Below are 576,716 nucleotides of genomic sequence, written 5' to 3'. Positions count from 1 at the left end.
CTGGTATTAAGTGACTCAGCATCATTTATTGTGTACATTCTATCAATAACTTCTGAGCAGGAGTGTCAGGGATTTCTAAGATGAGACGCAGACAGCCAACATGGAAACAAATTCCTGAAGTTGATTGCCAGCATTATGCCTGTCACAACTAGACTAAGAACCAGACAAGAAACTGAACAAAGTTAGGTTATTCTTTGCTGTATCTTTGTGGTGAAACATAAGGTAAGCTAGGTCAGGAATCACAGAGGCCAAAAAGATTCATAAGGCCCAAGAAACAAGGCACAGGATTGCATGACAAATAAGGCCTGGTGCAGGACTCCAGAAACTCAAGAGACAGGCAGCACAGTAGAACAACCATGGATAATCAATCACTGCCAATCACAGTCCAAAATATGGAAGAAGTACCCTGACCAATAAGGGCTGGTTACTGTTGGGCCAATCTGCAGTCTGCTTTGCATCGTTTTGTAGTCCATTATTCTTGTTCCCTGCTTTTCTCCTGGCTTCTTAGAACATAAAATTTTCCTATACTGATTCAGACTATGGGTCCGTCAACCCCTATATCCTGTTTCCAACAGTGGCCAATCCAGGTCACAAGTACCTGACAAAATCCAAAACGGTAAATAGATCCCATGCTACTCTTGTGCAGTGATAAGTCTACTTGGTTAATAGCCATTTATGGACTTCTCCTCCAGGAATTTGTCCAAACCTTTTATAAACCCAGGTACACTAACTGCCTTAACCACATCCTCCGGTAATGAATTCCAGAGCTTAATTGTGAATTGAGTGTGTAGCAGGCAAACACAAAGGGGCAAATCTTTAAACTTACGTGAGGGCGCAGATTTGCTCTCACAACCCGGCACGAACAAATCTATGCCCGATTTTATAACATGCGCTTTTATAACAGGCTCTCTACATATAATACAACAGTTACACATTAGAATATAACACAACCTATGCATAACCTTCCTCCTTGCTCTCAGAAGAACATCCCCTAATCTCAAGGAAAACTACCATACTACCTGCAATTAGAACACTGAGCAGCAACCAACCATTTATTTATTTTTGTCAATTCTCCTCTTTCCTGGGGGTGGGAGAAGAGAAGGCTATTGACTATTCCTTCGCTTCTTTGCTATCTTTTCCTTAATACCTTTCTGTTCTCCTGTCTACTTCCCCATGTCTTTATTCCCCCTCTGCTCCTTATTTTACTTGTTTTTCTTTTCCTCTCTCTGCTCCCTATTTTGCTCAGTTAATTTTTTATCATTATGCTAGAGCAGCCATAACACCAGGTACTGCTAGAGCAGCAGCAGTAGCAGGAAAGAAATACCCTGTGTCAAGCTGCTATGCATATATTATTCCATAAAGGCTCTCTCTGCAGGCAAGCGCAGAACCAATAAGCCATTTAAGAAACAGCATCATACAAGATAGAAAAGTGTTTTCTTTATGCCCTTGCAATTGCTCTCACAATTCCACAAGTGACACACTGATCCTGCTCCCACATAGACCTGGGAATATTCCAAGAGACCACAGGCAGTGGAATGCCTTTTTATTTATTTGGGCAGGGAGCCAAGCCAACCAAGCTCCACCCACTTTCCGACACCCCAAGTCTCCCTCTCTTCAACCTCTCTCATTGTGTTCTCCTAGGCACTCCCTCTCTCTTTACACTCCACTCCTCCCAAATCCCACTTCCCCAACTGATCAGCAGCAGGAGGAAAGCGGTCCTAACTGGCCCAACTGCTGCTTTGAACTGCACAGCTGTACAGAGTCCCATGCAGTTCAAAGAGTTGGGCCCAGAGCAGCAGAAGTGGAGGATGCAACTGATGCATCACAGCTCTCCTCTTCCTGCAGCCAAATAGCTGCTGTTTGGCCAACCCAGGCCCAGATCCCCTGTAGTGATTCTGCAGAGCCAGATTTTGGTGGGGCCATGGCCCACCCCATTCTAAATGAGAAAAATTGTTAGAAAAAAAACTGAAAGGAGCAGCTACAAAAGTAAAAATTGTTTGCAACAGATCAATCATCTTCTCTCCAGCCTTTGCCTCATTCTTAACAATAACAAAACTGAGATCCTAATCATCAATCAAGACATCAACATCAAACTTCTAAACCCAGCTGACCTACTCAACTCATCCACTCCCATATTAAATCACTCACCACATGTTCGAGATCTAGGTATCATGCTAGACAATCAGCTCAATTTTAAAAAATTCATAAGCACAACCACCAAAGACTGTTTTTATAAGTTACAAGTCTTAAAAAAATTGAAGCCTCTTCTTTATTTCAACGATTTTCGGATGGTCCTACAAGCCATTATTCTATCAAAAGTCGACTATTGCAATTCGCTTCTCTTTGGCCTTCCATATTCATCCATCAAACCCCTCCAAATGCTACAGAACTCTGCAGCCAGAATCCTTACCAATACGAATAAAAGAGATCACATCACCCCCATTCTCAAGCTCCTCCACTGGCTGCCTATAAAGCAAAGGATCCTATATAAAGTACTCACCGTAATTCATAAATCCATTCACAATATCTCTCCTCTTCAATTATGTAACCAACTACGCCCTCACTCCTCCTCTAGACCCATCAGAGGAGCATATAAAGGCACACTCTATGTACCTTCAACAAAATCCTCGCATTATAAACGTGCCATATCTACAGCAGGCCCCATTCAATGGAATGCGCTCCCACCAGACATTCGGCTTGAGCTCTGCCACTCTTCATTCAAAAAAAAACTTAAAACCTGGCTCTTTAGCCAAGCTTTTCCAGGACCATGATCATCATTTTTTCCCCTCCAACCAGCAAGAGCATATCTTCTTCACAAACCCCCATTTTCCATACCACTACCTACTTCGGTATCTAATCTCTTGCTGCAGGACACTTGAGACTTTCTCACTTATACGTTATAATTTTTATGCTCAATAAGACCTGTCAACTTAATTGTTTAAGTCTTTTTCTTTTCTTTCCTTTATCTTTTGGTCATCAATGTTACAACGTTATTGTTAAATTTTGAACTTATGTACTCTTTTCCAAGTTTCATAACCTTGTTCTATGTAATGCCTTTTGGCAATTTTCATGTTCTGTTTCAATGTAAACCGATGTGATCTTTATTTCATATAGGAACACCGGTATATAAAAATCTAAAAATAAATAAATAAATAAAAAATGTCCAAGAGGCGTGGTCATTGTTAAAAAATACCATTCTAGAAGCACAGTCCAGATGTATTCCACACATTAAGAAAGATGGAAAGAAGGCAAAACGATTACCGGCATGGTTAAAAGGGGAGGTGAAAGAAGTTATTTAAGCCAAAAGATCTTCATTAAAAAATTGGAAGAAGGAACCAACAGAAGAAAATAGGATAAAGCATAAACATTGGCAAGTTAAATGTAAGACATTGATAAGACAGGCTAGGAGAGAATTTGAAAAGAAGTTGGCTGTAGAGGCAAAAACTCACAGTAAAAACTTTTAAAAATATATCCGAAGCAGAAAGCCTGTGAGGGAGTCAGTTGGACCGTTAGATGATCGAGGGGTTAAAGGGGCACTTAGAGAAGATAAGGCCATCGCGGAAAGATTAAATGATTTCTTTGCTTCGGTGTTTACTGAAGAGGATGTTGGGGAGGTACCTGTAATGGAGAAGGTTTTCATGGGTAATGATTCAGATGGACTGAATCAAATCACGTTAAACCTAGAAGATGTGGTAGGCCTGATTGACAAACTGAAGAGTAGTAAATCACCTGGACCGGATGGTATACACCCCAGAGTTCTGAAGGAACTAAAAAATGAAATTTCAGACCTATTAGTAAAAATTTGTAACTTATCATTAAAATCATCCATTGTACCTGAAGACTGGAGGATAGCAAATGTAACCCCAATATTTAAAAAGGGCTCCAGGGGCGATCCGGGAAACTACAGACCGGTTAGCCTGACTTCAGTGCCAGGAAAAATAGTGGAAAGTGTTCTAAACATCAAAATCACAGAACATATAGAAAGACATGGTTTAATGGAACAAAGTCAGCATGGCTTTACCCAAGGCAAGTCTTGCCTCACAAATCTGCTTCATTTTTTTGAAGGAGTTAATAAACATGTGGATAAAGATGAACCGGTAGATGTAGTATACTTGGATTTTCAGAAGGCGTTTGACAAAGTTCCTCAGGAGAGGCTTCTAGGAAAAGTAAAAAGTCATGGGATAGGTGGCGATGTCCTTTCGTGGATTGCAAACTGGCTAAAAGACAGGAAACAGAGAGTAGGATTAAATGGACAATTTTCTCAGTGGAAGGGAGTGGACAGTGGAGTGCCTCAGGGATCTGTATTGGGACCCTTACTTTTCAATATATTTATAAATGATCTGGAAAGAAATACGAGTGAGATAATCAAATTTGCAGATGACACAAAATTGTTCAGAGTAGTTAAATCACAAGCAGATTGTGATAAATTGCAGGAAGACCTTGTGAGACTGGAAAATTGGGCATCCAAATGGCAGATGAAATTTAATGTGGATAAGTGCAAGGTGATGCATATAGGGAAAAATAACCCATGCTATAATTACACAATGTTGGGTTCCATATTAGGTGCTACAACCCAAGAAAGAGATCTAGGTGTCATAGTGGATAACACATTGAAATCGTCGGTTCAGTGTGCTGCGGCAGTCAAAAAAGCAAACAGAATGCTGGGAATTATTAGAAAGGGAATGGTGAATAAAACGGAAAATGTCATAATGCCTCTGTATCGCTCTATGGTGAGACCGCACCTTGAATACTGTGTACAATTCTGGTCGCCGCATCTCAAAAAAGATATAATTGCGATGGAGAAGGTACAGAGAAGGGCTACCAAAATGATAAGGGGAATGGAACAGCCCCCCTATGATGAAAGACTAAAGAGGTTAGAACTTTTCAGCTTGGAGAAGAGACGGCTGAGGGGGGATATGATAGAGATGTTTAAAATTATGAGAGGTCTAGAACGGGTAGATGTGAATTGGTTATTTACTCTTTCGGATAATAGAAAGACTAGGGGGCACTCCATGAAGTTAGCATGGAGCACATTTAAAACTAATTGGAGAAAGTTCTTTTTTACTCAACGCACAATTAAACTCTGGAATTTGTTGCCAGAGGATGTGGTTAGTGCAGTTAGTATAGCTGTGTTTAAAAAAGGATTGGATAAGTTCTTGGAGAAGTCCATTACCTGCTATTATTTATTTATTTATTTATTTTTAATTTTTATATACCGACCTTCTTGCATAAAATGCAAATCAGGCCGGTTTACATTGCAAACTGAACAAGCAGGAAATATAATTCCTTAGTCGGATACATAGAACATCTAGAATTAAAAATGTAAAAGCAAACTTTTTAGACAGCTTAATAGAGGTTAATTAAATAACAAACATAACTAAACTTATTTTACACAAAGCACGAAGGGGAGCACAAAGGGGAAAGCCCCTTTGTCGCGCCCGGCGCACGACGCCCGATGGAACGGCGTCTTTTACCGGCTCTGCCGTTAGCATGATGATGTCATTTTGTGGGTGGGTCTCATTCTCTCTGAGGACTCCCTCCGTTGTCAGTTTCAGTTTCATGGCGATTCTTTTTCATTTTTTTTTATGTTTGTTTCAGCCCGGGATTGTCTCTCAGGGCACCCGATGCTAGTGGGCTGCCCCTCACCCTCGCTGCCCGATGGAACGGCGTCTTTTACTGGCTCTGCCGTTAGCATGATGATGTCATTTTGTGGGCGGGTCTCATTCTCTCTGAGGACTCCCTCCGTTGTCAGTTTCATGGCGATTCTTTTTCATTTTTTTTTATGTTTGTTTCAGCCCGGGATTGTCTCTCAGGGCACCTCTTTAGTCTTTCATCATAGGGGGGCTGTTCCATTCCCCTTATCATTTTGGTAGCCCTTCTCTGTACCTTCTCCATCGCAATTATATCTTTTTTGAGATGCGGTGACCAGAATTAAGTTCACTTAGAGAATAGCCACTGCCATTAGCAATGGTAACATGGAATAGACTTAGTTTTTGGGTACTTGCCAGGTTCTGGATTGGCCACTGTTGGAAACAGGATACTGGGCTTGATGGACCCTTGGTCTGACCCAGTATGGCATTTTCCTATGTTCTTAACACCTATGCAAGAAACTCAGAACCCAGAGACTCTAGGGGACAGCTGTGCACTGTGAAATGGAAAGTTGGCAGCTTTACAGGGAACCAAAAACGATTGGGCTATTTTAGGTGAAATTGCAAAAATCTGCAGGTTAAACATTATTCTAATCTGGGAATAATACATGGGCTACGGTTGCTATCTCACGCCAGGTCATCTGAACAGCCTGAATCAGTCTTGGTTTTGCATGCATGGCTTTATACTTCTAATTTTTCTTAGGCTTATCAAAGGGAAAATCCAAATTAGAAATCTATGCTTACAATTGGGGAAAATCAGGACCGGATGAACCAGTTGGGTAGACCTGGCATTATGCAGTGACTTTAACATGATCACTTTATCTGCCATCATATTCTGTGTTACTTTCTGAACTTGCTTCCTTTGCCCTATTCCATACCGGATACCGCCGTAAGAAACGGAAGGCTTGTGGCCTGATAAGGGTTAACAGCATAAGGCAGGCCAGATTAGCAGGAGTGGCGTTCTTTTACATTAAGTCTGATTGAGATGCTATCGGAGGCACAAAGGAGACTGAGAGAATGGTTTTTTTCATACTCCAGAAGTATAAGATTTATTTTATTTTTTTTTTGGGGGGGGGGGGGGGGGGTGCTTTTTTTGGAAGTTTGCCGACTTGGATACTCAATTTCAGGAAATTAAAAATTCTGGCGCCACCAGTAAAACACTAAATCCCATACGGACAAAAATGCTGAACGGCGTAGTGGGCTTTGCTATTTATACAAATCCTCGTACAGTTTAAACAGTTGCGCTAAATATTGTTTATTGATAGAACAACCGGGGATGGAGGGGATTTCACGTTAGCCCGTCCAACGCCCCCCTCCTCGCCCAGGAAAGACTTTTAAAGAAAGAAGGCGGGAGAACATTACGGAGGCGGAAATAAGTTACAGTTGCCAAGAGCAACCGATCACATCCGGGGTTAAAGCGCCATGTTGACGGCGCAAAGTAGCGGCTGGGGGGGGCGGTGCTTGTTACCCGGTTTTTGTTGTGTTGCGATTTCTGCTGCGCGCGTGCGTCTAACGGGAGCGAGAGAGCGCTCTCAAGATTTGCTCCTGGACCGAGCGCAAACGGCCAGGGAGCTGCGGATGGGGACCTAGGGAAGGCGGGGACGGAAGAGAGCGCCCTCGCCTGAGCTCCGCGGGGATGTTGCGGGAGAGCGGCTCGGCCACTTGGGAGGAGATGAGTGACTCGATCTCCTTGGCGCCCCCGGTGCCGGTGGAGCAAGCCGTGCTGGAAACGTTCTTCTCGCATCTGGGGATCTTCTCCTACGATAAAGCGAAAGATAACGTGGAAAAGGAGAAGGAGATGAACAAGAGCGCCGGGGCCAGCTGGTGCTTAATGCTGGCCGCTCTGGCACATCTGGCAGCGGCGGAGAAAGCGTATCACAGCATGACCTTCTTGGGCCAGAAGCTAGGTAGGACTCTCTCCCTCGGCTGACAAATGTAAAGCCCCGCATTAGTAAATAAAACTGTCCCCCAAACCAACCAGGGCCGGTGCAAGGTTATGAGGCGCCCTAGGCGAAACTTACAGCCTGCTGCCCCCCCCTCGCATTTGAAAACCCCAGCATGCATTGGCGAGATAGCCACATAACTTTTCTACCGCTTCTGATGAGGAGCAAGTCTGTAGCTCTCAAGTTTACAGTTACAGGACAGGGTGAGGGGTCTGGGCCAACTGGGTGACATGCAGGATGAAGAGCCAGAGGGGGTCTGAAAGACCTGGTGGATGAACTGGTGGGCTAACTGGAAAAGTGGCTTACATAAGCATGTTTTAAAATGTGCTTACATCCCGCACATAAAAGCTAACAAAGTCCTAGGGAAGACTTGCACTAGCTTTGCTCGAGTAACCTCTTAAAATCACGAACATACTTGCATGTGGTGAGTATATTTTAAAATATAGATATGCACAATTTAAAATTCTAGCATATATTCACTCGTGTACTGATGAGCCCGTGGATGGGTGCATGTGCACTCATTTTAAAATGACCATCACATTGTGTTGTCACCTCAGGTACAGCAACACATTTTTCTTCCAATGACAGACACTTTGTAAAGTAACTTAAAACCATAAAAAAGGCACTCCTAACCTATATAGTAAACTTACCATTTATCATAAGAACATAAACTCCGAGGTCTTAAAACAACAACAAAACCCTACCTACCAAAAAGAGGCAGCACTGCAAATATTACACCAAGTCCTAGAATACCAATGCGCTTCCTATTGGGGAAGCAGATCAAACTGACACAGGGGTGACTAACTCCAGTCCTTGAGAGCCACAAACGGGCCAGGATTTCAGGATATCCATAATGAATATACATGAGATAGATTTGCATATAATGGAGTTGACCACCCATATGCTAGCAGAATCATTTACCTCTGTCATACATGCAGACCCTGAGCAGACTCCTCACCTAATAGAGGGGGCCGATACAATACAGTGCGCTCAGCTGAGCACACTGTTAACCCACAGTTGGACGCAGGTTGTAGAGGCACGTTAATAACCCTCTTATGCATCGGCCCAAGAGTAAGAGCTCACAGCTTAGAAATGTGCAGACAAAAACTGAAATGGAAATCCCAAGAAATCGGACTTTATAAGCAGGGCAATGCTGGAAAAAGAGAAACAGAAATTTCTTCCTGTACTTTGCAAAATACAAAAACGGAAGAGATGCCTATTTTGCAAAGGTTAAATTTATAAACCCAAACAATATAACATGAAAAAATTATGAATTCAAAAAAAGACCTGTTATATGGATGTCAATAATCTTGAGTGTACCTTCATACGATGCTGTAAAAAAATACGGCTATCGTGACTGTGAAGCCTATGTGTAGGCTTTAAAAATCATTAGGTACCCCAGTGTTGGAATGCAAACTTTTGTAGTGCTCACTGTCCACTGTGCAATTGTTGCTAAAATGATCACGTGGATACTGTTGCAATATTCACTTATCTCAAAATTGTAGTCGGTCTTGCCTCAGCCGACATCCTGATGTTTCGGAGGCTGGCTCCTTCTTCAAGGGCTGGATAAGCAGCCCAAAAAATGTACCAGAAAATACTGCTGTTCTGTACTTCCTCCGACTTAAAATCGTGGCGTATTAAGTCGGAGGAAGAAAAAGGATGAGAATGTTTAAAAAAAAAAAAAAAAAGTGTGCCAGTGGACAGGTTAGGAAAAGGGATGCTCAATTAATGAGTGTTCCTTTTCCTAACCCCCTGACAGCCACCTCTCCTGGGCGCCTGCTGCCAAGGAGGCGCTAGGGATACAAATTTGTCCCTAGTGCCTCCCTTTTAGCACGACACCTCATTTAAATATTTGATTGCGCACTCAGGAGAGATGGCTGGGCGCTGGTTAGAAAAGCGGACGCTCAACACTGAGTGCTCGTTTTCCGCACAGATTTATTGGATTGGCCTGATAATGTTTAGCAGTGGAGGGAGTCTTTTTGCTGAGGTGACAGCAGAATTTGGATGTATTTTTTTTTTTCCTCTCTGGTTGTAATGTGAACTGTCGTGGTTCTCTCTGCACCTGTTTTTATGATTATTGCTATTATATTTTAGTTATTATGTTCTCTTCCTTCCTGGAAAGAGAATTCATGAAAGAATACATTGATATTTGTTTTATGACATGATTGATTGGATCTGATGTTTATGCGTTCTTTTCTTTTTATATGATATCCTTGTGTATTTGCAAACTGCAATAAATATAAAAATTGTTACAGATTAATAAGAAATGTTTACTAGGTCCTTGAAATAGAGTTAATATATCTTAAAGTTTCACTCTCAACGTTTGTTGTAGGCTACTTAGAAAACCCATTGTAGGATGTATGCTAAGACATTATTTATCAATAAGAGTCCAACTAATAGGGCTCAGACCTGCATGTCTACAGTCCGCCTATGTTAACTTTGGGCCCATCCAAAAATCAGTTCGGGCTATGCCACTGCCAGTGAGTCCTTCTCCCCCCACATCTTCCCTCTCATAGGCCTTTTCCTTCAGAAAGCAGGCTAAAAATGAGAACAAAAAAAACTAATTCTGAAAAAATAGGTTAGTTGTTTTTCATTTTGTCTAAGTAAAAAAGCTAGCAAAAAAAGCTGACTAGGAAAAATAAATTTTTGCCCTGGCTTTAAAAAATGTTGTCTGGTTCCTGAGTTGTCTAAATATTTTCTACACCTGATTAATGAATATCCATTACTAGTGGAAGGTTCTATCCAAGTTGAAAGGCAATAATGGAAAGTACGCATCTGTGTTCACTGCCCTGTCCTTCCTCCATACTCAGAAATTCACCCTCTCTGGTTTATATTCGATGGGATGTACTTCTCACGGCGCATGTTACCTGCAGAGAGCTTGGACTGTGTTTTTAAGTACGTATGCATGTGCTGATATTTGCACCCACGGGAAATGCATTGAAGGCAAAACTCCTTTTAATTGGATTTCCCCTTAACTTATGATTTCTAAAGGGCATTTTTGGTTAGGGCACTGACGGAACTTTTTTTCTACCAGTAAGCACCAGTAGCTAGTACTGGTACCTTTTTCCCGACAGAGGCAGATGTAGCACCTGCAGGGTCCTGTGGACACTGAAAAATGAGGCAACAATGGGAGTGAGTGCATGGGCACAAATAAGACCTGCTGCATAGCCAGAAGGATGTGGCACAGAAAGAGGGCACAGCAGTAGCCTCATGGGCCTGAAGAATGCACAGCTTTCAGGAAGTGGCCACGTGGCTGCCCAGGCCTGAAGGAGGCATGGGCTGGAGAAGGATGTAAAGTAGCCTTTGAGGTAGGATGGGTATAAGGGGGGTGGTGCTGAGGTAGGATTGGGGAGAACAGATTGGGATCAGAGAAGGGAATGGGGAGAATGTTGGACCTGAATTGAGAGGGGATCTTGCTGAAATTGGGGGAAAGAGGGAAGAGTGCTGGGGTGGGGTGAGCAGAGGTCAAGGAGGGGAATACCGGGGTTGAACTGGGGGAGCACAGGGAGAAAAGGTGCCATGGTAATATTTCCATACATGACACCAAAATGAATCCCAAAAGTCAATGTTGTCTCTTCGGATTTATGGAATTTAGACATGGTTTCTGAAGTTATGCCCTTGCAGTTGGTTAATTATCGCCGACTATTCATGTACCCTGTTTGTACATGAGGACATACAACATTGGTAGAAACTTCTGTTCAGTCCCACTTACCATTGTGACCTGAATTGTTCAAAGCAATTGTTGAGAGTTAAAAAGCAGGACAATTTAAAGACGCACTTCATGTTTCCAGCAAAAATGGGTTAATCCTCACAACTAAGTAGTGCACAGCATAATAGAAGTTTATACATATGTAATGCTCTGCTGCTTCTCTCTGTGTATATTTCACCCTATTGCTATTGATTTTGCTTGCTCTCAGACTGCCAAATTTAAATCACCTGTTTTGTGATCAATCAGGGTGGACTACAATCAAAAGTGGAAGTGGTTTTGAATGTGCTTTATGGTTCAAGTATTTCATGAGCCTGTAAAAGATATTCTTAGCTGATCAATAGGACAAAATACAGGAAGGCTGGAGCACAGAGGGCCAGGAAGCTTTGAATGGTTGGTAAACCAGCTTCTTTAAAAATAATTGTTTTAAACTTAGTTTTTATAGTCTGTAGTATTCTTTTTAAAGGACCAGCAAATGAGATAATGTAGGACATGAGCTTTGGAGACCTCACAGGCCTGTGAAGAATGTCTGAAGAAGAGACCTGTGAGGTCTCTCAAGCTCATGTACTACAACTTTTTTTGTTGTTGATCTTTTGAAAGTATCATAGTCTACAGAGATTCCAGATTTCTTCAGGACCAATATTGCTGAAAGAACATTATTAAATTTAGTTAGCAATATTTGTAGGCATAGGCGTTTCTAACTTGAAATCAAGGTAGAAAAGTAAATTTCAGCACAGAATGAGAACAGGAGACCTTCGCCTATAATTAAGTGCATGAAAGATGCAAGAAGCAGCTGGTGATTATATGGTGTGTGTTTTGTTTTGTTTTTTTATATGATTTTTGTATTCCACTTTTCAGCACTTCAAAGCAGATTACATTCAGGTACTGTAGTTATTTCTCTGTCCACAGAGGGCTCACAATCTAAGGTGTTCTAAAAGATGTATATTATTTTGTTCTGTAATCATCCTGTCATTCTTCTCTAAGTAATATTTTAATAGAATATCCATATTTTTTACATGGACAGGCGGGCAGTCGTTTTTCAGCAGGAAAGATTCCATCCGAAACATTTACACATCCCTGTACAACGAGCTGAAGAAGGTGGTAACGACAGGCCGGAATGCCATTGGAGGCACAGCTCCTCACTTGGAAGAACTCCTCTCCCATTTATCAGAACAACTCTGCTATTTTGTGCAGGCTCGGATGGAAATTGCAGACTTCTATGAGAAAATGTACACCCTCAGTAGCCAAAAGTTTATTAATTCTGAAGAGCTTGTGAACATTTTAGAATCCATACTGAAGAAGTACAGCTCCAGGTTAGTGACCTTGGTGTGATCATTAGCTGTTTCTTTTGATTATACATAAACAACCAATAGCACGAGCTAAAAGAAGTCATAATATAATGTCTGAAACAAACTTCCTTAATTAATGTTTCTAATATGCTTGTACCTTACCTGCAGTACTCTTATTCTAGCTTCAAGAGAAGATATTATTGCTTGTGTATTTTAGAACCTATATCTAAGAATCAGAAAGGGTGGCAGATACTCAGAACAATCTCGAGGCAGTAGCGACAAAAATGGTATCTGAATTCAAGAAAACCTGGAACAAGCCGAGGGATCTCCGAGGGAGGGTCAGGGATTGTAGAGCTAAGCAATTGTGTGGATGGGCCGTAGGGTCTCTCTCTGCCATCATGTTTCTATGTTTCTAAAATGCACAAGAGGGTACTTCTTTCAAGAGAAAGGAGGCTCTATAACAAGAGGTCATGTGATGAGGTAAAAGGCAGACCAGACTTAGGAGTAATCTAAGGAAATATTTATTCACAAAAAGGGTTGTAGATGCATGGAAAGCCTCCCTATGGAGGTAGTAGGGACAAGGACAGTATTGCAGTTCAAGAGAGCATGGAACAAGCATAAAGGATTTCTGAGGGAGATGAAGAGACTATAAAGCTAAGGAAGAGATGTGAATGGGCAGCCTGGATGGGCTGTATGGTCTTTTATCTGTGGTCATATTCTATGATTTTGTGTGTCTCGGTATCCCCTCTCCTTTTGTTTATTTGAAAAAGACACTGGTTGGATCTTTCAGTGCTTCCCTAGCTCTTCTTTTGACCATACGTTTCTAGTCCATGTCCACGCTGTCTGCTCTGCAGAGGTCAATATGCCACACAACATTTTTGTTAATGTAGGTGTGCCTTGGACTTCAAAAGGTTGAGAAATATTTCCCTAATGGAGACATGATGGGGGGAAAAAAGGGTAGGGGAGAAGAATCTGATGGGGACAGAGAAAGGTGGAAGAAGTGGTGACTGTAGAGAAATCAAAAAAATAAAAACACCACCGGATACAGATTATACGAAATATGTTTGTTCCATGCTGCTTTAATTTGCATTCATTGCAATACAAAATTATTTTCTTATGTTGCAGGGATATAACAGACCTGCTTATCAAATATTCCCTATTTGATAAGCAGGTCTGTTTTTGATCTGGGACAGGTGTACCGTATTTCCACGACAATAACCCGCCCACGTATATAACCCGCCCACACACATAACCCGCAGGTTTTCAAGATTTATGAAAAAAAGTTTTAATATACCCCGCCTCCTCATATAACCCGCAATTCAAAAAAAAAATAAATTTTTAAATACCTGTCGGAGGGCCGCGTGGGTCCAGGCGGGCGGCGGGAGCCGGGTGGTCGCGTGTTAAATCTAGGCCGCGGGCGGGTGGGCGCTTGTTCCAGGCGGGGGCGGGTGGACGCGCGTTAGTTCGAGACGGCCGGCGGGTGGTCGCGTGTTAAATCTAGGCCGGGTCGCACAGGCGCGCATTCATTCACTGCCGGTGGGGGCAGCCCCCACCGGCAGTGAATGAATGCGCGCCGAAAGCAGCTTGTTCCAGGCGGCGGTGGCGGGTGGACGCGCGTTAGTTCGAGGCGGGTGGTCGCGTGTTAAATCTAGGCCGGGTCGCTCAAGGCAATCTAGGCCGGGTCGCTCAAGGCAGTCACATGCCGTGACGTCACGGCATGTGACTGCCTTGAGCATCGAATCGCAGGGGTCGCATTCATTCACTGCCGGTGGGGGCTGGGGCAGCCCCCACCGGCAGTGAATGAATTCATTCATCCAGGCGGAGGAGCCGGCTGCTTTCAGCTGCCGCTGCCGGCTGCTTTCGGCGCTCAAGGCAGTAGCGGCGAAAGCAGCCGGCTCCTCCGCCGGGATGAATGAATGCGACCCCTGCGATTCGATGCTCAAGGCAGTCACATGCCGTGACGTCACGGCATGTGACTGCCTTGAGCGACCCGGCCTAGATTGCCTTGAGCGACCCGGCCTAGATTTAACACGCGACCACCCGCCTCGAACTAACGCGCGTCCACCCGCCACCGCCGCCTGGAACAAGCTGCTTTCGGCGCGCATTCATTCACTGCCGGTGGGGGCTGCCCCCACCGGCAGTGAATGAATGCGCGCCTGTGCGACCCGGCCTAGATTTAACACGCGACCACCCGCCGGCCGTCTCGAACTAACGCGCGTCCACCCGCCCCCGCCGCCGCCTGGAACAAGCGCCCACCCGCCTGCGGCCTAGATTTAACACGCGACCAATCAGGAAGCGGCCGGGCGCAGGGATAGGACGGACTCCTCTCAGCTGCAGCCTATTCAGAGTCGGGAAACTTTATTGGTTGTAAAATTTTTTCTGGATAACCCGCCCACGTTTATACCCCGCGGGGGGCATGCGGGGTAGGTAAAAACGCACATTACCCGCGGGTTATATGCGTGGAAATACGGTAATTGTTGGAGGGTGGGAAGTTATGCAGAGGGATGAGGTGCTAATGGGATTTGCTGGAGTGTGATGGGGTGGAGGAGAGCGGAGGTGGTGAGCAAGAAGACTGGATGTTGGGCATATGGTTGTCTGGGTGGCTAGTCTGGTGGAGCAGATAAGTATGGTTTTTTTTGTAATGTCATATAATTTTGGTGTATTATGGCTCTGAATACAACCTGTTATGGTTTTATGTATTTTAATGCTTTGTTTATATGATGTGTACCACTTAGATACACATTTGTAAAATAAACAATCTCTAAAATTTAAATACATGAAATGAAATATGGAAAGTTTTGCAGCAACATATTGGAATTTCCACAATAGCTGTGTGTGTGTGTGTACATTTTTTTTTTTTTTTTTAAACATGCATATGTGAGAAATCAGTAGGGAGTAGAGCCCTGAGCTGTTTGGTCCCTGAAGTATTGTTTGGTCATTGAAATGGTATAAAGTTTATTACACTATTGTATTGTTAAAGCACCTGCATATATTTATAAGAATGTTGAATTGCTGTTTGTTTAATATATTGTTTAAAAGAAATTATAGTAATTACTTTTGCATAATTTTAATTTTTTTGTGCTTATTTTCTTAGGATGTAATCTTTGATTTTTCCTCCTTGGACAAGCAGGATGAATAGTCACATGTATGGTGATGACACCTATATGTGTGACTGTTAATCCTGGTGTCCATGGAGAACACCAGTTACAGGTAAGCAACTCTTGTTATCTGAAAGGGACAGTTTGCACAGGCTCTCAATACAGTAGTAATGCAACAGCTCAGTAGAAAGCCATCCCTAGACTAATGGTGTTTGGGCATTTGCAGTATTCAGGCAATACCTCTTGAATCACGGAGGACACCTGTATGTTATGATTTAAGAAAAACTCAAGGCATGTGGATTTGATGAGTGAACTTACATACAAGACAAACTGTGGTTGAAATATCTTTGAAAGCCTTTCTGTTCATTGCAAGTCATCTTGGGTTTTCAAATCAGGAAATGTTAGGCTATCTTATAACATGCTATTGCTATTTTAAGAGAATATACATGTTTGGTTATGGGTAGAGGATAGATTTCTTGTCTGCATTTTATTGCATTGTCTTGTGGTTTGTTTTTTTTTAATTTTGTATTTTAAAAAAAATATGTAAACACTAATTTCCTAGCGTGTAGCAGATGGACTCAAGACCAATGGGTATAGTGTACTCCTGATAGCAGTTGGAGACGGGTCAGCCCCTAGTACATATACCCCTGCAGGAAGTGCAGCTCTTCAGTATTTTCCGTCTCCATAGCAGTTAGGGACTATCTGCATGCTCTCATAGCGTTAGAACAAAATTCAACGGAGAAAACCCAAATTCGGAAGAAAACTTACCTGAAGACGAGCCCTGCTCTCCTGCGGTGATACCCTTGGGTCCCTCCCCCAGTTGAGAATTCCCGAGGTGATTTCCGTGGTCCCTCGGAGGTGAGCCTTGGTCCGATGGCCGAATCGCAGCGAGGACCTAGCTCCCGATCTCGGGCGCGGCTGAGAGGCAGCAGGTGCACCCTGGAGTGCGGCGGTGAAGATATTTGCTCTCTCCCCCCGCAGCCGGAGACCGCCCGGTACGAAACCGGGAAGCGCCGAAGACAAGGAAAGGTAGAAATCTTCAGCATAGACTCCAGTCTCCAAGTTTCGAGGAGTCGCACAGGTCGCCAGCCGGACCTGTGCTGCCGGGTTGATCCGCCCTAGCAGGGCCAGGCCCCGGTTAGTTTCAAGGGTCCTCCCATGTGGAGACCCTCCGAGGTGGTCACCATATTACCCGCGTGGTCGCTGTCGCCATATTGGCCCTATTCGCCGCTCTGTCCACCGTCTCAATCCGGGCGCACAAAATACATGTGCGCATAAAGTTACACGCACGAGGACCACACGCATAAGATATACGCGCATTGCGCGCCTATCGGGCTGAACGCATATCTGCGACTTAGACGCACATCTACTTGCACAACCCGCACGCACATCTTAAATGCGCCAGAGCGCATAAGGGTTTACGCACCTATAGCCATGGCACCACCGGGAACGGAGCTCAAGGCCTCTGCCCAGCATGCCATATCAGAGCCGCACAAAGCAAAGAGGCCAACGCCCAGTGCGAGGGGGTCCTGGGAGATCCAGGCCAGGGCGAGTCCCACCCAGGAGCGAGCACTAGCTCCTCAGTGAGTACCCAGGACCTAGCAAATTCCAGCGGGACACCCCCTCAAATGGGGATCTCCAGGGACTCAACGCCCCTTAGCTTGGACCCAGCGTCTATCTCATGGGTGGAATTCTTCAAAGGGCTATACACCTTCGTCCACATGTAGACGGAGCCTCCGGCTAAACAGCCACAGTCTCCACCAGAAGACCTTTATCCCTCAGGCCACGCTAGGCCTAGACAAATGTTTCCACTGCCCAGAAGCCCCACCTATGAGGACACGGACAACTCTGAAGAGGAAGCAGAGCCCCTAGAAGAAAGGGAACTCCCCCCGGGGACAGAGCCTCACTGAACCATGAGACGCTTCTTCACCAAGTGTGTCAGGGGAGCCCAAGACGAATCCCCTGCTAGAGGGACTCCGTCAGACCTCTCGCCATTTCCCTCTCTTACGAGCCGTCCAGCAGCTAATTGACCTGGAATGGAGTGCTCCAGAGTCCACATTCAAAGGGAGATGAGCTATGGCAGCCATGTACCCCCTGGACCCGGCGGCCAAAGACCTTCTGACATGCCCAAAAGTGGATGCCATGGTCTGCGCTGTCTTGAAGCGCACTACTATCCCAGTGGAGGGAGGAGCAGCGCTCAGAGATGCTCAGGACAGACATCTGGAATCCATCCTTAAACAGTCCTTTGTTGCCGCTATGTCTCTACAAATAGCGGCCTGTTGCACCGTAGTGACACGTGCCTGCCTATCTCAGACCAGGAGCAACACCCCTGGAGAGGCCATGGAACCAGCAGTATCATTCCTTGCGGACGCCACCTCCGATCTGGTGTGCACAGCGGCCAGAGGAGTGTCATCAGCTGTGGCTGCCAGGAGACAATTCTGGCTCCAAAGCTGGTCAGCCGACGCATCTTCCAAAACGCGTTTCACAAGGATGCCCTTCAAAGGATCCCTTCTGTTCGGCAGCGAACTAGAGAAACTGGCCAACAAATGGGGCGAGTCCCCATTGCTGCGCCTACCAGAGGACAGGAGTAAAAGAAACCAGCGACCCTTTCCCCGGGCCTCCAGGGGCAGAGGTTCACAACGCCTCAACCCATACAAAAGCAATTATTAAGCGCCCCACCCTACGGGCAGGAACCAGTCCTTTCGGTACAAGCACAACAAGAGGGGGAACCAGCTCGGGTCCAGGCCCCAGCCGCACCCCACAGTGAGATACTAGCAGGTACCCCCTGCCACTACCTCCACACAGAGACCTGGTGCAACAAGGCCCGATCCTCCACGAGGATCCAACTCAATTCTCTCTTACGGCCTGGCCATTGAGAGGGCTTGCCTGAGAGAGCGGATACTCGAGGGCTGTAATCGACACACTACTCCGAGCACGCAAGTTCTCCACATCTTTAACGTACATATAAGGATTTGGCGAGTATTCGAAGCCTGGTGCGAAGACCACGCTCAATTAAAGTTCCCGTGATCCTGGAATTCCTGCAGAACGGGCTACAGAAGGGTCTGTCCCTCAACTCCATCAAGGTACAGGTAGCCGCGTTGTCATGCTACGGCTCCAAGAGCGAGGGCGACAGCATAGCGTCTCACCCGGACGTTTCACGCTTCCTGAAAGGAGTCAAACACATCCGCCCACCACTAAAGTGGCCGGTACCTCTTTGGAATCTCAACCTGGTCTTGGATTTCCTAGCAGGAGCCTCCTTCAGGCCCCTCCGAGGTCTGTCCCTCCGCCTGTTAACTTTAAAGACAGCATTCCTGCTGGCGGTTTGTTCAGCATGCTGCATTTCAGAATTACAAGCACTGTCCTACCAAGAGCCGTTCCTCAGACTCACCCCGGGAACCATCCAACTATGCACAGTCCCTTTGTTTCTTCCCAAAGTGGTGTCACACTTCCATCTTAACCAAACCATCTCGCTACCATTGCCAGATGAGTTGAAGAATTCAGAAGAGGCTCGTCGTCTACGCCACCTCATCCTCGGCAGATTCCTATCCAGATACCTGGAAACGTCAGAACCCGTACGAAAAACGGACCACCTATTCATCCTTCACAGCAGGAAGAGACAAGGGGAAGTGGCCTCGCGGGCAACCATAGCCCGCTGGATCAAGGAAGTCCATCAAGGCGGCCTACGTAAATGCAGGCAAGCCTCCACCTTTACAGGTCAAGGCCCATTCTACTAGAGCCCAGGCAGTGTCCTGGGCAGAAACCAGAATGCTGTCACCCGCCGAGATTTGCAGGGCGGCGACATGGTCCTCCATCCACACCTTCTCCAGATTCTACCACCTGGATGTCCAGGCTCGGGAGGACACGGCGTTTGCCAGGGCAGTACTAAGCGGGTGACGGGCAGCCTCCCTCCCGGTTCAGGAGGGAGGCTGCCCGCTTTTATACATCCCATTGGTCCTGAGTCCATCTGCTACATGCTAGGAAATGGAGAAATTACTTACCTGATAATTTCGTTTTCCTTAGTGTAGATAGATGGACTCAGTATCCCACCCTTGGCTGCCGTTACACATGGAATTTCGAATGATTCAAGGGTAAGCCATATTTTCATTCACCTAGGACACCCACCCTACCGGGTGTCAACACTTTCCGGTTGAGTATACTGGTGGTCTCCAGCTATAACCAATTCAACCAGATCAAGTTATAAAATTATTCAAGTTAATCAAATTAGTCAGTCACACATATATCCACAATGCTTTTCGAGGAGAATACTGAAGAGCTGCACTTCCTGCAGGGGTATATGTACTAGGGACTGACGTCAGATTGAAATCTGATCCGTCTCCAACTGCTATCAGGAGTACTCTATACCCATTGGTCCTGAGTCCATCTGTCTACACTAAGGAAAACGAAATTATCAGGTAAGTAATTTCTCCATTAAAGATAATTGTAATTTATTACGTGCATTGTATGATTCATTCATATTTTAAATAACATTGTATTTATTTATTAGTTTTTATATACCATTGTTAAGTTAATAACCATCACGACGGTTTACAATAAGGCACCTAAAAATAGCATTAAATATCTAAAAACATTACTAAATGTTAAAAAGTGCCAATCAATTAAAATTCAGTAACAAAAACAGTCTCAAATCTCAAAATTTTAAATGCATGTGAAACATCTAAAAACTAAACCCATTTCTCAAATTTATACTGCATCTAAAAATTAAAACTATTTTAAAGTGTAAATACGTACGTAAAATGGCTTTTGAAAATTCCTACTTTTAAATGCATAACTCCTTTGAAAATTCACTCCAGAGCTTTTAAAATCTGACAGAATGCACATAAAATGTTTTCTCTTAATACTTTTTTTTCTAATAAGCAAAAATCTGTATTGTAATTCAAAAGTCCTTCTGAAGCATGCACTGTTGTCCTTCAGTTACATCTCCCATAAGATTGAAGTTCCTCTGCTTTCAACCTCGTGCCTGGAAGCATAGGACAGTAGTACACACTGCTTTAGCTTTATTACTGTAAAAGCAATGTTTTATTTTATGAATCTGCATGACACATTTTCTTGTAACATTACAGAATTGCTGAGATTTGTTGTTAGTAACAAAACTTTCACTGTTGTGTTTACTATTCCTAATTTATAGAACTGACATTTATTTTTTATTTCCTAGATTTCATCATCCAATCCTCTCTCCTCTGGAAAGCAGTTTTCAGCTAGAGGTAGATGTTCTTGAACATCTTCTAAAGTCCCAGGCTCAAATCTCAGAATGGAAGTTTCTCCCTTCCTTGGTCAACTTGCATAGTGCCCACACGAAACTGCAGACCTGGGGTCAAATATTTGAGAAACAAAGTTTGACTAAGAAGCATCTCTTTGGCGGACAGTCACAGAAAGCAGTGCAACCGCCACATCTTTTTCTCTGGCTGATGAAACTCAAAAACATTCTCCTTGCCAAGTTTAGTTTTTATTTCCATGAGACACTAAGCCGGCAAACTACAGAAATGAAAACTTTTACTGCTAAAACAAATCCTGATTATTTTGGAAAAATCTCAAGTTTCATCAGGAAATATGATGCCATCAATGTTTCTTTAATATTTGACAACCGGGGGTCAGAGAGCTTTCAAGGACATGGTTATCATCATCCTGATTCTTATAGGGAGGCACCAAAGGGAGTGGATCAGTACCCAGCTGTGGTGTCTCTGCCTGGCGATAGACCTGTAATGCACTGGCCCAATGTAATCATGATTATGACTGATAGAACTTCAGACCTAAATAGTTTAGACAAAGTTGTTCACTTCTACGATGACAAAGTACAGAGCACATACTTTATAACACGGCCTGAACCTCATTTTACTATTGTGGTAATATTTGAGTCTAAGAAATCTGAGAGAGATTCTTATTTCATCTCCTTTCTAAATGAACTCTCACATTCCCTTAAAAACTCCAAAGCTTTTGCCAGCCTAAAGCCTGGCTCTAAAGGATAAGTGTTTTTTTAAATTATTGAGTAGTTCAAACCAAAGCAATGTATATTTCTACAAGCAAAAATAATCATAGATGCTGTAAATTTGTTTGGGATTAACCAATATACTCCTCTGTATCTTTTGCTAAAGTTTAATAAAATGTGATGATCTTGTTCATTTTTTAGCTTTTAATAAAGATTATTTGTCCACCCTGTTTGTGGGTGATAGGGTTGGACAAATTTTAGGAAAACTTGGGCACCAATACAAATTTTTTAGGAAGCAGGGGTAAAACATTAATTATAGTTTTTTCATTGTTTGTTTTGATTATGGTATATTTTTATAGCATTTACAAGCAAGAGAGAAATATGACAGAAAAGTAGCAAGTAAGAAACTAAGAAAAAAGATTATAAAACAATCTTGCTGATCAGTTTGAAATAGTCCACAAGTCAGAAGCAAAATGAAAACCTCAATCTCAAAACCAGCAATCATCTTTACTGTAACCCCTGAAACTTAAGACAAAAGTTTGATGTTAGGTCGAGGTGAGACTATTCTGACAACTCCTCCACCCTTTTTCCCTTTACTGAGCTGTAATGGCATATGCAGACTCCTAGGGCCTAGATGATTTGTATAGTGTTAAACCCAGTGTAATTTTGCTGTCTCTTCAGTGATCCGATGAATGAAGCATAGCTCTTGAAAGCCCATCATGGTTCTGTTATTAATCCAATAGAAAGGTATCACCTACACCTTGTTTGATGATCCTTATTTCTGCATATTCAAGTGGACTAACATGGCAACTACAGTATTTTGCTCAGGAAAATCATAAATATTGAGAATCAGAAAATGAAAATCATCCATTCTGAATGTTAACCAAACATGCTGTAAACAATTTCAGGAACAATTCATAGAATGATACACTCAGAAATGAATTCATATTTGCAAAATGTTGTGGCAAATGACTATGCATTCACTTTATCATATCGCACTTCATACGGAATTGCTCTGAGGCCGCAGAATATATTTGGTGAAAGTGAATACACATTTTTCTATAGTCCTTTTGATGTACAAATGTAACATCCATATGGTAACATTTGTGATTTTCACTTTTTCCACGTTCCTTCCTTTTCAGAGTTTTATTATGGTTCAATATATATTGCATTTTTCCTAGTCTGACCCTTTTAAATGCTTAGTTAAATCACTGAGAATCAAATATTCACCTTTTTTTGCTTCAATCTGAGCATTTTTTTCACTAGTGATGAATATATTCAAAGATATGTGATAAAATCATTCATGAATAATAAAAAAAGGTAAATAAATATTTCACTTAAATGTGATTGTGGGAAAAATAAAAATGTTTTGCATGAGGCAAGGGATTGTATCATGAGCAAGCACATACGCTTCAGATAACTCAAAACTAATGAGTATTTAAGGCATTATGTAAAATTACAACTCAGCTTGGCTTCTATTAAATCTTGCAAACACAGTGGGACAGAAACAGAATGGTTCCACCTAGGAGGAGTTATAGCCTAATCTTTCTGTTCAGGATAAAACAAAATAACATACTGTATAAACAAAAGAATGCAAAAAGTAATCGGGCTGTAAAATGTCTACCTCATAAGAGTCATAATGGTAATCTATGCTCTGCATGGCACCTTGGTTCACAGGCAGTTCAATAGAGTGGGAGTCTACAATCCAACAAATTAACTCTTCATTGAAGTTGATTGATTGGTAATTAGGAAACCAGGGATGTTCTGCATCACAATCCCTGAAGAAGGATCAGGTTCAATCAGTTTAGAAAACTTTGGCTCCTATCAGTAGCAGCATCAGGAAAAGGACCTTCTTGGTTAGGATCTTTATTTTATCTGACTTATATTCTACCTTTCGGGCAGGTACTGTAGGTATTTTCTATCCCCAGAGGATTTAGGTTGAACCTGAGCAATGGAGGATAAAGTGACACCCAAGGTCACTAGGCACAGCAGTGGGATTCAAACGCTGGCATCCCAGGTTAGTCCACTGCTCTAACTACTAGGCTGCTCCTCCATGCTAGCATTTCAAGAATAGATTCTTGGCTAGGAAACCTGCTAAGATGGCAAGGTCAAAGTTTATTAATATGGACCCATTTAAAGAGATCTTCATCTTCAGTGTCTTTTTGATTTGTATCAAATATGCAGCAGGTGAAGCTTTTTTCCATAATTAGAAATGGATCTTTCCAACTAGGAAAAATGTACTCTTCTTTGCCTTATCCTTGCCAAGATTATAATAAAACACTCTGGGGCGTGCACATGTTATAAAATCTGGGGTCGGCGCGCGCAAGAGGATGCACGATTGTGCACCTTGCGCGCACAGAGCTCGTTCTGAGCCGCGCTGCCTTCCCCCACCCTTTTCCCCCTACCTTTTTCTTTTTTTTTCTTTATTGTTTCCAAACTTCAGCCCTGGGGCTGAAGTAAGTTGCATGCGCGGGCCCAGCGCGCGTAACCTTTTTAAAATCCGGCCATTTATCACCAATTTCATACTCTACAGGTAGTCCTAAGATCATGGTATGTTTTTCCACCTCTAGTAGACTATTCCGGATTGATTTTTTTTTAAGCAAAGGTACTCTGTAGATGTTGCTTTAGGTGTAAAACATGTGCAGTTGTTCCACTTGCTGGTCTTGTGTTATATAAAAAAAAGATGCATAGTTAGTTAAAGCTTCCTGTCTTCATTTCAAATTGTGACATGCCTGTAAAGCGGTGGGAAGTGACTCTGATAGCTATCTACATCTGTAGCACTTGAGTGACATGTAAGTTAGACCCCGGTCATAAACAGTAGCAAAGACATTTTTTTTACTGGTATAAGAATTATTTTGCTGTGCTTTCTCATCCTCATCGGTCAACTGTATATACATTAGCTTCTCAAAGCTGATTGTTTATTATTCCCTCAAAGCCAGGGAAGGGTTGGTTCTGAGGAAACTCAACTGTTATCTATTTTTGCTATATCTGTCATACCTATAGCTTGGAAGCCATTTGAGTTAATCGCTACTGGGGACTTCCAGCCATAAAAGAACATCAAGCTAAATCTTTTAAGCTTTTGACTCTTTTTGGTTGTGACACTGACTTTTTGGCATGAGATTATTTAACATTTAGAAAAGAAGAAAATCCAAAAAAACAATTCTGTTTATTTCATCACACAATAGACAATTGGATATGACCAAAATGATAAGGGGAATGGAACAGCTCCCCTATGAGGAAAGACTAAAGACGTTAGGACTTTTCAGCTTGGAGAAGAGACGGCTGAGGGGGGGATATGATAGATGTGTTTAAAATCATGAGAGGTCTAGAACGTGTAGATGTGAATCGGTTATTTACTTTTTCAGATAATAGGCTAGGGTCACTCCATGAATAGCATGTGGTACATTTAAAACTAATCGGGGAAAGTTCTTTTTTACTCAACGCACAATTAAACTCTGGAATTTGTTGGATGTGGTTAGTGCAGTTAGTATAGCTGTGTTTAAAAAAGGATTGGATAAGTTCTTGGAGGAGAAGTCCATTACCTGCTATTAATTAAGTTGACTTAGAAAATAGCCACTGCTGTTACTAGCAACGGTAACATGGAATAGACTTAGTTTTTGGGTATTTGCCAGGTTCTTATGGCCTGGATTGGCCACTGTTGAAACAGGATGCTGGGCTTGATGGACCCTTGGTCTGACTCAGTCAGGCATGTTCTTATGTTCACATGTTATAAAGGGCTTTAGAGTCAAAGAAAAATCACAAACAACAGATTTTAGAGATAAAGAAAAATTACAAAGACAGTATAAAGGTTTCCTTTTTGGAGTCTTTTTCAATTATTGATGGTGCCTTGATTCACCTGATCGCAGGCAGTTATTGCTGAAATCAGGCATCTGAAGTTTTGTCCTCCAGTCAAGTAAACAGTTTACTGAGGAATTTTTCTCTTATGCCTATAGCTTTGACAACTTTGTGGGAATCATCTGCTTCAGCACGTGGAATCTGTTTTATCAAGCTCCCTTGACAATTTCAGGTAATCATTTTCTACTTCGACCTAGGAAAATTTTTCATCATAAGGCCAGATAAACTATAGTGACAAGGCCTTTAAGAGAAATTCTGACTTATTCAGGCAGCTCCTCATTTGAGGAATTTCAGAATTGATAGGACACAAATCGATTTGTGGAATTTGAGTAAAAAATATCTTTTTTTCTGGGTTCTTAAAAGTCTCTACATTTGTTAGATGGCTATATGTAGAAGCACAGTGGATTTATAAGAAAAAAAACTTTATATTTTATAGAGCTTAACAAGCATGTTATTGTTCTGAGTTGCTGTTATCTCAAATAGTGAATGTACTGTTAGAATTTGTTTTGAACATCTTGTAGTCAAAATAGGGAGCAGGCTACGTGCTGACTTGAAGGATGGATTGTGCAGAGTTGCATTAAGGTTTTTGAAACTGACACCTAACATGATAAAATTGATGATACCTAATCTGTATGAAAAATGGGCGTCATTTTAGTATTCAGACTTGTTAAATGATTAGTAGCAGACCCTAAACTAGATCTGTGATTAGACAAATTCGGCCTGATTTTAAATGGCTAGCGCTTATAAACAATGGGGGTTATGCACATGGCCAGGCCTTGCGCACGCTGCACATTTTAGAAGAGGACCAACCGTGCTCCTAACCCCAGTTACATGCACAAGAGCCAGGCCTCTTCCAAGGGGTGGTCCCAGGAGCGGAGGGGGTGGGCCGGGATAGCACCATTCATCACTGTCAGGTTGGGCCCTGAAGTAAGTATTGAAACAAAAAAAAAAAAGAATAGGTAGAATTTAGGGGTTGGGGAGGAGAGGGGAAGGGAGGTTAGGGTAGGGAAGGCTGAAGGCTGCAATGCATTGCCACGCAAATTTGCAGAATTTTACAACCCCCCCCCCCCCCCCCCCCCCGTGCACGTGGATTACAAAATCTGGCACACATAAACGAGCGGCCTGCCAATTTTATAAAATTGGCACGTCCATGTGTGCTCACGAACTAAAATCTACCCCATTGTGTATCAATAAGAATAATGATGTGATGTAAGAATGCTTGTCATTAGGGAATAAAGCATTGATTGGTTACATGCCCTGTTAATGAAAGATATTAGAGATGAGCCCCGGAGGGCTAAGGGGTAGAAAAGAGTGAATGAATAGAGCAACTATGCCATAGCCATGTAGAATTTTATCTCTAATAAATAGAACTAAAGGTGAAGTGTTGCATATTCTTTCTTTTCTAAGTAAAAGGGGAGATTTTAATATCACTGAAGATTTTAAAGAACCAGGTCCTTCCACAGCTGTGATTAGGCTGGGAGATTATTTTTGTTTGGAACATAAATCATTTCTATTACAACAAATGGTGCCTGAAACCCGCTCTAGACTCTGCTTTTTGGAGCTTTTTAACTGGTCTCATCTCCATGTAAGTATTTTTTTTTCTTTTTCAATACCTTTTACCTAATTGCTGGTTCTTTCGTTATTTTTTTGCTCTCCCTTTGCCTACTGCTTATACTGTCTTATCTGTGTTCTCTGTTTTGATAGTTTAAATGCCCGGCTAATAAACTGTCAAAAAGGAGTGATAGTTTGGTGATTTAGAAGCAAATGCCAGACCAGTTTGTGTTGCTTTGGTGTGGGGTAGGAGTATGAAGTCTCTCGTTCTTCGTTATTGGTTGCTATGATGCTAGGGGGCACCAGAATAAGCCAGCTTTTTGTTTTATGTTCCTCTTGAGGGATCGAGGAGATTTTATTTCTAGATATAGAGTTCTGAAATGTTAATGAAAGGGATATGAAGTTCCAGAATTGGGGTTCACGAGAGTATGAACCCTTTGCAACCAATCGTACATTGATTTTATTCCTAGAAGGTGCTAGGAATATTAATGAGAGTATGATGTCTTTCCGATAATTGATTGTATGTGTGATTTACAATCACTGATGATACAGGAGCTTTTGGAAAAAGGCAATTTGTGCTGAAAAAATTTCGAGTGGTGATTTTAAAGATGGTCCGTAGATGGCAGTAGAGGAGAATTTTTACTAAATGAATGAATGAACGACTGATATGAAACAGACATGTGTGATGATTTAACTTTTAAAACATGGGAAGTATATATTCACAGAGCTTTCCACAATGCACAGAGGAAAAATTGTCTAAGCACCAGCAATTAGATAAAACGTATATAAATTGGCATGATTTGCCTAAGAAAAATTAGAAACCAAGAAAACTGAAATTAACAAAAAAAGATTTAGAAGGTATGAGAGAGAAAATGAATGTTCTATGTATAAAATTATTTAAGTTACAAGAATATCCCAGCTTTGGAAATGTGACAGAAGATAATTCTGAATATTTATTTATTATTTGACAGTTTTATATACCGAAATTCTTGTAAAAAGGTTACAAATCAGTTCGGTTTACATTGAACAGTAACAGTGCTTCAGAAGAGAACAATTACAAAGAACTAGGGATTACAATAAAATAAAACAAGCAGATAACATTGAGACAGAAACAGTGTCTCGGAGAGAGTAAATATAATACACACGTGATAGCAGAGGCTAAGATCTTGAACTACGAAACAGAAAACTAGGGATTGACGACCACAATGGATTGCACAAAACTTAATATCATGGAACTGAGGGGCATATCAGGGTGTCAATCTATAATATAATAAGAGGCTAGAGGGGTTATGATTAGGTATGATAACCGTAGTGAAGGCAACAGAAACTTAGTAGTGGAGCTAAATCTGGACATGAATTTTTAGACTAAAGCGATATAAATGATAGGAAGAGTCAAAAGTACTACTCATGATCGGGCAGGTTTTAATTCAGAAGATTATCTGAATAGGAAAAGGCCTGATTGAACAACCAGATTTTGAGTCTTTTCTTAAAAGTGACCGGGCAGTGTTCAAGCCGTAGGTCTGGAGGAAGAGAGTTCCAGTGTTTTGGACCAGACGCTGAGAGGGCTCTCATTCCTAAAGTTGTTTTTAGAAAGGGAACCTGGAGGGTGTCTTTATATGCTGCTCTTACCGGCCTAGATGGTAAGGGCAGTCTAAGAGGGATCTTGAGTTCCAAAGGTGTGATGTTGAATATCGCTTTGTGGGTGATGGTTAGAGCTTTGAACAGGATTCTGTAATTGATAGGGAGCCAGTGGAGGATCATCAGGATGGGGGTGATGTGGTCCCATTTTTTGGATCTGGTTAGAATTCTGGCTGCGGCATTTTGCACCATCTGTAATGGCTTGATAGTATTTGCAGGGAGGCCGATCAGAAGAGAGTTGCAGTAGTCTATTTTTGAGAAGATGATTGCCTGAAGTACTGTATGGAAGTCGTGGAAGTGGAGGAGAGGTCTAAGTCATTTTAAAACTTGGAGTTTGAAAAAGCAGTCCTTGGTAGTGTTGTTGATGAAGCTTTTGAAGTTAAGTTGTTTATCCATGAGGACTCCCAAATTTCTGACTTGGGAGGAGAAAGTGGGAAGGGTTGCAGGTTGGGGGTTAGGCAGTGTGAAATTGCCGTCGTGCGAGATAAGTAGATATTCCGTCTTTTTTTGTGTTCAGGATCAAGTTGAGGCTTGATAGAAGGTTGTTTATGGACTTGAGGCAGGTGTCCCAGAACTCGAGGGTTTTGTTTAATGATTCAGTGATTGGTAAGAGAATTTGTACGTCGTCTGCGTACAGATAGAAGATTAGATTAAGATTGGAGAGGAGATGGCAGAGAGGGAGAAGGTAAATATTGAAGAGGGTTGGGGATAGTGAAGAGCCTTGGGGAACTCCCAACGTAGAGCAGACAGGTAGGGACTCTTCATTGTTGATTTTGACCTTGTAGGTCCTGTTTTGAAGGAATGACCTGAACCAGCTTAGGGCGGTGCCTTTGACGCCGATGTCTGACAGACGATCTAAAAGATAGGCGTGGTTCACCGTGTCAAAAGCTGCAGAGAGAGAATAGCAAGAGAGGTGGTGTTTAAGAATATCCGTTGCTCTCCTCATAGAGCAGATATCATGGAACAGGTACTAGGGGAGGGGCCCTCATTGTTACCTTACTCTTTTGATGAAGGAATAGAAAGATAGCATGATGAACAGTTTCTTGAATTTGAGATACAGGCTTATAGACAGCAAGTAAAAAGTAGTTTGTCAGATCAGTCTTGCCCCTAGATTCATCAAAATGCTATAATGCCCGCGATAAGAAAAAGGGCATGTCTATGATAATTTTTTAATTACCACACCTTGTGCTGTTGGTGCTTCGCGATACACTACCTATGCGGGAAAATTTTCTCACCCCACAGTGTTCTCTCACCCTAGCTTGATGAACTCTATACCAGGATACTATTCAAACTAGGCGAGAGAACACTATAGAAATCTCATCTTTGTGAGACTTTCCTCACTCTAAATGATGTCAAATCTTCACTGAGGTGTATTGTGCTGTTCATACATATCACTCTGCATGTAAAACTGGCCCCAAAACCCTAAACCACCACCAAAACCTCACCTCGAGTTTTAGCTGGCCCTCCTATAGTGATATAAATAGTTGAATAGTATGAAGGCCTCCCCTCTCCCTCCCTCTGGCCAAAATGCAATTTGCAATCTTTATCGTGAATTGCGTTACGGCCATTTCGCACAGCTTAACGCCAGGAAAAAAGGTGTACTTTTTTTTACAGCATGCATTACGCTATCGCACAGTGCGAAAATGCTCTTCATTTTCATTAATCCCGCCCAAACCCCTCCTCAATCCTGCCCCTTTGAAAAATTGGCATTTGCATCACACGCTACCAATACTATTTTTATTTATTTATTTCAGATTTTTATATACCGGCATTCGAGACAGCAGTCACATCGTGCTGGTTCACATAAAACAGGGGTGCATAGTAAACATAACTATAACAATAGTGTTGAAAAGGCAGTTACATATAACAGGGTGATAAGAACTTGGCTGAGAAGGAAGAGAAAGGAAAGGTTATTGAAATTCACACAGGTAAACGATAGAAGATAAGGATGACCATGGTGTATTTGGAGATTAGTTAACCGAGTTGGAGATTAGTTAACCATGTTGGAGATTAGTTAACCATGGTATAGTTGGAGATTAGGGGTGGCTTGGCGGTGTTCTATCAGTTGGCGTCCGGGAAAGCTTGTGTGAATATCCAGGTCTTTAGTCTTTTTTTGAAAGTTGAGATGCATGGTTCTGTTCTTAGATTTGAGGGGATGGAGTTCCATAACGGTGGAATGGCTGTAGAGAAAGCCCGGTCTCTTAGTGTGCAGTGTCTGGTGGATTTGGACGGTGGTACCTGTAGAGATCCCCTGTATGCATCTCTTGTCGGTCTTGACGAATTGTGTAGTTGGAGAGGGATCTGTAGTTCAATGGGAGCCAGTTGGTTGATGTTTTTGTAAGTGGTAAGAATGGCCTTGTATATTATTCTAAAGTGTATAGGTAGCCAATGGAGGCTCTTTAGAATGGGGGTTATGTGGTCCCTTCTCCTGGTATTTGTCAGAATTCGTGCAGCTGCGTTTTGCACCATCTGAAGCGGTTTGGTGTATGAAGCGGGAAGGCCAAGTAGGATGGTGTTACAGTAGTCTAATTTTGAAAAAATGATTGCTTGTAGAATGGATCTGAAATCTTGGGCATGGAAAAGTGGTCTAATTCTTTTCAGCACTTGTAGTTGGTAGAAACAGTCTTTGGTGGTTTTGTTAATAGTGGCTTTGAAGTTCAGGCGATTATCAATTAAGACTCCTAGGTCTCTCACTTGTGTGATTGTTGGCGTGGCTTGTTGTGCAGAGGTGATGGTGCTGTTTTCTGAAGCGATGAGCAGGAGTTCAGTTTTGCCGGAATTTAATACCAGGTTTAGGCTGGTGAGGAGGAGTTTAATTTTTTGAAGGCATTTATCCCAGTAAGCCAGAGTTTTTGCGAAGGAATCCTTAATGGGTATCAGGACCTGGATATCGTCCGCGTAAAGGAAGTGTTTGAGGTTGAGGTCGGTGAGAAGTTGGCATAACGGTATAAGGTAAATGTTAAATAAAGTAGGAGACAGGGAGGACCCCTGTGGGACTCCTACTGATGACGGGTGTTGAGAGGATTCTTTGTTCTGTATCTTGACCTTGTATCCTCTATTGCTGAGAAATGATATGAACCAAGATAGAGCTGTGCCTGAGATACCTATGGAGGCTAACTGGTTAATGAGGAATGAATGATTAACGGTGTCAAAGGCTGAAGAAAGGTCCAGTAGGATCAGTAAGAAGGCTTGACCTTTATCGAGGCCCAGGATGAGGTGATCTGTTAAGGAAATGAGGAGGGACTCCGTGCTTAGTGTTTTGCGGAAACCGTATTGTGATGGGAAAAGGAGGTTGTTTTCTTCAATGTAGTTTGAGAGTCGGGTGTTCACCAATTTCTCCATAATCTTGGCTATGAAGGGGAGATTGGCGATCGGACGGTAGTTGTTTGGGTCATTAGGATCTAGATTAGGTTTCTTGAGTAGTGGTTTGAGAGAGGCCAATTTAAGGTCATCTGGGTAAGATCCTTGCGTTAATGAGCAATTTATGATGTCTGACAGGGATTTGGAGATGGAGTCAGGAATAGATAGAAGCAATTTTGAGGGGATGTGGTCCGAAGGGTGAGAAGATGGTTTCATTTTCCGTAGTATACCTTGGATCTCAATGGAAGAAGTGAGTTCCAGTTCTTCTAAGCGGGAATTTTTGAAGGCGGTCTGATGTGGTGTTGAAGTAGAAGTAGAAGCGGTGTTAGGGGGCAGTTGAGTTAGAAGTTTGCTGATTTTGTTGTTGAAAAATAGCGCTAGTTCTTCCGCTTTAGATTTGGCTTGGTTTAGAGCGATTTCTGAAGGGTTTATTTGAGTGAGGTTAGAGACGTAGCTAAAGAGGGCTTTAGCGTCGAAGATTAGGTGGTGGATCTTGGATGCGTAGTAGTTCCTCTTGGATCTTGATGTATTGGATTTGTATTGGTGAAGAGTTAATTTATAGGTAGATAGAGTGAGGGTGCATGGGTTTTTGCGCCATTTAGCCTCATTTTGTCTTAGCAGTAGTTTAAGCTTTCTTAGTTCTAGGGTAAACCATGGTTGCCTTTTGGAGGAGTTGGGGTGAGGTTTTTTTGTTGTTAGAGGGCATAGCTTGTTTGCTATCGATTCCGTGATGGTGTTCCAAGATCGAAGCGCTGAGTTCGGATTGGTGAAATCTACTTGGGTGAGATGTGATGATAAGTGATTGCTAAGATCTTCTGTGGTGCATGTTTTCCTGTAAGTAAAGCAATGTGAGGGTATGTGAGATGGACTGGTATCTTTTATTGAGAAAGAGGAAGTTATGAGGGAGTGATCTGACCATGGTACCTTCGTGCAGGTGGGGTGCTGGACCAGTTTGATTGCAGTATTGACGAAGATAAGGTCTAACGTGTGTCCGGCTTTGTGTGTGGGTTCGTTAACTAGTTGAGTGAAACCTAAAGCGGAGTATGCTGTGAGTAAGGCTTCGCAGTTAGGTGATAATATGGAGTTGTCGACGTGCAGGTTGAAATCCCCTAAGATTATAGCAGGGGCGTCTAGATTGATAAGGGAAGTAGTTAATTCGACCAGAGGAGAGGCGTCTGTTTCCAGTAAGCCTGGAGGAGCGTAGAGAAGTAAAATTTGGAGTTTGTCTGACGAGAAGAAGCCAAATTCGAGTTTCGAGTCGGTGTAGGAGGAGTGTTGAGTGAATCTGAGGTCCTTTTTTGTAGCTAGGAGGATTCCTCCTCCTTTTTTTTTTCCCTGACGTGGGATGGGGAAGAAGTTGTATGTCTCTGTGGGTAATTGGTTAATTATTGCAGTGTCTGAAGGTTTGAGCCATGTCTCAGTAATTGCGCATATATCCGGTTTCACATCGATGAGATAGTCGTTTAGTATTACTGATTTCTTAGTTAGGGATTGTGCATTGAATAGTGTTAACGTAAATAGTGAAAGGCCTAGCAGTTGGGTAATGGGAGTGATCACGATTGGAGAGAGGGATTTAAGGTTGTGGTGATTGGCGTGTCGAGTTGAATGTCCTTTGGAAGGTGGACAGTGTGGGAGGATTGGGATTGGAAAGGATGGAGGCATTCTTCTCAGATTGTTGGAGTGTAAGCTGGAGTGGCTGGACTGGATGCTGGATGCTGGAGTGGCTGGACTGGATGCTGGAGTGGCTGGACTGGATGCTGGAGTGGCTGGACTGGATGCTGTACTGGATGCTGGATGCTGGAGTGGCTGGACTGGATGCTGTACTGGATGCTGGATGCTGGAGTGGCTGGACTGGATGCTGGAAGCTGGAGTGGCTGGACTGGATGCTGGAAGCTGGAGTGGCTGGACTGGATGCTGGATGCTGGAGTGGCTGGACTGGATGCTGGATGCTGGAGTGGCTGGACTGGATGCTGGATGCTGGAGTGGCTGGACTGGATGCTGGATGCTGCGGTGGCTATAACAGGTTTTGGCTGTAATGCAGGCAGTAAACTCCGTAGGGCTTCAGCACGTTTACTATCTGTTACTATAGTGTTGTTATGGCTGAAGTTACTTACGTGGGTATGGGTCGGGCCTTCTCGGGGCTAGTCGAAGGGGCGAGACAAAGGGGCCTGCCCCTTTGTCGCGCTCCTTCGACGCGCGACGCACGGCGCGCGGCGCCAAAGGTGTGAGTAAATTTAAAACCCCACAGGCTGGCTCCCGATTGGAGGCGCGGTTTGGGTGGGCGGGGCTCGGCGATTTCGGCTACCAATACTATCGCATGCGTTATGGCATTGCAGGCGTTAACACCGTAACGCAGTTTGATGAATGACTTTGTTGGACAGAAGAATTATCTCCATTAATTGATGCTAAGACCCCTGGATTGTTAGAGTTTTCAGGACATCATAATGATGATTCTATTAAGGGATTGGGAAAGTTTTAGCTGAATTACAAGGCCTCAATCGTATATTAAAAATAAGTATCAGTGGGCTATTTAAAAGAGAATGGTCCAGAAGCCCAGTCTACCCCTCTGCTTAAACACTGCATTGATTATTCAGATTGCTATCATCAAAAATCTTATGATTTGAGGTCTAAAATCCAGTGAAGAAAAAGGAACAGTCATATGCTGGAAACTAACCTTTGCGGACAGTACCCAATTTTAATCCAGACACTATGGACAGTGAGTCTGTGTGCCATGGCCATGAAATGAGTTAGTGGAAATTAAAAATTCCTTGCCTAATTTTAGGAAAAGGGAGGAAATTTTGGACAAAGAAGTGGATCGAAGAAGAGCAGCAAATAGAGAAATGGGAAGGCCTCTAACGAGGAATAAAAAAAAAAAAAAAGGAAATAATTTATTTTCACTGTCACAAACCAGGAAGCTTGTACAAAGATTGTCCTGATGATCCAATGCATGTCCCACTTCCATCTCCACCTCATCAGTATCTTTCCACTACTGCTCCTGAGTATACTCCCAATGGAGGTGCCATGCCTTATAACATATAGGAATGTGTGAAGACTGTCAGAGCCCTTATGCATATATCATAAATTGTACTAATACAATTGGGTCCCTTGCATGCTTTTCTACGTTCAGTATCTCTTTATAGGAATTTGTTAAGACATGATTTATTATGCATGGCACTATATTTTGCAGACCTAATGGTTTTTTCTCTTTTCTACCAGAGTTTGTGATTTGCAAGCTGCTCTAAATAGCAGAGATTTTCTGCTTATGAAACTTTTGTTTTTCCTGAAACTGCTGTCATAAGCTGTATTCAAATTGCAAAAATGGATTTTGATTTCTCAGATATTTCTGAGTTCTTATGGGCTGTGGGTAATAATGATGTTGGCCATTTACAAATTGATCCAGTAATTAAATATTTGTTACAACAAGATGCTATAATTAAATTGCCACCTGAAGCAGTTATTCCATGTAATTTTTCCTTTTACCTACCACTCAAAGAAGTGGTTGGTACAAAATTTAAGATATGTAAATGCCATAATACTTCCTAACAGTTCAATCATATATAATCCTTACACCTTGTTATGACACACCCATGGATCTACTTATTTTACAGATATATATTTATGCTTTGCTTACTTTGCTATTATTAAATTATTGAATTTCTTGTCTTAGTAGAGGTAATCTTCGTTAGCTATTAAGGCTTAGATTGTTTTAATAATTCTATGCAGCTATTGTGAAAACTAATCCTCTGCACTGCTTAGTGAAAAAAGAAAGCTTTGAATTTTAATATCCAGAACTGCAGCTGCGATGATATATGTATATTCATTTTATAGTTCTTATTTTTCCAAGCCTAAGAGAGAAATTATAGGCTGGATTTTCAAAGGCCTGAGTGCATAAAAACCAGGGTTTACGCGTGTGGCCAGGCATTTCACGCACAGTGCGCATTTTATAATGGGCCAATCCACACATGTAAACCCTGGTACGCCCATAAGGGCCGGGCCTCTCCAAAGGAGCTGGCTGGGGGGGGGGGCAGGGTCTGGGTGGGACAGGCCGGAACAGAGGCCCAAAAGAGCAGTAAGTAATAAAAAATATTTGGGGAAAGTTAGGATAGGAGTAGGGGTTAGGGAGGAAGTTTAGCGGGGTAGGGAACTGTGGGAGGCCCTATTGCATCGCCGCACGTAGTTAGCAAAAATTTGCTCCCCTTCCCACGCGTGCTGCCCGCACATGCGTATGGCCATCTGATTTTATAACACGCGCACACATGTTATAAAATCGACGCGCACATGGATGGCCGTGTGCTTCTTTGAAAATCGACCCCTATGTTGTCTTATAAATGAATTAACCAGTTTTTATTTTAAATACTAACCTATAAGATTATTTAAAAAAAAAATCAGGAAAGATTTTGTTTAACTGTCTGTTTTAGTTTGAATACTAATTATCTACAATGGTATTTCCTGCACTATAGAAATGTAACAAGACACGTCAATAGAAATATTTTTTGTATCCTTTACCTTAACAAAATGTTTGACTTGCACTGAGTATGCTGCTGAATTGAAACTGCTAAATGCATTTGATTGGGGGTTACTATACCCATCTGTACATATTTTTTTTTAATATATTCTTTTCACATAATAAGCTCAAATAGACAAAATCTCTAGACTTTTAAACTCTAAAATATTGTCTTGTTTCAATGTTTAAAGTTGCTCTCCTATTTCTGTATCCCTGAGTAATTTCCTTTTCTCATTGTGTTGAGAAAACTGTGTGCAAAATGTGTTAGCAGAGGAGGATTGTATTTCCTCATAACCTGTTGGTCCAAGGCTAAAAAGCAAAATATTCTGATATCCTTTTTTTTATTTAAATGTTGCTCCCTGCTCTAGATTTATTACTCATAATTATACTTATCTTTATACTGTAGGAATTTGTATTTCCGTTCTAATTACCATATTTTTCACTCCATAAGATGCACTTTTTTTCCCCCAAAAGTGGGCGGAAAATGTCTGTGCATCTTATGGACGGAATATAAAAAAAAAAAAAAAAATTAACTACAAACCCCCACTCACCTGAACCCCCAAAACTTGCCAAAAGTCCCTGGTGCTCCAGCGGGGGTCCCGGGAGCTATCTGTCACATAGGGCAAAGGGCCACCGGCGCCATTTTGATTACTGGCAGCCAACAGTCCAAGAGCAGGAGATCACTCCCGGGACCCCTGCTGGACCACCAGGGACCTTTGGCAGGTCTGGGGGGGGGGGGGGGTCAGGAGGGTGGGGGGTTGTAGTTAATTAAATTTGAAGGGTTGGGGTGGGTTTTTTTTTTCCATGAAAGAGAATGATAAAAGTTTTCTGATCCGGGGAGTGGACCAAAATGGCCCTCCCCAGACCCAAAAATGAAACGGGGACAAAACAAATTTTATGCACACTCCTAATTTGCTCCATAAGACGCACAGATGCCCGGGAACAGAGCCGGTTTAGTACACCATTTTTATTTATTTTTTTTTTAATTTTCCCCCTCTGAACCCTAGGTGTGTCTTATGGAGCGAAAAATACGGTAATTAAGAAAGGTGTGAAAATCTATTTTCATTTCATGTCTATATCCAGTAACTTAGGTTCTTTCCCCTGGCTTGTAAAGCTAATATGTATCAAATAAGAAGAAAGTTTCGCTTTGTTTTTCCCTCTTATTTTGAATTAAAGTTAAAATGGCGCTTGGAATCTTTAAACTCTGGAATGTTTGGTATGTCATTTATACAACAGTGTACTGTTAGAATTCAATGTGTTTCTCTTTAAGTTTAAATTTAGAGGAAGAACTTCCTTGTCTTATTCTATCTATTCTGTCTTATATGGGAGAGTAAACAAATTTTTAAAAGATAATATAAGCCAATTGAAAATAATGGGGTAGATTTTATAACGTGCGCGCACACATGGATGCACCAATTTTATAACATGTGTGCTAGTGTGCGCTTGTTATAAAATTAGGTAGCTGCGTGCACATGTGCACCGGATTTTATAATCCGCGCGTGCCGGGGGGGTGTACTTTCGCAAACTCCGTGTGGTGACACAATTGGGCCTTCCCCAGTTCCCTCCCAGTCTGCTGCAATTAAGGAGCGGACTGGGAGGGAACTTCCCTAATCTTCCTTCCCCTCTCCTCCCCACTCCCTAACCTACCTTGGCTCAATTTTTTGTTTTATTACTTGCTGCTCCTTGGGAGGAGAAGTAATTTACGCACACTGGCTGGCTGCTGGCATGTGCTTCCCTGGGACAGTGGCTAATGATCGCTGTCTCGGCCAGCCTCCATCCTGGCCCGCCCAGAATACGCCCCCCTGTCCTGCCCCTTTGAAGAAGTCCGGCACTTGTGCATGTACTGGGGTTTACGCATGTGGCTGGGCCCCTTTGAAAATTCGCTCGGCGCGCAAAACCTAGCCGTACACGTAAACCCCAGGATTTACGTGCGCAGGTCATCTAAAATCCGGCTGACTTTACGCTGAATGCAGCATCATAATTTATAAATTATAATACAAATTAAAAGAGAAGAAAGGAAAAAACAATACTAACAGAATGATCTTGTGTGACAAGATATGGGGGTTAAGCTGTATAACTTTCTAATAAATGAATAACGGCTCTTCCAAAAGCTATTTCCTGATGTGCTGACATAATGATGACCATAAGTCAGATATGTTAACTCTATCTGCCTCCTATGTAAAAAACTTGTGATTCAGACAAATTACTGAAGGAAAGATCTGCTCCATGTTGTTCCTGAATAAAAAGGAAATCTTTAATAAAACAATATTGTTGAAAACACTGCATTGTAGAATGCCATCGGAAATATTTAGACTTTCCAGTAACCTTGCATAGGAAAAGATTATATGTGAATCAGAGTGTATTTTTTTTTTTTCCTTTTCTTCAGAACAAGAAAAAAGAGATGGAGTCTCATAATGTCTGTGCAGGATTATCATACTCCTGTTTGGCAAACATGTTTTATTTTTAATCCTTTCCTTGTTCTGAAGATTTGTTTACGTTTATATCCTCACTTTTAATGATAGTGGAAATATTCATGCATTTAGAAAAATGTTTTCTAATTTTCAGTTGTTTAGAAATATGCTTTAGTTTCTCTGAGTCTGAACAGAAAATAGCCCCACCCTTAGGAATTTACTCCTTGTTGCAGAGAAAAGAAAAAAGGAACCTTGACACAGTGCATGCTTATTAATCATGTAAGACTTGTTTTCAGGAACAGGCATGAAGAAGTTTTTACTTCTGGATTTATGAATTTTTTTTCATAAAAAGTGTCTCTTGTGATCTGTTTTTCTCAAAATCTGCTAAAAATGTTAACGTTAATGAAGTAATGAATTATTGAATAATAAAAAAAAAAAAAGACATTGCTGAAATCTTGTAGTTGTTGAAAATGCACTGATTCCTATAGAAAACAGCTCAGCTCAAATGACCAAATGGGTAGGATTAACTTGGGCATGTATTTTGGCGAAAGATCTTGTGGTCACTATTTATACAAAATCACAATAGGGCAGATTTTAAAAGCCCTACGCGCGCCAAGCCTATTTTGCATAGGCCTGGCAACGCGCGCAAGCCCCTGGACGCACATATGTCCCGGGGCTTTATGAAAGGGGCGGGAAGGGGGGCTGTGCCGGGGGATCACGCACCAGCACTTGACTGGCGCGCGCAACCTACGCCTACCCAGAGGCAGGCACAACTTATGGAACAAAGGTTAGGGGGGGGTTAGGTAGGGCTGGGGGGGTGGGTTAGGTAGGGGAAGGTGGGGGAAGGTGGGGGAAGGTGGGGGGGGGGCGGAAGGAAAGTTCCCTCTGAGGCCGCTTCGATTTTGGAGCGGCCTCGGAGGGAACAGGAAAAGCGTGCCAACCCCGGATTTTATAACATGTGCGCGGCTGCACGCACATGTTATAAAATCAGGCGTAGATTTGTGCGCGCCAAGTTGCGTGCACAAATCTAGGTATTAAAATCCGGCCCAATATGTTTTTGGGGTTATTTTGGATTTTGGGACTATTTTGGAAAAAGTAGGGGATTTTTAACTTCAGGAAGTCTTATTAGAAATAGCACATATGTTAAATCTCAATTAATGGCTTTATTTCTTCCAAGTTAGCTATACTGAAGTTTGCTAGACATTATTGCCATCCTAAAGATTTACTTATGAATTAAGAAAGATGGAATTTATACTTCTGTAATAACCAAGTAGACTGTAACCAATAAAGATACACCTATTTGAAATTATTTATCCTTTGCTAACAATACGTTTTGTTGACTAATTTCGTATTACAAAGCACTAATATAAACTATTCTTGAAACATTTTAACAGATTCATTACTGTTATGGTTCTGATGCTCTTCTAATCTGAAGTCACCTCCAAACTAAAGTTCAGAACATTACTGCTCCTGGATACAAATGCTTGTCTGGGAGAAGACAGATGAAATTCCCTACCATTGGACTCTAATAGAAACTGTTTAATATACTTCTTGAAGAACATTGTGGTAATTGTTTTTTCTGTTCATATCCTGAAGGAGAATTGAATAAGCACTCCTTTTAAGCATAATTTTATTTGTGTGAATAGAAGGTCACTGTAAGATGTCTGAAGGTGAGAGTAGGTGCCAGATACATTACACCCTAAATGTTCTAAGTGTTTGTAGTTAGAGTTAATCTTACAGAAATATTTTCTGGACTGTCTTATATTTAAAGATTTAGAATTACAATTGATTTATAGTTTCATATATTCCTGTTACAATTTTTTACTTAAGCTAACATATTTAAGATTTTCTTGATACCCAGAACACAATTCCCAAATTATCTTTTGGTCTGATTTCAAAATGGAAACTTCCCAGATGGCCTTGTTAACTAATATTAATTTTTGTTTAGATTTTTATTAGAGATGTGTTTTGGGGTTTTTTTTCGGTTCATTCGCTAACATTTTAAAGTTTGTGCGCACTAAGGGGCCGATTTTAAAAGCCCTACGCGCGTAGGGGGGTTATGCGCGCCGGGCCTATTTTCAAAAGGCCTGGCAACGCACGTAAAGCCCCAGGACACATGTAAGTCCTGGGGCTTTTCTGAATGGGTGGGCAGGAGGCGGGATGGGGGCGTGGCAGGGCAGTCCGGGGGTGTGGTGGGAGGTGTGGCCAAGGACTCAGGCACAGTGGCTGTGCCGGGGGATCTTGCGCCGGCAGTTGGCCGGCGCATGCAAGTTACACTTGCCTCCGGCAGGCTTAACTTGGAGATAAAAGTAAGGTGTTTGGTTTTTTTTTTTTTCGGGCTGGGGGGTGGGACAGGTAGGGGAAGGGGGGGGGAAGGAAAGTTCCCTCTGAGGCCGCTCCGATTTTGGAGCAGCCTCGGAGGGAAGGGGGAAAGACAGCTGGTCTCCCCGAGGGCTCGGCGCGCGCAAGGTGCACTAGTGTGCACCCCTTTACGCTCGCCGACCCCTGATTTTATAACATGTGCGCGGCTGCGCGCGCATGTTATAAAATCGGGTGTACATTTGTGCGTGCCGGGTAGCACACACAAATGTACACTGCATGCGTATCTTTTAAAATCTGCCCCTAACATTTTAAAGTTAGTGCGCGGTAACACGAAATACAAATTTTTTCAAAATTTTGGAAAATTCCTTTCAGTTTTGAGCGCTCCCGAACCATGACAAATTAGACAATTTTGTTGAGATGAATGCACATCTCTATCTGTTATATTTTTTCTGATTTTGTGCTTTGTCTGTCACTGTGCAATCAATCTGCTATAAGTCTGCTTCAGAGTTGACTTCTGCAAGAACACTGCAATCTGCATTGTTCTTTACTTTGCAAGAGTGGTTCATTCCATTTCTCACTCTGGAAAATGGTGGGGGGTGGGTGATGAAAGAAATTTTGGATCATTGATGGACACAAAAGTTAGGAAAAATAGTTTAAGCAATAATACACATTTGACTATCCCTTGGGGCCCATTTGTGCGATTGCAAATGGATTTCATAATCATGCCACAGGTAATGAATTTAAAGTATATTTTAATAGTAGTCTGTTTTATTTTCCTAGATAATGAGAAGCATTTCCAACTGTTAAGGCAGACTCACAGAATGTAGAATTCTAGAGGTGACTGAAAATGACAGAGGCCCCCATTTCATTGAACAGATAATGCAAGATTTGGGGATTGCCCTGAGTATAATGTTACAGTTTCATACATGATACAGACCACAGGCCAGCAGATTGGTGGAGAGATACAATCATATTTTAAAGACTAAAGTGGAAAAATTACTCATGAAACATCTTGGAAGTGGCCTAATGCTTGGCTTTTGGCTTTAATGAACATAAAAAATATGCCTAACAGTAAACATGGACTCATTCCTTATGAGATATTGTGTGGTAGGCCTATACTTGTGCCAATATGCCAAAGTTGACAAAGTAAGGAACCACACAAACACCTAGGTGCCAAATACTTTAGATTTAAGTGTGAACCCTCATAGATGAGTAGGGCATAAGCTCAAAAAGCACTTATAAACTATTCACTTATATTGATGCAACTTTTTGTTATTGCAAAGAGTAACAGAAATGCCCGCTCAGTATATTTAATCACGGGGTTGAAACACTTATGATTATAGATGCCACTTATTTTTAAACATTTTATAGCTGTGACCCCATAATATATATTAAAGAGACACTTATCCTTTGAGAGGAACGCAAGAGCCTTGGATGTCAGCAGTCAGAAAAAAACTCTCATTTAGACACTTAAATGAACAGCCCCTGACAAACTCCTCGAAACACGCGCCGTGTCGGGCTTTGCAGAGCTGATACATCCAAGGCTCTTGCGTTCCTCTTTAAGGATAATTGTCTCTTTAATATATATTATGGAGTCACAGCTATAAAATGTTTAAAAATAAGTGGCATCTATAATCATAAGTGTTTCAACCCCGTGATTAAATATACTGAGCGGGCATTTCTGTTACACTTTGCAATAACAAAAAGTTGCATCAATATAAGTGAACAGTTTATAAGTGCTTTTTGAGCTTATGCCCTGCTCATCTATGAGGGTTCACACTTAAATCTAAAGTATTTGGCACCCAGGTGTTTGTGTGGTTCCTTACTTTGTCGTATATATTTTTACCACATATTAGATCAGTTCTCCTTTTCAATATGCCAAAGTTGCCAAATAGATATGAACTTTGCATGAGATGAATTAATTCTATAATTTGTGTTACAATTCCATCTACAGAACAAAAAGCTTGTTCAACAGATTTCACTGGTATGCTAAGGATCACCAAACACAGACTTTCCAGATATCCAACCAGGTGACTTTGTATGCTTCAAAGCTTTTAAAAGAAAATATTGTTTATGGCTAAGGTGGAAGGAACCTTATCAAGTGCTGTTGGTGAGTCACTCTGCATTAAAAATTATTAGGCCTTGACAATTGGGTGCACATTAGCCATTGTAAGAATGTTTATGAACTTTCCACAGAGATTTATTTTGATCAGCCCAAGACCCGACGGCAGTTTACCGAGACTGTTGATAAAGCCAGTGAACAGCCTAATACACAGCTACATGAGTGCAGAGCCCTCCAACTGAGGTTGAGCTTTTGGGGACAGTGCTTGTCCTAGACATCCTTGTGTAAAGCAAGTAAGACTTGTGTACTGTTTGCAATTCAGCAGAAGTATAGAGAACATCATCAATGACAGTGAGGCAGGCCCGGCCCGGTGGACATTTAAACAAGCTGGTGTGTCTTCTAGTCCTCACTTGTACCCTGACACAGCCAGGTATTGCTTCATCGGAGTTTTAAGAAAGTGAACAGTTTTCTACATCTGAATTTGTTTTCAACTTAAGTAAAGTCTATCCATGGCTGTTTTAAACAATGGAATTGAAAATGAAGATGTTTTCTCTGATTGTGCTGGTTCTCCAATGCAGGATAGTAGCTGTCCCACTAATGATTCCATAGGATAATGGCTATTTGTGTCTCACTAAGGCCTATCAAGAAGTTTATATCAACTTCTGCTTCTCTTTTCATGGCAACTTCTATGTTTCAGGCGGTGCCAATAAAAATCACAGATAGTTGGAAATGAGATACAAGAACCAAATGCAGTAATTCCACCTGCATCTATGACATTAATTAATTTTAATGCAGGCCAACTTAAGTGAAGGGTGTTTTCGAAACCTTCCTGTAGGACAAGGACCTGATTATTGTTCATGAAAAAGACTATCCTATGTGTGAAGAAAGAAAAAGGTTTTTTCTACTCCTTGCAAAAAAGAAAATTGTTTTTTTTGGGGGGGGGGCTGGGGGGGGGGGGGATTGGAAAAGACTGTTGAATGGATATTGATTATTGTAGTGAGATTAGTTGGAGTCCTGTTATTTTGCCTGTTAGCAATTTTTATCATAAGTACAAACACTGTGACCTCTGTGTCTCACATATTGACAATGACAACTTATGACACTAATACTGATTGTCTTGAAATAAATGAAGATGCAGACATGAGAGAGATCAGTACACGGGGATAAAAGAAATGAAGAGGATCAGTGTTCTAATTGTGGCATACCTATATTTGGGTTAATTTAACTTAAAGCTCATTGTGGGATTTAGTGATCCTAAATGTAGAATCCTAAAAAAAGGGAGGAAATGTGGAATTTGATTAAAAAACATCTTTTTCCTATGTTCTTAAAGATCTCTATATTTGTTGGATGGCTATATGTAGGAGCACAGTGGATTTATAAGAAAAAGAAACATTTTATATTTTGTAGAGCTTAGCAAGCATGTTATTATTCTGAGTTGTTATCTCAAGTAGTGAATGTACTGTTAGAATTTGTTTTGAACATCTTGTAGTCAAAATATGGAGCGGGCTACATGCTGACTTAAAGGATGGGTTGTGTTGAGTTGCATTAAGATTTTTGCAACTGACACCTAACATGATAAAATTGATGATACCTAATATGTATGAAAAATGGGCATTGTTTTAGTATTCGGACTTGGTTAAATGATTAGTAGCAGACCCTAAACTAGGTCTGTGATTAGACAAATTATGTATCAAGAATAATGATGTGATGTAAGATTGCTTGTTATTAGGGAATAAAGCATTGATTGGTTTCATGCCCTGTTAATAAAAGATATTAGAGATGAGGGGGGCTAAGGGGCTGAGAAGAGAGGATGAATAGAGCAACTATGCCATAGCTGTGTAGAATTTTTTTTGTGTAAACAGTTTTATTGGTGTTGTACATAAACATACATGTGAAATAAAAATTTAACAACTTTATAAACAATGTTATGATTTTTTCCCCCCAATCTGACCATCCCCTTCCCTCCCCCCCATGTTCTGATATCGAATCAGGTGCTTCTCTTAAATTTTGAACACTTGTATCCTCATTTATTTACTGAGTGCTCGGGTACTTTTGTGGAGCGCCACTGGAGATAATGATCCCAAGTGTGAATGGTACCTTTTCATAGTATGACTTTTTGTCACTGTCATCAGATTCATAGTGCACACATGGTCAAGTTGTAGTAATACTGACTTTAAGGAAGGGCATTGCTTCAATTTCCAAGTTTTAGCAATCTCTGAGTGGCCAGACATACCTGTGTAATAAAGGGATGCTGAGAAGAAGGTGTGTCTGGGTCATCATTATGCAGTAGTGCTGAGTCCAGCCTTAAATGGATTGTATCCTGTAGTGTAGAAGATATCGTAGCTTCTACCTGCTTCCATAAGGGTATGATACAGTCCCCAGACCACCACATATGCTTATACGTACCCATTGATTTGCACCCCCTCCAACAGTTTCCATCATTGCTGGGTAGAAATTTTGCTAATCTCTCCAGAGTTATATACCATTTTTGATTAGAGAAGATGAGATCGATATCCTGCTTATAGATTCGAATATTGCAGACCATTCATCTATGGAGTATTCTTTTGGTAAGTCTTTGTTCCATGGCTTGATGTGATTTGGAAGGAAGGTAAGTCTCACATTTAGCAGTCTGTAAACCTTGGAAATGAGACCCTTGAATTGAAATGGGGAAGAACAAAATCCCTCAAACAAAGATTTATCCCAACATAAATTCTCTTTCATATGATTATCCTTGCAAAAGTGACGTATCTGTTGATAAGCAAAATATTCAGAAATGGGCAAATCATGCGTCAGGCACAGAGAGTCAAAATAAATAAAGGCACCCCCCCCTCCCAGATGTGTTCAAGTCGTGTTATGCCCTTGGTTTTCCACACTGGAAAAGAGAGTATCGGTAGTGGGGGGGGGGGAATGATATTATGAAACAGTTGAGTTAGATAATAGTTCTCTTTCCCAGCAGCCTCATTTTCCACCTTTCCCAGATATTTAAAGTATGTCTTGTAGTTGGCAGCATGTGGGGAGCATGATCTCCAGGTTTTCCTGGTTTGCCATGGCAGGGCATCCAGAGGCTTCGCAGCCAGTTGGGATTGTTCAATAACCGCCCAGTGTTTGGGATCAGCAGTCAAATGCCATACTATGAAGGGTCTCATCTGTGCCGCCACATAGTACCACATCAGATTAGGCAAACCTAATCCCCCATCCAGTTTACTTTGGTAAAGGACATATCTGCTAATCCTAGGTGGTGGTCTCCTCTTTCATATAAAGCTGAACACCCTTTTCTGCCATTGTTTCAAAATATTGCTTGATATAGGTATGGGTAAGGTTTGAAATAGGTACAATAATCGAGGTAGGAAGTTCATTTTTATCGTCGTTATCCTACCTAGCCATGAGATGGGTAGTCCACACCAACTGTCCCAAGTCCATTAGTGCCCGCTTTATAAGGGGAGAGTAATTAAGTTGAAACAAATCCTTCGGGTGGGTAGGTAGGTAAATGCCTAAATAATTAAGCTTTTGGCAGGCCCATCGAAATGGGTGTTTTTGCTTGAGTGTGCGAACTGTCTCCGGGTCGCAGGTGAGATTGAGTATTTCAGACTTCTCCCAATTTACCTTAAACCCGGAGACACCACTAAACTCTTGAATATCGTGTTCTTTTTTTTTTTTTTTTTTTTGTCAAAATCATTTTTATTAAAGAGCAACACGGGTACAATCAAGAACCAAACTCTGGGAAAATGAGCATAATTCGAATCAAAGAGTTATAGCAAAGCACATTACAAGAGCAATTCCCCAACATAACAAGGTCAACTGGAACAACATCCCGTGTACTCTCTTTTTGAGGTCCTCCGGACCAAAAGAAGCAAAAAAAACCCCAAAAAAACCCCACCAATCATATCCCACCGCCCAGTCACAACACAGACAACCACAAACACTCCACACATTACATACAACCCCCTCCCCCCCTACCCTGGGAGACTACCCCCTCCATGACTAGTATTGCCCAACTGAATATCGTGTTCTATGGCCTGCAAGGAGGTATGAGGTTTAGTTAAGGAAATAGGCTGCAAATAAGGTTAGTTTAAATACATGGTGTGAGAAAGTAAAGTCTATCACTGCGTTGTTATTACGTATGGTGATAGCCAGAGGTTCTATGAAGATGGCAAACAGAAAAGGGGATGGGGGCAGCCCTGTCTGGTACCTCAACCCACTGAGAAATAATCTGAATATCCTCCATTTATTTTAAGGCATGCCTTAGGTTCAGTGTATAAACTTGCTATCCATATACAGAAGGGCCCAAATCCCATCATTCTCGGGACCCTAAAGAGAAAGGGCCATTGGACCATATCAAAAGCCTTTTTGGTGTCAATGGAGAGGAAAACAGCCTTTGTATGATTCCCATGAGCCCACCACATTATATCTACCAATTTGCGAATATTATCCTCCGCTAACCGTCAAGGCATAAAGCCAGCTTGGTCATGATGAATCAGAGAGGTAATGTATTTATTCATTCATCTTACTAGTATTTTTGTTAGAATTTTAAGGTCTAAATTTAAGAGGGATATAGGTCTGTACAACCCATAAATGGCAGGGTCTCTGCCTGGTTTAAGCAATATCGTTATCCCCGCTAGATTGGAATTAGGGGCTAATACTCCTCCATTCCTCAGGTAATTGAAGACTTTTTGGAGGTATGCTACAACATAAAGAGCAAATTGCTTATAGAACTTTGCTATAAGGCAATCAGGGCCTGGGGATTTCCTTACTTTCAATGCTTTTATGGAATTCAAGATTTTCACTGTAGTTATTTCCTTATACAGTGCTAGCTGGGCCTCAACAGATAGGGAGGGTATCTGGATCGACCCTAGGTACCTATCTACCCTTTCTTGCGTGGTATTATTTTCCAAAGTATATAGTTCAGAATTGAAACTTAGAAATCTTTTACATATTTCTGTATTATTGGGTAATAGGGCACCCTTTTCATCTTTTATCTTGGTAATTGTATTTTGGTAGGCTATCCTCTTTAGTTTTCGTGCTAAATTCAGTCCAGCTTTGTTGCCCCCCCTCAAAATACTCCTGTTTAGCCATATCCATTAACTGATCCATCCTTGAGGATTCCAATCACAAAAGTTCTTCCCTAGTATTGGACAACTGCAGTAGTATTTTTGGAGCTCCCATAACCTAGTGTTCGTGGGAGAGCCTCTCTATCTTTTTCCTCAATTCTTGAGCTGCTCGGGTATCTTGTTTTTTTTAATGAAAGAAGCTCTAGAGATAAATAGCCCCTCAAGTATGCCTTAAGGGAATCCCATACCATCAGTGGAGACACCTTCCCATTATCATTTATTGTTAGATAGTCATGAATGCAAGTAGTAATATTTTTAACATAGTCCTCATCTGCCAATAAGGAGTCATTAAGATGCCAAAATCATATCCCTTTGTCATATTAAGCAAACATGATATCAAGCGACACAGCTGCATGATCCGTCCATGCCACTGGTGTTATATCTGGGTTGGTAATATTATGAAACAACACCTTGTCTACCAAGAAGTAATCTATCCGGGAGTACGAGGTGTGTGGAGGGGGGTAAAAAGTATAAGATCTGGACGAAGGGTAATATGCTCTCCAAGCATCTATCAATTGCCAGATATCAGTCAACTCCTGCAATTTTTTCCTATGTATTGGGGCTGCAGACACACTCCCCTTAGAGGCATCCATCTCAGGTTTTCTTGCCAAATTGAAATCCCCTCCAATGATTATTTTTCCTTTCCCATGTAATAATAAGACCTGGTTTAGCCCCTCAAGAAACTTTCCTTGCTCCTGGTTTGGGGCATACAAATTCACCAAAGTGTACTCCAGCCCATCCACTAAAATCTGTAATAGGATATTTTATTTATTTAACAGCTTTTCTATACCGATATTAGTAGGCACATCATATCGGTTTACATCAAACAATAGATGGAAAATACATTGAACAGGGAGAGGGGAGGGGGACCACATAAAGTAACATGGTGCAACAACGGTGCTGCAGCTAGAGGATATAATGTCCTAGCGGATCACGAATACATAATTGACATGCAAATACCAAATGCTCCGAAAACAATATACCAACTCCCGTATATTTAGAAGATTTTGTGCATGGAGTCAAGAATTGGTGAGGGTATTGGTTAGATTTTAAGAGTGACTCATGTCTGCCTTTCAAGTGGGATTCTTGAATGAATATGATATCCACTCATATAGCTCTTGCATCTTTAAAGAAAATATGTTTCTTAAATGGGGAGTTAAGTCCCTTAACATTAAGGGAAATTATATGAAAAGTGTCCATATTTAAAACAAACTAGGGTGAATCCCCGTATGGATTCAGATACCAGGACCCTCCTCCCTTGTATCTCTTTCCTTGGACATGGAGGTCAAATAATTGCAAGTAATGTTAAGTATCCCCTTAGGAGCAAGACAAAAGTCACTCAGCACATAATTATTGCATGTTACAAAGACTCCAGGATTCTCTTTTACCATCAAATCCTCCTCCACAACGCCCCTTAGGAACAGTATACAGTTCTCGCACCTTATTAACCAAAATAATTGTGTGCAGTCTCATTTCCCTGTTAGTTTCCCCACCCCCTCCCCCCCATTGTTCTAGTCGTGATCTGCTCAAACCTCCTTGCAGATCAGATCTCCAGGAGGAAGTTAAAGTCACCATCATGGTACACTCCCTCTTAGCCCTATCTGTGTCAACACATCGGGACATTGAAAACAAAGCTTCTAAATGGCAAAGTCCCATGGTCAGCCGATTGCCCATTATGCTGAGTATGTAATTTCGAATGTTCACGGTTTGAAAAAGGAAAACCGTTGTAAATAAATCTTATGAGATGTCAAGTTCGCTGATTTATGCTGATATATAAGTGATCCATAGTACAGAATAACCTGGGTGATGTTTCAAGAGCCGTCCATAAGTTTCCTCTGCGGGTCAGAATTTCTTTTCAGCCTGCTATTTCTCACGCTCGCCCTCTGCCACCGAGGGTGTTGATCTTTAGGTAGGAATTTTTTAGTGCTAGATGGCTGGATAGTGCTCAATAGCATGGCTTCTGTAACGGATTGGATATTAAAGGACACCCCTTCCCATGTATACATCAGCCCAAAAGGGTGCATCCATCTGTATTTTATATTTTCTTTTCTGAGGAACGAGATGACTTCTTTTAACTCCTGCCTATTTTGAAGTGTGGCCTGAGACAGGTCTGCATACACTGAAATTTCTTGATTCTTCCACGCCCAGCGCATTTGTTTCCTGGCCACTCCTGCTATCCTTTCCTTAAAGGAATAGTCATGAAAACATACGAGGATATCTCATGGTTGACTGGATCCTGTCACTTGCAGAGCCCTATGAGCTCTGTTCAGCTTAATATCCAGGGTATGTCCATCTTCATGATCAGTGCTAGATTCCAGTAAGAATAAGCAAAATCGTTTAATAGTATCAGCACAATTCGTGTTTTCCCGTGTTTCCTGGAACCCTCGAAATCGCAGGTTCCCTCTTCTGGCCCTGTTCTCTAAGTCTGCTATTTTAGCCCGCATATGTAAGATATCTTCCAGACGTTCCATACACACCTCGTGCAGCTGTTTAGTTGTTTCAGCCTGTGCATCCACTCTAACATCGATGTTGTCCACTCTGTGATTAAACCCAGAAAGTTCTTCTTGAAATTTTCCCAGCATTTCTTGAATTTCCTTTTTGTAGTTTTTTAAGTCCTGTCTCAATCCACAAAAGCAATCGCGGAATTCTGTGCTTCTTCCGAATGTATGTTAAATGTGTCATCCGAATCTGTGCCTCCATCTGCCTGGGAAGCGCCCACGGCCTGCTCGTCCGCTTGAGTCCCATGGTCTCCAGCTTTGTGGTATGAAAAACAGTTAAAGTCGATGGACTTTCGTTTCGCCGCTATCTTGAATCAATTCCGTTTCACTTCCCACGTTTTTCAGCAATATTTAATATGGTTCTAGGTCCCGAAAATAATGATCTTGTGAGGGCAAGATGAGGAGCTCGTGGCTCAGGCAGCCATTAGGTCCGATGATATCACTTCCTCCTCCAGCTGTGTAGAATTTTATCTCTAATAAATAGAACTAAAGATGAAGTGTTGCATATCATTTCTTTCTCTTCTAAGTAAAAGGGAACAAAGAGTTGCTCGATGGAGATTTTAAAGAACCAGGTCCTCCCACAGTTGCGATTAGGCTGGGAGGTTATTTTTGTTTGGATTGTTAATCATTTTTATTACAACACTATGACTGGTAAATTCAATTCTAGGTCAGGGAATGATTCTCTAGTGAAAAATCCAAGAGATTAATCCATGGTTATAGTAACTTCCTCTGGTTGTGTGTTTCTGACTAACAAGTACAAGATTGTGCCAGTTAGCTCCACACAGGATGTGGCACACACAGCCAACCTAACTCATCAAAGCAAGAGTTGGGGGGCAAAGAAGACCAAGAGGGTTCAGTAGTTGTTGCTCTTTTGCTGTTTGAACCCTAAAAGGGTAATTTTAGGAGTTATACTTGCAAATGTAACATACCATCATACCAATTTTAAAAAGCCATTTATGCGAATAAAAAAGGCAAATTTTAAAAGCCCTACATGCGCCAAAGCTGGGAGATAACGCAAGTATCTCAGGCCGGTGCATGCTGTGTGGATTTTCAGAAGCGCCCAAGTATGCACATATCTCCCAATACTTCACAAATGGGAAAGGCAAATAAAGGGGTGAGTGTGGGCAGGGTCTGGGTGGGGCATGGGCGAGACATGGGCAGTCCGGGTATATAACATGAAATGTGTGTGCCGGGGTCCCCTACCATGTAACTTTACTTCTGCTATAGATGGCATGTAAGTAATGAAACAAAAAATGAGGCTAGTTAGCAGGGTTTTAAGGCTTGGGGCTAAAAGGGTAAAAGTGAGGCATATTAACTAGGGCTATACGAAGTCCTATCCTTTATGTGGGTGAAGTGGGATTGGACTGAGGAAACTAGTAATTGCATCAGCATGCATATCTAATAAAATCCCCTCACTCAGTAGAGCCTGCATTTGTGCACACAGGCATGCATCTATATAAAATTGTACACACATGTATACATGTACAGGCAATTTCATATCATGCGCATATGTTATAAAATGGCCACATCCATTGGCGCGAGGCAGCATAAGTGCATACATATGTACCCATGCAGCTGTTTCAAAGTTACCATCCCTGTAGACTTACACATGAATATCCTATGGACAGTTCAATGGCATATACTGTAGCAATTTTCAAAATCCCATTTACATGGGTAAAGCGCATTTACATGTGTAAAACCAATTTTAAAAGTGTAAATGCTTTTTAAATTCAGGCCCTAAGACAGTAATCTTGCATTCTTCCAGGCACACAAACATTGTATTTATTAACTCGCAAACTTGAGAAGCAGTTTGTCCGGATTATAGAGACTGGTAAACAGCAGGGAGGCCCATGGTGTTACGTTCCATATGATTCCAAGTTTCTTAGAATGGAGAAATTGTGTGGGAAACTTTATCACTCAATTTTAATGTAATGTTGGAAGTTCCAACTAATACCTTGGCATCTTGTCCTAGTATCTTTATCTGAGTATTGGCCTATTTAATGGATTTCAGTGGTATTTTGCCTTTGAGTTGTTGAAAGAAAGAATAATTAGTGAATGATCACTGTTTAATAATAGCCTGGAATCTCCTTTTTTGTTCTAACTTTCGGGCCGATTCAGTAAAGTCCGCGGGAGAGTGGGCGAACGCCCACTCTCCCAGCGCGCGCACAGGCCACTTGCCTGTGCGCGCGATTCAGTATTTAAATGAGGCCCGGCGGTAGGAACAGGCAAAAGGAGGCACTAAGGACACTAGCGCGTCCCTAGCGCCTCCTTTTGGCCCAGAGCGGCGGCTGTCAGCAGGTTTGACAGCTGACGCTCAATTTTGCCGGCGTCTGTTCTCAAACCCGCTGACAGCCACGGAGCATCCGGTTTTCGACCTGACAGCCGCGGGCTGACTTCAAAATTTTTTTTCTTTTTTTTTTTTTTTACTTTTTTTACCCTTCGGGACCTCCGACTTAATATCACCATAATATTAAGTCAGAGGGTGCACAGAAAAGCAGTTTTTACTGCTTTTCTGTGCACTTTCCCGGTGCCCGAAGAAATTAGCGCCTACCTTTGGGTAGGTGCTAATTTCTGAAAGCAAAATGTGCGGCTTGGCTGCACATTTTGTTTTCTGAATCACGCGGGAATACCTAATAGGGCCATCAACATGCATTTGCATGTTGCGGGCGCTATTAGGTTCGGCGGGTTGGACGTGCGTTTTCGGCTCCTTACTGAATAAGGGGTAAGGGAAAACGCGCGTCCAATGGTGGGTTAACAGTGCGCTCCATCGGAGCGCACTGTATTGTATTGGCCCATTTGTGTGCACCAGAATGTTTTCTTCATCCCAGTGTATATCAGTGAGTTTTCTATGGTGTTTCAGGTGTGAATCTTTAGGACAAGGTTTCTTTATCTGGTGAACCTCTGATGTCCCTTAGCTCTAGTCACACTGGACTGTGGCTCCTTCAAAAGTATCTTCAGGCTATCAGCACTTACAGAAAGTCAGTGATTAGATATTTATTAATCAAGATAATATTCTCATTTTCCTTTGCTTTCTCTCTAGCTCCTTCACAGTGATGCTCCAGATAAGGATCCACTGACCCTTGAAAATTCTATTAGAAGTATCCCTAACTTAAACTGAAGAAAGACTTTTAACCTTTCCCCATTGACAAACCTCAGCTTAAGGAATCCAATGTTTGATCTGAGTCCAAATGATTTCCTGGACATAGTCCAAGGTAGGAGACAACTTTTTTAGAAGTTCATTTCCAAGTAAGAATTCTTCCTCTAAATTTTGGATAATAATTACTGGATGTTTCAGTATCATTTTCCCTATCTAAATGGTGATCAATACCTTCCTAGATGTTTTAATGGACTGCTTCCTTAACCTGTTAAGGATTGGTCACAGAAAGTTATCTTGTTAGCACTTTTCCCTCTACAGAAGTGCTCAGTCTCTGAAAGAAGCTGTAGATAATGTGACTTCTGAAGTTAAAGTCCACAAAGGACTTGCTGGTGAACACACCTTGAAATTTAATGGGAGTATTTTACCTTTGTTCCAGAAGGTTAAGTTTACCTTAAAATTATTTGTGCTTCTTGATAGTCTAACACTGGGACAGTGATCTCACTCTGAGGTGTTCCATTTAGGACTGCTGACATAGTTCAGGTTTACCACACATGAGAGAATCCTAAACAATGGAAGTTGATACCTATGGACAAGATAGAAAATTGATTAGTCATTACTCAACAGGAAGTGAATAGGATCAGGATCTTCCCCTCCTTCGAAATGCACTAGCCTGCTCAAGGTCTTAGCCACTGTGTCTGGGCCTTTCTGTGGTCCTTAGTGAAGGAAGATCAGGCAGCAGTCTTTGCATTTAAATTGTGGATGGCAGCTTGGATTTCTCCTGGCTTATGCTTAAACTGGATTCTTTTCCAGTTTTGATTTATCTGTTCAAACTATTGGCATCTGGATAATTGGATGCCTCTGCTGGTTCATTATCTTTTTTTTTTATTTTATTTATACCATTTTAAAACATTTTCACAAGAATTACATCTTGATTGACAACAGTAAGTTTACAATTCAAAGATCCAATAATTAAGAAATCGGAATTCAATATTAAATTCTCTTCTTACATTATAGTCCACAATAAAGGATACAATACTCATAACATTTCTTATAATAGTTATATACTTAAAATAACTGAATGTTATCACAATTCCAAACGCACTATTATTAAATTTAATTGGGATATTCACTATTTTAAGGTCTCAGTAGAGTTCATTCCTTAATTCAATTTACTATTACTTTATCCTTTAAGAATTCAATCAATTGAAGAGAGGAAAAAAAACCCAAAAGAATTACTCTTGTAACTGATAAGACACTTACAAGGGTGTGTCTTAGAAAGAAGGTAGCTCCTATTTGGAGCACCTTAGCTTTCAGCAATAAAAACTGTCTCCTTCTTTTCGGAGTTAATTTAGAACAATCTGGGTATACTCTTACACTCATAGTTAGAAATTTTTCCTTGCTATGTTTGAAAAATAATCTAAAAACCCAATCTCTGTCAGATTCAAAAGCAAATGTGGTTAACAAAGTGGCCCCCTGAACTAATTCACTGTCTGAGGTCTCTAATATCTTAGAGATGTTTAAATTAGACACCAATACATCTGCCTCAGCTATTTGTACCTCTTCCTGTCCTTCTACCTTTTCCTATTTTTTAAAAGCTGGAATATAATAAACCTTAACCAAAGGTGGAATTGATGTTTCTGGAATTTTAAAAATTTCCAGCATATATCTTTTAAACATTTCCTTAGGGGATACAAGAGGTAGCTTTGGAAAATTTATGAATCGCAAATTTCTCTTCCTATTAGCATTTTCTAAATTTTCTCTCTTTACTTGCAACAATTGATTTTCTTTTACTGCTAAATCTTGAACTGTTTTCCAATTTTCTAAATGTTTTTTAATACTATCAAATTCATTTTGTTCTTTTTCAATATTCCTCTCCAGATTAACCACTTTATCTTGTATAAAATTCACCTTCTCAACTATTGGGTTTACTTGAGCAACCATTGCATTTTGCAAACTAACAATTGCATCCATTATAACGTCTAAGTTTCCTACATTAGGTTTTACTAAAAGTGGTACAGATAATTTAGACAGGTGGGTAAGATCTTCATCCTTTGCTAACCTGGGTTGAACCCTTCCTTGCACCATTTCAAGTGAAACAGTTTGTCCCTCAAGGGGATTCATCCGGTTTATATACCCATTCCCCTTCCGGAGGAAGTGGTCCCGCTATGGTCGAACCATTCCCTGGGCCTTCCGCAGTATGGGGCGGATTTTAAAAGGAGCGCGAATAGCCTACTTTTGTTTGTGCTCCAGGCGCAAACAAAAGTACGCTGGATTTTAGTAGATACGCGCGGAGCCGCACGTATCTGCTAAAAACCTGGATCGGCGCGCGCAAGGCTATGGATTTTGTATAGCCGGCGCGCGCCGAGCCGTGCAGCCTACCCCCGTTCCCTCCAAGGCTGCTCCGAAATCGGAGCGGCCTCGGAGGGAACTTTCCTTTGCCCTCCCCTCACCTTCCCCTCCCTTCCCCTACCTAACCCACCTGCCCGGCCCTGTCTAAACCCCCCCCCTTACCTTTGTCGGGGGATTTACGCCTCCCGGAGGGAGGCGTAAATCCCCGCACGTCAGCGGGCCTCCTGCACGCCGGGCTGCGACCTGGGGGCGGGTACGGAGGGCGCGGCCACGCCCCCGGACCGCCCCAGGCCGTAGCCACGCCCCGTACCCGCCCCCAAAACGCTGCCGACACGCCCCCGAAACGCCGCGACGACCGGGCACGCCCCCGACACGCCCCCCTCGGAGAACCCCGGGACTTACGCGCGTCCCGGGGCTCTGCGCGCGCCAGTAGGCCTATGTAAAATAGGCTTCCCAGCGCGCAGGGCCCTGCTCGCCTAAATCCGCCCGGTTTTGGGCGGATTTACGCGAGCAGGGCTCTTAAAATCCGCCCCTATGGTTGGCCCCCACTTCCACCTGGATCCTGGATTAATTGGTGGTTCCCTAAAGATCGGGGATAAAGATAGATAAAGGTCTGGTGGAGAGCCCACGATATTATCTCTAAGGGCATCTTCCACCTGCACCACATCCGATCTCAAAGTGCGCTGAACATGAGTGTCCATGGGACCTTTTATTAGGGATACGGGGGTAGAAGCGGGTTCCTCCCTCTCCTTTGCCCTTCTTTTATGAACAGAATGAGGCATTGAAATCAAAATTTACTAAAACAGACCCCACTTATCACTCAAAATTGTGAAAAAAGATAAGAGTTTTGAATTCTTGGGAGGAGTGAAAGAATAAACCTTATGCTTACAAAAACAGCGTAAAAGTCCAACCAAAGACTGTCCAAAGCTGAACAAAGCTGAACTAAGCTGCGCGCAGCTTAGGCAGCGCGCCGGCAGCGACCTTGTGCCGCAATTAGGCCGATTTTATAAGCCTCAGCGCCTCCCCCCTATGATGTCACAAAGGGGGCAGAGTCAGAATCGTCATCGTGGCTAGCAGCCTCACCTCCAGCTGCTTCGGGGCCAGGCTCACCTCTCCCAGGTAACAGTCTCTGCCAGAAAGAAATCCTCTTTCAAAACTCCTCAGAAATTTCAAACGCTGGGCTGGTTTTTAGAGCCTCAGCGCCTCCCCCCTATGATGTCACAAAGGGGGAAGAGTCAGAATTGTCATCGGGGCTAGCAGCCTCACCTCCAGCTGCTTCGGTGCTGGGCTCACCTCTCCCAGGTAACAGTCTCTGCCAGAAAGAAATCCTCTTTCAAAACTCCTCTGCTGGTTCATTATCTTAATAGAAGTGAGAGCTATGCATAGCATCGCCAGTGAGACATTACTTTTAAGTCTGCTTTTAGCAAAAATGTCATCATGTGCGCTCTAGTCTTTAGCACAACTAATTCCATATGCGGCCTGTTTGGCATTTATGAAATTGGCATATTGCCCATAGTAGATTTTCAGGGTATGTTCTTGAGAAGCCAGACTATGCTTAGAACAAATTTCTGACAACTTCCTTGCTGGAAAGAGAATCAGGGTTTCTTTGTTCCTAACCTTCCTGCTGTAGCGACTGGTGGTACACCTTATCAAGCTCTGGGTGACTTCCCCCTCCCTTCCTCTCCTTTGGCTGAATACCCAGCCTCGGGCATAGCCAGTATCTTGGCTATGCCTGAGTATCTCAATTTTGGATGTGACTGTAAAGCCTATACTGGACTCCAGATTGTAGGGTCCAAATGTCAGCCAGTATTTCAGGGGAACTGGCTGCTTTGACAAGTTCTCCTCACTTTCTGATTAAGAGGCCTGCTTAAAAGCATCAAATTCTGCTTTCATTCTCTCTAGATCTGCAAGCAATAACACATTGCCTTTTTTAAACTCAGCAGACTGAGTATGCTCTTTTTCTAGCTCATGCTCCAAGATCTCATTACGCAAAGCTTCATGTTGCTACAGATTCTGGCAGTTAATTTTTCATATCTGTTATCTCCTGCTGCAAGTCAGCTACACATGCTTGTTCAGAGGTCTGCACTATGGCACACTCCCATAAGCTAATTATTTCTTGATCCTTTTTTCGCACATTTTGCTGGGCAGGTGTCAGATGTACTCTTAAGGCATGACTCTCCACTTCATGACTTTCAGGAATAGCCAAAGCGAATTCTGTTTAATCTGTTCAGTTTGGACCTTATTTAACTCTTCAAGTTCCAAGCATTCTTCACTTAACTTTAAACAGTGGTTTTGTAGTTCTGAAATGACTGTGTCCTGCTCATTTGTCATTTATACATGTTGCTGATACTGAGCTGTCAATTCAGCCATCCCTAAAGCATGAAAAACATAGTAGATCCTTTTAAAGTGCTCACTGACATAATTTTCATCTTTCTTGAAATGCAGTACTAAAGCTTTTAATAATTTAATAATTTTCACAATTATTCTGGAAGAAAAGTCAGAATTCTTTGTTCCTGAGTCCTATCTGAAAGAACTGAAAAATGAAACTGCAGACCTACTATTAGTAATTTGTAAACTATCATTAAAATCATCTATGGTACTGAAAAGCTGAAGGGTCGCCAATGTAACACCAATTTTTAAAAAGGGGCAATCCAGGAAACCACAGGCCTGTGAGTCTGTGCCATGTAAAATTGCTAAACATATAGATAAGCATAGTTTAATGGGGCAAAGCCAACATGGATTTAACCAAAGGAAGTCTTGACTCACCAAATCTGCTACATTTTTTTGAGAGCATAAATAAAAGCATGTGGATAAAGGTGAGACAGTTGATATAATGTACTTGGATTTCCAGAAATAATTTGACAAAGTCCCTCATGATCAACTTCTTAGGAAATTAAAAAATCATGGGATAGGGGGCAGTGTCCTATTGTGGATTGGAACCTGGTTAAAAGATAGAAAACAGAGAGTAGGTCTAAATGGTAAATATTCCCAATGGAGAAAGGTGAATAGTGGAGTGCCCCAGGGGATCTTTTCTGGGACTACTGCTTTTTAATATATTTATAAATGACCTGGAATTGGTAACAAAAAGTAAGTTGATCAAATTTGCCGATGAGACAAAATTATTCAAAGTTGTTAAATCTCCATCGCAGGCCCCAGGCACTGGAACTCCCTTCCGACCCCCCTTAGACTCGAATCATGCTACGCAAAATTTAGAAAGAAACTAAAGACCTGGCTCTTCCGAATAGCCTACCTCGAATAGACCTCTCTTTCCCGCTCCACCCTGCCCCCCCTGTCCTCTTGACTAACACAATTGATCCACAGCCCTGTATATAATGTATTTATAATGTATTTATAGTTATACTCCATACTGTACATAGTTCATCACAGTTTACTGTCCGCTTCCTTGCCTTTATCTCCTCTGCAGCCTATGCTATGCCCCCTCCCAATACCCCTGTTCATTGTATTTCCTTTCCTCCTTTTTAGTTCCAATGTAAACCGGCATGATGTTTGCATACTAATGCCGGTATATAAAAACCTTAAATAAATAAATAAATAAATCACAAGACGATTGTGAGAAACTTCAAGAGGACCTTGAAAAATCGGAGACTGGGTATGCAAATAGCAAATTAAATTTACCTTATATACTTGTGTTTAAGTTGAAGAATTTAACCCCAAAAATTGATCCTTAAAATCACAGTCATCTTATCCATGGGTCAATCACATTAATGCTGGTACCGTAATTCAAGATGCATGACTGAATCATTTGCATGCTCCTGCTCCCAATCCCTTAATTCACCCGCTGCTATGAGGCACATCCCTCCCACACATGGTGTTCCATTGAGGCATTCATACAGCTTCTCTTCTGTACCCCTCCCTATTCTTTAATTCACCTGCTCGCTGCTGTCAGAACAATGACGGGACTTGAAATTGCGCAGGCATATCCTCCCTCCTTCCAAGCCAGGGTCTGATTGGAGCACTTAGGACCACGTGGTTCAAAGAGGGCCATGGGACCCCATGGGAGAGAAGGGAGGATGTGCCTAAGTGACTGCAAGTTCATCGTCGTCTTCATAGCAGCAGCGAGCGTTTGAGTTGAGGGATCTGGAGGAGTTGTGGGGGAGAAGCTGGGAAGGAGGGAGGACGTTCCTGAGCAACTGCAAGTGCCATCATTGTCCAGATAGCAGTGGGTAAGTTAAGAGATTGGGAGGGAGGAAAGGATTCATACAGCAAGGACAGCCATGGGGGAGGGAGGTGTTACGTTGGCTGGTCACTGAACCCGTGGCTGGCCTTCCTCACCTTCTGCCACATTCCCGGGGACAGGCTCCAGTTCCTTTCTGGCTTGGGGGGAGCACCTCCAGCGCTGTCCCCCTTACGGCGGCCTTGTCAGCGGTCGGCACCTTCGCGGTGCAGCAGAAACGCAGCCGCTTCCTTGGCTGGCTCGGCTCCCTAGGCGCACGTGTGCGCCTTACTGGAATATTTAAAGGGCCCACGGCACACTAAGGCTGCCAGACCTACTCTCAGTGATGTCATGTGGCCCGGTATGTAAGGCCGGGCCTAATCTTCACTAGTTACCTTCGCAACAGGTCTCCTTGTTACTTGTTGCCTTGTCTTCCAGATTTCCTGCCTTGTCTTCACTACCTCTCCGAGCCATGGCCTCTGCATTGCCTGACTACTTCTCTGACCTTCTCCGAGCCATGACCTCTGCATTGCCTGACTATGCCTCTGATCCTCTCCGAGCTACGACCTCTGCATTGCCTGACTACGTCTCCGATCTTCTCCGAGCCACGACCTCTGCATTGCCTGACTAAACCTCTGATCCTCTCCAAGCCATGACCTCTGCATTGCCTGACTACGCCTCTTCAGTCTACGTCCTGGACTTGGCCTACTCAGGCTTTGGCCTGTTCTTGCTCGGGTGCCCTCTGTTCGTCCATGCTCCTAATAGCGCCCGGGTCCCCGCCTCGTCCAGTGCAGATTCTGTCATTCCATTGTTGCTGCCTCAGGGCTGACCTCCCTGCTCTCTTCTTCAACGATGACATACGGAGGCCCACCTAAGTCCAGCTGGCCCCGGCACCCAAAGGCTCAACCCGAGGGAACGAGGGCTGATATTGGTGAAGCGCCAGCTGGCCTCTGTACTTCAGCCCACTCCGCCTGTCGACGGTGGGAACCCTTAGGTCCCTACCTACGGGTTGCATCAACCCCACCTCGGTCCAAGGGTCCACCTCCGGCGCAACAGGAGGGAAGGATTCAGATAGGAGGGATAGCCATTAGAATAATGACTTCTTATCCTCAGGAAAATGAGCTCTGAGAAGAAAAAGAGAGCATCTTACACCACATCACTGAAACCGAAGGTTATAGAACGTGTAAAGGAGGACAATAATTGTGTATCTGTAAGAGAATTTGACATTAGTAAAAAAAACTCGTCAGAGATTGGAGAAAAAATTAAGAAAAGCTCCTAGAAATGCCACAGTGAAAGAAAGTCTTATGTTTCAAAATTGCACCTTTTGAAGGAATGGAACAGGATTTGAATGACTGGGCAATGGAATGAAGACAGAATGGCTACATTGTGACTCACTCGAGCATTAGGGTTTGTGCCCTTCAAATAGAAAAGTAAAAAAAATATTCAGCAACTGAAGGTCCGAAAGAATTCACAGCATCGTCTGGTTGGTGTTCGTGGTTCATGAATTAATATGGATTGTGCCTTTGTCAGCACACAAAGCTTTCTCAGAAACTGCCTAAAGAGCTTGTTGAAAAGATCTGTTCATTTCACAAATTCATTATTCAGCAGAGAATAAAGAATCATTTCGATATGAATAATATTGGTAATATGGATGAAATGCCTATGTCATTTGATATGCCTGGCAATCACACTGTAGCTGGCATTGGTGAGAAGACCATACTTGTAAAAACAACTGGTCATGAAAAGACACATTTCACGGTGGTCCTGTCTTGCCTAGCAGATGGCACAAAACTGCATCTGGTGGTAATATTCAAGAGGGAAATGATGCTGAAAAATCTAAAAAATCCAGCAGGTGTAGGTGTTTGGGTTCATCCTAAAGGCTGGATGGATGAGGAGGGAATGACATGGTGGCTCTGAGATGTTTGGGGTAGGCAACCAAGCACGGAGCTAAGAAAACGACCGTCAATATTGGTGTGGGATATGTTCCATGCACATATAACAGAGGATATGAAGGATGATGCAAAGAAAATGGCAAACACGTTAACAGTGATTCCAGGAGGTCTGGCATCAATGCTCCAGCCGTTAGATGTCTGTCCCCAATAAACCTTTCAAGAACCAATTGCGGCATATGTGACAACAATGGATGTATTCTGGTCAAGCAAAGTTAATGAAAGGAGAGAACCTGTTAAACCAGAAATTGATTTAGTAGTAAAATGGGTGAAGGATGCCTGGGAGTCAATTCCACCAGACATGGTTAAGCAGTTATTGCTGAAATGTGGCATTAGCAACGTTATGGATGGATCAGATGACACCAACTATGAAGACAAAGAAGAATCACCTTTGGATAATGATTCAACAGATAAAGACAACGAAGACAACAGTTACACTGATGGCATCACCAAAGAATAGTTCCACGATTTATTTGGACATTCCAATGATGAAGAATCAGACTTGGAAGGATTTGAATGAGGCACCTTATCCTTCATTTAATAACTACCAGTAAATAAAAGAGCTTTTCTTAAGTTGTTAAATGATAATGTTTCTTATGAGACACTTTACTCTGCTTTTTAAAATTAAATAAAAGTGATTTTCTTAAGTTATCAGTTTGTTTCTTAGTATGATTTCACCATTTCATAGGTTTTACTCTTAACTTATCCATAGGTGACAGATAATTCTTGATTTTGGGGCCCAAAAAATACCCTTAACTTATACATGAGATTGACTTATACATGTGTATTTGGATTTTCAGAAGGCGTTTGACAAAGTCCTTCATGAGAGACTTCTAAAAAGTCATGGGATAGGAGATAATGTCCTTTCATGGATTACAAACTGGTTAAAAGACAGGAACAGAGTAGGATTAAATGGTCAATTTTCTCAGTGGAAAATTATAAACAGTGTAGTGCCTCAGGGATCTGTACTTGGACCAGTGCTTTTCAATATATTTATAAATGATCTAGAAAGAAATATGACAAATGGGGTAATTAAATTTGCAGATGATACAAAATTATTCAGGATTGTTAAATCACAAGTGGATTGTGATAAATTGCAGGAGGACCTTGCGAAACTGGAAGATTGAGCATCCAAGTGCAAGGTGATGCATATAGGGAAAAATAATCCATGCTGTAGTTACACAATGTTAGGTTCCATATTAGGAGTTACCATCCAGGAAAAAGATCTAGGAATCATAGCGAATAATACATTGAAATCATCAGCTCAGTGTGCTGTGGCAGTCAAAACAGCAAATAGAATATTAGGAATTATTAGGAAGGAAATGGTGAATAAAACAGAAAATATCCTAATGCCTCTTTATCGCTTCATGGTGAGACCACGCCTTGAGTTCTGTGTACAATTCTGGTCGCTGCATCTCAAAAAAGATATAGTTGCAGTGGAGAAGGTCCAGAGAAGAGTGACCAAAATAATAAAGGAAATGGAACAGCTCCCCTATGAGGAAAGGCTAAAGAGGTTAGGGCTGTTCAGCTTGGAGAAGAGACGGCTGAGGGGGATATGATAGAGGTCTTTAAAATCATGAGAGATCTAGAACAGGTAAATATGAATCGGTTATTTACTCTTTCAGATAATAGAAGGTCTAGGGGGCATTCCATGAAGTTAGCAAGTAGCACATTTAAAACTAATCAAAGAAAATTCTTTTTCACTCAACGTACAATTAAACTCTGGAATTTACTGCCAGAAGATGTGGTTAGTGCAGTTAGGGGTAGATTTTTAAACATGCGCGCACATGGACGTGTGCAAGGGGGGTGGTGGAATAAAGCAATTTTCGCGCAGTGACACATTGCGGCCTTCCCCAGTTCCCTCCCAGTCCACTCCAATTAAGGAGTGGATTGGGAGAGAACTTTCCTACCCTCTACCCTAACCTCCCTTCCCTTCCCCTCTCCTCCCCAACCCCTAATTCCTACCTTTCTCCTTCTTTTTCTTTTATTTCACAACTTACTTCAGGGCCTGACCTGCTGGTGCTCGATCCCCCAGGACACCAGCAAATGGTCGCTGTACCGGCACTTCAAGCCCCGCCCCTCCCCAGACCACGGACCGCCCCTTTTCTTCAACCCGGCTCTTCTGTGTATAACAAGGGTTACGCGCACAGCCAGGCTCCTTCTAAAATGCGTGCAAGGTTCAGCCATACACGTAACCCCCGTATTTTATGTGCACGGGCGTTTAAAATTCGCCTGTTAGTGTAGCTGGTTTTAAAAAAGGTTTGGATAAGTTCTTGGAGGTGAAGTCCATTGACTGCTATTAATCAAGTTACCTTAGGGAATAGCCACTGCTATTACTGGCATCAGTAGTATGGGTTCTACTTAGTGTTTGGGTACTTGCCAAGTACTTGTAGCCTGGATTGGCCACTGTGGGAAACAGGATGCTGGGCTTGATGGACCCTTGGTCTGACCCAGCATGGCAATTTCTTATGTTCTTATGTCAGACAAAAGAATCTTGATCCAGACTATCAGGTGGCCATATCCTGTGTAAACAAACAAGGAGGCATGAGTTTGAATGCCCTCTGTAAAGAAGCCTTCCAAATCTGGTCATGGGTCGGTCATCACAACACACATCTTCAGGCAATCTTTCTACAGTGCATCCAGAATATACTGGTAGATCATCTCAGCAGAGTTCTATGACTGAATGAATGTTCCTTTGATGAAGAGATCATAATTTACATTCTCCATTATTGGGGAACTCCAGTAATCAACCAGTTCACCTCAGAGAACACCTGGAAGGTCGAGAAGTTCTGCTCCATGCATCCGAGCAACTACAGATTAACTCCTAATGCTTTTGTGATAAATTGGAGCATTGGTGTACTCTATGCATGCCCACCAATTCCTCTCATTGCCAGGAGTGTCCAGAAGGTTTTTCAGGAGAAGCTGAAGATGATATTCATAGCCCCAACCTGGCCATTGCAAGTGTGGAATTCATACTGGCTCCATTTGTCAGTTCAGACTCATTCTCTTGGGGATGTTTCTGACTCTCCTTACCCAGGAGAGCAGCAGATTCTGCCATCTGAATATGCTATTGCTAGTCCTGATGGTGTAAATGTTAAATGTGTATTACTCTCCTCTTTACTCCTTCCTAGGGAGGTAGAAGACGTGTTGATTTCAGCCAGGAAGCTTTCAATGAGAACATCCTATAGCTTCAAATGGAAGAGGTTTTGTAAATGGAACTGAACTACCCTAGGGACTGACTTCAGTATCTATTTTCCTCCCATCTTTCAGCCTTAGCATCTCTTTGGTAAACCTCCAATATGACTGTATAATGCTTGTTATTGCTTCTAGATAACAGAGCTATTCTCAACTGATCAGTAGATGGAACTGTTGCTTTGATTACACAAAAATACTTGTCTTTCTTTTAAACTATGTATGAAAAGCCAAGGCTTATATTTAGTACTGGCCAAATTAGTCCTACAATTTTAGGTAACTATATTTCCCTAATGTACTTACTATGCAGGTTATTCCATTAGAAAAAAATTACAAATTAAGGAAAACACGATATTCTTTACCTTATATTTTATCACAGTTTGACTATGCCCTCTTATATATATATGTGTAGCCTGGGTTACTTTAAATTGCCCTGTTTTCCAGCATCTTACGGGTTTTTGCATTTTTTAAGTCCTACATCTGCTATATTCCCACCTGTTTGTGGGCAGTGGCTCAGAGATATAAATTTCCCCAGAGCATGTGATTAGTGTCATTGCCTCTCCCTAAGAGAACTGATCCAGAAGGGTTTTTCTACCTTCCTGGTAGATTGTAGGGATGTGCAGAGGGACTGCATATGTTGCATTTGGTATTCGTATTCGATGGGGGGCAGATACATTGCATTCGACAAGGGGGGCCCCCGATACGTTCATGAGTTCACTCTTATTCGTTTCCCGGCTAAAATTTAATTAACTACAACCCCACCCCCCACCCTCCTGACCCCCCCAAGACTTACCAAAACTCCCTGGTGGTCCAGCGGGGGGTCCAGGAACCATCTCCTGCATTCACGCCGTCGGCTGCCGCTATTCAAAATGGCACCAATAGCCTTTGACCTTACTATGTCACAGGGGCTACCGGTGCCATTGGTCGGCCCCTGTCACATAGTAGGAGCAATGGACAGTCGGCGCCATCTTGTGCATCTTGACAAGTCTTGTGGGGGTCAGGAGGGTCCCCCAAGACTTGCCAAAAGTCCCTGGTGGTCCAGCGGGGGTCCGGGAGTGACCTCCTGCACTTGGGCCGTCGGCTGCCAGTAATCAAAATGGCGCAGATAGCCTTTGCCCTTACTATGTCACAGGGGCTACCGGTGCCATTGGTCGGCCCCTGTCACATGGTAGGAGCACAAGATGGTGCCGGCTGTCCATTGCTCCTACCATGTGACAGGGGCCGACCAATGGCACTGGTAGCCCCTGTGACATAGTAAGGTCAAAGGCTATCGGCACCATTTTGAATACCGGCAGCCGACGGCGTGATTGCAGGAGATGGCTCCCGGACCCCCCACTGGACCACCAGGGAATTTTGGTATGTCTTGGGGGGGGGGGTCAGGAGGGTGGGGGGTTTGTTTAAATTCGCTCCTTTAGACAGCCGAATAATTCGGTGAAGATTCGTTGTGTTTGTGGGGAATCGCGATATGTTTCGCTTCCCCACGAATACAACGAATATGGCCCTATACATTGCGGATTACCCATATGTTGCAAACAAATGCACACCCCTAGTAGATTGTATCCAAGGAGAGTGGCGTGTTTTGGAGATTGGCATTTTGGAACATTGTTGAATTTTTGAATATTTTGGGCCAGTTTCTGAGAGAAGAGCAAACCCCCAGTATCTTAAAGAACTGAGTCCTAGAGGTTTTCCTACCTTTGCACCAAGAAATCAGTAGAATATAAGACTTGGGGATTTAATTCTGTTGTCGTTTTGAGTGATTTTTAATCTGGAAGAGCAATTCAGAAATATTTTTTAAATAAATAGAGTTTTGGAGATAGACTGCTTGTTTGAAATAGTTTTTGAACAAGGGATTTTTGGCATCTTGGCCCTTGTCTTATCCTGGATGCTGCAGAGAATTACCTTTTCCTCCAGGGGAAAGGCATTTTTGAGTTGGACACTGGATCAGTCGGGATGAGAACAACTCTGGGATTATTGTCTTTTTTATTACAGTTTTTCTGATGCTATTTTTAATTTTTGCCATAATAGCGTGGATCTTACTTTTCAAACTTTTAAGTAAATTTGCATTTGAGAACCACCTTCTGATTCTGTGGTTTATTGTTACCTGCATCCCAAATTGAAGATTTTTGCACCGGTGCATACCACAGGCCAGCGATAAGAAAGAGTGGGGTGAGTATAAATTCTGAGAACTTATCCAAGACTGCATCAGGGGCCCAAGAGGTAGAACTTCCACTCCACCATATGAATCCTCCTGTGAGGCATGTATGAGAAAAAGAGGCCCTGGATACAGAAGATCTGCCTGGGGAATTTTGTGACCTCCTAAATTCGATGCACCCCATGAATGGGGAGATTACATATGATTATCATGAACATCAGGCTGAGAAAACATGGCCATAATAATAGAAAAGTAAAAACACATATTTTGCCAGTAAGATGCTTAGTTATTTCAGTGTAAGCTTTTCTTGCTCTTCTTTTTTTTTCTTTCAAAATGAGCCATCATGCCAAGTGTGCAGTGTTTTCAGCTGTTCTCTAGATTGAACTGCTGCATTAAGCATGGAATAGTTTTGTTTATTATTTCACACATGGCTAGTAGATGGAAGTGTTAATAATAAACATTAGAGACTGTTCTGTGTAGTTTATCCAAACAGAACAGTGGTCTCAATTTGATGCAGATTTTTCAAGATAAATAACTTGAAATAATGAAACCAGTATTCATCCATAAATTCCAGGGAAATTAATTATATAAACTATTTAACTCAATACTTGCATTTCAAAGATATCGTGTAGTTTCTTTTAACAGTGGTAGCTCTGGGACTATGTATTCCATAGCTGTTTGACTCTTGTTACAAGCACGAAAGAAAGTGTTTGATGCGATGCAGAGTGACATCGCTGCAGCATCTACCCCTGACGTAGATTGCCTCGAAACATAGTGTTAAGTTGGATTGTCTCTCGAAAATTCTTGTTGCCCTGGATGATTGAAAAAGGAAGTAGAATACTTTTATTTGCATAAGAAATACTAAAAAAGGGAATAACACTGGCCTATGATTATATGTGACCCAGTGTGAAAATGACATGGCTCCACATTGATGGGTGGTATGAGATCTATAATATCTACACATCATTGTGCTCATGATGCCTTTGTATTAAGTTATTCATTAGCCTTGAATGCTTTGAACTGTGTTCCATAAATAAATGCCACATACCACTCAAATTACCACTCTGTCTTAGCTTTCCAATGTTTTTTGATAGATGCATGAAACAGCTTTCCAATGCAGATAGTATAAACTACAATAGTAGCAGAGTTCAAGAAAACATGAGACAAGGGCAGATGATTCTTATTTATGGGGAAATGAGTAGAATGGGATGAATATGTAGAGAAAGATAATAATTTACAAGATGGATATTCTGGTATGGAAAGTAATCAAATATCAATAAATAAAATAAAAAGACCCTGGAGAAGGACCATTGCTGGTTGACAAGACTGAAGATGGGGATGGGGTAGACAAAACTCCATTTACAGAACAGAATTTAAGGGAAGAGCTAGGCAAACTGAACGTGGACAATGAAATGGGACTGGATGAGATACATCCCAGGATACTGAGGGAACGTACTGGCAGGTCCGATGATGGATCCATTCAATAGATCTCTGGAAATGGGAGTGGTGCTGCAGGATTGGAGAAAAGCAGTGGTGGTTCCTCTTCACAAGAGTGGAACATAGAATATAAGAAATGCCATGCTGGGTCAGACCAAGGGTCCATCAAGCCTAGTATCCTGTTTCCAACAGTGGCCAATTCAAGTCAGAAATACCTGGCAAGTACCTAAACATTAAATAAATTACAAACTACTATTGCTTATTAATTAATAGCAGTTTATGGATTTTTCCTCTAGGAACGTATCCAAACCTTTTTTAAACCCAGTTACATTAACTGCTGTAACCACATCCTCTGGCAATAAATTCCAGAGCTTAACTATGTGCTGAGTGAAAAAGAATTTTCTTTGATTTGTTTTAAGTGAGCTACTTTCTAACTTCAAGGAATGCCTCCTGGTCCTTCTATTATCTGAGAGAGTAAATAACTGATTTATATGATATATATATATATATCATATATATATATATATATATATATACTTACCGTCCAATCGGGGAGACGAGAGGGATTTTAAATTTCACCTCTCTCCGGCGCCGCTGACAATAACAACCTGAGGCCGCCGCTGCTGCTGACGCTACCGCTACCGCTTCTGCTGCCGCTGCAAGAGGAAGGCCTGCGCGATCGGCGCCCAGACCCGTCGGGGTAAGGCCTTTTTGTTCCCTTCCCCCCGGCGAGCCTGATCTGCGATCGCACAGACAGCATCACAGCACAACAGCTAAGTCCCTCCCTCCAGACTTACCATCCAATCGGGGAGATGAGAGGGATTTTAAATTTGACATCTCTCCGGCGTCGCGCCCCTTCGTGCAGCCCCTGAGATCATACTCTTTTTCATTATCTGCTTAATTCTCCTTTCATACCTTGATTAGAATTCAGCATATCATCTTTAAATCTATAAATTACATTGGCAACAAGATTCAAGTCAGCTGATTCGTGTAAGGGAGACGAGAATAGATCCCAAGCTTTATTCATCAACAGGAAAACAAATTGAAATTGTAATCCAAAATCTCCACAAACCCTGGAACCTCAACAGATAGTGTTCCCTGATCCTAAAGCCAGCTTCGGGTCAATAATAAGCCAGTTTACTGGCCCTTGAATCTTCATCTTCTTTGGAGCACTCGAGTAAGCCTCTAATATTCTCTCTATACCACACAAACAGATCAACATGCTTCTTGGTTTCCCTATCCCTATACATCACCATGTTTGCCATGGCGAATACTCCATACCAATCATCAAGAATCAACGTAAACATCAAACTAAGCCTCTCCCACAACACTACAACCGTCATCAAAGGCTAATTCCAATAATGATTTCACCAATCACACAATTCCTCGGCCTTTCTCTGTTATCTCTTATTCTATTCAATGCTCAATCACTTTCAAAAAAAACTCATATCTTAAACGACTACCTTACTGAAGTAAACCCAGATATCTGTGCAATCACAGAAACGTGGTTTAAACCTTCAGATTTAGCTCTGTTAAATCAACTACCAACTCAGCTTTATGATTTTTTCTCCATACCTAGAACCAAAAGAAAGGGAGGAGGTCTGCTTCTCGCAGCCAAGAAAGGTCTAAGAATATCTTTACAACATTCATATACCACATCAAAATTAGAGCTCTCTTTCTTTAAATCTGATCATTTACAAATTGGCCTAATCTACGCTCCACCAGGATCTTTAGATTCTGACCCTTCACCAGTCATTGAACTCTCTGCCAAATACTTCAACCCAGACAAACCTGCCATCTTACTGGGTGATTTCAACTTACATGTCGATGCTTCACCACAATCCCCAAATTGTGTTACCCTACTCTCGGCTCTCAACTACATGGGCTTCACACAAATTATAAAAGCCGCTACCCACAAAGCAGGTCACACTTTAGACCTTATTTTCATTAATCAGTGCATCTCAAACACAAATACAATCACATGTTCACCTGTCCCTTGGTCGGACCATCAAATCATCAACACGACTTCAAGCTTTCACAACATCCTCCACTTTCGTTCCCAAAAAACACTATTCAATTCAGGAAACCTTGTTCTACAGACCTTCTCATCAATCAGTTCACTAATGAATTATCACATCTCGATCTCTCCAACGCATCTACAGCCACCACCTCATGGTGCAACATCACCAAAAAGATCGCAGACATTACCTGCCCTTCCATCACAAAAGTAGTACAACCTTCGCCAGACAACAGGAAACCCTGGTTCACCCCAGAACTGAAGCTGCTTAAACAAGAGCTAAGAAATAAAGAACACACTTGGAGGAGAAACCCATCCCCCACAACATTAGCTATTTATAAAACCTCCCTCAATGCTTATAGGATCACCATACTGAGAACAAAGAGAGATTTTTTCTCAAAAAAAATACATCATTTCATATTTGATTCAAAAGCACTTTTCTCCTACGTTTCAGCTCTCACTAAACCATCACCTCCTACCATTCCTGATGATCAAGCACTCAACAAAGCATCAGAACTAGCAGAATACTTTAAGGATAAAATTGACAAACTGACTATCTCTTTCTCATCATCTTTTTCATATCCCCCTTTCCCTCACATTACCTCACCTCAACTAAATACAACGCTGGAAACTTTCGAGACCACTTCAGCACTTGAGATAGAAAACATACTTAAAAAATGAAACCGTCATCTCATCCCTTAGACACAATTCCTACTAACCTTCTCATCGCAATAAGAAACTCCATATCAAAACCAATTGCAGACATCATTAACTGCTCTCTCTCCCAGGGTCTAGTTCCTGACCAACTTAAATTAGCCATTCTCAAACCTCTACTTAAAAAACCTAACCTTCCAACCACAGATCCAGCTAACTTCCGCCCAATAGCTAATCTGCCATTGATCGCCAAAATTATGGAAAAGATAGTCAATAAACAACTATCTGAATATTTGGAAGAAAACAACATTCTTGTATCTTCCCAGTATGGCTTTCGGAAATCGTTAAGCACTGAATCTCTCCTTATCTCTCTTACCGATTCTATTCTATCTAATATGGACAAAAAACAACCACATCTTTTGATACTACTAGATCTCTCTGCAGCCTTTGACACTGTCAACCATTCATCTCTATTAAAATGTCTGGCAGATATAGGCATTAAAGGAACAGTCTTCAGCTGGTTCAAATCCTTCCTAGCAAATAGACAATTCAAAGTAAAGATTAACAACAAAGAATCACAACCGATCCCTTCCAACCGGGGGGTCCCTCAGGGTTCCTCCCTTTACCCTACCCTCTTCAACATTTACCTCTTACCTCTATGTCATCTACTTACTAAACTAAACCTAACTCACTATCTCTACGCGGATGACATCCAGATACTCATCCCAATCTCAGAATCCTTACAAAAAACCTTGGCTCACTGGAACAATTGTTTGCAACAGATCAATCATCTTCTCTCCAGCCTTTGCCTCATTCTTAACAACAACAAAACTGAGATCCTAATCATCAATCAAGACATCAACATCAAACTTCTAAACCCAACTGACCTACTCAACTCATCCACTCCCATATTAAATCACTCACCACATGTTCGAGATCTAGGTATCATGCTAGACAATCAGCTCAATTTTAAAAAATTCATAAGCACAACCACCAAAGACTGTTTTTATAAGTTACAAGTCTTAAAAAAATTGAAGCCTCTTCTTTATTTCAACGATTTTCGGATGGTCCTACAAGCCATTATTCTATCAAAAGTCGACTATTGCAATTCGCTTCTCTTTGGCCTTCCATATTCATCCATCAAACCCCTCCAAATGCTACAGAACTCTGCAGCCAGAATCCTTACCAATACGAATAAAAGAGATCACATCACCCCCATTCTCAAGCTCCTCCACTGGCTGCCTATAAAGCAAAGGATCCTATATAAAGTACTCACCGTAATTCATAAATCCATTCACAATATCTCTCCTCTTCAATTATGTAACCAACTACGCCCTCACTCCTCCTCTAGACCCATCAGAGGAGCATATAAAGGCACACTCTATGTACCTTCAACAAAATCCTCGCATCATAAACGTGCCATATCTACAGCAGGCCCCATTCAATGGAATGCGCTCCCACCAGACATTCGGCTTGAGTTCTGCCACTCTTCATTCAAAAAAAAACTTAAAACCTGGCTCTTTAGCCAAGCTTTTCCAGGACCATGATCATCATTTTTTCCCCTCCAACCAGCAAGAACATATCTTCTTCACAACCCCCCATTTTCCATACCACTACCTACTTCGGTATCTAATCTCTTGCTGCAGGACACTTGAGACTTTCTCACTTATACGTTATAATTTTTATGCTCAATAAGACCTGTCAACTTAATTGTTTAAGTCTTTTTTTTTTTTTTTCTCCTTTATCTTTTGGTCATCAATGTTACAACGTTATTGTTAAATTTTGAACTTATGTACACTGTTCCAAGTTTCATAACCTTGTTCTATGTAATGCCTTTTGGCAATTTTCATGTTCTGTTTCAATGTAAACCGATGTGATCTTTATTTCATATAGGAACACCGGTATATAAAAATCTAAAAATAAATAAATAAAAATAAATATTAACTTGTTCAAATCCTTTCATGATTTTGTAGACATCTATCATATCCCCCCCTCAGTTGTCTCTTCTCCAAACTGAATAGTCCTCTTTAGCCTTTCCTCACAGGGCAGGCGTTCCATGCCCCTTATCATTTTGGTCGCCCTTCTCTGCACTTTCTCCAGTGCAACTATATCTTTTTTGAGATGCGGTGACCAGAATTGTACACGGTATTCAAGATGCGGTCTCACCATGGAGCGATACAGAGGCATTATGACAACCATCCTTTTATTTGCCATTCCCTTCCTAATAATATCTAACATTCTGTTTGCTTTTTTGATCGCCACAGCACACTGAGCAGATGATTTCAATGTATTATCCACTATGACACCTAGATCTCTTTCCTCAGTGGTAACTCCTAAGATAGAACCTAACATTGTATAACTACAGCAAGGGTTATTTTTTCCTATATGCTTCACTTTGCACTTGTCCATGTTAAATTTCATCTGCCAGTTGAGAGCCCAATCTTCCAGGCTCGCAATGGTCTTCTTGCAATTCATCACAAGCCACTTGATATTTAACTACTCTGCATAATTTTGTGTCATCCGCAAATTTGATCACTTCATTCATTGTACCCCTTTCCAGATTATTTATAAATATATTAAAAAGCACTGGTCCAAGTACAGAAACCTGAGGCACTCCACTGTTTACCTTTTTACACTGTGAAAACTGACCATTTAATCTGTTTCCTGTCTCTTAACCAGTTTCTAATCCACAAAAGGACATCACCTCCTATCCTATGACTTTTTAGTTTTCTGAGAAGCCTCTTATGCGGGACTTTGTTGGACGCCTTCTGAAAATCCAAATACACTCATCTACCGGCTTACCTTGGTCCACATGTTTATTCACCCTTTCAAAAACATTATAAGATATTTGTGAGGCAAGACTTCCCTTGGGTAAATCCATGGTGGCTGTATCCCATCAAACCATGTCTATCTAAATGTTTTGTGATTTTATTCTTTGTAACAGTTTCCACAAATTTTCCTAGCTCTGAAATCAGGTTCATTGGTCTACAGTTTTCAGGATCACCCCTGGAACCCTTTTCAAATGTTGGGGTTACATTGGCCATCTTCCATTCTTCAGGTACAATGGATGAATTTAATGTTAGGTTACAAACTAAGGGGCGGATTTTAAAAAGCCGTCGCGCACCGGGCCTATTTTAAAAAGGCCTGGTGACGCGACTAAAGCCCCAGGGCGCGTCTAAATCCCAGGCCTTTGGGAAAGGGGCGGGGAGGGGCGGGGTGGTGCAGGGGGCGGGGTGGAGCCAGAGGCCTCTGGCACAGTGGCTATTTGCTGCTGTGTTGGAGGATTGCGTGCCGGCCAGGTAAAACAATTTTTGGGGGGGGCCTAGATCAGGGAAAGGGGATGGGTTGGTTAGGGGAAGGGAGGTTAGAGTAAGGGTTTGGGAAGTTCCCTCCCAGGCTGCGGGTGAAGGCCGCGGGTGTCGGTATGTGCAGGGTGCACAATTGCACACGCATGTTATAAAATTGGGTGTCCATGTGTGCGCACATGTTTATAAAACCTGCCCCTAATTGAAATAGGTCTGAAATTTCATTTTTGAGTTCCTTCAGAACTCTGGGGGTATACCATCCGGTCCAGGTGATTTATTACTCTTCAGTTTGTCGATCAGGCCTACCACATCTTCCAGATTCACGGTGATTTGGTTCAGTTCATCTAAATCATCACCCATGAAAACCTTCTTTGGAATGGGTCTCTCTCCAACATCCTCTTCAGCAAACACCAAAGCAAAGCAATTGTTTAATCTTCCATGATGGCCTTATCTTCCCTAAGTGCCCCTTTAACCCCTCGAACATCTAATAGTCCAACCAACTTGCTCACAGGCTTTCTGCTTCGGATATATTTTAAAAAGTTTTTATTGTGAGTTTTTGCCTCCACGGCCATCTTCTTTTCAAATTCTCTCTTAGCCTGTCTTATCAATGTCTTACATTTAACTTGCCAATGCTTATGCTTTATCCTATTTTCTTCTGATGGATCCTTCTTCCAATTTTTGAATGAAGATCTTTTGGCTAAAATAGCTTCTTTCACCTCACCCTTTAACCACGATGGGATTAATTTTCCCTTCCTTTCACCTTTCTTAATGTGTGGAATACATCTGGACTGTGTTTCTTGGATGGTATTTTTTAACCATCCTAGAAGCACACCTGTTGCACACTTTTTACCTTTGCAGCTGCACCTTTCAGTTTTTTGAAAACTATTTTTCTCATTTTATCAAAGTTTCCCTTTTGAAAGTTTAGCAAAGAGGAGGTTGGAAACTACAGCCTTGGTGGTGGGAAAATTAATGGATACTCTGCATCAACAGTTGAAGGCTTATTGGTTAAGTGTAGTAACTGCCACACCAGCATGTTACGCCCATGCATTCATTTCTTCATTTCCATCCTGTAGTCTTTTAGGATCCACAGTGTTTAACCCATGCACCTTTGAATTCTTTCACTGTTTTCATCTTCACTGCCTCCACCGGATGTAGGATTGGGTTGGGGGCTGTGGAAGGATAGAGAGAATGGAGGGAGTGAGATTGTTGGTGACTCGGGAGTTGGCAGAGGGAGGGGGGGGGGGGAGGGGAGTTGGAAGTGGAAAGGGGGCTGAGGGAGCGGGACTGAATTCCCAACTATAAATGTCACCGCACGCCATTGAAGTGTGATAAACCAGAAAAGCTTAGAATTAAGAAGGTGGAAGAAAAAGAAGTGTAAGCTTGCTGAAGGGATATTGGAAGAGATAATATCCTGTCATATAGGATTCAACTATAGGGCTAGACCTACAGAGTTAGAGACAGGAAAATATAAGGGTAAGGTGTCTGGGAAGAAGGATCTCCCCAATCGATTGGCAGAAATCTTATGGGGAAAAGTAAGGCTGGAGTTTCAACTGAAGGAGACTCTGAGCCAGCTGGAATCTGAAAGGAAACAGCGGGAGCAGTTAACCCAGTTTCTGAGACATTTCACTAACCAGCATAAGGTGGTCTCTGAAATGGTGACAGAAGAGTGGAAAAAAACTGAAGGAAAGATGCAGGAGTTTCAAGTTAAACTTCAGGAGAGCGATCAAGCCCAAATAGTGCTAAAAGAGAGGGTCAGGCAGGTTACTAAAGAGCTTGAAGTGATGAGGGCCAGGGGAGCTGAAGAAACTGTACAGAAGAACAGTGCTCTTAAAAAGGTACAAGATCTGCAAGCCCAGTGGTGACAGAATTACAAGAAAGGCTGCAGGCAGAGAAGACTTGTTGTAAAAGAGATGAGGAGCAGGGCAAAAAAGTGAGCCAGCTGATGGAGCCAGTGAAGCTATAAATAGAGGAGAGTGAGCAAGCTAAGAGAGAGTATGCAGAAGAAGTTGCTCAATTAAAGGAAGAGATATGGCAGATAAAAAAGTAAGCCAAGGTAGTGGAAGCTGAGAATCCACTCCCGGAAGCCCAGGTTGCTCAGAGAAATAAATGGCTACGCTGATGGCTGAAATACATACGATTGTAGCCGAGATGACCCAAGTGGAACGTGAACTGCCTTGCATTCTGTGGTGGATTTCTCTGGTTTGAATTCACAACGGACTGAGATAGTTTTGGGGTATGTTTTGAATAAGCCTGCAGTTATAACTTTGGATCTTATTTGGGAGGCAATAGCAATAGGGATGTGAATCGGGCTTCGGACGATTGAAAATATCATCGATATTTTCAAAATCGTCAGAAATCAGGGGCTCCCCCAAAACGATAGGAAAACCCCACGATATTGATCGTGGGGGTTCCCTTATCGTTTTGGGGGAGGGCGGGAAAAACGGCACACAAAAATAACCCCTAAACCCACCCCGACCCTTTAAAACTAACCCCTTAGCTTCCCCCACCCTTCCAACGCCCCCAAAAACTTTTTACAGGTACCTGGTGGTCCAGTGGGGGTCCCGGGAGCTATCTCCCGCTCCAGGTCATCCTCCCGCTCCCGGGCTGTCGGCTGCCACTAATCAAAATAACGCCGATGGCCCTTTGCCCTTACCATGTGACAGGGTATCCGTGCCATTGGCCGGACCCTGTCACATGGTAGGAGCACTGGATAGCCAGCGCCATCTTGTGCTCCTACCATGTGACAGGGACTGACCAATGGCACCAGTAGCCCCTGTGACATAGTAAGGGCAAAGGCTATCGGCACCATTTTGATTACTGGCAGCCGATGGCCCGAGTACAGGAGATCGCTCCCGGATCCCTGCTGGACCACCAGGGGTTTTTGGCAAGTCTTGGGGGACCCTCCTGACCCCCACAAGACTTGCCAAAAGTCCAGCAGGAGTCCGGGAGCGACCTTCTGCACTCGGACCGTCAGCTGCCAGTATTCAAAATGGCGCCGATAGCCTTTGACCTTACTATGTCACAGGGGCTACCGGTGCCATTGGTCAGCCCCTGTCACATGGTAGGAGCACAAGATGGCGCCAGCCATCCAGTGCTCAAGTTTGGTGGGAAAAAGTATATTCTACTGAAACCCCTGTGGTGCTTGAGCCTGGATAACAGTTCCGGAAGCGATATCTGTTGAGAACGGGGTGTTTAGTGTGCCCATGGGCCTCAGCCCGACCCCGGACGGATCCAGAACCGGACCGAGGGTTGATGGCGCGTTCCACCATGGCAGAACACGGTCTTACCCTCCGCCAGGCCTGCAAGCTCCCAAGACCAACAACAGGAAGATGTTGGAATGTGAATGGTCCTCCGACCATTCCGAGCCCTTTCAGACCTACCGCTTGGATCGGCATGGAGTAGCAGGCCTGGCCTGAGGATGAGGGCAGATGGGCCTTGACACGTAGACATGACAGCAGACTCGAAGCAACGGCATCGTGGACAAAGACTTAACAGGACCGATGCAACAGCATCGCGGACGAAGACTTACCACAGCTGATGCGAAGACATCATGGACCAGTGGTCGATGCGACGGCATCCCAAACCAGGGTTGATACGACAACATCAGGAACAAGACATGATACCAAGAGTGATGCAATGGCATCCATGACGAGACGAGGAACAGACGAAGTCCAGACGAGAAGCTGGGCGGAAGGACTTTGGCACTGTCTCTCAGGGCACCCTACTCAGGCCACCCGCGGGACTGAGTTGCGGACCACCCTGTCCCACTGCACGCCCTACACAGCCCGAGGAGGCTGGTCATGGACCACGCTGGGAGCGGGACAAGTACAGAGAAGTATAAAAAATTTGAAATACAATAATTGACCATGGGTAGAATTGATGCTTGAACTAACATCCTGAAGTCAGGCTTCTCTAAAAGATGGCCACAGAGAACTCATAGCTTATAGAAACCAGATTTGAGCACACTTCTTACAGGTGGATGAAAAGGCAAAAAAGAGTCGAACATTTTTTTGTTCCTGAGTTCAAACGTTTCTTGTTACTATACTTTACTATGTTCAATTTGCTCTTTGTTCGATTGTTTTATGTAAAGCTCCCCCCCCCCCTTTTTTTTTGGGCATTTTTCACTGTTTTATATAAACCGGAGTGATTTGTATTTCATACAAGAACCTCGGTATATAAACATTATAAATAAATAAAATGATGCCAAGGTTGAGGATGGAGGTGTTAAGTGAGAAAGCAGTTTTCTACATAGTAACTGAAGAATGTTGGATCTTAGCGGAAGAACGCTGGATCAAAATGCACTGCATTTTAGCAAGATTCAGTGACAGTTTATTAAAGAATAACCATTTCTTGATGGTAAGCACGCACAGATTAACAAGTTCCAATGTCTTTTGATCAAACATGAATGAAAAACTAAATCTCATCAGCGTACAATTTGTATCCCTTGCACAGCCCAGCCAGAACCTTACACAAGGGGGCCAGATAAAGACTGAACAGCATGGCTGACAGAGCTGAGCCTTGTGGTAACCGGGTCACAATTTTTTATGTTAATCTTAGGAAACCCCGAGACATTGTGTACTGGGAAATCCTGGTCTACTTATACTGTAGGAAGTTTATAATTTGTTTATTTAGGTCCCCTTCATTTTTTGATCAAGTACATTTACTTCAAAAAAAATTTTTTTCTTGAACTTTCTTTGGTAACTAGAGTTTCTTATGGGTAAAATGCATTTAGCATTTTAAATTTGTGTTTACATTTTAAAATGTTTATATATGTAAAAAATTAGGGAAGAGGAATAGCCTAGTGGTTAGAGCAGTGGGCTATGAAGCAGGAGACCAGGGGTCAAGTCACTCCTTGTGACCTTGGGCAAGTCACTTTACCCTACATTGCCTCAGGTACAAAATTTAGATTGTAAGCCCTCTGGGGATAGGGAAATACCTACAGTACCTGAATGTAAACCGATGTGATATCTCAGAACAAATGTTGGTAAATAAAAAAATATAAACAACTGTGCAATTTAGTTTTCAGACCTTTTGAAAACATGCTCCTCTGTGCAAAATGCTACTAGTGTGTTTGGCAATGCTCCTATCTTTGGCTCCCCAGTACAACTATCATTGTATTATTTGTGCTGGCTTCTGAATACAGATAGCTATGTAGATTTTCATATCTGTGATCTCACTGGGCCAGGTTTACGAAAGGGTTTTCCCTAGTTTGGACCAGATGTACTAACCATTTTCCTATTAACACAGAGAGGGCAACTTTGAATAGCTTGCATTGTTTGCAATATACGTAAGTTTTAGTCTGCATAAATTGCAACCAATTTTCAAAGAGAAGCTACCCACACATTGTTTACATTTGAAAATTAGTAGTTGCACAATACATGCATTAAAAATAGCTGCATAATTTTTACCTGCTACTATATTTGTATGGTGGCCCAGTGGGGGAAAAATAGTACATGTTTATTTGCAAATTGAATGTATGCATACTGGTTTACTCCCTCAATATAAATACACCTATGGGAATGCCTCTTTTTAATCTGGCTAAAAATTATAGGTCTGATTTTCAAAAGGATTTATACTCCCAAAAATGGGTTTACACAAGTAAATGCACTTTAATTGTGTAAATGGGCATTTGAAAATTGCTACACTAGTATGTTACATTTACATATGTAAATTCTTTAAAAATTTACCTGAGTATGTCCTTTTAGATGGGTAGAAGAAGATGATTTTCAGACTGACTAATTTACCCATGTAAATGGCTTTGAAAATTGCCCTGTCAATGGGAGAAAACCTTTAGTACATAGACCCTTTTGTGTGTATGAGAAAAATGCATAATATATCTGGTCCATTGTGCTGCATTTTATCCTAATACTACTGAGATCTGAGTGACTCCTGTTGTGGTTATTTTATTATGCATCTTAATGTTTTAAAACTGTTTTTGTTGTGTTATAAAAAGGAGAAAAATACAGGGAAGACCATATGTTCAAAGGCTAATTACATGCATGTGTATATGAAAAAGAATGAGTCATCATGTTTTAATTATAGTATAAAGCCAACTGATGTCTAGTCAGCAAACAGTTTTATTTAATAGTTTATTTGTTAGTCACTGAAAACACCCATTTGTCTTATGGAAAAGGAGAAGAAGGTAACCACCTCCAGTGATTAATGAACTAAAATATGGAAATTCATAGATGGAAGTAGGAAGAAAATATAGAAAATAAGAATAGATTATGCACTATGAAGACAGACAGTAGAGCATACTTACTGAAGCTTAGCATGCATGCTAAGGCCATTTAGCATGTACTTTCAAACTGGTGCACAAGCACACATTTGCACACATACATCAGCCTGCACCCAGGGCCGCAGCTGTTTTATAACATACACACACACATGCACGCATGCTATAAAATAGTCTGGCCATGTGCACGTGTGCCACATTTTAACTGGCTGCATGAATGTGCGTGCAAATCCTGCTTCTACCACATAAATCATGAGATTTTAAAAGTGGCATGCGCCAATGCCATTGCCAGTTAAACCAGTTTGTCCCCAATTTACCTAGTTAAGGGGTAGGTCCTCCAACACCCCCCCCCCCCCCCCATGTAGCCCCAACCCTTAAAACCCCACAGATCTACCTGTTTTTCTTTATTTTATAACTTACACCACCTCTATTGCAGAAGTAAACGTCAGTGGTAGAGGAACTAGGCGTGTGCCCAGGGGCGTATTTATGCACACGCCTCTAGGTCGCGCTTCAAAAAGGCCATTCCCTGCCCCTTTTGAAAATTTTGGAGATATGCGCACTGCAGGAGATACATGCATATCTGGGCAGCTTTTAAAATCTTCTTGGCATGTGCAAATCTGATTTAGTCGCACATTTCCTAATTAATGCACACACCGGTATAATAAGGGAGAGAGTGAATTAGTCCCTGCCTGCTCTCTACCAGCACAGACAGTCCTCAGCAGAGCTAGGATAAGGATTAGAAAGCCCAAGTTAAGAAGAGAAGACTGGGAAAACTTCAGTTCCCAGGATGCTTAATGATGGGAAGTATCTCTTGACCCAAGCAGGGAACGGAGCAACCAGCGGGCAGTCTGAAACAGGTCTGTGAATAACTTTGCAGGTTGCAATTAGCATGGCAGCTATGACAAGAAAGGGCAGCTAGAGACCAAGGGGTATTAACGGCTCAGCCCATGAAACTGGAGGAGATTACAGAGCTAGGAGATGAGATCCTAGAACATTCGTGCTGGCTTCTCCTTTTTTTGGGTGGGCCAAGAATCTTCCTCATGCCAGCAGCTTTTGCTCTAGTCTGTGCCAGGAGAGATGGTTCTTTGCAGTCAACTTACCTTTGGTGTATTGTGGTGGAGGAGGAAGTGCTAACTGACAGAGTGCTGCTCCTGCTTACACTACTTTCTGAGGTAGCCTCTGTTTCCTCTAGTGCAGTGGTTCTCAACCCTGTCCTGGGGACCCCCCCAGCCAGTCGGGTTTTCATGATATCCACAATGAATATGCATGAGAGAAAATTTGCATGTTATGGAGGCAGTATCAGTTTCTGTGGTACTCCACTAATGATCTTTCTCCATTTGCTCTGTACTTCCCCCATCCCTTCTTCCTTTTTTCCACCTCACAGTTCCCTTTTTTCAACATACCAAACTAATGGCATGAGCAAACAATCCCACTCTTGAGATCCCAATCCAAGAAAAGACTTTCAGGCTTGGCATCTGGATAATAATAATGAGGATTTTTGCATTCTTGTTTCCAAAGCCTGCATCCTGCAGCTCTGAAGTGATGATGGCATGGTTGTGAGCTCCAGGAACCAACATCCTTACCTGACTTTCCCTGGCAGCCCCGCAGAACCCAGTGACTTCCTCCCCCTGAGCTGCACCACTCTCCATATTGGCCAAAAACTCCTTATGGATGTGCTGCAACTTCTCGCTCTGTTGTCAGCCCAGGCTATCCCTACACAAGTAGCTCTTAATACCAGCAATTCATAATGTAGTCAATCCCTAGCAGCTTTACACCACTATGCCCTGTTCCTGCTCCTCTGGCATGCTGCCAGTTGCACTTATTTATTTAAACATTTTTCTATACCGTCATTAAGTTATTTACCATCATAACGGTTTACAAAGAGGCACATATAATAATAAGTAGCTAGTATTTTACAAAAAAGGTGCAAGTAATGTCCGGTAACATAAAATTATTTAAAGACTAGTTGATTAATGACATATATTACCTATGGATACATGTCTCATGGGTGGAGCACATGTGATTCATTCTAAACTTTTCAATTGTTTTACGATTATCAGTGTGATAAGAATAATTTCCAGGTAGGCACCTGGAGATTGTGGGGTAGATTTTTAAAGTTATGCGCGGGTGTAGATTTGTTCACGCAACCCGGCACGAACAAATCTACGCCCGATTTTATAACGTGCGCACGCTGCCATGCACGTTATAAAATCCAGGGTTGGCGCGCGCAGGGGGGTGCACAATTGTGCAACCTGCGCGCGCCAAACCGAGCAGCATCCTGCCTCCGTTCACTCTGAAATCGAAGCAGCCTCAGAGGTAACTTTTTTCTGGCCCCCCCACCTTCCCCTCCCTTCCCTTACCCCCAGCACTAACTAAATCCCCCCTCCTACCTTTACGCCTGCCCGAGGCAGGCTGCCGGCGCGCCATTCCCCGGCCCAGGGGCTGGTTCGGAGGCCTCGGCCACGCCCCTGGAATGGCACCATGCCCACAGCCCCACCCCCACCTCCAGAACGCCCCGAATGCCGGACCATCCCCGACATGCCCCCCCAAACAAAGCCCTGGGACTAACGCGCATCCCTGGGCTTTTCGCGCGCCGGCAGCCTATGCAACATAGGCACGCAAGTCCCCTGCACACGTAAATAAGGCTGGATTTATGCGCACAGGGCTTTTAAAATCTGCCCCTATATGTTGGGTGCATGCAGCCAGTTGTACCTTACTTATTTTCACTGTTCTCTTTGTAAAAGGCTTGTTTGAAAAGCCAGGTTTTCAGATTTGTTTTAAACAGTTTGAAATTTCTCTGTAGTCTTAGTTCTAAAGGCATAGGGGCAGATTTAAAAAAAATACACGAGCGCGTACTTTTGTTCGCGCACCCGGCACGAACAAGAGTATACCAGATTTTAATAGATACGCGCGTAGCCGCTCGTATCTTTTAAAATCCAGGGTCGGCGCGCACAAGAGGGTGAACATTTGTGCACCTTGCACGCGCACTGCCCGTTCCCTCCAAGGCCGCTCCGAAATCGAAGTGGCCTCGGAGAGAACTTTCCTTCCGCCTCCCCCCACCTTCCCCTACCTAACCCCCCCTACCTTTATTATAAAAGTTATGCCTCCCTTACGTGCGTACCCCTTTGAAAATCTGCCCCATAGTGTTCCATAAAATGGGACCTGCCAGTGATAGTGCTCGCTCCCTTACCTGGGTTAGTCTTGCCGTTTTTACTGACGGAATAGTTAAGAGAACTTTGTTTGCCGATCTTAAATTTCTATGTGGTACATGTACTCGTGGTGCTGTGTTCAGCCATTCTGCTTTTTCGTCGTGGATCAGTTTGTGTATGGTGCACAGTGCTTTGAATTTAACTCTTTGCTCGATTAGTAGCCAATGTAGTTTCGCTAGTGAATCTGTAATGTGATCCCTTTTTGTTTTGCCTGTGAGAACTCTAGCCGCAGAGTTTTGTAATATTTGCAGTGGTCTTATCGATGTATAAGATAATCCTAGCAACAGTGCGTTGTAGTAATCGGTGCTCGCAAATATTAGTGCTTGAAGTACTGTGTGAAAGTTTGATAATGTCAGCATTGGTTTTAGTTTCCTAAGTACCATTAATTCGGCATACCCTTCTTTGACTTTTAGTGATATGTGCTGTTTGAGATTTAGTTCTGTGTCTATTATCACGCCGAGGTATTTGAGTTGGTGGTAGCAGTAAAATGCGCTTTTGCTGCTGCTACTATAAAACAGAGTACCATCCTTTTACCATTGCTATCAAAGGCCAGATTAAATTCGGCCAAGGGCTACATCCAGCTCTCAGGCCATAGTTTGTGAACTCCTGATATATATAGATATAGTGTATGTATGTGTGTATGTGTATATATATATATATATATATATATAGTGTATGTATGTGTGTGTGTATATATATATATATATATACATACACACACACACACACACACACACACACACACACACACATACATACATACATACATACATTATATATATATAATATGGGTGCTTAGTCACTATACCTGAGAACTTCTGAGTTGTAGTAAGTCACAGCTCCCTGAGTTGTGTACCCTTACTCTACCCTCAGCTGAGTCCCAAGTCCAGCAATTATAGCTACAGACTGTTTAGTGTGTTGCAGCCCCTCTCCAGTTTCTCTCCACATTTTGCCTACAGTGTCTGCTCTAAACTCACCCTCCTCTCCTGTTCCCTGAAAGCTTACCGAGGAAGGGGAGTAGCTGGAGGTGTAAACAGAGACTTGGAACTTTCAAGTGTTTCCCCAGAGGCCTGAAAATTGATACAAATTCCCCAAGTCTCCATGTGAAATCGGCAGAGTTCCCAGGTATGCTAATCACCTTTAAGCCCTTATATCAGCACTTGCTGCAACACATTGACAGGTTTAGGTTTTTGCCAGTTCTAGGCATTGCTGTCTCCTCCTTTTCCTGGACAATAGGAATCAGAAAGTCTAAGGCACAGCTCCATAGCTTCCTGCAGCAGCTCTGAGGTAAATTCTGTGGCAAGAATTAGAAAATGTAGTAGTACACTGGCAAACATTACTATCTTTTATATTCACCCCTTTAGCACCACATCTCCTCCCCAAAGCATTTCCCCCTCCCATTTAATTTCACAATACTCATCTTATGTTTTCCAGTCTGACTCCCTCCTCCTATTATCCCCTCGTACTCATCCTCTCTGAGTCACGCTTAACCCATGTCATTCCCTTGCACGCTGTCCCCTTCTCAGGTCTCTCCCATATACCCTACCCATCACCTCTTCTGGCTCTCAACCCCATCTCTATGTGTGTCTCTCTCTGTCACCTTTCCAAACCTTAAGAAATTGCCATGCTGGGTCAGACCAAGGGTCCATCAAGCCCAGTATCCTGTTTCCAACAGAGGCCAAACCAGGCCATAAGAACCTGGCAAGTGCCCAAACACCAAAAAGATCCCATACTACTGATGCCAGTAATAGCAGTAGCTTTCCGTAAGTCAACTTGATTAATAGTAGTTAATGGACTTCTCCTCCAAGAACTTATCTAAATATTTTTTTTACTCAGCTACACTAACTGCACTAACCCAGGGTCGTTGCAAGGGTCTGTAGCACCCCAGGCACACCAATATAATGTTGGCCCCACTCCTCCTAAACCTACTCTGAGTTGAATGTGCCCTCTGACAGTGATCAATATATAGAAGTGGAGGAGCTGCCTAGTGGTTAGAGCAGTGAGCTACAACTCAGGGAAACCAGTGTTCAAATCCTGCTGACGCTCCTTGTGACCTTGGACAAATCACTTTACTCTCTGTTGCCTCAGGTACAAAAATTAGATTCTAAGCCCTCTGGGGATAAGGAAATATCTCTAGTTCCTAAATGTAAATCTGCTTTGATGTACACTTTAAAGTACCAAAAAGCAGAATATAAATAAATAAATTATGGTCACTTTCTTACAGTGTATTCTCTCTCCCTCTCCTGTGATCCTTCTTTCACATTTTGAAAATAGCGCTCTCATATAGCCCGGTGACCTGCCACTCTAGGCAACTGACAGGTTCTGCCTAATGGTTGCACCAGCCCTGCACTAACCACATCCTCTGGCAACAAATCCCAGCACTTAATTGTGCATTGAGTAAAAAATAATTTTTTTCCAATTAGTTTTAAATGTGCTACTTGCTAGCTTCATGGAGAGCCTCCTAGTCCTTCTATTATCCGAAACAGCAAATAACTGATTCACATTTACCCATTCTAGACCTCTCATGATTTTAAAGACCTCTATCACATCCCCGCCTCAGCCGTCTCACCAAGCTGAACAGCCCTAACCTCTTTAGCCTTTCCTCATAGAGGAGCTGTTCCATCCCATTTATCATTTTGGTCGCCCTTCTCCAGTTCAACTATATCTTTTTTTTGAGATGCAGCAACCAGAACTGTACATAATACTCAATGTGCGGTCTCACCATGGAGTGATACAGAGGCATTATGACATTTTCCGTTTTATTCACCATTCCCTTCCTAATAATTCTTAACATTCTGTTTGCTTTTTTGACTGCTGCAGCACACTGAGCCGATTTCAATGTATTATCCAATATGATGCCCAGTTTTCTTTCCTGGTTGGAGGCTCCTCATATGGAACCTAACATTGTTTTCTACAGCATGGGGTATTTTTCCCTATATGTATCACATGCACTTGTCCACATTAAATTTCATTTGCTATTTGGATGCCCAAATTTCCACTCTCACAAGGTCCTCCTGCAATTTATCACAATTAACTTGTGATTTAACTACTCTGAATAATTTTATATCATCTACAAATTTGATTACCTTACTCGTCGTATTCCTTTCCAGATCATTTATAAATATATTGAAAAGCACTGGTCCAAGTACAGAGCCCTGAGGCACTCCACTGTCTACCCTTTTCCACTGAGAAAATTGACCATTTAATCCTATTCTCTGTTTCGTCTTTTAACAAGTTTGTAATCCACGAAGGTACATCGCCTCCTGCCCCATGACTTTTTAGTTTTCTTAGAAGCCTCTCATGGGAGACTATCAAATGCCTTCTGAAAATCCAAATACACTTCATCTACTGGTTCACCTTTATCCACATATTTATTAATCCCTTCAAAAAAATGAAGCAGATTTGTGAGGCAAGACTTCCCTTGGGTAAATCCATGCTGTGTTCCATTAAACCATGTCTTTCTATATGCTCTGTGATTTTGATCTTTAGAATAGTTTTCGCTATTCTTCCCAGCATTGAAGTCAGGCTCACTGGTGTACAGTTTCCTGGATCGCCCATGAAACCCTTTTTAAATATTGGGTTTACATTAGCCACCCTCCAGTCCTCAGATGCAATGGATGATTTTAATGATAGGTTATAAATTTTAACTAATAGATCTGAAATATCATTTTTGAGTTCCTTCAAAACTCTGGGGTGCATACCATCTGGTCCAGGTGATTTGCTACTCTTTAGTTTGTCAATATGGCCTACTACATCTTCCAGGTTCACAGTGATTTGGTTCAGTTCATCTGACTCATCACCCTTGAAAACCATCTCTGGAACTGGTATCTCCCCAACATCCTCATTAGTAAACACAGAAGCAAAGACTTCAAGGAAATGGGGGAGGAAATGTCATTCACCTTCTCCTTGTGCTCCCCCATCATTCAACTGCTGCCTCACCTCCCCCCTACCATTCACCCTTCTCATACTGTCCAGGCATTCATTCCCTTCTCATCTCATTTCCCTTTTAGCCTTCATCTCCTCCTCCTCCTCCTCTCTGCCCCTTCTGCTCCCCGCTGAGTCCTGAGTCCCAGGAACTGCAACAAGATGCTAGGTGTACTCCAACCCTTCCTGTCCCCAGATAAAATGCAGTACATGAAGAGACTATATCATGGAAGGGAATAGCTCTTTTCTGCTTTGTCTGCTCCAGTGTCACTCCTTTGCTCCTGCTCCCTGCACAGGAGAGGGGTTGGATCAGTTGCTTAGGGATGTGCAGAGCAAAAGTTTAAGTTCTTATGTCCATATGTCCAAAGGGGGTCCCATTTGCAGTCAATATGGACATAAACAGAATTCAATGAGTTGAGTATATGTCCATATGTGCAAATAAAAATTTAAACCCCTCACCCTCCTTAATCCCCCCCCCCCCCCCCAAGACTTACCACAACTCCCTGGTGGTCCAGCGGGGTCAGGACGCCATTTCTGACCAACTTTGCAAGGAGCACGTGACGTCACGTCGGAGTGACGCGGCGTCATGTGATTCCCCGCGGGGGTCGCTTCCGGGATCCTCGTTCGGCCCAAAAGGAACTTTTGGCCAGCTTGGGGGGGCCTCCTGACACCCCCAAGCTGGCCAAAAGTTCCTTTTGGGCCGAACGAGGATCCCGGAAGCGACCCGCGGGGAATCACGTGACGTCGGCGCCACGTCGGAGTGACGCGGCGTCACGTGATTCCCCGCGAGTTCCCTCCGGCACCCTCATTCGGCCCAAAAGGAACTTTTGGCTAGCTTGGGGGGGCCTCCTGACCCCCCCAAGCTGGCCAAAAGTTCCTTTTGGGCCGAACGAGCGTTCCGGTGCGAACCCGCGGGGAATCACGTGACGCTGCGTCACTCCGACGTGGCGCTGACGTCACGTGCTCCTCGCAAAGGATTTCAGAAATGGCGTCCTCACTCCTCGCTGGATCACCAGGGAGTTGTGGTAAGTCTTTGGGGGGGGGATTAAGGAAGGTGAGGGGTTTAAATTTTTATTTTGGATCAACAATCGCGATTTCCAACTTATTCAACATAGCTATGTTGAATAAGTTGGAAATCCGATCGTTTATGTCTCATCACTTTTTTAAGTTAAAAAAAAAAAAAAGTAGCGTTTTACATTTATGTTCAAAACGAATGCACACCCCTACAGTTGCTCTTCTTTGCTCTGTTATGTCCCCTCTCCTCCTATTCTCTACATATTACCTGGAAGGGGAAGCGCTGAGCAGGAAGGCAAAGGTTGTTCTCTGCTGAGTGAGATTTGCAGCTGGAAAACAGCAAATCTTTATCTGGCTTGCTATCCCCAGATGTTGTTGCCTTAGCAAAGGCATAGTGTGCCTACTGGTGAATCCAGGCCTGCTGCAACATTCATACATCATAGGGCAGCCAATCTTTCTGTTCTCATGTCATTTATTCAGAAAGACTAATGCCATATGCAGTACAACCTTCCTGCTAGTAAATGGTGCCTAGGAAAAGACAGACATCAACAAGAAGACTGGGGAATACCATCCCCAGGATAAAAATGATTGGAAGGACAGTTCCTCTCTTTAACCTTATTTGTAGTTAGGAAACAAGAGGGGATTTGGGTGGGGTGGTGAGAGAACAAAGATAATTGCAGGAGGGAGGGAGAGAAATAAACTGCTGAGGAAGAGAAACAATGTAGTTGTGGAGGGGAGGGAAGAAGGCAGTAGAGGGGAACTCTTCCCAGACTCTGCCTTAAAATGCACAGATGCCAGCTGGCTGCATGCATAGCATCTAAACCTGGCTCAGTGGCAGTACAGGAAAGCACTGAGTTTGATTGCTGGTCTCAGTTTATATTCCCCAGGCTGGCCTGAGGATGTTGTGGAGGCAGCCTGAGTCTCAGGTATTACACAACCATGACACCTACTTGTTCGACTCATGGTGGACGAATATCTGGCTCTGAAAGGAGCTGTGATCTTTGGCCCACTGGCCAAAACCTATCACGGCAATAGCTGGATTATGGGGGAGCGGCATTTATAAATACAGGGAGAAAAACACTGGAGGTTGAGAATGAAAGCTCATTGTTCTGTTGCCCAATAGAGACTGTTGATAATTGAATTGTAAGCCCATGCAATAGGAGGAAACTGCCAGGATATAAAAAAAACAAAACAAATTATTGCTCTGGCTCCTAACTTAAATTATTTCATGTCTGTATATAATACACAAATACATCTAATGGGGATCTAGCCTACCAATGTAAAATGAATATATGTATCATCCTTTGTCCTCTAGCATTATATTAATATCAGGGCCTATTTATGCAGAATAGGTCACAAGGCTTAATGTGGTATGATCTGTTTGAAAAAATGTTTTGCTCTGCATTTCTCAGGCCATTTTCACTTTATATCAAAAGCATACTGTCTACATAGAAGAACATGGGGACCTCCAGAAGAAGAGACACCAGCAGAAATGTCTTTCATATTTGGCAACATAATATTGCAGTTCCCTACTGTTGTTTCTACTGTAAACCTCATCCAGAGTAATAAACTGAATTTATAAGCATCCAATATCTAAACTTTATGTTGCATATTCTGATATTTGGACAGTATATATACCTTTACGAGGGGGTGATGGTGGGAAGAGACAAATTTATTATAATCTAATTAGAGATGGGTAAATAGAGGTACAGGAAAATAAAGGACTTCTTCGGTATCTTAAGAGAAGCAGCGACAGTCACAGTCCAGGCTTCTGACTGGTAGTTCAACTCAAAGTGCTAGACCACAATCCTCCCATTCACACCACCCACACCCACCTTCACCCCACCCATCTCCTGTCTTAGTTCTGAAGGTAAAATGGAAATCTCATGCCTAGGGAGGGCTTCTGAAAGACATTACATCAAGATCCCGATTTCAGGGCCATTTCAGTTGATGCCACTTGCAACATTTACTTTACGGGCAAAAATAACCTCTGTAGTGAAGCATTTCAATCTTATAACCTTTGGCACACCACCTTTCATCGTGTATTGCTTGGAAGAAAAATCATTGTTTTGATATATACATGGAAGAGGTTGTTTAAATGAACTTCAAATAAGACAAGACAGAACTATCTCCTTTATTATAAAGATACACTATTAGGAACAAACCTGAATGTATGCTGAAGCCTGTAATGGTACATGCTAAAATGTATACAGAAAAGTGCATTGTCACAACAAAATAACAGTACAATTTTTCCAGGACTGTATCATTTTAACTTTTTTTGTTCTTTGAAAAGAGGAAGAATGTAATGGAAATGCAACAGCACAAGAGTAAGATTGAAGTTCCTCTAAAAGTTTAAAGGCACTTTCACATGTACATACTACAGATGTACATTGACACAATTAAGTAACAGTCAACAAGCAGGAAGCTACCAGTACTGCAATTTATCAAACTGACAGTAAAGGACAATACTGATTTAATTAGGTGTGCAGGAGTTATCCTACTGTATGTCTGTAGTTGTATTAGTCTTTCCTGTTACAGATCCTCGCAATGTTTTTAAAATATCTATAACCATCAAACTACACATTTAACTTGTGTGAATGCACTAAATGGACATTCACTAAATGCACTGCTTCTAATATTTTCTTTTACTAAACAATTCCTAATATAAGCATTATGCAGTCAAGTATAATTATTTAAATATACAAAACTCTCTATGTAATTCAAAGATGTCGGTACCCACTTTAATTATACCACAGGTTATCTTTATGAAAATGAAAGCAGAAATTCCAGTTTGTTCCAGTGATCTTCCTAAAAGTTGAGACTATTTAAGTATACAGTGATAGTTCGTACATTTTCAAGTCTGCCTGCACCTAAGGTTACTGGGCTCAGATTGAATGTGTCAAAGCGTCCAGGACTGTGCAGGGAAGAGGTAAGTGGCTATCAGACTGGGCCATATTTTAGATAGGAAGCTTGAAAACATTTGCAGACTTTAGTTTTCCAAATGCACCACAAGCTGTAACAGATCCAAGTATTAAAGATTCAGCAATCACAAAGACAAACACACACTGATGATTTTCTGCACTCAGCAACAGCAGCTTCCTATTGAACAGTTCAGTTTCCAAATGCAAATTCAGAAACGGGCCATGCACTTTATGCTCTGGCTTTACAGTTGCTTAACGCTGGAAGAAATCATTCCCAGCTGCCAACAAATATACAGAATTTCAATTAATTCAACAAACAGCCAACCTCCTGCTACTAAGAAACTAACGTCTTACACCATCCTTATTAAATTCTGCTTTTCTGTAGGAAGTGATACACATTGAATGCCAACTAAAACTTCTGTGTGCCCCCAACTAAAACTTTTGCTTTCCTTGCCCCGGCATTTTGGGAGTGGCAACAAACCCCATCTGTCATTTGGGCAAAAGCATACTATTACTGTACTGGAGATCAGACAAACCACATGGAAAATGCTCAGAGAAATAACATTATGGCTTTAGTGTTAACATGTGCAAAACAGCTGTACAGTTAGTTTACATGTGAACCACATCATATGCCAGCTGACCACTAAGCAAGTTCATAACATCTGAAAAAGTGGACTGGCGTACCTTTCTTAGGGGAAAAAAAAGTTCTGGGAGAATCCTGACAATGTACAGAGCAAAAATGAAATATATATATATTCACATGAGAAACCTTTGCAACTAGGAAGGAATTTCCTGTTCTGGTGAGCTATATTTCCTTTGGAGATATGTCTATATATAGACAAGTAACTGATACTCAGGTTGTATCCCTAAGTTAATCACGTACAGCAAAACTACACAGTGATATGATCCAAGCCACTTATGCACGCCATAATTATTTTCTAGTGATTGATATCATCATTGTGGATCCAGACTGTGTAAGAATCTAATACTGTTTGATTTTGCTTCTCTCTATATACAGTATAACGTTAAAAGTACATGTTGGTATATAGCGAGGATACATGAGGCAACTGAACATAGCTTATTGTGTGTTAGTAATGACCTCATTATATTAAGGGTGTGGACATGATGTACTCATCAGTAATAAGTAAAAGTAAATAAGGTGGGTTTTTTTTGTTTTTGTTTTACAATTTTCATTGTTTTCCTAGCCACAAACTATTTTTTACTAGCTCTCATTTGAGGATTTTTCACCAATAAACTGAAATTGGATAAATACGACTCTCCTCAAGCACCTTTTCTAGTTTATGACAATAGCTAGCTTGTTATTCATCTCCGTTCAATAATATCAGTACAGTAACCATATCTCACATATTTCCAGCCTATTTGGGACACCCAGTGATGATACAGTCATTTGTTACAACATTATCTTGATTCTAATCACATAATACAAAGATACATTACACCGGACAATGCAGTCCAAGGAATATTAAGTTAAAGTACTATTCAGCTAGATCTGTCAGCTTCTTATTAGGCTGCTCTGAAATCCACAGACTTCCATTTGCACAGATTTCAGTCTCATTAGGAGCTGAAAACTAATACACAATGCCATTTGGTTAATTAGCTTTGTAGAGCATCCTTTTTTTTTTATTTTTTAGATAAGCTAGATGTATGAAATGTTCTACAACGTGAGGACCATTTGTGATCTTAGTTATATTTAAAACAGATAATGCAGCATCAGATCTTCATGGGCCCAGTACATGAAAAGCTTACTTTCCGTCTGTATCTACTGGGAAAAATGTTTAAGAAGAAAGTTCTGTGGCCTCTTTTCCAATGGTGTGCAAATCAAGCACGTATTCATCCAAGCCACATTTTCCAAAGTGCACAATGAAGTGGCTGCTTCTCCCCAAAAATGTTTTCTTTACTTGTAAAACTGAGCATATTTTTCCACATTTCTGCTGTATAGTTTAATTGCAGTAGGCATACTTGATAAAAGTGCACATTGTTAGTGTTCATTTTCTAAATGTATTGTCTACACTTTCTTGGCAAGATACATTTATTTCCTCTGGGCGCTATTTCTGAAAACTGTTTGAAACTAAGCTAGACTATAAAGCTACGCACAAGCCCTTTTTCTTTTTTTCTTTTTTTTTTTAAAGATAGTTTGTCCTTGTCATCTTATTCTCCCTTGATGCACACTTTGGTCCTGGTGAGAACGTATTAACCTTCTTGTGCACGAAAATCAGAGAGAAGTTTACCAAATAAACCTCTTGTCATAAGAATGCATCAGAATCAAAGCACAAATAGAATGACCTCCAGAGAGATGATGCAATTCAGATGGCTTCACAAGAAATCAGCTGGGATTGGCTGAGTCAATATTGTACACGTGTGTGTGTGTGTGTGTATGTGTGCGTGATCTCTGCAACTAGAAAGAGGATGCAGATTCAACACCATTTGCCCCATATTGTTTATTATGCCTGACTCCAGGACATATGTTAGAGGCAGTTAAATCTCCCAATAGTATAAATTGTGCTCACGTGACGTGCATTTTATTGTGGAAAGAAGTGCCAGAACAAGGGATCATGATAAAAGTTTGGAGGGGTAACCTCTGGAGTAATAAAAGGAATTATATTTTCTTAGAAAAGAGTGGCAGATTCATGAAGAACTTGCCAACAGAAGTGCTAGGACAGTCACTAAAACTTTAATTCAAGGCCCAGACCAGGTACAGAAGACATTTAGCAGTGGAGAAATAAAGACAAAATCAAGGTAATAAAGTCTATAGTATTGCAGCAGGTGGGAATAATTGGGATTACTGTAGATAGGCCTGCTGTTAGTTTATGTCTCTCTAGGTTAGTGTTTCTCAAAACTGCAGTATTAACCCACTGTAGTTGGGTTCTCAAATTATCCACAATGAATATGAATGAGATAAATTTGAATACATTGGAGATTCAGTATCTGAAAATTTGCCTCATGAATATATATTGCAAATATCCTGAAAATGGGACAGCTTTAAGAACCATCATTTTAGTATATGTGCTGCCGAAGCGAGCACTGGGAACCATCATTTTAAAGTATGGGGGAAGACAGAATTTAGTAAACCTATTTTTTCTTTGAAGAGGACATCCCTTTAGGAAAGAAGTAATCTTGTTCATGACTTACAAATTATTCTGAACTCTCTATCCTGAAATTTAATTTAATTTTTCCTTATAAAGCACAACTACTGACTTTCAGGTAGCATAAGGGTGATCTATAGAACATCATAGATTCTGGATGTGTACAAAGTCTTTCATTTGCCTATTTAAGAAAGGTTATTACTTTCTTTTCAGATGATAACTTATCCTTTGTCTCTAAACATTTCTGATTACTCACTCCTTCAGTTATTAAACTACTTATTATTGTTAAAAACTAAATCAGGTAGCAAGACCACATTAAATCTTCCTAAACCATAGCAGAGGCATGTTGATGACATTGCTTATATAAATGCCTGAATACTAAAACATAATATATAGTCTCAGTTATGCCACAATTCCCTGCATTATATGAATATGAAACCTTTTAGAGTCATGCACTTTCTATTTTAGGAATAAGTTTGACAAAATCTGATTGTAAAAAAGCTGTGTAGGAAATAGTATTCCCTGTATAATTGCATTAATAATTGTATTTGGTTTCAAAATTCTCAGGGCCTCTTCTTGCATTGTTCTATTCAAAATTAGAGAAACCCATTGTGGATATATGTGGCTTAATTTAGCAAAATCAAAAGATCTTAAGACTCTATGCTCAACAGCCTACCTTAATCACATGCATCATCTATCACTGTGCTCTTGTGCAGATTGTGGCTGTACACTGGACTGGAAGGAAGTAAAAAGAGATGGATGGAAATTTTTTGGCTATTAAATTGACTACTTGTTGAAGTGAATAGAAAACCATGACATTCTTTCACCTACGAATTAGAAATCATTTTGTTTTCTACATATCTTGTCTGTATCTACCCACTTGACCTTACTCATGGTTCATGGTATTTCCCTGGAGACAAAGAAATCAACTCTATAATAATTTTTAGGTTAGCAAATGGGTGATGGTTTTGGAGAAGCTCCAAACTATTTGCTAAAATATTAAGAAATTAGATTGAAATGTGTATTACTCATATGGTTAAATTTACACATTTCTTAAAATTGATAGCAATCTCAGGAGTTTCTCCAACATTGTCTCTTCTGTCTTAGCCAATCCATCATTCATATTGAGAAACTCATTCTGATATATACTGCATGTGTGTTATTTCTAAATTTACTCCAATGTGCATTAATTTATATATTATCTTATTTAGTTAAATGTTTATGGATATTTAAGATACAGAAGAAAATTATTGCACAAAAACACACTTAATGTATGAATCTTGTTCATAGATCTACAAATTGTCATACCATTTAAGCATAGTTATCTTCCTCACTAGTTACTGATAGTTACTGCACCAGCTGTAGCATTTGTTTTTGTCCTCTGCATTCCGGTTATGGCATGATCTCAGAACATTAATTTGACAATATGTTTTGCTTGTAAATGGTAGTTAAAACTTGTTGAGTCATGAGAGAGAAAAAAATCAATTCAACAGTAAGTGCCAAGGAAGAGCCATAATCAGAGGAAAGAAGATGATAAAACAGACAACACAAAGAAGAGGAAAAGTGACAAAGAAAAATGTACATAATAATGGACAATTTTCCTTAGACTAAACCATGGCAAAGAAAAATGATGAAGCCTTCAGTGAGCTAAAGAAGACAGTTGCTGGAACCAGGACTCTGGAGAGGAGCTAGAGGAGACCTATGTCCATCAGAGTGAATATGCCAGAAGATGGAGAAATGAGAATACCATCTATAAACAATGACTTATTAGCTCAAGCTCCTCTGACAGGTTCTGTATATCTGAGATCTGTGTATAAAGGTAGTGGGCATAGTGTAATGGAATAGAGCCAAGGGTAATATCTATTGAGAGGCAGCAGACCATGATTTCACCACAGCTGCAGAATGCCCTGGGTTCATCATCTGATAATGTACACCAACTCCTTGATAGCAATCCATAAGGCCAACAAGAAGCCCACAAATGCCATAGAAATCCGGTATCCATAGGGATATCTGACAGTAAACAGACAGCAATGGGCTTACAACAATGAGAATAATAACCATTTATTTTGCTTTTTTTTTTTTTTTTTAATAACATGTATTTTGTTTATTGAAAATGTCAAAATCCAGGATCTTACATGCCTCCCTTAAGAAGCAGGCCTGAAAAATCATGCTATCTTGAGAGAATGGTTATGAAAATGTTATAGCTACAAGCCCCATCATTGCCAATATCAGAAAATATAAACAGTAGTTTAGGCGACACTGACATGTTTTCTTTGAACCAAAAACATGGATGGGTCTGTTATTTGAACCTATGAACCCTTTTATAAAAAGATGCTAACATAAGTTTTCTCTAAAATATCTGTTCCTAACAGATAAACAGCAGCCACTGTCATTGCAATGGATAAGATGTAACCTGTCAGAATTGTGTACTTAGTCATGCTAACACATTTTTATGATGTTATAATGCCAAAAGCTTCAATTATATTTGAACTCCATGATCTCCATCTACAAAATTGATTCAAAAGTTGTCTGTGCACAAATATAAATGGGAAATTGCAAAAGTACACTTCAGAATCAGTAAAAACTGATAACTTTTGCCAGTTTCAAAAGTGCTTATTAAAATAGTTAATTCCTCCCCCCTTGACATAATTCAAACCCATGAAAAACCTGTTGGCTTCTTTTTCATTGTGCATGACAAAGAAAAGTCTCACAATATCAGGTATAGCTGTGTAGCTATTTTGGCAAATGTTGGAGTCATGCAGACTGTGATACCCTTCATCTCTAATGCAAGAGTTATCCACTGATGCAATACATGAACTTTCAAAACCACATGGTTCCTACACAGCCTTGAAAGCACATGTACATATCATTGGGGTCGGACAATTCTTCTGCTGGTCTAAATAAGAGGTATCACAACCTCCAAAGAAGCTTCAGGTTCAGTACAACTTCTAGAACTCTGTATTACTTACTTTGGCAATAAGTCATAAATTAGTAGGCATATGCCAACACACGTCAAATGTATATTAGCAAATATGAAAAATAATTTTAAATTGAAACTTTTTTTTTTTTTTGTTATTTTTGTTTGCAAGTTGTCTTTTTTTCCATCTCTTCAAAATTGGATCAGGGTGTATGCTTGGTTTATTGTTTAAATCTCTTTTCTGCTTTTCAGCTAAGGTGGAATGTGTTAGACACTTTTTTGTGTTTGCTATTTTTTATTTTTTTGTAAAAATACCTAGGTTTAAAGTGTGACTTTTGCAAATAAGTGAGAAATGCTTCTCTCCTGTACTTGGGAATGCACTGTTTCTGATGCCCAGAGAGTGAATAACACATGGTCATTTTTCTGCATCTGGCATTCTAAAATTGTGCACTTTGGAAAAGAAGCTTGTGCAATTGACTACAGTAAGTGTGCAATCCAGTCAACTGCGCAAGCTTCTCTTTTGAAAATATAACCCTGCATGTTGTTCTGTTGTTGAACATAATGTAAAAAGCAGCCCAGTCCAAAAAAAAAAAAATGCCCTTATTAAACATAGCTCGTTTCAGATATTACACAATAAAACAATGAAAGCCAAACAACTCCAGTTACAAACAGGAATGACTGATGTTATGAGAACCCCCACCCCCCTCTTTCTGCCCTTCTATAATACTCCAGGTATGTTGCATAGTTTTCACATTGTACAAGATTTGTCTGTTGGACCTTGTGAAGGAGGGGGAGATCCAGTGCTGGGGTTGGTTTTAGGAAGAATGATGGGTTTTGGCCTTAAAGCAGGGGGTTTCAGTTGTACTCCCATTCTAGGTGCCACCATGGGCTTGAACGTACTCATGGTGTCACTGGACGTGCTGGTGCTGCGTCGGATCTGTGGCTCAGCACTCCTCAGCATCACATTGTGAAGGGAGCTCAGCGATTCCGTTGAGGCTGCGGGAGCAGGGGAGTTCTTAATCTGTTCCAAGGTATCCAGCACCACATCAGGGGCATGTTTAGCAGAGCTCTGCCGTTCCAGCTCCCGGAGCTCATTCAGGGCCGTGTTCATAGTCTCTTCAATATCCTGTTTATGAGAATGGAAACAGTGGAAAATCTACAAGTCAGGTCACAGTGCACTGCATGGCAATGCTGTTTCAGAAAAGAGAAAGCCTTTCTGTTTAACATTCCAAGCAGCTGAACCAAACTGAACACAACTTTTTATATACAAATTCTACTGACTCTAACTAGTAAAGCTATCATAAAAAATGGGTTTCACTGACAAAGCACAAAGTGAAACTAACACTAAACCGTATTTTATTTAAACATATTGCGCAGGATGTTTATCCTGTTATACGCCTGTGCAGGTTAAAAATTCAACCAAGCCATGAAAATTTCAAACATACCTTGTACATTATCATTATTTGCAGAACACAAATATTTTTGGCTAGTTGCCGGCATGCATTTTTTCAACAGATTAGCAATATTGGATCATTAATATAGTCACATTTATTAGCACTGGTATTTTATGAAATTATTGTAACCATGCATGTGCTGTAAAAAAAAAAAATGAATCCATAAGTTTCATTTTCAGTGGCTACAAAGCATTTAATCTAATATAGCACAGAAATTAATTTAAAATGTCACGTGATTTGCTAGATTCCAGCTGTGTACCTGGGATCCTACTGAATGCATGAAATTATGCAAATTTGTTTTTAATATTTGGCAGGGAGACCCTTCTTTAATAAGGATGAATATATCTGGAAAAAACTCTCTATAGCAGTGAGCTGAAGTGTACAGAAAGATACATCATTTTGTTGAAACAAGATCATGGTGATTCCTTTTAAACTCCCTTTTGCCCTTTCTACCTCTCCCTTCTTCAATAAATACAGAAGACTGACCAGAATCTTGTTCTGGTCCCGATATTCTGCCCTCCATTCTTAATCGTCTCTTGGTTCCCACCTTCTGCTTTACTCCATACCTCATACATTCCCTGCTGCTCCTATGTGACAGATAAAGTCTGCACCCCTCCCAAACCCTTTGTTTCCATTGCTCCTACCATGTGACAGAGGCCGGCCAATGGCACCGATAGCCTGTCACATGGAAAGGGCAAAGGGCCATCGGCGCCATTTTGATTACTGGCAGCCGATGGCTCGAGAGTGGGAGATCGCTCCCGGGATCCCACTGGACCACCAGGCAATTTCTGCATGTTTTGGGGGGTGCAATGAAGTAAAATTGAAGGGTTGGGTGGATTTGGGGGGTTGTTTTTGTTTTTACAACCCCCTGTCTGCCCCCCTGGGTTTTGGCCCCCCCCCCCAGGGACGTTCGGTAAGTCTTTGGGGGGGGGGGGGTGTCGGGCAAGTCTTGGAGTGGAACTGTGCGTCCACTTAAAAGCTAGGGCTTATTTTTGGAGTAGGGCTTATATTTCAAGCCCTACTCCAAAAATCTTGAAAATCAAGCTAGGGCTTATTTTCAGGGTAGGGTTTATTATCGGGGAAACACAGTATCTGCCTTGAAGATATGAATTACTTGTTTTTGCTAAGTACTAATCAAAGACATTTTCATGGAACTTCCCATCCTCAAGAGCCACCAACCAGTCAAGTTTTCAGGATACTGTTAATGGATACGGATAAAACAGATCTGCATGCACACTGCCTTAGTTGTATGCAAATATGTCTCATGCATATTCATTAGGGATATTCTGAAAACCTGACTGGTTGGTGGCCTTTGAAGACCAGAAATCCCCACCCCTGTCCTAGATACTGCAGAGAATAGCTTGTATTCTCATTCTATTCATCCTCAGCAACAGTCAACTTTCCACATTTTGAACTATCCTGTTATCAGTTTTCTGACAAAAAAATGAAGTACAAGGCAGAGTTTACATTTTTATGTCAGGGTGACCCCCAAAGTACAAGTGACTATTAAATCAAACTTCATTAGCAAAGGTGACATGAAGTCATCGAGGGCACATTCAGCTTGTACCAGTTAGAATTTTACTGATGGATATTTTAAGGCATAGCCTCTGATTTTTGGAGTCTGCCACCTAATAACTAAGAAATGAGTTATAGACAATGAATATACAGGCAAAGCTCCAGAATGAATAGCTAACCAGTATCTCACCCACCCCAGCCTCACTCCCTCTCGTTCTGTTCTCTGCAAGGGACGGGAGACGAAACTACAGTAAGTAAGGGTTTGCTCATTCTAGCCTGACCCCCCCACCCCTCCCTCTCAGGTTCCATGCAGACTGTCTGGAGGGGAACAGCTGCAGCATGAAGCCGAAGGCTTTCAGAAAACTGGCATATTTGATTAAACAGTATCCCCTAGTCCCCATGAATGCTGAATAATAGAGAACAAAGAACATCAACTTAATTCTCCCCATTAACCATGAGATAGAGAAAACCATTTGCTATAAAAATCCAACTAAAGATAGGTGGTTTCACTGTGAGATATGGTGGTGGCTCCTCTATAAATTGGCCTGATGTTTTGTAGTTTAAGATTTTCTTTTTTTCCTCTTGGCTTTCCTTGGGATTCATCATTCTGCTCTTAGCTCCTGTTACCAATGTCAGAATAACGACAGCTACTTTACAGAAATATTTATCTTTTTCTCCTTACTAAGAATGGGCCAGTTATAAAGCATTCACGACATGCCGTTGACAGGCTTTCCATTAAGATAATGAAATTCTCCCATTACCCCACAAACCTGAGCAATAGTCTCTGGGTCCAGTGGCTTATGGTCATTGAAATTTGTGTACTGTCCCGAGGATGTAGACCTTCTAATTGGAGGACTGTCTATCTTCTTCAGAGAATCGTGCCTACTGATATTAGTGAGGCTGCCATGTCCAGGCCTGCGCCTCCTTTCTGGGCTGTCAGTGTTGATGTTGCGGTTTTGCAGGAGACTTCGTGGACTGCAGTGACTTGCCATGTTGGGAGAACCCATCTCTATGGAAGTGCTATTGAATGAATTTGGAGGATGCACCGGGCAGTGGCTGTCACTGGTTCTCCCTGGGCGTCTGGCAGGATGTGGAGGTTCTGTTCTCCTCCTTTGTCTAAGACGACAGCAAAAAAGAACTTTAACATTACTAACAAGATATAAGGAGGGCATTTGGTCTCAATTATTCAGTCTGAAAAATTGCAGCCATGATCTGATTGTTTCCAAAAAAAGGTAGGCAAATGTGCTTACCGCATCAAGCTTACCTTGGTAAATATAAGTCCGGATGTCGATCAGTTGGAGAGTTCATATCCTTGGAGGAGGATTTGTCTTCTGTTATTGGCCCACTGCTAGCTTCGCTATCTGCTTTTTGGCTTAAAGTATCCGAGAATGTATCATCCCTGAAGCGGAGATGCAGAGTCAAACAAGTGTTTTTCTTACAGTATTTCTAGGTTTATACAATTTACCGAACCACCTTCAAAATATAACATTCAGAGTTCTCAGCATTAAGTAACAGAAAAAATGGCTGCAAATAAAATACAAACAATCAAGAACCTCATTGCTAAGATGTTAGCATGCTTTTATTTATTTTGTCATTTCAAGCGTAGTATGCAGACCCCATGGAAATTCCCTTTGAAAACTGAAGCCGGCGTGCATACTGCAGTTACAGAGTACCCACAAACTTTGCCCTGTATATGCACCAGAACGTTCATGCACTCAGTCACTTTCCTTTATTCTTTGCTTCGCAGGGACATAAGTTTGTGCGCTGTGAAATAACGCGTGGACTTCTACCTGCACCGAAGGAAGCACTTTTCAAAAGGAATTTTTTTTAATGCTAACAGACATGCGTTTACCAAGTTAAAACATTTTGAAAGTTGCCCCCTTATGGTCTGTATTCATTGTAGGGCACTGAACTTCATGGCACGATCCAGACTTTTAGCCCTGCCACCAAAAGCTTGTCATTCTCATCACCTGCAAGTACAGCGTGTGCTTAACAATTGCTCACTGAGCAGTTGCTATAAATAGGAATGAGAAACAGAAGAATAAGATGACTGCTATTTGCTAAATTATTCTTTAGCATTCACAATTAATTTTATCCTGCCTTGTTCTAGTTGCTAGCTGTTATTGCAGTGTTGATGTTGTAAATACTGCAACACATGAGAACACATGAGAGTGATGCCCCACATCTGCTGCAGCCTAAAAATTAGAGGCTTGATTTACTAAGCCTCCCCCCCATTCTGAGTCTATGGGAAAGGTGCTTAGCAAATCTCCATTCTGCCCTCAAACATTGGCTTCCTAGAGTGTTTTCAGTATAAAATGTATTAATTGTTTCCGGTATCAACATAGCCGGTTCCAAGACCACTGCCAATAGCACTGCACAAAACACACTTGCCAAATGTTGGAACATCTTAATTCCTGATGCTGAAGGTCTTGCCAAAGGATTCATTTTGTTAAACATTTCCACCACAGAATTTTCCACTCTTTTCCAATAATTTAAGTGCATGCTTTAGAACTGAAAATAAATCATTGATGGGCTTTTAGCAATGAAATGTGAACTAGCCAGCATCATAATACAGTACTTACATATCTTGCACCACTATGTACTGGTGAGGTACCAGTCCATCAATGCCATTATGCCTTCCTTCCCACCAGTCTTCAGATGCTCGATGATATAAAAGCAGAGATGCACCCTTTTTGAAGGACAATTCTCGTGCTGATCTTCCAATATAGTCAAACTTGGCTATAGCTTCTATGGGCTCATACTCTACAATTAAGTAGTAAAATATACTTTAGAATCTTAAAAACGTTCCTTAAACATCTTTTTGATGACATCCTCTCCTTGTGTGGAATTAGTACACTGGCTAGATAGCTGCACAATTTGATATCCTTCTGCAGATCTAAGTAGATCATCAATGCAGGATATGGAGCCTATCTCTTTGGAGTTAAATGGTTGAGATCAGCTCAGATATAAGGTCTATAGTCTCCTTGGAGAAAAGAACAGAAAGAGAGAGGAATGGGATATACATTGAATTGCTTGTAGGCATCACACAGGGCTCTGCCACAGACCCTGTCAAAAAGTGGCTTTTAAATATCTAGATGAGACTTAGAGCTCCTAAAGCTGAACAGAATGATTGGTGTTGAAAGGGCTGGCATAAACTTTCAAAACTCAGATTCAGAATCAACCAAAATATTATTTATGTTCTTTTATACAGCTGCCTTCATAGGCAACATCTTTCATTGCCTGAAACTTTGGTCACCTATCACAGAAGCCCCACCCAATGCTCATGGTTCATCCAGAAACAAACTAGAATGCACAAGAAGACTTGATAATAAATCTCAATGCCCAAACAATTTTAAGCTATTCATATGTAAAGATTTGAAAGCTTCAAGACATCAGTGATACGTTTTCTACTGAGTTCATGGGGGACCAATGCTGCACTAGTATTTAACTAAGAGCCCAGTTTGGTAACAGTCACTATATTCCTGGTGGTGAGATGTTAAACTGAGGGTCCTGTCTATACTACAGACATTGAAAACACTAGGCAGCATTTTCTAAGCACAGGAATGCTAATTCTAGTGTTATGGATAATTTACATACAGGATCGAGCGGTAGGTGAGCTGCACTGTGCGTGCGGCAACCGCGGGTGCGCCGGGCACTAACGCAGCTCTTCCTACTGCTCGGTACTGTATTGACCTGTTAGCTGGAATATTCCACGGTGTGGATTTGCTGGTGAATACACCTAAAAGCTACCTAGATACATTTATCCAGCTAACTTCAGGCCTGCTCTTTGGTAGTCCTAATGTTATCTGGCTGTCAGGTCAATACAGTACCGAGCGGTAGGAAGAGCTGCGTTAGTGCCCAGCGCACCCGCTGTTGCTGCACGCACAGTGCAGCTCACCTACCGCTCGATCCTGTATGTAAATAGCTTGCAAATGCAAGCTGCGTCTAAGAAGCGTCCGTGAAGCGTTAGGCCTGCGCAACCCATTTTACTGTATAGAGCGCCTATACAGTAACCTGGGTGCGCGGGCCTAACGCTTCACGGCCACGCTGGTATCTGTCATTTCAAATGACATTTGAAATGACAGGTACCAGGAAGTGGACAGTTCTCCGACACTCGGGATTGTCAGCCCTCTCCCCTCCTCCCGAAGCAAGCAACCAAAGCGTAAAAAACGAAAAAAAAAAAAAAAAAGTAGCAAGAGAGCGAGGGGAGAGAGGACGGGCAATCCTACGCTCGGGATTGCCAGTCCCCCCTCCCCTCCTCCCGAAGCAGGTCGTGAAAAGCAGCCTTGCTCCGGGAGGAGGGGAGGGGGGATTGGCAGTGTAAAGCGATGAAGCGACTTACTTTTTGCAGCCCTCCTCCGGACATCGGCGAGGACGACCGTGGCTCCCCTCTCCTGCCTTCAGCTGCCCGCGAAGATGGACGACTGCACGGGCGAAAGCGGCCCCTGTTCGTGCAATTGGGCCGTTCAAGGCATGACGTCACGACGTTTGGCGTCACGGCATGTGATGTCACGTCTTGAGCGGCCCAATTGCACAAACAGGGGCCGCTTTCGCCCGTGCAGGCGTCCATCTTCGCGGGCAGCTGGAGGTAGGAGAGGGGAGCCGTGGTCGTCCTCGCCGATGTCCGGAGGGGGGCTGCAAAAAGTAAGTCGCTTCGTCGCTTTACACTGCCAGTCCCCCCTCCCCTCCTCCCGGAGCAAGGCTGCTTTTCGCGACCTGCTTCGGGAGGAGGGGAGGGGGGGACTGGCAATCCCGAGCGTAGGATTGCCCGTCCTCTCTCCCCTCGCTCTCTTGCTACTTTTTTTTTCGTTTTTTTTTTTTGCTTTGGGAGGAGGGGAGAGGACTGGGGCTGCCCCGGAGACCAGCACCCATGGACGCGGCCAGGGCAGGAGAGTGGGGGCTGGGGGAAAGTTTGCTGCCTACCCTTACCCCTGCCTCTAATGCAGGGGTAAGGGTAGGCGGTAAGTTAGCAGGTTAAACCCGCAGCAAAACGGCAGGGTAAAATAGCGATAGTCGGGGCACGCGTTACTGGATGGTAGGGAATAGCTAATTCGATCGTTTACATGCAATATACATGCCGCGTGCGGAAGGGGTTGCCCGGGGATTTTAGGACGCGGTAGGAGTAGGTTAAAGGGGATTGGGGATCGCAGGAAGGGCTAACGCGGCCGGAAAGTGAGTAGAACGCGAGTTAGGAGCGGGGTAAACGCGGCCGCACTTTACTGGATAGACCTGTATGTTAGCCGGATAATGCTGAAAATCAGTGGTATATATTACTGCTTAATACTTTCAGAGTCACTGAACAAAAATGTTTATTCCTGAGAAACTTGTTTTATTGTTTATACAAAATAAAAATGTTTTCATAGGAAATATTTTTTTCCAAAGATACTACATTACACTTGATCTTAGCCAAAAGGCCGAGAGAAAAAGTTTAATATATATAGGCATCTTCATTTTCAGTTTTTACTTTATTCACCCTGAGAATTTCAATGCTATAAACAAAAAAAGTCAGTAGAAAAATTACTTTGTTATAACAAGCAGAAGAAAAATCAGTGGAAATCATTTTTCCACTGATTTTTTGTATTATCATTGAAATTCCCTACAAAAATAAAAACTGAAAACAAAGGTCCCTAAATATATGTAAACAAAATAAATATTTTTCCCCCAAAGTTATTTTGTACTCTTTTGTTGCATATTTGGATCAAGGTTCATAAAGAACTCCAGAATTGGAATGTCTGCCAAACAGTATTAATGGTTTTCTTTACATATCAGGTGGTAAAGATTAAACTCCATGCTCAACTAATTAAACAATCAATAGTTACAATAAAAGACTGACTTAATCCTGGTTTATCATTTTGATACACTAGTAAATCTTAGGTAATCTCTTTTTTTTGGTTATGTTTTCTCCAGCGAGAGTCATTATAGGTCTTTTCATGTCAATCGATAAAGCTATTTTTCTACATGCTCAGCCCTGCAACTATGAGGGAAATCAATATCAAGGGTGCACATGATATGGCAAATGGCTTTCATATACAGAAGTTCTGGCATATGGCTCTCATATGCAGACATTCTATACAATTGAGTCTTTTCAGATTCCACTCAAGAACGATTTTGCTTGTTAGCAAGATATAAAAATCCACATTTTAATTCAGTTTCATACAAAGAAAACAATTTAAAATTACAAATTAAGAATGAGGTCTTGTAGGTTCAATGGTTGTAATTCTATTTTCATGTCAAATGAAGATTTCCCTGAAAGATTATAGATAATCTAGGTTTCCACTTTTGGATATGTCATTTATTCTATGCTAAACACAGAAATTGCAGAGCAAACCACTCTTTAGAATTGCCACTGAATATCCTTTAACTATATGTGATGCAATGCAGTATGGTCATAAAATTCCTGGAAGCTGTAAAAATACACATAATATACTGAATTTCATATCGGTTCTTTCAAATAAAATAAATCACTGCAAAACCACAAAAATCAAGTTTGCTTATCTGTAGAGAGCAGGATAAATCAGTCATAATGCGTAGGTGACATCATCCAATGGCAATGACATGAATAAAACTCTAGTCTTACTGAACATGCAAGCCAGTTTCCGAGCAGGGTCACTGAATCATGAGCCCCTCAGTCACTTCCAGAGCTTAAACTTTAGTAAGGTAGTTGACTCTCTAGGGAGGCAGGTATTAAATATGACTGATTCATCTTGCTGTCTACGGAGAACCCTGTTTGCAGGTAAACAAACTTGCTTTCTCTGTTGACAAGCAGGCATGTGAGGAGTCCCAAGCTGAAGGCTGAATTGTGAAGCAATAACGAAAACAACCCAATTCCACTAGGTGGAGAATGGACTACTGGGTGTACAGGTTGTGCAGAACTGCTTGACCAAAGTTACTGTCTCTATGGTACATGTTGTCCAGACAGTAGTGAGACGTAAAGGTATGAACACATAACAGCTTTGTATATGTCCTCAATGGAAGTGTTCTGCCATGAACCACTGTAGTCACCATGGCTCTCACTTGATAAGCCTTGACTTGTAAGGCAGGCAGTTCATAAGTGTACTAATCTATTCACTAGCTAATTAGAGTTCATTTGGCAACTGCCCTTCCCAATCTATTGGGATCAGAGGACATGAACAGTAGAAATGCTTGACGGTGAGATTGAGTCAACTTTAGGTAATATTCAAGGGTGCTCTTGCAGTCCAAGGAGTGAAGAGCCCATTCTCCTTTTTGCACATGTGGTCTTGGAAAGAACGTTGGCAGCACAATAGCTTCGTTAATGTGGAAAGCAGACACCACTTTCAGAAGGAATTTACGGCAAGTCAACCTTGTTATAAAAAACTGCAGGTATGGTGAATATGAATTCAGAGCCTGTAAAACACTTACTCTTTGTGCCAAAGTGATGGCAACAAGAAACAACACATTTCAGGTGCGATATCTGAAGTGTACCGACTTGAGAGTTGAGCCAGGATTACACTGAGGTCCTAAGGTACTGGAGGTTTACTGACCGGAGGCTTAGAATGCCAAAGATATTTCATGAACTTAGATACTAAAGGTTGGAAAGAGAGATCGGAGTTCCTTTCACCTGATGTGCCACAATGGTGCTGAGATGAACCTTAAATGAAGAAATATGAGGCCTGACAACAGGATAAAAAATAGATATTAAAGCAAATCCTTCAGGCCACAGGAGAAGGAATCCATTTGCCTGGTCCCATACCCCATGCGGCATATCAGCAGGTGGAAGGAGCTCCAATCACTCTCTCCACCCTTTAGTATCTAAGTTCAAGAAATGTCTTTGGCATTGTAAGCCTCCGATCAGTAAACCTCCAGTACCTTAGGACCTCAACTCATGAAGCCTCCTATCAAAAGCATTATGTGGGACCAGATTTTCAAAGTGACAGCAAGATTTTTTTTTTAATTTATATTTTATTGCATTTTACATTTTAACAGCATTAACATGCTACAGAAAACAGGACAAATGGTTTCTCAATTATTTAAACCAAAGTAATTAAACAAAAAAAAAGAAGTTATTTATCCATTTATCCTTAACTACATAGGAAATCAGGAGATCCAAAATTCAACAGAGTGCTTTTAAGGAAACACATATCAAATTCAAAGAATAGAGGGGAGTTAGATATTCATACCTTATATATATGCTGCTTAAGTCTGACTAATACCCTCAGGAGGTTGAAGGGAATCCAAAAAGGTAATTAAATGAGATGGTTCAAAGAAAACATGATGTGTATTATTAACATTTATAACATACTTACACGGAAAACGGGCTATAATTTGTGTACCCAGCTGTCTTGCTTGAGGACATTGGGCCAAAAATTTCTTCCATCTTAATTGTGTGCCATATCTGGGCAAACCCAAATTTTCTGGCCTAAATATAAAATATCACTGCTATGAAGGGATAATCTACGAACTGTATCTCGATCTGAGGCAAACACAAAATTTATTAGCAATGTTTCACAACTCTACTTGGTTATCCCCCGAAGACTCTAATATTTCGGTCAGATTCATTGTTGAAACTTGAGGTTTAGGTAAAATGTTTCCATTTTTCTCAGAGTTCACATAATAGATCCTTGAAATAGGTGGCTGTGCTTCTGATGGTAGATGTAATACTTCTTGTATGTAATCTTTAAATTGATTTCTAGGAGAGATCAGTTTAACTTTTGGGAAATTTAAAACTCTCAAATTCAAGTATCTTACAGAGTTTTCCAAATTTTCCACTCTTGCTCACCTTGATATTAGACCTAGATAGCTCACCTTGAATTAGACCATTCTTTATTAATTGCATTTGGGCTACTTTTGAATCAAGATTTTCAATCTTCGAAGATTGTAATGTAATAACATGTTCCAAAGAATGAACTTGACTCTGAGTCTCTTTCAAAACGCCAGTAAGTGCAGTTATAGAGCGCTCCAAAGAAGTTAATGCACACCAAACTGTATCATGAGTTATCACTGGAGGTTTCACCGGCAATATCTGGAGCATAGAACCTTCTCCAAAGGGAAAATTTTTAATCACAGTCTGTGCGGATTCCACTGCACAACTCCCGATAGGAATAGAAGTCAGAACAGATTGGTTCAATTTCCCTTCCTCCAGACTCACTGCTTTCAAAGAGTCTTTCATCAGATTAACTGGTATAAACTCTCTTATTTCACCCTGCTCAACGTTCGCTGTCGTTTCCACCTCGTGGGCTGTTGATCCCAAGAACGCCATCTGTTCTGGCAGCATGTCCGGTCCAGCTGCGTCAGAGTGTGCTGGGGGGGGGGGGGGGGGGGGAGAGGGGGTAGCAGGCGCTCCAGGGCTTAAGGATATCTCGTCCCGTAATGGCGGTTTGGACTCATTACCGGCGTTCCCAGCGGACCTCTCATCTGGAGAAATAGTATCCAATGCAGTGCAAAAGCCCTCGATGCGCGTCTGAATCAGGGTAAGTTGGGGAGAAGCCGAGGCTGCCTCTCTCACTCTCCCTTTCCTCTTGGTATGCGGCATTTTGTCAAGGAAATTCAGTAACACCGATGGCAAACTAGAGCTCTCAACATCGCGTCCTCCTCTCAAGACGCCATCTTGGATCGACAACAAGATATTTCATGAACACTCTTGAGCTGCCAAGAGGCCAAATCAAAGCACCTTATACTAGTAATGCATGTCCTTCAGCATGAACCTGAGGAACTTTTGATGGGTGGTGTCAATGGGAGCATGTGCATAAGTGTCTTTCAGATACAGAGCGTGCATCCAATCCCTCAGCTGAATGAAAGACAGAATCATCTGGAGGGAGTTCATTTAATTTCTCTCAGACTAATAGGATCCATTACAATCCAGGATAAGCTTCAATACCCCTGACTTCTAGGGGATTATAAAAAAATGGGAATAGAACCCCTGGCCTCATTTCTGAGTTGGGACAAGCTTGATCGCCTTTTGTTGAAGAAGAGGGGCTACTTCCAGCTGCAGTTGATCAGATTGAAGACTGATCTCCACGGGGTTGGAGTAGGGCAAGAGAAGCTCAAACGGTAGTCCTACTACACATTTTTCAGTAGCCACTTATCCTTGGTAATGCAGGGCCACTCTGGAAGGAAGTCTGGACCCTTCCTCCTTATTCGATAAGGCAGGCCTCAAGGACATCATACACTAGTCCCAGCTTAGGCCTCAACGGTTATTGGATCATTGGCAAATGCCTCTTTCTCCACTGTACTCCAGCTTGAAGCTGCTATGGCCAAGTAGGAGCAGCTCAATGACACTGAAAAGGATGGAAGGAGCGTCTCTGGAAAAATGGGCATTTGTAAGTGAAATATTAGCATTGGTAGGATCTAGATGGTCTTCTATCACTGCAGACAGTGACTATAGTGTGGACTGATACTCCTTAATCAGAGGTAGCACCTCCTGCACACTGTCCCTGCATAAGTGTTCCTTCGTACAGGGCACACTGCCAAGGTAGATGTGTGCATCTTTACAGAGGCAATTTGCTCTATAACCACACAAGACTCCTGGCCCCCGTAAAAACAGCCAAGAGTCTGGCACAGTGTTGAATGCCTCATATGACAAGAAGATGAGATGCTTCTCATACTCCTCTGTATTTTCCAAAGTTCACTAAAATGCCGCATGCACAAGGTCTGATGATTGTGCCAGAAGTATCAGCATTTGCACACACACATGCATATACTACACTGTGAACAACTGAGGATCTGCAATCTGAATGCTAAGAATGGATCCCTGAAAGACCTTCTTTCCAAATGCATCTAATGCCTTTTGTTACTTTCCAGTAGGTGTGTTAGAATGAATCTAAGTGCAGTTCACCATCTTCAACGCTGACTCCACCACAAAGAAGTGGTACTGTAGCTGGACCATAATAAAACCTGGGAAAGTCTGGACTCTGTACTTCAAATTAATTTTTTGGGCTACTGGAAGACATATCAGAGCCTGTTTCATTCTCATTTGCAGATTTTTGAGGAGGTTATTCATTGGGATGAACATGGAGTCCGCTGGAGGGTAGAGAAAATGCAACAAGCCAAAACATCCATTCTTGACTTCTGCTATTTCCTCACATCGATGGACAATGCCTTTGCTAACCTGTTCAGAAAACAGTTAAGACTCTGACGATAAGGGAAACCTAGGAGGAGACCTCTACTGATCCAAGGGAGAGAGAACAAGTAGGAGCTCAGAAGGAGTTGATCCCACTTCTTCCCCTTCTTCTCCATGAAGGAATTCCCTTGCAGGAGGGAAATTTACCACCTTAGGACAGAGACTCATGCCTACAGCTGGATGTCCCTGAGAAGAGGTCATAATTTCCCATAGACTCTGCAGGGTCCCACTATGCGGGAGAACATCCTTCATCCTGGACAAGAGAGGCTTCAACTTCCATCTCTGGTCTTCTAGGCTTAAGAAGGCAAAACAATTCTTCACCAACTCAAACAACTGTGCATTAACTGGCCTAGCAACCCTTTGCACTGGAGTTGGAGGAGAAGGAGATTGACTGCATCTAAAATACACTGGTATGTGCTTCACTGATGAGACAGGTGTCAGGTCTGGGTAAAATAAATGGTTTGGCCAGAAAGAACAAGGATACCAGTGCCGAGGAAACTATTTCTTGTCCCAGCGTTGAAGAGGGGTCTGCCCCAATAAGGCCCCATTCTGACAGTGCTGGCTTCTTCAGCGCCGAGGGAGATAGCTCCTGAAGGGATCCTTCTTACCATTTAGGAACTCTTTTTAGTGCATCATTTAGTGGCATTGACTTTAATGCCTCAATCAATCCTTGACCTGTGGCTGATTTGGGAGCTAGTGTTGAGTGTTCCTTCACTTGCAGGAGAAAAAGGAAGTCAAATCCCACCTTGACTGATATTTCTTTTGGTACCGAGAGTCTGAAGATACCTCATTTTGGAAGGAGGAGAGGCTCTGCTTCCTGCCCTCATGCTGAAGCTTCAGGGTCTAACGTGACAGTGCCTTCAGCAGGTTCTCCATCTTCCGGGCATGGTACTGCTGTGCTCTCTGGGAAATTCAACCACAACTGTGATATTTCAGAGCATCATGATCCAGACCCAGACAGCGATAGCAGACAGAATGGGTGTCTGTAATGGACATGCAATTCCAACATTGTAGGCCTTAATCCTGCTAACCACAAAGGTTTCTCCATTTTCTTATTTTTTGAATTACTTAAAAAACATTTTTTTGTAGAACTAAAATGTTCTATTGAGGGACTGCCTAAGCAGAGATAAAGAAAAAAAATCACAAATTCAAATTCAAGGCAAAAACAAGGCCAAAAATGTGGTAGCTTAGATAAAGACTGAGGAGCTCATAAGGCAGCAATCATGCATGCTCAGTAAAACTTACTGATTTCTGAGAGCTGGATCCATGTTGACACCATTGGATAACATCACCCATGCATTATGGTTGGTTCATGTTCTTTTATTTCTCTGTCAACATGTGCTGCTTGCGCTCAAGCATCAAAGGACTATGTTATTTATTGATTTTAAAATGTATTAAGATTTTTTCATCTTTCCATGCTGTAGTTTGCTGTTTTAAATGGAGCTGTTTAGGTTTTGTAAGCTTGTATGGGACACAAGGATATAAATGTTGGATTTGATTCACCAAAATTATTTTTGGCCTCTGAAGAGTAAATAGGAATTTGCTGAAATAATAATTGTCATAAAATGGAATACAAAGCAGATAGCTGATACAAATATGTATATGGCAAAGGCTTAAAAAGAAAAGAAAAAAAAGAAAAAGATATTCAAGGCATGAAGACGCAGCCACTATAGATGCTCCCTCTACTGCAGTGTTTCTCAACCCTCTCCTGGAGACATACCTAATCTGTAGGGTTTTCAGGATATCCATTATGAATATGCATGAGATAGAGTTGCATACATTGGAGACCCAGGATATGCAAATCTATCTCATGCATATTTATTGTGGCAATCCTGAGAGCCTGACTGGCTAGGTGTGCCTCCAGGAGACAGCTGGGAAACAGTGCTCTACACTTCAACCACCAATCTGTCCACAAGGTCCAATTTACAAAAAAATATTCGCCACTAGGAGTGCTCATACCCATATGAATTTACTACAGCCATCATGAAAAACCCACTTTTCAATGGATACTAACTTAAAACTTTTGAAACCCTTCCATATTTGAAAAATATGAAAGCAAGATATTGCAAACCCTCATCTTTAACTTTATCCAAAAATATTAAAAAGATAAATTTCACATGCTTCCCCTAATTTTACAATTCTAAAACTTTCACATTTTAAATAGGGATTCTCAACCTGGTCCTTGGACACACCTAGCCAGTCAGGTTTACAGGATATCGACAATGAATATGCATGAGATAGATATGAATGAAGTGCCTCCATTGTATGCAAATCTGTCTAATGCATATTCATTGTGTATATCCTAAAAAACCTGACTGGCTGGGTGTGTCTCGAGGATTAGGTTGAGAACCCTGATTCAAAAAATGCTTTTTAAATGGGCAGTACTACTTTTCCATGCCAATTTAGGAATATATGCCTACGTGAAGCACTTTTTTCCCTCAATAGTTCTGTTCTTTTTCCTAACCTTCATCTCTCTTATTTTTCTTAAACCTAGACTATTGAATTTTAAAATGTTGCTTCCCATCTATACAGATATACAGGATAATCCCTTGGCATGGAGGAATAATATAACAATTATAGCAGTGGACTGAGAACTAGGGTTCAAATCTCACTTCTCCCCAGAGAACCCAAGACGGCATCTGGGTAGTAGCAGCAGCAATCCAAAGTTTAACAGGAGTTATAGTTCACTGCTCTTTATCCATAACATTTTCAGGAATTGGCTTCCTTTATGGTATAGAAGAAAGGGAAAGTGAGGTATTTTCTCTCAGAATCTTTGCCAAGCAGCCAAACGTCAACAGATCGTTTTGTCTGTAAAGTCTATAACCCTTTTATTAGATGGAGTGATAAGTGTTTCCTCAAGCTGCAAAATAAAGTCTCAGTACAAGAGACCCTCTAGAACTATGTGAGAAAGTAGAGGTATTGGATCAAGATGCAAATGAAATTTTAATTAAAGACAATAAAGCTTTACATTCCAAATCAGAAGTTTTGGAAAAAAGATTCAGATATCTCAATTTGAGATTTCTTAATTTTCCCAAGACCACCAACATGTCTCCTGGAGATATGTTTAGGAAATATCTGATTGCTATCTTGAAGGTTCCAGCAGAAGCAATTCCTCCTAATTTTATGGTCTTCTACCTGCCGATGAGGAAACAAAAGAGCTCTAGTGCAGATGATGTGGAAAGAGAGCGCAATTGACTTTGGATAGCTTGGACCTCAATGGGGTTTTGGAGGAAGAAGATGCAAGATGTTATGATATCTCAAAACTTCCATGAAAAAATTGTTCACTATGTAAACCGTTATGATGGCTTTACCGAATAACGGTATATAAAACTCATCAAACAAACAAATAAATAAATAAATAAATACATAAATAAGAGTAATTTTATTAGTCATTTTAAGGTGAATATTCAAACGTTGTGCAAATAAAGATAACATGGAGAAGGTGGGACAATGGTTATTCCCCTCCTTCTCCCTTGAAAACATACACACAGACACCAAAATGGGATACAAAATGGCCACAGTTTATTATGCATATACAAATAAACTAAGCCTAAACCATAACACATCCTCCCCCATCAACAAATGTTTTTCATCATAAGAACATGCCATACTGGGTCAGACCAAGGGCCCATCAAGCCCAGCATCCTGTTTCCAACAGTGGCCAATCCAGGCCATAAGAACCTGGCAAGTACCCAAAAACTAAGTTTATTCCATGCTATTTTTGCTAGTAATAGCAGTGGCTTTTTCTAAGTCACCTTAATTAATAGCAGGTAATGGCCTTCTCCTCCAAGAACTTATCTAAACCTTTTTTAAACCCAGCTACACTAACTGCACTAACCACATCCCCTGGCATCAAATTCCAGAGTTTAATTGTGCGTTGAGTGAAATATAACTTTCTCCGATTAGTTCTAAATGTGCCACATGCTAACTTCATGGAGTGCCCCCTAGTCTTTCTATTATCCGAAAGAGTAAATAACTGATTAGCCCATTCTAGACCTCTCATGATTTTAAACACCTATATCATATCCCACCTCAGCTGTCTCTTCTCCAAGCTAAAAAGTCCTAACATCAACTACTAGTATGTCACCACATCCCAATGATATACTGATGCACATCCCCCACCTTACCTCATGGCCACTGCCGTTACCAGTCCCCTTGCCACATCCCAGCAAGAAAACCCTACAGCTCGCACAGCAACCCCCAGTATGCGTGTCTGACGTGTGTAGCAGCTCCCCCAACTAGTCCTGCCCTACCATGACCCCCACATGACAAAGTCCCAAAGTTAACAATGAGCAAACCTTAGGCTTGGGTTACCCCACCTTGCAACATAAACAATAAGTAATCAAAACAATAAGTAATAAAATCCAAAGCATTCAATTACATATCAATATCAAACAAGAGAGGTAGGGTGGGAGAAAAAACACCCCTGCCGTGCCGACCGTTGAGAGACCTCACAAGGAGCTCCCTCAATGATCCCAGGTAAATCAAAAAAGGCGCCAAGCACATGCACACCCCCCCACCTCCCCTTCACTCCCAGCAGTACTTGCCCTGAAGCTACCAATCCTGAATCCCTGCTTTTTTAAAAAATCTACCCCTTCTTGCACCACCCCTCCCCCCCCTGACTCCCTGATAAAAAACATAAGAAATTAATCAGGGAATTACCGCCTGCTACAATGTTAATTGTGGCATAGTGGATCCTGCCCCCCCTGCCTTATACTTAGCAGTAACGCATGTAAAACAGCATATACACGAGTATGTGCTATTTTAGAAACCTCAACATACACACATAAATCAGAGTCCGTGAATACATTTGCGATTGTAAAAGAGGTGCAGGCCAGGGGTGTTCTGGGTTGGGGCCAATATTTATGCGAGAAAGTTGCTATTTTATAAGCATGTAAATTTGGCAGCTCGCTTGTGTAGATTTACACCTGCTCAATATCTGGAATAATTGATTGTAAACATCTTAAAAATGAAATACTGACTGGGAGGGGGAGGGGGGGGTCTGGTAGAATTGGAGAAATTCAGGCTGAAGAGCCAGGAGGGTCTTAATGACCTGCAGATGAACTGGGCAAACTGGTAGACTAATTGGTAAAAACCACAGCCAACAAAATACCGTATTCAGACTGTCACAATACAAACATTGTAAAAATTGGTAAAACTGGTAATTTCATTGCCACGCGCATGTTAGAAAATCTCCAGACTTATGTATGTAAAAGCAGACTTACTTATCCGGCTATCTGATTTAGCTGGATAAATAGCATGTTTTAGATTTATCCAAGTATTTGACATAGGGCCTCATTTACTAAGAATTTTTCCCATAGACACAGAATGGGAGAAAAGCCTTAGTAAATCAGGCCCTTAGCCGGAATTACTAAGGCTAAGACTTATCCAGCTAATTACTGGCTTTGCCGCTACTTAGCCAAATTAATTGGTACTTAACCAGATAACTTGGATTTTATCCAGATAAGTACAAAATATATATTTGCGTGTTTTTTACACATGCGCATACGTTCCCTGTGTATATTTATGTGTATTTTATAACCCGCGTACATTGTACGTGCACGGGTCAGTAGAACCCCCTCTGCCCACTCCCTAAGTTAGGAAACCCCACCCTCTTGTAACAAAACAATTGCCTCTCAAAGCTTACTTTACTCCCTATTGGTATACTGGGGTAGAAGCGCCTTCAACTGGCTCCTACCCTGTTGGCTCCATTTTCAAAATGGCATCTGCTGATTTCAGATGGATCACGTAGAGGTGGGGGCAATTTTTTTTTTTTTACAAGGAGATGGGGGCTTCCTTACTTGGGGGTGGGGAGAGGCCTCTTACTTCTATTTTAACTTTCAGTTGCTCGAGGGTGTGGGAGGAGTGTTGGGAGAGAGGGGTTTCACTAAACTGCCACCAATTTTTTTTCTCAGGGCTGGGGTACTTTACCGGGGCCAGAAGTCCTGGGATGTTGGGTAACCATAGCATATTGCACAAAACTACCGACTGCAGCAACATGTGGAAAACTACCGAAGGTTTAGCTAAACTGTGTAACTTTCTGTGTGGTAAATGTACTACACTGACTCTTTGGATTGTAAACCTTCAGGAGCAGGTAAAATATCTACTGATACCCGAAACGTAGCTCACCTTAAGCTCAGATTTAGAAAGGCAAGTAATTAAATCTAAAAACCAAATCCATATGAATCCATGGTACTGCTCATATTCTAGTTATACAATGATACATAAAACATCCTGTAAAACAAATAATAATCACAGGACTAACTATAAGTATTACATACAATCATCTTAATGACATTTGGTACTGCATGCTTCTCAGTCTCTGCCTTCATTCATTTGAACTCTACTTTTAACTACCAACTCATATCTTACACAGCAGTGTTAGTTGAAATGGACTATGTGTGGTACAGCTGTACAATTATAATGCACTGTATTGCATAGTTACATAGTAGATGACAGCAGAAAAAGACCAATTAGCTCATCTAGTCTGCCCGGGTATTCCTACCACACTGCAAGGATATATCCCAAATGTCAGCCAAAGAAGCCTGACCATTTACAAGATATCACCATTCAAGCCAGTTTTTGTTTTTTTCCTCATTGGTTCTATCTCATCCTGGGTAGATGACCATACATGATCCCATAATTAATCCAACACCCATCCCCTCTACCTCCATTTGTCCTATTGCAATCCACACAGCTTCCAAAACTACTGAGGTTGTTGCCTGTACATCCAGTTTCCTAGGACTCTGTGGTCTTATTTATTTATTTATTTATTTTATATACCGACATTCTGAAACAATCATATCGGTTCACAACAATATAATAACATTTTATAAAAGATACATAAATAACAAAGATAAAATACATACCATAACAAAAATAAAATAAATCGATGCCATAAAAATAATGTAAATATTAGCATAAAAACATATAAAAAAGAAAGAATAAAACAGAAAAGAGAAAAAAAAAGCTTCTTGTTAACCTCAGGTACCATCAATGCTCCTAATTATTAAAATTTCATATTGACTCTCCAAATGCCTGCTTGAACAACCAGGTTTTCAAGTTCTTCTTGAAGGTCTGAAAGTTAGATTCAAGCCTTAGCTCAATTGGTAATGAATTCCACAATTTAGGTCCAGCCAATGATAGCACTCTCTCTCTCTCTTACTCTATTCAAGTGGGCTAAACTGGGGGATGGAATAGTCTTGCTGGACAGTACATGTCCAGCAGTAACCTGCTGGTATGACCTAGTTGATTTCTCGGGGAGTTGAAGCCTGCTGGTACCAGCCTGGCTAAAACATGGTCTGCAGTATTGCTAGGTTTAACTTCCTTTCTCTGTCCTTTGTTTTGTCCTTATCACCACTTCCTTTGCCTCTACTGCAAACTATCAACCCAGTTTCTATCACTGTTATAGAATATGGTAGCAGATAAGGTTCATTAGGCTCATCTAATCTTTCAACTTCACCTCTGGTGCAATGCCACAGACCCCTGACAGTCTCTGTTCTTCTGTCTGACTTCTTTGCCATGAGGGATCTTCTGTGTTCATTCCACACCTTCTTAATTTCTGTTTTATTTTTCATTACCATCTCATTGGGAATCCATTCCATGTGACCACCATATTTTAAGTGAAAAAATAATTTCTAATATTGTTCCTGAACCTATCTGCTTGGAGCCTCATACTGCAACCTCTTGTTCTACATCAACCTTTCACATTCGAGAGCCACGAAACTAGAATTCAAAGAGGCAGTTACCATGACTTTCACAGACAGGGAAGAGATGACCCCCACTCCACCATATTCACACAAAAGAAAAGGCCAATTCTCTCTCAGACACACACACTTACTCTCCAGACACAAAGACACACACATACATTCTCTTTCTCAGATACAAAGACACACATACACTCACTCTCTCAGACACAAAGATATACCCACATACATATGCTCTCTCAGACACAAACACACACACAAACACACACACTTTCTCTCTCTCTCTCTCACGCACACACATTCTTCTGTTGTGCTGCTGCTCATGTGCTCATTCAGTGAGTACCCCCTGCCCCAGTACTTCTGATTTATGTAAAGATTTTGCTTGCTGCCAGCCATTCCGTAGCCTGTAGCAGTCCCCTCCCTTTCCATTCCAACCCCTTCTTGACACCTATACTTTCCAGGAGACTCAATGTTTCCATAGCTAGTGCATAATGCTCATGTGATACTGGTTGGCTACCTCTGTGCTAGCAGAATACCTCACACATGTAGAACACAGACAGACCCTCATCAAATACAGAACAAAAATGTGACCATGAAGTAGAAATAGAAATGTACAGATACAAATTAAACTTGAAACTGCAAAAAACCTGAGTGTATTATAAAGTGCAACAGGAAATATAAAACATTCATAGTAATAAAATCATACTAATAAAAATAATACATATTTCAAAGCAACCAAGAATAGAATATCCAATAATTAAAAACTTCCTAAACACCAATTAAATTTCAAAACATTAAATAATAACCAAAAGTTAATACTAATGAGGATTAAAAAAACCTCAGGCTCTCCATGCCTGGGATCTTTTCATTTCCAGTCACCCTGAAATTGTTGTAGATTGTGCAGAGGGAGACTGCACAATCTTTATTTTCTCTCACATACGCACTCACACGCAAGCACTATCTCTCTCACACACAAACACAGGCACTCTCTCAAGGCCTTGTCTTTAGCCACCATGGGATGGATTCTATGCTGGCCCCCTTCTTCAGCTGCCACAGGATGGGGTCCTTGGAGGCTCTCCATTCCTCTTCTATGGTGGCTTGTCAGGAATCTTCTTTGGCTGAGGAGTAATTTAAGGAAGTATAGGGAGCATCATTCAGGCAGAGGTGGTGAAGACAAAGACGGTGTATTAATTCAAGAAAGCATGGGACAAGTACAGGAGATCTCTGAGCGAGTGGTAGGGGCTGTAGAGTTGAGCAATTGTGTGGATGGGCAGATTAGACAGACCATATGATCTTTTTCTGGTATCATGTTTCTATAGACTTTAACCTCTTGAAAAAGCAAGATCCTATGCAAATCAGCATTAGGGCAAGTTTGCTATAGGACATTGCGATTTCTTGCCATGGACACTTGGATTACCAATGAAGGCAGTATTTTCTCCTTTTGGCAGACCTGGTTCTTCTCAATCTACTGGTCTGCAAGTAATCAGCACATGTAATTTGATGGTTTAGCAGTACTTTCAATGCTGTCCATTTCTGGCATCACAGGCTGTACGGGCATTTGTTTGCAAAAACAAACTACAACCAACTGAATAAAATCAACTGAAGCAATGTATTAAAAAAACTCCATTGGTTATGTGTTAAATGTTTTAGAGTTATTGACAATAATAAAGGGACCACGGACTTTTATTTATTTATGTCTCATAGTTTATATCACCCATCTAGCCTACAAAACTTCTAGATTCATTTATTTTCTTTAGGATTTATTTTTTTGTAGGATTTACAGTGATTGCAAATCTTTACTTTTTCTGTTTATGTATGGCTCCTATTTCATAGAAGCAGTGATACATCAAATTATGTACTATCTTTGGGGCTACTGGCACACTTATCAGCTGTTTATTTTTTAAGATAAATTAAACTAGGATCAAATTGACTATTAAGATTGTAATTTGATTGTCTATTGTTTTTTAGTCATTGCACATTTGTATATTTGATTTCTGTTTTATAATATTTTATTTTTAAATTATGTTTGTTGTATGTTCATTATTTATGATTGTTTTTTTAATTGTAATTTAAATGTTATTGACTTTTAATATCAAATACACAGATGATGCAGAGGTTAAACATGTAAGCACATATAACATCAGTAAACATAATAACATAACAGAAGACACTATTAACAATCATCCATGATAATACCTCCATATCCAACACTTATCTCAGAAAATTCCTCTTTCCCTCTGTCACCCCTCAAGCCCCCCAACCCTTCTCCCTTAATTTCCAATCTACCAGAAATAATATCATCAAACAAAATTCAGCAATATTAATTCCTGGTATATCAATCCAAACTTTTTACTTTCCTTGTCGTCCCCCTCCCTTTTCCCTTCCCTTCATTATCATACCACACCTCCACCATGTGGAAGTATAATATCACAACTGAAATGTCCCCACCCAATCACATCATACACTCTGCTAATATAAAAGAAATACAGAAATATATCCTCCTTTCATTACCAGTTATATATATACAAGCCGTTAAGCCCGTCACAACGGGCTACATTACATTTTTGTTTTCGGTCCATTTTCGAAAACAGCACCCTCCTACACTTTTTCTCCCTCATTCCCCCTTCCCCTCAGTCACTCACCCCCTTCCCACCCCTCAGTCTTACTCACTCTCTGTCTCCCACTGCCTCCTTCCCCTCACTCTCACTCTCACCTCCCTCCCCTTCCCTCAGTCACTCCCCACCCTGTCTCAATCCCATCCCCTCTCCCTCAGCCCTCCTCCACTCCTTTTCTCTGCTCCATAACTTCTTACCCTTCCACTTACTCACATCCCTGTCTCTCACCTCCCCCTCATTCTCCCTCTCTCCTCACTCTTCCCCCCCTCTCAGTCCCTCCCTCCCTCAGTCCCTCCCCCTCCCTCCCTCCCTCCCTCTCACTCAGTCCCTCCCCCTCACTCAGTCCCTCCCTCCCCCTCACTCAGTCCCTCCCCCTCCCTCCCACTCAGTCCCTCCCTCCCCCTCACTCAGTCCCTCCCCCTCCCTCCCACCCTCTCTCTCACTCAGTCCCTCCCCCTCCCTCCCTCCCTCACTCAGTCCCTCCCTCCCCCTCACTCAGTCCCTCCCTCCCTCCCACTCAGTCCCTCCCTCAGTCCCTCCCTCCCTCCCACTCAGTCCCTCCCACTCCCTCCCTCCTCTCACTCCCTCCCTCTCACTCAGTCCGTCCCTCCGTCCCTCCCTCTCTCTCTCTCCTCCCTCCCTCCCTCGCTACTGGCCCCCGCTGCTCCTCATCGTCGTTCGCTGCCGTCGCTGCCGCCGCCGCTCGACGCCGCCACCGCTGCCACCCGACGCCGCTGCTGCCACCCGCCGCCGCCGCCGCAGCCACCCGACGCCGCCATCGCCGCTGCCACCCGACGCCGCCATGTTTTTTTTTTTTTACACTGGCTAAGATCGAAGTCCTTGCCCGTACATGCGCAGTAGAGCTGAGCTCTACTGCGCATTTGCGGGCCGTCGGTCATGGCCCATTTATAAGGTAGATATTTCCACATGCAAAAACCCTTAAACTTAGAGACTGGAATTTGTCTCTTAAGGCTCTGCATTCCTCCCAAAAATAAAACGGCATTATATTTAAATTGCATAATAAACACATAAAATATATAAGATAAGCAATAAGTCCCTCTTAAAAATCTCAGGTCAATGCATCTTTGGAGAAGGATGCCCCTGAATGCCTCAATCTCTTTCCTCCTTTTGGAACACATTGCCACTTCGCAGGGCCTTCCTGTGAATGCGATGGTGAAAGACTCTTGGCTTTGACTAGGCTTCTGTAAAGTTAAATCCAAATCAGTCAGCATCATCCTAGCTTCCTCTGGTGTACAGACTTGCGACAATTTCCCATCAGTGGAGTAGAGGAGTAGCCATAGTGGTTAGAGCAGTGGGCTCGGAACTGGGGAGACCATAGTTCAAGTTTCACTGTCGCTCCTTGTGAGCTTGGGCAAGCCACTTTACCCTTCATTGCCTCAAGTATAAGCACACCCCTAGAGTCATCAAAATGTGAAAATAATGCATGCATAATGCCCGCCCTAAGAAAAAGGGGTGTGTTTATGGAAATTTTAGAATTACCACACACATGATAATATACTGCTTCACATCGGTAGTATTGCGTGGTGCAGTAAACTTTTCGCGGCCAGTGATAATTCCTATTTTGCATCTTGCGCTGAGAGAAAGCGAGAGAGCACATCTATGGCCTTCATAGTAGACAAGTAGCTCAAGGTGAGGTGTTGGTGGTGGTTTAGGGGCCAGTTTATCTTGCAGTGAGTCCTATGAACAGCATAGTACACCTCAGTGAAGACTAGACTTCATTTGGAGTGAGGAAAGTCTCACAAAGATGAAATTTTGTTATATGTTATTTCAAACTAGGTTGATGGGACCCTGAGTCCATCAAGCTAGGGTGAGAGAACATAGTAGAAATTTCATCTTTGTGAGACTTTCCTCACTCCAAATGAAGTCTAGTCTTCACTGAGGTGTACTATGCTGTTCGTAGGACTCACTCTGCAAGATAAACTGGCCCCTAAACCACCACCAAAACCTCACTTTGAGTTATTAAATGACCCACCTATAGGCATATAAATAGTTGTACACTGTGAGGGCCTCCCCAAAGGCTCTCTCTCTATACTCTACTCCCCCTCCCCTCTCCTCCCAAGCCCAGAAATGGCCGAAATGCAATTCTAAAAATTTATCGCGACTTGTGTTACGGCTGTTTCGGGCATATTGCACAGCTTAACGCCAGGAAAAAAGGTGTAGTTATTTCTGGCATTGAAACTATGCGATAGCATGCATTATGCCATTGTACGGTGCGATAGTGCCCTTCATTTTAATAATTCCTGCCCAAATTCCTCCCTAATCCCACCCCTTCCTGAAATTTGCATTCACACCATGTGATAGCATTATCGCATGTGTTATGGCGTTAACACATGCGTTAACACATGCGTTAATGTGTTATCGCATGCGTTAATGCTATAACGCATTTTGATGAATGACCCCATTTTATTGTAAGGCCTCTGGGGGCTTTGAAATACCGAAAAGTGGATATAAAAAATCTAAGAAATAATAACAATGGTAAACAAAAGGCCAAAGGGGAATAACCAACGATAATCAAAATAGCTACTATATCCTTAAATTTCCTTCACTTCCTTATCATTATAAGAAACAGATCCTGGAACCCATCCATCTGGCAAGCTTAAGAATCTTTTCTTTTAAGGAGAACTTGTGGAAACAGACAATTATGTCACGTGGAAAATTGTCCCGGAGCTGCTCAAGCAACTGGTGTGCTCTGTCAAGCTCAACTGGGGGAAGATCTTCCATCTCTTCATCTTGACTTAATATTAATGTACATATACTATTTATAATCTGGCTGAAAACTCCAAATTCTGGCCCCTCCGGCATTCCACTAAATCGCATATCTACACGCTTGGACCTGTTCTCCAGATCTTCAATTCTTTCACTTAGCTTCCTTTTCTCTTTTTCCAAGCCAGTGATCTCTGACATTTGGATAGGGTTTCCTCGAGACCATCCAGTCACACCTTGTCTTCCTACATCCATTTTGGTTTCCTCTGAGCCTCCTTCATCGCTGCTAGGCCTCGTCAACTTGATCATCACATTAGTAAAAGAAAACTGCCGCAAGTCCACTTGCTTCTTTCTCATGGACTTCACGAAGTAAGAGGAATTATAATTCTTTCAAATTATATTTCGTCCAGCCATTTTTGCCTTCTAAAAATAAGGATGTTATTTGATTGCAGTGGGAGCTGAATGCTCAGGCAGTCATAAGCTGGGATGATGCAACTTCCCCTTTTTGATTGTTTTTATGGAACCCACTTAGAACTGATGATAGTGTGGGTAGACATTTTTTTAAAATAAATAAATAGTGACTATCTTTTTTTAAAGTCTGCCTTCTAACATGCCTCAGTTTCTGGCTCTATTTATATTTAATCCTTTTCTTTAAAGAGCTAAATTTATTAAGGTTATAGTTTATTTTCAGCAAGGACATTTTGATTACAGTTAGGAGGTTTCAGTTTAACAGTAGTCAAATTAAGGTAATTTGACATACTGGAAAATCTATAAATATGTTTGATATTGCTTGAGCTTCACAGAGCCTAGAAACATCAGGGAATCCCAATGACAGTGTAATATTCTGAGGAGGAGGTTGTTGGTATCTAAAATGACCCTACCTGCTCCTGCTAAAAAAATCTATAAACTATGCAAAAATCAATCCTTAATAGAATAAGACTGAACTACACTCGGATACATTGCAAGAGTGCCCACAATTCACCATATAGATTTACATTCCCTCTACATGATGAAATATTTAGAAATGAGTGAGTTCTTATTTCTAAATCCAAACCACCCATACTCAAATCCATGGGGAGTTTGACTTGACAGACATAATTAGCTTTTAACGCTAGGTCAGACCTAATCCAAAGCCTCTAATTCCTACCTCCAATTGCCCTTAACTGAATCAAATATTTCCAGAAGTAGTCAGAATCATAAATGTTTACTGGGTTAAATTTGACTATATATTGAGTAAATATCAGAAGCAGATGAGAGTAGGTTCAAAGTCCAAGGAAAACTGATTTCACTTAACAAAAAGATGTGGGCTAAGTTGTGTGAGAATGCAAAATGCCAGGCCTTCAATTCTCTGGTCTCAAAGGCGGCAAATATGAAATGTAACAAAATATCTTCTGCGTGATACATATTGTATGTGTACATTACCAAAGCACTGGAGGGTGAGAAATTATGAAGGACATACCATCCTCGCTGGTGTGGGGTTCAGTACCAGCATCCTGTTCCACTTCCTCTAATGTTCCATGCTCACTGTAGGGGCTATCACTGTTAAACACAAACAACCATTGTTTTCATACCATGAGGGCCACAGAACCTCACTTAAGAAATTATAAAACTCATATATGAAACATATTGCTATGCTCACTGTGGTTTAAAAATATATAATGACTGAGTATCTTATTAAAATGGTACACCACTAGGAGGTGGAGGTGACATGCCAAATCAAACAAAACAGGTAGAGGTATGTAAACATCAATTAAAAGGCTGTCCACAATCCAATAAGTGCATAAAATAAAATCAGTTTAATGCAGCCAAGAGATCATCTTGGCAAATAATACAGAGTCTCTGGTTCCCCGCCACAGACCGTGTTTTGCTGCATCAGGAAGGACATTGACCTTTAACCACAATAAATATATGACAGACAAGCCGAAAAGTAAAAGGACAGATCGGGTGAACAACAACAACCAATGACAATTGAGAGCAGCTGACCAATAGAAAAACCAGAAACCCAGGAAAACTACAGTATATACAGTATTAGCTAAAGAAACATAAAAGCCAGTTACCTATACAACACAGCAACAAAAATATAAATATATGTAGGATCGAAAGAATACACACCATTCTATTTCTTGATTAAGGCCTGTCAGGAAGAGGGTAATGTAATAGAAAAAATTCCTTAATCAATTGTCATTGGTTGCTGTTGGTCATGTGAATTCTTTGGCGTGGTTTTTGAATGCTGATAAAATGTTTCAAGAGCTTTGTATTGAATGTCTAAACACTAAAAGGTTTGTATCAAGCTTATGCTGTTGTTCATTGTTTTCTGAAACTTTACAGGTATGTACACAGCGTTACGTGCTATTGTTCACCCGATCTGTCCTCTTATTTTTCGGCTTGTCTGTCATATATTTATTTTGGTTAAAGGTCAATGTCCCTCCTGATGCAGCAAAACACGGTCCGTGGCGGGGGTCCAGAGACTCTGTATTATTAATTTGTCTCTTGCCTGTAATAAACTGATTTTACTATACTATATGTACTTTTTGGAATGTGGACAGCTACTTAATTCTGACTTTATTGTTTGTCTTATTAAAATGGTGCCTTCGTGTAAGTCTGAAGCAGAACCAAGGCATTTTCCTCAAGTATTTCATAAGTCTGACAGGTTTACAAGCAACATGGGGCATTCTTTTTTTCCCTGGCAGTTTTCTTCCTGCTCCTTTAGGCTTCTAGTTCAATTGGAACTAGAGCTGGAATCCGGCACCTTAAGCTTTCATTTGCAACTTCCCAGGGATTTTTTCTCCGTTTATATCCCCTACCATTGCAACAAGAGTTCTTCTGGAACCTTGTAACCTGGGCCCTAAAGCTACATTTCCAACATGAAATCTTTTCTCTAAATTTACTCTACTTTGATCATTTTCCCTCCACACAAATCATTGTACTGTGGAATAAACTGACATTTATGCAAACCACAGTTGTCTGATATCATGTGAAGGCGGAAAGATAAAAGTAAAAAACTCACCAGTAATCGTCTCCAGCCATACATTTTTCATACACAGGGCCCTCTAGTTCTTTAGCATCTGGGAAAATGATCTCATGATGGATGATAATAGTTTTGATGATTTCATTCACATGAGCTTGACAGGACACTTGGTCTTGTATATCTGGAACAGGCATCAATGTTGGACCAAAACAAATTGCCAAGTTGCATGGATCCATCATGTTCTCATCACTGTATTGTGAAAGACTGTTTCAAAGTAAATGAAGAGGAAACAGTAAACAGGGAAACCCTGGTATCTATCATTATGCTGACAGTTGGGATAGAAAATTAAACAAAACTTATTGTACAGTGAAAACATTCTATCATCTATCCTAACAAAAATTATTTGAAGTTTTCTAATACATTTTACAATGCAGGAATTAATTGAATTCAATTGATTTTAACTATGAAACTGGGTAAAACCTGGCTGATAGCGCTAACCTTCAAAAAGGAGACAGAGCAGCTTTTAAACTAAAACATGGGGGTAAGCAGTTGCGCAGTAGCACATGGTTTGGAGGGAAGTACTAAAATAACAGAGGAGTTACAGCATCCCGATAGAGAATTCCAATAAAAGCAAAAGTAGCCCATGTGCCAATATGTAAAGAACTACCTGAATTAAGATTCCAAATTACCATGTCAATTAATAAAAATTGTTAATACAAACAAAAAACATACTTTGAAATGTCTGTATGCTAATGCCAGAAGTCTAAAAAGTAAGATGGGAGTTAGAATGTATAGTACTGAATGAAGAGGTAGCCATAATTGGCATTTCAGAGACCTGATGGAAGGAGGATAACCAATGGGAGAGTGCTATACCAAGGTACAAATTATATTGCAATGATAAGGTGGATCAACTCATGGTGAGAGGCACTTTAGGTTAAGGATGGCATAGAGACCAACAGGATAAAAATCCTGCAGGAGACTAAATGCACAGTAGACTCTTTATGGTTGGAAATTCCATGTGTGATGGGGAAGAGTATAGTGGTGGGGAAATACCATCCACCTGGTCAAAATGAACAGAAAGGATGATAAAGTGCTAACAGTGATTAAAAAAGCTAATAAATTTGGCAGGACAGTAATAATGGGAGATTTCAATTACCCAATACTGACTGGATAAATGTAACATCAGGACATGCTAGGGAGATAAAGTTTCTAGATGAAATGATAGCAATATGAAGCAGTTGATCCAGGAACCAATGAGAGGGGAAGCAATTTTAGATCTAATTTTTAGTGGATTGCAGGATTTGATGTGAGAAGTAACTCTGGTGGGGTCGCTCAGCAACCTAATCATAATGCAATCACATTTGAATTAATGACTAGAGGGAGGACATTAAGTAAATCTACAGCTCAAGCATTAAACTTTCAAAAGGGAGACGTTGATAAAATGAGAAAAATATAAAAAGGTGAAAAGTGCAGCTACAAAGGTTAAGAGGTGTAGTCATGGTGGATAATACTATAATACATTGAAATAGTCAGCTCAGTGTACTGCAGCAGTCAAAATAGCAAACATAATGTTAGGAATTATTAGGAAGGGAATGGTTAATAAAACAGAAAATGTCATAATGTCTCCGTATCGTTCCATGGTGAGATCGCACCTTGAATACTGTGTACAATTCTGGTTGCCGCATCTCAAAAAAGACATAGTGGCGATGGAGAAGGTACAGAGAAGGGCGACCAAAATGATAAAGGGGACAGCTTCCCTATGAGGAAAGACTAAAGAAGTTAGGACTGTTCAGCTTGGAGAAGAGACGGCTGAGGGGGGATATGATAGAGGTGTTTAAAAACATGAGAGGTCTAGAACGGGTAAATGTGAATCGGTTATTTACTCTTTTGGATAATAGAAGGACTATGGGGCACTCTATAAAGTTAGCATGTAGCACATTTAAAACTAATCAGAGTAAGTTCTTTTTCACTCAATGCACAATTAAACTCTGGAATTTGATGCCAGGGGATGTGGTTAGTGCAGTTAGTGTAGCTGGGTTTAAAAAAGGTTTAGATAAGTTCTTGGAGGAGAAGTCCATTACCTGCTATTAATCAAGTTTACTTAGAAAATAGCCACTGCTATTACTAGCATCAGTAGCATGGGATAGACTTAGTTTTTGGGAACTTGCCAGATATTTATAGCCTGGATTGGCCTTTGTTGGAAACAGGATGCTGGGCTTGATCGACCCTTGGTCTGACCCAGTATGCCATGTTCTTATGTTCTTATGTACTGTTAAAAATACCATCCTGGAAAACCAGTCCAGATATTCCACCCATTAAAAAAAGTGAAAGGAAGACCGAACAACTGCCAGCATGGTCAAAAGGTGAGGGGAAAGAGGCTATTTTAGCCAAAAGAACTTCTTTCAAAAACTGGAAAAAGGATTCATCTGAAGAAAACCGGAAAAAACATAAGCATTGGCAAGTTAGATTAAAATACTGAAAAGTTGAGCCAAAAGAGAATTTGAAAAGAAGCTGGCCATAGAAGAAATACCTCGTAGTAAAAATTAAAAAAAATATATCTGAAGTAGGAATGAGGGAGTCAGTTGGACTGTTAGATGATCGAAGGGTTACAGGGGCACTTAGGAAAGACAAGGTCATTGCAGAGAGGCAATATGAATTATTTGCTTCAGTGTTTACTGAAGAGAATGTAGGAGAGATATCTGTCCTGGTGTTAGGACCGCCGGCGGCGGCGGCCCGTGAACGGGGCCAGGTGTCATGGCCGCCGGCAGCGGGGAGCTGTGTCTGGGATGACGGCTGCGGCGGCCCTGATAATGGCCACTCACCAGGGTCGGGTTCCGGAGGCTCCGCGGAGGCAGAGGGGCCTCTCGGGATTTGCTTTCGCGGCTCCTGCCGCTGCCTGGCCCGGCTGATTGGGCTCTGCTCGGCCAGGCTGACTCCTCCCCCTTCTGGCTCTGCTAGAGCCGCGTGCGTGTGGCTGCTATAGATTTAAAGGGGCCACGACAGGAAGTTGTCGTGACTCCTTCCTGAAGACTCCTCCCTGGATTTTCGCATTTAAGGCTTGGTCTGCTCCTCAGACCTTGCCTTGGTATCAAGGTTCCTGGCTGGGTTTGTCCAGTGCTCCGTGCTCCTGTTTTGGTTCTTCGTCCCGCTCTGCTCCTCCTCCCTGTTGGACTGACTCTTGGCTCCTGACCTTCGGACTGGCTTTCATGTTCCCTGTGGCTTGATCTTGGACCGGCTTTCGTCTCTTCTCCTGGCTTGCTCCTGGACTGGCTTTGGACCCTTCTCCTGACTCGTCTCTGGATTGGCTTTTGACCCCTCTCGTGCATTCGGACCCTCAGACCGGCTCTTGACTTCCTCTCGACTCCTTCTTTAAGACTACCATGACCTGCTGGAGGCACTAGCCGTCTGGAAACCACGACCTGCAGGAGGCGCCTGCATCCAGACCGTTCTTCAGTCTTCAAGTGAGTCTCCTAAGTCCCAGTGGCTGGATCCCTAAGGGCCCCTCCTGGGGGTATCACGAGCTTCCAGGGTGAAGTCTTCTTGCAACACCCACAACCTTTGGCCTTGCCCTTTGACGGTAGAGACCTAAAGGAAGTTAAGTCCCTTTTGGGTAGCGCTGACTCTACCTCGAAACAGGGGTCCACCTTCCGGTTCATAACACCCGGAAACTATTTTCAATGGGGATGATTCAGAGGAACTGAATCAAATCACTATGAAGCTGGAAGATGTAATAAGTCAGACTGACAAACTAAAGAGTAGCAAATTGCCTGGACCGCAGAACTCTGAAAGAACTCATAAATGAAACAGAAAAAAGCAAACAATGTTAGGAATTATTAGGAAAGAAATGGAGAATAAAACGGAGAATGTCATAATGCCTCTATATTGCTCCACAGTGAGGCCGCACCTGGAATACTATGTGCAATTCTGGTTGCTGCATCTTAAAAAAGACATAGTTGCATTGGAAAAGGTACAAAGATACAGAGGATGGAACGGTTCCCCTTTGAGGAAGGCCAAAGAGGTTAGGGCTGTTCAGTTGGTGAAAAGATGGCTGAGTAGGGATATGACAGAAGTCTATAAAATCATGAGTGGTATAGCGTGGGTAAATGTAAATCAGTTATTTAATCTTTCAAAAAATACAAAGACTAGGGGACACTCCATAAAGTTAGTAAGTAGCACATTCAATACATAATAAAACTCTGGTATTCATTGCCAGAGGATGTGGTTAAGGGAGTCAGTATAGCTGGGATTAAAAAAGGTTTAGACAAGTTCCTGGAGGATAAGCCCATAAAGTGTTATTAACCAAGCAGACTTAGCGAATAGCCAGTATTTTTCACCGACCGATAGTGGCATGAGATGAATTTACTGTTTGGGATCTTTTCAGGTACTTGTGACCTGGATTGGCCATGGTTAAAAAGATGTCTCTTTGGTTTTAATTCAATATATTTGTACTTTCAAAGATATTCTTCAAAATAAATAAAGTATAAAAATTGTTTAAGAGAGCTATGATTATAAACACTGTATGGGTACTAGATCACTCGAAGTGGTTTAAAAACAAACCACAAATAAGTGAATTCAAGATTTACCCACATATTATGAGGTCTCCATAACTGCAATTATATGAGTTCCTTATATATATCTCTGCAATTTATTAGGAGAGTTGATGGCACAATTGGTGTCCTTTGCCCCTCTCACAGTGGCTTGAGCTGTTCATGCCACTCTTGGTGTCTTGGAGTGCTGTTGTTTCTGCTGCTGATGCCTGCCAGCAAGTTTCATAAAGTCTGGATGGAAAACACCCAAATTAAAGTAAAAAACAAAACAAAACGGGATACACTGCTTTCCCCATTGTCTTTAATAGAAATGATTGAAATCTATATAAATAAAAATGTAAATGTTCGTTTGTTCAAAATCTTAAATCTCCGAAAGTTCTTCACCGATTGCTTTGAAATTTTGACACAATGTTGCATTCCAATACGTGCATGTTTTTATATACCTATATTATATAGATGTCACACCTGTGACAGGTAAAAACATGCTTTTTGGGCTGGTTGGACGTGAAAGCAACACATGCTATCTATAATATTAATGGGCTCTGACCGATGGACCGCAAATGTGCAGTAGAGAACGGCTCTACCGCACATGTGCGGACCATAGAGCTCTGCGCTACGTGCTGGGTGTCACAGAGGGGAGGAGAAAAGGGCAGACGAGTCGCCGCTCCAAGAAACGGCTCAGCCCGTTCCTCCGCCGCTGGGGAAGGGGGGAGGGAGTAGGGACTGCTGGACAGTTACACACAGGAGGAGGAAAGGGTAAAAGAGTCACCAAGCCAGTCCATCCACCACTGGGGAAGGGGGGAGGGAGTTGGGACGGCCGGAGCAGAGCTAATGCGCATTGTGAAATTAAACCAGACTGAGCCACGGCAACGCGTGGCCGGGTACAGCTAGTAAATAATAAGAATGAGCTTCTGATCCAAACTGAAATAAATATTTTTCCATGCACACATCTCTGAAGCTTTATTTGCATTGGATTGAAGCAGGTCATACTATCGAAAACAAAGAATTACAGTCTCTGGCATCAAGCTTCTCATTCATGTCTTGGCAACTCTACTTCTCAAATTCCTGTACAACAAACATTTTCTAAACAATGTACTTGATAATGTATCTAACCAGCATTTTCTTACTGGTTTTCTTCTATGATAAGCTTTGCTTTAAACTGTGCAAGTAGAGAAGCAGTCAATTAAACAGCTGTTAGGGTCAGCAGCCTCTCAAAATTTGTTCTGAGTCTCCTTAGACTGGGCACAGCAGCTATGAAGAAATAAATAGATTTTCATTCTGCAGGGTCTCTAAGTTATGGCCCCCTTCCAATAATTGTCTCAGAGATCTCTTCTTTCAGGTCATGCTCTTAACAAGGTCATTTGGGTGATTAACTGGCATTATAACACAATCGAGGGGGACTAGTGCTTATTTCTGCAAAATCTAAGCTTTGGCCTTAACGGACGAGTGTGTCACCAAGTATTCTGGAATGGTGGCCTATCGTTCATTAATGTACGTAGAAACAGGACAATATTTATTTTGCTCAAATTTAACACCACAGGATTAGAAGAAATGACCTTGTTTAGTTTTTCTGGAAATATAAACTGCTTAAGCACCATCTAAAGCTACATGACCACAATATTTTTTTCAATTCCATAAAATCTTGATAAAAATAAATGAAAATTCTTCTATTAGGGAATCTCATTTTAAGCAGTGTGTTGAATGCTATGTGGAGCTATTTCCTCTCTTCTTAACTGTGATGAAGTGCAATCACTTGGATATTCATGAAATACACTAGAAAAGAGTTTATAATTTGCTTTACAAATGATAGTACATTTGGCAGTACAAAAGGAAGAGCTTCACATTATGGAGCCATTCTACTATACTCCGTTAAAAGTGATGCAAGCATTAACAACACTGTTAACATGTGTAAACTACCTTGTTATTTCAATGTAAAATGTATTATAATGTAGGTAATGGAATGCAAAGGTATTTTAAATGGCTCATTATCTACTACTGTAGTGAAAAATAAGGTGTATATTTAAATATGAGATAAAAAACTATAAGAACATATATACAGATTCCAACCAATCCATATCCATAATATTATGTTTATTTAAAATATGTCACATGCCACCTTAAGAAGGTACAACTAAGTTTTTACATTATACATCCACGCTAACACATGTACTTTAATGTGTGTACTTTACCATCTGCATTAACCCAAGTCTCATTTTCATCTTACTGACACCTGGTGTTAATATGCACATTAATGGGCTAATTTTAAAAGCCCTGTACGCGTGAAATCCGAGAGATATGTGCGTGGCTGGGTCGTGCGTGTGCCGCGCGAATCTCCAAAGGCTCACAGCCACGCACATATCTCCTGGTACGCAAAGAAACTTTGTAAGAAGAAAAAGGGGTGTACCAGGGCGGGCCGGGACAGCACCATTAAGGTTCATAAGCGCATGCCGGGATCTAAGGGACACATAACCTGCTGCTGCTACGGACCGCAGGTAAGTTTTAAAACAGAAAAACCTAAGGTAGACAGCGGGGTTTTAGGGGTTGGGGCAGGAAGGGTAAAAGGGGGGCAGGTTAGGTATGGGGTTTAGGAAGTTCCCTCCCAGACCGCTTTTTTACTGGATGGCACTGGGAAAAAGGCCTATTCTATCGCCGAGCGCATCTACTAAATTCCCCATTTATACGTGTGAGATGGCACTCGTGCTCACATGCCGATAAGAACATAAGAACATAAGAAATTGCCATGCTGGGTCAGACCAAGGGTCCATCAAGCCCAGCATCCTGTTTCCAACAGAGGCCAAAACCAGGCCACAAGAACCTGTAAAATTATGCATGCATGTGTGCAAGCTAAGCGGATTTTATAAAATCAGCGCATCCATGTGTACGCGCCGGGAACTGCATGCACATGGAAGCCTGTGCATGGATCTAAAAAATCTACCTTTAAATACTGAGTCAACATGCATTAATGGCCAGTGTTAATACAGTTCAGTACATAGGCCGCAGTTTTTATTTTTCACCACTAGCTCAATATATGAGAATTTTTGATAATGATTCTTGGGCGTTTTTTCTCATTAAGTACATTTGATGCCAGATTTTCTATGTTTTGTGTAGTTTGGCAATTATGTCTGGGATTATTATAGCTCATTTGATGGGGAGGTTATTCTTCATTTTTATGATACTTCCTCGCTTGGTTTCCCTGGATTTTTGGATGGTAATCTACATATCTTGGGTTGGGGAGGGGATGGAGGGTGGGGGGAGATGGTTTTTTTGTTATCATTTACAGATTCTTTCTGTGGTTTCTTTCGTCATTTACATTTAGAAAGATATGTAGGAATGTGTGGTCTGGGAAAATATTTCTTGCTTAACATTCAGTGGCATTTTGTAGCAGGGACAAGGAAAATTGCTATTGAACATGTCAGACCTTGGGGAGTACTCCTTCAGAGTCTTTGTCTGCTGGCTCTTTATATACTTATATCTTATGGCTGTTTAAGTTTATTTCTTTAAATGTAAAGGATCTTAATACCTTTGGGAAATGACAGCTGCTATATAAAGAGGTAGACTACAAGCCACCATAGTGTTTTTTGCAGGAAACACACCTAAAACAACAAGATGAGTCCTTGATGCCCTTGGATAAATTCCCACACCAGTACTGGGCAGCGAGCTTGCAATCAGCAAAGTATGCTGGGGTAGGCATTTTGCTTTGGAAAGATTTCCTTTTTGAGTACCAACCTTACTGTGTTATCTAATTCTCATTCTTCTCATTGGTGGGGATACTTATACCTTTCTCAGCATATATGCCCCAAATTTTCATAAGGGTTTTTTTTTTTTTAATTCTCTTGGGTGTTTATTACAGGAGAAAGTGGAAGAGAATTTAGTTATAGGGGGGTGACTTTAATGAGACGCTAAACCCTGTTTTGGATAATTCAATGGGCCGAAGTCTTGACCCTAAATCTTCTAGGGATGCCCTAAAATGGTTGATGACTCAGAGGAATGTATTAGATATTTGGAGGTCCAGACATCCTAAGTCGAGGAGCTACACTTTTTTTTTTAATGCCCTCATAAAACCTATTCTCACATTGACCTAATAGTAATTGACAAGAGGATTGCTAACTGTGTATTGTGGACTGATATTGAGTCTATAATATGGTCTTATCATGCACATGTGTGATTTACCATGTCTTTTACCAGTTATAATATGGGTCAAAGGTACTAGAGGTTGAAAGACTCGCTCCTAGATGATTCAATTTTCACTGATTAACTAGGTGCTGATATTCAAGAACATTTAACCTACATTGATGAAGGTTCAGTCTCCCCTGTGCTGGTGTGGGACTGTTGAAAAGCTGTGGTGAAGGGTAAATTTATTTCCAGATTGGCTCATATAAAAAAGGTAAAAGAGAGCGAGCATAAGGCCCTCTTGATCCAGATAGGCCGCTTAGAATCCTCACACAAATGCACATTGTCTCCCCTCGGTCTACAGTCAATTAACTGAGATCAGCAATAGGTTGCCTAGCCTTGAGGCTGCCTCAGTAGCATATCATATGGAACTGACAATTATTTTTTGAGGGCAGCAATAAGGCCGGGAAATTGTTGGCCAATAAATTTAAAAAACGCATGGCTCAAAAAACTGTGGTCAAAATCAAAGATCATTTGGGGAACATTCTGACAGATAATAAAGCCATCCAAGAGCACTTTTTGCAATTTTACTCGACTCTATATAGCCCTGATGATGAAATTTCTTCTGAGGCTATTGACAACTCTCTTAATAATGTTTCTCTTCCCTCTCATTCTGATTCTCAGAGGTCCCAGTTAGACAAGGAGATCTCAGAACTGGAAGTGTCTGTTGCTATACTAGCTCTAAAACTGGTGAAATCGCCAGACCTTGATGGCTTCACTTCACGATTCTATCAGACCTTTGCTAAATATTTAATATGAATCCTGACCAAGTTATTCAATTTTATACGGTCTGGAGGTGCTTTGATCCCTTCCTCTAATTTGGCGGGTATTACGATCTTGGTCAAGCCGGGTCGTGACCCAAACCTCCTTAGTTCTTATCACCCAATCTCCTTGCTCAATATAAATTTGAAGATCTTAGCTAAAATTTTAGCTATGAGATTGAATGGCTTTATTGCTCTTGTTATCCACCCAGATCAAGCAGGTTTTATTCCGGGGCGAATGGCAGCCGATAATGTGCGTAAGATAACTGATACAATGTGGTGGGTCACGCAGCAGAATGTTCCCTCTATATTTCTAACTGCTGATGCCAAGAAAGTGTTTGATTTAGTTCGTTGATCATTCTTATTAAAGATCTTGGTTAAATGAAATTTGGTGCTTCTTTTCCAGTGGCTTAGAAGATTGTATGATCAACCCAAAGCCTGTATCAAGGTAAATGGGAACTATTCTTCCTTCTTCTCGGTTGGTAGAGGGACAAGGCAGGGTTGCACCTTGCCTTCTATCTTTTTTGCTCTATTTTTGGAGCCACTTGCTTCATGGATTCAAGCTAATCCTGCTATTACTGGTATCACTTATGGGGAATTCTCCTCGAAACTCTCTCTATTCGCTGATGTTCTTTTCACCCTGACAAATCCGATTGAATCTCTCCCAGCTATGGTACATGAAATGGAATGCTTTGTTTTCTGGATTTAAGATTAACTGGGAAAAATCGGAAATATTAAACATCACTGTCTCTAAGGCAGTGGAGAGGTTGCTTAGGGAGAAATTCCCAATTAAGTGGGCCAGCCATAAAATTATTATTATTTTTTTTTTTATATTCCGCTTTTTGCACTTTTTTTAAGCACTTCAAAGCAGATTACATTCAGGTACTGTAGGTATTTCCCTATTTCCAGAGGGCTTACAATCTATATTTGTACCTGAGGGGTTTACACTGGCCATAAGGCTGATTTATTTCAACTGAATTACCCTCCTATCTGGGCTCGTATACGTAAAGATTTGGAAGGATGGAATCATTATCATATATCATGGCTCAGCAGAATAGCAATCATTAAAATGAATATTTTGCTGATGCTCACTTATCTATTTCAGACCTTTTCTGTGGCTGTTCTGATTGCTTTGTTGAAAGCTTGGCAGGGGAGGTTAATGAGCTTTATTTGGCAGGGCAAACATCCAAGGGTGACTAAGAGTTTTGTTACAACCCAAATCGAGGGGTGGCCTAGGTGTTCCCAAATTAGAGCGGTACTACATGGCTGCTCATCTTAGGGCCACAGTAGATTGGCACTGCATCACTTTTTGAAACCTTGGGTTGTTTTTGAGCAGGCAGCTTTGGGTTCTCTTCCCATTTGATCATAGATCTGGCAACCTAAAAACTCTTAGCTAATGCATTACCTCCTTTTTTCCTCTCTTTAAAGGTGTGGTCTAAGTGGCGTAAATCCCTAGTTGGGACGAGGGACTATCATTCTAGCACCTCTCTTTTCCACAATCGTTTGTTTTTCCTGGGCTTGGTGAACCCAGCTATTCAAGAGTGGCTTTCCCAGGAGATTCTACGTTGGGAACATCTGCCTTTCTAGTCTTTCTGGTTTTTCTAGTTTTCCCTCCTTACAATCTAAATATAAGCTTTCAGTTAATGCTATTTTTCCTTATTTGCAACTACCTGAGAATTATTAGATTTACAACAAAGGGTCTCATATTTTGAGACAATCTGCAAAAATGCTGACAGGATTAAAGGAGTACTTTCTGAAATTTACACAATTTTGAATTGTGCTCCAGCAATCAAACCCTCCCACCTCAAGGCATGGGAGTCAGATTTAAATGTGGAATTATCCCCAGCAGAGTGGTAGGAGATCTTTCAATTCACAGGTAAAGGCCTAATTTCAGCTGCTCTCATGGAGAATGGATATAAGGTCTTATACCATTGGTATATGACACCCAGGCTCCACAAAATGTTCCCATCTTTTTAATTTTGCACTATGTCATCGCTTCTTAATAGATATTGAATTTATTGTTACATTATTTTATTTATATATGCAAAGCTTGTTCTTAACATTTATTGTTATATCTCCTCTTTATATCCCTCCTCTTTCCTCCCCTCCTCTCTCGTTCTAATGTTAACATGTTATAACAGTTCGATATAATTATGTTAGATGTAAAACGCCTTCCCAGGCGTCTGTTTGCGTTACACTGTGAACCGATGTGATATCACTTGATGAATGTCGGTATATAAAAAGTTTAAATAAATAAATAAATAAATAGTACGTGTCGGAGGGGCTGTTCTGAACCAGGTTACTTTTTTCACCTGTGGTGGGTATGTCCTCATATTAAGATTCATTGGGACGAGGTAATTCGCTGGCTCCAGGAGATTCTTCAATACACCATTACTGTACTTCCCCAGCATTTTTTTCAATGCTCCTCTTTCTCAAGGTAATTTACATGAAAAATTGTTCACACATATATTTTTATTGCAGCCAGATACAAGATAGCATGGCAATGGTGTGCTCCTCAGGTGCCGCACCTTGTGGATGTTCAACATAAACTGGAAAAAGTATATAATTTTACTAAAATTACAACTTTTAAAAATAAACCTATGCGCCAATTTGAAAAGGTCTGGTCCCCCTACATGGTTTGGAAGCAATCTACATTAAGCATTCCCCAGCTAATTTTCTTTTATGTTAACCTTCTTAAAAGGTTTTTTGGTGTTTTCGATTGCTATCTTTTTTTTTTTTGGGGGGGGGGGGTTTGTTCATTGTTTTCTCAGTTTTTACTGTACCACATGTTCATTGTATTCGCCCTCGGCGACAGTTAAGTTCTTTGTAAACCGGTGCAATATGTATACTATACAGGAACATCGGTATATAAAAGTTAAAAATAAATAAATAAATACATCTCTTTCCCTTTCTAATGGCGATTTTTGTACTGCTATGGGTGGCTGGGAGGGGTGGTGCTTGGGCATGTTTTGTGCCAGACTGATGTTATTTGTAGTTTGTATCTTCAATCTGTTTGAGGTTCTATATATATCTGCAGAAGGGAACTTTACCATCTTTACTTCGCTATCTTGTTTTCCTTTTCCTTGATGTATTTTTAGCTCTTGTTGTTTTTGTTTTATATTTATTGTATCCTGAAATATGATTTTATGTGTGGATGAACCTCCATACAAAATTTCAAATTAAAAAACAAAAAGAACCTCTGAAGCCCCCCTTTGGGGCTACTTCTCACCCCATCCTCATATTCTTCCTGCAAAAATACAAAGCTTTCCCGCCTTCACGGCCATTGAACTCAGAATGATACCAGCTAGCAGTGCTTCTTTACATTTCATACACACTGGGGAAGAAAGGAGAGACCTCCAGAATGGTAGGGGTGGTGGGGCTTCCTCATTCTAGTATGGAGGGGAGGGGGGATGTCCTCAAGGACATTTCTGTTGCAGGGGGGAGGGGAAAAAGGATGGGGATTGTCCCAAAGGGGGCTTCTGCAGTTGTTCTGCATGATGTTATGGGAGGGTTGTGGAAGGTGGGCATGGTAATCCCCTCAATAACCAACCTCTGCACTTTGGGTTGGTTTGCACAGCAGACAGCATGGACATCATACTGTTCTCTTAGGGGTAGATTTTAAAACCCCTGCGCGCGTAAATCCGGGAGGATTTACGCGTGCAGGGCACTCGCGGCGCATGCAAAGCCCTGGGATGCGCGTAAGTCCCGGGGCTTCGTAAAAGGGGCGGGAGGGGGCGTGCCCGGGGGCAGGGGGTGGTCCGGGGTGGGTCCAGGGGTGTAGTGACGGTTCGGGGGTGGGCGGTCCCGAGTCCCCCGGCACTGCGGCCTGTGCCAGGGGATGCCGGGGCGGCGCGCGCAAGTTACGCCTGCTTCAAGCAGGCGTAACTTGCCCAACAAAGGTAGGGGGGATTTAGGTAGGGCTGGGGGGTTGGGTAGATAGGGGAAGGGAGGGGAAGGTGGGGGGACGCGGAAGGAAAGTTCCCTCCGAGGCTGCTCCGATTTCGGAGCGGCCTCGGAGGGAACGGAGGCAGGCTGCACGGCATGGCGCACGCAGGCTGCTGATTTTGCGCAGCCTTGCGCGCGCCAACCCCGGATTTTATAAGATACGCGCGGCTACGCGCGTATCTTATAAAATCTGGTATACTTTTGCTCACGCCGGTGGCGCGGACAAAAGTACGCATGCGCGTATGTTTTGAAGATCTACCTCTTAATATCCATGTTAGGACCAAAGCCACGCTATTGAGGAAATATTTCAGCAGGCCTTCAGTAAAATATAGTACATAACTTGTTAAATCCAATAGTAATGTGCATTTAAAATTGTATTTTGTGCTACACGCTAAAACATTTTTAGTGTGGGTTTCACTGCACAGGCCACTAAATACTGAAATTTGCTTCATTTCATAATTAAAACTGTACAGTGTTTATTTGCTACAATTTGTTTTAACTTAAATAAGATTATTGCAAGCCAGTCTGCTCTATTCAGCAGAGACCTTTACAGGCTTCATCTGATCTTAAAAAGGTAAGAGAAAAAAAGTAAACTTCACAAGCATAACACAGCGCTTTTGTTCTTTGTCTTTTGAAACACCTGTTTCAGCTAAAAGACAAATTTTGCCTGCTTTAAATTAGGATTCAGAATTGTGAGACCAAAGCAGAATCCAGTGGAATGTACATCAAAAGGAAACTATTATGTGTACTCACTGGTTGAGGAAAGCAAAGAGGTATCTCATCACTATGAGAACCGACCTGGGCACCGTCAGAAGAATTTTGCGGATGTGCAGAGCTCTCTCATAGAGATTATCTATTCCTGCAAACACAAAACAATATTCTGAGTATAATTTTACATGCAGTGTGCCTTGCACAGCCCAAAGGCAATATTTAAGCTTCTCTAACTATATTTTTGGCCGATTTGCTTTCATACAATGGTAAAATCAAATTTAACTTTAACTGTACTTAAGCTGCACCAGCAGTTCTAAAATGTGAACTGTACTACCTCATACATACCTCATACCTAAGATGTTAGTTCTACAAGAATTATACTGTTTGACAGTTCACCTTAAATAATAAAAGCAAAGAAAAAGAAAAGAACAAAAGATGGCTTCAACTAGCACACAATGAAGTTGAGAAGATGAGCGGTATACACGCTGGTAACAAACTATATGTCCACAGTATAACGCTAAAGGCCTAGTATCCTTGCAGTAATAGTCAAAATCAAAACTTAATCAACGAAGAGGTTGCCAAGCATTTCCATCTTTTATGCAAGAGATTTCGGTCCACCGACACAGGCCGTGTTTTGCCACTTGGGTTGCGTCTGGAGGGACAGAAGCCCAAAGCTGCCCACAGATAGAAGGGAAGGGAGCAGACAAACAAGGATCCAAAATGAAACAACAAAAATGGCCACACAGAGCAGAATGAATAAAACAAAATGTTTAAAATGAAGTATGTGAAACAAATACTGAACAGGAGTGTAAAACAATAATATAACAAAACAATGTAACAAGAAAAAAGTTACAGGAAAAAAAAAGAGGAGGAGGGGGAAACAGGAAAAGAAGAAAAAGGAGGGAGGGGATGTGGGAGGGGCAGGGGAGTGGGTGAGAGAAGGGGGAGGAGGGGAAGGGAAAGCAGAAGGGTGGCCAATGTAACCCCATTGTTTAAAAAGGGCTCCAGGGGTGATACAGGAAACTATAGATGAGTGAGCCCAACTTCAGTGCCGGGAAAATTAGTGGAAACTATTCTAAATAACAAAATCACAGAACATATAGCAAGACATGGTTTAATGGAACACAGTCAACATGGATTTACCCAAGGGAAGTCTTGCTTCACAAATCTGCTTCATTTTTTGAAGGGGTTAATAAACATGTGGATAAAGGTGAACCGGTAGATGTAGTATACTTGGATTTTCAGAAGGCGTTTGACAAAGTCCCTCATGAGAGGCTTCTAAGAAAACTAAAAACTCATGGGAAAGGAGGTGATGTCTTTTTGTGGATTACAAACTGTAATCCACAAAAAGACAGGAAACAGAGAGTAGGATTAAATGGACAATTTTCTCAGTGGAAAAGGGTAAACAGTGGAGTGCCTCAGGGATCTGTTCTTGGACCGGTGCTTTTCAATATATTTATAAATGATCTAGAAAGGAATAGAACGAGTGAGGTAATCAAATTTGCAGATGATATAAAATTACAGCGTAATTAAATCACAAGCGGATTGTGATAAATTGCAGGAGGAACTTGCGAGACTGGAAGATTGGGCATCCAAATGGCAGTGAAATTTAATGTGGACAAGTGCAAGGTGATGCATATAGGGAAAAATAACCCATCCTGTAGTTGCACGATGTTAGGTTCCATATTATTAGCTATTTATTTATTTATTTATTTATTTATTTAAGTTTTTTATATACCAACATTCAAGACGGTAGTCCCATCATGCTGGTTCACAAAAAACAGGGGTGCAAATTATAATAAACTTAACAACGTGAACAATAGTGCAGAAAAAGCAGTTACATGTAACAAGGAAATGTAGAACTTGGAGTAAGAAGGAAAATGGAGATCAGATAATTACATATAATAACATAGTAAGGGTGGCTATAAATGATATTGCTGGCGATGTGTGTTGATAGTTGGGAGTTAAATAATGTTGGAGTTAGGAAAGGCCTGCGTAAACAGCCAGGTCTTAAGTCTTTTCTTGAAGGTTGAGATGCTGGGTTCCATTCTAAGATCTGGGGGGATGGAGTTCCATAAGGTAGGACCGGCTGTGGCTATCACCCAGGAAAAAGATCTAGGCGTCATAGTAGATAATACATTGAAATCATCGGTTCAGTGTGCTGCGGCAGACAAAAAAACAAATAGAATGTTGGGAATTATTACGAAGGGAATGGTGAATAAAATGGAAAATGACATAATGCCTCTGTATCGCTCCATGGTGAAACCGCACCTTGAATACTGTGTACAGTTCTGGTCGTCACATCTCAAAAAAAGATATAGTTGCAGTGACCAAAATGATAAATGGAATGGAACAGCTCCCCTATGAGGAAAGGCTAAAGAGGTTAGGACTTTTCAGCTTGGAGAAGAGACGGCTGAGGGAGGATATGCTAGAGGTCTTTAAAATCATGAGAGGTCTAGAACGGGTAAATGTGAATCAGTTATTTACTCTTTCAGATAATAGAAGGACTAGGGGGCACTCCATGAAGTTAGCAAGTAGCACATTTAAAATTAACTGGAGAAAAGTCTTTTTCACTCAACATACAATTAAGCTCTGAAATTTGCCTCAAGAGGATGTGGTTAGTGCAGTTAATGTAGTTGGGTTTAAAAATGGTTTGGATAAGTTCTTGGAGGAGAAGTCCATTAACTACTATTAATCAAGTTGACTTAGGGGTAGATTTTAAAAGGTGCACGTGGGCGTACATGTGCACACGCTACCCGGCGAGCACAGATATACGCTCGATTTTATAACATGCATGCGCAGGTGCATGTATGTTAAAAATCGGAGGTTGGCGCGTGCAAGGGGGCACACAATTGTGCACCTTGCACGCGCCGAGCCTGCTCCAAGCCGCGCTGCCTTCCCCTGTTCCTTCCCAGGCCGCTCTGAAATTGGAGCGGTCTCGGAGGGAACTTCCCTTACCTCCCCACCTTCCCTTACCTCCCCCGCCTTTTCCCCCCTACCTTTTTCGACTTTTTTTTACTTTAAAAATTACTTCAGCCCTGGGCTGAAGTAATTTGTGCGCGTTAGCCAAGTGCCGGCGCGCGATCCCCCACACAGCCGAAAATGGCCGCTATGCTGGGAACCTCTGATCCCGCCCCCGGACCACCCCACCCCGCCCACCCCCCCACCCCTTTAGTAAAGCCCCGGGACTTACACGCGTCCCGGGGCTTTATGCATGTCGCCGGGGCTTTTGAAAATAGGCCCGGCACGCGTAACCCTTTGAAAATTCGCCCTTAGGGAATAGCCACTGCTATTACTGGCATCGGTAGCATGGGATCTACTTAGTGTTTGGGTAATTTCAAGGTTCTTGTGGCCTGGATTGGCCTCTGTTGGAAACAGGATGCTGGGCTTGATGGACCCTTGGTCTGACCCAGTATGGCAATTTCTTATGTTCTTTTGGGGAAGGAAACACAGCAGAGAAGCATGGCAGAGAATAGTGTATGCAATGTGAAAGCGTACCTAATATTCAATTGTGATGGCTCCAAACACTATGTTTCATGTGGGCAAAACCACCTGGGCATTGAAAACCCGTATTTTTGAGCACATGAGCTGCATCCGCAATTGTCGCGAAGAAGTCCCCTTAGATTTGCACTGGCGCGATCTTTATCACCACATTGAAGATCTTCGGGGTTTTTTGCATTGAGGTCCCCACCTACGGACTCATGGGGGCAACGTTTGTGAGCTGTTGATCAAAAGGGAACAATGGTGGATTTTCACTTTAAACATGGTACAGCCCTTTGGTCTAAACTGTGATATTCAATTTTGATACTGGTCTTTCTCTAACAGGTTCTTTAATAGATGCTTCCCCCACTTTTTGTTTTTTGCTGTGTTTTTGTATTTATTTCTGTTTGTGCAGCTTCCCTGGACCACTGTATAATGACTGTCTGTAGTGTTTCCTTTCGATTCTCTGTTTTTGTGTGCTTCTGAGGTTAGCCCCGCCCCTGTTTACATTTATTAAAGTTATAGACCGCCTAACACAAAAAAGGTCTAGGCGGTTAACAATAAAACATGCATAAACTAGGTTTAAGCTTTATTTAGCACTCTGCTGTTACTATGGGCGCTTCGTGCAGTTAGTATAGCTGTGTTTAAAAAAGGATTGGATGAGTTCTTGGAGGAGAAGTCCATTACCTGCTATTAAGTTCACTTAGGGGCGGATTTTAAAAGGCGCGCGAATAGCCTACTTTTGTTTGCGCTCCAGGCGCAAACAAAAGTACGCTGGATTTTAGTAGATACGCGCGGAGCCGCGCGTATCTGCTAAAAACCTGGATCGGCACGCGCAAGGCTATCGATTTTGTATAGCCGGCGCGCGCCGAGCCGCGCAGCCTACCCCCGTTCCCTCCAAGGCCGCTCCGAAATCGGAGCGGCCTTGGAGGGAATCCTCTAACGCCCTCCCCTCACCTTCCCCTCCCTTCCTCTACCTAACCCACCCCCCCGGCCCTGTCTACACCCCCCCCTTACCTTTCTCCGGGGATTTACGCCTCCCGGAGGGAGAAGTAAATCCCTGCGCGCGAGTGGGCCTCCTGTGCGCCGGGCCGCGACCTGGGGGCGGGAACGGAGGGCGTGGCCACGCCCCCGGACCGCCCCGGGCTGTAGCCACGCCCCCATACCCGCCCCCGAAACGCCGCGACGACCGGGCCCGCCCCCGACACGCCCCCCTCGGAGAACCCCAGGACTTACGCGAGTCCCGGGGCTCTGCGCGCGCCGGGAGGCCTATGTAAAATAGGCTTCCCGGCGCGCAGGGCCCTGCTCGCGTAAATCCGCCCAAAACCGGGCGGATTTACGCGAGCAGGGCTCTGAAAATCCGCCCCTTAGAGAATAGCCACTGCCATTAGTAATGGTTACATGGAATAGACTTAGCTTTTGGGTACTTGCCAGGTTCTTATGGCCTGGATTGGCCACTGTTGGAAACAGGATGCTGGGCTTGATGGACCCTTGGTCTGACCCAGTATGGCATTTTCTTATGTTCTTATGTTCTTATGTGATCAAAATCTCCCTGATGGTAAGTCATGCCTGGTTTGCTTTCCTCTGGTTTCTCTTTCAGGTGGCAGTACCTGATTTATTTCTGTTCTTTTGTTTAGCTTTTTTTCTGCAGGGTGCTACAGATAAAAAACTTTTTGATGCTGCGGGGCTGTGCTTTTTCATTGATTCCTATAAAATTCCTTGTCCCGTCATCTGTTAAAAAATGTATATCACCTGTTTTATGGTATGTACCCCTCTTTTTTAGATTTATTTTTTCCCCTTTGCTATATCCTGATTGATTTTGTTTTATTTTTTGGATTAGTGATCAGAGTACAAGGGGTACAGTGCAAAGGGTTCTGGGCATTTTTGCCTTGCCTGCATTTCCTTTCATGCGGTATGTACACTTAAAAAGCACACAAATACTGCACTGTTTTCTTTCTTACATATTTCCCCCTTGTCTTTATTCACCTTTGTTCTTGCCCCTTTTATATATCTCTCTTTTTGATAGTGTTTGGAGCTGCCATGATTGAATACTTCTTTTGACACTGTGAAACTAGGTACACTTTCACATTGCATACACTATTCTATGCCATGCTCCTCTGCTGTTTCTCCTTCCCCTCCTCCCACTTCTCCCATTCACCCCCGACCCCACCCCATCCCCTCCCAATTTTTTCTTCTCCTTTTCTTCCTTTTCCCCCCTTCCCCCACCTCCTCCTTCTCCTCTTTTCTTTCCTGTAACTTTTTTTTGTTACATTGTTTTTGTTATATTGTTGTTTTACACTCCTGTTCAGTATTTGTTTCATTTACTTTGTTTATACATTTTGTTATACATTATGCTCTGTGTGGCCATTTTTGTTGTTTCATTTTGGATCCTTGTTTGTCTACTTCCTTCCCTTCTATCTGTTGGCAGCTTTGGGCTTCTGTCCCTCCCGACGCAGCCCAAGTGACGAAATACGGTCCATGTCCGGGGACTGAAATCTACTGCAGTTTTGAATAAAAGTTGAAATGCTTGGCAACATCTTCCTTGACTGAGTCTTGATTTTGACTATTTCTACAAGGATCCCAGAGACTTTAGAACTATACTGTGGACATATGGTTTCAACTAGCAAATAACATTGGGATGCTTCAGGAAAAATTATTTTGTTTCAAAACTAGGCAGCAACTGCTGTCTACATGTAAAAGACCACTCCTACTCACTTGCATGGCCACTGCCTTGACCTAGTTCTTTCTTCCAACTGCTCTCAGACATCTCCACCTCAGTTCTTCCTATCTCAGACCACCATCTGATAACTTTCACACAAACCACCCTCCCCTACAGACTGGTCCAGTCCCCACTTACATCTTCAGAAATCCCCAAGCTGTTGATCCTTGTATTTTCTCCAATACTGTTTCATCTCTCCCGTCCTCTACCACATTATTGGAGTCAGTTGACAAAACAGTTTCTTCTTTTAAAACTATACTCTCTTCAGCATTAAACACTCTTGTCCCTTCCCTTACTCATCCTGTCAGACACACCAAATCACAACCTTGGCTCACCCCTAGAATTGGCTACCTGTATTCCTGTGCTCACTCTGCCAAATGTTTCTGGCTAAAATCCTGTGCCCATGGAGATTTCATACATTTCAGATTCATCTGACCACCTTCCAAATCTGCTATTGCACTTGCTAAACAACACTACTACATCCATCTGACAAACTCTCTTGCATTCAGCCCTTACCATCTCTTTCTACACTCAATTCTCTCCTAAAACCTTTTTGTCTTTCTCCCCCGCCTTCACTCTCTGCCCAGACTATGACTACTTCTATATCAAGATACACAAACTTAGTATAGAGTTCTCAACTAGGTTCCCTTTACCTCCCTGTCTCCTACTTCATTCCTCTATCCTTCTCCTAGCCTTTGCCATGCTCTCCTCCTTTCCTGAAGTCACAGTGGAGCAAACTGCCCATCTTCTCTACTCCTCCAAACTCACTACTTTTTCTTTGACCATATTCCCACCAAGTTCTTCATCCCCACTGCAGTCTTCTGCAGTGGAGGTAAGGGCCACCAAGATGATAAAAGAGATGGAACAATTCCACTATGAAGAAAGGCTAAAGAGGTTAGGACTCTTCAGCTTAGAGAAGAAGCGGCTGAGGAGAGATATGATAGAGGTCTATAAAATAATGATTGGAATAGAACGAGTAAACGTTAATCGCTTGTTTACTATTTTGAAAAGTACAAAGACCAGGAGACACTCAATGATGTTACAAGGTAATACATTTAAAACTAATAAGAGAAAATATTTCTTTACTCAACGCATAATAAGCTCTGGAATTTGTTGCCAGAGGATGTGGTGAAAGCTATTAGTGTAGCCTAGTTTAAAAAAAGGTTTGGATAAGTTCCTGGAAGAGAAGTCCATTAACCATTATTAAGGTAGAGTTGCGGAATTCCACTGATTATTCTTGGGATCCTGCCAGGTACTTGTGACCTGGCTTGGCCACTGTTAGAAACAGAATACTGGGCTTAATGGACCCTTGGTCTGTCCCAGTATGGAAATCCTTAATTTCTTCTCTTCCATCTGTCACATCCTCAATCTATCACTCTCCACCTGTTACTGCTTCTGTTGCCTTCAAATATGCTGTGATTATACCTCTCCTGAAAATCTCTCGCTGGATCCTATCTGTCCTGATAACTATCATCCTATCTCCCTCTTCTCTTTTGCCTCCAAACTATTTGAATGTGCTGTTTCACTGCTGCTGTCTTGACTTTCTTGCATCTCAAGCCATACTTGATTCACTCCAGTCTGGCTTTCGCCATGTATATTCAACTGAAACAGTCCACCCCAAAGTATCAAATGACCTGTTTATGGCTAAAGCCAAAGGCTTTTACTCAGTCCTTATCCTCTTTGATTTATCTGTGGCTTTTGACACTGTGGATCATCATTTACTCCTTGATACTATGTTCTCACTTGGATTTCGGGACTCTTTCCTGTTTTGTTTCTCTTCTTACCTCTCTTATTGCATTTTTAGTGTTTTCTCTGGCGGAGCCTCCTCTACTGCTATCCTACTAACAATTGGTGTGCCTTAGGTTCTGTCCTGGGCTCTCTTCTCTCTCCCTGTATATTAATCCCCTTGATACTCTGATTTCCTCTCATGGTTTTCAATACAATTTTTATGCAGGTGATTCACAGATATACCTCTGTACACCAGAAATTTCATCAGAAATTCATTCCCAGATCTCAGCCTGCTTTCTGGCATTGCTGCCTGGATATCCCACTGCCACCTTAAACTTAACATGGTAAGAGTGAGCTCCTTATCTTTCCCCATAAGCCCACCTCCTCTTTTCCTCCTTTCTCTATTTCTAAGGATAACACGGTCATCCTCCTGGTTCCTTCAGCCCGTAACCTAGGAGTTATCTTTGATTCCTGTTTCTCCTTCTCTACACATATCCACAACTTTGCTAAAACATGCCTTTTCTTTCTCTATACCATTGCCAAAATCCATCCCTTTCTTTCTGAACATACTACCAAATCTACTCTCTCATCTCCTCCCATTTAGACTATTGCAACCTGCTTCTCACAGGTTTCCCAACAAGCCATCTCTCTCTACTACAATCTATCCTAAATTCAGCTGTGCAACTTATTTTTTACCAAAGTCAATACACCCATAACACACCTCTTCTGAAGTCACTGCTTTGGCTCCTTATCTGTTCCCACATACAGTCAAGCTCCTCTTACTCACCTACAAGTGCCTTCACTCTGAAGATCGTCACTGTCTCTGCTCTTTTCTCTCTCTCTACATCCCTCCTCATGCACACGTCTCATTAGACAAGTCACTCGATCTATGCCTTTCTCCTCTACTACCAATTCCCAACTCTATGCTTTCCACCTGGCTGTACCATGTGCTTGGAATAAACTTCCTGAACTAGTATGTCATGCTCTCGCTCTCTCACCTTAAGTCCCATCTAAAATCCCACTTTTTGAGGCTGCTTTTCAATCGCGAACCTGTTGGTTCGCCTTCAGCCTCATCAATTACTTTTAACAATTGTCTGTTGACCTGTATGTTTGTCTTGATTAGATTGTAAGCTCTATCAAGCAGGGAATGCTCATGTATGTTGTTTGTACAGTGTTGCGTAGGTTGAGTAGCTCTATAGAAATGTTAAAGATGAGCAAGGGGATTAAAGTGCTACAACTACAGTACACTAGTGAAAGGTATCTGGTCCTACACACAAACAGACCTCTGCTGCTGTAAATCTATTTACAGCTAAATCTATATTAACACGCTCTGGAATTAATCCATCAGTACGAAATATGTGGTCAATTATTTCACGGAGATCATTTCCCCAGGTCCATAGTTATGTTTGTAACTCAGAAAAACAACTCTTGAAAACAGTTGGCAAGCCAAGAAAGCAAACAAGACTATTTTTGAGCACCTGTCCCAAGTGTGACAACAATTTTCCTGTAACCATGCACTCCTTTTCAGAACAGCCAAGAAAACACATGATGAATTATGTACTAGAGAAATCATTTTTCATATTGAAAAAAAATCAAGGGAGCTACCATCCAGAATGGATATCTTCACTACTAAAGGCAGGGAAAATAATATAAACGTTAAGAACTTCTCTAACTTTACCAAAGAACAAGATTTAACATACATGATTTAACAACAATTGAATATAACATTTTAGATACTGTAGCATTCTCAGCAGATATGGGTGTCATGAGATGCTGTTCACAAAATAGGAAATAAATGATCAGTTATTTCACTACAGCTAAAATATCTACTCAGGATTTAAGATTCAATAGAAATCAGAAAATCCCTTTAGACAAAAGATAGCTATTCTGACTCTTATACATTAAAATCCATTGCAAGATATATGTTACAACTTTTCTTTAGCTAATGAGAGCTACTTCCAAATATATATAGGTCAATATGGCTAAGAACTAATACCCTATAAGATTTTACATATTTTGCATATTTAAAAATGAAAGGCAAGTCTTTAAAGATGACCTCTCACTACATTTACTCCTTACATCCCTCTGACAACCTAAACAGCATCTTAAAAAAGTGCAAACCTTTTAATCATCCCTGGAAAACTGATGATTTAAAAGAAAGATTGTGTAGTTTTTATTAGCAACATAACAAGTTTGTTTATTTCCCAACATTTGATGACCTGCTTTTCCCTTGAGAAAATATCACGGTGAGGTTCAACTATAATCAAGTACAAACCTTGTTGAAAACATTGCTGTTTAAACAGGCATAATATTAAACATTGGGATTTCGAACGAAATACTTCCTTATTGATACTTCTGATACCTATGGATTTATTTTTATGTATTGGTGACTGTATGTAATTCATTTTTTATGCTTGTTTTATTTGTACATTGCCTAGTGTATTGTTTTAGGTGATTCATAAAACCGAATAAAGATAAAAATAAAGATAAATCAAGCAATACAAAAACACAGATACATATGACAATGTGAACAACAACTTATTAAGACAAGATAAATGAAAAACATAGTTCTTTATCATTAGAAGGGATGTGCTGGGAAAAAAGTTTCATTTTTTAATTTCATTACTGGGGTGTTTTTTCCACAAATTTTGTTTTGTTTAGTGTTTATTTTGTTTTCTTTACCAAAACAAAATAAAAAAAATCACCCCAAAAACAAATTAAAAAAAGAAACAGGGCCTCCTGTCCCCATCACCCATCTGGAAAAATGCCAGGGCCAGCATTCTCTCCAGTCTGGGTGGCATCCGCTGATGAAACCTAGGCCGAAGCCTTGACCTTGAGTAGGCCTAGGTTGCAGTAGGTCTCTGTAACCTTGGCCTAGGGCCTATGCATAGGCCAGGCCTGGAGGCCTAGTCCTGATTCCTTGGCCTAGGCCCAACGTTGGGGTCTAGACCCCAGCTTAGGCACTGGCCCAACACCAGGGCCCAGCATGGAGGCTGAGTCCCGATGCCAAGGCCTTGGCCTAGGCTCAGGCCTCATATGTTGATGTCCTCTTTCTTTTTCAAAATGATGGCATCTACTGGGGATGTGCTGGAATAAATTTACTCTGGCACCTTCTTCCTCAGTGTCAGATGCCATGAACTGCTGTACATCAAAATGACATCCTCCACTGAGGAGGAAGGAGCTGGAGTTAATTTACTCTGGTGTGTCCCCAGAGGATGCTGTCATTTTGAGAAGAAAGAAGAGGATGTCAACGTATGAAGCCTGTGCTCCGGCCTTGGCTCCGGTGTCAGGACCTGGCTTCTGGGCTGGGCCCCGGAATCAGACCTAGGTCTGGGCCTAGGTCAAGGCTTTGGCGTTGAGACCCAGCCTCAGAACCGGGGCCCAACATCGAGCCTGGGTCTAAGCTGAAGTCCAGGTGTCAGTAATTGGCCTCTAGGCCGGGCCTGGCATCAAGGATAGGCTTGGGCCTAGACCAAAGTCCAGGAATCGGGATCTAAATTTCAGCTTCCAGCTCCCGGCCCTGGTGTTGGGCCTGGATTAAGGCCCAGGCATCAGATCCTCAATGGACAAGATAAGTGGGGCCGGTTAGTTTTCTGACCCTGCAACATTTTTCAGGCCTGGACCTTTGCCCAGGTCTTGGTTGAGACCCCGGCTTTGTATCCAGGCCTAGGTTGAGACCCCGGTGTCACACTCTGGTGTAGGGTTGGGCCCCTGTTGGGAGACCATATCCTATGCCTAGGCAAGGCCCTGGCCTTGGATCTAGGGCAAGGAACAGACATTACACTCAGGTGTAGGCCATGGCTCCTGCTTTGCGTCTTGGCCTATTCCTTAGGCAAGGCCCCGGCCTTGGACATAGGCTCAATGAGTAACTTTTTGTTTGTTTGTTTACAAAATGAAATGTGAAAACCAATTGAATTTCGTTGGATTTTCAATCGTTTCATTTTGAAAACGAAATGAAACAAAATAGGAAATTAGTTGTCATTTCCTATTTTGTTTCAAACGAATGCACATCTCTAATCATTAGCTGTGGCCAAGCACCTAAGCCCTAATACAGTAGTGGTGAATTAAAAGCATCAGTGGTACACTAGCAAGGGGATAACCAGCACGGAGTAGTAGTAGTTTCACCCTCAAAACAGCAATGGTACACTTGAATGGGGGCAACTTGCACAGAACAATAGTTATAACCCCAAAACAGCAATGGCATGACTTCATCAGGCTTCAAAGAAAAATTGGTGAGATCAACAGTGTGATAACCATGAATGACTTGGCCATGCTTGGGACAGGAAGACTGAGAGATTAGGCAGAAGACCCAAAGGGGGAGTCAGGTTTGGGCACAAATGTCGCCTCTACCACATAAATGAGGGGAATTATAGTAGATACGCACACTAACACAATCACCAGTTTTCCTACTTTATTCCCAGTTCACCCAGGTAAAGGACAGGACTTTCTAACCTCCCTAATTAAACAGCCTCCCTTTTACCCTGTTAGCCCAAACCCTTAAAACCCCACTGACTAGCCTAGTTTTTGTTTCATGACTTACACGCCATCCAGAGCAGAAGTAAAGTTATGCGGTAGGGGACCCCGGCATGCGCTTTTGTGCATAAATACTTATGCACTGGTTTCATTCAAAAATCCAGAAATGCCCATGGCCCACCCAGACCATACCCATGCTCTGCCCCTTTTTTTAAAAAAAGTTTTGTGCACATGCCGGAGATACGCCCGTATTCGTGTGCCTTTTAAAATCCACATGGTACGCGCTGGCCCAACTTCTGCATGTATCTCCCGGCTTTGACATGCATAGGGCTTTTAAAATTCGCATTTAAGTGCATACATCCTTTTGAAAATTACCCCCAATTTGTTTTGCTTCTTAATTCAAATGGAACTGAATTCCAAGTCATGGCTCAAAGCAACGAACAATCATACCACATTTGGTGGATAACCAGGCAATGGATGAAGAAGGGGCCAATAACAAAGACTGCTGTGAACTCATATCTGATCAAGCAGTCAGCCACATATTTTGGACAACCCTCATGCAAACATTTGAAAATCAAGGAGAGAATTTTAAACTTTACCCTAAACTCTTGGAAGCCAGTGCAGGTCATGAAAAGTTGGTGTAATATGATCATTCCTCTTTGATCCAGTCAACAGCCTCGTGGCTATGTTCTGAAGCCACTGGGGTCACCTCAGACCTGGCCCAGATAGCCCATGGTACAATGAACCACAGTAGTTCATTCTATTAGTACCAAGCAAGTGGACCACAGTAGCAAGGTCCCTATACTCAGAATAATAATAAAAAAGTTTTGCAACGCTGGTTTACTATATGAAAATCTGTCTTGTATACAGTGCCGCTATACCTACACTATGGAAAAGGGGTACTGGCACTGAGTGTGTGAGGGTTAGGGATGTACAGTGCAGGACCTTTGAGGCCGAGTAAAGAGAGACATTTCTGACAAACCTCAACTGCGGCAAAAACAGATGCTTGAGTACAAAAAACTGTATTCTTCATGGCTTGAAAAAAAAAAAAAGACATCCTTCAGAAGGTGTGGCCACCACAGACACTTCATTGAGCTTATTAGTCTATGGTAGCCACTCCTCCTGAAGGATAAGAAATGTTTTTCAAGTCATGAAGAATCCAATTTTTTGTACTCAAGCATTTGTTTTTGCAGCAGTTGAGGTTCATAAAAAAATGAGTATTTCTCTTCATTCAGCCTCAAAGGTCCTGCACTGTACATCCCTAATCCTCACACACTCAGTGCCAGCTCCGTTTTTCCATAGTGTAGGTATAGCAGCACTGTATGTGAGACAGTTTTTTCATATAGTAAGCCAGCTGTTGCAAAGTTTCTGTTTTTTGTTTTTTTTGTGAGTGTAGGGAGTAGCAAGTACTCTGGTCCACTCACTTGTTACCAATAGAATGAACTATTGTGATTCATTGTACCGTGGGCTACCTTTGCTGGGTCTGAGGCGACTACAGTTCTTCAGAATATGGCCATGAGGCTGTGTCCTGTCCATCTTCTCTTGGTGCAATGGGTGCTTGAACATTTCTTGTGCAAACTCCTTCTCTGTATCTAAAGAGAGGTAGTTTCTATTGAGTTTAGCACCCCCAATCGTTTTGAAAAGTTAGCTCCTATGACTGCCCACAGGACTGACTCATACTTATGATACAGAAATGGTAATTTTCAAAAGAGTATACACATGTAAAAGTAGCATTTAATCACAGAAATTTTCAAAAGCCCATTTACGTGCGTACAACCTTTTTAAAATTCATTGACAATTCAAAGGAGTTATACACAAAAAAAAGTATCATTTTTCAAAAGCCCATTTATGCATATAAAATTCAGTTTTGAAAATTGCCTCCAAAATGCATGTTCTGTTTATTCACTTCTCAGAACACTCAAACTTGAATTCATATACCCCTGCCCTCAGGCAGAACAGATGTTAGCCTATGACACCAGTCTTAATTTTTTCCATTTTTGATAACTATATTCTCTTGCTTTACTCACATTTTCTTACTTTTTAGAAAACAAACCGTCAAACATTTTTAACTTTCCTCTTCTTAAATGTTTGCATTTCAAAGCAGCTTTGAAAGAGACACTTCTGCTTTTTTCATGGCTTTTTTTGGACTTCTTGCCTTTAAAATAATGCATCTCCTGCTCCTTGATATTATTATGTGTTTTAACATTGACATCATCTCTTAGTCTTTCCTTCCTCTTTTCTGCCTTCCAACGGATGTCCCTATTATTGGGTCAAACTCTCCCATTGATACTTCAAACTATCGGACTTCCACGGAACACTTTTTACCACACGGAAGTAGGAGTGTTGGGTTTGCTGCAGCACAATTTGAGAGAACAGGATTCTGTTATATAGGCTAAAAACACTTTTGCACAAGCCAAATATAAACATTGTTCTGCTTTCTACAAGAACATAAAATCCTCCTGTCTTTGTTACAAATCTGCTATTGATGCAAACAGATTATCTGAGGGCTCTACATATCTTCACTAATGTGCCTATTTATAATCTATCATTATTTAGTACAGGAAAGACAGATGCTACAAAGGGGCTTCTATGAGATAATTTTTCTAGTGTGTTTGGGGCTACTGATTGCACTTTCATGGCTTAATTGCCCATCAGATCCCAAGAAGTCATCTGTCAAATCCTTAAGTATTACCACAGTAACACACAATTGGTCTATGACATGAAACGCCAGTGAAAGACGTGAATGAATATGTATTTGCAGTAGCTTTTGTGTTTTTTATTTTTGTTAAAAGTTTTAAATCTGACATTTGCAAGTATACACTTGTTTAAGAAAAGTGTACAGAATTCAAAATTGCAGGTTCTGTATTTTTCTGCTAAAACATTTGAAACAGTTAGTCAACTGACTGTGCTAAAAATAATTCAAAAGATGAATTCTTCTCCATGCTCCTTCAATGCATGCCCAACCACATTATAAAAAATTGTTAGAGAAGATATTTCAGTTTTATAAACATGCATAACTATCTCTCTCTCTCAAGTGGAACTTTAACTTCTAGTCTAATAAATACTGATCCTACAATAGTAACCAATTACCAATCGATTTCATTACAAAACTTATAGAATCCACTATTCTGAAACCACTCACAGAATATCTTGATACTCACCTCCTAAAAGATCAATTTCAATTTGGTTTCTACAAAAACTTTAGTACAGAAACTTTATTAATTTCCTCAACTGACACCATCATTCTCGGTTTTGACAAGGGTACTAACTACATTTTTGTACTCCTGCATATCACTGCAGCTTTCGATACTTTAGTGCAGTGGTTCACAACCCTGTCCTGGGGACCCCTCAGCCAGTCGGGTTTTCAGGATATCCACAATGAATATGCATGAGAGAAAATTTGCATGTTAAGGAGGCAGTGCATGCCTTCTTAACATGCAAATTTTGACATCATTGCATGTAGACTGTTTCTCCAAGCCCAGAAGGATGGGATCTCGGAGGAACGCCAAACCTAGAGAATTATCTTTTTTCCGACAAGACACGCTTTATGCAGAAACATGCGCGAACCAGGATCTCGAATCCGAATAGGGGATACACACCCAAAAAGCAGCCATAAAGGTGTCACGGGGAAGGCGACACCCAATAAGTCCGCCAAATAGTCTGCCACTTGCCACCAAAAGTGCAATATAGGAGGGCAGGACCAAAATGCATGGGACAGTGTGCCCATCAGGTGTCCACAATGAGGACAACCCGCCGACAGGGCTATAGTTAAATGAAAGGCTACTTGAGGCAACACATAGGCCCGGCTGAGAAATTTAAATTGCAATTCTCTGTAAAATATTGACTGAGATCTTGGTTATGCGCCGAAAACAAACCTTTAAAATATTTTGAGTGACAACAAAGTCTCCGTTTTTATTCCAACGGGATTCTAAGGTAGAGTACATGTCTCCTTCAGAGAGTCTCCTTATAAACTGATAAGTCGACAGGGATGGGGCTTTAGTCCTCTCAAAGCGAAATAGCTAATCTAGAGTTTGGAACACCGAGGGAGCTTTATAGGTGTCCAAGAGAGTTCGAATATAATGTCCAATTTGGAGGTATGGGAAAGTGTGTGTAACCCCCAGTCCATACACCGCCTGGAACTCTTTAAATGTTATTATTGTCCCCTCCCGAGTGAGCATGTGACCCAAGCGGGTGATACCTCGGGATGCCCAAACCTTGAAACTAGAGGATTGTGTGCCCGGGGTAAACTCTGCGTTTCCCGATACTAGGAGAAAGTAGGCACATAAAGTGGGTATCAGCAGAAGTCGAGTCACCTTCTTCCAGGTCTGGCGAAGGGGCCGCACAAGGGCAGTACACTTGAGAAAAGATGGGAAATGCAGTGAGTCAGACTGCAGTACATAGACGGGGGCCATCGGGGCCATTAGGGCTTCATCAGAGTATAACGGTGTGTAAACCGAAGCACCCGTTAGCCAATCCTGAGCAATGCGTAAGTTATAGGCCAAATTATAGGCAGCAAGGTCCGGGACCCCCAGGCCTCTCCGACCCCACTGTGCCTTCAACCAGGTGAGAGGTATACGGGATTTCCCCCCCCTTCCAAATAAAACGCCTAAGCACACTATCAAGCCTGTTAAGATCCCCCTTCTTTAGAAGAACTGGTAGATTTTGAAGCACATAAAGCCATTTGGGTAAGATGGTCATTTTGAATAAGTTTATCCGGCCAATCAAAGAGATGGGGTAGGTTACTCCAATTGGTCAGGGTAGCTATGGTGGTTTGTAATAAGCGGGGAATATTCACCTGATATATGAGATCTGGGTTTGACGTGATATATACCCCCAGGTAACATAGAGGTCCTATTGCCCACGTTAATGGAAAATTATCTGACCAGTTCGACTGCAGGGTAGGTGGGTGAGCTAGTACAGCGGATTTAGATTCATTTAACCTAAAACCGGATATTCCACCAAAGGTCTTCATTAACTGCAGTAAGTTAGGCAGGGAGATTAGAGGGTTCGTAATGAAAACAAGTAAGTCATCCGCAAATGCCACTCCCTTAAATATCCGCGACCCAAATCGTACTCCCCGAATTCCGGGGCAATGATGTATGGCCAACAGGAGGGGTTCTAAATGCAAAATAAACAATAGGGGCGATAACGGGCAGCCCTGCCGAGTGCCCCTAGTCACTTTGAAGGATTCAGATTTTGCTCCGTTCGCAAGGATGGTTGCCCAGGGTTCAGTGTAAAGTAATTTCACCGCCTGAAGAAAAAACCCATCAAACCCCATATGTTCCAGTATATGGAATAAATTAGATATATATTTAAATACAATTCACTTCTGGCTCTCACCCAACAAATTACAACTAAATATAGACAAAACAGAAGTTTTTATTCTACCAATGCGAAAAATCTAGACCCTAACTTCCCAACATCCTTCGACTTTAAAAGTAAAAAAATTATAATTAAGCAGCAAGTACATAATTTAGGTATCTCTCACAATTCACTGTTCATGAAACCGCACACAGGCAATATTCTTAAAAACTCAGGGATGGATTTTAAAAGGGTTACGCGCGTAACCCTTTAAAACCCCTCCTACGCGTGCCGAGCCTATTTTGCATAGGCCCGGCGACGCACGAAAGCACCGGGATGTGCGTATGTCCCGAGGCTTGAAAAAGGGGGCGGGGGCGGGGCCTCCAGGCACAGTGGCCATTTGCTGCTGTGCCCGAGATCGCGGGCCGGCCGTTGGCTGACATGCGCAACCTATGCCTGCCTGGAGGCAGGCGCAACTTCTAAGTTTAAGGTAAGGGGGGGGGGGGTTAGGTAGGGGAAGGGAGGGGAAGGTGAGGAGGAACGGAGGAAGGCTGCGCGGCTCGGCACACGCAAGGTGCAGAAGTGTGCACCCCTTGCGTGTGCCGACCCCAGATTTTATAACATGTGCACGGCTGCGGGCGCATGTTATAAAATCGGGCGTAGATTTGTGCGTGCCGGGTTGCGCACACAAATCTACGCTCACGCATACCTACTAAAATCTGGCCCTCATTTTTCAAACTATTTATGGCTAAAAAACTGAAACTCCTCTTAAATCCACAAGACTTTCAAACAGTGCTTCAGGCATTAATTCTGACTGGCAAAGACTATTTTAATGGAATATTAATGGGACTCCCTAACAACGCATTAAGATCATTTCAAATAGTCCAAAACGCCACTGCCTGGCTGCTTACAGGAACAAAATTACAAACATACTTAACACCAAGCTTGCAGGTCTACACTGGCTCCCAATTCAATTCAGATTTCAATATAAAATAATTACACTGGTCCACAAACTTCTGCAGAACAATTCCATCCCATGGCTCAGGTCTACATTGCGAATTTAAAAACCTAACTGAGCCTTGAGATCTGAGAACAAAAACCTTTTAGAAGCGCCATCCATTAAAGTAGCACGACTTGGTATTACCAGGGACAGGGCTTTCTCAGAGGCGGCACCAGCATTATGAAACTTACTTCCTGAGCAATTACGTTTAATATCTTGCATCAGAACATTTAAAAAAGCTTTAAAGATCCATCTATTTAAATTCGTTTTTGAAGACATTTAAAAGCAGAAAGTACTTTTTTTTTTCCTGACAGGCAAGCATTATTTTTAGCATTATTTTTGTTTGGTTGCCTATTTTTATGTTTTGTATGCCTTGCTTTAACAGGTACATATACTTGTTCTATTTTTAATATGCATGTTCCCCTGTAATCCGCTACGAACTTCTGGAAGTATGCGGACAAGAAATCAATTTTAAATACATAAATAAATTATATTTGCCTGTGTGAGGCGGAGGAAAGTTGTGACCAACTCTTTCCATGCCACACCAGCCATTCTGTATAAAGAGGTCAATGTAATATCAAAGGAAAGGGGTGGAGAACAAAATCTTACTCCTCTGAACTGCGTACAGAGAATGCACTGCATGCTCAGAGAATAAAGCCATAAATTACTTTTTAACTCATTGAAAAGAAATATCAGCATAGGTCATTTTCTTTAGTGTGTTTGCTTGATTTAAACAAGAGAGGGCAAGGTAGTTTTCTTTAGTGTGTGTGCCTGAGTTAAAAGCCACCCCTAAACACATTCTTTGATTTATAGATTATTTCAATTACGAGGGCAAGAGCCATTTCCACACCAAGAATGAATCAGGAGTTTAGAAAAAAACACAAGGGAGTGACACAGCCAATCAATAGATTAACTATTGTACCCATGCAGGTCATTTGCCAAATTAACATAAATTATACCAAATAAATTTAAAGGACTTTACATAGCAACATAAGAATTGTCATACTGGGTCAGATTGAGGGTCCATCAAGCCCAGTATCCTGTTTCCATCCTTGGCCAAGCCGGTTCACAAATATCTAGCAATATCCCAAACAGGAAATAAATCCCATGCTGCTATCACACAGTTATAAGTAGTGGCTATTCCTTAAGAGGATAACTTTCAAAACTGTTTGCATTTGCCCATTTATGTGATTATATGGGCTCAGGTAAATTTACTACTGGATTTTATAGCCTGCATGGATATGATTGTGCAGCTTCTAAAATATGAGTATATATGCATGCACAAATGATTGTGTATGAAAAACTACAAGCTACACAAGTTGAGACTTATCCAGAAAAGCAGCAGCACCTATCCGTATAAATTCTGATTTATCTGATTTGATTTATGCTTATATGCTGCGGTTTTAAAAATACCATATATTTGTGGATATGCTATATTATGCGTGCAATCACTAATTTTTACAAGTGTAGCTTAAGAAAATTCTTTTTTAAGTCTACTTGATTAATAACAATTTATGGACTCCTCCTTCAGGAACTTGTCCAAACCTTTTTCAAATCCAGATACGCTAACTGCTTTAACCTCAATCTCTGGCAATGAATTCCAGAGCTCAATTGTGCATTGTGAAAAATAATTTTCTCCGATTTGTTTAGAATGTGCTAACTTCATAGAGTGTCCTTTAGTCTTTGCATTTTTTGAAAGAATAAATAAGAGATTTACGTTTATCTGTTCCATTCCACTCATGACTTTACAGACCTCTATCATATCTCCTTTCAGCCATCTTTTCTCCAAGTTGAGCAGCCCTAACCTCTTTAGCGTTTTGTCATAGGGGAATCATTATATACTTTTTATCATTTTGGTCGCCCTTCTCTGTATCATTTGCAAAGCAATTTTATCTGTTTTGAGATATGGCGACACACAGTACTGCAGGTGTGACCTCACCATGGAACAATCCAGAAGCATTAAGACATTCTTCATTTTATTTTCCATTCCTTTCCTAATAATTCCTAACATTCTGTTTGCTTTATTGACTGCTGCCATACACTGAACTGAGGATTTCAAAGTATCATCCACTATGATGCCCATGGGTAGTAGCTCATAATAAGGAAGCTAGCAACCTTGTAACTACAGTGTAGGTCACTTTTCCCCATGTGCATCACTTGCATTTGTCCACATTAAAGTTCACCTATTTTAATACCCAGTCTTCCTGCAATTTTTCACAATCTGCTTGTGATTTAACAATTTACAATAATTTTGTGTCAGCTGCAAACTGGATCACCTCACTTGTTCCTCTTTTCAGATCATTTATAAATATATTAAAAAAGTACTGGTCCCAGTACAGATACCTGCGGCACTCCATTGCTAACCCTTCTTTACTGAGAAACTGACCACTTCGTCCTTCTCTCAGAATCTATTCTAACGAACAAAATCACAGAACATATAAAATACATGGTTTAATGGGACACAGCCAGTATGGATTTACAAAGGGGAAATCTTGCCTCACCAATTTGCTACAGTTTATTTGAAGGGGTTAAGAAACATGTGGATAATGGTGAACTGGTGGATGTAGTGTATTTAGATTTTCGGAAGGCGTTTAACAAAGTACCCCATGATAGATTCCTGAAAACATTTAAAAGTCACAGGACAGGAGGCAATGTCCTATTGTGGATTAAAAGCTGATTAAAAAATAGGAAATAGAGAGCAGGACTTAATGGTCAGTTTTTTTAATGGAGAAAGGTAAACAGTGGAGTACCCCAGGGATCTGTACAGGGAGCGGTGCTTTTTAATATATTTATAAATGATCTGGAAAAGGAAATGACAAGTGAGTTGATTAAATTTGTAGATTACATAAAATTATTCTGAATTGTAAAGTCACAAGCAGATTGTGAGAATTTGCAGGAGGACCTTGTAAAACTGGTAGACTGGGCATTCAACTGGCAGATTAAATTTAATGTGAACAAGTGAAAAGTGATGCTATAGGGAAAAGTAATCCAAACTACAGGTGCAGATGTTGGGTTCCATATTGGAAGCTGACATCCAGAAAATGGATCTAGGTGTCACTGTGGACAATACTTTGAAATCCTCCACTCAGTGGGCTGTGGCAGTCAAAAAAACAATCACTGTTAGGAATTATTAGGAAAGGAATGGAGAACAAAACTGAGAATGTTACAATACCTCTGTATCGCTCCATGATGAGACCATACCTGGAGTACTGTTACAATTCTGGTTGCTGCATCTCGAAAGAGATATAGCTGAACTGGAAAAGGTACAGAGAAGGGCGACCAAAATAATAAAGTGGTTGGCTTTTGAGCTGGAGGTGGACCCTTGGCCTGGTATAGGATTGGTACGGCCCTCTGGTCGGACCCAGAGACTGCCTGCCACCAGGAGGTGGAGCACACAAGGAGACAGAGGCTAGCTGGATCTTCGCCAATAACAGTCTGGGGTTTCCGCAGGTTGAGCCCTTGGGTACCCAGACCACCTGGACTTAGGTGGGCCTCAGATAGTCTCCTGGAGAGGTAGCGGAGGGGTGTGCCCACCACGAGCAAAGGGGTATGGCTGATGCAGAGAGGATGGACCAGACCCGAACTGGAAGCTCCGGAGACCTATGACAGGTAACAGTTCAGGAAAGTTGTCTGGGTAAGGCAGGCAGCTCCTGCGGGTCTAGTCAGGTGAAGGCCGCAGGTGGATTCCAAGCAGGTTGGTCTGGTACCCACAGTAGGACAGAAGAGAGTGTCCGAGTGAAGTGCAAGGGTCAGAGCCAGGGTATCAGTCCAGAAGTGGTCAGCCAAAGCAGGGGTCAAATACCAAGGTCAGTCCGAGTGTAGTCAAGGCAAGTGAGGGTCGGTTCCAGGCAGCAGACGAAGAGAATGGTCAGGCAGGCAGTGGTCAGTTCCAGACAGCAGATGAAGAGAATGGTCAGGCTGGCAGTGGTCAGTTCCAGGCAGCAGACGAAGAGAATGGTCAGGCAGGCAGTGGTCAGTTCCAGGCAGCAGATGAAGAGAATGGTCAGGCAGACAGTGGTCAGTTCCAGGCAGCAGACGAAGAGAATGGTCAGGCTGGCAGTGGTCAGTTCCAGGCAGCAGATGAAGAGAATGGTCAGGCAGACAGTGGTCAGTTCCAGGCAGCAGACAAAGAGAATGGTCAGGCAGGCAGTGGTCAGTTCCAGGCAGCAGACAAAGAGAATTGTCAGACAGGCCGAGGTCAGTACCAGAGATCAGTCTGAGAGGTACTACCTGAGAGAGGATACGGGAACATACAGAGACTCAGGAACAAGGATAGGCAAGCTTACCACAGTGTCGACCTGATTCCCAAGGCGAGGTCCTGGGGACAGGGCCTCGCTATATATAGGGCTTTCAAGTGATGTCATCAATCTGCGCCCCCATTGGTGTTCCCGTGCTTGGCCCTTTAAATCGGAGGAAACAACAAAAAAGGTGGATGCCACAAAGAAGTCTTTTCCAATTCTTTATTAGCGGAGACGTATGATATATATTTTTTTCTTAAAAAGCCCGACTCTGGCCGAGTGGAGACCGTCAGTATCGGCAAGCAGTCAAATGGTTTACATAAGTTCTACATACGCATCAGCAATTTTACCATTCGGGTTTTCAAGAGTATTACGAGTGGAGACTGTTAGCGGCGTCAGGCAGCTAAATTAACAATTTGCATTGCGGATGAGTTTTTTTGAAATATCATGTCACTTCTGACTTGTTTTTACAATTAAGCCCCCGAGGCAGCCACTTAGTGTGGCAAAACTCGGCCAGAGTCGGGCTTTTTAAGAAAAATATATATATCATACGTCTCTGCTAATAAAGAATTGGAAAAGACTTCTTTGTGGCATCTACCTTTTTTGTTGTTTCCTCACGGCTTTATTGGATCGCCTACCTTGCTGTTTCTTGGGTCCATCCCTTTAAATCGGAGCACATTGGCCGGGCGCGCACCTAGGGGCGGGGCCGAGGCAGCCGAAGACGCGGAGCCCCGACGGGAGCTCCACTGCGAGGCCTGTGGCGTGGAGGAAGCTGGAGTGCGACTGGCAGCAGTGGCGAGACCGGAGCTAGTTGAGGGCAGCGCGAGGTGAGCAGGCCCGGTTGCAGCACCCACGTGGCTGGGATGCTCAACATTGAAACGGCTTTCTAATGAGGAAAGTCTAAACAGGTTAGGGCTCTTCAGCTTGAAGAAGAGATGGCTAAGGGGATTTGATAGAGGTCTATAAAATGATGATTGGAGTAGAAAGGATAAACGTGAATCAGTTGTTTACTCTTTCAAAAAATACAAGGACTTGGGGACATTCCATAAAGTTAGTATGTAGCAGATTTAAAACAAATCGGAGTAAATATTTTTTCATTCAACACAAAATTAAACTTTGGAAGTCATTGCTGGAGGATGTAGTAAAGGCATATAGCTTAGCTGAATTTAAGAAAGGTTTGGACAAGTTCATAGAAGAAAAGACCATAAACTGTTATTAACCAGGTAGACTTGGGGAAAGTCACGATTTATCCCTGGGAATTAGCAGAACTTGTTTACAGCAACAATTTCTTACCTGCCCAGTTGCCAGACATCTGTTCTGGGTGGCTTACAATTTCACATACACAAATCAGAAACATAAAAAAATAACAAATAAAAAATAAATTATTTAAAAAAAAAACCCTACACTTCCAAAGGCCTCTCAGAACAGATGAGCCTTCACTATCTACTATTTGGGATTCTGCCAGATACTTGTGACCTGGGATGGCCTCTGCTGGAAACAGGATACTGTGCTTGATGGACCTTCAGTCTGGCCAAATACGGCAATTCTTATGTTCTTACCCATCACTTTGCTTTTTAATCTGACTATTGAAATGTTATAGAAAAAAAAGCATTTGTACTACAAAATCTATCAGATTTATAATTTCTTTGTAAATGACTTCTATTGCCCATTGACTCCTATGGCGTTACATAGGATAGACAGTATTTAAAAAATTAAAAAAGGGTATAGGCCGGATTTTAAAAGGCCTGCGAGCGTAAAACCTGGGGTTTACACGTGTGGCTGGGCCTTGCATGTGCTGCGCAAATTTTCAAAGGGGCCCAGCAATGTGTGTAAACCCGGTACGCGCACAAGTGCTGGACCTCTTCAAAGAGGCAGGCCAGGGGGCAGGGTCTGGGTGGGGGAGGGCGGCAGGCCGGGGCAGTGTTATTGTACGTTGTCCTGATGACTTATGTGCCGACAGCTGGCCAGCACTCGCATCTTACTCAGCTCCTGCCATGAAGTAAGTTGCAAAAAAAAAAAAGATCGGTAGGGTTTAGGGGTGGGGAGTAGAGGGGAAGAGGGAGGGAGTTTAGGTATTTAGGTAGGGAGGCAAGGAAGTTCCCTCCTAGTCTGCCCCTTAATTGGGAGGGAACTGGGGAAGGCCTGATTGCGTCGCCATGCAGAATTTACAAAAGTTCACCTCCCCTTGAGCGCGCCGCCCGCACATGCGCGAGCAGATTGTAAAATCTGGCGCACACGTGCGTGCGGCCACCTGATTTTATAACATGCACGCTCATGTTATAAAATCAGCGTGTCTTTTAAAATCTACCCCTATGGTTTGATGTTAGGAGTATATGCAAGTGTTCCTGGATTCATGTATTTCCTCTGTACCAACATCAGAATAGGCTCTGTGTGCTCCCCCACTCCCATTGCAACTATGCATGATTAGGGGATTTGAATAATAAAGATCCTGTATTGTGAAGTAGAGTTAATAACATATTGGGCTGTTCAGATTGGCAGTAATCTACAAGGATGCACAAAGGTTTTATGCAGCTTTTTTTTTTAGGTCAAGTTTCTTTTAACCTAGGATGCGTTTTTTTCGATTCACTGAATTTGACAAACATTTTTCTGCTGGAAGGTTTTCCTTGCCCAAATTTGAGTGAACGGGGCACAAACTGCTAGAATAATCACCGAAGGGTATCCTAGAGATGTAGCTGGACTGTGATCTACTAATTTTAGGTAGCATTTTACGGCCTTTAGTTCTGGAACATTTTTTCAAACATATACAGAAGCAACAGTTTGACTTTGCTGGCAGGAGATGGAATCTCTTGACGGTTTTACTCCAGTAAATACAAGTAACACAACAATATGTTACAAACAAGACAAGGTTAAAGACTAATGAAGATGAGACCATAATACATGAAGAAAACAAAGTAAAAGATGCCTAAGTGATAACTCAAAGTACTGGAGCATGTAATGTAATAGTAGATGAGCCTCAGTGTTTATTACTGGAGATGTTTACAGCTAGGTACAATGCTTTATCACTTGAGGGCTACTGCTATTGTGCAGTAATTTCATCAGAAAAAGATTCTACCTTCTAATCTAACGTGTTTGTTGTAACTTAACACTGGTTTTACGGCTAGGCAAAAGAAATTAAAATGTTGAGGCTGAGCGCATGCTACACACTCCAGAATAGACTATCTGATGGTCAGTGCGCATTCTTTTTCCAGAGTTTTAGAGGCAGGAATCGGAGACATCGTCCTCTTGGATCATGCCCCGATATGGGAAGAGCTGGCGCTGCTCCCCAACACACTCTCAGCCCGCCATTGGCGGTTTTCCTTATTTTTTGGCCGAGGTCAGTGCATTTCAGGCTTTTTTAATGGACAGGTTTTGCAACACTCAATGCCCAGCACAGCGGGGATCCCATTTTATTTTGGAACACAGCCAAGGCCGTGGTACGGGGGGATATCATTTCTTACTTGGCACATAGAGAAAGATCTTGGATAGCCGGCTGCTGACACTCATTGCGAAACTTCAGAAAGCTAAGTCGGCATTATTGGGGTCTCACACCTAAGCTAATAGGGAAGTGTATCTGGCTATCCAAATGACGCTTAATTCTCTTTTACACCAGAGGGCCAAACGCAGTCTCTTATTTTATCAGCATAAACTCTATAGACATGGTAATAAAACAGGAAAGCTGTTAGCCAATTTAATTAAATCGGCTAGGGGAACTCGCCATATTTCTGCCCTAAAAACCCAGGAGGACAGATAGTTAATGATACCTCGGATATACTGAAAGCTTTTCAGGCCTACTTTTCTACCCTTTATCAGTCCGAAGGTTGGAGACCCACCCAGTGGGAGGCCTTCTGTGCTCATTTACATCTTCCCTCTCTCACAAAGTGAATGGTTGAATAAACCCATTTCCGACGAGGAGGTATGGCTGGCCATACGGAATTCCCCAAAGTTCAAAGCCCCCGGCCCCAATGGCTATAGCTCGGAGTTTTATCAATGCCTTCTCGAACCCCTCACTCCACTCCTTTCTTTAGTGTTTAATGCCTTGATTTCTGCACGGGCTTTTCCGGTGCATGGGAATGTGGCTCATCTTATCCCTAAACCAGGGAAGGATCCCCTACTGCCTGCTTCGTATCGCCCCATCTCTTTGTTGAACGTAGATCATAAATTCTCCCCCAATTGATCCAACCTGGCCAGGTGGGCTTTGTTAAGAAATGTTATGCTTTGACTAACATTCGGCGTCTGGCGGTGGCCATGGACCTATACACTCAGAATTATGCTCCCTTTCTCATCGCTAGTTTGGATGCAGAAAAAGCCTTCGACCGAGTAGAATGGGGTTTTATGTTCCATCTCCTGGGATTAATGGGATTTGGGGGTTTTTTTATCAAGCAATCCGGTTGCTGTACAACTCCCCGGTTGCCTCATTGTTAGTGAATGGGCAGTGTTCTTCCCCCTTCCCGGTGTTAAGGGGTACCTGTCAGGGATGCCCTCTCTCCCCCCTTCTTTTTCTGTTGACATTGGAGCTCCTGCTCCTTGCCATCCAAACTTCCTCTGCGATTCGGGGACTTTTATTTCACTTCCAGGAAAAGAAGGAGGTTTTCAAATATGCCGCATTTGCGGATGACATTCTGGTTTTTCTCACTAATCCCCGTCACTATTTTGCCAAGAAAAATCAGAGCATCAGGAGGCTAGTACGTAATTTCTCTGCTTCCCTTTTTTCTCACATCCAGAATGCTACCGTGTCTGGGATTCTGCACCTGTTTAAAACATTAGAATCTTAGGGCTCAAATCTGTAAAATTCCTCAGACACATAAATGGACCAATATCTGGCCCAAGGCATTTTTTTCTCATGCAACAAAAAAGAGCATTTGCCTCTGGAGATTTATTCCTGGAAGTTAATTCTTGGACATTTTGGCACAATAGAGTCTTTAGTGTTCAGCTTTAGGAAACAACAACTGATAGTGTCAGTCAGTTAGTGAGAGTTTTAAAGGAGATCTAAAAGCCTCCCAAGCACAAAGATTTAATTTCTTGACGGTAAATTGCTCAGTGATTTGAGGATCAACAATATCACAAGAGATAGGTTTTCTGATTGGCTTATAAATAAGCTGCAAGGGAAGTCGGAGTAAAATGAAAGTACTAGTTAAAATATTTTGCACTAGTTTGGTGTCAGATCTTCAATCCTCTTTCCCTAGGTACAAAGGTGAAATTACAATATATTTCTTTATAGAATGATTATTTTGAATAGAGAATTGCAAGAAAAGTCTTAAGCAGTGGTATTCTGAGAAGGTTTATTTTAAAGAGGTATTGTTAAACATTTCTGACATTAAATGGGTAATTTTCAGAGGCATTTTCATAGGTACGCCAGTTCTTAACCTGCAGAAATGGCTTGCTATAAGATTGCCCATCTGAATTATGGGTAAACATCAGCACATACACCACATACGCAGATAGGTTTATCAGGACTGGATTAGCCAATAGGCTAAGCCTGTGTCTTGGGGCAGCGATGCTCCTGCCCCCACTAACCTCTAATCTCACTGCCCCTCTTTCCCCTAACTCAATTCCTTCCCAGATATGTGAATATTTCCTTCCCATTGCTCCTCCACAGAGCTCACTACTCTGGCTCTAGCTCTGCTGTTATTAAAAGGCAGTAAGCACGAGGAACAAGTCCCACTAGGCTCTGCGTGTTCTCCATCACCCTGTATGGAAGCCAAGAGGAGGCAGGGCACGTAAGCACATGGCTTGGTTTAACTCAGTCAGTCCACACGCTCCTTGATTTGTAGCAGAGATACAGCACTGAGCTCTTCAGATATGTGGTGGGAGGGTTACAGATCTTGGGGCAGGATGGATGAGAGAGAATCAAAGGGGTGCTCTGCATGTCTGGCAATAGGAATGGAGGTTTATGGGGGTATGGCTGGGAAATCAAGTCTGTGGTGGAGGTGGGGGGGGGGGGGGGGGGGGGACAGCATAGCATCAGCAGTATCTACCAGTAGCAGAAATCTGTCCCTGACTGAGTGGAGAAGTTCCTAGGAATGGAAACGGGGAGGGTTTTAGATTTAAGTGCATACTTTGGGATTTTCAAAAGCAAAGGGCATTAGATTTCCTGCATACATTTGAGTGGGGGTAGTATGATTGTGTGGGGGTAGTTTGGATGGTATAATTTTCAAAGTGAACATACGTGCATAGGCTTACGTTGACAACTGGTGTAACTTATGTGCCCTAAATGGCTAATCAGCTGGCTTTCAAGGTCAATTAGCAAAGTAGAATTCTCTGACACAATTCTCTAGTATTCTATTTTACAACCTACAAATGTTAACGAAATTAGCTTAGCCTCTGTTAACCTTATCTGGGCATATTACAGTTAGAAATTCATTAGAAATATTTTTCTTTTTATTAAACAAAGAACAATACATCTCAAACATTTTCTTTATTTTCCAAAATCTTTCTTTGCTTTCCCTATGCTCTTTTGATACTATTAAATATGCCCCTTGGAGACTAACCATGATTCCTTCCAATACAAAAGTCCAAGAGAGGATGAAAAAATATAGTACCAGGATGGAGATTAAAATATACATAGTGAGATCAGTTATAATTCAACATAAACATAACTTTCATAGGCTGTGCTGCAGGGCCTCTCAGCTTGATGTTGCAAAACAAAAGCATAATTATTTATTAATCAGAAAATCATAGTGTATCTAGGCTGCTGAGATATTAAACATATGTAACATTTAAAAATTGTGCTTATGAAGAAATTAACAATATATAAGTGTGATTATTGCAAACCTGGATGCATGGCTTTGAGTCCCATTTTCATTAGTCACTGTGTGACCTTCAGTAAGTCACTTAGGCGTGGATTTTCTAAAATTGCACGGCTTTCTGAATCCTGTGGTAACAGAGGACTGGAGCAGGGGGCGGGCCTACGAAAGCTGGCGGCGATCGCACCACCGCAGTGTTATCGCTGCCGGCTTTCGCACCCAATAGCATCACTGTGAAAGGTGGTGCTATTGGGTGCAGTACTGGCGGTGATAACGGTCTTACCTTATCGCCGCCAGCGAAGTTACCGCCGCGTCCGCCCCAACTCCTCCTCAATTTCGCCCCTATCTAGCTACCGCGTGCGAAAAGTCCCTTTTTGCGTGCGATATCGATAGAAAATGACCCCCTTAACTTTCTCATACTCAGACTGTAAACTCCTTATGGAGATTACTATGAATTAATATATTCAGCAGTGTACACTGATAACGCTATACAGGCATTAATATTATTATAAGTCACTGACAATTTCAGAGACTTCCAATTGATTTTCACTTCGAGCTTGATTTTCAAAATGATTTACATGCCTAATACTTGATTTGTGTGTGTAAAGTGGTGCTTTGAAAATCAACTAGGGGCTTGTGCATGCAAACGTACATACGAAACGCCATTTTGTGCATATGTTTACCCGCACTAGGAAGAGGCGTCTGGGGGGGGGGGGAATAGGTCAGGACAGGGAAAGCATTTATATGCATGCGTGTACTGGGACAACATGCAAATATTCAGAGCGGACTTACAGTATGTGCACAAGTCTGCTTTGAAAATTCAGACTAAAATATGAAGGTACACATTACTCACAGACAAGCCCTGCACGGGCTAAGATTACCCTCCCTATGGGCACAGTGAAAGCCTGACAAAATTAAAAAGGTTCTAAAACCTAACAGCTAAATTTTAAATCCCCTGCGCGTGGGGGAAAACAGGGGTTACGCGTGTGATCGGGCCTTGTGTGCGCTGCGTGCATTTTAGAAGAGGCAGGGTGGGGCGGAGGATCGTGCACCGGCAGCCTGCCGGTATGCGTAACTTACGCCAGCTGGCGTAAGTTCGGAAATAAAGAAAATAAAAAAAGGTAGGGCCTTCAAAGGGGTCAGATAAGAGAGGGGAAGAGGGAGGGGAGGGTAGGTAGCAGGGGTAGGAAAGTCACTGTGGGGAGGCCCGATCTCGTCGCCACACATAAACGGGGTAAATCTGCCCTTTTTGTGTGCGCCGGCTTGCGCATGTTATAAAATCGCGCACACATGGAGGTGCGCACGTATTTTTTAAAAATCTACCCTTAAGTGAACTAGAAACACAGACAATCTTTAATGATTGCTGGCTTATCATCTGTGTACAATTACAGCCAGTAAATGCAAAGTGTTCTGTTAACCAGAACAGAATAACATGCTTTCTTGGGGGGAAAACCCCAGGCACCTTCAGTGTTGATTTTTAACTGGTACTTGGAGAAACTGAAAATACTGTTTGGTTTTTCTCATTTGACTTCCCCTCTGTTCTGTCACCCAAATCTGCTCTTTATAAACTGTAGAAGTTTTAAAAAGCCTCAACTTCACACATTCACCAGCAGGAACGACTTCCTGCTGTGCTGGGCAGAAAGGAGTTATATATAATCCCACCGAAAAAAGGGAGCGGTCACAGCTGCAAGCATAACTAATAATGCACGTCGATCACTGCAGATGTGAGGCAAATTGCCTACAAATTAATTCAAGCGGTTATCTTTTTCCAGGAAGCTATTTACAAAAGTATACAGAAGCCAGAGCGGAACGAACAAAAACAATTAGTAGAAACAAAAAAAATATAAAAAAGTTGAAACTTACTGATACAAGAAATCAGATCATTAAATCTTTCCTTAGGAAAGAGCGCATTTTCCAGCCCTCGGAAGTAGAGCTTCAGCACTCCAGCAACTGAATTAATATCATGGTTATTTTGGTCATCTGCTAAAGGATCTTCACCTAAAGAAACAAATAAATGAAATGTAAAACTGATCTTCAAAAAAATTCAGTGTGTCAGTACAAAGAAGCAAGTTGGAAAAAGTTTTATGTTTTTGTGCAGGATGCTCTCTAGTAAGTCACACAATAAAATTAGTTAAGAAATCTCACCCAGTGAGTCACCTCTAAATAGGTTAAAGTCAAGCTGCCTTTGAGTTCAGTAAAAATAATAGGATGGGACAAGTCATGGTGTGGATTGGTTTGCATTATCACTGAACCACAAGCTTTCAAAAATGGGTAACTGGATCAGCTTGCAAAGTGGCCAACAGTGTTTCAAGAGTTTGTTCAGTAGCAACTTACATGCCCATACTTCTGAAAAAGTACAAGGCAAAAGGCTGTAGCTGATGAAAGGAAGCACTTATGTGCCTGCCACAAAGCAATGCAGGCAAAAAAAATAACCTGGAAGACCTTCAAAGGACTTTTTGAGAAGAAACATCTGGCCTGAGGTTTAAACCCCCATCATCGAAATAAAAACCCTCCATTTTTGTAAAAGTAAGAAAACACAAACCTAAACATATGTCGACCCTAGTTTCTCTTATTGATCTGAATGTATTTTAGTAAAAGCAAGCCACACTGTCTAACAAATTGTAAATAATATGAGCACTGAAGTTAGATTAGATATTTATAAGGGCACACAATGCAGTCTAATAAATGAATAAAAAGCAGAAACTCAGACAGAGAAAGGAAGCTTTCTGACCTGTAAACAGGGTTCTTAGTAGACAGCAAGATGAATTAGCCATAATGCATGAGGTGATATCACCTGACAGCACAGACATAGCCCAGCTCTCAGAGCTCAGTAAAGATTTTATTGAGCATGCCTGGGAGTTCCCATGCATACATGTTGCCTCATGAGCCCCTCAGCCTCTTCTAAAGGGTGTAGAAAAAAGTTTAGCACACAATTAAATAAAGATGCAGGTATCTGTAATAGCATGTAACAAAGGAATGTCTGATTTTTTAATATTTCTGAATGTCCACACCATTACCCACATTGATCATTTTGTTATTGGAATTTGCGGGATATAAAGTATATTCAATAAATAAAAATAAATAAATAAATAAAGATTAAGCTTTGGCGAGGTAGTCAACTCTCCAGAGAGGTGAGTGGGTATTAAGTATGGCTAATTCATCCTTCTGACTCTGTTTACAGGTAAGCAAAATTGCTTTCTCCATCAACAAATAGGCACGAATTAGCCATAATGCATGGGGCTGCATTGTGAAGCATCACTTACAAAGAGCCCTACCAAGTGGAGAGTGAAGAAACAAGCATGAACATCCTCCCTGAGACCATTTTCCTGTGACCTCTCAAGCCTTTGGAACCCTATAGCAGCAGCCTTGGCTGCGGTATCAAAAGTTTTGCATATGGAACATATAAGGTGCTTCTCACATTCTTCAATATCTTTTACTGCTCAATTTAAGTCCACTTGTTCTGGCTCTTATGATTCTATCAAGGGTTTTTGTTTCTGTGCACATTTGTACAAATACTGCACCACATATTTATTTATTTTATTTGATGGATTTATACTCTCTCAAAATAACTAGCTCTTGGCAATGAGCCAAGATCTGGGCACTTAGCAAGGAACCCTGGAAGTCCTTCTTCCCAAAAGCATCTTATGCCTTTGGGTACTTCCCCAGGAGTGTGTTATAATCACAAATGTGGTTAGCATGCTTCAATGCTGATTCCACCACTACAGTGTGGTAAATGGATTACCTCAAATCCTGATGTGGCTTGCGGTCTATATTTGAAGTCCAGCTTCTGGGCCACCAGAAGGCACAATATAGGCATCTGGCACATTCTTATCTGAAGGTCCTGCAGAAGTCTGTGAATTGGGATAGCTGCAGAGTCCGCTGGGGGTTAAAGAAATTGAAGGAGCCTGAAGAAGTCTGTTCTCGGGTCTTTTTCTTTCTTGACACTTTTAGAGTCTTTACCATCTTATTCAAGAACATGGAATAGCAGAGATTCTCCAGACGGAAGTATGCCGTGGCAAGTCTGGAAGGGGATCAGATGAAATATCCACGGAATCCTTGTCTCCTGACCATGGGGGTACAAATAAGCCTGATGGTGAAGGTAGCGATTGAGTAAGAGACCTTCATTGGTCAGGAGGGGAAATGTCTGGGAAAAACTGTGGATAGAGCCCACTTCTTCACCTTCTGATTTGTGAAGGAACTCCCCTGGAGGAGAATCCACCATCTCATGGTAAACTTATTCACAATGCTGGAAGATCATGCGTTGAAGTGTGCACCTTTTTGGAACTTGGAACAGCCCCGTTGTGTGGGAAAATGTCCTTTATCTTAGACTGGGCAGGTTCTAATCTCCCTCTTCAGCATTCAGTGCTTCAGATGACAAAGAAATTCTTCAACAGCTCTGATATCTGGGTTCCTACTGGTCGGGTGACCCTCTGAGCCAAAGTTGGAGAAGAGACATTCACGTCAGATACCCAGATAGGCTCACTCAGGGTTGTCAGTAAATCTGAAACAGAACTCAGTGCCAGTGGTGCTCCTGCTGTAATGGTAGCTGGTTCAGAGACACTTTGTGCTTCTTGTGTTAACTCTTGTCGACCAGCACCACACTTCATAGTTGTTGCTGGTAGCATCTTCCATGCCATGCTATTCACTGCGAAAGATGTGCTAAAGCGCTCTGCTCCAACATCAATGATGTTGCTGCTATCTGCCATGCTGAGTGTGTTGACTGCAACATGAAATACAAGATTTATGCTGATGATACGGACAGTGCCCTGATTGGCTCTGGGTCTGGATAAAACAGAAGGCTCAGTGTGATGAGGATCTTATATGACTAAAGACAGCACCTGCGTCAATGAGGCTATGTCCTGCCTCAGTGTCGAGAAGGGATCCACTCTATCAAAGCCCTGGTTCTATGACACCGATCTTCTCTTCAGCTCCAAGTTAGATGATCTTGAAAGAGGTCCACTGTGTCACTTAGGTACTTTTCTAGGCATCTCTACTTGTGCCATATGCTTCTGTGCCACACTTAACCCCCAATCTGAGGTGGTTTTGGAGGCTGGTGCCATGGGGGGGGGGGGGGGGGGGGGGGGGGGGGGGGGGAGGTGCCTTTCCATGCTTGTGGGACCCAGAGGGAGAGGTATCCTGCTTTAACCTCTTATGACAGAAGCCTGACAATGTGCTACTCAAAGAATGGCTCTGCTGCTCAGCCATTGGAACCTTCTTTAGAGCCTCCATTTTCCCGGCATGGTACTGCTGCATCCTGGGGGACAAATGACCACAACTGTAGCAGATAGAGAAGTCATGGTCTAGGACCAAACATCAATAACAGAGTGTGTAATTGTGATGTACATTTGGCACCCACAGATGTAGGACTCAACCCACATACCGCAGGCTTCTTGGCCTTGCACTTCTCCATGCTCTTCAACATTTCCTTTTGATTTTCCTCATATAATAACAATTTTTTTAGAACTTAAAAGTTCTGTTTGAGGGGCTGTCAAGGCAGAAGCAAAAAGGTTTGAAAAAGCAACAAGGCAGAAAATAGAAGGTAAAAGGCCAAAAGATGAATAAATTTAAGAGAGACACTGAGACAGTCCATGCAGTAGCGCAAAGAAAAACTGAGGGACTCACAAGGCAGAGTACGTGTGAGAAAATTCCCATGAATGCTTGGTAAAGTCATTATTGAGCTCTGAGAACTGGGCCCATGTCAGCACAGTCAGATGACATCATCCCATGCGTTATGATTAATTCATGCCTGCTTGCTGACGGAGAACTATAGCACATAATATGAAATTACTAGGTGACACCTGATAAAAATTCAATGGAGGATATGTTAGATTGGAGATGTTGAACACTTTCTCCCTACAGGCTGACCTTCCAGACACACTTCCACCCGCTCCCTATCTGGACTCCAACATTCTACTCCCCCCCCCCCCCCCCAGTACACTTCAACCTTTCTCCCCAGCTGGACCCCACACCTCCTTTTCTCCCACATCCATATCCCAATCCTAGCACTGACTCTTCTCTCCAACCCAACTCCAGAACACTCCATCCACCCCCTCCCATCACCTCTGTTCTAGATATTTGCCACCCCCAGCTTGAGACCAGCACTCTCAGCCTTTCCCCATTCCTTCCCTATACAAGTAATCTTCCTCTTTTCCTCCTCTAAGTCATCTATCTGCTTCCCTCCAATCTGGTGGCTCCCCTTTTCCAGCTCATCCATTACTCTGACTCCCTTCAGTCCCACAGTTCTTAGTTTCTCTACTTCCTAGCTGATAGCCCCTCATATCTGTTGGAGTCTCACAGCTGAGAATACACTATGAGCTACCCACATTGTTTGCCATATGTATTGTACACATAAAGGCAAATTTTAAAATGAACACTCATGCACCTATACATGTGCATATCGGTGTGTGAGAAAAGAAATGCTAGAATTTTAAATTGTGTGCATGTATGTTTTAAAATATACCAACCACTCGTAAGTATGCTCTTAATTTGAAGAGGTTACTCGAACACAGCCACTGGAACGCCATGCCCCGCTCCTTTTCAACCCTCTTATTCTGATGCGCGCACAGATATGTCTGCACGTAATTTGCAGCATTTTTAAAATCCATGTTGCTTGCGTGTGGCCTACATATGAACGTATATGTGGGCATTTTTGCACGAGCAATGCTTTCAAAATCTACCTCATCGGTTTCAAGTTATGCATGTAGGTCAGCGCATACAGATACCGAGCTGAGTGTATACACTCCTCAGCAGCCAGTGGGCTATACATGTGCACCCTGCCAGTTGCCAACACCTATATACAAAAGATGTTGTACTCTATTATATATATGTCTGCTTGGTCAGTATTAGTGAATTATGAATGTTTTTATTGTAATCCAGTTTGATCAATGTTATTGGAGTTTTAATGGAATACAAGATTATATAAACAAATAAAATTATATCAAACTTCAGAGCAATTCAGATGAAATAGGACACCAGCTTGAAAAAAAGATTGCTATTATTCTTCCATGGTGGTCTCATATTTTCCATCAGGTTAACTGCAGATCAGCTGCATGTACTTGGACTTCAAGGATACCATCTTCTCTCAGCAGCACAGCTGGGCTCAACATACTCACTCTTGAAACATGAGTGCAAATCTAGAGACCCCACATCTTCATGAAAAAAATGTTCAGATGTGGTTTGCTTCCCAGCACAGTGGCAATTTAACAGACATTGCTCCCAATTACCATAGAAAGAAAATTATTATTATAATTGCACACTAGAAAATATGGTTAAAAATAACAGGAAATGCATCATGCTAACAGGTCTTTAAAGTGAGCCCCAAAATGTGTCAAAGTCACTACAATTTCATGGCAAATGGGGAACTCTCCAGGAAGAAAATACAAATATTAGAAAGTATTGAATATGTTCAGAAAACAAATGTTTGATTTTCTGCTATGGCACAACCCTCCAAAAAGCTGCGAGGAGACAGCAGGTGCCCATCATGAAATTACATGGCTTTAAATGCATTTCCCTGCAGAGCCTCAGAGAAATCTCCAAGTATTTACTGCTCTGTTCCATATATAATTCTAAATTAATAAATCTGCCATGAAACAGCAGTGTGCTGTATTTGTAACTTAAGAAGCATGGTCTCTCCTCATATCCACTGAGAATTTGAAAATCAAGAAATAAAAGGCTTACTGTAGGCTCTCGTAGACCAAGGCCTGTGACACAAAGGCACTCCCTGCATTGGAAAATGACAATACTCTGGAAACTGGAACTGAAGTGGTATCAGAAATAAAAATTGATATCTAATGTATACACAAACTCCAAAACAGAAAACGTCCGCTGGGAGAATCTGTCATCAGAAGCAATAAACTGGGGACTCATTTTAAGGGACATACAGTAGGTAAATACCTTCCAGGATCCACAGCTGGCAGAAATGCAAACCAGATTGCCAATGCAATTAAAGAAGAGAGTAAGGCATAAAAAAAAATCAATGCTATCATCCACCTGGGGACCAATGACCTCACTAAATACAGCTTACAAGCAGTACGGAGAGATTTCCAGACTCTGGGGAAGCAGCTTGGGCACATGGTGAAGGCTATTGACTTTTCAGACATTTGTTCACAGAAAGGGAAAAGAAAAGCTAACCCATATAGACAACTTCAATATGTGGCTCAAAACTTGGTATAAAGAAGAAGGTTTTAGATATATAGGGGTTTCGGACCATGTATAGAGCATTAAAAGACTACACCAGGACTTCCCAATCTGTGGATCATGACCCCCAAATGGGGTCACAAAACCTTCAGTTGGGGTCACTGTAATAGAAGATCTATTACTACAGTCATAAGTGCCTCAAATGGCAGCACTCTTTAGGCAGCAGCAGCATTAGTAGTGGAAGTCAGCAAGAGGCCTGTTAAGCCCGCACTCACAGGTCCTGCAGTAGTCCTGCCCTCGCGTGAGTTCTTGTGGTAACAGGATAGCTCTTTGCAAGGAGGGATTAGGACTGCTTCAGGGAATGTAAACTTGCAAGGGCTCACAGGTCCTACACAAATTTTTATTTATTTATTTATTTATTTATAAAAATGTGTTATTCTGCCTTTTCCCAAACTTGGTCTCAAGGCAGATTATAATAAATTTAAATGAAACGAGGCATTGGAACAGCTTACAATCAAATCAGAACTTGCAATTAACACAGCAATGGGATCCAGCATAGGAAAACCTATTATGCGAATAGTTTCAAGACCCAGAAATATAACATAGTAACGGCAGCAGATAAAGACCAAATGGTCCATCCAGTCTGCCCAGCAATTTGCTTAGGGTAGTAACTGTCATTCTGTGCAGGTTATCGTCATGTGTTCTATCACTACCCTTAACAGAAAGAATGGGGATATCTTCACTGAAAGGTAGTTTCTACCTTTAACACTGGGCCGAAGATGTGGGTTTTAGGGGAAGGCTTGGCTGAAAAGCCATACCTTAGGTTTTATCCTGAACTTAAGGTAGCACGGTTCCAGGTGCAGAGTTAGTGATGTTTTATTCCAAACGTTTGGTGTATTAACAGTTGAAAGCACAGTCTTGCACAGGACAATCTGGCAGCAGTCAGCGGAGGAGAGCAAAAAAGAGCCATTTTGGTGGATTGGAGCTGGCTTAAGGGCATGTGAGGGAAGAGAAGTTGAGAGAGTTATTCGGGAGCTTGCTTATTCAAGCATTTAAGATAAAGCAGAGTGTTTTAAATTTTATCCTGCTTTCTACTGGGAACCAGCGAAGCTGAAGTAAATTAGACTTGAGATGATCAGTTGCTTTTGTGCCTACCAAAAATTCTTGTGGCAGTACTTTGTAGGAGCTGAAGGCACTTCAAACTGCACTGCGATATGTTGTTGCTTGTGATTATCGTATGGATTGGGTTTATCAAGGAAATTATGCAGCTGGCAGATCTGGCACAGATACATGAAGGAGGACCTTACTACTTTTGAGATGTGGCATTCTGTTGGGCTCAGTACCGGCCATGAGGGAAGGGGAGAAGAGGGGAGGACTGAGTGTGCATGGGCTGATGGAGATAGTCATTGCTCTTTTCTCCTTACTCACTGCTGAACCTACCCAAGAGAAAAATGCTGCCCCTGTCTTCAGCCTGCTTTCTCTTTCTACCGGCTGTCATCCACTATTGGGAAGGAATGGCAGAGGATCAACTGGGGGTTATAATTAGCACTGGGGAGGGGGCAGGGAGAAAGGAGGATGGAAATTACAGGCCAGTTAGTCTGATCTCTTTGATGAGAAAATTAATGGAATCACTGCTAAAACAGAGAATAGTGTAGTTTCTGGAATCCAATGGATTATAAGATCTGAGGCAACATTTGATTGCATGACCAGAGAATTGGATCAGGGGAGAGCAATAGATGTAGTGTACTTAGATTTCAGTAAGGTCCAATTAACAGTTCCGCACAGGCAACATAAATAAATTTACCCTCCCTATGGGTCCTAAAGTGACTGAGTTAGAAACTGGTTGAGTGAGAGGAGACAAAGGGTAGTGATAAATGGAGTTCACTCTGAGGAGAGTACATTATTAGTGGTGTGCCATAGTAATTGGTCTTTGGATCGGCTCTTTTCAACATTTTTGCAAGCAATTTTGTGGAAGGATTATTGGGAAATGTTTGCCTTTTTGCTGATGATACCAAAACCTGAAACAGGGTAGACCACCAGGAAGGTGTGGAATAAATGAAGAGGGATCTAGCGAAGCTCAAAGTATAGTCCAAAGTATAGTCAAAGTATAGCTAAGATTTAATGCTATAAAATGCAGAGCAATGCATTTAGGTTGCAAAAACACAAAGGAGAGGTACAGTATAGGAGTGAAATTCTTCTAAGCATGAAAGAAGAGCGGGATCTAGGGGTCTTAAGGAGATCAAATAGGTGGATAAGGTTATAGCAAAAGCCAGAAAGATGTTTGGGTGTATAGGGAGAGAAACGGTCATTAGAAAAAAGAAGGTGATATTATCCTTGCATAAGTTCTGGTGAGATCTCATTTGGAATAATGTGTACAGTTATGGACACCATATCTTCAAAATGATATAAACTGGTTGGAGTCAGAGGGTGGCTACTAAAATAGTGTTCTTCATTCTAAAGTATATGGGTACAGACTTGAAGATCTAAATATGTATACGCTAGAGGAAAGGTGGGTAGGGAAGATATGGTAGAGAAATGTAAATACCTCCAGTGTTTTCAAGCAGAGGCAGCAGAAGGAAAAGAGGCTCTAGAATGAAAGGTCATGGGATAAGGGTGAAGGGGAGTAGACTCAGGAGTACTCTAATGAAATATTTATTTACAGAGAGGGTAGTAGATACATGGAACAGCCACCCCATAGAAGTGGTGAAGACAAGGATAGTATCTGAATTCAAGAAAGCATGGGATAGAAACAGAGGATCTCTCTAGGTAGGGATTTGTAAAACTGTCTAGTTGGGGGGGATGGGCAGACTAGACATGCCGTAATGCTCTCTTTTTGCTATCATATTTCTATGTTTTTATGATAGGGGATCAGCTAGGGGATGCAAAAAGGGATGGAGGGGGTGTGAGAGAGAGGTTAGGCTGGGGAGGTAGGAGGAGCAGGAGGAAGCAAGATGGGATTAGCTGAAAGAATGAAGGTTGAGAGAGCGAGTCCACTGGAGGGGAAGAGATGAAAAGAAGGTGTTCTCTGGATAGAATGGAGATTGAGAGAAGGGATCAGCTGGAGTGCAGGGAGGTTGAGAACGGAGTGATAGTTGAGCAGGACAGTCTTCCTGCTAATTTGTTTTGGTTGTCATTTGGGGTCGTGAATTTTCAAGTGCTATAATGGAGTCACATTGGCTAAACGTTTGGGAAGCACTGGTCTATTTGGTAAAGATAGCAGGGGAAAGGATCCTTAGTGAGAAATTTAGATAGTTCATCAGGTGTTTAAATTACGGGATGGGGTGGAAGAAAGAAACCAATGGAATTGGAATGTTGCCCCAGACAAATACAGGAAGTGGGTGGAGAAATTAAAATTAATCAGCTCAATAATCCACTCCTAAGCAAAAGAGCAGAAAAGGAGACCAGGAAGAGCAGCAAATCATGGGAGAAAAGCTGGAAAGCTATAAGCACAAAAGTTCTTAGTATGGGCATAAAGTTCTAGATCTACAAGTCCTAATGGTAGAGGTGGACTTGGATACTTTTGCAATTACAAAGCCATGGTTCTATGAGTCTTATGAATACAATATGGCCATACCGGGCCATAGCCTGTTGAGGAAGGATAGAGATGACTGAAAAGAGGGAGGAGTAGCTTTTTAAGTAAAAAATAATATCTAGTGAAGCAAAAAATGGTACAGCAGTCACTAATGAATGTATAGTATTCCAAAAGTCAGAAATAAGCTTTTAGACAAGGCAGAAAATATTTCCAATATCTAGTCGGTTTCTTCAATCCTTGAAGCACTGGTATTCACAGATTTCATAAAGATAGCTATGTCCCTCGAAACAACTGAAATGCAGGGTACATGAGGAAAGAAGGAAGTGCTGTGGGATGTCTTAAAATAGAGATAATGGCACATCCATCTACACTGGTGTGGTCTACAGGCTTCTGATTCAGACAGAGGAACTGGACAGGGATCTGGCCAAAGACATCCAAAAGGTGGGAAGGAAGAGTGAAGTGTTGCTTGTTGGAGATTTTAATCTGCTGGATGTGGATTGGCATATCCCTTCTGCAAAATCTGCAATAAGTAGAGAGACTGTGGATACCCTTCAAGGGGCTCTGCTCAGACAAATGGTTTATGGAACCCATGAGGAGAGACGCAATACTGGATCTAGTACTCACAAATGGAGACAGTATCTCTGTAAAAGAAGGTGCCCATTCGAGGACCAGTGATCATTAGACAGTATGGTTTGATATAATAGCCAAGATGGAGACAAGTCACATGAAGATCAAAGTCTTGGATTTCAAAAATACAGATTTTGTAGAATGGTCACTTGCCATAAAAAGGAGCTAAAAGGCTGGGAGAAAATGGATGAAGTGGAACAACGGTGGACCAAACTGAAAACAGTTATAATACAGGCAATAAATCTTCATATAAGAAAAGTAAATAAAAGTAAGAGGAAAAGGAAATGGATATTGTTCTACAAAGAGGTGGCTGAAAAAGCAAAGGTAAAAGATCAGCATTCAAAACTACAAAGGAACTCAAAGAGGAACACAGGGAAGAATATCTGGTGAACCTGAAGTAGCAAGGAAAGAAATCAGGATAGCAATAGCTCAAGTAGAATAAAGGATCGCCAAGGGTAAAGCAAGCTGACAAAATATTTTTCAGATATATCAGAAAAAGGAGGAAGGCCAGAGAAGGTATTATAAGATTGAAAGGAGACAAAAAGCAATGGGTGAAGAAATATGAGAAAATAGCAGAAATATTGAACAAATATTTCAGTTTGATGTTCACTAAGGAAGACTTTGGAGGAGGACCGTTTCTGGTAGGCAAGAGTACGAATGTATGTGGGGTTAATGCCATCCCATTTACAGAGGAGAGTGTTTACCTAGTTCTATCCAAATTCAAAATGGACAAGACCATGGTCCCTGAAGAGATACATCCCAGGTAGCTTAGCAAAATGTTGGTGGATCCACTGAAGGACATATTTAATAGATCCTTGGAGAAAAGATAGGTGCTGCACGATTTAAGATGGGCTGTTGTAGTACTACTTCACAAAAGTGATAGCAGACTAGAGGCAGGAGAATACCAGCTGGTTAGCCTTACCTTGGTGGTGGGAAAATTAATGGAGATCCAGTAGGTTGTAGGATCTGAGGAAGGTTATGAACCTGATCAATTTTTTTTTTTGATTGGGTGACTAAAAATTTAGATCCAGTGCACTTGAAGTTATTTACCTGGACTTCAGCAAAGTTTTTCCATACAGTCCTACAGAGGAGTCTCATAAATAAAATGAGAAGCTTGGGAGTGAGTCCCAAGCTGGTGGAATACATTACAAATTGGTTGATTGACAGACGACAGTGGGAAGTGGTATATCAAACCTACTCTGAGAAGAGTGATAAGTGGAGTGTCTCAAGGATCAGTTCTGAGGCCAGCTCTATTTAATATCTTTATGAGAGATAATACAGAGGACTTTGAAGGAAAGGTTTTTCTTTTTGTGGATCATAGTAAGATCTGCAATAGACTAGACACACCAGAAGGAGTAGAGAGAATGAGAAGTGATCTAAGAAAGCTCAAGGTGTGGTCAAAGGCTTGGCAGATAGGATTCAAGAAATGTAGAATCATGCATTTGGGGTGCAGTAATCCAAAGGACTGTATGTTCGAGGAGGTGAAAGATTGACATGTACAGACCGAGTCAGACAGACTACGGGTGATAATGTTTGATTATGTGAAGGTACAGAAGTAATATGACTAAAGCCAGGGGGAGGGTGAGTTGCTCAGAGAGAGGAAGAACCAGTAGGAAACAGGAGGTGATAATGCCTCTGTACAGATCATTGGTGAGGCCCTCACCTGGAGTACTATATTCAGTTTTGGAGGCGGTATCTCAAAAAGGATAGAGACAAGATAGAAGCAGTCCAGCGAAAGACAAACAAAATGGTGCACCAGAAGCCATATGAGATGAGAATGAAGGACCTTAATATGTATCCCTTGGGTGGAGGAGAGAAAGAGGAGATATGATATAGACTTTAAATATCTGAAAGGTATTAATGATGTACATGAATTGAATCCTTTTCCGATGGAAAGAAGCTGTAGAACTAAAGGTCATGATATGAAACTTCAAGAGGGTAGACAAAGTAATAATGTGAAGAAATATTTATTTCTTCATGGAAAGGATGGTGAATGCATGGAATGCCCTCTCGGAAAAGGTGGTGAAGACAAGTATGGTAATGGGATTCAAAAGGGCTTGTGATAAACAAAGAGGATCTCTAGTTGATAGAGGATGGAAATGAAGAAATGGAGTAACCTGTTGTAACTTTTGTATTTTTATTTTATTATTTATACATTTCCTAAATCAAAGGTCCTAGGCGGCGTACAAATTAACATACACAACTCAAAATAGAAAACAAAGCTTCAGAAAATAAAAAGAAGACATATAAATCCTTGTTAGTAAGCTGAAAAAGCAAGATGTTACTGCCAGAACTTAAAAAGTGAAAGATTGGCTTATAAAAATGCCAAGCGAAGAAGAAATGTGATGATCATTTTAAAAAAAGTTTTATAACAGTCCATAAGTTACAGCTCTTGTATCAAAATATTCCAGAGAGCCGAGCCAGCAACAGAAAATGCCTGCCCTCTAGTTTCGACCAGTTTAGCATGTCGTATTGAAGGAAAGTCAAATAAGCCTCTCTGCAAGGAGCGCACCATCCTACCGGGATTTTAGATCTGGAGCACAGCATTGCTTCAATTGGTCCTAGGGTAATGTGTCAAAGTTAAAAGCTTATGAGTCAATATAGCAGTTTTGTACTTTATCCTCAATTGCACCTGCAAAAATTAAGCTCAGACAGTACTGGTGAAATATGAGATCTGATGTTACAGCTGGAGATCAACCGAGCAGCAGCATTCTGCAAAAGCTGGAGTGGTATAAGGCAGGACAAAATATATTACACTACAATAATCAATCATTGGAAAAACCAAGGCCTGGACCACCATGTGAAAATTAGAATGATGTAACAAAGGCTTAATGCAACATAATGGTCGCAGCTTGAAAAATACAGATCTGAGCTCAGCCTTGATCTGATAAGACATGCAGAACAGAAAGCATACAGGTAACCTGCACAGAGTGGCAGTTATAAACCTAAACCACTTGCTGAGCAGACTAGATGGGCCATTTGGGTCTTCATCTATTGTTATAAGATAATGTTGTAAATATATAGTTTGAATCTGAAAGATAAATCACAATCTGCATTCCCTAGCCAAAGCATGCTGAAAAGTTTATGTAACACTGTCCATAGAACTACAATAGTAAAGTCAGCTATGCAACAAAACAGCATATTCTGGAACCAAATGAGGAGGTGAATGAGCACATTTTAAGATTTTCCTTGAAAAGCAAGTGATTAAAAATGAATGCACTAAAAAAAGCTCAGATGGATAACTTAGATATTGTAAGATTATGGAAAGTCTGTGTGCTTTAAATTAAAATAACTCAAACCAAATACCTAATTCTTGCCAATACTAATGGGATATTTTCGATAAGGCTTTTGTTTTGCTTATATAATAAAATTAAATTCTAGATTATTTTACGCCGACAGTATAATGTTCACAAATTTTTGTGAATCACAAAATGCAGCCTGGTATCTTAGGTAAGATGCTGATCAAACAGATCTATTTTTATCACAGGATTCTATAACCCAGGAAAGTATGCCAGCACAGTGGCTTCAAATACCAGGCAAGCTGCTGCAGTATGAAAGAAATGAATGCACTTTCAATGAGATTTTAAAGCGTCGGAAGTGTAAATGTTTTTTAAAATAGAAAATACAATTATAGTACCTCTCTCAAATGCATTTTTAATATCATTGACTTCCACCTGGGAACCAGAAACTCTGAAAATTCCCTGATGCTGAAGACCTGAGAATAGAAGGGAAGAGGAGAAATGAGTACAAATGATATCATGCCCTCAAGGCTTGATCTAATAGAAGAACAGAACCAGTAATAATGAGAAAGTGCACACTATAAGAGAGCTGTTTAAGGGTGATCATAAAATACTAATTTAAAAAGTCTTACCATATAGGTTGATAAACCTGATACAACTTTCCACTATAAGGGGGATGATTTGTCCGGAATCCTAAAGAAACAAAGCAGATGACTTGTTATTAAAACAATTAAAAAATATCATGTTAAGAGACTAATTCGAGGGTACAGTAAACCTGTGAATATAAATCAAATTTTTTTCTGAAATCATCATGCTGCCCATGGTGCCAATATTAATAATGATAATTGGTTGGGTGGGGGAAGGGAATGTGCCAATCATTTTGTATTTACAATCAGTGGGCAAGCATCAAAATAAGTTGGAAGTAACAATTAATAGAAATAATTTTAGTAATGTCATACTCAAGTTGATGTCCAACAAAACAAAAATGTTTATTTCAGATTATTTATTTATTGCCAACTAATTATTTGAATAGTACAATGGATCACATATATTTTTTGGGCAAAGTCTAAACAAGGGATACTGTACCTTTCGATATTGTTAAATATCTAATGCAAGTGCTGAAATACAGAGTATTAACTGGATGTTGTATGAATCACACAATGTTAATATGCTAATAAGGACTATGCCTGGAGTTGAAATACATTTAAAAGGGAAATGCTTGAAATAAGAGATGAATGGTTTACAATAATATATTCAAGATAACTGCAGAGTCTTGTAACAACTGGTTCTTCTACACAATTAATTCCAGTAGAATTTGAATATTTGTTTAGGGTGCTATATCAATGAAGAAATAATAATGAAGTCCATGTTTTCTGCCCTCGTAAATTTAAAAGTAGTATTTAACATAGTTGACTGGTAAGTCAGCTATATATAAATGTTCCCTTTTATAGTGTACATTTATAAGTCCTCAAACCCTTTGAAAAATTATTTTAAGTTATTTTTTTTGAGGTTTTCTGTAGCAGCATCCAAAAAAATAATGTGCATTGTTGAAATCCTCTAGTTTCCTGCTGGCCAAATCAAGTAGCTCATATTGTGGGTTCTCTTCCCCACCATCCCTAATACAGTACAGTGGTTTTCAAACTTGGAGTTGTGACCCAATTCTGGGTTGTGGTTCTGTTCATACCCCTGCCCCACTGCGCAGCTGTTCAGTCAGGGTAACAAAATCTGGCCCTGCACCACATCCAATCCCAGCTCGTTGCTCAATGTTTGCGGGAAAAGCTGGTTCTTATTGCTCTCCAAAGCCCCATTTCCTGCCTCTGGATCCCTGTGGAGGCAGCTCTGAGCAGAGAGAGAGAGTCTTTGTCTCTTCTCCATGGCACACCAATAAGTTTGAGCAGCGTGCTCCTCATACTCCTTTCACTGCTCTCGTGATTTCCCGAGAAGTGCCGGAGTATGGGCACCACCAGCCTTCAAGTTGGCCAGAGATTAAAGAAGAACAAGGGGAGGTTCAGGAGCTAAAATGTGAATGGGAGGAAATAAGTGAACAAAGGGAGGGTCAGAAGCTGGGGGCTAAAAATTGAACAGGAGGAGGGAAGAGAGGCTGAAGCTAAGTGACGAGAGAGTGAGCACTTCGAACAACAGAGAAAGAGGAAGAAACAGATTTGAGTGGACCTTATATGTGGCTGGCACTTTCATATTGTGGTCCAGACTGAAAGAACATGAATAGGCAGGCTCGCCCATCACATCAGATGTAAATGAAACTTCTTTTTTTTTTTTTTTTACTATATTTATTATATACTGTTTAAAATGGTTTATAATCAAATTTTATTTGAAGAAGTGATTAAACCTAGCAATTACTGCAGACTTTCCCATCTCTGAAAAGTACCCTCTAAAGAGTTAAATCCTTTCGTGAATAGGATGTTAAATGTACAGCAAATACAGGTGTTAAAAACTATCTTAGCATGTGGCTTTACCATAAACACTTTAACCACACCTCTAGAGATGCAGTTAAAGGTTTGAATTAATGGCAGCATTAACATGGATGTGCATGTTAACGCAAACCATGCTACACTCAAATGAGCATAGCTTTGAAATATTTAGAGGTCCCAATTCAGTAGTGCAGCAAGCGAGAAGTTAGCCAGTTAATTAAGTGGGATATTCAGCGGGATTTACCTGGTTAATACTGCTACTGAATAGACTTTGTTAAAGGTAACTGGACAACTTAAGCTGGTCAGCCCTTGACCATGACCCAGCTAACATTAAGCCCCACCCTCAAAGCCACCTCCTTTTATCCTGTTAAGTGTTACCCAGGTAAGTACTTACCTGATTAAAGTTTGACCTTGGAAAAGGGGTGGGATATTCAAAACTAGGGGTTTGTCTAGCTAATTTAAAAGTTAACTGGACTAACCCTTTTGAATATTGACCTCTGTCAGCATTAATGCACATTAACACTCTTTAGTAGTTTGGCCTCCAAGTATTTTTCTTCCATAGGGTCCCAAGAAAAAGTCTGAAAACCACCGCAATAAGGGGTCACAAGAAGATAGGACAGAAATACTTTTGTGTCTCTCAAAAAATATGGGAACACATAAGAATCCGAGATGGAAAAAATAACTCACAGCTGCTAATGATCTATTCTGCTTGCTTATTTGTTAATGCTGTAATTCTTTCATTTTGGTAATCAAATCAGATCCACTGTGAGCATGTCCTGTCCAAACAGGCAGCAGCTAGTTAACAGCGTCAACCACCATGTCTCAGACATTAGGAAACAAAGCTGGGGAATGTAATGCAATTCATGTACAGCCCAAACACTGCTGCAGCAGCCACTCTTGGAGGAAAGCATGGATTATATTTCCCTGCTGAAAATCTACATTAGAAATGGAATAAAGTGAAACGAAAAAAAATGAATAGTTTTGTGTTAGACTTAGTGGAGTTTTCTGGGAATTTTTATTTGTAGTGGTACTAAAAATATATTAGGGTACATTATCTACTATATAATGCACATACAGTATAACTGGATTTTTGCTTTCCATACTATATTTAAATAAATAACCTGGATCCACTCACAGTCCAATTTTTTCAACAACTAGCACAATGATTTATGAGGGTCAGCTTTAAAGGTTTACTGGTTAAGTCTGTAAATAAACAAAGTGCTAGTGATTATTTTTCCATTTTGGGGATTTGTACTTTTTGTTTGTATGTAATTTTTTTTTTAGACTTATAGGAACATCATCTAATACAGATACATTTTTTTTTCTTAGTAAGAATAGAAAAATAAATACTTCATGCCTTCTTACAAACATTCCCTTTTAAGTACATGAAGAGAATTAATTCCAAATCAGGCAGTTAGGTGACTTGATAGTGAGGCAGAGATTTTACTCCTCACTAGCACTATACCTGATGTCTTGTGTGTGAGTTCCTTCGTCCTCGGCTAGAAGCATTATTAGCAACACAGGATAGAAAAAGGAGACAGAGTAAATACAGTAAAGATACAAGACAAAGACTAAAGTTTCTTACAATTTCACACAATATAATAGATTCCTCAAGTCAACGGGAAATCAAACTATTGCTGCCTCAAGACCTGTGCAATATGGATTTATAAAAAGCTCTAATCTTTCCTATGATTAATACTGAAAAAAGTGATCCAATGTGTTATCAGTTTACTGCATTTTAAGAGGTAGGCTATCCTATTACTTGAGCAGCAAATTACACTAGAAAACAAAGCTGCCACATGACAACTGATAACGTCCAACATAGGAGTTCAAGGGAGCTTTCATCTCAAGTCTGCACTTTCTCCTTTCCCACTGACTTTCAGAAGTATTATATTGATCAGCTGGAAAAATAAGAGCCCCAGGACAGACTGGAACATAATGATCTGCCTCAGTTTACATGAGGCCTGGACCATTATAGTAAGACATGAGATTAGACGGTCAGAGGGCTGATGCCAGTACCTTGATGAAGGATTCCAAATCCCCATTTAACTTAGCATTATATTGGGATCGGGGCCTGGGCTTCTTGTGTTTCTGGGGTTTGGGGGGAACATTTGGAGGCCTATGGAAGGGAATACAATTACTGAGCAAGAATTTATACATGTACCACAAGTTCATGGCAGAAAAAAAGCAAAAGCAATGTCATACAAAGAAACAGGTGAAACAGGATATACACATTTCACTGCAGGTGAAATCCATTCTATTCAACATGAAAACCTTTTTTTTTTTTTACAGGTATCATTTTCATAATCTCTCTAAGGATAGTTCTTCAAGCTTCTTTTTTTATATCTACAACCATAAAAATTGCAGATATTTCTCTTTTATTATAGTTTGGGTAACAATGTGAGTTAGTTTGTTATTTTCCTACTTTAATAAAATGAAACAATATGGAAGTAATTTTCAAAAGCATATACATATGCAAAACATGTTTTTATGCATATAAATGGGCTTTCTGAAAATTACTCCGGTGTTTGTGTACATATAAAAGGATGCATGTGTACTTATGTGTCCCTTAAAGAGGAGTTAGGATGGAAAAACCATTTATATGCTCTTTTAATTTTTGAAAGCACACAGTAAATGTCCACTAACTCACATAAATACGAACCCATCACCCCGATCCTCAAAAATCTCCATTGGCTTCCCATCCTCTCCCGTATCCACTACAAAGTCCTCACTATCATACACAAATCCATTCACTCACACAATTCCAACTGGCTAGACATCCCCTTCACACCTCACCACCCCTCCCGCCCGACCAGATCCTCCAATAGTAGCACACTACATGTACCCTCCCTAAAAACAGCCCACCTCTCCTTCGCCCGAGACCGTGCCCTCTCTATTGCCGGCCCTTCCCTCTGGAACTCCATGCCCCTCGCCTCGAACCCTGTCTTATCAAGTTCAAGAAGAAACTGAAGACCTGGCTATTCAAACGTGCCTACCCTGAATAGTCCTGGTCACCAAATTGCCCCCATTTCTTACACCTAACTATTACTGATGTATATAATACCTAATTCTCTGATGTATATAATACCTAATTCTTATGTATATAATACCACTAATTCTGTATACAATTCCATGTATATAATACCACTAATACTGTAAAATGTTGTAACTTCTTGTTTAATGCCCCTGCGGCTTGTTCTCTATCCCTCTATGCTTTTCTCTCGTTCGCCCCTCCCAAGTTCCATTGCCCTGTTATAATGTAATTTCCTGCTCTGCTGTTAATATGTGAACCGGTGTGATGTCCCCACTAACGCCGGTATATAAAAGTTTTAAATAAATAAATAAATAAATAAATAAATAAAAATACACCTACACACTGACATCTGCTCCCAAGCAGGCATAATGTTGGTGTGTATATCGTGTAGGGTTCCGCATACACCTGCTAATTTTCAAATTGGACTTATGTGCTTAAGTCAGTTTTGAAAATTAGGGCTGATGTCAACACGCACTCTCTTTATACACATGGACATCGACCCTATGTGGGCTGTTTTAAAATTACCTTCCAAAATCCTTGAAAATGAACTGCTACAATATTTTCAGAGGTAATTCCCAGGCAGGAAACAGCAGGATAAGGGTAACATTTCTTACAATACAAGCTAAACTGTTCTATAAAATGTAAAAGTACCAGTAACATTTTCACCAATACACTTAATTAAAATATTTTCTTTTCTAAAAGTATCAGCATCTATGTTGGTCCTGAGATTCAGATCACAATGCACAGTGGGATTTGAGTTTGGGTCCCATTGTCTTGGGGCCACTTGGACCTGCAAATAATGCAGAGGTGGTGTGCCATTAGAGTAGATAAATGCCATTAAGGTAGATAAATGCCATTAGAGTGGATGCCCCTGCCAATCACTGACAGAGATTACCTGGTGCTGTTCAAGCATGCCGTCTGGGGAGGGGAAGAAAAAGAGAGGGAGAAAAGAGGGAAGAGGTGGAGAGGTGGAGAGGGAATAGTATTCAAAAGGACTTCTCCTTGGTTCTTATTAGAAATATCATTACTAAGACTCTCTGGAAAGAAAGCTGCATAAAAACATCTCTGCAGTTCAAGACACTGATAACTGTGCAAGAAACTAGATTAATAATCTTATCAAAATGGAATTTCTTTCTTAAAGTCAGTTCCTTTTTCATTAGCTCCTACAACAGTCAAATTGTTGCAATTTGGGGTATGCAATACACCAGAACTACAAAAGTGGACATAGTAACAAACTTGTCACTTCCAGTCCATACTTCACTAGCAATGATGCTTCCCATCCTAGTTTCAGCACTTCACCATTATTCTGACATTATGAAATAACCTGGCAGCCCGGACACTCATGGTTCTACCCCATGCCCACCCATCCCAGCTGGACACCGCAACATTACACACACAAGGAAAATGTGACGCATAACTTTATTTATTTATTTAATTTAAAAATCTTTTCTATACCGTCGCTAAGTTATATACCATCGCAACGGTTTACATGTAGGCACATATTTAATGTAGGTAAAAGTGTACTATAGTACATTCTAACAGGTGCCGTCAAAGGTTCGGTTACAATATATCATTAGACAAAATAATTTTTAGAGAAGTGGGTCATGACCGAGTGTACTGAAAGTACTTTTACGGGTAAATTTATCATACATAGTGTTATCAATATGCTAGTTGTGATGTGGGGTTCATAGACTACTCTACTGTGTTGTTGAGATGAAATGGCCGCAGCTGTTTATTAGAGTACCTTATCAGGGGAGTCTAATTTAGGCACAGAGTCCTGACACCACGGCCTATTCTCAACCACTGGTCAGGTGTCGATAACTCCAATTCTTTCTGCCCAAGTGGAACTGAGGGGTCTCGTTCCCCACAAGGCCACGGACAGGCATCGTGACAGCCTTCATCAGAGGGGTCCCGAGCAGGCTGCCATGCGGCAGGCCCCACCGGAGCCCCTCTCATATGTGTCAGGTCGTTGATCCGTTAAGGCCCAATCTCTGGGCCTGTCATTCATCATCCATGGCCAAACGCCAATTAGTGGCCCCAAGGCCCCCCTCAGCCTTATCGGCACTTCCCTGCTTCCTTTGAATGCCTCCCATGTTACAATAGCCTTTCCTGGACTCAGTCACCACCGCCACAGGGATCCCATCATGCGCGGGCCAGGAAGTGTCCTTCCACCCACGCAGGATGGGCTCCCCCATACAAAACGGCTACGGCTTATCCATCAAACCCATGAACAACCTCTGAATAGCCTGCAGAAACAAATCATTTCCCATATTTGACAAATGCACTCTGTCCAGAGCATACATTTCTACACAATGCATGTCTACCTAATCATGCCTGAAATAATATCCACCCATGCATTGAATGGCCTTGGCTACCTGCTGATTGAACTTGGCATGGTATATTCCCCACTATCCAATGCCCAACACTTTCTGCCCGGGTATGATTTCAGACCAGCAGATTTTTGAGGATGGCCATGATAAGGCAAGGCAGCTCAAGTCGTCCCTGTTCAACAGAGTGAGGCCAGCGCCGTTCACCAAATCATTGCTATCAAGGTGTATGATAAGGTCTGGCGGTGTCAGACCCACTTCTCTTGATTGCAGCATGGGCCAAAGTTGGTACCAACACATGCCTCCTTGACCCAGCCACTTCATGGTCCAGTCTTTTTCAGACAACCCAAAGTCACGCCCAAATTTCCTGCTTGTGGTCATTTTATGTGAATGCGTGATGAATGAATGGCCAACGATCCATGCAGAACAATGACGGACGGCAGCTGCAAGTGAAAGAAAAACTTAAGTCTTGGTACACACCCGACCTGGCACAAGCGCAGGGGAACCATTGTCATGCCTAATGTATGATACAAAAACTCTGCACCTCCATCGACCCATCTGCAGTATGACATCCTGTGGGAGACTGGCAGTGGCAGCACTAGAAGCGGCGCTGCTGCGGAATGAGTGAGTGTGGAAACATTCACTCTGAAGCCCAGCTTTCATCAAAGTTTTCTTGAAGACTGCTGAAAACTGGTATCTGCCTAATGGGGATGTATCCTGATGAAGTCAAAACAAGCCATCTCCTTTTGGACATAAGGTTTAGAATAGAGTCACAGCTGCAATCGGACATTACTAAACCTTAAATTGTTGTCAAAGTGATGACTTGACCATGTGCCCTTTGATCAGTCTTGGATTGTCTCAATGTTAGGTATAGCGTGCCGTTTGGGGCAGTAAGCCCCAAAGCTGTGATGCATTCCGCGATGGCTCTATAAACTCACTAATATGCAAGGCTCCAAAGAATGCAAACGCAAAAGCAACCCAGAAGAGCGTACTATCGAACTTGTCCACTGCAACTGAGGGCAGGATGAGCTAAAGTGGTAACAAAAGGTCATGGGTCAGCGGTCTCCATGTGATGTGCCAAGGTAAGGACTCCCTGGCCCAGACCAGCATCACCCTTTTGACAGCAAAATACTGTCCCATTTCCAGTTTCGAGAAGAATGCTAGAGCGGCTAGGTGTGAATGCACCAAGTTCCTGGATGGTCCCTGCTGTTTGGCGTGTACTAAGTAACTAATAAAGAGATCCTCTGGAACCCGATGACTGGACCAGCTGTTCACAATGAGAAACACCCTCACTTTGTTGTAGTTGCGAATGTAAGCATTCAGTGTGGATGGAGCGAGCGATCTTCGCAGCATTTTGCGTGCTGTCCAGTTCCGAAGGACCATAGTTGTTCTGGAATCTCTCTGCTGATCAGCTCTGCTTGTGGTGCCAGCTTTCTGAACAAGGACCACTTGCAAAGAGAGAGAGAGAATCCACTATCTCATTGTACATTCCAGGAACATGCTTTGCTCGTGCCACAATGTTCATGCTCAAGGCAGCATAACATGAACTCCCTCAGCAAGTCTGACACCAGGAGGCATTTGGAAGTCTGCTTGTTTATTGACTGGACTACTGCTGTCACACCATAACACCACCCGTTGACAACTAAGCACCTGTGTACGGCGACTACAATGGAAACAGCTCAAGAAATGTGATGTTCTTGGTTAGGCCGCCCGAAATCCAGAGGTCTGGCCAACATGCTGTGCACCAAGCTCCCTTGAAATGGACACCAAATCCAATGTCTCCTGACACATCAGAGTATAGCTGAAAGTTATCGCTGCTGACCAGTCTGGGAAGCCCCGCTGAAACACCATTGAAGTCCTTGAGGAATTTAGACCATAAAGCTAGGTCTTCCCCTATTGGCTTGTTTATTCGCAAGCGATGGTGGTCACGAACCAGGCCTACCGTGGACCAGATTAAGTGGCACATGAAAATCCTACCTACAGGAATAACTTGCACAGAAAAGGCCAGGCTGCCTACGAGTGACCTCATGTGCCTCAGTGTGACTTTCTTGCTGCGAATAGTGATAAGACACCAGATCAGTCAGTTTCGCTAGCATGTCACCTGGGAGTCTAGATTCCATTCGTGTGGAATTAAGCTTGATCCCTAGGAAAGTAAGGACCATTCCAGGCCTTGAGACTTGTCCTCTACCAAAGGGACACCAAACCTGTGCGCCAGCTCGTGAAATGTGTCAAATAACGTAATACATTCAGGTATACCTCTCCTCTTCCTATAAACAAGAAATCATCTAGATAGTGAGCTAACAATGCTAGCCCAGATGCCTCTTTGGTTGCCTAATGTAGAAAGGTGCTGAATGTTTCAAAGTAGGCACATGAAATTGAGCAACCCATTGCAGACATTTATTGTAATAGAAGGCCTCCTCGAAATGGAAACTTGCATGGTAGACAAAAAGCAGACTATGTCCAGTTTTGCCATAAGAGCGCCCTGTCCACGGATCTTAGCAGATCAAATGCAGCAGCAAAGGATGCCTACTGTACCGAGCAGAATTCTGAGGGGATATGGTCATTAACGGAAGCGCCCACTGGATGAGGTAGGTTATGTATAAACCTATATTTTCCAGGCTCCTTTTTTGGGAAGTCTGCCAGTGGGGACAAAACAAGATGCTCCATTGGGGGCTCAGTGAAAGGGATGGCAATCTGCCCTAGCTGAACCTCCTTTCTGAGTTTCTCCCTGACAATGCTGGCCAGACTGTGCGCCGAAGGGGCATTGACCATCTTAACGGATTGCGGCTAACCTATGAGGGGAATAAGAAAACCATCCTGGAAACTGGTCAGTAAAGTATTTGCCCCTACCCTATTAGGGTAATGTTCAACCAGGTAAGCATCACCCGCCACTTTACCAGGGTCGGAATGACAACCCAGCCACACCCTTCACTTAGCCATTTGTTTCCTGGGTGGGGTGTTGCGCACCGATTACAGACATGATTATATCTGCAATCGGCAGTGGAGTAGGCTCCATGGTTATACTTTCAGCAGACATCGCTAGGGACCTGTGTGCACTTGGCTTGTCCGCCACATGCCTGCTCGCTGCGAAAGGTCTGTGATCTCACTTTGAAGTCAAATGCTCGTGCCGACATTTTTGTGAGCCAGAAACTGACATTCTGTCTTCCCCAAGACATAGTGGATTTACTGGCCATTCTCTCACGAAAAGCCTCATCATAATTAAGCCATACAAACATGCTTGCTATTTATAAGCGCCCAAAATAGTGTCCAAGTATGTGAATAAGGGCTGCACTGCAGTGGGCTCTGGACTTTTAAAGAGAATACCGGCAGGCTGGAGTCACTGCAAGGTTATGTATACTATGACATCAGCTTGCTCAGTCTCCATCTGCTGGCAGGGGAGCATAAACGCACTGGTCCTGAGTCCATCTGTCAAAGCATAGAAAGATTTGGTGTTCCAATCAGATGGGAATATGAAGGTAAGCCTCTGACAGGTATAAAGAGGTCAGAAATTCCCCCGACTGCACAGCCATTATTACAGAGTCCAAGGTTTCCATTTGAAAATGAATCACCTTCAAGTGACTTGAGATCCAAGAGGGGACGAAAGGAGCCCTCCTTCTTGGGCACAACAAAATAAATGGAATATCGCCCCATACTTTGTTGAGACGTGGGCCTCAACCACAGCCCTCAGTCTGAGAAGTCTTTGAATTGTGAACTCCACTGCCTGCTTCTTCTGCGGGGAATGGCAAGGGGACACCATGAACACGACCCAAGGAGTACTGCGAAATTCCAATGCATACCCTTCCCGTATCATCTCCAGGACCCACTGGCCCGACATAATCTCAACCCACCTCTGATAAAAGAGAGAGAGAGATGTCCTCCTATTTCCTGTTCTGAAAGGTGGGTTGGCAAACCTTCATTGGGAAGCTCGGAAAGGTCTACCATTTGAGCCCGCTGCTCTCTTGGCTTGCTGGGGACGAAAGGACTAAGACCTACTGAAAGGCCGAGTCCGCTGAAAGGTCGTCTCCTCTGTAGGGATGAAAATGCCTGGAACCCCGGAAATAATCCCTCATACCAAAGGGGCGCTGTAACTGCTTCTTATCCTCCGGCAACTGAGGCACCGGAGACTCAAGTCACTTAATGGCCAGTTTCTCCAACTCACTCCCAAACAAGAGCGAGCCTTTAAAGGGCATCTTGGTAAGACTGGCTTTGGAAGCTGTGTCAGCAGACCAATTTTGCATCCAGAATTGATGCCTGGCCGTGATCACTGAAGCCACTCCTCTGGCCGAGGTCCGGCCAAATCACAGCCTGCGTCTGCTAAAAAGGCGGCAACAGGCTCCATAACCACTCTGGAATTCCCTCCAGACTCATCAGTCTCCTGATCTCGCCACTAGGGTGCAACAAGAGGCAATCTATAAATTCATTGCCACTGCCTCAAAGGCTTGCTTAAGAATAGCCTCAATCCTTCTATCATGTACAAACATCAAGGCCGCTCTTCCCTCTACGGGGATAGTCATCCACTTAGACATGGCACATACCAGAGCATTCACTTTGGGAAATCGCAAACGCTCTCTCACAGCTGGATCCAGGAGGTACAGGCCTTCCAATGTCCGACCCCCTTTAAAATTTGCCTCTGGGTCATCCCATTCCAGATCAATCAATTCCTGGATGGCATCCTTCACCGGGAAATAACAAGAGGCTTTATGTAAGGAAACCAAAATGGGATTCTTCCTCGGCTATAACATAGCATCCGAACCAGGAACATCCAGCTGTTTCAAGATCTGGGAAATCAGGGCCGGCAGTTCATCTCTATGAAAGAACTGCAACATGGTTCGATATGGTTCCAGCCCTGTAGGAATTTCCCCATCTTCCAGGGAATCCGAATCAACCTCATCATCAGTGCCATCTGGATTCCTGTCGGGAACATCTGCAGGGAGCCGGGGTTCATCCCCCCCCGGCACTTAAGCATAGGACTGACTGGAAGAGGGAGGAGCCACAGGCTGAGGCGGAGGACTGCACCTGAAGATAGGCTTGTAAGCCTTGAAACAATTCCACCCAAGGAAAAGCAGTCGGGTCCAGACCAAGCCCAGAAGCAACTGGAAATGGTCCCACAGACCTGCCCTCACCAACAGAGGAGCCAGTCAAGGGAGAACCAAGATCTGGCGTCCCCCCAGTCAAGGCCGTGACCAACTCATCATCAGAATGGAAAGAGCCAGGCTTAGCAAAATCCGAGGAAGACAAGTCTCCCTGAGAGTCTGAGCAGTGCTGACAGGTTAGAAGCCAGATCAGGCTGAGAAGCCCTAATATGACAGGCAACACAAATAGGAAGACACTTAGGCTTCTTGCTTACCGGCATTGTCGCTGCTGTAAACATGCGTTGGAACAGCTCGTGTTAAAAAATGAAATGTGCCCAAAAAATAAGGGCCTAGAAGAAAGCTCAGCAAGGCGCACATGCAACCTGTGCGCCAAGTTAAATGCGTAAAAAAGTTTGTGCGCGTAAAATGCGCGCCCAATAAAACGAGCGCAGAACACATGCATAGAGCTGACACACTGCACATACCAACAGCCTATAGAGGGCAGCAGAACATGCATAAGAGCGTGCAAAAATAGCCACAGCAGCCTACCAGGCGGCATGCAAGAAAAAAGCCTAAGTGCGGGGCCTAGCCCACCGGGGTCTGCTCAACCTGCCAGGCTGCCCAGTTCCTCAATCCCAACAGGAGCAGGAACGAACATTGGCATGGCGCACTGAGAATGGAGACTGGGGGAAGTCCTGAAACCCTTCTGTCTCGGCCTCCTGCACCCGCTGCCTTTCAGCTGAACTAGAAGCTAAGTCCATGCCAGGAAACTCAGTTACTGGACAAAGGCACATCTCTGAGAGACCACGGAAATCACCTCAGAAATTCTCAACTGGGGAAGGGACCTTTAGGTATCACTGCAGGAGAGCGGGGATCTCTTTTCCTGAATTTAGAATTTCAAATTTCTCCTTTCAAAAAGCTCAAAGCAATCCCCATAGGGAGATGCACATTCACCATCTGCTGGAGATGGAGAATACTGGCAGGGTGGGGTCACTGCAGGGTTATACATACTGTGTTGTCAGCTTGCTCTGTGTCTCCATCTCCTGGCAGGGGAACATAAACCTACTGGTCCTGAGTCCATCTGTTTACAAGCTAGGAAAGCTTGTAAACTGTCCATAAGATTTACTCGCTAAGTGCACTTTACACGGGTAAATGGCTTTTGAAAATAACCCCCTTTATGAATAGTGAGGTCTTAAATTTGATCCACCACTGTACTGGTAGCCAGCAGAGAGATTCCAATACTAGTGTTATATGATAGTTGAGTCTAGATTGGGATTTGGGTTGGGGTTTGGGCTGGATTGGGGTTAATGTGAAAAGAAAAATTAAGTTTAGAAATATACTTAAAAATGCTCTCAGTGCAACCTTATGAGTGCAGAGCAGCAGAAATGGAGTCACTGATGATAATACTTTCAATTTGCTTACTCTCCTGGCTGAGCAAATGGAAGCAAAAAATACTACCTTTGCAACTTCACGGCTCTTAAGAATCTCATAACACGACTATAAGAAGCCAGAGACGTATATTCATTCAAGCCACTGATGTCAAAAATAGCCACCTGTACTCTCTGTTTACTTTCCTAACCTAAGCTTTCAAACAGTGAGATTCTTCAGGTCGTGTGGGTGTGGTATAAATCAGATTTGAGTGTGGTAGTTCATCTATGTTTATTTCTGAGCTTTAAGTTTCTGAATAGCCTCTGATCATAATGAAAGGAAGAAAATCAGCATACTACACACAGGGGGGAAATACTAGATGTTTATAAAATGAGTAGGGTGTAAGATAAATAGGGAATATTTATTTACTCTTTCAGGTAGTTTTCTGGAATGTCGCCTAGTCCTTGTATAGATATCACATATAGAAGAAAACTGGGGAAATTATTTTTCTCAATCCACAATTATGCTATGGCATTTGTTGCTGGAGGATGTGTTCAAGGCACCTAGCATAACTGAATATAAAAAGGATTTGGACACGTTCCTGGTAGAAAAGTCCATAAACTATTATTGGCTGCTTATCCCTGGGAATGGGCAACAAGAAACACTTATTCTTTGGGATGTTGGGTACCGCCTAGAGACCCTGTTGGAGAGAGGGTGCTGAGTTCGCTGGATCATTGGTTTGATCCAGCACAGCACTTATGTTCTTATGTTAAAATTATATGTTCTTATGTTAAAATGTTCTTTGCAACAAAGAACATAATTTTAAGAAGCTTTTTTTGGAAGATGCTTCCCTGGCCAATATACTCCTGAAAATATTTTTGTCAGATACTTTTTATAGAAATATAGAAACAAAGAAATGAAAGCAGAAAAGATCCATCCAATCCTAAAGTAGTAAGTTTGCTGGGCAGACTATTTTTCTAAATTTCCAGGTCATCAAGTCTCAGATACTGCAGATTAGTATGAAGGATAAAAGGATAGGACCCTGACCTATGATGTCTAGAGTTTCTGGCAATCTAAAAGTTCTTCTGCCTTCAGATTAAAACAACACTGGAACATATGGTCTTGCATATTCAAAACCCAAGGATGAAAAATATATAGAAGTGATTTTTTTCCAGTATTAGGAGAGAGTATTTGTAGATACTGCTGTCATTATTGAAGTAACTGAAGAACCCTGGAAGTTTTGTGTTCTGGACCTAGGCCATCTAATTCAATAATAACAGAACATCTTGAAAATCTCCCATGTTAATTCCCATTCCCCCATGGTCAGAACTGTTCTATTCAATCAGACAGCTTGTATCTTCAGGTGTCCCACAATATGACTTGCAGATAGACTAGCTAAGCAATGTTCTGCCCATGTCAGCACTATGATATTTCCTGAAACATGTTGGCACTTCTTGTGCCATCCTCTTTGTTTAGATAAATCACTTTTCAACCAAATTGTATGAGCTGATCTTAATAGGCTGTCAAAAAGACAGCTCTCATTTCCAGGAAATTCATATGTAGGGACTTGTCTTCTGGAGACAAAAGTGCCTGAGAGATTAAACCCCACCCCTGAGATTAGTATCTGTGACGATTTGTGTCCATTGAGAAAAACTTTGACATGTGCCTCTATTACAATTCAATTTGAATATCCACCAGGTCAAGAAATTCTTGATCTTACCCCTCAGGACAACCTGAAATTCTAAGTCTAGTCTAGGAGCAGATCTCTGGAGCAACAATCCCAGCAAAGACTAACTAAATTGCATCCAGAAGGGCTAATCCTAACCAGAAATAAGAACATAAGAAAATGCCATACTGGGTCAGACCAAGGGTCCATCAAGCCCAGCATCCTGTTTCCAACAGTGGCCAATCCAGGCCATAAGAACCTGGCAAGTACCCAAACACTAAGTCTATTCCAGGTTACCACTGCTAATGGCAGTGGCTATTCTCTAAGTGAACTTAATAGCAGGTAATGGACTTCTCCTCCAAGAACTTATCCAATCCTTTTTTAAACACCGCTATACTAACTGCACTAACCACATCCTCTGGCAACAAATTCCAGAGTTTAATTGTGCATTGAGTAAAAAAGAACTTTCTCCGATTAGTTTTAAATGTGCCCCATGCTAACTTCATGGAGTGCCCCCTAGTCTTTCTATTATCCGAAAGAGTAAATAACCGATTCACATCTACCCGTTCTAGACCTCTCATGATTTTAAACACCTCTATCATATCCCCCCCTCAGTCGTCTCTTCTCCAAGCTGAAAAGCCTGGTCCAAGCAGACCAAATAAAACACATATGCTTATTATCAAGGAGTCACCAAAGATTTGTGCAGAAACAAAATGGCTGTTAGAAGGCCTCGGTATGTGGTTCATCTGCTCAAAATGATACAACACAGCTACAATCAAAGTGGGAAGGACTATTAATAGAGGAGATGATTGCAGGATTTTAAATCACATGTCATCACTAGGGAACAATGGTTCCAAGTTCAATTGCATTTTATATTAAAGTCCAATAAAATCATGTCTTCCACTAAACCATTAGAAAATGAGTAAACGGCAGTTCTCTTTTAAGGTGCTAGAAGCTAAGTTTTGGTTTTAAAAAAAGGTCCTTCTGTTATGCTAATATGTGAAATGGTGTGATGTTTTAAATATAAATAAAAATAAAAGAGGCACAAAATAACCACCAGCAAATTGAAAAGCCATGAAGGAGATGGCATAGAAAATTAAAGAAGTGTGAACGCCCAGCAACTGCTTTTAAATAAAGTTTTTGAAGAATTAATCAATACGATTTTTGAGGTATCTCATATAGTATCTGAAAACCTTACACCAGGCACTATCTCAGTACTCTACCACAGTAGTACTTTCAGAATACTATATTATCATCTCACACCTTTCAAAATCTATTTAAACACATACACCATTAGAAGGCTAATTTTCAAAATGGCGCTCTGCAAGTAAAACAGTATTCTAAGTGCAGAAAGAAACCACCTTTTACAAAACTCCCCTCACCCCGATATGTGGGCAACATTATGGGCCTATGTCATGTTGGCGCATAAGTTTACCTGGACTGAGCAGAGGTAGGGAGGAGTGTGCACCTCCCTGCATACTTATGGATTTTAAAAAGTATAAGGTGAATTTTAAAAGCTTGGTGCATGCCAAAACTGGGAGATGCGTGAATATGTTGGGCTGGCATGCGCAGCGTGGATTTTAAGAAGTGCCTGCGTATGCCGGGGTTCACTGCTGCATAACTTTACTTCTGCTATGGATGGCGTGTAAGTCATAAAATAAAAAAAATCTAAACACATCAGGGGGGTTTTAAGCATCGTGGCTAACAGGGGAAATGGGAGGCTATTAAACTAGGGGGGTCTGGAAGTTCTATTCCTTACTTCGATGAACTGGAAGCAAACTGGTAAAACTGGTAATGGTGTCGGCACGTGTGTTTTTTAAAATCCCCCCACTTACGTGGTAAAAGTGGCATTTGTATGCATAGGCAAGCAAACACTGAAAATTGTGTGCACAGGTATCCGCGGTCAGCCTATTTTATAAAACGGTCAAGTCCCTGGACACAGGCCGACAAACGCACACACATGTGCACCCGCCCACCTGTTTAAAAGTTACCATCTGTGCATGTAAATTTTCAAGAAACATTTGTACAGGTGTTTTAACAGGTGTAACTTGTGCGAATAGATTTGGTGGATTAATTTTCAAAGCGGACTTATGCATATGTCTTCCTTGAAAATTAGTGTAACTTGTGCGCATATTTGCTGCCTCTTTCATGCCCAATATTATAAAATTATCCCATAGCATGTAGTAGTGTAAAGAAGACATGTATAGCAAAGCTTATTAAAATGAAATAAAATATTCCACAAAAGGACAGTTTGTGATGTGTTCAAGCCGGACTCTCGACATGGGGGTAGATGTGCTGTAACAGAGAGAGTGGATGCTGATTTTGATATATTGCTTAGTGGTATGTTGAGTACTTTCCAAATGATCTCTCCTGAAATATAGTTGCTGGGGATTTGTTGCGTCTGTCGCTGCTCGACGCCCTCACTCCGCCCTCTTTACCTCTGTGGCAACTCCCTCCGGGTCTGATGGACGGTTGGCTGCCATGGTGTCTCCTTGCCTTCTTCCTCCGGCATCCCCGGACCGGCATGACGCTGCGGATCCATGTTGCCTGATGAGGTTGGGCGCGCGCTCCAATGTATGTACCAGCAAGGGCGCGAACCTTGGGGGCATCCCCCTGAATTGACTTCATCCACTTCCAATATTAAAGGTCTCAGTATTTGCTAACGAATCGAGTTAGCAAGGGAAGGGTTTCGCTACCTAAGCTACTCTGCCTCCTCGGACTTACCAGGGGTACCCGCTCCTCGGGGGTCTCACTCTCTTTTCTTTATTTCAGATTGCCGACAGGAACTGGTACTCACTCCTCGAGGGCCCATGTTCCTCTACACTCTGAAGATTCTCTACTGCCTGGAAGCTATCGCAGATACAGACATTTGTGAGTTACTATTTCAGATTGCAGATATGAACTGGTACTCGCTCCTCGAGGGCCCATGTTCCTGTACACTCTGAAGATTCTCTACTGCCTGGAAGCTATCGCAGATGAAGAGTCTCTACTGCCTGGAAGCTATCGCAGATACAGACATTTGTGAGTTACTATTTCATATGGCAGATAGGAACCGGTACTTACTCCTCGAGGGCCCCTGTTCCTGTACACTCTGAAGATTCTCTACTGTCTGAAAGCTATCACAGATACAGACAATTGTGAGTTACCATCGCTCTCTCTGAGCTTTCCCTGGAACCAGGTACTCGCTCCTCGAGGGCCTAAACATTTCCAGCTACTGAGCTTCTTAAGACCTTATGTGAGTTTTGTCATCCAGTTCTGGCTATGTATACAGCATACCCTGTCTACTCACTATCTATAGTTTCTCTACAGCTCAGCAATCCTGCGAACACCATTCCAGTACCTGAGGGACTTCAGCCCTGCCGGGCATATCAGCTCACTACTGCCACCTCTGGTGGTTCTACTAACCTGTCTAATAAAAGTACTATCTGTGTCTGTCTCCATACCCAAACCTAGCCGGTGATCCCTCCCAGGATATCCTCCTGGGGGCACTGTCATCTGCCATCGGCCCAGGGATCCACCTATCTACATTCCTCTACAGCCAAGTGCCCTCTCCAAGCACTCCGCTGGTAACAGATTGCTACTTCTTCTCCATCAGGGGTCTTCAGCAACAGTTCACTACAGACTGCTATCTCTGCAGTCTATACTTTATCAGATGATTATGGAAAAACTAGTCAACTCTCAACTTTCAGATTATCTCGAAGATCACAAAATACTGCACCCAACCCAATACGGGTTCCGTAAGGCACTAAGCACCGAAACCCTACTCATCTCTCTGACAGATCACCTCATTATGGTTTTGGACAAACGACAATCCTTTTTACTAATTCTCCTTGACCTCTCGGCAGCTTTCGATACGGTAAACCACTCCATCCTCCTCAACCGACTATCTGACATCAGAATAACAGGAACTGCCTTTACATGGTTCAAATCTTTCCTCAGTAACAGAGGCTACAAAGTCAGAATCAACAACAAAGAGTCCCCTTGCTTCAATTCCTCACTAGGAGTTCCTCAGGGTTCCTCCTTGTCCCCCACTCTCTTCAACATATACTTCCTTCCCCTGTGCCAGCTGCTAACTAACCTTAAACTAAAACACTTCCTATATGCTAACGACATGCAAATGTTGATCCCCATTACAGAATCCATTACAAAAACACTCAAGCACTGGGAAAATTGCCTCCGAGAGATCACCCTCCTCCTCTCTAACCTAAACCTGATACTCAATTCAGCTAAGACTGAACTCCTCCTCATTTCCCCAGACGACAGTAATATTCCTCAAAGGTCACTCACTGATACCTTTGTCACCCAAGCAAGAGACCTGGGAGTATTAATAGACAACCGTCTGAATTTAAAAACATTCATCAACCACACAACCAAGGACTGCTTCTATAAAACTGCAGGTACTAAAAAGAATTAAACCACTTCTTCACTTTCAAGACTTCAGAACTGACCTCCAAGCCGTAATATTCTCCAAGATAGACTACTGCAACTCCATTTTGCTAGGTCTCTCCACCTCTTCCATCAAACCTCTTCAGATGCTTCAAAACGCGGCGGGCCAGAATCCTGACAAACTCCTGCAGAAGAGACCACATCTCTCCCATTCTCAAAAATCTACACTGGCTACCAATATGTTTCAGAATTCTACACAAATCCCTCACCATCATCCACAAAACCATCCATAACCAAGCCCCTCTCAACCTTCAATTCCCACTCAAACTACACACCTCATCTAGACTTATCAGAGAAGCCTATAGAGGTTCCCTGCACGCCCCCCAACCAAATCCACACACCATCTAGCATCCAGAGAACGGGCTTTCTCTACAGCGGGACCAACTATATGGAATGCTATTCCCCCTGAACTCAGACAAGAGCCCTGCCTGTTGACATTTAGAAAAAGGCTTAAGACTTGGTTATTTAAACAAGCCTTTCCCGAAACTCACTGATTCACCATAGCAAACATTACTGTACATTCAGCACAATGTAAATAATTGCTCTTCTTGCCGTTAAGTTACTTATGCTTTGTCTTCTTCTTCCCCCAGTTCCAGCCCCCCTGTTTTATTGTAACTTCTGCTTCTCTTCACTATGTTAATATTTAAGGTTATTGTACCCCTGTTCCATGTAAACTGACATGATATGACTGTATCATGAATGCTGGTATAGAAAAGCACCAAATAAATAAAATAAATAAATGATAACTCCCAGCTCTATCACAGAGCTGGTTCCACTACAGATTGCTAACTTCCTAGCAGATCATACAAGATTGCTAACTCCGCCTACGGAGTCTAACAAGATAGTTAACTCCTCCCTCCTGGAGGGGTGATCTACAACAGATTGCTAACTCCTCCCATCTCGAGGAGTAGATCCATAACAGGATGGTACTGAATTCGCTTTCTGAGGATCACTGATGTTTTGAAACACAGCTCCTATCGACAGTCGAACTTGTTCACATATCAAACTGTCTGTTGGGAGTATTTTGTTTTGATCAGCTTTGCTATAGGTAATTCTTCTAGACTGGTGCTTCTCAAGTGGTGTGCCTTGGGAAAGACCTTTTCTGCCTCAGTGGTGGCAGTCCCAACATGGTTGTCCCTTCTGGGCCTGTGAGCCAACTATACTGGATAATGTCCCAAATCTCCTGCTTCCTGCTCCAGTCTCTGCCCTCCTTCTCCTAAACATTCAAGCAGCACTGCAAAGGACAGGAAGGCAGCAGCTGGGGTAGGAAGCACAGACAGCAAAGAGCCACTCTGCTTCCTGCTATAGCCCCTCCCCTCCTACCCCACCCCCTGAACAGCAGTATGGAGGACAGGAGGAAGGGTCAGGAGCAGGAAGCCACGGTTTTTCTATGCTTTTCACTGCTCCATAGATCTCACATCTCATAGTACAACACTTGGTCCCTGTAGCACAATGGTAGTGAGTGAATCAAGACCACAAGGGCCATGCAAGTGGGAGGGTGGAATAGCTTCAGAGGCTCAAGGGGAAGTGAAGGAAAACCAAACCTAGAATAGGGGGCAGGAAAGGAGGGAGATTACCCAGAAGTCGAGGAAGTGGGGTTGGGGGAATAAAGAGAGAAAGAAACCTGGGATTGAGAGAGATAGGACTTGGGATGGGGGACGGGGACGGGGTGGGGGGGGGGGAGGAAGAAAGGAGAAGGGAGAAAGCAACCTGGAAAAAACACAGAGTCAGAGAGAGTAAAAGACCCAGGAAAGAAAGAGGACTTGGTTAGGAAGAATGAGATGATTTGGGAATAGCAGAAGAGGAAGAGAGGACCGGGAATAGAGGGAGAAATTTGGGAATGGGAGGGCAGGGAGCAGGAAAGAGAGGGAAGTCTGGAGACAGAGGGAGAGAACACTGAACAGGGGGAGAAAGAGAGCAAGAGGAATTGAGTGAATAGGAAGGGATCTGTGATGAAGGAGAGAGAAAGAGAAAATACTTGTGATGGGGTGTGAGAAAGAGGACCCTGATTTATTGGGGAGGGGGGGGGAGGAATTCTGGGAGTTAATGGAGAAGCAATGGGATGAGGAATGGTGTAGGAGAAATAAAAAATAGTGAATTGGGAAAGAAGAAAAGGCAGAGGAAGAGGAAGAACAGGAAGAGGAATCAAGGTAGAAGAAAAGAATCAAGGGAAGATAGAAAGATTGAAGGAAGAGAACACATTAAAATATTCATGTAAAGAAAACAGACAAAGAAGGAAGAGAGAGAACTGAAACAGAAAAAGGATGGATGACACCAGGGGAGACAGAGAGAGGAAACAAACAAAAAAAAAAAAAAGCAGAGAAATAAATAAGAAGAAAAAGATGCTGAGCCAAAAAAATCAAGCCAGAGAAACCAGAATATAATCACAGTAAATAAATAAATACGAAGCTGGAAACTTGTATTGCCTGATACAGACTATTGATAACTCATTAGCATAACATTTCTTGGGAATCACTTCAAAGTCTGACCTGGATGTATATGCCACATAGAATTTACAAGTTGAGAACAGCAGCATTGTGTCTGTGTCACTAATTTGAGTTTTTCCGGTGCATAATTAAGTCTCTTGTTTGTAGGTCTTATCTTCTAGCCCTGAGACTTTTTATTGGGCCCAAAATATTTTGTGCTAACAAAGAAAGTGCTTTTAGTGTATTTTGAGAGTTGGATTATTACAATTTTCAATGGAGACAGTCCATGGACTTCCTCTCTCACTAAAATAAACTGCTTGCTCACTTTCTGGCGCAACAGGGACCACTTCTTCCCTCTGCTAGCTGCATTGTACAAATCAACTCCTCTTGTGTACTTTTTATCCATTATAATGACCACAAATGTTTAGTGATGTCAATATTACTATGAATACCTCAGAATGTTTCTGTTACAACACCCACCGAACCTCAAGCCCACCTTCCAAAACCCACCCCAATTCAAAGTGCTCCTCTACAGTGGTGTATATATAGAGAGAGTGTCAGCCTGACAATACAGAGTGTCTCTCTCTCTCTCTCTCCCCCTCCCCCCCACTAAAAATATTTTCACTGTAACCCCCCATGCGTAACCCCCCCCTGCGTTGTATTAATCAGCGCACAAAGTGAAAAAGCACCAGAAGAGATTTGCACCTGAAAATAATGCACCTTGAGGAAATTGCCTATGCGATGAGGGAGCAGGGTAATCAACCTAACCACGCCCCTTTTTTTTTTTTTTTTTTTTAATCGCAGGAGCTATTTTCACTATATTTATAGCATTTTGATAAATCTAGAGGTTGGGATTTACATTTTTTTTTTTAATGGCGTGAGGGGATTATAATATTCTGAAATTCCCGCTGTAGTAGATAAAAAAAACAGTGATGCTGCCACGTGTGAAGCTGTTACAAACCAGGAGGTGGACCCTTAGTCCGAGGTAGGGTTAGCACTACCTAGGAGAGAGTCAACTCTCTTAGGTTCCTACCATCGGAAGGCAAGGCCAAGCAGAATGGAAGTTGCACCGGTACTTCGCCACTGGAAGCCCGCGGTCCCCCCAGGAGGAGCCTGTAGGAACCCAGGCCGCTTGGACTTAGGTGATTTGAAGAGAACTGAAGATAGTCTGGATGCAGGTGCCTCCTGCAGGTCGGAGAATCCAGATGGCTGGCACCTCCAGCGGGTCGTAGTCCAGTCCAGTAGTCCAAGCCAGGAGAATGGTCAGGAGCCGGTCCAGCGGTGAATCCAGGAGAATGGTCGGAAGCCAGTACAGGGGTGAATCCAGGAGAATGGTCGGAAGCCAGTCAAGAGGTGAACCAAGGAGAACGGTCAAAAGCCAGTCCAAAATCAAGCCAGGGAAACGTTCGGAAGCCAGTCCAAGAGTCAAGCTCGGAGAATCCGTCCAACGAGAGAGGAGAAGCAGAACACAGAAGAACCTGAACAGGAACCAGAAGTCCAACAGCGAGGATCAGGAACACCGGAACCAATCCCACCAGAAGTCAGGATACCAAGGCAAGGTCTGAGGAGCAGACTTTGCCTTAAATACTAAAACCATAGGAGGAGTCCCTGGAAGGAGCCACGACAACTTCCTGTCATGGCCCCTTTAAATCTGATCTTCAGCGGCGCGCACAGCTCTATGCAGAGCCAGAGGGGGAGGAGTCAGCCCGGCCAAGAAGGAGCCATGTGGCCGGGCTTAGCAGTGGCCGCGAAGATATCTTCTAAGGAAGGCTGCCTACATCTGCAGGAGCCTCAGAGGCTGCCTGACGCCTCGGGTAAGCTCTTGACCCCAGTCGCGGACCACCGTGACCGGCAGCCATGACAGAAGCTTTCAGCCATCATATGACACACCACAACAATTTATTGATTATTCACCTAACTTTTGTGATATTTAAAAGCAATTAGTTTTCACATTAATTTTCTATACCACCTGCTGCACGGTTATTGACTTTTTAAATTACGTTTACCCCCTAAGTTAGGTACTGTTTGTTGTTTCTATAAATACATTGCATTCTCACCTCAGAAGTGATTGCCTGGATATTTTTTAAATCAATTGTAGCACAGTATAAAATTCCTTACCTTTCATTTTCTCTGTTCATGAAGAACAAGAGAAGTCACTACACTACCTGCTCTCTTTTGCTAGGGGGGAAAAGAAGCCAGAAATCACAAAAGGACATTATAATTATTGTGTGACTAGTAAGACAGAGGCATATGTGATACATGACAATAGGAGGGTAATTACCCCAAGACATTTCACAGGTAACTCCTAATTGCTCCTGGTAACCTGGCTGTCTGAAAACTGCTGTGCCTTAACCTAGCTAAAAGTACCTGCTGGGATCAACATCACGTGTACTTTTAGCCAGAGGAAAAAAAGCAGACCATCCCGGGGCATGTGTAGGTCAGGGAAGGGAAATAGCATGCATAAGTTACCTTTTTAAATCTATGTGCATTATTTTCAGGTGCAAATCTCTGCTGGTGCTTTTTCCCGGGGTACTGATCAGAAGGAAAGTGTGCTCAGACCTTCCCTTTGAAAACTACCTATTGACTTTTTGCATCAATGTGCTCAGTTTTGAAAATTGTTCTTCCCATGAGATAAGAGACATATGTATCAATTATTTATTCCATGCCCATATATCTCACTCTGAATTATAGGACTAGGTAACTGGAAAAATACATATGGTAGTCATGACAATGCAAATAAATGTGGAACACACACAATAATCTTTCTAAGGAAACCCACGTCAAATGAAAAAGGATGCAAACATGCTGTATGAAACAAATGAATACGCCCTATGTCTCTGAATTATGCTACTCAAATGATTAGAACAGTAAATAAAATAGGAAGCACCGTTAAGAGACCTGACACCATATAATGTTTCTCTCACAGAAACCAATGCATATTTCACTACTGAGGAGGGAGGAATGCAAGGTAAATGTAGAACAATAAAGCAATTTATTTAACATTCAGAATGATGGAAAGTGTGCCTTATTAAAATAGCAATAATAATAAAAAAAAAAAGAGAATGTTTGAAAAGAGAAACAAACTAATGTTTCCTACTGCTTTCTAATAAACACAACACAACCACCTCTAAAGCTGGATAAGTGGAAAGAAATGCTTTGCTGAAATATTTATTTATTTTATTTAATAGTTTTTATATACCGACCTTCATAGTAAATAACCATATCGGATCGGTGCTATGTACACCTGGATGAGAAAACTCATATAAAAAGTTATTTTCTTTCTTATTCTAGTGCCTGAAGAATTAAAAGAGCAGATGGAATCATAGCATGATTGAACTAGAGCACAAATTACAAAAAAAAAAAAAAGTTTTAATTAGAAGGCTGTTTTCCCACGAGAAGAGTATGCATCTCTATAGCTATGTGTGAAAGCCCACCAGGGATGGTAGATTTTGTAAAATTATGCATATATCCTTGCTATGTCAAACATCAGGAGGCATTTATGTGAAATGGGGGAGGGGGGGGGGGAAGGGGGAAGAGAACAACAAGTCCCTGTAACCTCCCAAGAGCCTTGAAGCCACTGTATTTTATCCTACCTTAGTGGGCATTTAATGTAGGAGCAGAAGACAATGGGTTGATGTAGCAACAATTATCATTAGTATAGCCTCAAGAGAGTGCAACCCAACAGATGTTGTTATACCCATTGCAAGCTAATCAGGGCCATACCAACATCCACGCAATATTTTAGCATATGCACATTTTTGGATGCATTTCCAAGGCTTTGGCTTCTTATTTGTCTATGCCGAAGTACTCCTTTAAACAAAGATGCTACACCATTGTTTTATGATGCTATGCATTAAAACCAGCAATAGCTGTGGTTTAAATAGGTGGCAAAATCAGCCAGGCAACAAATTTACCTTTGAAGACTATCATTGGTTCTGCTGCTCACTTGTTTTACATAAAATTGCATATTGATTTATTTTCAAAACAAAATTGATACAAATATCTTTCCCACCTTGTGGTCATGTATTCAGCTCTGTGACCTAGAATTAAAAGTAGAGAAAAAGGTAAGATTTAATCATAGAAGAAAGAAATGTTTCGTATATGTAGACATGTCACTACTTTTGCAATCTGTTCTCAAAATACCTTTAATTTTAATTTTATTTTTATTTTTCATATTCCTATGTCATTTACAATTAGGGAATCCAATAAATTTATAAATAATAACCTCGTATCATTAAAGATTCACAAAACCAAAGTAAAGACATATACTCATTTTCAGTTTGCAGAGCCAAGATGCCACTGTAAATAAAATGCATTAAAGAATACAAAAATATAACAAGCTACACTGGCAGATCCAAATTTAAACCCTGAGCAATAATTCTCAAATAGATTTTAACCTAGCAAACCTAACTCAGTGCAGTGGGTTATCTGATGTCTCCATTATATTCCAGTTGCAGCAACTTCTGATCCCAAAAAAGTCTTGCATCATCATAATGAAGCAATAAGTATTTGTTATTCAGATACATCACTCCTAGTTTTGAAGAACATAATATCCAAGCTGTTTCTGCAATAATGCTTGAGATTTCTTCTCTAGAGATAAACCTCTTGCCTCATTTTTGGGTTGGTTGACATAAACCATGGAAAAAGTGAACTAGTTTTTATTGAAATTTTGAATAAAAGAAGTCATTTTGTTTTTAAAGAAACTGATTGTCCTTAACCTGGGAGCAAAAAAATAAAATCACTTTATTCATGACTATAAGTCTGATAAATCCTGTTTAATAGTGTGTTCCATCTTATTCTGCACACTATTAAAAATCTGTTTTCTAAAGTATGAATGGATTAAAAAACCAGTTGCATCTGAGAGAACGCCAGCTACTCTAGCAACTTTGGTGGTCAAGTCCAGGAATAGGCAGCAATCAAAATATAAAGCCGAGGCACCACTGCTAAAGAAGGGGGTACAGAACCAAAAAAAGAAAACAAACCCCGAGTAGTGAAATAAGAGCACCTCCGACTGCAGACAAAGCACAAAGACTACATTCAAATTCAGAAAATGCTAGTAAGTTCCAATACTGGGAAAAGCAAGTTTGCTTCCCATAAACGGTGTTCTCCGTAGACAGCAGGATGAATTAGCCATGAAAGGTGTGTGACATCATTTGATGGCAGCCAACAGACCCTTCTTTCTTAGCTCATAGTGGGGTAGATTTTCAAAAACGGCGCGTTGGCGTACTTTTGTTGGCGCTCCAGGCGCAAACAAAAGTACGCAGGATTTTAGTAGATACGCACGTAGCCGCGCGTATCCGCTAAAATCCTGGATCGGCGCGGGCAAGGCTACTGATTTCGTGTAGCCGGCGCGCGCCGAGCCGCGCAGCCGGCCTCGGAGGGAATTTGCTAACGCCCTCCCCTCACCTTCCCCTCCCTTCCTCTACCTAACCCACCCCCCCGGCCCTGTCTAAACCCCCCCCTACCTTTGTTGGGGGATTTACGCCTCCCAGAGGGAGAAGTAAATCCCCGCGCGCCAGCGGGCCGCTGGCGCGCCTAGACGCAACCCGGGGCGGTTCCGGAGGGCGCGGCCATGCCCCCGGGCCCGCCCCCGAAACGCCACGTCCTGCCCCGAAAACGGCGTGCCGCTTGGCCCCGCCCTCAACACGCCCCCGACACGCCCCCTCGGAAAACCCCGGGACTTACGCGAGTCCCGGGGCTCTGCGCGCGCCGGTTGGCCTATTGAACATAGGCACACCGGCGTGCAGGGCCCTGCTCGCGTAAATCCGCCCGGATTTACGCGAGCAGGGCTCTTAAAATCCGCCCCAGTGCTTTTGTTCTACTAAGCACATGCAGGAGTTCCCATGTGGGTGCAGCCTTCTGAGCAACTCAATCGATTTTAGAGCTAAGCTTTAGCAAGGTAGTCAACTCTCTAGGGAGGTGGGAGGATATTATGCATGGTTATTTCATCCTGCAGTCTACGGAGAACATTCTTTATAGTAAGCAATCTTGCTTTCTCCAATGACAAGCATGACTGGATTAGCCATGACATGTGGGGAGTTCCAAGCTGAGGGTTGTAGCAGAGCATTTAATGAAAAAGCAACCCAGATCGCCCACCAAGGAGAGTAGACTACTGAGTGAATAGGCTGCGCAAAACTGCTTGTCCATATTTATTGTCACTTCTTGATAGACTGTCCAGACAGTAAAAGGACATGAAGATGTGACCTGACGACCAAGCTGTAGCATGCAGATGTCCTCGATAGGCATGGTTCATAGATGAGCCACTGAGGAAGCCATGGCTCTCACTTGATAAGTCTTATCAGAGTCTGTGATCTGGAGGCTAGCCAGAACATAACAATACGCAACACAGTCTGCTAGGCAGTTGGAAGAATGTGCTTGGCAACTAATATGCCAACTGGTGAGGATTGTAAGAGATGAACAATTACCAAGCCTAACCATGTAACTGAGTTCTCTTTCTGTAGTAAGCCAAGACTCTTTTACACTTAAATGAATGAAGGGCCTTTCCCCCCTTTGTATGTATTTGGCCTTGGAAAAAACATGGGTAACACGATAGATTGATTTATAGGAAAAGCTGACACCATTTTTGGTAGAAACTTAGGATGGGTGCGGAGCACCACCCTATTGTGGAAGAATTGCACTAATGCCTGAAGCTCACTGACTCCCTTGCTGATGTGACTGCAACAAGGAATAATACTTTCCTTGTGAGAAACTTCAAATAAGCAGACTAACAGTTCAAAGGATGGCACCACATTAAGATCCCATGGCACTATAGGTTTGGCTAAATAAAGAAATACTCTTTTTTATGTTTTTTTGACGATTATAATACTATAGGTTTGACTACAGGTTTACCTACCAGAGGTTTCATATACCATAAGCCTTTCATAAACTTTGACACTAAAAAATGAGTGGATACCTGTTTTCTCTCAAACATGAAGGGCTGCTATGGCACTGAGATGCACCTTGACTGAAGAGGTACTGAGATTCAAGGAGGAAAGAGAAAATAGGTACTGAAGCAACTCTCATGGGTCACATGTGAATGGGTCCAGGAACCCCTGTTGACACCAGGATGAAAACCATTTCTATTTAAAGTTATAAGCGCTTCTGGTTGAGGGCTTCCTGGTGGATACCAAAATCTATTCAACTTTCTTGGGCAGGAATAAGGAGTTAATCAGCAAGCACTCATCTATGCTGTCAATTTAAGAGAAAGGATGTTAAGATGTTACAGTAAGGTTGGATCAGCTCCTAGAGGGATCAGGGGGCTGACAGACAAGTGGACAAAGAACAAGAACCATTCTTTTCTTAACCATGCTGAAGCAATACATTTCAAGTGAGCCCAGTCTTTCAATACTTTCTGCACTGTCCTGGCTATAAGAGGAACTAGTGGAAAAGAATGCATAAGATCTGCATTCTAACTGAGCAGAAAAGCATCTAGAGGAGATCTGAGTTTGCTTGGAAGAACAGAGCAAAATCTTTCCACTTTTTTGTTTCCCTCCGAATCCAATATGTTAATCAATGGATGTCCCCAAAGACTGAAAAGTCTGTCCATTACAGATTCGTGTAGGGACCACTCGTGAAAGACAAAATATCATGCTGATATCATCCATCATTGTGTTTGAAATCCCCGGAAGGTAGGTCACTTGCAAGAAGGCTTGGTGATTGCAAGCTCATTCCCAAATCCTTACAGCCTCCTGACAGGTTCCATTATCCTATAATCCCCTTGTTTGCTGATGTAAAACATGGCCATTTGGTTATTAGTTTGGATGAGAATTCTCTTTCCCCGGAGATGCGAGAAAACTCTCAAGGTATGTCCGATTGCTCAAAGATGTAACAGAATAATTTGAAACAGCCATTCTGCCGATGGCCAGGTTCCCTAGGTTCGGAAAGGACCCAATGCATGCCCTATCCCTTGTTGGATGCATCTGTTGCTAATGTGACTTGATGGGGAAGCAAACAAAGGGGTTTACCCTCTCTATAACATTTAGGTCCAGGCACTAGTGAAGCTCTTGCTTTGATTTGTATGTAAAAAAGGCGATTAATCAAAACCATTAAAATTTCCTGCAAGACATTTACCAGGATCGACAAGGGTTGAGATAACTGGTTTCATTGTGTACAGAGGCCCCACTGCAGGATACGCATTCAGAGAAGAGTTATGTGTTCCAGGACAATGAACACTTCTCTGACTGTCGTCTGAGCAATCTTATCAATCGATGAGCCAGGGATCTGAGGCAGCACACTTGATATATCACTGGAAACATTCTCTCTTCTAGAAAGTCTATCCATGCCCCAATGAATTTGATTTTCTGGGATGGAATCAGGTTCAATTTCTCTAAATTTACGATGAAACCCAGTGATTAAAGAAGTTGGATTGTTTACTCTGGGAAGTTCCTATTACTAGTCAGTTGTTCAGGTAAGAGAAAACACAAATGCCTTGATATCAGACAAATATCTTGATGAGATATGCTGCAATAACTGCTAGGCATTTGGTAAAGACCCACAAGGGAGCACTTTGTACTAGTAGTGAAGCGATTCCACCATAAAACACAGATAGTGCCATACAAACTCATAATCCCATAGAATTTAAATATCGACCACCCTATAACAATGATGAACTAAAGGACAAATTAGAAGAAGAACTAAAAGACATAACACTTAATGATTGTAACTCAACTACGGAACTCTGGTTAGAGTCACCTAAAAAAATAGCCGATGAAATAAACCCCATCAAAACAATAACTATCAAAGAAACAAAACAAAATAACCACTGGCATAATGCAAAAATAAAAGATGCAAAAAGAAAGCTCAGAAAATTTGAAAAAAACTGGAGAAAACACAAAACAACTGAAAACCTAACCAAATTCAGGAAACTTCTAGCTTTCTACAAACAACTGATCCTTAATACTAAAAAAGAATACTATTCCAATAAAATAGAAAAGTTTGCCAATAACCCAAGAACCTTATTCTCCATAGTAACGAATCTCACAAATGACAAACAAGAATCACCTCAAAGTCTTCCTGAATCAAAATGCAATGAATTAGCTAAATTTTTTAGTGACAAAATATTAAACCTAAGAAACAAACTCCCAAAAAACAGCAAACAAGCAATCGTAATGCAAAAAAGAGATATTAACATATGGTCCTCATTTATAGAAATATCAGAACAAGAAGTTGAATCAATGATAAAAAATTTAAACCCTGCTCCACACAAAATCGATACAATACCAACAACTGAGATAAAAAAGATTACCAATGTAATAACCCCAACACTAACTAATATCATAAACCTATCCCTAACTGAAGGATTAATGCCAGATACACTAAAAGGGGCAATCATTAAGCCAATCATCAAAAAGAAAAACAGTAACCCATTAATCCTCAATAACTACCGCCCAGTCTCAAACCTCCCATTATTAGCTAAATTAATAGAGAAAACAGTACAGAAACAGCTAGCTGAACACCTAGACAATAATAACATACTGTACCCTTCACAACACGGCTTCCAAAAATACTACAGCACTGAGACATTACTTCTCTCACTAACAGACAACACACTAAGAGGTTTTGATAACAGTAAACATTACATCCTTATAATGCTCGACTTATCTGCAGCCTTTGATACAGTAAACCACAAAATACTGCTAAAAAGACTTGAAGAAATTGGATTATGTGACAAAACAATAAACTGGTTCAGATCCTACCTAAACAACAGGTTCTTTCAAGTCCAGATAAAAAACACATTATCAGAAAAATTTAAACTTGAAACAGGAGTACCACAGGGTTCAGCGCTGTCTGCTACCCTCTTTAACATATATATGCTACCCTTATGTCATCTGCTGGCAGGCCTAGGATTAATACATTACATTTACGCAGACGACATTCAATTAATTCTACCAATAGATGACACAATTGAAAAAACATTAAGTCTAGCTAACATGTATCTAGACATAATTAAACAACTACTAAACCAGATGGAACTGGTAATCAACATTGACAAAACTGAATTCCTTCACCTTGAGAGAAAACATACTAAAATAATTCAAACACCGATAACCCTAAGAAATAACCAAAAAATTGAGCTAGCCGAAAAAGTAAGGAATCTGGGAGTAATAATGGACCCAGAAATCAACCTGAAGCAACACATATCTATAAAAGTAAGAGAAGGCTACGCAAAACTTATGGTCCTCAGAAGATTGAAACCATTACTCACACCTGCCCACTTCAGAACAGTATTGCAAACACTTATCTTTTCTAGCACTGACTACTGCAACGCACTCTTACTAGGACTCCCAAGCACATCGATAAGACCACTCCAGATACTTCAAAATACTGCAGCCAGAATACTAACGGGAAAAAAGAGGAGGGACCATATAACCGAAATTCTAGCAGACTTACATTGGTTACCCATCGAATACAGGATAAAATACAAAGCCTTATGCACCATACACAAACTAATATATGATAAAGAAGCAGACTGGCTAAACACAGCCTTACGAGTACACGTTCCACAAAGAAACCTCCGCTCAGCAAACAAAGCACTACTAACAATCCCTTCAGTAAAGTCAGCAAAATTAACCCAAGTGAGAGAAAGGGCTTTATCATTGGCTGGGCCCATACTATGGGACACGATGCCCCCTGAACTCAGATTACAGAATAATCTCAAAACTTTTAAGAAAAATTTAAAAACATGGCTCTTTAAAAAAGCCTTCACTAAAGAGTGTGGAGGGTAGAGAATGAAAATACAGGGTAATGCAGATGAGAATGAATTTACTCAATCCTACATTTAAGAAGTAATATCTCAAAGAGATAGTAACTCAATAATATACCTGGACTTGACCAACATTACTCAAATAATGATTTTGTTTATGAAATTGTAACCAAACTTTATTGGCACCTGTTAGAATGTACGATATCCTACATTTACTTACCTTAGTCTATGTGCCTATTTGTAAACCGTTGCGATGGTATATAACTTAGCGACGGCATAGAAAAGTTTTAAAAAATAAATAAATAAATAAATAAAATGAATTGGTATGCTAGCATATGTGTCCTTTAGATCCAGAGTACATATCCAATCTCCCACCTCGATGAAAGGCAAGATGGTGTGTAGGGAGTTAATTTTGAATTTCTCCTGTAATAAGCTCTTATTAAGACTCTGCAAAATCTAGGATGGGTCTCATCCTCTGGATTTCTTGGGGGATGAGGAAATAGTGGGAGTATAAATCCTGGCCATGTTGGCCGGGCGGGACAGGTTCTATGCCCACTGTTTGAGAATCAATTCCACCTCTAGGCAGAACTGCGAAGAAATGTATCCGGATTGAAGGCTGAACAATGGGGAAGTGTAGGAAGCTGGGAAAAATGCAAGCGGTAACCAGATTCCATAATCTTGAGTATCCATCAGACTTTGGTGATTCTGTGCCACTCCTCCGAATAGAAGCAAATTCTCCCCCCCCCCCCTCCCCACTGGAGGGGCTGAGTTCTGGACTTTGAGGCTGGTCAAAAACTGGGCCCAGATTTAGGTTGGGTCTGTGGTATTGCTTTTGGCTGACAACTCTCACACTGCCATCCCCGAGCCAGAGGTTGTTGCTGTGGCAGCACAGGTGGAGCAAGATACCACTGGAATTGCCAGAAAGGGCATCTATAGAAATACATTTTTTTTCAATTTGAATCTTTTTATTAGTTTCAAACCAGAACAATAATACAAGAACATCAACCGTGGTCCATGCAACAGTAAAAACAAGAACATAATCAGCGGCGTACAAAAACCTATGACAAATACAAATGAAAAAACTGACTCGTACTAAGAAATGAAGTAAAGTATCAAGAAAGAAAAAACAGCAGCAACCAAAGAGCACATTGATGTTATGACAAAAATAAATAATTAAAGATAGAAATAATGGTCCACTGACCTTCACATAGCTACCCAACCAGAAACTCAACAAGCCACCTCAACTTTTTCAGATTTATAAAATAAATAAACATTATACCAACAGTATACCAACAAACGTGAATATTAAAACCAAGATCATTCTTCCAATTAGTAAGTACCATTTTAATGACAATAGAGAGCAGGAAGTCCAGTAACTTTCCTTGCAAAGTTGACAACCTAAGCTGTAAAGTAAGCGATCTCATAACAATATAATAAGATAAAAGATGAGTAAGGTTCAACATGGCTGAGATTTTTTTCCCCACACCTGTTGCCAAAAAAGATTTGTCAAATAATACAGCATATGAAAAAGCATGGCATTAGTTGAGCAGCAAGACCAGCAAACATGCAAGGAAGAAAGTCCAGCTTATGCAGAGTCCCAGGGGGGCCAAACTGCTCAATGCATTAAAAAGAACATTGATTGAATTAAATGGAAAGAAAGAGAAGCTCTGAATGATTTACTCCAAAATTGATCCCAAGGAAAATCATCAGCTAGACACAACTTGTGTTCCGAAGTCTTATTTAAACCAATGCAGTGGGCAAGTCTAGCATTCTTCAAATATTAGAAGTAGAATGGCCCCCACTCAGATAAACAGATCAGTAAAGAAACAATCTGTGGCCATTTGGACAACAAAGCTAAATCATTATGCATAGCACTAACAGAGGACTGAAAATGGACCCAGCTACACCAGTGGGAGAGCAGTAGGCCAAATCAGTCAGCCAACTGTGAAAAGGATACAAATTTGACATTTTAACTCTTAAAAGCAAAGTAAGAGTGCCTCTAGGTTGACTGCTGCTCACAGCCCATTGAAAGAGACTGGACCACCACATGCTGATCCTTGATTTGGGCAACTATTTAACAAAAGAACATAAAATGTACCATACTAGGTCAGACCAAGGGTCCATCAAGCCCAGTATCCTGTTTCTAACAGTGGCCAAGCCAAGTCAAAAGTACCTGGCAAGTACCAAACATTAAATAAATCACAAGCTACTATTGCTTATTAATTAATAGCAGTTTATGAATTTTTCCCTCTAGGAACTTATACAAACCTTTTTTAAACCCAGTTACACTAACTGCTGTAACCACATCCTCTGGCAATGAATTCCATAGCTTAACTATGCACTGAGTGAAAAATAATTTTCTTCAATTTGTTTAAATTAGCTATTTGCTAACTTTATGGCATGCCCCCTTGTCCTTCTATTATCTGAGAGAGTAAATAACCGATTTACATTAACTTGTTTAAGTCCTTTCATGATTTTGTAGACCTCTATCATATCCCCCCCTCAGTCATCTCTTCTCCAAATTGAACAGTTCTAACTTCTTTAGCTTTCCTCATAAGGCAGCCGTTCCATACCCCTTATCATTTTGGTCACCCTTCTCTGCACTTTCTCCAGTGTAAATATATCTTTTTTGAGATGTGGTGACCAGAATTGCTCAAAGTATTCAAGATGCCATCTCACCATGGAGCGATACAAAGGCATTATGACATCCATCCTTTTATTTGCCATTCCTTTCCTAATAATTCCTAACATTGTTTGCTTTTTTTGATTGCCATAGCACACTGAGCTGATGATTTTAATGTATTATCCACTATGACACCTAGATCTCTTTCCTGGGTGGTAACTCCTAAGATAGAACCTAACATTGTGTAACTACAGCAAGGGTTATATTTCCCTATTTGCATCACTTTGCACTTGTCCATGTTAAATTTCATCTGCCATTTGAAAGCCCAATCTTCCAGTCTCATAAGGTCCTCTTGCAATTCATCACAATCCGCTTGAGAATTAACTACTCTGCATAATTTTGTGTCATCCGCAAATTTGATCACCTCACTAGGGATTCAGGTTCTATGATTGCAGGATTTTGGAAGGGGACCTGGTGCATAGCTCCCAGCCCAGGGATATTGCTGCAATGAGCAGACTAGGCACATTGGTGGAGGATGAGGGAATATACCTAAAGGAGTGAATTTTCAAAATCATATACACATGCAAAATGCTGTTTTAATGCATATATAGGCCTTTTGAAAATTATCCCAGGGTTGTGAGTGGAAGCAATTTCACAATTTCTGAGGCAGAAAGTAATCACACAACAAAAAGGAGAACCAGGAGTTCTTGGGGGTAGAATTAGGGCAAACTTTTGTGCACAAAATTGAAAGTACTGTATGTGCATAAATGTACGTGAAAACATTTACCCCTGCTCTCTTGCAGGCAGAAATGTGTGGGTGTATGCGGTACAAGGATTTGCATGAAGCCGTTAATTTTCAAAGTGAACACATGATTAAGTCTGCTCTGAAAATTATGGCTAAAGTAAAGTACACCATTATTAATCTTTCAAGGATTGAATAAACCACTTTGGATATTGGAAATACTTTATATCTTGTTTAAGAGCTTACTTCTGAATTTTGGAGTATGACATTCGTTTATGTCTGCTGCACCACCATTTATTTTACTATAATTTTATACAGTACGACTTCCCCCATTTAATCCTTTAAAGTAAAGTACATGCAGACATCAACCCTAAACACTGTTATAAAATCGGGCTCAAAATAGGAGAACATTTTCCAGATAATGGTAAATGAAGTCTTATTGCACCAGAATCCCAATCCTAATTCTGACTGAGCTGGAAGAAACTGCCAGAACTGAAAAAAAAAAAGAGATTCACTTTGTCATATACCTTTACCTTCTCCAAGTGTCCGTTGCAGTAGGTCATGCTTTGCTTGAAGCTTTGTGATGAGATTGCTTCCTTCCAGATATTCTCTGAATTTCTAAGGAGACAAGGATGAATTGTTATTTTGTTTCCCTTAAACTCAAGAAGCTTTTCTCTATTTCTTGTGAAACGTTTAGTTTAGGTTTAAGAACTGGGGAGAGCAATCAACACACCATGAAATAAAACTGCTCTGTCTCTTGCTGGTTGGCTCTTCTTTTAGCAATACTGGGTTTACTCAAGTATGTCTCAGAAACTGTGGATTTCACAGACTCCGTGGAGCGACTGTGCTGGAAACATTCAGAAACATCATAGTCCTCGATAGTGACCATATCTTGGATAGTTTGCAGCGTAGCCTCGGTTGTTTTCTTTATCTGGGGATAACGGAAGGAACAGCATTTACTTTTTCTTTCCTTCTTTTGAAAGCAATGACCACAATAAATCTTTTGCGTGACTTCGGCATTTTCTGGTAGATAACATTAATACTTCCCACAGTGAACAGTGAGGTTTCATGAAGTAAAAACTGAAAATGTCAAAAGCTTGATTTATCTTTATTTGAAAGTTTTAACCACAGTCAAAGAATAGGAGGAACTATGATACATAAATATCACAGTTTTAAGCTGAAAATGAACAGTTATCAGCCTCCAGTGTTTCCCATCCTAGAAGACATTTGGTTAGCAGCAAAATTTTATTTTTGACATGTCTTTCTTTCTGAATGCCTATGTGTATAGTCTCTCTCTCTGCTTGATTGTGCTATATTTAATGATGCTACAATCGTAACACTTCTGGCTGCTTAATGTATCATTGACAGCTAAGAAAACCACTTTATAGTTGCTTACTAAGAAACTATTTTGTGTTGGACAGGAAGTCTAAACAGAACAAGAGCCTGCTTTTCTGTGGAAAACAAAAAAATATCACTTATATCTTGGATAAGAGAGCAAAACTGCCCACTGACTCGGGTATTTGCAAATTTGTGCATACATGTATAGATCTACAACTAGATTTTGATTGTTGTACATCAACATTAAAGCTGAGGACAGTAAACAAACAGAATAAGAATATATAATGTTAGACTATATTTAATACAGAGAACATGTGAAGGAGAAGGAGTGTGTGACAAGGGTAGGGCTGAGATGAGGTCCAGTGAACAAACATCAGGATGCAAAAAATAGGAATTTAAGTTTATGACACTTCTATGACCTGAAATCTTAAAAAACTAAGGGAAGAAATAATGGTAAGGATAAGATGCAACTGGATGAAGTCTGAGGCAGAAAGTAACCAGACAACAAAAAGGAGAACCAGGAATTACTTGCTAGAAAAAAAAGGATGGGGCAAAACAGAATAAGAGAAAGAAAGAAAGAACAGCCACAGCTCACAGTCGGACCGATACAGTAAAGCACGGCCGTGGTTACCCAGTTTTTAACCTGCTTTGGACGCACGTTTTGGACGCGTAAGGCGTACCCGCGATTCAGTATCGGCTTTTACACGTCCTTACCGCTTGCCGAAAAGGACGCATATCCCTTTCCGCCCACTGCATGTATATGACATGTTAATGATAGAATTAGCTATTCCCTCAGATACAGTAACGTGCGCCCAAATTATTGCCCTGTTAACCAGCTTATTTACCGTGTCATTAACCTGAATATTTACCGCCTACCCTGTCCCTGGCGTTAGATGGGAGCCGCGTCAGGCTAGGGTTAAACTGTAAGTCTCTGAGGCTCCAGACATGAATGCCTCTACAGGCACCGGAGAGATGGGCGTCCGCTAGGCATCCTGAGGCTCCGGGGTCCAGCGGAGAAATGGACGCTTCTACGGATGCCTCTACGGACGCCTATATGGAGCCTTCCTCCTGTGTCTAGAATAAGGCTGTAGTAGATGCTGAAATAAGAACTCATAGCTGGGTTGAGAATACAAACTTGAGAATACAGTGTTGCAGATCCATGTATGTACTGTTAAATAATTTTTATGTGCTGCCAGTCAAACTGTACACCAGAGAATCCACAGTGTGGCATATTCATGTATGTACTGGGAAACTTGGACGTCCGGCCGGGCGCTCAAGGCAGCGGGGCCAACAGGCGGGAAGGTCCATGAACGGAAGCCGAGACCTCGGACGTCCAAGGTCACAGCGTCCGTTCATGGACCTTCCCGTCTGTATCCGGGCGTCCATGATCGGAGGCACTGCTACCTTGAGCACCCGGCCGGACGTCCAAGGTCACGGCTTGGACGTCTGGCCGGGCGCTTAAGGCAGCGGGGTCTGTAGAAAAGAACCATCCACTTACCTGGTGGAATGACATTTCAAATGACATTTAAATTGACAGGTACCAGCGCACCCTGGATACTGTATAGGCACTGCATACCACTCTATACAGTAAAATGGATTGCGAACGCCTACTGCTTCATTGACGTACTTTGGACGCTGCTTGGATTTGCGTCTAATTTGAATACTGAATCGAGCGGTATGTGAACCAAAATATGTGCGCGGCAAATGAGCGGGCGCCCAGCACTGTATCGGCCCGAGTGTAATGTGTCACAAATCAAAGTGTCAGTTTTAGAGAGTAACATATTAAGAAAATAGCATCTAACCTTGCTTTATTATTGTTAAAATATAGCACAGAAATAGCAAAAGTACCACATACCTGCTCTGGGATCCAACTTAAATTAATCAATTTACATCAAAGTCTATATTTATATTTTTCACCTTAAAAATACAAAATACATTTAATCAATTCATTAGGGATATCTGAAAACCAGACCCATGGCTCTTCAGGACTGGAAGTAGTAGGAAAAACATAGGCACAAATCTGACTTAGGCCAAGAGCCATTTTGTCTGAGCTAAACTGACACGGAAGTCTGCAGCTAAAGGATTTTGGAGTTTTAAATATGTCTTAAGATTTGGAAACTGCAGACATTACAGAAAAACAAGACTATAAACCTTGTTTGATGAGGCCTCAGAAACTGTTCACCTTCTGGTCTGTCTGAAACAAGAACTTAACATGGATTGAACATTGCTTATCTCTAAACATTCATAAGACTATGTAGTCAGGTATTCCAAGATGAACTCTTCCCTTCTCCATAAAAAAGGGAGACTCCTCCAACCAAGAGCTGAGTTTGGTCCTCCTCAATATTCATGTACTCTTGCCTGTTCAAGTGCTATAAAGTAAGTGGAGCCCAGGAAAAAGACAGAAAGGGAAGGCGGTCATCATCATTAGAGCCCGCCATCATCCCGCAGCCCAGCCAAGCAATGGATACCCCCTTGGGGCCAGCACGGCCATCACCGATACTCAAACATCTCTACCTGCATTCCTGCGACCTGAAGATGCTGACTGGTGATTCCTACACTTTTGGGCAGATTTTTAAAATTACGCACGGGGGGTACATTTGTGTGCGCTACCAGGCGCGCACAAATGTACACCCGATTTTATAACATGCGTGCGCTACCGCGCACATGTTATAAAATCCGGGGTCAGCACGTGCAAAGGGGTGCACACGTGCACCTTGCGCGCACCAAGCCCTAGGGGAGGCCCGATGGCTTTTCCCGTTTCCTCCAAGGCCGCTCCGAAATCAGAGCGGCCTTGGAGGGAACTTTTTTTTTGTTCCCTCCCACCTTTCCCTCCCTTCCCCTATCTAACCTGTCCCCCAGCCCTGCCTAAATCCCCCCTACCTTATTTTGTTGAGTTACGCCTGCCACATGCGCACACCTGCTGTCTGCCGGTGCGGCAGGCCCTGACACAGGCCGCTGTGTCTGGGCACTCGGCCATGCCCCGGACTGCCGCCACACCCCCGGGCACGCCCCGGACAGCAGTCCCGCCCACGGCCCGCCTATTTTTGCAAGCCCCGGGACATACACGCGTCCCGCCGAGCCTATGCAAATTACGTGCGTAACCCTTTTAAAATCCGCCCCTAAATGACTGAGCTGAAGATTCCTACATAGAAGCTGTGACCAGGGTACAGACAGCTGACTCTGAAGTCCCTGTCCCTGAGACTGTCTTCCCAATCCAGCAGCACAGAGGCTCTCTGCTCAGAAGGAGACAGATTGCATCCTGCTTCAATCACAGTATGGTAAGAAAGCAGACTAACTCCTAACAGTTTTGTAAAGGTCAGAGATTTAATTCTAAATAATCTGGGTGAAATTAGTTGTACCCAGAGGGAAGGATTTGTGTACTGGTAAAATCTGTGCAAGTTTACACCTGATTGATCTGTTCATTTAGAAACTATAAAAGTGCATCTAACTGTACTCTATCACCTGAAGCAATTGATATGTATTTGCATAATACCCAATCAATTGTGTTTAATTGCTGAAAACCCTTTAATAAAGACATTATTGAATTTTGACAAATACGAGAATAGGTTTTTTTCGGAATTAAGACCGGAAAATAAATAAAGATATACATCCTTGGGTTTGTAGTTTTAATCCCTACAAAGTGAATACTACAGATTTAAACTAAAAACCTAGCTTTTTCAGTTTTGCTTTCCTGAGACATGCAACCTTTTGTATTCCCGGTTTACATGTAACTCTGCATCATTGGTCATTCTGTGTTCCCTTTGTTGTGAGTTGGCCTGGTCAGGGTGCCATAAAAAAACAAACCGCAAAATAAATAATAAAAACAATCTGAGACATATTTTCCCTGCTTCCTTTTGAAATTATCTTTACAAAAAGGAAACCAAATGGAAACAAAACTAAATTAGCACACACTTAACACATTTCTCTCTGGTGACTCCTCGATATCTCTACCCCTGCTGAGCCAACCAGAAATATTCGCCAATTGGCTTTGAGGAGATGAGAGCTAAGGCAGAGCACCGGGTGGAACATTTAGCCCTAGAAAGCATTTTAAGTTACTACATTTAATAAAAAAAGAAAATAAATGTTTTAGAAGTGTAGTTTGTGCATAGTTCAGCCATAACCTATTTTCTGATGCATGATACATTCCTTCAGGGGAACTGGTAAATGGCACATCTTTAAAAAAAAGTACTAATTGTGCAAGAATGCAAATACTAATAGAGCTCAACAGATGCTGCAATTACCTTTAGATGGAATATAAAGGTGCTGAAAGCAAAGCATTAACTTCATTTCAACAAAAACATAAGGGTGCGTTTTGGGAAGAACTTGATAACTGCTAGAACTACTATTAGCAATTTTACTTAATGTCATTGTCATCATTTCTTTATTATACACCTTTCCAACAAATGTTTTAGGAGGCATATAATGAGGTAAAGGGATCAGGAAGGAGCACAGAGATCTATATAGGGTTAAAGTGAACTAAGAGCACTTTTGATGCAGATCAACGTACTCTTAAGGTGATGAGCAGGAAAGGGACTTCTAGGCAGCTGAGAGCGGTTCAGCTGTCTCAGAGTAGTTTTTGGTGGTGACAGAGTAAAGTATAAGATATTTTCCAGGTAAAAAATATAATTTATTTTAAAAAAATTATTTATGCAAGTTTTTATAACACAAGAAGAATATGCATCGAGAAAATATCAGACCATACACAGCAACATTGAATGAAAAACAAACTACTAATACAAATTAACTAATATGGAATGAAATCAAGTACCCAAAGTGGAGGGGTCCACTAAACAAAATGGAAAAAAAAGGAAAATAGGGATAATTACTCTAACTTTCAAAAAGGAGATAGAGCAGCTTTTAAACTAGAGCAAAGGGGAAAGCCGACAGTCGCTCAGTAGCGCATGTTTGGAGGGAGGTTCCAATAATAAGAAGAGTAGTCCAAGTGCCTGTAACTAAAAACTCACCTGAGCTAAAAAATTAAAAAGCAGAGTGAAAATACAAACAAAAAACACACTTTGAAATGTTTGTATGCTAATTTATTTATTTATTTATTTATTTATTTAAGTCTTTTCTATACCGTCGTTTAGTAGTTTCCGTCACAACGGTTTACAATAGGCACAAACAAATAATGATGCTGAAACGTTACTTTACACAAGTGCCATATGGGTCCGGTACATAGTTTTAAAAATAAGATAAATGTAGTGTGATAAGATACTGTACGGTGTTTTTTTTTTCGGAATTAAAAGCAATGCTAACTTTATCAGTGTCACTTTATCTTATAGTGATGGATGATCAGACAAAGTAATATAAAAAAATAAATAAAATACAGCTACACGTGTATCGCTTTTGTTCATATCTCGCACTTCACCGGCTTCACTATTCACCTACTCTCTTTGATAGGCTTGCTTAAATAACCAGGTTTTTAGGTTTTTTCGAAAGGATTTGTTGTCGCTTTGTAACCTTAATTCTAAAGGCATGGTGTTCCATAGTATGGGTCCTGCAGCGATAGAGCTCTTTCTCTTACTTGTGTGAGTCTTGCTGTTTTTATTGATGGAATTGTAAGAAGTGCTTTGTTAGCTGATCTTAGATTTCTGTTTGGTACGTGAACGCGGAGGGCTGTGTTGAGCCACTCTGCTTTTTCATTGTGTATTAATTTATGTATGGTGCAAAGTGTTTTGTATTGAACTCTTTGTTCAATTGGGAGCCAGTGTAACTAATGCCAGAAGTCTAAGAAGTAAGAAGGAAGAGTTAGAATGTATAGCAATGAATGATGACATAGACTTAGTTGGTATCTCAGAGACATGGTGGAAGGAGGATAACCAATGGACAGTGCTATACCGGGGTACAAATTATATCACAATAAAAGAGAGGAGCATCCGGGAGGCAGTGTAGCGCTTTATATCTGGGATGGCATAGAGTCCAACAGGATAAACATTCTACATGAGACTAAATACACAACTGAATCTTTATGGGTAGAAATCACTTGTGTGTTGGGGAAGAGTATAGTGATAGGAGTATACTACCGTCCACCTGGCCAAGATGGTGAGACAGACAGTGAAATGCTAAGAGAAATTAAGGAAGCTAACCAATTTGGTAGTGCAGCAATAATGGGAGGTTTCTATTACCACAAACTTATTATCAAAGAGAGTCAGTAGAGTAACCCTCCTCGTAAACTGTAAAAAATCAGGAAACCACATACACAAATATTATCAATAGCCTAAGTGAAGGTGTCAGCAAGCCTGACTTGTGTATCCTTATACAGAAACCAACTGGTCTTTTAATCATTCGCCTTCACTGTAAAAATGTTGAAACTGTATTTATCCAAAAAGGTTTTTTTTAATCATTTTAGTATTTTTTTGTAAAATTGTGTTTATCTATCTTCAACTCCAATCCTTTGAGAAAAAGTGTTAGGCAGCAATCTCTTTAGCTTGATAGTAATCATAAGGCTATGACTGGAGTTGAAGATAAACACAATTTTACAAAAAAATACTAACATGATAAAAAAAAGCATTCTTCTGGCTTGTCACACTGCTTCGCCGTCTTCAGATTGCTAAACACTATCACCCCAAGGTCCCTCTCTTGCTCTGTGCACAGCAGCCCTTCACTGCCCATCACATACAGCTCTCTTGGATTACCACACCCCAGACGCATGACTCTGTACTTCTTGGCATTGAATCCCAGCTGCCATCTTTCATCATAGTTCAAGCTTCCTTAAATCACATCTCATTTTCTCTACTCCTTCTGGCATGTCCACTCTTTTGCAGATCTTAGCATCCGCAAATAGACAAACTTTACCTTCTATCCCTTCTACAATTTCGCTCACAAACATATTGAACAGAAGCAGTTCCAACACCGATCCTTGTGGCACTCCGCTTAAAATCATTCTCTCTTCAGAGAAGGTTCCATTTGCCATCACACGTTGCCTTCTATCTGTCAACCAGTTTATAATCCACCCCAACACCTTGGCGTACACTCCCCAAGCTTCTCATTTTATTCATAAGCCTCCTGTGCAGAACCATATCAAAAGCTTTGCTGAAATCCAAATAAATTACATCGAGCGCTCTTCCTCGATCCAATTCTTTAGTCTACTCAGGTCAACACCATCTTGGGACCTTTCTGATAACAGAACAGGCCAGGTTTTCAGGATATCCACAATAAACATGCAGGAGATAGATATGCATACAACAGTAAGGTGAATGAAAATCTATCTCATGCATATTTATTGTGGATAGCCTGAAAACCTGGCCTGTTTGTGGCTCTTGAGGACTGGAGTTGGCCACCCTTGTAATATAGTTTTGTCAAGTAGTCTTTAGGTGATGACATGAAGTTAAGAGGCTGCATTTAAGCCTGATGTTAAGAGGTAAGAAGGGAGCTCCACAGGGGTGGAACTGAACCAGAGTTTCCCTTTAGCTTTCTAAAGTAAAATAAAAATATATAATCACTGTTAAAACATCAGTGATAATTCTGCATACAGTTGTTGGAGTACTAGGGTCACTTCCATTTCTTTTTAATAACAGTACATCATAATGGCAAACTTAAAGGACAATCATTACAAAAAGATGTCTGTGATGATATTCCTAACCGAGGGCCGCTAGAAGAATGAGAATAAACTGGCAATAGTGAGCCTGATATTCAAAAAAGTACTTAGCTGGATAAGACCTACTCATCTGGCTAAGTGGCACGGTTGAATATTCAGCTAGGATCAGTGGGTGCCACTTAGACGAATAAATCAGAGTTGGGGAATGGGCGTAATGGGGAGAAGTTGAGGGCTGTCCTAAAGTTGTGCTGCCATACCACTAACTATACCAACTAAGTTAGCCATATAAGTGTATCCGACTAACATGCCGAGCCACACAGTGACTGAATATGGACCTCAGTGATTTTACTAGCTAATATATCAATCAAGTTAACATAGAAATATCAAAATGATAGCAGATAAGAACCCTAAGGCTCATCTAGTCTGCACAATTTATTTCCTGTTACAATACTATAGACTCTAGTTCAGTGGTTCCCAACCCTGTCCTAGGGACCCCCAGCCAGTTGGGTTTTCAGGATATCCACAATGAATATGCATGAGAGAAAATCTGCATGTTATGTGTAAATTTTCTCTCATGCATGTTATGCGCAAATTTTCTCTCATGCATATTCATTGTGGATATCCTGAAAACCCGACTGACTGAGGGGTTCCCAGGACAGGGTTGGGAACCACTGCTCTAGTAGATCTCTCCGTTCATTTCTTTGCAACTCGGAATCCTCTGTGCTTATCCCATACTAAATTATGTTTTAGTTTTCCATTAATAGAAATTAGTCAAGGGGATCTTTTGAAAGTAGTCAACATGCATGTGCAGTTCTCAGAAGTAGTTTCTAATCCATGTGCAACATCTTGCTATTTACTGTGGTTAAGAAGCACGATACACTGAAGAAATGGAAAAGAAAATGAATGTGAATTTTAACAAAGACTATGGCTTTGATAGGCAAATTTTAATGCATATTGGGTACCAAAAGGAATGCATGTGTATTATCCTCTTGTAACTAATTATAAAATAACTATATGGAATTCCATTCTTATGTGTTCTGTGTGTAGAAGACAGAGGAGATACTGTCCATCTGTCTGAATTTCATTTAATTGTCTAGTGCATGCTTGACAACATCTGCATGGAAATAAATGTGCTTTTAGTTGAGGAACAGCACAGATGGATGGACTTATATGCACATGTGTAAATCCCTCTATCTACATTTAAATCTGCTAGCAGCATGCAGGAACTGCACAGACATGGATAGACAGCAGAACAGTATGTGTGTGCTCTTTTTTTCATAAAGAATGCATTGAGAACTTCTGGGTACTCCAAAGAAGGGTATATCTTTCCCATTTTTGTATATCCTGAAATACAAGAAAAAGTATCAAATACTATGGAAATAGATAAATACCAATTTGGAGTTTAAAACTGCTGAAACCAATAACAAAATGCATGTGTGCTCGCATTGCTGGTTTATTCAGCTTGATTAACAATAATTACTTAATGTTCTTGTTTAAAATAATTAAGTTTTGAAGATTTTTTTTTTATAGAATGAGTTTTCCCCTGCCTATGTCATATGTAATTAGATGACTGGTTTTTTCACGTATGTTTTCTTTGTATTTTACTAAGGTTAAAATGAGCTGCATTAATGCCTGTTTTTCCTTTAGCTCAATTCTAAATTAGCCGGGTTGTCTTCTAAGTTTAAAATCTGACACTAATTTCTAACCCAGTTTTGTCTTCTTTCAGAGACACTAGTTCTCTGAACTCTTACCGTTGTCTCTGCTTTGGTCTCTAGTAAGCTCACTGCATCCTTATTATCTCATCGCTAATCTGTTCATCTCTGTCCCATCTATCATTTACTGAGGCTTCCCTTCTCAGATTTACAAACCATTTTCTTTCAGCAGTTTCACTCATCACTAAATCCTGATAACAAATAAAGCCTCATATATTTGGACCAAGTACATGTTATTATTTTCCCCCTTTAGAGTTTCTTTAATAGCCAGCAATTAGTTTACAATGTTTATTTTATTGCAGCAGCATTTTTGCAGCTTTATTGGTCTGGAGAAGTCAGAATTCTTCAAAGTTTGTATTTGTTTTCATTGGCACAACATATAGATAATGCAAGAATGTGGTAATATATGAGCTCTCAATTAATACCTCATTTTTATTTTCATATTGTTTATGTTCATTATGTTACTGTTCATTATTTAAGAACTATTAGTAAAAATTTGTAACCTATCATTAAAATCATCTGATGTACCTGCAGATTGGAAGATGGCCAATATAACCTCTATATTTAAAAAGGGATCCAGGGGTGATCCGGGAAACTATGGACTGGTGAGCCTGCCTTCAGTGCTGGGAAAAATCGTGGAAACTGTTATAAAGAATAAAATCACAATACATTTAGATAGACATGATTTGATGGGACACAGCCAACATGGATTTACCCAAGAGAAGTCTTGCCTCCCAAATCTACATTTTTGAAGGGGTGAATAAACATGTGGACAAAGGTGAACAGGTAGATGTGGTGTATTTGGATTTTCAGAAGAAGATGTTCGACATAGTCCCGCATGAAAGGCTTCTAAGAAAACTAAAAAGTCATGGGATAGGAAGCGATGTCCTTTTGTGGATTACAAACTGGTTAAAAGACAGGAAACTGAGAGTAGGATTAGATAGTCAATTTTCATAGTGGAAAAATGGAAACAGTGGAGTGCCTCAGGGATCTGTACTTGGATTCATGCTTTTTAATATATTTATAAATGATCTGGAAAGAGCTATGATGAGTAAGGTGATCAAATTTGTGGATGTCACAAAATTATGCAGCATAGTTAAATCTCAAGCGGATTGCAGGAGGACGTTATGATACTGGAAAATTGGGCTTACAATTGGCAGATGAAATTTAATGTGGACAAGTGCAAACTGATGCATATAAGGAAAAATATCCTTGCTGTAGTTACACAGTGTTAGGTTCTATCTTAGGTGTTGATGGACCCTTGGTCTGACCCAGTATGGCATGTTCTTATGTTCTTATGTACCACCCAGTAAAGGGATCTAGGCATCATAGTGGATAATACACTGAAATTGTCAGCCCAATGAGCTGCGGCGATCAAAAAAGCAAACAGAATGTTAGGAATTATCAGGAAGAGAATGAAAAATAAAACGGAGGATGTCATAATGCCTCTGTATTGCTCCATGGTGAGACCTGCAATTCTGGTCACAGCATCTCAAAAAGGATATAGCTGCACTGGAGAAAGTACAGAGAAGGGCGACCAAAATGATAAGGGGCATGGAACGACTGCCTTATAAGGAAAGGCTAAAGAAGTTAAGGTTGTTCAGTTTGGAGAAGAGACGACTGAGGGGGGGGGGGAGGGGGATATAATAGAAGTCTACAAAGTATCAAAAGGACATGAACAAGTTAATGTAAATCAGTTATTTACTCTCTCAGATAATAGAAGGACTGGGGGCACTCCATGAAGGTAGCAAGTAGCACATTTAAAACAAATCAAAGAAAATTATTTTTCACTCAGCGCATAGTTAAACTCTGGAATTCATTGCCAGTGAATGTGGTTACAGCAGTTAGTGTTACTGGGTTTAAAAAAGGTTTGGATAAGTTCGTCGAAGATAAATCCATAAACAACAGTAGCAATAAGCAATAGTAGCTTGTGATCTATCTAATGTTTGGGTAGTTGCCAGGTACCTGTGACTTGGATTGGCCACTGTTGGAAACAGGATACTAGGATTGATAAACCCTTGGTCTGACCCAGTATGGCACTTCTTATGTTCTTATTGCTTTGGTTATATTTGTATTGGTTTTATAGGTAGATTTTATATGTAGATCAGATTGATTTACATTTGGTTAAGAAACTTCAATAAATCAAATAAATAATAATAAAATGTTGTTTATGAAATAGTAGGCGAACACATATATATAGTGAACAAGATATGGCCTTAAAATACCTATCCAAAATAAAGATGTTATTGTACAATTTTAAGGAAATCATCTTACTCCAGAACATAACCTGCATGCTAAGGGCTAAGCATTATATTACATATAAATGAAAAAACCCTTACCTCTTCATTCTCAATCTTTAGTGTGGTTAGCCGTGACTGCAGCTGTTGATATCTCAGCATGAGTTCTGCTTGCACAGGCTGTTGGGCGCTGACCTGGCAGACCTGGCAAAGGATCACAGTCAGGAATCGAATGTGTTAGGAAACAGGGATCCCTTCAAAGCAAAGAAAGCCATCCCACAGCCCCTCTAACAGGAGTCATTATGGAACTCATGTCAACAATTCCACATGAAACAAGCTTCAAACATACAACTGGATGTGCAACTAACTGTAACCCCTGGGCTCACAGTCCTGGATAAAGGCCCCAGGAATGACACCTCAAACAGTCTCTTAAGTTCTTTCTTCCCAAGTTGTTAATTTATATGAGGGTCCATGATTTCCTGAGTTGGGGGGGTGGGGGGGGGGGGGAATTTCTCTTCGAGGCCCTGTGCTTTACTTTTAGTCAAATCCCAATTTTAAAGTCAAGTGCAAATAACACTAATGATCACAGCAGCAATAAACGCGTTGGAAGCAGTGATGGCTTCCAACATAACTTTTACTGATGAATGGTGTAACTGATGAAAATTCTTTACAGCTTTAGTTGTTTCAAATAGTTGATATCACAAATGTAAGTCTTTAAATAGATTTGTGACTTTCCTTCTCACCAATTAATTTATATAGATGATTCAAATATGTTCCACTTAATATATCCAATTTTTCTTCCTCTCCAATCAACAATGGGGCAGTTTCTAAGCTCCCTTCCAATTGCTAAGAGACAGCTTTTTAGTCAGTTTTGAGATTTCATAAAGACAGTCCGATTACTCTCCTGTAGTTGTTCTCCTCTTTAATCACAGTCCTTGATAAGCACTTTTCTACTCCTCTTCTCCTTGAGATGACAATGAACCTACTATTAGGTCCAAACAGTCTCCTCCTCTCTCACCTTCACTCCATCATTCAGGAATGGATGAGAATCCACTCCTCTTCAGAGCTCCTTACAGCTCACTCTTGTTCTCAGACTGACACACAGGCACCTTCAGTTGGCATACCCTGAGCCCCTGCTTGAGCAGTCAGGTATGTCCAAAAATAAATGTTTCGAAATGGAAACCGAAAATACGAGATGAAGAGGGTTGGAAAAAACTCTCTCAAGACAGCCCAGAATTTACCAGGCTTCCAGACACCAGTGTAGACAGCCCAGAATTTACCAGGCTTCCAGACACCAGTTCCAGACAGCCCAGAATTTACCAGGCTTCCAGACACCAGTGTAGACACTGTTCCAGATACAGTCCTTCAAAAGGGTGAAAGCTCTCTATCTCCTTTTCTGAACCCAGGTCTCACTTCAGAGACCTTCCTCCTGAAAAAAATAAACAAACCTAGGGAACAGCCAAGGCCATGCTGTTCCTGGAAGGATCAACTCTAAATTCCATACCCTAAAATGGCGGCAGGGGCTTATATTCTCTAAGGGCACACCATTCCAGGCTCCAAATGGGAGAGCTACACACCCACATTAACTTCTTCGCTATTCTCCCCCATAACAATGGGATATTGCTCTTGGTTACCGCTAACAAAAAACAGGCTAGATTTTGTTCTATGCAGAACAAGCAAGCCATCTTTGGATTGGATTGGATTGCAAATACTGGCTGTTTTGTGGAAACTCACGTCTTTGTAGCTCAAATCACGAGGTCCAATAAGTTCTATTAAAATTATAATTTTACTTTGCCCCAGAACTCTACAAACACATTGAATAGAGAAAGATATACTGTATGGGCACCCGCCCATAAAGTATACTGACCCTATGAATAAATTACAAGGATGCCTACCCTAATATTTTCTTTAAACAGATTATTATAATCTTTTTATAGACTCTTCCCCATCAGGTACCTCTCTCTATGATGAATTTCCAAGTGATGCCCTTTTCAGTAAAGAATTCCTTTAGCTCCTCAGCAATTCTATAATTCCTTTAAATCCATGTCAGCTCTTTTAAAGATTTTTGCATTGTCAGAATTCAGGACTTGCATAACCCCTCTAATCACTATAAATCTGCTTATGCTTTCTGTGTTCTGGTCTGGGACAACCTCTAAATGAACAATACAATGTATGCCTTTTCCACTGAGCCATCACTCCTTGGGTACAATGGTCCATAAAAATAAACGCCAGCAATCCTTAGGCAGAGAGCATGGAATCTCTCCTCCAGGTTGTCAGGTTTAATCTTTTACATAATCAGGCATTTACTTACCAATTACCTGCCTCTCACAACCCAGGATCTCTGTCTGAGTTGATCCAAAGTAACTTATACACCCATATGCATTACCTTCATATGTCCAAACTACAACTGAAGCTCAGTAAATGGGGGTCTCTGAGGTAGAATCCAGGGATGCTGCTGTCTGTGATTTTGCTTGTGCAACCTTCTCCTCCCCGTCCCACACCCACGGGTTCAGGTCCCTAATCTTAGCTACATCAGTATTTGCTTTAAGTTGTTTGAATTCTGTGGAAAACTCATATTCTTGGACATGCTGTAACCAATACTGTTCTACCATGGAGAGCTCTGTTCTTAAGATTGCACTCTTTTTAAACTCCAGACACTGGATATTGTGCACAAACCTCTGAAAATAGGCAGGACAACAGAGTACAGTTCTCTGCCTATTGTATTTCTTTGATTCCAACGATGGCTGTGCCACCTGGTCATTGCAACTGATTTGTTCTGTCATTTGGCTGCATTTTATTTATTTATTTATTTATTTATTAACTTTTATTTACCGACATTCGTGCAGCACATCATGCCGGTTTACAATGAACTCAGGTGGAAAATACAGTGTAACGATAAAACAATATTTATAATAATGATAGTAAATAAATAACTGGCAATAACAATTAACAATGTGGGGATGGGGAAGAGAGGAGAACAAAGGCAGATAGAGAGATGAGAAGTAAAGGAATGAAAACTATAGGAATAGAGGGAAACTATGTACAGATGACGGAGTACACAGGTCTCATTAACTTGAGTATAGGTATCAGTAACTTAAGTACAGGTTTCATTTACTTAAGGAGGGACTCATGAGGACTTGAAAGCCACCAGTATTACTTGGGCTAAGGTGTTCATTCGGAGAAAGGTTATTTGAGGGAGATTGAAAGGTGTACGGGGGTTAGGGGGTAGAAGGGGGAAGGGGGCGGTTGGGAGACAAAGGATTGGAAGGTGACTAGGAGTGAAGAGGGGTAGGGGTGGGTCTGACGGAGGGGGGGAGCAGCCGGAGGATGGTCGAGACAGGGAGGGGCTGGAGGGAAGAATTTATGTTTGGTTTGTGTCAGGGTAGGCCTGTCGGAAGAGCCATGTCTTGACTCCTTTCTTGAAATTGTGGAGTGATGTCTCTTGGCGTAGGAGGGTGGGGAGGGAGTTCCAGAGGGTGGGGCCAGCGATGGAGAACGCTCTCCCTCTGGTATGAGATGAATGTGCTGATTTGAGGGATGGTGTGTGGAGAGTGCCTGTATGGGCTGTTCTTGTAGGTCGGTCAGAGGAGCGGTAGTGAGGCATCTCATCAAGCCAGGTGTGGTTGTGTTTATGTAGGGAGCTGTGAAGGATGGTTAGGGTTTTGTATTGTGAGCGGAAGGAGATGGGCAGCCAATGTAGGTCCTTTAGGATGGGGGTGATGTGGTCCCTTTTACGAGTACTTGTTATGATTCTGGCCATGGAATTTTGTAGAATCTGCAGGGGTTTGATGGTGGTGGCAGGGAGTCCTATTAGCAGGGAGTTACAATAGTCCAGTTTTGTGAACATGGTGGTCTGTACGACAGTGCGGAAATCGTGTGTGTGGAGGAGGGGTTTGAGTTTTTTCAGGATGTTTAATTTGCATTTAACTTCTCTCCTATGTTGTTGTGGGTAGGCAGGCTGCTTGGTCATTCACTTCTGACTAGGGACAACCACTTTTGGCCCTGCCGCCAGCTGGTGTTCTCTTTCAGCCTGATTCTTCCTTGCTCTCTAGTGAGACTGTCTGCTGGGTTTGTGACCATGTTGACAGCTCACTGAATTTTGCTAACAATGTTAACTGCAAAGGTTTTCCGATTGTTTTTTAGCAATTTGAATCTAGTGCGGGATAATCATGGAGTCAGTCCACACACGTTTGCACAGACGTCATTTGTACCTAGAGTAGCTGAATGCAATCCACTTTGAAGTGTCATGGGAGGCGGAATATAAATAAAAAACAAGGTTCTAACAAATGCTTCCTGGGCCTGGCACCAATTAATGTTCATAACAACTCTAAGCAAGGGATGGTTATCATTTTAAATATAGAAACAGAGAACTTGATGACAGATAAACATCATACAGCCGATTCAATCTGCCCTGCCACATCTCTTGTTCAGCTTTATAATCCTTCCCACGCCCTCAGAGATATTCTGTGCTAGTCTCATATTATCTGGGATTCAGATACAGTCCTCGTCTCCAGCACCTCCACAAGGAGGCTGTTCCGTGTGTCCACCACCCTTCCTGTACACTACCTCCTTAGATTACTCCTGAGTCTACCCACTTTCACCCTCATTCTATGACCCCACATTCCAGTGTCTCTTTTCCACTGAAAGCAGCCTACCTCCTGTGTATTTATTCCTAGGACTATTTAAATGTCTCGATCATATCTCCTCTTTCCCACCTTTCCTTCAAAGTATACATGTATAAATTAAGTCTGTCCCCGTATACTTCATGATGAAGACCACTGCCCATTTTAGTAGCTGCCCTTTCGACCGACTCTATTTGGTTTATATCCTTTTTAAAGTGCAGTTTCCAGAATTGTACATGGTACACACATGTATCTAACTAGATAAATGAAGCTTGACCGACGTGCCGCAAATGCGCAGTAGAGAGCAGCTCTACCGCACATGTGCGGGCGAGCACGTCGGTCAAGCGAAGCATCAGCTGTTAAAAAACATGGCAACGGCGAGGAGCTCTATCGGTGGTGAGAAGCGGCGGCAAACTCGGTGATGAGGGATGGAGGGAGGGGGCGGCGGCAGCGAGGAGCAGCAAACTCTGTGGTGAGGGGAGGGGTGGCGAGAAGCATCGAACTCGGTGGTGACGGAGGGAGAGTGAGGGGCGGGGGTGGGGAGGAGCTGTGAACTCGGTGGTGAGAGTTAGGGAGGGGGAAGTGAGAGTGGGAGGGGGAAATGAGAGTGGGAGGGGGGGAGGTGAGGAGAGAGGAGGGGAGGTGAGAGAGGGGAGGGGAGAGTGAGTGGGGAGGTGGGGAGAGGGGGAGGTGAGAGGGGGAGCTGACGAGAGGGGGAGGTGAGAGGGGGAGGTGAGAGGTGAGGAGGGGGGGAGGAGAGAGGGAGGTGAGGGGGGAGGTGAGAGGGGCTGTGTTTGAAAATAGACTGAAAAAAAAATGTAATGTAGCCCGTTTTAACAGGCTTAACAGCTTGTAGATGTATAAATGAAGATACGCTTGAATTTTAAATTGTGTGCGCACATGATTTAAATTACACCTGCCAAGCATAAGTATGCCCCTAATTTTAAAAGGTTACTTTAGCAAACCTATTTTGGAAACCTATCTCAAGGATTATGCTCACACATTTACAGATACACACACACAGGAAGAGAGAGGCAGACAACCCACACCCAGTTAGACAGAGAGCAAAATAGACAAGCTGACATAGACACAGAGAGAGAAAGCCACCTCACATCCAGACACGGATATTCTTCTGAGGCAGAAACCCAAAATCCAGACAGGAACAGAGATACAGACATAACACACCTATTCAAAAGAAACAGACATACCACTGACAGACACATCACAGTCAGGCACAGAGAGCAGCACAGACACACTACACACCACACCCAGACACCTCATAGAGAGGCAGAAACCCAACGCCCAGACAGGCACAGAGACACAGACACACCATACCCAGACACCTCATAGAGAGGCAGAAACCCAACGCCCAGACAGGCACAGAGACACAGACAAACCACACCCAGAAACAGACACCTCATAGAGAGGCAGAAACCCAACGCCCAGACAGGCACAGAGACACAGACACACCATACCCAGACACAGACACCTCACAGAGAGGCAGAAACCCAACACCCAGACAGGCACAGAGACACAGACACACCATACCCAGACACAGACACCTCACAGAGAGGCAGAAACCCAACACCCAGACAGGCACAGAGACACAGACACACCATACCCAGACACCTCATAGAGAGGCAGAAACCCAACGCCCAGACAGGCACAGAGACACAGACAAACCACACCTAGAAACAGACACCTCATAGACAGGCAGAAACCCAACGCCCAGACAGGCACAGAGACACAGACAAACCACGCCCAGAAACAGACACCTCATAGAGAGGCAGAAACCCAACGCCCAGACAGGCACAGAGACACAGACAAACCACGCCCAGAAACAGACACCTCATAGAGAGGCAGAAACCCAACGCCCAGACAGGCACAGAGACACAGACAAACCACGCCCAGAAACAGATACCTCATAGAGAGGCAGAAACCCAACACCCAGACAGGCACAGAGACACAGACAAACCACACCCAGAAACAGACACCTCATAGAGAGGCAGAAACCCAATGCCCAGACAGGCACAGAGACACAGACAAATCACACCCAGAAACAGACACCTCATAGAGAGGCAGAAACCCAACACCCAGACAAGCACAGAGACATAGACACACCACACCCAGAAACAGACACCTCATAGAGAGGCAGAAACCCAACCCAGACAGGCACAGAGACACAGACAAACCACACCCAGAAACAGACACCTCATAGACAGGCAGAAACCCAACCCAGACAGGCACAGAGACACAGACATACCACACCCAGAAACAGACACCTCATAGAGAGGCAGAAACCCAACACCCAGACAGGCACAGAGACATAGACAAACCACACCCAGAAACAGACACCTCATAGAGAGGCAGAAACCCAACACCCAGACAGGCACAGAGACATAGACAAACCACACCCAGAAACAGACACCTCATAGAGAGGCAGAAACCCAACACCCAGACAAGCACAGAGACACAGACACACCACACCCAGAAACAGACACCTCATAGAGAGGCAGAAACCCAACACCCAGACAGGCACAGAGACATAGACAAACCACACCCAGAAACAGACACCTCATAGAGAGGCAGAAACCCAACACCCAGACAAGCACAGAGACATAGACACACCACACCCAGAAACAGACACCTCATAGAGAGGCAGAAACCCAACGCCCAGACAGGCACAGAGACACAGACATACCACACCCAGAAACAGACACCTCATAGAGAGGCAGAAACCCAACCCAGACAGGCACAGAGACACAGACACACCACACCCAGAGAGAAGACAGAGACGCAGACATACCATTAACGGACACCTCACACTCAGTCAGAGAGTGCGGCATAGACACACCACACCTAGACAGACAGAGAGATGCACCACACCCAGACACAGGGCCACATACCTGAGACAACAGGTATGGGCTGCAAAATGCTTTCCAAAACCTTAGGTGCCAGCCAAATTTTTTTAAGAGCTAAGGAAAACTCCATCCCATCCTGCACAACATGATCCTTCTCCTTTTCTACAGTTTTCACTAATGTTTCCTATTTTTTCTCTATTTTTGTATTTTGTTTTAGTTTGCTCATGTTTTTGATTTGCTTATTTAACTTTTCTGCACTTTTTTTTCTTTATTCTCTCTTCTCTTTGCCCATTCCCCTCCCCTAATTCTTTCTTCAATTCCCAAGTTTGATCTCCTTGTTATATTTAACTTTTTACCTCCTCTGATTATTTTATTGTTAATCGGTTGATAAGAATGTTTTCCCCTTCGTTCCATGTAAACCGATTTGATATGACACCCGTCATGAAGGTCGGTATATAAAAGAATTAAATAAATAAAAAATAATTCATCACTTTTTTTTTTATCTTGGCAGGCAAGAACTGGGATCTCTCTCTCTGGGTAGGGACCTGGTAGCAGCAGGGTTGAGGCCAAAGGGTTCCTGTGTTATGGAACATTGTGGTTACTCCTCCCTTGTTCAGTTCTGCTGCAGAGTAAGGGACTCCCCCAACCTGGCTCACCACAGTGGAAGCAGCTCCTCCACCCAGCTCACTGCAAGAGATGCACAGTAGAGATGTGAATCGTGTCCTCGATCGTCTTAACAATCGATTTTGGCTGGGAGGGGGAGGGAATCGTATTGTTGCCGTTTGGGTGTTTAAAGTATCGTGAAAATCGTGAGCCGGCACACTAAAACCCCCTAAAACCCACCCCCGACCCTTTAAATTAAATCCCCCACCCTCCCGAACCCCCCCCCAAATGCCTTAAATTACCTGGGGGTCCAGTAGCGTTCCGGAACGGCAGCGGTCCGGAACGGCCTCCTGCAATTGAATCGTGTTGTCTTCAGCCGGCGCCATTTTTCAAAATGGCAGCGCAAAATGGCGGCGGCCATAGACCAACACGATTCGACTGCAGGAGGTCGTTCCGGACCCCCGCTGGACTTTTGGCAAGTCTTGTGGGGGTCAGGAGGCCCCCCCAAGCTGGCCAAAAGTCCCTGGGAGTCCAGCGGGGGACCGGAAAACGATCTCCTGCCGCGAATCGTTTTCCGTATGGAAAATGGCGCCGGCAGGAGATCGACTGCAGGAGGTCATTCAGCCGGGGTTCCGGACCCCGGCTGAATGACCTCCTGCAGTCGATCTCCTGCCGGCGCCATTTTCCGTACGGAAAACGATTCGCGGCAGGAGATCGTTTTCCGGTCCCCCGCTGGACTCCCAGGGACTTTTGGCCAGCTTGGGGGGGCCTCCTGACCCCCACAAGACTTGCCAAAAGTCCAGCGGGGGTCCGGAACGACCTCCTGCAGTCGAATCGTGTTGGTCTATGGCCGCCGCCATTTTGCGCTGCCATTTTGAAAAATGGCGCCGGCTGAAGACAACACGATTCAATTGCAGGAGGCCGTTCCGGACCGCTGCCGTTCCGGACCGCTGCTGGACCCCCAGGTAATTTAAGGCATTTGGGGGGGGGGGGTTCGGGAGGGTGGGGGATTTAATTTAAAGGGTCGGGGGTGGGTTTTAGGGGGTTTTAGTGTGCCGGTTTTCCTGCCCTCCCCCTTCCCCCGATTTACGATTTTTTAACGATAAATCGGGGGAATTGGTATTGTATCGTGGCCCTAACGATTTTTGACGATTTAAAATATATCGGACGATATTTTAAATCGTCAAAAAACGATTCACATCCCTAATGCACAGCGAAGCTTGTGGCATGCTTACAATGATGTCGCTACGCTCTGGCAGCTCCATCCCACCTGAGCTTGCAGTACACCTCCATGGCGTCAACACTAGACAGCACAGCCATTTTTTATTCCCGGATTGGACAGCCAGCTCCTTCACGATCAATTCATGCTCCCCGCGTTTGCTCACCCCTGTGTTATGCGACATCTCTTCCTAGATGCAGGGCATAAACCTCCCTTCATTCTGCATAATCTAGCAATGTGTCAGTGTCCCAGGCACACAAAATTCAGTCCTTTGCTTATCAGTCTTTCACATTTCTCATTAACTGTCAGTTCCTTGCAGTCACTGCTCCTGGGATCTTTCTTATTACAAAATTTGCAAGAAGCCTTCGACATTACAGTGTGAGGAGCAATAGCAGAAGAGATATTGGGTTTCTCTGTCTTTTGCTCTCAGCATAAGCGTGATCTTTTGTAGTGTTGATGTATGGTATATCTTTGAGGGCACCTTCCAGTTTACTTAAACATAGATGGTAACGTTAAAACAAGTGCACGGGCGCCCATACACGCGTATATGAGCATGCGAGCAGACATATGCTGGAATTTTAAATCATGTGCACAGCTGCACAAGTATAATTTAAAATATGCCTACTGTGCATACGTGTGCTCCTAATTTTAAGTGTTACTCAAGCAAACGTATTTTGCCTATCTTCCTTAGGATTTTGTCAGCTTTAACAAGCGCAGGTAAGCAGATTTGAAAACATGCTCGTGCAAAGTACAGTCCCACTTTTACCAAGTAGTCCACCAGTTTGCCTTCTGGTGCTTCAGCCTGCACTCCCCCCCAGTTGCCCCGGCAGGGCTGGAGCGAGCAGGAATTAGGCCCGTGCCAGCTAAGAAAAGTAGGCCCCTATGTAAGGTTCTGATGTGATACTTAATAAGAGAAATCGTTTTCTAAATTTCCCAAATAATTTTTATTTATTTAAGAAGGCTTTACGAGCATTTTTGTTAGCAAATTCTTCAATTACAATTGAAATTTTTATTTATACATGTTAGAAATAGATATATTTAGCTTTTTTTTTTTAAATTTTGCCCAACAAAAGTAGGCCCCTTGAACATTGTAGGCCCTAGCTATATGGCCATGTTGGCACCCCCTCTCTCCTGGAGTGTGCCCTGGACCCTTCACCCTGTCGTGTTAGGCCTAAAATGTGATTTCTGCAGACTTACTCCTCATCAGGAGCAGGAATAAATATATGTGGCTAACAGGCCACCGCTTGCTGTTGCAAGCGAAAATGATGGCCCTGCCCCAGAACACTCATGCACTGCTTCTTTTTCGTCACCCCCCCCTTTTTTTTTCTTTTTTTTAGCTCATGTACATCTATGCACATAATTAGATGCTTTTAAAATCTGCATCACTCACGCGTGGTCCACATACTCGTGTATATGGGCTTTTTAGCTCGAGCACTGCTTTTAAAATTTGGCTCATAGTGCTCTCTCCCTGCTTTCTACTTTCTTCTGTAGGAATTTTATAAGGACTGGTACTTTCCACTCATCGTCTTCATCTTGACGACAGCTAAATCCAAGTACTATGTTGTCAGGAATTAGTTTTAGTGATATAGGACATAAAGGTTAGGCCAGCTACTGTGCTGACTGCTGCTCTACGAAAGTAAGATTTCAGGTAGTCAAAGTTGTCTCCTGCTGATAAACTAATATTTTTATAAACGCCTGTTTCACACTGGCTCCATCCTTGCCAATAGAAAGTTTCTCTACGATCAGTTTGGGAAGCTTCACAGCTTGCCAGGCAGGGGGTGGCCTGCACGAGTGACTAGATAGTTGGCAGCACTGCTCACATCATCCTTTTCTCTTTGAATTACCCTGTTGGCACGTGGCTTCCACAGAATGATATGATCCTAAAAACTCTCAGCTGGAGCTTCTATTTCCTGATCCATCTCCTCTAGGGAAGTTATTACAGCTTCAATTTCTCTATCAAGCCCATTTAAACCTGATTCTCTTACTGAGAGCTGGTTCATGATTTCCTCCAGCAAGTTCACATCAGGTTCTTGGCCTGCCAAGTTCCTTCTCAGTGCTCTGTAAGAATTTAGTGGTGGAAGTTCTGATTGAGCAATGTTTCCTGAGTAGTGCCAGCCTTTCAGTCAGGATTCTGGGTCTGAATACAGTTTGAGTCTTTCTTTAACATATAGTGGAGGGGTGAGGGAGGGGTCCGCCTTACCTCCTGTTCACACAATATCTCATATTTCAGCACCAAAATGTTTGTGGAAATTTGTGGCTTTATATTTCAAATCACAAGATCTGATCAGTTTTATTACAATTATAACTTTACTTTGTTTCAACTTGACAGAGAAGGGCAAAAGCTTGCAACTGCTTACATTAATCCAGAACCACTTCCTGATCTCTAATCTTCTTTATCAGCTTCCCTTGCAGTTTCTGCTGAGCATTTTCAAAGTACAGTGATCATTTTTGGAAAACTACATTTGCAGATTCAACCTGCTTGCTTGTTTTTAGGAAGTTAATTTCTACTGACCTCATCACCCAGGTGGGACTGAAACTCAAATTTCATTGGTGGACAAAAGGCGGCGGGATACATCTCCATAAATCTCTGCTTGTCATTCCTTGGCTCCAGGTTGTCAACGGCATTCTCAATAATATCCAGACCTTCGTGTCTGGAGGTTTCAAGGTTATACTCTGCAGAGAGATATGTTCTTAGGGCCCTGTTCAGACTGGCATGATATCCAAGATCGCAACACTGATGCAACAGAAAATAAGAGAAAACAAAATAAAACGTTATGAATGCTACCTCAGCCCTGCTTCTATAAAATGATTCAGGATTTTGTTTCTTTATGTGAGACTTAAGAAAACATTTCAATGAGAAATGCATTCTATTTCATCACTATAAAACTGTGCTTGCTGTGTTGACTACTGAGCATTTCCTGTATTCCATATCCCTAAACACAATTATTATGGAAAAGAAAAAACCATCCACAATCTTCTTTTCCAGTATTAATTCAGTTACACTTTTAAGACACGTGGAGGGTAATTTTCAAAGAGCCCACAAGGGTTAACTTCTGATGGTACTTTTTAACCGCAGACTTTAACTTGAGTTTTCAAAGTGGATTTATGCACTTAAATCTGCCTTGACAATTCACCAATGTGAGAATAACCAGAGCCAAAATTCACATACAAAGTGACACCTGCTTAACCATGGGTGCATATTTTCACATAAACTGAAAATTCAAAAGTATGCATGTAAGTTCTATCCCCGCCCCAACTCTGCCCCCTCAGACTCTTTGTAGCGCACTTAAAAGTACATGTGAAATAGCATTTTGCATATTTTTACGTGCACAAACCCCTGGGCAATCATCAAAAGGACATTAATGTGCTTAAATCCTTTTGAAAATTACCCCATTATGAAAATATTTCATCCAGAAAAATAAAAACCAAAATAGAAATTATTACATTTCTGTAGCATTTAGACACCATGAACCACAAGATTTTGTGAAGTTGGAATTTCAGGAGTTTTACAGTGATTCCACTCCTGTTTAAGTGAGAGAATACATCGTGTTGTTATTCAGTCTAGATGGCAGACCTTGGATACTGGTGTCCCTCAGGACTCACAGCATTGTTGGCTGTGCTTTTTAACATCTATTGATCACCGACAGGCAAGGTCTTGGCTGGGCTCTGTGTGGGATAACAGTTATACGCCAATGATACTCAATCTTTTGTCCCAATAGTCTCTTCCTGGTCTACCATACTTGCTTTGTGTCTTTGGGCAGTTAAAAATTGGATGATTCATAATAAGCTTGCTCTAAATTTAGGGAAAACTGAAATGATGGTCTTGCACAGGTCAGACAAGTTTGTTGTTCCTTCATCCTTTTCTTTTGATGGTATTAACATTGATTAATATATCGATAGTTAATCATGCCAGAAGCTTAGGAGTGGTATTAGATAAGAACCTTCATATGCCTTAGCAAATCAAGTCCATCATTAAGGCAGGTTATTATAAGCTTCGCCTTTTGCGCCGATTAAAACCACTCTTGGGTTATGCAGAATTTGATTATGCCTTGCTTTGATACTGCAACTCTTTATATATGGGTCCACCAGCTACAGCACTGTGAGCACTGCAAATATTGTAAAACTCTGCAGTATGGCTTATTTCTGGTTTGCGCAGGAGAATGTACATTACTCCTGTCCTAATGAATCTTCATTGGCTCCCGTTTACCTGGCGAGTCTAGTATAAGATTGCTTTGAATGTGCACAAGTTGCTTAGAATTGATTCACTACCTTGTAGATGTGTATCGGTTATTTACACTTTTGAATAATAGAAGGACTAGGGTCATTCCATGAAGTTAGCAAGTAGCACATTTAAGACTAATCGGAGAAAATGCTTTTTCACTCAACGCACAATAAAGCTCTGGAATTTGTTGCCAGAGGATGTGGTTAGTGCAGTTAGTGTAGCTGGGTTCAAAAAAGGTTTGGATAAGTTCTTGGAGGAGAAGTCCATTAATGGCTATTAATCAATTTTACTTAGGGAATAGCCACTGCTATTAATTGCATCAGTAGCATGGGATCTTCTTAGTGTTTGGGTAATTTCCAGGTTCTTGTGGCCTGGTTTTGGCCTCTGTTGGAAACAGGATGCTGGGCTTGATGGACCCTTGGTCTGACCCAGCAAAGCAATTTCTAATGTTCTTAGGCTGAGGGATTACCTGTTCTCCTGCTTCTGAGTGGATGAATGCCTTCAGCAGCTGTAGGCACTTTTGGAGATACTGCACCATATAAAATTGATGCTATTGGATCCTGGAAGTTAACATGGTGCTCTGGAAGATTTTCTTTCCTAAATTGTCCAAAATCTTGTGTTCTTTCCCAGGTAGAGCACTGGAGTGCAGCTTGGGCTTCTTGGCTTTCTTTAGCATAGATTCAACAACTACAGACATGTGTGGCAAGCTCACCGCCCCATAAGTCTGAGATTTTTGAAACTGGAACTTAAAATCAAGCTTCCTAGATACTGATATAATTGGAGTTTACCAGGATTTCAGTAAAAAAAATCTAGAATCAAAGGGGAAAGTAAGGCTGAAAGATCCGCAGGCACATCAAGTATCCTTAAAATTCCAAACACTTCTGCACAAGGATCAGGCATCTCCTTAATCTCTATTTTCAAAAGGGCTGCAAACCTCTCCACGAATCTTGAGTAGGAGATGTTTTCCAAGGTGGAGGTGGGGAGGGGTGGGGGTGGGGATGAAGGTTCTGGCAGTTCTTCCAGGGGATCCAAAGGTATCCCTGTAGAAATCAAAGGTGAAGGAGGCCCGGACTGGTTCCCTTGATAGTCTGAAGAGGGACAGTCTTGATGAAAAGAATCCTCCCGCCACGGCAATGCCGGATTTTCTCTGGGTTTTGGAGTCTTAGTATGACAAGAACTCTGGGGCCCTGACATATGATTGAGACTCCCCGGCCCAGAGTGGTGGGCTGGTGACAAATCCAGACAGGAAATGCAGGTGGCAGCACCTGAGGATGTAGAGAGGAAAACAAATTCTTGATGATCATCTCGATCTGTTGTATGGCTCATGCGGATTGGCTTACCAGGGATGGAGGCCTAGGTCTCTCAAGGATCAGAGGAGACGGGAATTCCTGCTGAGAACTGGGAGTACCAGCATGAGAAACTGAGCTTCTCCCCTTCACTTCTGGTGATGAATCACCCTGTTCCTGAATAGATACAGAGCTTATGGAGTAAGGTCTAGATAGTAATGACCATGGCTCCACTGCCAAAATGTTGAGAATTGGATTCACGTAACAGCTGGCAGGAGATGTCCAATTCTCTCTCCTCCTCTTCTGAGAAGGTGTAAGTCAGACTCCTGTGGATGCTTCAAGTTAGACCAATGGTGATCCCTTGACTGCATTGATTTTTGCATCGTAAATTTTAGGCACAATGTCAAACAGGGCTTCGGTGCCTCAATAATCTGAGCATCGCATCATGGCATCCTGTCAATGCTAGATTGAGTCGACTCACTGCGAGATGTCGACTGCGTTGTTCTGACTTTTTCATGCAACATTGTGCTGTAGGAAGATCTTGGTTCTCTCTGTGTTGTGCGATCCGACACTTTATTGGTCATGGCATCTTTTGGCGCATTCTGCAACAATGCCCTTTTACCTTCAACGTGTCTTGGCATCTCCTGCGATGACGCCCTCTTTGTTTCAATGCTGCTCAATGCATCATGTGTCAGCAGCCCTCTTATAGTCTCAGCGCGCTTGGGCGCAATCTTCAGTGACTCAAATGGCTTTGGTGACCGCTTTAATGAGGGAATTTTTGGTGCTTTAGCGACCGAGGACCCCAATGCCTCATTTACCCTAGTCAAGGTAGTGGACTCACTCTGGGCAGGCCTGTAGGGTTTAGAAGATGGTCTTTCCGATGATGCTTCTTAGGCCTGGGTGAAGAGTGAATTGATAAATGCGGTGATAGAACATAGCTGCCACTTTTGGCCTCCCGCTCCCGCAGTGCTGCTATTTTTGATGCTCTCTGTCTCTACACCCCTAGGCGACATATGACCACAGTCACGGTATGATGTGTGGTCATGGTCTGGGACCAAGCAGAGATAACAATAATTATGACTGTCAGTGACGGACATATGATATGATCACACTGACAGTATTAAAGCCTGGCTTTTTTAGATACGTTAAGTAGTACTGAAAATTGCTGTTTGGAGATCGCTTGTGCAAAACTAGAAATATGAGGAGAAAAAAAGGTCAAGGCTTCTATACATCTGTGCGAAGGGTGGAAAATATAGACTAAGGAGGAATGTACCTCACATTCATGCAGGAACATGCGCAGCAGAGCAAAGCAAAGCTCTGAATGCTGAGAGAGAGAGAGCTCAGCATGGTGTACCATCGGATAACGTCACCCAGACAGCATGGCTAATTCAGCCCTGCTTATCAACGTAAAACTTTAGCAATATGCACCAGAAAAAAATGAGGAGACTTGATGGGCCAATTAGTATTTTTACATTGCATATTTGTTGCCAAAATGGTTTTCATAAGGATATTTGGAGTATTAGGGTTTTGTTTGAATTTGTACTATTGAAAAACTAAACTCTAACACTCCAGGTATCTTTATGAAACCATTTCAGCAACAAACACAAAGCTGAAACAAACTAAAAAGAAAACACTAAATAAAGTAAGAAACCTATTTCACAATAAACATGTGCCAAAATAGAAAAAAAAAAAAGCAAACCTATAAGCAAAAAAAACCACATTGTAGAAAACCAAACAAAAAGGGATAGAAGTCCTCCAAAATTAATACAGATTAGCAAAACTTCAACTGTAAATTATTTCAAAGAAAAGCCATTCAGCCTAAAAATTAGATCATAAAATAACAGGAGGAATCTTGCTCTACAAATCTCTTTACACATTTTCAGTGAGATTTAATGTCTTCCTACTGTAGTATGTTAATGGTTATTATCATGGTGCTGCATTAAACCTGCAATGCAGAGACACTTAGCTAAGAGAATAGGGATTTTTCTTTTCCACACAGTTAAGTTATAACAGCCTAAAAAAATAGCTTATCAGTAGCCGAAGGAAATGACATCACTACACTAGCTACTGCCTATGTGAATTATTGCCGTTCATATGGCAACAGTTCATGTCATATTAGTTCAGGTGATGGGCTCTGAACATATAAATTATGTTAAGAAAGAAGTATGCATATCTACCTTCATACATATACATGAGAGACAGAATGAGGTACGCAGATTTATGATATGACTGAAACTGGTTTATAATTTACTTTTTGTTAAATAAGATTTTCTTATGATAAAACGTTCAAGGCCCTGAGTCAGGGGACACAACACTGTCTATAAGGACCTCCTGCATATAAAGTCCCTCTTTTCCACTGATCTGTCCTCTTGGCCCTGGTTTGGGACAAGTCACAGCAGGAAACATTTTATACTTGGTTACTCTACTCAGGTTAATGTATGTTCTGTGGATCAACATTACATCCTGTTATCAATGGAGACACTAGAGGCTATGAAATAGAGCAGGGACAGAAATTCCAGTCCATAATGACTATGCAAGAGATAGATTTTCATACAGAGGAGGTAGTGTATGCAGACTCTCTCATGAATATTCATTGCAGATATCCTCTAAACCAGATCGGTTGTGGATCTTGAGGACTGTAGTGAGCCATCCTTGGAATGGAGGGCAGTCAGTGGGCAGACTCAAAAGGAAGCCCCAAAATTATTGCAAAGTTAACATTATTAACATTATTAACAGATGGCTTGAGTTGTTAGGTTTAAATGTTTCTTTAGTTTTCATGAAAACTGATTCACTGGCTATCTTGAGATGTTTTTATTAATGGTATACAGTTGATCTTGGTGTTCCTGAATTCTTTTGTGTCATTTGTTAGGATTGTTTGATGTTTGACTTTGAGGGCAATGGAAAGTTAATTTTAATATATTTAAGAGGGCAACATGTACAGTCTCAGTAATGACAAGCACCTGTGGATTTGTTCTACGTATCACTTTGAATCATTGTGCTAAACTGTAACAATACTGAAGAATGCAAGACGGGAAATATTTACAGTACACACACATCTGTATATTTCAGAAACCATGACAAAACTAACCACTTTATTCCAGAGTATTAGCAATGCACAAAGTACTTACATCAATTAAATCCGAAAGGTCATAAATGTAATACTTGAATACAGATGCATTGGTCGCTTCAAGTGTTAGTAGGTACTCATTTCGTGCTTTAATAGACTTCAATTTGTTTTCTGAATATTTAGCTTGACGCTGAGAAGTAAAAGGTATACAAAATTAACACAGTTAGCCAGCAAAATCCTTACAAGCTTTTTTTTTTTTATTTTTACATCTTTAAAAAACTGCATAAACTGTTGAGATGAAGTTGAATGCTGGCTTTCACAGCTGACAAAGTAATCATGATTGAAAACTTAAACTCAACAACTCGAGAAGGTACGAGGCGTGCTAATGCACTCTTGCTGGACCTCCACTGGAATCAATGACTTTTAAAACAAAAGTACTAGGGGACTGGCATACATCAGGAGTACATTATCCCTTCCCGGTAGCACTTCCACCTTCTGCAGCAGCTTGTAGTCAGGTACAGGGCCATCCCATAGAAAGCTTCAACATTTCAGACAAAATAAGCTCTAGTTTAAAAGTTATTTTCTCTTTCTGATAATGTATATAGCTATGTTCTATATACTCTCTCAGACAGCATTTCAATCTTGACAATGTCGTGAGTCAGAGTAAAGTGCCTCTTCAAGAAATCAGCCTAGTCTCAAAGGGGCTGCTTTTCTTTCATTTGTTGTCAAGACTCCAGTCTTCATGCACACAGGAACGAATAGAGCAAAAAGTAAAATGCCCAGACCTAACAGTATATACAAGTAACTAAAACTTCCTGCTTTTAATTTTACTTGATAGTGACAATAAAAGACATTACATACTAGCAGAAGGAGAAAATAACATTCATATTATTTTATCAGAAATGACTGAGCTTTCTTCCAGGTGTGATGCACCTGGCTGACCCCACAGCATTCTGCTGGATATTACCAGGCTCTGCTCTAGTCAGATGTAATCATGGTTTTACATCATATACTGAACACTACAAATAGTAAGATAGCTCTATGCAACTCTGCAAGCTAACAGCTCTACGGAGGATGTTACAATCTTTCTATTCTGTTTCTACACATCTTATTCTATGGTTGTGCATGCATCCTGAACAATACATCAACCCTAGGGCTCAGTCGGATTTATTTTTAACAGAAAAGTGAATGATTTGCAAATTATACTTATTTTCTGATATTCTTCCCTACATTTTTTGACAATTGCATTATTTTATTCAGGCAGAAAAGACGAATATTTTAGAGGGAAGAAAAATGTACTATCTTATTTACTTTTTCCTTCATTTTCTCAATCTTCTTAACCGAGCTACGTCTTTGGTGTTTCTCTTCCAGTCGAATATGAAAGGTGGGGTCTCCAGACCTTCCAATTTGTTTTTCTTCTTGTTTCTCAGCTTCCTTCAGCTTGCTCTCTGCACTGATGCTCTCTGCATGATACATATGGTAGGTTTTCATGACCTGAAGAGTAAAGTGGCAGTTAAAAGATCAGAAAATATAACCTCCTTTAGAAAAAAAACAAACCCCAACTAATTTAACATATGAACCCACATACATGTAGTCCCTGAATTAAGACATTCCGACCGAAACAATTCAGAGTTACAATGTTTCTAAACTGACATCCTTTATCCAACTTACAATGCTTATTTTGATGTTAAAACGCTCGAGCATTTCCCAATAGGCACACATTCGTGTGCTGATGATCATGAGACCTGGCAAGGGGATGTCAGTAGGAAAAGAACCAAGGACTTCCTCTCCTCAAAACCGTCTCAGTGCAACGTACTGTAGGCATGAACCTATTTTCACCAAACTAATCTTGAATTTAGAAATATAGAGTATTATAAAAAGTACAGACATGTTTTGAAGCATTACTTTTTTTTGTCTGAAGAGGAAAGTGCCAAATATTGGGCTAGAACCAATCCCCTATTTATAATATTGTTCTTAAGGGATAATCGAATTTGACTTAAGATATGGTTTTCAGAAAACAATTGTTTCTTATGTCTGAGGACTCCATGTATTTTATTCAATAGATATGTTTACCAAATATCTCATCTATTATAACAAATTATGTCAGAACTCCTCCCAGTCTCCCTACCACTCTGAATGTCACTTTGTGTCTAGCATTCCTTTTCCCTAGGTTGCAGTTTACTCATCATAGACGTCAACAAAATTGTTTGCTTGTTCCATTCCCCCTTGAAAGCTTTCAAGCAACCCAGACACCAGAAACATACTGCAGATTATCAACTCCAAAGACAACTGCATGGATAAGCTTTTTAATTTTCAACTGAAGAGTCAAGAATGTCATTTGCAGATAGGATGTGCCAGAGTAGAAGTATTCAGTTTATAGAGTTCTCATTTCTAAGAAGAATTGGCTAACCATCTAAAGCAGGAAGGAAATAATTAGGAATACCCTACAGGGATGCAAATTTATTTGAAATGAATGGGTACAATGCAATCAATGAGCGCATTTGTGTTTCATTTGTGGACCCCCAAAATAAATAGAGGGGTCTCAAAAATGTGAAGGAAAATTTGTTTCATTCATTTATGTTTCCCATTCAAGTCTCTGGCTGTGCATTCCTGATTAAACAAATGGTAATTACAGCAACCGACTCTTGCCTGTGTGACTTCTCAGCCTCCTGAAAGCTAAGATAGGACAAATCGGCAAGGAGACCAGATGGAGGACAAATCATGCGATGCATCTGGATAAATTAGGGGCATCCTGGGGCAGAGTTACTTAGCTGGATAACTTACTTGGCTAACTTCAATATTCAGAGTTAGCTGAATAAGTTACTTGGCTAAGTCTGGCCGTGTCAGAGTGGAGTTAAAGTTATCTGGGAACATGATGCTGAATATGTTTAACTTATATATATATAGTTGATTAAAGGCCAACCAAACCCTCCCACCTCCTGTGAGACTGATTCCCTGCTGGGCAGCTTTCTAAAGAATTAGAATTAATGTGGACCATAGCAATCTCTCTCCCTCCCCCTCAACCCTCAAAAGATTTAACATGTTGCAGGCATACTGGCCTGAAGAACTTCCCCACCTACTATTTCTGAAGTAAACCATGGCCTCTGGGCCTTCTCTGAAAGCTTATCCTCTACCCGCTAAGTGACCTGGAAGCCTTCAGCCCCATCTGGCACCTCCCCCCCCCCCCCCAAATCCCCAGATTACCAAGAGCATAGTAGGATCATCAAAGCAATACCACATGGTGTGCAATGATCCTACTGCACTCCTGGTGGCCCGGGGGGGTTTGCAGGGTGGTGGACTGGGCAGGAGGATTCTGGGTTGCCTAGCAGGTTAAAGTTATCCAGGACATGCTCCCAGATAACTTTATTCAAGTATATTTAGGAGGACATTTATGCTGCTGAATATCCTGGACAATGCATCCAACTAGCTGGATACGTTTTCTTTTAGATGCTTTTCTGAATATTGGCATCTATATAAACAGCTGTTATATACGATAAAGAAAAAAGAGATTGGGGATTTCATTTGTCTTGTGTTCAAATATTTTCTACTGACTAGTTTCTAGTAAGCACTGATCAAAAGAAAGTAATACAAGTGGTACAGAGAGACTGCTGAAGTACCTCCAAGGTCAAGGCTAAGTCTGCACCTATTTAATCTATTCATAAATATGATTGATAGACAGCAATACAACCACTTCTGCTGATTCCATCAAGCTGTATCAGGTTGAAGAATTGTTCAGAACACAATTCTCTGCAACAAAACTGCAGCAAAATAGAAAAAAATATGTATAATAGCTGCAGTGCAGACTGGCGATATCGCTATTACCTGCAGCTGAAAGCGCTCGAATCACCACTAGAATTTGTGTGTGGGGGGCTGACAGTTTTTACAAACCTACTGTGGAAAGGATAGAAAGCAGCAGAGATGTGTTTGAGCCAGGATAAAAGTAGCCAAGCACTGCACAATTCAGTTCACACAATGTTGAGTAAACCAAGGTCCAAACCTTAAAATAATCTGATAAAGTACACACTACCAATCTGTAAGCCAAAATCAATATGCCAATTAGTCAATTCAAAGGAGAGAAGTGGGGCAGCAGGGAGGGAAACAAGAGCACACTGAAGGCAGAAATAAGACACAAGAAATCAGAAAACAAAACAGTAGCAGGCAAGAGAAGAAAAGAGGCTTTGAAAGAGCAATAAGTGTGATCAGATTCTCTGAGACCTTGAAAGCAGGAATTGGAAGTTAAGCATGTTGACCATTCATAGGGAACTGGCAAGGCTAACGTTATCTTACCGCCACATAAAAGTATTCAAAACCAGTTCAAGAGATAGCAGAGAGTTTGTGCTACAGCTTCCCAGGTTCCTAGTTCAAACCTGGGAGCTCCTAACAGAAAAAATTATGTGATGGCTACTGGAAAAACCTTGCTGCTTTGCGTTGTAGCAATAAATCTGGTGATAAAGAGGCACCCTGCATGTTTTATGGTAGTGTCTCTTCCTAACGGCTAGTAGACTAGAGGCTTATATTTAATCTTTATCAAAATAAAGATTTCTGTGCTGATAAATAAGGCCAGGAGGTGTTTAAGTAAACTCCAAATGGAGCTAAGTTTTTCTTTTTTCATTTTCTTGTTTTCTATTTAAAAGGCTATTTATGAGACCCCTGAAAGTGGATGCTTTGTAAACAGCTGTAAATAAATCATTGCAAAAAATTTGCGCATTCAGTTCTGGCTATGGACACCTGACTTGCTGGACGAATTAATAGCCTTGGCGACTCGGATTGATCATCGACTCCAGGACAAGGTGAAGGAACTCCGGCCTAAGGTGTTATCAGGGTTGAAACAGGCTAGTGCTACTAATGCACCTCGGATGGTTCCAGTAACTTCTGCTGCTGATACAGAGGAACCGATGCAACAATCCACTTCAGAGTAATTTACAAATCCATCACATTATTATACAAAATCATTCACCAACACACCATAATCGACCTACAAATTCCTCCCCGTGTTCACGAATCAACAAGACAGACTAGGGAAGCCTACACAGGATGCCTCCTTGTTCCACCCGTAAAAACTACTAATCACAGAACCTTGAGAGACCGAGCACTTTCAACAGCAGGCCCTCCGCTATGGAACTCTATCCCACCAGATCTAAGAAACGAACCGTGCCTCTTAACGTTTAGGAAAAGACTTAAGACATGGCTTTTCAGGCAAGCCTTCCCGAACTCCACCTAACAAGATCCATCAATGACTCCTTTGCTAAGTAACTGTATATAGTGGACTACATATTTATTTTGTTCTCTTGTATATACAGAGGACTCCTTATTTACATTGTACACTTGTATATAATTATCCTCCTCTATCTCTTTTATTTCTTATAATCCCAGTTCATGAACCCTTGTTAATTGTAACTGCTTCTCTTCTCCACGTTTATTTATGTTTTCGGTTATATTTTTGCACCCCTGTTTTCTGTAAACCGACATGATGAGAACGAGTTCTTGAATGCCGGTATAAAAAAACCTTAAATAAATAAATAAATAAATAAAATAACTTGGTCATGGACACTTGACCTCCAAGGAGAGCAGATTTCGGAAGAAGCGCGGCCAATGCATGTACTGCGGTCAGCCCGGCCATGATGTCTCTACATGCTCCATTCGTCTGGGAAACAGATGGGCTTAAGTCCTGCGGGAGGACTGTTCTTAGGCCATACCGCGTTCTTTCCTCCGTCCTCTCTCCCAGTCTCCATGATCTATGAGCCAGCTACGGTTCAGACTCCTGCCCTGGTGGACTCAAGGACAGGAGGCAACTTCATTCTCAGACGTCTAGCGGAAGACCTGAGGAGTCCTTTTGTCAAATGTGAAGATCCATTATTGCATTATAACTTGAAGTGGGTTTTGGACGTTTCTCAACATCGCCACTTCCACTAAAGATCTCTGTGACGTCCCCAGCAGCTTTATCCATTGCTGTTGATATTCATAACGCTTTCAACGTTCACCATTGGCTCGAAGGCGTTCAACATCAAAATCCGTATTCACAGATCATAATTTAGAGTATCTCTGTCACGCTCTTTCCACTCGGAAGATGTGCCTGATGAGCCACAGCACATATTGACCCAAAGAACATACACTAGGCAGCCAGCCAGTTGCATCCATTGGCAATGCCATCAACTCTCATCCAGCAACTTCTACTGGAGAATCACCAATTGAAGTGGTTTCTGGACATTCCTTATCACCGCCACTTCCACTGAATCCCTCAGTGACGTCCACAGCAGCTCAATCCATTGCTGCTGATACCTACAAACAAAATTCTTCCAGAACTCAAGATCCACCTATCATCGATGCAGAAGTCGACTTAGAGATTAAGATCAAAGAGATTCTGGATATTCGTAAAAGAGGAAAGACTTTTGAATACCTTTTGATATGGGAGGGTTTCGGCCCCGACATAATCTCTTGGGAGCCTCAGATCAATATCTTGGATAAAGAGATACTTCGTCAGTTCCACCTCGCTTTTCCTTCAAAACCTAAGCCTGGTACCCCTAGAGGAGATTGCCCTTTGAATCGCCTACTGTTGCGACCGTCGCTACCCGACGTCTTCACTCTGCCTTCTTTACCTCTGTGGTGACTCCCTCCAGGTCTGAAGGATGGCTGACTGCCGTGGCGTCTCCCTGCCGTCTCTCTCCGGCGTCCCCGGGCCGGCTCGACGCTGCAGATCTGCCATGTTGCCTGAAGCCTAGGGCGTGCGCACGCTCTGAGTAAAGTACCAGCAAGGGCGCGAACCTCAAGGGCGTCCTCCTGAGATGACATCATCCGCTTCCAATATTTAAAGGTCTCCTGCACCTGGAGTTAGCAAGGGCTAAGGTTCAGATTGGGTTCCCTGCCTAAGCTACTCTGCCTCCTCGGACTTACCAGAGGTACCCGCTCCTCAGGGGCCTCGCTCTCTCTCTTTGCCTTTCAGGTTACAGACAGGAATTGGTACTCACTCCTCGAGGGCCCTCGTTCCTGACTATCTGCTGATTCTTTTCTGCCTGGAAGTCATCATTATCTACATCATTGTGAGTTACCATCGCTCTCTTAGAGCGTTCCCTGGAATCAGGTACTCGCTCCTTGAGGGCCTATCCTTTCCAGCTCCTGAGCTCCCTGAGACCAATTTGTGAGTGTTGTCATCTAGTTCTGTTCATGAACTCTGCATACCCTGCCTACTCACTGTCTACAGTTTCTCAACAGCTCAGCCATCCAGGGATCGCTGCTACAGTATCTGAGGGACTTCAGCCCTACCGGGCACTTCAGCTCACTACTGCCACCTCTGGTGGTTTCAAGACCTGTTTAATAAAAGAACTAGTGTGTGTCTGTCTCCATACTCTAAGCCAAGTCGGTGGTCCCTCTCGGGATCTTCCCCCAGGGGCATGGTCATCTGCTACCGGCCCAAGGATCCACTTACTACTATCTCCGGCAGTCTATAACAACAGATTGCTAAATCCGCCTACGGAATACATCAGATTGACACCCCTATCTAATTGCTCCTCCCACCAGCATAGCGGATCATGACAGATTGCTAACTCCTCACGGAGAACATGACACAAGCCCAGTATCCTGTTTCCAGCAGTGGCCAATCCAAGTCACAAATACCAGGCAAGTACCCAAACATTAAATAAGTCTCAAGCTACTACTGTTTAATAATTAAAAGCAGTTTATGGATTTTTCCTCTAGGAACTTATCCAAACTTTTTTAAACCCAGCTACACTAACTGTTGTAACCATATCCTCTGGCAATGAATTCCAGAGCTTAACTATGCACTGAGTGAAAAATAATTTTCTTTGATTTGTTCTAAATGAGTTACTTGCTAACTGAGAGAGTAATTAACTGAGAGAGTAATTAACTGATTTACATTAACTTGTTCAAGTCCTTTCATGATTTTATAGACCTCTATCATATCCCCCCCTCAGTCTCTTCTCCAACCTGAACAGCCCTAACTTCCTTAGCCTTACCTCATTGGGCAGCCGTTCCATGCCACTTAGCATTTTGGTCGCTCTTCTCTGTACTTTCTCTAGTGCAACTATATCTTTTTTGAGATGCAGCGACCAGAAGTGCACACAGTATTCAAGATGCAGTCCCACCATGGAATGATACAGAGGCATTATGACATCCATCATTTTATTTGCCATTCCCTACTTAATAATTCCTAACCTTCTGTTTGCTTTTTTGATCACCACAGCACACTGAGCTGAAGATTTCAATGTATTATCCACTATAATGCCTAGATCTCTTTCCTAGGCATTATAACCCTTGTGTAACTACCACAAGGGTTATTTTTCCCTATATGCATCACTTTGCATTTATTTATTTATTTATACATTTTTATATACCGACATTAGATCAATGATATCACATCGGTTTACAGATAACGAAAAGGAAATAAGCGGGAGGGATACTTATTTCTTATAGTGATACATATCTTTAACAATGCAACGAAATGAACTTGAAGTTTAGCAACTAGATACAATACAGGAATATAAAAAGAATGAATGCTGATACGCAAACTCTTCTAACGCAACTTAAAGGGATTGGTTAGCCTTAAAATGAGGCATGGTGTCAATATTGGATTTCATCTGCCATTTGGAAGCCCAATCTTCCAGTCTCGCAAGATCCTCTTGCAATTTCTCACAATCCGCTTGAGATTTAACTATTCTGCATAATTTTGTGTCATCCACAAATTTGATCACCTCCCTAGTTGTACCCCTTTCCAGATCATTTATTTTATTTATTTAGAAGCTTTTATATACCGATGAATGTTGCGAACATCTCATCGGTTTACAATAAACAGAATGCAGCTAAAAGAGCTTTACAGTGAAACAGAGAACAATAATACAATTATATTGAACTTAAAAATCACAATAAGAGAAAACAAATGATGGAAGAAATTGCATAATAATAATATGTGACTAATAATACTAATAACAGTATAAGTATTTACAGGTATTTACATGAATAAAGCCAGCGAGTAATACAAGTCAGATCATTTATAAATATATTGAAAAGCACCGGTCCAAGTAGAGATCCTTGATGCACTTCACCATTTACTTTTTTCCACTGTGAAAACTGACCATTTAATCCTACTCTGTTTCCTGTCTTTTAACCAGCTTGCAATCCACAAAAGGACATTGCCTCCTATCCCATGAGTTTTTAGTTTTCTTAGAAGCCTCTCATGCGGGACCTTGTCGAAAGTCTTCTGAAAATCCAAATACACCACATCTACTGGTTAACCTCGGTCCATGTTTATTCACCCCTTTAAAAAAAATGTAGGAAATTTGTGAGGCAAGACTTCCCTTGGGTAAATCCATGCTGGCTGTGTCCCATTAAACCATGTCTATCTAAATGTTTTGTGATTTTATTGTTTATAACAGTTTCCATGATTTTTCCTGGCATGAAGTCAGGCTCACCGGTCTATAGTGTCCCGGATCACCCCTGGAACCATTTTAAAATATTGGGGTTACACTGGCCATCTTCCAATCTTCAAGGCCAACAGATGATTTTATGATAGGTTATAAATTAACTGAAATAGGTCTGAAATTTCATTTTTTAGTTCTTTCAGAACCCTGGGGTGTATGCCCTCCGGTCCAGGTGATTTACTACTCTTCATTTTGTCAATCTAGCCTACCACATCTTCCAGGTTCATTGTGATTTGGTTCAATTAATCTGAATCATCATTCTTGAAAACCATCTCCACAATGGATATCTCCCCAACACCCTCTTCAGTAAACACTGAAGCAAAGAAATCATTTAATCTTTCCACAATGGCCTTATCTTCCCTGAGTGCCCCTTTCACCCCTCAGTCATCTAATAGTCCAACCAACTCCCTCGCAGGCTTTCTGCATCGGGAATATTTAAAAAAAAAAAATGTATTGTTAGTTTTTGCCTCTAAGACCAACTTCTTAGCCTGTCTTATCAATGTTTACATTTAACTTGCCAATGCTTATGCGTAATCCTATTTTCTTCTATTGGATCCTTCTTGCAATTTTTGAATGAAGATCTTTTGGCTAAAATAGCCTCTTTCACCTCACTTTTTAGCCATGCCGGTAATCGCTTTCCCTTCCTTCCACCTTTCTTAATGCGAGGAATACATCTGGACTCTGCTTCTAGGATGGTATTTTTTAAACAATGTCCACAACTGTTGCATACATTTTACCTTTGTAGCTGCACCTTTCAATTTTTTTTTTAACTATTTTTCTCATTTTATCAGTTTCTCTTTTGAAAGTTTAGCACTGGAGCCGAGAATTTACTTACTGTCACCCCTTCCAGTCATTAATTCAAATTCAGATATGATCACTGTTGCCAAGCGGCCTCTCTCACCAAATCCTGTGCTCCACTGAGAATTAGATCTAAAATTGCTCCCTCTCTCATTGGTTCCTGAACCAATTGTTCCATAAAACTGCCATTTATTCCATCCAGAGAACAATTCTCTGGATGGCAAACTCCATCTGCTGGAGTTTGCAGGATCCCGAGAAAGTTTAAAACCTCAGTGCAAAGGTCCTTGGCCTTGAAAACTGACTCCCAGGGCTTTCTCAACTTATCCAAATGAGGCCCATATTCACTTGTTGTGCGACTAGCTTTAGGACAAGTCTGTTTCTTACCTAATGTGAGGGTAAACTGCAGATGTTATTGTTTATAATCACAAATGCATGTTATACACATTATGTCTGTCATAACAAAACAGACAAGAAAAGCCATGCTTTTTCAGGAATGAAAATATACATCAGGGAGCCTAGTGTAACAAGGTTAAACTAGTGTGGCTCATTGTTAATGGTGAAGTATAAAGTTACGACACACACGTTACAAAGATTTACTGACTTTAGTTGTAAAGTAATGGTAGTTGATGTAGTGCTATACGCTAGTGCACTCTAAATATGCATTTTATGCAGGAAAATCGGTATAAAAAAACTTTAAATAAATAAATAAATAAATAAATATCTGAGTTAGCTGGATAATTTATCTAGCTAACTCAACTCTTCCCAGGTATGCCCCTGGAACACCCCTAACTTATCTGGCTAAATTCTATCCAGCTTATGCGTAATCCTATTTTCTTCTATTGGATCCTTCTTGCAATTTTTGAATGAAGATCTTTTGGCTAAAATAGCCTCTTTCACCTCACTTTTTAGCCATGCCGGTAATCGCTTTCCCTTCCTTCCACCTTTCTTAATGCGAGGAATACATCTGGACTGTGCTTCTAGGATGGTATTTTTTAAACAATGTCCACAACTGTTGCATACATTTTACCTTTGTAGCTGCACCTTTCAATTTTTTTTTTTAACTATTTTTCTCATTTTATCAGTTTCTCTTTTGAAAGTTTAGCACTGGAGCCGAGAATTTACTTACTGTCACCCCTTCCAGTCATTAATTCAAATTCAGATATGATCACTGTTGCCAAGTGGCCTCTCTCACCAAATCCTGTGCTCCACTGAGAATTAGATCTAAAATTGCTCCCTCTCTCATTGGTTCCTGAACCAATTGTTCCATAAAACTGCCATTTATTCCATCCAGAGAACAATTCTCTGGATGGCAAACTCCATCTGCTGGAGTTTGCAGGATCCCGAGAAAGTTTAAAACCTCAGTGCAAAGGTCCTTGGCCTTGAAAACTGACTCCCAGGGCTTTCTCAACTTATCCAAATGAGGCCCATATTCACTTGTTGTGCGACTAGCTTTAGGACAAGTCTGTTTCTTACCTAATGTGAGGGTAAACTGCAGATGTTATTGTTTATAATCACAAATGCATGTTATACACATTATGTCTGTCATAACAAAACAGACAAGAAAAGCCATGCTTTTTCAGGAATGAAAATATACATCAGGGAGCCTAGTGTAACAAGGTTAAACTAGTGTGGCTCATTGTTAATGGTGAAGTATAAAGTTACGACACACACGTTACAAAGATTTACTGACTTTAGTTGTAAAGTAATGGTAGTTGATGTAGTGCTATACGCTAGGGCACTCTAAATATCTGAGTTAGCTGGATAATTTATCTAGCTAACTCAACTCTTCCCAGGTATGCCCCTGGAACACCCCTAACTTATCTGGCTAAATTCTATCCAGCTAACTTAGTATTTGGCTAGAATTTAGCCATATACATGCCCAAATCTTCATTTAGCTGGATAGCTTCTGAGTTATCCGGCTAAATGCTTTTGAACATTTTAAATTAAGCTCACGTTGAGACTTTTAGGGACATAGTAGCCAAGACCCATCTCCAGTCTTACAGCCCCCGTGCTGCCTTTGAGGAATTAAAGGGGCACTAAGGGAAGATAAGGCCATAGCAGAAAGATTTAAAAAAAATTCTTTGTTCTGTGTTTTCTAATGAGGATGTTTGGGAAATACCTGTTCTGAAAATGGTTTTTAAGTTGATAATTGAGATGAATTGAATCAATTCACAGTGAATCTGGAAGATGTAATAGGCCAAATTGACAAAATGAAGAGTAGCAAATTGATCGGACCAGATGGCATACATCCCAGGGCTCTGAAAACTCAAAAGTGAAATTTTAGATCTATTACTAGTAATTTGCAACTTATTAAAATTGTACATTGTACCTGAAGACTGGAGGATAGCCAATCTAACCCCAATATTTAAAAAGGGCTCTAGGGGTGATCCAGAAAACTATAGACCAGTGAGCCTGCCTTCAGTGCTGGGAAAGATCGTAGAAACCACTTTAAGGAATAAAATCATAGAACATAAGAATATGGTTTAACGGAACTACCCCTAGGGAAGTCTTGTCTCACCTGTTGAAGGGATTTAAACATGTGGATAATGGCGAGCCAATGCATCCATGTGTATTTGGATTTTCAGAATGAATTTGATAAAGTCCCTCATGAGACTCCTGAAAAAATGTTAAAGTCATGGGACAGGAGGCAATGTCCTATTGTGGATTGCAAAGTGGCTAAAATATAGGAAACACTGTATAACTGAGTGGTCAGTTTTTATCAAAGGAGAAAGGTAAACCGTGGAATACCCCAGGAATCTGAACTGGGACTGGTGTTTTTAATATATTTTATAAATGATCTTGAAAAGAGAACAATGAGTGAAATGATCAAATCTGCAGACAGCACAACATTATTTCAAGTTGTTAAATCACAAGTGGATTGTGAGAAATTGCAGGAGGACCTTGTGAGACTGGGCATTTAAACGGCAGATGAAATTTAATGTGGACAAGTACAAAGCGATGCACACAGAGAAAAGTAATCCAAACCATAGTTGCACATTATATTCCAAATAGGTGTTATCATACAGGAAAAGAACCTAGACATCATTGTAGACAATACTTTGAACTCCTTGGCTCAGTGTGTGGCGGTTGTCAAAAAAGCAAACAGAATGTTAGGAAAAGAATGGAAAATAAAAACAACAACAACATAATACCTGAATTTTGAGATTGAACTTGGAGTACTGTACATAATTCAAATCACTGCAGCACAAAAAAGATATTGCTGAACTAGAAAAGATACAGGGAAGGGCAAACAAAATGATAAAAGGGATGGAACGGCTCCCCTAAGAGGAAAGGATAAAGAGGTTAGATCTGTTCAGCTTGAAGAAGAGACAGCTGGTGGGGGGGGGGGGGGGGGGATTTGATAGATGTCTATCAAATAATGAGTGGAGTAGAAAGGGGTAAATGTGTATTGATTGTTTACTCTTTCAAAAAATATAAGGACTCAGGGACACTCTATGAAGTTAGTAAGTTATTAAAAACAAATCGGAGGTAAATGTTTTCAATTCAATGCATAATTAAGCTCTGGAATTAAATGCTGGAAGATATGGTAAAAGCAGTGGGGTAGATTTTCAAAAAGCGCGCCTTCGCGTACTTTTGTGGCGCATCAGGCGCCAACAAAAGTACGCTGGATTTTAGTAGATACGCGCGAAGCAGCACGTATCCGCTAAAATCCTGGATCAGCGCGCGCAAGGCTGCCGATTTCGTGTAGCCGGCACGCGCCGAGCCGCGCAGCCTGCCTCTGTTCCCTCCAAGGCCGCTCCGAAATCGGAGCGGCCTCGGAGGGAACTCGCTTTCGCCCTCCCCTCACCTTCCCCTCCCTTCCTCTATCTATCTTCCTCTATCTAACCCACCCCCCCGGCCCTATCTAGACCCCCCCTACCTTTGTCGGGGGATTTACGCCTCCCGGAGGGAGAAGTAAATCCCCGCGCGCCAGCGGGCCGCTAGCGCGCCGAGACGCAACCTGGGGGCGGTTCCGGAGGGCACGGCCATGCCCCCGGACCGCCCCCGGGCCGAAACCACGCCCCCGGGCCTGCCCCCAAAACACCCCACCCCACCCCCAAAATGCCCCCGACACGCCCCCCTCGAAAAACCCCGGACTTACGCGAGTCCCGGGGCTCTGCGCGCGCCGGTGCGCCTATGGAACATATGGAACATATGGAACATAGGCGCACCGGCGCACAAGGCCCTGCTCGCGTAAATCCGGGCGGATTTACGCGAGCAGGGCTCTTAAATCCGCCCCAGTTAGCATAACTGGGTTTAAAAAAGGTTTGGACAAATTCTTGGAGGAAAAATCAGTAATCTGCTGTTAACATTATTAACAGCCTGGGATCTATCTATTATTTATTTGTTTATTTACATTTCTACATTCTGCTTTTTGGCACTTCAAAGTGTACATCAAAGCGGATTACATTCAGGTACTATAAATTATTTCCCTATCCTCACAGGGTTTACAGTCTAATTTTTTGAGTTCCTGCCAGGTAATGACTAGGATTGGCAACAGGATACTGCGCTGGATGGACCCTCAGTTTGATCCATTATGGCAATTCTTATATATCTCATGGGTAATCAGAATTTCCAATAAATGTCAACAGAAACCAATTTGGGATAACTTCCTGTTTGGTGAATTACAACACAAGTTACTCAGATCCTGAAGCTGTAATACACTCTGCAATTTCTACTACTTCTTAAGGATCTAAACAACTTGCTCACTAGACCATAAATCTGGTTTTTAATGGGTTTCTCCTAAGATTTGTTTCCGTTACATCATATTCTACATTTGCCCACACTAGGCCTGGATTTGTCAATAGGCACACTAGGCCTGTGCTTAGGGAGGCAAAACTTATGGAGGGAGGGAGGGGCAGCAAGCTGGCTGACCATTTACTACCTTGCAGCTATGCTGAATCGCACTCAGCAGAGAATAGCCCTCTGCTTCTTGATCCAGCCCCTCCCCTCCCAGGCAGCATGCAGGGAACAAGACTGGAGGGGAGTGAGCCTGGAGCTCACAGAGCAAAGAGGAATCATTTGGTCATGTTATGAGGTAGTGAATGGGGATCATTGGGTGATGAGAAAAGAGGATGGGGAATGAGAGTGGATCAGCTGGGGAGGAAGGGGCCAGTATTTGTGTATGTGAGAGAGAAGGGATTGGTGCTGGAGTGAGCATTGCGTGCCAGACTGAAAGGTTAGAGAGCATCTGCAAGGCGGAGCAGGAGCAGAGCATAGTAAAGATACCTATCTCTTTTCCTTCCTCCTCCTCACTCCCTACTGTAATTCAGGTTTTCTCTCTCTTGATCTCAGATTCTATCCCCCAGATCCTTTTTCTCCCTTCTCTCTAGATTCTGGAACCCCCCCCCCCCAACCTATCCTTCCCCCTCCTCCCCCTCCAGTGGCTTACAGTGATATTTATAGCAGGGGATTCAATCGTGCTCCCTCAGACCCCTCTCCCCTCCCACATGCACTACCCGTCCACCATCCATCCCCCCCCCCCCCCCCCCCCCGGTCTCCCCTACAGACAAAAGGCACATGGTACCCATCTGGCATTAGGCCTGTTGTAATAGGTGTGGCTTCACCCTCAGAAAGCCAATGCCAAAAACAGCACTAACTGCCAGCACTCAAACTACAACCCTACCTATGAAAAGGCAACACTGCAGATATTACATCAGGCTCTAAAACACCAAAATATCTCCTATTTAGAATAAGAACAAGCCAGGCTGCCTAAAATACCTGTAAAATAAAAAATACATGTAAACAAAAATATTGTATAAAAGCTTTTAAAACTTCAGATGTCACATCAGAGACATTCACATCTAAAGATGGGTCCTACAGTGTCTCAATAACTCACGTACAATATTTTTGGATATTATTTACATAGCTCCAATAAAAGCTATCACACCTTGCCACGAATACTGTTTACCCCAAGAGACAAATCTGCCATATCAACAAAACACTAACTATCAGCACTCGAACAGCAACAATCCTAACCAGGAAAGAGCAGCATTGCAAATATTACATCTGGCCTTAGAAGACCAATATTTTTTTTATTTATTTTTATTTATTTATGTGTTTTTATATACCGAAGTTTGGAACAGGCCTTTACTCCGGTTTACAGATAAAAACAACTTGTTACAGCGAATTTCATAACATATAAAACAGTGAATGTCATAACATATCACAACAAATATAAATATAAATTACCGTATTTTTGACTCCATAAGACGCACCTAGGATTCAGAGGGGGAAAATTAAAAAAAAAAAAATTTTGTGCTAAACCGGTTCTGTCCCCGGGTGTCTGTGCGTCTTTTGGAGCAAATTAGGGGAGTGCATAACTTTTTTTTTCTCCCCATTTTGTTTTCTGGTCTGGGGAGGGCCATTTCGGTCCATTCCCCAGATCAGAAAACTTTTGTCTTTCTAATTCTGTGGGACCCCCCCCCCCCAAAAAAAAACCCATCCCAACCCTTTAAATTAATTAACAACCCCCCACCCTCCTGACTCCCCCAAGACCTGCCAAAAGTCCCTGGTGCTCCAGCGGGGGTCCAGGAGCGGTCCGGGAGCGATCTCCTGGGCTTGGGCCGTCGGCTGCCAGTAATCAAAATGGCGCCGACGGCCCTTTGCCCTTACTATGTCACTGGGGCCGACCAATGGCAACGGTAGTCCCTGTGACATAGTATGGGCAAAGGGCCGTTGGCTGCAAGTAATCAAAATGGCGCCAACAGCCCTTTGCCCTTACTATGTCACTGGGGCCGACCAATGGCAGCGGTAGCCCCTGTGACATAGTAAGGACAAAGGGTCGTCGGCGCCATTTTGATTACTGGCAGCTGACGGCCCAAGCCCAGGAGATCGCTCCCGGACCGCTCCTGGACCCCCGCTGGACCACCAGGGACTTTTGGCAGGTCTTGGGGGGGTCAGGAGGGTGGGGGGTTGTAGTAAATTAATTTGGCAGGTCTTGGAGGGAGGTCAGGAGGGGGGGGGGGGTTGTTAGAATTTTAGGGTTTTTTTTATATTCGCTCCATAAGACGCACATACATTTTCCCCCCACTTTTGGGGGGAAAAAAGTGCATCTTATGGAGAGAAAAATACGGTATAACTTCTTAGAATGGGGTCATATTAGATAACAGGAATATTAATTGAGATTTAACTTTACTATAAGTATCTTTACTATAATATTAACTTTACTATAAAGATTTACTATAAGATTTAACTTTACCATAAGTAGCATGGTGATATTACGATTTGCTATAGGTAGTTTGGTTACATTTAACTTTGTCAGCATTTGGGGTGGAAAATGTATACATTTTACTTTACAAGCAGATTTGGTTATATTTAACTTTGTTAGCAGTTGGGTGGATATTGGGTACATTTTACATCTCCTTTCTGAAACATTCAAGACAGACTATTCTAAACCCCTACACAGAAACTATACACTAGCGGAATCTCTCCTCTGGTTCACACATACAGAACACAGACAGACTTACCAAAGACAGAATAAGAGAACAAAAAACAAAATAAAGAAATATAAAACATCAATCATAAAAGTAAAACCACACTAATAAAAATAATATTTAAAAACTGTTGAATAGAACATCCAAAAATTAAAATATCATAAAAATGTTTATAAAATTTCCCAAAATACCAATATAATATTTCAAAACAGCAGGCATAATGAAACTACAGTAATATGGATTTAAAAATCTCCCACTCTTCATATCTGGAATGTTTCGATTTCCAGTCACTCTAGATTGTTGTGGATTGGAGGATGGAGAGCTGTACAAAATTTATCCTTTTACACTCACACACAGGCTCTCGCTCCCTCACACCCAACACCCACATACAGGCTGTCCTCCACACACAAACTCGCACACACACGTATGGGCTCTCACCCACATAGTTACCCACCCACCCAAACACACACACTCATCCATCCGCACCCATACATTAGCAGTCACACATACACACAGGCTCTCACTCCCCCCCCCCCCCCCCCACAGGCTGTCAACCACCTACTCATTCCCACACAAACACATGGGCTCTCAACTTCACACACACACACACACACACACAGAGCCGCTCACCCATATGTACACAGGATCTCACCCACAAACATGCACCTAGGCTCTCACCAACCCACCCAGGTAGTCATCTACAAACACACACAGGCAGTCACCAACCCACACAAACACAGTCACACATATACATACACACACCCACACAGACAGGCTCTCACCCAGCCAAACACACATACACACACCCTCTCACCCACTCAGGTTCTCACCCTCCACCCACACAAGCAGTCACCACTCTACCCCACTTCTCTCACACACACAAAATAATAAGCCTTTCACCTACATAGATCTCATCCACCCACAAACACATACCAAGGCTTCTCACCCACCCAGTCATTCACACACACACAGGTAGTCACACATACACCTATTTATTATTATTATTAATTTTTTTATATACCAACATTCAATCTGAGATATCACATCAGTTTACATTCAGGTACTGTAGGTATTTCCCTATCCCCAGAGGGCTTACAATCTAAGTTTTGTACCTGAGGCAATGGAGGGTAAAGTGACTTGCCCAAGGTCACAAGGAGCGACAGCAGGACTCAAACCCTGGTCTCCTGGTTTGTAGCCCACTGCTCTAACCACTAGGCTATTCCTCCTCCCTAGGCTAACCCCCACCCCCACACACAGGTTCTCAGCCAGCTACACTCACCCACCTTCCCATTGGCATCCACCTACAAGGGCCGTCACCCGTCCACATACACACAGGCTCTCACCCCCACCCACACACAAGCAGTTATACATACCCACACAGGTAGACACCCAGCCATTTTCACACACAGGCAGTCACCCACACACTCAGAACCTCCCCCCCCCCCAGTCACACACACACATACAAAGGGCCTGGGCCTCTTTTTTATCTGCCAGCGGGTTGGGGTCTGCTGGCAGCCACTGTGTCCTTCTTCTCTCCTTGGTTGCCAGTGGGATGAGGTCCACTAACCGACACCGCGTCCTTCTCCTGTCTTCAGCTGCCAGAGGGATGGGGTCCACTGGCAGCCACCACATCAGATCTCTCTCTTTAGCTGCCAAAAGCATAGGATCCTCTGGTGCCCACTGTGTCCTTCTCCTCTCTCTGGTTGCCAGTGGGATGAGGTCTTGGTAGCCACTTTGCCCAATCTCTCTCTTCAGCCACCATGAGACAGGTTGGTCTACTGATGTCTCCTGCTGCCTTGGGCTGGTCTTGCGGTAAGAGCTGCGAGACTGGCCCCGCAGCACCAGATGATGACATTTGGATAAACATGACTCCTACTACCCATTGGGGGAGAGGGGGTGTAGTGAAGTATGATGCCATTGATCAGATTGGACAGGGGTTTGGTTTATCCCTGCCCAATCCGATGTATAAATTTGGGGTGGTACTTGTCAGTCTGTAGCAACTTTCATGGGCTGGGGATTCACTGAATTCCTGAAGGCCCTAACCGCATGTCACTGTCTCCTTCCTTCCTTTTCTCCCATCCCAGATTCTTTTATTTCCTCAATTTTCCATTTCAAATCCTCTCCATCCCCAGTCCTTTCTTCCCCCAGTCCTCTTTCCTGCTCATGCTCCTCCCTTCTATTCCCAAGTCCTTTCACCTTCCCCTCATCCCATTCTTAGTCCATCTCCTTTCCTCTCCCCGTCCTTGATCCTCCAACCTCTTCTTCTCTCCTGCCCATCCCTGAGATCACGTCCCTATACTAATATTTAAGATCCCGTTTCCATACCCAAGAAAAAATAAATAATACAGACACAAGGCAAGGTTGGAAAATTAATTTTATAACATAATATACAAGATGGAAAGGTTTGCCAATGTGCTGCAGAATATTTCAATTTTTGACATAGAATCTATTCCTAAACTGCCGCAGCAAACTGAGGGGCTCTGCTTTAGATCTTTTACTTCCTGTTGTCTGACCTTACTAAGGGGGTAGGGGGTGGAGGTGGAGGTGGAGGTAGGGTGCACGACAGCATCAACAGTACCTAAGAGTGGCAAAACCCTAAATCATCTCTGCTAGAAACCCACAGTTTTTCCGTAAGTACAGACCAGATAGACTTAAGATTTTTTATTTTTTTAATGACACTTAAACCTTGATCTGTTTCTACTGTGCTCCATAACACATTATTTCACAACAGTAAATATAATACACAAGGTACTGCCTCTCTAAATAGCTTGATAAACTGGTGCGCTGACAGATTAGACTGTTATACTATTTGTCAGTATCATGCATTTAATTATGCTAAATACTCGTTATTGATCAGTCATCAGGTGATCATTATGGAGCACAAAGCAGACGTCATCATTTTGGAGATGCTGGATAATGAATGTGACAGATGTTCTCTACTTCCTGTCCTGAGTCTGGCTCAGACATTGTTAAGTAAATGTGTACCATTGTTCTCTGTATAAATTAAATTATCAATTTAACATCTGCTATTTCAGCAGAAAAGTTAAAGTTCACTCTATTGTGCCTCATCATTTTAAAAGGGTTTCTCACACACAACAAATTCAATTTCAGACAAATGACCAGTATTACATGCTATCTAATTTCAAGCATCCTGTCTCAATGATAAATTGTGTATCTCTAAGGGTCAGCACCCACTTTTTTGCAAAATAATCTCTGAGTCTAATCCAAAATAAACAGAGGGCTTTTTACAAATATATGAATTCCATTAACCAGATTGATCACTTATTTTGGAAAATATATTTGATTTTATTATACAGGCACCAAACGATGGAGGAGGTTTATCAATCTGCGATATGGTATAACACTCATTAAACAGCTTTTATCGTGCACTAAATGCTTTATATCATGCGATATCACCCTATTGTGACGATATCAATCGTTGTTTTGTCACAAAGTCTGCCCCTTATTAAAATTAGCTGCTTTGTGTGCATAAAACCATATAATGCATGTAAAGCAGCTAATGCATAATAAATTCTATGTAAATAAAAAAATTATGGCTGACAGAAATTTTTCAGAAAATATTATTCTAGCACGGGTCCTGACGCTCCTGCACTAGAATTAAAGGGCCATGCAGCCTGACATGAACCCCTTTCCCAAGAGAGTAAAAAAAGCCACATGGGGTCTTACTAGACCCCTCTGCCCACCCCAGGGCTGCCATTCAAGGCAGTCCCGCAATTACAAGTGTAAAAAAAGTGCACCATGCAGCAATTTCCAACCCCTCTATCCTAAAGCCCTCCCCATTATTTCAAACCCCTATCCATTAAACCCCCTTCCCCCAAGAGCTGCTTCCCACATGTTAGGGGCATAGGCCAGTTAGAACCATTTTAGAAAATGGCACCCTGGCCCCTCCACTGACACCAGGGAGCTTTTTTTAAGGTAGGGAGGGGCCAGGGGGAGTCCAGGGTGGGGGTCACTAGGCCACCAGGGAATTTTTTGGGGGTTGAAGGGCCCTACCTGGGATACCTATTAATGGAAAGGGGGTCTGGGGGGAGTTTAAATAAAGGGAAGGTGTACAGGACTGGAGAAGGGTATTTGAAATAATGGGGATAGTTTGGAACAGGGGAAAGGGCATTGCCACGTGATTACTTTATCTTTTTTTTTACACTTTTTTTTTTTGCGGGTCTGCCATGGTGGGGTCTTTAAAGCAATGGTGGTCCCGTGTGTTGGGGGCTGCCATCACAGGTGGTGTAGGCCCTAGCAAAAGAACACGGCAATACTGCCACAATATTTTGTCGGGGAGGGGAAAAATCGTGGGACCACCCCTTGGCAACACTGTCCCCCTCCCACAATAAAAAAAATCATGGCTTGGGAAATCCAGACCTATATTTTCAATTATTTTTTCTCAGACCTAATTTTTTCCTATCAGCTTGGTTTTTATTCAATACTGAAAGTGCCTCAAAGAGGTACCTTTTTTTTTCCAGTTTTAATTTGTTCATAATTGTTTCCTGAGGCTTTCCCCAATAATGCACATTTTAGTTCTCCTTCATCTACTTGTTCCATGCCTAACAGAGATATCAGATTATCAAGGTAAACAAGAGTGCCAGTTGTATTTGTTATAAGAAATTAGGAAAACAGATTTGTTAATATAAGGAACCAAATAGAGGTGAAAGAGGCAATTAAAGCCCAAAGGGCAACTTTCAAAAAAATGGAAAGCAGATTCAAATGAGGAAAATAGGAAAAAGCATAAACACTGCCACGTTAGATGTAAAAAAGTAATTAAGCAGGCTAATAGAATTTGAAAAGAAGCTTGCAATGGAGGTACAAACAAGAAATAAAATGTTTTCAAGTACATTTGAAGCAAATAGCCTGTGAGAGAGCCAGCTGGGGTACTAGATGACTGAGGGGCAAAAGAGGTGCTCATGGGGAACAAGGAAATAGCAGAAAAACTAAGGGGCAGATTTTAAAACCTGCACGCGGGCGCAGATTTGTTCGCGCAACCTGGCGCAAACAAATCTACGCCCGATTTTATAACATGCGTTTGCTGCCGTGCGCATGCTATAAAATCCAGGGTCGGCGCGCGCAAGGGGGTGCACAATTGTGCAACTTGCGCGCGCCGCACAGGCTGCCTCAGAGGTAGCTTTTCTACCGCTCCCCCCCCACCTTCCCCTCCCTTCCGTTATCTAATCCACCTCCCAGCCCTAACTAGATCCCCCACCTTTGTTTCAGAAGTTACGCCTGCCTGAGGCAGGCGTAACTTGCACGCGCTGGCGCGCCATCCCCTGGCACAGGCCGCTGTGCCAGAGGACTCGGGACCGCCCCGGACCGCCTCCACGCCCCCAGACCTGCCCCTTTTTCAAAGCCCCGGGACATACGCGTGTCCCAGGGCTTGTGCGTGCCTGCAAGCCTATGCAAAATAGGCTTGGCGAGCGCAGGGGCAGATTTTCTAGGGTTACGCGCGTAGCCTTTGAAAATCTGCCCCAAATGAATTATTTACCTCTACTTTCTACAGGGGAGGAGGTTGAGGTCATATCCATACCAGAGACATTTTTTTTGATGGTGATGACTCTGAGCAACTAAACCAAATCACTGTAAACTGGAAGATGTAATAAATCTGGTTGACAGATTAAAGAATAACAAATCACCTGGACGGATGGTATTCACTCCAGAGCTCTAAGGGAACTCAAACATAAAAATGCAGATTTATGTCTGGTGATTTGCAACCTACATTTAAAACAGCCACAGACTGGTGTAGCTGATGTCAGTGCTAGGCAAAATGGTAGAAGCTATTCTTAAAAACAAAATTACTGACCTCATAGATAGACATAGTTTGATAGGGGAGAGTAAACATGGTTTTTGCAAAGGGAAGTGTCGCTTTACCAATTTACTAGATTTTTTTGAAGTTATAAACATGTAGATATAGGTGTGCCCACTGATGTAGTACATTTGGATTTTCAGAAGGCATTTGACAAAGTCCCTCATGACAGACAGCTCAGAAAATTAGGTCATAGATTGGAGGCAGTGTGTTATGGATGTGAGACTTTGGGCTGTGGCATGGTTGGCGCAACCTAGACAGTGAACCTGCTAGGCCCACATCAATAGCTGGTGGACTCGCTTTTACAGGAACTGGAACTTCACCTATACTGGTCCCGTTCCCCACAGGTTGAACCTTTGGGTTCCAGGGGCGGCAGGGCTTAGGCAAAACTCCCTTAAGGAGCGATCAAAAGAAATCCAGGTGCAGGCAATGGTCAAGGCTGGCAGCAAGTAGACAGTATCCGGGGATTCAGGCTAAGGTAGGGGCAGACAACAAACAAGTGGTGTCCAGTTCCAAGCTAGATTCAAGGCAGGCAGCGGTCCAGAAGCAAGGCCAGTATTTGAATCAGGGGTCAAAGCCAGGAATCAAGCCAAGACAGATGAAATAAGACACTGACTACTAGGACAAGGCAGAACAGACAGAGCAAGGCAACGGAAAAAGGGCAAGGAAACAAACAAGACAGGACAAAACAGCAGGATAACAAAGCAGGCACAGGGACAGCAAGACAAGGCACAGGGAGTAGCAACATGCACTGCAAGGCAGGACCACCTGTTGCTGAGGCATCTGCTAGGAGGACAGCTGGGGTTTACTTGGCCCTACTGATGTCATAAGGATGCACCACGGGGCCTTGAAAGTTGCAGCATGTGAAAGTGCCTAGGGTGAGGTGTGGTGTGATAGGCCGGGAGTGTGCTGCAAGATTCAGGAGATGGCTGGTTGCGGTGCCTTCCTGTGGCCGGCCAGGATATTACACAGTGTCCTATTATGGCTTGGTAACTGGATAAAAGACAGGAAACAGTGTGTAGGACTAAATAGTCAGTTTCCAAATGCAGAAAGGTAGTGGCTCCAGGCACAGGTCCCAGTACCTGTGCTATTTAGTATATTCATAAAAGAACTGGAGAAAGGAACAAACAGTGAGGTTCCCAAATTTTCAGATAACACAAAATTGTTTTGAGTCATTGAAACAGTAGCAGATTATGAGTAACTTCAGAAGGACTTTGCGAGACTGAGAAACTAGATATCTAAATGGCAGATGCAATTTAGAGTGGACAAGTGTGTACATAGTTAGGGGTAGTTATTTTTTCCCTAAGCTAAGGGGGTCATTTATCAAAATGCGGTAAGGCGTTTTCGCATGCGTTAAGGGCTTATCGCATGTGAAAAGCCTCGTTTTCGCATGCGATAGGCCTTTAACGCATGCGATAAGCCCTTAACGCATGCAAAAATGTGTTTACCACATGCGATCGCACCATATCGTATGGTGCGATGCAAATTCAAAAAATAGGTGGAGTTAGGGGTGGAGAGTGGGCTGGGTTAGCCTGCCTGCGAAGAGCTAACGCACAGCCATAACGCCGAGGTTTCATCACCATTTGCGATGTGTCCCGTAAGGCTTATTTCAGACAATTTGAAGGCTCCAGAGCCCCGGGGGAGGGAGGGAGGGAGAGAGAGAGAGAGAGAGAGAGAAAGACTGGCCATAATAGCATGGCCCATAGGCAGGTATTTGTATCCCTAGGGTAGGCCCACCTAGTAACTCGAGGTGGGGATTAGGTAAGTGTGTAGGGGGTTAGGGGCCACTTTGACATGCTACGTGACACCTACGAACAGAACAGTGGTCTCTTGTGAAGATTAGCTGGCCTTCGGAGAGAGAGCACCTGGAGGAAGGGAAGAAGCTAAGAGTGGGAAAGGATGAAGAGCAGCTGGAGGAAGGGAGGAAAAGAAAAAAAGCCTGAGGAGGGGGGAGAGCAAAGAGTTAAAAGCAGAAATAAATGAAAAATAAATATTTCCTCCCCCAAAACTAGGCAAAACAAAAATTGAACAAAATAAGTGCAAAAATAAAGTTGCAGAAAAATAATTGTGGTCAAGGGGACACCTTCATTCTCCATTCCCCAATGCATTCTGCACATGAGTACATACTGACAGGTGCATTACTGATGGACATTTGTCATTGTGAGTCATAATGGCAGATGCTGGATAATACTTTGAGTTGGGAAAAAAAGTTACATTATCAGAAGAATGGACAAGGACCAGGGGCAAACATGCAACATAAGCCCACCAAGAGGTAATGGAGATCTTGAATGTAAAAAATGGTTTGCTGGTAACTCTTTATATCAATACAATTGGCCACACCAATATTAATTAATTTTGTAGTTTTGAAGGACCAATACGCAAAGAGTCTGTATGTCAATCAGACTCACCATGGAATGGTCACATTACTTTATTTTATATTTAAACTATTTTTAGAATTTTTTGTATATTATGTCTTAAAATGTTCCATACTGCCACAGGAGACTCAGTGCAAAACAGACTAATAAGCCATTTTGGTCAAATAATCCAGACGTCAAAACAACCCTAATAAAATATCCATTCAAAAGAATACAGTCACAGTACTTAACTCAAGGTAAGATCCCGACGTGATCGCGTTTCGAACCAATGGTTCTGCTTCAGGGGAAACACCAAATGTACGTCTTCTTCAAAGAAATCATCACATCTTGCAGAAACAATCTTCTCTTAGTGCAGACCGCTGAAGAAGGACTTAAGCAGCCAAAGCCACTGTCTATGCCACTAAGAGAAGATCGCGTTGGGATCTTACCTTGAGTTAAGTACTGTGACTGTGTTCTTTTGAATGGATATTTTATTAGGGTTGTTTTGACGTCTAGATTATTTGACCAAAATGGCTTATTAGGGCATCCTGAAACCCTTAACGAGTTGGTGGAAGGATGTTGGGTAGTTAAACTGAAAAGAGTAGGAGTAGACTGACTGGCCAAACATGGAGCATGCTGGCTAGTCTTATCTAAGCAATAATGGCTGCGAAGGTATGGAGAGAGCTCCAGGTCGCAGCCTGATAAATATGTACAAGCAGCACTGGCCGAAGGTAAGCTATGGAGGCTGGGATGGAAGGAACAGAGTGTGGTTACACACAGTGTTGTAATGAAATGCCTGCTTGTTGGTAGGAAAAAGAGATACAGACCGTCAATTAGGAGGAATAGGTCTGTTTGCCCACTGGAACTCGCAGCTTGGCTCTTGCCACAGAAGGAAAGAGTTAGATGGAATTCCTATGGAGTGTAGTGAAGTCTAGATAGAATGCAAGTGCACTATTACAGTCCAAGGAGTGGAAAAACCCTCTCACTTTGGTGAGAGAGAGGTGTTGGGAAAGTGGGCAGAGTATATTCTGAGTAAGGTGAGATGCAACGTCTACCTTAAGAAGGATATGAAGTTGAAACGTAAAACCACTCAGTCATGGAGGAACGCAGGGTTGGGTGAATATGTAACAAGGTGTGTAACTCACTGACCCTGTTGGTAGAAGTGATGTCTATGAGGGCAAGAGTTCCCCATGGCAGACTTTTAAGTGAGAGGAATGGAAAGGCTCGAACGGAGAATGTTTGAGTCTTGTAAGCACAAATTACATGTCCCATTCCATGACTAGTGAAAACAGAGGCAGCTTGATCAGTGGATAATCCATGGTAAGCTGACTCAGAAGGGGTTGACCGTTAAACAGGTATCCCCACTCCCAAGTGGTATGCCAATTGGAACCGAGGTGTTCCCATGTGAAGGATGTCTGGGGAGCAGAATCCGAGGGAGTAAGAAAAAAGAGTGGTGTAGAAAAAGAAAAAGGGTAAAACCCTTTTATAAGCGTTATGTGGTAAATCATGCCATTTTGAATGGTAGGATTTGGATGTGGAAGGGTTTTTGTGACGCTACCAGTACCTGAGAACATCAGTGAGTCTATGATATGAGACTGACTTGTGAGAAGGCGAGTTGGTTACTGGTGTGATAGACCGAGAAGTATGGGAAGCATACTGGTCTCGGCCAAGACGTGGGTCTGAGGAACAGTGAACCCCGTCCCGTTTCAGCATTAGAAGAGTGCTGGCTATGAGAGGCAGCGGAAGAGACACATATAAGAGGGCCTTGATGGAACAAAGGCGCCTATGGGAACGCATTGGAAACATGTGTAGGGAGGAGAATCCGTGCACCGTATGGTTTGATGCGGACGCAGAAGGCAAGTTAGGTTGACCTCGGCGCTAGAAGATTTCTCTCGCTACACATGTAGTCCGAGACCATTCAAGAGGATGGAAACCTATATGAAGAAGGTCTGTTAGTGCGTTCAGTAACTCTGTCAGATAAGTGGCCCGGGGATGCATGGAGCGAGCAAGGACCAAGGGTAGAGTTGCTTGTGTGTTGGAAAAGCACATTGTCCCTATGCTGTCTGTCTGAATGCACAAAGATCTGTTGCAGAGGCAGTATTGGAAGGCATAAGGGCATAACTCATGGCTACAAGCTCCAGGAAGTTCATGTGAAACTGTGCCTGGAGCGGAATAGATGCATATTGGGTTGAGAAGATGTTAGGTCAAACTTTACAACCCTGAGTAAATGCAAGCATTAGCAGGAGCAGACTAGGTTTTGGTTCTAGATCAACAATATGGATGAGGGACGAAAGCGGTTGATCAGCTTAGACCCACTGATAATGAAATTTCACTGAACCTAACCCATAGCAATTTTGGATCTATGTTGAAAGTGCATAGTGAAAAAACCCCATGGCCCAACAATGAAAGAATTGAGGGGCTGAAGTTATGGAATATGTGCACAGGGACATATAGGAATTTGTTAGATTGTCTGCATGGTTGCTAGACAGGAAGGTCATTGTGACTGTGGTGTCCAGAAGTGTTCTATAAGGGATTTATGGCAGTGACAGCAATCCTAGGTAGTAGATTTATAGTGAGTCATGAAGAAGTTAGAGCTCCTTGCTTGGATTGACTGTGGTTATGCAGCTGTCCATGCAAGGAAAAGCGTGAATGATGTTGTACTCCGTAGAGAAACAGCAGTCACCGATAGTGATTTAATGAAATACCCCAGTTGCCGAAGCTGGTGCAACCGGCAGTGCTTGGGATTGTAATATTGTTGACTCACCATGAAGCACATAGAAAGATTAGAGGCAATCTACTTACTGCAATATGGAAGCATGGTGACGAGAGATACCATTTTACCTGTGCCTTCTGAAGAAAGTTGGTATTTCTGAGGTCTAGGATGGGTGGAGAGTAACTACTTTCTGTTGAAAGAAAGAATAGTGAAATTAAAACTCCCCAACCCCCCCTCCCTCCTTCGCTTTGTAGCGTCCGGAGGAGTGTACCATAAATCTTGGTACAGAGTGGGGTGGCCACTCTGACATCTGGAGGCGTCCAACTGGCGGGGCTGATGTAACCTGGATATCATGTAACCTCCCAAGGGAGCATGAGTGGTAAAGTCTTACCCGCATTTCTGTGTGCTGTACAAGAAAACGTTGAGACCTGTCGCCAGGTTTTGAGGTGGACTTGCACTTGAGGCAGTATTTGCTGGATCTCGTGTTTAGCAGATCAGCAAATCCAACTGGAACTTCGGTCCTGAATTAGGAACCAGAAGCTAGAGTATTAATCAGTACAGGGTCCCGTTGTTGACAATGGGAGGATGTCCTGATACAATCCCAAATAAATGGTAGAGAGGTTCTCTTGGTATGGTGTCTGACATAGCTGGCAATAGCGATATGTGACACTAATACGGTTCTTGGAAGACAGATGACCTAGAACCTTTCGAACCATGTGGCTCGAATGAGAGAACAGATCTCAATGGGAATGCCGCTGAAGCGGGATTAGAGTAGTTACCATCCGACGTAGATCACCGAAGGACGAGCCGGTGAAGATTGATGGCTCCGTGGATTTCAGGAGTCATCGAGGGGTAGCCTGTCGGATGTAACGTCCATCTCAACTCTGAAACATGGTATGGTAGCGCAGGTATAGAGGAGACAGGCTGAGCGTGGCTGGCGCTACCACAGTAATTTGTGGAGGGCCACAATCCCACACCGATGTTGGTGGGGCATGCCTCGGGTACAGGGGAGCCATTATGACTCATGAACCCGGCCCTTGTTGCAGCGGCTCAATGTGTTGTGACGCCAGTCCAGAATTCTTCGGAACTTGTTCCGGTGTTTCTGGAAGGATAGCACCGATGTGCTGGATGGCGTCGGTGGCGGAGGGTCACTGTGCCAGTGACAATGAGTGCCACGGTGCTCGGCCCGGTCTTTCCCCAGTGCCGAGGTGGATGCCCTCGCTGTCTTGGATGGCGAATGTTGACGGACTGTCAGCATGCCTGCACTGCTCCTGCCACTGATGGAATCGACCTGGGAATCGATGGCATCGACCCGGGCATTGATGGCATTAAACTGGACAGACCCAGGCATCGATGGCATTGAACTGGGCATCGACGCCATCGATGGAATCGATCCAGGCATCGACAGCATCAATGAATCAACCCAGGCATCGATGCCATCGATGGAACCGACCTGGGCATCGATGGAATAGACGATGGCATCGATGGAACCGACCTGGGCATTGATGGCACCGATGGATTCGACGATGGCATTGATGGAAGTGTCCTGGGCATTGATGACCGATAAAATAAACGATGGCATCGATGGAAATGACCCTGGCACTGATGGAAGTGCCCTGGGCGATGATGGCATTGACCCGGGTATTGATGGCACTGATGACACAAGGGTGTGCATCGATGGCATCCAGCCAAGCAATGGTGGCATCGATGAAACCCAGGGAAAAATCAGCATCATGGATGAAAAACATGGATGGCACTGATAGAATCGATGCAGGGAACGATGGCATCAATGTACTGCGGGGGAGGGGTACCGATGGCATTGAAGAATGCAGGACGGTCTGGAAGGGGGTACTGACAGTAGCAATGGGGGCATCGACTGTGCAAGGGTACTGAGGAAATCGAAGGACCTGGATTCGCAGAGGCCCTGGCGGCAACGGAAACCGTGGAAGTCCCTGTCCCACTAACGCTAATAACCAGGCAGTGTCTCACAGAGGGACACTCACAGGCTATGTGTGGCTAACTATGAAAACATAGGGAGAGGGAAGGCCGCAGTCGGTTGGCAGGCCAGGGAGGTGACAAGAACCGACCGAAAAACAGGGCATAGTACTCACCGAGTGTCGAATAAATGTACGCGAAGGGAGACCCGTGCAGGGAAAAAGTATTTGTAAAGTAAACGTTTTAAGTGCTTCCATGAGGAAAAAGTGTTAGAATTTCTCACAGAGTTCCTAACCGCTATGCTTACTGCAGAGCGGAAAAAAGAAGACTGAGGGAGACACCTGTGGTCACAAGGATAATTGCAGGCTGAGCATGCTCAGTGCACTCAGTGTGCCAGTGTCAAAGCTTTATAGAAACTTTGTCAGAAAGGTTTTCCATACAGGGCACGCATGTTATAAAATCCAGGGTCGGCGCGCACAAGGGGGTGCGCACTTGTACACCTTGCGCACGCCAAGCCCTAGGGGAGCCCCGATAGCTTTCCACATTCCCTCCGTGGCCGCTCTGAAATCGGAGCGGCCTCGGAGGGAACTTTCCTTTCACCCCCGCACCTTCCCCTCCTTTCTACTATCTAACCCACCCCCCAGCCTTACCTAAATCCCCCCTACCTTTATTATTTAAGTTGCGCCTGCCTCTGGCACTTGGCCGACGCGTGATTCCCCAGCCTAGCAGGCCTTTGGAGGCCTCTGGCCACGCCCCCGTCCTTTCTTTCAAGCCCCGGGACATACGCAAGTCCTGGGGCTTGTGCGCGTCGCCCAGCCAATGCAAAATAGGCTCAGCGCGCATAAGAGCAGGTTTTCGGGGTTACACGTGTAACCCTTTGAAAATCCGCCCCTTATTCTGCGAGCAACAACCAGACCTACATTTCTAAAAGATGCAGCACAATGAACTGATGCAGTACTTTCATTCTTAACAGACCCAAGTGTGAAGAAGCAATTCATTTTAGTTACCCAGTTTATTTTTAATTAGTTGAACATGTCATTAGCAACAAGATTTACAACAGAAGAATATAGCATTTATACTTTCTATTCATTCTCTTTCTGTTCATCGAGCGGTAGATGAAACCAATAGACTAGAATCAGTAATTATACAGACAGCTTTTGTAGTAGCAAACCCTGGCTATAACTGCTTACTAACTGCCTGTACTAAGTCAAACAACGGGCCTGCTGTGTATTATAAGTATCTGAAGTATACATGATTTACCAAAGGCAACCAGTTTTGGTGTAAAAAGTTCAAAAACAAGGATGCATATTATAAAGCTGGGGAGGAGTACAGAGGCATTTCTTAACACAAACGGTGAAAGACACATGAAAGTATCAAGCCTTAAATCAGATGGTACGGCATTCTAGAATTTGGGTCCGGCTAATGACAGGGCTCTTTCTCTGACACAGTTTAAGTGAGCCAGCCTAGGAGATGGTATTGTTAATAAGCCTTTATTACTAGAGCACACATTTCATTGAGGTGTATGAAAATGGAGGACAGCATTAATCCATGCAACATTGTCATTAAATAGAGATTTATGAATCAGGGACAAAACTTTGAATTGGATTTGGTAAAAAATGGGCAACCAATGCAAATCTTTTAAAACGGGTGTAATATGGTCGTACTTTTTGGAGCCTGTTAAAATTCTCATGGCTGCATTCTGGAGTAATTGGAGGGGTCTGATAGTGGCTAATGGAAGGCCCAGCATGAGGGCATTACAATGTGTTGTTTTTATTGTATTTTAAATCTATATTGTAAACCACCTTGGTCAGCTTGCTGTATGTGCAGTATAGAAAAAAATGTGAAATAAATAAAAGGAAAGAGTGAATATGTTTGGATAGTGTGGTGGTGAAATTGCTGGATGCGAGGCTTAGAATAATTCATGATAATGGGGACAACACTGATAAAATGTATATAGAGGTATCTAAGATGGAAAACTCAGTGGAGGATGAAGGAGAAACTGTACCACAAGATGACCCAGATTACAGTCACTCAAACTCAAGCACCTGTATGCAGCCATGGAAGTGGAGTAACCATCCCAGGATGAGGAAGAACCTAAGTTATGTGCCCCAAAGTCACAGGATCAGCCACCACTGCGTCTAGGAAGTAAAGGGTCATGGTGGTTGATGACTTTCTTCTTAGGCCTACAGAGACATCCATCTGCTGATCGGACATGTTGTCTGAGAAGGTGTGCTGCCAGACTAAGGATAGGGGACAGGAAGATCTGAATCATAACAGAGAGACTGCTGAGAATCATCAAGCTTACTATTATTTGATGCTGCACATCCATGTTGGCACAAATGATACTGCCACACATTTCTGGAATGTATCAAAAATGGGTTCATGGCTCTGGGAGAGCGGGTGAAGTAGATAGGTAGACAAATAGATTTTACACTTGGATCTAATTTTTGTGTGTTAACTAGCCTGTGAGGCCTATGAGGTACTTACAAACCCCTGAACTTGGTGCTTCTCCTCTTTTCTTAATCCCGTTGGGCATTGGATCCCGGGATCTGTATTGCAGAGGAGCTCCTGCTCAACTTGGCAATGAGAGAGCTTGACATGGCTCCACTTCAAGAACAACAACTCTGGCTTTTCATCAACCTGCACAACGCCTCCATTTTCTAGGCCCTGATTCTCTGGGTCCTTGTAGACATCCGGCCACAGTGATAATAATTAGGTGCCTAATGGTTTAGCTCCAGATACTGGTAAAAGATGTTATAAGCCATCAGTAATGGACATCTTCGTACCTCATCCAGTGGCAGTCCTTGAAGCCACTGGACATGGTGGTCTTGGAGCTGAACATTTTTCTGAAAAATGCTGTTGCAGTGAGGGAACTCAAAGCAGAGGATGAGAAGAAAAAACCTAGAAAACCAACTCTGAGAAGAGAAAGGGTACACGTCTGTGCAGGAGCTCTGATAAAAAAAATACTGAGGGACCCACAAGGCAGCACCCACACATGAACTCGTGCACATGCTCAGTAGAGCAACAACTTTATGAGCTATGACAGTAGGGTTCTTTTGATGCTGTTAGATGATGTTATCCATGTATCAAGGTTAATTCAGCCCTGCTTGCCGATGGAGAAAGTGTAAATTAAACAAAAATACTTCTAGATAGTTTGTGGTTTCTGCATATAATTAGAAGGTTCTTGCCATTCATTTTAGGGTAAATTTTCAAAACACTACATGCGTAAAAATGAGCATGTATGTAGGTAAGTAGCATCTACTTTTGTATTCAGTTTTTTCTAATTGCTGAAAACAAGTGCGTATTTTCACTTTTGTGTGCTACGCGCCTAACAAAGGAGCAATCTAGGGGCATTCTGGAGTGGGATCAACACTGACACATGTAGATTTACCAACTTACTCATGAAATTTTACACCTGATAAGCGATGATAAATATGTTTATTGTGTAATCTGGGTGAAATGGGGGGAGTTCAGGCTGAAGAACCAGGAGAGTCTTATTGACCGGACAAACTGATGGACTGATTAGTAAAACTGGTAATTTCTTTGATGTGCGAATGTTTAAAATACACTGATTTATGTGAGTTAAGTCCTACTTTATTTTTGTGTGGAAAATCAATATGCATATATTTTAAAATTAGGTAGGAAAATATGTATTTTCAATGCATTGCATGTATTTGCGAGTAAGCCTGGATATGCTTGTACATCATACGCATGGGTTGTATAATACTACCATAGATCTGCTCATGGTATATACGTACATATATGATGTTGCGCACACTTGTTTAAAAATAATCCTATTTTTACACACAGTTGCATATACATATATATAGATATATACAGTTGTGCTCATAAGTTTATATACAGCTGGCAGAATTGGTAAGATGTTTTAAGAAAACATGAATGATCAGACAAAACCCTTGTGTTATTTTTACTTCTGCTATAGAGGAGATGCAACTTAAACATTTAAAGAACTTAGCCATTTCTGCTGGGTTTCAAGGGTCGGTTAACTAGGGGGAGGGCAGGCTATCAAACCAGGGGGTTTAGGAGGACCTAGATGCTAAGTGCCCAATGCCCATTCTAAAATATTCTGATGTATGTGGCAGAATGGGGATTTATGTGGCTAGGCATGTGCCCGCTTAAAATTAGGCACTCAAGTTATAAAATGGCCGTGTATCTGGGCATGCACTGATGTACGCATGCCAAAATGCGTCCACATGCCGGTTTGAAAGTTACCAACCCTTTGTTTTGACAAACTTTGAAATGACAAGAATACAAAGGTTTTTAATATTACAGCTATTAGATGCCACTAAAGCTAACACAGGAGTGGAGGAGCAGCCTAGTGGTTAGACCTACAGGCTGCAAACCAGGGAAGCGGGGGTTCAATCCAACCTTTGCTCCTCGTAACCTTGGGTAATTCACTTCATCCTCTGTTGCCTCAGGTTAAATTGAAGGCTGATTTACTAAGGCTTTCCTCCCATTCTGTCTCTATGGGAAAAATGCTTAGTAAATTGACCCCCTTAAATTGTGAGCCTTCTGGGGATAGGGTTATACCTACAATACCTGAATGTATTATGTTTTGAAGTGCCTGAAAGGTGAAATATAAAATAAATAAAACAAACAAGTAAAAACACAAAACCAAGCTCAATAGTGTTCTTCCTTTCATTTACCTAAATAAAATTTTACCGCTTTCTCTTGCAAATACTTGAGCTATTTGATCATGCACAAACTAATAGAGATGCTATTCATTTTTTGCCTTCAGTCTTTCGATTTTCATAAACCAAAATGTATTTAACATTTCCCCTTCCAGTACTCACACAATCTGCTGAGATTTTTCCAGGTTTGTAGTGTAAGGCATATCTTCGAATGCAAATGATTAATTAAATGGCCACACACATAAGAACCAGGCCACAAGAACCTGGCAATTACCCAGGCACTAAGAAGATCCCATGCTACTGATGCAATTAATAGCAGTGGCTAATTGGGTTTGTAAATATACAGCTCTACAGGACTCATAAACCAGTAAGAAAATTTAAAATGCACAATACAATTGAATCATGTTTGTTGCACTTGGCTAAATAAAATGCTACATTGTTTTTGTTAGCAAAAAATGGCAGTACCAAGGATAAATATATAAATGCAACAAATGCCCCCTTTCCTCCCCCAAAACTAAACAATTCCAACAAGAGATGGTCCGGAAGAGTGCTTACCGTATAAAGCTCATTAAGGACTTTCATTAAATCCTCATGAAGTTGGTATGCAATCTCTTTGCTCTGTAATTAAAACAAGTTGACAGAATTAAGACTTTCAGCTCATAAAATATTTTACTTATGTACAATTTTATGGCTCTCATAGTTACTCAAATTATGAAGCCTGATAATGTTGCCATCTCTCCTTGTTAAACACTAAGGGTGGATTGACTTCCTGTCTTTTGGGGCTCCAGTGGATGAATATTTGAGGAATTTCAAGCTTCTGCAAATAGTAACTGCTGTAAAAAGATCTATTTGGGAGATTCGTGGGGTGTTAAAAAAATATTCAGCATGGCACATAAAAGACATTTGGGGTGCACAGGAGTTAAAACCAGCATGGAGATATTCCAGTAGCACCTTCTTTTTTATTTGTAGATATTTTTCTTCATTACAAGCAGAGCTCCCTGATAGGAAAAATCCCATCCCAGTTATATACAGAAATTTAAATTAAAGGAAAGGTCATAATGCAAAGTACAAAACTGGCCGATTTGGAAACTAAGCCCACAAAAACTGGGAGTGTATCTGGGGTGGGGGTGGGGAGGGAACAGGCAAATAATTTTAAAGAACAAAAGAAGAGAAAAACATTTAGCCAGCATGCATACAATGAAGTCAACCCTCCACCAGAGGGGCCTAGTCATTAACCTCAGTCTTTGACCTCCCTTCAATGAATCTCTGACCTTGCATGAGATCATGAAAAGTAAAAGCAACCTCCTCAAATGTAATGAAACAATTTGCAGGAAATTTTAAGAACGATTCTGCCCTTAAGTTGGTCAATGTAGGTAAGAAAGCTTTTCCCGAATCTGTCTGCTAAAGTAAATCCTGACCGCAGCTCTATAGAACATTACATCCTTGTTATGAAAGAAGGCTTTGAGAGCCCAGCCCCTATCAGGCTCCAAGGCAAAAATTGCCAATTGCACCTTGTATTTATTGATTTTATTTAAGGTAATTTATAACCCACTATTCTGAGAAAGCTTGCTCATAGCAGATTATAGAAAATATTATTCTGCCAATAACTACCTTGTAAGTTACGTATTAGTCTATTTATTTTCTACCAGTTTGAAATCCTTAACCTAAATTTTTGATGTTTATCTGTTGCTGTTCTGTGTTTCTTGTAAAGGTTACGCACTCCTAGTGGCCATCCATTCTGTTATATGTAAACCGGTACGATGTGTAAACGGATATCGGTATATAAAAATGTTAAAATAAATAAATAAATATTATCCATAAAAGTATGTACATAAGACTGTCCACACATTAAAATCTTCTGCTCTACCTATAGACTGCTGCACAATGGGTAAGCCCTTGCCAGGTACTTGTGACTTGGATTGGCCACTATTGGAAACAGGACTCTGGGCTTGATAGACCCTTGGTCTGACCCAGTACGGCATATCTTATGTATTTGAGGTGTGGAACAAAAAAATCTGATTATATTTACTTCCACCCAGAGAAGAAATATCTCCAGAAGATCTCTTGACAACTGGGCAGTTCCTATTTCAGTCAATGGGAAAGATTCTGTCACTTATTTTCTTTTGGCTATATTTTATTTATTTATTTCGAAGTTTTTTATATACCGCGGCACGTTAATAACATCACCTCGGTTCACAATCAACAGTAAATTAGCAACAAGCTTTACAATCAAAAGGAGAATAAACTCGGGAGTACATAATAAATCAATTAAGAACAAATTTGACGACATAGTTAAGCACTAATCAAATTAACTTAAAGATAATCATAGTCTGTTGAAAATAATGATAATATAATCCTAACTGATCTATTTGGGGAAGCATATAAAATCCCAAAAGATCTATTGGAGAAGCAGTACAAGTAATGGGAATTTGAGAAAATGGAAAAGATCATTGTGAGTATGCTTGTTCAAACAGCCAAGTTTTGAGGTTCTGCTTGAATTTTTTGTGGCAGGGTTCAAGACGCAGATCAGTGGGCATTTTGATCCAGATATTGGTTCCTGCGATAGTGAAAGCGCGGTCTCTTGTAGAAACGTGTTTGATGTGTTTAAGTGAAGAGGACGCAAGTTTGGCTTGGTGTATTTTTCTTATTGGTCTCTTTGACGTGTGGAATAGGAATTGTCAAAATATATGTCAAATATAATTGTCAAAATATATGTCAAAATGGCAAGTCTAACTCAAAGTTATATGATTTTACTTCATCACATGCCACAAGGCTGAAAGGCAACACAATGTTGTACATTGAAAAATAACTAGCTATACTTTCCAATTAAAAAAATAAATTTTAAAGAGAAAATAGCATTTCTTTTGCAGCACTTACATTGTGGCACTAAACTTTTTAATAGTGTTTTGCCAGATTCTGTCTCTAACACAACCAGCCTAACTTCACATGCCCCACTCTTCCAATCGCACCTCCTTCTTATATCTTCTGACCTAAACATACTCTACCTGTAGCCACCCTGTGAACACACCTACATATTCTTCCACTCATACTAATCAATCATGCTCACATACAAACATGTCTACAAGAAAAGTTACAAAGTATATTATTTGTATAAAAAGTACAGATTTTACTAAAAGCCATGCAAATAAAGGAAGTCCCAGGCCCAGGGGTAGGGGCCCAGGGAGGCACCAGCTCAGCTCAGCTGGAGAAGCTCCAGCTTGATTTTACCAAGCTGGGTAGGCCCAGGCCTGTGGCTTTATTGGGGGTGGAAGGCCTAGGGGAGGGCATTTTCAAAGAACTTTATTTTTTTTTAACAAGGAAACAATATATAGCACACATAGCGGATTTGAAAAAACAAATATGCAACAGACATATGAAGCAGCTTTACAAAGAACTTTATAAATCTGTACTCATCCCATCTGTGCTTTTCGACTAACAATGTTGGCCAACGTATAGCCAGTATCTACCCCATATGTTTTGATGCACTGCTATGTTATTCTATGGGGTGTAAGTTAATTATTTTTTTTAACTTTCTGTTTATTGAAATTCTCAGTTAATTACAAAGAATACACTTTGCACAGAAACCTAGAGAAGAGCTAACATAAAAACAGAAATCTTAAGCATTACATCTATACAATAAAACTTCACTTCTCTCAAGAAGACCAACAATAGGAGGGGGGTGGGCAGGAAATTCAAATAACTACATATTAGAAAAGGTATAACATAAGGATCCATCCACCCCACAGATGCTATGGATCCAATTTAGGAAGAAAGGAGATAAGGAGAAGCAGCCCCAGCCCTTCCATTCAAAGATTCTCTCAACTGTTCAGGCATAAAAAAAATATAAGTATTAGCATGCCATTTAAGAATACATTTACAGGAAGTTAATTTTTCAGTTATTTATTTATTTATTTATTTAAATACTTTTCTATACCGAAGATCATGTACAAGTACATATCGGTTCGGTTTACAGTGAACCAACATTTGGAAATTACATCAAACAATATATTGTACAGCAAAACTATATGAACATAATTAACAAAATTGTATGCGAATAGAGTTATAGTTGAACAAGCATGACGAGTGGAATATGGGGAAAATCAAAAAAGGAAAAACATGATAGTCAGCACAGGGAGTACATTATAAAGGTTACGGGGACATTTCGGTCAGTTAGTCACGTCAGTTAGTCTCATGTACTTGTTTGTGCTAAGGTACAGAAGATGGCTATTGTGAATCGTACTGCATGGATTAGCTGATCACTTAACTTATGCTGGTATGTATTCACTGTACAAACTTAATAAACTTAATAAACTTAATAAACATAGTGTGGCAGGAAAATCACTTTGCCCAAGAAGGTCCCCAACTATATTTTCAATTTTACTCCAAAACTCCTTAAGCAAAGTAAATGTCTACCATATATGCAAGTATGACTCTTCCTCACTGCAAGCTCTCCAATAGCATCTAAAGCAGGGGTGGTCAACTCCATTCCTCGAGAGCTACAAACAGGCCAAGTTTTCAGGGAATCCATGATGAATATGCATGAGATATATGTGCATACAATGGATGCAGTTCATGCAAATCTATTTCACACCCAACAAGGACTAAACTTCATAATCTGGGTAAACAAATAAGCGTGGGGGTAGCTTGCTTATTATGGTGGTTACTACCCTAAACCAATTGAATACATATACAATGCTGCTCTAGGCTTCTACGGCAGGGGGAAAAGTGGAAAACAGGATTTACATTCAGGCAACAACCAACAAGGACAGAACTTCACAATCTGGGTAAACAATCGTGGGGGTAGCTGCTTATTACGGCGGTTAATACCCTAAACCAATTAAGTCTGATACATCACTTTGAAAGCATATACAGCATTGCTATCTGCTTCAACGGTAGGGGGGAAGTGAGGAAAACAGGATTTACATTCAGACATCATCCAACAAGGCATTGATCTGTGCAATCTGGGTAAACAAGCATCAGGGTAACTTGCTTGATGCGGTGGTTACAACCCTTAACCATAAGCCTTATGCTCACCTTTGATGCAACTCCAACATTACTCTTTGCATCAATGACAGGGGATGGCAGGAAATTTGAATCAAACAGTTACCAACAAGAGCCCTGAAGTTGGTGCTTGGTGAAACAGAAGTATGGGAAAATAAGTGTGTAAGCTTGCTGGGCAGACTGGATGGGCTGTTTGGTCTTTTTCTGCCGCCATTTCTATGTTTCTATGATATCCTGAAAACCAGGCCTGTTTGTGGCTCTCAAGGACTGGAGTTGGCCACCCCTGATAAAAGGATGATGAGGAGGTCCTCACGAAGAACAGTAGGCATCTATATGTTCTATGAAAAACTGAATGTATTCTAATTGCAAGAAAAAACTCTGGATCAAAAACCACACCACCCTTCCAAATTGACAACATCCACATTCAAATTAAAGACAACGTAAAAGACCTAGGCATATGGCTAGACAATGAACTAAACTACAAAAAACACATTACTACTAGAACAAAAGAGGGCTTTCATAAACTACAAGTAATCAAACACTTAAAACCGCTGCTTCACTCCCATGATTTCAAAACCGTCCTACAAGCCCTCATCTTTACCAGTTTGGACTATTGCAACTCTCTCCTGATTGGTTTACCTAAAACATCTTTAAAACCCTTGCAGTTACTTCAAAATGCTGCAGCCAGAGTCCTGACGGGTAAAAGAAAATCTGACCACATAACCCCCGTCCTCAACAATTTACAGTGGCTACCGATAGAGAAAAGAATAGAATTCAAAGTTCTCACAATTCTTCACAAAGCAATTTACAAAGCAGACTACACAGCCCTTGCTAACATTATACATATTCATAGATCACTTTGCACAACAAGTAAACTCCAACTAGTGATCCCATCTCTTCCACATGCTAAACTGTCCTCCACTAGAAACAGAGCCATTTCCATCATCGGCCCGAAGTTATGGAATTCGTTACCTCATCACCTGACCGCTCAAGAAAATATAAAATCTTTTAAAAAAGACCTTAAAGCCTGGCTACTCAGCCAAACTCTCTAAGACAACACTCTCAATAACTATAAAGGATAAATCGACAGATCTATCCCTTTGTGTGTTCCTCCATCTGACACACAATCTCCCTACAATGACTATCTTTATTTCTGACTACCAGAATCATTCCCATTTTGTTCTACAGCAGATATCCCCTACATGATTTGAATTCAGATTTTTTACATATTTTAATTTATATCTTAATCAGTTATATGCTATTGTTCTATACCAGTGTTTACATTTTTTTGCTGTTAAATTACCTTAAATATGTATCAGGTTGTTATAACTGTAAACCGGAGTGAAGGCAACTCTGCTATACCTCGGTATATAAAATATGCTAAATAAATAAATAAAATAAATGCAAGCGTTTGTACATTTATTCCACCATGCACTGCCTTCCAAATTCTTTTCGAATCCCCCTCCTCTAATCCTAGATCCTCATTATGTTGAGCTATCAAGGATACAGAAGTTCCTTTGATAGCCCTGAATGGTGGAGAAATTATCTTACATCCTTCTTCCTCCAACATGAAAACATTTTTCACCCTAGGAGGCTCTCTCTTAGTCCAATCACCCCCCTCCATTTTTGAAAGAGCCTATCTAATCCTTGTATAAGCTTCCCATGTCTCTACTCTCAAAATGAACTCACTTTTCAAATTATCAAATTAAATCCACCCTTCCTTATTCCATAACTGGCCAAAGATTCTCAGCCCAGCACTCCAGCAGTTTTCCATCTCCAGATTAAATGTGGTAACATCTCAATAAAACAGACATTTTGGCCTTACAGTGGAATATTACTGGTTGCCGAAATCAACACAGTCAAATTGAAAACAATGTTCTGCCAGTGTCCTCTTGTGTGAGGAGCCTTGGCTTTCAAATTGATTCTACCTTAAAATTCAATAACTAAATCAAACCAGTTGTTCGATCGGGCTTTTATAAGTTATGTATTCTACAGAACCTTAAAACATTACTACCATCCTCACCTTTCTTGTCAGTTGTCCAGGCACAAATACTACCTTTAGTGGATTTAGTGGATTATTGCAATGATACATTAAGCTTCCTGCATTAACTTTAAAAGCTCTACAGATGTTACAAAATGCCACAGCTAGGCTAATTTCAAGGATCTCTATTATGCGCGATCACATTACTCCCATGCTCAAATCTCTGCATTGACTCCCTATTCATTCATGAGTCATTTATAAAATTGCTCTTTTAGAACACAAACTCTTGGCATTGGATGGACTCTTTTCCTTGAGTTAATGCACTTTTTGCTACCCAATCTTTACGCTCCTCTGAAAGAGGCCTTTTAGAAGTTCCAACAGTTTGGCAAGCTCTATCTGAAATATGGGAGTGTGCATTCTCGGTGATAGCACCAGAACTGTGGAATTCGTTACCACAAGCTCTCCATCTCACAACATGCACCAAAATGTTCAAAGCAATATTAAATACTCATCTAGCATTTAATGGGTAATTTAAAAGGAACAAATCTTTGTTCTGACTCATAATTATGCTACTATGTGTTTAAGTTTGTTGTATTTTGTTTTGATAATTTTTTATGTCTGTTTTGACTGTAAACCGCTCCAGGCGACATTAGGTGGCGATATAGAAATTGTTAATATAGATAAAGTTTGTTCCATTCTATACAGTCTTTCTGAATCTTATTAACCACAGGGACATAATTAGTCTCATATATAGATGACTGCGTATTCTGAAATGAATAGGCCCAAATATTTAAGCCTGCCCTTTACCAATTTAATGTGGGACATAAGTACCCCAGTTTTCAGAGGGAAAGTTAACTTTACAGCCTGATATCCTCATATCATCTAAAACATTTAAAAGTCCAGGGATGGATGTTTTAATATTAGTTAAAAACAGCAGGATATCATCTGCATATGAGACTTCCCATTAAATTAACCCAGATATCATGGGTCTGCCTAGACCAACTGGGCCAACATTTCTAGGACCAAGTCGAACAAGAGGGAGGGAGGGCAGCCTTGCTGAGTATGATGCAATACAGGAAAAAATTCAACAGTGAGCCACTGATCAGGACTCTGGCCTGGGGATGAGAGTCCACATGTACCTCCACCAACAGAAGAGGAAGCTCCAGATGTAAGGGGAAGGAGAGAAGACAAAAGGAGAGGTGAGTGGAAGGGAAGCTAGTGTGAGAGGAAAGGAGGAGGAGGAGGAGGCCATGCTTGAGAGAAGGGAAGGGCAGCAAGCCTGAGAGGAAGGGTGTATGTGAGTGTGGAGTGTGGAGTGGGGGAGATCAAAGGGGTGCATGTGTGTGAGGAGTGGAGGGAAAAGGATTGAGGTGGGAGGTAAAGTGGGGAAGAGAAGGGAGTGTGAGTGAGGAAGGGAGGGAAGTGAGGATAGAGGGCAGAAGAGAAGGGAGTATGAAAGGGTAAGAATGGGAGGGTGAGAAAGGGAGTGAAAGTGTAAGTAAAGAGGGACTGGAAGGAAAGAGTGTGAGGAAAGAGAGGGTGGAAAAAAGGGGGAGAAAAGGCAGAGAACGAGAGAGCGCAAGAGCAAATGGGGGTGTATGAATGGGAGAAAATGTGCCTCAAACACCTCACCTTACCAATTACCTCCCCCATTTCCTCAGGGGACAGATGCTGAGGAAGAGGACTTTTGGAGTACAAAACTGGTATATGATTAAATCGAGTGCTATTATCCAACCAGTTTATGGCGGAACAAACACATATTATGAGAGCAGAAATGATAAAGTGAAGTTGAGAAATCCGGTGGTTTAGTTTGTTCTGCTGTTCCTGGGTCGTACAGACATACAGTATATTTTAGATGTGATAGCAGGTTTGTTTCCATTTGTTTTTTGTGAAAAAGATTTGTCACATGATAGTTACACACGATTTTTAAATTTCAAGTTAATTTTACTGCAAGGGCCTCTAAACTACTTTCAGCACTAGGCATATCATTAGGCATATTCATAGTAATTTTTAAATGCCCTTACCAAAAAATCCATGCATTAATTTTTTTTTTCTAGCGTAGTTTTAGTATATCCAGAGCAGTGAATGAACAAAATGACGCCTCAGACATGAGTTGCTTTTGGCAATCCTGTTGCCTTTTGGTCTCACAGATTCACGGACTAAGTCAAAAGGGTGATGTGGTGCCCCAACCCCTCAGGAAACCACCAGTTTGGAGCCCAGCGTGATTGCCCTTCTTGCCCAGCTCTTGCAACATCCCAGAGTACATCAACAGCAAACTAATTATAATCTAAAAATCATATTGTATGATAATGTGATTAAAATATAGATGAACTACAGTTCTTCCTCTAGGAACTACTATTATAACCAAAATTGCTAAGATCCAATTGAATGGAAGTGCATTTTGATATCCTTAGGGCAAGATTTTGTTAAATAAAAGGCATATTTTATTACTCTCTCGATTTTAGTTCCATATGCATATATACAGCACTCTTCCACTTAAACTTTAATTTGCGGTCCTTAAATTTGTCGTAATGGCTGACAGTCTTTTGTATAAAGTCCTTTATAAGTTCCCTTGTACAATTGTGGCATCAATTGCCACTTAATACTAAATATTATAGCATAACATTTATTGATTTTAAAGATCCATCAACTTTAAGAATAATAAAAATCAAAAGACAGAATAAATTAGAATGGATTACATTTCAATACTCTCTTTAGAGCAAACATTTCTTGCAGAGAGGATAACTTGCAAACAACTGCATGTGGCGGCATATACGCGCATACACGGCTGTGAATAGTTTTACCATAGTATTTTATAACCTACTCATATCCCGTATGTGTGTATTATATAATAGACGTATGTTTATCCCGCAACATACGCATGAAAACATACAATATATTGAAAGTGAGTATTTCAATGTATAGAATGCGTGTACTATTGCTATCTATTTTAAAAATATACATGTATAAATCTATTTTAAATACATACACAACAAGGGTTTTAACACAGGAATACAAGCAATAGGCAATATATCAAAAACAGAACCTGAGTATCTGTAGTATTTAAAATTTTATTTTAACAATATCAAAAAAGACAATTTATTAAAAACTTCTTTGTTAATATGTCATGCATAATACAACAATACCCACAAATCATTCATTCACCATTCATACTCATCAAAAAGACATTACAAAAAACAAATTTCACATATTACAGATAACAAACCAATTAAAACACAATCTCTAATTATCCACTTCTTCTTTTCTTCTTTTTTTATGGTGGTGTAATCCTTTCAATTCACTATCTTCAAATACATCTATTTAATTTATTTAATTAAATTTTCCTTCCCATTGAAATCTTCTTCCCGACAAGAGACTCCTGTTTCACCACATGGTTTCATCAGGAGATGTAACATCTACTTCACATCGGATTACTTCACACCAGACCACCATTAATGTTCCAAGAGATTACTCATTCCAAATATTCATATCTAAAAAATAATATCCTTCACAATATTATTTCTCAAAAAACTCTATATATACCACTTCCATTTATTTAAATATACTCTCCGGTCACATTATATCCCAAAATCAAACATTAGTCCCAGACACCACATACTTCTTACCTGAACAACATACTTTTTCAACAGTTGTCACCAAGTATCAACAACGAATAACCTGGGATATTTCAGAACACGATAACTAAAAAGAAAAAACTTACAAACAAAATAAACACATCTACTCTTAATACCTCTTACCAATAACCCCACTTACCAGCAAATTTTCTCAGCCTTAACTCCACATTCCCACAACTAGGAACAAATCTCCAATGATTTTTTCTACCATCTTATTTCGAAATCACTATCAAGAAGCACAGCGGAGAAACCAGAGGTTAATAGAAGATCCAACACTGATAACCACTATTCCCTTAAAAAATTAAAAAAAACCAACATACTACCACCAGAATATCGCACAACTTACCCAGTTCCCGTCACTATCAATTAAAATGATTCAAAAACGCCGCAGCTGCGCATACAACACTAAACCCATCCTATATATACTAACATTCAAACGCCGTAAAATACGTCAAAAAGCCTTTAAGAACCCAGACATTTAAACCCATAGCAGCATAAAAAAAAGACATTTAAAGATGACGTCACCCACGTATCAAACATCAATGAACCTTTAAGAACCAAAAGATTCGAACGCAACACAATGGCGCCAAAAAGGACATTTAAAAATGGCGTCACCCCTATCACTGTACTCAAATACGAACGCTGTCACTATACCTCATACAACCACCATTCTGAATATCAATAGCCATCACCAGCAAAGTATTGTAAATAACATTCATTCCATAGCTATCTCCAATAAGAACCTCAAATATAAACATTCCATTCAATGTCTAAATTAAGTCCTTTTGGTTCAACAGTATCCCACTGAAAAATAAGTCGCTGTTCCTTTCTCAACAATTGTAACAAGACATCACCTCCACGCGGTAATTGTACTCTATTAAGAACACAAAACCGTAGCTCACTCAAATTGTGTCGCATTTTTCGCCAATGTTGTACAAGGGGTGCGTTCTCTTTCTGTCTACATATTTGAAGATAGTGAATTGAAGGATTACACCACCATAAAAAAAGAAGAAAAGAAGAAGTGGATAATTAGAGATTGTGTTTTAATTGGTTTATCTGTAATATGTGAAATTTGTTTTTTGTAATGTCTTTTTGATGAGTATGAATGGTGAATGAATGATTTGTGGGTATTGTTGTATTATGTATAACATTATATTAACAAAGATTTTTTTAATAAATTATCTTTTTTTGATATTGTTAAAATAAAATTTAAAATACTATAGATACATAGGTTCTGTTTTTGATATATTGCCTATAAATCTATTTTAAACCTTGTTTACATAAATGAAATTCATAATTTTACCAATTACTCCACCAGTTTTGCCCAGCCCTTCTCCAGGCCATCTAGACCCTTTTGGTTCATCAGGGTGATAACCCTTGTTCACCCAGACTTCCAACCTGACCAGCAATACATGATAAACACTTTTAATATTGCTTAAGAAGATAATTAGCAGGTGCAGAATTACAAGAGTAAATTAGCAAATCTAATGCATAAGCTTCTTTTAAAACTGCAAATTTTGTGCATAAATTTTGGCCCCTGCTCCCTTATACATGCGTATATGAGCACCCAAAAGCACAAATATGTGCGTATGTTTGAGGTTTATAAAATAGCAGGTACACGAGTAGATGCTTTCATGTATATATGCTAAATTTTACGCATGTAAATCTGAAAGTTCACCCCTAAACGAATTACAGCATATAAATTCCTAACTTAATTTCCCAGTATCTTGGTAGACAACAGTAGTTTAAGCAAGACATCATAAGAAAGAGCTAAAATACTGAGAGATCATTAACTACCTAAATAACTATACATCCAGTTACCTGGCTATCTGAACAATTAGCAATCAAACATACTGATCTATTTTTGTAACAATATGAAAATGTTAGACATATTTTGTGCTAGTCAAGGCTGTAAAAAATGTTTCTTTTGGAACTATACAGATGATTTTTTTTTTACTCACTCCCCCTGAAAGAATTATCTGAAGAAAAGTGCTGTAAACTGAACAAAATCTACTCTTAATTCAAATATTACAAAAGCAGAATTAATAAAAATACAACAGGTCATTGCATAGCCCAGGGCTCTATGAGATTATGGAATTTTTCCAGAATCCCAAATGACAAGCTGCTTGTATTGTTACAACAATGGCCTTCTTTGAGAGCTACTTACTGTTTGCCATTAAAAGGCTCATTACATCAGGGAAGTAAATGGCACAATATAAAGAAAGAGGTATTTCCCATTCATACTTGCATCCTGAACAGGAGCAAGCCAAAGACGATGCCCACAATATTGAGTTACTTAAGCAGGAACTATTGTTTTGTGGTGCGATTATAAAAGGTGCATGCACTTGCAGAAAGGTGGCAAAAGCACAGTGAAAGCTTTCTGCCAACTAACAGTAAGTTCTAGTTCCGTGAAAATAAACTCTGGTGTGTTTGTCTTATTTATATTATATACATATATCCATACACACATACACTGTATATATATATATATATTATTATCAAAAGTAATTTTTATTATAATTACAAAACACTCTAGCTGTATCTAAACAGCACATTACTTATTATTATTATAACAAACCATACACACACTTGAGCACAACACGGTACACCCATCATCATACCTACCATCATGAAATATCAATACCTTACTCACTGGAAAAACAGCTTTATTACAACAGTTTATTACATTGGAATGGGAAGCATTTTTAGGAAGTTTTACATTTACATTTTCCTTTAGACACCATTCTGGATATCTTTCCAAGGTGATGATGTCATTAGTCCCACAGCCTCCTTACATAAGGTGCATAATTCAGTTCCTCAGCTGCTATATAAACCAGTTAGTTTCAGTGACATTCAGCCTCGCTGCAGTTTCCCCGCTGTGCAGTACTGGCAGGAAGGAAGGCTCAGACAGTGACTGTGCAAATGAGCGCGTTAAGCCTTTTAGATCTAAGTTTGTCTTTTACAACATGTTAATATTTAAATGTTTTCAACTGAACAGTTTATTATTACATTTGTTGTCTAGGTCAATGCAAGCTATGGAACATAACATAATGGGGTAGATTTTAAAAGGTTGCGCGCGGGTGTACATGTGCGCATGCTACCTGGCACGTGCACATGTACACCCGGAATTTAGCATGCGCAAGTTATAAAATCAGGGGTCGGCGTGCGCAATGGGGTGCACAATTGTGTGCGCCGAGCCGCACAGCCTTCCCCCGTTCCCTTCCCCCTAACCTGACCTTCCCACCCCTTCCCCCCCAGCCCTATTCTAACCCCCCCCCCTAAATTTTTGTTTTACCTTTTGCGCCTGCAGAGGATAGAGGCCCTAATTCCTTGCTGGTCACAAATGAAATTACTTCTATCGCAGAGAAGAGTCCCTCTTCAGCGGGCTTGGTTAGTTTGGCGTGTCTTCCGTCAGGGGCCTCAACTCCGGTCCCCACTGAGCTGTTGGGGCAGGTTAATAGGGATGTGCATCAGGTGCCCGATCGTTTGCGCTTTCGGGTTCGTGTAGCCGCGGGAAAATCTTGTTTTCCCGTGGATAAGCATTTTTTTTTTTTTGTAAAAATCGTTTTTCGGCTTAGGGGCAGATTTTAAATACTTGCGCGAGCGCGTACTTTTGTTCGCACAGCAGGCGTGAACAAAAGTACGTGCTAGCCGCGTAGCCGCGCGTATCTTATAAAATCTGGGGTCGGCACGCGCAAGGGGGTGCACATTTGTGCAACCTGCGCGCGCCGAGCCCAGCGCGCGCTGCCTGTTCCCTCCAAGGCCGCTCTGATTTCGGAGCGGCCTCGGAGGGAACTTTCCTTTGCCCTCCCCCCACCTTCCCCTCCCTTCCCCTACCTAACCCACCCCCCCGGCCCCATCTAAACCCCCCCTTACCTTTGTCGGCAAAGTTACGCCTGCTTTCAGCAGGCGTAAATTTGCGCGCATCGGCCGGCTGCCCCGGTCAGTGGTCCGGTCCCGGGGGCTGTTCTGGAGGCCGCGGCCACGCCCCCGGAACAAAACCACGCCCACGTTGCCGCCCCCGAAACGCCGTGCCCCGCCCCCTAAATGCCGCGTCATCCCGCCACGCCCCCGCCACGAAGCCCCGGGATTTACGCGCGTCCCGGGGCTTTACGCGCGCCGGTGGCCTACGCAAAATAGGCGCGCCGGCTCGCGAGGGACCTGCGCGCGTAAATCCGGAAGGATTTACGCGCGCGGGCCTTTTAAAATCCGCCCCTTAGTGCGCACTAACAAAAATAACAAAAAGTAACAAAAAATAACAAAAATAAACACCCAGTTTCTCTGCATTAACCTGTAGGGATGTGAATCGTTTTTATAATGAATTGAAATATTGTACAATATTTCTTAATTCGATATATATTGGTTAAAACAAGAAACGAACACTTTTTCCCCCTGAATTTTCGTGAAAATCGTTTTTCGGGTTAGTGCGCACTAACAGTTAGCGCGCACTAACCCGAAAAACCCGAAAAACGATTTCCTGTCTAAAATTGATTACTGCAACTCCCTTCTTCTGGGTCTACCCTCTAACACCACCAAACCTCTACAGATGGTCCAGAACGCAACTGCCAGGATTCTTACCAACGCTAATAAAAGAGAACACATCACCCCCATCCTTCAGAACCTTCACTGGTTACCAATCAAATACAGGATTCTCTTTAAAGCTCTCATGATGATCCACAAGGCCTTGCATAATATCTCCCCCCTCAAGTTAAGCTTTCAAGCATACAAAGACACTTTGTATACCCCACCGGCTAAAACCTTATTAAGGAAGCGTGCCCTTTCCACAGCTGGTCCTCCCCTTTGGAACTCGCTCCCTCCGGACCTCCGCCAAGAACCCTGCCCTCTGGTTTTCAAAAAGAAACTGAAAACATGGCTTTTCAGCCAGGCCTTTTTGGAGAGATAATCTCTCACTGAGGACCCCTGGTCCTCCAAAGGACCACTCTAAGCTCTCCTCACCCCCTCTAGTCCAACTGCATCATGTACAACTACAGACTAGCTTATTGACTCTGAGCCCTTTTAACTAAACATGCATTCCAGATATCCCCTAGCACTTTAACTACCCGTGAGCCAGAGACCACATTAACTCAGTAAGCTAGCTGCTGCTCATCACGCAGCTAGAAGTCACTTAGTCCTTAATGAACCTGTAAGACGTTCTTAATGCATTATTTTTTTTCTTTCCTTTTAACTTGCCCGCTAGTTTGTGTTACTCCTACCCGTTACACTGGGCAACAATGAAAGTGTTACTGACCTAAAAAGGTCCTACTCTGTAGTATCTTGATGTCCTGAACACAAATATGACCATGAAAAGTTTTTATTGGCTCTCATTTTGAAGATATTTAATATAGTTCACTTTCTATGTTTAGTCATGTAAATGTATCCAGTAGGACTGTAAATAAGCCTAGAATGATGTAATATTGCATATATTGCACAATACCATCATGCACACATCATCCAGAGTTTATTACATCATTTTCTGATGCAATGCAGTTCTACTGCCATGCTGCTGCTGAGTAAGCTGACGTTAGCAGTGTACTATATGAAGCCCAGTCAGAAAGGGTGAGCATTTGAAATATTCATGCTGGCTGACTACTGCTGGACACTCTGCAGAGATGCTCCTGAACAGGTGTACAAGAGACAAGCAAAGAAATCTAAGACGTAGTCTATGACTTCATTTTTCATACAGTTCAAGATGTAATTATATTATTGCATATTACAAAAAAACTAGAGCCAATTTTGCATTTTCCAGTCACATTCGTGTTTAGCACATGGAAATTTTTAAGAATTGACTAATTTCATTTCCGTAACATGACTTTTGTGAAAATTTGTTGCCCAGTGTTATCCATCAGTTATTCCAGTTTTCCCGTAATTTGTGTTAGTCCTACCCGTTATCCATCAGTTACTCCAGTTTTCCCGTAATTTTTGCGTTCACCAAAAGTTTATTTGATGTGATATCATGTATAGCTCTATGTTTTTATTATACATATTATAATTCATTCATGTATAGCCCTATGTTTTTATTATAGCCCTATGTTTTATTATAGCCCTATGTTTTTATTATACCATATTATAATTCAATTGTATTACATGTTCCTTGTACCCGCCCCATGGTGACAGTTCAGTTCCTATGTAAACCGGTGCCATATGTATCCTATACAGAAACATCGGTATATAATTTCCTAATTTCAAATCTACTCTAGGCGTTCCCCAAGGCTCTTCCCTATCCCCTAACCTCTTCAATATCTACCTACTGCCCCTTTGCCAGCTGCTCACAAACCTAAATCTAATTCACTACCTATGCGCAGACGACGTTCAGATCTTGATCCCTGTAAAAAGAATCCCTTCCAAAAACACTTTCCTATTGGGAGAACTGCCTTAAGTCCATCAACAGTTTACTCACCAGCCTAAACCTGGTGCTCAATGCAGCCAAAACAGAAATCCTTCTTATCTCCCCCGACCGCTCAGACAGCTCAGAACAGACAGTCTCTAACCCACAGACTACTCAAGTTAGAGATTTGGGGGTCATCATTGATAACCATTTGAACTTAAAGAAATCAATCAACAATATCACTAAGGACTGTTTTTACAAGCTTCAAGTTCTTAAAAGACTTAAACCCCTTCTTCATTTCCAGGATTTTAGAACTGTCCTCCAGTTCTTCTAAGTGTTTGTGGACTACTAGGCAGCAGCCCCACACAGGGTATGAGTAGTGCCTTGTCATATTTTTTTGTACTTTTCTTAAATTTTAAAGATTCATTTTGAAGTTGAGTACCCAAACCTGAAAACCCCTGCTCAAAAGTGGCCTAACAAGCCTCTTGTTCAGTGGTAGATCAGCTGGTTTGTGTTATGGTTAAGCGGTGTTTGGGTGGATTCTTGGGTACTGTGGCAGATGACCACACCCACGGGGAGGAGCCCCATGAGACGCCACAGCACTGGGCTAAACGCAGACGCACAAACACAGAGTTAGTTCTTTTATTGAACAGCTTGAAATGTACCACCAGAAGTGGCAGTCGTGAGGTAGTCTGGATGTAGCAGTCTCAGGACCCTCGGCAGAGGGGACCCTTCTCACCCGGTTGGTATAGGGGAATTCCAGTGTAGGTTTCCCAGCAAGGCAGTACTGTGGATGAGATAGACTGAGTGTTAGATTACTCACTAGATGGTTGCTGTAAGTATGCGATTCCACCAGGTTGAAGAAGTTGGTAGCGGCACCGAGGCAGGGAGAGCAGGCCCTCGAGGAGCGAGTACCTGATCCCTGTAAGGCATCTGAAATAAAGCAGAGGACCCCCAAGGAGCGGGTACCCAGGTTAGCAATACCCCGAAGGGCAGAGAGAGAGCTTCCAGCGGCAGCATGGAAGCGGCAGAGTAGCTTAGACCGGCCAAGACCAATCCTTTGCTAACTCAACGAGCTAGCAATTTAGTATAGGCTATATACCTGGATGGCGTGACGTCAGTAGAGGGGAACGCCCCCGAGGTTCGCGCCAATGCTGGAATAAAGACGTGAGTGGCGTGCGCGCACCCTAGTAGGCCCTTGGAAGGAGCATGGCGGGAGGCAGCACCATAGCCGTTCCGGGGACGCCGGAGAGGTCGGCTTGTAGACGTGGTGGCAGCCATTTTCCCAAGGGAAGCGGGAGGAGCCGTGAACAAGGTGAGGCAAACGGGGCGAAGCCGTCTAGCACTGACGGACGCAACACTTTGTCCCTTGCTTTCACCTCCTCCATGCAGTCCTCCACTCTGGGAGTGATTCAAGCAGTGGAGGAAGGGGAAAGGATCTGTATCTCAGGGTATGACAGGATGGGCTTGGGAGGGCATGTTATTGTCTTGGTGAGTGCCACCTGGGAGGCAGAGTAATGGAAGATATGGTGTACAGTTAAAGTGTGACGGGTTCAAAAACGTCACTATCATAGGAATACTGCAGCTTCCTTTGGCTAGCCTTTTGAAAGCCACCAACAAGAAGAGGGTGTATTAAAGTGTGTATATCATTTTTCAGTGTTCTTTACAGAAAGATATTAAAGGTGGAAGGTGAACCATTTCAGCAGGGTGCTCCCCTCATCTCTCCCCATTCCTCTATAACCTCACCCCCATATCTCCCCACTGTTTTACCACTCATGTTTCTTCTCTCTAACATATCTCCCACCTAGTTTCCCCTCCTTCCCCCATATCATGTCTCATATTCCTCCTCACTCAACGATGCCTCTCTCTCTCTCTGCCTGTGGAAATATGCTCCTGGTCTTCATGGCTCTTCCCTCTTCCATTTTCCCCTCCCCTCCCCTATGCATGTATTGTTTGAAAAGAGGAAAGGAGATTAGTTGCTGGAGACCAGAAGCCACGTGTTTGCACTCTGTTCTCAAAGTGCTGCCTTTGTTCCTGCTGCAACATGGAATGGGGGAGTGAGGGGGAGCAGATTCCACTCCACTCTGAGGTTTGTGTTCTGCAGCTCACTTGCCAGTAGATTTGCTGGGCAGCATGCCAGGGAAACCCCCTCCCCCCAGAAAGGATGTGACTTTTCATATTTAATCATTTAATATATATGTGCAGGGAACTGAATGTAACAGAATACCAAGATACTAAAACAGGTTATATCCTTAACATTGGCAGATTTAGGCCAGCTGTATTTTTATTTTAATTCTCTCTGTGTTTAATTGCTACAGCTAAGGAAAGTTGAGTTTAAAGCAGCAGTTTGTGATGTTCTTGCCTAGTGCCATCTTGCAGTGCAGAGCTAGTCTTATTTGCATTATGCATGAGTGACTTTGTACCAGAATTTGCTGAGTTTACATTACATACAAAGTTTGCAATGCAAATCCCTATTGAATAAGTCTGCCATGAACCTAGCTGACATGCTGCAGTGTGAAGATGTACAGAACTGGCGTGGACTTTAGGCATTAGTCCATTCCATTTCATTTGGAAATCATAGAACTGGAAGTGTGACTGCTGGAAGACAATAAACTGCAATAAAATAGGTTTGTGTAAGAAATATTGGATATTATTTTACATATAGTGCCTGCTTTTGTTGCGCATCCTGTCCGCGCTCGGCCCGCGTCCGGGCCTACTCACCCCACCAAGACTCCCACGGGTCCCGGGTCATCCTCCCCTGCTTCAGCAGCGAGCTCAGCCAGGCCTTGGCGTCCCACGGCAGCGGTCGCTGGGCCTTCCACCTCCAGCCAGGCCTCACAGCAGGGCTCGGCGTCCTCTGTGGCATCGGCCCTGCCCCTAGGCGCGCGTGCGTGAAACGCTCGGCTCCTTAAAGGGCCAGGGGCGGATCCCAGCTCCGTGGCGCGCCCTGATTGAGCGCAGCTCAAAAGGAAGTGCCTGCCTGTACTTCCTTGCCTTGGCAATCAGGTCAATCACACTATGATTTCTAGTTTGCCTCTGCGTTTCCAGTGTCTGTTCCAGTCCAGTTCCAGCCTTGTCCAGTCTTGTTCCAGTCTCGTTCCAGTTCTGCTCCAGTCTTGTTCCAGCGTCCTTCTGTTCCAGCGTCCTCCTAGGTAGTACCTCTTGCACTGTCTTACCGGTACTGACCTCTGCCTGTTCTTGACTATGTTGATCGCCGCCTGGATTTGACCTTTGCCTGTTTCCTTGACCACGTCTGCATGCTGCCTGGAACTGACCTCTGCCTGTCCACTGACCACATCTGAACGCCGCCTGGAACTGACTTCTGCCTGACCACGTCTGACTGCCGCCTGGAACCTGACCCTTGCTTTGGCTGACCACCCATGGACTGACCTTTGGAACCTGACCCCTGCTTTGGCTGACTATCCTCGGACTGACCACTGGTATTGACCCCTGCTTTGACTGACTACGCTACCTTGTCTCTGGCCTTGATCCTTGCCATACGTTCAGAGACTTTATTCTGGCCTTCTCTGGCACATTGACCGCACACCCTTGATCGTGGTGGGCACACCTCTGAACCTTCTCTCAAGGAGATCCTGCGAGGTCTACCTAAGACCAGGCGGCCCGAGTAACCAAGGATTCAACCTGAGGGAACCCCGGGTTGCTATTGGTGAAGCTCCAGCTAGTCTCTGTCTCTTGTGATCCACCTCCTGGTGACAGGCGCTCTCTGGGTCTGACCAGGAAGCCTACCAATCCTGCACTAGGCCAAGGGTCCACCTCCCGGCGCAACAGCTTTTATGTATGTTTTCATATGTATTTTTCCACATTTATTTTAGTTAAAATAATTTGGCTTCAAACCTGCTTCAATAAATGTCCCAAAAAACTGATGTAAAGAAGAGAGTTTTGGATATATTAGGAACTGGGCTGTATATGGAACAATAAAAGGTTATGCTTTAGTAATGGCCTGCATCTATCTCTGAGGGGAACCATGATCCTAGAAGATTCAGATTTTACATAGATAGCAGTTTGAACTAGATGAGGATGTGGTAGATGGAAACCAATTGAACTAGTTTGTCATCCTTGACAATGTGGTAGAGAAAAACACAAAAGTGAGGCTCTCACAACTCTTATGTATAATAAATGGAAGACAAGGTGAGCAGATATGAAGCTATACAAAGGGAAGGAAAAATATCTGAAAGCCAATGAGCACAAATATTTAGACCAAGCAATAAAATTACAGACTTGCTATTCGTGATGGTTGAAGCAGACTTAGATGTGGTTATCATCACAGTGGCATGGTTCAATGAATATCATGACTAGGAAATGGTCTTACTGGCTATAATCTGTTTAGAAAAAATAGGGAAGGCAGAAAGGCAGGAGAAGTAGCACTTTTATGTAAAAAAAGGTAATATTAAAGCAATTGAAATATGGGGGTAAGAGGAAAGGAGAAGGTACTGAGCATCATCCTGGAAAGGGGAAATGGCATTTTCTTCTACATCAGAGTGATCTACAGTGCAGGTGGAAGAACTGCTAGTCAGTGGCATATGCAGACTGCAGTGAAAGAGAAGGTGGTGTTGGTGGAAGATTTTACTCTACCAGATGTGGACTGAGGCATCCAATTAGTGGAATTAGAGAGAAGTAGAGAGATTCTTGAGTCCCTTCAAGATGCGTATCTCAGACAAACAGCAATGGAATCCACGAGGGAGGGGACTATACCAGATCTGCTACTTAAAAATGGAGAAATTATTTCTAAATGTCTAGATAGGTGGAAAATTAAGCTCCAATGATCAACAGACAGTAATATACAAACAATAATATATGGTGCTGGGCAAAATGGTAGAAGCTATTCTTAAAAACAAAATCACTGGCCATATAAATATGATAAATGAGGAAGAGTCAGTATGATTTTAGCAAAGAGAAGTCTTACCTTACCAATCTTTTAGATTTTTTTTTGAAGGTTTAAATATATATAGATGAGCTGGTTGGTGTAGAATATTCGATTTTCTGAAGGCATTTGAGAAAGTTCCCCATGAAAGAATACTTAGGAAATTAAAAGATCATGGGATAACAGACAATGTCCTATTGTTGACTGGTAACTAGTTAAAAGTCAGGAAACAGAGGGTAGGACTAAATGGTCAGTTTTCCAAATGAAGAAAGGTCATTAGTGGAGTGCAACAGACTTGTGCTGTTTAATATATTCATCTATGATCTGGAAAAGGGAAAGATGAGTGAGATGATCAGATCTGAGGAAGACATGAAATTATTTAAAGTTATTAAACAGCAGCAGATAGCGAGAAGCTACATACAGAAGGACCTTGTGAGACCAGGAGACCTGGCATTTGAATGGCAGATTAAATTTAGATGTGGAAAAGCATAAAGTGATGCACACAGGAAAAAAGAATCCCAACTGCAAGTATACAGTGCTGGATTCTGTATTGGGAGTCACCACCCAGGAGGACAATACATTGAAATCCTTAGCTCATGGTATAGTAGTGGCCAAAAAAAAACAAATAGAAGGTTAGGAATTATCCAAAAAGGAATGGAGAATAAAATGGAAAATATATTGCCTCTATATCGATTAATGGTGTGACTGCAGCTTGAGCATTATGTGCAGTTCTGGCCAACTCACCTCAAAAAACTATAGTGGCACTAGAAAAGGCGCAGAGTAGGGCAAAAATTATGATAAATGGCGAGGAACAGCTCTCAAATAGTTACTCACACAACAAAGTGTAACACTTTAGAGAGGGAAATAGTCTTATAACCATTCAGTTATTGAAACTGAATTATTCCCGATGCTTGTTTGACCATCTTGTGGCTAAGTATTTTTGATTAATAATTGTGGGTTATCAGCCGGTTTAATGATAAAAAGTTGTTTTAATAATTTGCACTTTAATGGTTCATATATAAAATTACTAATAAAAAATTTTTGGAGTGTTGGGTGGGTAGACATGAGACAATAGATGATTAAAAACCTTTGAGCTCACAGGCTGACTACTGCCTGCGGCCCATTGCGGGCGAGAGACAGCGGATTAAAAGTTTTACCGTGAGCAAATGCGTATGATATTGTCTCTATAGTCTTTGATACGTTTTGGTGGTAAATGGTTATAAGACTATTTCCCTCTCTAAAGTGTTACACTTTGTTGTGTGAGTAACTATTTGAGAGGTGGTTGCTTCTGTTTAGTGTTTACATAAAGGATGCCATGTTGGGTCAGACCAAGTTCCGTCAAGCCCGATGTCTTGTCTCCAAGCATGGCCAGTCTGGGTCACAAGTACCCAGCAAAAAGTAGATCTGTTTATTGAATACTCACTCCCAGGAGTATCAGTAGTTTTCTTTAGTCCACCTGGCTGCTAATGTTTTATGTACATTTCCTCTAGGAACTTGTCCAAATGTCTTTTAAACCCCATTTTGCAAGTCACCATGACCACGCCTGGATACATGCCTCCAGCTTAAAAGTTACTCGGCTATCCCACACACCAAAGTCATGACTTTATACACTTGTATCAAGTCCCCCTTCAGCCTTCTTTTTTCCAAGTTGAAGAGACATAACCTGTGTAGCTTCTCAAAGAAGAGCTGTTCCTCGCCATTTATCATAATTTTTGCCCTACTCTGCGCCTTTTCTAGTGCCACTATAGTTTTTTGAGGTGAGTTGGCCAGAACTGCACATAATGCTCAAGCTGCAGTCACACCATTAATCGATATAGAGGCAATATATTTTCCATTTTATTCTCCATTCCTTTTTGGATAATTCCTAACCTTCTATTTGTTTTTTTTTGGCCACTACTATACCATGAGCTAAGGATTTCAATGTATTGTCCTCCTGGGTGGTGACTCCCAATACAGAATCCAGCACTGTATACTTGCAGTTGGGATTCTTTTTTCCTGTGTGCATCACTTTATGCTTTTAATAAAAAATTTTTGGAGTGTTGGGTGGGTAGACATGAGACAATAGATGATTAAAAACCTTTGAGCTCACAGGCTGACTACTGCCTGCGGCCCATTGCGGGCAAGAGACAGCGGATTAAAAGTTTTACCGTGAGCAAATGCCTATGATATTGTCTCTAGTCTAGTCTTTGATACGTTTTGGTGGTAAATAGTTATAAGACTATTTCCCTCTCTAAAGTGTTATTCTTTATGTAAATGCAGAGAGGGGTTACTCAAATTGTCAGGTCCTGGATTTCAAGAGTTCAACTTTTATTAAAATGAAGGAGTACCTTGCAGGGTGGGAAAATCTTTGTGTAGCAGAAGAACAATGGGCTACACTAGAAGTAACTATAGTAAGGTCTATAAATCTTTCTTGGAACAGTAACAGTAATAGGAAAAGCAGACCAGTACGGTTTTCAAAGGTGGTGACTGAAAAAGCATGGGTAAAAAGATTAGTATTAGATTCAAAGGATCTCAGAAAGAGGAGAACAAGAAAGAATATCTGGCAAAGCTAAATGAAGCAAGGAAGGCAGTCAGGACAACAAAGATTCAAGAAGTAAAATAGATAGCAAAGGCAGAAAGCAAGATGAGAAATTTTCAGGTATGTCAGTGAAAGGAGAAAGTGCAGCAGAGATTGTAAGAGAAGAGAAAAGGAAAAATGTGCGGTGGGCAGAGGCATCGGAAAGAAAGAGCTAGCACCTGAGGCCTTATCAAGGCGGGGTATGTGTGTGTGTGTGTGTGTAGGGAGGGGGGAGGGGGGGTTGGGGGCACAAGCACTATATACTGCCGTTGTAGCAGCAGGAATATGCCTGAACCTTTATGAATCTCTTAGCAGGCAGCTGCATTATTGGAGGACTCTGGCAAGCTGGCTGAGGCATTCAAGGGAGTCCTGCCACCCTCCCCAGCAGCTGACCCTTCCAGGGATACCAGTTGGCCTGGCAACAGCCCCAGAGATGGGGGGATGAAGAAAAAGGAAAAATGCTAAACACTTTTGCTCAATATTCAGGAAGAAAGGGGTGATAGAAGGACCTCAGATAGTTGGTAGGTCTATAGGTGGGCTGGTATAGAAGCCACACATTTACAGAATAGAGTGTTTGCATGGAACTAACAAAATTAAAAGTGGACAAAGCTCTAGGGGCCATATGGGAAATATCCTAGGATATTAGAGGGCTGAAAGAAGTTCTAGAGGGTCCAAATAGATTTTAGAGATGTGCAGAGGTAAAAGTTTAGTTTTGGTTTGTTGATTCGTTATGTAGGTCACAATTATTCGTTTGGTTCATTTCAAAGGAAAAATATTTTTATTTGTTCATTTGTTTCCTATTAAAGTCAGTGGGAGAAGCAATGCTGCTTATTTTGGGCTCCCAAATTGGGGTTTTCTAATCATTTCTAATGAAACTTGTAGGAAGACATCATCAGAAGAGTGAAGTCACTCCACTGTATCAAGACTGTCAACATGGCACAAAAAGTACAAGGAATATCTCAAGGACCTGCAATAGGCGAAAATGCTATCAGAAGTGGCATGGGTATCTCCAAAGCACCATCAGAGGAGCAGTGCAGCAGCAAGAGTGGCCAGAACATCCAAGGTTCTAAAAGAAGGCAAGGGGCAGCAGTAGCCTGAACCCCCCACGGCTAAGCGAGAGAGAAAAAGTGGCACCATGTGTGGCATGAACAACTTAAGGCACCATAAAGGGGGAAGAAAGCAGCGAGAGAGGGTCAAAACAGCTGAAAGAGGGGCATGAAGAACCTAAAGCATCATGAAAGGTGCAAAGCAGCCATCTAAACTAGCTAGAACACCCATGGGCTCCAAACAAGGGGCAAAGGGCACCAATCAAATTGGTATGAAGCCCTAGACAGGGAGAAGCCAGAATAAATCCCTGGAGGCCTGATATTTCCATTTGGCATCATTAGGGGATGGGGCTGGCTGTTCAGACTTGGAGTTGGTCTTTGCCTTTGCTGTGTATAATCTCAGCCTTGTCAGTATCATCTGCCTCCTTCACCTCCTCACTGGAGGCTAAGATGCTACTGACTAGAGACACCAAATTCTTTTCAGCCACGAGTTGTTCAATATCCTCTGTTTCAGGGAATGCAGGATATCATTCTTCTTCTGAATTAGTTTTTGCAAGTACTCCCTTCATTATCTAAGAAGTAGTAATAATGGAGGAGCGTGGCCTTGGTTTTGGGTGCTGCGCTTCTACAGCCCCTGCCTTTAGCTGTGGTATTCTCTGCAGAAGGCTAAATAAGGGAAGGGATTTTGTTTTTTTAAAATCTTCATTTTCAAGACATTCAGCACACAAAGTTATCATATACAAAATACAACAAAGTTACGCCGTATCCAAACATAACAATACAGTATTTACTCTAACCTCCACGTAATATAGTATGTTAGTCGAGGGAGAATTTAAATTGATCAACTGCGTTCGACCTGGATTCCTGCTAGTTTTTTGAAGTCTGAAACAGCAGGAATCCAGGTCGAACGCAGTTGATCAATTTAAATTCTCCCTCGACTAACATACTATATTACGTGGAGGTTAGAGTAAATAGCAGAAATAGGTAAATCAATCTTTAAACCAATCAAACTATGGTCAGTCCATGGAACCTTATCACATATGTAAGGTTAATTACCAAACATTTCTCATTTTAGCAATGATTTGAACTATTTCTGTACTAGAGATATCTCAAAAATTTTCCCAGACACTACAGCTTGTAGATTTGAGGTCTTCAAGCGAGTGCTGGTAAACTGAGCTGTCAAATTGTTCTGCCAATTTTAGTACTTTTTTTGAAAATGATTCGTGAACTAATTACACCTTTCAGGGATAATAGCAACATTATTCCTAACAAGAGGAGTAATTACTGTTTTAACAATATAGAAAATTTCCTTTACCTGAAAAGGAGCAGAGTTTATAGACTGGGAAATATATTCTTTTTTGAGTCTGTCTGTAGAGGTTCTATAATAATATAAAACAAAACGATAATGCTACATAGCTTTGGGATTATTGTCTTTATGCTACATTCGTTCATATTACCTTAATTTCTGTTTTGAAGAAATTGAGTCCTTCTGAAACCATGCTGCAGAGTGATTACATCTGACCAGTCAGTTTTTAAGTGGCGCTACGATTCAAGAGCAATTTTTGAGAGATCTCTAGTACAGAAATAGTTCAAATCGTTACTAATATGAGAAATGCTTACTACCCTTTGAGATTTTTTTTCAAACGTGATTTTTACACTATTAAGGGATGAGCTAAACTGGTGAATCTGTCATTCTCTGAGGTCATTTGCCTGAAAGTCTGAAAAGTGCCTCTGTGCACCTGGTTCTAAGAAAAACCTAACCTGGACCTATTTGCCAGTGATAACCACCATCCAATCTCTACTCTTCCTTTCTTAGTGAAAGTTTTACAGCAGTGGTCCCCAACCCTGTCCTGGGGGGCCCATCAGTCAGTCAGGTTTTCAGGATATCCATAGTGAATATGCAGGAGAGAAAATTTGCATGTTATGGAGGCAGTGCAAGCACATTTTCTCTCATGCATATTCATTGTGGATATCCTGAAAACCCAACTGGCTGGTGGGCCCCCAGGACAGGGTTGGGGACCACTGTTTTAGAGAATGTGGAATTGGAACAATTGATGGATTTCATTGGTGAGCATCGTCTTTTGAATAATTTCCAATTTGAATTTATCCCAAATGCCTTATTTCTTAAATTTTCTGAATATATATGCTGTGTTTGACATGCTAGACATATTGAGGCAGATTTTCAAAGATTTACCCGCGTAGGGGGGTTACGCACGCCAGACCTATTTTCAAAAGGTCCGGCGGCACACATAAAGCCCCGGGACACGTGTAAGTCCTGGGGCTTGAAAAAAGGGGCGGGGTGGGGGTGGTGTCAGCGGCTCCTGGCAAAGCGGCCATTTGCCGCTGTGTCCGAGATTGTGTGTGCCGGCAATTGGCCGGCACGCACAACTTGCACCTGCCTGGAGGCAGGCACAAAAGATAAAATAAAGATCAGGGTGGGGGGGGTGTTACACTAGGGCTAGGGGGGGGAAGGGGTGGGAAGGTCAGGCTAGGGGGAAGGGAATGGAGAAAACCAGTGCAGCTCGACGCACGCAATTGTGTGCGCCGACCCCAGATTTTATAACATGCGCGCGCGCCTGTGCGCGCATGTTATAAAATCGAGAGTATATAGGCCATGCGCGCTTCTTTTAAAATCTACCCCATTATATTTTTGCAGCACTTACAGCCGATTGGTCTATCGTATGCTAATTTTATCATGATTTTGTTCTTTTTTTTTATGGATCATTTTCAGCAAGTCACTATTTAGGGGTCCAAATCCAGATTAGACTGATTTGGTTCAGGTGTCCCCCAGGGTTCAGCCTTATCGGCCACCTATTTAACCTATATATGTTCCCCTGTGCAAACTATTAGAGAACCTAGAAGTGTGGTATCAGTTTTATGCTGATGATATACAGTTTTTTATTCCAATCACTGCTACAATGTTGGTGGCAAATGTGAAAACTGTTAATTATCTTACTAGTATCAAAGAATAGTTATTTACAAATAAGTTGTCGCTAAATTTAAAAAAGACTGAAATTGTATTTCTCTCTAGATTTTCAATAATGGAACAATGGAACCTCCACCTTTTTTATCATTTACATAAGAACATAAGATATGCCATACTGGATCAGACCAAGGGTCCATTAAGCCCAGTAACCTGTTTCCAACAGTGGCCAATCCAAGTCACAAGTACATGGCAAGTACCCAAACATTAGATAGATTACAAGCTAGTTTTGTTTATTAATTACCATCATAGCAATTTATGGATTTATCCTCTAGGAACTTATCCAAACCTTTTTTAAACCCAGTTATACTAACTGCTGTAACCACATCCTCTGGCAATGAATTCCAAAGCTTAATTATGCACGGAGTGAAAAAAACTGTTCTTCGATTTGTTTTAAATGAGCTACTTGCTAACTTCATGGAGTGCCCCCTGGTCCTTCTATTATCTGAGAGAGTAAATAACCGATTTACATTGACTTATTCAATTCCTTTCATGATTTTGTAGACCTCAATCATATCCCCTCACCTTCCTTGTTCTTCCTGAGTCTAAGTTCTTATCCCCTTCTAAGGACAATGCCCTCAGAGCAGAACTCCCTTCCTGTCTGTGACTTAAGTTAGACCAGGCTATATGCCTGGTCCCAGGATTTTAAGGAGGGTCTAATATTCATGTTTTTACAATGATGCACAAGAATGAAACATTTTTTGATGGAAAGAAAGCTATGATATGAAACTCGACCAAAAAGGTAGTCACAGGAACAATGTCAGGAAATATGTCTTCACTGAAAAGGATGATGGATGTATGGAATGCCTTCCTAGAAGAGGTAGTGAAGACAAGAATGATTATGGCATTCAAAAGGGTTTGGGATAAATACAGAGGATCCCTAGTGACAAGAGCAGGGGTGGACATCTCCAGTCCTCAAGAGTTACAAACAGGCCTGGTTTTCACTATATTTATAATGAATATGCAAGAGCTGTATTTGCATTCAATGAAGGCAGGGTATGCAACTCTATCTCATGCATATTCATTTTGGATATCCTGAAAACAAGAACTGTTTGTAGTACTTGAAAACTGAAGTAGGCCACCTCTGGGCTAGATGATGGAAATGAAGAAATAGGCTAACCTGTGTTAACTTAAGGTGTAATATTTCTACATGGGAAGATGCATTGAGTAGTAGTTACTATTCTTAACAGATGGGGGTAATCTGCACAGAATGGCAGTTACTACCCTTAAAGGGGGAATGGGGGAAACCTGCACAGAGCAGCAGTTATTACCCTAAACAACTTGCTAGACAGACTGGATAGGATATTTGGTCTTTATCTGTAGTCATTTATTATGTTACTATGTTATTATAAAGAAGGACTGAGAATTTAAAAGGATAAGAACATAGGATCAAGTGTGTTACGTACGGCCTCGAAAGGCCTTGCATTCTGTTGTGTATCGGTGGTTTTAGTGTGCCCATGGGCCTCAGCCCGACCCCGGCCGTCCAGGGCCGAACCAAGGGTTGACGGTGGCCCCGCGTGGCTGGACACTCTACCCTCTGCCAGGCCGGCAAGCTCCCATGGCCAAACATCCAAGGATGTTGGAAGGTGAATGGTCCTCCGACCATTCCAGGCCCTTTCGGACCTGCTGCGAGCAGCATGGAGCAGCAGGCCTGGCCTGAGGTTGAGGGCAGACGGGCCTTGACATGGAAACACTGTGGTTGATGCAACGGCATCACATGGCACGAAGACACTTGGCAGAAGATGTGACATCAGGGCTGTGGATACAAGACACCAGGATCGATGCGGACGGCATCGCAGACGAGACACTTGACGAGGTTGATGCAGACGGCATCCAAGACGAGGATTCATGGCTGGGATGATGCGAACGGCATCCGAGGCAAGACACATGGCTGGATAAGGCAGACGAAGACACATGGCATCAAGGCAAGACACAAGGCAAGGACATTGGCACTGTCTCTCAGGGCGCCCTACTCAGGCCACCCGCGGGACTGAGTCGCGGACCACCCTGTCCGTCACACGCCCTACACAGCCCCAAGGCTGGTCACGGACCACGACGGGAGCGGGACAGCACAGGAAGACACATCAGGCTTCACGGCTCAAGAGCACAGGACAACCGTCCACCGGCAGCCTAGTCCACCCAGGAACTACATCTGGGGAACCCCCGGCCTACCGGTACCAGAAGGCTCCAGAGCGAGGACGAGGCGGAGTGAAGGCAGGAACGTCAGGAAGGCAGGAACACCAGGACGAAGGCGAGGAAACCTGGACATGGACTTCAGGCGAAGACATGGAACATGGAACGAAGAGATCAAGGTGCGAAGCTCCGGAAGAAGACCTTACATGGACCCTGGCAGGCGGGAGCCTCCAGAGTGAAGACTGAACACGATGCAAGGCACTGGAACTGTGGACGGAGCAGCCCTTTATAGGGCTGAGCCAGGAAGCAGTCATCTAGGTGGGGCCCAGACACTTCCTGTGTCTGGCCCTTTAAATAAGGTAGAGAGACGCGGCCGCGCGTCTAAGGAAGGCAGAGCAGGGCTGTGCAGGACCCTGGACAGCGGCCTGCACAGCGTCTTCGCGTAAGATGCAGAAGAAGCAGGAAGAAGCCAGGGAGGCGGAGCCAGACGTCGGCAGCGGCACCAGCCGCTGCGGGAGGCCCCAGGGGCGGCTCCTGCCGCCAATCCAGCCGGGGCTGCGGCCTGAACGCCGCGAAGATCCAGATGCAGGACCGCGGACAGCATCGATGATTCCACGCACAGATGCAGGGCTGGGCCTGAGGAGCAGGCCAGATGATAGCAGTGGCTCCCGCCGTTGCAGGAGGCCCCGGTGGCGATTCCAGCCACTACTCAAGCCCGGGGCTTGCGGCCTCCATGCCACGAAGATCAGATGGCATCGGCGGTGGTCCCGGCCACGATGGAGAGGCAGAAAATCTGCGACTCCTGCCGCAGTGAAGAGGACGATCCGGGGCAGCCTCTGGGCCATGTGGTGAAACAAGTCTGCGGCTCCAGCCGGGTGGAGAAGGCCCGACGGCGGCATCCTTGCCGCGTCGGGGAAGCAGCGGCAGCATGGGGTGAGTGCCTGCTCGCGGTGAGACCCGCGGGCAGGAGGATTCATAACAAACATGATGTTCATTTAAGAGTCATTGATGATTCTTTATCCAGTATGAATTCATTGTAAGTCTCTAGTATTGCACACATAAAAGTTAATTTAATATTATATACACAGATAGAGAATTTGGAAAATCTGATTAGAGGGAAAATTTTGAGATTTTAAAATTTCTCTCAGACAAGATTACTTTCTGCTTATGAGTTATTTAAGAAGTATGTAGTAGAAATTTTGGTCAGTCTCATATCTTGGCTAGAAGCTTAGTTGGAAATCTTGTTCCAAATTTTGGGTGTTGAGAAGTCACGTTCACTTGCTGAAATTATTTGATATTCAGTCTTTAAGGTTTCTTCTTTTTCCTCTTATCTGGACTTCATACATAGGATCCAAAAGTTGATATTGATTGGATAGTACCACAATCTACTGGTACAGGATTGCTGGGTTTCTGATAATGCTTCTTCCTAGTTGGTATGTGCTCGCAGATTTCACATGTATAACAATGTTTATTGGAAGAGATCTAGTGAATGGAATTGGGCTCATGACTAGATACAAAGCTTGTCAGGGCCACAGACCTCAGTATGTTTTTTGTCCCGCTTGTTCCAGCTAAATTGTAAGGTGAAAACAGATTGTTCTATAGGGAGAATAGCAGCAGGTTTCTTCTCCTCAGTCTCACTGGCTTTCACATTAAAACTGTAGAGGCCATCACATGGCTCAACTTCCATCTTGTGTTGTCTGGCTTGCGCTCAGTTTGGTTCAAAATTGCACTCATTCTTTTGAGGGTGTCTGGCTAATCCCTACAGAAGTCCAAAGTTGGCATTGCAGTAGGGCACAGATAAGAGAAAGTTGCCCGATGAACAGATTTCATGAGGAAGGGTATAGAGAGAGAGAGAGAAGATAGGTAAAATGAAACTGAAGATTGAATGCATCTATAGGTGAGTAGGATAAGTTTGAACTATATGCAGCAATGGACAGGGAGCCAATGTAGAGACATGAGAAGAGAAGGTCCCAAAAAGGAACAAGGAGGTAGATCTATCAAAGCCGTGAGGTAACCAGAAAAAAAAGGAACGAGATAGATCCAAAGTCCTTCAATCAATCTTATTATAATTATATATATATGTCAACCAAAGCCTGACTCGGGCAAATCTATCTCATGCATATTCATTATGGATATCCTGAAAGCTAGGTCTGTTTGTGGCTCTTGAGTACTGGAGATGGCCACCCCTGCTCTATTAGCTTATTAAAACCCAAAATTCTTTTGGGTGAATTGAGCTTATTGTGAATATTCAGAAAATCAGACTTGTTTGTGGCCCATAAGTCTGGGAGTTTAATACCATAGATTAATGGTTTTACAAGGAATGGATTATATATATATGCTAGAAACCAGAAACTAAACTATAAATATAAATCAAAATAGACTTTTTAAATATAACTTTTATTAGTTTTAATTTGTTACAAGCTAGCAAAAACACACAGCATTGCTCAATTAGTCTGGTCTATAATAGCCCATGTATGTGCCTGTACGTTTGTGTGGATGCTTCTGCCTGTATGTGTGTGTTTGGGGAAGTCTGTATGTTTGTCTCTGCTTGTGCGTGCATCTGTATGTGTGGGTTTCTGCCTGTGTGTGCGCGAGCCTTGCATGCTTGTGCACATCTGCGTGTGTCTGTGCCTCTCTTTGTGTGAGAAACAGGGCTTTGCAGAGCATATTAGCAAACAGTATCCAGCATTGTTTGGATTATCTGGCTAATTGCCTGTGTGTATGTGAGGATGCCTTTACTTGTGTGTGTGTGTGTGGGGGGGGGGGGGTATGTGCCTGTGTGTCTGCCCATTTGTGTGTATATTTGGGGAAGCCTGCGCGGGTGTCTTAGCAAGTGTGTGTGTAACAGGGCTTTACAAACAGAGTATATTGTCTTTGTATAGTGCATCTTCCACTGTTCCGGGTACCACCAGGTGACCACAGACAGACATGACAGTGTGACCGACCCACACTAGCTTTTTCTATATAGGTAGTCAATATTCTCGGTCACAATAACAAGACAATTATCTGAATCCTATCTATATAAATGGCAAAAAATACCAAAAAGAAAGCAATGGATTGAAATTCCCACTGCTATGTGTCAGTCTTTGAAAGTTTTCATATAAACATAAAATTTACAAATGGATGCAGTCAAGATCATCAAAAATGCCATACCAGTTCAGACCAATTATTCACAGAGTCCAGCATCAAGTCAATTGTTAGTTGTTCTCTTATTGCTCATCAGAAGCATTTCCTTACTTTGGTAAATTAGTAAGAAATAATCTTCCAATACAAGTGCCAGAAAGCTGGAACCCTCATTCAGTAGGGATGACATTAAGGTCAGAACTTAAGTGTCAAAAACTCCTTTAGGTTAAGTCACGATTGTTCATTTTATGAAGTGTTTCTAAAACTCTAAAATCTGCCACACTCCCGGAACTAGGAGAATGTCTTGATTAACACATTATCTAATAAACAAAAAAAAGCAGTTAAAATAGTTCTCATCAGAAAAGGCAGTATTAGGGTCTATTTTCATTGGGAATAGAAGTGATTATGAGCCAGATGCATCAATTCATGTAAAAATGGGCATGCTGCAAAAGTACTCAGCTTAAAAGAAAGACAGACACAATTTGCCATCCCATTATCTGAAATACTCCACTGATACACAGCTGTATAAAAATCCAAGCTTGTACATAACAAGCATAATAACTGAAAAAAGAAGTGAAAACTGTTCCAAGGTAAATCACAAATATAAAACAAAGGGGCCATGTCAAATCACAGATATGAATTTACAATAATGGTGGTAAGGTATCAGCAAGCCTGTTAGTGCATATCTCAAACAAGACGCACCCCCTGTCTTCTCTAAATCATCCACCTTAAGACAGAGCTTTTTCATTTTATATGCATCCAAAACCCCATTATCCAAGTAATCTTGATCGATCAGAGAAACTGTCCTCCAAAATGCTGAATTTAAACGAGCGTTAGTCAGATGATATAAAAACTCAGCAGTTTGGTAGACTGTTATTTCTCTGGGGGATCCAATTTGTACGTGGTATGAGGCCAGTAGCAGTCCAAGAGAGAACATGTTATTTCAGATAAGTCACATTCTAGAAGACTACCCTCCCTGATGCAGTCTATCATGAAACACTGGCTAATGTCCGGGTACTGTTTAGACAATGCCCCCTTTTTTTTTATCTGTCACATAACAAGCATATCCTGCTATCTGTAACACTACTGGAATGTACTGCTGGGTACTCAGATATATTTGCATCATCTGCTTTTTAAAGAGTCAAGAAACCTCTAACATATTATGTTTGGACATTTTTCTTTGTAAATTTCAAGACTATAAACCCCCTCATGACTCTCCATTCAGATCATTTTATAGGGGTCCACATTCAGAATGCTGGTGAGTGGACAAGTTGTCCGTCTAAAAGTTAGCCGGATAACTTGTCTTGCATATTAAGCGGGATAAACATTCCACTAAATATACTCATCTAAAGTTTTCCGGCTACATAGCTAACTGGCTATGTTTGAATATAACCAATTGGGTCTAAAGGTTATCTATCTTTTAAAGATATCCGGTTAAGTGACTCAATTTATAAAAAAAATAAATAAAAGTACAGGTCTGCCTGCAATCCCATTCTCACCCCCTCCCCAATGTTTAATAAAATGGCCCTACCAGGCTGAAATCCCCCACCTCCCAAGCATATATAAACTGTGTTGTGGGGTTCACAGTTTGGGTCCCTCCCATCCCCATTTGTTTTAAAATCATGCTTCCTCTTGGTTTTGTAGGGGTGGGAGGGTCTCGGCCTGATAGGGCTAGTTTTTAAATATTTGGGGGGGGGATGAGAATTGGGCCACAGGCCAGCACATAATGTTATTTGTTTATTTTACACCGTGCCAATTAATCAGATATCTTTTGAAGCTATCCATTTGGCAAGTTATTTGGCCTATAAGGATGGATAACTAGATCTGCTCTGAAAATCGGCTAAAATCTAGCTGGATAAGGGCCTCAATATTCAAAAAGTTGCCATTGAGAATCAAACTTACCAACCCTCTGAAGTGACAAATATTAAAAATGTCCTTGAGAAAGCTTATCTAGACAGAAAATATTCAGGGAACTTGGAAGACAAAAGAAGTCATGCGATATATAATTGTGGGAAATTTTATTTATCAATTAAATTGTTCAATATATCTTCAACAAGGTAATAATATCTTTGGTCTTTTTTAGGCACTTTGGTAGGTAATCTTCTGATAGTGAGGTATTGATGATAGGCTGGAGGCACTGTGAATGATACATACATATAATACAACAAAAAATTGAAGAGGGAGTGTTTAACAAATTATTTTTGATATTTTTTGATGTGTAATTTATATGTGATAAATTTGTATTGGTATGAATGTGGAAAGTGTATGAGTTTATATGAATAATATATACTGTTTTGTATGTATTATACATTTTAAATACATTTTCATAGAAAAATATTGTTCGTATATTGCTTATGGTTACTTGCCAGGTTTTTGGGTACTTGCCAGGTTCTTATGACCTGGATTGGCCACTGTTAGAGACAGATTGCTGGGCTTGATGGACCTTTGGTCTGATCCAGTATGGCATGCTCATATGGTCAGCAGAAAAAGGGAGACCTGACTTGGAATACTGTGTACAAATCTGGAGACTGCACCTTTAAAAGGATATAAATAGGACGGAGTTGGTCCAGAGCATGGCTACTAAAATGGTTAAAGGTCTTCATTCCAAAACATACGGTGACAGACAAAGATCTAAACATGTATACCCTACAGGAAATGCGAGATAGGGGAGATATGATAGAGACATTAAAATATTTCAAAGCACCTCCATGCACAGGAGCTGAGCTTTTTTCAATAGAAAGGAGATTCTCTTATGAGGGGTCATAAGATGAGAGTAAAAGGGGGTGGATTCAAAAGTAACCTTAGGAAATATTTCTTTACAGAGAGGATGGTAGATGTGTGGAACAGCTTCCCAGTATCTGAATTCAAGAAAGCATGGGATAAATACAGGGGATTTCTAAGGAAGTGATGAGAATTATAATGCTAAATTAATTGGATGGCTGGGCAGTGGATGGTCCATATGGTCTTTTTTCTGTCGTCATGTTTCTATGTTTCTATTCTGTGTCTAAAGAGAAAAATGCTTAGTAAATGAGGCCCTAAGTTAGTACTTGAGGCAATGGAGGGTGACGTGACATGCCCAAGGTTCTCAAAGCTCTCCTGTATGGTATAATTCTAAATTTAAAATTAAAAACCAAATGATTCACTGGCGTCTTTGGTTTACCAAAGGTATTTGGGCCCTTGAACATATTCTTTCCAAAAATGTATTAAAGTAATTTCAAGAACTGAAGCAAAATTATGGGCTCTCCCCCCCATGAATACTTTTCTTGGTTGCAGTTTAGACATTGTATTCTAGCATGTAAGACACAGCCTGCAGCCTTGTCAGCTCTAACTCCCTCATGGAACATTTGCCACATCATCTCTTCTTCTGTCAAGCAAGAATTGGGCTTTTATAAATATTTGAAACTTAAAACCACCTCCAGATGTATTGGTACTGGAAAAGTTTGGGAAGTAGATTTGGGTGGAGTGGTGCTATAGGGCTCATGGTCCAACCTTTTCTTTAAAATTATATCTTTATTAAGTTTTCATTTAATACAATGAAACATATAGAAATATAACTTTGCAGTCAGTAACATAATTACTAGTATATATACAGGAAACAAACCCAGGCTGCAACACATCATATAAGCATATAATAGGGAGAGTATTTCTTCAGGAAAATGCATTAGCAACACAAATAAAAAGAAAAATATATGATAAGGAGTACCATTCAATTCCAATTAGATAAGCCTAATTATTCAGCCCCAAAAAGCTAAGCTTCCAACCCAGACTCTGCACTTTTATTAGCTATGAAAGTCTCCCAATGCATAGGATGTATGAAAATAAACTTATTGGACTGTAAAGTAATAAAACATATACAGGGAAGTTTTTAAAAAGAAAGAGGCTCCAAGAGCTAACAATTTACTTTTCAAAGAAAGGAAATGCCTCCTCCGGGCTCGAGTAGCACGGGAGACATCAGGAAATACATAGATCTTCTGCCCACAAAAATAAAGATCCTTATTTTTTTAAATATTTGTAAAACACTAAATCCTTATCTTGTTCAGCACAGAATGAGAGAATAAAAGTAGCCCTATTAAATATTATATCGAATGAGTCTTCCAAGAATAGTAATGCCAGGGCTAACTACTGCAGTAACATGCCTACTGTGATCATCATTATCCAAACTCCTCTGTCTAGGCAAATGAAATGTTTTAGATATAGATGGCAATCTCTCCTCATCAAAAGCTAAAATCTCTTTTAAATGTTTTTTAAACATTTCAACTGCTGACAATAGCCTAGTACAAGGAAAATTAACAAAACACAAATTCCTAGCTCTAGATAGATTTTCTAATAACTCCATTTCATAAGGCATAGGCAAACTATCTTTAATATGAGCTAGCACAGCATTTTGTAGTAATGAAACCTGAGAGTCCAGGGCAGATGTAGTTTTTTCAAGTTCTTCCAGTCTCTTCCCCTGTGATTCAAAAGAGGATCTAGTTTCCACTACAAAGAAACCAAGCTGCCAGATGGATTGGGACATGTTTTTTGTCGAGCTTAATTAACCTCCAAAGGTCTGAAAGAGTTACATTAGAAGGCTCTGGGATTTCTCCTCCATTGCTTGACACGGTAATACCTAATGGTTGTGGAATACTTTCAGACTCAGCCGGAGGGATCGCAGATACCACAGCAGGCAAAACAGGAAGTGCTTCCACAAACCCAGCTCTTCCCAATTCTCCCACTTTTGCCTCTGCCTCACGAGGAGTTTCTGGCTTTACCAAAAGCCTCTCATTACAGAGAAAAGTGCCCGCCGGTTGGGGGAAGAGGTCGGCTTGTGCCATGACTTAGAGAAGCACCCGAAGAGCCTCCATGGCAGTCGCTAGTTAGCAACTCACCCATTCTCGAACCACAACAGGAGCAGGAGATGAAATATAAATCTTTGATTTCCTCTTTCTCCCCACTGATGCAAAACCTCATGCCCCCTTGGAACACACGGCTTCGGCAGTGCGCCAGCGGCTACGTGCTGCAGTACTCAGGTTTTTATCGAGGCAGTCAGTTCCTCTTAGATGAGGTCGCCGCTGCCATCTCAGAGTGGGGAAGAGCAACTCACCACGATCTTTCTCAGCTGAACCGGGTCATCAAGACTCCACCCACAGGATCTCACCAAGTACTCCTCAACCTTGAGGACTCCCCCCTTTACTTCTCAACACAGCCGATGTTCTTTATAGCACATAGGGCACTGTTGACTCCTGTTAAGATTGCCAAGTTTGTGCTTTCAGCTGATGGTTTATGTTGATCCTGCCGCAAAAATGCTGGATCTTTAACACATCTGTTGTTGTTCTGCCCTAATACACAAACTTACTGGGACAATGTATGGAGCCATATATATGATCTGCTACAATTTCAAGTACCCAGTCCTATAAAATTGTTATTGGAAAATCTTTTGTGTTGGACATTCAACTGCAGACCTACAAATCAAGATTGGACTTTATGCTTATGGTTGCAATAAAACTTACTTTGGATAACTGGAAAGACAATTCCTCTTTACACATGAACCTATAAGGGCCGATGCAATACAGTGCGCTCAGCCGAGTGCACTGTATAACCCGCAGTTGGATGTGAGTTGTAGAGACACTAATTAATCCCCTTATGCAAAGCACATCCATCACGGAGTGAAACTAATAGTGCTCATCACATGCAAATGCATGGGAATGAGGCTATTAGCTATTCACTCCCAATGCAAAAAAAAAAAAAAAGTGCGTCTAGGATGCACATTTTAGCAATCAGAAATGACGCCTGCCCGGAGCAGGCGTTAATTGCTGAGAGCTACTGAAATGTACAGAAAAGCAGAAAAAACTGCTTTTCTGTACTGCCTCCTATTTAATATCATTGTGCATTGTGTGCATGTGCGCTGGTTAGGAAAACGGATGCTGATAAATTCAGCGTCCATTTTCTTAACTGGCGGACGATCGCCGACAGCGGACCTCTCTCGGGCATACGCTGTCAAGGAGGCTCTAGGGGCGCACAATCGCCCCTAGCGCCTCCTCGACAGCGTGAGCCCTAATTTAAATATTGCATTGCGCCCCCAGGAGAGGTGCCTGGGAGCGCAATAGAAAAATGGGCGCTAAAAACTCAGCGCCTGCTTTCAGCGCAACATTTTTGCATCGGCCCCATAGTGAACTCCAAGAGTGAGCTTGACATTTTGAACAAGTTCAATTATGGCCCTGTTAGGGAGAAAATATGAGACCCTATTTTGTCTTTTTCAATTTTGAACGCTCATTCAATGTTTTCTTTTTTCTCTTCTGCTACTGATTTCTGAGTAGCTGATTATTTGACTCCTTTGTTCTATTGATTCTCTTTGGAGGTATTTGTTCCCTTTTTCTTTGTTCTTTATTTAAATTGATTTTAGTTTTGTTCATATTTTGTGTATTTTTGTTGTTTAGGTTTCTAAAATCAATAAAATATATTGAAACAAAAAAATTGAGCCTCCTAAAAACTTCCATTGCATTCCAGTTACATACTGCAGAATGCTCTCTTCCAAAATACTCCTTCACCCCCATATGACCCCCCAGCACCTTGGCATAGAGAAACACAGGCAGACAAACAGGGGAAAAATAAACACCTCCCCCCATACCTCCAAAGTCACACATGCAAACCCACATGCCACACATTCCTATATCCACATACCAACCACATATACCTAATCCAAACACTTCCACATCCACACACCCCAAAAACATACACCCTCATAAAAACACCCCCTCACATACACATATCTACCCACAGCCCCACATCTGCCACCCTCCCCCCCACACACACCCACACCAACTTTCCCCATCAATCTGCCAGAGCTCCTCACAGCAAGGAATCCCCAACAACCCCACCCTCACCCATAATCCCTCACATACCTGCCATCCATACACATACAACCCCACCCACACATACCCCCCTTATTTTCCCAACCCACACACCATATACTCATACATGTTATTCTCACATACTGCACACGCCCATGCACTCCACACAAATACATTTTCATACACATGCCCCTCACATCCAAACTAACCTATACTCTCATTTCCTTCATACTCTCCACACTCTTATCCACAACCTACCCACACTTCTCCCACACTGCCTCCACACATGCACCTATTCCCCCATACATCATATATATATTTCCACCACTCCCATTTACATATTTCACATACACAAAGCACACACAGAGATAAATCCCACAAACCACACTTCCACCCATACCCTACACTCCCCTCAACATATCATACAGCAAATGCATGCCTCATACTTACTTTTCATACCCACACCTCTCATTTCTCCACATACCTGCCTTACTCTCCATCCATTTACACATCTTTCCCACATACTGACTCCCCTGACATCTCCCACACATAAATGTGCATACTTCCATAAACACACCATCACTCAGCACACTCTTCCAAGCACTTCGCACATACTCCTACATCCTCTACACAATCCACACCCTCATCTATACTCATACATGGCTCCACATACAACCCCCAAATATATAATCCTATCTCCATCCACTTATAAACCTACACCTCACATACCATATATACCCATACTTCATCCCCACAAACCCCAATACACCCCATACCTCACACCCACACTCCCTATACACAATATTCTCACACCCTCACCATATCCATATATTCCCTATCCACACCCCCTTCACACATACAAACACACACCCACACTCCCTTCTACAAATCAATGTTGAAAAACATTTCCCAAGGCATGACTCTGCTTGCTTTCCTAATTTATGTTTTTGCAACAGATGGAATGTTGGAAAGAATTATGTAAAATGGATCTGTGCCTATTTGTCCATGGGCAAAATAGCATCAAAAGAAGAGATGGAAAGCCATTAAATTTTGCAAGCTGGCAGAAAATGGGAACGTCATAGGCAAGCTTGAAAATCAGAAACATTGGGTCTGTATGTTCAGGGAATGAACACTTCTAAAAAAAATCATTGCTTTCTATGTGTGATGGCAGGGATGCTGGTAGTGATAACCCCAGAGCAGGAGTGAGGCTGGACCTAGTTAGAGCCGGCTAGAATAAGACCAAGATTGGCCTAGCACCAGAATCTTCTGTTTATACTGGCCACCTCCCCCTTGGGTTGAGCCCTCAGGTTCTTGTGGATGGCAGGTCTTAGCAGAAAGTGCACTCATGAGAATTAAAAGGCACCCTCAAGGCAAGGCAGGGCTGCTACTGCGACAAGGAATGAAAGGGTGCCCACGAAAGAAGACAGAACAAAACCAGGACTAGACAAACACAAGACAAACAAAATCAGAAGGCCACAAAACTAGGGCCAGTACAAACAAGAACAAAAACAAGAGCAGAGCACATGGATCCAGGCAGCCACAAAACTAGGGCCAAACAGACAAGTACAACCAATAGGAAAAAACAAACACAGAACAAGAAGGCAACAAAATTAGGGCTAAGCAGACAAAGCAGAATTCGAAATACAAGACTAGAGCTAGAGCAACGAAGGGCCACAACAAGGACCGGACAAGCTGAGGCACAGTACTCACAGATAGGCAAGCTTATATCCAGTGGCAGGTGCAAAGAAACATGGCCACCAGCAGAACCTCCATACCAAAAGACGGAGTACTGACCAAGAGAGAACATGGCCCACTAAGAGCTCCTGCTGGCAGGAAGGGAGCATTGCTCACAGATCCTCACATTACCTCCCCCCCCCCCCCAAAAAAAAAAAGTGCAGTTCCAGACAGCCCTAAGATGCCCACACCAGCACTGGATGCCAACTGAAAATGGGGTCCAAGGTACATGGAATGGAGTCTGGCTGGAGCAGAGCGGAACCAGGCACGATATCAGCGTCTGGCTGGAGCGGGGCCAGGCACTAAATCTGGCTGGAGAAGAACAAGGCCTAGGACAGAGTATGCCTGGAGTGGAGTCTGCAGAACAGGGCAGGCGGGCAGGCATGGAATCTGGCTGGAGCAGAGTCTACAGAGCAAACTGTGGAACATCTGCTGCTGGAGTTGGATGTGGAGTCTCTGGAGTGGATTGTAAAACAGCTGCTCTTGGGACTGGAGTCACTAATGCAGGAGGTTGACAAGCCACACAGGTATCACAGAGGAATTATTTGAAAAGTACAAATAGCAGGTCCAACTCCCAATTTTCTACTAGGGAAACAGGTTTTCTTGTACGGAAACTCAAACTCGACATGGTACATACCTGGCTAAGTTGCAGGCTTCAGCCTGAGGTTCATATTCCCACTCCTGGGGGGGGGGGGGGGGAGGACGTCTGTAGCCTCAGCTTGCTGTGATGGCAGGGCTGCTGGTATTTGATAACCTCCAGAACAGGAGCAAGGCTGGACCCAGTTAGAGCTGGCTAGAACAAGACCAGGACTGGCCTAGCACTAGGATCTTCTGTCTATATTGGCAACCTCCCTTCTCTGTTTAAGCCCTCACGTCAGGAATTAGCAGAAGGTGCACTCATGAGAATTAAAAGGCACCCACAAGAGCAGGGCAGGGCAGACAGAGGGAATGAAAGGGTGCCCACAAAACACAAAAATAGGACAGCAGAAAGAGACCATAAGGCCCATCTAGACTGCCCATCTGTCCAATTTATCTAGCATTTACAATTCCTATCATTCCCTCAGAGATTCCCTTTATCTATCCCATACTCTCTTATTTATTTATTTAACATTTTTATATTCCAAACATTTGTTTTTCACTTCATATCAGTTTACATTGTAAATAAGGACCAAGCATTAGTCCTGGTCCAATAAAACAAGTTAAATTAACTATATAAAAAAAAACTAAAAAACTAAAGTTATAATAATAAAACATGTAAAAGTTTTAATGTATTAAAACTTTTAAATTATCAAAAGTAATGAAATTGCCCAATAAAATTACTAAAATAAGTATTAAACTAGCTAAATAAGCAAATTACAAAATAATAAAATACAAAATTTTAAATACCAAAGTGTGACAAATTGCTAAAGGTAAGAATTCCTTATCTAACTAAATATAATAATAATGGGAGAGTCAGTAAAAACAAAGGATTAACCTGGCTGGATATAGGCCTGCTCAAACAGCCATGTTTTTAACTTTTTTTTGAAAGATTGTATATTTGCTTCTTGTCGGATATCAAGTGGTAGAGAGTTCCAGAGTTTTGGCCCAGCCAGCGAAAGGGCCCTTTCCCTAACTGAGTTTAAATGAGCAGATTTTGGAGAAGGTATTGAGAGACGTGCCTTGCCTAAAGATCTTAAATTACGTAAACTTTGTAAAGTTTACAAAGCGGTGCCATGTAAATGTTGAACAAAATGGGGGAAAGGGAAGAGCCCTGAGGAACACGAGAGCTAAGGGGAACCTTAACAGATTCTGCAGGCCCTATTTTGACTTGGAAAGATCGTTTTACTGAGTATGATTTAAACCAGGTTAGAGTAGTTTCTTTAAGGCCAATTCCTTGAAGTCTGGTTATCATTGAATCATTGTTGCTGGAATCAAATGCAGCTGTGATGTTCAGTAAAATTAAAAGATAAGAGTTACCATATTCAAGCCCTCTTAACATGTTATCTGAAAGAGAAGTGAGAAGAGTTTCTGTAATTATGAAGTTTCCGAAACCCAAATTGGGAAGAAAAGAGCAACTGATCAGACTCTAAATAATCCATTAATTGTATGTTTACTACTTTTTCTATCAACTTTGCTAGAAAGGGAAGAGTTGAAATGGGCCAAAAGTTTGCAATATTATCAGGGTCTAATTGCAGTTTCTTTAATAAGGGTTTGACAACCGCACATTTTAAAGAATCTGGAAATAAACCTTCTTCCAATGAAATGTTGATGATATCAGCTAATGAGTGGGCAACTATATCTGGGATGGATTGAAGTGATTTTATTGAGATCATATCTTGCGGATGGGACACAGAGTTCACCTTTTTAAGAATATTCACAATTTCAATGAATGATACCGTTTCAAAAGAAGACCAACTAATGGAAGGGTTTGTGGGGAGCGAAATAATTTGTTTAGGTGTAGTGGCTAACTTATTAAAAATGCAAGAAATCTTGACTATAAAAAAGTTGACAAATTCATTGGTTTTGTCTTTAGAGTTATGCGAAGAAAGTAAGGAAAGTAAGGAATATTTAGAATTGGGGAGATCTGAGACATAAGCGAATAAGTTTTTCGGATTAAATTGAAATTTGTGAATTTTATCAGAATAGAAATCGCACTTAGTAGTGTTAATGACAGATCTTTACTTATGTAAAGTTACACTATATTGAGTCAATGAACTGGAATTGCAATGTTTACGCCAAGATCTTTCAAGGTGACGAAGGCCTTGTTTAAGAATTTTTAATTGTGTTGAGAACCAAGGGGCTTTATGTTTCGTAAATGGAGTGATCCATTTCTTTATAGTAGGGCAAAGGATTTTAGAAAGATCTAACATAATCTTTTCACAGGAATTAACTGCTTTTGATGTGGAAGAGGTATCTAAATGAGTGAGGGCCTCCAGGAACATTGAAGTCAACTCATCTGTCCTACAGGGTTTTCTAAATTCAATTTCAATCTTAGATGCGAGTCGTTCAACAGGGGGAAGTTTAAAACATAATGAAGATGTGATTAAGTGATGATCAGACAAGGGAACTAGTAAACTACTAGGCGGATCTTTTATATCTGTTGCGTCCGTCGCTGCTCGATGCCCTCACTCCGCCCTCTTTACCTCTGTGACGTCTCCCTTCAGTGTCCCTGGACCGGCACGACGCGGTGGATCTGCTATGTTCCTGATGACGTAGGGCGCGCATGCACGTGCTCCGATTGATGTACCAGCAAGGGCGCCCCCCTGAGATGACGTCATCCGCTTCCAATATAAAAGGTCTCAGTATTTGCTAACCCATCGAGTTAGCATGGGATTGGGCCATGCTACTCTGCCTCCTCAGACTTACCAGGGGTACCCGCTCCTCGGGGGCCTCGCTCTCTTTTCTTTATTTCAGATTGCCGAAAGGAACCGGTACTCGCTCCTCGAGGGCCCATGTTCCTGAACACTCTGAAGATTCTCTACTGCCTGGAAGCTATCGCAGATACAGACATTTGTGAGTTACCACCGCTCTCTCAGAGTTTTCCCTGGAACCAGGTACTCGTTCCTCGAGGGCCTAACCCTTTCCAGCTACTGAGCTTCTTAAGACCTTATGTGAGTTTGTCATCCAGTTCTGGCTATGAACACAGCATACCCTGTCTACTCACTATCTATAGTTTCTCTACAGCTCAACCCTGGGATCACTGTTCCAGTACCTGAAGGACTTCAGCCCTGCCAGGCATATCAGCTCACTAATGCCACCTCTGGTGGTTCTATTAACCTGTCTAATAAAAGAATTTTCTGTGTCTCTCTCCGTACTCAAGAGGAGACCCTCTCTGGTGGACCCTCTCTGGATATCCTCCTGGGGGCGCAGTCATCTGCCATCGGCCCAAGGATCCACCTATCTACATTCCTCTACAGCTGAGTGCCCTCTCCAAGCACTCCGCTGGTAATAGATTGCTACTTACATAGAAATGAAATGACGGCAGAAGAAGACCAAATGGCCCATCCAGTCTGCCCAGCAAGCTATGCCCTTTATCCATTTTTATTTCCCTTTTTCTCTCTCCCACCTGTTACTATTGGCTTCCAGTACCCTCCAGCCCTAATTCCCCTCCACCCCACCACCAATTTAGAGAGCAGCACTGTATCTGCATCCAAGTGACATCCAGCTCAATTAGGGGTAGCAACCGCTGTAACAAGCAGGCCACACCCTTGCCCCATACTCTTACCCACCCCTGTTATTTTTTGTTTGTTTTTTTTATTTTTTTTTTGGAGATAGCAGCCCTCCATCCTTCCGCTCCGTGAAGGTGGAACAATAACTACTGGCCACTGGCATCCCGTTCCGTGAATGCCTCTGTGGCTACTGCCGCTCCGTGCAGTGTTTGAATGCCTCTGTGGCTACTGCCGCTCCATGCAGTGTTTTGCTGCCTCCACTTTATTCACGCCCTCTAGACTTTATGGATCCACAGTGTTTATCCCACGCCCCTTTGAAGTCCTTCACAGTTTTGGATTTCACCACTTCCTCCGGAAGGGCATTCCAAGCATCCACCACCCTTTCTGTGAAGAAATACTTCCTGACATTGGTTCTTAGTCTTCCTCCCTGGAGCCTCAGCTCGTGACCCCTGGTTCTGCTGATTTTTTTCTGGCGGAAAAGGTTTGTCGTTGTCTTTGGATCGTTAAAGTTTTTCAAGTATCTGAAAGTCTGTATCATATCACCCCTGCTCCTCCTTTCCTCCAGGGTGTACATATTCAGATTCTTCAATCTCTCCTCGTATGACATCCGATGAAGACCCTCCACCTTTCTGGTCGCCCTTCTCTGTACCGCTTCCATCTTGTCTCTGTCTCTTTGTAGATACGGTCTCCAGAACTGAACACAGTACTCCAGGTGAGGCCTGGAGTACTTCTTCTCCATCAGGAGTCTTCAGCAACAGACATATCAGATTGCTACTTTGCAGTCTAAACCCATACAGTTTGTTAACTCCTCCTTCCGTAGGTGCTAGTTCACAACAAGCTTGCTAACTCCTCCCTCTGTAGGAGCAAGAACCGAACAAGATTGCTAACTCCCTAGCAAGAACCTAACAAGATTGCTAATTCCTCCTCCCATAGGAGCTAGTTCATTACAGATTGCTAACTCCCTAGCAAGATCCTAACAGATTGCTAATTCCTCTTTCCTCAGGAGCCATTTCATAACAGATTGCTAACTCCTCCTGCCGTAGGAGCTAGTTCACAACAAGTTTGCTAACTCCTCCCTCTATAGGAGCAAGAACCGAACAAGATTGCTAACTCCCTAGCAAGAACATAACAAGATTGCTAACTCCCTAGCAAGTACATAACAATATCAAAGGCATCACTAATAAACAGAAGGTCTAAAGAGTGACCAGCTTTATGTGTGGCAGCTTTTATCTTCTGAGAGAAGCCCAAATCTTCCAAGCTAGATAATAATAATTCACAAGTGGGAGTCAGGGGAAACGCGTCCATATGCAAGTTAAAATCTCCAAATATAATGGTAGGGATATTGGGATCCACAGTGGTGGATAACAATTCCACTAAAGGAGAACAATTATGTTCTAAAAGACCGGTTGGGGAGTAAACTAAGTAGATATGAATTATTTTTGACTTAAAAACTATTTCGTATTGAGGTGATATGCTAATATTCTGATGGATTACATGTAAATTCTTAGTGGCTAAAAACATTAAACCCCCCTTCCTCTTTTCTTGGAGGGCCTAGGAATGGAAAAAATATCATATAGTTCATGCAGTAATTGATTCACTAGAACAGAGTCAGTGGGTTTAAACCAGGTTTCTGTTATACCCCAGATGTCCGGCTTGAATTCAGTAAGATGATCCAGTAACACTGGAAGTTTTTGGTCAAAGATTGCACATTGAATAAGGATAATGATAATACAGTTTAGGGATGTGAATCGTTTTCCATATCGTCTTAACGATAGAAATCGTGTGGCAGGGCAAGAAAATCGTCTTAGGCACGATTTTTTAGTTAAAAAATCGTTAAAAATCGTTTTTTCCGATTAGTGCGCACTAACTCGAGTTAGTGCGCACTAACGGGAGTTAGTGCGCACTAACTGGGAGTTAGTGCGCACTAACTGAAAATGATACAATTTGACACTTTTCAGGTCAGTTAAGGTCAGTTTAGGAATGAATATGTATTCCTATTGGCTGCCCTCTTATTTATTCATGTTACCAAGTTTCCTACTGACAGTATATGGGGGATGGGAAATGGAAACAGTTGGTAGCTTGACAAAACAAGTAATGTGATCAGTCAATGTGACTAGAACTTGTGCCCTAACCCTGATACCAGGGGTATTGTGATCTTCCTGCACACAGTGCCCTATCCCTATTAATACCAGGAGTGTTGTGATCTTCCTGCACACAGTGCCCTATCCCTAATACCAGGGGTGTTGTGATCTTCCTGCACACAGTGCCCTATTCCTGATACCGGGGGTGTTGTGATCTTCTTGCACACATCCCGATATCAGGGATAGGGCACTGCATGCAGGAAGATCACAACACTCCTGGTATTAATAGGGATAGGGCACTGCATGCAGGAAGATCACAACACTCCTGGTATTGATAGGGATAGGGCACTGCATGCAGGAAGATCACAACACCCCTGGTATCAGGGATAGGGCACTGTGTGCAGGAAGATCACAATACCCCGGAGGAGTGAGGGTCAGGCAGCTCCCCCCTGTCTGTGAAGCCAGCCTCTCACTAGTAATGCAGGGAGGGAGCTGTCTCAGACTTCACCATCCTCCCCCCCCCCCTTACCCACACACCATTCACTAGCTGGGACATGGGGGAAGTCAGGAGTGAGGGTCAGGCAGCTCCCCCCTGTCTGTGAAGCCAGCCTCTCACTAGTAATGCAGGGAGGGAGCTGTCTCAGACTTCACCCTCCTCCCCCCCCCCCTCACCCACACACCATTCACTAGCTGGGACATGGGGGAAGTCAGGAGTGAGGGTCAGGCAGCTCCCCCCTGTCTGTGAAGCCAGCCTCTCACTAGTAATGCAGGGAGGGAGCTGTCTCAGACTTCACCATCCTCCCCCCCCCCCCTCACCCACACACCATTCACTAGCTGGGACATGGGGGAAGTCAGGAGTGAGGGTCAGGCAGCTCCCCCCTGTCTGTGAAGCCAGCCTCTCACTAGTAATGCAGGGAGGGAGCTGTCTCAGACTTCACCATCCACCCCCCCCCCCCCCCAACCCACACACCATTCACTAGCTGGGACATGGGGGAAGTCAGGAGTGAGGGACAGGCAGCTCCCCCCTGTCTGTGAAGCCAGCCTCTCACTAGTAATGCAGGGAGGGAGCTGTCTCAGACTTCACCATCCCCCCCCCCCCCTCACCCACACACCATTCACTAGCTGGGACATGGGGGAAGTCAGGAGTGAGGGTCAGGCAGTTCCCCCCCTGTCTGTGAAGCCAGCCTCTCACTAGTAATGCAGGGAGGGAGCTGTCTCAGACTTCACCATCTTCCCCCCCCCCTCACCCACACACCATTCACTAGCTGGGACATGGGGGAAGTCAGGAGTGAGGGTCAGGCAGCTCCCCCCTGTCTGTGAAGCCAGCCTCTCACTAGTAATGCAGGGAGGGAGCTGTCTCAGACTTCACCATCCACCCCCCCCCCTCACCCACACACCATTCACTAGCTGGGACATGGGGGAAGTCAGGAGTGAGGGTCAGGCAGCTCCCCCTGTCTGTGAAGCCAGCCTCTCACTAGTAATGCAGGGAGGGAGCTGTCTCAGACTTCACCATCCTCCCCCCCCCCCCCCCTCACCCACACACCATTCACTAGCTGGGACATGGGGGAAGTCAGGAGTGAGGGTCAGGCAGCTCCCCCCTGTCTGTGAAGCCAGCCTCTCACTAGTAATGCAGGGAGGGAGCTGTCTCAGACTTCACCATCCTCCCCCCCCCCCTCACCCACACACCATTCACTAGCTGGGACATGGGGGAAGTCAGGAGTGAGGGTCAGGCAGCTCCCCCCTGTCTGTGAAGCCAGCCTCTCACTAGTAATGCAGGGAGGGAGCTGTCTCAGACTTCACCATCCTTCCCCCCCCCCCTCACCCACACACCATTCACTAGCTGGGACATGGGGGAAGTCAGGAGTGAGGGTCAGGCAGCTCCCCCCTGTCTGTGAAGCCAGCCTCTCACTAGTAATGCAGGGAGGGAGCTGTCTCAGACTGGTATCAGGGTTAGGGCACTGTGTGAAGGAAGATCACAACACTCCTGGTATTAATAGGGATAGGGCACTGTAAGAGATGACTGTAGTAGATTGAATAAAGATCTGATGTTTCTGCTCTCCTCACACCAAACAAAAACAACACACAAGCAGAGAAGCCCTTCTTACAAAGCTGAGCTAGTGAGTTAAGTAGGAGGAAAAGTAAACATACTGGTGCCAGTGTGGCTACTTAAAAAATACACTTACCAACAATCAATTACATATATTTGAACTGTGTACAGTTCCAGCCAGGACCACCTTTCTAAAATGCACAGTGATTGGCAAATTCAACATGCACTAGCATTTCAGGTGCCTGCTAACAAAAATAATAAACAAACAAGTTCTAGTCACGTGAGTGCTGATCATTACATTACTTTTTTTGTCAAGCTTCCAACTGTTTCCATTTCACATCCCCCCAACCATATTGGTAACATCAATAGATAAGAGCACAGCCAGCCAATAGGAATACATACATACATATTCATTCCTAAGTGACCTTTACTGACCTGGGAAGTGTGAACACTTTGTTTCATTTTCTGTTGGTGTTCGTTAGTTTCCAGTTCCATTTCCCATCCCCCCAACCATCACCTCAGTGGTAACCTTGGTAACATCAATAGATAAGAGGGCAGCCAGCCAATAGGAACACATATTCATTCCTAACTGACCTTCAGTGACCTGGAAAGTGTTTATTTGTATCATTTTCAGTTAGTGCGCACTAAATCGAGTTAGTGCGCACTAACACGATTTAACAATTTTTAACGATAAATCGTTAGAATTTCTATTGTATCGTGTTCTATAACGATTTAAGACGATATAAACATTATCGGACGATAATTTTAATCGTTGAAAAACGATTCACATCCCTTTACAGTTAGTGTCATAAGCTTGGCGTTGGCTGTAATCCGGACTGGAAGGAGAGATCGCTCCTGATTGGTGAATGACTTCACCTTTCTATAAGGCTTTTCGTGACGGAAACTGATTATGGTAGGAATGTGATACTCTTCCACAATTAACAAAAAATGAACTTACAACTAGGAGAAAAAGAAATGTCCGAATCTTGATCCGAAGAATGCAGTGGCGAGGAGGCACCAAGGAAGGAGGCGCAAAGGGGGAAGCACTAAGGGGGAGATCCCCTTAGGTGTGCCCCTTTGGTGCGCGCCAGTGGCGCGCGGCACTGATCGAGTCAGCGACTTATGTAGAGCCCCCGCACCCGCTGATGATGTCAGGCAGAGACATCGACATCTCGCGAGGGAGGCGGGGGCTGACTGAATTAAAATACTGTTTTTGCCTCCACCATCTCTACTGGGAGGCAGTTCCATGCAACCAATACCCTCTCTGAAAAGAAATATTTCCAAAGACTACTCCTGAGAATAAAACCAGGACTAGATGGACACAGGACAAACAAAACCAGAAGGCCACAAAACTGGGGCCATTATAAACGAGAAAGAAAAAAAGGGCAGAGCACATGGATCCAGGTGGTCATAAAACTAGGGCCAAATACAAGACTACAGCTAGAAGTCCATTAACTGCTATTAATCAAGTTGACTTAGTGAATAGCCACTGCTATTAATTGCATCAGTAGCATGGGATCTTCTTAGTGTTTGGGTAATTGCCAGGTTGTTGTGGCCTGGTTTGGCCTCTGTTGGAAACAGGTTGCTGGACTTGATGGACCCTTGGTCTGACCCAGCATGGAAATTTCTTATGTTCTTAGAGAAGCAGAGGGCCACATAAAATACCTGAGCTGAGGCACAGTACTCACAGAGAGGCAAGTTTTTATATCCTGAGGCAGTAAAGAAAACATGGCTGCCAGCAGGACCTCCATAAGGCTTGGAGGACTGAGCACCAGAAAATATGGCCCATTGAGGGCCCCTGCTAATGGAAGGGGAGCACTGCTTGCATATATAAGACTGCTTCTTCAGACTACAGGTATTAAAAAGACTCAAACCTCTCTTATATTTCCACGACTTTAGGACAGTTCTTCAATCCTTGATATTTGCCAAAATAGACTACTGCAGCGCTCTCCTCACAGGTCTACCCAGCTCAACCATTAAGCCACTTCAGATGATACAAAATGCTGCTGCCAGAATCCTAACAAGCACCAAGCGGAGTGATCATATTACACCCATCCTCCGAAATCTACACTGGTTACCAATCAACCACAGAGTCCTTCACAAATCTTTATCATTAATACATAAATCCATCTACGATCTCCTTTATCTCGACCTTGAAATTCCATTAAAACTCCATACTTCTAATAGGCCAATGAGAGAAATATCCAAAGGAACACTACAAGCCCCTCCAACCAAAGCCACGCGACTCATTGCATCCAGGGACCGAGCATTTTCAACAGCAGCCCCAGCTATCTGGAACAACCTCCCTGCTGAACTCAGGTTGGAACCTTGCCTGCTAACTTTTAAAAAAAAACTCAAAACGTGGTTGTTCCGCCTAGCCTTCCCAGAACCCTGGGATACACATTAGACTTTATCTACTCACGAACAATTATACGAACAATTATACCTCCCCTCATCTGATTCCTGGACAGCATGGATACCAACTCTAACATGTGGACTAATTCTATTCTGAACTATCTCTAGTCCGGAATTTGTTATTTCTCTTTTCTTTACTTAACTTTATCTCTTTTCTTCCAGCTACCTAAGCTTCAAAGTTCACGGTCCTCGTTTAATGTAACTTTGTCTCTTCCTTTACCTAATTATTTTTATCCCTGTTCGATGTAAACCGTCCTGATATGGTATTTAACCATGAAGGTCGGTATAGAAAAATGTTAAATAAATAAATAAATAAATAAATAAATATCCTCACACTATCCACAGACAGAGGCTGTGGAATGTTGATGAATGTTCTGTTTCATGAGCCTCCCTCAACTCCCTGCCCAAGCAGTTTGGCCCTGAGCAAGAAATGCAGACAGAGACAGAAAATTGAAGTAGCTGGTGAAGGATGGCAAAGTCTTCTAAAAAGACACACCCACATACCCCACACTGCACCCCCCACAACCAATCCACACCCTTTTGTTTTTTGTTTTTTTTTTTACACACATAAACAAATTCCACACCCATAAACACCACAATGAACACCCTCATTCTCCTCCACATAGACTGCCATATCCAACCCTGACAAACACCCCTCCCCCCAAAACATCACACAGTCATGCACACACCCCTACAAGCACACAGAGATAAGCATACAGACACGTACATCTGAGAATCATCACAATTCATGAGTCTGTACATAGCTTACTTTTTCTGGCTTGCCTTCTAAAGTTTGAATTCACCAAATAAAGTTTTGGGGGAACTGATCAAATTGGGATACTGCTTCAATTTTGTTCTGGGTTGAATGGAGTGTTTGCCAAAATCTGCAGTCACTAATTCCTCCAGTAGGAACCACAAAAGGTCTGAAGGGGGACAGAAAAAGTGAAGAGAAAATGTCTCTCACCAAACCTTGCTGAGTACTTTCATATGGTGACCTCAGTGTATAATATCTAGAACGAAACTCAGTAAGGCAATCATTACTATTAAAGCATGGAAGACAGGAAAAAGAAAAATTCATACTGTTTGCACATGCCCAGTAGAAAAGGGTGCCCATCTTTAGCCTCAGCAATAGGGCTAATGATGGTGGTAGCAATAATGCCAGATCTCCTGATGCAGTTATAGGCCATGGTGAATCTGTTCATTGACCCACTACAGCAGGAAATAGAAACTAATGAAAAAAAATTAACAGGACGAACTAAAGATAGATAAAAAGAAAATAATGTATTGCTATTTTTATGCCAAAAACCCGTATTCAAATCTAAAAGGTATGCAATGACAGTAGCGATGTAATTGCTTCTTAAAACAATTGAGGGCTTTCACAGAAAGAGATATAGCAAAAGAAAGAGGAGATCCAGAGAGGCACCAGAAAAGAAGTGGTAAAACAGCTAGAGCAATGGAGGAAGTAAGGGGTGACACACCAGTGAATGATGGAGTGCAACACAGGATGACAAAAGTAGTATAAGACAAGCCATAAAACAGAGTAAAGAAGAAAGGTAGAAAAGGGACCAGGAGATGGAAATGCTGTCAGCTGAGCTCCTGGCCCTCATGAAAGTAACTTCACATCCTGGGATCCAGAAGCGGTAAAGACTACCTGACACCCAGGTAAGATACAGGATAAATAAGATCAACAAGATTATAACCTGCATAAAGGGACCATCTATTGATATCACATACAATATTGTAGGGATGTGAATCGGGTGCCCGATCGTTCCCGCTTTCCGGATCGTCTGGCCGCGGGAAAAAATCATTTTCCCGCGTTTCCCCAGTTTTTTTTTAGTGAAAAATAGCAAAAAATACCAAAAAGTAACAAAAATAAACGGTGTTTTGTTAGTGCGCGCTAACATGAGTTAGCGCGCACTGACCCGAAAAATGATTTTTACGAAATATCAGGGGTAAAATTGATCGTTTCTTTTTTTTAACCGATTTCTAACAAATTTAGAAATATCGTACGAAATTTTAATTCGTTAGAAAAACGATTCACATCCCTATAATATTGTGCAAAAAAGTCATTACTGAGAGTCGTACCAACAAGGACAAAAGAAAAGGAGGAAGGTAATAAATCCTGCATGGAAACAATGCACACAGCTAAAAATAAAATCACGGTTGTCACTGACAGATGAGTATCTCAACAGATCGAGATCACCAAGGATAATGAGAAAGATCCAAAACATCAAGCTGAATGAAACATACTGCAGTAACAGAAGACAATCTTAAATTCATATGCTCCAACAACAAACTGAACAGCAGATGCATAAAAGCTGCAGCCATACAAAGAAAACAGAATAGAGACACATCAAAATAACATTTAGAGAGAACTCAAAAAATATGACAGGGAATTGGGGAAGAGCATTACTGCAGTCAAAACATCATGAACTAAAGCCAAAACAGAAAAGTTCTGCAGAAATTTATATTAAGATCCCCTATAGCACAACATTGTAGGTAATCAGATTACCTACAATGAAAAAGGCAAACATGAAAATTATGGAATAGACAGAAGTAACAAAAGATATGGAACGCAGGCTACAAAGAGTCCCGGCCCTGATGGCATATCCAACTTTTGGCTCAAACATTTACCATCTCATCATCAAGATCGTGATCAGACAGCCAGAACGTCACAGTGATTAATAACATGAAGAACACTTCTCATACAAAAGGGAGCCGCAAATAAGGTCCCCATAAACTACTAACCAATAACCTGATTACCTACAATGTACAAACTGTCCACTGCAATAAATGATGATAAATATACAATCAAATTGACTCTAACAACGCCATGGAAATAGGAAGAGAAGGGCAATAATAGGGGAGCATATGGCACCAAAGATCAGTTAATGGTCAGCTGTTAAGAAAAATGAAAATGTCAGTAGAGCATGGATTAACTATAAGAAAGCCTTGATAGCATCCCACACTCTTGAATAATAGATTTCCTTGAAAGGAACAAAATAAAGCCTGGATTGATCAAGTACATCAAGCTCACTATAAAAATGTGGCAAAACTACACACCATCTGAATAATCAAGACGGACAATCTGTCATCCCTAACATTAAGATCCAGCAAGGAATATTTCAGGGAGATTCTCTTCCATCATTCTTGTTTTGTCTGGCACTGAATCAGCTTAGTACTCTTATTAACTCTTTGGGCTATGAATTCACGCTTAATCCCAGAGACACTAATAGATCCTCAGATAACCTACTATTTATATTTGACCTGAAGCCTTACAACTCCTGTGATCATTACTCAGAAGAATAATTCTGAGTAGTGAAGCACTTCTCAAATGACATCAGAATGACATCTGGTCTGGACAAATGTACACCCACGCACTGGTTTGAAAGTTACTGTCCGTATGAATAACAGCTTCGGTGTTTTTGATATTGTAAACTGTTTTCTGTATGGCGTGGATCCAGTTGCGTGCTTGGTGAATTTTGGAAGATTAAAATCACTGAGAAAGACTGAACAGTGACACAAAGCACTACCTTTCTTTGCTAAATCCATGCTGGCTCTTCCCTATTAAGTCATGTTTATCTATATGACCAGTAATTTTGTTCATAACATTAGCTTCCATCATTTTACCCAGCACCAATGTCAGGCTCGCTGGTCTGTAATTACTGGGTAACCTCTGGAGCCCATCTTGAAAGTTGGCATTGCATTTATTACCTCTAGTCCTCAGGAATAGAAGCAGATTTCAATGGCAGATTACCAGTAGTGTTTCTGCAGTTTTACATTTGAGCTCCTTTAGAACTCTGGGGTCAGGTCTTGCTGATTTGCTACCATTAGTTTGTAAAAATAGCATTGATAGACTCAGAGTGTAAAGTAGGAATGTGAATAGGCCACAACTGGTCTCCATTCTTAAACTTGGACAAGCAATCTGACAAACAAAATGAATGAGTGAAAATCCATACATGAAGGGAATTGAGGAAAAGAATCTGCAAAATAAGAGAACAACTCTAAAGAATCATACCAGCAAACAAGGAAAAACAATTGCCAAAAGCACAAATACAGTGGGAAATGCAGAATTACATCAGAAACTACATGTACATCAAAACCTGAGGCAGAAATGAATAAAACTAGGTGAACTTAAACCTACAGATGAGAGACTGATGACTATAGTACAGGACAGTAAAGGGAGAAAGAGGAGGAGGCAGCAACTCCCCAACAGATTATTCATGCTCAAAATTGACTTAAAAATAATATGGCGCTTCTATTACTACAACCTCCATAATTATCTAATAGAAATGCACAAAAAGAGTAAGCATTTTTGTTTTTTCATGAACATAAACAGTTACAACAGTCTGACTCCCCTGCAGGCTGCACATTAGAAGAGTCCGGCACAGCTCACAATTAGAAATAAGGAAACATTTCAGCAGAATACAGTCAATAGGAGAAATATTTCTCATATTATTTTTATATCTGCTACACTAGCATAGGAAAAATTGGTATTAAAAAAAACAAAAACAAAAACCCCACAGATTCTGTAAACTGTACACATCTCATTGTTAGGTATGACATGCTGATGCCAGAAGGTCTATGTATTGAAAGGCACAGCAAAGTGGCATGGCTCATCCACTGGAAAGTTTGTAAACACTATATCATTGTAATGAAAAAAACTGTAATCACACCCCTGAAAGAATTGTACAGAATTAAAAAACCATGATCATCTGGGACATTACCATTTCAACCAATAAAAAAGCTCGATACTAGAACACCAGACATTGCGGTAAAGAAGAAAAACAAGAATGGCATTGTTGATAGAAGAGTCAATACCTACTTTTCTATCAACATAGTTCATGCCATAGTAACTACATGACTGTGCTACTGCAATACACTGTACAGGAGTCTAAAAGATAAGCCCCCCCCCCTCCCCAAACCAACAGGCTGATGCAGAAATCTGGGACATTGTGCACTGGATTTCAGAGCCAAATTTTAATGCACAGATTAAAATTAGCTAATGGTATGCTAATGCATCGGAGTTATAAAAAGTGTGTGTTGACTTTAAAAATGTGCTTTTGGCAGAGGCTGAACGCATATTTTAACTCGGAAAAGCGCCCGATATGGAAGAAAGTACTTATCTGGCTGAGTGGCAGCCGCTGTCACTTATCTAACCATGGCTTGCCTCTGCCAATTATCCTAAGTATTGACTTATCTGGCTAAGTGGCAGCAGTAAACTGCAGCTAAACAGCCAGATAAATACTGACTTATCCAGCAAAATGGATACCACCGCCATTTAGCCAGGTAAGTCAGTTCTTATGCAGCTGAAGTGTCCCTAAAATTTTTTTTTTTTGGGTGGAGGGGGGTGATGTGCCAACTCAGAAGCACAGGAAACTTAGTCCTACCTCTGACCTGGAATTAAGTTTCCAGCGCTAAAAGAATTTGGGCTTGGCCAATGCATCTCTCTACATCGTAGAGTACTACTTAATGCCCTCATTTGCATGAGATTTCCAAGTAAGGGAGCTAAGTAATATTCCCATTTAAGGAATGCACATTTTCTGTGCGCAAAATTCTGTACTGCATTGGCAGTAAGTCTTGCGCACAGAAAATGTGCATTGAGGAGCAGGCAGAAAGGTGCCTTTCTGCATCAGCTTGAGAGTGATTATTTGGTGGAACGTATATATATAGAGAGAGAAGATCTTCAGTCACAGGTCAAGAAAATATGGCAGAAAGATACAGAAATAGTCCCATTTGTATCACATGCCTCCAACCTGATTAAAAAACTTCCAAGAGTACTTTATTATGTTGCCTATACATATTACATCCTATGAACTCCTGAAGGTGGCTCTCTTTGGCATAATGACAGCATTGAGCAGAATAATAGCAGTCATTTATCTATGTGGATAATATTAAACAGGTACTACCAATAGATCCAGACCCATCAATAGCTAAAAATAAACTAAGCACATCTTGTGGCTGTTCAAAAACTGTAAAAAAAAAAAAAACCCCAAAAAACAAATTCCATCTGAACCCCAACAAAACAGAAATACTATAGATGGAGAACAAGCACAATTCCTGACCTGAAAATGCCATTCGGAACCTATGAACTCCTCCTAAAAACTCAAGTAAAAAGCCTCAGAATCCTATTGAATTAGGAACTCACTGTGGTGCCACAAATCCAAACAGCAGCAAAAAACTTCCACTTTAAATTTCATAACTTACAAAGACTGCACTCATTCATTAAGAAATCAAACCTACTCACAATGGATCATGCCAGAGTAACCTCACGACTGCAAAGCATTACAAGGCAATAAAAAACTCCACAAACTCCAGATAATAAAACTCTGCTAATGACTCACAGAAAGAAGCAAACCGCATAACCATATCATACCTGTACTACACAAGTTATGTTGGCTATCAATAACACACAGAACAAAATTCAAAACTGACACTGACATACAGTATAAATAACCCTGCACTGACATCAACCCGCCAATATTCTCTGCAAAAGTCAACTGTGGACAAACTACCAAAACCTGATTATTAACAGATAACCACCTCAGCCCTCAGCTAACAGGAACCACTGAGCCCAGTCAAGAAAGTAATAACACGAGCCTAGGGACTGGATTCACACTTACCAGTAACCCCTGGAACACGCAGCCACGCAAGAGGACAATAGCACAAACATCCAGCAGCGAAGAGTGGGAAGGTGGATCAACCAATCTTCATTAAAGAAAAGGAAACTATCAGGTAAGTAGTAATTTCTCCTTCCTTAGCATTCAGATAGGTGGATCCACACCAGTGGGATGTATCAAAGCTATTCCCGAACAGAGCAGGAAGCTGCCCGCGGTCCGAGCAATACCACACGTGCATAGGCTGCATCCTCCTGGGCCTGCACATCCAGGCGGTAATGCCTGGAAAAGGTATTTAAGAAGGACCACGCCGCAGCTTGGCAAATCTCAATGGGAGACAGCAATCTAATTTCTGCCCATGACACTGCCTGAGCCCTAGTGGAATGAGCCATAACCTGACTAGGCAATGTCTGCTCAGCATCCACATACGTGGCTGTGACTACCTCGTTAATCCAGCAGGATATTATAGCCCGTGATGCTGGCTCACCTTGTTTACTTCCACCATGGAGTACAAACAGCTGGCCTGTTTTCCTGAGAGGTTTAGAAATCTCTAAATGCCTCAAGATATGCCTCTTGACATCCAAGGTCAAGAGGCATGTCTTTAACAGTGGTCGAAGATATGGCAGCTGGGATTCAATGCCAGGAAGTGCAGACTAGTGCATCTGGGGTGTGGTAATCCAAAAGAACTGTGTGTGATGTGGGGTGAAAGACTGTTGTGCACAGACTAAGAGAGGGATCTTGAGGTGATAGTGACTAGTGATCTGAAGACAGCGAAGCAATGTGACAAGGCAATAGCTAAAGACAGAAGAATGTTGGGCTGCATAGAGAGAGGAATAACCAGTAAGAAAAAGGAGGTGATAATCCCCTTGTACGAGTGCTTGGTGAAGCCTCACCTAGAGTACTGTATTCAGGTCTGAAAACCGTATCTCAAAAGGAATAGAGACAGGATGGAGGCGGTACAGAGAAGGGTGACCAAAATGGTGTGGGGTCTCCATCAAAAGACTTATGAGGAGAGTCTGAAGGACTAAATAACTTTTCTGTTGGAAAGTAAACAGTAGAACTAGAAGTCACAAAATGAAACTTCAGGGGGTTGATAGAGAACCAACGTCAGAAAATATTTCTTCACAGAGAGGGTGATGGATGCCTGGCATGCCCTTCCGGAGGAGGTGATCAAGACAAAAACAATTAAAGAATTCAAAGGGGCATGGGATAAACACTGTGGGTCTCTAAAGGCTAGAGGACAGAAATGAAGAATAGAGTACATGAGGGTAACCCATTCAGTGTGACAGTTCCTACCCTTCTCTGCAGCATGGGGATTACTACCCTCAACCAATAAGCCTTGATACGTTTGATACAACTGCCACATCATTCTCCGCTATGACGGTGGAAGTGGGAAAAAAGGGGACTTGGATTCAGATGGCAACCAACATGGGCCCTGACTTTTATGGTATGGGGATACACATATGCAGACATAAGGGAAAACTCACAGGACTACTTCTACCGCCAAGACCAAAAGCATACAAGTCAGTATTGCCAGAATTTTCAGGAAGGTTCCTCATCCAGTAAAAATGTTGCTAGCAGTAATTTTTTATGGATTGACAGTTGCTTGTTTTTTGATTGTAAATATTACTACCCTTATCATAAGGATTGGGGGTAACTGTACAAACTACCCTTAAGAGAAAATTGGGGGTGACGACATGACGTGGTCGACATTACCATACGAAGCTTCCTGAGCAGACTGGATGAACCATTTTGTCCTTACTAGGTAATGACAGCAGATAAAGAATGAATGGTCCATCCAGCAAGTTGCACATGGTAGTAACTGCCACTCCCTGCAGGGTAGTAGCTGTCGCTTCACACAGGTTACCACCATGCTTTCTGTTAAGGGTAGTAGCTGTCGCTCTGTGCTGGTTTTCATTTACATTTATTAAAATTTATGAATCACCTAACACTAAAAGGTCTAGGCGATGAACAAAAGAACAGTCATAAAAACCCCCCAATATATTTAAACATTTATTAAAAAAATGACATTCAAAGTAAAATCATAAGATCAAATAAAATAATAAATAATTAATTTAAATAAAATAATGCGTCAAACATTCAAAATAATACATAGAAATAAAATCATCTGGTCAAATAAAATAAAAGGTACATTCATTAAATTAAAATCAAAAGATAAAATGTAAGTAAATTAGAACAGACTGACAATGTGACACTGGTAATAAAAAAATAATAAAAAATGAAATAAAAGAATGAAGAAATGATATTAACAATAACACAGGTTAAATAAATTGTTTTGACCTTTTTTCTAAAATTCTTGATGGAATCAGACTGTCTGATATCTATTGGGAAAGAATTTCAAATAGATGGCCCTGCAATAGGAAAAGCGCACTCGCGAGTATTGTGAAGTCGTACGACCTTAGGGGATGGTACCTCAAGAAGGCCACGTCGGGAGGACCGAAGGGCTCTTGTTGGTTGATACAATTTCAATATGGCGTTAGCCCAGTGACATGTTCGCTCTGTAAGTAGTTTAAAAATGAGCATTGCAACCTTATATTTAACTCGCTCATTGATAGAAAGCCAATGTAAATCAATGAGTGTTGATATTATGTGTTCATTTCATTTTATACCTGCCAAGAAACATGCAAGCTGAATTAAGCAGTAACTGTAGTGGACGCAGTGATGATTGGGAGAGACCAGTATATAAGCTGTTACAATAATTAATGATAGAAAATATGGAGGCTTGAAGAACTGTACAGAACTCAGGAGGATGCAGTAACTTTTTTAAACCTACCAGTATACAAAGTCTATAAAAACCTTGAGAGATCACTTGTCTAAAATCTGGGGGTGGAAGGAAAGCATGCTGTCAAGAATAACACCAAAGCTCCTAATATGGTCTTCGATCGGAAAGGTAGAATTGTTGAGAGTGATGGTCTTTTCTTTAAAAGTAGTAAAATATGGACTGTGTATGACAAGAAATTCTGTTTTTGACATATTTAAATATAATTTATTATGATTTAACCATTTAGTGATTGCAGAAAAACACATGTTTTAATGGATTGCTCCAAGATGGAACAATATGAATGACAAACTGTATGTTGTCAGCATAAAGTTTGTAAAAATCAGTTAGAGAAGAGAGAATTTTGCAGATGGGAGCCGAGTATATGTGGAAAAGAGTGGAAGAAAGGGCAGAGCCCTGTGGAACGCCCATTGTAATGTTTGAGAGGCTAGAGAATTCACCCTTGAATTTAATTGCTTAAGATTGTTGAGAAAGGTAAGATTGGAACCAATTGAAAACATTACTAGCAAGTCCATATTCCTAAAGTCGGAATAGTAGAATGTTGTGGTCGATTGTATCAAACGCTGCTGAGATATCTAAAGATTGTATCAAATGCTGCTGAGATATCTAAAGAGATCAAGAGAAATTGTTGACCAGCATCTATTCCGTGCCTAATAGCATCAGTAAGAGACAGTAATAGAATCTCAGTACTCAGAGTTTGCCGGAAACCATACTGGTGCGGATCTAAAAGATCGAATTTCTCAAGATGATTGTTTAACTGATCAAGAACTGCAGATTCAAGAATTTTGGAGAGGTATGGCAAAGATGAGATTGGTCGTAGTTGTTTAGGTTAGTGGGGTCCAAATTACATTTTTTAAGAAGGGGACGAACTGTCGCTTTTTTAAAACTTGGCAGAATGAAGCCTTCGCTGAGGGAGAAATTGATTAATTTGAAGAAAATAGGGGCTAATACATTTCTGCAGGCCTTAAAAATTGAAGCAGAACAAAGAGATGAAGGACATAAAGTAACATTGGATTAAGTGATAAAAGCCTCAACTTCTGTCAATGACACAAAATCAAAATTCTCTCATCGGGTAGAAATGGATGAAGGATTAGAAGACCAATTTGGTACTGTAGCAAAGGACATACATAGTTTTTGAATCTTGAGATTAAAGAATATGAAGAAGGATTCAGCAGATGGGGATTCAATAGAAAGGATTTTTGATGAGTTTGAGTCTGTGAGCCGTTTAGCTATGGAAAAAAGTATCCCTCATGCATTTTGTCAAGGGTGGTAACAGCGGCTCTATTAAGGTTACCCCAATTCACCCTTTTCTTCATTTCCAACATCTAGCCTCTACTGATCCACAGACTGTATCAGCATTGTAGCAACATGTTTAAGGCATTTTGAGGTGAAATGCTTTAAACATGCTGCTACAATCCAAAATTTTTGCAACTTGAACTATTTATTCTTAGAGTTAAAACTACTAGATCTATCTGCAACAGGGGCGTTCAATATTTGAAGGGTATTGCATATTAGCGGGTAAGGTGATGTCTATCATGAAAACAAATCAGCTGCTTAATTCAGGGCTTTTTTGGAGCAAAGCTTATTTTAGCTTGGGAAACTGATATGGGTGCCCACTGGGAAAAAGAAAAATGAGTAGAATGCTTTTGTTACTTGGGCAAGTTTTCCATGTCAGCCACTATGATGGAAAATCAGTATAAGCTACTCTGCAGGTGGCACTATTCACCCTCTCGGGTACCCCCTTGTGCTAGCGGCAATGTTTAAACAAGGGATCTTTCATGCACATGTGGTGGAGTTGCCGCAAGATTAGACGGTTCTGGGAAGATTGTCAAAGTCCAGTAGAAGAGATTTTAGGGGTTAAAGTTCCTCTACAAATGGAAATTTGATTGTTGAGCCTTTCATGTTCTGACTTAAGCTACTAGAGACAATGCCTTTTTTCATTCTCTGTGACAGTAGCTAGAATGCTGGTGGCAGCACAATGGAAAACTGCTGGGACACCAAATAGAGATCAAGTCCTACAGAAACTGCATCAAGTGCAATATTTGGAGAGACTGACCGCCATATGGTGTGATACCTTGCCCAAGCATTATAAACTTTGGTCCCTATTGGGTAAGTATAAAAATTAATGTGTAAAATTAGAGTCCTCATTAACTATGTTCATATCATGTTGGGCAGCACCCTATAGTCTATAAATTTACAAATTTCTGTTTTTCTAACTCCCCAGTTTATTATGACTGATGGATCGCAGGGGAGGATGGGAGGGGTAGGAGGTGGGGGAAGATGTGGGTGTGTAGTTGTACTACAAAAATTCGGGGTAAAGTATTTCAAGTGTCGTAGGATGCAGATGAGGCTGCTGTAACGAGGTTAGAAAAATTTTGATTGCAGTGTTTTTGATTTCTGGTCATTGTGTAATCACCCTCAAGAAAAACTGTTAATAAAAAAAACCAAACTACTAGACCTTTGGCATGATTGAGATCTATTTACAATTCGACCTGAAACATGCATTAAATGTATCTAATCATTTTGTTATATTGCTTCTACTCAAAACTGTTTTCACTTTGTACGTGAACTACAAATATTTTCTTTGTAAGCAAGTTCTCTAATATGCTGTAACCCATATTCAAAAAAGACAGGAAATAAATTGAAGTAATAAATAAATAAACTGAAATACAAATCAAAGGAAAAGTTTGCATTCCCAATTGATTATACTAATTTAAAGAATAAAGTGCATTGCCCTGATCCAGCAGGAATGAGAATGACAAGTTGATTGCAACAATATGATCTATAAAGTGCGACAGAGCAAAGTAGCTATTTCAATTCCCATTTACAGTATCCAGGGAGACAAGTTTATTAAGCTGCTCAGCTCACAACATAAAAGACCAAGAAGCACACTTCAGTGTATTATCCCATAATATATTTTCTTTACAAAATGTTGAACTTCACATATTAAATAAGGGAGCCCAGGAGATGCGCTAAACCTCAATTTCCATGAAAACATTTCAGAGTAGGTTTTTTGCTCAAAATATCCTTACAACTACAGGCCAAAAGTATTGTATGAGTTTCTTCCCATTTTATCTATGAGGAAAATGCTTAGCACATCTGACCCTATGTTAGATATTACGAGTCACTGACCTCTTTCAAAAGAAAATTACTATAGAGACAGACTGGGAAAACTAATTTTGAAAACAGGATATATTATGTCTCAAGTGAAAGAAAAAAGGAGATACTATATCAGGAAAAGTACAGGATATAGTAGTTTACTCCTACCAGATATAAAAGCACGCAATTCTATGAAGCAAACAGAAAAAGAAAGGGAATGTCTGAGCTTTAGTCCCCTGAAATAATCATGGGCTTTAAATTTTCCTTCTTAGAAAGGTCTATCCTTGCACTACACATAGTTTAACATCTTGCTGTGCACCATTCTCCCTGGCAACTCTAGGCAAGATTGGACACCAGATTATTTTTCCAGTGCATTAACTACACTGATTGCATCTAAGCATCATAATACCACCACATTTTTATTTGTCTAGAACTGACTAAATTGATACTAACATCACAAAGCACATAAAGTAACTATCAACATGGTACAAGATAATTTTAGCCATTTTTAAATGAGAGGGTGTGTGTAAAGGAGTGGCCCTACTATCCCTCCTTAACCTGTGCATGATTGGTCCACCTTAAAACCCACTGAAGGAAAGATCTCTGTGGGCGGGACCGTGCTGAGCAGGATAAGAGGCGGAGCCCAGCTGGGAAGAGGAGGCCCCCATGTCTCAAGGAGAAGGAGCTCCGGAAACCTTTCTGTTGTAAGGATATAGTGTGAGTACACTGCTGGAGATAAGCAGTCTGTATGTTTATTTGCTGTTTATTATAAAGAATAAATCTGGAATGTGTAAGAAGAAAGGCTGAAGTCAGCGTGATTCTTGCCTCCAGCCTAAGAAAGTTACTCAGCTGTCCCATATATGGTGTCAGTTTGGGGATTTCTGCTCTATGCAACTACATAGAAAGAAATCCAATCTCAATAGAAGGAAAAGAAAGTTTCTTAATGTTGTGTGGTGCCTGCCACAGAAGCAGTGTTGATAGTGATATGCATGCACTAAACAGTTTAAAAGACTGTGGTTTGGGCAGGAGCACTGAGGAAAAAAAATTTTTAATACAGAGAGCTGTATCTTGAGGCCTGAAGAATATTACCTGAAAAAGTGTGTTTACGAGTAAGGAGAGGAGTGAAACCCAGAGCAACAAAAGGTCTCTTCTGAAGTTCTAGGAGTGGAGACTGGGCAAAGGACATAGTAGGTGGCTGTGGTATTTAGGGTAATCTTAATGAGAGGGGGGAAAGCATCACCCTATATTCCCTACCCAGAGTCTAGCTGGCCAAGTGGTCAATAGAAGAATATTGGGGAGTGGAGTCACTTCCCTGGATGGGATCCAGGGTGAGTGAGTGGTGACAATCGCCCCAGTGGGTTCAAGCTGAGGGCCTTACTACCCCTCCTTAACCTGTGCAGGATCAGCCTAGATGCCTGGTTCACCTTAAAACCCACAGAGGGAGAAAGTTCCATGGATGGGACCCTGCTGGCAGGATAAGAGGTGGAGCCCAACTGGGAAGAAGAGGCCCCGTTATCTCCAGGAGTAAGATCTCCTGAAGCCTCACAATTATAAGGTTATCCGGTCAGTACACTGCTGGAGGTAAGCAGTCTACATGTTTATTTGCTATTTATTATAAAGAATAAAGCTGGAATTTGTAAGAAGAAAGAGTAGAGTCAGTGTGGTCCTGACCCAAGCCTAAGAAAGTAACTCAGCTATCCCACAGGATGTTTTTGTGGAGGAAAGGTTGGGGTAATATTTTAAACAATGAATTTTATCATATGCATGTCATTTTTTAAAAATAACTTTCATGTTTCAAAATCGATGACAGGTATCTGATCTGTAATTCAGTGGTAACACTATGTATTAGCAAGATTGAACTTCAAACCCTCTTTATAGCAGGTCAGGCCAAATGTGCTAAGGAGGCTATGCTATTTATTCATAAGAACATAAAAAATTGCCATACTCGGTCAGACCCAGGGTCCATCAAGCCCAGATCTTGTTTCCAACAGAGGCCAATCCAGGTTACAAGTACCTGGCAAGAACTCAAACATTAAATAAATTCCATGATATTAATGCCAGTAATAGCAGTGGCTATTTCCTAAATCAACTTGATTAACAGATTATGAACGCCTCCTCCAGGAACTTATCCAAACCAGCTACATTAACTGCCCTAACCACAGACTCTGGCAACAAATTCCAGAGCTTAATTGTGCAATGAGTGAAAAATATTTTTCTCTCATTTGTTTTAAATGTGCTACTTGCTAACTTCAAGTCCCCCTGGTCCTTCTATTATCTGAAAGAGTAAATAACCAATTCATATTTCCTCGTTCTAGTCCTCTCATGATTTCAAAGACCTCTAACATACTCCCTTTTAGCTGTCTCGTCTCCAAACTGAACAGCACTAAGCTCTTTAGCCTTTCCTTACAGGGGAGCCGTTCTAACACCTTTATCATTTTGGTTACCCTTCTCTGTACCTTCCCCAGTACAACTATATCTTTTTATCTTTTTTGAAACGCGGCTACCAGAATTGCACACAGTACTCAAGATGCAATCTCACTATAGATATAGAGGCATTATGACATTGTCCATTTTATTCATCCTGTGCTTCCTAATAATTCCTAACATTGAGTTTGCTTTTTTGACCACTGCAGCACACTAAGATGACGATTTCAATGTATTATCTATTATGACGCCTAGATCTTTTTCCTGGGGTAACTCCTAATATGGAATCAAACATTGTGTAACTGCAGAATGGGTTATTTTTCCCTATAAACATCACCTTGCACTTGTCCACATTAAATTTCATCTGCCATTTGGATGCCCAATGTTCCATTCTCGCAAGGTACTCTTGAAATTTATCACAATCTGCATGTGATTTAACTACTGTAAATAATTTTGTGTCATCTGCAAATTAGATCACCTTACTCGTATCCCTTTCCAAATCATTTGTAAATGTATTGAAAAACATGGTCCAAATACCGATCCCTTTTTCCACTGAGAAAACTGACCATTTACTCCTACTCTCTGTTTCCTGTCTTTTAACCAGTTTGCAATCCATGAAAGGACATAGCCTCCTATCCCATGTCTTTTTAGTTTTCTTAGAAGCCTCTCATGAAGGACTTTGTCAAATGCCTTCTGAAAATCCAAATACACTACATCTAACAGTTCACCTTTATCCACATGTTTATTAAACCCTTCAAAAAAAAAGTAGCATATTTATGAAGCAAGACTTCCCTTGGGTAAATCCATGCTGGCTGTGTTCCATTAAACAATGTCTTTCTATATGTTCTGTGATTTTGTTCTTTAGAATAGTTTTCACTATTTTTCCTAGCACTGAAGTCAGGCTCACCAGTCTATATTTATTTATTTATTTATTTATTTAGAGGTTTCTTATATACCGAGGCACGTTTGCAAAACATCACCTCGGTTCACAATGTAACATAAATTAGCAACAGGCTTTACAATAATAACATTAACAGGTAGGGATTAACAAGGGCAGGGGAGAATAATACGAGAAATATATACAAATGTACAAGTTGATATTAACAAGTAGGTTAAATAAGCAATAAGGATGATTGGGGGGGAAGAAGAGGAGGGAACCTAGAGTACAGAAGGGGGGGAAGGAGAGGGTGGGGGGTGTAGAATGGGCGAGGGTCAGAAGGGTGGGGAGAGGGTCAGATGGGGTAGGGAGAGAAAAAAAGAAGGTGAGAGGGTCAAATGAGCGGTCGGTAGGTGGTCAAATGGACGGTGATGTCGAATCTATGTGGGGAGTCAGTTTATTAGTCAGGATACGCTAGTTTGAACAGCCATGTTTTAAGATTGTGCTTAAATGTTTTGTGGCAAGGTTCCTGGCGTAGTTGGGAAGGCATTTTGTTCCAGTGGGAGGTTCCTGATATGATAAAGGATCGCTCTCTAAAGGTGATATGTTTCAAGCACTTAGGAGAGGGTATTTGGAGTTTGGCTAGGTGATGTGTTCTTGTGGGTCTTGTCGGAGTGTGAAGCAGGAGATGTTCTGGGAACCATTGCATGTCCTGATTATGAATTGCTTTGTGTATTAGCGTGAGTACTTTATATATTATCCTGGAGGTTACAGGGAGCCAATGTAAAGATTGAAGGACTGGTGTGATGTGGTCATGACGGTGTGTGTTGGTAAGGATGCGTGCCGCAGCATTTTGTAATAACTGTAGAGGTTGTAGGGTACTTTTTGGTAAGCCAAGGAGGATAGCGTTACAATAATCAAGTTTGGACAGGATCATAGCTTGCAGAACTGTGCGGAAGTCGGAGGTATGAAGAAGAGGTTTGATTCTCTTCAGTGTGTGGAGTTTGAAGAATCCGCTTTTTATAGTGGCTGAAATGAATTTTTTAAGGTTAAATTGGTCATCTATTATAATGCCAAGGTTGCGGACTTGTAGTGTAGGAGGGCGATCAGGTAGTTGGGATGTGGGGGAGAGATAGCGTGATATAGTGATATAGTTTCCCAGATCACCCCTGGAGCCAGTTTTAAATATCAGAGTTACATTGTACATCTTCAGGTACAATGGCTGATTTTAAAGATAGGTTACAAATTATTACTAATAGATCTTAATTTTCATTTTTGAGTTTTTTCAGAACTCTGGGGTGTATACCATCTTGTCCAGGTGATTTGCTTCTCTTTAGTTTGCCAATTTGGTCACTGCATCTTCCAGGTTCACCGTGATTTGGTTCTTTTCATCAGAATCAACACCCTTGAAACCAGTCTCCAGAACCAGTATTTTCCCCAAAATCCTCATTAGTAAACACGGAAGCAAAGAATTCATTTAGTCTTTCCATAATGGCCTTATCTTCCCTAAGAGCCCCTTTAACCCCTCAATCATCTAATGGTCCAACAGACTCCCTCACAGGTTTCCTGCTTGAAATATATTTTTAAAAGTTTTTATTATGAGTTTTATTATTTTTGCCTCCTCATACAACTTCATTTCAAATTCTCTCTTCGCCTGTCTTATCAATGTTTACATTTAACTTGACAATGCTTATGCTTTTTCCTATTTTCTTCAGTTGAATCCCCCTTCCAATTTTTGAAGGAAGTTGGGTTTGTTTTTTTTTTTAAATCTAAAATAGCCTCTTTCACTACACCTTTTAACCATGCTGGTAATTGTTTGGCCTTCCTTCCACCTTTCTTAATGCATGGAATACATCTGGACTGCGCTTCTAAAATGGTATTTTTAAACAATGTCCACACCTGTTGTGCACTCTTAACCATTGAAGCTGCATCTTTCAGTTTTTTCTACTATTTTCCTCATTTTATCAAAGTTTCCCTTTTGAAAGTTTAGTGTTAAAGCTGTAGATTTACATATTGTTCTCCTTCCAATCGTTAGTTCAAATTTGATCATGTTATGATCACAGTTGCTAAGTGGCCTTACCACCTGCATTCCACTAAGAATTAGATCTAAAATACCTCCCTCTCTCGTCGGTTAGTAATGTTGTTTCCACATGCAGAACACAGACAAGCTTGGGACCAGTCATGAGGGCAGGGGAGGGCTAGGCTGATTAAGGGCTGGTGGAGATTGCCACTACTCTTCTTCCTCACCCACCACTGAATCTACCTAAGAAAAAAATGTTGCTCCTGTTCCCACTAATTGTCATCTACCTTTGGTGCCATGGCCCCAAAGAAAAATGTTGCTGCTCACCATGGCAAGGAGAAAGCTTATAGAAGAGGCTATTTGAAGGGAGGGATGAGATGAAGGAGGTCTTTAAGAGTTGAAAAAGGTGGAAAGGCATTGGCTTTGGAGGATGAAAGAGAGGAGAATAACAGAAGATCAACCAGGGGATATAAGAGGAGAGAGAATCAGATGGGGGGAATATTAGAGAAGAGTTAGAGGAAGTGACGCTGGGAGGGGATGGGGGATCATAGGGGACAGCGTGGGGGTGGGAGAGAGGAGATGTCAGAGGATCAATTGGCACTTATAAGAAGGGCCTGGAGTGACAGAATCAGCTGGGGGATATGAAAAGGCTAGAGAGGATTTAAGAAGGGATAGGCTGAAGAGATGAGAAGATCAGAGACTGAAAGAGAGGTCTGCTGGAGGGGATCAACTGGAGTCTGGTGAGGGTGAAAGTGGAGTGACTGTTGGAGGGGAACCACATCCTTGCTAATTTGCATTGGTAATCCTTTGGGGTCATATGGCTAAAATGGGGGTCACATTTGCTAAGAGTATGGGAAGCTCTGTTTTAGACCTTCCCTCTCTTGTTTTGTGCAGCATTTTAATGGGAGAGGAAGCTGGTGCATCTGCAGCCTTACTTTTTCTAGATAATGTTCATCTATGCTATGGTTTACATTTACATGGAGGGGCAGGGGTATGAGTCTCCATCTGAAGCAAGCTTCATCTGCCTCCCTCTTCTCTTTGTGTTTATTATTATTTTCCTTTTTGCTCCTTAGCCAATTGCATTCTTTGCCTTTGGATCACCAGTTAGCAACTGTTATGAACAGTGCTCATCTGAATTCCACTAAGAATTATTAAAGTTCTTAAGAAAGGAGTAAAAACATGGCTGTTTTATCAAGCCTTCCAATAACTTATTCTGATTTCTTTTTAGTCTTTCTGTTTTAATAATTTTAATTAAAGTTTTAATATTATATTTTATTTGTTAATTTTTACTAATTTTATAACACTTTGATATTATGTATTTATATTTTGAATTGCAAATTTTGAATTGACATTTTTCCCTTTCTGTAAACCGATATGATATGTACACATGGATGTTGGTATACAAAAAAAATAAAATAAAATAAAATAAATAAATAAGAATTAGAACTAAAATAGCTCCCTCCCTCATCAGTTCAGGAATGGGGCCTGTGGGTTAGTGCAAACTCATGGGTCCCGCAGTAGCCCCAATCTCTTCTCATGCAGAGCTTCCTATTACTAAAGAAAGCTATTAAAGGGCAATGACACTGCAGGGCCTGTGAGCATGTGCTGGCTCACAGGCCCCATGCTGACTTCCACTACTAATGCTGCTGGCACCCGAGGAATACTGCAATTAGAGGCACTTCCTCATATTCCCCCTTCTTCATCTCTCTCCTTTAGAGGCACTTATGATCCCAGCTGAAGATTTTGTGTCCCCATTTGGGGTCCTGACCCAGTTTGGGAAGCCATGGTCTAAAGATTAAACACGGAATAAAAAGTATAGCACTCACTAGTATATATATTCTTGAGGATGCCATCTGATTGACAGATAGAAATACAATTTGTTCTTTAATTATTTTGTTTAAAAAGTTCTTTTTAAAACTTCGTAAAGTGAAAACGTGAAACCAAATTCAATATTTGAAATATGTTTCCTAACCTTTTCAAGTCCAAGGCACACCTATATTAATAAAATGTTGTATAACATGCCAACCTCCATGGGGCATGCAATGCAGACATAGAGAGGACATATGGTCAAAAGTAAAGCTGGGAAGGACTGAAAGTCTCACAAGACTCTCTTCCAAATTTTAAAACAAAGGGCAAGAAGAGTTAGAGACACCTACGAGCTCAGACCAATTCTCTCTCTCTCTATACATTTTTGTAGGAGAAAGGAGAAGTCCATATGATGCAGGCAGATGGTTCAGTTAGCTACCTTAACTGCCGTATGTGGCTGCCAGAGTTCCTCCACTGCTGCTTCGTTCTGTCTCACTCAGCATGGAGATAAGACAAAGGCTAGAAGGACTCAAAGGAGAGAGATCAAGAAGGGGGAATATGAGGAAGTGCTGTGTAGATTGTGGGCACAAGCAGAACCATGCTATCCATGCCCTGAATGCTGCCCATTAATTACCACCCTCCAGGGTTCATGCTTTAGCTAGCAATAAAAGGCATGCATGATTACACTTGTTCTCTGAAAGGATCTCCTACACATTTAAGAGCTGCCATTGCTGTCTCTTGTTCCTGTGAGGTACTGAAAGCAGAGCCCAGGTGATGGCCTGGATCTGAGAATCAGTTAGTGCTGATTTCCTTGGCACACTTGATCAAGTCTGAAGGCACACTGGATGGGAAACATTGGTCTAAATTGTTCTTGTAATGAACACATGCAAAAACAGCAAGACTATCTTTTCAAAGATTTTTAAATGCTAATTTATGTAAATAAGCCTAAAAATTAATGTACTAAACTACAAAACAGAGAACTTTTTTCATGTAAGATTCATCTGAAAAAAGTATTACTTGGATAAGTTAAAAACAAATACCTTTTTGAACATTCTAGTAGAATCTTCACTAATTTGCATGAAGCGCATGATGACATTGTTAAGATAGATATCACTCAAAGTGGCATGATCCTTGCTTTCTCGTCTCACTTGGTTTAAGAGTAAATACCAACAATTCACTGGTGACAAAAGATTCTGGTCTTTCCTAAAGAATACAAAAAACAATACGTTAAACACAAATTACAACAATACTAAACATTTTCAATATTAAAAATAAAGCAATTAGTGTGGAAAAAAATTCTGTGATTGGATAGGCAACTGAAATCATATGATTGATTTGAATACAAGGTTACAAAAGTAGCTAGCCAAATGAACGCCACATTATCTGAGAGAATTCTGTACTTTTGAATACAATTCAATAATTACAAAATTGAGAAAAGCAAATTCAACCACCAGATAGGATCATCCTTGAGGGTGAAAAAGGCAAAGGAGAGAAAGCGCATTTGCTTACCATAAATAGGGTTCTCCATAGACAGCAAGATGAATTAGCCATGATATACAGGAGATGTTATCAGATGATGCAGAACAGACATTTCTTTAGTTCAATAAAGTTTTACTACAGGAGTTCCCATATGTACACTAATCCTTGAGCCCCTCAGTCAATTGTAGAGCTTGGCTTTAGCTAAGTAGTTGACTCTCCAGGGTGGCAGGCAGGTATTAAGCAAGGCTAATTCATCCCATTATTTATGGTAAGCAAACTTGCTTTCTACATCGTCAAGCAGGGCTGAATTAGCCATGACTCATGGGGCGTCCTAAGCTAAGGGTTGGACAGCAGAGCATTTACTGAATAACAAACCCAGCTGCTCTGAGGAAAGTGGATTACTGGGTGAACAGGCTGTGCAAACTGCTTGCCCAAAGTTACTGTCACTTCTTGAGAGATTGACCAGACAGTAGTGGGACATAATGGTGTGAACTGACGACCAGTTGCAGCTTTGCAGATATCTTCAAAGGGGATGGTCTTAGGTGAGCAATTGAAATAGCCATGGCTCTTACTTGATGAGCCTTGATCTGAAGGCAAGCCAAAGCATAACAATACACAATATGGTCTGCTAACCAACTGGACAAAGTACATTCGTCTACAGTCATGCCCAGTCCATTAGGATTACAGGATATGTACAGTTGAGAAGCCTGATGATGTGGTCAAGTTCTCAGGTAATAGGCTTACAGTCCAAGGTATGGAGGACCTTCTCATCTTTATGGGCATATGGTCTTGGAAAGAACAAGAACAAAACAAAAACTTGATTCAAGTGAAACACAGAAACTGTCAGTGGTTCACTGACTCTTCTAGTCAAAGTGATAACAACTAAGAATTCCACCTTCCATCTCAAAAATTTCAAGGAAGCTGACTCCAGCGTTCATAGGGAAGCTTCATCAGTTGTGCTAAAATGTCATTGAAATCACATGGCACATGCAGTTTCACAACTGGAGGCTTCATATGACACAAGCCCTTCATGATACCAGATGAAGAAGGGATATCAGTTTCCCATCCACTGGAGAGTGGTAAGCAGCAATAACACTAAGATACATTTTCATTGATGATGTACTAAAACCTGATGAGAGGGAAAATAAGTATTGAAGAAGATCCTTGAATTTGGAAACAGATCCAGAGACCTTTCATTTAAATCTGTACACCCTTCTAGTAACTGGCTTCTTAGCTGAGATCACAATGTTCTCAATCTCTTTGGATAGTGATAATGCTCAACATTCATGCTGTCAAGTTGAGGAAGGAGAGGTTTGGGGGACGGACAATCATAATGCTCTGATATCAGATCTGAATTAGTCTTTACAGGGACCAGAGACTAAACTGACAACTTGATGAGATAAGAGAACCACACCTATCTGGGCAATATTGGGACTTTGAGGATGAGTTGTGCTTGATCCTTGAGCACCTTCTGAAGTGGTGGAAATGTGTACAGCAGATCTGCATCCCACCTCAGCAGAAAAGCAGCCAGACTGGACCTGAATTTGCTGCGAAGAATGGAGCAAAAACCTTGTCAACCTTCCTTTGGTTTTCCGATGCAAACAAGTCAACTGATGGTCAGTCCCACAGGTCAAACAGTTTGTTTACCATTCTTTGATCCAGAGACTACTCATGTGGTCAGAATAGCCTGCTCAGGTGATCCACCACTTTGCTGAAAATCCCAGGAAAGTAGGTCACCTAAAGGAATGCCCCATGGTGAGAGCCCATTTCCAAATTCTTTAAGATTCCTGGCAAAGGGTCTAGGAGCCCCCTTTGCTTGTTGAACATTGCTACTTGATTATTGGTTTGGATCAGAATTTTCTTTTCACTGAAGCAGGAGATAGAATACTCTTAATGCATGTTGGATAGATTGCAGCTCTAAGAGGTTGATCTGAAATAGGCATTCAGTTGCCGACCATATTCCCTACATTTGGGGGAACCTGTATGCACGCCCACCCTCTAGTACAGCGTATCTCAACCAGTGTGTCGCCAAACACCGGCAGGTGTGTCGCATCTCCCATTGTCCCACTGCCCCATTGTACTTTCCTTCTCCCTTTTTCCAACCCCCGCGGGCCAATTGGAAGCCTCCTTTCTTCCTACCCCCACTGCCCAATGGGAAGCCTCCTTCATTCTGCCTGCCCCTGCGCAGGCCAATCGGAAGCCTCCTGCCAGTGGGAGTAGGAAGAAGGGAGGAAGCCTTTGATTGGCCGGTGAGGCAGGCATCGCATAGCCCGGGGCTGGGGGTAGGAGGAATGGCAGTGTCGAACCCCTGATGAAATAAGGCCGCCATGGGAGCCCATTTCCATTCCTGTGGCGGCAAAGAGGAAAACCCGACCCCGATGAAGCAAGGCTGCCACGGGAGCCCATCCCTGTGGCGGCAAAGAGGAAACCCGACCCCGACTGAGGCCACCAAGGGAGCCCATCCCCATGGTGGCGAAAAAAGAAGGCCCGCTGGAGTAAAGCTGCGGCGAAACTGGAGCCCATCCCTGCAGTGAGGAAGAAGTCTTTGGTGAGAGTTTGTGTGTCTGTGTGTGGATGAGTGCCTGGGTGAGAGCTTGTGTGTCAGAGGGTGTGAATGAGTGCCTGGGTGAGAGCTGGTGTGAATGGGTGCTTGGGTGAGGACTTGTGTCAAAGGGTGTGAATGGGTGCTTGGGTGAGAACTTGTGTCAGAGGGTGTGAATGGATGCCTGGGTGAGAGCTGGTGTGAATGGGTGCTTGGGTGAGTGCTTGTGGGTGTGAATCGGTGCCTGGGTGCAAGACCATGAGTGTGTGAGAGAGAGAGACTGAGACTGGTCAGGAAGATGAGTGTGTGAGTGAGACCGCACCTTGAATACTGTGCACCTTGAATACTGTGTACAATTCTGGTCACCACATCTCAAAAAAGATATAATTGCGATGGAGAAGGTACAGAGAAGGGCTACCAAAATGATAAGGGGAATGGAACAGCTCCCCTATGAGGAAAGACTAAAAAGGTTAGGACTTTTCAGCTTGGAGAAGAGACGGATGAGGGGGGGATATGTTAGAGGTGTTTAAAATCATGAGATGTGAATCGGTTATTTACTCTTTCGGATAATAGAAAGACTAGGGGGCACTCCATGAAGTTAGCCTGTGGCACATTTAAAACTAATTGTAAAAAGTTCTTTTTTACTCAATGCACAATTAAACTCTGGAATTTGTTGCCAGAGGATGTGGTTAGTGCAGTTAGTATAGCTGTGTTTAAAAAAGGATTGGATAAGTTCTTGGAGGAGAAGTCCATTACCTGCTATTAATTAAGTTGACTTAGAAAATAGCCACTGCTATACTAGCAACAGTAAAATGGAATAGACTTAGTTTTTGGGTAATTGCCAGGTTCTTATGGCCTGGATTGGCCACTGTTGGAAACAGGATGCTGTGTATGACCCAGTATGGCATGTTCCTATGTTCTTATGAGTGTGTGAGAGAGAGACTGAGACTGGTCAGGAAGATGACATGTGTGTGCGTGTGTGTGTGAGAGAGAGAGACTGAGACTGGGCAGGAAGATGACGTGTGTGTGTGTGTGTGTGTGTGTGTGAGTGAGAGTAAGAGAGAGACTGACTGGTCAGGAAGATGACATGTGTGTGTGTGTGTGAGAGAGAGAGAGACTGAGACTGGTCAGGAAGATGACGTGTGTGTGTGTGTGTGTGTGTGTGTGTGTGTGTGTGAGTGAGAGAGAAACTGAGACTGGTCAGGAAGATGACGTGTGTGTGTTTGTGTGAGAGAAAGTGAGAGACTGAGACTGGTCAGGAAGATGATGTGTGTGTGTGTGTGTGTGTGTGAGAAAGAGACTGAGACTGGTCAGGAAGATGATGCGTATGTGTGTGTGTGTGTGAGAGAGAGAGACTGAGACTGGGCAGGAAGATGACATGTGTGTGTGTGTGTGTGAGAGAGAGAGAGAGACAGACTGGGCAGGAAGATGATGTGTGTGTGTGTGTGAGAGAGAGACACTGAGACTGGTCAGGAAGATGATGTGTGTGTGAGAGAGAGAGAGACTGAGACTGGTCAGGAAGATGACGTGTGTGTGTGTGTGTGAGTGAGAGTAAGAGAGAGACTGAGACTGGTCAGGAAGATGACATGTGTGTGTGTGTGTGTGAGAGAGAGAGAGAGACTGAGACTGGGCAGGAAGATGACATGTGTGTGTGTGTGTGAGAGAGAGAGAGAGAGAGACAGACTGGGCAGGAAGATGACATGTGTGTGTGTGTGTGAGAGAGACACTGAGACTGGTCAGGAAGATGATGTGTGTGTGTGTGTGTGTGTGTGTGAGAGAGAGAGACTGGTCAGGAAGATGACGTGTGTGTGTGTGTGTGTGTGTGAGTAAGAGAGAGACTGAGACTGGTCAGGAAGATGACATGTGTGTGTGTGTGAGAGAGAGAGAGACTGAGACTGGTCAGGAAGATGACGTGTGTGTGTTTGTGTGAGAGAAAGAGAGAGACTGAGACTGGTCAGGAAGATGATGTGTGTGTGTGTGTGTGTGTGTGTGTGTGTGTGTGTGTGTGTGTGAGAAAGAGACTGAGACTGGTCAGGAAGATGACGTGTGTGTGTGTGTGTGTGTGTGTGTGTGTGTGTGTGTGTGTGAGAAAGAGACTGAGACTGGTCAGGAAGATGACGTGTGTGTGTGTGAGAGAGAGACTGAGACTGGTCATGAAGATGACATGTGTGTATGTGTGTGTGTGTGTGTGTGTGAGAGAGAGAGACAGACTGGTCAGGAAGATGACGTGAGTTGTGTGTGTGTGAGAGAGAGAGAGAGAGACAGACTGCTCAGTAAGATGACGTGTGTGTGTGTGTGTGTGTGTGTGAGAGAGAGACAGACTGAGACTGGTCAGGAAGGTGACGTGTGTGTGTGTGTGTGTGTGTGTGTGTGTGTGTGTGAGAGAGAGAGAGAGAGAGACAGACTGGTCAGGAAGATGACGTGTGTGTGTGTGTGTGTGTGTGTGAGAGAGAGACAGACTGAGACTGGTCAGGAAGGTGATGTGTGTGTGTGTGTGTGTGTGTGTGTGTGTGTGTGTGTGTGTGAGAGAGAGAGAGAGACTGAGACTGGTCAGGAAGACGACGTGAGTTGTGTGTGTGTGTGTGAGAGAGAGAGAAGGAGACTGGTCAGGATGGTAACATGTGTGTGTGTGTGTGTTTGTGTGTGTGTGTGAGAGAGAGAAGGAGACTGGTCAGGAAGATGACGTGTGTGTGTGTGTGTGTGTGTGTGTGTGTGTTTGGGTGTGTGTATTTGTGTGTATGAGAGAGAGAGAGTCTGAGACTGGTCAGGAAGATGACGTGTGTGTGTGTGTGTGTGTGTGTGACTGGTTGTGGGCGCTAAGGAAGAGGACTGTGAGGACAGAGCTTCAGCAGCCCTTGCTGCTTCTGGTGAGTGCTAATGGCCTGGAAGGGTAAGGAGGAGGAGAGTTGCTGGAGATAGTAAAGGTGGCTTTTTAAATTTTTCTTGATTGACTGCCATTTTAATTATTGGGTATTATGCTATGTCTGCTGTTTTGAAATATTTTATTGATATTTGGACATGTTTTAATAATTTTTATGAGTTTTTAATTGTTGAATATTATTCTGTTCAGCAGCTGTTTTGTAACATTTTTAGTATAGCTTTACAATTATTTCTGTGTGGGGTACTTGCCAGGTTCTTATGGCCTGGATTGGCACCTGACACTGGTCCCATGCCCGTTCTGACCAGGGAGCAGAACCAATCTAATTTCCTGTTCTCCAGGGAAGCGGACAGATCTATGTCTGGAGTCCCCCACAGGCAGAAGATGTGGTTCACGACCTCCTGTTTCAGGAACCATTCGTGAGGTTGGAAGGCCCGACTCAACGAGTCTGCCAGAATGTTGTCTGTCCCCAGGAGATACACGGTTCAGAGAAAGATGCCTCTCGCGAGAGCCCAGGACCAAATCTGCACCACTTCTTGGCAGAGGAGCTAAGATACCATCCCTCCTTGTTTGTTCAAATACCACATCACCACTTGACTGACAGTTTGAACCAGGACTACTCTGTTGGACAAGTGCTCCCGGAATGCCCATAGGGCGTAATGGATCACCTGCAGCTCCAGGAAGTTTATCTGGAAATACTGCTCCTGCATGGACCAATTGGCTTGGGTACTGAGGCCTGCAACATGGGCTCCCCAACCCGTGTAAGACGCATCTGTGGTGAGGACGATCTGGGGCTGAGGAACCCAGAAAGGCATCCCCTTCTCCAGGTTGGATAAGGTCTCCCACCAAATGAGGGATTGCCGAAGTGGACTAGTGACTAAGATGCGAGCCCGAAGATCCTGGGTGGCTTGGCGCCACTGTGAGCACAATGTCCTCTGCGCTTGTGTGGCCGAGCGAATGGTGTGACATGAACAGTCACTGCCATGTGCCCCAAAAGATGCAGAAACTGGTGTACTGAAAAGTGAGGGCAGCAGGAAATTACCCTTGCCGCAGAACAGAGGTATCTTCGATTCATGGTAGATGGGGAGCACTATCAGTATCGGGTGCTGTCTTTCGGCTTGGCATCGTCGCCCCGTGTCTTCACAAAATTCTTGGTGGTGATGGGGTCTTATCTCAGGAGGTAAGGGATACATGTCTTCCCCTTGATTAGCACATCAAGAATAACTCCAGGCAGGGGGACTTGCGTTCTCTACATTCCATCTATGTATTCTGAAGGACCTGGGATTTCTAATCAACTACCCGAAATCCCATCTCCTGCCGTCACTAGAGTTGGACTTCATCGGAGCCAGGATCGATACTGTCCAAAGGAAGGTCTTCTTGCCCTGGGACCGAGCGATCCCTGGGCAAAAATTAAAGAAGAGACATCTTCCTCTGAGAATTAATATAAGGTCATCGCCTTGAGAAGCATGCACTGGACTCCTGAGTAACCTGTGTTAGGAGACAAATGGAAACCAATGGAGCAGATAGGGTCTGAGATTTCCAGATGCAGTGAGCGGGACCCAGGCTGAGTACTCCTGACATGCTACTGGGAACCTTTTCTTATCGGGAATCAGGAGTTGTGAAGGTGATAAAGGCACCAAAAATGAGGACAGTACCTATGAAGAATCCCCATCAGGCCTACTGGATACAGGATCATCACCGGCATTGATGGCATCAGCTACTTTGCATGCTTCTGTGCTGATGGTGTAGAGTGAGTCAATGGTGCCAAGAGCTGGTGCAATGATGGCGCGGGATTGTTTCCACATTGCTGGCACTGACTGGGCCGAATAGAACTTCTTTGGTGCCAACGAGCCTGAAGCAGGGGATGAGACTCGAGAGTGGGCCCCAGAATTAGTCTACCCCCTAGCCTAGTGCTTCAGTGCCTTGCTCAATCATGGGGCTATGGTGGATCCAGAGTCCAACACCATAGGTAGGAGAGCCCTGCCACAAGAGCCTGTGCTAGACTGAGTCAGAGGAGGTCCTGCTCTGAGAAGAATAGCTCCATCTCTTAACTGACTTGCAGAGTTCCTCCATCTTCTATGCCATATTCAGCTGGGATTTAGACAACATTCCCTTATAATCACAGCAATTAGCTAAGTCACAATAAGATCCCAGGCACTTATAGTAGATATTGTGGCCATCTGTGATAGACATCTTATGGTCACAGATGCAGTTCTTGAAGCCACCGGGTATGGTCTTCTTAGAACTGGACATTCTGACAACCTCTTTTTTTGGCACTGAAAAGCGCTGTTGAAGGGCAGCCAAGGCAGTGAGGCAACAAAAATAAAAATGCAGAAAATAGACTACTAAAAGCAGATAAGTAGAAAAGATTTTAAGAGAGAGAGGGTACATATCTGCATGGAAGCTTGGGCAGAAAAAGACTGACAGGCTCACGAAGCAGCGCACATGGGGGAACTCCCATGTGTGCTCAATAATAAAACTATTGAGCTAGGAAGATGGGTCCATTCGGCACTCTTACATGAGATCATCATTCTGTCATAGTCCTGCTTGTCAATGAATAAATGCAATGCTTATCTTCTTATGGGAGGTGGGCAAGCAGTGAGAGGGTATGAAATTCTATCTTCATGATGAAGGAAATATACTTCTTTGGTGGCCCATCACTCTCTAGAAATTGAAGAAAATCTATCCTACACTCAGGGATAGCAAGTCAATACTATATAGGCCAAGAAATACTCAAACTGTACTTTGTGCAGAAGCACACAATTGCAGTCAATTGGCTACTTCTGTTTCCTTAAATATTCTAGCCAGTTTTTGTATCTTATAGTACCAAAGTTACAGACACAAAGTTCGCAGAAACACACAGTAAGCTATACTAGTAACATTTCTGGTTAGTTCTGGAATCATATGGATCAGAAAATAACAGTCAAGGCATCATTGATTGAAAGGAACTATGTCAACTTCAACCCTCACAAAACTATCCATATTTAAGGAAACATTGTGATGAGCCAGAAGACAAATTAAAAAATATCTGCAAAACTTTAGTCTATTCAAGCCTTCAAGAAAAAATGGGAGCAAATCACTCATTAATTGGTATCTCTCCAAATTAAAATACCTTGTATTATCATTAACTCTCAAAACAAGAATCTTTAACAAGATTTATCAATATAACATTTCAAAGGAAACCCCTTTTTACAATCAAAAGTTGAAGGCCATGCAGGGTTTGCCTAGGTCAGTATGCATACCTCCTGCAGTGAGGGGACAATCTTCCAGGTATTGTCTCATACAAAAATAAGGCACATTTAGATTTTTGCAGTCAGATACCGATCTGGAGCCGCATCAACACTAATAAAACACACCTGCTCAGCTGAGCTCTCTAATATACAGAAGTGCATGATCTTTCCAACAGCAGAGAGATGGGTCATCTGACAGGGTAGAAAAGACCATTCTAGATTTTGAAATTCCTTCCAGGCCTCTTTCAATGGCAAGGAAGCTCTAGAACAAGGGGTCTTAGGGTGAGAGTGAAAGGAAGGAGATTCAAGAGTAATCTTAGGAAATGTTTCTTTACAGAGAGGGTGGTGGATGCATGGATCAATCTCCCAGTGGAGGTGGTGGAGGCAAAAACAGGATCTGAATTCAAGAAAGCATGGCATAAACACAGGGGATCTCCGATGGAGTGATGGGAATCGTAAAGCTAAATTAGTTGGGCCGATAGCCATACTGTCTTTTTCTGCTGTCACATTTCAATGTTTCTATGAATCCAGTTTTAGAACGTACCGAATAAACCTAACTTTAATACAGAGATCAACATAAACAGGAAATTTTTCCAAATTTGATCACCTACGCACACACTGAAATGTGTACACAACATGGTGTAATGTTCTAAATCTGATCTGTTTTGAGATCATATCAAGTTATATACTATGGAAATCTAAATTTCAATTATAAATATATTTTTAAAAAAGCAGCACAACAGAGTGTATGGTCAGTGAATTAATGCTAAGCCACAGAGGTGGTGAAACTATACACAGCTGGGAAACTAGAACCGAGAAGGGGAATGACGCATTGCTCACCATGGCTGTGAAAAAATATATACTTCAAGGAGCCCAGCAGAGTCCATTCCAGTAACTATAATGTGGACAGAGGCCCAATGCAAGAGTCCTAAATCTATAATACTGTTTGTTTAGAACAAACCCTAGATACTTTTGATGACATCTATATAAATAAAAATGTAAATGTTCGTTTGTTCAAAATCTTAAATCTCCGAAAGTTCTTCATCAATTGCTTTGAAATTTTGACACAACGTTGCATTTGAATACGTGCGTGTTTTTATATACCTATATTATATAGATGTCATACCTGTGACAGGTAAAAACATGCTTTTTTGGAAAAACAGTGCCATCTGTTGGACGTAAAAGCAACACACGCTATCTACAATATAAATGGGCTCTGACCGACGGACCGCAAATGCGCAGTAGAGAGCAGCTCTACTGCCCATGTGCGGACCATAGAGCTCTGCACTACGTGCTGGGTGTCACAGAGGGGAGGAGGAAAGGGCAGACGAGTCGCCGCTCCGAGAAACGGCTCAGCCCTTTCCTCTGACGCTGGGGAAGGGGGGAGGGAGTAAGGACTGCCGGACAGTTACACACAGGAGGAGGAAAGGGTAGAAGAGTCTCCGAGCCAGTCCGTCCACCGCCGGGGAAGGGGGAGGGAGGGAGTTGGGATGGCCGGAGCAGAGCAAATGCAGTAGAAAGCGGCTGTGAAGAGATCACAAGCAGCTGCAGCCTGCAGCAGCCAAAGCGCAAAGAGCTGAACAGAGAACAGCTCGCCCTCCTCCCCTGCCCCCTGAGTCCCGCAGATAAAGAGAAGCCAAGTTAAGATCCCGCAACTGCGGAGGGTGGGGGGGAGGGGAGGGGGAAGGCAGTGCTGTCAAGCCGCCCGTGGGTCTCAGCCACCACGGGAAGAGTTTACATGGGCATCGCTCCACCCCCATTCCCAGCAAAGCACCATCACGAAAGTGAAAGCCAGAGCCCTGCTCCCTCCCTCTCAAGCCCCCGATTGGATTTCTTAAAGGCACAGGTCTCCCAGAAAGAGCATAGTAAGCTAGGCAAAGTGTTCCAAATCTGTTGCAGTGCCTGCCGCCTGCCCTTTGTGAGGGGGGGGGGGAACGGAGTGTTTTCCTCACTCTCCCAGACACAACAGGCGTGGGAACTTTCCAAGCTCTTGCGAGTGCAGAGCAAAGACTTAGTTGGAGAGGGGACAAAAATATCGCCCGTTTTAACTGTGTGAGAGAGAAGTGTGTTAATGGGCGCTGAAGGCGAGTGTGAGTGCCAGAGCGAGAGGGAGACTACGTGAGGGATTGTGTATGTGTGTGAGAGGGATTGGGCGTGTGTGTGTGTGAGGGACAGAGGGAGAGTGTATGTGCAAGAGAGAGAGAGAGAGGAAGCCTATGAAGGGGGCTGTATGAGAGAGAGAGTCTCTACCCCACCCCCAGCACTCCACTTATAGGTTACAGTGGAAGGGGTTGAGTATAGAGGGGAATGGGAGAGCAAAGGAGTTGGGGCCTGTAAGGATAGAGTGAAAGGGGTCTGAGCCTGTCCCTCCGCCACCGGGGAAGGGGGGAGGGAGTTGGGATGGCAGGACCACTACGCCTTACGAGATCCCCCTCGGCCACCGTCGCAGCTCCTATCACCGCCGCCGCCTCTGGCCCTTCGTGGTGCTGGCGGGGGGGGGGGGGGGGGGGGAGGAGCGGAGCAGAGCAAAGACATAGGAGGAGAGGGGACAAAAATCTCACCCGTTTAACAGGCTTAACGGCTTGTACTGAATATTTTACGATTCCATTTCAATGTTTCCAATTGCATTGTTAAATTGAATATTCATAGAATTCGATTTATTTTCATTTTGATTTAATTATTTCGTGTGACATTGCGTTGGAATTGAGCTGTGTCGTTTACCATACCGAACATTTACTGAGTATAGTTTATTTTTTTTTCTTTTTTCATTCTTTTTCATTTCTAGAATTATGCGGTTTACATCTAGACATGGATTGATTCTCACATGGACAATTATATGTTGCATGTTCTAGAGTCGGCAAACCAGATAATGGAACAACAAAAAAATTTTATACCCACAAGCATTGTGAAATTAAACATATTAGAAACGTGCGCTTTCTCTTTTCTTTCTTTTCCATTTAACCATTTTCCTAATGTGCACACAACCACCTCTCCTGGGTACCCGGTGCAATAATCTAATGAGCTGCTGCACTAAAAAGGATGTGCTATGGAAAACTGTGCATCCCTAGCACTCCCAAGAGTGCGCGGTTTAGAAAAATGGATGCTCAATACGAGCGTCTGTTTTATCCCGCTGCATCCAGCGAAGACTGTGAGCCACGTGCCTTTATGTCAGTTAGTTCACTCCCTCTGCAGCTCGTGTATGTTGTAATCAGTTCACTTTACAGGCGCTTGGCCCAATCTAAAAAAAAAAAAAAGTATACTGGCTACGTGAGGCAAGGGAAGCAGCAATACAAGCGAATATACTCTACATCCCTTTAAAAAAAGAAATTATCACAGACAAGATGACAGAAACAAACCTGCTCACGCTGGTGAAAACAGCTGCAAATAAAGCAAAAAGACAGAAATCAGTATTTTTGCTTTTTAGTTAAGATTTGCTGCATGTCAAGGGCTCAATGTCACCTCCAGGACTGGTGTTAAATTTGCTGTGTTAAAAAATGTGTGTGGGGCGCTCAGCGAATGTTTGCATTAGGGGGCTAACAGCTTCATCTACATGGCATTAAAAAAAAGTTTCCAATGTGGCAAACTAATAATTCCATTCCATATCGAGCTTAAGAACACTTCTGCATTAAGTTATGGCTCTACTTTGGGACTCTACAGCTCTCATCCTTGGTTGGCATCCATATAGACCCCTCACTCTCAACGTAGGATCTCATCAGATCCCTAACACAGACCTCATTTTTCAAACTACAGCTTCTGCATCATCTGAAGCCTCTATCAGACCCTAACAATCTTCAAACTGTTCTTAATTCTTAACTCTTCTCCAGCCTTGTCTATTGCAACTCGCTTTTCCTTGGTCTCCCAGTTTTATATAATTCGTCCTTTACAGATTATTCAAAATACCATAGACAGGTTACAACTGGAATTCCCATACACCATCATATTACTTCAGTTTTACAATCACTACACTGGCTTCTGATCTCGTATCGGATTCAATATAAACAAAGTTTATACAAAGTTTCATCACCTTGGATTGCAGCCATACTGAAAATTCATAGCCCTACCAAAATGCTGACATCCTTGAACCAAGGTCTATCAGACGTCACTTCACCGAAAGTAGTCCACCTGGAAGAACTAGAGCGCATGCCTTTTCTGTTGCCTGCCCTCTCCTCTGGAACTCCCTTCCAAAGGAGTTAAGATTGATTACAGAACCCACATTTTTTATTCAAGCCCTAAAAACGTTCTTTTGTCAAATGGCATATTCTGATTAATGGGCAAAGTAGAGCAAAAATGCGGAGTAAACAGCACACACACATATAAATAAATATCAGAAAACAAGGCTGTGTGGCACACAAAATTAATCTCTGTTCAACACATTAAACAAAGATAACAAAGGAACATTTAAGTTACAAATGCTTTTGAACATTAATCATAGTAACCCCGACATGGCCATGTTTCGCACCAAGGCTGATCAGGGGGACCACCATACAGACACAGGTTCCTTATAATGGGTTTTGTTACAATTATATTGCTATATTTGTTTTGACAGTTTTTTGTTTCTATTCTGTTTCCTATGTATGCTTTTTGTACTCCGCCCTGAACATAGGAAGGGCAGGGCAGAAAAATAAATAATAAATAAATATAATAATGAGCCATATGCCATAAAGTTTACATTTATTGCTGCAATCTTACTGGAAGCAACCCAACCACTAAACTCAGCCACTAAAATCAGGTTTCTGATTTTCAGGCAATGACAATGAAAGCAGTCCAAAATTTAAGATATTATCTTGAGGAAAACAGGGTGGAGAAATTTTGGTCTCTGAATTAACTCTGATATCAATAAATAAACCAGAAATACCTCAGCTTCAGAAACTCCACTCTCTGGTTTGCCAATAAACAAACTCATCCATTGGGCAACAAACCATCAAATGTTGTATGAATCCTCACCTCCCCTTCCTCTTAGCCATGGTAAATAGATATGGTAAAGAGACAAATAGAAAAAACGGTGGCTACATATATTTGGAGAACTAAGAGTCCGTGCAGACTAACCAGATACCTTCTTCTCTCTCTTTTTTTCTGCTTAGCATTTGTATACTGTGTTTATTTATTTATAAAATATATATTCCATTCAAAGCAGAAAAACTGTTCTGGGCAGATTACAATAATACATTCATAATAAGAACAAACACTAAAACAAAACAAATAATGTCCTACTCATAATAATAAAAAATAATACAAATAAATTATTCAACCAAGCATACTGCTAGCTTTCCCACTTGCTTTCTTATATTGGCTGGATACCATCAGGTCATTTGAGATGATTAATCCTAGGGTTCTTTCTTATTTGACAGTTTCCAGTTCTTGCTCTTCCAATTGTAAGTAGCTAATGAATTTTTATTAATCTGGTAGTCCAAAACCGTATTATGGTGTTTTATTTTTGCTTTGTGAAATTCATCTTGGATGGCCCATTGGGTCTAGAAAAGCAGAATATAAATTAACAAAGGTGAGAAAACTGCATATTAATCCCGATGAATAACAAAAGTGGTATCAGTCAAACGAGAGCTACACAGTCAATCTGCAGCATCACTTATACAGTAAATGCTTCTTTAATTTCCTACCCCTTCACAAAGGCAATTCAAAAGACAAAAACAATACTTATCATAGCAGTGCTTCACTGCTTTTTATGTAGCAGCTTGCAAATATAGCTCCATAATCTGACACATCCAGCACTGGGTTATGTAGCTATATTTGCAAATTTCTACGTATAGAAATGACATTGTGAGGCACTGCTATGATAAATTTGCTTTGGTCTTTTTGAATTGCATTTATGAAAGCTTAGGAAATTAAAAAAGCATTTACTGTATAAGTGATGCAATAAGATGACAAAGTGGTATATGGTTATTGTTATAGAGCTTTTTTCAGATACAGTCTATAGCCCATTGTGGGCACAAGACTGCAGATTGACTGTGTAGCACTTTTTTGACTGTGTGGGAACGAGAAGTGATTCCTACAGGCCTGAAGACATGAAGTAGTCAGACTCCAGACTTTCTTAAAACATTATCTTTATTCACAGCTTCACTCATATACACAACAGTAGACTACCTTTACCTGCAGACAGTATACGCTCTCTACTCACAATTTGTACTGCTTCGTTTCAGCTCAGTGTGTGGACAGTGTTATGCACAAGAGCTGCTTTCTTCATGGAGACCTGGGCCTGGTCTAGTTATCTCCACTTGGATCCCAGCTCTTATTCCCCAGTCTCTGGTTATGCCCTCTGAGCCCCACCTGCCTCGCAGGATTCCGCCCATACAGCATACGCTCCTTAAGGCATTTGAGGTGGAACAGGCATCTAGCCTGGTCCTGCACAGGTAAATAGGGAAACACTAGGGGCACTGCCTCACTCTGACTATTACCACTTTAGTATTCATTGGGACAAATATATAAGCAATTTGCTTAGTCTTTGTTGGTTTACTTTTTAATGTGAAGTTGGACTTTTTTTTTTCCTAGTTTTCAACTAAAGCACAATATAAGCCAATAAATTAAATGAATTATTTTCATTCCAAATGCATGATTTTACACTTGTTATCACAGAAGCTCATTTTCCAAACCCTTGTCAGGAGTAGCAGGGACTGAATTTGCAGCCCTTGGTGTTCAAGCAAAAGGGATCCTGCAGAGGAGCCACAGGGACTCTGAATCACTGAAGAACCCTGCAGAAAATACTAAGCAAAGCAAAAATTCGGAAGCCCTGCCTCTACCTATTGCACCAGCAATAGGTGTATCCCAAATAAAGGGCTGTATATGAGGAGCTCTAGCCTGACACATTTGCTGTCCCACAGCCCACACAGAGTTTGCGCTGTAATTTCTTGTTGCCTGGCCTTGCTCCAGTCCTGGTCCTTGGCTACTCTCCTGGTTAATGCTCTGGTCATGGTCCTCAGCTAGTCTCCTGGCTCCTGTTCCTATTCTGGTCATAGTCTTCTGCTCCATTTCTGAATCTTACTCTGCTTCAGGGCAAAATAATGCACACTCCTGGATGCCTGGTTTTTCCCAGCAGAGTGATCTGTGACAGTTTGGACCACACCAAACTGAAGGCAAAGAAAATATGGATCCTTTACTAAAAACTTATTGTGGGTTCTTTTCTTGTGCCCATGGCTCTATGCAAAGATCCTTACCGATTCAGCAACTAAGTGGCTACTCAACTAGACTACTAGGCTATGATAATCATCTCTGGCAGGACAAGGAACTCATAGCCATGGTCATGCAGGATGCCATGATTGCAATAAAGTTCACAGAATGGGCTCTTGGCCAACACGAATAGACTACACCTATGGCTATGCTGGCCATTTTCACAGCAACCATGACTCTCTTCCAGGCTGCTTTTCCCACAGCAGCTCTAAAGACTTCATTCATAGCGGTTCCAGGTTTTCTGGCCAAGTCATCCACTCTGAAGACTCCAACCTTCCTGGCCGAACCAGCTCCAGGAAGTCTGGAATCAGCTGATCAGGCCAAGTCATCTCCAATGAGTCCAGCATCGGCTGATCAGAATGAGCCAGCTCCAGTGAGTCTACATCAGCTGTCCATACTGAGCCAATGTCTGCAAAGGTTCTTCTCCATGCCAAGCCAGCACTCATGATGACACTACTCCAGGCCAAGTCAGCTCCTGTAACAACTCCGATTACTGTTCCTGTTCTGGTCCAGGTCTTCAGCCCCATTCCTGTATCCTACTCTGCTTCAGGGCAGAACAACACTCACTCCTGGATGTCCATTTTTTTCCCAGGTATGCTCCTGCCCAGACACTGTACTTCTCTTTGTCCCCAGCGGAGTTTTTTCAAATCACCTTTCATTATTTTACACCCCTTCCATCAAGTCCACTCTGTTACAGATTTTTATATCATTTGCAAATAAGAATATTTTTCCCTCAAGCTTCTCAGCAAGGTTGTTAATAAAAATATGAAAATAATTAATTCCAGTATCAAATTCGCCTTAACTAGAATGGATTCCATTTACCACCATACACTGCACCCTGCCACTCCACTGGTTACTCACTCAGTTTACAATTGTCTAGTCTACTCCCATATCAATCTTCCAGTTTATCAATGTTCTGAAGCCTTATTAAGTTCAGAGAGGCAACATCTTCCACACCTTCCTGATCAGACATGTCATTAAACAATTCAAACAAGTTTGTCTGACAGGATCTTCCCTTTGTGAACCCATGTTACCTGGTATCCTGTACTCTCTTTGTTGCAAGGTGCTACACTCTCTTTTTCTATAATAGTGTTCCCGTAGCTTTGCTTACTATTGAACACGCCAATGCAAAAAGCTGAAACTCAGCACACATTTTCTTAACACACATTTTTTTTTTAAACCCCCAATATAGTAAGCTAATGTTATGCTAATGCATCAGGAGTAAAAATGTGTACATACACAACATGTGTGAACAAACCCAATTTAAAATGTGCATTCAGTACTTGGGGCGGGGATTGCTGGCTCATGCCTGGGGGATGCTGAGGGCCCTGCAGAAGCAGCTCCAGCATTTCCTTTAGACTGGACCCTCTGTCAGGTCTGAGCTGGCAGAGGAGCTTCCTGCTTTGAGACAGGGAAGGAGAAATGGAGGAGGCCGGGATGGTTCAGAGCATCTCTCTGTGCCTGGGAGATCCAGAATTTTGCTGCGGAAAGTTGTCTCAGTGGAAACACCAAAACCACCTGTGCTGAGGGGGACCAGACAGGAGCCCCCAAACCCCGATATCACTAACTGGTGCGGAATCTCAGGGTATTGTTATCCTGTGATTCTTTTCTGCCCCCTAATAGTGCCAGCACAGCAGTGCTGGAAACTTTACTCCAGATCTGATCAGGAGTAAAATTCCCAGCACTAAGAAAACTTGAGCTAAGCCAGGACATCTCTCTGCATTGGGGGATAGCGTTCAATGCTTTCATTTGCATAGAATTTCCATGCAAGAGCACTAAGTAGAACACACAGTTTTCACCCACACATTTCATATATGTAAAACTCCTTGCTGCACTGGCAGTAGGGTTACATGCACAAAATGTGTGCACAACTAGGGTTAAGCAGTGCATTTTGCTAAAAAGCACAGCTTATTGCATTGGTCCTCAAGTCTTTTTTTTTTTTTTTTTAATTCTTTATTTATCAGTTTTAACTTACAAAATCATACATTTTGCTTGTAAGAAATATTAACAAATAGAATATAATAACATAAAGCATATCATTAGAATGAAATAAATGAGTTTATACACTCCCAAAAAGGAAATAAATTAAATTCCATAAGTCCTCAACTTACAAATCAATATATATATAGTGTTTCCACCTACAAATAGGATCCGGAGTTGCAGAGAACTATAGCAAACTGAATACATTAAATAAACTTAATTATTCCTTTAAGGAAAAGCGACATCTATCCACCACTTTTTACGTATCTATTGGGGAAGATGTAAGGGGTAATTTAGATATTAGAAAATTGTTTAGCTGTTGAGAAGTGAAAAATATGTTAACTTCTGGTCCTTTCCTTAAAATACATTTACATGGAAATTTTAATTTGAAGGAATAACCCAATGCAATTGCCTGTTGGCGAAGGGTTAAGAATTCCCTTCGCCTTCCTTGAGTGATTGGGGACAAATCAGGAAAAATATTCACATTTTCACCAAGAAAGAGAGTGGGAAATTTCAAGAAATACTTTTTCATGATTAACTGAACATCTGTTAGTGATATTAAGGAAACTAATAACGTAGGTCTATCTATAACCTCTAGTTCAGAATTTTCTAGGAAATCGGTTAAATTTTCCTGAATATTTCCTCTATTTGAAGTAGGAAGGGAAGTTCGATTAGGCAGAAAGAAGCATCTATTAATATTGGGCAAATTTTCCTCTTGGAACCCCAAAACTTCCTTCAGGAATTTTTTCAGTGATATATAAGGATTTTCTCCTATTACACGAGGAAAGTTTAATATCCTAATATTTAATTGTCTATGAACATTTTCCAGTGCTTCAATCCTTCTCGCTGTGAATTGATTGTCCTTTGCAACAGCAGCTTTGAAATTTAGATTTTCCTGTTCTTTTTCTTCAAGTTTTTCAATTCTCTTTGTAACCAAATCAAATTTCTGTTGGATTTCCTGTGAATTTTGAGTCCCTTGAGAAGCTAACACTTCCACTTTCTCATTAACTTGATTAACTACGGTCGCAACCCCTACCATCAAATCCCACAACGCTGCATTTGTCACAGTCTCTGGTCGCTCTGGGATTTTTAGGGGTGCCGCAACTGGGGAGGTTACCCGGGGTAAAGGCAGGAAAATATCCGCGGGACTTACCCCAGTAGCCCCTTCTCCATGGCCAGTCTCTGTTGTTCCCGAAACTTGGTTCACCTCTCCCGGGTCGGCTGCGTTGTTTTCCTGTGCACTTGGCACAGCAGTCGACGTTAGCGTTGGTAACTCTGCAAATGCTCCGGAAGCAGAACCACTCTCCGGCGCATCAAGTTGAAACATCCGACCAGTTTCCTGCTTTGGTGCAGCCCTCAGGTCCGGACTCAGGCTTATCTCCTCCGGAGCGGACTCCCCTCTCTGCTGGCTCCGCTCCAAGGTCTCCTCGATCCCTGGTAGTAATGTGGTGGAGGAAGTAAGAAAACGGGTAATCTCCTGGTAAGCCGCCGAAGTTAGTTGGGGGGTCGAGGGGTAAACCCTGACTTTCCCCTTCCTTTTCGGTGGCATTTTTCCTTTTTAGGTCAAACTTTTTCAGCAAAATCGTGGAGCGACCCGTAGCCCGTTCCTACTGTGTCGCCATCTTGGATCCTCCAGTACGCCCGGTCCTCAAGTCTTTTGAAACCTCCTTAATCTCAAGAACAAGTTGAACAGAGCTGTGAAGGGCTGGGTTAGCACATTATGTGCATGTTCAGTATTCTGGGGTGTATCCCTTTGGGTCCCGTGGCTTTACCCACTCTTGTTTAAGCATGTCAAATACTTCCTCCTGTATGTTATCAAATGATTTATTTTGGGCTTTTATCCCTTTAAAGCCTACTTGTTTACCTCTCCTGTGTTTGACTGTGGGGAAGAGCAGATTGGGACAGCAACCCTTGCTTAGTGTAAATGCCAGTCTAAGTAGGAATGGAAACGATAGCTAAGGACTGAACCACCCCTTCTTGGGATGAATGTAAGCCATCTCATCTGCAAAGATCCTTATTCTCCCAGGTACATTCTCAGTCAGCAGATGTACCCAATACACCAACTTCTAAAAAGGTCATGGATTTGGCTACCTGTCCAAAATCCCTCCCCAACTCCTTAAACCGCTTTTGAATAGTTTGCAACTGTTCATTTCTCAGGTCACTTGTACCTAGGTGTACAATGATATTTAGTTCATCTGCTTTTCACATTTCTATAGCTAACTTCTGCACTTTCTGCCCATCCCTGAAGGCCAAAGCAAATGACTTGTCTCTCCCCCTACAGTTATTTCCTAACTCGATGCCCCTTCATTATGGAGCTCTCTACCGGCATTTGTCTTTCTTTTGCTTGCCTCTGTCATCTCTTATAAGGTCCTTAGCACAGTAGTGTTCCTCATCTGTTTTAATCCCTGCCGAGTACGATTTACTTCCTGTGGAAGAGCAGAAAACAGCAGGTGTCTGTGATCCACAGTCCGCGTGCTCCTTCTCAGAGACTTTTGTGCTGGTGGTACCAGATAGAATAGTCTTTTCTTTTAACAAAAACTGTAGTTTAGTCTTTAGTCTGGTGATTTCTCTCTTTAATCTCAACAGCTGAGCACAGACAGGGCAACCTTCAAGCTTCAACAAAATTGGTCTGACCCACAGATATTTCAGTGAACTATTTCCCTCATCCTCCACTCATTTGTACATCAATTATAGAAAAGAAAAAATACACCAGGGACTATTTTCCTAAATGAGCAGGCTCAACTGAAATGTCCACTGCCAATCACAAATCTGTCACTATATATGAAGTGGAAGCAGTGAACTGAGGGACTGTATACTTGCAAGGTGTAGGCCCCTGTGAAGCTAAAAAAAAAAAAAAAAAGCAGTTATCTATTCAGAAAAGGAAAAAAGTGGATTTCTCTTTAAAAATCCAGCAGAAATAGAAGCCCCGACCTCCTCTCAGAAAGCGAGAGAGAATTAAACACAGGTACCATACAGGAACAGAAAACAGCTCTCTTCAAATAAGGGCGTATTTGTTCGGGCTCATGTGAAACTCTCAGCACACAGAGGAACTCCAGAGGCAGGATTGGTATGGAACACCCCTGTGATCTTTTGTGTGAACGTGTTACTGATAATAATAATTTAGAGTTATTAAAAGCCACAACCAGGAAGCTCATAGCAATTTACAATGGGAAATATAATCCAGACATATTAAATAAAAACAAACCATCCTCTAAAACGCATCCTGGAAAAATATTATCCTCCCAACCGAATAATGTATCATAGAAAACCTGCTTTATACATACATACCCAACACATTAACCCTAAATACAAAAAATTAATATGGTAATTTCCCCTTTAAGAATCACCCATATAGTTATATTTTTCTAACTCTCTACCCACTAAATCATAAATGGTTTAACTTTACATCAAAATAAATCCCTGCCTATCCTGCTTTCATCCGTCTACCAGCTAGGAGTAGCAGCCTAGTGGTTACAGCAGCAGGGAAGCCAGGGTTCAAATCCTACAGCTGGACCCTGTGACCTTGGGAAAGTCACTTATCCTCTTCTCATTTTACCCTCCATTGCCTCAGGTCTTGCATTATTTTAGATAAACACCATGTGTGCTTAGGATAATGAAGGAAATAGCGCTTTGCATGAAGCAGTAAAATACTACACTATTTTGTCACATCATGGGTTATTTTCTTGGACTATAAAAGCCAGTCTTCCTGCAGCTGCTTTTTTGACAGTTTGTCAGGCATTGGAGAGGAGAGAGCTTTACATCACCTACTTGCGTAGATTGTCTCCTCTTTAACGGCTTTCCTGCATGTTAATCTTTCCCATTGTCTGCTGCCTCTATCTGTATATGAAAGAAGTGTGCATGTGTTTGTATCTGTCTTATCTGTCTTTTTTGTTTAGAGTAAAAGGGAGGAGAGAGTGTGGACATGAAAGGTGTGAGGATGGCAAGCGGAAGGAATGTGCCTGGGTGTGAGAGGGTCAGTGCGGGGCAAATAAGTATAGAGAGGAGAGAGTTAAGGAAGGTCAAGCAAGACAGGAGGGATGGGAGCAGAGGAGAGCAGGAGTGCTAGGATGAGAGCAATGGCAGAGAGGAGCAGCAGAGGAATAAAGAGAGGAAGGTGGAGATAGTGAGAGGAAGGAGGTGGAGGGGGAAAGTCAGGAGACTCAGGAGGAAGGCAGATGAAGATGAGAGAGCATAGAGAAAGGGAAAAGCAGAAGACAGAGCAGGTGTACAACAGGTGTGGACACTGTTTAAAAATACAATCCTAGATGCACAGTCCAGATGTATTCCAACATTAAGAAAGATGGAAGGAAGGAAAAATAATTACCAGCATAGTTAAAAGGTGAGGTGAAAGAGGCTATTTTAGCCACAAAAAAAAAAAAATCGTTCAAAAACAAAGAAGGATTCATCTGAAGAAAATAGGAAAAAGCATAAGCATTGTCAAGTGAAGTGTAAAACATTGATAAGGCAGGCGAAGAGAGATTTTGAAATTAAATTGGCCGTAGAGGCAAAAACTCATAATAAAAACTTTAAAAATATATCCAAAGCAAGAAACCTGTGAGGGAGTCGGTTGGACCATTAGATGACCGAGGGGTTAAAGGGGCTCTTAGGGAAGATAAGGTCATTACAGATAGAAGCAAATAATTAATTTAGTCTATGTTTACTAATGAGGATGTTGGGGAGATTCTGGTTCTGGAGATGGTTTTCAAGGGTGAGGAGTCAGATGAACTGTACCAAATCACTGTGAACCTGGAAGATGTAGTAGGCCACACTGACAAACTGAAGAGCAGCAAATTACCTGGACTGGATGGTATGCGTCCCAGAGTTCTGAAGGAACTAAAAAATGAAATTTCTGATCTATAAGTTAAAATTTGTAACCTATCATTAAAATCATCCATTGTACCTAAAGACTGGAGGGTGGCCAATGTAACCCCAATATTTAAAAGGGGCTCCAGGGGCGATCCAGTAAACTATAGACCAGTGAGCCTGACTTCAGTACCGGGAAAAATAGTGGTAACTATTCTAAAGATCATAATCACAGAGTACATAAAAAGAGATGGTTTAATAGAACACAGTCAGTATGGATTTACCAAAGGGAAATCTTGCCTCTCAAATCTGCTTCATTTTTTTTTAAAGGGGTTAATAAACATGAGGATAAAGGTGAACCAGTAGATACAGTGTATTTGTATTTTCAGAAGGAGTTTGACAAAGTCCCTCAAGAGAGACTTCTAAGAAAACTAAAAAGTCATGGGATAGGTGGCGATGTCCTTTCGTGGATTACAAACTAGTTAAAAGACAGGAAACAGAGAGTAGGATTAAATGGTCAATTTTCTCAGTGGAAAAGGGTAAACAGTGGAGTGCCTCAGGGATATGTACTTGGACCAGTGCTTTTCAATATATGTATAAATGATCTAGAAGGGAATACGACGAGTGAGGTAAACAAATTTGCAGATGATACAAAATTATTCAAAGTAGTTTGAATAATTAATCATAAACAGATTGTGAAAAATTGCAGGACCACCTTGCGAGACTAGAAGATTGGGCATCCAAATGGCAGATGAAGTTTAATGTGGAAAGTGCAAGGTGATACATATAGGGGAAAATAACCCATGCTATAGTTACACGATGTTAGTTCCATATTAGCAGCTACCACCCAGGAAAAAGATCTAGGAGTAATAGTGGATAATACATTGAAATCGTATTGAAAACGGAAAATGTCATAATGCCTCTGTATCGCTCGATGGTGAGACTGCACCTTGAGTACTGTGTACAATTCTGGTCGCCGCATGTCAACAAAGATATAATTGCAGTGGAGAAGGTACAGAGAAGGGTGTCCAAAATGATAAAGGGGAAGGAACAGCTACTCTATGAGGAGGTTAGGCTGTTCAGCTTAGAGAAGAGATAACTGAGGGGGAATATGACAGAGGTCTTTAAAATCATGAGAGGTCTAGAATCGATAAATGTGAATTGGTTATTACTCTAACAGAAAATAGGAGGACTAGGGGGCACTCTATGAAGTTAGCAAGTAGCACATTTAAAACTAATCAGAGAAAATTCTTTTTCACTCAGCGTATAATTAAGCTCTGGAATTTGCTGCCAGAGGATATGGTTAGTGCAGTTAGTATTGTTGGGTTTAAAAAAGGTTGGGTAAGTTCTTGGAGGAGAAGTCCATTAACTACTATTAATCAAGTTGGCTTAGGGAATAACCACTTTTATTAGTGGCATCAGTAGCATGGGATCTAGTTAGTTTTTGGGTACTTGCCAGGTACTTGTGGCCTGGATTGGCCACTGTTGGAAACAGGATGCTGGGCTTGATGGACCTTTGGTCTGACCCAGTATGGCAATTTCTTATGTCATGTTCACAAGGACTCCTTGATCCTTTTCCTGGGTGGTAAATTGCTATCGCTTTCAAATAAACCATTTCTGGAAAATTAATAAACCTCAAATTCCTTCCCCAAATCACATATCTGAAGCTTTCCAACTTCCTATGTACAAAAGAGTTGCCCTTTATTATAGCACTTCCATGTTTCTCCAATTTCAAACAATTGTTTCATCTTGACAATTCAACTTCCATAATCTTTAAGGTCCTTCTCATAGCCCTCAATAGTGGCCACAGAGGGTTTTCTTAAATTTAAAAGCCTCACCATTGGTGGAAGAGGAAAACTGCAATATATCTGGAAGAAGTATTTTGTCCAAACTCCCCCTAAATCCAGCTCCCATCTTGCCCAGTAATTCAATCTCATCTCCAAGACCAATTTCCTCCATTGCTCCTACATGCTATGCTTCCATAAGCACTGAACAATCACTCATCTGCCCTCCTTCTTCTGCATCACTCAAACCACTTAACCAGGTCTGGGACATAAAAGACTCCCAAACAGTTAAGCACTGGTTGTGGCGGAATGGTGTGCCCCTCCAAAGTCTTGGATACCTCAAAATCTTGGTATGTCCCTCCATTTAGTCTCATCAGTGAAGATCCCCTTCTTGTTGGTAGAGTCACGGGTATACACTGGGTCAAAGCCTGCATCCACGCTGCCAAACTCGAGAAGGAATCTATCGAGCCCAATGTACCATAGTCAAGGGAATGGGAGATTAGACTGGAGCCTTGGCTTTCTTCTTATTTATCAAAATTGTTTTTATATATATATCACATACTCCATAGATCATAGTGGTTTACAAAATGCACATACATAATAAAAAAAACTATATATTCAAAAAACATTGCATGTACAGTCAGATAAAAACAAGTACAAAAACTATTCAGACAAGAACACAAGAGCTAAGCCATGTTAATCTTCAAATGCCTTTCTGAATAGCCATGTTTTCAAGGCCTTCTTAAAAGCCTTTATATCTGCAAGAGTTATATGTATTCAATTTCTATATGGGCATGAAGATCAAGTGGCTTGGATACAACCCTGAATACCTTTACATCAGAACTCCTGGACACTTCTTGAGCTCATGAAAAAGCCCTTCAAGTGGCCTTATATATTCTAGGAGACAACCTTTTGAATGACATCCATGACCCAGACATCTGCAATGGATTTTCCCCAGACTTGGAAGTTCTGCAGCTTCTCTCCTACTAGCAGATATAGGTTGTTCTGTTTTCTGTTACAAGGGCTTCATCCTTCTCAAAAACTATGCAATTAAAAGGGCCTGCAGAGCCTTGCATCCCCTGGGAAATCAATATTCTCTCTTTTCTGGAAATCTCTATTTGGAGGGAATTAAAGGACTATTGCCTGTGTCCAGATTTGTCCTGTGACAACGTGGACTTCTCTCTTTTGGCCATCTTCTTAAACAGCTTTTTAAAATCAGAATTTAACCTTCAAAAGGGACCTAAAACATGTGCCTTTGATAGGATGTGTCCAGAAATCAACCTTGTAGCCACAAGCCCTTCCTTTCTGCTACTCTAAAAGACATAACTTTGGAGGAGAGATTAAACGAGTTGTATGCTGCATTTGCTAAGACCTTTGTCGCCCTAACCAGTAAGAATAAGAATAGCCACCTCCAATATATTAATAGCCTCTTGTATGTTCTGGTACAACTTGATCATGGCTTTAGCATGTGCTGAATGATGCACATGGTGGATTGCAATAAGCGGACAGTAGTCAGCCACATAGGAGGCAACTGCTGAAAATATTTGGGGGTGCTGAATTCAACACAAATTACAACACCCCCGTCCTCATACAAATAAGAAAAAAAATCGGTGGATCATGAGTGTGACTGACTAACTTGTATTTAAGAAGGTAATTTTCAGACAATCTGCATAGGGCTAGTCTGCATACTTTAACCTAACTTTTCCAAATGGACTTAGGTGCAGAAATCTGCTTTGAACATTTGCTGGTTGCCCCGATCTGCTCAGGGACATCCAAGCAGAAAGTTACATCCTGCTTGATATACATGTAGCTTTCTGAATGTAAATTTACAAACATACTTCCTAAAATGAAAAGTAGGCCCCACCCAGAACACAGACTTTGAGTGCAGGTAAAAGTATGCATGTTACATACCTCCTTTTACCTGTAGAACAACCACACACCCCCATTCTACCCTCCCCCCCTCGTCCCGGTTGATTTTCAAAGTGCCATGTATGCACATAAAATAGGGTTTGATGCATGTAAGCCTCTTTTAAAAGCAACCTCTAAATGTCCAGAGAGGATATAGGGAAGACTCCTGTGGCCCAAACAAAAGCAAGGGAAGCGCTCAAAGTACCTTCAGTTATTCTACTCAATCCCAGCTCATCCCCACCCTGTCTCTCACCCTCCACTCTTAGAATCATAGCCAAAATTGCCATGGTCCTGACTATATGAACCTTGTCATGGCCTTCTAAGATCAAACCTGTCAGAGTAAGCTGCTATGCAATTAGATATGGTGTGAGGCTATCGGTACACACAAAAACTCCACAAATGGCTAGAAAGATTTTTCCAGGATTTTCCAGAAGTCTGAGAAATCTGCTCTTAGAGTATTCTGTGATCACATGACCCTGTGTCATTGATATGCTTTTCATCTGCAAATCCTCAGTACCTCTGATGCCTGAACCAAAGATGACCCCACCAGGATTTATTGCTCTCTCTCTCGTTTTCTTCAGATCTATAATGCTAAACAATTTCACAATTCAGGGTTATACCAGAGTTATAAGTATAGGCACCATGTCAGTACCCTACAAAAATAGTGCAGCAAAGCCAGTTAGAATAAGTAGGCCCAGGCTGGAGCAATGGTTCAGAGATCAGTTCTAAGATATGTTTCATCCATGCTGCACCAGTAGAGAAAGGTGGCCTTGGGCAACAGCAGTAGAAAAATATTGCTTCCTTCAGAGATAAGTAAAAGCTTGTATTTTTGTGAAAAGAAAGAGTTCATCAGAATAAAGTATATTTAGCTGAGCTAATGAGCCCATGTGTAGATGAGCAGTTACAAATGGCCATAATCTTTACTGGTTAGTAAGACACATGCTTTGCAGGCTGATATTAAGTGTAGGCATTTTGCTATCTGTAATCAGGACTGTGCCCCCTATCAGGAAGTTAATCATGGTATTACAATTATGAATCCGATAAATCCCATTACAGAGGACATTTTTAAATGATGCGCAGAGCATATGAGGATACTTTCTAAATGAAACTCCTCAGCTTCCCTTTGAACATGCAGGAGCCGACAGGGCCACAGGCACTTAAGTATCTGCGGATTTGCAGGTGCAAAGTCAAACCAAGCGCTGGGATTTCAAAATGAAATGCTTTCTCATTGTTGGCCAGCACCTCCCTTTTTAGTGCAGGTGCTTTTACTTCAAGGGAGAGAGCAATCTTCAGCCAGGAACTATTTAGCTACCCATGTAAAATTATTTGAAGTTTGTCCTTCCTTGTCTTTTGTCATTCTTCTTTATCTCACCGTATCTCAGAGCAGAACCTAGGGCCAAACCCTGAATCCCTGATTCACCTATGAGCCTAAAAAAAGGAAATGTGAAGATCTTCAGTGATAGAGATTCTAACAACTGGAAGCTTGGCCTCTGTTACTACCTCCTTGAGGTATGGAAAAGCTCCAAAACCTTCCTGGTCTGAAAGGCCTCCCGCATGGAGCTGGAAAGAGAGTCCAGATCTGGAAATTTGTAGCCTAATCCCACGATTGCTGTACCATTTCCCTCCTTGAGAGGCCTGGTTCATATCAGCCACAATGAAATCTGTGTTCAAAAGGAAACCTGATGGTTCAATCCTAAAATAAGAATATGACCCAGAGTATACCAAGACGCTCCAGAGTTACCTAGGGAAGCTATGCTGTGAGCTCTTCCATACAGAAAACCAAGGTTTCAGGCAGGGGTGTTGCTAGGTACTTCAAAGGCCCATAGGACCTTTCCTTCTTCCATCCCCTGTCCCCCAAGGTTCCAACTTTTCCAGACCAGGTTGGACCCTCGAGGACCAGGGGAGAGGGGAGAGACACCGGACTCCCCCCTCATTTGCATAAATATGCCACCACTACCCCTGAACCTGCCTTCTCTTGCTCATCTCTGTTCCTTCTGCTCTAGCATCCCCAGGACAGTGATAATGGACAATCTACAAAGGGATCAACAGAACCAACAGAGCTACCAATGATAAGTGATACACTCATGAACCTATTTGAATAACTGAGCATAATCTGCATAGATGCATGCATTCCATTAACTGTGTATGCAAATGTGTATATGAGTGCACTGCTCTTTTTTCCAAATGTTACAGAAATATTATGAGTGCATCAATCATCTTTCACCCTTCACTGATCTCTTCTTAAGATGCACTCACTGCTGTCTGAGGGACCCAGACACAGCACAGCACATACAGCCTTTAGGTTAAGTATTGAAGACATTTAGAATTGTGCTGTCTTTAATTTGATGCTGAAAACAAAATGAAAATGAATCCTCTGAAAAAAGTGAATTACAATTACAATACAGTAAACCTTCCATACCAAAACAGCACTAGCTGCCAGCTCACAAACAGTATCAGCCCTACCTATAAAAAGGCAACACTGCACATATTACACCTGGCCCTAAAACACCAGTACACTTCCTATTAGAAAAAAAGAATAAGCCAAGCTGTTATAGATCCCGACACAGAAACAAGCTAAACTCTATATGCAGTACAACAATAAAATCAAGAAATATAAAACATCATAATAGCAAAACCATACTCATAGAAAGAATAAATAAGAGTGGCGATTTTGATAGCTAAAACAATATCTTTTCAAGATACTAAGATCCTTCTGGACAATGAGGGGTGTTACCTAGTGTGGAAGGCCTTCTAAATGGGAAACCTATTATGTTTTGTAATATATATGCCCCCAATAATTATGAGCATTCCTTTTTTGTTAAATTAGTGAAACTCTTATAGACCTAAGGGCATGCACCAATAATACTGAGGAGGCAGGGCCGCAGAACCACAAGGGAAACTAGGCCTGGGCTTAGGGCGCTGATCATTGGGGGGCGCAAGCCTTGTGGGCCTCTGGCTGCAAGCGGCGGCAAGGGGGAGGAGTAGAGTTTCAGCTGCTGACAGCCCAGCGCTATCGGGGCTGAGATCGGGGTGGAGGCGCGGCTGCGAGCAGTGCAATTGGGGCTGAAATCGGAGTAGCGGCGCAATGGGGGGGGGGGGGGGAGACAAGGGGGGGGCGCAAGGTGCCTAATCCCTTTGCACCGGCCCTGTGGGGGGGGAGGGGATCAATTTTGTTGTCAGGATGCAGCAATGATGCAACTAATGGAAGCTGCTGGTCTCAACTGCATGACCCAAGTAGTACCGTAGTGCCAATAGATCAGGAGTACTGGAGAGTATAAGAGAAAAATGCTAACATGGAAGAACAATCACGCTGAACAATGTAAACATAAGCACTGCTTACTTGTACTGCTGATGATCTTTTGTACTTCTTGTTTTGGCCATGAACCTTTCTGCCAATTTTTCTAGGTTGCGGGAATACTCCGTTTCTATTTCTGATTTCTTGCGGAAAAAGTCTTGCAAGTCCTGCAGGAGCTGCACCCTCATCTCCGTCTGTTGCTCCAGACATTTCTGCTGTTCCACTAGCTGAGCTCGAATCTCTGAAACAGAAAGCACACAATGGAGGATCACTCAAAGAGCAAACGACAAAAGGAACTGGTTTGCTTTGTTTTCAATCATGTATTAAAATGTCACTGGCAGTAGCACGCAACCACACACCAAGGCCACATTTCTAGGATCAATGCAATTTAGAAAAAACAATCTGTCTCCAGCGATGTTATCACGAAAAGCTTAATATTTCTAGAAAATATCAATGTGCATGATCGCATTATAATTCTGATACAGACAATTATAATATTTGAAGTGTGCATCTAAGGCTCCCAGTGGCTGTCCATTTAAAATTCGAACCCTCGTTTTAGAGCAATGAAGGGTTTGGGACCGCATCCTGAGTACATACAGTCATAAGAGTTGATATTTGCACAGGAAGCTTTCCTGTGCGCGACCTCATTCGAGTACAGGAGACTTCGAGGAAAAGGCTGCAAGCATGTTCAGATATTGCCCCCCACCTTTAGAATCTAGTCCCAGGGGATATTCCCCAAGAAACCAATTAAAAATGTCGCTTTTTATCAGTGATATCTGGTTAGAAAGAAGCAACGATTCAGAATTTCTTTCTCCAGCCTTTTATTTTTGTTCTTATTGTTTTTTGGAGCTGTTAGACTGGAGGATATTGTTCTTTTTTCATTTGTCACCCCCCTCACTGTGGAATAGGTTCCCAGTGCAGCTGAGGAAAGAGAATGATAGAAAGCAATTTAGACAACAGATTAAGGCCATGTTATTTAGAGGCTTCTGGAACTGTTAAACGTTTGGTTTTATATACGTTTTTAGCAATGTTTGTCGTTCTGTTATTGTTCTTATTTTATGTTCGTATATTTGTAAGAACATACGACATGCCATACTGGGTCAGACCAAGGGTCCATCAAGCCCAGCATCCTGTTTCCAACAGTGGCCAATCCAGGCCATAAGAACCTGGAAAGTACCCGCAATGAACAGAATCTCCTGGAAAAAGCAGAACATACAATTTTAAAATAAATAAATAAAAATATTAGGCTATTGAGGAGTATGTTTTAGTGTGCATGTTTCAGAATAAGGCCTGATTTTAAAAAGCATTTACGTGCTTACAGCTGTAAATGTAAGTGGGCTTTTGAAAATTGAAACAATATATGCCATTGAATTGTCAATAGGATGCTCACGTGTAACTGCACTTTACATATATAAATGGCTTTTTAAAATTGCTATGACAATTAATTTTAAAATTACCTCCTAAAATAGTTTGTTGTATTATTTTTCATTAATTTACAATCGATAATTATATTATCAATTTTTATGACTGTTTTTGTAATCAGTTTACTACTGGTTTGCTGCCTTAAATATATTTCTATGGAAAGACAGTTTATAAATCAAATCCATGGTATCTGGTATTGATTATTTTAAAAGCTTATTAAGTAAGCTTCATAGTTGGTTGCTATTTATACTAAAATTGAATATATTACTTCCCAATGTATTTAGAATCTCTTTCCTCTATTCGGTGCTTTCAACAATCTGACTTGGCATTGAATCTCATTATTCTTAGACCTCTAATCACCATCTGCTGTATGTGGTAATTTTCACTTGGTGCTCCTGTTTCTAAACATCCATTTCTGGAGTTGCAGGGATCCCAAAATATCTCTTTCCATTCTAAAGAGCACATTAGTGGCTATGCAGTCTTTGGAACAGAAACCACAATTCCACTTCTAAACTGTAGGCACTGCAACAAGACGGGTATGCAATGGGCACATAAAAAACCGCAGACTAAAAATCACATGAGAGTGCCCCACAACTTCACAAGTGCCAACTGTAAATACAAACATGCCTTCTCCATTTTAGGCATTACCCATACGAAAAGTACATTACTAGAGGCAACTGTGATAATTCTGCAGCAACCTAAATAGATTTTTTTAAATATTTGATGGCCCACAATTAGATGAAATAATTGATTTGGACTGAGACAGGGAAATTCTTAAATTTCTAGTACTTAAACGTTAGAAAACATACAAAGAATATGAAAACAAGAGAGACAAATGTATAGAAATGCATGCACTTTACTGCATTAATTAATCAATTGATAGTTTTTTCTGACCGAAGAGAAAAGGAGGAGGAAGTAGAAATGGAGAATCCTGGGTCAGTGCACCTTTTTCTGTTACTAATTCATTTAATAGAAACCTGTAGAGTGGGCTTTATCTCTGAAGGAGGAACTTAACCTCCCAAAACCTCATGGACAACAGCATCTCTAACTATTTTGATTAAAAAAAAAAGAAAAGAACACAAACACACAAAAAGAATCCTGTCTATCAGAAACCAAGATTTTCTGACAATGGGTCCTTATGAAAATGTCTCAGTGTGTCTCTTACAACAATTTGTCATTTTAATATTAATGAACTGTTTTGCCTGCCGACAGTTCATTAACATTTGAAGTGTGTTATGGGGTTTTCTCCTGCATTAATGGAAATGCAAGCACAAGCATTACCATTCATGCATGTTAGATGCCAAAACAGGCGTCAAGGCACTTTAGTAAATATGCCTCATTGTTTTAGAGACATGGCATTTTATAGTTAAAAAGATCAATTATTAAGCTAATTCGCTCATATTATGGGATAAAAAAGTTTAAAAAATATATATTTTTTAAGAAATCCATGATAAATTCTAAGACATTTAGGGCCTCATTTTCCAAGCCGCTCGCACGCGAAAAGTCCCTTATCGCGTGCGATACCAGGATGGGGGCAGAGTAGGCCCTGGAAGAGGAGGAGTCGAGGCGTCACCGGGGCCGACGCCGCGGACAGCGAAAAGGTAGGTGCCTTTTCGTTGCCTATTTCGCTCCCAATAGCTACACCTCCTATGGTGGCGCTATTGGGTGCGAAACCGGCAGCGATCGCACCACGACTGTGCGATCGCTGCCGGCTAGCGCAGGCCCGCCCCCCATTTCGGCCCCCCCGCCCCTCATCTTCTAAAGTATCGCAGGCCTGCGATACTTTAGAAAATGAGGCCCTTATTGAGATATAAATGAAAACAAAAGCCTCCAGTTGCCCAGACTGTTCAGGATTTGCCTATTTATAAATTGCCATCTGTCAGGGACCCCTGGTGATTTACTTATTTAAAATAATTATATTCTGCTCGTCTCCATTGTTCTTGATGGGTTACATAGCAAACATACATAATAAAACAAAATCTAAAATGAGTAAACAATACTAAAAAATTAAAAAAGGATAATTCACTAGTAAAACAAACGAGATAAAATTAGTACAAATAAAGCAAAGGCATAAACTAAAAAGAAATAAAAGCTGAACTAAGAATGGCAAAAGAGAAGCAAAAATAAAAGATGTGCAACTCTATCATATCCTCATAAGAGTGTAAATTAGCTGGACAGCATAGGGCAGATCACATAGACAATCCAGAAGACTCCTTTCAAAAAGTACACATCATAAAGATATGTATAAGGAAAATATATAGTGCAGCTACCTTAAGTTATCCAAAAGTTCAGCTGCAATTAATACTAATCTATGGGTTTTTGTCATCTTCTATTTTGTTGTGTCCTTGTTTGCACCTCACACCTTTTAATTAAGAGGATAACTTTAAAACATGCTTGAGCTCGCCCATATGAGCATGTATATGACATGTATGCCCATGCAGATGTATTTTATATTGTGCACGCAAATGTGCACACACTATATCAAATATGCGTAAGTCCACCCAACAATATGTTCGTGTAGCAAAAAATAGTGGCATGAATTTTAAACACTGCCACCAAATAACTAGATAAGTGGCAGATATTGATTGTGTGTGTGTGTGTGTGTGTGTATTTGGGCTCCTAATTTTAATTTACATGAGGAAATGTAATTCACGTAATTTCTTTAGTGCTTGTTGGCTTTTGTGTGTGTTAAAACATCCAATTTTATAACATGTACGCGAGAAGGAAATTACCAGTTTTACCAGTTGGTCCACCAGTTTGCCCAGTCTATCTCTAGGTCATCAAGAACCCCCTGGTTTTTCAGCCTGAACTCCCCCCAGTTTATCCAGACCTCTCACCCTTTCAGTATTTGGCTTTAAAGAATTTTATTCTGATTTACACCAAATAATTAGCAGGTGTAAATATGCGCAGGTAACAACCGTGTGCGCGACACTTGCACTGGTTATAAAATAGCAACTTATGAGTGTAAATGTTAGCCCTGTCCAGGAATCCCCCTGGCCTGCCTCTTTTTTACACGAGCACATTTATTTGCACACCAGCACTTGCACATATATGTGTGAGGTTCCGCCAATATGCGCTATTTGCACGTGCATCTGCTACTTTGTGCATGCACATCTCTTTTAAAATTCACCTTTAAGTTTCTTGTGAAAAAATAATTAACAGACCACTGGTTCAATCATTTCCTCTACATGCCTTTCCACTAAAGGGCTCAAAGTGAGGTACAACAAACAAGTATTTAAAAAAACAATAAACACAAATCTAAAAACAAAAATAAAATGAGGCAATGATATATTTAAATAAAACAACAAGTAGAATTCGAAAGTGCCTTGGTTCTACATCTACTCATAGCTTCCCATTCAGACTCCCATTCACGCCACCCCTGCCTGTCTCTTGGCATCCCAAAAGTTTGAGATCTCTAGCTGAAGCTATTTCATCGTTATACGAAGGGGGAGGGAGGCAAGATACACACAGACACACCGGTTTGCTCTCATAAGCCAGTGCACAAAAATGAACAGGCAGCCAAAGTAAACTCTCAAAAGCAGGGTTTATACTCTCAATACACAAGCGGGTGTGTTCTGAACAGCTTGAAGGCTTTGTAATCTTTAAATGTAGACCCACAAATAAAGCATTATAATAGTCTAAATAAGAAGTGATCAAAGCATCCGACGGAGATAAGCTCACAACTGGTGAACAAATGGAAGTTGAGGAAAGGCACTTCTAGTGGCCGTTGCAATATGTGCTTCCTTATTCAATTTTGAGTCTAGCACAGTGTTTCCCAACCTTTTCAAGCCCAAGGCACACCCTCATTGACACAAATGCTGTGTGGCACACTAGCCTTCATGGTGCAAGCAGTGCAGACATGGAGAGGACTCATATGGCCAAAAGATAGGGAAGCAGTGAGAGCCTCACCATTCTCAGCCAGGCACAGAGGGGGGGGGGGGGGGGGGGCAGAGACATAAATGAACTTGCCACAGTAGACCAGCTTCTTTTATATACAAGTGCAGGAGAAGGAAGAAATCGGTGTGATGCAGGCAGCTGACTCAGTAAGTTAAGAACATAAGAACATGCCATATGGGTCAGACCAAGGGTCCATCAAGCCCAGCATCCTGTTTCCAACAGTGGCCAATCCAGGCCATAAGAACCTGGCAAGTACCCAAAAACTAAGTACATCCCATGCTACTGATGCTAATAATAGTAGTGGCTATTTTCTAAGTCAACTTCATTAATAGCAGGGGTAATGGACTTCTCTCCAAGAACTTATCCAAACCATTTTTAAACCCAGCTACACTAACTGCACTAACCACATCCCCTGGCAACAAATTCTAGAGTTTAATTGTGCGTTGCGTGAAAAATAATTTTCTCCAATTAGTTTTAAATGTGCCACATGCTAACTTCATGTAGTACCCCCTAGTCTTTCTATTATCTGAAAGAGTAAATAACTGATTCACATCTACCCGTTCTAGACCTCTCATGATTTGACACACCTCTATCATATCCCCCCTCAGCCGTCTTTTCTCCATACTGAAAAGTCAGTACAATGTTCACTACAACCGCTTCCATTTTGGCAGAGTTTAACATGTTTATTTATAGTCAACCACAATCTCATCTAAACACCAATTCAAAAAATTCACTGCTTTAGTAAAATCCAACAGAGAATGGAATGATAGTATTATATTGCAAAAGAGAGCAAAGAGAAAATCGGCTGTAAATCTCTTGTTCCACTCCCAAAAGAAGTCAGTCTCGTATAGCTTAGATCATCACAATATATGCCCTTATCATTAAGAAAAATAAGTATTTACATGTGTAAGCTGCAAGTTTTAACTCATTGTTGAAGCAGTACGGAGGCAGACACCAAAAACATTTAGGATATAAGAGCCATACATCGTAACTGTACAATGGCCAATATTATACTTTGGGGGTAATTTTCAAAGCTACTTACATGCATAAGATTTACCTGGATTTATGCTTGCACATGACTGTTCTAAAACTAACCTGAGCTCAGTATGTATAAAAGTATGCACATAACCCGATTTTGTACCTACTTTTATCCACACTGAGAGGCGCTCCGATGGACAGAGTTGGGTAGGAATCAGCACATTCATGCATATTTTGCAAGTAATTTTCAAAGACTTATGCGCATAAGTAGCCTGTACTGATGCAATTGCTATTTTATAAAAATCAAAAGTATGCACACAGTTTGTGTGCATATATATGTACATAAAAAGGGGTGTTCCAGGATGGAGCCAACAGTTCTGATCTTGCTGTTTGGAAAGACACACCCATACATTTGGCAGCTACTTGCATAATTTTATACCCGCTAATTATATTGCAAAATTGATATCAGACTTGTTTATTGTGTAATGTTGGCTGGGTGGGAACTCTGGGTCACTTGGTGGGGGTGGGGGGGGGGAGTTCAAGCTGAAGAGGTAGAAGCGTATCAATGACCTGGAGAAGGACTGCGCCAACTGGTGGAGAAATTGGTAAACTGGTTAATTTCAATTCCACAGGCATGTTTTAAAATATGACTTCTGCACGTAAATTGGGTTTTATGTAAATCATACTTTAATTTTGCATGTAAAGTATACACGCATATTTTTATTTATTTTTTTAAAAGGCAAGAAAAGTGCATGCTTTCGATACATTGCATGTATTTGCGTGTAAGCATACATAAGCATGCATGTTCGGAGGTAAAGATTCCTATATTTTATGATACGTGGGGGTCATAAAATACGATTGCAGATCAACACACAGCCATATACTTGGGTATAAGCTGCCACGCGTGGTCTTTGAAAGTTATCCTCTCTGTTTTGAAAAAGGTACACACGTACACATACAAGTTTGCGCCTTCTGAAGAGGAAATGTGTGCATGTACTCTGCCAATTACTCGAGTATTTTCAAAGCAAACTTATACTTGAAAAATACTCCATAAAGTCTGCATGTACCATCCTCATGCAGACATTACTACTATTATGCTGGCTGTATGAAAATTATGCTTTTTGTTTTCTGTATTTTAAGTCTGCCCAAAAAACAACAAAATAAGTGCACCAATAAAGCTGTTACCAGGGGTCCCTTTCTTCTCCTGGCCCTTTAGTGCTGAATTTTCAAAGCCATGGTTATATGCAAGTAAATGGTTATGATAAAATTGCCTAGGGCTCAAGATATATATATAGTATGTGTGCTACCTGATTTTGCATGCACTTTTACGCGCACTGGGGACTGGCGTTTGGGGGTGGGGGACAGACTTTTAAAAGTAAGCCATAAAGTTAACCTGCACAAGTTATTCCTTCCAAACAGCAGTTATAGGTTTGTAGGAGTCACTTTGTGCAAGGTGAAGCATTTTCAAAGCACATTTATGTGCATGAATTTGCATTCAAAATGTGGGGTAAAGTATGCCTGTAAAAGTTACAGGCAGACTTTTACCCCCAACTCAAAGGGTTATAACATTACTCTCTTCAAGACATTCATTTGTCCAAGAAAGCAGCCCGAGGGAAGGCATGGGACAGCGGATCCAATATTTGCCATGGGTTGCTCTTATTTGCAGATGACTAAGGTAGAAAAAACAAACCAGGGTATTCATCCTGATTCACATTTGCAAGTGAACAGGTCAATATCTAGATTTGCAGAAAAGGCTGTTGTTGCTAATGAAATGCTATTATTATAAAGGTAAATTAAAAGTCCTCACAATTAATGGCAATCAAATGAAAGCAAATACTGGAAATAAAGGGGATTCTTTAATAGCATATCTAAGGTGAAATATTTCAAATAAATAAAAAAAACTTTGTATTCCAAACGCTAAACACCTGTAAAATGTAACATAATAATCAGGAACATCAGGGGATTTTTGGGGGTCTAGATGGGCCACAAAACCATGTGGATACTTTTTCTTAAAAAAAATAATTGTTAAGGCAAAGGAATAGCATTCTGGACACATTTAAACACCATGTTAAATTTAAACAGCAGGTTATATAGTTTGAGTCATTCTGGCTTCTAGTTTGAGTTTAATTACCCAGAGAAGTATAGCTTAGGGCTTCTTAGATGATGATCTTTACCAAATTAAACTTGGTAATAAAAACTGGAAAGGCTGAACCTGGTAATCAGCAGGAGCCTTGAAATGTTTCCAGAGGAGCTTTAGAGGTTTTCCAAATCAAGGGCAGTCTTTTCCTTGCATTTATACTGTTCAGTATTTTTTTTTTTGTTAGTCACTGCTCATGCTGTTTCAATTTCCAGAATACCTGTTTCGTTTTTTCCTAATTATATGTAGCATGAAAAAAGAAACAGGTAATTTTACATTACCTAGCTTGCTTTAATAAGGAAGGTCAGCTGCAAAGGTGATTTTGTCCATGGAAAATCACTTAAGCCAAATCAAGCCAAATCAAGAGCAAATCAAGAGCATAACTTTTAAGAAGTGATCGTTCTTCGTTCTAATTCTTGCCTATGTGCCTGGTCACAGATCTTTGGAAGAGTAACTGGTGGTCTTTTTCTTTTGACTTTGTCAACAGTTACAGTGGTGTGGGAACAATAAAGTCATTGTTTATAAAACATATGGTTCAAAGGCATAAACAATTATTAAGGGTTATGATTCAACTGCAAACAAACATATCCTGATACTAACCTCAGTCCTAGAATCCTATTACCCCTCCCCCCCTTTTTTTTTTTTTTTTTAAAGTAGAACTCAAGGTAGCTTTGAAAAAGCTCAACTCAAAAACTGCAATGTTTTTAATGTAAAAAGGTAGATTTCACAAATGGAGGCTGGTAAAATATATATATATATTGTCCCTACTGGAACCAGCCAGATTGTGTCACATACAAAAACAGAAAGCCATAGCCCAACAAATGACAGCAGATAAGGACCATAAGGTGCATCTAATCTGTGCAATTTCAGTCTTGTTAACAATGCTACAGTCCCCAGCTGATCTCTGGCTTTCCCCACACCTTTTTCATGGAAATAAAGGTCATCAACAAGACAATGTTTAAAGTGATACCTTTTTATTGAATTATGAATACATTTCTTGACTACACAAACACAAAGTTACACCTCGCAGAGAAGAGCAAGGTCACACTTCCATGCATGAGTGCCCATGAGAGAACGGGGGGGGAAGGAGTCATTTCCAGGCTCCCCACCCTGGATTTTATGAATTGTTTTTATAACTATTTCTATAATTTTGCTTTTATATATTCCTGTGACCATTAAAAAGCATTGGCATACCTTATTTGTACATGCAGTTTTTAATCAGCCATTAAATATAGCATATAAATGTAGATAAAATATTCGGAATAGAATGGGAGCAGCCCTTGATTTATCCCAAATCCACTGGAACATTCTTTATGGTCATCGAGCATGTGGACAGTGTTCATTTTGCAAGCAGACTTTAGAGGACTGTGTATGGAAACTTTCCATTTCTAGTCAAAAATGCCGTTTGTATACTAATAGTGGTTGTATCTCCACACATGTAATACATGTCATAAGTGTCTGTATCCTTTGTTATATGTGGGTCAGACAGAACGGTCTATTAAACCTAGACTGAGCACTATAGTTGCATTCACACCAAAAAAAAAAACTTCAAGCTCCCATGATGGAGCACTATATGGCACAGCAAGGTCAGTTTATTATTATTTATTAACTGCCTTTTTGAAAGCAAACTTTCACCCATGGCAGCGTACAGAAGGTAAATAGGTAACAACGTTGTAGTAGACTAATACAGCAAGAGAACGTTCAGCCAAGGTGGTGTAAATTAGGTAAATTACCTTTTAGTAAATTGGTTTGCAGATCTAAAGTGGGCTGTATTAGAGCAGATTAAGCCCTCCGCATGGGGTGGAGATGGAAAAGCTGTCTTTTACCAGCAGAGAACAATACTGCATTTATATGTTGTAATCAGTAAAGCCTATGGAGTATGAACCTGGAAATTGAGTGGCTCAGTATATTATGACCACTGGGGGAGAATCATAAGTGGCTTACTTGGATGGAGTCCATTGTCAGCAGTCGCCACGAGAAGCTCTTGATTTTTAATGGTTTGTAATTACCCGCTGTTGTGATTGGGGCTTTAAGAGTCATGAGGGCATTTTTAATTCTGCTGTGCATTTTTTTTTTTTTTTTTTTTTTTAACAGAAGATGCCACTAAGATTTTCCATGACTGTAGAGTGGAGTATCTGTACATACTCCCAAAGGAAGCTGGGTTGGGGAAGTGGGGGTGGCTGCGGTACACACTTGGTATACAGACATTAGAAAGTGCGCGCCAATGTGTCTGATCCTATTTTACTAACGTGCTCTTCTGTTTGTACCTGTTTGGTGAAAATCTTTAATAAAACATATTTAAACATAAAAAAATTAAATTGCAGAGCTGTTACTAGTACTTTGCAACCTGTCATTAAATTGTACCTGAAGGCTGGAGGGTGACCAGTGGAACACTAGTTTTTAAAAAGGGATCCGGAAAACTACAGACCAGTGAACCTGACTTCAGTGCTGAGAAATATAGGCATTGGAATGGCAGGGGGACTGCAGGGACCATGGCTCCCCAAAAATATTTCAGCCAGCAACAGAAGAAGAGAAACCTGATCAGTGGCAGGTGAGGCAGCACATTATTTACTATCCCTTCCACCCACCCCCCGACAACCGCCACTGCTGCCCCTGCCCTGATCCCCTCACTCACCTTCCATGCTCCTAAAGAGTTGGTGGATCGTGGGCGTATTCCCCCTCCTCGGCTGCCGGCACCTGAATGACATCATCAGTCGCCTACAGCTGAAGAGGAAGCAGCTGGAGGCCCTGCAAGGCCAGGATCCTCCAACTCTCTAATGGCATGGAGGATGAGTGAGGGGACTGCAGCAGCACTGGAGGGCGGAGGGGCAGAAAGCAAAGCAGAGTTGCTTACCTGTAATAGGTGTTTTCCGAGAACAGCAGGATGTAAGTCCTCACACTTACATGTGCAACTGCAGCCACTTCCCTGTCTCTCAGGCAGTCCATGATATAGCAGGTACATGGAAAAACCAACTCAGAGAAGGCCGGAAGATATTTTGAGGACTGTCAACCTGCTGTCCTCGGATAACACCTGTTACAATTAAGCAATGTTGCTTTCTCCGAGGACAAGCAGGATGACAGTCCTCACCAAAGGGTGAAAACAGGAAAAGTGAAGAAACCCTTTGGTGCGGAAGCACCACCAGTCCCCCCTCTCTGCTTTTTCAGTGAGGCAGCTAACTTAAAAGGGCTCTAGGAGGGAAAAGCAGGCCCAAGCAGGGAAAGGTTCGCGAACCCTTCCGACCACGCCCATGTACCCTCTGGCTTCCTCTTGGACTGAGTGAAAGTCTGAAGACGTGAACAACATAAGGAGGCAGACCCTTGGGCCGTAAGACAAGGAAACAGCCTCCAGGTTGTAGAAAATACCTCCTGCCAATCCCAGCAGGGAGTTGCCTCTGAGGCAAACACAGCCCACAGGGCCCATCTACCCTCAGTAAACATAGGCAACATATACTGAGAGACTCCCGCAGGGTGAGAGCAACCTGAAGAGGTCTGCAAACCTCTCTGCTGAGCGTGAAAACAGGAATGCTGCCAAGAGGCAGCCCCTGTGGAAGATGACTCTCTCACTGATCTGGGACCCCTGAGTGTACCAGAGGAGGAGCAGTCTTATCAGCAGAGCAGACTTCCCATCAGCTGAGCACAGGTATCAAACCTATGGCTCGAAATAATGTCATGGCACACAAGAAAAAACATCCATATGGATAGGGACTGCCTTGTCACTCAAGAAATGCATTTACTGACAGGGTCACCTCTGAAAGAGGAAATAAGAACCCCTAAGTGACTGCAACATGGGTAAGCAGCTGCTTTTATGAGATCCACCATCCCCAACCCATGCTGTTGGAAGGCCTACAGGTCAGTCAAGAAACAGAGGGAGGAGAAACCTCCCCCAGAAATTGAGTGCCAACTAAACGCGACACCGATGAGTAGGAGCAGCATGAAGTGAAACCCTGCATGTTGTGCTAAGCAGATATCCAGAGGCATTCCACCCGTGTGTGAGGAATACACATCTGCTACTTTGTAGTGATATAACAGAGGAGAGAGGGCTCCCGATGGTCAGTCTTCGGATCCTGTGTAAAAATAGAGGGCAGCTGCCACTCAGAGGCTATGTCAACCCAGAGAGTAGGGTGTGAAAACAACCCCTTGCCTGAGCAGAAAACAAGGCACCCAGAGAAGGAAGCTACACAGGGCACCTCTGTGAGACTTCTCATCTCCGAGGCAGGGGACAGCACACTGCTCAACTGGATCAGTTCCATTCCAGAAACCCTTCCCACTTCCAGGATGAGAGTGAAGCACAATCGCCTATTAATTTCTAATGGCAACAAGGACAGTCGCTGGTGGCTGCCTAGTCGGACACGAGGGCCAACATGGCAACCAGGTGCAGGAAAGGCCAGCCAGCCACATTGCTGCACTGATTCACGCAAATCAAAGGCTGCATCGTCGCCCCAGTCGGAGCCTTGCACCAGAGGGGGAATGTGACCTGGAGGGCCTCCCTACGGGGATCTATAAGCGTAAGCCAATAAGGGAGGAGGCCAGTAAGGGCCTCCTCTTTCCTCATAGGGGGAGGTATCCCTGGTATCCACCCCAAAAAATGGAGTGAGCAGGACTGCCTTCTTGGCCAAGACATACCAGTGCACTGGCGACCATGGTAACCGTGGCCGATGCTTTTTAATATATTTATAAATTATCTGGAAAAAGGATCAGCGAATATGGTAATTCAATTTTCAGATGAGACAAAATTATTCTTAAACCACAAATGATTGTGAGAAACTGAAGGGGGAACTTGCAAGACTGGGAAAGTGGTCATTCAAATATCATATGAAATGTAATGTTGACAAATGCAAAGGGATGCACATAGGGAAAAGTAATTCAAACTGTAGTTACACAATGTTAGGTTCCAAATTAGGAGTTACCATCCAGGAAAAGAATCTAAGCATTATCGTGGACAATACTTTGAAATCCTCAGCTCAGTGTGCAGCGGCAGTAAAACAAAACAAAAAAAAAAGCAGGAATTATTAGGAAAGGAATGGAGAATAAAATGAAGAATGTCAAATCTGTATCGCTCCATGGTGAAACCGCACTTGAAGTACTGTGTACAATTGTGGTCACCGCATCTCAAAAAAAATATATAGCTGATGTGGAAAAGGTACAGAGAAGGGCAACCAAAATGATAAAGGGGATGAAACAGGGGCCCTATGAAAAAAAAAGCTAAAATGATTAGGGCTTTTCAGCTTAGAGAAGAGATGGCTGAAGGGGGATATGACAGAAGTCTATAAAATCATGAGTGTAGTGGAATGGAAAATGCGAATTGGTTGTTTACTCTTTCAAAAAATACAAAGAATTGGGGACACTCCATGAAATTAGTAAGTAGCACATTTAAAGCAAATCAGAGAAAACATTTTTCACTTAATACATAATTAAGCTCTGGTACTCATTCCAGAGGATGTGGTATTAGTATAGCAGGGTTTAAAAAAGGTTTGGACAATTTCTTATTTATTTATTTTTTATTTTCTTGGAGGAAAGTCCATAAACTGTTATTAACAAGGTAGTCTTGGGGAAAGCCACTATTAACCCTGGGCATTAGCAGCATGGGATCTTTCAAATATTTGAGATTCTGCAAGGTGACCAGGATTAGCCACTACTGGAAACAGGTTACTGGACTTGATGGACCCTTGGTCTGACCGAGTATGACAATTGCTATGTTCTTATAAAGATCAATCATCCATCACAGAAGCTCTCCAAATTCAGATTGCAAGCAAAGATGGAATGAAAAAGTGAGGTCTTAGTGGCCTTTGAGAATGACATGTAATTTTCCACATTGCAGCGAGTTCCACAGCTTGGGAGTGGCAAACAAGAAAGCTCATTTCCAGGATCTCTCCAATCTGCATTCCCTTAGTTGAAGAAAGGCTTTCTGAGCATCCTCAAATCATAGTATTATCTGAAAGGATAAATAAACACTCTGTATTTGCTTATTCCACACCGCTCGTGATTATTTAAAGTTCTATCATAACCTTTCTCAGTTTTCTTTCCTCCAACCCGAAGAGCCCTACCATATCAAGCCTTTCTTCATCCAAAGCCCAAGCTCTAATTCTGTTAGGAATAAAAATAATAATCAATTCAAAGATCCCTAAGGCACATAATTACCTCTTTCAAATGTATTAATTGGACAATATATAACTCTATGTAAAGCACTGTCACAAAAATATCCAGTGACTAGCAGTCATATAACCAATGGCTACATCATTTTAATCATAGATCCTGCGGCACCTCTTAACAGTCCTCATGTGCCCAAAATATTTTACACGAGGACTGCTAAATAATACAAGAAATATATCTATTTTTGTACATAAAACCCCTTAGTTTACAAAACAAATTGATTGACTATAAGTAAGTCTAGGAGCTCTTGAAAAAATGCCCCGACAGAGCCGTGTTTCAATGTCTTCTACACCTGGGGGAATTTTGCAGCTTCATATCCATCAGAGCACTTGGTTCTTACAGTATCCCTGGTTAAGATGGGTAAGTGTGTCCACCACATCAAGCTGTCTCTTACCAGGGATTGTAGAGCCAGCCAGAGACCGTAGTTCATTGAAACTGGTGACTGATAGGAGAACCATGGCCCATGGAACCTAATCTAGACTGGCCACCATCAGACCTAGGAGATTTAGGCAGGCCCAAATTTTGGGAGCCATCTGCATCTGAAAGCTTTGTACCTGGAAGAATAATTTCCTAATTCTTTGGTATGAGATACACTTGGCCTTTCCTTGTATCAAAAAGAATCCCAAAAAATTCCAGGGACTGGGTAGGTCTAAGGTTGCTCTTTGTGTAATTCAAGAGCCATCTTAATTGTTCCATCAAATGGATGACCTTTGCCAAGGGCTGTTCACTCTCCTGCTGGGATATGGCTCTGATAAGCCTATTGACCAGATATGGGATATACCAATACCCCTTGCTTGCGCAATGCCGCTGCTACCACCACCATAACTTTGGTGAAAGTGCTTGGAGTGGTAGCGATCCCAAAATGGAGGGCTTGGAATTGGAAATGCTTTCCTCGCACGCAACAGCACAATAGCTTCTGATTAGAATCCCATATAGGGGCATGAAAGTATGCCTCTACTAGATCAAGTAATGTCAGAAACACCCCTTTCCTTTCAGATGCGATCACAGAGCGTAGAGTTTCCATATGTAAATGCAAAATCCTCAGGTATTTGTTGACTCCTTTGAGATCCAGCACAAAGTAAATGGAGTATGCCCCCTCTGTCCCTTCCCTCTGTGGAAACTGGTGCAATGTGCCGAAGATCCTGCAATTTAGCTAAGATGGTCTCTATTGCCTCCCTTTTGTTTAGAGTTGAGCATGGGGAGATCATAAAGACCTGTAGAACGGGCAGGGAAACCTCATGGGTGTATCTTCTTTGAATGACATCCAAGACCCATTGGTCTGAGGTGTTGAGAGTCCACTCTGTGAAAAACTGCCGCATGCATCCACCTACTGGAGTCACCGCAGGTGAATTCTCTGCAGCCGCAGGCTGGGGCTTTGTTCTCCTAGCCTGCTGATGTATATACCTGCCAACTTTAAATTTACATTAATCCTTGAAATGTTGGTGCCTTAGACCCCAGGTTCTTGCCTGTAGCCTATCTTCTAGAAGTCTTTGAGACAAACTCATCAAGATCTTTCACAAGTTTTTCTAATTCTTCACCAAATAAAAGGACCCCTCTGAATGGTATTTTACACAGGCAAATTTTGGAAACAGCATTTGCTGCCCAGTTCCGGAGCCAGAGCAGCCTCCTTGCTTCCACTCCTGAGGCTATAGCTTGGAAAGCTATCCTAACAAGGTCATACAGGGTATCTGTGAGGAAAGCCACTCCAGACTCTATCCTTGCTGTATCCTCAGAGTCAGGCAGTTGCTGCATCCATCATACTACTGCTCATGCTACTGTAGCCTCCACAGATAGATTCCTATAGGGCCATTGTGTTGGTCAAAAAGGGCTGTTTGAAGATCTTCCTGTCCTGGTAATTTTTTAAGGCTTTTCCGCCTTCGACTGGGGTAACAGGTGAAACTAAGGTGTCCACCCTAGGAACCCATAGACAACTATTCTTTACCTCCAGGGGCAGGTGTACATCTTCCCCATAAGTCTGCTCCCCTTTAAACTTCCCTGGGGGGGGGGGGGGCGCATCCCATTCTGCCACTCTTCCCTTCAAGGCTAGCTAAAGAGGGAAGGCTCTTGGCAGTTTCTGAACTCCTTGGAGAATTGAGTCCTCTTCCGGTTGGTCTTCATCCTTTGGACTGGAGATCTTGAGCACTGATAGTATGTTTGAGATTAAAGAGAGCAACTCTTCCCTACGGAAGAGTGTACTACTGAGGAGTCTTCTTCCCTCTTGGAGGAAACTTTTCACTCCTCCAAGAGGGAATTCCAGCCCTAGTGGGGAGTCTCCCCTAGAATCCTAGGTAGGGACTTTGGCCCAGAATCTTGAGCCCCCTGGGGCCACTCTAGGTCTTTTTTGTGGGGGTTCTCTAACCTCCTGATGATGGGAGGGACTCGTGAGGGCTTGAATGGGAGGCATCCCTGGACTCGGCATAACTGAAAAGACTTGATGTATAAGAAGTATGAATTCCATTGAAAAGACCCCTTAAGACCCTGGAGGAACCCATATGTGATTTGGGGAGCATACAGTTCTCCTCTGACTTAGTTCTGCCCTGCTTTCCCCCTAAGGAGGTTAGCGAAGCACTTCAGCAAGAACTGGACCCCATTATGGGCCAGCACCACAGTTCCCAGATCCCTTAGGGAGGTGGAAACCCCGTAAAGGGCAGCTCCAATAAGCCTGTTGGAAATTAAAAGCAAGCCCAATAGAACTCAATAAAAGATAAGCTAAAGACAGGCACCAAAAATAAAAATCCATTCCCCCTAATTTTTCCTTCTTCCCCAAATGGACATTTGCCCCAGGAATCGGTAGTCTCAACCAGGCCTAGGACTAACCAAGGCCCTGGGAGATAACTAGAGACTTATCCTCACTAGTCCGCATATCTGCTACACAGACTACTGGCAACTGCCAGAACCACACATCCCTTATAGTGGACATGACATGATGAGAAAAGAAAGGAAGGTGTGTCCTCTGTCTCCATCAGCTGTGGAAAAGTGAAATCTCTAAAGTATTGACTGGTCTACCAGGAGGATAAGGAATCTCAGCTGAGGACTGCTTCAATGAGGCCTGGCCACAAATTTATTTATTTTATTTTGCTCACGCCTTTTCATTGGTATCTCAAGGTGAGTTACATTCAAATACTGTCAGTATTTCCCTGTCCCCAGAGAGCTCACAATCTAAGTTTGTACCTGAGTGACCTGCCCAAGGTCACAAAGAACAACATATTTGAACACTGGTCTCCCGCTGCTGTAACCACTAGGCTTCTCTTCCTCTCCATTTGAGTACAACCATGATTGGCCCCTTAGGCCTTTTCCTTGGGATTCTGAAAAAGTAAATGCAGCTTAAAACTGGCCCCAGACAGCTAGGCTTGCAGTCTCTCCTACCAGGCCTGAAATACTCTCTGTGATATCTTGATGCAGAAACGGAATGAAAAGGCATTCTGATCTTTGCCTAGATATTTATATCCCTTAGCATCGTGATCCATTAAAGGCATCCCTTTCAAGCATTTTGGGTATCTCCTGAAGCAACTGGCATATTTCTCAGCTATGTTCCAGAAAATTGTGGATACAAAATCAAAAGTTTAAGAAATTTTCAAAGAGTTAGATACACTGACAGAAAAGAAACATAGATGAACTGCGTGCATCGAAATTCTAGTCTGTGGAGCCAAAAATTCAACAGCAATCTATGCAGCCATGATGAAAATCAAATAAACTGCCAGAAAGGCCTAGCTAAGGAGATTAAGAAGAATGGAAATAATAAACCCTGACTAAAAAGAATACTCACTGGTGATGAAAGAAGCAGAAATAGCTCATGCCTGCCAAAAAAAGAGAAACGGTGGGCTTAAAATAGTGGTGGCAGCACTCCAGCTATGGTATAGCTTATTCCGAGATGGAAGTAGTAAAAATTGAAGAGCAGTAAGTCCAACGGTGTGCAGTGTACAGGGTCATGGCTAGAAGCTTTTCCTTACAAGCTCTGGAAGAAGCCTTTGGAACAACATGAGACAAAGTCACATGACCCATTTGTATGCCTCTCCGCAGCTGCTCATCATAGAATGAGTTTATCAGCAGGCCAATGGTAGGTGAAAACATTATAGTAGGATGAGAAAAAGCTGAGTTGTACAACGAACTCATAAAAAGAGCACAGCACCACCACTCCCTATCATTCCAGCAAGATGGAATTTTATAAGTAGTGCTGTAATCTAGGTAAAAAAAATATTGTAATATTGTTAACATACTCAGTTTGAATGTCTTAAAATCACAATTTGGCAATAGAAACAGAGAAATGTAACAGCAGAAAAAGACCACATGGCTTATTTAGTTTGCCCATTTACAGTAACTATTCAGCTTTACAAACCTTACCACTCCCTCAAAGATCCTCTATTTTAGCCCATCCTTTTGTAAACTGTCGTCTTGTGACAAAAACATAGTGATGGCTTTTAAAGTGTATCTATAAAAGGAAAATCCATCATCAAAAGCTAAGGATCAGCTACACATAGCCAAGACAAATGAATTCATTAATCTTCTGTCATTCAATGACTTCTTCTAAAAATGTTGTCATTTAAAATAGCAGCTAATGCTCCAAAAACATTCTTATTTTAAAAGCAGAATTCAGTAGTCCAAAATCCAGATCAACTCAAAAACCACGGAAATATGAATATAAAAAGAGTGATTTCAAAATGAACTCACACAAACGTAAATAAGACAGGAATAAACAAGGAAATCCCCTACTTAATATAAAAAGCTCAGCTCAACAACGTGAATACAATTAAACTTGTAGTTCTTATCAAATAGCAATACAAAACACAGGAAAACCTGAGACAGAAGACACTGAGAAATAAGCAAGAAAATAAGATGTCATGGTACAACCAGAACATGAATTAAATACAGATAATACTAATTAAAACAAAATTAATGAAAATTTAGTATAATAAAGCAGATTATGAATTTACAATACTGTCATGTTCTAGTATAGGAGCCAACACAGCTCAAAACCCTTTGTTTATTTGCAGGTCAGTTCATTTTAAAAGGAGTGAAACGTGTAAAGGTAACATACTATCATAGCAATCTGAAAAAAAGGCATTTATGCGTGTAAAGTGCACTTACATGAGAATATCCTATGGACAGTTTAATAGCATATATTGTAGCATTTTTCAAAAGCTCACTTACATGGGTAAAGTGCATCTTCACGTGTAAAACCCAGTTTTAAGTGTGTAAACCCCTTAATGTAAAAGTAGAGCAAAGAAGCAAAGGAAGTACACAGAACTGTCACGCTTCAATCATTTTAGTGCTAACACCACATAAATTTTTAGCAATTTCCTTAAAAGCTATGCCTGCAACAGAAATGTCTAAATATTTGCATGCATGATTTTGTTTTTTTTGAGTATTAGTATATGGAACAATGGCAGCTAATATTTATTTATTTACAGTCATTTATTGATATCAAAGGTACAGTTCCATAGTTAGCAAAGAATGTAAAATTCAGGGTTTCAGAGGCAAGATTTCTCACAACTGGTGTTTTATAGTTCAGTGAAATCCCTGATCTCCCCCCCCCCCCCCCATACATCATATAATAAACAAATTTAAGGCCATTAAGCACAATTAAGGTTGTGTTAAAAATTACATATTTGCAAAGTAAAATTGTATGGCATTATTATAAAAGTGCATTAAGTAATCATTAAAGTTCAAAACAAGAAAAGGTTACACGGCCTTTTTTTTTTTTACCTAGCTGTTGCCTCCCTCCGTTCAGCTATGCAGCCACCAGCTGTCATTTGCAACTACGTAGAGATTTATCCCCCCTTTATATATTCCCACTCCTCACTCATTTACCCAATCATGACAGTGACAATTCCTAGATGGGGGCCATCCACCAGGGCTCCCTCTGGAACTCTGTAGCTGTAGGCTCTAAATTCAACCACTATTTTATTTATTTATATTATTTCGAGACCACTTTATCAAACAGTCAAGGTGGTTCATACCTATTGTAATTAAAAATAACACAAATACAAAATAATCAATAAATCTTACTGGAGTGCTAATACATAAAATGTTAACATTCTAGGTTCAAAAATTTTCCAAAGGACCTTTTGATCCACATATTAAATATATGTCACTTATCTTCCATAAGTATGGTTCTTACCCTAAATGTGATGTTATTATGGGAGGATTGGTTCATCAAAAGCTTGCTTGAATAACCGCACTTTTAACATTTTTTTAAAGGCCTTAGCATTGCCCAAGTTCCGAAGTTCCTCCAGTGTTCTAAAAATGTGGGCCGGCCACAGAAATCACTCCATCACAGCTTTCCCCTAAGTGTGCCTGCTGAATTGATTGTGCTGCTTGTTAATAGACCTTGATTTTTTGACCTAAGGCATCTGTGAAGTGTATAGAGATAGAGACTCGAGTCCAACTATTATATTTCCAAATTGTGAATAATGTTATGTAGTAACATCAGAACTTTATATTGTATTTGGAAGTGAATAGTTAACCAGTGGAACTTATGCAACACCAGTGTGATGTGATCATGCCTTCATGTACCAGTTAGTATTCTCGCTGCTGAATTGCTAGAGTCCAATAGTATTATAAGGTATTCCTAGTAGCAGAGAGTTACAATAGCCAGTACCTGACAAGTTTGCAAGATGAGATGAAAATCATCAGGTTCTAGGTAAAGTTTCAATCTGCAAATATTGCAGTTTATAGTAACCAGTTTTGACCACTTTTCTAACATGTGCTTTCATTGATAATCTAGAATCTAGCATGACTCCAAGGTACTTTTTACATTTAGAATGGGAATATTAACACCGCCAAATATAAAATTTGGAAGCTCTTCAGTTAGTGACCATGTTGTAAAGACTATCAGTTCACATTTGCTTGCATTTAATGCAGCCAGTTGAAGAGCCATTTTTGAATGGCATCTAAGTAGATTTCCAATTCTCTCAATGCTGATTTCATGTTATCCAATAGGAAAAAAAGAGCTGAATGTCATGAGCGAAAATCCTGAAGTCTAGGCCAAGACCTTATATCAGTCAGCACAAGGAGCCTAGGTACACATTAAACAATGTAGCAGACAAAGAGGAACCTTCGGGGACTTCGGAATTTAACTCAATGCACTGGGACATCTGATTGTTTGTTGTAACTTGGAATATACGATTATCTAGAAAGGGCTTAAACCAATTCAACCCTATCTGGGAAACCCTTAATTCATCTAAACCAGGGGTGGCAAACTTTTTCAAGCAGGGCCATATTACTGGTGCTTATCACAGTCAGGTCCCCCTTAGAACTTCGTGAGCAGGGAAAAGGTGTGAGTAGGCAGTTATAGTGGCAAGTACACCACACAGCAAGGACCAAAGTGGCAATAATACCAGAAAGGAAGGAGGACTATTGCACATACACTTGCTTTCTTTCTATCACCCACATATAGACACATGCTCTCACCCACCCATATACACACAATGGGGCAAATCTTACTTATGCGAGGGCGCAAATGTGTTCACGCAACCCGGCGCGAACAAATCTACACCTGATTTTATAACACGCGAGCTGCCGCACGCATGTTATAAAATCCAGGGTCGGCACGCACAGGGGAGTGCATAATTGTGCAACCTGTGTGCGCCAAGCCGAGCAGCCTGCCTCCGTTCCCTCCAAGGCCGCTCCGAAATCGGAGCAGCCTTGGAGGGAACTTTGTTTTGGTCCCCCCACCTTTCCCTCCTTTCCCCTATCTAACCCACCCCACAGCCCTAACTAAATCCCCCCTACCTTATTTTGTGGAGTTACGCCTGCCTCTGGCAGACGTAACTTACGCGTGCCTCTGGCTCCCTGCGCCGGAGCACTCGGCCCAGCCCCCGGACCACCGTCATGCCTCTGGCCCCACCCACGGCCCTGTCCCCGGCCCGCCACCACGCTCCTGGACACATCCCCGACCAGCCCCTTATTCGAAGCCCTGGGACATACGCGCATCCCGGGGCTTGTTCGGCGTGCACAGGGGGAGCATGGGGCAGGTTTTCGGGGGTTACCCGCATACCCCTTTGAAAATCTGCCCCAATGTCTCTCTTATCCAACCATACACACACACAATGTGTTTCTCATCCTGTAAGCGGTAGCCTATATGGAAGTATATTATGCCACAGAATACACACACTCACAATCTTATAAAAGCGAAACTTAATTTACTAAAATGGTAAAAATTGGTAAAAAAAAAAATGGTATAATCAGCAAAGATAAACAGTATCAAAGTGAATATCAGTAATAAGCAAACAGCTCACAACAACATTATATAGATTTATCAAGGCAAATAGTTATTGCAATAACAAAGATAGAAATAAAGAAAAGAGTCAATACAGGAAATACTTTCCTCATAGGTCTTCCTTTCTATGAGATAGTATATTCCTGAAAATAGAAGTCTGTATGAGCTTGGGGATTCCACAAACAAGCTACACACTCTTTGTCCGTGGATCATCCAAAGAATACTCAAATGAAGTACCTTATATTCTCATTTTCTGGCTTTAATCTAGCATCTGCAAGTGTTAAGGGTTCTGACTTGCACTCATAACTCTGACAATAGCTCGTTAAGCTATGGCTAATTAAAGAAGCTGGTACTGCCTGACTAAGCACTAGTCTTATCACTAGCCTTATCTCTTAGAAAAAGAGATGTTAGGAAGAACAGTCTCCTGCTTTATCTCCAGCTCATTAATAACATGCAGTCTAGAAAGAAAACAAAAGAAAGCATATTACAATTTCAGGTCTCAATAATCCCTATGCTTAAAATGTGTGCAATATGCATATATTGATCCATATTTATAAATTATTGGCGATTGGTTTGATCCACTATAAGAACATAAGAACATAAGAAAATGCCATACTGGGTCAGACCAAGGGTCCATCAAGCCCAGCATCCTGTTTCCAACAGTGGCCAATCCAGGCCATAAGAACCTGGCAAGTACCCAAAAACTAAGTCTATTCCATGTAACCATTGCTAATGGCAGTGGCTATTCTCTAAGTGAACTTAATAGCAGGTAATGGACTTCTCCTCCAAGAACTATCAACCCCATCCATGTATACAATGAACTTCCAGGAAACTAATTAACTTCCTAAAATAATTTTATTACATACCCACCCATACACATGCCCACACAATGCCCTCTCTCACCCATACACACACACTCACACACACACACAAAATGCCCTCTCTCACCCACCCATACACAGACAATATGCTCTCTCTCACCTACCCATACACACACACACACAATACTCTCTCACCCACCCATACACACACAATATGCTCTCTCTCACCTACCCATACACACACACACACACATAATGCGCTCTCTCACTGATACATACACATGTAAATAAAGTAAAAAATATATATATATTATTTACCCATCCTGATGCTGAGAGAGACTCATTACTCTGGGGTACCTGGCTTGTGGTGGGTTCTGCAGCAGTGGTGAGGCCAGTAGGGTGCCAATTTGAACCCGAAGAGTCCATGTAGATATGGCCATAAGATTAAAAAATTAAAAATAGAGAAGGCCAGAGAATGGTAGCAGCATGATGTTGCTGTGAGCCGCAATTGCCCTGGTGATGGTAAGGCATCTGGAGGGCCTGGGAGCATGGCATGAGTTGTTTGTTTTTTTTTTTTAAGGGGTCCAATATTGGCTTGAGAGTCAGAAAATATGGCCATGAGTTTTTTCCCCCAAAAGTTAGGCACTGAGAGAGATGGCAGCATTGAGCTGCTGTGTGCAGCTGATAACCATATAGGTATAGTGAAACAAGAGCTGGGAGGGCTCTCAGCAGCAGCTGTTATGCAAGCCAGGAGGCTTAGAGTTAAACCAGAGGGCAGCGAGGAGGGCGTGAGGGGAACTGAAGCGAGCAGCTGATGAGGCTGCTGCTACTGCTCCATAACTACCCTGAAATCAGCTGGCCCGTGGCAGTAGAAATAAATACATAAATAAAAATCTGCGTCGCTGCGCAGGAGAGACTAGAAACAGCAGTGGCAGCACTGGGGACACTGTTGCTGCTTTGTATGGCTGATCAAGGTGTCAGTGAGGGGACCTTCTCTTCCTGCCCACTGGCCACACAGTCAAATCTGGCAGGGATGCAATGCTCCTCCTCTTCCTGCTGCTCTCCTAATGCTGCTATGCCTGGGGACATCACTGCCGGTGCCCACACCCAGGTTGACGTCATCAACAAAGGCCCTTGAAGTCAGGCCATTGTTGATGACCTTGTTACAAGGCACAGGCGGGCCAGTTACAATGGAGCAAACTGCACTGAAAGGAGGCCCAGATAAAATGTGTCATTGTGCCAGGTTTGGCCTGCGGGCCATAGTTTCTCATCTCCTAATCTAAAGTAAGTATTTTGTGATCTATAATGTTGAACGCTGCCAATATGTCTAACAAGACTCAAGGAATACTTCTATACAAACCAAAACACAGACACACAGCCACACACAAGTTTTGTATATTGAATGTTCAGATGATGTGCCCAATCTGAGATAATCAATAAACAGCATCACTTACCCCACAACCTCAGCCGCATAGAACGAGAAGCCATATCGTCCAAAACAATCCAGACATCATTATCAAAGAAGCTGACAAAGGAGGAGACATGGTTGTTACAAACAGATTGAACTACACACAAGAAGCATAGAGACAACTCTCCAATACTACATTTTACAAGCCCTTGCCCTACGACCTCACTGTAGAATCCCAGAAGGAACTACGCAATCTCCTGAAGGGATTCCCCACTGAATCCACCAACAGATTTATCTGGACCACTCTAGTAACCTCAACCATGTACTTTCTACCTATTACCCAAAAACCACAAACCAGGGAACCCTGGATGCCCCACTGTCTCCAGCATCAACACCCTCACAGTAGGAATATCTGGCTACATGTACTCCATCCTCAGACCCTATGCCACAAGCACTCCCAGATACCTTTGCGACATCACATATTTTGGCCACCTCCCAGCCAAAACCATTCTGGCAACCATAGATGTTGAATCTCTTTACACCAACATCCCCCACGAAGACAGATTACAAGCCATCATGAATATCATCCCAGATGCCGCCACAGCTGATTTGGCCAGCAAACTTTTCAATTTTGTCCTCATACACAGATACTTCATATTTGAAGAGGATTTGTATCTACAAGTCAACGGCACTGCCATGGGTACCCGCATGGCTCTACAATGTCAACATTTTCATGGCAGATTTAGAACAATGTTTCCTCAACTCCTGCACCAGAAGCTGCTCCTCTACCTAAGATACATTGATGACATCATCATCTGGACACATGGACTAGAAGCCCTTAAAGAATTCCACCAAGAATTCAACAAACTCCACTCCACCATCAACCTGAGCCTAGAACAATCCACTCAACAAGTACACTTTCCGGACACCACTGTCCAAATACATGAAAACTCACTGATTGCCATAAATATCTACATGCCTCCAGCTTTCACCCATCCCCCACCTCCTGGTCTATTGTCTACAGCCAAGCCCTATGGTACAATAGCATCTGTTCTGATCCCTCTGTTGTATTTTGGATATTGAGGCGTGGGCCCTTGGTCGCTGCAAGAGATGGCACCTCCCACAGGGCTCCACCATGTGTGAACTTGCAGCGATAGGCTAGCTCCGAGGAGAGATGGACACAGAAGTATAGTTTTTATTATACTGCAATGTAGATGATGGCCTGAGGAACGGGTAGTGTTCCCAGCCAGAAGAGGAAATGTCTGATGGCAATGCTACGTTCTGAGGGCTGCAAGGTGGAAAAGGCAGGTCCCATGAGGGAGATGGGTCCGGTAGTGGTCTGCGAAGCGGGCTAGGCCGAGAACCCAGGCCTAGATGGAAAGGCCAGTGAGAGTAGATTCGGTAGTGGTCCACGTTGCGGGGTAGGCCGAGGATCTGAGAAGAGAGATGAGACAATGCAGAGACAGAACTGGAGTGGTAGTACTCACTCTGACACTGGCAGTTGTAGAAGCAGAGATCCCCCGAGGAGCGTGTGTGTGAGCATGAATGCTTGAGAGATAGCATGCATGTTTGTGTAAGCATACAAGTGTGCATGTGAGAGAAAGTACGTGGGTGAAAGAGGGAGAAAGAGCATGTGTGTGTTTGTGAGAGAAAGAGGGAGAGAGAGTGCATGTGAATTTCTGAGAGAGAGTGTGTGTTTGAGAGAGAAAGAGTGAGAAAGAATGCATGTGTGTTTTTAAGAGAAAAAGAGCACTTGTGTATGTGTGCATGTGAGAGAGAGAGAGAGAGTAAGAGAGAGAGAGAGAGAGAGAAGTCTACGCAACACAACCTCCTTCCCCTCTGCCTGCTAATCCATGACAATCTTCGGCATCTGGAAATCAAAAGTTCCTAGATATGGAGAGTGGGGTATATTTTAAAATCCATATTAGTTTTATTAGGTATTATTTGGTGTGTATTTTGAAATATTTTATTGGTGGTTGGAAAATGTTAATATGAGTTTTTAAATTTTAAATATTATTCTGTGCCTTAGCTATTTTTAATTAATCTTTTTATTGGTATGACTTTACTACTATTGATGATATTTATATTTCTTGATTTTATTGTTCTACGTGGAATGGTAATGTTACAATTTTTTCACTGTTGCACTGCATACAGAATTTGGCTTTTTGTAGTTTTCAGCTCAATTGTTTTGTCTGCACATTTCTATTTCATGGTCTCTTTATTCTGTATTTGAGGGTCTGAATGTGTTCTGCGTGTGTGACCAAGGAGAGGTAGTCTGTTGGTATATAGTTTGTGTAAGGATCTATAGCAGCTTGGCTTGTTCTGTTTTCCCTAATATGGGGTATATTGGTGTTTTAGGGCTGGGGTAATACTGGCAGTGTTACACTTTCATAGGTAGGGTTGTTGTTCTTTGAGTGCTGGCAGTTAGTGCTGATTTGAAATAGAAATAGTTTATTTCTGTTCTGGGACCACTGCCTTTTAATATATTTATAAACATCCTGGAAATGGGGTCAATGAGTGAGGTGATAAATTTTGCTGATGATACCATATTATTCAAAATTGTTCAATCACAAGAGGGTTATGAGAAATTGCAAGAGAACCTTGAAAAATTAGGAGACTGAACATACAAAAGGCAAATGAAATTTAATGTAGACAAATGCAAAGTGATGCACTTAGGGAAGAGTAACTCAAATTATAGCTTAACAATGCAAGGTTCCACATTAGGCATCACCATTCAGGAAAAGGATCTAGGCATCATCCTTGATAATGCATTGAAATCATCTGCTCAGTATGCAGCAGCTGCCAAGAAAGCAAATAGAATGCTAGGAATTATTAAGAAAGGAATGGAGAATAAAACAGAGAATATCATAATGCCTCTCTATCACTCCATGGTGCGACCGCAGTAAGCAACGAAACAAAAAAAAAGGGAAGGTAAGAGAATGGGTTTAGGGGGTGGGGAGGAGAGGAGAGGAGAGGATAAGAGGGAGGGAATATGGGTAGGGGGTAGGGAACACGGGGAGGCCAGATTGCATCGCTGCATGTAATCATATAAAAATTGGGTCGCCCCCCCACCTCCCCGTGCGTGCCGCCCACACATGCTGTCCTAATAAAAAGAATCTCACCCTCCACAGAACCCAGTTATCTTCAGAAACAATAGTTACCAGAGTGTTACAATTTTGAAGCACTTGTCCAGCATTATTAAAGTTGCTCTGCCATTGATGGATACATTAAAAGAAATAGTAATATGATCCTGAAAAGCACAATTCAATTCTGCTCAGTAGTGCTTAAATTTGTAACATGGAATTTATCTGAAAAAAAAAAAGCAATGAAGTGATAGTCAAATATTAGAAGGTAAAAGAAAACAATCATAATAAAAGGTTATTAGCTTCCTCGCATCTATATTTTTTTTTGTAATGATGCACTTCATTTTTGACCACGTCTTTAAAAAAGGGTTTCAATATTTTGAACTATATTCTAGACAAGTCTGGTTCTGGATTAAAGAGATTAATCTTCTCGGATAGTCATTTCAGCAGCAAACAGATGCTAAATGCACCACACTCAAACGTTCTCATTTTAGCCTCCAGTTCGGAGTACCACCTGTGCTACTGCTCAGCTGTCCTTCTGCTACATATTAGCATTCACTATTGTTGTTGTCTAAATCAAACTCACCAAAGGAGAAAATGCCAGCTAGAACTTCCTGAGTTAGTGCATCATACTTCCTCCCTGATCAGATTAAAATCCCACATAAAAAAAAACAACCCGTTTTTAGGTTACTTTTAAATTTTAAACCCTGAATCTCCCCGATACCTTATTGCTTTTAAACATAGTTAAACAATAAATAGAGCTCCTGAAGATATTCTTGTCTGAGTATCTGTCCTAAATTGTAAACTCCACAAAGTATGGATGGCCTCTTCTGTACAGTGCTGCATACATCTAGTAGCACTATAGAAAGAATTTGTAGTAGCAATAATATTACTAAGAACCAAGCCAAATGAAAATTCTTACTGGGCACAAGAACTTTCTTCTTTGCTATTTCAGCCACCAAGATTTCATGAACAGAACCATCAAAATCCATAAACAGTTTTTAAAAAATCAAACTAAAAATAAGATGAGAAAATGCATTACAAATTTAATGGGAGTCCATTTAAAACAGTACTATGCTCTCAGGGGGGTCATTTATCAAAATGCATTAGGGCCCTAACGCCCGCGATTACACCCTAATGCATGTGATAAATACCGCATTGCGAAATGTGTATGCAAATTTGAAAATTTTATTCAAGTGGGAGGAATCTGGGCGGAGTAAATGGAAATGAGGGCTGGCTAACATTGTGTGCGATAACGTAACGCACAGTATCGTGGGACTTAACGCCAGAGATAACTACACCTTTTTCCTCAGCGTTATGCCTGTGATAGATGTGTGTTATGGCTAAAACGGGATTTATCGGAAATCCAGTTTAGAGAGGGGAGAAGAGAGAGGGAAAATAATACGGGTGCAATAAATTTAACTCACATTGCGAAAAAATAACTATGCGTTGCCTAACCACACCTTTTTTTTTGTTTGTTTTTTTAATAGCGGGCACTATTTTTGCTATATTGATCAAAAATGATGAATCTAGGCCTCACTTTGTTGGTGACATCACTCATCCATAAGTTCATAAAAATGTTGAGAGTTTTATAAGATTCATGATAATCATGATTTTATGATTCATCCTTCTGCTTTATGGATCATGAAACAAAGATTTCAGAAATTAACATTGTACAAGTGCAATCACTCTTAAAACATGTTATCCCAAAACTATATGGATAATATTTTGATCAGGAAAGAGGGGAGAGATGAGGAAAGGAAAGGAGAGAAAACATACTTAAAACTGCCAAAAAATGCACCTGTTTTTAGCCTCCAAATTCATGTTTGGAATGTAATTTGTGACCCTATAGCTTGAGATCTTCTTACAGAAGTGAGATTTAACAGTGATAAGAGTTATATGATTAGATGTCATCTGATGGGCACACCTACAAAAAAAATTCAATGCAATTCTGTTTTTCTTTTTTTACTGCTAGGATTCAACCCCACTACAAACACACTTTGAAAAGATCTTTGCTAAAATATATACTTAACTGCACATTTCAAAACTACACAAATCCAAAATCCCAATTGCCTGAAGGAGCAGCCCCTTCATAGGAAAAAAACAAAACAAAACAGTGAGCAATTTAGGCAGAAATATATGCTTCTGCAGCAAACTGTCTGCCAGGAAACCTGAGGCCTTTGTTATTTTATTGCATATCACATTTTAATCAAGAAGGATGCACATATTGAATCTGCCTTTCTCTATGAAAAAGTCAAATTTAATTTTTTTGGTTCTAAAAATATTTTCCTATCACTGCTTAAATGCATCATCATCTATTTATTCCACACCTTTCCATCAAATGAGCTAACAGTGCATTACAGTAAATCAGAATATACATCAGATAAGACATGTAAAATAACTAAAATAAATAATAAAATGATCTAGTTTCTAATAAACATGTTGACAGTACTACATAGAAACCAAGTAGCTTAAGGAAAATCAGAAGGTCAGAGATAATCAATAATTCATGCTTCACAGACTATATCAAAGAGCCATGTTTTAAATAGATACTGAATACTAACAAATCTATTGCTAAATGCCAGCAAAAATACCACCCTAAGAGTGAGGAGTTTGTCAGAAACTTCCTTCAAAGTTTCAAAGAAAGGTCCCACAAAAAACATTAGGAGTAGGTTCAAATTCCACAAAGGAACTAGATCCCTCACCAAATACCTAATATGCTTAACACCCCTAAGAAAACAGGACATATCTAGATGAGAGAAAACAGACCTACCAGAAATCCTACTTTTCAGGCCGATACAGTACAGCGCACTCGGGCAGAGCGCAGTTAACCCGCGATTGGACACGCGTTTTCGACACGCTAGCTTTACCCCTTATTCAGTAAGGGGTAATAGCTCATCGAAAACGCGCGTCCAACCCCCCCCCCCCCAAACCTAATAGCACCCGCAACATGCAAATGCATGTTGATGGCCCTATTAGGTATTCCCGCGCGATTCAGAAAGCAAAATGTGCAGCCAAGCCACACATTTTACTTTCAGAAATTAGCACCTACCCAAAGATAGGCGTTAATTTCTCTGGGCACCGGGAAAGTGCACAGAAAAGTAGTAAAAACTGCTTTTCTGTGCACCCTCTGACTTAATATCATGGCGATATTAAGTTAAAAAGTTAAAAAAAAGTTAAAAAAAAAAAATTTGAAAATCGGCCCGTGGCTCGCGGGTTGAAAACCAGACGCTCAATTTTGCCGGTGTCCGGTTTCCGAACCCGTGGCTGTCAGCAAAATTGAGCATCTGCTGTCAAACCCGCTGACAGCCGCTGCTCCTGTCCAAAAAGAGGCGCTAGGGACGCGCTAGTGTCCCTAGCGCCTCTTTTTGCCGCGGGCTCTCATTTGAATACAGAATCACGCGCACAGGAGGGTGGCCTGTGCGCGCACCAGGACCGCTCTCCTGCGACTTGTACTGTATCAGCCCACAAGTAATAGATCATTACTACCTGAACCTTTAAGGAGTTCAAAGCCAATCCTTTCTCCAGACCATCCTGCAAAATTTCCAAAATGTCAGGCACAGAAACGTTTAGGGATGAAATCTGTATAGAGGCACTCCAATCCTCCAATATTCTCTAGACCCTGACATACACTAATGAAGCAGAGATCCTTCTAGAATGCAAAAAGGTAGTCACAACTTCTCTAGAGTATGCCTTTTTAATCAGACTAGACCTCTCAAGGGCCTGGCCATAAAATAAAATCAAGCCTGATCAAGGCAGTATCAGGGCATCCAAACCAAATGAGCCTTTCTCAGACTGAAAAAATTGTTTTGCCAGTTCAGCTCCTGTAAATCTTGGAGTACTCTGGTGGTAGCTGCCTCACTTTACTTGGTGGATTTTGCCCGGATTAACAGTCATCCAGATATAAACAAGAATTATCTCTCATCTTAAAACCACTAACATCACTTTGGAAAAGATCCTTGGGACTGTAGCCAGGTCAAATAAAAGGGTTTGAAACTGAAAATGGAACCCCAGAACCATAAAACCTCTGATTACTCTACAATATGGGAATGTGCAGTCAAATCCAAAGGCGTTAGAAATTCCCCTTGTCTCACCAGTTCAAGGTTTCCATCTTGAAATGGTCTTATTCACCCGCTTCAGGACCAGGATAGACCGATAGGTCCCTTTCTTTTTTGGAAACACACAATAAATGGAATACCAGCCCCTATGCATAGCAGGCGAGAGAGAGTGTCCTCAACCACTTTCTTCTTTAGAGCAAAAGAACAAAAGGAAACCGTAAAAATGACTGAGATAGGATGTGAAAACTATAAGGCATACCCATCTCAAAATATGTTCAAGACCCATTGATCTGAAAATGATCTGGACCCGTTTCTGGTAGAATTCTGATAAGTGATTGCCTCTCAGAAACAGAGGATGGCCCCCAGACCTTCACTGGGAGCCACAGGAGGTTTCTGCTGAACCCAAACACCCTTGCTTATCTCCCCTTCTAGAGGTTTGAAAGAACTGGAATGTACTAAAGGGCCTGGATTTCTGCCCACTTGATGATCTACTTGATTTACTCTCACGTCATGATTGCGATTCCAGGAAAACATCTGCTGGGATGTTCCCTTTGGCCTATCATCAGGGAGTCTAGGTATCTTAGGTTACTCTCTGGACTTTGCCATCTTCTCAAGTTCCTCTTCAAAAGGCAGCTTTCCCTTAAAAGAAAGCTTCATCAGATTCATCATGGAAATAGAATCAGCTGACCAGTTTCTCAACCACAACAAAGGCAATACTCTTCTTCGAAGTGTGCACCATATCATAGGAAGCATCTGCCAGGAAGGTTGCACCTGGTTCCATCTGAGATACCTCTTGCACAGCTACACTCTTTTCCTCCAAGAGATCTTCTTGGGCTCGCTGAGACAAACAATTTCACTCTTGCCACAATGCAGCTACATGCAACTATCTGCAGTGCCATGCTAGATGCCTCAAAGGCCTGTTCAAGGAAGGCTTCTATCTTCCTGACCTGTGTGTCCTTCAGGGAAGATCCTCCTTCTACAGGAATACTAGTCCTCTTCATAACGGCACAGATCAGAGCATCTGCTTTTGGAAGCTGCAGCTTCTGAGAGACAAGGGGAGACAATTTTGCCAGAGATTGTTCTCCTTAAAATTCACCTCTAGACAACCCTACTCGAGATAAATCGAATGTTTGACTGCATTATGCAAAGGGGAAAGATATGCTAAGTTTTAGCAAACCTGTTATAACAGGATGTTCTACAAAAGCAAGTCCTTCTGCTTTCTCCTCTGCAATGTTCGGTACCCAAAGAGACTGCAAAATCAGGGAAGAAAGTTCTTCTTTGTGGAATAAATGAACCATGGAAGAACCACCCTCTTCTTCAAGCAGATATTCACCTTCTTCTAGTTCAATCTCTCTCCCGCTTTCTCACTGAGCCTTCAGATCCACTAGGGAACCCTCTGACCTAGAGAATCTATTTCCTTCCAACGCCTCATCAAAATCCTCATCTCTTCTGGCCCTTTTCTGAGCCAAACCTCCTGCATTCTAAACATGGAGGGGGGGGGGGGGGGGGGAGGAAGCAAAGGCCCAGCAGAGGGAATCCCAGAAACAGAAATCTGCTCCATGCAGAGCTTGATGTAAATATTTCAGAAACTCTGAAGAAAGAGAGGCCCAGGCAGAGAGAGGCACTGACTCTGTATAAGATAGAGAAGGAGCTTCATCTTTAAGGGTATCTGAAACTCCAACTGCAGCCCCTCTAAATGAGGAATCCTGGAACACAAAAAGGAGGGAGGACCTAAATCAGGCTCAGCTTCCTGCTGCAAATCCAAAAGGTCTGCCCTTCCTGCCATGGCAGAAACCCCGCTGGCAGGGACAGAGCTGCGGACCCTGCCGATGTGGTTTCCACCCAGGTAGCTGATAGCCGGCATTGCCCGCTTCCTTTTCTTCTATGCAAGATTTGCACAAAGCTTCCCCACTCCTGCCTGCTACCCTCGATCCACACCTGGCATACCATCCTGACTTTCTTTTTGAGCTCCAAAGAAGCCAGGCTTTCACTGCCCTAATTCCCAATCGAGCCGTTTGGGGAAACAAATCGCTATTCATCCCTACTACTGTCCAGATCTGCTGATCAAGCATCCTCTTCTTAATGGGCAACTCAATCTTTTCCTTTCTTTCTTCATTTTTTTTATTTTTAAACTTTAATAAGGCAGGACTGGCAGGCAGAAGACAGGGAGAGACAACCCTCACCCCTTTTTTAAATTTAGCTAAGGTAGAACTCAAGAGGAAAATGAGGAAAGGAGACAAGGAAAAGGGAAAAGGAAGACCCAGAGTCCTGGTAGCCCTAATCTAAAAAGGAAGCCCCCTGTGCTCAACTGAGGGAGGGAGTACTAGACTTTTACTTCAGGAGCAGCTCCTACTCAGGTTGTGCTCAAGTGAAGTACAGGGAACTGGACTTTCACCTCCAGAGCTCCCTTGAACCAATTCAGATTCCTTGTTCACCTGGCCTAACCAGGACTAAGGACAGAGCATGGGATGCTTGCCTACCATTTGCTGGAGACAGAGAATACTGGCTAGCTGAGGTCAGCACGGGAGCTTATAAAGAGTGACATCGGCAAACGTGTTAGTCTCTGTCTCCATCTGCTGGCTGGTGGGCATAATCTATGTGTCTGGACTGGTCTGACTGGATGAAGAAGTAGTTCTGGAACTAGGGGATGTGAAATGAGGCTCCAAGAAGATAGACTCAGGACAAATGTCAGAAAATATGTTTTCACAGATAGGGTGGCGGATACCTGGAATGCCTTCCCAGTGGAGTTGGTGGAGAAAAATAACTGTACTGGTATTCAAAAAGGCATAGGATAAACACAAAGAACCTCAAGGATGGTAATATAGCACTGGAGTAACCGGCATGGAGCAGCAGGTGCAACCCTAAGCAGATGGCATGGGGTAACCTGCACAGAGCAGCAGTTACAACATTAAGCACCTTGCTGGGCAGACTGACTGGATCATTTGTATCTTTTTCTGTTGTCATTTTCATTTACTTTATGGGGGCATATAAAATAAAGCTCAGTATGTATACTAAAATAACTTTAAACAATAAGGCCGTATCATGCATGATAAAAGAGGCATCAGCAAAAGCATGCTAAAATAACATGTAAATGACGGAAAATCGCATGCAAATGAAGCCTTAACACGTGCAGGGTAAATTGTAGGGAATGCTCTCATCACATGCTATTTATCATGGGCTTAACATAAAAAACAAACTTATGACATGATTCTGACTAGAAGTTAAACTTCTACTGTGCACACCGCCTCTTAAAATCTACTATGCAAAGCAGCACATACTACAATGGTGAAACTTTCTACAGGAAAGCGGGAGGAAGATGAAGTCAGTCAGTTGGCAATTTTTTCCATCCATGCCTCATTCACTTTAAAGGGAAAAGCAAGGTCATTCACATGTATTTCATATTCTCTAGAGCAGTGGTGCTTAGCTCATTCCTCAGGACACACCTAGCCAGTCAGGTTTTCGGAATATCCACAATGAATATATATGAGATAGATTTGCATACTCTGGAGGCAGTGCATGCAAATCTATTAAAGCATATTCTTTGCCGATATCCTGAAAACCTGACTGGCTAGGTGTGCTCTGAGGAGTGGATTGAGAAAGCAAGTTTGCTCCCAGGCCCTAACCCACCATTGCAGTTTTAATGTGGGACTGATGGGAGCCAGATGTGGCTCACAAGCCATAGTATGCCCACCTTTGAACTAGAGAATTACTTATAGCCCCTTAGTAAATTATGTCACTGACACAGAAACCATAATCTGAAATGACAACAGACAGCATGTTATAATTGCTGCCTCTCCCACTGGAGCAAATATATAGTCGAGAGTGAAAAAATACAGGAGAAAACAAAAAGCCTGGACAAACACTGCTTGAAAATTCTTCAAAATGACATTTTTGAAAGATAAAAAACATGCTAGACTGGGTCAGTATAATGCAGAATCCTATGAAATATGTACATTTTCCCTATTGTTAACCTATATGAGAAAACAGCTGCCTCTTCCTCAAAATGCAGATTCTCAAGGAAAGTACAGGGGTGATGGGAGGAGGGGGAATCTAGAAGTATACTGGGACCAAAAGCATGAAAATAAACACAAAAAAGGCCAAACCAGAACCACAACAGGGTACTTAAGACAAGTTAAATACTGAAGCCTTCAACATGGACAGATAAATATAATACAATAGAGAACATTATATTTGAAAGGGCTGGGACTGTGGTTGTTCTGAATAATGGATTCTTATGGATAATAGAAGTTTCCCCATATGCTCTGGATAACAGACATTTTTCTGGAAAAACAGAAGAGATAGAAGAGGATGGAACCTTAGTCTGGCCTGTAGAGACCCAAATGAAAGCAGACTTGGAGAAGCTGTTCTGGAGAAATCTGGATATACAAGTTTCAGAGAATGCCAAGGTTTCTGAGATGACAGAAAACTGGTTAAGGTGAAGTACAAAACAATCTGATACCAGGCCAACCAGAGCAAGAAATCTAGATTGTGCTAGTTCAGGAAAGATCTGGAGAAAGCTGGACAGAGGAACCAGGCAGGGAGAAAATCAGACACAAATAGACAAAGTAAAACAGGCATAGAGTCAGGAAGAAAATCCCATGCTGCACTTGTGCCAGAAAAGAGCCCCCTGCAGGAGTAGTTTAAGAGGTGCGGCCAACTGGGGGCTTCTTCCTTTTCTGGTTTCATGAGGATTCTCAGGGGGTGTTTCTTAACTCTTCAGAAGGCAAGATATCTAATTGACAGTGATACAGAATTTCCTCAGCATCTGTGGTTCAACAGTCTAGTTCCCCACTCGCCAATAACTGGCATTCCTGACAAGAAACCCACCTATCTTAGGAGCTACTACCAAGGCCCTGGACCTAGTATACGAGTAAGCAAACTCAGGGCCTGGAGTCTTAACTGACTTCTTAACCCTTTTCCCACCATTATTTTCTATATCCATTCCAAGCATATCCAGAATCTGCCAAAGTACTGGCCTCCACCACCTCCACAGGCATGTCACTTTTCTAAGATTCCTACAAAACCAATCAATACAAAACCCAGGTCACCTACCATGGTTTGTTTTTTTACCAGTTTTTGTTAAATCAACACAGCCATCAAATTATGCACCTTCCCTATGCTCATTGAATTTTGGATTTTAACCAAAGTTACTCCATAAAGGTTACCAGGATCCCTTCCTGGAAGCTTGATGAAACCATATCACTGTTAGGTTCATAACCACTCCATGCAGGTTACTCCAGGTCCTGTCTTAGTTGATTATGGGCAATCTGCAAATGCTTGACTCAATTCAGAGTTATGGGGACTCTTGTTTATAATCGTTTGATCAAGAGAAACTGGGAGCAAAACCCATAGTTTTCAAATAATGGGGTCTGCCAAAAGTGCAGCGCTAGGCTTTATAAGTGAATTCTGCTGAGGGTAGTAGAAAAAAACAGTTAATCACTTTTAAAATCAGATCTTACAATCAGCTCAAAATGGAGTACAAATAAAATATGCATAAATCACAAAAAAAACAACATAAAACAACATTAAATGACACATCTTGGACATAAGTCTTAAAAAATTTACCCCAGCCATCTAGGGCATTACTTAATGTAATCTGGTAAAGCCCAGAACTGAATCAACTATTTATTTATTTTATTTATTTTATTAGTAGTTTTTATATACCGATCATCGTTTGGAACATCTGATCAGTTTACACTGTAACTCTATGTCTTCAACATATCTTTAAAAGGTAACAACCCAGGGCACACATGCAAGTGCCCAGGAAGAGAATTCCAAAAGTGAGGAACCACCCCCAAAAGAAGTGATCTCTAGTTATAGCCTTATTATTTTCACATTTAGATGTAAGACTCTGCTTTCTGATCACACAGGGGCAGATTTTCAAAGGGATACGCGCATACACCCCGAAAACCTGCCCCAAGCTCCCCCTGCACGCGCCGAGCCTATGTTGCATAGGCTGCTGGCACACGCAAAGCCCCGGCATGTGCGTCAGGGGGCGTGTTGCGGCCGGCGCATCATCGGGGGTGGGGCCGCGGGCGTGGTTCCAGCCCGGGGGCATGGCTGCGGCCTCCGGACCAGCCCCCAGACTGGAACATGGCGTGCCGGCAGCCAGCCCGGTGCGCACAAGTTACGCCTGCCTCGGGCGTAGTTTTTTTTTTTTTTTAAATCTGCCCCTAAGTGCGCTTAGGTACATATTTCACTAAATGAAAAGTACAAGCATCATAGTCTGTCCATTAGATTCAGAGTCATAGACTGACATCGGATGTGATTGTACTTCAAGCAACTGTTAATTCGTAACAGAATTTAGATATAAATTGTAATTTCAGACCAAGTATCACATGGGCTACCATATTAAATCATCTGACAATCTCATTCATGAATAATCAAGCTGTGGTTCACACTTAGTCCACTAGCTGGAATAAGGAGTGCCAGAACATTCTTTTTTCAGGGGAGCAGTCCAGATCCAATGGCATCATTGGAGACAGCAAGTTACGGAGAACTTGTGTGATATCTTCCTCTTGACTGTGAGGTTCCCCTCAATCTGCACAAGTGCATATCTCCTCAACTGCTTTCAGAAGCACCAGCAGGCCCCCTGGAAAATCTTGCTAGTTCCGGAGTGGTACGACTGGAGATGCAAATAAGAAAGGACCATGTATGTTAGGGAGCACTACTCAGAGTTGCTCCTCAAGACCTGTGTAGGCTGGAGTCCTACTAGAAGTATCTGTTGATTCATCCCCAGATGGAGGCCAAAATCAATCACTGAGCCCAAGAGTAGAATACATCTGCAGTTTGCATTAACAGCAAGAAGAGAGCTCTGAGGAACGATGATCTCCATGGGAAGTGGAGGAAGAAAGGAACTTTGGACTGATCTAGCCAATTGGGATAATTCCCTTAGTGACATTTAGATAGCCATTTTCAGCATGGGTCAACATATTACAGGTTGGGTAGACACAAACTACTTCATTTAAGGATTTGAAATTGCATTCAGTGTAAAGAACAAACAATTAAAGATACTTTCAACTGAGTACAAGTATTGGAGGGTCAATGTGTGTCATTTCAGAATCTTTCTACTAATTTTATTAAATCAAAATTCACGTTTGGTAAAATGGAAATGCTTGCAAATGCAGTTAAAAGAAACAAGGAACAACCTGTGTCTCCTTAATTTGCCAGGTCTGGCTGGGACGACTCCATTAGCCATATTTCAAAGAGAGGTATCAGGGGCAGCTAGTGTCTGACGCTGCAGCTGTCTATGCCTGTTCTCTGTTTGAAGCACTGGACCCTCTTGGCAGATTTCCTTCAGTTTCAATGTCCTTTCTTTGTGTCATGCTAAAGCATAAGGGACCAAAGGTGTTTCCTTCAGAGGATGCCATTAGAATTAGATCCATAGGCAAATTTGCCGTGCAGACAGCATCTGCAGGCTCTTCTTCAGGAGAAAACATATCTACCAGGAGCTCAGTGACAGTACTAAGACCTGTCTTAAGGATGCCTGGTGAACAATTATTCTTTGCTAGAGCCAAAACCATGGGGGATACTGTTCTGCTGAGCCACTGATAAACCTGGGGTCCACTGATGCTGCTCCTGCTAAGGTTCCCCTGTTTGATGGGCAGTTCCCAGATTATTCTGGAGTCCCCAGTCCCAGAAGACAGTGAGGAAGTTTCTCCTGTAACCCCCATGTTGGATCAGTGTTTGAGTGAATTAACTACAGAGGATACCCAGGAAGGAATGCAAACTACACAAAACACTGACATAACTGAAGTAATAACACTAGAAACTGTTTGGAAAGCAATATTTGACTTGAGGAAGGATGTATTGGCAGAAACTAAATTGCTCTAATCTAAAATGGACATTTTAAAGGAGAAGGTGTGCATCTAAGAAACTGAGATCCAATCAATCACCGGCTCTGTTGAAAAGTTGGAATAGAAAATGGGAGATTTCAATGTATTACAATTAGTGGTTGCCAAAGAAAATGTATTGACTGCCAAAAGAACTGAAAGTCTTCAGAATTATACCCAGCTTAATAATATCTGGGCGATAAATATTCCATGACTGCAGTCTCCTCTTTGGTATGGAATTTTTTACAATGTATTTGGCGGAATGTTTGCAGTTAACAAAGGAGACTTTATGTCCCTTATCCAAAGCAATCTATCTTACTTAATAAGGCTATTCCCCAGAAAACGCTGTCTATGATGCAAGAATTAGATTTGCCATTTACTGAAGAACTCTCAGGACTTTCATTCTAGAGCCAGATAAGAACCTAGTAATACATCTTTTCTTTCAATATTTTTTAAATATTTACGTGTTGTAATTTTAGGATTTATCCGGATGTTTTATGTAACTCTCAAGTTAAGAAGTTTCTTATCTATGTATTCTAAGGTTTCCAGAATGGGGGTCACCTTTCCTTTGAAATTTCCTGCTAAATGTTGTGTTTCTTGAAAAGATACCAGGTATATTTTCTTTCTAAAATGAGATTCCCTCTTTCAGGTTTACCGTCTCTAAGAAATGCTAGCTCCATAACATCATGAGTAAAATTCTGTATCTCTCTTTTTACTTTATTTATGGTATAATTGGGGCATTCTGCTATGGAATTAGTAGTATTCACTGCCCAAGCTCAAGGGCTGCCAGCAGGTTGGGTTTTCAGAATATCCCTAATGAATATGCATGATATAGATTTGCATGCATACGGCCTCCATTGTATGCAAATCTATCTCATGTGGCCCTTGAGGGCTGGGAGTGAAAATCACTGTACTATGGGATAATAGCCTAGCAGGATAACTAGCTGTGGTTAAATTATTGTTACCTGATAATTTTTTTTCCTCGAATCCTGCTAGACCAGTCTTCATGTTTGGGATTTCCCTCCTCCACAACTGAGGGAGACAGAGGACACATCTCTTTTATTAGCTTACACTAGGCTATAAGGAAGGTGAGGTCCTGGGTCATTATCAATAGTCTACTGCCAAAGCACTGTGACCTGGAAGAAAAGTCCATAAACCATTATTAAGGTGGACTTGGAGAAATCCACTGCTTATCCCAGGGTTAAGCAGCATGGAATCTATCAACCTTTTGAGATTCTGCTGAGTACTTGTGACCTGAATTGGCGACTATTGGGCTTAATCCAGTATGGAAAATGTTATGTTCTTATATACTTGCAAATATTGACTCCCAGGGCCAACCCAACTTATCCAAGAATCTGGAATAGGAGAGGTCTTAATAGATTTGCAAACAATTGAGGCAGAATGCATGCAAATCTCTCACATGCATATTCATTAGGGATATCCTGAAAACCCGACTGGTTTAAAGCCCTCAAGGACCGGAATTGCCCACCCCTACTCTAAAAGATAAGAGAGAGGATCAGAGGGAATCCTCATCAATCCTTTCTATGATTTGAGGGGGAAGAAAATACTAACCCAGGACTTCAATGACTCAGGCAATCAGGGTAGGGTCCTTGGTCTTCTCAGAGGGGAACATTCCTAGGGAGTATTCTCAGACTGGCTGGCCTCCACAGCAAAATAATGGCAACAATTAGACTCCATCCCTGGGGAGATAAACCCAGCACCCTTGATAGGGCAGGTTGAAGAGTGCTCTCCTTGTCCATTGCTGCCAGTGAGGCAAAGAAAGTCTTCACCAACTCTGCTCCCTGGTCTATGGGCTGCTCTGTTCTTTGACCAAGGATTGGAGGAGGAACACTTTCAGAAACCAGTATAGGTTCATCTTGATGAGAAGCTACTTCTGGACTCCAGTAGATGGCCCCTTCTAGAGCAACTGGAGCAGTGATTGCATGGAACCTAATGGCATCATAGAACAAGTAGGATCTGGCCATCTCAGGTGAAATCCCTGCTCCAGAAACTTTGACAGGAAAACTGCCCTAAAAATGGGAGGAGATATGTGCAGCGAATCTTCTTCAGAGACTCCTGCTCTCTTCGAGAGAATGATGTGCCAATGTGATGAACAACTACATTGGCTGCACTGAGATCCACTGCATCAACAACATCGAGGGCCCTTGAGGCCTGATGCATTGATGGCACCAATAGTATCTAGCTCCGATGCTCTGAGGGTTGATGCTCCAGGGGGAACCCAACCTCTTTTTCAAAAGCACTGACTGCGCCACTGTCTCTGACATACTGCGCTACTTCTTTTTGTGTGCCACCAAGCCCCATGGGTTCACAGACTCTTCAGTCCAATGCTTCTGTGCTTTGCTTGATCACGTTAAGATAGTAGACTCAAAGTCTTGCACAAAAAGAAGGAAAGCCCTACTTGAGGAGCTCATGTTCAGGTCGGCACTGGGGATGCTCAAAGAGGCTAAGGCTCTAGGGGAAGAGGAGGGTTGACCAGCTGTTCACTGACTGCATAATTCCTCCATCCTCCAGGCAGTGGATTTCTGAGTCCTCGACAACAACCAGCTACAATGGTAACAGGTGCATTGTGATCAAGCCTCAGACATCAATAGCAGATGTCATGACCGTTGGTGACAGACATTTTTCTGGCACTCACACAATCATTGATGCTGCTGAGAAAGAGTCAGGCATGATATTAACTTTTGTTTTTCTTTAATAGCACTGAAAAATGCAGTTGAGGGGCTGCCAAGGCAACGACACAACTCTAACAATGTGTCAAGAAGCCAAATTTAGAAAAATTGTATGAATTAGAAAAAACTAAGATAGCAGCTCAGATGAATTAAAACACTGAGGGGCTCATGAAATAGTGCCTGCCTGAGAACTCCTGCACATACTTAATGGAGCAAAGGTTCTATGAGCTAGGAGGGAAGGTCCCATTTTGCACCCTAGGATGATGTCACCCATGTGTCATGAATTAGCCCTGCTTGTCGGCAGAGAAATATTGATTTACCCAAGTAAAAGGGATGTCTGAAACTTGCCTCTCTTTAACCTAGCAGACAGTATACCTGGGATTGCACAGTATGCAAACTCTTAGCCAAATTAAAGGGAGATGTTCTCAGGGGTGTGTTTTGGGTAGAATTAGGAAATATCACACGCACATTGCATTTTCAAAAGCAAGCATGCTATTTATTTCAACAATTTCTAGACCACTTATCAACATTTCTAGAAAGTTTACAAAAGAATGTTCCTAATTTAAAACAAAATAAGCTATTCCTATTTCCCTGGTCAAATTTAGCCTACCCAAAAAGTAGATGCAAAGGCCAAGGGCTAGTTATACATAAGAGCAAATTTCAAAAAAAGAGTATGCATGGACATTCCCTTTCAAAATGTGTACAGAGTCTGGGGAGGTGTACAAAGTATCTGTGGACTTTGTACCTGGGTAGCTGGCATGAAAATTGCACCAACAATAAATAATGAAGCAGGACTTTAATGAAGTTTGGAGATGGATGACTTTTTAAAAATACTTTTCTTCCAAAACTACAATCCATAGGACAAACAAATCCAGGTTTTCCCTAAAAGCAAGAAAGGATCTCCGAGACTACATTATGTAATCATGTGTGAGAAACGAATCCAACTTATAGTGAAGAAATAATTGTATAATGAGGCATGCTACAAAAGAAATGTAATGGATGAAATAAAAAAAAAACCCAAGAGTATAGACAGAACAGAATTATGAGAGAAAAACATAGGAAAAATCTCAATTTAAATATTAGATTTTGTATCTTTTAAATTCTGTGGTGTATGCACAATTTTTTTAATTCTTTTTTGAATTGTGTATACAGACAAGTAACTTCTCTGCTCTTGTTGGTGTTATTACCTACCCCATTTAGGATTCTTTGCAAGTTTAAATGTGCTCTAATGTAGCTATAAACACTTAAACCTCATCTACTCAGGTATCTTCTCCCCCCAAAACATTATATTGTATTCTACGTAGCTTGCTGAAATGCTAGACCATCCACCTCCAATAATCTTCTGTGGAGAACAGTACAAAGGGACAGTAACTTTCAAAGGAGAGCGAGGGCATACATTGACGTGTACGTTGGCACGAGCTCGGGGACGAAGCAATTTTATAACATACGCAGACACGTTATAAAATAGCCTTGGTGCACGTATGTGTGCACATAATTTTACAAGTAGGTGAACCCAACAGTGTAATTTGGGTTTAGGACCCTCAGGAATGGCTTTTTAAAATTTTTTTACACTTACACCTCCTCCATAGCAGAAGTAAAGTTAAATAGCACTAGACCTGGGCATGCGCCCTGGCATGTAAGTATTTGTGCACACATCTCTTGGCCCCACCTTGGAACACCCATGCTCCGCCCACTCCGTGCCCCTTTTGGATTCTGAGTGAGATGTATGTGCAGTGGGACAAACGCGCACGTGAAGGCGACTTTTTAAATATGGTGGCTGCGCGTAAGCCCCACATGCGTGTACATCTCCCAATTTTGGGGCGCACCAGGCTTTTAAAATTCACCTTTAAGGCTTCTGACATCAAGTTAAAAGTAGTGGTAACAAAGCTGGCAAATAAACCTGAGGCTTACAGAACTTATGTCGTTTCAGCAAACTGGAAAAGAAAATAAAGGATATGGAGATATAACTTTACAAGACAAAAAAGTCGGCAATCTGAGTCCAAGAAAAGGGTGTTTCAAGGACTTGCTTACTGTTGACATCATGGTGGAATGGACATTCAAACTAGATTACACCTGGCGACAGTTCTGTGCTCTAACAAGAAGCAAAAAGCCTATAAAGCAAGTTCTAAATGTTTTTTCATGTAAATTGTCGGGCTGGCCTAGAAGCAGTGTGCAAAGGAACCTGAGTTCCAGCCCCAGCTCAGCCCTTCCATTCCACAGGTGTGGGGGGGGGAATGCTGCAGAGGCAATGCTCACAGCCCCTGAGAGAGGGGTTCATAGTCATTGTACAATGGGCCAAATTTAGGGCCCCAGAAAAAGCCCTGGTGCGTAACCCCAACTTAGGACTGTCACTGCAATGGCTGACCTAAAGTAAATTGGGAAGGGCTATAAAATAGGTGAAAAAAAAAAATATCCCCGGGTAGTTGCAAATGAAACCAGCCCTAGTTTCAACAGAGCTAGAAGCCCAAAAGAACAATAGGAAACTACCAGATAAAAAAAAGGAAAATGATTATCCTTTGAAATGAAACTAAAGAGGATATATTTCTTCCCTCTCATGCTCCTCCTATCTTTACTTTTTTCATTTCTATCGTACTTCTAGATATATGCACTGAAGTGTACAGATACACTAACACAGTACCTGCTTCCCAGTCAAGACACACACACAGGACAAATAAAAGTCTTTGGGAATTTTGCTTATTACAGAATAATGGCTAAAATCAAGAATATGAACAGGAGAATAAAAATGTTAAAATTTAAAAGCTGCCTCAAAGAGGTGGATTTTTAGACTGGATTTGAATATGGCCAAAGAGGGAAAGCATGCGCCAACTCAGAAAGTCCATTCAATGCATATGGTGTAGCAGGGTGGAAAGCAGAGATTGGGAGTTGGAACTGGAAAAGAGAGTGACTTGCTCAACGAGGAGCGTTCGGCAAGAGGAGGGTAGGAAGAGAGAAGAAAAGAGGAGCTGAAGAGGGATTTGTGAGATTCGGGTTGCAGTGATCCATGCAGTCAGCAATCCATCTGCACTGTTAAACAGGGCCAGCTCTAGGGGCGTGTGAGCCGTGCCCTGGCATGGGGGCAGCAAAAGAAAGGATCGAGAACGCAGAGCCACGCGGACTTTGAAGCAGTAGCAACAGATGAGAAAACTATCACGAGGCCTGTGAACCAGCCTGCACTCACAGACCACGCAGCGGTCCTGCCCCTGGCGGAGCTTCCCAAGTAACATGTGGAAGGAGTGGATGGGGACCACCATGAGTGTGAGCCAGATTACAGACTTCACACTGCTTTTCACATCTGCTGCTGCAGTCTGGAGATTAGTGCGGCTCTGCAGGAAACGGGGACCACCTGCTCCTCAGATCTCCGGAGAAAAACAATCTCTCCCTTCCCTCCCACCGCACACAGGGCCCCACCGGGGCTGCGGGGTTAGCCCTGCCGTTGCACATGATATCATGAAATGTTCAGCCACTGGAGAACTCTGGCTGCCTTGAAATCGGAAATGCTGAACAGAGCAAGGTGGCAATGTAAAAATAAAAATCTCACGTTATAGGACTAGATCACTGGTTAGGCGAGTAGTGCTGGATGCTGCTGCTCTGTGTGAGCCCCCCAGTTTAATTCCTAAACTTGGTTCTTGGGTTTCTACTGCCTGGGGAAAGATGTGCTGGCCGTCGTACTTCAGAGACATCAGAACGCTCTTGTACCGGGCTCTGAAGGCAACACAGTCTGTGTGTCGTAGCAGAAAACGTTTGCTGCGATAACCAGGGTGAATAGAGGAGGACAAAAAAAAAAAAAAGGAAAACCCCAGAATCTATAAGCTATGATTTCTAGAACCTTAGCTCTGTATGGGCAGAGGATGTCATAAAATCAGAAATGCCCAGAAAAAAGCAGAGGAAACTGCCAGGCTACAAAGATAATAATGGTAAAAAAAAAAAACCAAAAGAGCTGCATTATTTAGCCAGAACAGATTTTGTTTTAAAAACCAATCAATTAAAGCAATTTCTAACACAAATATGAATGGCATATTCTGAAGCTAAAAAAGATGAGTGGAACTCAGCAAACTAATCCTTTACATTTCTCAGAGTTATGAAAGTATTTTATTCCAGGTGTTAGCAGTGTTTCTGGATCCAAACTGTGATGACATTTGCATCTGGGAGGAAAGTGGAAATGGTCTGTAATGTTTTGATTAGTGCAGAAAGCTGAAACATCTGTTGGAGGCATGAGCGTATACTGTCAAAGTTCACAATCAGGAGAGGTATTCTGTACTTCACTGAGGGACGATAAGAATTTGCATGGATGACAAATAAAATACGAACAGAATTTACCTACAACAAATAAAATCTAATATGCACAACAAATAGTCTGGTTTGAGGAATTTCATCTCTGATATAGCTGATGGTCCACAAACCTCATTTTGAGCTGAAAATATAAGCTTGCAAGCCTAAAGCTGTTCATTCTGAGAACGTCCAAAACACATTATTTGCCAGGCAGACTAAAGAAAGTTATTGCTATCCCTGGAAGTGAATAACAGGAATTAGATCCACTTTATGGGATCTGCCAGGTAATTGCAACCTGGATTGGCCAATATCAGAGACAGGCTGCTGGGCTCAAAGGATCTTGGTTTGACCCAGCAGGACAATTCTCATATTCTTACTTAACATGCCTCTCTCAAAAGGTTTAATTGGGCACTAAAGTAAGTTACCTTCATTGGTTCTATTTGAAATCAGTTTGCTTATTTTACTGGGAAACATAAAAACATTATTAGTTTGAAGAACAGGGCCTATGACCAATTTCCTTCCTATGAGGAAATTTCATCATTCAAGTTAACAGTCAAAGACCTGAAAACCAACAAAGAAGCTCATCACAATTAGAGCATTTTAACAGGAAACAGAGAATCTACTGTACAGAAGACAATTAAGGTTTATAAAGTTTGCAAAAGAAGGCTAAATATTGAATGAGGCAGAACTAACTATACATGAGCTTAGAATTCTTCATTGTAGAAGAAATTCTGAACTTTTTTATAACATTATAAAATAGCTTAAGCCTAGATTTCCTAAGCAGCGTTATGGCTATAACATGATATAAACAACGTTTAATGCATATTAAATGTGGTTTATTGAGGCAATATTGCACAATATTTTCAAAGATTTTCTCCTACACAGTTTTACATTAATTAACTTGCTTAATGAATGCAAAGCAGCTAATGCACAGGTAATTCAATGCAAATAAAAAAACACGGCTGACTTAGAAAAATGTCAGCCCAGTTGTTTTAGTGCATTTTAGGGACGTGTAGTTATTTTTTCTTGTGGACATCGGGGTGATAATGTGCATCCTGATGTCCCCGAGAGGCCTGTTAAAGGCACAGGCCTCAAAATAACTACACCACCTCCCTCCAAGTGGCTAGATAATCCCTTTCGAGGTGGCTCTGCAATACAAATATAGTAAAATGATTTTAAAATCATGTGGCAATGTCCTGCCCCCCCTACCCAAACCCCTCCCTTTTGCATTAAAACCCCCCCTTCCCCAACCAAAGAACCCCCAAGGTAGTATCCTCCCCCCTGATAGCTCCCACATGCATGAGATTAATTTGCACACACTACCTCCTGTGTATGCAAATATTTATCATGCATATTCATTAGGGATATCCTGAAAACCTGACTGGCTGGAGGGAGGGGGGTCATAGGACTGGTTTGAGCTTCCTGGTCTAAGGTAGCCTCTTCTCCCACAAAATAACTCCCTGGTGGTCTAGGGCCTCCAGACCGCCTCAACTCCCCCCCATACCTTAAAAATAAGCACTGGTGGATCACTAATGATTCTTTTTAAGATATTGGGTGGGTTCAGGGATAGGGATAGGGAAGGGTATCCAGGTGGCCCTAGATCACCAGGATATATACTGCATTTGTTTTAAATACATGAATTAATTAGCTCTCCTGTTTACCAAGAATACTTTACAACAAATCACACCTTATTCAACATCAAATAAAGGTGTATACCACGCTGAAGCATTTAATACTTTAATCTATGTAAACATCACAATTTAAGCAATTATTTTACAGCTTTAGGCATGCAGTACTATATATTTTAAAGTGGAAACCACAAATCTTTGTAGAAAGATTGTGAAGGTTTGGTGAAAACCAAGCAGCCATCCATTTAGGGGCGTGCATAAACGGATGCCAAGGCAGGGGCTGGAATACCTTCTCAAACTGGCCTAGGAAATGTAGTCTTATGGCCATACCCCCGACCCATCCCACCCACAACCTAACATTACTGGGCACCACCCTTCTCAACTCCTTACTCTCCTGGACTTTGCTTAACACCTTCCCTCAACTTTGTTGTTGTGCCAGTCCAACTCCACACAGAGGTCTTCAGGATTTCTGTAAGGTTTTTGTGTTTGCTATGCATGCATGTGCCATTTGGCCCCATACAGCTGGCACAGTTTTCTTTGGGGAGTTTTGTCCATTTTTCAAGTTTGCTTAACTTCTTTGGCCAAACAGCTATTTTTTAATAAATCTACATGTTCTTTACGTTAATATTTATTTCATAATTTTTATAAACTGCCTTCCTGGTGTTTTGTTGCTCAAGACAAGTTTTACTTGTTAGATGTAACTGAATTGGCCCATGAAATGATTCTGGAATGTTTGACTGAGACTGGGATTAGTGGTTTAGTTTATGCTTGGTTCCAATTCTGTTTTTTAGACCGGATGCAATAGGTCAGATGCAACTCCAGGTTCCCACTTAAGACCAGTGCACCACAAGGATCTTCCCTCTCAGCAATTTTATGTAACAGTTACTTGAATCTGATTTGTTAACTGCTGGTGGGCCTCTGCCTGCACTTCAGGTTGTATGCTGATGATATTCAGTGTCTCTTTGGACATTAAAACAACCTTGAGATTGCTCATGATCTATCTTTAAGCATTTATATCTTGACTATTTGCTAATAAAATCAGCCTTGATCGTTAGCAAATCTGACATTATCTGTCTGAGTACTCAGTAGATGTTTAGTGTTTGTTTTTCAGAGTTCTTTTTCAAGGATGCAACATTCCAATTTCTATAGAAACTCAAAATCTGATAATTGTATTTGATTCCAAGCTATCCTTTGAGTCACAAATTAAGACAAGATCAAGCTTTATCTGGATCCAGGAGACTTTTGAACAGTATTATAAGTATTGATTATCACAAGCATAGATTATTGTAATAGCATTGATTTGTGTTTTCCAGTCTCTTTGATCAGAATTTGGTGGCCTGAATTCTTATGGGCACTACCCTTTAGGATCATATTTCACCTGTTCTGTGTCTATTGCACTGGCTCCTGGTTGAATGGAGGGTTAAGTTTAAAGTCCTGACTTTGATTAATAAGGCACTGAACAATGAAGTTCCATTATTTATTAGCAAGCTCTTAAAATTCTACAGACTCTCGTCTGCTGGATCATTCTGGGCGCTATCTGTTGGAAGATCCCACAACCAGTACTATAAGTTCAGCTGAATCAAGAAAGTGGCTATTTGTGGTAGCAGATCTCACTCTGGAATCAGTCACCTGAGGTGCTCTGTTTACAACAATGTTTTAAAATTTTTAAGAAGGCTCTTAAAACATTTTTCTTTGAGAAAGATTTTAACTTATCTATATAACCATTGGTTTAAAATGGTTGTGATTTTATATTGGTGAGATAGTCTAAGATGTAAAATATTGAGGTTGTTTGTCATATGTAGTTGGTGTTTATGATTAGGTATGTTTTATTATAAGCCATCTAGAACATGAGATAAGGTGGCATATAAATACTTCAAATAAATAAAGAAATAAAATAAATAACTGGAAAACCAAAAGAACGTTTTGTCTCTTTAAAAGGACATGGTCCAAATATACTTTTGTAATCACAAATGTTCATCGAATTTGGTTATTTTTTCTTATAAAATAAGTAAAAATATACCCACTTCAAATGGGATACAGCTCATGGTCCTACGTGTTTCCTACAATGGTATCTCCACTTCACTTCAAAGTTGCTATTAGTGTACAGATTTGCAAAAAGTTAATATTTATCATTTAAAACCTAAACATGTATAAAAATTTAGGATTTTAAATGATTACAGGCTTGATTTCAGTTTGAAACTCGTGAGCGAACTTTTTCGGTAACCAGTCCAACTCTGGGAACTCTTTGCCTGTAGCCTTACATTTGGTGACCTGCACTAAGGAATTCAAGAAGCTGCTGAAAAACTACTTATTTAAATTTGCGTTTAATGATGATTGAGCTATGGGAATATTTTGTCTTACACTGTATCTCCTTCTGTTGTCAGATTGGATATGACTGTGGTTCCCAACCTTTTTTGTTTTGGGGCCACTCCTGGCACAGGTGTCACGTCCATGTTCCCATCATCACTTCCCTCTCCCCCCACCCCCTGGTATCATCACCTTCTCCCTGCCCTCTTCCCCCAGCATCATAATCATGCCTCTCCCCTGGCATGATCTTCTTCTTCCCTTCCCTATCCCCCCATGCCCCTGGCATCATCATCTTATTTATTTATTTAAAAGTTTTTATATATCGCAAAATAGGACAGGAATCTGACAGTCTAAGCGGTTTACAGTAAGACATTCACAGTTAGAAGACAAACCAAGCTATCATAAAATTAAATCACATTTACAGTAAACCATTATTAAAACAATTTCTGCTGCGAGTATGCGGTAAATAGTTATTGAATATTGTAGGCAATGGTATAAAGGTGGGTTTTCAGAGCTTTCTTAACTTCTTTATTATTAGCGGTTAGGCGAATTTGTTCCGGGAGAGAATTCCATAGGATCGGGCCCGCAACGGAGAAGGCCCGCTTTCGAGTCAGCGCTAAACTTGTGGTTTTTATAGATGGTACTTCTAGTGTGCATTTGTCCATGGATCGAAGCTGTCTAGTGGGTTTGTATATTCTTAGTAGGGAGCAGAGCCAAATTGAGTTACAATTATATAACAAGTTGTGGATAATTGACAGAATTTTACAGGTGATGCGATAGGATACTGGTAGCCAATGGAGCTGTTGGAGGATAGGCGTGATGGGTTCTCTCCGAGGTAGGTTAAACAGGATCCGAGCTGTAGCATTTTGGACAAGTTGCAGAGGGTGGACAGTTGATGTGGGTAGTCCCAAATATAGTGACTTACAGTAGTCTAAGTTTGTTAGAATTAGAGCTTGTGTAACTGAGCGGAAGTCTGAAGGTAGTAACAGGGGTTTTAGTTGTTTCAACATATGTAATTTAAAAAAAAAGGATTTCTTTACTATGGCTGATATGTTATTGGTCATTGCGAGTCTGGAATCAGTAAGCATACCTAGGTTTTTTGCATATGGCTTTATAGGTATTGATTGTCCTTCAAATATAAAACTTTGTGGGGGTTGTTGAATAGAGTCCGGTACTGTAGACAGATAAATTAACTCTGTTTTTGAGGCATTTAATTTTAGTCTGTTGTGTGAAAGCCAGGTTGTGTGAAAGCCAGGTTTTTATTGTTGTTAAGTAGAGTTGGAGTAAAGCAAAGGTTTTAGACCTTTCCCTCTCCCACCATCTCTTCCCCCCTCCCTCGTCTTATCACCTTTTCTCTCCCTCACTCCCCGGCATCAACATCACCTTGTCTCTCCACCTCCTCATCATTATCACCTTCCCTTGCCTTCTACTTCTCTCCCCCCCCCCCCCCTTGCATCATCACCTTCCTACTCCCATCACTACCACCTTCTCCTCTCCCATCTCTACCCTCACCCTTGGCAACATCACCTTCCCTCTCCCTATCCTCAGGCATCAACACCACCATCTTCCACCACCACTTCCCAACGCCTTGCATCATCATCATCATCTTTCCTCTCCAATATCACCTTCTCTCTCCCCCTGACAACACCTTCCCTCTGGCTCTACCCCTCTCCCTCAACCCTTAGCATCATCATCACCTTCCCTATGCCTCTATCCCTCTCCCTCCGTCCCTTGGCATCATCTCCTTCCCTCTTCTTCCACCCCCTCACCCTATGGCATCATCAAATTCCCTCTTTCTATCCACCAGCGTCATAGCTTTCTCTTCCCTCTCCCTCCACATGCCAATCATCTTCTCTTCAACCCCTGGCATCACTTGCCCTCTCCCTCACTTCTTGGCATCTTTATCTTCTATCTCCCTCACCCCCTGGCACCTTCACCTTCCTTCTCTCTCCACTCCTCCATCCCACTGACATCATCAATGTTCCATCTCCCCCACATCCTGGCATCACTCTCTCTTCCCATTCTCTCCACCCTCTGGCATCACCTTCCCTCAGCCTCAGTCCCTAGCATCATTATCATCTTCCCTCTCCCTCCACCCTTCTCCCCCAACTCCGGTGTCATCACCTCTTCTCTCTCCCCCACACACCTGTGGCACATTAATCTGCTTCTTTCTCCTCTCCACCCTCAATCCTTGAACAGCAAAAGTCTGGGTCAGGCTTACAGAGTGCAGCTTCTTCCTCCTTTGATAGCTTCCCTCTGCAATCTGAACTGCACAGGACCAGCAAGTCTCACAAGCCTACAGAGCCCCGTGCAGTTTCTGTTGCAGGGGAGAGCCAGCAGAGGGAAAGCAGCTGCTGATTAGTGCTGCTCTCCTAATCATCTTGCAGGGCAAGTGGAAAACAGGGAATGAGACTGCAGCACATCTGCACTTCAGCCACAACACACTAGTGTGCCACAGCACATCAGTTATGAAATGCTGGGATGTGAGATATGTCTGCCCATGTTTATTTAAGCCTATGTTTTACCTTTTATTGATTTTATTGAGCCATGTCATTGTTTGTTTTTTTTAACATCCTGTATTTTATTTTATGTTCTTTGGCTTTTATTGTGAATGTTATTATTTGTACACCACTTAGGGCTGTGTATAAAATAGTTTATAAGAAATTGTAAATAAAGAAATAAAGAAAAGGTTTTAGATTTACCCTAACTAGGAACCAGTAAGACTTTTTTTAATCCATCATGTGTTGAAGCAACAATGTAATCTATTATAGTTTGTGAAAATCATATGGAAATGATACAACTAAATCTACAGAAACATGTCTAATCTTTTCTTTAGGCAGTATTCAGTCACCATGTGTTAACTGTGCATTATTCATGGGACATGCCATATGCTCTCTGAAGCAAGTGCGCCTGAAGTGTCAACAGTTATATTTAAAAGCAGATTTCCACAAGGTGCATGGCATTTTAAGCATGACAATCTGCCAAACCATTTCTTAGGAAACTGTCTTAAAGTCTATCTTATCAAAAAGCCAATTTCTAGACTGTATAATAATGGGCCCTGCCATTTGCAATTAATAAAATGAAAACTTAAAATTCAATTTTTAAACCATGAAAATAAATACAAGTCTAGTATCCTATATTAGTCTAAAATGACTCAAAATGACAGTCCAGGTTTTTCCCCTCAACTCCACAGAGCAGGATAATGCTGCTGTCTTTAAATCTGCCAGAGCCACTGGCATTGACTTTGGCATTTTACAATTTTTCATTCAGTTTAGCATGCATACTAGCTGGGAAAATAAGTGAATGGTACATGCCATTTTTTTTTTCAATTAAATTTAATTACATTTAAGAAACAATTACAATTTGTACTAAAGCCAAAAGAGATGACAGGAAGGAGAAAGATGGCGGTGTGACCAGGTACTGCGTGCATTGTTGAACATTCGTCACCTTGAAGATGTCTGTCAAGCATAAGGGTAAAATCTGTGTTTGTCTTTCAGAACCCGAGAAACTTCCTGCTACTCAGAAGAGATCAGTACCTTTTGTTATCCGAGGTTCTGGAGTGGAATGTGCTGAAAAGAAAAGCCCTTTTGAGGTGTTGGTCTTGGAAAATCCAATTTTTCTGGTACAGACATCTCTCTCAGCCTTCTTGATACATGGCCCCCAGCATGCAGAGAACGGAATATGGATTCCAAGTCGACCAGAGCACGGCCTGAAGGTGCAAGAGCTAAGCAGGTTAAGCAAGGGACTAGCTCCTGTTTGGTATCCTCTAGAGCAGTGGTCCCCAACCCTGTCCTGGGGGCCCACCAGCCAGTTGGGTTTCAGGATATCCACAATGAATATGCATGAGAGAAAATGTGCTTGCACTGCCTCCATAACATGCACATTTTCTCTCATGCATATTCAATGTGGATATCCTGAAAACCTGACTAGCTGGTGGGCCCCCAGGACAGGGTTGGGGACCCCTGCTCTAGAGTCATAGTTGCCATCCATTGCCTCCAGTACCTGATGGAGGCAATGGAGGGTTGTGGGGATTTGGAGGAACAGCAGACGGCTCTGAATGCATCCCGAGTCACCCTATTGGTGAGCCAAGTATGTGGCTACTCAACTCCCCTTCACTATAAAATCACTGCTGCTGACTAAGACTCCACTTGGGAAGCCCTGGTAAGGCTGGAAGCCTCAACTGTGTAATTTTCCTTGGATATTAATCCATTGTTCAAAAAAGTGGAGAGAAGTAAAGTTCTATAAAAATTGAAAGTGATGAATGCTAAATTGATTCAGGATAAGTTAGTTCTGCATCAGAAAATGAAAAAAATTGAGAATTTTTCCAGACATTTGAATCCCTGCCTCTTATATTTTCCTGGTGTTTGCCTCTTCCCCTAGGAATTTTTTGAAGAAATATTTGTTTGAAAATTTGTGCTTACCCCCCCCCCCCCCCCAGCCCGAACCAATTCCTCCTGCGATTAAAAATTTTTACCTTCCATTTAGGGAGTGTTGGGGATTCCAACTGGAGGGATAGAGTCTAGCTCAAATCAGCTTGGATAGTTTGGATCAATCTACTATTTTAGAAGAACAGGAGAAAGACAGTCTCATTTGTTTTTTAATAGGATTTAAGTTCTTTTATGCAGTTAGACTTCAAGAAAGCTCAATCGCTGTTCTTAGAATTTGAACTTTTCCAGATTTGGCTAGGGTAATGCAGGAGAGGAGGACATTGTTCTTGGACATGCATCAAGAAGCTCAATTATGGAGCCTTCTTTCTTCATGCATTACCCATGTAAATACAAAACTCATTATTATAATGTTAAATATGTTTTCTTTATACCGCATCAGCTTAGGGTTTTTCTTGATTCAAAAAAGATCACCAGGCCTTCCCCAGTAGGAAATGAAGCTAGCAGAGAAGAATAAGGTTTGTAGTTTTGAAATGAACATTTATTTTGAGCCGAACCTTTTCCTTCAGAAAGTTGAACAAAAGACAAATAAGTAAAAAGAAAGAAGGTACACATTTGTGCAGAAATTCAGAAATATATGAAAAAATAAAAACAGAAGGGCTCAGTGGTAGAAATTTACTGAGCTAGAGATATGGGTCCTTTCGGCACCACCAGATGACATCACCCACATATCATGGCTAATTCAGCCCTGCTTGTCGATGGAGAAAAGTAATTCCCACTGCACCCCGTAATCCCACCCCACAGCTCACTCGGGGTGGGATTACGGGGTGCAGTGGGAATATACTTATATATATAAGTGCAGTGGGAATGATATATATATATATATATATATATATATATATATATATACATACATACACACACACACACACACACACACACACACAACATCAGTGAGAAGGAAAATGGAGAGAGAAAATGCAAACATGGGCTGAAAAAAGAGGAACAACAAAGATGAGCAGGAAGTGAGACAGAACTAAGTGGGAAGAAAGAAAGCAAAGAGGTGACAGGGAAGAGAGAAATCAAAGAGTCAAAGGGTTCAAAAACAGCATTCAGGATCTTGCACCACTGTGTGATAAGGAAAAGCAGTGACTTTGCACTAGTAGAGAAGAAGGGAAGCACAAGCAAATGTCTTCTATTCCTTCCAACACACACAGCCCTCCCTCCTCAGCCACTAATCTACTAATATCAGAATGAACAAACATGGTGTGTAGAACTGTCATTGTTTTGGGCTAATACATTTGAACCTGAAATTCCATGCTGACAGTCATGTTAATAAAGCAAAATTCACAACGAGACCAAAAGTATAATCTTGCATGCTGATCTTTGTGTAGGTTCTCACATCTATATAAATTCTGCTGACCTATATCTTTGCTTTCAGCAAGTGAAATTGACAAGCCACCTAGCAGATAATTCAGTTGGCAGTTAAAACAACCATAATCAGGAAAATCTCCATTTTCATTTTTCACATCATGACTGTTTAAAGATTAGGAACCACAGCCATGACCATGAATCTAGGTACATCAGGGAAGCTACTGAACTGGCGCATTAGACCTCAGACAAGCTCCAAATGGATTCAAAATAGGGTTTTAAAAACAAGGTACACTGCCCTTAAAAAAAATAAAACATCCTATATTGTAAATGGATTACAAATATTTTTGGACAAAAAATTAACAAAAATGACATTACGGATATGTCCCCAGAGGAAATGAGAGAAGGAAACACTAAAAAAACAGAACAGGAAGAGGAGGATAAGGAAAGGGAACAAGAAAAAAGGAAAAAGGATGAAGGATGCAGTTTCTTTTTCTCTAACAGATAGGAAGTAACAAAAGTTTCTGAAATTTGCCAGACAGGACACAGATGGCAGCGTAGACTGTAGGAGAGCAAAAGTAACAAAAACATGAAATGTTAGTGCTGTTGCTATTTGTGCTAACTTGGGCTTGATACACCAAAGGGTTTTCCCAATTCTGTTTCTAGTATGTTGTATATTATGGCTAGCCGTTAATTATAAAATGATATAGTACTGTCAGCCAATCTGTTTTCTCAATGTCTTAGGATTCCATGCCCTCTTGACTTGGTAAGATGTTATCGCAGCAGCTCTACCACAGAGTGGCATCTTACTACAGTTGGATATTTTAAAAACTCAAATGTTTTGAACATAAATTTAAAAATTCCAATCTTACTTCAAAATACAAAACCAAATAAGTTTCACTGCACTGTGGTGCCGTTTTTCAATTCTTATTTTTTACAAACAGTTAAAGTGTTTTTACAAGGTATGTTCTGTTTGCAATCACTGATCCTATGAAGAATGTAAGCAAAATTAAAAAATGAATTTGTCATATTGCTGACTTGGCAAATTTAACAGTGTTAGCAAATAATGCACACAACAGCAGTCCAGCCTAAGTATGTCAATGAAAGCCCACTCCAGAAGCAGCAGCTTTCTTTGTTCCTAAAACAAACCTTTCTACTCCGATATGAGTAAAAATAAAAAAAAGTGATTCTGTTCAATTGAGGCTGTCCTAATCCCGCACAGAGTCTGCCCCTCCCAAGAGATTCATATTGAACATGACCCCTTGATATTTTGCATTTGTACTGGATGAAGGCAGTTCTGAAGAACAGACTTCCCCAAGGGGCAAACCACACATAGTCCACTGGGCGAGTGTAGGGAAATATAGGAACATAAAAATGTGACAGCAGAAAAAGACAACATAGCCTATCTAATCTGCTCATCCACACCAACTACTCAGCTCTACAATCCCTACCACTGTCTCAGAGATCATCTGTGCTTATTCCATGCTTTCTTAAATTCAGATACTGTCCCTGTGTCCAGTACTCCACTGGAAGGCGATTTCATATATCTATCACTATTTTCTGTTAAGAAATATTTCCTTAGATTACGCCTGAGTGTAATTATTTTATTTGATTTATATTCTACTTTTCAGGCACTTCAATCTATTCCCTTTCACCCTCATCCTATGGCCCTCCTCATTCTAGAACCTCTTTTCTGTTGAAAAAGGCCCACCTCATCTGCACTGATATTTTGGAGGTATTTAAATGTCTCTATCATTTCTCCCATATTCTGCTTTTCTTCTAGGGTATACATGTTTGGATCTTTAAGTCTGTTCCCATACACTTTAGAATGAAGACTATTGACCATTTTAGTAGCCATCCTATGGAGAGACTCTATCTGATTTACCACCTTTTGAAGTTACGATCTGGTTACGGTCTCCAGAATTGTACACAGTATTCCAAATGAGGTCTCACCTGGGACTTATAACAGAGGCAATATCACCTCCTTTTTCTTGCTGGCCCTTCCTCTCCCTATAAACCCAAGCATCCTTCTGGCTTATGCTGTCAACTTTTAGCAGCCTTAAGATTATAAAATAGAATCACCCCTAGATCCTGCCCGTCTATACGGTACTGTTCCCTTTGGGGTAGATTTTAAAAAATTGCGCGATCGCGTACTTTTGTTCGCGCACCAGGCGCAAACAAAAGTACGCTGGATTTTATAAGATATGCGCGTAGCTGCACGTATCTTATAAAATCCGGGGTCGGCGCGCGCAAGGGGATGCACATTTGTGCAACCTGCGCGCGCCGAGCCCAGCGCGCGCTGCCTGTTCCCTCCGAGGACGTTCCGATTTCGGAGCGGCCTCGGAGGGAACTTTCCTTCGTCCTCCCCCAACCTTCCCCTCCCTTCCCCTACCTAACCCACCCCCCGGGCCCTATCTAAACCCCCCCACCTTTGTTGGCAAAGTTACGCCTGCTGAAAGCAGGCGTAACTTTGCGCGCGCCGGCCATCAGCCCTGCTCCGTGTTCCAGTCCCGGGGGCTGGTCTGGGGGCCGCGGCCACGCCCCCAGAACACCCACGGGCCGAAACCACGCCCGCGTTGTCGCCCCCAAAACGCCGCGTCACGCGCGTCGCCGCCCCCAAAACGCCGCGTCACTCCGGCCACGCCCCTGTTAGAAAGCCCCGGGACTTACGCGCGTCCCGGGGCTTTACGCACGCCAGCGGCCTATGCAAAATAGGTGCGCCGGCGCGCAAGTGCCCTGCACGTGTAAATCCAGAAGGATTTACGCACCCAGGGCTTTTAAAATCCGCCCCTTTGGTTTTTGCAGCCCAAATACATGACACTGCATTTTTTTGCATTAAACCTTAGCTGCCAGTCTCTAGACCATTCCTCAGTCTTAACTAGATCCCAATAATCCTTCTGAAATTTCATTTATGAAAATGTTGAAAAGAACTGGTGCAAAGACCTATCTTTGTGGCATAAGGACAACATGCTTGGCCTAGGCATGTCATTTCTCTGCACGCACAGTACTGTCAATATATGAAGGAAGAAAATGCAGACTGACGAAAAAACTGCTACAGCTGCTAAAGGCTGAAGTTTCTCTCCCCACCCCTTCTCCCTCTCCCTCCCCCTAGACAATAACATGTTCCTAATATTTTATTTAATATTTAAGCAAAGCAGCTAAAAAGGAAAAAAATGACAGTTGGTGTGACCTATTGGCAGTTGGCGGTTGATTGGCGCTGGATTAAAAGCTTTAGAACTCCCAGCTTGGGAGGCTCTTTCAAGGCAGGACTGACAGGTCACTTGACCCATAAGCATGAATCCATGCAAAATACCCTTTGAGAAGCAGTCTTTATAATATGTTCAGGGTCAGTTCAATCTGACCCCAGACAGTGAGCTTCATCTGGGGGGGAAGATGCATATTATGAATGAGATTGCTTGGCTCAGCTTTTTGTGGCTTTCATTTCCCCTTCAAGAAGGGCCTCGAGTCACCTTTTAGGAGCTTCCAAAGCAAGACCCAAGTGGCAGCTTAGCCTCTAACAAGTGATCAAGGAAGAGCTGATAGGGAGCAGAAGATGCTGCCATCTGCCAGCTGGCATCTTGTCAAAGAGGACTTTCAATAACAGGAGCTCTGTTTTTAACTTCACCAATACATAAAAAAAAAATACAAGGAAAAGTATTCATTTCCTATCCATCCACTACAGCCTAATAACAACAAAATTAAACTGCTACACCCTTAATGTGGGAACTATGCGCTGGCTGCAGCAGCTGCAATCAGTATCTTAGAACATTTAGACCAACAAGACGTAGTGCAGCTAAGCATTCAAATACAAAGTGCTTTCTTTCATGCTGTTTTAGTATAGCTCTCTCAGAATCTCATAAAGGTTTGTTTCTTTTTTCTTATGCAGCAATTAAAAAAAAACCAAACAGATTTCAAGAACAAATCCGACATGGGAAAAAAGGAACCATTTGCCAAGTACTTTCTCAGTTCAACATCCACTTCTGCTTTTTACTACTCTATGCTATTGCCAAGAAAAGAAAACTGTCTTATTAGGGATAAGAAACAGCAAGATTAACTTTTTGGCAAGTCTCATCTCTGAAAACAAGAAACAGTTCTTCAAAGCACTTAGTATTGAAGGCTCAGAAGCATTAGAGACTTGGAGGTCTACATACTGATCAGCATTAATCAGCCAATTCTAATCATGGGTTGGTGTGACACTAATGAAATGAGGAATACCGAGATATTAAAATAGGCGCATTAAAGGCAGCATGTTTGTAATGCTGCAGTCACGAAAGGGCAGGTTAGCGGGGAGACTCCCCTCCACCCTCAACCAAGAGTGGCCTCTGGGCCTGAATAACTTTGGCCTCACCAATAAAACACAAAAGGCTTTGTTCCATTCCACATTGCCTACAAAGATATTCAGCAGCAGGCTCCTGTCCTGCCAAAGCACTGTGTGTGTGTGTGCGTGTGTGTGAGTTTTGGCCATGAGCTGCAGAATATGTTGGTGGACGCCTCACTGTTATACACCGCCCCCCCCCCCCCCCCCCCAATGTTCCCTCAAATGTATTTATTTATTTATTTTTTTTACTGGGGGAAGGATACTACTGTTACACATGTTGGACGAATATCAAGGTGGTGCTGGTTCTACCCCTCCCCCTTATTGCTGCCGCCACCTGGTACCTGAACCCAGTCTTTTTCCCCTCATTCTTTTCACCTTTCTAGCTTCAGCTTCCAATTCTTCCAGACACTGCCATCTTACTCCTTAGCTTTTCTCACATCTTTCAGCTCCCTCACCTACCCCTCCATTCTATTTCTCTTTCCTCCTCCACTTCCATTCCTCCACCTCTGTCTCCTATTTCTCCATATTTACATCATTTCTCATCCCTATGCCTCCTCCTTTTCCATCTCTCCAGATTTCTTAAAAATGGTCTCCATTTCTCTGACTGACCCTCCATTTTTTTCTCTCTCTTCCTTTCCTTCACTGGGCTGTGCCCTCTACCTCTTACTCTCCCCCACCATGCTTCTTTATCCCCCCTTTCCCAATAATATGCCACTGCATATGTTTCTCTTCCATCTTAGCACACAGGCCACCACAGTTCTTCACTCCTCTCCCCTGTACCTAGAGGCAAGAGTCACTACTGTGATATCTGAGCAACAATTTGGCTCTGCTCAACCCCTCCTCCAGGCAGGCCATAGGATAGAGGACTCAGCTCATAGGCTGTAGACAAGAGAAAAGTAGAAGATAAGGAAAGAATGCAAGCTTAAACTCCACTGTGGAGCCTCTCTCTCCCTCTTCACTCCCTCTTCACTCCCCCGACCACCCCCAAACCACGCCCACAGCAGGACTTCAGGAAGTTCAGCTGATTGGCTACATGAACAGGAAGTGGAACTAGAAGGCAGCCAAGTCCTGATCTGAGTATTCCATTATCCTTTTCCCACTCACATTTCTCATCTTCCTTGTACTCACTCACACTTTCCATCCCTCATCCTCACCCCTTGTATGGTCACTTCACTGACCCTCCTTTCCCCCAGATACTACCAGTAATACTGTACTTTGAGTTTCTTGGTATGATCTTTAGTATCACTAGAGTTGAATGAGGAGTAGATATTTGTAGGAGGTTGAAAAACAGAAAAAGAAAAATCATAGAGAATGGAATCTGCATTATATTCTTAACACGATTTGGCCACTTCTATGCCAAGGTACCAGCAAAAGGTAAATAAATCAAGGTGGGGAAGGGAATGCCTTGCTTTAAACATTCTCTTTTTTGCAGTATTTATTGTCTCTCTTAAGTTTTTAAAATATCACATGTTTGGTACATCTTCAGTTTAAAACAAAGGGCTCATAACTGTAGCTTCCCCTTATAATTCCATAATGTTTAATGAAGATTATTCCAACCAAAGTGAAATTACTGGTAAGTCATTTCCAAGGCATAGGAAGTAGCTGTAAATTTCTAGGCTATAAAAGGGAAAAATGGACCTTAGCTTGACATATTAATATTACTCAGTCCCATCAATAAGACTGCATCCAAAGTGTGACATGAAAGTCTTCATTTTTATTTCACTTAGTTACAATTTTTTTTTATTGTTTACTCAATTATTAATTAAGAAAGACTATACATAAACGATGTAAAACCAGAGCTGTTTTTGGGCTTCAGTGCATTATGTACAATGGAAACAGATGGAAAAAGTGCTCACAGTCACACTGATCTGGCATCAGTTTTCTGAATGTATTTTGCAATTAAAAAGAGGGCTGCTATTGAGTGTACAGAGGATGCCTAAATCAGCAACTGTCAGATAAAATATATTGCCAGTAAAACTGTGAATTTGTAAGTTCAACATGTCAGAAAGGCTACAACTTCCAGCTTACTGTTTTAGCACACATCAGCTCATTTACTCCAGATGTGCATCACTTTAGGGTAGCTGTACTAAAGTGTAACAAAATGTTTACTGCACCAATCATATGCTTAGAGGTAGCAGATTATAAGGGTCATAAACAAACACCTTGTTATGAGTAGCATATATCAAATATCACATCTCTCAACACATGAAAAATTGAGTTGTCACAGATACCATATTTACATACCTAATTTACGTTTATTGCAACTGGCATGCTAAGGAAGCCCAATAAGCTAATCAAGCACTCCACCATATGTACATAAATGCACTAAAGGATGAGTTTTTAAACTGCGTAAAAATTAGCATATATGCACATGAAGCAGCTACTCGCGTATTCTGTATTTTATAAAAGTAAAAAACACGTATATATTTTCACTTTTGTGTGCATGTATACACAGCATTCCTGGGCAGGACCAACATTTATACACGCAAGTTGCTATTTTACAGTTACACTTGCCATTTTCCAATTTACTTATGTATTTTTATACCTGCTAACTTACTGGCATAACTGATATTAAACGTGTTATTTTACAGTACTGACTAAGTAGGAGATCTTGGTGAACTGGGGATAGTTCAGGCTGAAGAACTAGGAAGGTCTCAATGACATGGAGAAGGCCTGGGAAGATTGGTGGACAAATTGGTAAACTGGTTATTTTAATTTGTGAGCGCATATTTTAAAATTGGCCAATTTACGCGAGATAGCCCTACTTTATTTTTGCCTATGAAATATACGTACATATATTTTTAATATAAGCAGGAAAAGTCTGTGTGCTTAATGCATTAAGGGTGGTTTCAATGCAAGTATATGTGCATGCATGCGTATGTTGCTGGGTAGAGATGTGCATTTTAAAAAATATGCGTATGTCACACATGTGTGATATAAAATACTTGGGTAGACCTGCTCGTGGCCATTTACAGATGTATGCCTTTGTTTAAAAGTTAACCTCTAAGTATTGCAGTATTTGTGTGATATTTAAGTCAGAAAAACTCTTTGCCTCCCTCCAGGAGGCATAAAATGCAGATAAAATGTGGAAGACAGGCTCATACCTGAGAAGATGATTTGTTTCACTAACCTGGTGCCTCTTGGTGTGCACTGACTGTAGAGGCAGAGACAAAGAGGGGAACGAGCAGGAAGAGGAGGCCATGAGGTAAGCATATACACAGGTTTGTTAGACCCTGGACCACTCAACTAGGCTTATTCATTAGTACGATGATAACCAGGTTTACAGGGTTATAGAGGAGTGCCTATTTATTCTGGGACCCCCATCCCAAATCCCCAAAACAAATCAGATAACAGGCCCTTCCATAACAATTTGATTTTCACAACACTAATATATGAATTAAATGTATATCAAAATGTATACAAAAGCACGTGTCAGGCACAATCAATTGACATACAATCATTATGGTCTAAGGTAAGGAACCATTGCTAGAGAAAACCAATGCAAGTATCTTCTAAAGGACAGAGGTGGTAAAGCACAGCATGATGGCTTTGGGGGGCGGGGGGGGGGGGGGGGGAAGCCTGTTGGGTCCATAACAGAATCCATGTCAAGAAACTCCAGAAAGGACTATAGTAAGCATTTACTCAAGTATGCAGCCTTTTCCCACTGTTAGGGCATTTTATGGTCCCTGACCATCTTGGGCTACTCCTTGTTGTGGTGGATAGAGTCTGTGTAGACTCAGTTGATGGCATAAAAGGAGACACAGACTCCTTGCCCTGTCTTATTACATTCCCTATATAGTGTATCAAGGATATAATGTTGTTTCCTATGGTTTACAGGTAGTCAGGTGAGGACACTCTGGTTCAATGCAAAATGTATTTTTGCACATGCTTGATTTAAGCCTATTGTTCATGGAACTTATCAATGTTTGTCCTGTGACAATGGTAACCAAGGACAATCTTCTATTGTTCCATAAATAAATATGAGTAAACAGTCTTCTCCAAATTCATGCTGTTTTATTCAATGCTCGAAATCAAAAACAACTCCTCGCAGCAGGTACAGGAGCGTTGAATAAAACAGCATGAATTTGGAGAAGACTGTTTACTCACATTTATTTATGGAACAATAGAAGACTGTCCTTGGTTACCATTGTATCTTCACGCTATCATCTGGATGTGTAACCTCTCCTGACTCCACCGCATTTCTTTGCTATTGTCCTGTGATGATGTCGTGTTCCTGAAGTGGCCAGGAGTCAGTTGTCTGGCATTCTAGAGGTGGTATTGGGGGCATACAGAAGAAAGTATGGAAGAAATGAGTGCCAAAAGGCTCAGTCCTGCAGGGGTTCTTCTTCACAACTTCCCGGACTCTCCTCCTTCATCTTCTGCTGGGGTTCACTCAGAAGCAGGCCGTATACTACAAGGTCATGCCCCTCAGCTTCCTTCTGTGCCTATTCCACGTAATCCCTGGGCTAATATCCACAGAAAGACTCCAAGGGCCATCCTCCAATTCCAAGGGATTAAGATGTTGTACATTTGCTATACTGTCCTTAAACCCTTCTGTTTTCCAGAGTTCCCTGCTTGAGGGGGGGGGGGGGGGGGGGGGGGGGGGGTGGTGGTGGAGAGAACAATCCTGAGTGTTGTTTAAATCATTAACATGTACAGTAATAAACACGCTGGACGATGAATGCAGTTCTAACATAACTTTACTGATAATTAATGCAGAAATAAAGTGACTGATGATATACAAGTCTTTGCTCCTTGTAATCCATTACATAATTTGGTTCCAATGAATCTAAGACTCTTTATTGATAACAGTATCTGTTCTTTTAGGTTCCACATCTCCTTCAAATTGTAGGGGTAGTTATGGAGCTCCCTCCCAGAACTGATGGAATACGATTCTCCACTAACTTTAGATAGCTTACAATCCCACTTGTCAAACTTTGTTTCTGATGGCTACTCTTCATCCAACCTCAACCACTATATCCTGATGATATGTGGTGGCTAACACCAGATAACTGCCACAATCCTCCTTCTCTCACACTTCCACTTTCTTCTAAAAAAAATGCATCAGAATGCATTCCTTCTGCTGACCTGTGAAGGGTCCTCGGATCTCTCTGAGAGACACACTCCTAAAAAAAACACCTCTCCAAAGAATGGTGCCTAAATTCCCTAGGCCCTGGAGAATTTAGTTGACAAAAATGAAAGCCCTAGGCTTCAGTAAACAACCAAAATGAAGGAATGGTAGATAAAATTTCCTCCAAAATAAAGTCCAAAAAGAGGTAAAGACAGTTTTTCATAAAGAGAAGATAAGTTACCCTTTCTTCCATCTGATCTAAACTTTACTCTTACAGGTTCAGATCCCCAGGATACTTCCTTCTAAATGAAAGGAACAAAACCATGAGTAGGCAAAACCTCCATACTACCTCCACAAAAGGTCCAACTAAAAAATCCAGAACATTACCATTACAGCAACCCACATGGGGGAGTAATACACCAACTAAAGATACTTCTACTTATTCAGATGGAATATTCCTACTAGCAGAGACCCAGCAGAGCTCGTTACATCCATATTTATCACTGAGGAAAAATCTGCTTCTGGCATATCCTAATACCAAGTTACACAGGTTAGTATTATGGTTTGTCTGGCCCAAGTACTGTATAATAATGGATCTCTAACTGTAACTGCTGCACAACTCATAGTTATCCTATTGATGCCAATGTGGTGCAGTTCTTCATCACTTGTAACATTGGAAATAATACTGGTATACAAATTTTTAGAAGTCGTCTGATTCAGCAATAAAATATGTCATTTATTATTGATGTTGATGTGCTAAATTTAAATATAGATAATTAAATTAGCTGATTGGCTACTATTTCCATGATATTTAAATTTTTACATTTTAAATCTATAGTAGATAATACATAGTAAAGTTTTAATCATAAATTGTAAACTTAGGTATTTTTATGTATTTATGGTTGCATAATATTTCACTGGTCCTTTTTATGTAACACTTTAAAATTTTAATCCGCAAAAGGATTATAGAAATAAAATTTAATATGAAACAAAAGGTCAAAAAGTTTATGTACATAGTTTAGTCTTTATTCAATGGCTACTAAACTCTTCTTGGCTTGTCTCTTCTATTCATTAGATGGAACATCTCTTGTTACTGTCCAACAATAGACTGCAAGCACTGATGGGCTCCATTTGCCCTGATCCCATTTTTGCCCCGATCCCATTTTTCCTGGTCAATGTCCTGGTGAAATCACTCGCCAACCTCATTGCTATCTGCTCCGCATTTTGGTGGAAAACAAATTTAGATGACAGTGCAAAAACTGTATCTTTAGTGACATGTTGCAGTCAAGGCTTTTGTATGCCTTGAGAATTGTATTTTTGTATGCCTGTAGTTGTCTGCCTTATTGTTTCTGAGAAAATTTATCATCACTAACTGGAAGGCAATCCACACCATCTTTTCCTTGCCACGCAATGCTCAGTTAAATTAATCATTTCTGGTTTATTTTGAGATCCTTTCCCTTCTTAACTCATTTATCCTCCATAATTTCCAAGTCAAAGGTTTCATATACTGGCCCAGTACCATTTCTTAAAAACTAAAGCCAATCAACAATTTTTAGCATCATTTTTGTTCTCAGTGAAGTTGGACTACATTCATTTCGTAAACATTTTGGCTGTAGGCCAACGTAATTAAAAAGGTATTCTCCTGGGCCAACTCATGGCTCAGTGACAGTAAACAAAGTTCTTTGCTCCCTGGGTAGGCTGGAGTTGGAGATGCTGCGGAGGTAGAATTCAAATCCCTCCAGAGAAGAGAGTCATGATCATCTTTCAAAGGTGGCATCTAGTGCCTGGATTTGGGATCCATGATCAGAGTTCTGGAAAGAAACCTGGTGCAAGGTGCAAGGCCCTTGGCCCAGGACCATTGCTGAAATGACCAGAGTAGGTTCACACTGGGGAAAAAAAAGCACCCAGTTAATTCTGAATGAAGACTCATGGTACCAGGACTGGTTCCAACTGAGCTGGAAGCCCAAAGGAGTAGGAGGAAAAAAACAGGGGCAAAAAAAGATATCCTCCCCAGTGGCTTGGAAAAACACTGTCAAAACTCATTGCAAAAGAAAACACTGCATGGATCTCATTTATCAGGCTTTTTCTCCTATAGTTATAGAATGGATTTTCAGAAGGCGTTTGACAAAGTTCCTCATGAGAGGCTTCTAGGAAAACTCTACGAACATTTAACACTGGCCATCTCCTGTGAACAAACCCTGCTTAGAGAATAGCCACTGCCATTAGCAATGGTAACATGGAATAGACTTAGTTTTTGGGTACTTGCCAGGTTCTTATGGCCTGGATTGGCCACTGTTGGAAACAGGATGCTGGGCTTGATGGACCCTTGGTCTGACCCAGTATGGCATGTTCTTAATGGGGGGGAAAAGGCTTTGTAAATCAGGCCCTAACATAAATGACTGTTAAAATGCCTTGGTTGGATTTAAACAGGATCTCATTATATTTTACAACCACCCCCTTCAGGAACAATTATGTTTGGAAAGGACAGCATCACAATTTGAGCAGAAAGACAATCAGTGTCATCCATGGGTAGTCCCACCTCCAACTACATTTCCTGCTCTTTGGACACACCATCAGGCCAGGAGCATGTAAGTTCCAACTCTGGGCCCACCCCCTCCCGAAACGCCTCTCCCCAGTTTGCGTAAAAGCATGCATGCACTTTTTTGCACACAGAGCCCTGGGTTATTTCCTAACAATTTTATGCACATAAATGGCTTTGACAATTCAATCTTAAGAGCCTGTATTTTAAGGAGATTTTCATCTTTGTTCAATGTAATGAATAGTTGATCATTTTCTGTAAATTCCAGTAAAGTTAACTGGTTAACACTGGGAAATGCTCTGTATTTCGTAGCTGCTTGGTTTCAGCTTTATAAATTCCAAAGATAAACATTACATTAATAATGCTGGAAAGTTTTATGGTCATTCACACATTGCTTTTATTCCCTGCAAAATACAAGCTCTCAGATATGGATATTTTAGTTGTTTCTGAAAAAAAAAAAAAAGTATGCCCTTATGATTCTTAATGAACCATTTAAGCATTATTAATATTGACAGTGTTAATGGAATTTTCAAAAACATTTAGAGGTAAATTTTAAAATTCCAGTGCGCACCAATACCATGAGACACGGTCGTGGCCTGGCCGCGTGCGCATATCTTCCAGTACACATAGAAGAGCCGGGAAAGTAAAAAGGGGAGGGCCGGGGGCAGGATCTGGGCAGGGCAGGAGTGGTCCAGGATGCACCATTAGGAGCCGCCTCACCGAAGCGCGCACTGGCAGCCGGCCGGCCTGCGCAATTTACTACTGCTCGGGATCACAGGTAAGTATAAAAACAAAACAAAACAAAAAAAAAAGATAGCCAGAGGGGCTTTAGGGGTCCGGGAGAATAGGGGAAAAGGCAGGCAGGGTAGGTAGGCGTTTTAGGAAGTTCCCTCCCAGTCCGCTCCTTTATTGAATTGGACTGGGAGGCAATGGGAAAGGCCCTATCTCATTGCTGCGTGATGTTTACAAAATTCTTCCCCCCCCCTTGCACACGCGAGTGGCAGATTTTATAATAAGCGCACATGTTATAAAACCAGCACGCACATGGACGTCCGCGCGATTATTTTAAAATTTACCTTTTAGCTTCCAAGTAAAATATGCACAATTTATATTGGGTGTATTACTTTTATTAAACAGAGCACAAATATGTACATATATTACTATTAATTCTTTCTTGCTACATTAAGTAGCCTAAAGAATCCTAACATAATGAATTGCAATCTGTGCACTTTGTCTATACAAGACATCTTGCATCTTGGCTAGTAGTTTAAAAGAATCTGATAAAACATATTCTCTCTATCATGACCTCTGAAACCTAACCCACACATCACCCACATGACAGACAATCCGCAGAATTTTCAGTTACCATCAAGTTATAAATTAAAATATAATTTAATGCATGATCTCAAGAGCAAAACAAAATCCCAAATGCCTAAGCGCTGGCCCTTAGTTGAGAGAAGCTGCCACTACAGCTGGCCCAAAGGAGAAACAGAGCTGAAGGGGGGAAAATGAGGTTGGAAAGAGGGGAAGAGAATGGAAAAATAGTTTTGGAGGGTGGGAAACAGGGATAGAAGATGCTGGAGACAGGGGAAAGAGACTACAGGGGAGGGAAGAGGTAAGAGAAAGTAAACAACGCAATAAAAGAAACAATAAAAAATGGAAAAAATATCAAGAAGGAACTAAAAAAAAAACCAACATTCTATTATAAAGGACCTGGCTCCTAAGTTTTCTCAATATTTTTCTAAACCTACCTAATTTTTCATTGGCATGCATGGCATAAAAAGGGTGGCATATTCAGCTTGTATCAGTATGTGGAATTTTCAGGGATTCCCTGACAATGATTAATATCATCAACTACAGTGTGCACAGCCAGTGATCTTCAAAAAGTCTTTTCAGTCTCAGCTTGATTGCTTTTTTCCCCCACCAGCACTGGCTGTGGTACAGATTCTTCCTGTTCGCTTCCTTTAAATTAGCAGTCACCCATCTTCGGTTTTCCTCATTTTTATTTATTATCATCTCTTTTTTTTTTTTTTACTATTTGATACATCTAGTCTGGATGTTGATGACAGGAATTTTGCATTCATAAAAATAATGCTACTGCATACCTGCCAAGCAGCATGGTTAAAATTGCAAGACTGACCCAGTGGCTCAGGATAGTGCTGGGCACTGCCATGTAGAAGACCGGGGATTGAATTCCATGGCGCCGACCAAATCGAGGAATGCCTCGGAGGCAGTGTGCATAGCCTCTAAAGGAGTTATCAGCCATTGCTCAATGGCAATACCTAGAGAGCAGATTTAGAAGTTCTGGAGGGAACTTCAGTTTGGGGGCCTTGGACAAGAAGTGCCATTGCAATGACTGGGCCACATTGCGAGGGAAGAATATATAAAAAGGGGGAAAAAAAAACCAATCTCCAGGTGCTGGGCAGACTAGATGGGCCATTTGGTCTTCTTCTGCCGTCATTTCTATGTTTCTATGTTTCTATGTTAGGAATGAAAGCTCATGGCACTATAGCTGGTTCTGACTGAGCTGGCAGCCTAAAGAGCAAGAGGAAATGGACAAAAAGAGTGAAACGTGCTTCTTTCATATAAACACATCTGTTATCACTTTCCAGGGCTAGACTAAATTATACTGTGATGTAATAACGCCAAAGAATCATTAAATAAACTTACTGGTAATTGGATTTTTCAGTTTTAAAGGTGAGCTGTTAACTGTAAGCATGTAGGTTATAGAAGGTATCAAAAACATAATTATGTATTCAACCATTTTCAGTTTTCAAGATTTTGTTACACTAGTGTACAAAGCAGTTAATATGCAGAGACCCAGTTTGTTCACTAATGATGTCAACTGCACCCATTTTGTGTCACTTAAGTATTGTGTCCATACAAAAAGACATGCAGCAAATATTTTCAAGTGAAGTTCTGTTTCACTTTCTCTCCTGAGCATTAGCCCTGTTATGAATATTTTACTTAATGTTTTCATTTTCTATGTACTTTTGTTCAATTTCATTTCATTTATTTAGTGCAAGCTACAAATTTTTAACACACATCAAACATTTTAATAGGTCCTATTTATAACATGCACTAACATGAAAGAGTGTGCACTATTTTGTTTTTATGTGCATTAAAACTAAATAGCCCTCACTAAAACTTAACAAAACAAATCTTTGGGATTTTCTGGGTTTTTATATGCAGATGATATACAATGTACACTTGGTGGTTACAGCAAAGAAGGATCCAGTTAGTGCAATTGAGAGGATTAATGAGGGGCTAGGAGTGATTTTAAAATGGTCACTCCAAAAATGTACTAAAACGGAGTGGCTCCTTGAGGGAGGTAATGAGGGGATTTTTGATTATTTGTATTTGAAGGTTAGAGATCCTATAAGGCTAGAAATTTGGGGAAGCTGGTGGATGATAAGTTCAGTCTTGACTCCCACATCTCTTATTACACAGAGGGCTTTCCTTAGACTTAAGACAATTAAGGAGGCTAAGCTCAGTGTTAGATTTTTCAGTTTGTAGAGTGATGCTTCAGCCTTCATTTGCCCCTTATTTGATTACTGTAATGCTTTTGTTAGTAGACCTCCCTGAAAAAAAGTATTCAGCAAGCACAAGCGGTCCAAAATATAGCGGCTCGGCTGATTTAGAGATACCCCAGAAGAGTGAGTGCTAGTTCCCTTAGTTACCTATCGAAAAGCGCATTCAGTTTAAGATTCTAACTTTCATGTTTGAGGCACTACATGGGGGGCGAGCAAAATATCTACAGAATACCAGTAGGAATTATGTCCCTAAGCGCAATTTGCGTTCTCAGTATGAACCTTTATGCCAGGTTCCTTCAAGGCAGGAGATTCGTAAGATGTTTCTGGTTAGCTGGCGAGGGCTTTGAAATTCAGTCCCCCAGGAAGTAAGATTGGAAACAAATTATCTAGTTTTTAGAAAGAAGGTAAAAGCATGGTTATTTTAATAACGTCTTTGGATTGTCTAATTTTCGGGTAAGGTTTGTGGAATTGATATTTGTACTGTTGTATAAGATTATGATTTCATTTTTATGTTTTTATTTTTGTGTTATATTGAAGGATACGCCGTTCTGACCAGAACTATTTCTGCTTTGACTGTATAAAAGAATCGAGAAATAAATAAATAAAATCAGTGGAAATAAAAAGAAACAAAAATTTCTCTCGACTCATCCCTGGTTGAAAGAAAGAAACATGAAGAAGAATGGAATGTACACTGTTGTATTGAGGGACTTTCATATAATGATTGGTATCGCCATGAAAATGATCTCTCCATGGAAACATATCCTGGAAACGGAAAATATGGTATTTTGCTTATATAATTATTTATTTCTTATACACCGCACAACAGATACTAGGTCTGGCCAGAGTGGTTCACAAATACAAAATACTATTATAGAAATTACAATCAATGTAACAATTAAGTTGCTGGGGTTGGTAGGTAGCACTGCTGTAGAAATGGAATGCAACAGATCACATGTATGGAGCTACTGCTAACACAGATCTAAGAATTAATGCTATTAGAAGAGTATATGGAAATAGTAAAAAGATATCAGAAAACGCAAAATCAAAGTCATGTTTTTACCAACAAATAAGGTCATTTCTGTAGTGAGGGTGAAGCCCATAAAGAAAACTTTTGGCTTTTAAAATGATCAAGGTATACTGTAACCCCTGAAAAATTTGGCCTTGGGTTTTCTCTGAACAGCAAAGAAAAATAAAGAAATGCAATTAACCTACTTTTATGATTACTGACGTTGGTAACTGCTACCACTTCCTATCATTTAATAACCAAACTCAGGAATTTTCAAAGTGGTCAATGACATCACAAAGACATCCTAGCCCAAAGTAGAAAGCACATTCTGTTTGGACCTGAAGAAAACAGTATTAGCTCCCAGAAGCTCGTCAAGAAATGCATAAAGGGGCAGATTTTCAAGGATTTATGTGCGTAGGGGGGGTTATGGGCTCCGGGCCTATTTTCAAAAGGCCCGGCGGTGCGCATAAAGCCCTGGGACGCATGTAAGTCCCGGGGCTTGAAATAAGGGGTGAGGTGTGGGTGGGGAAGGTGCAGGGCCGGAGCCTCCAGGCACAGCGGCCATTTCCTGCTGTGCCCGGGATCGCGGGCTGGCCATTGTCCGGCGCGCGCAACTTGTGCCTGCCCAAGGCAGGCGTAACTGGGTAAGAAATTTTTTAGGGGGGTTTAGCTTAGGGCTGGGGGCGGGAGAGTTAGAGGAAGGGAAGGGAAGGTGGGGTGGGGAATAGGGAAGTTCCCTCCGAGGCCACTCCGATTTCAGAGCGGCCTGGGAGGGAACTGAGGAAGGCAGCGTGGCTCGGCACACGCAAGGTGCACAATTGTGCACCCCCTTGTGCGCGCCAACCCGATTTTATAACATGCGCGCGGCTGCGTGCGCATGTTATAAAATTGGGCGTACATTTGTGCGCGCCGGGTTGCGCGCATAAATGTACGCCGCGTTTGTATGTTTTAAAATCTGCCCCTAATTTACTCCAGTAAAAATGTATCACCTAATTTTTTTTCTGTATATTAACCTTTATTTACATGCATTCTAGCACAAAGTCAAACTGAAATAGCTGCATGCAATATATGCAAGCCGTATGTTAAGTTAGATTATTCCATGCTCCAGCTGCACACAAGGCATGGGGAAGGGTAGCGAGATTACAAACCTGTACTTTTCCTTCTCAGATAACTGCATCTCAGTGCAGCCTCATATGGGTCACTTGGCCAGAATCGTGTACCTCACCAGAGGAACATTTGTGAAGTTTTCTAGAAAAAACTTGGGAGCCTGTGTAGTTGGGGATCCAAGGGACAACAGACTAATTGCAGTCAGTTTAATGATTACTAAACATAGAAAAAGGGAACAGGATAACTCCCAGAAAGAGAGGAGGTAGACTGTGTTACTCCACTAAGTTGCCATCAGAGAACAAATATTACAGAGGCGAAAAAATGTTTAGACTTCTTGGAGCCCTATTTTCAAGCCTGGTTTGTATAAGTTCTCTCAGAATGTAATTTTATTTCAGGTTTACATGTTCCTGTAATACACTGTATACTATTGGGGACAGTACTTGCTACCCAATGTAGGAGTGTTATGATATGTTCCTTATCTAAGTTTGGAGGGTGGTACGGAGGAGGTACCGGTACAGATACATTATATGGTCTCTATGCCTCCTCTGTGGATGTGGTTTTGGGGGTGTTGGGAATGGAGGGAGCAGAAAGGAGGGGAGGGTGGGATGGGGTGGGTTTGGGGGTTACATGGATACAGCCAAACATAAGATAAAACCAAACTGGTAGCATTTGATTTCCTTATGCAATCGGGGGGGGGGGAGGTGAGGTCACATTGGCTGAGCTCTGGTTCTCTAGCTGGGGGGGGGGGGGGGAACTAGTGCCATTTCCTTACACCTTAGGTTTTTTTCAGATTACAGTTCTTTTCATTGGCTTAAATATGGCTGATAGTTTATGACGCACATCATGGAATGTGGCAGGGGTGGGGTCTCAAGTGAAATGGGCTAAGTTATTACAATCTCTCCGCAGACAGAATGCTAAGATAGTCTGTTTACAAGAGACTCATTTAGATGCTCGGGAAACTGAGAAATTAGTACAAGATTGGGGAGGGAGTATTTTTTATCCCCATAGATTAACAGAAAGGGTGGGGTGGTGATTTTATTAGGCAAATAAATTGCTTTTGAACCCATATCTACGCACAGAGACAGCAAAGGACATCATGTGGTTGTGCTGGGGAAACTCTATGGTCAAGACACTACCTTTTGTAGTATATATGCCCCAAATGTGTATAGTCATAAAATTTTTGAGGAGTTGGTGAGAACTCTGATTCTCCATGCAAGGAGTACTTTGATAGATTTCAATTGTATAGCAGAACCGGATGTCGACAGATCATCCCAGGTATCCATGCCAAGGCTGGGGAGGCATAAGGGTATACCATATATCTGTAAACTTCTACATTTATTGGATCCCTGTAGGGTGATGCACCCCAAAGTGAAAGATTTTACCCACGTCTCCAGAGCACATATGACAATGTCCCGCATAGACTATATATTGATCCCGAAGACTAGTTTCTCCAAAGTTATAGCGACAGAAATAAGGCCTATGGAATTTTCTGATCACTTTATGATATGGGTGGACATATGGCTAGGAGGCCTGAAGGTGGAGCAACGCCAGTAGCATTTTCCCACTCATCTTGCAAGGGACATAGTTTCAGGACTTTCTCAAAGTTAAATGGAAGGACTTTGAAGATAATAATTTATAACATAAAACTACCCCTTTATTATATTGGGAAGCCAGGAAGGCTGTGATGCACAGAGAGATTACAGCCTATCAGATCCAGAAATCCAAAATGCTTAACAAAAGGATAGCAGAACTGGGGAATAAATTTCAAAAGTGAAGGCACAGTTAATAGCTCAGCCATCTGTACCCTACTATAGAGTCCATCAAGCTAGGGTGAGAGAACACAGTAGAAATGTCATCTTTGTGAGACTTTCCTCACTCCAAATGACATCAAATCTTCATCGAGGTGTACTGTGCAGTTCATACGTCTCACTCTACATGACAAACTGGCCCCTAAACCCTAAAGCACCAACAATACCTCACCTCTAGCTATTAGATGGCCCTCATTACGATATAGGCCTTGTAGATAGTCTCTTTCTCTCCGCAAGATGCGAAAATGGGAATTATCATGGGGCACGATAAGTTTACCATACAACCGATGCGAAGCGGTATGTTATCGCATGGTGCGGTAATTCTAAAATTTATCTCCCTAAACATGCCCCTTTTTCTTATTGCAGGCGATATCCGTGCGTTAACGCATTTTGATGAATCTAGCGGTTAGTAAGTATCAGAAAAGGGAGTAGTTTTATCGAGGCCCTTAAAGATGATCAAAGGGTGAGACAGACCTTGGCTGCTGAGATCTGTAAAATTTTCCGGGCCTTTTACAAAAAACTTTATCTCAGTTATAATACAGATGGGGCAAGGATAGAGAAAACCAATTTTTCTAAGGCCTAACTCTACCGACTTTGACCGCTCAACAGCTAGATTGACTGAATAGGCCTTTGACCCTTCAAGAAATCTGGGAAGGTATACAGTCTAGCCCTCTATATAAAGCTCCGGGCCCAGATGGGTTAAACGCAGACTTCTACCGGATTCTATGGGGTGAGATAGAGGACACATTGAAAAACCTTTTCTATGGAGGCCTCCCATATGGGAGCCTTTCCAAAAGAAGCAAAAAGAGCTTACATCATAGTTCTCCCCAAGGGCAGTAAGGACCCTTGTCTGCTGGCCTCATATAGACCATTATTCCTTCTGAACTTTGACTTGAAATATTTTTCAAAAATTCTAGCAAATAGACTCAATGTAGTGTTACCCAACTTAATTTCCCAAAATCAAGCAGGATTTGTGAAGGGGAGATCGGTAGGTGAACACATACAGAGATTATGGACCACCATGGTGCAGAGTAGATTTTTTCAGACTCAGGCCTTAGTGGTGGGTTTTGATGCCAAAAAGGCATTTGACCGTGTAACATGGAATTGTTTTCGATATTGGGTAGGTATGGGTTTACGGGTGATGTGGTTTGCATATCTCTTTTTTATATCAGGAGCCTTGTTCCATCATCTTGGCAAATGGGTTTATGTCTCAAGAATTTGAGTTAAAACAGGGTCCGTGGCAGAGATGCCTGTTCTCCCCGCTTTTATATATTCTATGTTAGACCCTCTCTTATGGAAAATAGATGAAAGTCCAGATTTGGGCTTTAGAATTGGTAAGGAACACTTCAAAATAGCAGCATTTGCAGATGTCTTCCTGGTTTTCTTGACTGATTCCATTAGTTTGTTGTGAAAAGTGATGGATATCCAAGCACATTTTGGTTTATTTTTGGGGATAAAAATTTATCTCAACAAGTTAGAGGCTCCGGATGTGCTGGGAACCCTGAAGTCAATTTGGCTGGGCCCCTTCCCCCTACAATGGGTTGATAGGGAAATGAAGTATCTAGGAGTTAATATCCGTTAATGAACGTCCACAATATATATATATCAGTAACATCACACCCTTGCTAGTTAAGACCAAAAAGAAACTAGCTGACTGGGGGTCTCTCCCCCTCTCTCTATACGGCACGATTCAGTTGTTTATAGTGATGGAATTGCCTCGGTGGCTTTACGTATTACAAATGCTGCCTGCATGGATAAAAAGAAGGCATATTGTGGACTTGCACAGAGTTTTGGGGAAATTTCTGTGGGGGACTAAAAGGGCACATTTAGCACTATATAAATTGTTTCCACTGGGGGGGGGGGGGGGGGTTGGGCTGTCCCAATTTGCAGAGTTATAATTTAGCCCGTTTGTTATGACATGTGCAAAATTGGCTATATGGGGAACTTTGTATTCTCCTACTAGTTTTTTGCAGGAATCGTGTAAACCGCTTCACTTGGCCAACCTGTTGCATGTTCTGGGACCTGATTTCTTTGCTTATGTTCAAAATAACCCAATTATTTCCACTTGCCAGCATGCCCGGAGGCAGCTCTGTGTCAGACTACAGAAACCTTGGGAATTCTCCCCTTTTCTCTCCACTGTTGGATATCCATGGTTCATCCTGGGCATGGAAAATCTGATTTTTTCTCAGTGGGCCCTTAAAGGTCTAATTAATCTGTATCAATCAGTGTACAAGGAAAATGGTCTTGTTCGTTGATTTACTGAATTACTGAGTTTGACTTGTCCCATAAAGAATTCTAAGCATATTTACAGGTCCGACATTTCATTGAGCATGAGCTTTCTAAACGATTTTCTCTGATCTGTGATCAAAACTTTGAGTGGTTGTTCCTAGTAATATCTGGACAACGGACATCATGCGCCTCCCTGATGAAAGCACTTATGAATATCCACATCCTTGGGAACCTAAAGGATTTGGCCTTACGATGGAATCAGGATTTAGATGCTCCAGTTTCTCCTTCAGTACTGAAGGCCTGCTTCAAAAAATCTGTTCTGGTTTCTGAAAATGTTGTACTTAGAGATGCCTGTATATTTCCTGCTCCCGGGCATTCAAGGCAAAGTTGTCGACATCAGATAAATACTTGAACCTTGGATAATGCAACTTTATTTCATTGTTTCTGGGCCTGTGAAGAAGTACAGATTTTCTGGAAGGTGCTATTATGTTATTTAGAGAGGCTTTTCAGCTTCTCTCTACCGCTGTCTTCCCTTTCTGTTTGTTCGACTGTATGGAAACAGTCCCCCCCACGGTTACAAAACCTCAGAAGATGCTTATACAGAAGGCATTCCTCTTGGCCTCGAAAACAATCCTTGAGCACTGGCTGATGTTAGAGAAACCTTCATCTTTGCAATGTAGATTGAAGTTACACAAACTGCTGGTGTTTGAGCACTTAACAGCCAGGAATTCTTCCCAGAAAAAATATGACTTATTTTTGGAAACTTGGCAGGCTTATATGGTATCATTGAACCCTAAAGCCCATAGTATGTTATTTCTTTTGTCTTGATAGGGCTTACATGAGTCCTCCTGGATATAGAGAACTTGAAATACAATATACTGTTTAGCTGTATTTTCTATATGTTTTAGCAGAATCTGTGACTTCAGTGTTCCCTGGAGTGTATTGGTGCACCATTTCGATACCAACTATTTGCTGTCCAGGAAGGATTATGGTTTATGAGGATAAGGGGGGGGGGGGGGGGGGAGGGGAATAAATATATGTCGTTATGTTCATGATATTCTCTGTGTATGGAATTTTGATGCAAAATTCTAAATAAAGCTTTGAAAAAAAGGTGGACAAAGAAGGAAAACAATTAACAGGTGCAAAAGAACACATTTTTTGTTAAAAGAACCTCTGGTTCTCTCTTTTGTTTCCCTTTTTATTGCAAATACAAATATGGAATAGAAGAAAGAAACATCATCATAAAAAGTGCTATGCTGGGTCAATCAATAGTCCACTGAACCCAGCATTCTGTCTGGCAGTGGCCAATCCAGACCACTTGGAAGTATCCAGTAGATCTTAATAAGGAGATGCCTTCCCCATTGTGCACTCTCAAAGTAAGAGGTGGCGAACCCCATACTTACCTAGTTATCAACCTTATTTAAACTTAGCTATACTATCAATCTTGACCATATCCTCTGGCAACAAATGCCACAGTTTAATTGTGCATTGACTTAAAAATACTTTCTTAAGTTTGTTTTAAATCTCCTACCAGTTAGTTTCACAGAGTGCCCCCTAGTCCTACTACTAGAGGATGTTCCATGTAGAGATGAGTAGTTGATATGGATGGGCAGACTAAATAGACCATATGTTCTTTTTCTGCTATCATGTTTCTGTCTAAAAGGATAAATAACCTTTCCCTATTAATTTGTTCCACATCACATATAATTTTATAAACCTCCATCACATCCTCTCTCAGCCATTTCTTCTTCAAGCTGATGAGCCCTAATCTGTTTAGCCTTTCTTCATAAGGTTTTATATCCTTTACCATTGTTGTTGTCCTTTTCTGTACATTTCTGTACATACCTAGATGAAAAGTGGGTAGGAAAGCAGTAAGTGCAAACCGTGGGAGAGAGGAGCAGGTCATATAAAATATGGGTCTGCGTGCAGCTGCTGAGCTGCTGTATTTCATTGCAGAAGCCTCCTGTTATACATTTTTTCTCAATTGTTAAGAGAATTTCAGTTTGAATCTTATAAACTGTTATGATGGCTTCACCGAATGATGGTATATAAAACAACAAATAAATTAATAAATACATTTTCTGGTTCTATCTTTATTATTTATTAATTTTCATCAAGGAAGAATAAGAGGCATAGAGATTTCATCTGTGAGGAATGGATTCTCATCAACTACCAGAGAGAAGGAGATGAAGGTATTGTTCAAGAGTTTTCTTTTTACTGACACCAAGTATCCTACATTTAAGAGGAAAGTGCCAACCTGGTGCTTCCAGAAGGAGATTTAAGATATTTAAGAAGACTGAAGGAGAGGTATGAGAACTGGGACTTCTTGTATTCTGATAAGTAATTGGGACTAAATTCTAATCATTCCACAGTGGGAAGAAACTTTAGATAAATTTGGGAGTATGGAGAAGCCAGACGCTCGCATTAAATATTGGAGAGAATGAAAAAAAAATATCAATAAGTGGATGCTCATGTTCATGCCATAGAAACATAGAAACATAGAAATGACGGCAGAAGAAGACCAAATGGCCCATCTAGTCTGCCCAGCAAGCTTCACCCATATTTTCTCTCATACTTATCTGTTTCTCTTAGCTCTTGGTTCTATTTCCCTTTCACCCCCACCTTTAATGTAGAGAGCAGTGATGGAGCTGCATCCAAGTGAAATATCTAGCTTGATTCGTTAGGGGTAGTAGCCGCCGCAATAAGCAAGCTGCACCCATGCTTATTTGTTTTACCCAGACTATGTTATTAGCCCTTATTGGTTGTTTTTCTTCTCCCCTGCCGTTGAAGCAGGGAGCTATCCTGGATATGCGTGACGTATAAGTCTTCTCCCATGCCGTTGAAGCAGAGAGCCATGCTGGATGTGCATCGAAAGTGAAGTATCAGGCACATTTGGTTTGGGGTAGTAACCGCCATAACAAGCCAGCTACTCCCCGCTTTGTGAGTGCGAACCCTCTTTTCTTCTCCCCTGCCGTTGAATCAGAGAACTTTGCTGTATATGCATTGAAAGTGAAGTATCAGGCTTATTTGATTTGGGGTAGTAACCGCCGTAACAAGCCAGCTACTCCCCTCTTTGTGAGTGTGAATCCTTTTTTCCACATTTCCTCTTGCTGTTGAAGCTTAGAGCGATGTTGGAGTCACCGTAAGCCTGTGTATGTTTATTTAATAAGGGTATTGACTCCAGGCAGTAGCCATCATTCTGGCGAGTCACCCACTCTTCATTGGCAGCCTCTTGACTTTATGGATCCACAGTGTTTTATCCCACGCCCCTTTGAAGTCCTTCACAGTTCTGGTCTTCACCACATCCTCCGGAAGGGCATTCCAGGCATCCACCACCCTCTCCGTGAAGAAATACTTCCTGACATTGGTTCTGAATCTTCCTCCCTGGAGCTTCAAATCGTGACCCCTGGTTCTGCTGATTTTTTTCCTTCGGAAAAGGTTTGTCGTTGTCTTTTTATCATTAACACCTTTCAAGTATCTGAAAGTCTGTATCATATCACCTCTGCTCCTCCTTTCCTCCAGGGTGTACATATTTAGATTCTTCAATCTCTCCTCGTACGTCATCCGATGAAGATCCTCCACCTTCCTGGTCGCCCTTCTCTGTACCGCCTCCATCTTGTCTTTGTCTTTTTGAAGGTACGGTCTCCAGAACTGAACACAGTACTCCAGGTGAGGCCTCACCAAGGACCTGTACAAGGGAATAATCACTTCCCTTTTCTTACTCGATATTCCTCTCTCTATGCAGCCCAGCATTCTTCTGGCTTTAGCTATCGCCTTGTCGCATTGTTTCGCCGACTTCAGATCATTAGACACCATCACCCCAAGGTCCCTCTCCTGCTCCGTGCACATCAGCCTTTCCCCCCCCATCGAATACAGTTCATTTGGATTTCCACTCCCCATATGCATGACTTTGCACTTCTTGGCATTGAATCTCAGCTGCCATATCTTCGACCACTCTTCCAGTTTCCTTAGATCCCGTCTCATTCTCTCCACTCCTTCCGGCGTGTCCACTCTGTTGCAGATCTTAGTGTCATCCGCAAAAAGACAAACCTTACCTTCTATCCCGTCCGCAATGTCGCTCACAAAGATATTGAACAGGACCGGTCCCAACACCGATCCTTGCCATCATATAAGGTTTTTGCTTGGCACATGACTTGATTGACGAGAACTGTCCAAGATTATTCCAATCAGACAAGGTGCATTTGTGATAGGACCTGATATATTCATCAGTGATTGGCATGATGTTCTGGAAACATTATTGGTAAGTCATAGCCACACCTCTTAATTTGGGAGATCCCGCAAGCAAACAAAGTTTCATTACCCAGGGGCAGTGGTGGGGTGGCCAGCAGGTGAAGCTGCCTAAAAAGCAGCATGCAACTGTTCTGGGACACAAAGGAAATAGTCCTCATCAGTGTGGTTAGTGCAGTATTAGTGGGACTTTGTTTTAAGTGCAGTGCAAGTTCGCTGCTTTGATGGCAGGAAACACAATATACTCAGAGCTAACGTTTGGACCTGCAACTTCAACTGAACAAGGTCTCCAAAATATTGGCGCTAATAATTAAACCAATGGAGTGGCTTCTACAGCCCTGAGCAAGAAAAGCATTGGCTAAATTTCATATACATGTGTTATAGTGATATCCTAATGGTGCTGGTTTGCCTACAAGGTTGGTTATTAAGTGAGAGCTTTGTTAAACATGGAATGCTAATATCTACTACTTTCTATTAAGGTTAGTTTTGTTCTGTTGTGCTGCAGCCATAATCATTTCCTCATACAGTTAATTTACTCAATTAATGCCTGGCGGTGTCCCTTCTTTGGATCAAGAGCTTAATCTACCAATGGTCTAGGAAGAGAGAAAAAAAAGAACAGGGGATGACCCAAGCCCACATCATGTTTGAAGTCATTCATAGCTGCCATGATTCTCAAGTGGCAGGTCATCTTAGTTGCCACAAAACTGAGGAACTAGTTGCCTATGAACTGTTGTGGCCAGGATGGAGCCATGATGTAACAGAGTATGTCACCTCTTATGAAGCATGCACCCAGAACAAGGTACCATATCATCCTCCTCATGGATTACTCCCGTAATTACCAGTACCCTGAAGACTGTGGGAATGGATACCAATGGACTTCTTTACTGATTTACCAATCTTCACAAGGGAAGACCACAGTTCTGGTGCTGGTGGATTCATTTCCCAAGATGGCCCATTCAATAGCCACTACAAGTCTTTCCTCTTCCTAAGAAACAGCAGAGCTGCTAGTTTGAGAAGTAATGTGTCTGCACGGTCTGCCATCACATATCTCTACCCGAGGCTCCCAGTTTGCTGCATACCTCTGGTGAGAGAACAAAACTTCTGGATGTCCAACTCCATTTTTCGGCAACATATAACCTGCAAACCAATGAGCAGACAGAATAGCTAAATCAGACTCTAGAGCAATCCACTGCTTTTGTAATTTTCATCAGATAGTTACTCCCTATGGCAGAATCTGCCTATAAGAACTCAGAGCATTCAGCAATTGAAGCCTCTTTATTCTTTGCAAGTTTTGGTATCCAGCCTCACTTCCACTCGAGGGTCCCTGAAGTAGCACAGTGGGAAATGCCTTAACAGAGGTACATGTGCAAATCCGATGTAAACTGGAAAGGGCTAAAGAGTCGCAGAAAAAATATGCGAATAGGCGATGCCAGGAAGTCCCACAATTTACAGAAGAGGACAAGGTCTGCTTCTCCATAAAACACATAAGGAGAAAGGGACTCTCAAATAAACAGTTACAAATGTTATATGATAAAACTGTCCCTGAACATAGAGTGGTAGTGAGTGAAAGGAAAAGGAAATTTCTATGGTATACCCATGAATTGAACATAGCTCAAAATGGGCAGCACAGGCAAGAACGAGTAACAGGTGCCAAGAGCATATATCAAAGGTATTAGAACATTCACATTGTTTACCAGTAACTGATAGAATTTGGTTTAAGACACAGACCCTTTAAGGCAGTGAATTCAGAAGGATATCTACTGGCTGAATTGGTTCAAGCATATGTTAGTGCTCATCTGGTATGTTCAGCAGATCAAAAGTTATTAAATGTGCCGAATTTAAAAAATGTTACTTATCAAGAAACTCAGAATAGAACATTTTCAATAATAGGCCCAGTTATGTGGAATGCTCTAGATATTGTTTTATGGAAGAAAGAAGAACTGAGGTTTTTTAGGAAACAACAGAAGACTAACTAGCATTTTAAGGAAGGTTTATGGTTTGTTTGTTTTTTGTCTATGATGGTGTTTATACTATGAATGTTATTTCATTATTCTCTGCACAGATCACATAATTGGATGATACGGACTATAAATGCAATATATAAATAAGCCCAAAAAGAAATTTATGGGACTGTTCCCAATTCAAGAGCAAATAAATTCAGTGGCATTCAGGCTTCAGCTTCCAGCCAATATGCATCATCATCCAGTGTTCCATGTGGCCCTTCTAAAGTCCTATAAACCTAATTCCTTCCGATGGAAGATAGCGTCTCCCACCCCCCCAGCACCATTCATGGTGGAAGAGCACAAAGAATTTATTGTGCGCCAGATTCTGGATGCCAGATTTATCGGAAAACACATTATTTGTTGTTTTTTTAAATTATGTATGTAATTGATTGTAAACTGCTTCAAGCAGTACGACCATAAAGACTGCAAAAATGTCCATGCCAAACAATTGGTGGCCAAATTATACCAAGAACATCCAGAAATGCCAAGATCAAGGGACTATTGGGAGGGGAGGGCAAGGGCAGCAGGGATTGAACCTGCAGCCCCGAGTTATTAAGGCCAGTGAATCCTGCATTGGAGCCACAGAGTCTCTGAATCACCAAGAACCCTACAGAAAGTACTAAGGGAAGCAACTTTAGAGGCTCCTTATTGGACCAAATGGGACAGTAGCTTTAAAATACCACGCAGACATACATGATCATGCGATGGCGGCTCACGCGAATGGATGCAGCCATTTCATAATATATGCGCATATGATATAAAATCGGTTGTGTGCACTTACGTGTGCGCACAATATTGTATGGATGTATGCTTGTGCACGTAAATGCCGGCTATACCACGTAAGTGGTGGGATTTTATTAGATACATGTGCCTCTAATTACCAGTTTTCCCAGTCTGTTCCCAGTTCACCCCGGTAAAAGCACCCAACTTCCTAACCCCCCTAATTAACTTTCCTCCCTTTTACCCTATTAGCCCTGACCCTTCAAACCACGCTACCAGCCCTGATTTTTTTTATTTTAAAACTTACATTCCATCTATAGCAGAAGTAATGTTATGTGGTAGGGGGTCCTCGGCGCGCACTAGTATGCGTAAATACTTACGAACACATTTCAAGTGACCTTCCCAGAATGCCCATGTCCTGCCCATGCTCCACCCAGACCACACCCACACCCCACCCCTTTTTAAACTTTTTGATTTGTGTGCATACCGGGAGATATGTGTGTACTCTGGTGCTTCTCAAAATCCATGCGGCACATGCAGGCCCGAGACATGCGCATATCTCCTGGCTTTGGCACGTGTAGGGCTTTTAAAATTCACTTTTAAGCGTGTTCCAAATAGAAGGCTGTATATAAGGAGCTCTAGCTTAACACACTTTTGCTGGTTCACACAGAGTCTGCTCCATGGTATACTGTTGCCTGGCTGTGTTCCTGAGTTTCCTGGTTCCAGTCTTCCACTACACTCTTCCTCCTGCTCTAGTCTTGATCTTCAGTCCTTTCTGGTTCTTTCTTCCACCTAGTAAGTTCTGGAAGCTGCTTGCATCTAACAGCTCAACCCATGGGGAGCACCAGCTGCTTCAGGCAAAAGACAACGGCTCCAGACCACCTCGCCTCTCTAAGGTATGTCCCTGCCTAGACACTGTACCTACTCTCCGTCTCCAGAGCGGACTGTGATAGAAACATCCCTTAATACTGCTGCTGCAACCTCTTCTGTGGCTCATGGTCCCTGGCTTCCCCACGATCCATGCTGCACTTGACAGTCTTGAATCCTGATCCGGTTTCTTGAGCCACAGTTTGGCTGCTTATGCACACGGGCCAGTGTTAGGATGTGACTGAATGATACAATGATATTTCGCTTATTATATTAAGGATTCCTCGGATGCACATAATACTGATCACATGATCCATTATGTGTATCTCCACCATAGCTGCCAGTTGTCAAGAAACAAACATATTTGGAAAAAGTCTGCAGTTGCATATGAAATACTATCTGAGATTACATGCCTCTAATCCTTTGAAGCATTTGAACTGTTACATTTAATAAAGAACTGCTTTGCCTTTTTTTTGGTCATGTTTATGAGCAAGTGGCTGTTTTGCACTTTTGCCCTTCACTAGTAGGTACTGCCAGATTCTGCGGCTCTCTTCAGCAGGTGTGATTTCTTTCCTTTTAACAAATATATTTTAACCAGAAAAAAATGAGATTTGCAAGCTCTCTTCATGGAGACACACAGTCATCATATTGACAAAACCACAAACAAAAAAAAAAAAAAAAAATACTGTGAAAATCTCTCAATGTGAAAAATAAAAAAAAGAGCTTATAATTTTATTTTATTCCTTAAATAGCATTCCAACATGGCTAACAAACTCTTTTTAGCTTTACTGACTACTACTTTGACAAACTGAACTGTGTCATTATTAGATGCATAGAGAAACTAATGAGCCAAATAAGTGTCATATGCAGTGGCGACATCTTAATGTGTTGACCACAAGGTTTGGCTGAATCGAGTTATGGATGCTCCATACCATTTTGTAATACAAGTTCATTTAACACCCTTTTTGTTGTTTATTTTTCCAAGTGAAACTTAAGTATGGCTCAAGAAGAATAGCAAATTATTTTCCATTTGATGTGCTGCTGGGAATTCTAGTAGCACTTCCATTCATTTTCAGGGCATATAAATTATGTATTAGGAAATCATTTTACATTTTCTCTCATGCATGCACTGATGTTCTCATGTAGATAGAACATGATTTTTCTAGATATGTCACCCTACACTCATATCTATTTAAGTCTATTCAGTGAATACATATGTAAAATCTTTTCCTCCAAAATATTCTCTACCCATTCAGATTTTTCTAAATGTGAGCAAGGCCTATTTTTAAGTCATCTGAGCAACATGAGGCCTTTGTACTTATTTTCCACTGTTGCTTGTTGAATGCTTTAACATTTTGTTTTGAAGAATATTAAATTGGTTCCCCATCACACATGGTCATTAATTGTTCCATTACCTTCCAAGCATGCATGCACTATTTTATTTTTGTTCAGCCACCTGAACAAATATAAGGTGCAAATGTATGTAAATGTTTTAAGCTAAATACATCCATATACAGTGGCAACACCACAGGCTATTCAAAATTTCTCTCTATGTATACTGATCATCATGGTATTATTTTGTACAAGTTTATATTTTTCAAATACTATGGCAATTACTGTCACAACCAGGCTGGCCAATTTGGGAATGCCACCAAGCAGAAGGGAGCAGGAGTCAGGAGCAGGAAGGTCAGGTGTGTGGTCTTCTGCAGGAGTCAGGAGCAGGCAGGACCAGCATGGATCTTTTGCCTGACCAACTACCTTCGCTATAGGTTGAGCCTTCCGGTGCTAGTGGCTGGTAAATCTTCTGGAGGGTGGGGCACTGGGTCAGGAACAGGATACTCAAGAACAAAGAAAGCACCAGCAAGACAGGGCAGACAAGGAAAGAACAAAGACAGACAGGGAAAGACAGAAACAGAATACAGAGCAAGGAACACACAGCTGAACGACATATGTCTCCAACTAGACAGGACACAGGAGGGCCACAAGAAGATCCACAGGAGACAGGAGGATCACTGAGGCCCACAGAGAGAAGAGCCACTGAAAGACCCTCGGAGAACAGAAGGCCACTGGGGAACTCAGACAAGGAAGGTCCCTGGAGGGCCTAGACATGACAGAATAAGACAAAGAATATAGGCAGGCAGGACAGGCCCAAACAAGACAAGGACAAGGCAAGAGACAATACAAGGCAGGGCAGATAGGCTACAAGGCCTAAACAGGACAAGAGCTATACATAGAAAAAAGGCAACGTTAAACAGGCAAAGGTCCAAGAACAAAGAAAAGGGCAAGATTATAAAGACAAGAGCACAAGAACAAGTGGCGACACTGAGGTGGGGAGTGAGCTGTGAGGGAGATTCATATGGGGCTGGCCTTGCTGCATCATGCCGCCTTCAAGGTGGAGGCTAGAACAAGACTGAGCGTGGCCCAGTGTGAGCCCCTGCTGGCAAGGGGACTGTCTAGCAGTTAGATTCATAACAATTACATTAAGAATCTAGCAAGAAGAATTGCTTACCTGTAACAGGTGTTCTCCTAGGGTAGCAGGATGTTAGTCCTCACATATGGGTGACATCATCAGATGGAGCCCGGCACAGAAAATTTTTGTCAAAGTTTCTTTCAAGGCCCAGGCAATAAGAGAGAATGGAGATGAATCTTCCATTTGGACTGGACCTTGCCACAGCAGATTGTGCTCTCTGGATAAGCGTAGAGAAGTTCCAGCCAGCAACTTTATTAAGTCTGTGTACCAAGGGCTCCTCGGGCAGTCCAGGGCCACCAGGATAAGGGTTGAGAGAATGTCCTCTATCTTATTTTTTTTTTGTATCACCCTGCCCGAGTGAGCCCACTGATTCACTATCCTTTGGTTTTGTTTTTGTTTTTATCTTCCCAGCTCAGTTCCCATTCCCCTGGGTCTAATCTATTTCTGCTGAGAAATAGATTAGACCTTTCCCCATGATGCTTCTTCTTCCAGCGTGAGGCTGCAGTTACCCCATTGTTTGTTCACATAGTCCACTGAGGGAAGAAATATTGCAGCACTAACCTTGACGGCCTTCTTCTCTAGTCTGTTTATCCACCATGATGTTTCTGCCCACCGGGAAGTAAGGAGCTTCCTTTCTCTGGCATGAGTTGGGCTTCATGCATCCCTGAATCAGTCCTGGACTACTCTTCTACAACTGGGGAAAGAGGAGCCTCTTCCATGTCCGGAAGCCTAAGTCTGATCTCTCATCTCACAAGGGGCATAAAGACTCCGTGATGCTGGGGACTTGCTTTATTCCGCAGCCCACACACCTCCAGCCTATAAGCATGATGTTGGCTTCAGGATTGCTGTATCCCTGCTGTAGCAATGCTTACTCTACTAATGTGGTGATGCTTACTCTGCTAGCTGCAGCAGTTCAGTAGCCATGCTTGACCAAAGTAAAAAAAAAACCCAAAAAAAACCACTGGTTTGCCTTGGCTCCCCTCTTTGTCTGCTTTCCTTTTCCTGCCGATGTACTTAGCACACTGGGGAAATCATCCATAGTGCAGAGCCGGCTGATGCTTCTTCCTCCTCTCAGATTTTTTTTGTTTGTTTTTTCAACTTTATTCCCCTTGAATAGCAGGGACGATCAGGAAGAGGTAGGACAGGGAGAGCAAAGGCAAGAGGGGAGAGAAAGGAGAAAGAAATAGAGAGGGGAAGGCCTTGAGGACCTCTTCTAGAGTTCTTCACAATGCCACCTCTCCAATTTGCCTAGCTCAGATAGGAAAGCCCCTATGCTTCACCAGGATCTCCTGTGGGCTAAGCTTCTACTGGGGAAATCAGTCCCAAGAGCTGAAAGGCTCAACCAGGCCAAGGCCTAACCTAGGCTCTAGGAGCCCATACAACCAGTTTTCACTTGTCTGTAGTTATAGAAGAGAGATTACTGGCAACTGCCTATGATCACACCTCCATTAAGATCCAGAATAAAGCCATAAAAGAGGTGTGTCCTCTGTCTTCAAGTGAGGAGAAGAGAAATCCCATGCATAAGGACTGGTCTAGAAGGAAGAAAAAACATTTTTCCAACTTCCTATAATGTCAATATCTTGAATAAAATATGACAGCCAGCCCAAGATATTCATAAAATAGCTTTGACCTGCCTAAAGAAATTGATACTATCATATAAGTCAACAAAACCACTTTATATTCCTAAAGGCAAAATGCTCACAAAAGGACTGAGAAGTAAAAACAGTTCCTTGCTTCTCTGTCTGTAGCTGGATGTAGTAGTGAAAATATTTCTTCTTCTCCGGTCACTCAGACTTTAAATAAAGCATATATTTCTGGACTTGAAGTCTTATGAGTAAATTTGCAAAATAATATGGGAGATTTGCAAGCACATATTATGGAAGAAAATCCACCACTAAATGTGTGATAAAACCACAAACCCATGTGCGGCACAAAGCAGAAGTCATGCAGGAATGGTTTAAACCATCAATTGTAGGGAACAAAATACTTATACCCTATCTTTCAGAAACTGGACAGAGATCCCAGAGAACCCATTAGCAGCCATTGCTTATCCCTGGGTGTCAGCAATAAAATATTTATCTACTCTTTGGAATCAGTCAGGAACCTCATGTCCTGAGGACCCTTAGCCTTTTCAAGATATCCACAACTAATATGCCTGAGATAAATGTGTATATACTGGGCTTCCAATGTATGTAAATTTGTCTCATGTCCTAGTGGCCCAGACTAACCACAGTCAAGACACAAGATGCTGGGTTTGATGGACCTTTGGTCTGACTCAACATGGCATATCTTTGGGTATTAAGTTAATTAGAATTGTACTATACACTATCCTATGATTTTACCTACACTTCACTTATGTTTTGTAAAAAGTCTTACTTATGGATTACTGTAAGTTTATTCCTTCCTGCTTTTGAAAACTGTCCCTTTAGTCTCTGCTATTTGTTTACTTTAACAAGAAAAGAAACTCTTTTATTGGAAAGATATCCTTGTATAAAAGATACCGTTATACACTTGTTTTGTTTTACTCTGTTTATGTTGCAAAAAAAATTTACATTCCACTCCCCTTTCACAGCTGCACTCTAAACCAGACAGGGTAACCTTAAGAGAGAGAGAAAACACACAAAGAGAAGTGTCAACAGGTTGGAATAGAGCTTCTCAACCACTGTGTCGCAGCAAGATCCCAACTGTGCCACAGTGGTCTCCCTTTCTCTCGTTCTTTCTCCTACAGTACTATTGCACTGCAGCAGTGACATCAATAGCTCCAGGCACATGGGGCCCATGACCCAAGTCTCAAGCTCAGTGCCCAGAATCACAGCCGCCCTGATATTTCATTCAATCCTGGATGTGCCAAGGCCAAAGAAAAAGGCTGTTGAGTAGGCCTGGGCCCCGCAGCTAAAGACAGAAGACTGCAGTGTTGGGCCTGGCCGTGTGACCAAAGAGAAGGCTGCTCCATCAGGCTTGAGCAATGCGGCTGAAAAGAGAAGGCTACTGAATGGGCCTGGGCCGTGCAGCTGAAGAAAGAAGGTTATCGGTCAAGTCCAGGCCGTGAAGCTAAAGACAAAACGGTGCTGTATCGGGCCTGGGCCGTGCAGCCAAGGAGAGAACGTTCCACGTTGGGCCCGGGCCCCAGCCGTGGCCAAAGAGAGAAGATGGCAAGGCTGATCCATGCAGTGGAAGAGAGGTGGCTGTAGCATTGGTGGCAAGGCTAAACTGAAGAGACATTCAGGGGGAAAAAGAGTGTGATAACTGGTGAGAGTGAGTGTGAGCAATAGCATGTGTGAAAGTTTGTGTGAGCAATCACCTTGTGTGAGAGCTTGTGTGTGTATGTGCGTAAGTGATGCTGCATGGGTCCAAGGAGGTAGTTGTTGCTGACTGCACAGTCTAGGAAGAGAACATGCAAGAACATATAGGGGAGAGAGAGCTTGTGGGTAAGAATTTGTGTGTGCGAGTATAAGAGAGAGAGAGAGAGAGATTGGGAGCCTGTTTCTGTATGTGCCTGTGAGAGAAACAGACAGAGAGATTGAGAGCCTGCTTGTGTGTGTGCCTGTATGAGAGAGAGAGATAGGTGCACACACAAGCAGGCTCCCAATGTGTGAGAGACAGAGCTTGGGAGTCTACCTGTGTATGTGCCTGTGAGGCACAGATTGGAAGCTTGCTTGTATATGTGCCTGTGTGTGAAAGAGAGAGAGAGAGAGAATGGGATCCTGCATGGGTGTGTGCCTGTGTGAGCCTACATGGCTGTGAAAATCTGTGTGTCACATACAGGCTCTCACAGACAAACATGCACACAGTGTCTATGAGGAAGAGAGTAGGAATGTGTGTGAGAGAGAAGGAGTGTGTGTAAGAGCATAGGCATGTATATATATATATAGAGAGAGTGTGTGTGTGAAAGAATGAATGTATTATTGTGTGTGAGAGTAAGAAAAGATAATGTTTGTGCAGCCCTCCCTCCCGCAATCCATGACAATTTGAGGGTGACTGGAAATCAAAAGATTCCATATATGGAGAGCAGGAGTTTTTATTTATGTGTTTGCTATAACTGCTGTTTTGGGAAATTTATAAACTTTTCTTTTAAATTAGTGGATGTTTATTGGCTGTTTTAACATTTATTCTCTTTATTATTATGATTTTAATATTATGAATATTTTGTCTTCATTTTATTTATTTATTTATTTCTTTTGTATACCGACATTCGATCGAGATATCACATCGGTTTCCAGGTAACAGGTTGAATAGGGCGAGATCTGCCCTATTTTACATTTAACAAGATAACAATTGATTAAACTATTGAAGTAAAAAACATTGTAACATATGAATACAAATGAATGGGAGTATAATTTGTAGCATCTAACCTATATACAATATATACAGTTTGAATTGGTTACGATTACGATTAGTTCTGGTGGGAATAGGGGGGGAAAAGGAGGGGGTGGTTGTGAGGGGGGTGATATGCGGTAGTGCATGTAAGGGTCAAGTGGGCAGGTTTTCAAGAACATGCAGTTGAAGGGGTTGGGAATCCGGAGGGAAGGCTTGATGCTTTGTGAGGAATGATGATGTTTGTTTGTTCATTGTTGCACTGCATAATACAGTCGGGCTTGTGGTTTCCAGTTCAGTTTTTGTTTTCACATTTTTATTTATGCTTTATGGCCTATTTTGTTTTAGTGCAGTTCTGTCTTGTGCAATGTTAATTCTTCCTGTGAAAATGATGGTATTTCTCATCACTGGCTTTTATAGCATTATGGCCATCCCTTCTTCATTTCTATTTCAATAAAAGTTTTCTCTTTATTCATTTCATCTGCATACAGAAAGCAGTTTTGAATGTTATTGCTGAAAATATTTTTCATATACCTTTTATTTCCACTGCTGTTAGTAGATTTTAAGCAATTATTTTCAGCAAGGGATGGACTTAACCAATGTTCTGCTCACCAATGCTGTGAGCAGAAAAGTGATAGGCTTTATACAGTCAAAGAAAGCAGTGCTCACAGGGTAGTGCAACCAAACATTTTTGCTCATGTGCAAAGGTGGTGACTAGGACCAGAGGGATGCTGGACTAGATAAAGGCATAACCAGCAGGAGAAAAGAGTTGATAATTTTTCTATACAGGTGAGGCTTCACCTTGAATACTATGTTCTATTCTGAAGGTTGTATCTCAAAAAGGATATACGGTAGATAGGGGAATCCCAACAAAACAGTTTATTCTCCTCCTCTGAGCTGGTGGTATCTGTGAAAACAAGGATGTGGGAGTTAATTGAATAGGTGGAATAAAAGGTGGTATGAACTACAGGTGAAAGAAGTGTGTTGTTCCTCTTAAGTGGAAAGGGAAAATTTGTGGTAAGGGGATCTAAATGAAGTAGTGGGGTAATCTTCACTGATCTTAGGTTGCAAGCCTGCACCTGAATAGTACAAGAGAATGAGGCTTGTATAAGACTGAGGTGAGCAGCATGGTCAGAGCATAGTGAGATGCCCAAGTTCCGTGGCTATATGGAGATGCCATTTTGGGATTTAGCCCTACTGAAGATGTTACTGGTAGATAGCATAGGGAATGGCTATTTAAGGGGTTGAAAACGTTTTCTAGAATTTTGTCAAGCATCAGATATGGCACCCCAAAGCATTTAACCAAAGCAGAAAGGAGTTTGAAGACCTCATGAGAGGATAGGGTGTAGAAGTCAGCATCTGCAGGAGGAGGAGGGTATGCTGCATTGGTTAAGTCCAAGTCATAAATCTGTCAGATTATTGGAAATGCAGGCTAGAATATTTGTAGTCACTGTTCCACTATTATGGACTCAATTACTGATCTTAAGAAAGGAGGCTTGTAGTACATTTAAGGAACAACTGAAAGCTCATTAATTTATGGCAAGTATTTTAATATGTCAATTGAGACCACCCTTTTCTGGGCAGCAATTTTGAGACTCTTTAATCTTTATATGTAAAGATGTCATGTCCTGTTTTTATGGTTTTATTGTGTTTCATTATTACAAATGAATTATTTATTTTGATATAGCGCTTAAAATTGTAAGCCGCTTAGAATAATGCAGCCTATAAATTTTTTAAATAAGTAGTATTCCAAGATTATTTCAGTCGGTTCAGCTATGGTGATAAGACCCAGGTGTGCTCTATTACTTATTACTGGGATTTGTTAAGGAAATTTTTTGAACCGGAGCTCATGTGGGTTTGCTATGTTGGAGCGTGAAGATTTTCGCAATCAAGATTTCTGCGGGTTTTATTCTTAATTAGTTTTGGAATATTTCTAGAATTGTACTTTCACGATGAAAGCATAGAGTATATTGTGTAGATCAGTGAAAAACTTCTAATTTAATGTATTTTTAAAATAGAATATTAAAAATGTACCAAAGTGTAAAACCTTTTACAAGGCACTGTATTACTTATTAATGCAAAACCAGAAAAATGTGAGATCCAGTTTGCCCAAGAGAGAAATTTCCAAACTGTTATCCAACATGATTCCATTTTAATATCCAAAAATTCACACAACTCCAGACAACACTCAAAACAGTATAGCAGACCTCCACCCCACTCCCTCAAAGCAGGGAAGCAGTGATAGCAACAGTAGTCCGCACAGGGCTTGGGAGTTCATATGCGCTCACAGGCTCCAGCCCTCTGAATGGGTTTCCAGTCTAACAGGAAGCCTAGGCAGAAGGAGCGGCAGGGCCTGCAAATAGGCTCTGGCTCACAAGCCCTACAATGACTGCCACTGCCATTTAACAAGTAACACATTTAAAACTAATCGTAGAAAATTCTTTCACTTAACGGACAATTAAGCTCTGGAATTTGATGCCAGAGAATGTGGTTAGGGCAGTTAGTTGGGTTTAAAAAAAGTTTGGATAAGTTCATGGAGGAGAAGTCCATTAACCGCTATTAATCAAGTTGACTTAGGGAATAGCCACCGCTATTACTGGTATCAGTAGCATGGGATCTACCCAGTGTTTGGGTCCTTGCCAGGTTTTTGTAGCCTGGATTGACCACTGTTGGAAACAGGATGCTGGGCTTGATGGACCCTTGGTCTGACCCAATATGGCAGCTTCTTATGTTCTTATATTCTTATGCAGGTCTGCATGGAGATATGAATGGGAAGGAAAGAGACACTGTTTCTCTGAGCCCATGTACTGAGTTTTGACCCAATTTGAGTGTCACAATGCAGTTTGGAAACTGGCAACTGCAGACCTAAGATTATAAGGGCCTGACTGAAACTAAACCTGTCCTATAAGTGGAGACACAAAGTGTACAAGCCAAGTGATAAAAGAATTTTATATGCTGTACCAAACTTAAGAAAATCAACCTCTGGACTTCTTTCCTGCCTCACCAGTGATTTTAATATTTTAACCTATTCATTAACTTCAGTGTTGAATATATGTCAATGAATATGTATGGTAACTAAAAATGTTCCTTCAAGAAGTTAATTCATCAAACTATGAAATAAGAAAACATGTTTGGCATGTTAATAGGCTGATATATAGAATATGGTCTTTGTAAGTTTTAGCTAGAAGTATGTGGCTTTTAATGGATGAAATAAGTATTTCCTACATAGTCATTTTAGAAATGTTCCCTAAAAATATGGCTCCTCTACAAACCACAAATACTGCAGTTTTATAAATGCCCTGAAAGAAAAGAGTTAAAATATTTAAATTTCTGTTTTTACACAAAAACCATGCTGTCGCAGCACTTTATAAACTGTTAAACTGCTGACCAAGTAACAGTAACTGTGACAATTGGCCCCAATAAAGTCTGCATTTCTGAATGAATTAAAGGGAGACAAAGAAAAATGTAGCTTCCTCTGAGCTTCCCTTCCAGCAGAGGAAATCCTGTGTGGGTAGACTCACGTTATGGGTCACGGTCTGAGCTTTCATTTGTCCCCACTCAATCAGCCCACACTAGCAGCATGTCACAGGAAATGCTCTTTCTGCAGTGGCTCGCAGGATAGAGTTTCTCTGGATACAAGGTCAGCAAGAACAGAGCATTGCTTCCTTATCACTGCTGAGCAGCTGTGCTGAGGATGCAAAACACAACAGTACTGAATTTTGAGGAATACAACTTTTCACAGGGTTAAACACATTCAGTTTCTCCACTGTAAGCCCACCGTCCTTCTCTGCTCATTTATTCTTGGCCTCTGTTCCACATCAACATAAATCTAGAAATAACATTTAAAAATAATGATGTATTATGTCCTAAATGTATAGGTATGTAAGTTGTTTGTTTTTTTTAAGGAAGAACACTATACACTATACTGTAGATCCGTCTTTGCCAAAAGAATACTAAGCTTTAACAGTGCTGTTTGTCAATGGGAACATGAGGTAAAACTACTATGGATATTAGGAACTCTGAATACTCATTTTGTACACTTAAAAGCTCACTTTCTGTACTACTCACAAAATTTAAAGAAACTTTTTTCAACTAATGTTCAAAATATAGTTTCTTCTAGAGTAAAGCCCCAATAACTGTATATCTGTCATTGCAAAAGACATCAAACCTTGCAAAATAACCATTTATGTGTTTAATGAATTAAGTTATTGCCAACAAAATGCTGTTTATGCACACAGTTCTGGGAAATTCATTTATTTCCTGGTTACTAATGTATTTATTACATATAAGTTTCCATTACAGGACGAAATGATAGATAACCAAAGGGAAAAAACAAAACAGAAAAGCAATTCCAGGAGATACAAAACTCGAGTCAACAACATGGGAGAAGAGGATCACACCACAAGAAATATTCAAGTAAACATTTCATGTATACCATATTAAAGGGCCCTAAATAGAAAACATGTATCTCTGCCACAGAGATCACAAGCCTAAGGTTAGAGGAAGAGTGTGGTGTAATGCAACTGCTCCCCAGTTGGTGATGACTGATGTTTTTGGAGAAGTAATGAAAACAAGAGCACAGAAATTTTGTTTATTACAGAATAAAATAGAACAGAATAAAATTCTGTTTATTGCAGTGGATCCAGGGCTCAAAGGTCGAAGTCCCTTTGTCTCAAGAGAGGAAGAGTACCCTGGAACAGCCCACAAGGGATTCCAGGAAGGAGGATGAGTGGGATTCCTATTGCTCAAAGTATTTCCCATACTCCTATCTTTTCTAGCATTTAGGCTCACAAATTTATTCTAAAGAAGTTGGAGAGATGTAAAAGATAAGTGTCTACAGCTGTAGAAGTTTAGCTACCAAGGAGCATGGTCAACAGGGGCTTCTCCAGAGGTATTACTATCAGTGGAAATAAAGAACAGAGTCTTCAAGAGTGGAAAAGAATTCATCCTTGTCCAGGGCATCCAAACCTGTTGGTATTCAGGAGGAAGGAGAGTCACATGGAGAAATCAGGTACTGAAGGGAATCCAAGAGCATCAAGGATCGTTCCTTGCAATAGCCTGAAGTAGTACCAAGAGTCAAGAGAGATCCCTGCATATATGTGAACCATTTAAGTGACTATTTAAATTATATTTATGGATGTACCAAGAGAAAATGTCTGAGTTAACTTATTTTTTCATTTTGGAACAATCCAATCTGATGTGGAGTTGCCTTTATTCCAAAGCAATAAGAATGTGATCCAAGCCCTAAGGGCTCTAAAGTAAGACTCCCTTCACCCCAAAAGTGGCCTCCTGTCCTGAACAGATGTGGAAGAGGGAGTTACAACTAAAATCATTGCCAGCAGCAAATTTAACCAATTCCCAATCAATTATAATTCCCCATTAATTCATGACTCCTGAGGCCTCCTCACTTAAAATAGGATTACCACCCTGGGAAATAAATTTAAATGTTCAGTTTCCGTATAGGAACAAGTTTGCTTACTATAAATGGTGATGTCCATAGATTAGACATGATTTATGAGTGATGTAATCAGGCAGCAATGAATGGAATTGTTTCTCAAAGCTGGAAGAGCTTCTGAGCTCTACTGAGCATGTGCGGGAGTTCCCACATGGGCGTTGCCCTCGAGTCTCCTCGGTCTATATCCAGGCTAATAGGGGGTAATCTATTCTCCAGAGAGGAAGTGTTACGCTCTCCTCCTCCAGAGGGGAGGAGTTAGCAATCTGTTATTGCTCACCCCACCAGGAGGGCGGAGTTAGCAATCTGTTCTGCTTTTCTCCTGAAAGGGGGAGTAGCAGCAATCTGTCATGATCTGCTCCTCCAGAGGGGAGGAGTAGTGCTTACCCCGCCAAGAGAGCGGAGTTAGTAATCTGTTAGCGAACTGCTGTTAGATGCTCCTGTAAGGGAAGGATGTAGCAATCTGTTATGGGTCAACTCCCCAGGGAAGAGGAGTTGGCAGTCTGTTCGATGATATTCTTCTGAAGAGAGGAGCTAACAATAGGTATATTGTACTTCGCTACTGAGATAGCAATCTATCATGCCTCCGCTACGGAGTAGCAATCTGTTATATATAGGCTGCTGGCAAGTCCCATAGAAAGAGGAGTTAGCTATCTATATAATATTTCCATAAGCGGTGTTAGTGGTCGGTAATGGTTGGCTCCCACAGAGTGACAGTAGTGTAAGGAATGACCACTTGGAGGAAACGGTGAATACCTGGGCCGATGGCAGCGCCCTCAGGAGAAGATCCTGAGAGGAACCACAGGCTAGGCTAGAATATGAAATAAACACAAATAGTTCTTTATTAGGCTGGAAGCTGGACCACCAGTGGTGGCAGTAGTGAGTCGATGTGTCCGGCAGGGCTGAAGTCCTTCTGATACTGGAATATAATCTCTAGGTTGCTGAGCTGTAGCGAGAGACTAGAAGTAGTGAGTAGACAGGGTATACTGGATACAAGATGGTACACTCACCCTAGTAGATGTCTGCAATGGTATCTATGCCACAGAGAGTCTTCAGTATATTCAGAACAGGAGCCGTAGGTGAGCACTGGTTCCTCTAAACAGTCTGTAATAAGAACTTACAATAGCTGTATATGAAATGGCTTCTAGAGTAGAAGAGAGTCTGTAAAGGATTCTAGGAACATGGGCCCTCGTGGAGCGAATACCGGTTCCTATCTGCAATCTTGCCAATATAACTCTCGATCTCCGTACCTGCGATAACGTCTTGGACGGAAGGAAGTCTTCAGAGCTATAGGAATGTAGGCCCTCGTGGAGCGAGTAACGATTCCTATCTACAATAGAACTCACTGTGTTCACGTCTGCGATCACTTCCAGGCAATGAGGAGTCTTCTGAGTATTCCGGCAATCTGAAATCAAGAAGAGTAGCAGAGCCCCCGTGGAGCGGGTACTCCTGGTAAGTTTGAAAAGGCTGAGCAGTGGAGGATTCCCCTCGCAAGCATCGTGGACTGCCGAAGCAAGTCCTGTTGGAGTTCCTTGCTAACTCGTTAGAGGTTAGCAAACAAAGACCTTTTAAAGTGAAAATGGATGGCGTCACTACGGGGGGGGGGGGGGGGGGGCGCTCCCGAGGTTCGCGCCCTTGCTGCTACAAAGTCTGGAGCGTGCGTAATCAGGAACATGGCAAATCCGTAGCATCAAGCCAGCCCGGGGACACCGGGACCAAGAGGCAGGGAGAAGCCGCGGCTACATCTGTCCGTCAGAGCCGAAGGGAGTCGCTCCCAAGGTAGAGAGGGTGGAGCGAGGGGCAAGAAGAGGCACGAACGCAACAGGAAGGCAGGAAGCTCATGTTTAATTCATCCTGTTATCTATGAAAAACACCGTTTAAAAGCAAACTTGTTCTTTTCTGTCAATAAGAAGGACTGAATTAGACATAATCTGTGGGGAGTCCCAAGCTGAGGATTTCAATTATGTGCATTGTAGCTTTTGCACCTATTTGCATTCTTGCATGCAGATTCCAAGTATCTTCCTTATTTGCGACCCAGATTCCAATGTGGAGAACAGACTACTTCTCTAGGACGTGGTTTAGTACTACATTGTGGTTTAGTACTACATTGGCTACTGCAGTGTCCATTGCCGTTACGCTGCCTAGGCAGTAGTAAGAAGTGAACGTGTGTACGGATGGCTTCGTAGCTGCTTTGCAGATGTCCTCAATGGGTATCTGTTATAGGTGTGTTATTGTGAATGCTGTAGTTCTCACCTGATGAGCCTTGACCTGGTTGAGAGAGTTCAAAGTTAGCTGCAGCATAACAATGTTGTATAAAATTCATAATCCAGCTGGACAAATTTCTCTTTGTTACTGCTACTCTCAACCCCTGTTAGGGTCATAAGAGAAGAATAGTTGTCATGATTTTCTATGTGCCTATATGATATTTGTAATAAGCCAGAGCTCTTTTACAATCTAATGTAGATTAATTGTAGTATTTTGAGGGTCATTGACAGACAAATTTAAAATAAATCAATAGACTAAAAGCACTTTAAATTATATTTCCATCCCTACTCCCTTAGAAATTTTAACTTGATAACAAATCAACAAAATTAAGATGGAGATAGTAGTCTAGCAGCAAGAAGGACGCTTTCTAGTCTTTTCCACTGAGTGCCGTAAGTATGACCATTTCCCAGCTGGCGAGAGGTTGTACATGTGCACACAGCAAAGGTGCAAAGAGCTCCTAGCCCTCAGAGAATAAGTCTGACCTCTAGAAGCTAGAGTGGCACACCTGGAGGAGCTAAGGGAGACAGAGAGGTATTTAGAGGAGACCTTTAGGGTCATAGTAGAAAAGTCCCACCTCCAATCTGGTAGCCCCTGTACTGACTTGGAGGAGAAAGGTCACCTGGAAAGAGAGCACTACTTTGGTGAGGAAGGAGTCAATTCTGAAGCTAGAACCTGCACTCAGGGTAAACTAGTATCCTCTCGCACAGAGGCTATGTCTCCAGGAGGGAAGGGTTAGGATGGCCATTGTAACTGGCGATTCGATTATTAGGAAAGTAGATCGCTGGGTGGCTGGTGGATGAAAGGATCGCTTTGTAAATGATCTATTTATTTATTTAAAAGATCTTCCAGACTGCAACTTCCTAATATGATCCCAATCTGCACTCTTCACCATAATTTAAATGATCCCAAGAAAGCATTCTTTTTTCACCCTAAAAAGGGCTTCATTAGGGTACCTCAACAAAGTTCATACAAGTCTGTAATAAATACAATGAAACACTATAACACTATCAAACTATATCCAAAACCAAATTAACAATATTTTCATCATATATACCTCAATGATATTTTTCAGATCTATCTTATTCTTCCTTATTCAATTAGAGATTCATATATTCATGCTGTCTACATACAATCTACATACATATTCTCATGTGGACTTACATATCTCCATGTTATTTATTGATTTATTAACCGCTTGTTTATTAACGGTTTAATAGTATTTACTATTTGCTTACTTCTATTAATTTGTTTCAAAGTAAAAACTTGTTTACGTCTTTTGCTCAATGTAAAACTTCGTTGTTTAATCCTGTTCTATGTAATCCGCTAAATGTAGCGATTGTTACTGTTCTATGTAAACCGGGGTGATATGTATATTATACAGGAACCTCCGGTATATAAATTATTTAAATAAATAAATAAATAAATATACCTGCTCTGTGTTCCATATACACAATTATAAAATGATGAAATCTTTAAACTGTAGATCTTCTCCCATATGTTCTATAACACTTTTTGCACTGATCTCTCACAAATACTTGTGTTTCAATACAGCGACTAAATTTGTAAGTAACTATAACAAAGACCACATCAATGACTTACAAAGCATGTTTGAAAATTAACACTAAACCTACCAAAAATAATTTTTTGCATCAAAAGTTACCTGAATAGAGAATACAAGATACAATATTAATAGTCTAAATATGACAAAGCACCTTTGTATTCCTACCTGGCAAAACCCACTCACTTATTTGTAAGATCCCCCCTACTAGCTCTGTACCGATATCAACAGTCAAATATACTATGACGTGTATGGGTTTCAAAACAAAACACTATTAAATAACCACATAATTACTTCACAAGAACGCAGCCCGTTCAATCTGGCTACTTAAACCATTTGGAACCACTGTGTGCCATGTGAAAATGTACTGCTTTTCTAAGCATTGCAATTTGAGATTGGGATCATTTAGATCATAGCGAAGAGTGAAGATCAAGAGGAGTCGAGAGATCATTAAGGACACAATACAGTACAACTATTAAGAAGAGATACAATTGTGAAGATTTTCAGACAAAGGACTAGTTGGTTCCTTCATTGCACAAGTTGTTACTTCATATTTGGGGTGGGGCATGTACGCTTGTATGTATTATTGAAAGTTGTGGTTCAGAATGAATGTGAGATTATAGGGGTTTTAGGTAGTGTATGAGTTATGTGGCGTGGATTTTTATAAGAATGGTTTCATTATCAGTAGTTTTGTTATGGGTGGAATATTTCCAGTGATTGATTGTTCTTTATAAGTAGAGTGCAATATATATAGGGTAATGTGTATTTAGACAATTTAAAGTATCTATATATATATAAATGTTGTATTAAAAATGTGTTTCATCAAATTATTAGAATGTTAATCAAATTCTCTCTTTATCTTGGAAATTTACATATATGTATAAATATTTACCTTATTGATTTCAATTACCCCAGGATATGCTAGAGAGGTAAAGCCCCTAAATGCAATAAATAACTTTTGTGGAGCAGCTGGTACAAGAACCAACAAGAGAGGAAACTATTTTAGACCTAGTCCTTAGTGGAAAGCAAATAGGAAAGGAATGGGGAATAAAACAGAGAATATTATAATGCCTCTGCATCGCTCCATAGTACAACCTCATCTTGAGTACTGTGTGCAGTTCTAGTCACCACACTTTAAAAAAGTTATAGCAGAATTAGAAAAGATACAGAGAAAGGTGACCAAAATGATAAAGGTAATGGAACGATTTCCCTATGGGCAAGGCTAAAGATGTTAGGACTCTTCAGTCTGGAGAAGAGACGGCTGAGGGGAGATATGATAGAGGTCTATAAAATAACGAGTTGAGTGGAACGAGTAAATGTAAATTGGTTGTTTACTCTTTCAATTAATAAAAAGTCTAGGGAACACACAATGAAGTTTCTAGGTGATACATTTAAAACTAATAAAAGAAAATAGTTTTTATTCAATGCAAAATTAAGCTCTAGAATTCATTGCCAGAGGATGTGGTGAAAGCTATTTGTGTAGCTGCATTTAAAAAAGGTTTGGACAAGTTCCTGGAGGAAAAGTCCATAAATCATTAAGTGATGTTGCAGAAATCCACTTCTTATCCCTGATATAATCAACATGGAATCTATCTACCCTATGGGATCATGCCAAGTACTTGTGACTTGGATTGGCCACTGTTGGAAACAGGATACTGAGCTTGATGAACCTTTGGTCTGACCCAGTATGGCAAATCTTATGATTTCTTATGTACTTTCGTAAAGTGTTTTTCACAGTGTGAGTATGCAGACATGGTAAAACCATGAGCAATACTATTGATTAAGGTGGAATGTGGATACTATTTTTGGCATGGAATTTGAATATTTTCGTAGTACCACTTTGTCCTGAAAAATTGCAGATATGTAGGGTAGTGAACTAGTGCTAGTAGTTCACCAACCCCAGAGGCAGCAACAGCAAAGCTGGGAAGTCTGGACAAGGTGGAGTCCTGGAGACCCAGGCGCCAATATAACCAAAGTCAGACAGGGGGTGCCCGAGCAAGAACAGGCTGAAGCCTGAATAGGCCAAGTCCAGAACGTAGACTGAAGAGGCGCCATAGAGAAAGCTGGAGTCAGGGCTGGCGGAAATCGAGGAGCTGTGGCAAGGCAAGGCTGAGGTCTGGGCGAGAAGAAGATCAAAGATGTAGTCAGGCAAAGCAGTGGTCTGGGCTTGGAGAAGATCAGTAGCATAGTTAGGCAATGCAGGGGTCCGGGCTTGGAGAGGATCAGTGGTGTAGTCAGGCAATGTAGAGGTCCGGGCTTGGAGAGGATCAGTAGCGTGGTCAGGCAATGCAGAGGGCCGGGCTTGGAGAAGATCAGTAGCGTTGTCAGGGAATGCAGAGGGCCGGGCTTGGAGAAGATCAGTAGCGTGGTCAGGCAATGCAGAGGTCGTATCCAAGAAGTCAATCTGAAGAAGGGCTAGGAATCGGGAATGCAGGAACGAAGGAGAACAGGAACTGGAACTTGCAGGGATCAGGAACCAGGAACGCAGGAGAATCACCAGGAGGCAACTGTCATAATCCGCTATGCTGATGGGAGGAGCTATCAGATAGGAGTATCAATCTGATGTATTCCGTAGGCGGACTTAGCAATCTGTTGTTATAGACTGCTGGAGATAGTAGTGGTGGGTCCTTGGGCCGGTGGCAGATGACCACGCCCCCGGGGGAAGATCCCGAGAGGGACCACTGGCTAGGCTTAGAGTATGGAGACAGACACACACTAGTTCTTTTATTAAACAGGTCTTGAAACCACCAGAGGTGGCAGTAGTGAGCTGAAGTGCCCGGCAGGGCTGAAGTCCCTTAGATACTGGAACAGCGATCCCTGGTTGGCTGAGCTGTTGAGAAACTGTAGACAGTGAGTAGGCAGGGTATGCAGAGTTCATGAACAGAACTAGATGACAACACTCACATATTGGCCTCAGGGAGCTCAGGAGCTGGAAAGGATAGGCCCTCAAGGAGCGAGTACCTGGTTCCAGGGAAAGCTCTGAGAGAGCGATGGTAACTCACAATGTTGTTAATGATGGCTTCCAGGCAGAAGAGAATCAGCAGATAGTCAGGAACGAGGGCCCTCAAGGAGCGAGTACCAGTTCCTGTCTGTAACCTGAAAAGCAAAGAGAAAGCGAGGCCCCCGAGGAGCAGGTACCTCTGGTAAGTCCGAGGAGGCAGAATAGCTGTCCTATCCAAACCTTAGCCCTTGCTAACACAGCTTGTAGCGATATCAGAGACCTTTAAACATCGGAAATGGATGACGTCATCTCAGGGGGACGCCCCTGAGGTTCGCGCCCTTGCTGGTACTTCACTCTGAACGTACGCCCCCTAGGCATCAGGCAACATGGCGGAACTGCAGCGTCGAGCCAGTCCGGGGATGCCAGAGGGAGACGCCGCGGCAGCCAGCCGTCCTTCAGACCTGGAGGGAGTTGCCTCAGAGGAAAAGAGGGCGGAGTGAAGACATCGGGCAGTGACGGTCGCAACAGCAATGAAGTACACAACCAGCGTGGAGACCTGTTGCAAAGGCAACTTTCAGGAGCCGAGCCCGGCCTTAAGTATTGGAGCTTCGGCGACATCATCATCCGGGGCCGCGGCCAAGTTCCCGCCACGAGCCCTTCATAAGCGACAGTGATGCGCGCGCACTCCTAGGGAGTGGCGCGGCGCTGAACGGCGGCGTCTCTCTGCGGGCCATGCGGAGAGGCCCGTCATGGAGCACAGAGGCCTGTAGCAGAAACTGGAGCACCGGGGGGGGGGGGGGGGGGGGGGGGTAGCCAGAGGACAGAGCCGGCAGCCCACTGCTGCCAGAGACGTGGAACTAGACGCTGGCTTTGGCAAAGAGAGGTGAGGGGGCCGGGCCGTGGGCCTGCTGTGCCAGCACATGCAATACAGACCAGTCCCACATCTTGACAGTCTTCTGACACAAGAGGTATGAAACTGTTCCTCCATGGAATGGAGGAGCAGCCTAGTATTTTATTTATTTATTTAGCACTTTTATATACCAATTTTCCAGTAACAGAATTACTAATCAAGTCGGTTTACATTCTAAACAATAACCATGACAAGAGGATGTCTTACAATAAACAGGTAAATAGTAGTTAAAGTAATGGGCTATGAACCAGGGAAGTTGGGGTTCAAATCTCACTGCTGCTTGTGATTTGGACAACTCACTTCACCCTCCATTGCTTCAGCTACAAACTTAGGGCCTTATTTACTAAGCATTTTTTCCATAGACACAAAATGGGAGAAAATCTTTAGTAAACAGGCCCCTTAGACTGTATGCCTTCTGAGGACAGAGAAATACTTATTGTACCTGAATATAACTTACCTTGAGCTACTAATGAAAAGGTGTGAGCTAAAAATAAATAATACATTTAATAAGAACAGGGCTAACTCTAGGCCAAAATGGCAGCATGTAATACTGAAGGTGATGGTCCCTCCCCCCTCTATGAATCAGGGATATTGCCTGTGACCTGGAAATAACTATGTTGGTTTAAGCATCTTTCAGATCAACAGTGCATAGTCAGTCTCCTTTTTCGAAAAAAGGGAAACAATCTTGAATTTTTTTTTTTTAATGAATATGTTCAAGGCTCTTAGGTCTAGGATGGAATGGAATCCTCCCGCTTTCATTGGAATCAGGAAATACTCTGAGTAAAATCTGTTCCCTCTTTCCCCTGGTGGAACAGGTTTGTTTGCATTGGGTTTTAAGGAGGAGACCTCTCTCAGTAGCAATTCCTGATGCTGAGATGACCCCCAAATGGGGTATGGTAGTCTATTTGGAGGGATATCCAATAGGTTTAATCTGTATCCTTTTTTTTTTTTTTTATTATGCTGAGGACCTACATGTCCTGATGGGCTGGACTTAGGGTGCCTATAATGCTTTCCCATGAAGACAAGCCTGAACCTATGCCCCCTAGGGGTCATGGTTGCAAAGAGTTGGCTATCGTGACTATCCAGGAACAGGACGCATCTATCATGGTGATTCAAGATAGGTATGAGTCTTTCATAGAGAGGCACCATTTAAACCAATGGTTAACTTATCCATAAGAAGAACTAGATGAAAAGCAAATGCAGCAAAATCAAAGGACTCAATGACTGACAAGTGGTCAATGTCCCCCACTCCCCCAGTGTGTCAGCATTGGTGCACCATGCAGGCACCAAAAAATGAAAGGAAAATTAAGAACTGACCAAAAAACCTACCTAAGGATACCTAAAAGGGAAGAAATAGACCTTGGGGCACAGTGATAAAGCAATTCCTGCCAGACTGGGAAGACAAAATCCAATGGAAGCAGAAGAGTGAAGATCTGTGATCAGTGGGCTCTGCAGAATGGCATGAATTCAGAAAGTATTCAGACCCCTTTACTATTTCCACTTTCAGTTACAGCCTTATTCTAAAATGGATAATGTGTATTTTTTCCCTCCTCAATCTACACACAATACCCCATAATGACAAAGCGAAATTAGGTTTGTAAAAATGTGTGAACATTAATAAAAACAAATATATTTATGTAAGTAGTCAGCCCTTTGCTATAACATTCAAAATTAAGCTCAGGTGCATCCCGTCTCCAGTGAGCCTTCAGATATTTCTCCAGCTTGATTGGAATCCATCTGTGGTAAATTCAATTGATGGGGCATGATTTGAAAAGGCACACGCCTGTCTATATGGGGTCCTACAGTAGACAGCGCATGTCAGAGCAAAAGTCAAAGCCATGAAGTTGAAGGAATTGTCTGTAGACCTCTGGGACAGGATTGTGCCTAGACACAGATTTGGGGAAGAGTACAAAAAAAACTTCTACAGCATCGAAAGTCCTGAAGAACATAGTGGCCTCCATCATTCTTAAATGGAAGAAGATCAGAACCACTAGGAATCTTCCTAGAGCTGGCTGCCCCCCTCCCCCCCCGAACTGAGCAATCGGATGAGAAGGGTCTTGGCCAGGGAGATGAACAAGAACTCGATGGTCACTCTGACAGAGCTCCAGAGTTCTGCTGTGGAGATGGGAGAACTTTCCAGAAGAAGGACAACCATCTCTGCAGCATTCCACCAATCAGGCCTTTAAGGAAGAGTGGCAGATGGAAATCATTTCTCAGTAAAAGGCTCATGATAGCCCGCTTGGAGTTTGCCAAATTGCATTTAAAGGACTCTCAGAGCATAAGAAACAAGATTCTCTGGTCTGATTAAACTAAGATTGAATTCTTTGGCCTTAATGCCAAGCGTCATATTTGCAGGAAACCAGGCACTGCTCATCACCTAGCAAATACCATCGCTACGGTGAAGTATGGCAGTGGGAGCATCATGCTATAGGGATATTTTCCAACTGCAGGAACTGGGAAACTAGTCAGGATCAAGGAAAAAATGAACGGAGCAAAGTACAGAGAAATCCTTGATAAAAACCTGCTCCAGAGTGTTCTCAGACTGGGGAGATGATTCACATTCCAACAGGACAAAGACCCTATGCACACAGCCATGACAAAGCAGGAATGGCTTTGGAACAAGTCTGTGAATGTCCTTGAGTGGCCTAGCCAGAGCCCAGACTTTAACGCAATCAAACATCTCTGGAGAGACTTGAAAATAGCTGCACATCTCTGCTCCCCATCCAACCTGACAGTGCTTGAGAGGATCTGCAGAGAAGGATGGGAGAACATCCCCAAATCCAGGTGTGCCAAGATTGGAGCATCATACCCAAGAAGATTTGAGGCAAAAGGTGCCTCAAAGAACTAAGTAGAGGGTTTGAATACTTATATAAACATATTTCATTTTTTTGTAATTAATTTGCACAAATTTCGCTTTGTCATTATGGGGTATAGACTGAGGAGAGAAAAAATACATATTATCCATTTTAGAATAAGGCTGTAACGTAACAAAATGTGGAAAAAGTGAAGGGGTCTGAATACTCTCTGAACCCACTGTACCTGGTGGGACATGCTCAACGTTCTGTGCCAAGCTTTATTTGAATATGTTACCCACTTGTGAAGACTACCATTGTGCTTGTCCTCGGAGACAACTGAGAATCCATACATAAGATGTGATAAATTAAAGAGCATCTCATAACTTCTACATCATAATGAAACTTTATATGGCTGTTTCCAAGTAAGCTGCAAATCAGCATTGCTAGAGAAGATACCAAGTCTGCATTTCACTCAGCTATAACTCTGGCTGGGGTAAAGTGCTTGTCATTAGCATCCAACAAAACTCTATAAAATGCAGAGATCAATCTAATTGACATACTATCTGTCTAAGAGGGTTATTCAACCTCATAAATCTTTCCAAAGCAGACCTCTTAAGTACAATCTTAAAATAGGAAGTGAAGTCAAATTAAACAGACAGATCAGTAAAGGATAACAACCTTCCTTTTTCCCCCACAGTTGTTAGCGAAGGACCAGGCCATTTTCATTCCATACATTCATATCTGGACTAAAAATATAAACTGAAATCAAAGGACTGCAAGGTAAGATAGAAATATTTAACCCTTTTTCTCCCCCTTTTTCTTTTTTTGTTCAGTTTTTCATTTTTTATATATTTTTCTTCTCTCATTATAATGCATTATATTTGTATTAATTATTATATATACTTTAACATTGATTTTTTTATATATAAGAATATTTTTTAAATATTTTTATTTAAAAATTTTAAGGGGATGATTTTTTTTCTGTTCCTTTGTAGAAGTTTTAGTATTGCCATTAGCTGGGCATTAACATTAAGGGGTAGATTTTTTAAAAATGTGCGTTCGCGTACTTTTGTTGGCGCACCAGTCGCAAACAAAAGTACGCTGGATTTTAGTAGATACACGCATAGCCGCGTGTATCTGCTAAAATCCAGGATCGGCGCACGCAAGGCTGCCGATTTTGGGCAGCCGGCGCGCGCCGAGCCGCGCAGCCTGCCTCCGTTCCCTCCGAGGCCGCTCCGAAATCAGAGCGGCCTCGGAGGGAACTCTCTTTCGCCCTCCCCTCCCCTTCCCCTCCCTTCCTCTACCTAACCCACCCCCCCGGCCCTATCTAAACCCCCCCTACCTTTGTCCACGGATTTACGCCTCCCGGAGGGAGAAGTAAATCTGCGCGCGCCAGCGGGCCGCTGGCACGCAGAGACGCGACCCGGGGGTGGTTCCGGAGGGCGCGGCCATGCCCCTGGGCCCGCCCCCAAAACGCCACATCCCGCCCCCAAAACGCCACGGTCAGCCCCGCCCCCGACAAAAAACCCTGGGACTTACGCGAGTCCCGGGGCTCTGCGCGCGCCGGCAAGGCCTATGGAAAATAGGCGCGCCGGCGCGCAAGGCCCTGCTCGCGTAAATCCGGGCGGATTTACGCGAGCAGGGCTTTTAAAATCCGCCCTTAAGAAGGGAGCTCCTTGACAATACTTGGGTATGTATACCATTTATCTACCTTTCTGTACTCTCTCTTTTTTGATATAATTATGTTATTTCCTTCTTTATATTTGTGCATGATTTTTTTTTATATATCTGGAGATAATTCTTTTTCACCTTCATTTCTTCTTTTTGTCTTGTTAGAATTGTATGTGTGATTCATTTAAGTATTTATTTTCTGCTTTTTGGCACTTCAAAGCAGATTGCATTTGGGTACTATAGGTATTTCCCTATCCCCAGAGGGTTTACAATCTGACAGGGTCATTCATCAAAACGCGATGGGCCGTATTTTCGTGCGTTAGGGCGTCGGGACTAACATTTAAATGAGGGAAAGGGAAGGGGTTAAAAAAAATGTTGATGCCGGTACTGCTGCGGACGATAATGTTTTACTCATTATCATTGGCAGTACACTGGAATTAACTATACCTTTCCCATTGCTGCTATTGGGGAGATAGCGTGCAGCACAGCTGCAACTGTGGCGGGTGAAATGCATTGCCGTGATGCGGCCACCAGCTCACGATTGCCCGGCCCCTTTTTTTTTTTTAGCAAGTTGTACCTAAGGCAAAGAAGGGAAAAGAGACTTGTCCAAGGTCATAAGGACCGTCAGTGGGATTTAAACCTGTAAGGTTCATAGACTGTTGCTGTGGGGAAGTTGCCTCGACTTACAGGGAAAACCCTGCAAATCCTCCCCAATAGCTGGCAGGACTAGACTGGTTTGAGACTGGTTTAGAGCTTCATCTATACCAGCCCCTTTCCTCTTAGGTTGAGCCCTCGGTTCTGGGGACCAGCAGGACTTAGGTGTGAGTTTCATAGGAGACAGTAATGACAAAAGTCACGGTCGTGGCTAGGGTCAGAGGCAAGTGGCAGATAAGGGTGGTCGAGGTCCAGGCTGAGGTCAAAGACAGCGGCTGGCAAGGACGGTCTGTTCAGGCTATGGTCAAAGGCAGGTGGCTAGCAAGGATGGTCAGAGTTCAGGTTAAGGTCAAGTCCTATAGGCAGTCTGAAAATAGGCAAGGAAGACACTAAGGAGAATGAAGACAACAGGGCTGGAAGGCAAGGCAGGCTGGGCTTGAAATACTGGGTCAGGAAGGCAGAATCAGGAACACAGCAACAGAACTCAGAAGCAGCAACTATAACTGCAGGATGCAGGTGACCCATTGCTGAGACACTGATCTGTTGCACAGCTGGGGTCTAAATACCCAGCCATGGGACATCAACTTCTTGTGCCTGCCAAAGCGGTTTCTGCTGTATGCTTACGCCTAGATGAAGCCCCGGGAGCATCATGGCGACGGTGGCCCCACCACAAAGCAAAGAGGCCATTGGCAGCCTGAGGCGAGTGCACTGGTTCGCGGGGGTAGCCCAAGGGCCGGTAAACTAACAAAACCCTGGATTCCCTGGTTTGTAATCTGCTCCTCTAACCACTAGGCTACTCCCCCACAAAATGTCATATCGAATTATTATATTTCTTTCATAGTACTTACCATGGCTTATTTTCAAGTGAAGTTCATAATACCCCTGATGTAGACATGAACACTGAAACATGGCCACTTTGGGTCCTTTCCAAACTATGGCCTGGATTTTCAAATATCGCATGGCTTTCTGAAACCCGTGGTAACGGGGGGCTGGGAGGCGAAGTGGGGAGGTGGGCCTGCGAAAGCCAGCAGCGATCGCACCACTGTGGTGTTATTGCTGCCGGCTTTCACACCCAATAGCACCACCATGAAAGGTGGTGCTATTGGGCACGTTACTGGCAGCGATAACGGGTTTTACCTTATCGCCGCCAGCGATGTTTCCGCCGCATCCGCCCCGACACCTCCTCTTCTGGTCCCTACTCTGCCCCTATTTAGCGATAGGGATAGAAAATGACCCCCCTATGTGCTTTTCAGTCTTTGTGCCTATCAACTGATCTTTTAAAGATTTGGAATAGCCTCTGTGCAGTCATTAGTCAGTTATAAATTCATGTTTTTACATATGTGCCTATAGGTAGTTTTTATTGTATATGAATTTGTAATAAACATTTTTATGATTTTACTGGTTCATTGTAAAAATGCTTTAGACCAGTGGTTCCAACCTGGGGTCCAGGAGACCATCCCGGGGGCTCCACCAGAAGGGATACAAGAAAGTTTAGCTGATGAGAGAACGAGCAGGCTGCAGCTATCTGAGCTAGTGCCTCAGGGCCAGAGAATTAGAGTGGAGCCTATTGCTGTCCTGGAAACATCACCCCACAATGCTACAGACCAGGAGGAGGAGTAACAAGGGACTGTTTGCGCCCATTAGGAGCCTCAAACTGCACTGCCGCATAGCCAGTGGAGGTAGAGAAGAGCGAGACCGATTGCGGTCTTCAGCAGTCAAACCCCACTGTTGCACTTCATGAGGATGTGGTGAAGAAAAGGGCCAAGTGCAGCTGTCAGAACCTTCAGCAGTCACTACTGTACACTGAGGAAAGTAGGAGAAAGTAGGGTGATCATAGTGGTGAGAAGCATTTCCCATTACTGCCATGTGCTCTACTGGACTGAGAGAGAAAGGAGAGAAGAGCTGCACTAAAAAAGGCAAGTATAATGACAGAGGAAGGAGGAAATGGGACTGGGGTTAACAGTATGAGAGGAAAGACAGGAAAAGGAATGAGACAGGAATGAAGGAAGATAAAGAAGGAGACAAGATTCCCTGATTGACTTTGTTAAGGGGAGTAAGAGAAGAGGGTAGACTATCAAGGGAGAGAAAACCCCAAGAATCATGCTGAACTAGAGGCAGAGCGAGAGGGATCAAGAAGGTAGACAGAAGATCCCATCGTCAAAGAGGGAAGAAGGGAGAGATGACTGCCAGAGATCAAGGAGGAGGAGGTGCAAGAGACAAGAGGCAGGTGTTGATATAACAGTAAACACACAGAGAGGGACACAGACATGGAGAGCTCATAAGCCTTCTTCCCTTTGAAAAGCAGGATATTGTTTTGCTTTTCTTTTTAAATCTAAATTATTTTGTGACTTTCATTTTCTGTATGTGTTTGTAAGAATAAAAAAAAGAAAATAGAGTATAAAAGAAAAGCAGGATTTTTAAAAAGGGGATCACTTTTCAGGGAAGGTAAGTTTCAAATTTTTTAGAATGCGTAAACACCTCTTTACCCTCGTAAAAGGCCTTTTGAAAATTGCTACTCCCCGCCACTGAGAATAAAAGTAGCTGTGCTGTTAACGGTATTCATAGTTTTACCCACAGCAATAAAGGAGCAGGGCTAGGTTGGGGGAGGGGAAGTACATGCGGGGTTTCATTTTGAAATCCTTGTGCATACTTTCATGCATGTACTTTGTACCTGATTCAAAACAGATGCAAAGTACCCTGCTACAAAAGTACTGGCTTCCCCCCGCTGGCCCAAGCTTTCAAAAGGAAACTCCACAAGCAGTTTCCCTTTGGAAATGAGATCGCACTAATTAGCCAACCTGGAACATTTTTGAACTTGCTTTCCTTTCCCCAGTGCAGCTGGATTGGGAGGTGGAATGGCCTCAACCTTCCATTATGAAGGTAATTTTTAAACAGCTTAGGAAACTGCTCTCCCTATTTAGATTAGTAAGCATTGTTTAATATTTTTACACATTATGTATGATTTAGGAATGCATTTTTTTTTATGGTATGCAAAAGAGAGAAGTGTGTGGGAATCCGCAAACTTTTTTGAGGCTGAAAAGGCATCTGCATTCCTTGAAAGGTTGGGAACACCTGCTTTAGACACATTTAATCAGTTATTTATTGTATATGTCATACCATCCATTTGTTAATTTTTGAATATTTCTGTATTCTGGAAGATTGCCTCTGTTCTCATTGTTTCAAAATGATCCAAGAATTTTAGCTTCCATATATAAGCTGTCTGAGATGCATAAAAGCCTAGAGACCTCATTGTATATGTAGGTTGGGAAGCACCTTATCACTGCTATCTCCAGAATGAAAAAGTATCCAATCTAATTCTTGGGATTTTATGATTCCAAATAAAGCTGGAAATGTGACATGTTAAGTGCTGAAAAAACTTAAACAGAAATGTAGTAAAGTACATGCTTTAAAAAAAATCTGGGAAGCAAGTTCATTTTTAGGCAATTAATTCTCCTTGTCCTATACATAAATGTAGTAACATAGTAATGATGGCAGAAAAGGACCAAATGGTCCAAACAGTCTTCCCAGCAAACTTCTTATAGTAGTATCTGCCATACAGGTTACCTCTATGTTTCTCTAAAGGGTAGTAACTGCCGCTTCTGCAGTTATCCCCAAGCCTTATGATAAGGGTAATACTGCTTACAATCAAAATCAAGCAACTGTCAAACCCATAAAAATTACTGCAACATTTTTAGTGGATGAGGAGCCTTCATGAAAATTCAAACAATGCTTTGCTTTTGGACTTGGCCGTAGAAGCAGTCTTGTGCTTATTCCCTTTATGTCTTCATATCAGTACCCCAGACCACAAAAGTCATGGTCTGTGTTGTCAGTCATCTGAATCAATTTCCTTCTGTCCTCTGTCCCGCCCGCCAAAGCAGAGAGCGAGGTTCAAAAGGATCAAGGCTTATTGGTTAAGGAAAGCAATTCCCATGCCTTCTATTAAGGGTACTAATTACTGTGTCGTGCAAGTTATCCCCGTGCTTATCAGTACCCCAGGCTGTAAATGTCAGGACCCTCATTGGCTTTTGGCTGAATCCAATCCCCCCCCCCCCCCAATGAAGTGGACAGTGATATTGTAATTATGCCAAAAGCATCAAGGTTTATCGCAGTTGAGTCAAAAGCATCAAGGCTTATTGATTAAGGATAGTAATCCCCATGCCTTCTGTTAATGGTAGTAACCGCCATACCGAGCAGGTTGCCCCATACACCATCCTCTACAACAGTTCAGCGAGTCCTTCGTATCTTTTTCTAATCTTCTGATTAGCTGGATATACATTTCTGTAGAAAAGTTCAGAGATCTTAGAAGTAATCTTGATACCCAGCCAATTAAAGCTGCCTACTGGGATCTTGAAATTTAACAAGGGAGAATTCCAAATATTGGGCCTAAAGGAAAAATCTCTGATTTACTACAATTAATCTTATATCCAGATATTATATTTCTTTGAAACTACCATCAATTAAGAAGCAAACTTTCCAGTGTTGGTCAAGTTAAATTAAAACTTTGTGGGAGAACTCCTGAAATTTAAATGCAGAAATGTGTACAGATTAATGTATTTATTGGTCCAATAGCTAAATAATATGGGGGAGAAAGCATCCTTATTTGGTCCCCCTACAAATAGGGAAGCAATCCAATAAAATTTGAGTCTTAAGGGTAAGAGTATAAAAATAAAACTACTTAAGAAGCCTGAAAGCAAACCATACTATTTCAAAGTAAAAAAAAAATAAATTCCAAATTTGCCCATGAGATTCAGTCAAAGGTTTTGTTGGCATTTGATACTAAAATATGACCTGGAAATCTTTTTTGTTTGTTAAAAAAAAAAAAAAAAAGTTGAAAAAACATCTAGTATTATGTATTGATGAACAGCTTTTAATAAATCCAGGCTGATCACTATTTAATAGAAAACACAATATAATCTCCAATCTAAGCTGTAAGGTTTACACAAAAATAATTACATCAGAATTAAGTAGAAATATAGTTCTATATGCTTCACAATTAGAATTATTGAGATCAATATTCAGAGTCATTTAGCTGAACTCACAAGTTATATGGCTAAATTCTGACTTTTGAATATTTTGGCTACTTATCCAACTAAATCATAGACTGATAGCTCATTATCCTTCTACAATTTAGCCAGATGACACAGGAATGTTCCGGGGCAGAATTAAGCTAGTTGGATAAGTTATCCAGTTAACTCAGATATTCAGCTGGATAACTTATCCAGATAACTCTGGTCATGCCAAAGAATAGTGCTAAGGTTAGCCATATAAAGTTATCCAGCTATCATAGCTGGTCATATTCAGTAGTGTGGCTGCATCACTGAATATCCCTCCAAAGTTAGCAGAATAATTTTATCTGGCTAACTTTGCAATCCAGCCAGTAGCTGAATATTACCACCCTTGTTACCTTTCTTATGTATCAAGGTTATAACTACATCCAAAAGATAATGGGAGTGATATTTCAAAACTCTGAAAACTAGAGGAAACAGTATCTAAAATTGGAATAAAAATACAAGAAACATTTTACAAAAATCTTTGTGATAATTGGCGGGGTCTGGACACTTCTCTTTAGACAATGACATGAGTGCCACTGTAATTTCAGCCAGTATAATAGGCCATTCAGAAAACTGACTTACTATAAGTCGGCCTTTGGAAGCAAGATGCATGCAAAAAATCCCTTGATAATAAGACCTATAAAGACTAGAGAAAGTCTTCATTATGCCTTTAGGGTTTTACACATGTCAATGTATGTTACCCATGCAAGTGGGCTTTTGAAAATTGCTGTAATATACGCCATTGAATTGTCCATAGGATTTATCCATGTAGGTTACGTTTGCACACTTAAAGCCTTTGAAAATTCACCTGTTAGTTTTAAGCTGTTCAGATCTGCTCCTAACACTGTCTACACAGGATTTAGATAGTCTCTTTCTAAACTAGACTAGTCAGCAGAACTTCTATTTTGTCTCTGCGTTTATAGTACTTTTGTTTAAGATATTTTAGTGACCTTTCAGTTGAGGACATTTGCAAAGAACTATTCTCTGTCTAAGCCATGCTCAGAACCTTTTAAAGATAGTCTTGGAACCAGTGTTCTTATGCATATTTTATAGTTTTCTACAATTCTAATATTAGCCATACGCTGTTGCTGTTCCATTTTCTTTTCAGTTTTTCCCACGATGTAATAGGATGAAAGTTGATGAGTTGATCAAAAAGGTTTTTAAACATTCCACCCTAAGTTAGTCAACAAAACTTTGTTTGACTCTTATTTCTACATATTCAAGTGGCCTAACACTGCAAGCACAATAATTTGCATCTCCCAACAGAGAAATGTTAGAATGCCATAAATTTCCATCAGAGAGCTTGACAAGTAACCTCAGTGTAATCAAAACAGAGCAATGGGTTGAGCGGAAACTAGTTAAAATACCACAAGATTTAACATATCCAGAGAAGTAGGTAGAACATAGATATTCTATTCTGCTATGTATTGTCTATAGTCTTTTGCTAAAGGAAACATATTCCCCACATATTAGGCAAATTATATTGTTTAATCATTTTCATCAATTCAGTAGATGCAACATTAGAAAATAGCCAGATGATCTAACATAGGATTAAGACACATATGTTTTGTTTAAATACAGTATCATTCTCTATAAACATCTGGGGTATATTGTTATTCTGGCTTTCAGAATTGACCCTTTGTAGATTTCCTTAAAATGTGGTTTCCATTGAATATCTAGATTTGAAACATTTTGCTGGGCAGACTGGATGGACCATTTGGGTCTTTATCTACTAACAGACATGGAATTCTTAATTATTTGTACAACAAACATACCTATATAGCATTTTTGCAAGAGATGCACCTTGCAAATCTGAACATTTTAAGTCTTGCATGAAGCTCTCATCCTATAATTCCAAAAACAGTTGAGCTAGTCTGATTTTTGATCAATCAGTCCAATAAAAAAATAGCCTACCTCTATCACCTAGGACCCTTAACCAGGAAGAAATTCTGTCTCATTTGTTCAGACCATACCAGCCATTCCATTTACTGCAAAGGACCTACAGTTACCCATGATTTGTTTTGCTCTGTACCCTTCTACCCTCTCTTAAGAATTTGTAATCCCTTGGAGACCTCTCTCATGATAGCAAAACTTTTTATAATAAATACTGAAATATAATAACAAGGCTTTTGATTCTGGTGGCCATCATCCTGCCACGCTACTAATCATCAACCTGTTAGTCATGCATTAAAGAGGCTCAGACCTCCAGCTACCTCATGACTGAAGTTTTAATTGTTTTGTTCCCATCCTCTTAATGTTTTGTTTCAATTGCCCCTTCTAATTCAATGTCTATTGCTTTTGTTGAGATGTACATCACTTTGAGAGGTTTATTGAAATCTGTAAGGAGATTCATAAATATTCTTAAACAAAAATTTCTCTGATCATATAATCTTGGTTGGAAAAATTTGAATCTGTGTGATAAAAAGTAATAGCAGCAGCTGAAAAATATTATTGCTGGTTTACAAAAAAAATGCAACAACCAGCACATATAGAGCCTCAATTGTGTGGGTCAACTTCCAATTTACCAAACCTCTAATAACCTCATTAAAAACAGTGCACAATCCATTAAAAACATCTCTGGAATTTTCTATAGGACATGGCCCATCTATTCTTCTCTCCCTCCCTCACACTGGAGTAACATAGGACATCAATCAAGAAAGAATCCAGTGAACAAGACTCATAACTTTAACATAAAAGAAAACTTCCCTTCCTGATATAGCCCAAACCAATACTAAACCCAAATTCTTGAGCACCTTACACAGCAAATCCTTCCCACACAGCCAAACATAAACATCCCCATTCACAATCAAACTTCAGTCATGTAAGTGTCCCAATATAAATAAAAAGAAACAAAAATAGATAATAAAACTCAAAACAAAAGGTATTCTCACTCAAGGCCAAACCAACATCAACACTTACATTCTTGCAATGTTGGTTCTGAATTCTAGTATCTGCATAAAACCTTGAACCTCCCAGAATTCTGATGTACCATTTTCGAGGTAAATCAAAAATAATCAATGCCACTGACAAGGTTTTACTGCCTGCCTCCCACAGGGAGAGAGAGAATCCAAGCTAGTGAAGACAGGCGGCTACATTTTTCCCCACCTCGGAGGCTGAAGGTGGAGGAGATGCTCCAAGAGAGCAGAGGGAGGAAGAGTAGGGAGCTGTCACTATGAGAAAAGTCAGTGAGGGAGAGCCTCAGAGGAGGCTTCTGCTATGGGAGACGTGTGCCCTGGGGCCTGATGATGATCGCAGTGGCCCCGCTGGCATGGGGGCCACAGAAACCAATACTAGTCATGTGATTGGCTGAACTGGCCCACCAGAACATGCCACCAGGGAGTAATCCATTTTCAGTAATCACAGGTCACATGCTTGGATTTAAACACAATAGCTGCAGCTGCAACTGTGGATTTGACACTCTGGGGGATATTCTAAAGTTTTATTACACACATTCCTACTTATTTATTTGAGCATCTGAGTGTTTGGTTCTCTGCTCCACTTTTTGCCATGCAGCAGCAATCAACAATTACCACGCCATATTTTCTAATTTTAGCAACTTATTTCATAAGGCTCAACACTTATCTAAAGTATTGGAAAGGTGCTCCTGTTGGATACACCCACCACTATTATTTAGGAAAAGCTGCTGCTTTGATTGACACTGAAAAACTGCCAGCACGATATCACAGGATCAAAATATAATTACATGATATGCAGCTAAAGAGAGACACCAGAGGGCAGAAGGTGCGAATGTTCAAATGGTGGAGTAATGTTCAAACGGTGGAGTCTTTACATTTTATCCAAAAAAAAGGAAAAAAAAAAGGCATAAAAAGATTGTAAATTAAAACATCAATTGCAAACACAGGGCTAGTAACCCAACAACTACTAGTGTTTCTGGATATTCACAATGAATATGTTAAGTAAGCATGCCCACACTGGGTCTTCAATGTATACAAATTTAGTTTATGCAAATTCATTGTGGGTATTCTGAAACCCAACTAGCTGTGGGATTAACAGATCAGGTTTAGAAAGCGCTGTCCTAATGATTAAAAAATAAAAAATTGGAAAAGGTGAACCCACTGAGAGCACAGAATTTCCAAAGGCTTGTTTTACATGGAGGCTCTGTGTGAGAGAGGGGGGGGGGATCTACACACCAGGATGGCTGGATGTGTCTGCTCAGTTTCCAGTCCCTTTATTTCTTCTTCTTCCCCTCAAGCTTCAGTCTTTTCTTTCCCCATACCCTTACCCCATCCCTTACACACACCCCATAAATCTTCAGAGCCCACCAATTTCTGTTATATTTTCAACTTACACACATAACTTTCCTATTACATGCATTTCTTTTCAAGGACAGGAAAGTTACATATACAAGCTGAAAAACAAGATGGATAGACATGTTCTGACACATAAGATATTTCATAATATGCATACTGTAAAGAATGTCTACAAATGAAAAGTTAAATTAAGATCAAACAAGAGAGGTGGGGTGCCAAAGAAAAGTTAATATTTTATAGAATATGTTTTGTTATACAAAGCAAGTTTGCTTATGTAAATGGTGTTTACCACAGACAGCAGAATGAATCAGCCATGACATGTGGGTGATGTCATGTGATAATACCAAACGGACCCTTCTTTCTTAGTTCGTAGTTTTTGCTCTACTGAGAATGTGCGGGAGTTTCCACATGGATGCTACTTCGTGAGCTCCTCAATCAATTTTAGAGCTAAGCTTTAGTTAGGGAGTCCACTCTTCAGGGAGCAGACGTGTATTAAGCATGGCTAATTCATGCCGCTGGCTACAGAGAACACCATTTACAGTAAGCAAACTTGTTTTCCCTGTCGACAATCAGGATTGAATTAGCCATGGTATGAGGGGAGTCTCAACCTGAGAGTTCTGGCACAACACTTACTGAAAATGCAACCCAGACTCCACTATGGAGAGTGGACTATTGGGTGAACAGGATGCTCAAAACTGTTTATCCAAATTTACTGTCACTTCTTGATAGACTGTCCAGGCAGTAATAGGATGTGAAGGTGTGAAATGACAACCAAGTTGCAACTTTGCAGATGTCCTCGATAGGTACTCTTGATTCTTAGCAGGCCCAGTTTGCCTGTGTTTGTGATTTTTCACAGCTAACCTCTGTGCTGGTTTAATAGAATTAGCTAAAATATATTATGTTGTTTTCATTAACTCTGAATGGTAGTGACCCTTAGAAATAAAGAAATTGATGATAAGTTTTAGCTAGTCACAACCACTTCAGATTGGATATTGTTTCTCACTTAGAAAAATGTATAGGTGGTAAATGGAGCATATTTCCTTCTGTGCTTCCTACCTTCCTGGAATGTGTCGATGGAATCTGAGTGTTGCACCATTTGAAGAAATACCTGCATTGGTAGCACAGAGGACTGATGCACTGACTGTGTCAATCTGGACTCCAAGACTCAGGGCACTGAGGGCTCCCAGCTCCATTGCACCAATGATACCAAAGGGGAAGCATCTCCAGTGCTGAGGCTTGATGCATTAACAGTGTAGGGGTCCAATATGTCTCCAGGGCCATTCAGCTGGTGAGTGGTGCGTCAACAATGCAGAGGCTCTATATATCTACTGTGCTGCTAGTGCCGGGGCTCAGTGCTGATTTCACTGCTGGCTCTAATGAGTGGTACTTTTTATTCTTGGCAAGCACCAAGCCTTGCAGGGCCCATGAAAGATTCATGGCTTCCCAAATGCAGTGTTTTTGCAGTTTAGGGCTTTCCCTAAAAAAAACCTTGCAAGCAGGGAGCCTGCTTGCGTGTGCCTGTGAGAGAGAGAGAGAGCGCGAGAATGGGAGTCTGCTTGTGTGTGCCTGTGAGAGAGAGAGCGCGAGACTGGGAGCCTGCTTGCGTGTGTGCCTGTGAGAGAGAGAGAGAGCGCGAGAATGGGAGTCTGCTTGTGTGTGCCTGTGAGAGAGAGAGCGCGAGACTGGGAGCCTGCTTGTGTGTGTGTGCCTGTGTGAGAGAGAGAGCACGAGACTGGGAGCCTGCTTGTGTGTGTGTGCCTGTGAGAGAGAGAGAGAGCACGAGACTGGGAGCCTGCTTGTGTGTGTGTCTGTGTGAGAGAGAGAGAGCACGAGACTGGGAGCCTACTTGTGTGTGTGCCTGTGTGAGAGAGAGAGATTGATAGCCTGCTTGTGTGTGTGTATGTGTGCGTGCTTGTGAGCACCTCAAAGGCACACACACACACACAATGTCTTTGAGGGAAAGAGCTTGTGTATGTGAGAGCATAGACATGTATATGAGAGAGGAAGTGTGTGAAAAAATAAATGTGCTATTGTGTTTGTGTGTGTCTTATTGTATTTGTGAGAGAGAGTGCAGCCCTACCTCACCCAATCCTTGACAATCTCAAGGTGAATGGAAATCAAAAGATCCCAGGTATGGAGAGGAGATGTTTTAATCCTTATTAGTTTTAATTATTAGGTGTTATTTGTTGCTTCTGCTGTTTTGAAATAGTTTAATAGTGTTTGGGGAAACATTAGAATGAATTTATGCAAGGTTTTTTTAAATTATTGGATATTCTTTGGCCGTTTTAACATTTTCTTTTAATTAACATGGTTTTAATATTATGAATGCTTTATGGCTTGATTTTTGCAAGGAATGATGCTGCTTCTGTTTTTTCTATTGTTGCACTGCATAATACAGTTGGTCTTGTGGTTTCCAGTACAGTTTTTGTTAGTACGTTTCTATTTATACTTCATGGTCTTTCTATTCTGTATTTGGTGGAGGTCTACCTTTATTTTAATGGTTCAGTTCTTGTGTAACTAATTCTTGCTGTGAAAATGATGGTACTTATCACTGGCTTTAATGGCATTATTGTTCTCTCTTCCACATTTCTATTTTAAACAGATGTTTGATCTTTATTAATTTCACTTGCATGCAGAAAGCGTTATTAAATGATCCTGCAGAAAATATTTTTTCATACACACCTTATTGTAACTATTAGTAGATTAGGCGATTATTTTAAGGGATAGATTTAGCCAATGTTCCCTCTAAGGATTGGGTTGCTGTGAGCATAAAATTAATATTCTTTCTACATTAAAGAAAGTAATGCTCATGAGGTATTGAAACCAAAACATTTTGCTCATGAGCAAGAATTGTTGCCCACAGCAACCCAGTCTATAAAGTGAACATTGAGTGCATTTAGTAGATGTGTATAATAGCCATGTGAGTGTGGGGAATCAAGGGGCATGTGTTTGTGAGCATGAGTGGCAGGTGGGTGAGGCTGTATGGAGAGTTGGGGGTCGGTGTGTATGTGGTGAGTGTGTGGTGTGGGGGAAGTGGTGGGTGAGTAGGGATGTAGAGGGAGTTGGAGAATGTAGCTGTGTGTGTGTAGGCATGTGTAATGGTGTAGAAATGTGGGGGTAGTGGGTGTATACGTCTCATATTGTGGTGTGGAGGAGGAACATGTGGCTTTGGAAGTCTGCGGGGATATGGCTAGATGGCTTTGAGGGTGCCGTTTTTCTGTCCTCCTTTGCCAGCTGTTTCAGTTATTTTTCCCTGTCAACTGGGCCAACTGTTGAAAGAGTGAAGTGGGAGGGCTTTTGGAATATTTATTTATAATAATTTATATATCGATATTCTGTGTACAGTCATAACGGTTCACAATATAAATATAATTAAATAAAAAATAAAACAATCATCATAAAATCAAAATAATTGCAACAGAGCAGTAGTCAAAATTCTACAGTTTCTAACTATATTCCATAGAAAGCAATCAGGATTTTTCCTTTTTTAAAAGCATGTTTCTCTCAAAATACTGATGGTTTTGGTTTTCAAACTTTTCCAAGATATTCACATTTTCTTCCTGTACGCCAAATTTGGTGAAATTCTCTAGACAGACAGACAAATGGATGGATATTGATCCATTTTATTGAATTATTTGCAACATTCCATATGATGGACAGCATAAAAATGCAATTCATCCAAAATCTGTATGTATGAGTTCAGTTGTATCTTTAATTATACACTAGACACCCACCACGCTTTTAAACATTTCAGCTGAATTGAACAATTCCATGTGTCACTTGAAGATTATTAAAAACTTGTCATTATGGCATAAAATTATTAAAAACTGCATTCTTGATCTCAAGTATATGTTACATAGAAACATAGAAACATAGAAATGACGGCAGAAGAAGACCAAATGGCCCATCCAGTCTGCCCAGCAAGCTTCCCTCATTTCTTCTCCCATACTTATCTGTTTCTCTTAGCTCTTGGTTCTAATTCCCTTCCACCCCCGCCATTAATGTAGAGAGCGGTGATGGAGCTGCATCCAAGTGAAATATCTAGCTTGATTAGTTAGAGGTAGTAGGGGTAGTAACCGCCGCAATAAGCAAGCTACACCCATGCTTATTTGTTTTTACCCAGATTATGTTATACAGCCCTTATTGGTTGTTTATCTTCTCCCCTGCCATTGAAGCAGAGAGCTATGCTGGATATGCATCGAAAGTGAAGTATCAGGCACATTTGGTTTGGGGTAGTAACCGCCGTAACAAGCCAGCTACTCCCCGCTTTGTGAGTGTGAATCCTTTTTTCTTCTCCCCTGCCGTTGAAGTTATGCTGGATATGCGTGAAGTATCAGTTTTTTTTTCCCCTGCCGTTGAAGCAGAGAGCTATGCTGGAAATTCGTGATGTATCAGTCTTTCTCCCATGCCGTTGAAGCAGAGAGCCATGCTGGATATGCGTCGAGAGTGAAGTATCAGGTACATTTGGTTTGGGGTAGTCTTGTTCTTATTCTTAAAGCAGTATCCTTGGAGTATTTGCAGGAACAAAACTTGAATTTCCAGATTCTCATTTCTACCATTAAATGTGCTTCTTCATAATTATCCACGCTTCAGGTTTGCAAAACTAATCTGTACATGTTGCATGAGAAAATGTATCACTCACTGATATAGCATAAAAGCAAATGATCAAATCTTCATTATGCCAGAGTATCCTCAAGGAAAAAAAAAACAAAACACTAAAAAATGTATTTATATATTTGCATTATGACACACTCAATGCTAAACAAAATCCCAGAGCAAGGAACAATCACACAAATTACATCAATAATATCATAGCACCAGCTGAATAAAACATTAAGAAAGTTCGGAGGTTCAATTGAACAGAGGTCTCTAGTACAGAAGAAGCTTTTAACAAGTCATCTTCCACCAGCTGTTTAGCTCATACCACAATGCAGCTGCTTGTCTAGGCATATATTTAAAAGAAAATGCTTAGGCAAGACTTTGGGATTCATAAATGTCACATCTTATTAAAGCTCTGGCATTTAATTTTAATTTTCTATTTTTATACAAGTTTTAGCTTGTCCCTGGCATTTCCACCATTTTAGTTCATTTCTCTAAGCTACAAATTCAACAGTGGCTGATCTCGTCTCTTTTTCTATCAAAAAAGATAGCATGTAAGATGTAAGATCTATCAAAAAAGAAGAAGTAAGATGTATCTTACTTACATTAGCTAACAATCTCCCTTTTGGGCACCTTTTGCACAGTCTTTAGCAGGAGTCGATGAGAAAAATCATCCTGTAAAGACATCTGAGAGGCAATTGCCGATTATGATTTTGAAAGTTAATACCATGTAACTAGAAACTTGGCTGACAGAATATCACTGTATGGACTTAAGGAATCCTGGCCTTTTTTTCTGTATCAGCCACAGATGTTGGAATCTTCTATCACATGTCTCATCATGAAAGAGCTGTACAAGTAAATGTCACAAGGGGAAAAAAAGAAGGGCAATGAGAGAGAGATTGACAAAAAAACATAAAAGAATGAATTACTAGTCAGATATCCTTGAACAGATATTAACCAGGGAAGCCAAAATCTATCATCTGTTTATTTTCATAGCGGTCAGAGGCTTTTATTTTTCCTAAGTCACAACTTGCCAGGAGAGATTTAGTATGTTTATACAAGGTTATATCAGATTAAAAGAGTAATATACATTAACATACAGGGTGGCTATTGTTAAATCTATGAGTAAGTTCTAGTTCCTGCTGCAGATCTTTTAACAAAGGTCAGAGAGACTTCTAGCATTTTTTTTGCTAGATAACCCAATTCAGTATAAGGCTGCTACAAAGTCTTGTTTAAAATGTCACATTAATGTATATTTCAACCTAGTCATTCTTCCCTTATAAAGATTTTAAAGAAAATCTGTGCCATTACACTTCCCCCATCCCAGTCATAAGAACATAAGATATGCCATACTGGGTCAGATCAAGGATCCATCAAGCCCTGCAGGTATATACTAAGATATACTACGAATGCCCTATTCTCCCCCACCCTGATATTCCAACTGGAGTGAAAAACACAAGGAGGCAGACCCCAGGGCTCTAGGGATAAGAAAAAGCCGCTAGGCTGTATATCTAAACACCAACTAAACAACTCATTACTGAGTCTGATAAGGAGTTGCCCCCCCCTACCCCACCGTTCCCAAGGTAGACCTCTCAGCATGACAGGAAAAGCCAAAACTGAGAGCGAACCTCCCAGGAAAGAAATTCGGATACTCTCCACCAAGAGACAGAAGGCAGGGATGCCGCAAGTGCAAACCCCTGTAGAAACAGATTTCTTCATCATCCTGGAAACCCGAAGGATACCAGGCCAGAGTCAGTCTGATCTGGGAACAGACTGCTCATCAACCTGGCCTAGGTATCAAACTTAAGGCTATGATTATATATACATCCCCGAAGGAATCACATGGTCCAGTAAGTGGAACAACGGTTGTGTGAACCAGGACCTCCCTGCCCCCTGACAGGGTTATCCCTAAAAGGGGGATATATAGCTCTCAAGTTTCCACAGCAAAAGTGTAGCACCTCTGTTGTGGGGTTCCTCTTCCCTTAATACATGCAGCTATGGACATGATGAAAGGATGAGAGGCATACCTGCCAAGTGGGATGCAAATGGACCAGAACCCTCCTGAGGTAGGGTCCCACATGCAAGAATGACTGGCAAGAGTGGTCATCCATGAAAAACACACATTATGATCAGCATGTATAAAAAGGTGACTCCCACACATGAGAAACCCCCAATCTTCACTGTGGAGCTGCCCAGAAGGGGAGACCCAGAGTATGATGAGAAAATTAAATCTGGAAGAGCTCCCTTGCAAAATAAACCTGTTGCAACCTAGGATGACCAAGTAAAGAGTGCTATCACTTTACCTGCTCTTGGATCCTGCGGGGAAACAGAGCAATTGCCAGTTAGAAAAAGTAAAAACCCTTTTCCTGGAAAAGGAGAATGAAGATCACCCCTTTTCAGGGTGGATAACCAGAGAGTAACCTGTAAGAATTGCCTCTGGAAACACGGTCCTATCTCCCGTTCACATTGGGTAACGGCATCAGGGAAGCCCATGGTGACTAATTGTGCCCATGTAATTCTGCAGTGGTGTCCCACGGTATCCAATACATCCACCACTGCCCACAGTAGTGACAGAACCCGCAATGGGTCGCATCTATGGCACCAAAGGACGTCGCACCTAAGGCATCAACAGCACTTGACTGTGCCACAAGGTGCTCAACATATTCAATGGCATACAGTGACACTGGTGGCACCTCAGGCGCTTACGGATATCGATAGCCCGGAGGCACACATGGTGCCCACAGCATTTAAAGGTGCCAATAACTTACTAACAGTGAACCAATGGAGACTCCGGTGCCTGAAAGCATTGATGGTCCAGCGGTTCTCATGATATCCACTGTGCTCGAAGGTGGAGGATCTGCAGCACCAATGCACTATCAATATGCCGCATTTGTACCCAAAGGAACTGATGACAACCAGCACCATCAACTGTTCCCCTCGGCTCACCTATGCATTTCAGCATATTGATGTTGTGAGCTCAGTAGTGTACATTGCCAACGCTGATGGCTGCCGACAGCCTTGACAGCAACCCAGCGCTCATCAGCACCAATGGTTCTCGAAACCCGGTGGCATCCCCCAATAACCAATGACCCCCAACACCTTTGGCAGTGGCCGATGGCTCAGGGCCCCCGAAAGCATCAGTGTCCAAGGTGCCCAATAGCCATACACCATTGACAGCACACCATGATTTATTTATTTAAAATCTTTTTTATACTGTATATACAATTTATGGTAGGTATAAGCGATTTACATGAAAAATAACATACATAATCTTAAACAGGACCATCCCAAAGGGGATCATCAGCACCCTGAATGGTCGATACCCTCAAGGTGCACCAGATCATGGCTGCCCTCAGTGCTGTTTAGCGCCATGGAGGCCATTGGGCATGTTGCAAACAATGCCATTTGTACTCCATCTTGATGATGTCCAGCACCATTGCTGCTAGGGGGCACTGGGATCGCCATTGATCGTCAGGGTGCAGGGGGGTCCTGAGAGCCCTCAAGCACCTTAGAAGTCCTTGGGTGACAAGGGCTTCGAGCCTTGGACAGTCTCGGCTCATCGAGCTCTGGGGTCACTTTCAATCCGAGACACTCTTGCGAGCTATATATCACCTTGTCACCCAAGGACTTCTAAGGTGCTCGAGGGCTCTCAGGACCCCTGCACCCCGACAGTCAATGGCAAACAGCTCAATGGCGATCCCGGTGCCCCCTGGCAGCAATGGTGCTGGACATCATCAAGATCGACTACAAATGGCATTGTTTGCAACATGCCCGATGGCTTCCATGGCGCTCAACAGCACTGAGGGCAGCCATGCACCTCGATGGTATTGAGGGTGGCTTTGATGACATCAAGGGTGACCATGGCGCTCAATGGCAATCCTGGCACCCTGACTTCGACACGTCCAAGGCCCTCAATGATGTTCAAGGTCAATGCCACTACTCCACTGCATCGAGATCCATGACATTCGATGGCCGTTCTGCTGGTGCACCAAGAGCCCATGGCACTCAATAGCATCTACAGCGCATGAGAGTGCCCACCAATGCCTACAGTGCAGAAGGGCTCTTGCCTGCAGCCAGGGTGCTCAATAGCATGCATGGCACTCAATGACACCCATGGTCGATGGCCCTTACGGCGTCGAGGGCAGCCATATACATTGATGGTATCAAGGGCACCATAGCACCTTGATGACATCAAAGGAGTCCATGGGTCAATGCAGTCCTGGTCCCTAATGTGGTCCTGCCATCGACACATCAGACCATCGGTATGCTGGCACGGTCATACCTGGGCAACCAATAGCAGGCATGGCACTGAAGGTGCAGCAGCAAAGCTACCTGCCCAGGCTCCTGTGTGCACTACCATCCCTGGCAAGCAGGAAGGGAGATTATGTCATCCAGGGCTCCTGCCCATGAAGATTAGTTCCTTAGAATGAGGGGAGGATGAGCTTCCCCCCACCACCACCACTAGAACAGTGCAGTCCTCTATCCCTTCACTATCTCAGCCTCCATCGAAGCTCAGTACAGCATGTTTGAAAGTTCTAGAATATTTGAGATCAAAGTTCTAGGCTGGGCTCCATCTGATGATATCACCCATGTGCGAGGACTGCCAACCTGCTAGTCAACAGAGAATATGAATTTTCTGAAGCATGCAGCTACAGCAGTTAAATTTCTAACCACCAAAAGTCAAAATGCAACTAAAAACAAGAGGGACAATTATTGGGATACTAACCATCTCTATTAAGCAACAAAGTGAAAAAAATCTGCTAGACGCTTATATGTTCACAAATTGTTACTGAGATGCTTTCCACAGAGTGTATCAAGTTTTACTCTTACCTTGTTCCTATTGTAGTATATAGTTCAAGTGGAGTGGAGTGGAGTAGAGGAGCAGCAGGCTGCAAACCAAGGAAGCTAGAATTGAAATCCCTCTGCCATGCTTTGTGACCTTGGACAAGTCATTTCACCCTTTACTGACTAAGGTATAAACTTAGAAGGTAATTTTCATAGGAGTTACGATCATAAATGTAGTATACCATCATAGCAATTTTCAAAAGCCCATTTACATGCATAGGGGCGGATTTTAAAACCCCTGCGCGCGTAAATCCTTCCGGATTTACGTGCGCAGGGCCCTGGCGCGCCTATTTTGCATAGGCTGCCGACGCGCGTAAGTCCCGGGGCTTCCTGTCGGGGGTGTGGCGGGATGATGCGGCGTTTAGGGGGTGGGGCGCAGCGTTTCGGCCTGGGGCGTGGCATGGTTTCGGCCTGGGGGCGTTCCGGGGGCGTGGCCGCGGCCTCCGGAACAGCCCCCGGGACTGGACCACTGGCCGACGCGCGCAAAGTTACGCCTGCTTTCAGGCGTAACTTTGCCGACAAAGGTAAGGGGGGGTTAGATAGGGCCGGGGGGGGGGGGGGGTGGAGGGATGGCGAAGAAAAGTTCCCTCCGAGGCCGCTCCGAAATCAGAGCGGCCTCGGAGGGAACAGGCAGCGCATGCTGGGATCGGCGCGTGCAGGATGCACAAATGTGCACCCCCATGCGCGCGCCAACCCCGGATTTTATAAGATACTCACGTATAAGTACAAAAGTACGCGCTCGCGCAAGTATTTAAAATCTGCTCCATATAGTGTATTTACATATGTAAAACCCAATTTTAAGCATGTAAATCCTTCTGAAAATTACCTCCTTAGATTGTAAGCCCTCTGAGGATAGGAAAATACCTACAGTACCTGGATGTATTCTGCTTTGAAATGCCTGAAAAAGCAGAATGTAAATAAATAAAAATAAAATAAAATAGTAACCCTCTCAGTCCTGGAGAAAATTGGAGTCTCTGCAAGGTGAGGTTTGAAAGCAAATATATTAGGTCTTTTTTTAGTCCTTAAGAGGGCAGTTTTAAAAGATTTTTACATGGATAAACCAGTGACATCTCTAGACAGAAGTAATTTGGGACGGGAGCAAGCCAAATTGACATTTCCACACATCACTTCTACCTTTAAATTGGCTATAAAAGACTCAATAGATAATAGATGTATCAATAGTTTATAACAAGAGGAGGGACTGTGTCTAGCTCACCAGTCCTCTTCTTAATACTATTTTACACCACCTTGAGTGAAAATATATTTTCAAAAAGGCAGTCAAGTAATTTAAATAAATAAACAAAGATAACAAAGAGTCCCAAGGGTCTTCTGTGCAATTTAAAAAACAACCAGCTTCCCAGTAAAACTACCATTAAAAATATTTGATAACCTTACTCAACAATTCTTCTTCATAGATATGACTTTGGAGTCTATTTAGGAAGGGACAGAATCTAAATATAAATCCACATTCTCCAGTTCTGTACCACACTCTGCATCCACAGAAAATCCTCAAATAATGAACCAAGGAGAAGGTAAGCCTTTGCAACTTACATACCAAAAAAAAATAATCAAACTCTGTAGTCACCTCAGTAACAGCAACATAAGCAACTTCTGTTACCAGATACATTGTGAAGTAATACAAAACTCTGCAAGTTTCTTGGCACCTATATAGTAAAGTTATCATAATGAACCAGCACTAATTCCAAGGACTCAAACAGCAACAACACTACCTTTGAAAAGATAGCACTGTAAATATTACTCAAGACCCTCGAAACCCAAAATGCAATTTTGTTTGATTTTCTGTTTTAAGCCGAACTTCCCTGAGAACATTTTATGTATTAATGGAATACAAATGATTCAAATAAATAAATAAGATATACCTTCTATTACTGAAACAAAAACTCAAAACATATTTACCCCTTTGGATCCTGCCAAGTACTTGTGACCTGGCTTGGCCACTGAAAGAGGATGCTGGGCTTGATGGAACTTTGGTCTGAACCATCATGGCAAGTCTTATGTTCTTATGTTTATTAGCAAACCTACATAATAAACCAGATCCTTTGTATCTTCTCTCCATCCCTCCAGACACTTTCCCCCTTCTCACCCATTCCCTCCCTCCTTCCAGATGCTCTTTTCCTTCTCATTCCCTCCTTCTCTTCAAAGACTCTACCCCTCACTTCCTCCTGAGCCTCTTCCAACCATCTCACCCCTTCCCTCCCTTCTCATCCTTCCCTCTACAGGCTCTTCTCCCCTTCTCACTACCTCCTGGGGAACTGGGGGAGACGCGATGAGATCGCGTCTCCCCCAGTTCCCTCCCAGTCCACTCCAATTAAGGATCAACCAGGTCCATTTGACATTATCTTCCTTAGGTAAAACCATGTTGCCTCAGAACCTACAACCCACTAGATTGTAGATACTGAATTATATTTTCCTTCAGCAGTCTCTCCATTAATTTTCCCACCACCAAAATAGGACTAACCAGTCTGTATTTTCCAGCCTCCTCTATGCTACCACTTTTATGAAGCGTCTCCGCCCAGGAAAAGAACCTTGAAAACTGTTGTGGATAATACTTTGAAATTCCCTGCCTAGTGTACATTGGCAGTCAAAAAAAAATGTTTTATTAGGAAAGGAATGGAAACTAAAACAGTCCTTGTTACATCTGTATCTTGAGTACTGCTTGCAGTTCTGGTCACCCAATCTCAAAAAGATATAGCAGAACTAGAAAAGTTAACGAGAAGGGTGACCATAATGATAAAGTGATGCTGGGCTTGATGGACCTTTGGTCTGACCCAATATGGCATTTTGTATGGTTTTATGTTCTTGTTGCTGTGCTGGAGGGGAGATAGGGATTGGGGTCCAAATAATAATGTTGCTCAGTCATTGAGGGTTGGAGATCAGCATCTGGTTGGCCTTTTTGTGTTGGGTAGGAGAGAAATGTGGGTTGCTAAAGAAGACAGCACACTGAATCTGTGATGCAAGTTCAGCACACTGCTCCTTCCTACCTCTCTCCTTCCATGTTAACTTTCTCGCAGCTACTTAGCTGAAAGAAAATTAACATATTTTTGTGTATAAGATATTGTGTGACCTTAGAAACTTATCCCCTTCAATCAAATAATTAGAATGCGCTTAATTTGTTTTTTAGTTAAATGGCAACAGCAAATTTTATGGAGCACCACCAGTTACTCTACTCTACTCCCATGCTTAGAGGAGAGGAGAGACAAGAGGGATATGACACAGACATAAAATACCTGAATTGTATTAAAAATGCACATGATAAATGTTTTCCAATGGAAAAAAAGCAACTAGGTGTCACATGATGAAATTCCAGGAGGTGGACTAAAGAACAATGTCAGGAAATGTTTTTTCCACAGAAAGGGTGGTGGATGCCTGAAAAGACCTCATAGAGGAGGTGAAGACAAAATTGGTAAAGGAATTCAAAAGGGCACTGGATAAATACAGAGGATTCCTGGTGGCAAGAAGAAGGAATTGCATCACAAGGTTGGTCTGTGGTAAATTTTCTGTATGGTAGTAGCCTGCACGGAGAGACTTTTGGGCAGTCTGGATGGACTATTTTGGCCCGTATCTGCCGTCATTTACTATGTATTTAGGTACCACAGAAATTTCCATATGTGCAGGAAACATCCTTTCATTAAGCCAAAGAGTGTACAGTGAAATGAAGTTTCAGGTTTTATTAGGAGGACAAAGAATTGCACAGCACTGTGGAAAAGTTACTCCTAAAGGCAAGAAGGGGAAAGCGGCAAGAAGAGGGGGTGATGGTGCTGCAGCGACTGGGATGGGGGGGGGGGCCACGTTCCAACCTCTAGCTCTGTGCCGCACGCGAACTTAGCTGCCAGGTCCCGTCAAGAGAGCGCCGCCCTGCAGGGGGTAACAGCCGGTTGGAACACGTAAGCGGAGCCACGTGGTGATGCAGAGGCAGCCACAGTCGCCATGACAATTTAAAAGCAGTATTCTTGATGGCGAGCCATTAATATACATTTTGAGGCAACTTTACGTCATTTTCATAAAATCTCCAGGTTTGATGGCAAATACATTTATTCCAAAATGGAAACTTAAAAAATAATAACAGAAAAACTGCAAGTAACATATGTTTAGGTCAATTATAAAACTTAAAGTTGAACTGCTACTGTGACTGGGCAAAGTATCCTTCCAAATGTACGGTAAATCAAGTAGAAGAAAGACCAGAGGGAATCTTTTTTTTAATGTTATAATTTTATTATTTGAAAGACATTAATGTTTCAGATATAACCCACATTTTAAATTTATTTAAAGGATTTTTTTTGCTGGAGGCCAGGGAAGAGACTGAGGGTTTGGGCTAGCCCTATAATCAGATGGCCTAAATGTAGCCTCCACCTGTCTTGTGAATTAGTCACGACGACTCCATTGGCTTCACTTTAACATTATAATAAGTTTTACTACTTATTCAATCATTTCATTTTGGCAGTAACCTTTCTCCAAACTAGTCTCAGCAAGCAACCAAAGACTGATTCCTCTTGTCTTTGCTGAGATCTTCAAAATAGTGAACATAAAATCTGGAAATCAGAAGCACTGGCTTAGTGTTAGAAAACATTAAGAAAAAAGTCTGCATAGCCACAGTTTGCTTTTTTATTATTATTATGTGCAATGCAGATCCTTTTACATTTGTGGTTTATGTTTTCTGCAGCGTGAAAAAAATATTCCAACTTTTCAGCATGAAACTGGTATAAAAAAGGTTTCTCAATTCAATCTAGATTTTAAGAATAAGTTAGCACATCGACTGTATTATATACTGTACGGCAGATTTTTAAAAAAATATATGGACCTATTATGTAATGTAGCTAACAAAGGGTTACACATACACAATGACTCATGGGCCCAGGTTGCTTCAATACCCAGATATGAAATGATTTTCCATTAATAAAAACATATACTGATGGAAGTATTTAACTTTAATCTATGTATAAGATTGTGCCCACTGCTCTAAAGTTGGATATATCCCCAAGTAGGCGTCATCTGCATATGCAGTGAAAACAGTTTTGTAACATGCTACTCAAGTACTAGTCATATGGTATTATTCATCCAGAGAGGAACCACAAGTTGTGAAATAAGCATAGCACAGGAGTACAGAAAGTGAATGCTCAGAATAAAAAATGTCAAACAAATGAATCACAATTATATTAAATTTACTTTTTTATATAAATCTCTTACTGAAACACACACGGGTAGCTTCTTTACTATCAATTCAGCCCAATCTCGATAGCAATTTTGGTGGCATGCTGGTGTAGCCTGTTATATAAACCATCTGAGGCTGTAAAACAGTGCTGTGGTTTACTAAGCCGAATAAGATTCAAGGACACAGCAGGTCCCACTGAGTCTTTAATATCACACTGAAATCCTGATGAAAATGGGTACATTCAGGGCTAAGTGAACTAAAGGCCTGACCCTAACAGTGAACAATGGGACCATAATGTGGGCATCATTTAAGACATGACAGATGAAAAGGCATTGTTTGGTCTTTGATTTTGAATGTGACTGATAGATTGTAATTAGCTATTCAGCCGTAAAAAAAAAAACTCACTCACATTCAGATTACTAACTCACATTTTAGAGCTTTGTTGTACTACCGGAGAGTGATGCATTTATTGTTCACTGTGGAGGAATTCTTTAGACATTACAAAGTGAGTCAACCCTGCTAACTCATAGGAAAGTTTGACCTCAGACTTAAAAAAAAAAATAAAAAAATTGCTAAGGAACATATTTAGAACCAAAATACTGTTTTGCATGCTAATTCTCCTCCAGTTTGGTTAGACATATTCTAATTACAACCTCAGAAAACTGCAAGATCAATGCAAAACTATGGAATTTCTATCTAGCCTCACTATGCAAGCACATTTTATACTGCTTCACACTGAAGTAAGTTTCACATATGAAACATAATTTAATGTAAACTTTTCATAAAGAAAAAGACAAACCCCCAACTCACTCCAAAACATATTGGGTAAGGAAAACGAAATGTGAACATTTTGAAATCTTCCCGTAAAATATTTTGCCTAACACAAAGAGGAGGGCGGAGTGAACAACACACACTTATAGAGAAATCACAACAAAAAAATGTGTGGCATAAAGTATACTGGACAATAACAGTGTAACATAACAAAGATTGTTTATTTTACATATGCACACTGAACAATGTGCACGACATTCACACAGTTGTTCACTGTGTATTTAATTTCGTGCACATTGTTCAGTGTGCTTATGTAAAATAAACAATCTTTGTGATGTTACACTGTTATTGTCCAGTATACTTTATGCCACACATTTTTTTGTTGTAAATATTTTGCCTAGACATTTAGGGGTTGATTTTAAGACCCGTGTGCATGGCTCCTGGCGCATGCACATGGAAGCGGCTATTTTATAATGTGCACGCGTTATAAAATACAATATCCAAGCGTGCATATGTGGGCGAGAGCCCTCCTCCGCACACGGGGAAGGGGGTGGAATTTTAAAAGGCTGCCCCCAGTTCCCTATACCCCTAGCCTTCCCTCTCTCCTCCCCGACCCCTAACCTCGTCCTAGCTACTTATGTCTTTTTTGTTCAATTACTTATGGCTCCCTCGGGAGCAACCGGCGCGTGCTTCCCCCATGACAGCGTCGAATGGCGCTGTCGTGGCCCGCCCCTTTGGCGCATAACCCCCAAAATTTACACGCGTGGCCTTTTTAAAATCGGGTCGAAACATTTTATTGATCTAAGACTGCCCTCCATAATTTGTCAACTACCATCTCGTGAGGTCTGTCTGTGCGTGGGGGGGTCTGGGGGATAGAGACACAGACCTGGCCTTTACTTTCAGGTGGCGAGGCATTCCCTTTTTTCCCCCCAGCCTTCGGGGAAAAGTAATGGTGGCTCTTGCCTTTGTGAATTCCAGTTTTGTGGCTTTTGATTTGTAAAAGGTTGGCCACCCCTGCATTAGAACATATCTTTGTATTTTCAGCCTAGAGCTGAAGTCTCCCATTTTGAGTGTATATTCCTTTCTTCTATATAAACCTTGCTTGACTGCTCAGTAATGATATCGAAGATAACCACATCTGTTTTAGTACCTGGTCCCTTTAATGTGAGAAAGAATATAATGGGCGTCCTGTGGTAAATAAAAACTATAAATGCATTGGTTTGAGACCAGAAACCTGAAAAATATGGACTTCTAATCCAATGGGGCTCTCGCACTCTCTCACCACTTTAGAAATACAAATGCTTCACAGTACAAATGAGCTTCAGCTACACATTTACAGGTATATTTTAAAAGCCCACTTGCATATTAATTAGGGAATGTGCAAATAAGTTGAGTATAAGCGTGCTGAGTGGATTTGAAAAGCTGCCTGAGTACACGCATTTCTCCTGCAGTGCGCACATCTCCAAAGATTTCAAAAGGGGGTGGTGTGTAGGCGTAGTCTGGGCATGGCATAGGCGCGTGAATGTATTATTTACATGTGCATGTAAATAATAATGCATCCCGGCGTGTGTCGAGGTCCCCTGCTGCGTAATTTTACTTCTATGGATGACGTGCAAGTTAAAAATTAAAGAAAACTGGGGGTGGAGCCAAGATGGCCAACAGTGAGGAATGCTAAGAAGAGCTCCTTCGTTTCCTTGTTTCTCATTTCCTGAATAATTTTGCATGCCGCATACAAAGTGCAAGGCCAAATTGCAGAGGGCCAGTGTTAGCTCCCCGATTTTGGGAGGCCTGCAGACGCAGATAGAGGGCTTTTTCTCACCTACCCCAACGAGACCCCTGGATGAGATCGCAGGCGGTGACGATGCGGAGCAAACACCATCTCCGCAGATCGAGGTAATATCGTTGATCCCTGGGGCACCTAAAACATCTTCCCCTCCTGAAAATGAGCCTGGAAGCCATCTACTCATGAATGAGAGTTACCCAGCTGATGCGTGGGACCTATGGAAGGCGTAAGCACTGAGGAGCATGGGCCCATCTTGGGAGCAGTAGGAGGAGTGAGCCCGGTTGGAGAGGGACGTTCCTGATCCTGGGAGTAGATCTTCGACCCCGAAAGCACAGCTCAAGGGCGGAGTAAGGAGCGGAGGTGGTGCAGATTGGAAGACAATACTCCACAACTTGGAATTCACCAAACCCCCTGTAATAACACTGGAATTACTTTGGCAGGCTATGAAATCACCGGAAACATCTATTTTCAAACTTACAAAAGTGTTTGTGCAAACAAATACAAAGGTTTCTGCTAATGTGAATTTTATTTCTCAGTGTGGGACTAAGTTAAATACTCTGGAATTAAAATTTAGTGAACTTGAACAAAGGCAATATAACATGGTTCAGTCAGATTCAATAAAAGTTAAAAGGTTAGAAAATACTCTGAGGAGTTGTAATTTCCGCATGGTAAATTTTCCTTTCATCAAGTCTTTACCTGTTACACATTTGTTTAAAAGTTACCTATTACAGGTTTTGAAAATGCCTGAATCTATTATGCCGGTGATTACAAAAATGTATTACCTACCTAAGGGGGTCATTTATCTAAATGCACTAAGACGTTTTCGCATGCGTTAACGGCTTATCCCATGCGAAAAGCCCCGTCAACGCATGCGATAAGCCCCATATCGTATGGTGTGATGCAAATTTGAAAAAGAGGAGGAGTTAGGGGTGGGGAGTGGGCTAGGTTTGCCAGTCTGAAGTTCTATTGCACAGACTTAATGCTGATTTTTACTACACCTTTTTCAGTAGTGTTAAGCTGTGTGATAGCTTGTGTTATGGGGTGGTAAGGTTTTAGTGCATTTCCTGATGTCTCCTGAAAGGCCTGTTTTAGTAGATTTGAAGCTCCTGGAGCACCAGCTGAGAGAAAGAGCGAGTGCCTAGCCATGATGTCCTCTCCCGAGATAGGTATTTGTATCCCTATGGGAGGCCCACCTAGTAACTAGAGTTGAGTTTTAGGTATTAGTGTAGGGGCATAGGGGCCACTTTGACATTCGTGAGACGTACAAACAGAACAGTGGTCTCTTGTGAAGATTTGATGACCTTCGGAGTGAGGAAACTCACTCCAAGATGATATTTGTGCAAGGTTCTCTCTACCTAGCTTGATAGACACTCTACCTGGGAAACATCAAGCTAGATGGAGAGAAAATTGCACAAATCTCATCTTTGGGTCAGTTTCCTCTCTGTAGGTCATCAAATCTTCACAAGAGACCACTGTTCTGTTCGTACGTCTCACATTTAATGTCATAGTGGCCCCTATCCCCCTACACTAATACCTAAACCTCACCTCGAGTTACTAGGTGGGCCTCCCATAGGGATACAAATACCTATCTCGGGAGAGGGCATTATGGCTAGGCACTCGCTCTCTCACTCTCTCAGCTGGTTCTCCGGGAGCTTCAAATCTACTAAAACCACCCATTTGTTAGCTGGCTAAAATAATGTATGTTGGACATTTAACCAGTCTGAGGGAGGACACTATAAAATTGATAGGTTTAATTGACTAACTCCTGAAGTGAACCAATTAAACACTCTAAATTTTGCCCCTTCATGTTTAAATGTTGTAGATAAAAGAATCATCTGAAAACCCAACTCAGTTTAAAAAAAACAAACAAAAAAACCTGCTATGTAAAACATCATTTGACATTGTCTGCTCAGCATCTTGTCAGCTTCTCTGATTATTTATGATATGGCTTTAGAAGCCATTTCTATTAGTTTGATGCTCTTTAATAGATCAAGATCCTGTCAGGGTATATTGCCCCTGCTGATGCAGCCTCACGGTAAAACACAGTCCATGACGGGAGACCACACTTTGTATATTACTGCTCTGACCATGGAACCTTGAAGTGTCTTTTGCTTATAATAAGATTTTGGAATCGAGCGCTGTATGCTTTTGGACTGATGTTAGGAAACACACAAGCACACATACACACACACTCCCATTATGTTGATTGATTATTATATAAAATGAGTTAGTAATACCCTATAATTTTAGAGTTGATCCTGTAGTTGGTATGAGAAATATTGTGAAGCTCACAATATTGGAGAACAGGGGAAATGTTCATAACAGACATTTTCACTTGCAGAAACAAAATGTAGTACATGAAGGAGAGAGAGAGAGAGAGAGATTGCCTTGTCAATTATTAAATAGCTTAGAGAATTATTTTAGTAACATTTGGCTCATTTTCCAGAATTGGATATTACATTTTGTATATTGCCACCAGTTCTATGGTTTCAGATGAAACATTTTATTTTTTCAGTTGCAAAACCTAGGGACGGTAATTTTCAAACTGGCGCACGTACGTTGGCCCATGCCCAGGGACGTGGACATTTTATAACATATGCGCGCGCATGTTATAAAATAGCCTGGCCGCACGTGCATGTGCACCGAATTTTAGGTGGGCACGCAAGTGCATGCAAATCCCGCTTCTACCGCATAAATTGGGATTTTAAAAGGGGTGCGCCGATGCCATTCCCAGTAACAAGAGAGGTCCTCCAAACCCCACTACTTTAATAGCCTCCAGTCCTCCCAGTTAGCCCCAACCCTTAAAATCCACAGATCTGCCTAGATTTCTTTATTTTTTTTAATTTATTTTTTTTTGCGTTTACAATAAGAGATCCATAATTACATCTTAATGATATCAACTAGGAAAATGAGCATCTACAATTCTCTTACAGAAGAAACTTCTCAAAAGGAAATACAAAATATGCTACATACACAAACAGGTGGGGGGGGCAGCCTTATAAAGAGCAATAAATGAAATATGTAATAAGAAAAAAGGATAGTGAGTAGGCATATACCCCAATATTACTTTTTGCCTAAACATTCAGAGCTTATTAGGTATGCGTGTCTAAAAAGACCCATAATTGTGAAGGTTCGAAAAAAAGTTATTTAGCATCGGCCAGCTTAATGTTACATTTACATGGCTATTTTAATATAAAGTTAGCCCTTTTGGATATAACCTCATCACGCATTGACAAAAATTGTTTCCTCTGAAGTTGTGTCACATCTGGAAAAATCCACAGTTTCTGTCCGTAAAACACTGACTCGATTACGGAAGAAAAATTGTAGAATGTTATTTCGATCAGAAAGAAATGCGAATGAAACCAATAAAGTTCCACGTCTATTGACTACCATCTCGTGCGACTGTTCCAATATTTGAGTTAGATTCAGTGAGGCCTGTTCTGGAAGATTATTCAATGCTGATCTCTCAGACTTAGGCCTGGATTTATCAAAATGCGATAAGTATCGCATGCGATAGCAAAAGGGGCATGCTTTATGCTAATATACAGTTTATCGCAATTTGCACTAAATTACCTATGCGAAGAGCTACATTAGCGCAAATTGCGATAACATTTTCAGACTTTGCGATAAGTTCCATACTTCTTGTATGTCCTGCATACAAGAAGTATGGAACTTCTTGTATGCAGGACATTGTTAATGCATGTCTTGATGTTACCCCATCAAGCTAGGTGAAGAGAACATTGCACAAATCTCATCTTTGAGTGAGTTTCCGCACTCTGAAGGTCATCAAATCTTCACAAGAGACCACTGTTCTGTTTATATATATATATATATATATATATATATGAGAAAGGACTAGAATAGTAGTTTATGGACTTCTCCTCCAGGAAATTATTCAAACCTTTTTCAAACCCAGCTACACTAACTGCCCTATCCATATTCTCCTGCAACGAATTCTAGAGCTTAATTGTGCATTGAGTGGAAAAAAAATTTCTCCAATTTGTTTTAAATGTGCTACTTGTTAACTTCTATTATCTGAAAAAGTAAACAACTGATTCACATTTACCCATTAAGTTGACTTAGGGAATAGCCACTGCTATTCCTGGCATCAGTAGCATGGGATCTACTTAATGTTTGAGTACTTGCCTGGTACTTGTAACCTGGATTGGCCACCACTGGAAACAGAATGCTGGGCTTGATGGACCCTTGGTCTGACCCAGTATGGAAATTTCTTATGTTCTTATTCAAGTAGATACATTCTGTGCATATAAAATAGCATGCAAAATGGAAGTTTTTCCTGCCGCAGGCTTTTGAGTTTATAAACAGACTTGAAGCCACAGCTGTTCCATTCCCTGCTATGAGCTCTCAGAAATTTAAAGAAACAGATAATACTAGGGTAACTATGCATACCTATATATACTGTATGATTTGCTGTTGCTGTTATTTGGTTAACAGCTTGCTTTCTGCACCACTTCTTTAAAACTAATTTTGGAATGCATTTTAAGTCCTTTGCATATCTGTATGATCTTATCATGTTATGTTATGTTTTTCCAATGTATAATTATATATATATATATATTATACATATATTTGAAAATGTATTTTTAATATATTTTCATAGATCATTACCTATTATTTTATATCCAGTTTTAGACATTGAGTAGATCATGTTATACTAGAAAGGTTTTGATGGCTACAGTTAACCGAAACCCCCCCTTTTTTTTTTTTTTTTTTTTTTTTTTAAGAATAATGAATGGTGAGTTATGGATCAAGTAATATATTTAACCCCCTTTTATTAGACCAATATGCTAAACAAGTTTTACATATAATCTAACTATAATAAAAAGGAAAGTTGTTCCATGTCTGCATTGCAGCAGAATACAAACTGAGCTCTGCCCTTTTCTCCATGTGCTCTTCAGCTCCTCCCCACCCCTCTCTCTCTATGAATTAACCAATCTCTTCTCTACTCCCAGACAGTACACACAAGCTCAGCTTGCACTTTTACTACCACACATCTCTCTTAAGCACTTCCCGTCCTTGGATGAGGTTTTAGTAATCGTTGTTATATATTTATTGTATTGTTGGGAAGCATTCTTTCCGCATTACCTGTACAGTACATTCAACTAATAGTTGTATATATATATATATATATATATATATATATATATATATATATATATATATATATTTTATTTTTTTTTTAATTATGTGGGTTGTTCTTTTTATCAAGAATAAATCATTGGAATGATGCACACTTAGGGGTCGATTTTAAAAGGTGCACGCACGCACGTCCGTGTGCGAGCGGTTCCCGGCGCACGCAGACAGACGCGCAGATTTTATAACATGCACGCGTCGCCACGTGTTTGTTATAAAATACAATACCCACGTGCATGTGTGGGCGGGTGCCTCATTCACGCGTGCAGGAGGGGATTTTTCAATTACGCGTGGTGACCCGATCAGCATTTTTCCCAGTTCCCTCCCAGCCCACTCCAATTAAGGAGCGGATGGGAGGGAACTTCCGTAACCCTAACCCTATCCCTTCCTCCCTCTTCCCCGACCCCTCTCCTACCCTTCCTATCTCCAAGTTTTTTGTTATTATACCTACCGCTCCTCCGGAGCAGAAGTAAACTCTGCGCGCTAGCCGGCTGCCAGAGCGCACTTCCCCGGGACAGCGTCTAATGGCGATGTCCAGGCCCGCCTCTTTCTTCTGGCCCGGCACTTGTGTGTCCATCGAGGGTTATGCATGTGGCCAGGTCCTTTAAAAAATGCGTGCAGCACGCGGCCCCGCACATAACCCCCAAGTTTTACGCACGCGTACCAACGAAAACTCGGGCTTTACCGAGGATGTCATACATATAAATGCATATGAAAACCGCTCTGTTAGATGCTGCAGTTCTTTTGAACTTCCAGCTCTCAAAAGACAGATTTCTTCTTGAGATTAGAAGTTTCTATTTTATTTCACCTTATGAGGTTCCCCTGAAGCAGGCATTGGTTGCTGAAACATGAAAAACAGCCAAGTCAGGACTTTTATTTTTAATGTGCTTTTGTGGACCAGTTCACATTTTTTTTATTTGCTTTTATATATGTGGCATGTTATATAAATAACTCTTTACATGGAATTTTATATTTATGGTTCATTATATGAAAGTTTTTTTTAACTTTAAATAGTTTTTAATTACATAAAATCATATATTTTTCTTATTAGATGATTGCTTAAGTCAACTATCACTTTAACCTTTAAATTTTATTCTTTATTTTATTCTTTATTTTTCTACCACATTTTCCTTTTTATTTATTTTGGTTTTTGTTTAGGGTTTTTTTTTTTAAGATTGTTACACTCTAAACAAATTTTAAAAAGCGAAACAAGGATTCTAAAATTTCTGCAGGACTTACTCAGAGATGGAAAGTGCACATGCCATGTACATCTGCTTTCATATCTCCCAATCCAAATACATTTTGGGAGGTAGGGAGGGGGAGCAGAAGAGGATCCAGTGGCAGCAGCAGGACTACATGGCATGTTTCTCCCCTGGCGAGTGCACATGCTCCTACCCCAGAACAGCCCTCTCGCTTTCCTGCTCACAGCCCTGTTACCTCCTCCATTCCACACTCTCCTACCTGGAAGGGCTCCCTCTCCTCCTCCAATCTCTGTGCCCCTGCAACCCTCTCTCCTCACCCCCTTAGTCTCCCCTTCTATCCTCCTCTAAGCAGGTCTCTCTCTCTCCATCCAGCCACAGGCTTCTCATTCTCTCTTCTTGTCATCTCCCCTCCCCTTCAGCCCTCTCACACTCCTTCTCTCTCACTGGAGGCCTCAATCAGGGCAAAGATGCTCTCGTCACCACCCCAGAGCCCCTGATCAGAGCTGAAGACACTTTTGCCTACTTCCCCTGCCAAGAAACGCACTCACCTCAGGTGAGCAGTGAGGGCATTTTCAAAATTCAGCAAAACAAAAACAAAAAAGTACTGCACGAGGAAGTCATCTAACAGAAAATCTAGATAGTGAATTCACCCTGTGTGTGTAATCTATAAAAGTAATGAGCAATTTTCATATTTAAAAAAGTCTTTATTCAAAGGCCTGATTATTTTTACCTCATTTTACAGATGATGCCAGAGTAGCCTTATCTTAGTTCGATTAACATCTGTAGAAAGTGAACATCAAAAAGCTTCATACTGTAATAATAAAAATAATCTCACATAGCCAAGAAAGGTGGCAAAATATCTGCAGTTAGCAGGTGTCAACTCTACCAAGTAAAATGGAAGTTTTAAGTTATAAGTAATATAATTCATGTTATATGCACAAAAAGGAGACAGTTCTTTCTCCGGTTTAATCAAATCATTATATTGGGGGTAGGAACTATGTTAACAAGTACTTGTAGCAATACTTAAAAACAAAATTACTCCTTTTTGTGACACTTAGTTGTTGGTGCTTGACACTATGAAAGGGCAAAATAATGTAAGCTGTCAAGCCATAGAAAAACCATCAGAGCAGAAGTCTGTGGTAAACCATTAGCAACCCATTTAAACAGCCACAATATTAGTGAATTACAATATGTATAAAAATGAGGAATAAAAAAAAAAACTGTCAATGAAATGAAAAGTGAAATGCGGCAGCATTTTCCAAGTCTGCACCCAAGGACCCCCACATCCCCCTGGTCAGATTTTCAGGATATCCACAATGAATCTGCATATGAGCATACAGCAAAGTGAATTTGAAAGGGCAAAACATCAACCCCCCAACGATAAACTACAAGTACTTAAAAAGCACATATCAGGAACAGGTCTGGTTTCATGCATGAAACCTGGGCCCAATTCCGGACAAAGACTACTCCTCCTTGGACCAGCAGAGGATAAGGATGCCACAGCAGAAGCATTCACAGCTCCAAAGCACCATGCACAGATTCATGGTGCACCTGGACCTGGGAGCTGCGGTCTGTGACCCATGACTGAGGACCATCACTGTCACAGCTGCTAGATGTGAGGGGGGGGAGGGGGGGGGGGAGAGAGTTCAAAAAAGGGGACCTATGAACTCCATGTGGTTGAAATGAAGGTTCACGGCACCACAGGCCCAGCAGAGGCCAAACCTGATCGAATAGGATGCCCAAGTAACAGCAGGAAACAGCCAGGCCAGAAAAAGAAAAATCCAAAGTTCCACCCAGAACTAAAGGAACCTAATTTCTGAGATGTGACTGTGCAGAGGTCCACTATCTACGCATACGTGTAGACCTTGAAAAGCACAGTCCTGTCAGAGCCTTCATGCCCCCCCCGACTCGTCCTGAAAGACGGGTGTTGATAGAACACCAAACAAAAAAAAGTTCTCTCATTAGCCTTCTTTTCATTCAGAAAACAGGCAAAAAAAAAAAAAAAAGCATGATGTCAACATCTTAGCAGAACAAACTTTCACAACAACTTGAGGAAAACTGCAAACAAGCAGACTATATATTTAACACTAACCATTCAAAGAATTGTTCAAAAAGACAAAAACCAGCAGAGAGTGGTATCAGAAGATTGTATAGTGCTTCCAGTCTCATGGGCTCTTGCCCTTACAGGGCTACAACCCCTCTCTTGTATGAACACTGTTTAGTCACGTCATTTACCAACTCTCTGATGGCTTGTCTAGTTCGTTTTTTTATTTTTTATTTTCTTTAAGTGCAAAAAAAGCCTCCCTTAAATTACCCGTATTTTTTTTTTAAAACACACACCTCACACTACCCATTTCAACCATATCTCAACTCATTAAAACGTGATATCCTCTCTAATATTTATTTCAAATTGTACTTATCTCTTAAACTGCGATCATTTTTCGCATGAATATTTGGCTGATTTGCCCAGATGTCTCGCCTTTGCCTTTGTCTCACATTGAGTAAGTGGCACTGTCTTCCAGACATCTTTCAGTCTGCTTGTGGCTTGACCCTTCCCCAGAGAATTCCAGGATCGGACTCGCCCTAAAGCTGAGACTTTGAAGTGATCGGAAGACGACAATGCCACGCGTTAGATTTTAAACAAGAGCACACATCACGTGTAAACTCATCAGTGAAAAGCTCGACATTTCATTTAGCTGCTTACTGTTGTGACTCAAAGTCATTTCAGCAGAGAATTTCCATTCAGCTACATTCATACATTCTTTTTACAATAAGCCAAGTATTCATCTTGTTTAATTCTGTACTTTGTGAAAATTAAGTAGCATGAAAGAGCCAAAGAGCACCAAATGTGCTTCCAACTCTGGTCCGGAATAATAATAAGGCTGAAATTGAACAATAAACAAAAATAAAAGTTTCGAGTGAAATTTTACTGTCTAGCTTTTCCCATTCCCAGGTAAAACAGAGTCTAGCATCCACAGTTCTTGTTCTCAGTATTGCGCAAAGAAAAGTGACCACTGTATGTCAAACTGTGCATAAACAAGAGAAATAGCGAAGGTACAGATACTCTTATAACATCAAACTAATAGCCTGTTTATTGTATAAATGTCAATACAAAAACTTCAGCCATCAGTACAGTCTTTTCTCCGCTACCAGGAAACTCTGAGGCGATGGCCATAGTTCTGGAAGGCTGGAGACCAGCGTATTAGTAGCGAATATAATAATGTATGAATATGTGCCATGGTCCACAGGACTAAGTTTATGGTGACTGTCATTAGCCCCAATTGCTGGAAATAATTTAATATTGTGGGCAACCCTAGGGTGTATCAGTAGCATGGGATCTTCTTAGTGTCTGGGTAGTTGCCAGGTTCGTGTGGCCTGGTTTTGTTATGGTCATGGACCCTTGGGCCGGCTGAGACGGTAGATGTTATACTGTGGGAACCCACAGGAAGCGTCACAGCCGGGAGGCGGCGCTGAAGAGACTCTGGAGGAGACTTCACCACTGGAAGCCCGAGGTCCCCCCAGGAGGAGCCCATAGGGACCCGGGCCTCTTGGACTTAGGCGGGCCCCTATGCGACCAAGGATCTGGGCAGCGGCCAAAGAGGTGGATGGTGAGGACGGCTGGACCCAGGAGGCTGGAAGAGTCTTCAGCCTCAGAAGCCCACGGCTCCCCCGGGAGGAGCCCGTGAGAGCCCGAACTGCTGGGACTTAAGAGAATCCTCTGGGCCAGCAAGTACCAGATACCTGAGGTGGTGGAAGAAGCTAAGTCGGAGTCCAGGAACGAAGCCAGGTCAGAAGCCAGAGGTCAGAGATCCAAACCAAAGCCAGGGGTGGAAGCTGAAGACGAGTCAGGAGACTAAGCCGGGTCGAAAGCGTCTGACATCAAGAGAGCTGTCCTAGGTTTCCCGCGCTGGCCCCTTTAAGTCTGAAGTCCCGGCGTGCACACATGCCTAGGGGGCGGGGCCAGCCACGGATCAGCGATGGCGTCTCCCTTGCAGGGAGAACGCCACAGAGGACTGCATCTCGGGCCTGGGAGGCCGAAGAGAAGGCGTTCCCGCAGCCGGACCAGGCCGTGCGGTGAGTGTAGGTCCCGGGGCACGGCCTGGGACCGTAACAGGTTTGGCCTCTGTTGGAAATAGGATGCTGGGCTTGATGGACCCTTGGTCTAACCCAGCATGGCAAGTTCTTATGTACTTGCCCTATTATTTTGGTGACCTTCCTTAGGTGGGGGGGGGGGGGGGGCAGGGTCATGTCAAAGACGATGTCTAAGAATTCCAGGAATTCTCAGGGTTCTAAGTTGCTCTTTTCTTCGTTTATCACCCAGCCCTTCTAGGAGCCAGACTACTATGACCGAAGCCTTCCTGAGTAATTTCTGCTCTGATGAGCCAGTCATCTCAATAAGGATATACCATTATCCTTCGTTTGCAAAGAGCTGCTGCCACGACTACCACGGCCTTGCCCTCAGAGAAGTCACAAGCCCAAAGGGCAGGACCTGGAATTGGTAGTGCTAGCCTAGGATGCAAAAGTGAAGAAGTCTTTGGTGAGAAGTTCTAATAGGTATATGGAGATAAGCTTCTGCTAGATTCAACGACAACAAAAGAGAAAAACACTCTCCTTTTCTTACTGATGCCATGATAAAGCAGAGGATTTCCTTTCTGAAATGGAGGTTCCTCAAACACTTATTGACCCCTTTTGGATCTAGGATGGGACAAAAGGTACTGTCCCTTCTTTGGGACTACAAAATCGAGTACTGGCCATACTGAGTCCAGTCTTAGGGGATCCCCTTGGATCCCCTAAGAGATGAGTCCATACTAGCATGGATCCTCAGTTCCCTAGATCGCCAGTGTCTCTATCTGGAAAGCAACAACTTGGAAAAACAGCATCTAGAGACTGTTTTTCCAGGAGATAAGAGACTCAACCAAGCTGGGGCCGTACCCTGGCTCTGAAAAACCCTGGAAAGTCTATCTACACTTCTCCATAGCTAAGAGACAGGGACTACTGGCAAGGGCCTACAGCCAAGCCCCTCTTATGGCTGAGACTGAGATAATGAAGGGATGTGCCCTCTATCTTCAGCAGCTGAGGAGAAAGGAGATCCCAAGTGTAGGGACTGATCTAGCAGGAGGAATAGGAAATTTAGAAATCCTGAATAACTACCATTGAAACTGAGCTCATTTACAATAATATTCTCCATGTGCAGTAGTTACTAGCATGTACACATTCAAGTACTGATATTTATTGATTGGAATGAAATAAAACAAAGGACGTCATAATGCCTCTGTATTGCTTAATGGTTAGACCGCACTTTAAATAATGTATGCAATTCTGGTTGCTGCATCTCAAAAAAGATATAGTTGCACTGGAAAAAAGTACAGAGAAGGGCAACCAAAATGATAATGGGCATGGAATGGCTTCCTTATGAGGAAAGGCTAAAAAGGTTAGGGCTGTTCAGCTTGGAGAAGAGATGGCTTAGGGAGAATATGATAGAGGTCTACAAAATCATGAAAGGACTTGAAAAGATAAAGGTGTAAAAGTTATTTACTCTTTTGGATAATACAAGGACTATGGGGTACTCCATAAAGTTAGCAAGTAGCACATTTAAAAAACAAACCTGAGAAAGTTCTCTCTCACTCAAAGAACATTTAAACTCTGGAATTCACTGCCAGAGGATATGGTTAAGGCAGCTAGTATAGGTGGGTTTAAAAAAGCTTTCGATAAGTTCATGGTGAAGAAGTCCTTAAACTGCTTTTATTCAATAGGGAATAGCCACTACTTGTTGCTAACATTAGTAGAATGGGATTTGTTTAATGTTTGGGTACTTGCTAGGTACTTGTGACTTGGACTGGTCACTGTTGGAAACAGGAGACTAAGCTTGATGGACCCATGGTCTGACCCAGTATGGTATATCTTATGTTTTTATACTATTCCTTAGAAGTGACGTGTCCTCTTACATTAAATTACTAACAATATTTAGACAGCATGCTTATTAGCAAGTAGAGATTTAATAAACTAACTTGAAAGCATTCTCATGGGGACAGGCAGTAAATGTCCCTTTCTTAGAGAGAACTTCAGAATAAAGGAATACAACTAAATGCCTGAAAATGTAGCTCCTATAATTGTTTAATTAAGATAGTCACAACATTCATTTCATTAAAAGTACAATTTAATTTCAGGTTACTAATCAGCAAGGCTTCGTCTCCATTGTGGATAAGGAACCAAAGAAAGAAAGAAATTCTAGCAACAGGATGTATTTGCTAAGCAAATTAGTAACGAAGAAAAAAAGAATCCGTTTGTTCAAGCCTTGTACTTTGCTAACAAAAACATCATACGTGAGGTGCAAGTCATATCAATATTTCAGGTAAAGCCATAAAGGCAAGCAATCTTTTAATACAGCCCGGTGAGCAATTATTAGCATGTGGAAACTTACTCCATACCTCCACTCCCACACCACCAGTGCTGCCAGAACACATCCCTGTTTGATGTGGCTTATGTTCTACAGCTCTGGCTCTAGCAAGGAATGGTATGGCCCCCTCGCTACTGCATGACATGGAAAATCTCTCTTTAGGTGATCGGTAGCAACCCAACACATTTAGACGTAATGTCCTTTGAACTGCTGGAACATACTGAAATCAAAGGGCTGAAAGATGTAATGTGGTAATATATAGATCGATAGATAGATACCCAAACTTAGGAAGAACTGACCTTGGTATACACATTTCTAAAACAAATCTGGTGCCTCAGATGGCACCAGATTTGGCATAGAGCTCACATAACTCTAGAAACAAGTCTTCAGAGGACAAACAAATCTGGAGATGCCATGAATGATATCGTCATGAACACTACAATGAAAAGAACAGTTTCCAATGAATGTTGGAAAGGACTGCTGTATTTATTGCAGAACAATTATCTTCCTGGGACATTGTGTAGGAAAAGAAGATAATGGTTCTTCATCACTTTTCCATGGAAGAATTGTCAGTGATGTCTTTATATTTATCCATATTTGTTAAATATAATTTCCTGGTACAGTTTTGCATAAGCAAGGTGACACCTGGATCTCAGCCTATTTGCACACACCTGTCTACTGTAACTTGAATTCTGTTTCACCGCTGATCTTAGACACAGCAAAAATTATCTATGGCTGCAACTCATTTGCAAGTGGCTTTGAAAACACAAGAGAGCAAATGTAGATCAGCAGCAAGTATTACAGAAGATGGGCTCTACCGTACCTACCCAAGCCCTTAAAAAGGCTAAAATAAAGGTTTTCATAGGTGCGCAACCCATTAGGGTGAAAGAAGAACAGAGGTCCATTAAAACTAATCCTTCTCAGAATACCTAACATGAGAATTCAGGAAAGGCAAGAAGGGAAAAAAAAAAAACCCCAAACACATCCCACACTGTGTATCTGTAGTAAATTCCATGGTGGGAGAAAATTCTTTCCTGACCCCAAATATGGCAATCAAATTAAATTACTGTAAAAGTATTTTTTTCCTAGAGTATATCACTATATCCACCACTAATTTCTCTCTCTAAAATCTTGTTCACCGTACTTTTGAATGAATTTTAACACTGAGTAAAACATCCCTCGCTTTGAAGGTGGTGAATTGATTACCACTTAACCTTGGAGAATGCCCCTTTGTTTTATTGGTAGTTGTTCTAATAAAAGATCATGTACATAATCCTTGCATGGTATTTTGACATATCTATCAAGTCTCCATTTAAAAATGTTTTTTAAATCTGATCTAATCTAAATCTAATCTAGTTTGGACAATCTTTCAATTACAGCGTTTATGAAGACAAGGCTTTGTTAGAGCAGTCACAGTCTTCTCCTGCAAATCTTTATAAGAGGCATGCTGGCTTCTGGCCCATTCGTTGTGAAGAGAAGCCACTGTTAATTTATTACACTAAATTTGCATTTATGTACCAGTAACCTTTCATCCAAACAGGATCCCACTGCACTTTGCAATCATAATATTTCAGAAACATACACAACTATACCTCAGTTGAGGCAAGAGAGGGCAAATCTGACTATTCAGTTTTCATGTCTGACTTTTCTGATACTTATTAAATACACTTATCCAACCCTGGATTTCACAGTCTTCATCATCATTACTAGGTGCAATGGCACCTAAAGTTTGGCTCCTGGCACCCGTTGCCAGGTTGCCAAGAGGAGCCACTCAAGTCACTGACAAGGGAAGACTCCTGCCAGGGGGGCCTCAGACAGGAAGACCAGCAGATGGACTGGGTGAGGGGTGGAGAGAAGAGGAAAGAATGAATTACTGCATGGGGAGGAAGACACTGGAGGGAGGGGGGAGCAAAGAAAAGCAAAAAAGATTTTTAAAAAGAAAAAAATTGAGTAAAAAAGTCTTTCCTCCTAACTCCTAAAAAATTTTAATTCATACCCAAGCTTAGTAAATATTTTTCTAACCATGAATATTGCCCGTATCCCCACTGAGTAAACAATGACAGAAGACCCAAGTCACACAATGCCACTGGAAGAGAGAAAAATCTCCCTAACTTGAAATTCACTGCCATGAATACTACATTACGACCTCGTGCTTTCTTCCCCATCCTAACTAATCACATAAATGTCAACTAACCACAATGCAAAAAACTGTGTATAAATAATGTAATTAAAAAAAACCAAAAAAAAAAAAACCACAACCTTGCACTTCTGGATTATAGACCAGTGAAACTGAACACACAAGGGATTAAACACAGGGAGAGATGTCCTATCGATATTTGGGAAGCAACTTAAAGAGCAGCATGCCTGGTCCTCAAAAAGGAAATAAACTCATTCAAATGAGAAGCTGGCAGACTAATGGATGATGAGCACTGACAAATTTGCTAATGTTTTGGAAGCAACTGAAGGCCTTACTTTTTACCTTAGCTTTTGCTATATTGAACTGATTCCAACATGATGGGCTCCATGTATTATTATAGTCTTCTGGTAACAAAGTATTAGAGTAATGATGGCAGAAAAGGACCAAATGGTCCATCCAGTCTGCCCAGCAAGCTTCTTAAAGTACTAATCTGCCACACCGTACAAGATACTCCCATGTTCCCCTTAAGGGTAGTACCTGCCACTGTGTGCAGTTCTCCCCAAGCCTTATGATAAGGGTAGTAATTTTTACAATCAAAATCAAGCAATTTTCAAACCCATAAAAAATTACTGCTAGCAACATTTTTACTGGGTCAGGAACCTTCTTGAAAATTCAGACAATACTGCTTCATGCGCGCATGCTATAAAATATAGGTCCTGCGCACACACATGAGCCAGATTTTCATGTCCATGCTCGCATGTGCGGGCAGGTAGCCTGCTCCGCACGTGCGGGGGGGGGGGGGGGGGGGATTTTAGAAAAATATGTGCGGCAACACGAGCAGGGCTTCCCCAGTTCCCTATACCCCTAACTTAACCTACCTACCTTTTCCCCTCTCCTCTCCGACCCCTAACCCTTTCCTATATACAGTAGAGATGTGCATTCGTTTTTGCCGAATTGGAAAATTGCAACGAAATTGTCCAATTCGGCATGTTTCAGGGAGCCTGAAAAAAATCAGGATTTTCCCATTTTTTCGCAAAAATTCGTTTTTCCGATTAGTGCGCGCACTAACTCCCGTTAGCGCGCACTAACTCCCGTTAGCGCGCACTAACTCCCGTTAGTGCGCACTAACAAAAACTAACAAAAAGTAACAAAAAGTAACAAAAAGTAACAAAATCTAACGGTTTTTGTTAGTGCGCACTAACAGGAGTTAGTGCGCGCTAACGGGGAGTTAGCGCGCACTAACTAAAAATCGATTTTTCGCGAAAAAAAAGACCCAAACCGAAAAAAAACAACATTTTTCATGGCGGCCGAAAAACGAAGAACGACACGAACACAAAAAACGATGCACATCTCTACAGCTCTTTTGGATTACCACATCCCAGATGCATGATTCTGCACTTCTTGACATTAAATCCCAGCTGCCAAATTTTTGACCATACTTCAAGCTTTCTTAAATCACTTTTCATTCTCTCTACTCTTTTTCATGTGTCCACTCTGTTGCAAATCTTAGTATCATCTACAAGTAGACAAACTTTACCTTCTATCCCTTCTGCAATGTCACTCACAAAGATACTGAACAGAACCAGTCCCAAAAACAACCCCGGTGGCACTCCACTTAAAACTGTTCTCTCTTCAGAGTAGGATCCATTTACCAGTACTCGCTGTGTGCAGGTTTCTATGGATGCTTTTGGAAATGGCCGGATTAGAAGATATTACAATTTCCAGCACATTCTTGTTTATTTTTCAGATTGTGCATGTTTGATGTCCCACACAGAGAATCCGAGACAGCGCAGGATATAAATCTTTTAAGTAAATAATAAATAAATGACAACATATTTCAGAAGCTGTGCTTGCAAATAATTTTTTTTGTATTCTAGCTCATGAAATATCCAACTACAGTTTCAACAGACCTTGTAAATTCTATACAGAAAGATGACTACAGATAGAGCCCAACCTAGCAGCCGAATTGAGTAAAAGTTTGCTACAGATGCACATGAGCTCCATAACAAACTTTCATGCGACTTTTTGCTGTGGGGAACCCAGCATAAAATATAACTACAATTCAGGGAAGTGTAATTTTTTTTTTTTGGGTGAAAATCAACCTGCAGTTTTCATATACCAGTTTTTGCTAAATTCATAATTAATGAGCTGCTTTTCATGGTTTTTGCATTGCAGCAGCTCACTGATTATGATTTTTGAATTAAAATAACATTTCACATGGAGCAAACCATGCATGACGTTTTACCACTATGGAAGCCAAAAACCAGCAAAATGTTTGCAACCAAAGCTTCACATGTAAACACACATTTATAAAAATAAAAAAATAAATAATTCTGCCCCTGAATATTACCTATATGAGAGTTTCTACACATTTTGGTGCACAAAATCCCAATGGCAAGCTTTTTCATAGCTTAGTGCATTGCCATCAAAGATTGTGAGGGTTTGCTCATATCCACTGCATACCACAATATCCTGCCCTTACCTGTATTTGTATTTCACCCTCACTTTGCCTGTAACACAAAATGTTTGTCCTAGCACAGCCCACTGGGAAAGTGGACAAGTCAACTAATCTCCATGCCTCAGTCTGCCCCCAACCTCCCACTGGTCTCTCTCTCTTTCCTCTGCCCCTCCTTGCTGTCTTCCTCTACCCCTTCCCTCCCCATCCCTCTCTCTCTCTCTATCCCTTCCCTGCCTCCTTTTTTCTCCTTCCCCGTTGATCAGCAGAAGGAAGAGCATGGTGGTGTCTTGACCACATCATTCTCCTCCTCCTCCTCTGCCACCTGGCCTGACTGCTTCTTTGAACCATGCAACTGTATGGAGTCCCATGCAATTCAAAGCAACAGCCACGGCTGGAGGATCACAGCCCTCCCCTGCAGCTTTCCTCTTCCAGACCCAGCCCCAGATCTCCTGCAGTGATTCTGTAGGAAGGGCCACATTTTGGTGGGGCCATGGCCCCTGTGGCCCACCCCATTCCAACACCCATGTTTCTCATACATTACAACCACATAGCAAGATTAATGTGATGATGTTCTGGCTTTAAACAGTAGATACCGAAAATATAAAATAGGCACTACTTTTAAAAGTGAAACTCCGTTCAGAAAGGAGGCTGTGACAAATAGCTAACTGCAAAGGCTGATGAATTTTAAAAATAAATATTTTGCTACTCATAGCTTGAGCAGAGATGGTGCAGGAGCTTAACTGGGCAATGAACATCTTCTAAAGTGTTTCAAGCCTACCCTCCTCCGCACCCCAGAACACATTCAGCATAAAGTTTCTTTTATTGTTATACTGCCAGTGGGTGGTCAGTCTATTCGTTCACTGCTTCTGCCATATTCGGTGCAGCTGCACTGACTTGAAAGCAGGGCAACCTGGGAGGTTTCCTCCTGTGTCCAGTCAGCTCCACTCGGCCTGTGTGTTTCGACAACCGCTCTGCCCTAGTCCTGCAGAATTATTTATGTATTTATTTTCTACCTATTTTTATTTTCTGTGACCCAGACCGCTTTGGTTGCCGTTTTCTCCAGTTTATTCACAGTAAGACTCTTTACATATTTTACTTTTTAGTAAAGTTTGGAGATGAAAAAGAGGCTGCCTCTGTGGCAAAGTAAAGACTGAATTAAGCTCTCTATCTTGTACATAGAAGACCTGCAGCAAGGACAGAATAAGCAGTAGCAGTCTGGTACCACACATGCCACCTCTATTTTAGGAGCAGAACTGTTAGATAATTAAAGGGGGAAAAAGTGTAAAAAAACCCCAAACCCCCCACATTCCAAAACAATAATTTTGTGCAGTTTACCACCACCCAGACGGGGACCCGTTAATCATCTCTTAAGAAGAGACTTATAAAGATTCATGGGGCATCACTATGAAATAGTTAAGATCTCAATCCAAGTGCTGAGGTCAGTATCGCAGTACTCGCATCTCATGAGTCAATTAGCTCATATCAGTACAAACCTGCATGCTACCTGCATATAAGGGTTATCTCCACACCCACCTCACTTCTTTTTCTGCTGCATTACGGAAAGGGCAGAAGACATGAAGGCTGGAAATCAAGACGCTCACTACTAGCGACACAGAGCAGGAGCCATGACTTCTCAGCAGCCAGGACCACAGTCAGCTTTATAAAACCTGTATTCATTCCTCAAATTAAAAAAAATACTCTTTCATTTCGTATGTAGATGGGCCAGCTGAAACCCCAACATTTGCATAGCCTCAATGTGAGTATCCTGCTAAGGATACTGTTTTTTTCACACATCTTAGGAAAAACTTTTATAAAAGCAATGACGGACTTATTCCTTCTCTCACACCTGTCTGTTGCCCTGTGGTTTGAGACATTAATCAAATGGCCACATTTTTATAAAGAGTTTATGGCTCGGGTCACTGTTTAAAAATCAGCAATGTGGGAACATATATTTTACACTGCAGACCTGCCCTAGAATATCTGGGTCATGGAATTTAAGTCTGAGATTGCTTCAGAGAATTATGACCCTCCCCCTTATGTATATTTACCTTTGTTCTGACTTCTTAGATTTGCTACCTCTTTTCCATAAGAGTGAAGCACTAAAGAGGCAGATGTGAAATACGTATTCCCTGAGGGTGAGGTATATGATACAGACATTCAAATACCTCAGTAGTATAAATAATGCACAAGCAGCAAGCATGCTGTAAAAAATGAAACCAGTAGGTTGTCTCTACAGCTTTTTTTTTTTTTTATAACTAAATAGTATCTGCTCACTGCATTTCTTTAAGAAAAAACCCCCCCAAAACTTTTTATACACTCAGTTCAGTTACTACAAGGTAAAATGGCTTAAGTCAAGACTTCCACAAAACGTCTTGAGCACTACCTGCCACTGCAGGGATTCTTCCCACCAGAAGACCACGTTACTCCTGAGATCATATTAGCAGCAAACACATGTAAACTTAATCTCAGTTGCCTCATGTGTACACCTCCGCAGCTTGGGGGTGGAGGGCGGGAAATCCTTAATAAGCAAGCTGGTGCACGACTGAAAGATGGGGGCCAACAAAAACATAAGCTCCATGAACTGATCTTGGGACTGCATCTTGCATGATGTTAATAAGCTACAAGAGCAAAAGAAAAAAAAAACAAAACACCCAACTATCCCTCTATGCTTTTAACATTATGGTACAATGGTTTATCTGTAGTCACTCAGCACTTTCAACCTGACTTCAAGCAGCCCTTGCAGACCCTAGGGAGTTGTGGGAGAGAAAAATGATGTATTTTCTATTATTACAGATGTGGCTGAAGGACTTATTGAGGAAAGGTTTTCTTCCATATTTTTGAGTACAATAAAGATCTGAAAGTAAAGAGGCCCTTTGCTCCTGAATATCATTGAACAGACCATAGTAAACATTTTGCACGGAATTTTCACGGTTTCTAAATTTCTGTCCTTTTGTCTTACTTATCAAGGGCCCGGTTTAAATCCTTTGTGTAGCCGTATGCCTGCTGCATAGCAAAGTTCTACCTGAAGGAAAAGTCTAGCTCGACCACTAGAAGTAGCAATGTGGATTTCTAAGAAAGGTGAAAAATCCAGACTTCCTGCCGACTCTTAATGGCAGGTTTCCCCATGCCACTTAAAGACGTAGTTATTACACTTGGAGTTTTGCAAGGGAGTAAAGTTCTCCGTGCAATTCTCAGCCACACTTATTTATCATGGGGAAACTAAGTGGCTCGCTGCTGGCAGTGCAGCTAGAGCCTTGGTGGGTGGAATCGCTCCCAGGTTCTGGTGCGAGAAGCTGAAGATTAATCTTGGGAAGTGGTTTTCCTTGCACAGTATTTTGTCTCTGGGCGGTTAGCCCTTTCTATACTGTGGCAGAGTACGTTGCTGGAATGACTGACTAATTTGAATTTCTGGCCATTTACAGTCATCTATCGGTATGGGAGCTGATCTGATGGACTGAGAGCGCACCTGGCAATCCAAGGAGTTGATATGGTTTTCCTACTTGGCTTTTCTAGTTATCGGTGAATGGGGGGGGGGGGGGGGGGGTTTCCCAGTTCCTATTGTTCTCGAATTACAAGGATTATCTATCAGAGGATGACACTCGGGCTGGCATATTCCTTCACATGTTTTGTTGAAGAAATATTATGGGTTTTTTCTTTTTTTTTCAATTTATAATTTTATTAATTTCAAGGTTAATGGACAGTGGAGTCAGTATCATGCCAAACCATTATAACAACCAATACAAAAACCACATGCCCTGAATGATAAAGGGGATGGAACAGCTCCCCTATGAGGAAAGGCTGAAGAGGTTAGGGCTGTTCAGCTTGGAGAAGAGACGGCTGAGGGGGGATATGATAGAGATCTTTAAGATCATGAGAGGTCTTGCATGAGTAGATGTGACTCTGTTATTTACACTTTCGAATAATAGAAGGACTAGGGGGCATTCCATGAAGTTAGCAAGTAGCACATTTAAGACTAATCGGAGAAAATTCTTTTTCACTCAACATACAGTAAAGCTCTGGAATTTGTTGCCAGAGGAGGTGGTTAGTGCAGTTACTGTAGCTGGGTTCAAAAAAGGTTTGGATAAATTCTTGGAGGAGAAGTCCATTAATGGCTATTAATCCATTTTACTTTTCTTCTTAGTGTTTGGGTAATTGCCAGGTTCTTGTGGCCTGGTTTTGGCCTCTGTTGGAAACAGGATGCTGGGCTTGATGGACCCTTGGTCTGACCCAGCATGGCAATTTCTTATGTAGTTAAAATCAGATTCTGAATTACATTTTTCCCACCAAATTCTGGGTCTTGTGCAATGTTCCTACTGTTTCACTTTATCCGGTATCTCCAGCAATTTCTTGCCTTAAAACCTCGACACATTCATTTATCTTGAGCCACCTTACATAGAAACATAGAAATGACAGCAAAAGAAGACCAAATGGCCCATCCAGACTGCCCAGCAAGCTTTCACACTTTTTTTTCCCTTATACTTATGTGTTACTCTTGGCCCTTATTAGTAACTTTTTGGTTCTAGTTACCTTCCACCCCCTTGGCTACTGTAACACTCTCTATCAGTGCCTACCTCTAAATCTAGAAAGAAAGAAAAAAAAAAAAGATTTAGATACAGCCGCAAAACTGATTTTTAGAAAGAAAGCATGATCCTATAACCCCATTGCTTCGAGATTTACACTGGCTACCAATTATATGCCATATCCATTTTCAAATGTTACACCTTCCTTTTAAGGAGTCTGGCTGCAGTATTCCCCTCATCTCTCTATCCTTCTGATGCCTTACCAGCCTGGGTATTCTCTACAGTCATCACAAGAGAAGTTATTAAGACTCCCCTCCCCAAAGAGATTAGATTAGAAGGAACCAACATGGGAGACAAGTTTTCATACCTTGCTCTACCCCAAGTTGAACCTCCTTACCATTGTCAACTTGCTTCAAGAAAATTTCTCTATTTGAGAGATTCTAGGTAAACGCACAGTTATTTTCTAAAGTTTTGTTTTTTTTTAACTTCCCAGCCAAATCTGATTCTTTTTTCTAAGTTACTTAAAATTATAATTAAAATAAAAAGTAAATGTTCTAAATTATCATCATTTTCTATATGTTTTTATCGTTAGTTATCCTTTGTTGTGTTTTTCATATATAGGAGAACTTACTCCTTATTTATACTGAATGTCCTGTATAGCTATTCCATGTTTTAATTGCTATATTTTTATTTTACCTGTACCTGATATTGTAACAAACTGTATTTTCTTGTACATCATTTTTCTAGTACATAAAATCAAAGTGATCTGGAAAATAAATAAAGTAAACTAAATGAAGCACATTCTAACCTTTGACAGAATTCTCTGCGTGTACGATAGGGAAAGATCTGAATCAGGTCTGTTTTACCTTCTTTTAGGACCCTTATTCAAAAATACATATTTTCTCCCACTCTATACCCAATGAAAAGATCTTCATTGAATAAAGCCCACAATTGGGAAAAACTTAATAGGATTTTTGCTTTTGCAGCATTTTAATTTTGCAAGCCACAACATCTAGAAGGAGCTCTCAGCTGCTGGCAACCACAGTTTCTGTTGCTGCTTGCAGCTGACACAAGCATAATAATTTCTAATGAAAACTTTAGCTGCAAAACCACAGATTCCACTGTCCTGCCACAGCTATTGACAGCAACAGGTAATGGGCACTTCCAGCAGCTCCGAGCCCCTGACAGGCTCTTAGGTTTGCCAAATTTAAATCCCCAAAATACACCAGGCCTGCTTACAAATCCCAAATATTTATTTACTTATTTACAGTCGTTTATAGACTGCTCATAAAGAGATAAAGGGGATGGAACAGCTCCCCTATGAGAAAAGGCTAAAGAGGTTAGGGCTATTCAGCCTGGAGAAGAGATGGCGGAGAGGGGATATGATAGAGGTCTAGAACAGGTAAATATTAATCGGTTATTTACTCTTTCAGATAATAGAAGGACCAAGGGGCATTCCATGAAGTTAAAAAGTAGCACATTTAAAACTAATTGAAGAAAATTCTTTTTCACTCAATGCACAATTAAGCTCTGGAATTTGTTGCCAGAAGGATGTGGTTAGTGCAGTTAGTGTAGCTGGGTTTAAAAAAGGTTTGGATAAGTTCTTGGAGGAGATGTTCATTAACTGCTATTAATCAAGTTGACTTAAGGAATAGCCATTGCTATTACTGACATCAGTAGCATAGGATATACTTAGTGTTGGGTACTTGTAGCCTGGATTGGCCACTTTTGGAAACAGGATGCTGGGTTGATGGACCCTTGGTCTGACCCAGTATGGCAATTTCTTATGTTCTTATGAATTTCCTGCTCTGAGTGGGGTACAATATAACAAAACATAAAATTACAAGCAATAAAACAAATTCATAAAAGCTTCAATTCTGCAAAATTCCTGAGCTGCATAATTGGTTGAATATCTGGATATATTTTGCCACTGGCACTTCCTCAGGATAGAGACATTCTATATTCAGGAGCTATTCATCTGTCCCACAGATTTACACATCTGCATGACTTTCACACCTCTGACATTTGCTGAATAATGGCCCAAAAGCATATGGCCCTCTACATAAACAAGTGCAGGTTGTCCACCTTAAGTCTTTTCTTATCTGAAACACATTTTCACCAACCATGATAAAATAATCACATCTTGTCAAAAATACACATTTGAATAAGGACATAGACATTAATACCACATTTTTCTGAGTGAAACCTATAAAAACAAGATACAAAAATCAGACCTCAGGGAATTCATATTTCCTCAAATCCTGTCACCGGAAATGCACTACTTGTATTTTATCCCCAACACTAGTTAACAAATATAAAATATAACCTTACCTGTTTCCTTTCCTTGAGTCCTGCTAGTGGGATTTTCTGTTCCACAGCTGCCAGAAACAGAACACATCTTTGTTTCCCTATGATATGATCGCTGGCTATAAGGGAGGAGTGGTCTTACACAGCTGCCAGGAGTCTCTGTTCAGAGCAATAATACAACCACCAAATCCAATTTCAAGGAGCCAACAAATAAGGAAGAGTGCTTCCCCAATTCCCCTCTTATATTTATGTCTTTCCTTTTGCATTTCTCTGTTTTTGAATCTAGAGAGGAGCTTGAGACTCTACACACACATACCCAAATGGGGGTAGGAAGGAAAAAAAAAAAAAAAGATAAATAATGATACGTATCTTATTATTTAAAAGCTGATATTCTGCAGATTCCCCCTGTATTCCTGGGTGATTCCTGATCTGATCTAGCAGGACTCAAGAAAAGGAAATTAATTGATAAAAGTTAAATGTACATTCCTTTTCTTCCAGCCAGACCAGTCTCAACTAGAGGGAGGTACCTAAACCAGTGGGAGGAAGACATTGCTGCTTTAAGGAAATCAATCCTTGTAAAAGCATGTAAGGATGAACAAGTGGTAGCCTTACAGATCTCGTCTGGGGACACGAAGGATGCCTCTGCCCATGATGCCTGAGCCCTTGTGGAATGTGCACAGGGCAATGACGGCCCCTGTGACTCACTGAGTAACTAAGCAGAAACCATTGTTTCCTTAAGCTGTATGGATAGCATAGCCTTGGAGACTGCTTCCCTATTCCAGGAGCCTCTGAACAGCGCAAACAACCTATCCATTTTCTGGAAGGAGTCAGTAACCTTCAGGTATCTTGATTTGATTTTATTTATTTAAGTTTGCTTAGATTCTGCCACTTCCGAAAAACATTTGTTCAGCGGGGACTACAATACAACATTCACAAATTAATAGGGATGCCTATTTTACTGGTTTCAAGGGAGGGACCATCAATGCTCCCTGAATGAGGTTAAGAACCCACCAAGGGACCACGGGTCCAAATGGGAGATGGTTTGTTATTTACACCTTGTAAACAAACTTACAGGGTCATTTATCGTTTTGCGTTAGGGCCTTAACGCTAGCGTTAAATCTTCAGTGATGCCTACTTTGCTGCTCGTACCTCCTACTGTGCATGTAAAACCACCCCTCCCAAACCCCACTCTGAGTTAAAAGTGCCCCCTCTTACAGTGGTATAAATAGTAGAACGACATATTGCTCTCTCTCTCTGCCTCCCCGAACGGCATGTGCAATAAATCTTTTTTCCCGATAACGCACCCCGCAGTGTATTAATCAGTGCAGGTGTGATACATTTATCGCACCTTGCAAAAAATTACCTATGCGATGCGGAAGCAGGGTAATTAGCTTAACCGTGCCCCCCCCCTTTTTTTTTTTTTTTTTTTAAATCGCGGGCACTATTTCTGCTATATTTATAACATTTTGATAAATCTAGGCCTAAGGGCCTGATTTACTATGGCTTTATTCTCATTCTGTATCTGTAGGAAAAATGCTTGGTAAATGAGGCTCTTTATCTGGATATGCGGACATTTGTAACAGAATATGGCTGCCATTTGTACGTTCAGAGAATTTAGGGCTAAGCCCTTATATAGTCCTTTTTGAAGGAAGCTCAGGGTACTTATAACATCTCTCTTCCAAGGCAAACTTTTGAGGTCATGACAGAAATCCTCAAACATGTGCCAAATCCAGATGTAGGCTAGGAATGTAGAGTTTCTTCATACTTTCAACAAAATCAATATGGTTATCGAAAAGTAGCTTTTCCTACATAGCCGTTCCCTTTCAAGGGCCAAGCCAAAAAACTGAAGCAAGAATGGTCTTCAATAACGACTGGGCCCTGATAAAGTAGACCTGGGAAAACACAGGGGAGAGTAGTCTAGGATTCTTATTAGATCTGCATGCCATGGCCACCTTGGCTAATTGAGGGCTACCAGAATGATCCTCCTTATTACCCAATCTATGAGTAGTCAGGAAGGAAAGACAAAGTAGGGTGTCTATCCCACTGGATCCCCATTCTTTCCTTCTGCTGAAAAATCTGGTTTTGGCATTCGCTCGGGTCACTATCCATGAAAGAGAGGCTCTGCTGGTTCGTAACTGCTGAAAGGCATCCTAGTTGAGCTCCCAATCTCCTTGATACAGCCTGCCTGAATGTTCTCACTTCCTGCAATATAGGCATCTGAGAGGCACAGTAAATTTTATTCTACCCAGGTATATAGCAGAATCGCCTCTTCTGCCAGTGGTGTGCTGCAGGGTCCTTCCTGCTTGGTCACGTGTGCCACTGCTGTGGCATTGTTCAACAGGACACTGACCACCCTCCCCTTTATCATGGAGAGGAAGTGCCTTCGGGCCACTCTGATATCCTTTGTTTCTAGTCTGTATGTTGACTAGATTGCTTCTTCTATCGTCCAGCGGCCTGAAGCCATCTGGCCCTGACAGTCAGCTCCCCGTCTGTGTGTGCCAGCATCTAAAGTAATGGATGATCCATTTGGGCTGCTCCAGCTCTACCCCCCCTTTTTAGGTTTCTTAACAGGCTTTTCTTTGCTTATCAAGGTAGTGAAGACAAAGGACCAGCAAGTGAGGCAGGACCACTGTAGTGGGTACATGTATGCCTCAGCCCAAGGAACTAGATCCAAGGTTGATGTCAATCCCCAGAAGTTGAAGATAATCATACACTAAGAGCTTCTTGCGCTTCCAAGGCCCGAATGTACATAATCAGCTTGGAGATTCTCTTGTGGGTTAGGGTAACTTGTCCATCCTTGGTATTAAAGAGGGCTCCTAAAAACTCTAGGGACTAAGACTGTTCTTTGCATAATTCACAGCCTACCCTAGACAGTCCAAGAGCTGGACAACTGCAGTCGATATTCATTGGTTCTCCTAAAAGGATTTGACCAATAATCCAAATAAGAATGCAGCTTACCCCCTGCTTGCGTAGGGCCGCCATTACCACTACCAACAACTTGGTGAATGTTCTTGGGGCGGTCGCAAGTCCAAAGGGTAGAGCCTGGAACTGAAAGTGTTCACATATGGTGCAAAATGGGCACTCCAGATAAGAATAGTGATGTAGGCCTCTGCCAGATCTACAGAAGCAAAAGATTCTCCTTTCTATACTACCATTACAGACTGGAGGGTTTCCATTTAGAAACGGGGAATATGGAGACATTTATTGACCCTCGTTTTTGGTCCAGGACTGGTTAACGCACAATTAAACTCTGGAATTTGTTGCCAGAGGATGTGGTTAGTGCAGTTAGTATAGCTGTGTTTAAAAAAGGATTGGATAAGTTCTTGAGGAGAAGTCCATTACCTGCTATTAAGTCACGTAGACAATAGCCACTGCCATTAGCAATGGTAACATGGAATAGACTTAGTTTTGGGTACTTACCAGGTTCTTATGGCCTGGATTGGCCACTGTTGGAAACAGGATGCTGGGCTTTGATGGACCCTTGGTCTGACCCCAGTATGGCATTTTCTTATGTTCTTATCCTTCTTTGGAAATACAAAATGAATTGAATATGTCCCTTGTTGCTTTTACCCCATCTAAGGTCTGAACCATGGGTCCTCCTGCTTGCTCTGAGAAGGGAAAGGCTCCTATACTGCTCGATGACACCAGCTCTGAATCCGTTTGGCATCATAGGTCACATGCCAGTGGCCCTGCATCATTCTTTTGCTAGCATGATCTACACTTCCTCCCCCCACCCCAACCTCTATCACCGGTGCCACTTTATGAATCGGTGCTGTGGTCTCTCTTTTCCTCCCCTGAAATGATCCCACTGAATGCCACCACCCCAGAGCAAGAAAGGAGGCCAATTCTGTTTCAGCATTCAGCCCTGCTGCCCGATGCTACCTCTCGTGTGAGCTCTGCTCCTCCCTGTTATCTTTTTTTCCCCCCCCCCCAACAACTTTATAGAGACAGGGAGGAAAAGGGCAACAAGGAAGGAGACTCAAGCACCCTCTGGGTCAAGAGTACCTGACTGGTTCTCTAGGTGCCAACACCTAGGAACCCCCTTCCAAGGGTAATCAACCAGACTCCTAGTGGCTCTGAAGGTGCCTACAACCAGGTGTCCTCTGAGAGGCAAGCTTTTCTGAGGAAATCAGTCCCGTAGATCTGTTGACCCAGGAGCACGGGTTGCTAAACCTAGCCAAGACAACCTTAGCTCTAGGAGTTGGGGTTTTTTTTGTAGTTAAGTCCACAACTGCTGTAGACAGTTACTCTGGCAACTGCCTATGACCACACCTCCCTTATAGCCATAGAGTCGCATCTTTTTTTCTCCATTTCCGGCAGCTGTGGAACCGGAAATCTCTCTAGTTTAGACTAGTCTAGCAGGAAGAAAAGGAAGAACAAGTTTCCTTGGAAGCCTTGGGGAGTCAAGCTGCATATAAATAAGCCTAATCTAGAATAAGGACAACATTTCAAATAAGATGTCAGACCACATCAACCACGATTCACTTGCACAGATCAGTGTCAATTATAGCTAGCTGTTATTTAAGAAGTCAGCTGTGCTACATGTTAAATCAGAGCATTGCATATAACATATTGGTGCTCCATCTATGTATCACTTTAAATCTTAATGCAGTTATTAAATTAAATGAAAAAATATTTAATATGGAATCCAGGAAGAAATATAAATGCAAAGTTATCAGGTTAGATGACTAATATGAATGCGTTATTGTTGTGCTGTGTTTTATTTTGCTATATTTTATCCTGCTGGAATTTGCCTAGAACAGTTTCTGCTAATAGGTGGAATATAAATTCCGCAAATAAAGAAAGAAAGAAATTGCATATCTCTCTTTAGCTCCTTGATAAACTAGATGAAAATTGTTTAGCTGAGATTAGCTAAAATTGTTTCTCATGAGCAGCTAAGTCAATATTCTACCACTAGGCACTGTGTCATATGAGCCTTTTTCATTCAATTGCCTTTTATATCCATAATCAAGAAACTATGCATCTAAACTGCACTGCTTCAAAATGAATATTTATTATTTAAGCCTTAAGATAGCTTAAAAAGAGACCACATTTAGCAAAAGGTTCTGAGACTATCATGAGGAAATGAGCCCATTGTTTCTTGTTACAGAGCTTGCACAGATTGTCATACATAAAGTATTTCAAATTCATAAACAATATAAAAATAGCTCCAACTGTTCAGTATGGAATGTATAATGGGGGAATTTTTTTTAGAATGTCCACGTATGGTTTTAACTTGAATTGATTTTATTTATGTTTGCTTGTATCTTTTGCTTTTGTTAACCGCTTAGTACAGTCCTCCGACATAAGTGGTATAGAAAAATCTTTAAATAAATAAATAAATAAATGCAGCTGCAAAGAACGCACAGGGCCTGTGCGAGAGTATTTGGTGCCCCAGGCGAACCTTTGTTCATGTACCCCTATTCCCCAATTTACCTACTGGCAGCAGCTCTAGCACAACACTTTCTCCTACTTGAGGCAGTGGCTCTAGCACAGTATTCTCTTTGGTATTGGCTCTAGCACAGCACTCCTTTGGGCCTTGTGCTGGTGGGATTTTGCTGCCCCCAATATTGTGGCACTCTAGGCAACCGCCTAGTTTGCTTAATGGAAGCACCGGCCCTGAGAACATGGTGACTTTAATACCTGCGAACCATGTAGCTGGATTTCAACGAGAAAGTGCACAGGTGGTTTACTTTTGAAAACTGCCTGCAAGATATGCGAGGACAAAACACGGAAGGATTTGGCACCTGCTTTTCTTGTGGGCAAAAGTTTGTTGCCAAACAATGCACATAGATTTGAAAATCAAATCCAGACACATCTGCTCCTTGCCCTCAGGAATGTCTCTCAATCCTGCTAAAGTACACATACAGTGAAAGCCTACCTATACTATTAGCTGGGCAAAGGAGGCAACATTCACACAAGCCAATTTCCCCAAGGTAAAAGTCTTAGGAAATTTCCCACCCTATAATAAAATACTGTGATTCTATTTAAGTCACAACAGATATTAGAAGTCCTGACAACTTATATATTAGAAGCCTAATTATCATTGGAGCTAAACACATGCTTCTAAGAGCACTACATAATGGTGCTTTGTAAAACACACTAGCCAGTTTAAACCAGAGAATTATCATATCATTCTTCTACCTTCTCAGAAGTATAGATGACACATTTTGGCATTCTGCATTCTGTTTTATGTATTCTGGGTTTTAACCTGACATTTGGTTACCCAAAGCCACCTTTCTTGTATCCAAGACAAAAAAGTTTGAACACCCAAAATGGACATTCCAAGATTAGGAATGCCTTCTGGATATCTGGAATTCAGATTAAGTGCTATGTCCTCCTCTTCTCTAAAGACTGTAGAGGTTTTTCATCTTTGTGAAGGTTGTAGGGGTTTTGGGTCATATACTAGTGGTATATGCTGTCTGGTATGGTGCTACTGTTTGGCCTGTCTGTGGCCTTGGTTTTATTGTTGTAGTGTTTATATGATGCATTATTTCTTTTGCCTCATAATATTTTACTATAAATCACTTTGGTCTTACAATAGAATTGCAATTAATGGAACTATATAAAATAAACTGATTTTAATACTGACGTAAAAAACTTTGCTGATGAATAAAAACACATCACTAATTGTAATGCAATTTCTCCCTATATAATTTGCTAATTTTATGTCAGTCATGCTCAAAAAAGCATATTTGGGCTTCCTTTTCAGGCTATTTAACAATCAATTTCATTTCACTAGGGTACTGTTTAATTATCCCATCTAAAATTGTCCTTTAGGAATTGAAATTAAAGAAGAAATACAATGAGTTTTACCTTCTATGTAATTCCCACAAATGTGCACATTTAGGTGTGTAAACCATACTTCTGAATTATCTGGCATATCTGCAGGTAAAAGTACACCACCTGTGACAAGTATGTGTGTCATATCCGTGGTGGAGCAAAGGGTTGAGACCGCAGGGCAGAGAGAGAAGTCAGGGTGTGGATCTATGTATGCATATACCATTTTACCCCTGTCATTTGTGAAAGGTTCTTGCACTATAGAAATAGCATACTCTTACATATAGCAGTTTAATTGAGAATATGCAAAACATTTAAGCATAAACCAATGAGGATTCTGTAACCATGACCAGAATCTGCCTATACTTTTCAGAATATTCACATGTATTTCAACTAAACCAGTTGTACTTTAATCAAATGTTAAAGAAGCCCAGTAATTTTATAACCAAACTAATTTAAATAAAGGGCCAACAAAGTAGCTATAGGTGATAACTTTTTTATTGGACTAATTCAATTCATCTATGACTAGCTTTGAAAAGCTATGCTCCCTTCAGGTCAGTGAACTAAACAGCAACCACAGTACTTTGCACATAACCAAACTTGAATGGTATTTGTTATAACGAAAATGTGCAATATACAAAAGAGCTCGATTCAGGAGGTGAAAAGAAAACTTCAGCTAGATATTCTATGCCAATCTTTCTGGTTCAAAATGTGTTTCTCACTTCAAATGACTAATCTAAATTTTGTAAAAGTAACACCACTGTCCAAGAACATTACAGTCTCATCACTTGCTACCCGGCCTCTCTCAGACCTCTCTCCCTGCCCACAAATATTTATATATCCTGTTACCTAATAAAGTAGCAATAGAACAATTTTAGATATTTATCTAAAAGAATTAATTTCAGCTATTAGCTTAGCTTTAGAAGTGCAAAGACAGCAGCTAGTGAAATATGCTCGCATTTCCAGCTAGTTAGTGCAGCAGACTCTTTAATCGGCAAATTACGATAGTATTCAGCAGTAGTAACCTATTGTCTGCTACTGTCTCCTCGTTTAATGATGCCTCATGCGGGATCTAATTCAGAAATAAACCCAACCTGCAGGTACCATTATACATACAAAAGAAAGAAAAGATCGATTTACCTTTCACCTGACTTTCATATTCCGCTATAATTTCTTTGTCCTTTTTAAACCGGCTAGGAGCCGACATTTCCAGTTTATTTGAGAATGAAAGAGTTTTATAAACCCAAAGTCAGTCGATTTCCAAGTGGAGGTGATACTAGGGCTGAGGGGTGCAATTCAAAAGCAGCAGCAAAGAGCTGCAGGCAGAGGCGGCATCCTCCCAAAACTAAACACCCCAGAATAACGCCAATGACCTCCCGGGCTTTGCTCCTACTCTCCAGGCACGGATCGATCGCGGGCACGCAGTCACGTTGTTTCAAACCCCATTGTTCCCGGCAGCGAAAGGCTGCGAGTCAGTAGTGGGGGCCAGGAAATTTTCCTGCTCTCTCTTCCCAGGAAAGAGAAGGCACTTGCCGCCGCTGCTCTGAAATAGAATCGGGGGGAGGCCGGGAAACAGCAGGCAAGCAGCTCTCAGTCTGTCAGATCGCAGTCCCCGTGCAGCTGCTGTTTCTCTTTTTTCTCTTCTTCTGTCCAAGGAGCCGTCAAATCATCTGTCCCTGGCCCAAGGACAGCGCTGCTTCCTTTCCTCCAGGTAACGCAGCTAACCCGCTCCCTTCACGCCTCTCTCAAACACTAATCACAGCAAACCACTGCATCAACACTCCCGCGATCAACAGCCCGCAACCCCCCGGCTCCTGCTACACAGCCCCACCCCTCCCACCGCCCTGCTATGCAGGGGCTCCACCAGCGCACACTGACAGCTCATCCCACCAATCGCCAGCGCTCTCCACATTCCAGCCCTCCATATGCTGTCCAATAGAAAGGCATCACGGCAGAGCTAAAAGCGTGGCTGCTCGTCTCTTAGTAACGGGGTGCCCAGCTGCCCAGAGGGTCAGGTTCGGGTTGCGAACGGCTTTGTGATGTGGTTTGAAGGGTCGGCAGCAGCGCAGCCATCACATTGTACAGATCTGCTGAGAGAGCAGGGGCTTCTGCACGGTGTACCATATTTATTATTTATTTATAGACATTTGATATTCCGCATTTTACCACGGGTTGGCTCAAGGTGGACAATACATTTAGTAAACAATGACCATTTTAAGTTATAGACTAAATTTACTGCAGGCTTCTGATAGTTTGTAAAGCAGTAGGATTCAGATATGTGGGCCATGGCCCTGATCAAGTCATAGAAAATGGCCTAGAGCAGTGATTCCCAAACCTGTCCTGGAGGGCCCTCAGCCAGTCTGGCTTTCAAGATATCCACAATGAATATGCATGAGATAAATTTGCATGCACTAGTGGAACAGAGGTTTCACTGGGCAGGTATGGGTTAACACAGGGGTATGCAAACAGGTGGGGGGGAGAGGGCTGCAAACGAGCTTTCAGAGGGCCCCCAGCAGCAATGATTGACAAAAAAAAAGGATGGGGCAGGAAGTGCCCATCTCCACTGTCTGGGGCCTAGTGCAGTGGTGTACCACGGGGGAGGGGCTGATGGTCCATGCAGCTGCCAGTAAACTCCATTTCCCTGGTGGCCGAAAATCAGGGATAGAGGCCCTGCGGGTGCCAGTGAACCTCATCCCACCAGTGACTGAGCTGAGGTGTGCCCTTCCTGTCTATGCAGGCCCTGCTGTATTAAAACTTGCAAGAGTTGCATCTTCTCTATGCTGATCTGGTGATGGGATGCTAGCCCCACACATTTTTTATACCACGGGGCCTGCACAGATGAGGCAGCAGACAGGGCTTCAGTGCCAGTAGCAGCAATGAGTGATTGTCTCTTTCCCTACAGCCGTGCGGCAATGGTGACAACGGCAGCAGAGGAGTGAGAAAGGCTGCTAGAAAAACAGAAAAATGTGGCTATGTATGTAGAATGAAGCAGCTCTGCACAGGACGAAAAGGAGAGGCTGCCCATTCTGGCTCTCCCTTTTCTACTCCCTTCCCTCCCGCTGAGCCCTGCCTACCTTGCCTTACCCGCCCCATTGTGCTCTGCTCCCTAACGGAGTCGCAGGGCTCCCAATCAGCTCGATACAGTAAAGTGGGGCCGCGGTTACCCTGCTCCTAACCCCCTTTCTACTCACTTTCCGGCCGCGTTAGCCCTTCCTGCGATACACTATCCCCTTTAACCCATTCTTACCGCCTCTTTAAATCCCCGGGTAGCCCCTTCCGCACGGGGCATGTATATCAGATGTAAACGATCAAATTAAGCTATTCCCTAGCGTCCAGTACCCACGCCCCGACTATCACTATTTTACCCTGCCGTCTTGCCGCGCGTTTAACCTGCTAACTTACCGCCCTACCCTTACCCCTGCGTTAGAGGCAGGGGTAAGGGTAGGCGGCAAACTTTCCCCCAAAAGAAACTGAAAATCCCCTCCTCCCGAAGCGGCACGACATGTGGCAACTTACCTTTTGTTGCTTTTCAGCCCCTTCCCTTCTCTGCCGCCCTCCGGAGGGGGCAGCCGGCGGCGAAAGCAGCTCGCAGCGGTCCCCCCCGCGCAAGTCCCGGTTCTCCTGGCTCGGCAACAGCTAGGGCTCCATCGGCCCATCGATTTGGGCGCTCCAGCCTAACCTCTGCCCAGCTCCCAGACTTTGCCAAAGATGGCACCCAACTTGCCTCCCCTCCCCTTACAGCGTCCATAACATTTATCTAGCACGAGTCTGGAAACCCACCTTACTAGCCCTCCCCCCTTACACAGCACCTAGAAATCTGCCCAGTGTACCCCAAATCTAACAATTCTCACTGTCCCCATTATCCAAAGTACGCCGAACACTACCATCACCTGCGATTCAACCTCCATCATCTAAACGTACTTCAGACCCGCAGTTCATTTCCTCACCTACACATACCCTCCAAACGGGCGTGCTTTCATTGGCCGGAGTGCCCGTCAATTTGGGCGCTCCGGCCAATGAAAGCGCATAGACGGGCGAGCGTGACGCACGCCGTGACATCACGCGCGCCCGTCTATGTGCTTTCATTGGCCGGTGCGCCCAAATTGACGGGCACTCCGGCCAATGAAAGCACGCCCGTTTGGAGGGTATGTGTAGGGGAGGAAATGAACTGCGGGTCTGAAGTACTAGATGATGGAGGTTGAATCGCAGGTGATGGTAGTGTTCGGCGTACTTTGGATAATGGGGACAGTGAGAATTGTTAGATTGGGGTACACTGGGCAGATTTCTAGGTGCTGTGTAGAGGGGGGGAGGGCTAGTAAGGTGGGTTTCCAGACTCGTGCTAGATACATTTTATGGACGCTGTAAGGGGAGGGGAGGCAAGTTGGGTGCCATCTTTTGGCAAAGTCTGGGAGCTGGGCAGAGGTTAGGCTGGAGTGCCCAAATCGATGGGCCGATGGAGCCCTAGCTGTTGCCGAGCCAGGAGAACCGGGACCTGCGCGGGGGGGGACCGCTGCGAGCCGCTTTCGCCGCCGGCTGCCCCCTCCGTAGGGCGGCAGAGAAGGGAAGGGGCTGAAAAGCAACAAAAGGTAAGTTGCCACATGTCGAGCTGCTTCGGGAGGAGGGGATTTTCGGTTTTCATGGGTTAAAGTTGGGATCCACTTCCTGGTGCCTGTCATTTCAAATGTCAGGTACCAGCGCACCCAGGATACTGTATAGGCGCTGTATTACGCGCTTATACAGTAAAATGGGTTGCACGGGCCCTAACGCTTCGCAGACACGGCTTGCATTTGCAAGCAATTTAAATAGAGTATCGAGCGGTATGTGATCAGAACAATGCGTTGGGGCAAACCGAGGGTGCGCCGGGCACTGCCGCACTCTTTGTAACGCGGCCTTACTGTATCGATCTAATGTGGGGCAGTGTAAAGGCTTGCGTTGGCCTCCCCCCCCCTCCCCCTTCCAACATATGGCGCAATTGCAATGACTTCATTCGAAAAGCAGATTTTATTGGTTGGATAAAATTGGCCGCAGCCCATAAGCATTGAATAAACGGCAATTAGCAAGCATAACTATAACATCATTGTAACTATACACAACTGCATAACTGATCATAACAAAGTTCGTGACTAGCGATGGCCTCCCCACGCTTCTAAAAGTTGAAGGTATGAAAATCAGTTGGAGGCGGGTGCACACCCTTGGCCGTATAAGCCGCAGAGTTGTCCTTTGACCCCTGGCCGTTGAAGCCATAGCGTCCGTCGACCCGACCGTGGAAGTCGGAACGTTTGTTCTAATCGCCTCGCCTCAGCATCTCTTGCTTCTTCCCTCTCGGCCGTTGAAGCATTGAGAGACTGCGCCGGCTCTGCTAGGCCGCTTGCCCAGTCCGAACCGCCTGTTGGACTCTCCTAAATGCAGGGGGGGGGGGGGTTGTTGCTTGTGCCAGTCACCATGCCAAGGTTCCCCGGTAGCGGAACTGCTTACCGGGGACCCCCCACCCAACCGGGCTGCGGCCAACAGGTGTACAACTGCTTGAATACTATCTTGTAGGTCGGAGTTGAAAATATCCCAACCTATGTCCGATAGATGTACCCCGTCGTGCCAAAACATCCCTGGGCTTCGTCTATCAATTCATGCGTCACAGACAAACCGTCAATGGTACTCATGAATTTAACCATCCATCTGTTGATCTTTTTCCTGGCATTTTCCACCGCTGCATGAGATCTTTCCCCCCTCCAAACTCTGTGAGGGGTGATGCAGGACCATACAATCACCGACTGCGGGAACATGTTATGCAATACCAGGAGGTCTTTTTGAATTTTTTGTGTGAGGGCTACGCTCTTGGTCCGAGGCATATCATTGCCACCCAGGTGTATGACTAGGGCTGTAGGCGTAACTGGATTGATATTGCGCAGTTCCAAAACAGTCGGTAATAGCTGGTCCCATACCATCCCTGAAATTCCTCTCCAAATCAATGCCATTCACTGCTTTGCCATCCCTAGATACTCCCCTGTTGGGCACTGCTGGGCCCGCTTATGTGCCCAACGCACATAAGAGTGCCCGATGATCCATGCGAATGACAGCCTCCCACAATGGTCTGCGCATAAGCAAAAGAAAAAGATGTGAAGCGGTGGATGTACAATGATCATGGCTGCCCCTTAACCGCAAAGTAACCCGGTAGCCTCACATATGATCTAAACCTCCCTGACCCCCATCTGCCAATGGCCATGACTTCACTGTCTTGCAGACCCAGGCCGGCTGCTGCTGTCACCGCTCCTATGCGGAAGGAGTGCGACGAGTAGCCCACCGTACTCATACCCAGGGATGTTAATGCCAAATGCAATACCCGAGCAAACTGGTATCTAGTCAGAGGTAACCCAGACAAATACACCAACAGAGGGCCTCCGCATGTTGAACGCCGAATCTGCAAGTATGATCTCGTGCAGTGAACAGGGCACGTGGTCTCCCCCTGCCATTCGTGGAGGGTGATATATGCTCCCGCTCCCAGCTGGTCTGTTTTGGACCTAGGGACGCGCTGGATCAATTTTTTCCCTTCCAGCTTTGTATCCTCCCATTGCAGGCATGCTGTCGAAGGTCCGTGCTTAGCATGAGCTGCCAGCTCACTAACTCTCAGGGCTGCATAAAAAGCCAGGGAGAATGCACATTTGAATAAAAGCGATTCCGCTTCATTGCTACAAACGTCTGCCAGGCATTTGAGTATGTTCCTGAGGATCTGGATGGTAATGGATTTTCTGCCGTCCCTTCCCGGGGGGCTCTCCCTGGCCCAACCCAACATGGCTCTTTTAATAGGAAATAATGCGGAGCAACTGGGAAACCCCTGAAGCCTAGAGAAAAAGGAAATGCCAGCTAGGCGATTTGATACCGCTGTCCTGGACTTTCCTTGTCTCTTGCAATGCATTACAAATGCCAGCAACGTGGAAACAGGCAATGGCCACTCTACTTCTTCGAGGGATTCCTTCCCCAGGAATCTCAGTATCTCCTGAAGCGCCAGGAGATAGCTCTTACGAATGTTCACAGACAAAGACCCCAGGATCATGTTCCAAAGTTCGGGGGGCCAAGTAGCCACACCGCCTCGGGTATGCGAGTCGGGGAACAGTCTGCCATCGGCGCTAGTCTGTGGAATGTCGAGAACTGTAAGCGGGAGAGAGTCAACAATGTTATTTATTCTACCTGGGACGTGGACTGCTCTAAATATGATATTGAAACACAAGCACGTTAGCACCAAATGCCGGATGAGGGCATTTGATTCAAAAGTGCGTGCAGACAGAGCATTAATGACTTGCACCACAGCCATGTTATCGGATCTGAAAATTATGTGAGATCCTACAAGGGACTCCCCCCAGATGACAAGGGCAACCACAATTGGGAATAATTCAAGGAAGGTTAGATCTTTGGTGACTTTGTGCTGGTGCCACGATTGCGGCCACCGCGCGGCGCACCAAGCTCCCTGGAAATAAATCCCGAAACCAACACCTCCTGCCGCATCTGTGAATAATTCTAGCTCACTGTTATGCCTTGGGGGTCCTGCCAAAAAGCTACGCCGTTAAATTCTGTTAGAAAGGTCTCCCACACCAGCAGGTCACTCTTAATTGCCCTGGAGACCCTTATACGGTGGTGTTTTTTCCGAACCCCCGCTGTAGCGAGTGATAACCTGCGTAAAAAGGCCCTGCCCATAGGAATTACTCTTGACGCAAAGGTAAGCAATCCGATCAATGACTGGAACTGCCTCAAGGTGGCTTTCCTGAGGCTGTGCATCTCCAAGATTGTCTCCCTGAGTTTAAAGATTTTCTCAGTAGGTAACCTAGACTGCTGGGCCTGGGCATCCAGTTCGATACCGAGGAAGGTAATTGTGGTAGCTGGACCTTCTGTTTTTTCTTGAGCTAAGGGGATGCCAAAATGCCTGGCCACCTCTTGAGCGATGGCCAGTAGGTTATGGTAGTCTGCGCTGTCCCTCCCTACCAATAGGAAATCATCAAGGTAGTGTACTATTTGCTTTCTCTCCGACTGCTGTTCGATTACCCAATGCAAGAAGGAACTAAACAATTCGAACAATGCACAGGAAATTGAACAGCCCATTGGAATGCAGCAGTCAAAATAATACTGCCCTTGAATTGAAAACCCAGAAGGTGGAAGGAGTCTGGGTGCACCGGCAGAAGGCGGAATGCTGACTCTATGTCCACCTTAGCCATGTGCACGCAGGGCCCTGCATCTTTGATCAGCTGGATTGCAGAGTCGAAGGAGGAGTATGACACCGCACACAAATGGGGGTCGATTTGGTCGTTAACTGAATTACCCGGCGGGAAAGACAGGTTGTGTACGAGTGGGAAATGGCCTGGCTCTTTCTTGGGTACCATGCCCAGAGGAGATATTACTAGATTTGGAAAAGGTGGATAAGGGAACGGGCTCGCTATCCTACCTAGCACCAATTCCGCTTGAACTTTATCCGCCTTCTCCTCATGCATCGCCAGTGATCGTGCATTGCTCGGGGGGCAGTCTAACGCTAAAGGGGGTATAGATTGAATAGGGATTCGGAAGCCATACAGGAAACCAGCATAAATTTGCTCCGCTTCGGTTTGGTAGGGATAGCGATCCAGCCACGGGCGCATTGCTTCAACACGGACCGGGGTTGGGGCTCGCAAAATCAGGCGAGCGTCCCACCTGCTGCTGAGGAAACTGCCTTTGATCCCTGGAGGTATGGCACTGAGCGGCTGGGTGGGAGCCAAAACCGCATGTGGAGCAAGTGTGCCTGATTTTGCAATTTTTCCATGTGCAGTGGCCAGCATTGAACTGCCTGCATGTGTCCCACCTCCCCGAACCTTGAAAGGAAAATCTATCCCTTTGATATAGGCCCCTCTCCCTCAGATGACTGTATGATGTACCCGCTCTCTCCGCCCATGAGGACTTCTGTAGGGTCATCTCATCTAGCCAAAGGTCAATCAACCTGTGTTGCCAAGAGACGGCGGGGTTATGGGCCATGCTTTTCCTAAAACGAATGTCATAATTAAACCAGGCCCACCCTCCCCTCCTTTGGGCTGTCAAGATGGTGTCCATGTATCTTATGAGAAAGGGAGCATGTGCAGGCTCATGTTCCTCAATCACGGGCATAAAAATATGGAAAGCCCTGATCCAATTTTGGATGTTCTTGGCAACTTTTGGCCTCTTATCTTTCGCCTCAGCGGATCCCCCTTTTTCGGGTTCCACTTCCATATCCGTAACAAGGAGTGAAAATATGTCAATGTACTCCCTCTTCAATATTTTGTCTTTTATTGTGTCTGGCACACTGTGAGCTAAGGACGTAACCCCACATAAAACCTCATTCCCCAACTGCTGTGTTGGAATTTGCACCGCCGAATTAGCAGTGTGTAAAAGAGGATTTACATCTACAGGCGGCAAAGTAAGTTGAACTGGGGCTGGCAGAGTGTTGGCTGGTAAGTGCGTCACCGGAATAGCGGGTGAGGCTGGCATACCTTGAGTGGCCAGCATACTCTGTAGCCTCCCTGATTCAGTAACCGTTTGCCCATTGATCTCTGGCACGGTTACCGGATTAGCACCCCAGACAACAGCAGCCGAATTGCCTTGGCTCACATTCCTCTTTCTTTTAAGAGAATGGAATAGAGAGCAAAGCGACTTGGCTAACACTCTCTCAGTATCACTGCAATCTGATGACGATAAAGGGTCGCAAGTCTGGGGCTTACTTCGTCCCAAGTCACGTGAAGTGGTCCCAGTGCTAGCAGCCATAGAAGCTGTAGCCTCAGTGCTAGCAGCCGTAGAAGCTGTAGCCAGTGAGCCGAGGGCAGTACCAGAACCTGATGTCGGCCCCATCGCCACCATGGGGCCCGGCCGCAATCGTTTTCAGGCCCGCCGGGCGCTTTCTCTTTCCGACTAATGCCCCTGCTTGCTGTGGTCTGGTGCTCCTCTTGCGAGAAGCTGCCGACGAACTCCTTGGAATAAAGGAGATCAATGTGGAATCTTGCTGTGGCTCGTCGCTTGGTGGGCGCTCCTGAGACGGAGAGGGAAACTCTGACATGCGCTGCCTAAGCCAATCTGTGCCATGGGTGGCAGCATGCTCCTTAACCTCCAACAGCAACAGGTCTAAGTCACTTATAGCTGTAACTGCAGGAATGGGTGTTGCTGCTGTTACATTGGGAGGAGTTGTAGCGGAGTGTGATGATAGATTGGAAGTACCCATTATTTGCTTCTGACGTTTTCCCTTCCTTACGGTCTTCCTGCTAGGCCTTGAATTTTGGGGCCGGCTTGGAACTTCAATCGGCCCCACTGCTGACCCGTCTGCCTCAAGGGGGGGCTGATGCTGCGTCGCGGACTCAGCTGCGGTCGATGACCACTGGCTCGCTGTCGCCATTCTGTACTGGTAAATACTGTATTACAAAGTCACAATTAATTGATCAGCAGACTTTAATAATTTACTTGTCTTAATTTTTAATTTTTTTTTTTATACACCACCAGGCTCTCAGTTGGGATTATCTCGGCACCGGCGTCAAAATATGCTCGTGGCGATCCTAAATATGGCTGCTGCCATGTGCTGACCTCCCAAAATGGCTGCTGCCATGTGCTCACCCCACTGCCATGTGCTGACCCCCAAAATGGCCACTGCCATGTGCTGACCCCTGCCATGTGCTACTTTAAGATGGCTGCTGGCATGCCCTTACAATAAGAACTATAAACCATGCTAAGATGTAAGCTGACCTTTTATTAATATTTTAATTTACTTTGTATAGAGCTGCATCGCGCAGCCTAAATCATCATATCTATCAAGCTGAGGGTCCTGTACCCCTTATAATTCAGTATAAACGTGCACATGGGACAGCTGTCCCTTTAAATAATAACTGAATACTAAATATCACCTTTAGGATTAATATAAAAAACATCCTGTTAACCTGGCTGAGCACTCAGATGCCGTACCGCTGTCCCATAGACATAGCCTCAGAATTCCCAACTACGGGGATGCTGGCTACTTTTTAATTGGTCAGATTACTTAGGTATAACAAAGCACCTCCACAGGTTGCTGAGGTAGCATGGCAGACATGAAGCCTGCCCACTTCCTAGCAATTTAGAGAGCGAGGGGTAAAGCAATACATAGAAAACGTCAATTTTAAAGTAAAGCAAGCCAACAAGACCAGTGCTCTAACCACTGAGCTACCAAGCCTGCTACTGCCAGCCATGTGCTCTAACCACCTATGCATTCACCATGTGCAGACCCCTTCAATGGCATTTCTTAAAAGGCTACAAGTGAATGATAACCAGCCCTGCACTCGCTGCCCTTTCAATAAATACAGCAACCAGTAATGCAGAGCAAGCATTGTGCTGAAAGCCAGCCATGAGCTCATAAATATATATATATAATAACAGGTAAAGTGTGGCCATGTGCCCATGGCGTTTCACTAAATATATAATAGTTAAAATATATATAACCAGCCATGTGCTAAGGCATTTCCTTAAATAAAATAACATTCCAGGCAGAAAGCAGCCATGCAATCAAAGCCTTTTCATTAAATAAAGTACTGGTAATGCAGAGCCAGCTCAATGCAAAAGGGGGGAGGGGGGGTGAGCATACCTTCCAGACCTTAGCAGCACAAAATTACCATTAATATTCTCAACATTTTGCCTATAAGCCGCAAAATTTTTGTACTTTACCCAATGATGTAATCAAAGAAATCGTTCCTGCTCCTTTAGCTAATCTCTTACAGCACAGCCGTGCTGGAGGCAAAGTGAAAGTAAAAGCAAAACTGTTACAGCACAGCCGTGCTGAGAAATCAGCCTGTTACAGCACAGCCGTGCTGAGAGAGGAGCCACCCCGGCCGGGCTCGGCAGCGCTGGAGCACGAGGAACCAGGAAGCAAAACTGATATAGCACAGCCGTGCAAGGAGGTAAAGTTGCTTAATCCTAGAGGGGATCTGAAATGAAGCAGCTCTGCACAGGACGAAAAGAAGGGGCTGCCTGTGCTGGCTCTCCCTTTTCTACTCCCTTCCCTCCCGCTGAGCCCTGCCTACCTTGCCTTACCCGCCCCATTGTGCCCTGCTCACTAACGGAGTTGCAGGGCTCCTTATACATACAAAAGAAAGAAAAGATCGATTTACCTTTCACCTGACTTTCATATTCCGCTATAATTTCTTTGTCCTTTTTAAACCGGCTAGGAGCCGACATTTTCCAGTTTATTTGAGAATGAAAGAGTTTTTTAAACCCAAAGTCAGTCGATTTCCAAGTGGAGGTGATACTAGGGCTGAGGGGTGCAATTCAAAAGCAGCAGCAAAGAGCTGCAGGCAGAGGCGGCATCCTCCCAAAACTAAACACCCCAGAATAACGCCAATGACCTCCCGGGCTTTGCTCCTACTCTCCAGGCACGGCTCGCTTGCGGGCACGCAGTCACGTTGTTTCAAACCCCATTGTTCCCGGCAGCGAAAGGCTGCGAGTCAGTAGTGGGGGCCAGGAGATTTTCCTGCTCTCTCTTCCCAGGAAAGAGAAGGCACTTGCCGCCGCTGCTCTGAAATAGAATCGGGGGGAGGCCGGGAAACAGCAGGCAAGCAGCTCTCAGTCTGTCAGATCGCAGTCCCCGTGCAGCTGCTGTTTCTCTTTTTTCTCTTCTTCTGTCCAAGGAGCCGTCAAATCATCTGTCCCTGGCCCTTTCCTCCAGGTAACGCAGCTAACCCGCTCCCTTCACGCCTCTCTCAAACACTAATCACAGCAAACCACTGCATCAACACTCCCGCGATCAAAAGCCCACAACCCCCGGCTCCTGCTACACTGCCCCACCCCTCCCACCACCCTGCTATGCAGGGGTTCCACCAGCGCACACTGACGGCTCATCCCACCAATCGCGAGCGCTCTCCACATTCCAGCCCTCCATATGCTGTCCAATAGAAAGGCATCACGGCAGGGCTAAAAGCGTGGCTGCTCGTCTCTTAGTAACGGGGTGCCCAGCTGCCCAGAGGGTCAGGTTCGGGTTGCGAACGGCTTTGTGATGTGGTTTGAAGGGTCGGCAGCAGCGCAGCCATCACATTGTACAGATCTGCTGAGAAAGAGCAGGGGCTTCTGCGCGGTGGACCATATTTATTATTTATTTATAGACATTTGATATTCCGCATTTTACCACAGGTTGGCTCAAGGTGGACAATACATTTAGTAAACAATGACCATTTTAAGTTATAGACTAAATTTACTGCAGGCTTCTGATAGTTTGTAAAGCAGTAGGATTCAGATATGTGGGCCATGGCCCTGATCAAGTCATAGAAAATGGCCTAGGGCAGTGATTCCCAAACCTGTCCTGGAGGGCCCTCAGCCAGTCCGCTTTTCAAGATATCCACAATGAATATGCATGAGATAAATTTGCATGCACTAGTGGAACAGAGGTTTCACTGAGCAGGTATGGGTTAACACTAGAGATGAGCTTCGTTTTTTTCTACCGGGTCGTTTTTTGACTCGGATACTTCGTGGTAAAATTCGGGTTTTCTCGTTTAGTTTTTCTGAAAAACGAAACGAGGAAACCCAAAACCGGGCCAAAGCGGGAAACGAAGCTTAAAAAAAACCCACCCCAAGCATTTAAAATCATTTCCGTACATACATACAAACTCCCCCCACCATCCCGATCCCTCCCCAAGACTTACGAACATCCCTGGTAGTCCAGCAGGGTCCCGGGTGCCATTTCTTCCTCTGTGCCCATGTGCGCCATTGCCAGCCTTGCTCAAAATGGTGCCGAATAGCCTCTGAACTACCATGTCACAGGGGCTACCGGCGCCATTTGTCAGCCCCTGTCACATGGCCATCGGCGCCATCTTGTGCTTCTACCATGTGACAGGAGCTGAC

At 41.9% G+C, this 576,716-nt stretch overlaps 3 protein-coding genes across 7 annotated transcripts; 1 reads left to right on the top strand and 2 right to left on the bottom strand.

The window, feature by feature from the left end:
- Nucleotides 1-7,065: 7,065 nt before the first annotated feature.
- On the top strand, nt 7,066-21,858 carry C9H12orf66 (chromosome 9 C12orf66 homolog). The gene is made up of 3 exons (XM_029616555.1): nt 7,066-7,555; nt 12,322-12,610; nt 20,858-21,858. The coding sequence occupies exons 1-3, from the start codon at nt 7,285-7,287 to the stop codon at nt 21,666-21,668; spliced, it is 1,371 nt and encodes a 456-aa protein (XP_029472415.1). The 5' UTR covers nt 7,066-7,284; the 3' UTR covers nt 21,669-21,858.
- Nucleotides 21,859-91,755: 69,897 nt separating this feature from the next.
- SRGAP1 (SLIT-ROBO Rho GTPase activating protein 1) lies at nt 91,756-575,567 on the bottom strand. Of its 5 annotated transcripts, none has more exons than XM_029615376.1 (22): nt 574,994-575,567; nt 394,354-394,549; nt 364,271-364,433; nt 291,222-291,284; nt 256,847-257,029; nt 255,597-255,725; nt 249,473-249,694; nt 237,758-237,859; nt 225,565-225,762; nt 225,359-225,449; nt 214,777-214,804; nt 192,445-192,544; nt 188,629-188,689; nt 188,395-188,472; nt 174,326-174,460; nt 142,823-142,928; nt 128,686-128,910; nt 127,138-127,217; nt 104,139-104,319; nt 102,821-102,955; nt 102,327-102,672; nt 91,756-99,713 (listed from the first exon to the last, which is right to left on the bottom strand). In XM_029615376.1, exons 1-22 carry the CDS (start codon nt 575,058-575,060, stop codon nt 99,336-99,338), a joined length of 3,267 nt encoding a protein of 1,088 aa, XP_029471236.1. In that variant the 5' UTR covers nt 575,061-575,567; the 3' UTR covers nt 91,756-99,335. The 5 variants fall into 5 exon arrangements, with proteins under 5 accessions (XP_029471236.1, XP_029471235.1, XP_029471238.1 ...); XM_029615375.1 differs by lacking the exon at nt 574,994-575,567 and adding an exon at nt 564,027-564,681; XM_029615378.1 differs by lacking the exons at nt 192,445-192,544; nt 574,994-575,567 and adding exons at nt 191,891-191,924; nt 564,027-564,681.
- On the bottom strand, nt 568,508-574,589 carry LOC115098637. Its single transcript, XM_029615380.1, has 2 exons — nt 574,551-574,589; nt 568,508-573,274 (listed from the first exon to the last, which is right to left on the bottom strand). The coding sequence occupies exon 2, from the start codon at nt 572,727-572,729 to the stop codon at nt 571,509-571,511; it is 1,221 nt and encodes a 406-aa protein (XP_029471240.1). The 5' UTR covers nt 572,730-573,274; nt 574,551-574,589; the 3' UTR covers nt 568,508-571,508.
- Nucleotides 575,568-576,716: the final 1,149 nt, after the last annotated feature.

This window comes from Rhinatrema bivittatum, chromosome 9 (genome assembly GCF_901001135.1).
Source record: "Rhinatrema bivittatum chromosome 9, aRhiBiv1.1, whole genome shotgun sequence".
In the NCBI taxonomy this organism is placed as follows: Eukaryota; Metazoa; Chordata; class Amphibia; order Gymnophiona; family Rhinatrematidae; genus Rhinatrema; species Rhinatrema bivittatum.
The sequence above is the reverse complement of the archived record's forward strand: the minus strand, read 5'-3'. Positions and strand labels throughout refer to the sequence as shown.

What these genes read in the sequence shown, in the direction of transcription:
- SRGAP1 (XM_029615376.1), bottom strand. Translation starts at nt 575,060, where the DNA reads ATGTCGGCTCCTAGCCGGTTTAAAAAGGACAAAGAAATTATAGCGGAA. An exon ending in CAGGTTTATCAACCTATATG is followed by an intron (nt 188,473 to 188,628) that starts GTAAGACTTTTT and finishes TTCTATTCTCAG; the next exon opens with GTCTTCAGCATCAGGGAATT. An exon ending in ACCCCACACCAGCGAGGATG is followed by an intron (nt 104,320 to 127,137) that starts GTATGTCCTTCA and finishes ACTTAATTGTAG; the next exon opens with AGTATGAGCCCATAGAAGCT.
- C9H12orf66 (XM_029616555.1), top strand. Translation starts at nt 7,285, where the DNA reads ATGTTGCGGGAGAGCGGCTCGGCCACTTGGGAGGAGATGAGTGACTCG. An exon ending in CTTCTTGGGCCAGAAGCTAG is followed by an intron (nt 7,556 to 12,321) that starts GTAGGACTCTCT and finishes TTACATGGACAG; the next exon opens with GCGGGCAGTCGTTTTTCAGC. An exon ending in CTGAAGAAGTACAGCTCCAG is followed by an intron (nt 12,611 to 20,857) that starts GTTAGTGACCTT and finishes TTTATTTCCTAG; the next exon opens with ATTTCATCATCCAATCCTCT.
- LOC115098637 (XM_029615380.1), bottom strand. Translation starts at nt 572,729, where the DNA reads ATGGTGGCGATGGGGCCGACATCAGGTTCTGGTACTGCCCTCGGCTCA.